Source organism: Armigeres subalbatus, chromosome 3 (genome assembly GCF_024139115.2).
Source record: "Armigeres subalbatus isolate Guangzhou_Male chromosome 3, GZ_Asu_2, whole genome shotgun sequence".
In the NCBI taxonomy this organism is placed as follows: domain Eukaryota; kingdom Metazoa; phylum Arthropoda; class Insecta; order Diptera; family Culicidae; genus Armigeres; species Armigeres subalbatus.
The window spans coordinates 107883463-108325685 of record NC_085141.1 but is presented as its reverse complement, the minus strand read 5'-3'; the positions used below and the strand labels follow the sequence as shown (position 1 = coordinate 108325685).

The window sequence follows — 442223 nt, the reverse complement described above, 5'->3', positions numbered from 1 at the left end:
TGCGTTTTGGAAAAATAAAACCAATTTTTATTTTGTTTACAACTCTGCGTTGCGGGCACCAAGTTGTAGTTTTATTTTGACAGCTATAAATATTGTAACTTCCAGCAGTACCAAACTGAAACTGCAACTTTAGCATTGGGACCGGCCTAAAGCACAGTCTGGGTGAGCGCGGATTTTATTGGAGAAATCACTATTTCTGAAGATCACAATTCTGACCTGAATGATTCTTGTCAAGCGATTGCAACTGCGAGTCACAATTCACAACCAAACCTTTCATGAGTGTATTAATAGTTAGGGTGTTGCTTATCTGTTGAGCCGTTGCTACATGTTATGCACGGGCCTGGGAAAGCACGCTGTTAGTACATGTTGTCGCCCACGCACTATTGGAACCAGCTCCAGTAGACTAGATACTAGTTTCGCCGGACATGTTGATCACGATTTACCGAGGAGTTCACTTCCGCCACCAACGGGCAGATGACTGGCTGCGAGATGTGGTCGTTCATGTTTGTGATGTACAGGTCGTGTATTGCATGGACTTCGAACCGACTCGGCCGACTGAGAGAATCCGGACTCAGTATCGTGTAGTTGCCTTCCTCCATGTCGTTGCTCCAGATGGTGTGGTTTCGTCTGCCGAGACTATGGCCCTAGGCTTGATGATTCCCATTCAGCTCGTCAGCAATGATGAACGGACCTTGCCTCCGCTTTAGATTCATGGTGTCACTCCGAAAGACTTTGAGTTGGGCAGTTCGCCGCGATGAGCTTGATTGGGCCGACAGAAGTGGTAACATCGACACCGATGGTCTCGATGTCACTCAGCTGAAAGCTAGGCAGCAGGCGACAGTTGATGTTGTAGCGAAGAGTGATGGCCACGATGGAATAAGGAGTAAGGTCGGTCGATGCGAAAGTCCGGAATGTAGGCGTTCATTTTCGGTTTTTAGATGCGTTTCGGTCATACACGTTCATTTCTATTTTCTTCTCTTCAAGGAAATCCTCGATTGTTTGGCTCTTGGGAGAGCAAGCGTTCCAGTTGGCCAGGCCCAACCTAGCAGTCTTTTTCAATGATGTGGAGTGGAGGAGATGCATCCGGTGATACAGTTTAGTTCACCCGTTGTTGACGGAATCCAGTAGAAGGGTGCTGGAGTCATTCGCTGGTGGATGGAGCCGGTGGTGCTGGATATTGACCCAACGCAGCTACTGCAGTCGCTGGTGCGGCTGTAACGGTGGGAATTGAAAACGCTCGACAGGCAGCCGGGATGTCCATATAGTTTACCCCGTTGAACTCAGGAACACGGTTGTTTTTCGGCAGTGTCCTGGTGGAAGCCTTCTTCCGGATTTCCACCCGCTTGAGATAGCTCTTGGTGGTGGCACGATGTTTGTCGCCGCAGTTGGCGCACTTCAGATAGGCCTTCTCCATCTTGTCGCACTGAACCGTTGGGTGCCACATTTGTTGCAGCGAGGCTTCTTGTGGCAGTTCCGGGTGCTGTGCCCGAAGTTGAATCAGGTCGATATTGCTCATAATCAATGAAGATATTATTTGAATCATTTGTTTGAGAAACTGCATAAATCCATTTTACACAATTTTGAGAAAACAACAAAAAACTTTTTTTTAACAAATTGGCACCGAATCTTTCGATTTCTTCGATACAGATCAATAGTTTTCGCTAAAACTCAACATCCTGGGGTACTTTCAGTGTGAAAACTGTAAGCAATACTCCATAATTGCTCTTCAAAGTGCGTGTACATATGTAGTTCCTCGAAAAAAAAACAGAAAAAAATTTCATACATTCCAGAAAAAAAATATTTTTTTTGTATTTTTTACCAGAAATAGGTTCAGAATATATATGGGGCTTACCAGAGAGGGTTCAGAATATATTGGGGCTGTCCATATACCACGTGGACAGGTTTTGATCAGTTTAAAATACTCCGCTCCCCCAGGGTGGACAACTGCTCATATAAATACTCAAAAATTTGTATGAACCGTGGACATTCGCCATACACCCCCTCCCCCCTAAACTGTCCACGTGGTATATGGACAGCCCTTAAATATCTCATTCTGGCCAAAAATGTTACATATGCAGTTTCTTAAACAACCGGTTCATATATAACGCCGATTAGCCTAAAGCACTGTCAGGTGGAGGAGCTGTTCTCCAGATGGCTCAGGTGATGTTGGTCTAGGCTGACCAGATCATTTCGGTGATAAACGGAACAAACGCACTTGCAAAACAGGACATGTTAAAATAAAGCCCGTGACAAAATTCAAGAGCTTTGGAAATTTCAAAATTTATGCGCCTAATTTTAATTTTTCGTGTAAGAACTTAGAGATTTTTTTTAGAGTGGATCATTTACCACCATAACCTTCTATATTGTATTAAGCACGCTACTGACATCCTATTGTTTAGCCCATCGCCAGATGTCCTGGGTTATATTTTTTTTCATACTGCGTTTCAATTATGACAGCGGTCTATGTCTATTGATGATGATGACATCGCGCTTGTCACCGGCTTGTTATTAAGTTAGTTGTGGAAAAATATTGAGCCACAAATATTTCATTCTTCAATGGGGTGCAAACAAAAACACAAAAGAATAAAAAAATTTACATTTTTCAAAATATTTTTTTTAAATTGTGGAATTTTGAATTTTATTTTGATTCACTCTTAAACATGTATTAAGGATTTTATTACTGACCATTATCAGAAACTTTTCCTATCCTGAACAATTGAAAATAACAAAAAATAGTATTGAACAATTTAAAATAACAAAAAAGTGTATTTTTTTGTTATTTTGAATTGTTCAGGATAGGAAAAGTTTCTGATAATTTATTATTTTCAATTGTTCAGGATAGGGAAAGCTTCTGATAACGGTCAGTAATAAAATCTTTAATGCATGTTTAAGTGTGAATCATAATTAAATTTCAAAATTCAACATTTAAAAAAATGTATTTTGAAAAATGATTATTTTTTTATACTATTTTTAAAATAGTCAAAGTACCATCTAAAGCCGGTCTGGGCCGGTTATAAGATCAATCCAAAAAGAAATAAAGTCGATACAGTGGCGTAGCCAGAAAATTGGTCTGGGGGGGGTTTTCTGAACATTTTTTTTTTCGAAAAAAAAAAATTCTTCCAAAAATCTTGTCTCTGGGGGGGGTTTTAACCCCAAAACCACCCCCGTGGCTACGCCACTGAGTCGATAACAAAACACTGAAGAAGTTTTTAAGTAAAAAACGAAATACGTATCTATTTGATACAAAAGTGAATATAGCGGAAGTAAATGCAATAGTTAAGTATTTGAACCTTGTTGAAATAAAGTTGGTTTCTTCCCCGAGAAGAAAAAGCACCATTGAGTTCCACACACAAAAGATTCGATTAGTTTCGTCGATGAGTGGTTGCGCAGCAAGAAGCTGCAGCTGGCGCATCATCAAACTGAGAGGATAATCGCCAACAACCGGAAATCGGTGCAGTAGTAGTCTATGAGGCTGTCATCACGTCCATGAGAAACAAATCAAACAATAGGGGATGTGCTCGACAATAAACTGAGCTTCAGCAGTCATGTTGACTAGGACTGCAGCGCGTCGACGGCGATAGCGGCACTATTATCGAGCATAATGCCGAACAATTCTGGGATGTACTGTAGTCTAGCAAGCGCAGGCTACTGGCCAGCGTGTTGGTTTTAAAACTGCGGTATGGAGGTCCAGTCTGGGTGTTGAGTGCAGACTACAACGTCCGAAAACTGGATAAAGCTATGTCCATTTAGAATCCGGAATAATAAAATCATCTGTATCTCGGTAACGGATTGACGTACAAATAAGGTTAATACATTAAAACAAGGGTAATTCACTGTACTTTGAGGATAAATTATTGATACAAATAATTTCTTCTTGTTTCTAGTGAAAATTCGTACCTTCTTCTGTATTCTTCTCATCAAAAGTTGCACACCTCCGGAGTCAACTTCCTTGGCACATTTGTTTCACATTTTGGTCATCTGAGTCGCGTCCCGAGCTGTTTTTCCACTTTTCTTAAGCTTCCACTTCATTACTGCCCAAAATGTCTCGATGGGCCGGAGCTGTGGGCAGTTGGGTGGATTTATGTTTTTATCGATGAAATCTTCGTTATTATCGCGGTACCACTGGATGACTTCCCGGCTGTAGTGGCAACTCGCCAAATCTGGCCAAAACTTCGCGAGACCTTTATGGGCTTTATGGAAGGTCGACCGCGGTTTTTGAGACAGGTTTTTTTTTCTCTCCTTTCGGCTTCCATCTGGAATAATTTTAGACACGATGCACGAAACTCCGTGAAATTTATACCACAGCAAGTGGGCGCCTAGATAGACAAACCGCTGTAAAAGAATTCTTGCAGCGGTCACTTTCCGTGCCGCTGCATAACAATAGATGATTCCGGATTCTAAATGGACATAGCTTTAACACTCATAGCCTAATGTGCCTGAGTGTCATCATCGCATACCTCGACGTATCTCGCGAGGCAGCATGCGTACTCGCGGGCATGATGCCCATCAAACTGGTGTCCAAGGAAGACGGGGAGTTCTACGCTCTGAAGAGCACCGATAATGCCCAAAGAAATATCAAGCCATCAACTGCAGTTAAATGATAGAGGGGATAAGACAACTCGACCAATAGTTGGTGGACAGTGGTCAAAATCTGTGAACCTTGCTCACAAAACGAGAAGTAGGCAATGCAAAATACTCGCGAACACTTGTTTTGCCTTTTTCTTGCCTACCTACTACTCGCAGAGAAAACACAAAAATGAACTCAGAAAAATGTTCGTGGAGCTTCGCGAGTGATTTGGAATAGTTTGCAAAATGTCATAAAACAACCTCGGAACATGTTTATCACAGATGTTCGAGCAAGAACACATTTGTTTATTGTTATTGTGTTTATCTCAAGTGAAGTTTATCCATTGTATTCGAAGTAACCACAAATACTCGCGACCGTGATTTTTACTCGCAAACAAAATACTGCCCTGCTTTTTGTCTTTGCTCTGCCCGTACTCGCGAACAAAGCAAGCGCCAGAAAAATGCAGGCGGTAGGTTCGCGCGAGTATGGCATTTTTGGTAGGCCCAATTACACTCTTTTCTTACTCGTGAATTTTCAGTTATTCGAAATTCGAAGTTATGGTCAATATAGCATTTAGCTTCCCAAATTGGTTTGCTTTGTAACGTTAATTGAATTTATAAAAAAAATGACGTGATTTATGAACGATCTCTAAAGGGAGGGGGTGCTATAAATTATATATTCATGCTTTTTCGACCATACCCAGCTAACACTAATTATAAAATCACTTTAAAAGTCCAATTTTTTTTTTGACCGCTCGCTTGTATGGGGATCCCCCATAGCGCAACATTTAGTCCAAAAAGTTTCGGCCAGGATTAACAGACCTCATGAAGAGATGAACTTTGGTAAAATACTTTTGATAAAAAATAACTTTTTACTTGGGTAAAGCAAGTGCATAAAAACAGGAATTAGTTTGCCTCAAATATTTATAAATATTTAAAATGAGTTACAACTTTTAAGTAAATTCGATTGAATAGTTATCTGTATTTTTTTTTCAGATGAACTCACCAAGATTGGCGCGGAATAGCTGGCTACTTGCCTGCACAAACTGATAGTCAGAATCTGGGAAACAATACAGCTACCGGAGTATGTATTATATTGTACGGTGGGGTTCTTATGTCCCATCTACTACGAAGGCGACAAGCTGGAGTGTGAGAACTTTCGAGCGATCACCATCCTAAATGCCACCTTACAAAGTGATATCACAGATTAATTTCCGTTGTCAGTCACCATAAATGTGTCCTGGATTTTGCAAAACCGTTTTCCGCCAATTCAAACACCATGCGGCTCCACTGACTCGGTGAAAACGAACGCTTTCCTGAATTTATGATGCATCTCGGAGAAGCCAGGTTGTACAACCGGGCAGTTAGTTGGAATTAATTGAAGCGTGACAGTTGAACTTTTTGTGTGACGTACGTGTTCAATTCCCCCAATTATTTAAAATAATTGCTAAATTTCCAAACAACATAATTTAATTGTCATCATTTATGCACTCAGGTGAACAGGCACAACAGTGTCGTTCGAGCACGGTCATGCTGTGATTTATACTTCTAATCCATATTCAAATACTTGATACGACTTTCTCTAAGTTGTGCGCAAGACACCAGTACATTAAATTTGAACTGTTTCGCAAAATGTTGTACGTGGATATCTATTGCGGCAACATGCTTTCGCAAGCAACCGCTCAGACCGTCGACGACTGTCTGTCGAGGAGCACTTCTTTCTTTTGCCGTCGTCGGTGACCAGCGAGGTGCCCAGGAGTCAAGGCTGTTGACGAAATTCGAGCTATGTGCTTTACTCGGAGCTGCCGCTTGAATTAGAGCTAATAGGTAATTACCAAATATCGGGCGAGCTGACCTCGGTCACATTGCTTTTATAAATTTAAATTCATCCGCTGGGCAGAACGTTAGTTGTAAAGCTATCCTGCGTCGAGGAGCAGGTCGGATCCGGCGTGGTCCGCTTCACAATGGCTCTCGTGATCGATCGGATGTTTGACGAGTTCCAGCAGTATATGAAAGACCATAGAGGTCTGTTTGTTGAAGAAGTGTTTGATCCGTAGGAAAATTTATTAATTTTTTGAGTTTGTTTCAGATCCGCGAAGTCTAAATTTTCCACTAGTTAATACGACATGGCCAGTACTGACGATAATTGGCACGTACCTCTATGTAGTTCTCCGATGGGGTCCGAAATATATGGAACAACGGAAGGCATATGATCTGAAAACAGTGATTAGGACGTACAACATAGTTCAAGTCGTAGCGAACGGCGGTTACTTTCTGACTGTTGTAAGTATCCTTTTCCGGCGTCATGTGAATTATCATAAATCATTCAGCTTTTGGCAATGCAATGATTACTTGTAGATATCCCTTATGCTACGATGGAAAAATTTCTCCTTTAAATGCCAACCAGTTAACTACAGTGAAACAAAACAAGGATTTGAGGAGTTATACCTATCATACGGATATTTTCTATTGAAAGTGCTGGATTTGGCAGATACGGTATTTTTTGTCTTTCGTAAGAAGCAATCACATGTTTCGTTTCTACACGTATATCATCATGCCATAATGGTGTCACTAAGTTATTTGGCGGTAGTATTTGTTCCAGGTATGTTATTGCTACCTTATCTATGGTGATGGCTCTGACACAGACAAACAGACGTAACAGACGTAACAGACGTAACAGCTGAACCAATTTCTAGGAAAACTGGTTACTTTATTACCATCTTGCGTGCATGTTGCACGAAATAATATTTAGTTTTTTTTAAATGTTAAACATGAAGCTATACGACGCGTGCACCTCTGAATGTGAAATTCAGTCATTTGAATTTGAACCGACCGTTGAGTCGAAGAAAATTTCATCAGTGTTACGTATGTTTGCCTTTTGCTCTAAACTTAGCATCTCCGGATCAAATGATCGATGAACCAAATTATAGTGGTTCCAATTTAATTGAAACATTCCATACGGATTTGATGGAGATGGAGTATTTAAAGTATGTGCTGAAAAATAGTTAAAACCAGGGAATCAATTTTTCGTCGATGCGCATACGAAACAAACGACAAAAGAGAACCAACGACAAAGCTGTGTTTTTTCGGAGATAATAATGACAAAGATCCGAAAAATTTTGTTCACGACAAAAAAGAAGACAATTTTGTTGCTAACTTTTTATTCCGTTATTTTGCATTTTCTCTAGAGCGAATTTCGGTTTTATGCTAACGTAGGTTTTATGCTACTTTCATGGAAATATTCGAGAATCTAACGCTGATTACGAAAATACCCTCGTATTCTCGGAAATATCAGAGCATGTAAGGCAAATGATTCTTGTCATATTGTGTTCAGGTTCTGACAAAGGCTTGTTGCAAGGTACGTTTGTCAGTAACAAACTTTGGTGATGACAAAGGGTGTAGTGTTAGGCGTTGCTCGAATGTTGATTCAATGGTTAAAACCATGCTAGACTCCAGTATACTTTGTAATGGTAGCTATTCGTTAAACTTCATGTTGTTCATTTCTTCAAAACTTGAATTTAAAAAATAATTGGGTATGCAAATCAGTATAGTTTTCAACATGTAGGGTAAGGATCTCGCATTCAGCCACTTCAGTGTATAACCCTTGAAAGTACACATTTGCCAAAAGTAATTGATCAGTTTCAACAGCGTAGGTTAATGAGTATGCCTCTTACTGGAGCTAATAATTCTGTCAAAAATGACTTTACTCGAGGATTTGTACGTTAAGTTTTCCAATTTAGAAGTAATGAAAAAAAAAACCCTTAGAAGCATATTGAAAAAATGTACAGTTTCCCACATGTAGGGTAAGAATCTTGCATTCAGTCCCTTTAGTGTGTATAATCCTTGAAAATACACATTTTTCAAAAGTATGAACTTTTGAAATTTTCTTTTCTCTACTCTTCTCCACAGGTGGTCATGTCATCATGCTCGGCGTCTGGAACTCGCTGGTCCATGCTGTGATGTACTTCTACTACTACTTGGCCTCGTACGGAAGCCAGAGTTCGTGGAAGAAATACCTTACCCGATTGCAACTGGTGCAGTTTGTCCACATGGGTTTCCATTTCGGACGGCCGGCCTTGCTAGGGCTAGATTGTGGGTTTCCGAAGGTTTGGCACTGGGTCGGCTTCCTGCAGGCAGTTTTCATTCTGGGAATGTTTCTGGACTTTTACGTTAAGGCTTATGTGTCGAAAAGTCGAGAAAGTATCAAGAAGATATCGTAGGATTGAGGCGTTTTAGCATCGCTTGTGATACAATACGGGAATGTTTAAGATATAGCAATAGCTCACTACAATATTAAATCAAGATTTTTACATGACTGAAAATAATCATTATAGTTGCTTTTATATAAACTTATACCACGATAGCATGTATTAAAAATCATTTACTGGACTCTTCTTTCAAAATCAGTTTTTCCATGTTAAATAAAATCAAATCTTCATCGTTAGCCTTATTTTCTTTAGTACCTATTGTAAGAAATGTGTTTACATAATAACGTTGCTTTTTCCTCATTATCAGCGGGTTCTAGCAATCTTACGATTAATAGTGAATCAATAGGATTATTGCACAGTTGCTTACCCGTCTATATTCAAAATTAAGGTAAGTACGATTTCCCGCCACGTTGCATCTCCAAATTTCTTTTTTTAAAGACAGGAACACCGTCTTCGACCAGAGATCGTACACACTAAAAACTTAACACCTAGCATGTGACAACGGACGCCGTTCATGAAAAGTTTCCTCCTTATCGGGGCGGTAATCGAACCCACACTCCATAGCACATGCATCTAGACGGTTGACGTCAACCGCACGGCCACGAAACCAACACTTACTCACAATACCTTCTCTTGAAATACTTCCGATCATGCAGACGCGTAGTCAGTCAGTTCATGCATCAAACTGCTTCATTTTGCTTAATCTTTGCAAAATAACGTACCACATAAATGTCATAGACAATGAAAAGGTGGCTAAGCGAACTTGTCTATTCCGACAGTTGTAACGTGATCCGAGGTTAGGAAAACGTTATCAAACGTTACGAATCACGCAAAAAAAAAACTTCCGTACAAAAAATGCAAGGGGAGTGAAGTGGTCTCAAACCCCTAAATATCAACAGTTCCATTAGCTCTGGTTACATGGCCTTCAAATGGGGAAGGGTCATTTGGTTGAAACCCATTCGGTCGAAAGCCATCTGGCCGAAAGTCTTTTTGCCGAAAGGGTCGTTTGCCGAAAGAGTCATTTGGCCGAAAGGGTCATTTGGCCGAAAATATCCCCCTTCATACGGGAGCTTGGCAGAATAAGGGTCGTGTGATATGTGCCATCACAAATATTGCCCTCCGCTCGCTTTCAAATCGACTTCTATGAAAACATTCTTCATGCCTACCGTATCCTAACGGAACTATTAATTCTATACTTTCGCCTCTAATTCTATCATGAACATGTACGTCTAAGTTTGGAAGATGATATTAGCATTTCCATATCATCGAAAATATCGTTTGACCGAATGTATAATTTAGCCGAAGGGTTCGTTTGGCCTAAAGGGGCGTTTGGCCGAATTGGTCATTTGGCCGAAAGGGTCATTAGTACATGAGAAGTGAGAAATGAGGAGTGAGAAGTAAGACGTCTCACTTCTCATTCCTCATTTCTGATTTGTAAGACATCTCACTTCTCACTTCTCGCTATGAAAAGTGAGAAGCGCGAAGTGAGTAGTAGAACGTCTCACTACTCACTTCGCGCTCCTCATTTCTCACTTTTCAAATGAGCTATTCGGCCAAATGACCCTTTCGGCCAAATGACCCTTTCGACCAAATGACTCTTTCGGCCAAATGACCCTTTCGGCCGAACGACACTTTCGGCCGAATGACACTTTCAGCTGAATGACACTTTCGGCCTAATGACCCTTTTGGCCAAATGACCCTTTCAGCCAAATGACCTTTTCGGCCAAACGACCCTTTCAGCCAAATGACCCATTCAGCCAAATGACTTTCAGCCTAATGGTCTGTTTGGCCAAATGGTATATTCGGCCTAGTGGAATTCGACCAAATGGCTTTCGGCCGAATGGGTTTCGGCAAAACGACCCTTCCCCGAAAACCCGCGACTTGTCCGGAAGTCATTATTGTTATTATTGTCTTTGTTAACGAGGTTTTCGGCCCTAGGCCGGTTCACCTTGTGCAGAATTGGGAAAAAGTTTATTTGTTTATTTGTTTATTTGTTTGTATACACTCAACTGACCTACATTGGTCTTATTGAATATCTTAAGACTATTATTTAAACATAAGTAACATAAACTAATACATCAAAACAAACTCAAATAATATTCGAATACACGCATCATGTTAATTGGCATCTTACAATAATCTCATCGTGGAATCAAATAACAACATTGAACATACAAGCGACGAAATCGTCTCAAAATATAATCTACATAATAATGATTTTAATTGACAAGTCCAATCATATTCTATCACACGGGAGGTTTCCAAGTATCGTTTCTTTTATTCACGAACTCTCGAAATTTTATTTCTTTGGGCCATGTAGATGTTTTCATTGCTATCGATTTCAGATTTGAATTTAACACAGCTTTGAATGACACATAATTTAATTCGTTAATATTTCTGTATTTTGGCACCAGTTTCACTACATTACAACAGTACGGCAACGGAGCATTAAGAGTGTGATATCATTACGCTAATATCATTCTCAGTGGCACTTCTGTCTATATTAGTTAAATACAGCGAAAACGTTCCACAGTCGGCCTCTTGCAACGAGAAATGTGACGACGGCTCCATTGTTTCAGCATGCGGGATTGCTTCACTTGTCCCATCGAGAAGTGTGGACGCCGATACTGGTGTTAAATGAGGATACGATACAGGAGTAATTGGTTTGCAAGTAACCTGGGCTAGCGTATTGATGATGTCGTTCACAGCGCATTTCAATTCTTTGATGTCATCTTCTACCGAAGCGGGTTCTAGAGTGCTTGTAGCCACATCGAAATTCGTGCGTTCTCTAACCCTACAAAACAGCACCATACATCCATCACAGATCCAAATAATATTTTTTCTGGATAGAGCACACATATCAGCTTCAGTCACACCAACACAGGCAGCATGGAATGTTTTGGCACATTTGCCTTCACATACAGTGAATATGTCTGTTCTCATATTAACAGACAAAGAACACTTTTCGCAGTTTTTATCCATGATGATTGAAAGTCAATTGGAGTAAATCGCGTGAATCTTGCAAATTAACACACAGGTCAAACAAACGCGTAACGAATTGGGCTGATGATACAGTTACGTGAACTCAGATCCAAATTTTTACTTTATTCAAGCCTCGAAATAGACAATATCGGACGATTAAAACAGAGCAACAAACAACGCGGTGTGTCAACGAGCCATTAGAGCGAACAAGTTACATTTCATTTTGTTATAATTTGTTATTCTATGGATTATTGTTCGGATAGGAAGGGTACCGAGGAAAATTATTAATTCTATTTGATTTTTAATCCTAGAAGGATCCGTTCTTGTTGACAGTTGCGAGTTCCGAAGAGAATCCCTTAACGTTGCGGGTTTCGTCCTTATTTGCGTGCTTGTTGCTTGTGCTTTGTTGTCCAGTGGTGTCCGTATTTCTTTGCCGGGTCGGTTATATTTTGTTGAAAAGATGACAAACCATGAAGTTGATTGTTTGTTGCTCTCTAACTTTATCGTTTTGCAAGGCTGTATCAGGTATCAGGTATCAGAACGTCGGCTCAGGAGGCTCGTTCCACTCAGTTTGGGAGATTTGTGCCATCGCCTTCACTGGCCTTTCCATCATTTACCTGACGAAAAGGAAGTGAAAAATGGAAAGGAAGAGGAAGTCAAGTTGGAAAGGAGATTGGAACAGGTTTCAGGAGAAGGAGGATACATTCAATAATACATACATACGATACATTTTGTAAAACGCAATGAAACGCGGAGCATAAAATATACTGGATAAATCAAACAATGCGAATGCATATGATATACCATTTATAGGAAAGCCAATTATGTAGGCTCATACGCATTAAATTAGGGACTAAATAGAGGTGTCACAAAAACACTGAGGACGTAACAATGGACGAACGTTAAAGACGAAACACAGAGTACACTGTGAAAAACGCATAATGCGAATCCGTATAGGTGACAATTTGTTGAAAAACTAAGTCAAAAACATATTCATAACCCCACCCTTATTTAACCTCATTGAGATTGAACAAGAGTAGCCGAAGTTGAACGTCAAGTAATGCTTCAACCGGCGATTTTTGGTAGCTGCTGTTGGGTTTTCTATCGGAAGTCCTGATTGGTCTTGTCGAGAAGGTAGCAAGGGCCGTTGAAGGCCTTAGTTTCATCCAAGTAGCCTATGGTTTTGGAGCTGAGGGCTGCGGTCAGTTTGTAGCGGAAGGGAACAACAACGGATTCGGCGCACGCGATGTCGGCAGGTGTAGATGGGAGGTATCCCGAGGCCAGCGAGCATGATGAGTTGACTGGGTTGTCGGTGATTGCTCTCGCAGATGTGGACTCTAATACATTTTTCCGCTCCCATTTGGTAGTCTGCTGATTTGGCCAACTTAGAAACCTTGCGGCCGCCTGAGCCTTTCTTCGAATTAGTTTTGGTCGCTTACTAATCACTACCAGCAGGATATCGTCCGCGTACACCAGGATAAAGATCCTTCATGGTTTTGGATTTATTCGGTTCGAGCTGCACTCGGAAGGGAAATTCTTGATGAACTGAAAAAGGTTGCGGGTATACCCCAGGCTTCAAGGCGCGGCTACAAAGCAAGACCATGCTTAGGATGGCTGGGTTCGATTCCCGGCGCCGGTTTAGACAATTTTAGGTTTGGAAATTGTCTCGACTTCCCTGGGCATAAAAGTATCATCGTGTTAGCCTCATGATATACGAATGCAAAAATAATAACTAGGCTCGCAGTTAATAACTGTAGAAGTGCTTAATGAACACTAAGCTGCGAGGCGGCGCTGTCCCAGTGTGGGTATGTAATGCCAATAAGAAGAAGAAGACGACGAAGCTGGACCTTCACTCAGCTGGAGGTGTGCCACTTTGCCACTTCTTGTTAAGGGCCTCAAGGAGGGCAACTTTTCCGCTGGGGGAGGTTCTTCAGCATCGAATATTCGAGGTTGTCGGGTCCGGCGGATTTCCCCTTTCTCAACGCAAACTCCAGCTCCTCAAGCGAGAAACATTGGTTGAGACTTGCTTCGTCTCCTGGAGGAACTCGGTCGGGGTGTTTCCTTCGGAAGTCTGCTAGGTGTTTTTGGTAGGAAGATAGTTGGCCGAAGTGGTCGGCTACAGCGTCAGCCACGATCGCCGGATTTCGTTGCACGTTACCGTCAACTGATAGGGTGATCACGGCGCTTACCTGAAAGGCTATTCACGCGCCTCCATAGCTCGGTGGTTGACTGTTCGCTGGAAATATCATCAAGAAATTCAGTCTAGGAATTTTCCTCTACCTCACGGATGGTTTGCCGGCAATTGTTCCTTGATTTCTGGTATATCAACCGAATGTTTGCTAAGGCGGGGTCGTCCGGGAGCATTCTGCCTTTGGCCTTCTTGAACGCGCGGAGCGCTTTTCTTCTATGTTTAACCGACTTTTTTGGTATCTTCACTCCACCAGTGAACTGATTTGCGGCCGGGGTTTGGGTTGGGTTTTTGGCGGCTCGGAGAATGGCTTCGGAGAGTTCGAGGGCTGTTGGCGTTTGTTCCTGTAGTTCTCGTTCCATCTCCTGCCGGAAGCTGCTCTAGTCGGCTTGCTCGTAGAGCCAGCGCGGGCATCGAGAAATCTTGGTGGATGAATTGTCAAGCGCCACGAGGATTGGTGCGTGGTCGCGGCCCTTGGGATCACCGTCCGTGGTCCAGAGTAGCCTTCCGACGACCGAGCTCGAGGCTAACGAGATGTTGATGGCAGACTCCACAGACCCTTGGCAGAAGGTGGAAGCCGTAGCCGTGTTGAAGATGCTGTTACTGCGGGTGTTGTTAGAACGGCTACCTCAGGTGGTAGCCACTCGTGTCGCCGAGTACAATAACCGGAAATGGTTTTTTCTCGAAAATACTTACCAGCTTACTTTCTAGGTGCTTGTGTCTTCTGCTGGGTATGTAAATCGAGACGATGGTTAACGGGAACGGCCATTCCTGTCTTACTGCTACTACCGGGAGCTCGGCTTCGACGGTGATTTCGGTTGCTGGATCATCGCTTAGTACTCCATCCGCGGCTGATTGGTAGTCGTTTTGGTCTGCTTCCACGAACTATTTGTATCATCCACTTAGGGTGCGATCCATAGTTACCAACGATGTTCGGTGGATTTCCTGGAGTGCAATGGCTACTGGTTCCGGGGTCGAAACTAGCAGCTCCAGGACGCACATGTTGTTGTAATAGCCGTTGATGTTCCGCTGGGCCGTAGGGCCAGTGTGGTGTGTCGAGGGCTCTGTTCTTGCTATTCGGTGTGGAGGGTCTGGGACCCACAGTCGGCAGAGATGGGGGAGGCGACATGGCAAAAACTGTGTCAGTGCCGGAAATCGTCAATACAATGGCTTAGAAACCTCGCAGGTAATAATTATGGAAGTTCTAAATAAACACTAAGCTATTATTATTAATATTCCGCGAAATGGTGCATTACGCCAAAAGTCATTCGGCGAAAAGGTACAAAGCGCCAAATGTTATTCCGCGAAATGTTCAATCGCGAAAATGAATTCCGCGAAATAGTTTTCGGCGAAATGTTATACAATCTTTTAGGGTTGTATACTATTTCGCCGAAAACCATTTCGCGGAATTTTTTTTCGCGGTACGACATTTCGCGGAATGTATCAACTCACCGAAACACATTTCGCGGAATGCACCTTTTTTCCGAAAGACATTTCGCGGAATGTACCTTTTGACCGAAAGTCATTCCGCGGAATGCCATTTGGCGGAATTCAGTTAGAATAATTATCATTCAAATAATTACCGATTTCTGCTTAATTACATGAAATCCGAACCCGACCCGTTCCCGAAAATGTTTGCATTCGTAAACCCGTACTCGACCCGAATCCGACATAATTTAATTATTTTAGTCCGCTAAAGTTTTCCCCGAAAAATTCAAGCTAGATAATTTCTGGATCTCTTTAAATTAAAAAAAAAAAAGTTAGCCCAAACAACAAACTAGCCTAACAATTAACTAAATTGAATTGATTAATTTGCAATATGTTATTTCGCAAACCCGTACCCGACCCGAACCCGATATTGTACTAATTTTTCAAACCCGAACCCATCGGGTACGGGTTCGACTCGGGTGCGGGTTTCAAAACCTGAAACCCCACCGTATCTACCGCCCGTTATAAGGCGAAAGGAGTTGCTAATGTTTTCTTTCAAAGAACACGTCTTCCCGGTATAAGGCGAAGGGAAGGGGTTACGCCTTCTTTAAATGGATGCATTTGTTCGGTATAAGGCGAAAGGAGCTGATAATGCCTTCTTTAAAAGAAGGCGTCTGCCCTGCATAAGGCGAAGACTAGGGTAACGCCTTCTTTAAATGGATGCATCCGCTCGGTATAAGCCGAAAGGAGCTGGTAATGCCTTCTCTAAAAGAACGCGTCTGTCCGGTTTAAGGCGAAGGGAGGGGTAACGCCTTCTTTAAACGGATGCATCTGCCCGGTATAAGGCGAAAGGAGTTGATAATGCCTTCTTTAAAAGAATGCGTTTGCCTGGTATAAGGCGAAGGGAGGGGTAACGCTTTCTTTAAGGGCACTCCTGACGGAATCCAAGTTTCAAAGTACTCGCGTTTTAATTTTCAAAGTACTCGCGTTTTCAAGGGCACACCATTCGACACGGAAGTAACGCACAACTGTCATTCTTATTTTTTCACGCATGCTGCGACGCAGTAAAGCTGAAACAATAAAAATGACAGTTGTGCGTTGCTTCTGTATCGAATGGTGTGCCCTTGAAAACGCGAGTACTTTGAAAATTAGATTCGACAGGGATAACGCCTTCTTTAAATGGATACATCTGCTCGGTATAAGGCGAAAGGAGTTGATAAGGCCTTCTCTAAAAGAACGCGTCTGTCCGGTATAAGGCGAAGGGATGGGTAACGCCTTCTTTAAATGGATGCATCTGCCCGGTAAAAGGCGAAAGAAGTTGATTTCCCTTTTAAAATGAACGCGTCTGCCCGGTATAAGGCGAAAGGAGTTGATAATGCCTTCTTTAAAAGAATGCCTCTGTCTGGTATAAGGCGAAGACAGGGGTAACGCCTTCTTTAAATGGATGCATCTGCCCGGTATAAGGCGAAAGGAGTTGATAAGGCCTTCTCTAAAAGAACGCGTCTGTTCGGTATAAGGCGAAAGGAGGTGTAACGCCATCTATAAATGAATGAATCTGCCCGGTATAAGGCGAAAGGAGTTGATAATGCCTTCTTTAGATGAACGTGTCTGCCCGGTATAAGGCGAAAGGAGGGGTAACGTCTTCTTCAAATGGATGTATCTGCCCGGTATAAGGGGCAATTGAAATTTTGAAAACCACATCTAAATATTCTGGGAGGCGTTCCTTAGCCGTGCGGGAAGATGCGTGACTGCCAAGCAAGCCTATGCTGAAGGATAGTCTCGTTCATCTCGTGTTAAACGAATGCAAAACAAAATGGTAACTTGGCTTAGAGACCTCGCAGGTAATAATGTGGGAATGCTGAATGAACAAAGGCTATTATTATTAATATTCCGCGATATTTTTCGAATGTACCTACGTATGCAAACATCGCTGCTGGTAGACAAAATTTCTCTTCTCAAAATGAGGTTTATACCCATGTCCCTACGGAAAATAACGGTCATGTTGCCGATTCAGGTAGCATGACAGCTTCCGATTTTGATTTTTTAACTGAACAATTGCATCAAATGATTGATGCAATGTTCAAAGCAAATACCATTCCTGAAGCTGTTCAGGTTGGTATAAAGTACACACAAAAAATTGTTATCGGACTCCGTTTCAATGGATCCAAATAATTGTGTGAAAGTTCTAAATTGGAATGCCCGCTCTCTAAAGGGTAAGGAAGATGAATTATTTAATTTCCTAACAGTTCATAATGTGCATATTGCCATTATAACTGAAACGTATTTAAAACCAGGACTCTCCATTAAAAGAGATCCAAACTATTTTATCTACAGAAATGATCGTCTTGACAGCGCCTGTGGTGGGGTCGCCATCGTCATTAATAGACGTATCAAACATAAATTATTTTCTTCGTTCGAAACCAAAGTTTTTGAAACCTTGGGAGTTTCTGTTGAAACAAATTTTGGACAATTTTCCTTCATTGCAGCCTACTTGCCTTTTCAATGCAATGGGCAGCAAAAGAATTTGTTAAAAGCTGATCTTCAAATTCTGACTCGCAACAAATCAAAATTCTTCGTAATTGGTGACTTCAATGCCAAACACCGTTCATGGAATAATGCTCAAAGCAATTCCAACGGCAAAATTTTATTTGAAGATTGTTCTGCGGGATATTATACTATTCAATATCCCAATGGCCCTACTTGTTTTTCTTCCAGTCGAAATCCTTCTACAATTGATTTAGTTTTAACGGATTCAAGTCAGCTGTGTGGCCAATTGGTAACTCATGCTGACTTTGACTCTGATCACCTTCCTGTGACATTTGAAATCTCACAAGAAGTCATTTATAATCCAATCAGCTCTACTTTTAATTATCATAGAGCTTATTGGGATTTATATAAAACATATATCGATAGGAATTTTGATGTTAATATTCCTTTGGATACCAAAAGTGATATTGACAATGCGCTCGTATCTTTGACAAATTTAATTGTCGAAGCCAGAGGCATTGCAATTCCTAAATGTGAAATTAAATTCAACTCCATTATTATTGACGACGATCTTCAGCTACTGATCCGTCTTAAAAATGTGAGGCGAAGGCAATACCAAAGAACTCGCGATCCCGCGTTGAAAGTTATTTGGCGAGATTTGCAAAATGAAATTAAAAAACGTTTCGCTATTCTGAGAAATACCAACTTTGAGAATAATGTCTCGAAGTTGGATCCCAGTTCGAAACCCTTTTGGAAATTAACGAAAATTCTTAAAAAACCTCAAAAGCCAATCCCAGCGCTTAAAGAGGAAAATAAAATTTTATTAACAAATGGCGAAAAGGCTCAAAAACTTGCTCAGCAGTTTGAGAGTGCCCATAATTTTAGTCTAGGTCTCACTAGTCCAATTGAGGATCAGGTTACACGGAGCTTCGAAGACATTCTCAATCAAGAGAATGTTTTTGACCCTTCGTTGGGAACTAATTTGGATGAAGTGAGATCTATTACTAGAAAATTTAAAAATATGAAAACCCCGGGTGATGATGGTATTTTCTACATACTTATCAAAAAACTTCCTGAGAGCTCTTTATCCTTTTTGGTTAATTTATTTAACAAATGTTTTCAATTGGCATACTTCCCAGATAAATGGAAAAACGCCAAAGTTGTTCCAATTTTGAAGCCGGACAAAAATCCAGCTGAGGCTTCTAGTTACCGCCCAATCAGCTTGCTCTCTTCAATAAGCAAACTGTTTGAAAAGATTATTTTAAATAGAATGATGGTTCATATTAATGACAATTCTATTTTTGCTGATGAGCAATTTGGTTTTCGCCATGGGCATTCAACCACTCATCAGTTATTAAGAGTTTCGAACTTAATTCGGCTCAACAAATCTGAAGAATATTCGACTGGAGTTGCTCTTCTTGATATAGAGAAAGCATTTGACAGTGTTTGGCATGAAGGTTTGATTGTAAAATTGATGAATTTTAATTTTCCTCTGTACATTATTAAACTGATCCAAAATTATTTATCAGATCGCTCACTGCAGGTAAACTATCAGAATTCTAAATCTGATAGATTACCTGTTAGAGCTGGTGTTCCCCAAGGCAGCATACTGGGGCCCATATTGTATAACATTTTTGCTTCTGACTTACCTGATTTACCACCAGGGTGTCAAAAATCTTTGTTTGCAGATGACACGGGTCTCTCAGCCAAAGGGCGTAGCCTTCGTGTCATTTGTAGTAGATTGCAAAAAAGTTTGGATATTTTCTCCACTTCTTGCAAAAATGGAAAATTTCCCCGAATGCTTCCAAAACTCAGCTTATAATTTTCCCACATAAGCCGAGAGCTTCTTATTTGAAACCTTCTAGCAGACATATTGTCACTATGAATGGGGTTCCAATTAATTGGTCTAGCGAAGCTAAATATTTAGGACTTCGCTAGATCAAACAAGCCAAATGTAACAAATATATTAAGTGTCTATATCCACTTATAAACAGAAAATCAAAACTTTGTCTTAAGAACAAACTTTTGATTTACAAACAAATTTTTAGACCAGCCATGTTGTATGCTGTGCCAATATGGACTAGTTGCTGCAATACCAGAAAGAAGGCACTTCAGAGAATTCAAAATAAAATTTTGAAAATGATTCTGAAGTTGCCTCCGTGGTATAGTACCAATGAACTTCATAGAATTTCTAATATTGAGACATTGCAACAAATGTCCAACAAAATAATTTCGAATTTTAGACAAAAATCGTTGCAATCTTCTATTGCAACGATTAACTCCTTGTACCCTTAGTGTAAAGTAGGTTAAGTTTAGTTTAAGTAGAAAACATTTATGAATTCCTACATGGTTTAATTCAACCAAAGGAAATATCCTAACTGCCAGAGGCAATTGAAATGTATTAATAATAACTAAAAGCGTAACATAGCAAATAAGGATGATAGTGTTAAGAAAACACGGAACACCTAGTCTAAGAGATAAATGCATGTATTAGATAATTAGCAAATAAAATTAGTTAAAAAAAAAAAATTAATATTCCGCGAAATGGTGCATTCTGCGAAATAATACATTCCGCCAAAAGTCATTCGGCGAAAAGGTACAATCCGCCAAATGTCATACCGCGAAAAGTTACAAACCGCCAAATGTTATTCCGCGAAATGTTCAACCGCGAAAATGAATTCCGCGAAATAGTTTTCGGTGAAATGTTATACAATCCAGTTTTAGTCACAATCAAGTTGCTGTAACAGTTTTTGCCTAACTTGTGCTGCTCGGGGTATATTTTGTTTATCAGTTTAGTGCGTTTATTAGAAGTGCATGAATCGAGCGTAATGTAACTAAATATGCTTGATACACTTTTTTGTCTTTCTCGTACACCAAGGTGTAACGAAAAGGCTATATATTCAGACCCATAGTATTATATACCAATCGACTCAGCTCGACGAATTGAGATGATGTCTGTCTGTGTGTATGTATGTGCGCAAAATAAAACTCACTCATATTTTAGGCACTTATCTTGATCCGATTTGTTTGCAATAAGTTGCATTCGACGGGGAATCCTGTCCCATTGTTCCTATTAAAAATTGGACAGATCGGATCATGGGATCAAAAGTTATGGCAAAAATACGATAGGAGAGAGTGTTCCAAAACCGACCCCCCCGGTCTATCTCATAGATGGCGCTTTCGGTAAATATGCCTGTATTGTCAGTAGAACACTGCACCAGTACTACTAATTTGGACGTAGGCAGCCATCTTCCAAGGTTGCGTTTTCGGAGTTTTCGAGCCATATTGTGTTTTGACCACGCCACATTGTGTTGGAATTGATTTTTTGGCTGCAGGAGATATTGGTTAAATATTTTTAGAGTGTATTGAGAAATTTTACGATAAGTTAGGGTTCTGTCTTAAATTAAGTAACGCTAAATTTGGTGATTCTGGACCCCAACCCTCCCCCTCGTAACACTTTTTGTATGAAAGGTTTAATTTTTTTGTATGGATCGTAACACTCGTAACACTTGAACCGCTCCCTCCCCCTACAGCGTTACGTAATTTGTGAAAGGCCCCTTATCCTTATTGCTTATGGTTTTAGCTATGTTGCACGTACTTAGATTAGGTCGTATGAGGTGGTATTGTTGTACGGTGTGTCATTTTGAGAAAAAAGTCGGGGTGGTCCGAAACCGACCGGCAAACAGTGGTCCCGAACCGACCCTCCATTTTTTTGCACTCTACTTTTCACTGCATGATTTGAAAGGGAGAAAGAGACTGGACGAAATTCTAAATGGTTTCGTGAAATATTAGGGAACACCCACAAATTACGTAACATTTAAAGGGGGAAGGGGGTTCCCTGATGTGTGATATCCCATATAAAATTTTCAGATATTTCATACAAAAAGTGTGAAAAATGACCGATTTTTGCGTTACGTAGCTTATGGATCTTCTCATATTTGCTGAGGGGAAAGAGAATTTTTATCTAGCTATGGTAAGACGGTATAATATGCACACCCCCCAAAAGGCAATACTTGAATAACTTATTACTTTTCAACACAATTTCATATTGTTTCATAGGGGAACTGTTCCGATTTCCATCTCACTGAACATATATTCATCTCATCGTCAAACAAACAAAGAAATACGGCACCAATTTCATCGCTTCTTTTGATAAACATGCGTACTAACTGTAACTGAGCAACTGAGTGCTCCACTGCAAGTTTTGTAGACAGTATACAAGCGTCGCTCCATAATATTGAGCAAACAATCATTGAAAGTTACATCAAATTTGTAACTTTTTGAATTTTGCAATTATTTTCATTATGTAACACAATTTTTTTTCCACATTCCCGTAGTATGATGGTCTTACAAATATTTAAAGGTACCAACTGATTATAGACCTTAGTAAGTTCTAGTTTTCTAGAAATCTCACAGGTCTTGGCCATGGGGCATCATCAATTATACCGTTTTACTCTACTTCAGCTCCGCGAACGTAATCGTCATACGTGCAATTCACTCTTGAGTAGGGGATAATGTTGGTCCTATACACTACCCCCACAGTTATGGAATGCTTAACGACTTTCTCAACATTCAATTGCTTCTAACAAGCCACAAAACCAACCAGTTGCCCATATTATAACACGAAAACCAACGTTACGATCTAAACTTTCGGTTTCGGACCACAATTTTTGAGAATGCCGAAAACGTATACTTTCACTTTACTGTATTTCCTAACTTTCCTTATCTGCACCCACAATAAAGCCTCAGAAATGCAGAATAATGTCGCCGCTACAATAGAGACTACGAAACATGGTCAAAAAATCACTTTTTGCAATTTCATGGCCTCTGCCATTTAGGGGGTCGGTTTGGTAGTAGTAGTAAAATTCTTCTTTATTGTTTCATTTTCTGTTCTACAATTATTTTTTGCATGTACAGTGCTCGGCCGGCTTGGCCCTCCAACTTCAATTTTAAATTTTTATGTTTACATTGTTATTTAAGTGTTAATATGATATATCATGACGGCCTTTAGGAGGCGCTGGTGTGTTTTTTAAAATTTGATAACCTAACTACTATGTACACTAATATTTACAATAAGAAATTTGATAACCTAGATTGGAACTAGCGCCCTAATTGGAGCCTGATCCGAATGCAAGCAACGGACCCTAAACTTTTCTTTACACTCACCAAAGCGTTCATGTAAGGTTTTTATTCCGGCCAGACGGTGGACCTCGGATGTTCTTGTCCTGGGAGGGTGTTGAGGATCATCCTCAGGAATTTGTTTTGGACCCGTTGAAGTTTGAGGTGGTGGGTTTTAGCGCAGCTCTCCCAGACCGGCATGCCATATTCGATCACAGGAAGGATGATTTGCTTGTAGACAGCAAGCTTATTTTTCAGGGACAATGACGACCGGCGGTTGATCAAAGGGTACAGTAGTTTCAACAGGACGTTACACTTTGTCACCGTTTTGTCAACCTGTTGCCTGAAAATAAGCTTGCTGTCGAGGGTCAAGCCAAGGTAGCCGGCCTCATTGGCCCATTCCACGGTCGTGCCATTGAGGATGATTTTACAGTCCCCAGGCGGAACAAGTTTAGGGATTTGGAGTGGGGAAAATGATGACCTGGGTCTTCGCCGCGTTGATACAGATCTTCCAGCTGGTGAGGTACTCTGTCAGGGCATCCAGGCCTCGTTGGAGTTTTGCCACTAGCGCTCTGATCACTCTACCGTTGTAGACGATGGATGTGTCATCTGCGAACAGAGACAGAATGCCGCCTTCTGGAGGTTCTGGCATGTCGGAGGTGAACAGATTGAAAAGCAGGGGCCCGAGGATACTGCCCTGGGGAACGCCTGCGACGATGTTGTGCGCATTGGAACTCGCTCCGCTGATTGAGACCCGGAATGTCCTTGCCGACAGGTAATTGTTGATGATTTTCACCAGGTAGCTGGGAAGATTGTAGCGTTGTAGTTTGTACACCAGGCCATCATGCCATACATTGTCAAATGCCTTCTCGACATCGAGTAAGGCCATGGCGGATTATTTCGAGACGAACTTGTTCCGTCTGAGGACGTTGGTAACTCGGGTCAGTTGGTGTACAGTTGACCGACCGCGTCGGAAACCAAACTGTTCCTCGAGCAAGATGTTGAGATTTTCGGCAGACTCAAGTAACCGATGATGAATAGCTTTTTCGAATAGCTTGGATAACCCTGAGAGAAGGCTGATGGGTCGATAACTTTTGGGGAGGAAGGATCCTTCCCAGGCTTCCGGATGGGGATGACTTTCGCTGACTTCCAGGACGATGGGAAGTAGCTAAGCCGGAGACACTGATTAAAGATCAGCGAGAGGTGCTCAAAGAACGGAGCACTCATGTGTTTGAGCTCGAGATTCAGGATGCTGTCGAAGCCTGGGGCCTTCATGTTCTTCGACGATTTGATATAGGCCGTCAATTCGTCAGCTGAGATCTCCAACTCCTCCGAGAAGTCGTTGGGAATCAAATGGATGTTGTTAGCATGCTCGTTGACGGCTGCTTCGTGTGGACTGACGATGTTCTGTCCAAGATTGTGTGAGCTGACGAAGTGACGACCTATTTCAGCGACCTTCTCTGCAGGAGTTATCAAGCGATCCTTAGAGCCATTATTGTCTAGTGGGATCAAAGGTGGAATGGGCCGAGGCTTGGATTTTAGAATTTTGGTCATTTTCCAGAACGGCTTAGCATAATCTGGGAGAGTGCGGATCTTATTCGAGAAGTCGTTATTTTTGAGGTCCACCATTCTGGCCTTGATAATTTTGTGATTCGATTGCAGCGTGCCTTAAGCTCAGGCAGTCCAGTACGCTGAAACTGCCTGCGAGTGACATTCCGCAATCGAATCAAATCTTTGGTGAGTGTATCGATGTTTAAGGAGTTGCTTACCTGCCGAGCCGTCGGTACGTGTTGCTCTCGGGCCGCCGTGATCGCCTCCTCGATAGCGCACAGCTGGCGGTCGATACTTTCCGGCGTCTCCGGACGCACCTCGTAGTCGACGGTGTTATCGACGCACTGCTGGAACCGCTGCCAGTTCACTCGGTGGTAGTTCCGCCGTAACTGCTGGTGCCGATTGACCGAGGAGCCCAGTTCCGCCACCACCGGATAGTGATCCGAACTGAGCTCCTGGTATACAACCGGCTGCGAGACGTGGTCACTCAGGTTTGTTACGTAGAGGTCGAGCGTTGCGTGGGCACCGGACCGACTCCAGCCGAGTGGGGAATCCGGGCTCAGGATCGTGTAGTGGCCTTCCTCCATGTCGTTGCTCCAGATGGTGCCGTTTCGATTGCCGCGACTGTTGCCCCAGGCTTGATGTTTGGCATTCAAGTCGCCGGCAATGATATACTGGCCTTGCCTCCGCGTCAGCTTGACGATGTCCCTCCGAAGGGCAGCCGATGATCCATCGCCGGCTTTGGCTTGCGTTGGACAGTACGCCGCGATGAGCGCGATTGTGCCGACCGAAGTGGTGATTTCGACACCGATGGCCTCGATGACACTGAGCTGGAAGCTTGGAAGCAGACGACAGTTGATGTTGTAGCGAAGAGCGATGGCCGCACCACCTCCCCTAGTCGGCCGGTCGAGTCGCACGATGCGGAAGTCCGGGATGTTGATGTTCACCTCCGGTTTTAGGTGCGTTTCGGTGATGAACGCCACGTCTATTTCCTTCTCCTCAAGGAAATCCTTCAGCTCGATTGTTTTGCTCTTTAGCGAGCAAGCGTTCCAGTTGACCAGGCCCACCCTAGCAGCCATTTTCAATGATGAACATGCCAAGTGTGAAGACCTGGTCGAATCGGGTTTTGCAGCCGCGCAGTCGAGTGGCGAGCTGCGCGAAGATCGGCATCAGTTGCTCCGGAGTGTACAGCGGGGCAGATTCCTCCGGTGGGACGGCTTCGTTCTCCGACTGCCGACGGAACCCAGGAGGAGGGAGCGGGGGCCATTCGCTGGTGGATGGTGCCGACGATGTTGGAGCTTGGACCGATGCAGCTGCCGCTGCCAGTCGCTTGTGCGGCTGTAGCGGTGGGAGTATTGGAATCACACGACGGCACAATGGTCGGATTCGTCAAATTTCACGACATAAATCGATAATTCGAAAACCATCAGTGCTAGAGTTTTGACGTCTTCAGAAGAAATGATCTACAAGAAGAGATCTATTTTTGGTGTAAGTTGTCATTAGGGTGGCCCTTCGGTGAAATTTTTTTGGAATTTTATTTTTTTCCCCTTTTGAGTTAGGAGTTCATATAGTTCTACAAAGTTGTAGAAAATTTAATTCTGAGCATTTTCCCTTAATAAACATTTATTTTATCTCATATAGGTGATGTTTTATGACAAAATTACTAAATTTAGATAGGGTGGTCCCGAAAAATATAGTTTTAGCTTCCACTTTCATCAATTCAGAATATTTTCAAAAACTGTCTTAGCATCGCTTCAAGGTCTTTGGATGGCGCATCTTTTGGTTACATAAGATGGTTGATAGCTTCATTTTCAAGCATATTATAAGCGTTTTTTCATGAAAAAGTGATATTTTTCTGAGCATTCTACTGCAGCTAGTAGCAAATATTAGCAAAATTTTCAATCGTTATCTGAAAGTATACATGCAGGCCCATCAAATCCATGGTATTTCATTTGTCCATCTTTGTCCACTTTTGTTTGATGATAGTATTATTTTTGTACGAAAAATTAGGGTGAAACACATATATCATCTTTTGGATTTTCGCAATATTTGGTAGAATAAAAGACAAGAACACCGTCTTCGACCAGGTATCGTACAGACTGAACACTTAACACCTAGACAACTGACAGGACACATAATACCCAGTGGACCGGTGGAGAATTTTTCGATCACGAAAAGTTTCGTTCTTACCGAGGCGGAAATCGAGCCCACGCTCCATAGTCCATGCCTCTAGACTATTGACGGCGCTAACCGCACGGCCACAAAGCCCACAAAGAATCGTTCTTTATCTAAAATATTTAAATCAACTCGTATAAAAAAGAAGTCGAAAAAATCATTTTGACATTTTAACTACTGGAACGATTTTCAAGGTGTTCTCATGAAATAAATGCTTAAGAGCGCTACTTTTGTGGCGAATACAAAATCATAAAATTCAAGTTGGTTTTTCATGGCTAATTCTCGGAATAATTTCATTTTCACAGTTTCTAAGTGAGGGTCGCCAATGACTACATGAGATTCCATGAAGATTGATATTTGGTCCAGTAGTTCAAAAATTATGTTTTAAAAATTTTTTTTTTCAAAAATTTGATTTTTTCGACCACCCTGGATCGAAATCGGACAAAATTAAAAATTGAGTTTATTTATTTTCGAAAAAGAATGATTCTACCAAATATTGCGAAAATCAGAGATATGGTATATGTGTTTCCCATTGAATAGATGATTTTTCATACAAAAACTAATATGACTATCAAAAAAAAGTGGACAAACATGGACAAATGAAATACCATGAATTTGATGGGCCTGCATGTATACTTTCAGATTACGATTGAAATTTTTGCTAATATTTGCTACTAGCTGCAGTAGAATGCTCAGAAAAATATCACTTTTTCATGAAAAAACGCTTATAATATGCTTGAAAATGAAGCTATCAACCATCTTATGTAACCAAAAGATGCGCCATCCAAAGACCTTGAAGCGATGCTAAGACAATTTTTGAAAATATTCTGAATTGATGAAAGTGGAAGCTAAAAACTATTTTTTTCGGGACCACCCTATCTATATTTAGTAATTTTGTCATAAAACATCACCTATATGAGATAAAATAAATGTTTATTAAGCGAAAATGCTCAGAATTAAATTTTCTACAACTTTGTAGAACTATATGAACTCCTAACTCAAAAGGGTAAAAAAATACAATTCCAAAAAATTTTCACCGAAGGGCCACCCTAATGACAATTTACACCAAAAATAGATCTCTTCTTGTAGATCATTTCTTCTGAAGACGTCAAAACTCTAGCACTGATGGTTTTCGAGTTATCGATTTATGTCGTGAAATTTGACGAATCCGACCATTGTGGACGGGGAGCAGGGATGGCTGGAAAGTTCACCTCGTTGATTACAGGAACACGGTTCTTCTTCGGCATGGTCCTGGTGGAAGCCTTCTTCCGGATTTCCAGGAACTCGGCTCGCTTTGGGCAGCCCTTTGTGGTGGCCCGATGTTTGTCGCCACAGTTGGCGCACTTGGGATCTGCCACCTCCATTTTGTCGCACTCGTCAGTCGGATGGGGTTCGCCACACTTGTTGCAGCGCGGCTTCATGCGGCAGTTCCTGGTGCCGTGCCCGAAATTGAAGCAGTTGGTGCATTGCGTTACATCGCGGTGCACTGGCCGATATCGCTCCCAGTCAACGACGGTGTAATTTATAACGCCAACCAGCTTCAGGTCCTTCCAGGTAGTGGAGCCGTGGTCCAGATGGATCAGGTAAAGCTGGTCGCGATATTTCCTCGCCTTGTCGTGACGAGCGATCTTGTGGACGGCTACTGGCTTCAGTCCGCAACTTTCAAGCTCTGCTTGGAGCTCTTCCTCCTTCTTGTCGTGAAGTCCTCGCAGCAAAGCCTTGAGCGGCTTCGTGCCGGGATGGTCATGAGTGTAGTACTCATACTTGTGGACCTCGAGGAACTCCACGACGGATTGATGATGGTCCCGGTTGGCCGGCATCACTTTCACGCCCTCGCTGCAGAGCCGAAAAGTACATTTCAGCCCCTTAGCGATCAGCTGGCGAATTTTTGGGCGTAAATCCGGCGGATCGCCCTTCACAAACACGGGCGGGCACTTCTCCTTCCGCTCCGGTTGCACCTGCGGCAGCTGCGATTGCTGCTTCTTCCTCTTTTTCGGCGGATTGCCGGCGTCATCAAGCAGCAACGGCGAGAACACGTTGCTCTGCAAAAGCTGCTTGGAGGGGTTACCCGCGCCTCCAAGAGCAGTGCGCTTAGGCACTTTTCCAGCGACCGAATCGGCCACCGAGTCTTCCATGAAGGGTCCGGGAGAAAATAACGCCAACGCGACAAGCGAAAACGTAAACAGCGAACGAACGAGAAAAAACACTTCGAAAAAATGCGCGAGCAAAAAACACGTCCGTACGTGTTGCTGTCTCGAACTGGAATGACTCTGCGGCGTGCTGTGCTCCTGTTCGTGCTAGCCGGGTCGGTTTGGGAACATTCTCCCCTATATATACAAAAACACGCTAAGAAATTCTCACTCATTTTTTTATTGTATCTGATGTATGAGAAAGGCACAAACACCGCTAGGTGGATCAATCAGGGTTTTTTTAAGAAGTGATAAATACCCCTCTATAAAACGAATTATGTAGGGGAAACTGGACACACATGATCCCCAATTTTTGTTTAGGATATTTCTTGATGTAACATGCACAGATTTGGACGCTTCTTGATGGACTTGACAAAGAATTTAATAAGCTATTCAAAAACGTCATTGGAAGTAATTATTTGTTCATGAAAGTTACTAAAAAATCGATTTTGCCGAAAGATAGATTTTTTCGATCGATTTTGCCGAAAGAGAATTTGGCATTTTCAAAACTTGCGGGAGACTTGATCCCCATATAGGGGGAAATTGATTCCTTTATGAGCTGAACATGTTTAGGTTCTTCCAAGTCTAATGAACGGTTGAATTGGTCTAGCCTCAAATCCTAATAATTCTTCATAATTCTTCGAAAATTAAATATTGTTGGTATTAAGCAAGGCATGTATTTTTGTTCTCGAATAGAGTAATAGTGACAGATAGAATGTCTGCTATAGCAACAAAATTGGCATGGTGATCATGATTTATCTGCAAACCATTCACTCCACTAAAAGACAGTGGTCATATCACGACAACCATGATGTTCTGAACCCAAGAGGATCTCTCTTTGTGATTGATACAGTTATGATAGCAAAAATGGTTGATCGATACATAAATATATCTATGTAATTTAAGAATCTAATTATTCTATTAAATTGTTCAAAAAGGTCGTTGCATTAAATCTATTCTACAATCATTCTAAGTAGCTGAAACAGTGACCATTCTCACCCTTATCAAGTGTGTACATGTTAAGTATTTATCTTGTTTTGTTTTTTGTATTCAATGGAAAATAAGCAATAGTTAATTGAATGAATTTATTCAATTCTACAATAATAAAACTTTGTCCAGTAAAAATTTGGTACGTTTCGGTTGCACATATTCAAAGTTATTAAACTTTTCTCCTTTGAAGAAAAAAATGATTGAGAATGCTTAATGCTTTTATCCTCTCTAAAACCCATTCACATAAAGTAACTAATATCAAATGTTACTCAGATTCCATAATCTATCTAACGGATTCATTTGCACATATCACTGGTATAAAAATGTGATTAGTTTTCGAGAAAACAGGGGGGGATCATGTGTGTCCAGTTTCCCCTATTGATGGCACTGTTGTTTTTGCAATTGTCATTCTGGCGGTTGGTTTTCTGGCGAATAATTTTCTGGAGAGTATCATACAATCCATATGTTCGGTGTTTTATTTGTTATGAAACAAGTCAGGTTTTAGGAATAGTGTGTTCCATACAACAACATTCAAGAAGATCTCAGCACGGTTTTGCTTTTTTTCACTTGCTCCGTGATGAAAACTGCTGATTCCTATTTTTTTTTCAGAAGTAACGTTTCGTTTGATGGAACATCTTTGATGAGAAACATTTTCAAAAAGTTTTATTTTACGGAGATCAGTTATGTAATTTGCTGATCTACGACGATGTCTGATTTTCCTGAGCTTGAATCGGTGCGGTGAATCGCGTTAGAATTCAAAAACAAAAGTGAATCACGCTTTCAGATGCACACATCTCTTAATAATAGTGACAAACAACAGCGAACAGTATTTTTATCTTTGCTTCGTTGCAGCATGCACGATATCTACAAATGTGCTAATCACCTTTTAATTGACAATTGTCCTAACGAAAAAACGCGAGGAGAGGGTTTAGATAGCTATTGTGGCAGCCATTTTTTGACCATGTTAACTGTATGTCTTAATGTCTTTTGAAGAACACTTAGTATGTGGCCTACTAACAAGCAGACTAATGAATTCTTCTTGAGTGTTATGCCTTTTTTGCTGTATTATTACACTGGGTTCGCTTCTTACGCGGTATGTTTTTACATGTTTTTGGCCTTTGAATTTAATGAAACATTTAGTTGAAAATTCACAAAAATTTGAAGAAAAATCAGGGGCACTCAAGAAGTTGTGAGCCAAGAGATTGATGAAATCCATCTGCGTAAAAATCGACCCAAGTGTACATGCAAATACATCGCTGTTTGTAGTACTAGAACGATATTCCTTCATAAAAAATGCACATTTTGCTGTAATGGTGCAAGAGCTTATATGTACATACGTTTTCAGAATTAGAACGCTACTTCGGATTCAATTAACGATCGGAAAACCACACATTTAGCCACACAACACGTTTGAACGAATAACTGTACTTACCTGGGTTTGACCTTTGCTGCCTCGAAACTGCAATAATGTGAGCATGTATGATGAGCGGTCAATCGATGGTAGCCGATACATTTGGCAACAGCCGTTCTATATTTCGACATTTAGTACCTTCTACGCTTCCACTCGATCACGGTGCAACGGCGGACGAAATGCAAATTATCGGGTTACTTACGAAAACCGTCTGCTGATGTCCCCTGCCGATAAATAGGGCCTGAATGCGGTTCTACAGAACTTATTACCTGAGCGGTGGTTTCGCGGGTCGCGTGTTCCCAGTGTTAAGTGCAGTTTGATGAACTCGTAGTTTAGTTGAAGAAAATGACATTTTTAGGCAAACAGTGAGAAGTGTAACCCGGAAAGTGCTGCACAATAACATATTTTAGTGAATTGACTCTGTGAGCAAAAAAGTGCAAAAAATGGCCCTTGTAATCCGTTCGATTTATAACTTCTTCACGTCCCTGTTCAACGAGCACAACGGTTAGTTAATCGAGCATGAACTTCTTAAATAAATGAATTACAGCGTGGAAGCTAAGCGTGTTCATCTTCTTTCCCCATCTGTAGATCCAAGAGTGGAACAATTCCCTCTCCTCGGTGCACCATGGCCAGTTATAGTGATATTATTCCTATACCTAAAGTTTGTCAACAACTGGGGCCAGAAGATGATGGCGAACCGGGAACCTTTTTCGTTGAAAACGGTTATGAACGTGTACAATGCGGTGCAAGTTGTGCTAAATTTGTACATCGGAATAACGGGCGTTGCCAACTCCTACTTCTCCGATGACTACGATTGGGTCTGTGAGCCGATCAGCCAGAAAGTGACCCCAACGAGACAACGGCTCCTATTTGCTACGTACTTGTATTTCCTGTCGAAGATAATTGACCTGCTGGATACAGTGAGTGTTGTTCGAGTGGTTGGGGTAAAATGCTGAACCGACGGACTAAAATGTGTCGCTAATGTGTTTTGCAGGTATTCTTTGTGCTGAGGAAGAAGAATAATCAAATCACGTTCTTGCATACGTACCACCATGCCGGGATGGTGTTTGCCACTTACGTTTTCACAAAATTCGTGTCGGGTAAGTGTTAAACAGTTTCAATTATCAATAACTGGTTTATTCTGTTCTAATTCGATTAGTAAGTTTTATTTTCAATTCATCATGCAATGAAATCTCAAAATTCGAAAAGATTATTTTAATGATGAGGGTCGCTTCTTACGCAATTTCAACGACTTTTCAAATATCATCTGTTTTTTGTGGGACGTTTTTCGTGAGGTCAACTTAATTTTTCATAAAACCCGAATCATAAATCATAATCAACCACAAACAAATCGCGCAAAAGGCGACCCTCGGAAAATTCTGTGATTTTTTTTTACCGAAATTTATCTGTGAACGGAAATTTTACGGATATTTCTGTGAAATTTGAAGAATCCTAAATAACGGAATAAAATACTCCGAATAGTCGGTGACATAGGCAAGCAACCGAAAAGCTGTGAAATAATCACAGAAGTTCGATAGAAATAACTTTTGACAAGGATTTATGGGATTTTACATAGGGATCCTATATTAAGAGATGGGCGAATACTTTTCCAGGCGATTTAGCAGCGCTGTTAATTTCGTAACCAAACGCTGCTAACACATGCCGTAGCGCTAATTCTTACATCTTAGGCGTCTTATTTAGGCGTTTCACTTCTCATTTCCCACTCCACATTTCGGGACTGCTTTGCGATTTGGGCGTAACTTATTTTGTAAACAAACATTGCTTCATAGATTCCGGAGAATGCAAGCGTTTACATCCCAAACTAATTCCCTTATCTGGTAGAGGAAAGCTTAATCTGTCGTATCCATATCACGGTTTCCCCATGAAATGCTTGTTTAAGCAGAAATTCGCCTTCCAATGTTTGTTTACAATATAAGTTATGCCCAAATCGCAAATCGGTCCCGATTTCTCACTTTTTTCTTCGCACTTCTCGCTTTACACTGTGAAAAGTCTCACATCTTACTTTTCATTTCTCCTTAAACATTTCTCATTATAATTTTTCCCTTCACACTGTTCACATTAACTATTGTTCGGTCAGACGACGTTTTTGGCCATATGATCTGTTTTACTTACTTACTTATGGATCCTGTACACCTCCGGTGGTGCAAAGGGCCGACTTGAAAGATCTCCAACCTGAGCGTTGCCCGGCTATCGCTTTAACCTGTTGCCAGGTTAGATTTCGGTCGACTTCTTTTATTTCTTTATTGAGGCTTTGCCACCATGAGCCTCTGGGTCTGCCTCTGCTGCGATGTCCCGCTGGGTTCCAGTCTAATGCTTGTTTACAGATTTCGTTTCCGCCCCTACGTAGAGTGTGGCCGACCCAGCCACACTTACGATCCCGAATTTCTGTTGCTATCGGCCTCTGGTGACAACGACGATGGAGCTCGTTGTTTGAGATCCAGTTGTGAGGCCACCAGGCCCGAATTATATACCGCAGGCATCTGTTAATGAACACCTGCAGCCGTTGAGTGTTCTCCACTGATACACACCATGTTTCGCTAGCGTATAACAGCACAGATTTCACGTTAGAGTTGAAAATTCGTATTTTGGTGCGTTCACTTATCTGCCTGTTTTTCCAGATATTTCTTAAACTCGCAAAGGCAGCCCTTGCTTTCTTGATCCGTGCGCCTATGTCGATCTTGGTACAGCCGTCTGACGCCATTTGGCTACCAAGATATTGGAAGCTTTCAACATTCTCCACTGGTTGCCCGGCTACTGTGAAACTGGAAGGAGTCACCATGTTTACATCCAACGATTTGGTTTTGTTGACGTTGATGACTAAACCTGCCGAAGAGGAGCGCTCGGCAAGGTCGTTGAGCTTACTCTGCATATCAGAGCGCCGTTGCGCGAGGAGTGCAAAATCATCCGCCAATTCGAAGTCATTTAGGTGCTCCATGGTTATAGGCTGCCATAACAGCCCGCGGTTTGGTTCACGGTCAATCGCATCTACCAGAATCTCGTCGATTACGATGAGGAACAGTAACGGTGATAGAATACATCCTTGCCTCACACCAGCTACGACCCGGATAGGGTCGGACAAGACCCCATTGTGCAGCACTCTACACGAGAAGGCCTCGTACTGTGCCTCGATGAGGCCGATGATTTTCTCAGGAACTCCCTTGCGTCTCAGGGCGCCCCACATATTCTCGTGATTAAGACGGTCGAAAGCTTTTTCGTAGTCAATGAATACCAAGTAAAGGGACTCTTGGAATTCGTTGACCTGCTCCAGAATGATGTGGAGCGTGACAATATAGTCCACACAGGATCTTCCGGCACGGAATCCGGCTTGCTGCCGCCGGAGAGTCGCATCGATCTTCTCCTGAATCCGGGCTAGGATAATTTTGCACAGAACTTTGAGAACGGTACACAGCAACATAATGCCTCGCCAGTTATCGCATACAGTCAGGTCACCCTTTTTGGGCACCTTCACTAAGATACCTTGCATCCAGTCGACCGGGAAAGTTGCGGTGTCCCAGATATTACGAAATAAACGATGCAGTAGTTGTGCGGATGTCATGGGGTCAGCTTTGAGCATCTCAGCTGATATGCGATCGACCCCTGGGGCTTTATTCGATTTCATGCTTTGGATGGCTGTTTGAATCTCATAGCAGTGATGGAGCTTCGGTATTGACGCGTGTTATACGTCGGATCCTCGGCAGATCATGCCGAGGTGGTGATGGCCTGGCTGGCACTTGAAAAAGTTGTTCGAAGTGCTCGAACCAGCGCACTATGGTCCAGGATACAGATTTACGCGGAAAGATGAATTTTACGCCAAAACTATATTTTTTAGAAAAAACTGTTGTTCTACAAAATTGTTCGAAATAGTAAGGCCATCATTATGGTTCTACCAAAAAATAGGGTGGCCCATCATATAAAAAAAATTAGAAAATATGTTTCTTATTTCTCAGAATATTGACATGTTATGTTCTACAAAGTTGTAACGCAGCTGATTCCAATCAATTTTGCTAAAAAAACTCTTTCTGTAGCTCTTAAGTTGGCTGATTTAGAGCAATTTTACCTAATTGGATTAGGGTGTACCTCAAAAAAAACAGTATTTTTGATTTAATTTTTTTGTTTAAGATTTCTCGAAAAAGTCGTTTTCAGGTGACTTTTAGAGCTCAAAAAAATGCAACTTTTGATGGGTAAATATGCACAATATCTTTTTCTGATCAAAAGTTATAATCATTTTTCTGTCAAAATTAATTTTTTTTCATAAGTTGATATCTCCGGTTAGGGCAGACCGAAAAATATGTTTACACGGCATCTAAAAGAGAAATTAATATTTTTCATTATGTCAAAAAATTGGGGATATGTTATTTTTTCATCTCAAGTTTAACCAATTTCACTAAAATCATGTTTTTTCAAGTAAATTGATATAACTCTACAACGGAAGAAGATACAGACGACATTCTTATAGCAAAACACGCGTTTTGAAAAGCCCCAAAAGTCTTCAGAAGGTGACATCCGTGAAAAATAAAAAATGAAATGAGCAGATCATAAATCTTGTTTTTTGAGGGACACCCTAATCCTGGTAAGTAAAATTTCTCTAAACAAGTGAGCTTAAGAGCTACATAAAAAGTTTATATAGCAAAGTTGATTGGAAAAAGCTGCGCTACAACTTTGTAGATTATTTTACGTCAATATTCCACAAAATAAAAAAAATGAAAATTTTACATTTTTATAAAATGGCCCACCCTATTTTTCGGTAACTCTGTAATAAGGGCCCAAGTATCCAGAACAACTTTGTAGAACAAATTTTGTTTCTTAAAAGTATGCTTCAGACCGAAAATGCATCTTTTCTCGTAAATCTTGCAATACGATGATAATGATAAAACTTATAAAAAGTGTTAGAGCTGTAAATTTTTTTTTGTCATTTCTCACGAATGTCATCTTCTGAAGACTTTTGGTGATTTTCAAAACGCGTGTTTTGCTTTAAGAATATCGTCTGTATCTTTCTCCGTTGTCGAGTTATATTAATTTATTTGAAAAAACATGATTTTAGTAAAATTGGTAAAACTTGAGATAAAAAAATAACATATCCCCAATTTTTTGACATAATAAAGAATATTAATTTATCTTTCAAATGCCGTGTAAACAAATTATTTTGGTCTGCCCTAACCGGAGACATCAACTTATGAAAAAAATGTAATTTTGACAGAAAAACGAATATAACTTTTGATCGGAAAAAGATATTGTGCATATTTACCCATCAAAAGTTGCATTTTTTTGAGCTCTAAAAGTCACCTGAAGACCACTTTTTCGAGAAATCTAAAACAAAAAAATTAGATCAAAAATATTGTTTTTTTGAGGTACACCCTAATCCAATTAGGTAAAATTGCTCTAAATCAGCCAACTTAAGAGCTACAGGAAAAGTTTTTTTGGAAAAATTGATTGGAATAAGCTACGCTACAACTTTGTAGAACATAACATGTCAATATTCCAAGAAATAAAAAAAAAAATTTCTAATTTTTTTTATATGATGGGCCACCCAATTTTTTGGTAAAACCATAATGATGGCCTTACTATTTCGAACAATTTTGTAGAACAACAGTTTTTTCTTAAAAATATAGTTTTGGCGTAAAATTCATCTTTCCGCGTAAATCTGTATCCTGGACCATAGTGCAGCGTTTCAGCTGGTCAGTTGGGTCGGTCAATAACTTATCATTCGCGTCTTTCACAGGCATCGTTGCATTCATCTTCGCCCCGCTTAAGCGTCGTGAGATATCGTAGAGGAGGCGAATGTCCCCGGTTGCGGCGGTTCTCTCTCCGTCCCGTCGACATGAGCTTGTCCCCTCGACATGAGCGTTTTACTTCCTTCTCAAGAGCCGCGTATCGTTGACGGGCTAAGACTTTGGCTCCTCTGGTTTTCAATCGATTTATCGCGGCTTTGACTTCTCTTCGCTCCTCTATCTTTCTCCATGTCTCATCGGTGATCCATTGTTTTCTCTGGGTGCGTAGTTCGCCCAGATTGTTCTTGCTGGTGGCGATGAAGGCATTCTTGATGGCGGTCCATTGGTCTTCCACGCTGCCACCTTCCGGAATATCTGCAGCACGCGTCTCCAGTTCTTCAACGAAGGATCGTTTCACCGTGGCATCTTCCAGTCGGCGTGTGTTCAATCGTCGTCCAACTCTTTCCTCCTGCTGACGAATCTGCGCAATGCGCAGGTGTATTTCGCCGATGAGGAGGTGATGATCAGACGCGATATCGGCACTACGTTTATTCCGTACATCAAGAAGGCTCCGTTTCCATTTTCGGCTGATGCAGATGTGGTCGATTTGATTTTCTGTAAAGCCGTCACGGGTGACCCACGTGACCTTGTGAACCGGTCGATGAGGGAAGAGCGATCCCCCGATCACCATGTCGTTATTACCACAAAATTCTGCGAACAGCTCTCCGTTTTCGCTCATTTCTCCGAGACCATGGCGTCTTAGTAGGAAGCCAACTCCGCGATGCCGGGGAGCGTGTTCACCTCGTAAACCAGAGTATAGCAGAACTTGTCCCGACGGCGTTCTGTGTTCTCCAAAGTTTGGCCAACGGACTTCACTCAATCCCAGGATCTCAAGCTTCATGCGGCGTGCCTCATTGGCAAGTTGTACCAATTTACCCTGCTGGGCTAGGGTTAAAACGTTCCATGTTCCTATTTGTGTCCGTTGTTTCGCGCTAAGAGTCGTCGCCGTAAAATCAGTCCGTATTCTTTCATTATCGGATTCTCGAACAAATTGATGTTTCGGGAACAGTAGGTTGCTGGCCCAAGGTTTCCTATCCACCGGGATGGGGCTGCCATCTTAGGTATAGCTTCCGGGAACAGACACTGTTGGAGCCGCACCTCCTTGGTGAACAGACGCTCGGTCAGTCGGGTCAAATTTGTTTAAAGTCCCACCCAACACCAGGACTAGGCTAGTGCGCTTTGAGCGGCACACGGTCGCTTTGATAGGGCCTGCTTGGGGACACATGCAGCTTTTTATAGAAGTTCAACAGAGCCCACTGTCGAACCCCACCACATCCTAGGTAGACCCCACAGGACGCACCCTCTCACTCTAGCTGATGTCAGAAGGACAACAGTGCCCAGGCTGCACTACCAGCTAAGTACGCAACCCTTAGCTGGCGGTCAATTGTCATCGGAAGACCCGTGGAAGCGTGATCTGTTGGTCAAATAAAATTTTCAGCCGTATGAGCCGTTCAGCCAATTGACATTTTCGGCCAAGTGGCTATTTATGCCAAATGACCATTTTAGCCAAATGACCTTTTAGGCTAAACGATTTTTTCGATTAAATGACATTTACGACCAAACGAGCATACTAGCCAAATGGTATTTTCAACCGAATGACCTATACCTCCTTCTCCCAAATCTTGGTAATTACCCAGTGCAGCGCTCTAGCCAGCGCCTCACTACCGTTGTTGTGTTTTAGCCGGCATATCTTCTCCTGGATTTCCTGGAGATTGGGAGCTGGAAAAGGTATGTCCAACGCGCGTGCTTTTAGGTTCGTGCCCACTTTTACCAGCAGCACTTCCCCGTCTTTTATGTGACTCTAGCGAGCGAGAGGTTGCCGTTTTTTCCTTCTTTGCTTTCCTGGGTACCGTTTGCAAAAGATCGGCTTGTATCGCCCGGACTCTCCTTTTGCGTCCTTCGCCCTTGTTTGCCACCTTCGAGGGTCTGATATTCCAAGATCAGGTTTCCCGACGCTGTTTTGGGCATTCTGTGGGTAGCGTTTATAGACAGGCGAGTCTCTGGCACGCTTGTCCGTCCTCCGTACTGTCGCTGTATCTCTGAGTGTGGATCCATACGCCTACTGTGCGGAGAAGACGTAACGCTAGAAGCCAGTGCACGCAGATAGGAATATTCAAACTCTCTGCTGCGAAGGCTAACAAGGTATTGAAAGTTGGGAATCTATGGTGGATGTATGTACACAGGAAGGCTGGTTGGATGGAGCAGGTTTTTTATGTTGACTAAGTCCTGGGACTGCAAGGGACTGGACCAGATAAACTATCCATAAACAACGGCGAGTAGGGTCATATGACGCAGGGGAGTGACAAAATACCAAATTGCCTAATAGGGGGAATGACGGCTTTAGCAGGTTTTGTTCTATTATTGGCAGGGGTTTTTTTATGACTGACTATGCTCAAATTTGGCCTAAGCATTCTTTGCATATCAAAGAATATTGTGGCCAAATTTCATAAAATTTGGTCGAGAAAACCCCCCTGACAATAATAGAACAAAACCTGCCAACGCCGTCTTTCCCCCTATGTACCCGGAAAAAATACAGGCTGGCAATCGCACCATGGAAAGATCAGATTAATTTACAATGTTGGGAAAACTCATATGTGAATATGTACGTTATGTGGAAGATATTGATTTGAAAAATGTATTGGAGGTAACCACTTTCCCTTCGATGGGACTCGAACTCATGACCCTACAGTACGCTAGCCTGGTGCTTTAACCAACTAAGCTACAAAGGACCTTCGTCGGCCTTCGCAACCTAGCGGCTACTGAACGAGCTCGAGATTCCCAAATTGGACGCATAGTCAAATCACTCGCAATCCATTTCTCAAGCCAACGCTTCCACATGTGTATGGTACACGTCCACATTAGAGGAGCGTGAGTATTTAGAATGTCTGGCGGCTGTACACATTCTTCATCAGCAATTGTACTGATCAAGTGAGGTTGTGTAAGCTATTTGCCAGTCGGTCGTCAAGCTCAGACCCGACCGCATTGCGTAGGCAATCCTCTAATGTGAAAGTGTACTACACACATGTGGAAGTGTTGGCTTGAGAAATGAATTGCGAGTGATTTGACCATGCGTCCAATTTGGGAATCTGGAGCTCGTTCAGTAGCCGCTAGGTTGCGAAGGCCGACTGAGGTCCTTCGTAGCTTAGTTGGTTAAAGCACCAGTCTAGCATACTGTAGGGTCATGGGTTCGAGTCCCATCGAAGGGAAAGTGGTTACCTCCAATACATTTTCCAAATCAACATCTTCCACATAACGTACATATTCACATATGAGTTTTCACAACATTGTAAATTAATGTCCAAGTCGGGTGGTTTAATCCCCTGAAATAGGCAATTAACTTTGATTGAACAAGATCAGATTGTCTATGGCAGTCGGTATATGAGTATCAAACGGACGACGCAGGACGATTGCAGGTGAAATGCACGCTATGATTACCGGAGTGTTCTATTGTGCATCATGCTAAACAAGTTGACATCCGAGTTAAAAAACTCAAAGGTGCAGCCCAATTGGGTTGTCCGCAATGGTGACGTAGGACTACGTAGCTATACGAAATGGAGGGTGTTTTTAATCATAATTTGTGTAAAATTTATATGCATTGTGCAAACTGCTTGGAGGTCAACCGAATCAAAAAACTGAAAGTAGCTCCCAGTTGGATGAACCAGCCATGGGAAAGGAACGACTCATCGGCCGCATCGCCACTGAAGCCACTCGCCTATCTTTCAGTGGATATCATCAGAATCCTAGAAGACATTATGCTCAAAAATGTCCGGAATAAAGGAAAAATAAGCAGAATCGGTGGTGGCGCGAAACCAAACACAAATATATTAATTTGCAACGTTCGACTTCCGCACGCGATGTAAGCGTACACGCATCGTTTTCTGTAGCGCTGGTGGCAAAGTGAGCGGGACTTCAAGAATAAATTACAAACAGTCCTTTTCAGGACTTAAACTATTTATCCAAGAAGAGGTTTTGACCGTTGGGAAAATTGTTTGCCCAGACAAACAGACTGTTCGGCTGTTTAAACGACAATGACGATTTTGGAAAGATTTATTGTTTTTGATAATGCGCCATTTGAAAAACTAAGGCAGCTAAACGCCATTTTCCACTAAGGTGGCGTCTTCATCGATTTGGCCGTCGTCGACGGAAAGTGAAATTTTCTGGCAAAATTCTTTGGTTTTGTTTCGTTAGTCATTAGAAATGATATCGATTTTTTCCGGATTACCATCGTTTGGCGACGACAGAAAGTTGCCCTTTGGTAGCACAACCACAAGCGCGCGCCAGAGGAATATGATGCAATGAGTTTGATCAAACGGATGGCGTCAGTAGCAGTCAAATGGAATTTCCTCACAAGATTTTGATTGACCACCAATTCGATGATTTTCCTTTGAAAGTGCTACCAGAGCGCCTTCGTGCTGCTGTGTTCGCTCTAAAAATCTTGTTCAACCGCTCTCTGCGGAATCCCGATCAAAATGGCTCGCGCGCTCTGGAAACAGCTTTCTTGTATTCAATAAATTAAGCCCGTTAGCTCCGCCCCTTTGTGATCTGATATAGGTATAAATATAATGTGCACTCATAACGATTAACGAAGGGGCGGTGCTAATATAATTACTCCATTAGAAAGAAAGAAGAAAGCTGCTTTTCGACGCGCGAGCCATTTTGATCGGGATTCCGCAGACAACGGACCGTTCCGAGAATGACAGATTCTGAAAATCCTATGAATTTTTTTCGCAAGATTCTGAATTTGGTTATGAGATGTTGGTTATCTAAGATGCGTATTGTTGCGAGGAATGACAACAGAAATTTGACTCAAGACGAAGTTTCTTCATATTACAAAACATTATCTTTCGGCATCTGTACGGCCGAATGACGTTCAACGATGGGTGGTTGCTGTAGATAGTTTCCACTGAGGTGGCGTCTTCATTGATTTTATACAAAAGCGACCATTTTATACAAAAGAAGGTTGATCCGACTATCCGAAATAAGCTTTCTTAAAAGTGCAAAACCCAATCGTAAATAGCGAATTTGATAGCGCGTCAGAGGGAGATGATGCAGTAAATTTTAATGGATGGAATCACTAACAGCAACCAACCTACCACGCCAAACCGAATGCCACCGAAACAGTCCATTTTCGCAATTAACTCTTTCTTTTCATAAAATGTTGGTCCTGAGAAGAACCAATTTTTCTTTTTTCTTTTCCCAATGCTACTTTTCAACTAGCTGACACCACAATTTTCAGCATCGGCACTGGCGGTGCGGGATTGCTATTTTTATGGTCAACCCTATCTTCATATGAAATGCTGGTTCGTTGAGGTTGAATGATCTGCAGCAACACATCGAGCACCACCACCAATGCGATGGATTTCCTTTGAAAATTTTATTAGCGCCTCCGTGATGCTGTGTCCGCTCCGCAGCGATCGCTTTGATGCGTCTGCTCTGCGTGAATCCTTGTTCAAACTGAAGATTAGATCCAAACCAGCAAGTGATTGATTTTTGATGTCTGTGCTAGTGATGCATCTACGTGATTGGTTGGTTGACCTATTTCCAGACTTTTTATCAATTATCGATAATAAATAGTTAAAAATTAGTATTTTCAAATAAATACGAAGAAGCGTTGACTCATCCTTGATCTAATGGTCCAAAAAAATTGAAAATCCATCGAGAAACGGCTTAGATATTGAAGTTTAAAGTCTATCATATTTTCGTGACGGTCCCCGATTTTCACAATCGTAAAGTGTACCCCAATATAGAAAACACAGACGTAGTCCTACGTCAAAATCAGTTGCTACTTCAGTAGCAGGGCTTTGTGACTGGGCAACTGCTGCATCACCGCTAGAGAACAAGTCCTGCTGGAGGCTCTTGCGTGGGTAGGTTATGTCCCGGGTAGAGGACTCAGAGAGTAATGAAAAACTGTATACACTTACGATATGAAGCATATCTGGAGAAACGGTCAATGTGTGTTCAGTTCAGCCAACAACAAGTATAATCAACTCTGTAGTCCAGGGCATGGAGATGAGTGCGAAAAGACCGCCCAAACGAGGCAAGGGATAAACGCCGCACTAAATTCAGAGCTGCAAAGTTCCACTAAAACCTAAATCGCCTTTGTTTTTAGATTAATCATGCTGAAAGGAAAAAAGCCTTCTGATGTCAGGATGTGCGAGTATCCACTAGCTTGTAAAACCAGGTTGGAATAAATTCAACAGAAAACGAAAACAAATACCGCATGCTTTTCCGCCAATTTGCACAGTGAGAACAATATAAAGAAATTTAGAACAGTTAAGACAAACTATTTGGTATAGCTTTTGATAATTATGCTTGTTTGTTCTTACAAATATATCTACAACTAAATCATTTAATTAGTCTTTTGCTCCAATAAGTCCTGATAAAATTAGTTTAAAAAAAACTTTTACAATTTTGGTTAATTAATCAATTTGCACAGTTCTCCGAATTTACCTTCTGTTCTGACTTGTGTAATTTGTTTGATTATTCTAATCCAGCTAGTTAGTCTTCTTTAAATTATTTGTTTATTATACCATATTGGTCGATTTACTCACTCCGTTTGATTTGTCATGCAATTTGGCTTTTGAACGTCTTGATTGAGGTTAAACCTACTGTGCGATGCCTTCAACCCGGAAACAACAAATGTAATCTTGGCGATACATTTTAGAGCAGGGCATTAATTTTGTATACATTCGTTACCGGCAAAAAACAACTGGCGTGTGTGGGAAAGGTGGTTCATATGAGATTCGGTCCAGTTTTTCGAACTGTTGAATACTACATTAGATGCGTTTCAAACCCGCTTCGGAAGGAAAACAAAATAATTGCGCTCGCAGTTGTGGAGTAAGCAATCGAAAAACAGCCATAACTTATTATCCTTGCATATTCTTCTTTTGGGCGTGGGTGTATCCTTTTTGGAATATCCATCAGTTGAAGCTGAGAAAACAAATATATATTTTTACTGACTGTTATCAGGGATTTTTTTTGGTAATATATTTTGTAGCGGACATGAACTACATAAATTTAAAGTGATTTCTATCGTATTGCCATAGTTTGTGATATTTTTAAAAATGGTCGATTATGGTGCTTCCGGAGGCTTTTCCAAGGCCTTGGGAACTGGCCCCAGGGTGGCCAATATCCCCAGAATCTTATCTGGATGTCACTCGTCTTGCAAAATGTTGAAGATTGATTCCCATATTACTGGCATGGTGCAAAAATATTGAACTGATAATTTTGGGGCCGGTTCCCAAAGGGTCTGCAAAGTTTATGCATAGTTGGCTGTTGTCGATCGATACGGTATGAAGACCATCAAGTCCGTTGATCGGTCTATACATTTCATCCCTGCCTACCTGAGCGTTCATGTCGCCGATAACGATTTTGACATCCCGCAGTGGGCATCAATCGTATGTCTGCTTCAGGTGTGCATAGAATGTTTCTTTCTCGTCATCGGGTCTTCCTTCGTGTGGACAGAGCACGTTGATGATGCTATAGTTGTAGAAACGGCCCTTTATCTTCAGCTTGCACAATCTTGCATTGATTGGATGCAACCCAATCACGAGTTGGCACATCTTGCCCAAAACTATGAAGCCGGTTCCCAGCTCGAAGGTGGTGCCACAGCTTTGGTAGAAAGTTGCCACTCGATGACCGTTTGACCACACTTTCTGTCCTATACTCCTATCCAGCAGATTTTCTGCAGCGCTATGACATCGAAGTTACGTGGATGTAATTCATCGTAGATTATCCTATCGCAACCTGCGAAACCTAGCGACTTGCAGTTTCATGCTCCAAGTTTCCAATCGTGATCATTTACTCGTCGCCTAGGTCCTTGCCTATCGTATCGAGTTGTATTATCTTCCATGTTGTTCGTAATTATTGCTTTTAAAGACGGCTTATTGGGCCTGCGCAAATCTCCTGTCTCGTCGGAGGGCCGTCGTAGGTCTGTTTAGCGTTCCACCTAACTCCAGAACTTGGGCTTGTGCGCTTTGAGTGGCACACGGTCGCTTTGGCACTTATGGATACATGCAGCTTTTTATAGAAGTTCAACAGAGCTCACTGTTGAACCCCAGCACATCCTAGGCTGGCACCACAACTCGCTCATGTCTTTGGGAGGGATCGTCAAGCCATTGTACATAATCTCTGCTTTCCCCATTACTACAACTAGACAAGAAGCAAATTGTGGCAGACAATTTCATACGCATAAGAAAGTACAAGTACCTAATTGACTTTAATTGAATACCTGAACTGTCGAAATGTAAGCGAATGTAAAGTATGTTTATTCAAAAACCACATCCTACTATGCAAAGCAGAAATAAATTTTCCGCATTTTGATGCAAACTTGATGCAAATATATCTTTCTGGTATGCAGAATTATGTATTTGTCCTTAATTTTTGCAAAACATGTTTAGTCACACTAGTCACACAAGGAGTTGATGGACCAATGCACCATGCGTCTCCTTATGCTTGTATGCACAGTGTGCATTACAATGTTACAGCTATATGATGTAACAAAAAGGCTTAATTCGATTCGACTTATATTTCCATCATTTTTCAAAATGACAGGCTTTTTTTACTATGGAACTTGTATTAAATATTGCTCACAAGAAAATGTAAAAGTAAAAGCCTCTTGAATAGAAAATCGTATGTTCAAATATTTACATGGTGTATAACATTCAAAATTTTTAAGAGTGTGCTTATATGATAATCACGTTTAAAGCTTATTGGTATGAAAGGTTATAAGTCTCCAAAAGTAATGAAGTTACGAATTTGACGTCTTCGACAAAGTTTTTCAGAAAAACTTTTGGTACAACTATGCTACAACTACAGCGTCTGTTGGTACTATGTGGCCAACCATTGAGCGGCTATGTCAACAAAAAACTATTTTTTTAGCGAGATGGGTCAACTAGGTCCGAGCTCATTGACAGACTAAAAAAGCATATTTTTTCGTTAAATTCGGACTATTGTTTGTTGGCTCATAAGAGCTTTGAAATTTAATCGGATATGAGATCCAAAGCACAAAATAGAACCGCACGTTGAGTTTCCTGATGTTATTTAGTCAAACGGCTGGACGAAACCAACGCCATCTTTACAATTGATTAAATTGTTTGATACTCTCCAGTGTAAGATGTTGGTAAGAATGTAAAAATGTGTGTTTCAAATATTACTCGTGCGAAAAAGAACAAAAGACGCCTGCCTTCGTTGGGTCAGCTCAATAGTTGTGATTCTTCGAAAAAAAAAAATTATGTAGATATATTGATCTAATGATTGGGTCCATAGGGTCGGTTTTATCGAGGGGGTCCCTGGGTACAATCCTTTTTATTCACCATTTCGCAATATTGGAAATGAATACTAAACGTTTAGACCTATAAAATCCGGTTACAGATGTTCCGGGGACCTGGCTTCCCCAGAAAAGTGGTCACTTTTTGAGTGGTTCTGAAACCCAGCTTGTGACAAGCCAAACTTCGGGATTTTGCAGCCCAAATACATTAGAAGACCTTTGCAGAGCATCTGGGCACTTTGGCTACTTCCGGAGGTTCCCTGGGAACCTGTTTCCCCCAGGGAAGTGGTAACTTTTTGAATGATTCTGCGACCCGGTTTGCAACACATCAAACTTCATGAATTTTCAATTCAAATATAATAGAAGACCTTTGCAGATCATTTGGGAACAATGGCTACTTCCGCAGGTTCCCTGGGAGGTCGCTGCCCTCAGGGAAGTGATTGTACTCAGTAAATAGTTGTAAGATTGAATGGAGGCAAGGTAGGGAATGCCTAATCTCCTTCTAAGCAAGCAAGAGTGAGCTTCGAGTACTCCTTGCCATAAACTTTTATTTATCTATTGCGTTTATTTGACAGGCTCAGGCGTGTATAATACTTAATGGAGCCGAGACTTCATGATATTTACAATCGATATCATTTTATTATTAACAGTTAGTAAGGGACCGTGGATATTCGTGGCGACTCAAGGTTAGATTGCGTAATTTCAGGACGGGCGAGGTTGGGATTTAGGTTTGAGGTATTACAGCTGCACATCCGGGTATTTGACGTCATTACCAGTATGGCATAGCGCCGTGCTCGAGTTGTGGTTCGTTGGGAAGCATCTTCCGGATGGCCATAGCTTTGTGTTACACGGAACAATAAGACAAAGATAAGAAAAAAAACTGAGAAAGAAGAAAAATATAGGGGTATTAGACTTTTATGTCAGACGAGCAAAGAAAGGCATAGATGGCCTGCATACAAACCCCATCGTGATCCCACAAAACACCTCTTACCTGTAAGGTTATTTACCTCGGACCACAATGGTATCCAATAATTGCTCACTGGAGGCGTCGTTTTCCGAGCAATACCAAACTACGTGATCGATGTCACCTTAACCGGCCCCGCACCGAAATAAGTTGTTATGCGCCAGTCAGCTAATAAGAGCTATTGCATTTTCTGGGTAAATAGGCCAAATTAAGTTACAAAACCGATGGCAGCTGACGCCTAAACATGTTTTTAGATCAACAAATTAAAAATAATAGTCGAGACATCTACAATAAAAATTTTAAAAATAAATTTGTTTTTTCCGCCTTTTGATAAAATTTAAGCTTCCGTTCCCTTAAGGATTTTCCACTAGATAAAAACAATTTTTCAATAACCTTTGCACATGTATGGAAAAACAATTTAGTAAAGATTGTTCCAAGTTACTAAAAAGTTAACTTTACTACATTTTTCATTGAAAAACACACATTTTTATAAAACCTCTGTATGCAGGATAAAACGCGCCAATCTGATGTGCTTCACTGTGGATATCATAGTTTGAGAAAGGCGTGTGCCAATAATAATTTATTTTTAAATAATTATCAAATAAAAAGTAAAAAAGTAAGAATTGAAAAGTGAGAAAATAAAAGTGAAAAGTGATGAGTGAAAAGTTATGAGTGATGAGAAGTGAGAAGTGAGAAACAACAATTGGGAAGTAGGAATTGAGAATTCCACTAAAAAGCCCTTAATAGTTTTATAATCAATCGTGAATTGTAAGCTGAGATTTGGGATATGAAAACTGAGGAGTGAGACAGGAGAAGCGAGAAAAAAGAATGAGTATTGAGAAGTGAGAAGATAGGCGATAGGCAAGCAGTAAGAAGTGCGAAATAAGATGTGATCAGTGAAAAGCGAGAAGCAAGTAGTGAGGTGAGAAGTAATAAGGAAGATACTTTGTGTGAGCAATGAGCAGTAAAAAACATAAAGAGGAATATGACAATTGATAAATGGGATGTGAGTAGTGAGAAACGAGACGTGAGAGGTGCAAAGTACAAGGTGTGAAATTGCTGAATAAAGAAAAAAAAAGCGAGAAGAGAGACGAAGGGAGAGTAGTCAATAGTATGGAGACTACTCAGAATAGAGTTTTTTCAGCATAGATTTTTTGACATCCAAGAAATCCCTGGAATAAGGGCTAAAGATCTACAAGCGTAGTTGAAGATCAATCGGACTGTTTCAATTATGGCACATGTCCTTCTGGATGTGTAAAATATAATGAGCCAACGTAAGAGATTCTGGGTCATTCAAGAAATTCCTGGAGTTAGGCCTTGAGATCGACACGCGACACTAAATATGTATCGGACTGTTTGAAATGTGGTACATGACCTTTTGGATGTGGAGAATAGAATAAGTGAACGGCAGAGGTTTTTGGTCATCCAAGAAATCCCTGGAGTAAGGTCCTCAGATATACACGCGTAATCAAAGATCAATCGAACTGTTTCAGTTATGGCATATGTCCTTTTGGATGTGTAAAATAGAATGAGCCATCGTAAGAGATTCTGGGTCATTCAAGAAATCCCTGGAGTTAGGTCCTCAGATCTACACGCGTAACTAAAGATCAATCGGACTGTTTTAAATGCGGTACATGCCTTTTTGGATGTGTAGAATAGAATAAGTCAACGACAGAGGTTTTGGTCTTCCAAGAAATCCCTGGAGTTAGGTCCTCAGATCCACACGCGTAACTAAAGTTCAGTCGGACTGTTTAAATTATGGCTTTGGACACATTCTATTCTATGAATCACAAAGGGCATGCTCCATACTTGAAACAATCCAAGTAACCTTTGTAGATTCAAGGCCTTATTCCAGGAATTTCTTGGACGACCAAGAAACTATGCTTGGAACTATTCTATACATAACAAAGGGCATGTAGCATATTTGAATTAATCCAATTGATCTTTGAATACACATGTAGATTGAAAGGCCTGATTCGAGGGATTTCTTGGATGCCCAAGAGCCCATACTGTGAGCACATTATATTCATTTGAAACAATCCAAGTAACCTTTGGTTACGCATGTAGATATAAGACTTTATTCCAGGTATTTCTCGATCGATTAAAAACCTATGCTGGAAACGCGTTCTATTCTATGTTTCATAAAGGGCATGTGTCAATTTTGGAACAATCCATTTGATCTATAGTTACGCCTGTAGATCTAAGACCTTATTCCAGGAATTTCTTGGACGACCAAGAATCTATGCTTGGAACGCGGTCTAATCTATGCATCACAAAGGGCATGTAGCATAATTGAATCCATACAATTGATCTATGGTTACACATGTAGATCTAAAGGCCTGATTCCACGGATTCCTTGGATGGCCAAGAACGCATACTGTGAACGCATTATATTCTATGCATCACAAAGGGCAGGTGGCATATTCGAAACAATCCATGTAAGCATTAGCTACGCATGTAGACCTAAGGGCTTATTCCAGGAATTTCTTGGACGACCAACAACCTATGCTTGGAACGCGTTCTATTCTTTGTATCACAAAGGGCATATTCCATATTTGAAACAATCTAAGAAATCTTTGGTTCCGCATGTAGACCCAAAGGCCTGATTCCATGGATTTTTTGGACGACCTAGAACCTATGCTGGGTACGCATTTTATTCTATGTGTCCACAAGGGCATGTACCATGTTTAAAACAGTCCGATCGATTTTTTGATGCTCCTATAGACCTTATGGCCTTGATCCAGCGGTTTCTTGAACTATCAAAAAACTATGATGTGAACACATTCTATTCTACGTATCAAAAAGGGCTTATATAACATTCGAAGCAGTCCGATAGATCGTTGGCTACTCATGTAGACCTTAAGATCTCATTCCAGGAATTTCTTGGAAGCGTGATACATGTACCGTGAACAGAAAATCGTGATTTGGCTCCGTAATGCACAAGCTTACATGCGCCCACTAAATAAGTTAAAGAATAAACATCTCTTGTATTCACACATCAACTAGTCACACGTAAATAAAGCAAAAAAAAAAAAAAAATTAACGTTTCATAAGCTTTCATTGCAGTGGAAACGAGAATAGGACTTTTCATAAATTGATACTTGATTCTTCTGTCAGTTCACTGCTGTTTGTTTACATTTTTAAGCTGGCGCGTTTTAGCTTCGGGGTGGCGCGTTTCAACCCGCATGGTTTGAAATTGCACGAAAATGCAGCGCTTCAAAATAAAATCGTTTTCTCGGTATATAGGGTTTCCTACCCCATTCCCGGTCTAACATGCGTACGACTGCATTATTTAATTGATATTTATGACAGGAAACAACTTTTACTGTAATTTGTGGGCTGTAAAATACTGCATTGGGGTTCACTTCTGCTTAAAAAATAGCTATTCGTGCTAAATATCGGTCAAAGAAGCTTTTATTTGATTTAAATTAACGAGGTGCAGCACTCATTTCAGTCATAGCGATTCCCAATCCGGCATACAAAAAACCAGTTCCCGGCCTAAGCAAAATTTCACTCAATCTCTCAACATTTTACTCTCATTCTCTCTCAGGACGGTAGAAAATGCGATGTAAACAAAAATATGCACGTTCCACGACAACAAGATGCCAGGTGGTATTATTCATAATCATTTTATTTGGTTGAGAAGATATATAAACTCATCCAAATTTCTTCCAAATACTTTAAAACAATATTTATTTCACCTTTTAAAATCGAGAGAACTATAAATAACATGATAACGTCAACATATTAGACAATTTTCCTATTAACGATGAAGGATCATTTTTATAATCCTGGCCTTTTGGCAGCACGGTGCGGCTAGAAGTTCTTGGGCCGAGGTGAATTTTTGTTCGGTTTGAGAATACATTTTAAAATGTATTCTAGTATGTTTAAATTAGTTCTAGTGAAACGAACAAATAAGAATAATTGAAGTGCGGGTGTTTAGAATTATGGTGTGGTGATTAACAGCTTCATGCAATGGTTGTATCGAGCGTTGTGACGATTTTCAGGTAGGTGTTTATTCGATAATACCGTTTTGTAAAAGTGGAAAGAATCACTCCGGCTCAGTGGTGTGGCATCGGAGAGTGAAATTTTGAATTCTACATTTTTATTTTCTACAATTGAATCAATTAGGAGTAAAACAAGTGATAGAAAAATATTGAGTATTGTGAAAAATAAATGGGAGACTTTTTAAAAATTATCAACCATAAACCTACGACTTCCAAACAGTTTAAATCATTAGTTTTCTGTGCAGTGAGCCGGGAACCGGGTCCCTAGGCCCAAGTAGTGATTTACCCTAATTGGTTTTTCGTCCAATTTTTTATTCCGTATTATAGATGGTAAATTAAATTAGTGGTTAACACATTGGAAGTACATAAGTTCGACCATTATCATCGTTAAATTCGAAGATTTGCTTAGGGGGCGCATATTGAACGTCTCTCCTCTATTAATTGGACATAAGCCTCGACATCGTGTGAATGAAGCCTTGGCCTAAGTCCTCACCTCTGAACCACGCTCGCGCAGAAACTATGGAAAATAGCCACCGTCTAAGTTCATTGTGTGACCAAATCATTTGCCAATTTTGAAGAGTACTCTGACGAACTAATGGGAAAAACTCGTTGTTCGAAATTTGTCTATCATAAAATTCACCTTCCTGTGCGCCAACCGTTGCTTGCGAGCCCGCCTTCTCATTGCCATAGATTAGGCAATGGGATGGGACCCAGGCAAAGGTAATCATGACTGATATTTCGACCAAATCACGTACTGCTCTCTTGAAAGTAAGTTGTAGTTGCGTAGTTGCAAGAAAGTAAGAAGTGTACTTAACTGGTTTCATCAACCGGAGTGCCTCGATAGAACTAAGACTATCTGAGAAGATGAAATAATGGTCTACGGGCTGATCGGAAATTATCCCCAAAGCGAAGTTAATTGCTACCAGGTTATTTAGGGAACTTTGCAATGGTCTTTGCAGGACTTTTGCACATGAACCTCAGGAGATCACGGCATCATCTGCAAGTTGTCTGAGCGTGCATTGTCCTTCCAAACAATTGTCACTATCTTTAACATAGAAATTATAAAGCAAGGGACCTAAACATGAAACTTGGGGAAGGCTCATGTAGCTATTTCTGGAAGTTGTCAGAGTGCCGAGATTAAAGTTCATATGTTTCACTGACAACAAATTGTACAAGAAATTATTTAAAATAACGGGTAAACCACTACTGTGCAGATTGTCCTTAATATCCAAGAAAACAAAAGCCAGTTGCTCCTTGTGCGCATAGGCCAGCTGTATATCTGAAGAGATCAACGCTAGACAATCAGTTGTTACTTTGCCTTTTCGAGAATCAGGCTGAATATATTTGAGAGTAATGCATGTTGTTCAATCCATTGGTCGACTCTTGAAAGGATCATTTTTCCAATAATTTCCTCATGCATGATAGCATGGCAATCGGTCGGTATGAATTGTGATTAGACGCTGGTTCACCTGGCTTTTGAATAGCTATTACTTTGACCTGTCACCATTCAGGTGGGACGATGTTGTACTCCATGCAATAGTTGTACAGGTCAAGTAATCGTCTTTTTGCGATATCTGGGAGGTTTTTAAGAAGATTGAATTTGATGTTATCGCATCCCGGAGAAGAATTGTTTGATGAAAGAAGAGACTTAGAAAGCTCCAGCATTGAGAATGGTCCACCCAAAGATCCGGGATCAAGCGTTGATTCTCGAGATAGCGGTTCAGCTGGTACGGAATTTGGACAGACCTTTTTTTGCAAAGTTGAATATCCATCGATTGGAATATTCTTCACTCTCGTTGGTAGAAATGCGGTTCCGCATGTTGCGGGCCGTTCTCCAGAGTGTTGTTATTGAGGTTTCTCTTAATAGTCCCTCGACAAAACGTCGCCAGTAGCTCAGGTTTTATCGCCGATGCAAATTGCCAGTCAATGTTTTTCGTGAGATCGAAATGATCGTTGATTTTGATTGTGATGACTATCGGCATGTGGTCACTACCATGGGGATCTTGGATTACCTTCCACGTATAATCTAAAGCTATGTCCATTTAGAAGAGGAAAGTGACCGCTGCAAGAATTCTTTTACAGCGGTTTGTTTACCCAGGCGCCCACTTGCTGTGTATTAATTTCACGATGTTTCGTGCAGCGAGTCAAAAATTATTCCAGATGGAAGCCGAAAGGAGAGAAAAAATTCTGCACACCTATGTTGATAATCCTGCTCATCGACGATGGAACCTACGTCAAAATGGATTTCGGACAGCTTCCTAGCCACAAATTCTACATGGCGCGAGGAGTAGTTCCTGCGAAGTTTAAGTTTGCTTTTTGGACAACTTGCAAAAAAACAGATGATTTTACCAAGGGATATGCAGCTGTTGGGCAAAGACCTAAGTGTTTGTGACGAATAAGACGATGAACTCGAAGCTGTACAAGGAGGAATGTCTTAAAAACCGCGGTCTACATTCTATAAAGCCCATAAAGGTCCTGTGAAGTTTTGGCGAGTTGCCAGATGACAGCCGGGAAGTCATCCAGTGGTACCGCGATAGATAACAACATAGATTTCATCGATAAAACCATAAATCCACCCAACTATCCGCAGTTCCGGCCCATCGAGACATTTTGGGCAGTAATGAAGCGGAGGCTTAAGAAAAGTAGAAAAACAGCTCGGGACGCGACTCAGATGACCAAAATATGGAACAAATGTGCCAAGGAAGTTGACTCCGGAGTTGTGCAACTTTTTATGAGAGGAATAAAGAAGAAGGTGCGAATTTTCACTAATAAAAAAATGAAATGATTTGTAATACAAACAAATAATACAAATTTTGTATCAATATTTTATCCTTAAAGTACAGTGAATTACCCTTGTTTTGATATATTAACCTTATTTGTACACTCAGGCAAATGAACGTACGAAATACATAAGGCAAACATTATGGATCTACAAGATTGTTGAAAATTGTTGAAACATAAGTCTCTTATGCTTTTCATCTTGAGCTCTTTAAATTTCATTATTGGGACGTATGTTTTTTTAAAGTTGCATGTAGTGAATTTCATAAGACACCTTGTAGTATTTTGTTCAAAACTGATTTGAAGGAAATCATAAGGTATTCTATGAAAGACATGATGCTCATTTTAGTTACCCTAATCGGAAGGAAGGAGCTTAGATCAAGAGAATCGCATGTTCTCACATATTGCAAAGTTTTCAAGTCGTGCGGCTGTATCCAACATCTAGGGGGTCTTGAAAAAAGATTAAGTGTTCTCAAGTGTCAACGGTAAATAATATAAGTGTTACGGTATAATAATAATTGCATCATGTGCAAAGGAACCTTTTCTATTCGAATAAGATAAGTGATGCCACTCATTTATTCATACCCCCTTGATGTCTTCGATACAACCGAAAAGCGAATTCGAAATTACTTGTATATGCATAATTATGAATGAACCAAATTTTTAAATATCTGACATTTACCACGTGCTCATTATTCAAGAAAATTTTCAATGTACTCGATTTAGATATTCATAAAGCAGCATTATGAATTGATTAATATATGCTATAACGAATTCATAAATCTGCATTATGAATTGATTAAGATGTTTCCGTAAAATTACGAAATTCATAAGGCGTGGTTATGGCCTACAAATGCTACTTCCGTAATTCATAAGGCAGGGTTATGGATTTATTAGTGTCTAGCATAAAGGTTCATAATGCTTCATTGTGATTTCATAAATGTGCCTTAAGAAAATATTATGTTTTGTATTGACCATGAAAATTTATTTCATAATGAGTCCTTTTGAATTTTAAATCTAAAACTTGTGGCAAATTTCCAAAAGGCAGAATTATGATATTCGATAGCCAATTTGCCTGAGACGTCAATCCGTTACCGAGATACAGATGATTTTATTATTCCGGATTCTAAATGGACAATGCTTTAATGATAGTGAATTTGAGCATAAAGACAGATCTATTCGACTTTCTTGACCTTGAGGTCCTATTCGAGTTACTTTACCTGTGTAAAAAATTGATATCGTCGCACATATCAAAGAAAATAGGCGCTCTGTTATCGTCTCTAGTTTCGCCCCATCCAATGCCATGTGCCAGTATTAAAACTGGGGATATTGCCATAAACTTCTCATGCAATGAAGCCGAAATCGAAAAAGAAGGAAAAATAAAAATATAAAATCAAAACAATCCTTTCCCCCAATGGGCTTTTCTTATCATTGCATGGTCCCTTCCACGGATAGTTCTAGCGAACTTTCGCTGGGCAAATAAAGCAGAAATCAGGGATCAACCAAAGTTTGTTTTTGTTTGTGCCGGTGCAGTATTGTAGCGCGAAATTTATTAAATATTCAAACACAATCCAAAGGTGTTCAGCACTGTACTTGAACCGATTGAATAAATGATGACCTAGGGCAAATGTTTGCCACTTGCGCTGCTGTGGGATGGAATTGTGTAACTTGTTTTTTTTTTGCAATTTAAAGTAAGATTATGTTCTTTGAAAAGCTCAATTACTAACCATTGGACAATTTAGTTCTAGTTCATTTTATAGCCTATTCAGATTACGCCATTATTGACATAATAATTGGCGTTTCAGGGTAAATACGCTTTATGATGTCATTATTTACGTAATATTCCATACATTTTGCGCTGTCAAAAGATACCCGCTTAAAAGAGTCATGAAGAATTTATTACGAACAATTATTACGAGAGAGCTTTCTTTCTAACTGGGATGCAGGGAGAAATTCAACAAAACAAAACTGACAAGCGTCACGCTCTCTTTGCCAGAGAGAAAATTCTCTCTGTTTACATTTCGTTTCGTAGTTGACAATCATGCTCTTTCTGTCGCAGCAGGGTCGAATGCATGTTAGATGGAAATCTTCTGAGCGCTGAAGAATAACTTACTCGGATTGTGATGGTTTTGTGGAAAGCATTTTATATGCTGAAAAATATTGATGATAATTATTTATTCTCCACTTATTCAACATGAATTGTTTAAAAAACAGATGCTCTCTAGAATTAACATGAAGTATTTAACTTAAACCTAGATTTAATAGAACAAATCGAATAAATTTTCAAATTTCAAGGGCCAATGCGGAAGACAATGTAAAAGGTAGGAATGGTTGTAAAACGAATATATTTGATGAATAAACATGATTTCATAAATTGTTTCAATTCTGCTCCTTGAATGGCTTAATATACTTTGGATTTCAACATTTTTCACGTGGGACAACTGTACGATTTGAATGGGATATATATATAAAGTAGAATAACCTTAAATAAAACATGGATTTGTTATGCATTAATTCATCCAAAATCCAGTTTAAATTATATCACATTCACACGATTCGTTTTTGTTAGAAGCTGTATCATTGATTGTCGAGTAGAACGCAACAGTTCAGTTTCCATTTTTGAAAAAAAAATTAAATTGCTGAGTTGCCCTTCATACATGGAGATACTGGTGGAAATACATTTTAGTACGATAATATTTCTTGAAAATTGGTCCAATTGTCCTTTTTTTATTTATTTGTGAGAATTCCCAAAAGTATCTAAATTTTTCTATCAAATCTCCGTTCGATCATAGTACAGAATCAAAATACTTTTTAAACGTAAAAATAAATTGAGGAATAGTCTGATTCCCCGAAGAATGGCGCACCCAACTAATGAATGTAGCTTCGCTCATTATCCTTAATGAGAGCTTCAAATATTCTTCGAAAATCCCTTTTCATATTTTTTTTATATTTTTTTTCGTAGAAACTTTGTTCAGAAAAAAATGTTCGATTGTCGCCACACAAATGGTTGATTTCGTAAATTAAATTTTTAAACTCTCCTTGAATTCAGCCCTGTATTAGCGTGCAAATGAGGAAACATGGAAACGTCAAGATATATTATCTTGCTGCAGTCTGAACACCTCGTAATAATTGGATACCCTCTCACTTTACAAAGTCATAAATAGCCCAATCTGAATAGGCTATTACTCTACCAGTTTAAAACTTTTACAACGTGATCAGTAAATGTTACGTATTTGTTAATGTTACGAAGTAGTGGAATTTATTGGAATAGTACGTATTAACTCATCTAATGGCAAGTGAACACATTCTACCGTTTCGATTGATATTCTTTATGGCACATGAATTAAAATATTTTAATAGATCATTAGTTTCCATCACCTAGCGAAAAAATTAAACTTTTATATAAGCGCTTGATTTATTGATTGTAACTTTCAATATTGAATGATTTTATTCTGCCTAAATTTATCTATTTTTTTCACACTTTAATTCAAATTCCGAACAAAAGCGATACTTTCCAACAAGGCAACGAGGCATACTAAATTGTTTTCAAGGAGCGAATATTCTGCTTAAAAGTGATTAATCTTCTAAACTGAAAAAAACAGCTTCCAAAATTTACCTTTTTATTTTCACAACTCACGGTCCACGGAGATTATTCGTCGGTTAAATCTAAAGCTCATTAGTATGTCTGCGAAGTATAAACGCATACTTATCTCAACGTGGGCCACATCTTTAGTCGTTTGTGCCACCTAGATGACATCACCCCTCGTCACATATTACAAATCACCTTCCATCGTTCTACCTTTAAATTCGTTTTTTTTTTTCATTTTTAGGGAGCCACGCCACGCTGCTTGGGCTGATCAACAGTTTCGTGCATGTCATCATGTACTTCTACTACTTCCTGACCTCGTTCAGGCCGGAGCTCCGGAACTCCCTCTGGTGGAAAAAGCACATCACGCAAATTCAACTGGTGGGTATCGTTAGTTAGTCTACCGTTTATGGGAGAAGCCTCTCTGCGGCATACATTGGTATTTGGAAACCGGTCTGAGGGATGCGAGATTACCTATGTAATATGTTGCCACGTCATGATTTGTCGCCCTGACATTTTCTCATAAAGTTTTCGGCTAGTCATTGTTGTTAATTTACTTTGAAGAACCGAAAATTGCTAATTGGCTCTTTAGATTTATTTAGCAAGTAAGGAAAAGTCAATGTTTTAAACTTATTTTGAAGATGTTCTTTTATTGAAATTGTTCAGTAGAACAGATGTTTAAAAGTAGGCTTAATCCAAAAACATCGACACTTTCATCCCGAGAATTTCCTAGAATATTTCCAGAATATCCTTTCCACCTTCAACACGGTTTTGTTTTGTAGCCTATAGCAGACGTATTATTGTACCGCTAGGTTAGGAAAGGTCCCGTTGCATGTTACATTTGGCAAAACAATGTTTCGAATAATATTTCTTCCCCCAAATAAACACGCCGCGAGGGGAATCCTTTTCGGATTTTCCAGCTCGGTGTGTTATTTTTTTCATAGATATTATAAATCTACTGTGCTCTATTTTCTTACCTTATCATAATTATGCACTATAATGCATCCTCAACTACGAAACATTGAAAACAATCTCTCATTTGAAGAGTTCAATTTGATTTGATTTCTACTTTGCTTCGAATATTCAATCGATTTCTGAAAATATGTACTTCTAAAAACTTATGAACCCTATTATTATGTTTCTATTTTCAGATCCAGTTTATGATTCTGATGGCTCACTTCGGACTGCCGCTGATATTCGGTTATTGCAATTACCCAGCGGTATTCCTGTTCATTGGATTCACTCAGAATCTGTTCATGTTCACGCTGTTCGCTGATTTCTACGTGAAAGCCTACGTAAAAAACGCTAAGAAGCAACAAGACAAAGTGAAAGACTCCTAATCCAAGAGCCGGGATCATCCGTCGGTCTATAGACGTATATGTCGCATATGATTTGCATTTTCAGTGTCACCTATCGATGGAATTTCATTCACATTTACATATAAGCGCACATCAATCAGCCTGCCAGTCAGCACCACCAGCCAAGTTGCCACCCATTTACATTATGCCAAATAGGACCTTTCGTACGTGCACTGTCAACCCTCATCGCCTAGGTTTAAATAGTTGTGAATTAGGCAGCTAATTTATTGTAGTTTCTAGCGCAAAATAGGTTCCGTTGTCAAGGCGGTAGTTTTAAGTTCAAACACAATATACAATTGCAAATGTGACCCTTGATTTCAACGAATGAGACTAAGCAAATACAAGTATGCCACTGGCGATTGCACTGGTAACAAGAAATATAGAGCGGGCGTTGAACTGACACGTGCGCAGCGTTAATTCAAAGTATCATGAATGAATTCGGCAAATCGAATTTCGGTATCATGGTTCTCACCGAATTGAAAGCGAAATTTTAAGCATTTCTGAGTGTACAACTCTGCTTCCTTTATGATTTATAATTTGAAAATAATACCACAGTTTGTCTGAGGTAATATGGTAAACCGGTTGAGAATACAGGTCTCAAAAACGATAATCACTAACACCGTGAATTTTGATCCACAACAATATTTAGGCTGGCGTTCAGCCAAATCACACCAAGCGCCAACAAAAAATTACTAATTTTTCTGCCTATGTTTTCGTTTAACAGATTTAATTGATCGCAAATCGTGTCGGATATCACTCAACCCCATAACTGAGGATATCCTACAACAAATGTACGCATGAATTGATATGAAACAATTTCCGTTGTCCTTGTACGAACAAAATATCACAAGTCCGTCATAAAACCGCTTGGTGCGGTTTGGCTCCTATTCCAATTTTCCCTAAAGATCAGAATCTCTCCGATTAGGGAGAGTTGGTTAGTTAATGTCACTCTATCGACTATAATTTGTAAGTAATGTTAAAACACAAAAAATAGCAATATTTATGCTTTCTTTTAAGTATGATGTCACAAATACTAGACGAAATTTAAACTACTTCAATAAAATATCTTCGTATAACACCTACACCTATTTAGGACTTCTACTTTATTTATCCGATCTGCGATTCAAGACAATTATTAGTAAGGTTAAAATTAGACCTGTGCGCCGCAGCGCCACGCCGCCGCCGCCGACGATTTTCTCACGCCTCCGCTGCCGTCAAAAATGAATCGGCGCGGCCCTATATGAAAATTGACTACGCCGCCGAATTTTTTTTACCACGTCGATGGCATTTTCTACTGTTAAGTCTAGACTAATCTAGCTCCTGTAGGAAATACATATTTTCATCCAAGTTTATATGACAATATTCTTCTTTACAATTATGATGCAGCATTTATTTTCACATCCAGTAAAGTCTAGACAATTGGCGTAACTACAGGCTTTAGCTCCACCTAGGATTAAATTAGCCCAGCTAGATTTTTTTTGCTATTTTGCAATAGTATTGCACATGTATGATTTCTCTTTGAAACTATTTTATCGAGTTTTATAATTTTGAGCAATTGTTATATCATGCGATAATAAACGCTCGGATAAACGCGCGAAAGGATATAACGCTCATTTGATTATCAGCGCCAGATGTCATTGCTTAAGGAAGTTGGAGTCCAACAAAATAATTTCCAATTTTAGACAAAAATCGTTGCAATCTTCTATTGCAACGATTAACTCCTTGTACCCTTAGTATAAAATAGGTTAAGATTAGTTTAAGTTGAAAACATTGTAATTCCTACATGGTTCAATTCAACCAGAGGGAAAATTCTAACTGCCAGAGGCAATTGAAATGAATTAATAATAACTAAAAATATAACATAGCAAATAAGGATGATAGTGTTAACACGGAACACCTAGTCTAAAAGATGAATGCATGTATTAGATAATTAGCAAATAAAATTAGTTAAAAAAAAAAAGAAAAAAAAAGGAAGTTGGAGTAGGAACAATGAATGCATGCTGATTTAATGCTGATTGAATACAATAATTGAAACACAACGTACAGGCGTACGTACAGTACGTACGTACGTACAGGCGTACGTACAGTACGTACGTACGTACAGGCGTACAATATCTTGCTTTCTAAAAGATTATTAAAATTTTTGAAAGGATTATAAAAAGAATACTTTCTGAAATATGAGGGATTTTGCCATTAGTTTTAGAAAATTTTGAATTGTCGGTAAACACGCTGGGCTTCTTGGTATTCTAAAAAAAATCAAAAACTGAGATTTCTAGCAGAGATTACTACCCGGGCAGAAGCCATGGACAGAATATCATAACATGATATGGACTTGATTGATAAAAAAGATAAAAGAACAGGCAACAATATCAAAATTTTGCATCGAAATCTATCTATCTATCTATCTATATATATAAAACTCAATGTTTGTATGTTTGTATGTATGTTCCAGCATAACTTCTGAACCCATTGACCGATTTCAACCAAATTTGGAACACACATTCTTTATCTTAAGGAGACGACGATAGGGGGGTTAGGCATGCTCTTTGGAAAAGGGGGAGAGTGTGGGGGAGGGGTATTGCTTAGTTTGTCTATCAACTCAGTGTAACTTCTGAACCCCTTGGCCGATTTCAACCAAATTTGTTATCTTAAGGAGACGACTATATGGGGATTATGAATGCTCTTTGGAAAAGAAGGAGGATGTGAGGGGGAGGGGTATTGCTTAGTTATCTATCAACACAGTGTAAGTCTTGAACCCCTTGGCCGATTTCAACCAAATTTGGAACACACATTCTTTATCTTAAGGCGACGACGATAGGGGGTTAGGCATGCTCTTTGGAAAAAAAGGGGAGGGTGTGAGGGGACGCTAGCGAAACATGGTGTGTATCAGTGGAGAACACTCAACGGCTGCAGGTGTTCATTAACAGATGCCTGCGGTTTATAATTCAGGCCTGGTGGCCTCACAACTGGATCTCGAACAACGAGCTCCATCGTCGTTGTTACCAGAGGCCGATAGCAACAGAAATTCGGGATCAGAAGTGGGGCTGGGTCGGCCACACTCTACGTAGGGGCGGAAACGAAATCTGTAAACAAGCATTAGACTGGAACCCAGCGGGACATCGCAGCAGAGGCAGACCCAGAGGCTCATGGCGGCGAAGCCTCAATAAAGAAATAAAAGAAGTCGACCGAAATCTAACCTGGCAACAGGTTAAAGCGATAGCCGGGCAACGCTCAGGATGGAGATCTTTCAAGTCGGCCCTTTGCACCACCGGAGGTGTACAGGATCCGTAAGTAAGTAAGTAAGTGTGGGGGGAGGGGTATTGCTTAGTTATCGATCAACTCAATGTAAGTCTTGAATCCCTTGCCCGATTTCAACCAAATTTGGAGCAAACATTCTTTATCTTAAGGAGACGACGATAGAGGTGTTAGGGATAATCTTTGGAAAAGGAAGAGGGTGTGGAGGGAGGGGTATTGCTTGATTATCTATCAGCTCTGTGTAACTTCTGAACCTCTTGGCCGATTTCAACCAAATTTGGAACACAAATTCGTTATCTTAAGGAGACGACTATATGGGGGTTAGGGATGCTCTTTGGAAAAGGGGGAGGGTGTGGGAGAACGGTATTGCTTAGTTATCGATCAATTCAGTGTAAGTCTCGAACCCTATGACCGATTTGAACCAAATTTGTACCAAATATTTTCTGTCCTAAGGAAGCGATTTTAGTGGATGTGGGTAGATCATTTTAAAAGAGGGAGGGTGTGAGAGAGGGGTATTGTTTAGTTATCGTCTAATTCAGCATAACATCTGAACCCATATTCTCTGTCTAAAGAAGACTACATCAGACCGGGTAGGAGTGTCATAGCTGAATGAGAGAGAGGATATATTTATTGAAGTTTAGCATACCTTTTTATCGCATGGGTCAATTCAAACCAAATTTGTAAGCACGTAATCTCTACCCAAAGGAAGCTATTAAAGAGAGGCTAGGAGGAATGCAGGAGGTTATTGGGGTTTGGTATTGTTTAGAAAACGAATTAATTAAAAATCCCTCTTATTTAGTTCATCCGATGTTCTTTGACATTGTACAATGCTGCGAAAACAAATTGCCCGAACTCCTTAAAATTGGAAAATCCTCGACAATAACAATTCCCCAAAAATGACTTTAAGGAAAATGATATTTCCCGAAAATAATACTTCCCGATATACATATCCCAGAATTTGAGATTTTGCTGAAAATGACATATGAAAATTAACATAACACTATTCGGCCAAAGGTCATTCGACATGAAGGGCATTTGGGATAATTATGAACAGCATCAGAAAAATCATGCATATAAAGCAAGCATTTGCTGGGTATAAAACAATGATTATTGTTACCCTTTATCGGAATAATGGTTTGCCCAGTGAAAAGCAATGATTGATGTGTTTTCTTCTGGATAGTAGATGTGATTGCTTCTTCAAAAGTAGGAATTTGCCCGGGATAAGTCAATGGAATGGATGGTGTGATCCCTTCATTAAAAATATGCGTTCACCCGGAATAAGGCATCGGTGGATGTTTTTCCTTCTTTAGAAATAGATGTTTGCCCGGAATAAGGCTATTCAAACTCACGATCCCTTCTTCAAAATCAGTCAATGGTTCCAAAAGCCTTCTTTTAATCAAATGATGAAGTATCAATAAGTAAACACAATTACCCTGTTGACCAATTGGTTTTATCATTTTCCGATTGTAAAAAAATCTGCGAACCAAACTGGCAATTCCGAGCAAGGCCGGGTACATAAAGCTAGTATCATTTAAATATCAAGATATGCTATGGATAAGAACAAACTAATGGCACATTATATTGATCACTTCTTACAAATAACATAACTTGATCTCTTTATGATATTTCAGTGCAAAATATTGATACTGTCGACTGATCTTTTATCTCTTATATCAATCATGTCCATATCTCGTTTTGTTATCTAATCAACATGTGATATTATTGAGCTATCTACTCGGGTAACCATTAAGTGAGAAAGATTTTGGAGTTCTTTTCGCAGTACGTACTAGAATATTTCGGTCTGAAAATATTTCAGTATTTCATTTAAAAATTGTTTGGAAACTCGACAATCTTTTATTGAAATTTTTTATGAACTTAATTAATAGGTCTACTTCTAGAATTTCCACAGAAACTCTTTTAGGAATTTCTTCGAAAATTTGCCATGTAACTCCATCGGGAAATCCACACGAAATTCATTTAATAATTCATATACAAATTTCTTCCGAGATTCAAACCAGAATTTTCTTTGCGAATTTCTCCAAGAAATGCTTCATGCATTAATCTTCATAATCTTTTATGTACTCCTTCGGATATTCCCACAAGGAGGAGTTTCTAGGGAACTTCCAGGAAAAATCATGAGGTTTTCTGGGCGAGTTTTCGGAAAAATTCGGGAAAAATTTCTGTAACAATTGCCGGGGAGATTCCTGAAGAAATTTGAGAAGGCGTTCCTCAGAATTCTTTAACAAACATCTGGAAAAATAATTTCAAGAATAATTTAGTTGTAAACGACTATCTGGTCTAGCTAAAATATGGTATCCTACGCGGTTAGAAAAAAGAAGAAGAAAGTGGTCGGTTATTTGCACCCTTTTGTTTTTGGCCCATAACTTTAGTCCAATTGCACAATGTGGTGATATTTGCATACCAATGGAAGCATGTAGGCATAAGCTAAGATATTTGTTTTATTTCATTGGATTTTATTAGGTGGAGAGATTTGTTTTATTTCATCTGCTGGCAAGTTTTTATTAACAATTTATTTAAGCGTTGATTTTAAGCCATTTTTAAAAAGGTGGTCGGTTGTCGGCACCTTAAAAAACACTCAAAATGAAAAACTATGAAGTGGGAGCGTTATGGCTGGAAAGATCAAGATTTATTGTGTCAATAGCAATGAAATTTATTACATTTAAGTACATTATACACATTTTATAAAGATTTCAAAAATTGTTAGTTTTGCTAACAACTTAGCTTATAGCCTGAAATAGATTTTGAAATCAGTTAGGCATTAAACTGAAATATAGGCATTAAACTGTTTCATTCGGAAATGCGGGCAGCAGGGACTATGTCCAAGGGCTTGACGATCCCTCCCCAGGCCATCTGCGAGTTGTGGGGCTTGCCTAGGATGTGGTGGGGTTTGACAGTGGGCCCTGTTAAACCTCTATAAAAAGCTGCATGTATCCGCAAGTAGGCCCCACCAAAGCGACCGTGTGCCGCTCAAAGCGCACAAGCCCAAGTCCTGGTGTTAGGTGGGACGCTAAACAGCCCTGAGACGACGGCCCTCCGACGATACAGGAGGTTTGCGCAGGCCCAATAAGCCGCCTAGAAAACCAATCATTACGAACAATATAAGAGATAATGCGACTCGATATAATCGGCAAAGACCTAGGCGACGAATACAGGATCACGATTGGAAGCTTGGAACATGGAATTGCAAGTCGCTAGGTTTCGCAGGTTGCGACAGGATGATCTACGATGAATTACATTCCCGCAACTTCGACGTCGTGGCGCTGCAGGAGATTTGCTGGACAGGACAGAAAGTGTGGAAAAGCGGGCATCGAGCGGCTACCTTCTACCAAAGCTGTGGCACCACCAACGAGCTGGGAACCGGCTTCATAGTGCTGGGTAAGATGCGCCAACGCGTGATTGGGTGGCAGCCAATCAACGCAAGGATGTGCAAGCTGAGGATTAAAGGCCGTTTCTTCAACTATAGCATCATCAACGTGCACTGCCCACACGAAGGGAGACCCGACGACGAGAAAGAAGCGTTCTACGCACAGATGGAGCAGACATACGATGGATGCCCACTGCGGGACGTTAAAATCGTCATCGGTGACATGAACGCGCAGGTAGGAAGAGAGGAAATGTATAGACCGGTCATCGGACCGGATAGTCTGCACACCGTATCGAATGACAACGGCCAACGATGCATAAACTTCGCAGCCTCCCGCGGAATGGTAGTCCGAAGCACCTTCTTTCCCCGTAAAAATATCCACAAGGCCACATGGAGATCACCTAACCAAGAAACGGAAAACCAAATCGACCACGTTCTAATCGACGGTGAATTCTTCTCCGACATCACGAACGTCCGCACTTACCGCAGTGCGAATATTGAATCCGACCACTACCTAACCGAAATAAGTAACCCTTTTGAAAAAAGAAAATATTAGTTGAATTGTAACCGATACAGTGGCATTCAATATTGAATCACAAAATAGAATAAATTTGCTTTGTAAATACGTAATGCGCTCACCATTTCAATCGTTTTACTACGATTTATAGCACTAAGCAAATAACCAAAATAAACTTTGGAGTGAGTTTTCACTTGACAAAAAAGTGTTTTCTCTGTAAAACGAAACAAAAGCTTCTATATGCTTCGGAAATGGACACAACAAGATCGTGGTAAATGTTAAAATGACCACATCTGTTTTCTGTCAAAAGTGATGATGGGGTGCCGACAACCGACCAGTGCCGGCAACCACAATATTCTTTAATATGAAAAGAATGTTTAGGACAAATTTGAGCACAATTAGTTATAGAAAACCCCCTGACAATAATAGAACAAAGTCGTCATTTCCCCTACGTTATACAAAGAGTTGGCCTTAGTCTTTAAATTTAGATTAATGAATAACAGCATATGGTCCGTGGATCGCGCCGTGCGGCGTAGTTTAATCTTGCAGGTATCACATGACCGCCGGACGGCTGCCATTTCCGGATGCTGCTCCTGACCCTATTGATGAGTTGCTTCGAGTCTTTGGCTTTCCAATCACCTTTGTCTTCAGCTTTTCGTGCACGGTAATGGCGGCTCTGTGGGTTTAAAAGTGTGTCCGTCCCTGTACCTCTTTGACATCTGACTTGGGTTTGACATTTCGATTACCCTTCCCCCTCATCCTGGAACAGGAGAAAAACGGAATGTTAAACCCAAGCCAGATGTCAAAGAAGTTCAGGGACGGATACACTCTTAAACCCACAGAGCCGCCATTACCATGCGCGAAAAGCTGGATACAATGGAGCTCAGTAGGCCAAAAATCCTTTAAAACATTTTCGAAACATACATGTGCGCCGTAGTACTTCCTGTTTTGACGGCATGTCAAAAAGCAACTGAACATGTTGGAGTAAAAGTGTGTGGGCGACAATTTTCTGAATATTCTAAGGATTCATTCACATAAGGAAATATTTCTGTGTGAACAGAAATGTTCTCATAGAAACGTATTGCGGTATTGATGTTCCCGTTTTTTAGTGACCACCCATTATATGTGTAACAAAAACTCAAGCAAAAACTTATGTATACAACCTATACAACATGTGTGCTGTTCGGGCATTGGCAGAATGGGGTTCACGACGTTAGGCATAAGGACGTTAGGCATAACGGACGATAGGCATGATGTACGTTAGGCATAATGGACGTTTGGCATAATTCTGCATTCTTTATGTCATGGGCTGTTCTTTGGGTCATTTTATGCCTAACGTATATTATGCCTAACGTACATTATGCCTAACGTCCGTTATGCCTGACGTCCATTATGCCTATCGTCCTTATGCCTTACGTACTTATGCCTAACGGGGTATACCCGGCAGAATGTGACTTTTACTATCAACCATAACAAAATATTCGTAATGCAGCAAACATACACCACATATGAACATAATTAAGATCCAAACACATAATTTAAATTCCAGGCTTCCTATTGAATAAGTTGTTTGTGTAGAAGAAGTAGAAATATTTGCGGAATTATCAATGGAAACAAATGCGCACCTGCGAAATCCTTGCCATTATTGCATTGCCGAATGAAACAGCACACGAATAAACTTTTACTTACCCTTTTGGATCGACTGTTTTTCCTCTTTGTTGTGTAAGACACGACATATTAAAAAAGTAAACCACTAAATGCACTTGATCACCACTTAAATATCACCAGAAAAACCAAATACCTACGTTTAATCATTTACAGAAAATTTCAGAAAGTGATATCGTGAAGTAACAATAACTACAGTGAACGTTCGCTGATTGTTTCTTTGCTAGCGCGCTTTTTAGTTGGGGGTGCGTTAATTGGGGCGAAAACCAATTAGGGTTTCTCACCCCGTTCCCGGCCTAACATGCGCACGACTGCATTATTTAATTGATATTTATTACTAGGGGCAACTTTTCTGAATTTTGTGGGCCGTGTAATATTGCGATGGGGTTCACCTCTGCTTCAAAAATAGTTATTCTTGCTAAACACCGCCTGAAAAAGCTTTTATTTGATTTAAATTAACATGGTGCAGCACTCAATTCAGTCATAGGCAATTGCTTATCCGGCATACCCCAAATCTCCTCGGCATACGCAATATTTTACTCAATCTCTCAACATCTTACTCTCATTCTCTCTCTCGGGACGGTAGAAAATGCGACGTAAACAAAAATATGCACGTTCCACGACAACAAGATGCCAGATGGTATTATTCATAATAATTTTTATTTGATTGAGAAAATATATTCACTCATCAAAATTCCTTCCAAACACTTAAAAACAATATTTTTTACCTTTTGAAATCGAGAGAATTATAATTAACATGATAGTCAACGTATTAGTCAGTTTTCCCCATTAACGATGAAGGATTATTTTCATACTAAAATAAGACTTATGGCCTTTTGGCAGCACTGTACAGCTAGAAGTTCTTGGGCCGAGGTGATTTTTGTTCGGTTTGAGGATACATTTTAAATGTATTCCAATATGTTTATATAAAATCTAGTGATACGAACAATTACAAAAGATTGAAGTGCGTGAGTTTAGCATTATTGTGTGGTGATAAACAGCCTGAAGCAATGGTTGTATCGAGCACTGTGACGATTTTCAGGTAGGTGTTTATTTGATGATACCGTTTTGTAAAAGTGGAAAGAATCACTCCGGCTCAGTGGTGTTGCAACGAAGAGCAAAAGTTTGAAATCTACATTTTTATTTTCTATAATTGGATCGATTAGGAGTGAAATAAATAGTTGAAAAATATTGAGTATTGTGCGAGATAAATAGGAGACTTTTTTAAAATGATCAATCATAAACCTACGGCTACTAAACAGTATAAATCATTAGCTTTCTGTGCAGTGAGCCGGGAATGGGGTCCATAGGCCCAAGTAGTGATTTACCCTATATAGCAGCAATGCACATTCCCAATAAAATTCTCGAATAAATTCCTATTGGAATTTCTGAATAAATGCGCAAACAGGAAGCTTTTAAGGAATTCAATTTGAAATTTCTACAGGAACTCTTTCGGAAGTTTCAGTTTTAATTCCGGTCCGGCAGTAAACATATTGTCGAGTTCTCCAGAAGTACTTCAATGGGTGGGTGTGTTCCCAGAAGATATTTCCAAGAACCTACCGATAATTCGTTGTGGACACTTGTTAAGTTGGATTGGGGCACTTGGCCAACAAATTGAATGTTTTCCCTCAAATTGAATTATAAACGACAAAATTATTATGAAAAAAAAAAAATGTTTTTCCGCCAATTTTTATAACCACTGACCCACCAAATTAGCTAAGCTTGATTGACTATACACATCGTAGTTGCTAGTCCTGATTGGCCGAGAAACAACAAATATGCACAGCTCACCAATTGAACAGTTTTCTCGAGATTCGAAAGCTATTCTCACTGTACATGCTTCGGAGTTTCTTTAATTCAAGATCAATAATGATGCTGGCCACATCCTCACAGTCAATTGGGATAAGGGGAGGATAATTACTTCGACACTCTTTGCTACAAGAGACCGTGGAATCCTCTGCATCTCCATGAGTGCACTGGAGAGGAATAGTATGTTAGATGGGAAGGAAATCGCCTTGCTAGGCGACTAATTATATCTTTTGAACGACGCCATATTCATGATGATACAAAGACGGAAAGCAACGCGTGCCTAACGTATTTTCCCGAAGACTGATTCGATATCTTAACTACTTCGTGACGACTAAAACACTGTACTTACTTGCTTGTTGGGTACTGCAAACTATTGAAGATAGCGTCTGTTTCGACCGGATCAAAGCACAATACATGCGCATGAGCCACTGAACACCAAATAGATATTTTTTTCATTTTCGCGACGACTAAAACACGCACTGTACTTACTTGCTCGATGGCTACTGTAAACTCTATAATCACTGATCCACCAAATTGAACATTTTTCCTCAAGTTTATTAATATTCCCAAAAATCATTCTGAAAAAAAAACTGATTATCCGTATTTTTTTTATAATCACAGTCGCTAAATTGAATATTTTTCTTCAAAATTGAATGACGAAGACGAGCTCTTTCAAATGAAAGCTTTGGTGGAAATTTCGAAACAATTTTCAATGGAAATCCGGCAGGAGTTTGTAAAGAATTTTTTGTAGGATTTCCTAAAATAATTTTCGAAGGAATTTCTGGAAAAAATCAGATTTTGTTGGAAATTCCTCTAAGAGTTCCTTCGGAAAGAGATGAACTTTGGGCTTGAAGTTTCTCCAATAAAGGTTTTGAAAAAATCTTGGGGTACTGTGTAACGAGCATGTCCGTTTTTAAATGTTTTCGTATTTCCTTCAGCATAAATTATCCGTATTATTAGATAAGTTTGAACCAGTCTAGTACTGGAAAGTTCACCCACTGCATGAATCTTGTTTAATATTCACGAGTAGCGTCCCACAGACAGTCATTTAAATGAGTTCCTACCCTAGCCAACTCGCACATGCTTTAACCGCCCAAAAGGGAAAAGCGATAACAGCAAATATGAAATTTGCACGCTCGTCGCTGTCCAATGACCCCCGGAGGAATGCATTCAGGGGATATTGAACTTGGATCCACTCTCTCAAATTTAGCGAGCCGTTTGATGTAAGTCTTTCGGCGAAGACTAATCCCCCTCTCTTTAACCTTGATCGTTTCGCGAGCGTGGGAATTATTCAACCTTCGGATTTCCGCTCCGGATTTGCTGAAGGTTATGATTGCGAAGACAATTAATAATGCGCACCTTGATCTGAGGAAAAATTGACCTCGATCGATCACTTCGTTCTGGCTAGTGGAAGAGGCAGGAGTGATCGATTTATAATTGTCGCGTCGTGATGTGTTTTTGAAGGTCCATATTAACATGTTTGTCTTTAATTAACTTTTAAACAAGTATTGCCCGTTTAGATTCGTTGAGTGTAACTTGTTTAGTCGCCAAGTTGTGCGTAAAGTTATTAGTTTCGTGCGTGTGAATAAATTGTGCAGGTAATTGGTCGATCTATAGTGTGTGTATATTTTGTGTGTGTGTGTGCTAATCATGTCGTCGAACGACACACGTGCTTAATATTAGGTTGTGGCATTCTGCGGAGCCGAACACATCACCCACCAAGTCAACGATCGCTTCTGACCCCACCGTCAGCTACGAGGCATTTTCCCGGAAGTACGTCGACCGGAAGAGGGCCTGCCATCGTCAAATTGCGCCAACTGTCGGTAGTTCATCGACGCCGTCGCGTGAAGCCCACATACCGGAGGGAATCATCAGCGTCACGCTCATCGACGCGAGCCTCGATCAACGGTGCTCATCGAATGAACGACCGTTTGATTTCGAATTCCCTCCACCCAAAAGCATACGCCAAGAAAACCGTGAGTAAATCATGCATGATTAAGTAAGTCCATGCGCATGGCTCAGTTCCCGCCGCTACCGAAGCAATCAAAGTAAGTAGCGTGCCAAGCAATATTTCACGTGGCTGTCCTTAGCCCAAGCGCTTGCGCTGGTAGCCACTCTGAGCACACACACTTAAACCGACCCGTAATGAACACCGCACGTAAAGCACTCAACCCAGGTAACCGTTAAGCACTGTAATAAGCCGCATTTGTACCATATAACAGCTTTTCAGTGCTTATAAGTTCTATATATGTTTTTCAAGTGCTTATTGGCAGTATGAACCTCAAGCAGCAAAAGAAGCCGTATATCGGTATATAACGCTTGGATGTAAAGCTGATCAGCTCTGTGGATACAAGCCGAATAAAGGAACCTTTAATTCTAATTTAGAGCTATCATGTATGACGTTTGGGCGAAATCATAAACAATAACGCCCATAATTTTATAAGCTATCTCTTTCACTCGCATTAGGAACAGAGATATTTTTGAAAACCTGCAGGAATAATATTATTGATATTTAACATTCGTATAGAGAATGTATGATCCATGTTTCGCGAGGTGTGGATTTCTTCTATTTAACGATATCAATTGCCACCTGAAAGGCTCGCTGATGGTACATTTTAAATAGACTTAATTCGAAAAGTTCCGTTGGGCTTATTATGATAAATAATAAATCATTCTTATACGGAATATATGTTTTGAACATTTTCCTCGCCATTGGCATGAAAGCAGATAGAATTCTTCTGTTAATTAACCCCTCCCAGCAATGTATCCACTCAATACGGTGATGGATCAGATGGCAAACTCTGCTATCAACTAAATCCAGATCCATCGTACCAAACACTGTCCAAGACCTTAATTTTAATACAATTAACAAAACAATCATCGAATCCCAACGGGAAGACAAAGATAGAACGCTTCAGAATGTAAATAAATATTTTTCCTTTAATTTTCTTTCTCGTTTTCCAACTCGTCTAAATAGTTTGACATTTACGCATAGACATGGAAAATAGTAGGGGCAGATAGAACGCTTCAGAATGTAAATAAATATTTTTCCTTTCATTTTTTTTCTCGTTTTCCAACTCGTCTAAATAGTTTGACATTTACGCATAGACATGGAAAATAGTAGGGGAATGCACTATATCAGCCGAATATTTCGCCAAAAGCGGCTTTTGAGCAGCACTCAAGTTCAATATAGATCTTATCAGCACTGTTGACATGTCTTTAATGCGACTATAGAACCGAATTAATGTCATTTTTAACGGCTCAGTGGTTACTTGGGAACACACGCCCCGAATGAAGACACAGCTTAGATAGAGGAAGATAGTAAGGGAAAGCAAACAGTAGGCCTAGGCAAGAGTAGAATGGAAACATGAAGAGAAATATATGTATGTAAATGAATTCGTTGCTGTTTGAACATTTGTAGTGATATCTCGCTTAACTTTTCAAAAGGTCCTAAGTAACATTTTTTTCATGAATTAATTTGAATAGCGCAATCAACATAACAACATGAAAGGTATTGATTGCGCTATTCAAATTAATTCATGAAAAAAATGTTACTTAGGTCCTTTTGAAAAGTTAAGCGAGATGTTGTGTTTGCCACTGCAGGTGGCATAAATGTAGGCGAGACGCCTTTCGTAGAATATCTACCCCGAATGCAATGTGAGAATAAAGTTGGTTAAAGTTTAGCATGTTAATCGGTCGTTAATTTATTATTATTATTTATTATATTTTGCTGGGGCGGTTCCCCGAAACAACCACGATTTCTCCCTATTCTTTTATAGCAGGATTCGCAGGTTCTTTCAGGTCATCCAGTGATGATAAAAGGGCGTAAGTATTGTTTCAAAATCGCCTAATTCCTACGCTAGTAAAATCAATTTCCTTTCCCCTTTTCCCCTACATTGTCTTCACCCCCAGTCTTACGTCACCCGATTCGTTCCCTCTCTGAAAACGGGAGTAATTAGACCCATTCCCTGGGGGTCTCAGCGGCCGGGCAGCCCTATATCTGGAAGGTGGTCTCCGAAAGGAGTGGCGCTTAAACCACCTATCTTATTTCCCCGGGAAACGTGCGGGTTGGCGGGTTATAACTGTCGTCAGTGGGTCTGGAGGGTGAAAATGGGTCATCGTACTCACCGACTATCTGGAGGTCGGATAACAAAATCGTTCAAAAAGGTCTCTTATAATTTAGTTTTTTTTTGCCCTTAGATACATTCAACTTATTCTACAAGCATTCTAAATAGTTGAAATAGTGACCCATTCTCACCCCCATTTGACTCATCCCCGACGACGGTATTCCTTTAGCAAACATTCACAACTTCCTGAAGATTTTTGTTTTTCGAAAATCCCTTTTGGTTCGCCTTCGGATTTTTTTTCAATAATTCATTCGTAAATGCATACTGAAATACGTTTTGGGCGTCCTCCAGGTATCCGATCAAAGAAGAATTTAGAAAATTCCACCAGGAATTATTTTGGACATTCCTCCGGATATAACTGATATAAGGAAGTATATTGGAAATTCCTCCGGATATCCAGGGGGGTGGGGTGGGGGGGTTGGTTTGGAGACAAAATAGTTTTTAAATATTTGTATGGGCCTTATTGTTTGTTATGTTACGTCATAGTTTCCGTTTCGTCGACCATTTTTATTCACAAACCAGTTCTACACAAATTTAAAAGTGTTTAAGTTTAGAAATGTTAGTAGTAAGTTTATTTAATGCAAATTTTTCTAATGGAAGGTCCCGCGGTTGGATCTGAGAGAGACCATCCTGCCCCCTCCCCCTGCCGAAATTCACATTAAAATGAAGAAAAAAATAGATAGGATGGTAGAGAAAACCGCAATTTTCCACATTTTGATGAAACGTCTAACATTTCGGCGAGGCAAAACGCCCTAGTAAGACTAACCTATAATCTACTACGCGTCTTCACGCACTGACCTTACCAAAATGCTGATTCGCCGACGCGTTTTTCCTCTTGAGTTTTCCGGCAACAAAATATCACCACTTTTTTAAATGTGAATATTACCAATATGATTGAGACTTTCTTCTATTTTAATATGGCATTGTCTAGCTAGATTGTTTAGCTGTTGCATGAGGTAAAAATCCATGAAAATCGTTACAGCTAAGGCATTGAAGTAGTCTTTGCTTAGCTTGAACATATTTTGTGATGTGATGTGATTTTAGAAAGGTTATTTTTTTTATCTATTTAGCAGAAATCCTAAACATTCAGCTTCGCCAGACAAATTAATTGGAAGTGGCTAGACCTGGTAACAACTGCTTCTGGTGACTATTCCAAACATTTTAATTGTCCCCTCAGGTGCAGCGCACCGGTTTGGAAAAATCGTTCCCCGAACTGAAGTGTGGAGGAGGGAACTGTTGTTCATTCCAGGAGCTAACATTCGATTCGCCAAACCTGTTTACATCGGGGCAATTGGTCGGATCATTAACATTGTTTTGTCTAGACGACAGATTCTATTTCACAGAAACATTGTTGATGATGACTGTCTACTCCTCTTGTTGTTTGTTGGGATGAGTGGGGTCAAGAAAGGTTCCTCCGTTGTGGGTTTGAAATAGGTTAATTCAGATGATTTGTCATCTTCTGCTGCGTTTGTTGGCGCCAGAGGCACATCCATCCACTTTCTAAGTCGTGGGTAGGACAGGGTATGACAAATAGCAGAAATGCTGATTTGGGCAATAGTTCTGGTGTTGAGAAATTGATGCACATTTTACATATAATAAATCTCCATATAGGGGAAATTACGGCTTTGGCAGGTTTTGTTCTATTATTGTCAAGGGGGTTTTCTCTAACTAATTATGCTCAAGTTTGGCCTAAACATTCTTGGCATATCAAAGAATATTGTGGCCAAATTTCATAAAATTTGGTCAACAAAAACCCCCTGGACAATAATAGAACAAAACCTGCCAAAGCAGTAATTTCCCCTACAAAAATGAAATGGTCTGTTATTCTTCATTTTTTCAGCAAATATGTTCTTCATAGTTTCCGACGGGTTTATATGATATTTCCACATGCAAAAATCACGAGAAAAGTTGGGTAAATCGTGAAAAACCAAAGTTAAGGTTCGTATGGTAATTTCGCATGGGCACCACACGCATTTTCGCCAACTATGCAGAACAATGTCTACCGGGTGGACTAGTTCTGAATATAAAAACCCTGATTAATCCACCTTGTGGTGTTCGTACCTTACTCGTGCAAAAAAAATACTAAAAATATGACTTAGTGTTTTTAGCGTGTTTTGCGCATAAAAAATAGTGTTTTAGAAATAACATCTGATCTCATAGTTCGATCTGGACAATTTTCAATAACAAACAATGGGACAGGATTCCCCGTCGAATGGAACTTGTTGCGAGTAATTCGGATAATGCTAAGTTCCAAAAAATGTGTCTACAAAATATTGTACACATATACAGATAGACATATACACATAACAGACATCACCTCAATTCGTCGAGCTGAGTCGATTGATATATAACACTATGGGTCCCGAGCCTTTTATGAAAAATTTGGTTTTGGAGCGGACATATAGCCTTCACGTATACTTTGTATACGAGAAAGGCATAAATTGACTTCTGGATCTTCCAGACAGAATCCTCACATGATTTGAAAAATTCTCATACATTTTCAGAACAATTAGTTTATATTGCTTTTTTAATCAAAACAATAGACAAGGAGAGTAAAATAATTCAACATTCTTTGCTACAAGGTAATGATACGCTTTGGTAATGTAATAGGAAGTCGACTAAATGTTTTATTTTACGATGCTACTTCAAGACGTAGAGACAAAACCGTGTTTTACTCCGACGCGCATTCGATGCGCATAAAAAACGATAACGCGCGCACTCAATGTGTTTCACCTAATAAGCGATAACACATTCCATCACGTACCTTTTTGGGGACGCTTTTTACGCGAATCATTCTATACGCGACTTTTTCAACAAGGATTTTTACGCGGTTTTTCAAAAAGGTCCGGGAACAAACGGAACCTCGAATAATATATTATCGACGTAGTCGTTTTTAACGTGATTTTAGGGATTTAAGTAGATTTTTTGCGGTTTTGGTATTTAAACAGGTTGGTTTACACTGCCCCACCAGCGCGATATAGGTAACGTGACCCCGGTAAGGTAGCTTACTGAAGCCTCTCAAATATCACGAAAAATGGAGATAGAAGAAAAAGAGAACGTTATTTTTAGCAACCAAGCCGGCAATGAAATAAGAACTATGATTGGAAACTCGGTACCTGGAATGTCAGGACCCTAAATGAACCAGGACGAGTGAGCCTTCTGGCTCGTGAACTGCAGAAGGCTGGAATGAACGTAGCTGCTATTCTACAAGTCCGATGGCCTAGATCCGGAGAACGTGAATTCAGAGCCGTGAATCACACGACCAACACTGCATTCAACTATAGCATCTATCCCAGCGGCGGCGAAAAAGCAGAGCATGGAGTTGGTTTCGTAGTGATGGACAAGCAGATGAAGCGAGTGATGAGGTGGAAGCCCATTAGCGAACGAATCTGTGTGTTGAGGATACGTGGCAAATTCTTCAATTACACCCTAGTCAACGTCTACGCACCGACAAACGATAAATCCGACGACGTGAAGGACACATTGTCGTCTTTATAAAGCCTATGGAGAGTGCCCAAAGCGTGATGTGAAAGTTGTTATCGGAGACGCTAACACTCAGGTCAGCAGAGAGGACATTTTCACAATCGGTAGGGAGAGCCTTCACTCCGCTGCCAATGACAACAACCTACGGCTAGTATATTTCGCTGCTGCCAGAGGGATGGCCATCAGTAGCACCAACTTTGCACGAAAGAACATCCGAAAGGACACCTGGAGACACCCGAATGGTGAAACTTGCATCCAGATAGACCATGTTCAGGTGGATGGGTGCCATTTCTCGGATGTTATCGATGTGCGGACATACAGAGATCCGAAGATTGACTCTGAACACTACCTCATTGTCAGTAAAATTCGATCACCATTGTCAACTGTATCGCACGAAAGATCACAGTGAACGATGCGTTCCAGTGGTTGTCGGCGGAAGGAGTATCGGCTGAGTACCGCCAGAAGATCGACGAACGGATAACTGCAATCAACGTTAACGACTACCTCAACGATCTATGGGAGTCGATCCATGGAGCGGTGAGCACTACAACATGAGAAGTGGCACTGCACAGAGGCGATCCAGGACGGGTTTGTTCGATGTGGAGTGTCAGAGAGTGACAGACGAGAAGAACGTTGCCAGAAGCCGGATGTTGGTGTACCCGATAGAATATAGGTAATTGTTATGTACCCGATAGAATATAGATCGGTACAAGGAATCAAGATCAGCCGAAAAACGAACCCACCGTGGGAAGAAAAAAGAGTACGAAGAACAAGTGATCAGTAAAGCGCAGGGAAGAATGGAGCAGAATGATATGTGGAGGTTTTATGAAACTGTCAATGGCGTGCGGAGAAAGATAGCGCCATCACCCATCATGTGCAACGACCAACAAGGGAATTTGCTGAGAGATAAATCCGAAGTGGCTGCCAGGTGGAAGCAACATTTCGAGACTTTGTTGAATAGTGGAAGTGACGGTGCATCGCTGAACAAAATAAATATTAGCGACGATGGACAAGCTGTGGAGTCGCCTACAAAAACAATAAGGCTGCGTGGAAGGACCAGCTCCCGGCTGAATTTTTCAAACATGGCAGTGAGCAGTTTCATAAAGTTCTGCATCATATTATGTCGAAAATATGGGAAGACGAGGAAATGCCTGTTAGCTTGTTGGACGGCCTCATTTGCCCTCTCTTTAAGAAAGGGCACAGACTGGAGGGCGTCAATTACCGAGGAATAACCCTCCTTAATTCTGCGTACAAAATTATGTCCCGTATTCTGTTCAACAGATTGAGACCACTTGAAGAGTACAACGTCGGCGAATACCAGGCAGGTTTTCGTGAAGGCCGATCAACGACGGATCAAATTTTCACCCTGAGACAAATCCTTTATTAATTTCCTGGAGTGTAACTTGCAGACACATCATCTGTTTATTGATTTCAAGGCGGCGTAAGATTCAGTGAAACGGAATGAATTATGGCAAATTATGATAGAACATGGTTTTCCGGCGAAACTGATATGGCTGATTCGTGTAACGTTGGACGAATCAAAATCAAGCTAAGGTTTGCGGATGAAATATCGACATCATTTGTTACCTTAGATGGATTGAAGCAGAGTGATTTCTTTCACTTTCGAATCTACTGTTCAATATAGCGCTCGAGGGAGCGATTAGGAGAGCTGGTGTGCAAAGAAGCGGTACCATTATCACAAGATCGCATATGCTCCTGGGCTTTGCGGACGATATCGATATTATCAGAATTGATCGCCACTCCGTAGAAGAGGCTTTTGTGCCTTTTAAGAGGGAGACAGCGAGGATTGGACTCACGATCAATACCAACAAAACGAAATACATGGTCGCTGGCAATCAGCGTCGGTTCATTAGTGATGGTGGTAGTGAAATGGTGCTGGAGGGTGAAAAATTTGAAGTGGTAGAAGAATTTGTGTATCTTGGAACATTAGTGACGTGCGATAATGATGTTACCCGCGAGGTGAAAATGCGTATTTCAGCAGCAAATAGGGCTTATTACGGACTTCGTAACCAGCTTAAGTCCCGTAGTCTGCAAACGAAAACAAAACTCGCGCTGTATACTACTCTGATTCTTCCGGTGGCTTTATACGGCCATGAGACATGGACTTTAAAGGAGGCTGATCGTAGAGCTCTCGGAGTGTTTGAGCGTAAGGTGCTGCGGACAATACTCGGCGGTAAACAGGAGAACGGTATCTGGCGGCTTCGCATGAATCACGAATTGTATCAGGTGTATAAAGGGCTGGATATTTTTAAGTATATACAACACGGCAGACTACGGTGGGCTGGACACGTTGTTCATCTGCCAGAAGAACGTCAAGCGAAGATAATATTTAGTAGAGAACCCGGAAGAGGTCGCAGGATTCGTGTATTGTATCCCAGCCTTCCCCTTAGACGCAGTTTACGTCAAAATTGGCTTTATCATGTTAGTCTAGGATTGCCTTTAACCTGTTTATGCATTTAGAGGGATTACAATGAAAATTTGACGTATAATTATGTCCATCAGTGTAGGATTTCAAGATTTATTAGCAAGGGCGTTGCTTACACGAACATGTCTAGCACCTAATGGAACGTACACACGGTCAAGCAGTTTGACCAACATTGACTCCACCTTTCGTTTATTCCAACATCCATCAAGTTTTACCAACAACGGCACGAACAATCAATTCATTCGACCAACAATATCACAAACGAACGACCGAAGCGCCAACTTGAGCACCAACCATCAAAAAATATATGGGGGTTTGTGCAACTTCACTACAAATGCTCAAACATGTTCGGCGAACCTTGACTCCACCCCCGACAACTCAAACCAAAATCAAACCGTTTTAATTTTTTCCAACCGAGCCGCCAAGTGTCAAATGGTTGTTCGAACAACTTCACACACGTTCAAACAAAGCAGCAACCGAAGCGTTTTCTTGGGGGCGGAGTCAATGTTCGTCAAACTGCTTGACTGGTGTGTACGTTGCATTACTCTTTTGTTTCGACCGCGGTCATGGCTTCGGTTCTTTTGTTCTAGTTTTTGTGCGAATCACCGCACAAAAGTAGAGCGCAAGAACCAACCGCACCAGATGGCGGCCGTAATGAAACTCTCCAATTTTACTGGGTTTGTGAAGAATTGGAATTTTCAATGATTTTACGTTAATAAACAATAGTTCCAATGGGCATAAAAATTGCTGGAGAGTTTCCGATTCGATTGATAATAAAATCTCGGAAATCCATCAAAAGATAAAGGAGCTATTAGCGTTTGAAATCTTTCCTAATTTCGTGACGGTCTCGAATTTGGAAATTTTCATTTGTCACCCTGTATTCGAGTCTTCCCCTTATGCAACGTACACACCAATCAAGCAGTTTGACGAACATTGACTCCGCTCCCACGAAAACCCTTCGGTTGCTGCTTTGTTTGAACGTTTGAACGTGTGGCGGCTCGGTTGAAAAAAATAAATAAAAATAAAACGGTTTGATTTTGGTTTGAGTTGTCGGGGTCGGAGTCAATGTTCGCCGAACATGTTTGAGTAAATATTTGTAGTGAAGTCGCACAAGCGCTCATATAGTTTTTGATGGTTGGTGTTCAAGTTGGCGCTTCGGTCGTTCGTGTGTGATCCAATTGTTGGTCCAAGAAAATGATTGTTCGTGCCGCTGTTTGTAAAACTTGACGGATGTTTGAATAAACGAGAGGTGGAGTCAATGTTGGCCAAACTGCTTGACCGTGTGTAAATTCCATTAGACGAAGTTTAAGTAAAAAAAATATTTTAGGAATGATGGTGGGTGGGGGAAGGAAGGTGTGTTAGACATAAAATAAAATTAATATTTGTATCGGCCTAAGTCGGCATTGAATAGGAATTTTCAAAAGCGTAATATGTTGGAAAATCAACAAAGATTAATAGATTTAAAAAAATATTTGATTGGAAAAATTGGAAAAACAAAATTTCTAAAAAATCAAAGTGTTAAATTGATAAAATTGCCAATTAAAAAAATTTAATGCCCAAGCTGTGTTTAGGTCGATTTTAGAAAGCAAATAGTGATTTTGAGCGAAAACAAAAATTTGGGTTGTAGAGGGTTAATATAATAGGAAATAGGCTTTGACTCCATTTATTAGGTTTAATGTACAACTTTGTTAATGCTAGGCTGACCATACGTACCGTATTTAACGGGACAGTCCCGTTTTTTAGACCTTATTCTGCTGTCCCGTCATAATCTTAAAAATCCACAATATGTCCCGTTTTTTCATTGATTTTTCCAAAATAAAAAAAAATCAATATTTTAGGCAGGAATTTAAAACCAAATACAAAGAAAGTGAACGAAACCCATAAAAGAAGTATGAGATGTTATATTATTTGTGCTGATTTTCAAAGAAAGCTATTTATGCCGTTATGTATTTTGCATAAATTGATTTTCTTAAGGTTTTTCTCAGCTAATGACAACGGGAGATTTATTCATATGGGAGACTGGGTAGACTTGATCCTCTTTTCTGATATCCGATGTATCACAATCAAAAATAAATAAACATACGCGATTTCCACACAGACTCTCTAAGAAATATAGTATTTAACTTTACTGATGTATGACAGTCCTTAAATTATTGTTGTTATTGATACACAATCGATTTTTTGGAGTGCTGTCAAAAATCGACTTTGAAAATATTTGGGGGAAATTGATCCCTCTCCAAGAACTTGTTTTGATAAAATTAGAAATGTGCCCTCAGATTTTTTAAATATTATCCCTTCAAAATACGCAGAATAATCGAATTACTGTGCGTATACATGAACAATTTTTTTTATTGAATTCGACCGCACATGCAATTTTAAAATTTGGGGAGACTTGATCCCCTTTCTATGAGATCTACGCAATAAATATTTTTTCATGCCAAACCTTCATCAAATCCGTCAAATCTACAAAAAATTAGAAGCCTAAGAACGGTTTTTAATTTTTTTGATTTTTTTCGCCAAATTTTTGTATGGGTGACTAACGGGGGATCAAGTGTCCCCATGTTGAGGCAATAACATCAAATCCAAATATCCTAAAACTTCGATGAAATGTTAACATTTTCATCAGTACAGATCAATAAGCATATTTATGGCTTGTTGCTGTGAAAAAACGAAAGACTTTGGTCATTGTTATGAAAAGTTGTTCAAATTTTGGGTGGCCAATAAAAAAATCTTTAGGAAGGTCAAAACATACAAACCGCGCAGAATAAATAAGGTTGTCAATCCAAAAAATATCTCACCACATAAAGGTCATTTGTCTAGAAGATATAACTAAAAAATACGCTAGAACAAAACTACTTTAGTTCTCGATAAAACAGGGAGGGATCAAGTCTCCCCGGGGATCAAGTCTACCCACCTTCCCCTACAGTTTCATTTCTACGACTTTTTTTCTGCTTATTTCGAAGCCATTAAAAATTTGACCAATTTCATCAATGAATTAAACGGAACCGGTCTTAGTAGGCAAGTGCATCCTGAGAATCAGATCAGGCCTCAACGTCAAGAAAATGAAGCGCAGGGACAGACATTCTGATTTCCAGATTAAGTTCATTTACGATTTTATTTTCTTGCGCTGTAGGTAATTCTGTTTTTTCAAGTCCGCTTTACTACATATTTTTCAATCAATTGATTCTTTTCAAAAATTAGGAATCATTCAAAGTCTTTCTAAATAATTCTGAATATTTCGAAATCATCTACTGTAAAAAATCGACGACAATAAAAAAAAACAATTAAATCAGTTGAACAAATCGAGTTTGAGGCAGTTTCAAACCGAGGAAAGTTTGTTCGGATTTCGGTCCTCTCGTACTTTAAAGCTAGTTTACAGATCAGGAGCTTGTCTGCAAGTTTCGCTTCCATATGTGCGGGTGGGATTTATGGGTTTCCGTTGTAGGAAGTTAGAATTTCGGCCCGATTCAAAATACAATCCGGCGGAAAATTCCGAGAGTCAGAGCTGTAAATTAACCGGGATTAATATATAAATGAACCGGGATTCGTTTGACTTTTCGCGAGGAAATTGCATGAGTTCCGCCCTTTTAGACGCACATGGGAACAAAATCAATGGACAAGATTTCCGATGTGTGCGACTACTTTTAGCGTCATTTTAATTAATTTCGATCAAAAAATACTGTGAATTGGTTAGATATTACATTCAAGCATATGCGCTAACCATATTCATGTAAATAATAAAAATTAAATTTTATTAATGTTCTTTTCTTGTTGTGATTCTTATCCGTAGATCCGTAGAAGGGTTTTAGCACGAAAAATCTATATGTAATCCTGCTTTGATATTTTTTTTTTGTTATTTTAAATTGTTCAGAATTGGAAAAGTTATTGATATTAGTCAGTAATGAAATCCATGTTTAAGAAAAGATTAAAAATTTCAAAATCCCTCAATTTAAAAAAAAATATTGGTGCTTTGTTTTTTCCACGCCCCTTTATTTGTAGTATTTTCCCACAATTAACTTAATACAAGAGAAGGTTATGGTGGTGAATGATTCACTCTAAAAAAATCCTCTAACTTTTTACACGGAAAATGAAAATTAAGCCCATAAATTTTGAAATTTCCACAGCTCTTGAATTTTCTCATAAGGTTTTTTGACATGTCCCGTTTTGCAAGTGCGTTTGTCCCGTTTTTTCACCGAAATGATCTGGTCAGCCTATTAATGCTGGTCTTTCCTTAGAGAAATGACAATCGATAAATAGATTCAGCTCCGTGGCGCGGTGTGTTGAGTTTGATTAGGTATTTCAAATTAATTTGTTGGTAGTCATCGGAAATTAAATAACACCAGTTCCGTTATTTATTATTTATTACTCATAATCTACGATTTGCTCGTTCCACTAATCTTTTCTTTCCAATCTTCTGATGCTTTTTTTTTCTAAAATAATCATTCCTTTTACTAATGTTAAGTGTATTCTAAGTGTTGTTTTATCATCGTTCCATACGTTTGTTAGCGATTATAAACTTAACATGATTTGCTTAGTTGCTAATTTTTGGTTTTTATACAACGCATTCGTTTCTCTTGGTGACATTGTGTCTGTTTTTATGTATGCCTGCTTGTCTTTGTGTACTCTATTACGCTGTTCCTCAACCCTTCATTGACCATACTATGCAAATGCCTTTTGTGGGTGATTTGATCACCCCAATCTAACCACTTGTTTCTCTCACACAACATGTCATTTCTACTTTTTATTGGATTATAAAAATTAACAACGACAACGACGCTGGCATGTTACTACATTTCTCTTCCAACTCTCTGGCAACATTCCAGTTCTAACTCTACAGAATGTGTGTCGACGTACAAAACAACTGTTCCGTCCTAAAGGGGACTAATATCCGCTAAATAAGAATGCCGTACAAAACTCTGTTCCCGTCATTTGCATGCTGTTCTGCACTAAGATACCGAATTGTTTTCTTCCTATTCATAGAAAGGCTTATCATATGTTTGCGCACCAGATGTAGAATAAGCAAAGAATAGCGCTAAAAAACAAAGGTTTTGTTCGATAGAAAACCGCAAGGAAATCGATCTTTGCCTAAGCCAAAAACGTGGTGGACCTCATCAAATCGTGTCATCGAACTGATTTTTTTTATCTACGTTGTGAACTCGATTATTCAACACTCGTACAATACATAGCGTACAACTCGTATTTAAAAAAATCATTTTTTTTTGCAAATTGTTTCACACATTACTATTTCAATGCTGAAAATTGTACGTAATGATTTGTTGTTATATATTAGATTCCATTAGAACAATAAAACTTGATTCCATAATGACTTTTTTGTCAAAAAAAACATGATGAGGGTAATCAAGTAATTACGTAATCATGTGTGTATCTGATTATTGAAATTTTTCATAAACAATTACAAGGGACTTAATCCAGACAAGACAACGTCTTCTTTAAATGAACGCGTTTTACCGATATAAGGCGAGCCGAGAAGATAATGCCTGCTTCAAATGAATGAGTTAATATTTATAATCCGTAACCAGCCCTATGAATGTATGTTGCATGTATGAAATCGACCACCTTATTCCGCTGATCGCCTCTAAAATACCCCGTCGGTAATAAGTTCGGTCCCGCTGTGTGGCGTGGGAAGCCTTCGTGATAACCTCCCTCAAAAACAATACCTTGTAAAACATCGCGTCAATCCCGAAATCTGTGAAAAACGTTCCCATTGTACGGTACAACATGGAAAAGTCTTCGTAAAATAAAAGTTATTAAAAATGACGATACTTTCTCGTGGAACAGCTGAGTTATTTGACATTTCGTGACGGCGATTTCCCTGACGCAGATGTCACTACATTTTCCTCCTACAAGCCCCGTCTAAGCTTACGCGAGAGCTCAGCGTAGTTAGATCCACAAGGATCAGTCCTCTCTGATCTTTTCATTGCACAAAATACTATTGGGGAGTTCCGTTTTGGCTTGCCAATTCATATACTTAAAAGTATATAATGCTAAATATTGAATAGTGGATTAATCATCAACATGAAATTTAAATCTATGTGATCGGCAGATTGAATAGAATCTAACCTATTTGAAAACTCCAAAAATCCGTATGATAATGGATTGTTATTGCTCGCTTTGATCGATTTGTATGCTGCCCATGATTGCAGATTTGAAACATTTGCATTTGTATGACCTTAAGTTCAGTCTGAAAACAGATTCTGTTTACATACTATCATCTGACCTCAATTAAGTAATAAATGGAATTTTATTTGCCTTGTCTGAAGTGAGCTTCGTGTAATTACTTTCATTAGCACGTATCACAGACTATAGTCAAATTTAATAAATATGCTAATGTTCCAAATATGATTATAAACAGTACGGTTTTCTATCGAACATTAAATATGAAGTATATTATGTAGCTTAATGATAGATGGCATCTAGATGTTAGCATATAATGCTGCTCTGCTCAAGTTTCCGAATATACTTCAAACTTTATCTTGTGATAGTTTTATAGTTCTGAAAAGCTCTGCTTGACCGCCAATATTATTTTTGACCGACATCGGATGTCTTATACGAAAGCAAGTTGTAAATCGCGACTAGCTTATTAATAGTTTTCAACTCGATTGTTAACTTTAGGTTTGAGTTTTATTCGGAAATTAAGACAGAGCCTAAGAAGGCAACTTTTCATCATTCGTAAATATCGTTATTTTTTTTCCAAAAGGTTGTCGCGCGAGGGACTTACATCTAGCTTCTACAAATTTCCGTTTCCTATGTTTGAACGATCTGCAATCCGAAAGTTGTGTCATCCTTAAATCAGATCGTCATTACTTTGGTCTGTTTAAAGCAAATAGTCTAATCAAATGAAACTTATTCAAGAAAATAAATCACTATAACCATCTAAGCATTTCAATTCTTAACAATGGATTCTGGGACCTACTCATGAATCTCTACTGTGACGTTTCACTACACCCATGTTATCCAGCTGAATATTTCAAAACACCAACCCATGCCAGCAGTATCTGTTCCCTAACACTACAACATATGTTTAATCAAATGTGATTAGTAAACGAATCCTGCAACGTCCTTAGCCGTTACTATTTCCTAAAGTTAATCTTAATTTATTCATACCAAGTATCTCTGTATTCATTGAGTTCTTCTAACCTTTTAGGGCCCATCACCAGGCTCGCTTCAATCATAAATTTACCTGTATCCGTGGCAAACAAAAAAAAATCTGTTCAGTGTCACATCAGTCAGCACCTTGCGCTGAGCGTTCGTATTTGGCCTTATCGGGTGTCGTCCTCGCCCTCGGACGAGCTGCGAATCGTGTTGTAGGACGAGTTACGGCTCTTCAGCATCCGCAGGAAGCTCCCGACGGCGAAGATCGTCCGCCGGTGCCGGTGAAAGATGCCCTGGTACAGTGCGTCCCGTAGTGCCTTGCGATCGTCTACGACATCTGGTTGGGAAGTAAGCGACGTTTGTCGTGGTACCACCAGTTGTGTGGTACCATTCCGACCTGCGGGTGTACAGAGTGAAAGAAACGGTCATGTTAGACGAGTATGTTTGTCGGAAAGATATTGCTAATAGACGGTACAGGATGAAGGCCAGCAGCGTAATACCCGTTGCATGCTCATTGTTCACGAACTCTACTGAGCAGTACGCAGCTCTTATTCGACACAAAGCCAAAGATTAGAGCATCAACCAAATCATAAAAGATCTGAGGGTTCTCATTTGTCATAACTATTTCCATGGTGAATGGAAATGTCTCCTATGAACTTTACAATTTGGATTGTAATGATTATCTATCGGAGCATCATATGGCGTTTCAAGTACACCAAAATGTGTTAAATGGAACCTGTGGAATTCAGCAAATTTCAGTAAGGCACTCATCTTAAGTTAGGGACCCTCCTTAGCCATGCGGTAAGATGCGCGGCTACAAAGCAAGACCATGCTGAGGGTTGCTGGGTTCGATTCCCGGTGCGGGTCTAGACAATTTTCGGATAGGAAATTGTCTCGACTTCCCTGGGCATAAAAGTATCATTGTGTTAGCCTCATGATATACGAATGATAAAATGATAACTTGGCTTAGAAACCTCGCAGTTAATACTGTGGAAGTGCTTAATGAACACTAAGCTACGAGGCGACAATGCCAATAAGAAGAAGAATTCAGGGATTCATCGTATTTAGTTTTTGAAGTATAACAAAAATAACTTTACCATGCAGTTGGTTGAGAGAATCAAATTCCTCTTGTTTGAGGCTAAACTGTATGCAGCGGAAACTAATTTTCTAGCAATTAGTTTAAAAAAAACTCGAAGTAGTCGCGCGTCTTACTGCGCGGCTAAGGAGGGCCCCCATCCCTGAATAACTACAACTTAGGCCTTAGGTCGATTATGGATTAGGCTAGGGCTCGGTTTGATAGATCTTACACCGTACACACTTAAAACTAATTCTCGAGCTCGGCAAAAAAAAATGCCGAGGCGTAACGGCAATCTTCTATTTTGCTGATATTTCAGCAAAAAATACGTTGGTTGCCGACTCTCGTCATTTTTTTTACTGATATATTTCTCAACTGTCTCAGTATGCCGTACTTCGGTAATAAAAAATACTGAAATTATCCGCAAAAACCAATTTTACCAACATCAGCAAAACTGATTGCCGAAACTCGGCATCTGGTGACTCTTTTGCCGAGAATCAGCAATTCATCTGTCATTCTTTCATCAAGTCTCGTGTGTGCTGGCGGTCGCCATTTTTATTCAATTAGTGAAAATTGAAAAAAGTTGTGCTGGAAAGTGATAGTGCTGGAAAGTGCCTCAAAATGGAACACATCTTGGAGACTATCAAACAAGAGGATGTAAGAATTTACGACCTATTTAGTAAGTATTTTTCTTTATAACAAACAATTATGAATAATTTTAGAAATATACCCCCGGCGTAACCTGTTTTTTCTGCAAGCAAATTATTTTTGGTTATGTCGATGAGCTTCAGCGACACATAAACCAACACATCCGGAACAGTGATTTTATTCCGGACGGTATATTCTACGATTGCATGTTTCCGAAATGCAAGTCGCGTTATGACCACTTTAAATCGTTAAAAAGGCACATACTCCAACAACATCCAATTCACTACGTTAATCCGGATAATCCGGTGGGGCAAAATCTATTTGCTGAGCTAGATCACGAACCCTGCAAGAAAAAACCCAAATTCGATGATGTCCCTGATGATCAGCCAGGTTGTGATGCCGGGAAATCCTCAGTGATGCGAATCAAAGAATGTATATCTCTTAGCATCTGCCGCATTTCTAAAGATGTTTCCCTCCCGCAAACGAAAATTTCGGAAATGATCAAAATGTGTGAAACACTTGTTCAAATGCTATGCGAATACTTTCTGGAAAATGTCGATGCATTCTTGGAAAAGAATGAAATCGACCAAACATCAGAAGAAGCATTGTCATTTTTAAACTGTTTTAATTTGCCTGACTTATTTTCACAAGTTTCAACGCTAGCAAAACAAACTCAGTTCTTAAACAAGCTTGCAGTAGCCGCTCCCAACCCAGTCGAGAAAATGCTTCAAACACGCGAAGACATTCGACACGTTGACGGAATTTCAAAAAAAGTTAGAGTAAACGAAACGTTTTCATACATTCCCATAATTGAAACACTTAAATTGATATTCAGAAACCCTCAAACACGAAAACTTCTAGATGACAGTCATCCAGATGACGAGTTTGTTAAGGAATACGAAACTTATCGAACGGGAGAGTCGTTCAAAAAAAGCGATTTTTTCAAAAACTACCCGAACACTATAGAACACTACCAGCTTTACGGGAGTTTCTAGATTACTCATTAAATTATGAGAAATTTGAGGCGTCGATAGACTGATTTAGTTTGTTGTTATATGTTGGTCTTTTCCTGTAACGTTGGATAGATCACTTTTACATAGTGTATTACGGAGTAAGATCTTTCAAACCGAGCTCTTGCTTAATATATTTTTGAGATAGGACAGATAGGTAGGTAGTTAAGGATTTTAAGCTACCAAATAGCAGTATCTAAAGTATAACTAAATAAACTTTTCCCTGCATATGATTGAAAGACTCGAATTCTCTTCGTTTGAGGCAAAACTGTATGCAGCGGAAGTAAATTTTTAAGCACTTAGTGCAATCGGTATCCATCATCCTAGGCTGAACTGAATAAAAGAAAAAAAATCGAGTTAGAGATTCAAATATGTAGGGGAACTGTTCCATTTTCCATCTCAATGAACATATATTCATCTCATCGCAAAACAGAGAAACACAGCACTAATCTTGTCGCTTCTTTTTGCTAACATGCGTGCTCACTGCTGAAAAAAATCACTTTGTTTCAATGCTTTGTTTTTGATGGGATGGAAATGGGAGCTATGAGATGAAGTGCTGAACCATTCCCCTACATATTAACTCTTTATGAACTTTACAGAACAAAACAAAAACTGTATCGAAACCGATACTGCATTGCTTATCAATAGTATGAAACTAAGGCGTTTTATAAATTACTCATGATATTTTGAGAAGTTTGAGGTGTCGAAAGACTAGTTTGTTTTGTAGTTTTATGTTGGCTTTTGTGCAGGAAATGTCATGTTTCCGGAACCTGTTCAGTGGTCATCCGGAGGTTAATTTATGTCTATATGGCTATTGTTGTCAACCATTCACATTGACCAATAATTACTTACACGAAAAAACCTGTTATGACGTTAAAAATTTCAAAATACTGAACATTTGATCAGAAAAGAATTTATGCCACACTTAAAAACTCCTCTGAAAGAGGGAAGGTCATCCTGAGCATTTTACCATTCTACTTTCTGGAAGTACTATTCTCCTTGGTCACAGTTAAAACCGCTTGCATTGTAGAAAATTTACTGAGAACAAGCTGTTTCAATTTGTCAATTTTGTCCCGGCAGTTTAAGGGTTAATATCCTAACTGTTTTACTGGGAATTAAAATAGTTTTGTTTTGAAGTTTTTGTATAGTTTTTCAAGGCGAATCTGCTGCCAAACGTTAGCGTCCCAGAAGCAGCACGAGGCGTCTGCTAGCTAGTGCAGTGTCTCGTCATCGATACTGCAATATGGTCCAATTCACCGAATGAACACAATGACGTTTGAGACGGGCGCTGTTTACTAAAAATGAACACTTGCATGAACTCGATGAATGAAAAAGTATTCATTCTTAGTAAGCAGCGCACCGCTCAAACGTCAATGATGAACTCGGTGCATTGGACCATAAGGTTCCTGCTTGGGGGAATGCACTGCAAACTAAGCCGAACCGTGAAAAACTAAAAGTGTTTTCCGGTTGATGACCATACGAGTTGCAAGCGCGTATAGAATGATGTCTTCAGAGACAGTATGCGTTATCGCCGGGCAGGGTGGTATATATCGGGTGGCCCAAACGGCCGAGTTTTGCGAGTGTTGGTGAGTGTTTTGCCGTTGCAACGGAAAAAATTCATCGAAAATTTGCCATAAAGAAACCGAATCAGCTGTTGTTTACTTTTTTGAAGTAACCAATTTGAGCAAAATGTTGAAAATTTTCAATGAAGGGATGTGTTGTCAGCATAAATACGACGGAATCTTAGTACTGCATGAGAAAAATCTTGTGCAATACTTCAATTTCGACGGAAAGTTTTTCTTTGTTTTGGTTAGTTGCCATAAGGAAACCGAATCGTGAACATTTTGCCATAAGAAAACCGAAAAGTTCATTGGGTGAGTACAAAATTCACCGAGCTCGGATTACCAACACAACTACACATCTTCCCACCCGTAATGTAGAGCCCTGATCGCCGGGATGGTACCCATTTGCAGCACCCTGTCGGAAGACATCGAGTGTTAACAGAGCGGAGAGACACCGGAATTATAAGGAAAATTGTGAAAATTCGTTCGGCAGGGTGGTATATATCGGGTGGCCCAAACGGCCGAGTTTTGCGAGTGTTGGTGAGTGTTTTGCCGTTGCAACGGAAAAAATTCATCGAAAATTTGCCATAAAGAAACCGAATCAGCTGTTGTTTACTTTTTTGAAGTAACCAATTTGAGCAAAATGTTGAAAATTTTCAATGAAGGGATGTGTTGTCAGCATAAATACGACGGAATCTTAGTACTGCATGAGAAAAATCTTGTGCAATACTTCAATTTCGACGGAAAGTTTTTCTTTGTTTTGGTTAGTTGCCATAAGGAAACCGAATCGTGAACATTTTGCCATAAGAAAACCGAAAAGTTCATTGGGTGAGTACAAAATTCACCGAGCTCGGATTACCAACACAACTACACATCTTCCCACCCGTAATGTAGAGCCCTGTTCGTTCGGTAGCGATGTGGCAGCAGGTGTGTACGGAGAAAAGACTGTCCAAACCTTCCAACGTGGATGAACAGAACCCGAGCAGGAGCGACGACCTTGATAACAGAAATTGGTATGAACTAGCCTTGCATAATTGAATAACAAAGTACCCGAGAAGTGAATTGCATAATAATTATAATCCCTTTTTTGCCTTTCTCGTATACTAAGTATACGGTAAAGGCTATATGATCGCTCCAAAAACAAACTTTTTATAGAAGGCCCGGAGACCAATAGTGTTATATACCAATCGACGAATTGAGGTGATGTCTGTGTGTGTGTGTGACGCAAAAAATGTCATTTTTCAGGCACTTATCCTCAACCGATTTGCTCGCAACAAATGTCACCTATTTTTCGGACACCTAACCTTAATCGTTTTACACGCAACAAGTTGCATTCGACGCATAATCATGTCCCAATGTGTCCTATTGATCATTGGCCAGATCGAAATATGGGATCGGAGGGTATGGCCGAAACACCATTTTTGCCTTTTACCTACAAAGTATACGAAAAGGCTATATGTTCGCTCCAAAACCAAACTTTTACAGAAGGCCTGGAGACCCATAATGTTATATACCCATCGACTCAGCTCGACGAACTGAGATGATGTCTCTGTGTGTGCAGAGCCTAAAATATTCATCTTCATGAAGCAACTTTAGTCCGAATTTTGACAAACATCGCATAAATATTCAAAACATAGAATGACATAGTCAGACGACTACTCCACGGAGTGTGCTTACTATGTGCAGAAAAAACATTATTAACATTGTTTATGTTGATGTTTACCGTTGAAAGTGTCTCGCGGATGAAAATCGGATTCAGTCCTGTGTGATAAATCACTTTACTCATTTGAAACGTGTTTAGATTTTAGATAATTTATCAAATTGTAAAATGTGCATAAATATTCAATGACTAATATTCAACTGAATATTGACTGTCCAGAGCCGACTATGAATGTGTCTGGAAGTGAACTGACAATTGAACAAAGGTGGACTTTACCAAAAATTTTCGATTATTTTACACTCTGTGTGTGTGTATGTGTGTGTGCGTGCACCAAAAGTGCGAAAAGATTAGCTCACTTTTTTGGTACTTATCCTCAACCGATTTACTTGCAACAAGTTTCATTCGACGCGGAGTCCTGTCGTATTGTTTTCTATTGAAAATTTGGAAGATCGGACTATGGGCACAGAAATTATGGCCAAAATAGCGCTTAAAAAGGTCTAGCTCACGTTTAATGCACTTACCCTCAATCGATTTACTCACAACAAATAGCATTGGACGCGGAATCCTGTTCTATTATTTTATATTGAAAATTGGCCAGATTGGACCTTATTACCTTAGATATTATGGCCAAAATACTTTTTGCCTTTCTTGTGCAACAAAGTTGTACCGAAAGGCTATAATTTCTCTCCGAAAACGAACTATCGGATGCTTCCACACTGATACACTTCCTTCCCTCTTCATACGGGAGTTTGGCAGAAGGACGGTCATGAGATTTATATCATAACAAATATTGCCCTCCGCTCGCTTGATGTGAATGACATTTTCGTTTTTTTTTGTGTAGTCGGAGCTTCAGTTTAACAAACATCCAAAAGTGATATCCTTAAAATATATGACTGGGTAAAATAAAACAGGGGTATGTACGTCAAAAAGATTGGAAAAGGAAAAAATTGTCGAAATTCTTATTGGCATATTGTAGATCAGCCGTGCGGTAAGACGCGCGGCTACAAAACAAGACCATGCTGAGGGTGGCTGGGTTCGATTCCCGGTGCCAGTCTAGACAATTTTCGGATTAGAAATTGTCTCGACTTCCCTGGGTATAAAAGTATCATCGTGTTAGCCTCATGATATACGAATGCAAAAATGGTAACTTGGCTTAGAAACCTCGCAGTTAATAACTCTGGAAGTGCTTAATGAACACTAAGCTGCGAGGCGGCTCTGTCCCAGTGTGGGGATGTAATGCCAATAAGAAGAAGAAGAAGAATAAGAAGATCAACTTGAAAACCGAACCGAGGTCTCACGACAATCGCATTTTCTCGCAATTCCGGATGTTGCAACTGCATCGCGAGTAATGCGCATCTGTGCCATAGTAGTGCACCACTCGCGATGCAGTTGCGACATCCGGGAATGGGAAAAAATATGATTTTCGGTTTTCAACTGAATCTACCATATCTTTGCCTTAAATAATCTGATTTTCATAGAACGGACAAAGAAATTTTTCTTTTTAACTCTTAGCTACTAGCTCATCTATTACCAAGCACTAACATTTTACGAAGGTCGAGAAAGGCACCATCATCGGTAGGTGGATTAATCTGGGTTTTTATTTGTTATACTCATGGCATTTATTTTAATCTATATATTCAATATATGTAGACATTCGTTGAGAATTGCTGGCTGCATCCCTTTGTTGTAGATTACAATATCAAGCAGATTTACACGAATAATGATATCCATTATAAACGCGCAATGCCGCATAAATAGATTAACAATATTAAATATTGTCTGGAACCATGTTAAATAAATATTTGTTGTAGGGTTCAAAAGGTTGTACTGTAAATCAATAAGGCTATGGGCACAACACCCAAACAATAATGTTAACATTAAGACTTGATATTCTAAATCGGCTCCCTGATTGAATTGTATATTCAACAACAATCCTCCAACATCAGATTCATTTAATACATGATAAACAAAATAAGTAGGGGGGTCCCGTAGCGTAGTTGGCTACACGTTCGCCTTTAAAGCGAATGGTCATGGGTTCGATTCCCAGCCCCTCCACCAAAACCCTCGTCAGTCGCCGGATGCGCAGCCTATGCGGTGGCGTATTGGGGTGAACGCCTTTCCGTCACGGCTGCCTGATGACGACTGACAACTTGTTCTTCTCGGAGGCATTCCTCCAAACGTTACCCGGATAAATGGCAACCGGACAATGCAACGATCAGGGTGGTAACTGCTGTGCAACGATCATTGGATAAACGACATGGACAAAACGAACACAATGGACTCACGACGAGATGGACCAGCAACGACAACAACAATGAATAATGGAAAAATCTAAAAATAGATTCTGTGTGGATTCTGGCTGCAGAATTCCATAGTAGATCTCGGCACAGTAGCGGTTAAATAACACAGAGTGCCTACCAAATAAATAAAGGAATAAAAAAAACAAAATAAATTAATAACTTTCTAGTCTAATAAACTAATGAAAAATAAGTTTTGGAATACATATTTATTAGGTTCCTATATGTGTTTTACCAAAAGCATACATCAATATAACTATAACTACAGGCTACAAAGCAAGACTATGCTCAGGGCTCAGGGCTATGTAGAGAATCGAGAGTATCGGGATATCCGATACTATTTGTGATCAATTAGATCTGCTAACCGAAAGCTTCCAGCAGCCTTGCGAGCAAATGCGTAGGATTGCCAATCCGGAGATGACGAGTTGGATTCTTGGTCCGTTTTTGGATGGAAAACATTCTCGACACCCTGGGCGTAGTGTATCCATTGTACTTGCCACACAATGCTAATGCTTATAAATGCTAATAGAATACTAAGTTGAAAAGCCGACCAAGCTCCAGTTGGAATGTAGAGCCATAAAATAGTTTTGGAACCCCAATCAATTGTGCAAAATTTGGGTTCGATTTGTTGTGTCCTCGATTTCCGCATCGCGTTTTAAGTTTGAAAGGAGATTAGTATGGGAAAACGTACTTTTTTATATTTTTGCTCTTAGCAGCTTCAATTTATCGTCAATCACGTGACTATAGACTTTGCCGAAGAATGTACGCAGCTGGAAGGTCTACAACAAATGTTATTTAGCTTCGAAAATTGATTGTTTAAACCATATGCAATAAATCAATGTTTCTGCCAGCACTACCGGACAAACTATGGTAAAACCCATCTTCCTTCTTCTCGGAATTTTCACTTTTATAATTTTCACTTTGTAAAATGATTCCGAATTACTCCCGTCAGCTCCAAAGCCCTATAAGATCAATAATTTTGAAACACAACTCAGTTAAATTATTGGCCCTCGTAGTTCGGCAGTGCTGGCAGAATAAACAATTTTTTGCATATGGTTTGAACAACCAATCTTTGAAACTTTTTTCGTGGACGTTCCAGCAACGTACGTTCTTCAGCAAAGTTTTTCGGCATCCTTTGGCTTATACTTGACAGCAATGTGCCACTTGGATTACGATGAATTGAAACCTCTTCCATACTAATTTCCATACAAAATTCAAACGCAATGCGGAAAGAGAGGAAGTAACTAATCGGGCCCAAATGCTGCACAGTTGGTTGGGACCTAGAATGGTTTAAAAAAACATTGATTTAAAAAAATGACCATAACGCCCCACTATGGGGCCTCCCCATACAAACTGGCGGACAAAAATATTTTCTTCCTTTCTTCGAGTTTTAAATGTTGTCATAACAGGAAAACGTTGTTAGGTAACAATTCCAGTCATTTCGCGACTAACTTTTGAAAAGGGCTTAATATTTTGACTCTCTGTTCAAAAATATATATAAATTTCCAGACGGCATCAATTTTTTGACGTAAACTACGTCTAAGGGGAAGACTCTGATACAGGGTGTAAAACCGAAATTTCCAAATTTGAGACCGTCACGAAATTAGGATAGATTTCAAACGCTAATAGCGTCTTTATCTTTCGATGGATTTTCGACATTTGCTTATCAATCGATTCAGAAACTCTCCAGCAATTTGCCAATTCTATTGATACTATTGATTATCAACGTTAAACTATTGAAAATGTTGTTTTTTTTTCCAAACCGGGTGAAAAATTCAATTCCGTTCATAAATCCCCAACACGGACATCAGATTGCAGTAAGGTACGGGCCTTTTGATCCACTGCTTCGTTTTCCCTGTGTATAAAAAGCCCCGTGTTTCGCGTGCGTGCGTCATTTTCTTTGTGGATGTCACGGCGAGCGGACCAGGGCGTCCAGAAGCGGTCCCAGTGACAACGGCTGTCTCAGCGGTGGTGGTGCGGATGAAATTTTTTCGGTCGGTGGTGGTGGCGGTCGTGGAAGCAGGAGCACATCATTTTCATCCGTGTCCCATCTTCGGCGGATCTGGCAATCGACGGCGTTCGTTGAGCCGAATCATCGGATGGCGGTCGCGCAGCCCAGTGGCTACTGATAAGGCACATAAGTGGCAATTAATCGGTTCTTTTCAGGACCATCATTATATTTGGGAGGAAGGTTAAGTTGAAATAATTTTCCTAAAGTGCAACCGTCTTCGGTGAAATTTTCTAGCGTAATTCGAAGTTGTATGATTTTAGTGATTGAGAATGTTTATATTATTTGTGGGCTTCGTGGCCGTGCGGTTAGCGACGTCAAACGTCTAGACGCATGTGCTGTGGAGTGTGGGTTCGATTCCCGCCCGGTAAGGAGAAAACTTTTCGTAAAGCGAAAAGCTCTCCACTGGTCCACTGGTTGTTGTGTAAATGTCCTGTCCGTTGTCTCATACTAGATGTTAAGTGTTCAGTCTGTGCGACCTCTGGTCGAAGACGGTGATTCTGTCTTTTTAGACGAACTTTCTTCATAGAACAAAGCATAATTGTTTGGCATCGGTAGCGGAATCATAGCATTAGTGCCGGTCCGAGCATAGGCTGTCATCGGAAGATTGCTACAGCAATTTATTCACTAATGTGGCGTTTGCAACGATTAGGATATTGTCGGCACAACATGAAATTTTCCCGCCAGACTAATTTTTTATTTTTCCTGTTGATTGAAAAAGAAATCGGTTCCGAGATGAACTTTATTCAAAGCGCAACGCTAACGTCGGTAGTTGAATCCCAAGCAAGTATCAGAAGGGGACCATGCAAACAATTGTTTCGCATTATGACTGAAAAATTTGTATGGCGTCAGTATTGATGTTTGCTACAGATTTTTTGACGTAAACTTCGTCTAAGGGGAAGACTCAGATACAGGGTTTAAAACGGAAATTTCCAAATTCGAGACTGTCACAAAAATTAGGATAGATTTCAAACGCTGATAGCGTCTTTATCTTATTTTCGACATTTGCTTATCAATCGATTCGGAAACCCTTCAGCAATTTGCCAATTCTATTGATACTATTGATTATCATTAATGCTTAATTTTTTTTCCAACACAAATATGATTTTGAAAAAGTATCACCGGCGCGTGCTTACTCGCAATCTACATGCTGATATATTTACAGTTACATCAAACAACTGAAAACCGAAATACGCCACTCCAAAATTACGAGGTGACAATGTTAGAAAGAGACAAAAGATAGGAAAAATAACACGGTGTGTAGTGCCTCCCCGAGTCACCTTGAGAGCCACTTTCATTGATGGTAGCCAATCGTTAGTACTTCATATCAAATATCATATCATATCATAGCATATAAAATAATATTGTGGCCAAATTTCATAAAATTTGGTCAACAAAAACCCCCCCGACAATAATAGAACAAAACCTGCCAAAGCCGTCATTCCTCCTACATCATACAAGAAAATTTAAACTGAGCGCTGCTAATGTTAATGACGACGACCGCGCGACCCACACCATCGCCGGGAATAAAATTTCCGGTAGGAGCTCCGCCGATGCCGAAGGTGGTACCACGGTCTGCTTTCCGCGACATCTCGAACGAAATGGCTCGCGCGCGCGGAAGAGCTGCTTTCTTGTAATCAATAAAGTTGAACCTGTAGCCACGCCCCTTTGGTGAGTGTGTGACGATTACACAATATTTGCATTCATACCGGACAACAAAGAGGCGGGACTAATGAGCCATCTTTATTGATTATAACAAAACTGCTCTCCCGCGCGCGCGTGGCCCATTCCAGTTCGAGACAGCAGCACGTACGGACGTGTTTTTGTTCGCGCCTTTTGACGTTAACTACGTCTAAGGGGAAGCCTCGAATACAGGGTGCAAAATGAAAATTTCCAAATTAGGGACCGTCACGAAATCATGTAAGATTTCAAACGGTAATGGCGACTTTATCTTTCGACGGATTTTCGAGATGTTGTTATTAATAGATTCGGAAACTTTCCACCAATTTGCTAATTGTATTAAAACTAGTCATTACCAACGGCAAACTATTGAAAATGTTATTTCTTTCCAAACCGGGTGAAAAATCAAAAATAATTAATCCCGTTCATAAATCCCCAACACGGACATCAAATTGCAGTAAGGTACGGGCCTTTTGATCCACTGCTTCGTTTTTCCTGTGTATAAAAAGCCCCGTGTTTCGCGTGCGCGCTTCATTTTCATTCTGGAATTCATGGAAAGCGGACCAAGGCGTCCAGAAGCGGTCCTAGCGACAACGGCTGTGGTGGTGCGGATGAAAATTTTTCGTTCGATAGTGGTGGCGGTCGTGGCAACAGCAGTACATCTTTACATCCGTGTTACAAGCAGCATTTTTGGATCTGGCGTTAACGGCGTGCGTAGAGCCGAATCATCAGATGGCTGTCGCGCAGTCCAGTAGTTGTTGTTGCTGAGGCACATAATTGGGAATGAATCGGATCTTTTCAGAACCACCATTATGTTTGGGAGGAAGGTTAAGTTGAAATAATTTGTCTATAGTGCAACCGCTAGGAACTAGAAAATTTTTCAGTGAAATATTCTATCGTGATTCTGAGCTCAATTATATGATGTTTGTCTAGCACTTGACTACTCTTCTTGCTGTGGATTTAATTTTGAACAATGATTCAGTAATTGATAAGTTATTGAGAAAGTTGATATAAGACGAACTTTTTTCATAGAACAAAGCATAATTGTTTGGTATCGGTAGCGGAATCATAGCATTACTGCCGGTCCGAGCGCGTATTAAAAGGAGAAGCTGCAAATATGTATTCACATGGATGGAAATATAACCTTAAACAAGTAGCAGGCTACCTACTAGAATTATAATCTTGATGGGAAATTTCACTTGACTGTTACTGCCATCCACGCGAATAATTATCGGCAGCGTCTTTTTATAACGCGCGCTTGTGATTCTGCTATCGATGGAAAACAATCTGCCATCACCAAGCAATTAAGTTTTACTTTGAACAAAATTCATCTCGCCTCAAGTTGTGACTTAAGAGCTACTTTCTCTGATGGTAGCCAATCGTTAGTACTTCAGACAAGAAAATTTAATCTGAGCGCGAACGACCGCATGAACTACACCATCGATGAGAATGAAATTTCCGGTAGCAGCTCCGCCGAAGCCGATGGTGGGACTACGATCTGCTTTTCGCGACATCTCGAACGAAATGGCTCGCGCGCGCGGAATAGCTGCTTTCTTGTAATCAATAAAGTTAAACCTGTAGTCACGCCCCTTTAGTAAGTGTGTGACGGGTACACAATATTTGCAGTCATACCGGACAACAAAGAGGCGGGACTAATAGGCCATCTTTATTGATTATAAGAAAACTGCTCTCCCGCGCGCGCGTGGCATTTCATTTGAAATATCGCGGAGAGCGGTCCCAGCATCGGTAGAGATGTCGCAAATTAATCGATTACTTCGATTAATCGATTATTTGTTGTGATAATTGATAAATTTTTAAATCGATTACTTTCTAACGATTAATCGATTCAATAATCGACAAGAATCGAGATTTTACGACATCTCTAAGCATCGGCGGAGATGCTGAGCAAGTTTTATTCCAAATACATATGGGATATTGGAAAAATCGGTTCTTCTCAGGGCTTCCATTCTATACAAATGAAGATTGAGGCGAGGCGAACTTTTTTCAAAGTGCTTGGAGACGCCATAAAGTTGCCTGGCGTCCGTAGCAGAATCATGAGCGCGCTTCGGAGGGAGATGCTACAAATATGTATTCGCATGGATGGCTTCAGTGGCAGCCAAGTTTAATTCTTTCAAGATTCTTATTTGGTTTTGTTATTCCAGCCTATGGCGTGGGTCGTGTGGTCGTTAGTGATTCGAAATATGCATTATTGGGAATTAATCGATTCTTCTCATGGACACCATTTTAAACATAGGAAGATTGAGGCGAGACGAATTTGTTCAAAGTACGACGTCGTAGCAGAATTACGTTGCCGTTCGTAGCAGAATAACGAGCGCGTATTGTAGAGAGCTGCTGCAAACATGTATTCTTGCACTGGCACAAGATTCTTCATTTCACCAAACTGTTTTACGTAGTTTACGTCGGGCGGTCGTGTCTTGTACACAACCCTTATGATTTTTTTAAATTTTTTTTCCGTCGTGCTATTACGATTTTCGTTAGTATATGAAATTTCTTTTAATTATCTTTACAATGCTATATACAAACCTCGGTATCAAGATTTTGAAGAGAAAAACCGCGTTTTTTACCTTTTCTCAACTTTGATAACTAATATCTCAAAAACTATAACTCGTTGGGACCTGAAATTTTGGGATTTTCTTATCTTGTGTATCTACTTTTGAAAAAAAAAATAGTTCAAAAATTATTGGTGAAAGTGGATTTTCCGATTGAAGTCCGCCAAAATCCCCATAGTGCGCCCCACTCTAGTGCTTATGAGGGTGCCGCTGAGTCGGGAGCATCTCGTTAAATAAGCACTACTTCTCCTCCCAAGTTATGGTGAAAATGGACGTGGCCAGGAGTAGTAATCCTCGTGCTGCTGTTCTAGATTCAAATCAAGGATCACACCTATCTTGATTTCTAATAGCAATCTGGATAGAGATTTCAAACGCACAACCCACATGAGTATCACTAGTGTTTAATTTTACGAAGTACACCGTAACTATGCTTTGCTATGCTATTATCGTATGCCTAATCTAGAAAAGCTTCAACACATGAACAAGTTTCTCGAAATTATAATAGTAGATCAGCGTAACGAATTCATAACTAAGAACTGCATAACATAGTCTCAAATGATTTGTTTGTGAAAAATATTGAGCTTGAGTAGCAGCAATATCAAAGTAACGTTGTCAAATTATTGCCAATGATGACATTTAGATTATCGTTTGACGTAGAATTCAATTGTTATTAAAATTGGAAAAACATCAAATTATTTTTTAGTAAGGATTGTGAGATGGGATGAGTACCTTACGATGGACAGGGCATGTTGTGATAATGCCGTACACCATTCTGCAAAATGGAGCACGATGTCTCCTGCTGACGGACCAATTAAAAAAAATCAGTTTCTCTAAAATACCCACTGTGTAGCTTGCTGCTGCGCCAGGAAATCACCCATTGCGCATTATTGCACTCGGCGAAGGTATCGCCTTACTCGGATCACTGTTGGACTCTGACTGAGGGAGAACGATGCTTGGCTGCTTGCTCGTCACCAACACCAAGACGGCATAAGCAGCATATAATATAGAGTGGTATACAACAGGGCTGTCTCGCCCCACACATCCCCCTTTCTCTCCGGATTTTTTATTAGTCTCTTGCAATTATAACTTGTCCTTGGTTTTCTTTTTAATTGTAAATGTAATATTGAGCTTATATTTAATTAAACACTCGGTACAAATACCACTATAAAGATTTATTTGCCGAAGGTACCATTCAAAGGGCAAGGAAATCGAAAACCATTTTCTACGGAATATTGTCTTATATTCAGGCAACGAACAGATATTTCCGGTTTGAATAGATGAAGTTTCCTCCAACGGTTGTTCATTCACCTCATTAATATGCTCCAAGATTCAATTTGTACGTTGGTCTTCCTGGTCTTCAACCCATAGAGGGCCATCGCACTTTGTAGGTGGTTGTAAGTACGATTTTCTACTACAATTTTGGCGCGTCAATCTCCAGCTGCTGAGCGAAGCACATCAACTCAACACCACGACCTCCTACCAAATATTTCACTCTCTCATCTGTCACTTTCCCATCTAGGGCTAATGCTAATGGCTAATATATATGCCCTTTATTCGGTTTATGTCATTTACCATACCCGTCTCAGTCCCTACAGATGCGTCTCCGAATTTCGTCGCTGGTTCATTCATTTCATTTATTCAATTTACATCTAAACAGACAACACTGAATCAACAATTTGACGCTACAATACACGGTTTGAGGCCTGCACCTGGTCTGCCCACCTCGCCGCTGTGCTCCACGCCGTCTCATTCTTGCCGGATCGGAAGCGAACACCATCTTTACAGGGTTGCTGTCTGGCATTCTTGCAACATGTCCTGCCATCGTACCCTTGCGGCTTTAGCTACCTTCTGGATACTGGGTTTGCCGTAGAGCTGGGCGAGCTCGTGGTTCATTCTTCGCCGCCACATAACGTCTTCTTGCACACCGTCAAAGATGGTCCTAAGCACCCGTCTCTCGAATAATCCGAGTGCTTGCAAGTCCTTCTCGAGCATTGTCCATGTTTCATGTTCGTAGAGTACTACCGGTCTTATCAGCGTCTTGTACATGTCACATGGTGGTGCGGTGGTGAATATTTTTTTGACCGCAGTTTCTTCTGGAGTCCGTATTAGGCCCAACTTCCACAGATGATACGCCTTCGTATTTCACGACTAACATTGTTATCAGCCGTTAGCAAGGATCCAAGGTAGACGAATACCTAGACCACCTCGAAGGTATCCCCGTCGTAACACTGCTTCCCAGGCGGGCCCTGTCGCACTCGGTTCCGCCCACAAGCATGTACTTTGTCTACGATGCATTCACCACCAGTCCAACTTTTGTTACTTCACGTTTCAGGCGGGTGTACAGTTCTGCCACCTTTGCAAATGTTCGGCCGACAATGTCCATGTCACTCGCGAAACAAATAAATTGACTGGATCCGTAGATCTGCAGTCAAACAAAGTACGCGAACACAATAACCGCCCTAGTTTCAGCTCCGAACTTCTTCTGAAACGAACTTTCTCGGAGTTTGATCTGTCAAATTAAACGATGCGTTTTTTAGTGCAATTTTATGAGAATCTAGCGCACTTCGTCCGAAGTTGGGTTTCTAGCCTATATGTTGCATGCTATGATGGCATAAACACCAGCTATCTCGCATTGACAAAACACGCTAGCAGTGCACCACTATCTTGTGCATCTTCGCATTCGTTCAAAAGCCTTCATTCCTTACACAAGCAATATTATCGGCCACATATAGCAGATAAGCAAATTCTGCATTTATTATCCGCTCTTTTTTCGTTATTCAATCACACGCACATTCTCTAAAAATTCACTCACTATATGTGCCATATTCCGAGTACTGATCAAATTTGACACGATATTTTAGGGAGCATCAGAGCTAGCGAAATATCAAATTCTTTTTTTATATGAAACTGTATCTGAATGATAAATACATCTCAAGACAAGACTGATCACCATCGATGCAAACTTATGGTGCAGCTACATTGTCTTCTTTTATGTCTTTTCCTGTCATGTACATCGTTTTCCAGGTGGTCATGACTGTAGCAGGTTTCCTCTATCTTGTTGTTCCGTGTCAAAGCCCCAATTCCGACATTGCTAAACGGTCCTTATACAAATCATACCAATAGAGTTATTCCATACCAAAGCGTAACTCTCTGAATGTTCCCGAAAAGATCGAAAGCGTTCGTGTCGCCTTAACTAATCTTGTTAGTTTATCCAAAATTTTACATTCGTGCATCAAATGCCATTACCAACGAACATAACAAAACGATACAGAATTATTTTTTGTATTCTATTCTGTAGTGTGCTCATAACATGCAAGGGAAGGTAATCATATGATAATTACTTCTGCCTCATACGCAGCTAGTAGTCGTGGGATCAATCCCAAGTTCAATTCTCCTACTTTTTTCTCTCCATATATTTCTCATGTTTTAGCAATCGATTAGAAATAAGATTAGAAATAGACTGAATACCGGTTCCACTTCTATTCTTTATCTACAACTTGACTAATTCTAGCCGCAACTGTTAGAAATCGAAAAGAGCGAAAGAAAGCTCGTTTTGGCATCCATTGCAACCTGTTAATCAAGATGAGCCTCTTCCATAGAACCTATCCCCTAGATTCCAATAATATTCTCGTGGCGAGTGCAGAAGTGTTCTTGGTTTACAATGTGGCGAGTGACTGCAGCTTTTATCAATTCCTTAACACCTACGGTAGCCCGAAAGGACGTGGCCAGCGCCGTTTGTTAACCCCCCTAGAGCTTTTGAACTGAGCACATTGAGGTGCTCAGTGCAAATCCCATGCGGTAGCCATTGGCTCTCTATGCAATTGCGATTGTTCTGGTAAAACACGGAGTAGCAACTACGACATGTAAGGTTATCATGCTCTGGCTCTACTTTGTTAATGCAGTGTTCTTCTCATAAGACAAGAACCTCGACTAATTCTATTCGCTTTTGGAGCGAAACATCGTGATTTCGCATGAATTAAAACTCAAGCATAATCCATTTCTTCAAATTTGCGAGCAAGTTTTCCAAAACATTATGACTCCAATATTAAAATCTGGGCAGGGATCTGGGTATTATTTAACCACCATGGTTGGAGATACATTCAATATTATTCCTGACATTCGATATTAGCTGCACCAAGTTGGGGTCTCCAGTTAGCCTTGTGAGCAAAAACGTAGCATTGCCACTGCTTATAGAATACGAAGTTGAAATGCAGAGCCATAGATGGGATATCACAATTGCTAAACATTACTTTATTTTGCAATTTGAAATCAAGGCTTTTCAAAAGCGTCATTGCGGCATCCACTACTTCAATATTACTTTCTTACAACGTGCCTTTCCATTTTTTTTAATTCGCATTTTTTATTCGGTGGTTCAGTAGAACCATGCTACAATAAGCTGAATTTGGCAGATTATTATGCATTATGTTGTAGTGTGTGTTTTGTTTTATCACCAACATCGATTTGGCACTTATGGTACTGGTACTTTGGCTGCTAGGCTGAGGTAAACTAGATATTTGATACGTGACCAGGTGAGTCATTGGTAATCTTGAACTAAGCTTAGATTACGCAAGTGAATTGAGCAAGTCGCTTGATTTGAACATCTAAACTCCTCCGTTCAACTAACTTGCACGAAAAGAAAGTTGAACATGTTCAACCTTTAGCAAGTCAAATGAATTTTACTAAAATGATCAAATTACTTGCCTTGTCAAAACCTCGGTTAAAACATAGCATGATACTTTAGGATCAACGCCCCATTGTTGTTTCCTCAGAAACTTGCTTTGTGTTTTCTAGTGCTTTTAACACACCATTGTGTTTTTCGCCATCAAACCATTTCAACTATGAACGGACCTTTCAAATCGCCCACGACATGCTTTGAACTGTATTCCAACTCGCAAACCTTCAGCTATTCAATTTATCTGGCTGTCATCATAACTCGCATATCATTCCAACTTTACTTGGCGGTCTTCCCAATACGCCATTACGGTTCTCAAAACACGTAAAAAATCTCAACTTTTCTTGGCGGTCCACCTAACACGACATTTCAGTTCTTTCACACGCAAATCATTCAAGCTTCACTTAGCAAGCTTACCAATACGCCATTATGGTCCTTAAAACACGCTAATCATCAACCGTCTAGGACGAGTTAAGTAACTCCATTTAATTCCACCAATTATTGCGATATCATTGCAGATACGTATTTCGACCACAACTGTGTGGTCGTCTTCAGTGTCTTGTACTTGACTCGACGACGCTAATCATTTTTACTTTGCTTGGCGGTCTTCAAAACACGCAAGTCATTTAATCTTTACTTGGCTGTTCACTAAACACACCATTGCGGTACTAAAACACGCAAATTCTTTCATCTTTACTTGGCGGTTCTCCAAACATACCACAGCAATTCTTAAAATACGCAAATGATTTCATCTCTACTTGATGGTCTTCTCAACATGTCATAGCGGCCCTCAAAACCCGCAAAAAAATCATCTTTACTAGGCGGTGCTCCAAACACGCCATTGCGGTCCTCAAAACTCGCAAATCATTCCATCTTTATTTGGCGGTCCTCTAAACACGTTATTGCGGTCCTCAAAACTCGCCAGTCATTTCAACTTTGCTTGGCGGTCCTCCAAACACGCCATTGCGGTCCTCAAAACTCGCAAAACATTTAATCTTTACTTGGCGGTCCTCCAAATTCGCCATTGCGGTCCTCAAAACACGCGAAACAATTCATTTTTCTTGGCGGTCCTCCAAACTCGCCATTGCGGTCCTCAAAACTCGTCTATCATTTCATCTTTTCTTGGCGGTCCTCCAAACACGCCATCCATTGCGGTCCTCAAAACTCGCAAAACAATTAATCTTTTCTTGGCGGTCCTCCAAACTCGCCATTGCGGTCCTCAAAACTCGCCAATCATTTCATCTTTTCTTGGCGGTCCTCCAAATACGCCATTGCGGTCCTCAAAACTCGCAAAACAATTAATCTTTTCTTGGCGGTCCTCCAAACTCGCCATTGCGGTCCTCAAAACTCGCCAATCATTTAATCTTTTCTTGGCGGTCTTCCAAACACGCCATTGCGGTCCTCAAAACTCGCAAAACAATTCATCTTTTCTTGGCGGTCCTCCAAACTCGCCATTGCGGTCCTCAAAACTCGCCAATCATTTCATCTTTTCTTGGCGGTCCTCCAAACACGCCATTGCGGTCCTCAAAACTCGCAAAACAATTAATCTTTTCTTGGCGGTCCTCCAAACTCGCCAATCATTTCATCTTTTTTTTTTTTGGCCAAACGCCATTGCGGTACTCAAGACACGCAAACAATTTCGAATCTTCTCCGTTTTACTTACTCTCGCAACCGCGTCTCTCCCAATTTGGAGCACCGGTCCCCACGTAAACACTGCAAAAAGCAAACATCCTTCTTGGTTCAGGAATTTACCTTTTCTTCTGAGATTGCGCAGTGGGTGATTTCCATGACGCAGTATTTTTATCAGGCACATTAGTTTTAACATTATTCCACTTGAAACTAATAAAAAATGAGCAGTAAAACCTGCCACTGTCGCCAAATGTGTAGCTTGCTGCTGCGCCAGGAAATCACCCATTGCGCATTATTGCACTCGGCGAAGGTATCGCCTTACTCGGATCACTGTTGGACTCTGACTGAGGGAGAACGATGCTTGGCTGCTTGCTCGTCACCAACACCAAGACGGCATAAGCAGCATATAATATAGAGTGGTATACAACAGGGCTGTCTCGCCCCACACACCCACTACACGAAAGTATAGATCTCCCGTAAGTCCATTTACAAAATATTTTATCTGGTTATCTCTCAAGATTTGTATAGATAATCGGACATCAATGGATATGTTGATTTTTTGATAAACATTATTATTTGTATTAAGGATTGGTAGAAAGTAAAAGGAAGAATGCATGTGGAGGAAGAAAAAAAAAGAAGAAAATTAAAAGGGAAGTACGAAGAGGAAGAAAAAAAGAAGAAGAAGAAGAAGAAACAAAAACGAAGTATGAATGCGGAAGAAAATAGAAAATGGAGTGGGCAGAACGGAGAAGGTAAAATAAAAAAAGAGAAATAAGAATTAGAAAAGAAGGGAAATAAGCTGGAAGAAAAAAAAGTCTTTAAAATGGAAGAAAGATAAAATAAGTAGGGAAGAAAAAGAAATGAAGAAAGAGCGTACCAGATAACTCTATTTTTGCATTCGGTCAAATCACTTAACACCAAGTAGGACAAAAGGCAAAACCGGTACTGCCGTAATCTGACAGAGTAACGTATACACCATTTTCCAAAAATGGTGTCTACGAGTAGTATTAATCGTACTCTTGAACAGAAAAATGGAAATCATGTATGTACGCCCCTGCTCAAATGCATTGGATGAGTGAATTTGATGAGCCCCTGCTCAGGTCTATGGTGCTAGCCCCCGACTGTTGATGATTGGAATGAAAATCATGAATTTCGTTTGAAACTTGCAATTTTGTATCAATGAAATAGAGTGCTGATGGCTTCCCGAGCAAAGCATGACATCAGTTTCTGAGAGTAAATCGAACACATATTTTGATGTACATATAAAATTGAAATAAGAAAATGTTTTCAAATTTAAAACTTTATGATTGAACACATATTTCATTTTGCAGTTGATTTCTGAATTGTATGACATAACATCAAACTAATTACTTAATTTGCTATCAAAAACTATCACCAAAATGAGTTTCAGATTTGCTATCAACAGGAATATTTTTCGATTTTTGTCACAGTAAAATTTTTTTTGGGTCCCCAGTAGCCTTGCGAGCAAAGGCGTAGGATTGCCAATCCGGAGATGGTGAGTTTGATTCTAGGTCCGGTCTTGGATGTTTTCGGGTTGAAAACTTTCACGACACCCTGGGCATAGTGTACCTATTCATTGTACTTGCCACACAAGATACAGTCTCATGCAATGGCGGGCATAGAAAAGCTTCCACTGAGGAAATATTAATAGAATACCAAGCAGATCAAGTTCCATGTGGAATGTAGCTATGTGATGTAGCCATTACCATTGAAGAAGAAGAAGAAGATTTTACTGATTTTGTTATTTTACCGTTAAAACGACCAGAAAGATATCAACCTTAAGAATCGAATTATCCCAACATCAAAACAAGTTATCGATTTGCTCTCAAGCTTAGCTCGGGTTGTTGCTGGATTAAAGATAGCATAAATATGATACCTATTACTGCGGCCGGTGACTTCGGTGATCCGAGTTCGTCGCTGAACGTGCGTTCCTTCAGCTTCCGGTGCTTCATCATGATGGCGGTCGTGGTGGTACCGGACGAGTTGGCGGTGTTGGAGGAATGTGTGGTGGTGGTCGCGGTGCTCGTTGCACTGGTTCCACTGGCGGCGCTCGTTCCGGAACTGCCCTGCGATTCGATCAGGTCGAGTTTCATGGCGCGCTTGGCCAGTTCGGTGTCCACGGCGGACGTCGTCTGGGGTGACAACGTTCCGGAAGCGGCGCCGGATGTCGGTGGTGAGGCGGGCGAGGTCGTTGATGTGGGCGACTTCAGTGGGACTGGGATTTCCAGATCGATCGATTTCTGACTGACGGCGCTTTGCGACAGTGTTGCACGAGTATCACAGATTTGTCTTTTGGGGTCGATATCCATAATTGAAACCATGGTTCGCCTTGAGAAGAGGCCAGCGAGCGACGAACGCGCGGAAGTTATTTGTCGACGCGTTCGTTCGGCCGTTGATTGTGTCTGCAATTTTATCTATTGGGATGCTGATGGGAGTGATGATTGCGATGGACACCGTAATGATGTAAAAATTGTCTCACTATCATAATACACTACAGAAAAGTCAATAGGGTTGCAATAGTTTTTACGGAGGCCTAGCTTCACTTTGATAGAGTTTATTATTCGGGATATTTAGACAGCCGTTTGCTTTCAGATTGTTACAGTTCGGTTGCAAATAACAACCGTTATTATTACTAATGTTAAGATGATTATCGTTTATATTTCTACCACTGGGTTTCAAAGGATCTTCCGCAGAGGTGGTTCTTGTATTATTATTCTGCACTGAATTTTCTTCATTTTCCACACAGCCTTCACAGTTTCTCCCCGGACTGGAAGAACAATCTGTCAAGGTTATTCTTGGCAATGCTTCGCTCTCCAGTTCTGCGGCTTCCAGTTTCAACTGATACAAATTATCGATGAGATCTTGCAATTTTTCTGCTTTTTCGTGGCACAGTTTTGACGGGAAACTGTCCATAATATCAGACCGGATTGTTGGTTTGCAAAATGCGATTCTATCAAACACGGGCTCGTCAAACACTTCCAATTCCGATTCTTGCACTTTGAACACTGAACCACTTGCACGATGCACTCCCCGTCGGTTGATGTTGTAATACTTCTTTTCCACAAACCTTCGTTTCACTTCTTCCGTGCGTTGTGTGCACGCGTCCAGATAGTCTATATGCCACTGTATGCCTTTGTTGTCGCGGTAATTAGTGTTACAGTCATAACTTAAACTACCCTAACCCATAGTTGGGCTGATAGGAAACGAGTTATACGCCTGATAGTGAATATTGCGTACTGTGATGCATGTTACAAAGGAACTAAGGAAAATATACCTTCAGTAATTGATTTATTCATGAGTTTCTAGTTTGTCCAATTTACTTTATTAACATTCAAGAATCGGTCATCAACGTCGTCGTTACCATGAAAAATTCAAAAGTAATTATTTCGAACAAAATCAAAATACAGATCACAGAAATATGTTCATTGTGTTTCTATTGGCAATTACTTCGCAGAGATAATTTTATTTTGAACAAATGAAATGCCTTTAGAATTATTAAAATGATGATTGCGATGACGATATTGACAAACCCACGATGGAAGCCACACAGTAGAGTGTCTAACAAGCTATTTCTGGTTATGCACCTCAAAAGCATATTGTTAATGAAATTTCTATCGAATCACAATACGAAAGAGAAAATTCCATAAAAAGAAAACAGCTCCTTTCGAAACTTCTTCAATAAATACTCCAACGATGTTTTATTTTGGCAAATTTTAAATTTTCTAAAGCGATTCCCGCAAGAAATAATAAAGAAACTTAGTAGGAAACATTGTACAATTTTCCATCAAACAACTTGCCCAAAAGTGAGCTTAGTTTACCAAACAGGACTTTGATCAACTTAAAATTGAGGATTTTGAATTTGCCCAAATTTGGGCTAATGGGCTGAACAACCGAGGTGAGGGGCATGCATCTTGCTCTAGTTTTGACAATAATCATGGGAAAAAAGGGAAACCTGCCCATATATGGATTTAATTTTGTTGCCTGGGCCACCTCGAAGACGAACAAAGCAGAGTAAAAGCATTCCTGCTGTGCCATCGAATAGCATCTGTACTTAAAGTCAGTACGTGTCCATAGGAATCCTTTCCACACGCGACGGTATATGAGCAAATAGGACCACCTTCATTTTGCCAATGATGATAGATCAGTTTTATACACTGATATTCTTCCCTTTCTCTCCAAATCTAGAAGCTTGGCGAAAGGAATAAAGATTGTTTTTAAAATGTATAAGAGTGAAGTTTGAATTTTAATCTACACCTCTACTTGACGATGTTCAGTTTGCTGTTTTGGATGATTCAATTCCATTGGGGTTACAAAATGGAATAACAAAATTGATAAAATGCAACTTTTTTTTGTCGATTCACAGTAGCGAAAAGCCAAACGTTTCGATAGCCTACAGAAAATAAATCCATTTATCATAATCATCAACATCAAAACAAAATGAGTGCATATCTCGTTTCGATTCCAACCAAACCAGCGTAGTTTGAGTTATGACTGTTTGCTTCCAGAACGAAGCTTTTAATCCTTTGCCATTACTACCGGTAACACTGCTGTCCTGGGTAACACACTGCTGTCGCGCATATCGCAATGCCGTATCATCGCACAGTTCTCGACTTAGCTGGCGTTCGCGCTTCCACACACGTTGCTGGGCCGACGGTGATGTTGCCCTTCCGGTGCCCCCACCGTTACCGTCCGACGGCCAGGACGACGAACATATGGAGGAATTAGCTCCATCATCGCACTCACGTGCCAGGAGTTTTTCCCGTTTTCGAAGCTGCCACTGGTTGCACTGTCCTTGACGTGCGCTGACGTCGATTATGGCACGGCTCAAGTACTTTCCATTACGATCCAGAATGTGGCGCAATTCGGCGTAGGTTTTTGCGTCCCGCAGCGGGTGGTACTTTTCCGGTATTAGCTCATCCTTCAATGGTGCTTGGTTACCAGTAGTGGTCACGGAGGATGCTGTTGACGAAGACGATGCCGATGGAGAAGGAAAAGATTTGTTGCGTTGGGATAGTAGTGAGCTCGATTGTTCAGCAGAGCGCTGTTTTTCCTGCTGGCAGAGCCGGAGATTTTTGCGACGTAAACAGGGCTCTTCGAATCTGAAATAGAAGAAAACAAGAGGATTATTTTAGATTTTTTTTTTCTAGTTATGGAGTTCATTCGAAAGCATTTTTTTTTTATTTACAACGCGCGGCTACGAAGCAAACCATGTAACAGGTGACTGAGTTCGAATTCAACTCCGGTTTTAAATTATCTATGCAACAACGCTGCTGGTATTGTGCACATCAAACGATGGATTTATTATCAGTGTTGAGCAAAATACAGCAGCGGGTGTTGATATGTGCAGGAAAACAACAAGTTGCAAAAAAATGTTGTCTAGTACAAGTTGTGCGTTTATCCAAGACGATAATGCTTCGCCTTATCTTTCATCCTTATCTTGTTTAGACTGTTTGGTTTAGGCATTGACAAAAACTCAACTTCAATTTGATGAATCGAGCGGAAAATATTTCTGCCTGATAATATTTTACACAAACATTCTTGCCAACAAATTAAATTGGTGTAGAGAACATTATAATTTTTAACAGTTTCCAAGATGGATGTCGCAATGGATTTGAAATCCCTATCTTCTGCTCTAACTCAGCCAAATGCGCCCACAGGAGATATTGTCCTGCATCATGGCTATAAGGCGTTTCGTCACCTGTCAAGCATCTCCGGAATTCTTCTACAGCGACAACGGGACGAATTTCGTCGGAGCCAGTAATATTATGGCAAAACAGTTTAAAGAGATCCATGAAGAAAGCGCGGCAACGTTCACCCACTCTGCGACCAATTGGGAATTCAAACCACCTTCGCTGCCTCCCATGGATGGATCATGGGAGCACCGATCTGTGAAAATAGCTAAGGCAGCAGATCATCCTCATCACCGAGCGAGTGTTGCAGACAGTTAAAACTGAAGCGGAAGTAATTGTTAACTCTAGACCGCTAACGAGAATGGGTCATGGGCGTGACTAAGGCAGCAGGCGAACAAGTTTGGCGAGCGACTGTACAGAAAAAAACCCAAAGGAGGCAACCCAATGGGGTTATACAAAGGTAACGTAGGACTACGCAGTTGGATGTAATGGATTAGTTACTAGCAGATAGGATCCTGCGTTGCTCGGGATCGGCCCTTTTTCTTTTAAAATGTCAAATATAGCAGCAGTGCAACACCGAAATCTACATTGGTTCAAGTACAATTGTTTTGAATTTCTATCCAGCTTTCCATTTTCACCATAAAGGCTAGTTTACAGTTCGGAAAACGTGTCTCGGGATTTGGTCTCCCATGTAATTTAAATGGGAGCGGGATTTGCGTTTCCCGTGACAGGAGCAGAAGTCTACACGAAAAAATATTTTCCTGAAGTGCAAACCCAATCGCGGGAAAAGTGTACGGTTAAAAATCCCATGTGTAGAGATGCAAATCCCGCGGGGAAACAATTTCGTTTGAATTGATTCCGCACGGGAAATGTGTAATCTATGACGGAAATTTATTATGGGAATAATTTATAGTGAAGTGGATAGTGAAAAGTGAGAAATGTGAGAAGTGTGAAGAGAAACCTAAGGAATGATAAGCGAGAAATGAAAAAATGAGTAAGTAAGCAATAAGCAATGAGCAGTGAGAATAAGAAGTAAGAAGTGTAAAATTAGAAGTGAGAGTTGAGTAGTGAGAAATGATAAGTGAGAATGAGGCGCGAGAAGTGAAGAGTATGAAGTGAGTTATGAATAGTGAGAAAAGAAAAGTAAAAGTGACTTATGAGAAGTAAGAAGTGAAGAATGAAAAGTGAAAAAATGAGTTGTGAGAAGTGAAATGAACAGTGAGAGGTGGGAATTGAGAATGAGAAGTAAGAAGAGAGTAATTGTGAATGAGTAAAAAAAGAGTAAGAGAAATGAGTACTAAGAAGTGAGAAGTGAAAAGTGAGCAGTGATAATTGAGAAATAGTGCATAGTGAGACTCGCTCTAACTTATTCTCACTCACTCGCTCTAACTCATTCTCACTCACTCGCTCTAACTCATTCTCACTCACACGCTCTAACTCATTCTTACTCACTCGCTCTAACTCATTCTCACTCACTCGCTCTAACTCATTCTCACTCACTCGCTCTAACTCATTCTCACTCACTCGCTCTAACTCATTCTAACTCATTCTCACTCACTCGCACTAACTCATTCTCACTCACTCGCACTAACTCATTCTCACTCACTCGCTCTAACTCATTCTCACTCACTCGCTTTAACTCATTCTCACTCACTTTCTCTTACTCATTCACTCTCTCATTCACTCACTCAATCTCACTCATACACACACATTCTCACTCACTTGCTCAATCTTACTCACTCTCTCACATTCACTATCTCTGGCTCACTCACTTATTCACTCTCACTCAATCACTCACTAACTCTCTCTCACTCACTCACTCCCTCTCATTCACGTACTTTCACACACTCATTCTCACTCTCAACCTCACACGCTCATTCTCACTTACTCATGAATTCTCACTCACTCACTTTCACTCAATCACTCGTTTACTCACTCAGTCACTTTGACTTACTCACCCACTCTCACTTACTCATTTTCACTCACTCGTTCACTCATTTCCTCTTTCTCTCCCACTCAATCGCTCTCTCTCACTCATTCTCTCGCTATATCTCCCTCTTCTCGTTATATCTTTCCAACTCTTGTATAAAGAAATCCGAACCAATACCCCGAAGTGTAAACTCAAGCACGGGCGAGGATACGCAGATTCTCAAATCCCGAAGCAAAATCCTGAAGTGTAAACCCAATCACGGAAAATGTTTTGACAGTGGAGACTTACCGGCGGAAAAATTTTCCTGTCAAAACCCGGAGCAAAATCCCGTAACAAATCCCGCGGACACGTTTTCCGAACTGTAAACCAGCCAGCGGATGCTATAAAATTTTTGACAAGAACTGCTTCCAGACACTGAACTGGAATTCCAATCTAAGCAAACGTTGATATTCTTGTTACCAATGACATTCATTGAGTTGTTTATTTTACTATCAACAAGCAAAATTTGCGCAAGATTGATGAAATTCCATTCAAATAATTTAAAATTTGCTAATTTTCTTTTTCATTTCAGATTATATTTCTGAGTATGCCGAGTATTCTATGAGTCGAACTGAAACTCAACTAAATTTCAACAGTATTTCATATTTTTGCTACCAAAATTATATGTGAAACAGAAAGTTTCCCGAAGTGGAGTAGAAACCCAACAGAAAAATCTATTTTTTCACCTCTTTAAAATCAAGGCTTCTCCAAATCTTTGCGTCTAGAATTTTCACAATATGGCATAAAGATCAGCAGAATCACAAAAAAAATATTTCTGTGGGGTTTGAGTAAAATGCCTTCAGCGTGTGTTAATAGATTCACATATCAGCGTGTCAATCGGCGAGCAGCTAGCCATGATTTTGCCCCTTCCAGTCAGACCTCCGCGGCGTGCACACGCATCCACGAAGAGCCGCTGTTATAATTCCGTTTCAGCCATTTAGGGTTACACATTTTGGCGATCCTGCCAGTCTATTTTTTGGATCCTGTCGCTGATTTCATGAGGTGAGTTGAATTCAAGTGATTAAATTGTAACGAGTGGTATACTGTAGTTTGCAAAATAACAAGGCGCGTCTCGAAGACCGTCGGAAAATGGTTTGTGGTTTGCTGAATCACAAGACGCGTCTCGAAGACCGTCGGAAAATGGTTTGTGGTTTGCTAAATCACAAGTCGCGTCTCGAAGACCGTCGGAAAATGGTTTGTGGATTGCTAAATCACAAGACGCGTCTCGAAGACCGTCGGAAAATGGTTTGTGGTGGTGGAAAATCGGTGGAAATTTTTTGTGAGACTACCAGTTGAGCTTTTAAATAACGAAATCTGAGAGAAATGGAGCAATGTTGAATGCTTTACTGTTCGAAACTGTTCGGAAAGCCAAATATATTACTTTGAAATTTATCTAGGAATGTACTGACTTAGTAGCGGGATTACATGTAGGAGCAGATATCTTGGAATTTGAGAAAATAATAAGCTAGCCGGATTTTACAATGCTATTCGGAAGTTCGAATTAATTATGCGTAAGATTAGTTTGGAGTTATTGGCTAGCAGTACTTGTTGATGGCAAATGGTTGATGGTGTCCTATACACGAAATAAAAGTTGGATTAAATGTACGGATTTGGATTGGATTTGGAATGGATTTGAATTGGTTTTGGATTGGGTTTGTACTGGATTGGATTTTGTTTGGATTTGGATTGGAATTGGATTTAGATTTTGATTTGGATTGGATTTGGTTTGGATTTGGATTGGATTGGATTTAGATATTGATTTGGATTGGATTTGGATTAGGATTAGATTTAGATTGGATTTGGAATGGAATTGAATTGGTTTTGGATTGGGTTTGTACTGGATTGGATATTGTTTGGATTTGGATTGGAATTGGATTGGATTTAGATTTTGATTTAGATTGGATTTGGTTTGTATTTGGATTGGATTGGATTTAGATATTGATTTGGATTGGATTTGGATTAGGATTAGATTTAAATTGGATTTGGATTGGATTTGGATAAGATTTGGATTAGATTTTGATTGGCTTTGGATTCGATTTAGATCGGATTTGGATTGGATTTGATTTGGATTTGGATTGGATTTTCTTATCTTTATCAGGTTGTTCTTAACCTTCGGGGACTCACGCCGTTGTAAAAAGTACAACACCTTCGAAAAAAGCACGCTTCTCGTTCACAACAAAAGCGGGACTGCGTGAGCGGTCCAGGACCAAGCGAGTCCCGGAAGCTTAATTTTTTTGGGAATGAAGTTCAGCACTGCTTAGTTTAAGATTGCATTTGGAATGGATTTGGATTGGATTTGGATTGAATTTGGATTGAATTTGGATTTGGATTGGATTTGGATTGGATTTGGATTGGATTTCGATTGGATTTGGATTGGATTTGGATTGGATTTGGATTGGATTTGGATTGGATTTGGATTGGATTTGGATTGGATTTGGATTGGATTTGGATTGGATTTGGATTGGATTTGGATTGGATTTCGATTGGATTTGGATTGGATTTGGATTGGATTTGGATTTGGATTGGATTTGGATTGGATTTGCATTGGATTTGGATTGGATTTGGATTGGATTTGGATTGGATTTGGATTGAGTTTGGATTGGATTGGATTGGATTTAGATTGGATTTGAATTAGATTTGGATTGAATTTGCATTGGATTTGATTTGGAATGAATTTGATTAGCATGGATTTTCTTATCTTTATTAGGTTGTTCTTAAATTTTTTGGGAATGAAGTTGAACACTGCTTAGTTTTAGATTGCATTTGGGTAAGATTTGGAATGTTTTTTGGAAGAAATTGTCATTGTATTTGACAAACAAAAGAAGGCCACTGGCTTCGTAAATTTGTTGTTCTCTAATCATCCAACGAAAGTATGAATCACGTTTTATCTTTCGCGACCCATAGTTTGGGAACCCACACTCTGAATCATTGTTCTGGTAAAACCATGATGTTAATAGAAAACCATTATAAAAAGAGTATTCTTCACGAAAAAACTCTTCACAAATCTTCTTTAGGTTACAATAAAAAGCAGCTCAACGTGATTTATTTATTATTTTTGTGACTTTTTTTTAGCAGTGAGTACCCATGTTGACATAAAAAAGCGACGAAATTGGTGCCGTATTTCTTTGTTTCGCGATGAGATGAATATATGTCCAGTGAGATGGAGATCGGAACAGTTTCCCTAGGTAACAAATGATGAAACGAAAAAAAAATCATCAAGTATGGTTACCGCTCCTGGACTTCTTTACATAGCTCCAATATCCATCCCATGAAAAACAAAGAAATGAAAAGGCATTTGATTTGTTTCTTATTTTTGTGATTTTTTCAGCAGTGAGCACGCATGTTAGCAAAAAGAAGCGACGAAATTGGTGCTAAATTTGTTTGTTTTGCGATGAGATGAAAATATGTTCAGTGAGATGGAAAACGGACCAGTTCCCCTAGTTTTATCTTCCAGCTACGTTCTAGAGAAAAAAGTGTGAGTTGAAAGGATGTTTTTCACCACAGACTACGAAAAAAGATTCTTCTTCGACCCAAAAATCACTTGATTTCGACATTTCTCGTCTTAGCATTGTCCTGAAATAGAACCTAAGCCCGCTAGGGAGAAACAGTCACGTTTACCACTCAACTATCGGCGCCGAATGCATTTTTTTGTAAGCAAATCGAATAGGGTTAAATTTCCGATTATTGGAACAGCACAGAAAAGTGTGTTTTTCATTCATACCGAAAGAGAAAATAAGGACCATTCTGTTCCAAATCAATTAACTCATTACCCATGATACCCGTTTGAGAAATAACCACTTAAGCTCAAATTTAACACTACATGTACAAAGCCATGATTTGTTACGTAAAGTACCAAGGAACAAGCCACGAGATTGGTGCTGCATTTCTTTGTTTTGCGGTGAGATGAATATACGTTCAGTGTGATGGAAAACAGAACAGTTCTCCTACGTTACTTTACATTACATTACTTTGCAAATAGGAAAGCAATTCTCAAATACTTTTAGTAATGTTTGTAAACTACAATAGTCTGTTATTTATTTTTTATATTGTTTATCTACGAGTGACTGGCTCGTCTCGGGTGGTTTGTAATCAAAATCCAAAGATATTGAATGAAATGGCAATCAAATTCCAGGAGCCATGATAGCCTTCAGGTTAGGATCTTCCTAGAATTTCTTAGGTCCATCCAAACAAACAATTACCTTCTTGTTGAAATGTTTAAATGTTAAAATGATGAAAATAAAACCAAATATTTACTAAAACGCCTTAGATTTAGATTTTTTTTCATGAAGTTTACATCTATGTACTTCACCTACCACAACTGCTACGATGTTCAGTGCCAATAGCAATTCAACATACCCAAACACGTTCATAGAGGCTCAAAAGAGAATTTTAGAAATGAAGGTATATAAAAATTGTATAATAAACTAAATAAACGAAAATTATAAATAGCTTGCGTATTGATTTTGAATTCCCGCAGGAATTCATTTCGAATTCCACTAGGAATTTATTTTGAATTCCACCATGAATTCATTTTGAATTCATCAGGAACTCATTTTGAGTTCCACCAGGAATTCATTTTGAATTCCACTAGGAATTCAGTTTGAATTCCACTAGGAATTCATTTTGAATTCCACTAGGAATTCATTCTGAATTCTTCCAGAAATTCATTCTGAATTCCTCCAGAAATTCATTCTGAATTCCTCCAGAAATTCATTCTGAATTCCTCCAGAAATTCATTCTGAAATCCTCCAGAATTTCATTATGAATTCTCCAAGGAATTTATTCTGAATTCCTTAAGGGATTTATTTTGAATTCTCCAAGGAATTCATTCTGAATTCTCCAAGGAATTCATTCTGAATTCTCCAAGGAATTCATTCTGAATTCTCCAAGGAATTCATTCTGAATTCTCCAAGGAATTCATTCTAATTTCCCCAAGGAATTCATTCTGATTTACCCAAAGAATTCATTCTGAATTCCTCCAGGAATTAATTCTGAATTCCTCCAGGAATTAATTCTGAATTCCTCCAGGAATTAATTCTGAATTCCTCCAGGAATTCATTCTGAATTCCCCCAGGAATTAATTCTGAATTCCCCCAGGAATTAATTCTGAATTCCCCCAGGAATTCATCCCCAAAGAATTCATTCTGAATTCTCCCAAGAATTCATTCTGAATTCCCCCTGAATTCATTCTGAATTCCCCCAGGAATTCTTTTTAAATTCTTCCAGGAATTAATTCTGAATTCCCCCAGGAATTAATTCTGAATTCCTCCAGAAATTAATTCTGAATTCCTTCAGGAATTAATTCTGAATTCCCCCAGGAATTCATTCTGAATTCCCCCAAGAATTCATTCTGAATTCCCCCAAGAATTCATTGTGAATTCCCCCTGAATTCATTCTGAATTCCCTCAGGAATTCTTTCTGAATTCTTCCAGGAATTCATTCTGAATTCTCCCAGGAATTTTCTGGGGGGGGGGGGATATCTATAGGATATCAGGACGTCGTTAGAAACAACAGAACCAGTTTGTCACAAGTTTGTTACAAAGTAGGGAGGCTAAGTCGAGATGATGATGATGGTTTGTTTTTGAGGGATATTAACTCAGGCGGTCATTCATCCCTAAGGGCTAAGTCGAGACAAAACAATCCCAGACATCGTCCTCGGAAATCAGCATTTGATAGCACATCCCACATTTCAATGGGAAATAATACGATAAAACACGCCTCTTCAACGCGTGTACTAGACTTGATTGGGAGAAAAAATATTACCAAGCAATCCTAGGAAGCTCATCAATTAGTGCAAGAGCGAACAAAAAGTGTCCCCAAGCAATTACCTGTTTTTCTATCGTTAATCGTTGCTGATCGCCTTCCTACAACTGAAGGCTCGAGGCTGCAAGTAATTGGCTTCGCGAATAATATACTTATTTGGCTATGAATCTAGTTTAATTTTGTTATGTCTAGTCGAATGTAAATTTCCGTCAGTTGTTTCGCACAAAGGAGCCGGTGTATGAAATTCTAGTTGAAAAGCGAAAACGCTTATGCATTTCTTCTTCTTCTTCTTATTGGCATTACATCCCCACACTGGGACAGAGCCGCCTCACAGCTTAGTGTTCATTAAGCACTTCCACAGTTATTAACTGCGAGGTTTCAAAGCCAGAATGAATTCCCCCGGAATTTCAGAATGAATTCCCCCAGAAATTCATTCTGAATTCCCCAGGAATTCATTCTGAATTCCCCAGGAATTCATTCTGAATTCCCCAGGAATTCATTCTGAATTCTGCCAGGAATTCATTCTGAATTCCCCCAGGAATTCATTCTGAATTCCCCCAGGAATTCATTCTGAATTCCCCCAGGAATTCATTCTGAATTCCCCCAGGAATTCATTCTGAATTCCCCCAGGAATTCATTCTGAATTCCCCCAGGAATTCATTCTGAATTCCCCCAGGAATTCATTCTAAATTCCCCCAGAAATTCATTCTGAATTCCCCCAGGAATTCATTCTGAATTGCCCCAGGAACTAATGCGTGACTGCATTAGTATGCTTCTCGAATTTAGATATCCTAACCGAAATATCTTCTAAATCTAACAATAAATATGCATTTTACATGCTGAAATAGCGTTCAAACTTTAATTATTTTAATTCAAACATGAATGACCTTTTATTGCCTTCCTTGTGCTTGATAACTGTGGACAATGATCCAAATTAAGTTACTGTGCACATTCCATCTTTCAACCATAGACTTTTGAATTTTGGAGATGCAAATTTCGAATTCCAGTTATTTTATGTAGATGTAAATGCATAAGCGTTTTCGCTTTTCAACTAGAATTTCATACACCGGCTCCTTTGTGCGAAACAACTGACAGAAATTTACATTCGACTAGACATAACAAAATTAAACTAGATTCATAGCAAAATAAGTATATTATTCGCGAAGCCAATTACTTGCAGCCTGGAGCCTTCAGTTGTAGGAAGGCGATCAGCAACGATTAACGATAGAAAAACAGGTAATTGCTTGGGGACACTTTTTGTTCGCTCTTGCACTAATTGATGAGCTTCCAAGGATTGCTTGCTAATATTTTTTTCCAATCTAGTCCAGTACACGCGTTGAAGAGGCGCGCTTCATCGTATTATTTTCCATTGAAATGTGGGATGTGCTATCGAATGCTGATTTCCGAGGAACGATGTCTGGGATTGTTTTGTCTCGACTTAGCCTCCCTACTTTGTAACAAACTTGTGAAGCACTGTTACTGACTGTTGCCCTCCTTGTATGCAAAATGGGAAGCTTTTTTTTCAACACTGCGGAAAGCGTGGAACGGCAACTTTGCCCCGATACATCTCAGGTGTTTTTAGCCCAATTGTCATGATTCTTTCCAGTTACAATCTATAGGATATCAGGACGTCGTTAGTGACAACAGATTGTAAATCCAATGCATGGGCCGCTAAGAACCAGCCGAAAATGTTCCGTTCCACGCTTTTTGCAACACTTAGGGAAAGAGGTCCAAAAACGAACCACACCCAGGTAAAACGCCTTTTGGGTATTCCCCCATATTCACCGTGTTTGAAATAGTCGTAATAAAACTGGACCTCAAATTATGTAGGTTAGGCAAAAAAAGTGTCAAAATAATCGATAGGAAGGCAGGAAAAACCGAAAATTTCCACCTTTCGATGAAACATCTAACATTTCGGCCTTCGGCCAGACAAAACGCCTTTGAGGGACTAACCTACAATATGCTATGCGTCCCCACGCACTATCCATACCAGAATGCTGATTCGCCGACGCGTGGTGCGTTGTTTCCTAAGAGCTGCCAACTAAACGGCGTTTTGCCTCATGAGTTTTCCGGCAACGAAATATCACCACTTTTTTATATGTGAATATTATCAATATGATTAAGACTTTTTTAAATTTTAAGATGGCATCTGCTTTCAATATTGTTCAACTGTTGCACAAGGTGAAAAAACCCTTGAAAATCGTGACAACTAAGAAATTAAAGCAGTCTTTGCTTAGCCTTGCCCCTCCTTCACCTACAATTCGCATTTTGTTGAATTGAAACCATCAAACATTGTATGCCGAATAAAAATTAAGATTATGTTTTATCATTATGTGTTGAGCAAAAAAAAAATAATTTTCGTATACCGAGAAACGAGATTGGGAATTGGATGATTGTGCAGTTGATAGGATTATGGTCCCTGGAGGAAACGTAGTTCGATCGCGGCGGAAGTGCGCCGGCCAGGCTGAAAATCGCAATCTGGACTGATAAATAATGACAAGTAATGACGATATATCAAATTTAAGAATTTAGGAATTTGGGATTTATTTAGGGTTGATTTATTTATCGGTTTTATCGGTCAGACCTATACTCAACCCTAGGAGCACAATCCAGAAAAATCAGGTCAACAGCTCGAATACGACTAAATTAGAATGCACAGCAAAGACACTTTTGGGCAATGCGTGTGTCGCTCGGAAAGGTATGAGGGAGTAGATAATCGAAAGTAATTATCAACAATCAACAGATTTAAAGCTGTTCGCTATAGGGTGCGGACAAGTATGAAGCGACAGAATTTGAGAAGGAATCATAGAGACCATGTAGTGAATAGCACACAATCGAATCGTGAATATTTTTGCGTAACGTCTTGGTTGCGGGCGGCTTGGTTAAATGGTATGGAAACCACCGCGCCAAGACAGACCTGCCATAGCCGATAATCAAATCAATCATAATCATGTTTGCATAATATGTTCAAATTAAGAATTTAGGAATGTAGGAATTCAGAAATTTAAGAAATCAGGATTTTCGTAATATGGAAATTTATTCAGGAATCAAGGAATTTAGGAATCTATGAATTTGGGAATTCAGAAATTTAGAAACATATGAACATAGAAATAGCGTACGACACTGAATTTTGGGATTTTGAGAATTTAGGAAGTTTGGAATAAACGATTTTCAAAATTTGGAAATTAAGGGAATTTGTGAGTTGAGGAATTTAGTAATTTTTAATTTGAATTCGTAGTATACTTTCTAGATTTCTTCCAGAAAGTTTTAATGCTTTTTTCAGGAATGTCCTCTAGAGTTCCTCGAGCGATTCTTCAAAAAAAAAAGTCCTGGAGTTAACCAAGGAGTCCCCATTGATTCTTCCTGGAGTTCTTCCATAAATGTTCGATGAAATTCTTCCAAGAATTTCTTCACCCTGATAGCAAAGCAAAGATAAAGCAGTCTTAGTTGTAACGATTTTCATGGGTATTTTTACCTCATGCAACAGTTGAACATTATTGTTAACTAATGCCACTAAAAGAAAAAAAAATCTCAATCATATTGATAATATTCACATTTAAAAAAAAGTGGTGATATTCCGTTTCCGAAAAAAACATGAGGCAAAACGCCGTTTAGTTGGCAGCTCTTAAGGGGACAACCTAGTCAACAGGAACTCGTATATGATGCCACATAAGATGCTAATGTGGAGGCAATATATGTATAAGTTGTATGGTGAAGTACGTATATCGCCTCCACATTATATTCGATCTTGTGTTGACTGGGAACGCACCACGCATCGGCGAATCAGCATTCTGGTATGGGGCTGTCCATATACCACGTGGACAGGTTTTGATCGGTTTAAGATACTCCCCTCCCCCAGCGTGGACAACTGCTAATATAAATTTTAAAAAAATTGTATGAACCGCGGACGTTCGCCATAAACCCCCCTTGCCTCGAGGGGCGGGGTGTGGTTCGTTTTGGGACCTCTTTTCCTAAGTGTTGCAAAAAGCGTGGAACGGAACATTTTCGGCTGGTTCTTAGCGGCCCATGCATTGGATTTACAATCTGTTGTCACTAACGACGTCCTGATATCCTATAGATTGTAACTGGAAAGAATCATGACAACTGGGCTAAACTAAACTAAAAACACCTGAGATGTATCGGGGCAAAGTTGCCGTTCCACGCTTTCCGCAGTGTTGAAAAAAAGCTTCCCATTTTGCATACAAGGAGGGCAACAGTCAGTAACAGTGCTTCACAAGTTTGTTACAAAGTAGGGAGGCTAAGTCGAGACAAAACAATCCCAGACATCGTTCCTCGGAAATCAGCATTCGATAGCACATCCCACATCACAATGGAAAATAATACGATGAAACGCGCCTCTTCAACGCGTGTACTGGACTAGATTGGAAAAAATATTAGCCAGCAATCCTTGGAAGCTCATCAATTAGTGCAAGAGCGAACAAAAAGTGACCCCAAGCAATTACCTGTTTTTCTATCGTTAATCGTTGCTGATCGCCTTCCTACAATTGAAGGCTCGTGGCTGCAAGTAATTGGCTTCGCGAATAATATACTTATTTTGCTATGAATCCAGTTTAATTGTGTTATGTCTTGTCGAATGTAAATTTCCGTCAGTTGTTTCGCACAAAGGAACCGGTGTATGAAATTCTAGTTGAAAATCGAAAATGCTTATGCATTTACATCTACATAAAATAACTGGAATTCGAAATTTTTATCTCCAAAATTCAAAAGTCTATGGTTGAAAGATGGAATGTGCACAGTAACTTAATTTGGATCATTGTCCACAGTTATCAAGCACAAGGAAGGCAATAAAAGGTCATTCATGTTTGAATTAAAATAATTAAAGTTTGAACGCTATTTCAGCATGTAAAATGCATACTGATTATTAGATTTAGAAGATATTTCGGTTAGGATATCTAAATTCGAGAAGCATACTAATGCGTGACTGTTTGTCCAAATCATAACCAACTCTTACCACTTTAATCTAAACTAAAGATTTTCACAAAATCTCGTTGCCCTTCATTAAAGTTCGTTCAACAACAGCGCTCACGATGTCGTCCGGGGTGTTGCGAAAGCTAAGCCGCAAACGACAAAAGTCATCCGGAGATTTAGCCTCGGTTAAGATGGAGAGAAAGATACCTAATTTGCTGCAAATATTTGTACAGCTACCAACCTTCGTCGTCTATACATATAGCGCCCCTCGGTGGTAAGTGCCATCCGTTGGGAAAATTGAATCGAGCAAACAAATCCGAACTAAGGATGACACTTATCCACTTGTGAAGAATGGATCGTACCTAAGCCGGTGGCGAAACTTTCAATTTTGCAACAGAAAATCACGTTCGGAGTACATCCCCGGAAGTAATTATAACACCAGCGTTGCTTTTCATACAAAACGGTTATGTTTAAGGATGAAATCTTGGTTTCTACCGGTTGGAATAATTAACATATTTAGCTTCGCAGCCCAAAATCAACTGAACTTTCAAAGAATCATTATTTTTTGCATGCAGTTTGATTGTCCGTATCAGGTCCGTATCAGTTAGGAATAATTATGAAGCCAATTCACTTGTATGAAGCTTTAGCTGGAAGATGGTTTTAGAATTAGTTCCATCTGAAACAGGCTAGGTACAGACATCCCCATCTAACTCCCTTAGCTTGAAAATATCCACCATGTTCTGGGCACAGTGTGCAGATAGATTACTGTCAGTTGCATGAAATGTCAACAATCGTCAACAACAACAACGATTGTAGCTTAATAATCAAAAATATCCACAAAAATGAATAAGCAGATTTTACATTTGAGCTCTGTTCATGTTAGTCACGGTGAAATAAAAAGCAAATCGTTGAAAATAAGTTTCCAATCAATAAAATTTATTAGTCACATTGGGTACAAGTCCCTTATTAAAACTACATATTGGTCAAGTTTGACATTGGATGTTTTACGATTAGAAAAATCAAGATTAATTCATCTAGTAGTGATACTGCCTTTCTTGCATTTAGTCGGAACACTAACCTTATATGGTTCAAAACACCATTTTCATTGTAACTATTGGACGCAATTGCCGATCGTTATCAAATTCAATAGTGATCTACAAGACTTCACCATATCTGTCGAATGCAACTTGTTGGCGAAAATCGATTGAAGATTACTGCATGAAAAATTATAGTATAGCTTGTAATTACATTTGCTCTTCTTTCTTCACAGTTGACCATGGATTTTTCAACTGATTCCAACTAAGCCCCGCGAAGACTCTTCTTAGCACAATAAAAGTGTTTCTAATTCGTTAGAAGTTTTCATGTTCAATGCAGAATTCAGAATATTTTAGAAAGTTCTCTGTTTATAAGCAAAGCTTTTAGTTTTGTCTGGAAGCTTGCTTCAAAAACAATATAACAGTTTGTCATATAAAGTCATATAAAGAAAATTGTTCCTTTGCCAACAAATATTAATTAGTGATGTAAGATACCATGCTGTAATACAGCTAGAAAGAGTCGATGAAAATAGCTAAAAAATTATTGCTTTTTATATTTCTTAATGGAAAATTTAATATTTTTTTATTGCTCTTTATTGATTTTTTCGGGGAAAGTTTTTGTAATTGTTTATTGCTAATATTAATTTTATTAAAGAAATTGTAAATTTTTTTCGTGGAACATTTTGATTTCTTTATGGAAAATTATTCTTTTATAATTGCTATTTTTGCTTTTAAAAGTGCTATATAATTTATTTTTGTATAGTGGAAATTTCTTAATTGTTTGTGGAAATTTTATATTTTTTTATTGCTCATACCATCATCATTGATCTCTTTATTGGAAATTTCTATTTTTTTGGGAAAGTTTTTATTTTAGTCAATGCCAATCTGATTGGAGGAAGGCTTTTTGACACTTTTTTGAATGAAAAATGAATTTTACAATACTGATGCTGCTTCGCTGCAGTGACGGCACGGACTTTATTGTAATTTATACTTATTTTTTGGTCACCAGTTCTTACACATTGAAGATGATGTTAGTCCCAAACTTCATCTGTTGGTTCTCTGTGTAATTACAGCTGCCCTGGTAATAACGGAGTAGCAACCGTGGGCGATCAATCATGCTCATGCTGCTTATGCTCAACCTTTGATAAAAAAGTCATAAGTTTTACACCCAATTAGTGATTGTTAGATTTTATAACAATTCTGTATAAGAACCTACCAAAACCTATATAAGAACTGGGCACATGCGAAAATGCTAGATTCCCGAGCAAAAATGAATAACTAATTGATAACAAATTCTATTATCTGGTTATCGAACATATTGATAACTGGACTTGTTATCATTTTGGCTGAATTAACAGCCAACATAACAAAAATGATACCAGAATTTTGTTCCTGAAATAACTACCTGAAAACAAATTAGGTTATCACTGATACCAAATTGATAACACATTTTGTTATACATGTTATTCACTCAAATAACTAATTTAGTTATTATTTAGTTATCAGCCATCACTGTTTTATCGACCAAAATAGTAAAATCTTCTTTGCCGACTTCGTTACGCATTGAAAAAAATGTTAGCATTCACTGGGATTCGAACTCGAATCGAATGATTGTACGGCGCCGTCTCTAGGCACTCACCCAATTACGCTTTCTTGAAGAGCAGGAGGGAAGAGCACTACGCTTTCTACAATCTTGCATTCACTGAAGACTATTTATAATCAAATCATGATACCATATAACCATTTATGTAAATAACAGTCGGCTGGACAGAGTGCAAAGCAGAATAACTTATTGATAACAAACTTAATTATCCAGTTATATTGATAACTATCAATTCTTATCATTCTGGTTGAATTACAAGTCAACATACCAAAAATGATAACCTAAATGAATTTAATTCAAAATAGCGAATCGGCAATCAATTAGGATAAATACGGTTCATCGTCCTTTTATTGAATACATTTTGTTTTCAGTTGTAGCCAATTAAATAATAGGCTTAGGTTAGTTTTTCTCTCTTATATTATCAATCGTTAGGTTGGTAGCAGCTGTAAATCGATTTAGTCGTTGAAATTTCTTGATTATCCGACATTTCCAGTTAAATTTTCCGCATCCCCATACACATAAGCACTGTGGATCCCAAGACGAATTATATTGCGGTTAGTCAAGACTATTCACCGTTCCTGAATAAGCACATGCCCTTGGATCATATGTTGCGGGAGCTGCAAGGCCATTTTAAATACTTATTAAACTACAACGCTTGGTTCTCAGATACATATTGCATTATTCAACGACACCTGGAATGAAAGTAAAATAAATAAGCATAGTATACAACAAATAGGAAAATTTCAACTTTTGTGGAAATTCCTTTGTTGACAGAGAAATAAACAAATTAGTAGATATCGTTAGTAACGAGGAAAATCACAGTCTGCTTAGATGAAAATTTTAGTTCAGTGTTTGGAAACAGCTCTTGTCACGCTATTCATAGCATAGGCCGGGTACATTTAGCAGAAGTTAATATTGCGCCTTGCAACATAATGACATCTTTCATGATCATTTTTTCAAGGCTTCTACAGATCTGGCATTCATCGCTACAAACCACCACGTGGCGGTCAAAATTATTCAAAATTATCAAAGTAGCTTTTTTGCTACAGGTATGTTTTTCGTAGGCGACTATCTGGTGCTTATTTTTGGTTGCGTCGAAAAATAAAGTAGATTTTTTTATGCGCTGGACAATATGCTTGAAGGAATAGAATGCTTAGCCCGATATTTGAACGACGCGAAATTGAGAAGAAAGTACCCAATTTGTATTGATAATACATTTTGTTATTATTCAGTTATCAGTTAATCACATGATTGATAACTAAATATCAAGATGATAATAAGGATAACTAATCCTGTTATCAGTTTGATATCATTTCAGTTATCTGCCTTTGCTCGGGTTCTCATACAAATATTGTATGAGACCTTGCTATTTTGCAAGCTTGTCTCACAATATTTGTGAGCCTTAATTTTATAAGATATCTAAGAATCTAACAATTTCGCATGTGTCCAGTTCTTATAGAGGTTTTGGTAGAATTGTTAGAAAATCTAACAGTCGCTGGTTGGGTGTATATGCACCCAACATTGATGTGAAATTGATATACTGACATGAGTAGCAATGCTGTATCAATCATATATGGCAAACGGTGAGAATGTGCCAAAACCAGAGCTCTGCTTTGCGACAACAGTAGGTATCGTTGAATTGCTTTATAAACAGCTCTTCGTGGCTTTAATTAAACTGAGTCAGATGCAGGCTGCAGCAACACAAACCTGACATATATGGGCATTGGGCAACTATGTACCCATCACTAGACAGTCCATTTTGTTTGAACAGAAGATACACATAATATACGATTGTAAGGACAGTGTACGTATATTTGAAATCAACAGAACGACGATGGATATTCTATGTAATATGGGTCAACTTTCAAGATAGCAGAACACGACCTGGTACAAGAAACTTACTGCCTAAATCCGTTAATCCGATTACTGATATTTACAAGTCATGGTGCCTAGTATTGGGTAACAGAACGGTGTACCGACACCATGGATGGAACACCCAACATAGGTCACGGTCCCATAAATCTATACCTCGATATATGATTGCTGAGGAGGCGCGGTTTGAACAATAATTGTTTGACGACACAAACTACAGTTCTTGGATTATGACTTTCTCGTACAACAAAGTTGTAGTGAAAGGCTATTGTTCGGAGGTCCATAGTGTAATATACCTTCAGGCCACACTAGTCATAGGGCTTCTATAAATGTTCTACATATGAACAACGTCCAAGTGCAGCGAGGAACTCTAAGAAAAACTGTGCACCATGGATCACCGGAAATTGAGGGAGAACGGTCCTCTGGAAATTTAAGGTAATTTTAGCTTTTCAGAGTTCTTCCCATAGGAAAATTAGGGGGTTGGTGTCAGGCCCTGCAAGTCTGATCCTGATCGGTCTGGTAAGCTTCCAACAATGAATTGATGAATGGAATTGATAATAAACACAAAATAATCATTTAAATGTAAACCTTACCAATTCAAATTTCTTATCAATCTGATGTTTTGCATTTTGTTTTGGTGTTATTTACAGAAATAAGTTCAAAAAGTGACGGTAAATGCTTCAAACCAGGCCTGTCTTGGTACAGTGATCACCACGTCACTATCCAAGCCGTTTCTGAGTGGACGTTGTTAGGCAGAATCGATCTCAACAATGATTGTTCACATAGGGGAGGTGGGGGTAAAATGGACAGGGGTCCCGTTTGGGCTAAATAAATTTTTTGACGTAGGACGTAGGACGTCTCTCTTTACTATACCGGGTGTCATTCCAAAATATTCAAATCGACCGCGTTACGCTGTGTTGAAAGATTTTAAACGTTAATAGCGTTCGTCTCAATGGACGGATTTCTGAGGTAAGCCCCTCAATCGACAGATTTCAAGTATGCCTTTCATGTCCATGCTTGATAATACCCGAAAAACTTGTTTCAATAGGCATGAAACTGTTTTCAATGAAAAACATTGAGATCAAGGGAACCTATAAATATGGGTACCGCATAATTCTTGCATCATTCCATTACCACGTTCTCATTGGTGCAGACACCAGCGAATGAGCAGCCGCTGGGTCTGCCGAGAAGCCATAAAATAGCGCAACTCGATTTTTTCCTTTCATTCTGACCGGGACAAGCGAAGCAACCGCATCATCGATTGAACAGCACTTTTCAAAGGTGTGACTTAGACTGGCCCAGGAAACAAAAAGTTGTCTAATCTCACGGGGCACCCCCCAGGATTGTGTCTTTGGGTGAGAAAATCAATCTCTGAAAATTTCAGCTCAATCGCTTGTTGCATAAGCTGGCGCATTTGATTTGAAGTTTGTATGGGGATTTCAGCCAAAATGTATAGGAAAATACACTTCCGTCACTCATTCGATCTGAAAATTGGTTCTGATTGCTCGATTGGGCTCAGAATTGCAAAAACGGCAGTTGGTATGCTACAGAACAATTTCACAGAATATTGTATGATGATTAAATGAACTTTTATATAGGTTTCGGCTGATACGATTTGATCAATAAATCCAAAAATACACAATTCAGCTCCTAATAAATCGGACGAAAACTATATAAAAGTTCATTTAATCATCATACAATGTTCTGTGAAATTGTTCTGTAGCATACCAACTGCCGATTTTGCAATTCTGAGCTTAATCGAGCAATCAGAACCAATTTTCAGATCGAATGAGTGACGGAAGTGTATTTTCCTATACATTTTGGCTGAAATCCCCATACAAACTTCAAATCAAATGCGCCAGCTTATGCAACAAGCGATTGAGCTGAAATTTTCAGAGATTGATTTTCTCACCCAAAGACACAACCCTGGGGGGTGCCCCGTGTGATTAGACAACTTTTGTTTCCTGGGCCAGTCTAAGTCACACCTTTGAAAAGTGCTGTTCAATCGATGATGCGGTTGCTTCGCTTGTCCCGGTCAGAATGAAAGGAAAAAATCGAGTTGCGCTATTTTATGGCTTCTCGGCAGACCCAGCGGCTGCTCATTCGCTGGTGTCTGCACCAATGAGAACGTGGTAATGGAATGATGCAAGAATTATGCGGTACCCATATTTATAGGTTCCCTTGATCTCAATGTTTTTCATTGAAAACAGTTTCATGCCTATTGAAACAAGTTTTTCGGGTATTATCAAGCATGGACATGAAAGGCATACTTGAAATCTGTCGATTGAGGGGCTTACCTCAGAAATCCGTCCATTGAGACGAACGCTATTAACGTTTAAAATCTTTCAACACAGCGTAACGCGGTCGATTTGAATATTTTGGAATGACTCCCGGTATAGTAAAGAGAGACGTAAGTCCTACGTCAAAAAATTGATTTAGCCCAAACGGGACCCCTGTCCATTTTACCCCCACCTCCCCTATGTGAACAAGCATTGTTGAGATCGATTCTGCCTAACAACGTCCACTCAGAAACGGCTTGGATAGTGACGTGGTGATCACTGTACCAAGACAGGCCTGGTTTGAAGCATTTACCGTTACTTTTTGAACTTATTTCTGTAAATAACACCAAAACAAAATGCAAAACATCAGATTGACATGAAATTTGTATTGGTAAGGTTTACATTTAAGTGATTATTTTGTGTTTATTATCAATTCCATTCATCAATTCATTGTCATCAATCAATTTTCAGATCGAATGAGTGACGGAAGTGTATTTTCCTATACATTTTGGCTGAAATCCCCATACAAACTTCAAATCAAATGCGCCAGCTTATGCAACAAGCAATTGAGCTGAAATTTTCAGAGATTGATTTTCTCACCCAAAGACACAATTCTGGGGGGTGCCACGTGTAATTCGATAACATTTTTTTCTCCCCATACTAAGCTGGACCAGTCTAGTGTGACTTTTAGCAGGGAATGAAGTCTGCACCGACCGCTTTTTCGGCTCGACACCATCGAAGCCACTATCATCAGCCGAATCCTAGCCAGTACAGCAGCAGTCCACCCTACAGACCCGACAAAGCAGCAATGCTGAGCAGATACCGGCAGCAGCAGCAGAGTCGAGCCGAGACCGGCCGGCATCGGTGATGAGCCGAGACAGGCTGAAGAAAAGCCACATGATGCAGCATGTATGTCCAAAAAACAAACGGTTCTTCAGACTATTTTTTTTTATTATTCATTCTGCCATGCAGTCACAGAAAAACAAAACCACGGCAGCCGCAGCAGCAGCCCTGCCAAGCAGACAACAGTCAGCACTTGCTTTTACTGTTTTCTCTCCCCACAATTATTGTTTTTGTACAATAATTTCACAACGTATAACCGTTTTTTGGTGTCGATTTTTCATTTCATTACTCCTTGCTTATTTTGGAGATTAGAACTAATAAATCAGTACCTGTGGCTAGCACTCTTTCCAGGCTGTGCGCCACAGGTAATTGAACTCGATTCTGTTCTGTTTGCGCTGCGCACGAGCCGAAACAAAAAAACTCATGCATTGCCATGCGAATGCGACGGACGAGACTATCACACAGAAGCAAACAAACAGTTTGTCTCATCGGCAAAAAAATAGTCACAATGTCGCGTACATTTTTTTGGAAAACTGTTTCAGTTTGTTTGGTGCATGAAATTTGATCGGATAAAATGTAAATATTCACATAATCACAGTGTTTTACTGTACATTTCCCATCACTGCTTCAGAGAGCCAATAATAGAGATCAATATCAAAGCTTTCAATATCCTTCGGAATAGAAATTGTACTTGGGTGCCAAACCCAATATTCTAGTGATAAAATTTTATACGTAATTTTCATAAATAGCGTCAAAACTAACAGTGGATAATTTTTCTGATTTAACCGCGAAGTGGACGAAGGACTTCGCTTGACCATGCCTAAAAAAACATAAGATGTCCAAATCTCTCTCATAACTCGCTCAAACATTAATAAACTATCAATCGATTTTTCATCAAATGTTGGATTTTTTGGCATTGATCAAGAAATATCTAGATAAACATTGTTTGATACTGACCGCACACAAAGCGAACGTGACTGAATGATCGTCTCATGTTACCAATTCTAAATCTTATCACCCGAAATCCCATGTCCGGGTGTTTCCTTCCTTCTACTACTAACAATGTTGTCTCAGAAAAGAACACGTACTTCCCACCTGAACTGCAATTCTAAGCTCGCTTGCCCGGCTTATTGGCCTGTATCAAGCGAAAAGTCCCGTTAGAAAATAGACGCCAGCAGCGAGCAACAAGCGTGAAAAAGAAGAAGCCCTTCTCGAACGCGTTGATGATGATGACGCTTTGGCTGACAAAGAAGCGGGATACAAGACACTGGCTGATTGGCCCACCAATTGGGAAGCAGAGAAGATTCAAAATAAGTCTTTTATATACCATCACTAGAAATTCGCGGTTATTTGAAAAGATCGTTTTCTTACTTTTTGGACTTAGCCGAAGCAAACAGCCTGTTTCAAGGCTCTAAGAGTTAAAAATAATGTTCTCCTTCAGTCGCTATCGCACGGATTAGGAGGCCCTACATCCCCTGCTGGGCCAACTTGTGGCTTATTTCAGGCAGTCCTTCAGTGGGAAGGTTGCCACTGTCGAGGCTAATATATTCCGTGACCGGACAGATACTTCCTGAATTGTTTTTGATGATTCTTGTTCGAGGTAGATTTGATTTCTGTGTCGGTTTGACGAGATGATTTTGCCAAGGAATGGTATGCAACGCCGATTATTTATCCAAAATAGTTGATGTGAGAAATTTGGACATATTAAAGGCATGGTCAAGTCAAGTCCTACGTCCACTTAGCGGTTATGTCACAGACATTACCCACTGTTAGTTTTTTTGTAAGGTTGCTGTAGTTGTCGAAGTATACACACTTAGTTTTTATTTCTGCAGCTTGACAAAAATGAGCACAGCCGTGCGTCAGCAAAATAAAAAACTGATTTTCCGGCAAAAATGACTTTTGTTAGCTGATTTTCAGGAAATTATTTGCTGATTTTCAGCAACTTTGACAGAAATCTCGGTAAAAAACATGTTTGCTGGGGCACCGCTGTGCAAATCTCGGTAAAAGATCAACATTTTGCTAAGATCCCGGTGAATTAAATTAAGTGTGTACAGCATTTCACTCCTTCGATGGGGGAGTGTAAAATTAGATTCAATATAGACACTAACACATAACCAGTTCTTATTTTCTCGTAACCGGAAACCTAATGCAAGGGCCTGCCGTTTACTTAATACAATCTGTGCATATGTCTCAAATTATGGCAAACTCTACGCGAAACTAATGCGAGATTGCAAAAAAAATATTACAATCTCTGGTTGGGTGTGGTTAGGTGTATAGAGCAGTTTCGAGGTGAATCTTTCTTTTGGAACGATAATTCACAAAGCAGCGGATAACGCCCAGAAAATATTGTAAAATCTAACATTATCCACCTTGCGGTGGTAGTGCCTTTCTCGTGTATTGTAGAATGTAATGTGAAGAAATCGCTCTCAAAAGACAACGAACAACGATAAAAGAAAGGCAAAAACTGTTCCGAATCATAACAAGCCATGATAACAAATTTATCAAACTTGTATACAAGTACGGAAAAATAGAATCGGATAGGCAGCTCCCACAGAGAAGTGACGATTTTCGTTTTGTTCGGACCAGATCTTTACTGTACGGCAAATCCTTCAAAAATGCCTTGAATACCAGGTCCCAAAGCACCATCTGTTCATTGATATCAATGCGGCATACGACCACGTAGAGCTATGGAAAATTATGGACGAGAACAGCTTCCCTGGAAAGCTTACCAGACTGATCAGAGCAGCGGTGGATGGTGTGCAAAACTGTGTGAAGATTTCGGGCGAACACTCCAGCTCGTTCGAATCGCGCCGGGAACTAAGACAAGGTGATGGACTGCAGTGCCTGTTGTTCAACATTGCGCTAAAAGGTGTCATGCGGAGAGCCGGGTGTAACAGCCGGGGTACGATTTTCAACAGATCCAGTCAATTTATTTTTTTCGCGGATGACATGGACATTGTCGGCCGAACATTTGCAAAGGTGACAGAACTGTACACCCGCCTGAAACGTGAAGCAATAAAAGTTGGACTGGTGGTGAATGCATCGAAGACAGAGTACATGCTAGTGGGCGGAACCGAGCGCGACAGGGCCCGCCTGGGAAGCAGTGTTACGATAAACGGGAATACCTTCGAGGTGGTAGAGGAATTAATCTACCTTGGATCCTTGCTAACGGCTGATAACAATGTTAGTCGTGAAATACGAAGGCGCATCATTTGTGGAATTCGGGCCTACTACGGGCTCCAGAAGAAACTGCGGTCAAAAAAGATTCGCCACCGCACCAAATGTGTCATGTACAAAACGCCCATAAGACTGGTAGTTCTCTACAGACATGAAACATGGACAATGCTAGAGGAGGACTGGCAAGCGCTCAGACTATTCGAGAGACGGGTGTATATGACCATCTGTGTGGCGGCGAAGAATGAATCACGAGCTCGCCCAGTTGTACGGCGAACCCAGTATCCAGAGGGTAGCTAAAGCCGGAAGGGTACGATGGGCGTTGCAAGAATGCTGGACAGCAAAACTGCAAAGATGGTGTTCGCTTCCGATCCAGCAGGTACGAGACGGCGTGGAGCGCAGCGAGCGAGGTGGGTAGACCAGGTGCAAAACAACTTGGGGAGCGTGGGGCGTATTTAAGAATGGAGAGATGCGGCCTCGAACCGTGTATTGTGGCGTCAAATTGTTGTTTCAGTGTTATTCGTTTAGACGTAAACTAAATAAATGAATGATTGATTCAACTACTACTGTAGCTGGTTAAACACACTCCTTGAGAAGCGATCCCTTTGATTCGTATGCCGCTTATTAATCGCAATTCACAATTAAATCACATTTACTTTTGGTGAAATTATGTTCTACAAGCAAGCAAATTGTGCCAGAAACTCCGCGTTTGGTGGGTGGCGATTTGTTAAGAGATTTGTTTTGTTTTAATTTCAAAGCCTACCTTCCATCTCATTTGCCTACAGGCTTTCTAAATATATAAACAGGATAAGATAACTTACTAACAAATTAATAACCTCAAATTTCCTTAAATAACAAAAACTCAACTATTGATATCATGATATACAATTTATATAGGTTAAATTTGATGTCATTCACCAGAATAAAATACTAAATTTTATGGTTTTATTTAATGCTCGACTAGCCTGAATCAAAAGGCCTTGAAGGTTAGTGACAACTTACTGTTTAGTGAGATACTGAAGTAAGACACTTCGAATAATTCCCTATAAACCGGTGCGAGAGCACACAACCAATTACACTTGTAACTACGATGCACTCGACATATGGTGCAATGAACCAATTGTAGAAGTCGTTTGTTGTAAGCATCAAATATCATTAAAAACCAATGCTTTTTTGTTCGAATAACTTGTTCGTGTAAATTTGTGACAAATATTCAGCTTCTGATTTTAAAGAATTTAACGGTAAATCGTACAGTGGCAATTATATTACTCAAACGTTCAAAAAGAGGGATAATAATATAATAAATTAGCAATGATTTGTAATAAATTCAAGAGCACATAAAGAGCACAATAGCTTCCGTTCAGAGCTTGTTGCGATGATTTTTGGCGTTTACAAATATCTCTTTTTAGATTTTTTGACCCTTCCTTCGGAAGTGTCTATAATTTCACTTTGTATGCGTTACGCAGGTGTGTTACGTATTAATCTATCAAGAAATCTCGTGAATTATTAAATAAAATGTATGGTATTTGAAACAAATTCACTTTGATATTGAAAATATAATTATAACGAATGATGTGATATGGAAATATGCCTACTTTTCTGATTTGTTTCGAAGAAACAAATGATTTTAATTGAGGAACATATAGAAGCATGTACAAAAAAATCTTCTCAGAAAAGCAAAAACGTAAAAATTGAAAGGGATTTCAATAATTTCTTCAGTGGAAGCTAGATAGCCAATGTGAGCATGTTTTGAGACACTAATAGATCACTTGTATGCATGTATGTGTGCGTATGTGTGCAAATTCTGAAATTTACTACCATAAAAATCTAGCTAATTTTTAAGGTATTGAACAAGTTTAGTTTTATCAAATTAGACATCCATAAGGCGAAATATATGTTATTATTGAACGCTATTGAGTTTCGTTCAAATCAATGTCTGATTTAGTTAGTTCTGGATTAATTAATATCAAGGTCTCTGGAAATTACGAGTACATTATATGCAACCAGCGTTACGATAGTTACTAACCATGTCGCAATAGTTATTCAATCCGACGAGCGCCTTATTGACTTCTCCAAATAAATAAAAGTGTGCGTGACTTTGCTGTATTCCTGTCAATGTATGCTGTCTTCCTCCAAAAGTATTCGTTATATTTTTGCCGCAACGAGATTACCACCCACTTTTATTTTGTACATCTTATACAGTGACGTTAGTGTGCGAGAAATTGTGCTTGGAGAACTCAATAGATAGGTAGCATGAAGTACAGTACGTTATCATTCGTTGAGTTGTCACTCAACCCATGACATCCGCCTTTGGGTAGGCAATTATTTTGTTACTTTCACGGTAAATCGCCGTGGGAACCTGAGTAGTTTTATCTCGTTTTAAATGCCTTAAATGAGTCTGGAAAAAATTTCCTTATAACCAAGGAAGGGTGAAAATCTCAATGTAGGTGGATTAATCTGGGTTTTTGACGTAAACTACGTCTAAGGGGAAGACTCTGATACAGGGTGACAAATGAAAATTTCCAAATCCGAGACCGTCACGAAATCATGTAAGATTTTGAACGTTAATAGCGCATTCATCTTTCGATGGATTTTTGAGATTTATATATCAATCGACTCGGAAACTCTCCACCAATTTTCCAGTTATATTGAAACATTTGATTATCAACGTTAAAGTAGGGTATTGGACCATTTTGGCAGCACCTCTTTTTCCTGTTCGCAACGTGAGTCTCATTCGGCCGTCGTTCAGTGTAGTTGGTTTTTGGGCTCTTCTTTTTGTGCGGTGCTTCGCACCAGTTTGCCACAAAAAGTAGGGCCAGAGCAGTGACCGCAGTCGGCGATATACATACAAGCGCATATTTGTGCAAAGATAGGATGATCGATTGTTAGCAACGGCAATGCAATGTCATAATGCGATAATCGCAATGAAAATGAACAGACATGTTCGATTCAAAGATAACTTAGGAAAATGGTACGCCATTTTATGATAAACTGCAAATTGTGAATTATATGTTTTTGACCCTTCCTTCGGAAGTGTCTATAATTTCACTTTGTATGCGTTACGCAGGTGTGTTACGTATTAATCTATCAAGAAATCTCGTGAATTATTAAATAAAATGTATGGTATTTGAAACAAATTCACTTTGACATTGAAAATATAATTATAACGAATGATGTGATATGAAATTAGGCATATTTTTCTGATTTGTTTCAAAGAAACAAATGATTTTTATTGAGGAACATATAGAAGCATGTACAAAAAAATCTTCTCGAAAAAGCAAAAACGTAAAAATTGAAAAGTATTTCAAAAATTTCTTCAGTAGAAGCTAGATAGCAAATGTGAGCATGTTTTGAGACACTAATAGATCACTTGTATGCATGTATGTGTGCGTATGTGTGCAAATTCTGAAATTTACTACCATAAAAATCTCGCTCATTTTTAAGGTATTGAACAAGTTTAGTTTTACCAAATTAGGCATCCATAAGGTGAAATATATGTTATTATTGAACGCTATTGAGTTTCGCTCAGATCAATGACTGATTTAGCTAGTTCTGGATTAATTAATATCGAGGTCTCTGGAAATTACGAGTACAATATATGCAACCAGCGTTACGATAGTTGCTAACCATGTCACAATAGTTATTCAATCCGACGAGCGCCTTATAGATAGGCAGCATGAAGTACAGTACGTTATGATTCGTTAAGTTGTCACTCAACCCAAGACCTCGCCTTTGGGTAGGCAATTATTTTGTCACTTTCACGGTAAATCGCTGTGGGATGCTGAGTAGTTTCATGTCGTTTTAAATACTGAAGTCTGAAAAAAAATTCCTCATAACTAAGGAAGGGTCAAAATCTCACTGTAGGTGGATTAATCTGGGTTTTTATTATTAAATATGCGCCAAAATCAAAAGATTTCAATTTTAATTCAGGAAGTTTGAATGCACTTCAGATACTCTGTGGGTACAATCATGCAGGGCTTATTGTATACGGCTATAGCTTCGGAACGCATACTTTATTGAAACGGGCTATAGGTTACAATAGAACTATTACTTTCTTGCTCCCGGATCTAAGATTCATGCAATCATATTAATAATATGGCTGCACGAATGTGTTATCCATAATGCCACTGCCAGATAGTGGGAGTTAGATTGTAATAAAATAGCACAAATACCCTATTCCCGTCCGCAGCGTTTACTACTCTGGCGCATCTCAACCGAATGGCTTGGTTTTTGGTACCGTTCTGACTCAAATCCCGAATATGACTCATATTCCGAACACTGACGTTTTAGCGCCCTAAAACTAAAACTGTCATTGGTTTTCCGCACTGAGGATCAAGATAACAAACGAATTCAAACTCCTGTGGAGAAAATTACACGAATAAAGTTAAAATGGGCATTTAAAAGCTAAAGTTCGGAATATGAGTCATGTTCGGAATTTGAGTCAAAACGGTACATGGCTAGTATTTGTTGATTTCTAGTTGGCGCAACCGGGTTTTATCGACTCGCGCTTCTTTGTCGAACTCAACAATACGACTATCCCTTCTCTGCCAACTATTCCTGGTCACTCCAAATAACAGAAGGCGGAGATTCTGCCAAAGGTCCAAGGCTCGTATTCTTCCACCAGTGATGACTCGATGCTCTGACTACCATTGGACAGAGGTACCTGTTTGTCCGTATCCAGAGCAGAGATTCTTCTGTCTGTCGTAAAATCGCTAAATCGCGGTACACGCACTCACCAGTATACACCCCCAGCAACAAACATATTGCACATCGATCACAGTAACTTATATATGCCCAAATTCTCTCACAATATGGTTACTGCAACAAGATTGGCTCAACGTGTGCTGCTTGGGATATCATAACCATGTAACGCTAGTGAGTTATTTTTATTTCAGAATAGTATTATTTAATCCAGCGAATGGTCATGGGTTCGATTCCCAGCCCCTCCACCAAACCCTTGCCAGTCGCCAGAAGCGCAGTCCGTACGGTGGCGTTTTGGGGAACGCGCCTCACCGCACAGTGATTTCGCGATGGCAAAAACCCAAAAAAAAATTTTTCCTGGTATCACAATTATTTCATATTTTCCGTCTTCTATAATACTTCGAGAATCATCAGAAAAAATTTCAAAAATATTGGATGAAAAATGAGATTACCAGGATCTTTCTAAGTTGAGCTGTTTTGATGTGTTTTTTCTTGTCCCATAGAAAATATATGGAAATTAATAATAAAATTCAATTTGATTTTTAACTAGGAAGGAAAGGGCTAAAATTATCGTTCACTATATCATTTTGTAGCATTTTTTGCCTAGTTTTAGGATATCACATTGACGACTTGCGCAAATCTGCGCCCGGTCATTGGATTCGATGTTTAGCCGTTTTTATAACTAAGTTTTACTGAAAGGTTCTCATTTGACACCAGAACCTATTTTCCGTTAGAAGTGTTGTGGTATACAAACTCAAATACAATTCGACTCAGCTCGAGTAGTTGAATCGGTCTGATCGTGTGTTTTTGGCACATACCCGTGTTTATAAATGTGTATTTGTGTATGTGTGGGTGCACTAAAAGGTATGTAGTGAAAAATAGCCTGTTTTCGAGCAGTTATGTTAAACCGATCTCGATACAATCTCTTTTATTAGAATGTGAACAACAAGTAAGGCTCGGCCATCAATACTTCAATAAGGTGAATGTAAACAGGTTCTGCGCGATGTGCCTGAATAAGTTTTTCATAGGAATATACAAATAAGCATTTATTCTATAAAACGTGTTGAAAATATTAGTTTGTGCAACTAGTTGCAAAAAGATGATTTTTTCGGCACGAGTTGTATGTTTATCCAACGAGGCTTGCCGAGTTGGATAAATACTACGAGTGCTGAAAAAATCGAGTTTTGCAACGTGTTACACACGCTATTTTTTTCAATAACGAAAAATGGGCTTTAATATGATAAACCTGTACCAAATTTATACAGTCTAATTTACTTCATAAGATCATTCTTGCCAATAAATCATATTTCTATAGAACAATTGGGTTCTATTTTATCTTCCCAATTTGCATAGCTCGACAAACAGCGAAGCGATAAATGAGTTGTCCTTGGAAAAAATTTGACGTCATGTTTATCAAACTACAGGGGTTAGACAAAAAGGTTGAGATAGGCAAAATTTTGTTGATATTCTAATCAGCATAACTTTGTCTAGAAAAATCCGATTTTGATAAAACCGAGACCATCGAACGCGGAAACTCTTCTAATATACTGTCCTTATGCAGAATCTCAGATTACCCATTGGCCACCGGAGATGTTCCGGATTTCCCGATGGTATGTTCAAAATGCATTTTTTAACTGCTTGTCATTTTATGTGACGTTTACTTTCATCATGTTTTATGTTTTTTTCCATTAACTAAAACTAATATGCTAACCAATGCTGGCTGTAGATCGAGAGTCCATAAAAACTACGCAGAGATATGGCCATTTCCGTAAAAACGGTTCCGGGAACATGATGAAATGGTAACAGATCGAAATAATGCAAATATGGGTATCTATCTTCATGGCTTTGCGAGACGATGATCACAGAAACATTTCCAAAATAATAGTGTCCACTGCCACCCTTATACCAGGTTCCATGGACCTTCCAGGAGGAGCCGGTTCTGGCACCATCTTGAACCGTGCATATATGGGTGTCAAAATTCATGTTTTCCCAAGACGATGAATATAGGATCTTTATTAAAGATACATTTTGAGGACTGTAAGACTGTTTGGCCAATTTATAACAGGTTCCGGGTGTTCTGGCAAAGTGACATTTATTTGGGATGTATGGCCAATTCCGCACCGTTTTCACGAAAATGGCCATATCTCTGCGTATACCCAACGGATTTTTGATCTGCAGCCAGCATTGGTCAGCATATTAGTTCTAGTTTTTGGGGAAAGCATGAAACATGATGACAGTAAACGTCACATAAAATGACAAGCAGAAGAAAAAATGTATTTTTAACATACCCTCGAAAACCCCGGAACATCTCCGGTGGCCAAGGGACTATCTCAGGTTTTTCATGGGAACAACACACTAGAAGAGTTTCCGCGTCCGATGGTCCCGGTTTCATCAAAATCGGATCACTCTACGCAATGTTCTGCTGATTTGAACTTCTACAAAATTTCGACTATCTCAACCTTTGTGTCTAACCCCTGTATTTAATTTATAACGCGACGCAGAGAATACACTACTTGAACACATACCCAAGCTTATGCAGCAAAATGTAGTCATGTAACTACTGTTCTGATGTTGCATTTTCATTATAGCACCCAAATGAGTTGCATAATGGATTTTTTGCAATTCCTGATCATAATACCTGGTTTACAGTTGGCGTTTGAGTGATAAAACGGCCTACTTTTCCATACCAATGACATGGGTGCTTTAATGAACATTATGCAACTCAAATGGGTTGCATAAAATCCATTAAAGCACTCATTTGGGTGCTATAATGGAAAACCAGCATTAGAACAATAGTTACATGACCATATTTAGCTAAATTGGCTTGGGTGAGTGTTCAAATAGGGAATTCTAGGTGTCACGTAATAAATGAAATAATTTAATCGACATGACATCAGATTCTCCAAAGGCAGGTTTATCTACCGCCTTATTGTCTGTCGAGCACACAATGAGGCACGATAACATGGATTCTGTTTGTTTTCTGCAGTAACATGATTTTTTGGCAAGATTGGTCATGTTAAGTAAATAAAATTGTACTATTTTGGTACAGATTTATCATATTAAAGCCCATTTTTCGTCATTGCAAAAAATAGCGTGTGCAACTCGTTGCAAAACTCGATTTTTTCAGCACTCGTAGTATTTATCCAACTCGGCAAGCCTCGTTGGATAAACGTACAACTCGTGCTGAAAAAATCATCTTTTTGCAACTAGTTGCACAAACTACTATTATACAACTCATTTGAGTTGCATAATGGTCATTAAAGCACCCATTTAATTGGTATGGAAAAGTAGGCCGTTTTATCACTCAAACAGGAACTGTAAACCAGGTATTATATTCAGGAATCAGGTCGCTCTCGAATACAATTGATCTGTGATTCGTGTGGAAAACAATTTGATGCCGATTTTTTTTTGGATTTTCTCATGATATGGGAAATTTGGCTATATGGATACTATCCGCGCAAAGTTGAAAGAATCGATTATGCTCTTGTGATAAGTTTTTACCCAAATCAGATAAAATTTTCGGAGGTCATCCAGAACATGAGTCACAATGGAATGGGCGTTGTGGAGCAAAATCGATTTTTTGAACCACCCTACTATGCATTATTTCAATTTGTGAAAGTGAATAGTGAATAGTGAACATGAGTACTTAGAAGTCATGATGTGAGTACAGAGTTGAAAAAATGAGTAATGAGAAGTGATAAATGATTTGTTTGAAGTAAGTAATGGAGAAAGAGATATGGAAAGTTAGACGCAAGTGGTGAGACGTGAGTTGTGATAGTTTAGAAATGAGAAGTAAGAGAGTGTAGTGAGGAAAACAGCAGAAGGGGTGAGAAGTGAGATGATAATTGAAAAATGAGAAGCGTAATGTCTAGAAGTGAAGGAAGAAGGAGGATAAGAGAAGAAAGAAGAAAGAAGGGAGAATGAAGAAGGAAGAAGGAAGAAGATAGAAGAAAGAGGAAGAAGGAAGTAAGATAATGGCAGAAGGGAGAAGTAAAAAGATTAAGAAATAAAGAAAAAATATGAAAGAAGATGAAAGAAGGAAAAGAAGGAAGAAAAATTGAAGAAGGGTAGAGGAAGAAGAAATAAGCTAAAATAAATAAGAAAGAAAGATGAAGGAAGTATATGATGGAAGTATAATACAAGGAAGCGGTAGGAAAATGAAAAAAGAAGGAAGGAAAAAAGGAGGGAAAAAAAGAAGGAAGAAAGAAAAAAGAAGAAGGATAAAGGAAGAAGGAAGATGAAAAAAGAAGAAGGAAAAAAAAAAGAAGTTGGAAAAAGAAAAAAGAAAGATGGAGAAAGAAAAAAGGAAGGAGGAAAAAGAAGAAGAAGGAAGGAAGAAGGAATAACCCAAGCAGCACACTTGTCATATACGAGTTACTACGACGTATATACGACCAAATAAGGTCATATATGAGTTGCTGCAACTAAATCGGCCAAAATTGTGTTACTCGGGAAGAAACAGAGAAAGAGGTAGAAGGAATAAGGAAAAATAATAATAAGGAAAAATATCACAATTTTAAATTCTTCTTTTTCCCTCCTCACTTTCAGCTTGATCAAAAAATTGTCGAACAACGACATAACAGATCTATGTAACAGTATTTCTATGTAACAGAAGCGACATAGATCATTTTGAAGTTTCCCTATAAGCCTTAAATGATATCGGCTCGGACAATGACCTATAATGAGATCCGTAAAAGTGCTTAGGTCTCTTTTAAATAATTCTAAAATGTTGCGAGTTATGGAAACATTTTGAGTGATAAAGCGTTTCGATTGCCTGGCATTGGTTGTGTTCCTAAAATTGGTTTTTATTTTCATAGATTCCCATACCTTCAGGTCCATACTAAGAGAAGAAGTTGGCAAGCTGCAAAAAGGTTCCGGTCCTGTAAACCGACTTGATGATGGTCGCTAATCGTTGAAGTTTTTTGATCTGAGCATTTGGCTTACAAAACCTAATAACTTTAGAAGTACTCAATTAACATTAAGCTGCGAGGCAACAATGATTCAGTGAGGGATGTAATGCCAATAAGAAGAAGACCTGGAGGAATTCTGAAAGTATTGCTAAAAGACCTTCTGAAAGAAAATTCTTAGGTGGTATTTTCAAAGAAATTTCTGAGGGTATTTGTATAGTTTCTTGCGAAAGATTTTAGAAGAAATTCTTTGAGGAATTTTGTAATGGGTCACTGGACGAATTTCCGATGAATTACTTAGAAAAACTTATGATAGAATTTCTGAAGGAATTTTTGAAGGTATGCTGGATGACTGACCGAATCAATTCCTGGGTATGTTCATTTTTTAGGTAAATTCATAAAATATCACTAGGATCAAAAATTTTGAAGCAAGGTAAATAAAAATTCCCAAGGAATACTTGAGAATATCCGATGACATATGATGTTGGAAGGACTGCAATCCCGATATTTTAGATTTTTTTGGCTTAAAGTTTTAATTTCTTCCGAAATATCTGCAGAAATTACTCCGGAAAATTTAGTTGAAAAAATTCTTCCGGAAAATTAATAAAAAATGAGATAGGAAATCCTAAAGAAATTTTCGGAGAAGTTACTGACAGAAATCCCAAAGCATTTTCCAGCAGGAATTTTGAATGAAAGAAAATATTTCTGAAAGAGTTTTCTAATGATTTTCTGAAGAGATTCCCGAATGAATGATCAAAAATTATCCAGAAGGAATCTCTGAAGGTCTTAAAGATTTTTTTTGGAAAAGTTGCTAAAGAAATCCGGACGAATCGCCGGAAAAGAACTTTCGAAAGACTTCCTTGATGAAGTTGCTTCCGGGAAATTTTGAGGAAATTCAAGGAATTTCTTCTCAGATTTTCCGAAGGGCTTTCTTGAGAAACTTTTGCTAGAGCATTTCCAGCAGTATTTCCAAAGAAAATTTGGTAGGATTTCTTCTAAAAAAATTCCGAAAGTATTTTTAATTAAATTTCCGTAGGTATTCCTGAAGGAATTCCGAAGGATTTTCTAAAAGTATTTCTGAAGAAATTCCTAAAAGAATTTGTGAATTTCTTATAATTCCTTCTTTGAATTTTCAAAAGAATATCTAGAAGAATATCCAAAGGAATTTATGAATATATCTTCTAAGTAATTTCTTGAGGATTTTCTGAAGAAATGCCTGGAAAAAAAATCTTGAAGGCATGTCCAAAGAAATTTTTCTAGAAATTTAAGAATATCGGAAATTCTCACCGAATTTATTTTGGAAATTCCGTTCGGAAATTCCTTCATGAATTCTTGAACACCTTTGGAAATTCCTTCCGAAATACCTAATGAAAATTTCTGAAGGAATTCCTTCAGGAACACCTATAATGGAAAATCCATTTTCTTCAGATATTCCTTTGAAAACTCATCAGAGCATCCCTCGAGAATTTCTCTAAGAATTCTTTTAGAAATTTATTCGGATATTCCATTAGAAATTTCTTAAGGAATTCGTTTGTAAAATCCTTTCGATATTTTTCTGGGAGAAAACCTTGCGAGAATTCATATAAAAATACCTAATAATTTTGGCGAATAAAATTAAATTTCAGGGAAAATTTTCAATCTGGTGGGTCAGTAATTAGAAAAATTTAAGGGAACTCTTTTTTTTTCTCAGTACAACTTTGGCGTATATAAATACATTTCATGGATCATATTGGATTTGGTAGGGCACGCGCCCCAGCTTAACTCCGCCAGTGCTATTTAGTTTTGGATAAACGAATTATTCTAAGTATTTCAAATTTAAAGAATAATTTCCCAAATAATGAGAAAATTGAAACAAATAATAGTATTCAGACTAATTATAAACAATAGTGATTTACGATTATTTTTATCATGAAAAAGGAGGAACAGTGAGATGTGAGAAAAAGTGGAGAGTGAGGAATACTAAGAAATGAAAGAAAGTGAGAAGTGGGTGAAACTGAGAAGTGAAGAAAAGTGATAACTTAGATACCCTAGTAGCACAATTCAGATCGATTTTGTTGCAGAAACTCCAATGTGACTGGATTTGGTTGCATATGAGTCAAAGTGACTGGTATATGATAAGTGTGCTCCTCGGGTAAATGAGAAAAAGGGAAAAAAGAAGTATTTAGAAATGTGGGAAATAAGAGGGAGGATGAATCATATCTTTCATTTCTTTATCCTGGGCATACGTCTACTTCTGAAACAGGAATAACATCCAGCATTGCGGATGTTCCGGACATACGCATTATTTTTTTTATAATACACCTTAATCATTCCCTTTTTCATGAGTAAACTTCTTTTTCTTCAATGGCTCTACATTCCAACAGGAACTTGGCCTGCTTTTCAACTTAGTATTCTATTAGCATTTCCTTAGTTATTAATTGAAAGCTTTTCTATGCTCGCCGAGTCGAGAATGTTTCCAACCCGAAAACATCCTAGACCGGACCGAGAATCGAACCGCCATCTCTGGATTGGCACGCAAGGCTACTGGAGACCCCTTCCTGAGTAAACTATGACCCCAATAAAGGGCTAAAAATTATCTTTACCTCAAACCGGCGAATTCATGCGTTCTATGAAATAAATACGTCTGCATGATTCGGAATTGTGGCTGTTGTTATATCCACCATTCTGTTTTAATTTCGGCACCACTCTAAGTCAAAATCAGTCAAACCTCCAAGAGTCGATGTTCTATGACTCTATATCGACTCATGGAAGCTTATTTTACTGTTACTGTGATGGCCTCTTCAAACAGCTTTACAAAGTTTTTCTATTCCTCATCTCTATATTTTCATGAGTCGATGGTCCCTTCAAGATCGATTCATAGAGGTGAGTACACCCAAATTACACCAAATGAACGTGATGTCAAACAGCCTTCATGGCAAATGAACCGATCTCGGCTTGAAAGCAAATTCTAAGAGTTTAAGTAATACTGGAGAATGCTTGAGTGAATATTTTTGGTTTAGTTCAAATGTCAAATTAATTTCAAATTTATATATTTCCAATCACTTTCATTTTGTATATATTATTTATAAAAAATTGAAGATTGTTTTGGTAGAGAAGAAATTAAAGTGTTTTTAAGCCATATGATATTTAATATATAAAATAATGCTTTTATAAACTTGAAGACAATCAAGCATCCAACACAAGCGAACAAACCACTTTAATGGTTTCTTGTTTGCCTAGTGGTATAATCCCGCCTTAAGGCTAATCTAAGAATAAATGGATAGACTTTCTAATCTGACATGAGACTGATATGAGAAATGGACGAAAAATATAGCCAAACATATATTTTTTTTTATTAATACATAATAAACATCCATTAGTTATCTAATTCTAAAAATCATTATCTTATGCTTTATACCCTTTATCTATATTGCCGTCATATGCATATTTGTCTCATGTTGGCTATATGCGTATAACGACAGTATACCTAATAGCTAAACTAAACATCAAATATTTTGAACCACTAAAAAATCAAATCAATCAAAATAATAGAAGTATTGTTTTGGAAATATCTGGAAAACAATTGATTGAAATGTTATCAACTTGCATGTAGAGACACTAAGTGCAAATAGTAATAATAATTGTGGAATGAGTCATTTGAATTGGTCAGCATATCAAAAATAAAAACTGCTAACTGCCATAAGACGAGTTAGTACGAGACACTGAAAACGGCCTTACTGCTGAGGTCAAAATACGTATCTGAAAAGTTACAAACAAGTGGTGGAATTAAATGGGATAGTAGTAGCTCGTTTCCTGAAAAGTGCAGATATTGCACTAAAAAGCTTTTAATAATTTTCTTATGAAAACTATAGATAGTGGAATATATAGATGAGCGAAGATAAATCCTCTGTCTCCAAACGAACTGTCAAACGTGTCTCCAAACGAGCATGACGTCACGATTTCAATGGAAACGTTAAGGGCTGTGACGTCATATGCGCGTGTGCACGGGCAAAAAAATCGACTCAGCCATGCTTTCGCTCATCTATAGATTCTACTATCTATAATGAAAACTGCTGTTAATTTGAACAATTTAAACTAGAGTGTAATTTTTTGACTAGTGGGTCGAAAATATTCAAACGTAGTATATAACAATTTCAACATGTTTGTAGTTCACTGCCAAAATTTCAGCTTAATCGGTCATCGGGGAACAAAGTTACAGCTTGTCAAAGTTGACCATTTTGTATGAAAATCACCCTCCGCTGCTAGTATTCGAAACACAGGTGTACGTACCCTCCCCTCTTTTTCTCCACTCCTAAAAACATGCCAGGACCTAACAAATGATCCAGCAAAGTTTATTAGACCCAAAGTTATGTAAATAAATCAAAAAAAGATCATTTAGGAACCTGTTAGAGGTTTTTGCCAACTTTTGTATGGAGTGGAATCACTGTGCACCGACACGGCTGCCTAATGACGACTGACAAATCTGTTCTTCTCGGAGGCATTCCTCCAACGTACTTCGATTAATGGCAACCGAACAAAGCAACGATCACTGGATTCCCCACATGGACAAATGAACACAATGGTGAAGGCTCGGACGTCACCCCTGACTACGGTATCCAACGTTTTTTTATATTTTAAGTTATGGTAATTTTGTTCTAAACCAGTGACATAAGTAATCGAATGAATTATCTCAAAATATGACTACATTCCTCAATGCACCAGACTGTTCTACGTAGTTTACGTTGGGCGGTCGTGTCTTGTACATAACCCTTCAGATTTTTTAAATAGAAAATAGCCCTAAAACACCAAATTAATTTGAACCACCTCGAAATTTTATCCGAATTAACTGAAAATTTGTCAGGCAGTAGACTTATTTTAGCATAAGAATTATGATTTTGGTTGAATTACCGGTTGAATTTTTGATACTTTTTGAAAACATGAAGAGGTTTTATCTACATGTTATGTGGCGAGTACCTATAGGTACTAGTATGCAAACATACTGACGTGACGCGGGAGAAAGCATATAAGGTATTAGACAAACATCGACATGGAGAAACTCGAAGACAGAACTATAAGAGGACATGTATAGTACCAGGCCCTGCAAAGCTGGTCCAGGTGCACCCACATACGTGTGCAACCAAATGCATTCATGCGAGACAGTAGAACCATCCCCGAGGAAAGCAACATGCTTTTGTGTGCACCTATTACAAGATTTTCTGCGGTAGTTTCCTGGACTGTTGCATTTTAGGCTGACTCTAAAAATATATGTTTGGTTTTCTGCCGAGTGGCGATTTCGTTTTCCAATTTAAAAAAAAAATACAATTGGCAACGACTCAATGATAAGGCAGATAAATGAATAGCATTATAGCATTAAATAGACCCTTTCTTAAAAATATGTAAAATTATTCAACTTTATTTGGCACATTGAATGTTTATAAATAGCAGAAGATAAAAAAAATGATAAATTGCATTTAACATTTAGAAAACATTGTAAAAGTATTGTTAGCAGGTATGAGAATTAATACATGCTTTTTAAAACGGTCTACGGATTACGGGCAACAGGTACACGCTTGACGTCAGCCTTAATCTTCAACACCGCCGCTTGTTCTCTCAACTGTAAATTGAAATTATGTAACTGCGCTCGAGAAAATGTTTGAAAGAAACTACCGAGTGCTTTTGCTAAGTGCCTTTTAGATGTGTAGGAGGCCCACTGTTTCGGTACATTCTTCCTGTACTTATGTAGGCTGGAATCCGTGAACTTTCTTTTACGAAAAAAAAAACGCAGGAATGTGCCCTGCAGCATTTATTTTGTATTAAAATTTTCCCTCAGATTTTTCAAGCTTCTCTCTAACTAAGATGCAGGAAAAGGTGAAATATAATGCAATCGTAGGTCTTTGCTTTTACTAATTGCTATCCGATGCGTATGATTCGATTGGTTCATTGTTTGCCATTCGCAAGTCCCACTCAGTCAGGATTTCCTTAGCATTCTGCCCACCACAGCTACAGATGACGCACGATCGGATCGGCATACCAACCACACTGACTGGCAAGTAGAACCAGAAGACGCAATCCATCATTCTGTGTCCAGGAGCGGACGACAACGATGAGCTAATTATTTCACTTGTTTGAATCGGTATATCGCTTCGAATAGCGAAGACAGGGTTGAATCGGAATCAGATTTTAAGGTACATCCAAATGATTACAAAAAAATTCTTTGTAAATTCGAAAGAATTTACCTTGGAAAAACGGAAATAAAAATTCAAAAAAATAAATCCATTGGGAATCATTTCCATTGCTGGGCTGAAAAAATCACTAAGACTTATCGCACTGGCTCTGCACGGACATATTAAAATCCATGTTCTTTAGCATTAATATAATTTCCAGCTCGGGCGCCCATAGAAGCAGATCCGGCCCACAACGGCAGTGGTGGTAAAACAGAAACTCAAAAGCTATTCAAACACTGTTTCCCAACGATAGGCGTCCGGTTCGACTCTCAAGCACCTGGCCGGGCTCGGCCATGTTCACCAGGATCCGGGGGAAAATGGAAAAAGAAAAGACAGAGGCAGCACCACATCCTTCCGGACTCTTCGCTGCACCGGAAAAAATAAACGATTGTTAAACACGGTGGCACTTCCTCTCGTCACCTGCGTCTCGGAATGTCCTTCCCATTTCCATCCTGAGCTCTGCTCGGGGTCGACTTTATCGTTGTCCTCGGTCGGCCACCTGGCTTGTGGTAAATATGAGCGAGATCAGCGGAATGGAAAAAAACCTCTCATCATAATGTGCCAGACGTGCTCTCAGCACCTTGACTGTTTAATGTTAAATGCTGCAGGGGTCCCGGTACAAAATATGCTCCACTCTGGAGAAAATATATTAGAAGTCGTGTCGGATTTGGCTTTCCTCAGATGTTATTTGTTGCTGTGTTTGGCGGAATGCTGCGAATTAATGGAGCAATTTCACGTTCCAATGGCATTCCCTTTTTGTACTAACGTTATATAAATACTCTAGGTATGTACTGTAAAATATTAGTAATTGTATTGGGATATAATTTATATCAATGTGGTAAAAACGTCTGATATTCCTTGTGTGAGAAGTAGCTTATGGTTAATAAGAGCTTTTAATGCTGTGGCTGGCTGGCTTAAAAGATGGTTGGTATACGTGTCTCATTGTCACTAAAAAGCAGATTTATTTTCGTTCGTTGTTAACAATGTTCTACTGTAAAGGTAAAAAGTTTTTAATCAGGAGAGAAGCGATTTGTTGACTGAGTCGAGTTGAGTACCTATAAATTTTAATTAGACTGATTAGCTGGAAAAAATATCCCTTGTAATATCCTGTTCGGCAGAAACCGATATCATACAAACTCATTGGAATTACGCCATTCAAACAAACTTCAACTGCAACCTACATATAACTTTTACTTATGTATGTATGGAAAACGAAGTTTTCCTCCAATACACACATTTTTATCTGTCCTGATTACAAGTCATCGTCGGCGTCATTCCTAGCTGAGTCCTTCATTATGGATGGCATTGGTACTAGGATCGACTCGCAATTACACGTTAGTTGTACCTGTCCTGGAACGGGACACCCTGTCTATTAGATTCTGCTGGCATAGTGTGCAGCAGTGCCTTTCTGAAGGTTTCAGATTTTTTTTTCGCCCCGTTACAGGCGTGCCCATTGTTGGCATACAGGCAAAATGTGCTATTGCATCGTACAAAATGTTGGACACAGAAAGCTGTGCACCTGGACGCGTCAATTGCATGCAATTTCATACCGTACTTATATTCTTCCGGGTAGAAAAATAAAATTGCATTACTGAAGCTGAACTCACCGTGTGGGCTTGAAGCATTCGTTTCCCTTTATAAAAGCCCAACTTAATTCACCGAGTAGTGATACTGCCTTTCTCGTATTGAGCCAAGACACCAACCTTATATGGTGCTAATATGGTTCGATGTATCATTTTCTTTTAAACTTTTAAAAGCAACGGTTATCAAATTAAATATAGTAATCAACTAGGCTTTGTCCCCTGTCGAATGAAACTTGTTGCGAGAAAATCGGTTGAGGATTACGATATGAAAAGTTGTTTAATTTGTTTTAGCGTTTGTGCACACATATCCGCACATTGGAATATAACACTATTGGTCTCAGAGGCTTCTATAAAAAGCTCGGTTTCGGAGTGAAATGATAGCCTTTCGGTACAACTTTGTTGTACGAGAAAGGCAAAAAGGCGGTACCACTGGTATGAACCGGCAATGGTATGTAATCTTGGTGACTGCACTTCCTGAGGATGTATATCCGTAATAAGAGCAGCGTGGGTAGAATGTGGAATAGCTGACGAATATTTGAACCCCTCAATGATGGCGATGTGGCAACGTTGAAGTATGAAGGAAAATGCAAAAAAAGTGGGAGAAAAGTCAGAAAAATGAAATGAAATTTGTTTTTGCTTTTGCAAAGCTTTTAGAATGTGATAATTTAAAATGCACAAACCTAACGCATACTTCTGGCATATATAAGCTAAGTTTACAAAACACCTCTAAGTTTTGAATTCATCTGAATATTCTATTGGCAGCTTAAATATAAGTCACATGGACATATAGCGGTAACTCATCAATTGAAAATCATTTCAAAACTAATGAGTTAGCCTTTGTTTTTTCTTCGATTTAAAAGTTATAGCCGATTGTATAACATTTCGCCGAAAACTATTTCACGGAATTCATTTTCGCGGTTGACCATTTCGCGGAATAACATTTGGCAATATGTTACTTTTAGCGGTACGACATTTGGCGGTTTGTACCTTTTTGCCGAATGACTTTTGGCGGAATGTACCATTTCGCGAAATATTTATAACAATAGCTAAGTGTTTATTCAGCTCTTCTACAATTATTACCTGCAAGGTCTCTAAATCAAGCTACCATTTTTGCCTTTCTCGTATACAAAGTAAAGGCTATATGTTCGCTCCAAAAACGAACTTTTTATAGGAGGCCCGGAGACCCATAGTGTTATATAGGAATCGGCTCAGTTCGACGAATTGAGGTGATGTCTGTGTGTGCGTGTGTGTGAATGTGAGTGCGCAAACGAATCTCACTCATTTTTCAGGCACTTATCCTTAACCGATTTGCTCGCATTCGAAGTTGCATTCGACGCGGAATCCCGTTCCATTGTTTCGTATTGAAAATTGGCAGAATCGGACTATGGGTTTCGAAGTTACGGCCAAAGTTCAATTTTTTACAAGAAAAATTCACACTCATTTTTTAGGCATTTATCCCAGCCGATTTGCTCGCAATAAGTTGCATTCGACGCAGAATTTTGCCCCATTGTTTCCTATTGGAAATTATTCGGATCGGACTATGGGCTCAGAGGTTAGGGTCAAAATACTATTTTAAACACACGAGAAAGGCTCCATCACCGCTAGATGGATAAATCTGTGTTTTTTGTTCTTTGCATTTGTACTTTTTGTACAAATGTTACTTGGGATGTTCGATCAAATGACCTATGCCAGCCAAATAACCTATTCAGCCAAATCTTCTATTCGGCTAAATGTCCATTTCGGCCAAATGTCCTATTCGGTCAAATGACCAATTCGACTAAGTGACTTTTTCGGTCAAATGCCCCATTCGGCCAAACGACCCATTCGGATATATGATCTTTCCGGCCAAATGACTTTCGGCCTAGTGGCCTTCGGCCAAATTTCATTCGGCTAGACGGTTGTTCCCTATGGCGGTAAGCATCAATGAAAACAATATTGGGCTTACTCAAAGACTATTGAATCCTTCCCTCCACAACCAGTACAGCGGATGAAGGACTGTGGAACAAAAGATCAAAAAGACAGAACGACAGATGAACAAATTTTAAAATCTTCTATGCAATCTACCTGATTGAAACATAATGTTGAATGATATGTTGAGAATATTCTTCTGTACTAAAATTTAAAGTCTACATGTTCGGAAATCTCCATTTTAGAGACAAGAAAGGATTGGAAGCATCCTTCTACGCTTCTCGAAAACCTTCTTTTAAACAGCTCAGAGGACTCCTGTCAATAGGATCAGAAACCTTCATTCAAAAGGTTTGGAAACCTACTTTCAAGAGAAACCCAGAAGCCCCCTTCCAAGAGGCCCGAAAGCCCCCTTTTAAGGAGCCCAGAAGCCTCCTTTCAAGATGCCCGAAAGCTTTATTTTAAATGGCCCGGAAGACCCTTTTAAGAGGCCTGGAAACCTCCTTTCAAGAGGCCCGGAAACCTCCTTTCAACAGGTCCGGAAGCCTCCTTTCAAGAGGCCCGGAAGCCTCCTTTCAAGAGGCCCGGATGCCTTCTTTCAAGAGGACCGGAAGCCTCCTTTCAAGAGGCCCGGAAGCCTCCTTTCAAGAGGCCCGGAAGCCTCCTTTCAAGAGGCCCGGAAGCCTCCTTTCAAGAAGCTCGGAAGCCTCCTTTCAAGAGGCCCGGAAGCCTCCTTTCAGGAGGCCTTGAAGCCTCCTTTCAAGAGGCCCTGAAGCATCCTTTCAAGAGGTCCTGAAGCCTCCTTTCAAGAGGCTCTGAAGCCTCCTTTCAAGAGGCCCGGAAGCCTCCTTTCAAGAGGCCCGGAAGCCTCCTTTCAAGAGGCCCGGAAGCCTCCTTTCAAGAGGCCCGGAAGCCTCCTTTCAAGAGGCCCGGAAGCCTCCTTTCAAGAGGCCCAAGCCTCCTTTCAAGAGGCCCGGAAGCCTCCTTTCAAGAGGCCCGGAAGCCTCCTTTCAAGAGGCCCGGAAGCCTCCTTTCAAGAGGCCCGGAAGCCTCCTTTCAAGAGGCCCGGAAGCCTCCTTTCAAGAGGCCCGGAAGCCTCCTTTCAAGAGGCCCGGAAGCCTCCTTTCAAGAGGCCCGGAAGCCTCCTTTCAGGAGGCCTTGAAGCCTCCTTTCAAGAGGCCTTGAAGCCTCCTTTCAAGAGGCCCTGAAGCATCCTTTCAAGAGGCCCTGAAGCCTCCTTTCAAGAGGCTCTGAAGCCTCCTTTCAAGAGGCCCGGAAGCCTCCTTTCAAGAGGCCCGGAAGCCTCCTTTCAAGAGGCCCGGAAGCCTCCTTTCAAGAGGCCCGGAAGCCTCCTTTCAAGAGGCCCGGAAGCCTCCTTTCAAGAGGCCCGGAAGCCTCCTTTCAAGAGGCCCGAAGCCTCCTTTCAAGAGGCCCGGAAGCCTCCTTTCAAGAGGCCCGGAAGCCTCCTTTCAAGAGGCCCAAGCCTCCTTTCAAGAGGCCCGGAAGCCTCCTTTCAAGAGGCCCAGAAGCCTCCTTTCAAGAGGCCCGAAGCCTCCTTTCAAGAGGCCCGGAAGCCTCCTTTCAAGAGGCCCGGAAGCCTCCTTTCAAGAGGCCCGGAAGCCTCCTTTCAAGAGGCCCGGAAGCCTCCTTTCAAGAGGCCCGGAAGCCCCCTTTCAAGAGGCCCGAAGCCTCCTTTCAAGAGGCCCGGAAGCCTCCTTTCAAGAGGCCCGGAAGCCTCCTTTCAAGAGGCCCGGAAGCCTCCTTTCAAGAGGCCCGGAAGCCTCCTTTCAAGAGGCCCGGAAGCCTCCTTTCAAGAGGCCGGAAGCCTCCTTTCAAGAGGCCCGGAAGCCTCCTTTCAAGAGGCCCGGAAGCCTCCTTTAAGAGGCCCGAAGCCTCCTTTCAAGAGGCCCGGAAGCCTCCTTTCAAGAGGCCCGAAGCCTCCTTTCAAGAGGCCCGGAAGCCTCCTTTCAAGAGGCCCAAGCCTCCTTTCAAGAGGCCCGAAGCCTCCTTTCAAGAGGCCCAGGAAGCCTCCTTTCAAGAGGCCCGGAAGCCTCCTTTCAAGAGGCCCGGAAGCCTCCTTTCAAGAGGCCCGAAGCCTCCTTTCAAGAGGCCCGGAAGCCTCCTTTCAAGAGGCCCAAGCCTCCTTTCAAGAGGCCCAGAGCCTCCTTTCAAGAGGCCCGGAAGCCTCCTTTCAAGAGGCCCGGAAGCCTCCTTTCAAGAGGCCCGGAAGCCTCCTTTCAAGAGGCCGGAAGCCTCCTTTCAAGAGGCCCGGAAGCCTCCTTTCAAGAGGCCCGGAAGCCTCCTTTCAAGAGGCCCGGAAGCCTCCTTTCAAGAGGCCCGGAAGCCTCCTTTCAAGAGGCCCGGAAGCCTCCTTTCAAGAGGCCCGGAAGCCTCCTTTCAAGAGCCTCCTTTCAAGAGGCCCGGAAGCCTCCTTTCAAGAGGCCCGGAAGCCTCCTTTCAAGAGGCCCGGAAGCCTCCTTTCAAGAGGCCCGGAAGCCTCCTTTCAAGAGGCCCGGAAGCCTCCTTTCAAGAGGCCCGGAAGCCTCCTTTCAAGAGGCCCGGAAGCCTCCTTTCAAGAGGCCCGGAAGCCTCCTTTCAAGAGGCCCGGAAGCCTCCTTTCAAGAGGCCCGGAAGCCTCCTTTCAAGAGGCCCGGAAGCCTCCTTTCAAGAGGCCCGGAAGCCTCCTTTCAAGAGGCCCGGAAGCCTCCTTTCAAGAGGCCCAGATGCCTCCTTTCAAGAGGCCCGGAAGCCTCCTTTCAAGAGGCCCGGAAGCCTCCTTTCAAGAGGCCCGGAAGCCTTCTTTCAAGAGGAAGGAGGAAGCCTCCTTTCAAGAGGCCCGGAAGCCTCCTTTCAAGAGGCCCGGAAGCCTCCTTTCAAGAGGCCCGGAAGCCTCCTTTCAAGAGGCCCGGAAGCCTCCTTTCAAGAGGCCCGGAAGCCTCTTTCAAGAGGCCCGGAAGCCTCCTTTCAAGAGGCCCGGAAGCCTCCTTTCAAGAGGCCCGGAAGCCTCTTTTCAAGAGGCCCGGAAGCCTCCTTTCAAGAGGCCCAGTAGCCTCCTTCAAGAGACCCGGAAGCCTCCTTTCAAGAGGCCCGGAAGCCTCCTTTCAAGAGGCTCGGAAGCCTCCTTTCAAGAGGCCCGGAAGCCTCCTTTCAGGAGGCCCGGATGCCTCCTTTCAGGAGGCCCGGATGCCTCCTTTCAAGAGGCCCGGAAGCCTCCTTTCAAGAGGCCCGGAAGCCTCCTTTCAAGAGGCCCGGAAGCCTCCTTTCAAGAGGCCCGGAAGCCTCCTTTCAAGAGGCCCGGAAGCCTCCTTTCAAGAGGCCCGGAAGCCTCCTTTCAAGAGGCCCGGAAGCCTCCTTTCAAGAGGCCCGGAAGCCTCCTTTCAAGAGGCCCGGAAGCCTCCTTTCAAGAGGCCCGGAAGCCTACTTTCCAAGGGCTCAAAATTCATCTTTCTAGAGGCTTGGAAGCTTACGTTCAAGGGGCTCAGAGGTATCCTTTCAAGGTGCTTATATTATTTATTCAGACTAAGGCCGAAGTGGCCTGTGCGGTATGTAAGAGTCTTCTCCATTCGGCTCGGTCCATGGCAACACGTCGCCAGCCACGCAGTCTGCGGAGGGTCCGCAAGTCATCTTCCACCTGATCGATCCACCTTGCCCGCTGCGCACCTCGCCTTCTTGTGCCCGTCGGATCGTTGTCGAGAACCATTTTCACCGGGTTATTGTCCGACATTCTGGCTACGTGCCCGGCCCACCGCAGTCGTCCGATTTTCGCGGTGTGAACGATGGATGGTTCTCCCAACAGCTGATGCAACTCGTGGTTCATTCGCCTCCTCCATGTACCGTCCGCCATCTGCACCCCACCATATATGGTACGCAGCACTTTCCTTTCGAAAACTCCAAGTGCGCGTTGGTCCTCCACGAGCATCGTCCAGGTCTCGTGTCCGTAGAGGACTACCGGTCTAATGAGCGTTTTGTAGATGGTCAGTTTGGTACGGCGGCGAACTCTATTCGATCGAAGCGTCTTGCGGAGTCCAAAGTATGCACGATTTCCAGCCACTATACGCCTCCGAATTTCTCTGCTGGTATCATTTTCGGCAGTCACCAGTGAGCCCAAGTACACAAATTCTTCTACCACCTCGATTTCATCACCACCGATGCCAACTCGCGGTGGGTGGCTCACATTGTCTTCTCTTGAACCTCTTCCTATCATGTACTTCGTCTTCGACGTGTTGATGACTAGTCCGATCCGCTTGGCACTTAGCTTTCCTCTTCAGTCTGATGTAGGCTTCCTTCATCTTTTCAAAGCTACTCGCCATAATATCTATGTCGTCGGCGAAGCCAAATAGCTGGACGGACTTATTGAAAATTGTGCCACTCGTGTTAATCCCTGCTCTTCGTATTACCCCTTCCAAAGCGATGTTGAATAGCAGACACGAAAGACCATCACCTTGCCATAACCATCTGCTCATTTCAAAAGGACTCGAGAATGCCCTGAAACTCGAACTACGCACATCATCCGATCCGTCGTCGCTTTGATCAACCGTGTCAGTTTATCCGGAAATCCGTTTTCGTGCATTAGCTGCCATAGCTGGTCCCGATCGATTGTATCATATGCGGCTTTGAAGTCGATGAATAGATGATGTGTGGGCACGTTGTATTCGCGGCACTTCTGCAGTACTTGGCGAATGGCGAACACCTGGTCCGTGGTGGAGCGTTCGCCCATAAGGGTGCTTAGAAGGTGCATTAAATGATTCAGGGATTCTAGGGTTTATTCACAAATTACGATACGCCTAATTTGGCAATTTTGAACCCCCATCTCATAGCACTTTTTATATGGATGATTTATTTTTTTGGCATTACTCGTAACGCTTGACCTGAACCCTTCCCCCTACAGTGTTACGTTATTTGTGAAGGGCCCTACACAAATTTTGGAAACTTCTTCAAGACTTCTGAAGAATTATTTTGAAAATTCTGTAAGCATTCCTACGAAAACTGAGGAAATTTTTTTACAGGCATTCTGTGGAATACCGCTAGGATTTTTTTTCGAAAATTCCTCCAGACATTTCTTCAAGAATCTTCCTGGAACTCCTTCATTAATCCCCATAAAGTTATCCATGAATTCCTTCAGGAATACTATGTGAATTTTCACAAACGGATTTCCATGATATTTACGACCCAATTTTTTTTTCAAAGGTTCGTCCAAGTATCCAGCATTACGTCTTCCTTGGCCTGCGTGTCCTACAAGGCAAGACCATACAGAAGGTAAATGGGTTCAATTTAAGAGGTAGAAATTCCCTAAAGGTCTTGGTTGAGGATTTGTTCATAATATCTGGCCTTGGGCGAGCGATGCCCGACCCAATCAACACAAAATCGTATATGATGTAACATAAGATGCTAAAGTGGTGGCGATATACATACTTGTTGTAGCGGGAAGTACATATTTCGCCTCCACTTTAGCATCGTATGTAACATCATACACGATCTTGTGTTGACTGGGCAGTCACTTCAGGGAACGAATTCATTCAAAATTTCTGAAGGTGAAATTCCTCTGAAAAATCAAATCCCCTAAATGCGTGCCGGAAGAATTGCTTTGAACTCTTGGAGGAATAATTCCCAAAATTCTTAGAAGAATTTCCGAACGTTCGTGTAGAAAGAATTCTTGGAAGCGTGATTCTCCAAAGTTTCGGTAAAGTTTTCCAAGAATCCTGAAGGAGGATAAACCAGAATTTATGGAAAACGAGTTCCCATTCTAAAAGAAATTTGTTTTTTTTTAACCTGGGTGAGGATTTCCTGAAAATTGAAGAGAAATAATACCGGAAAGGGAGAGGGGGTCTGAGTTTCTTTAAAATTGATGAAGAAAACTACTGAGGGAGAGATTCTGCACATTTCCTGGAGATGGGAAAATTCAGAATTCTTGGAGTATTGATATAGAATAGAATAGAATACTGCTTTTCTCATTTCTTTCCTCGCAGTCGAAACGTTATCCCTATATGGAAGAACTGGTGGAAACATATTTTGATGGGACAATATTTTTTGAATTGTAATTGAGAGCTACGTAAAATTTGCAATATAAGTTTCCCTTTACTCATGGATCGATAAATTCTCAGAATTTGTTTGTTTAGCAAACGAAAATATTGAGTTATTTAGTCAACGGATGGAGCACAATTTACTAGTCTTCGACATATTTTCAATTTGTTCGAGAATCTATTAATATTTTTCCCCTGCAGATTCAGAATACGAAAATTCCTAAAGTCATTGGAGGAAGTATCTCCTTAATTCTCGAAGCGATAAATCCTCAGAACTTCAGGAAAGGAATTCCCCAGAATTTCTAGAGAAGGCATAATTCATAGCGCGCATAATGTGCGAATAACCAAAATCATATTTCATTTACCTAGGAAACGTAATAAAAGGAATCCTTAATGCCTCTCGTTCAAAATATCCTCCTGGAACCGAATCCCTGCTAACAACAGCATTGGCACGTGTCCACTGTCGTTTGGAACGACCACCAGCGCGATTAACCCTACGTAAGCCTGCCACCGAACGGACGCGAAACCGTTCCACGGTCACATGTTTCGACACACTGCTGGTTCGTCCGCTAAGGGTGCCAATACCACTTCCGCCGGAGGCAGTCGAAACGGCGGTTCGCGGCGCGAAAACACGTCGGATGACCGATTTCGCGCTACCACAAAGAGGATTACGAACCGAAACTATTCGATTGACTGTTGCTTGATCTGTCGCTGCCGGACGCAATTTGATTCCCATTGAGAAACCATTCACCAAGAGAGTAGTTGGTGGTTGAGTCAGGTGGGATTCTGAACCGTCCACACTGTAGGCAGTTGTGGTCATTTAATTGGCTGACTGACTATCCACTGTGTTGAACTGAATACTTTTGCAGTCACTTTGATAAGGATGTGAGAGCGTCGAACAGCAAACCAGGAAACGACAACCACGTGACACCGTTGCTGATTGGGGACTAATAAGTGAGCTGTCGTCCCTATTACTGGATAGGGTTCATCGGTTTTCGTTGCTCATAAAAAACCTAACAGACAGCCACAACGAATTGCGGTTTGGCATGTTTGTCGTTTCTTTCCTGAAGGCAAGGCCAAAAGCCTCCACTGTGGGACAATGTTCGGACAAAAGTCGGAAAAAGCGGAAGTGTTCTATTTTGCATTTCGCACTTACATATCCGCCTTTTCTCGATACAAATAGGCGGACCAATTCTCAATTATTGGTTCATTTTGTTGACTACATGCTTGCTCACTGTTGAAAAAATCGCAAAAGTAAATCAGTTCTCTTCTTATTTCTTTGTTATGGTGTGCGTTGAGTACACGAATTTTGTTCCATCACTTTTTCAAAATTCTGGCATAGATTTGAAAGTTCTGTAATTGAGAAAAGAAACCAGAAATCATAACGAATTTATGGGATCGGTTAAACAGCATAAGCATTTATAGGATATAGGATATAAAATACAAAATTATATATTTCTGAAATTATTCTTTTCCATTTGTATATCATTTAAATTCAGTAACTGTATTTGACCTTGAAATTTGAAACGGCTAATACTCTCCCAATTCCGCATATTTTGTACAACTAACGTTACTACCAGATAGATCGAAATCTATTCTTTCTGTTGGGCACATAAGAAAAAAGTTCCTAGAATTGTTTGTATGAGAATCTAGCAAAAAAAAAAAGCTGGTTGGGTGTTTCACGTGAGCTTATTAGGTACGAGTAAAGGCTGTTTCGGAAGATATTTTAATCATCTTTCAGGAAGTTACCAGAGAGAGAAAGTGAAAGTTTGTTTCTTGTCCGGTCGTGTTTCTCCAGTAAGCGGATCGGCCGGTCGTCGAAGTTTGGTTTTGCTTTGTGCGGAAGGCAAAACGATCGGCCGGTCGCCGTAATTTTGCTCTGTTTTGCGCGGGTGAGTAAATAAATCAGAAAGTAAAAGTTTGTTTCTTGTCCGGTCGTAATTCTCCAGTCAGCGGATCGACCGGTCGTCAAAGTTTAGTTTTGCTTTGTGCGGGTGAGTAAATAAATCAGAAAGTGAAAGTTTGTTTCTTATCCGGTCGTGTTTCTCCAGTAAGCAGATCGGCCGGTCGTCGAAGTTTAGTTTTGCTTTGTGCGGAAGTCAAAACGATCGGCCGGTCGTCGTAATTTTGTTCTACTTTGCGCAAGTGAGTGAATAAATCAGAAAGTGAAAGTTTCAGACAGCGAGAGTGTTATTTCCCATCCCATAGATCGCATCACTTACCGAAGTAAATCCAGATAAAATATCCTTTGTAACTAAAACGATATCCTATCCCAAGACAATCGTGGAGATGCAGAGGTGTTCTCGGTCTCTAGTAGCAACGAGAGTCGGACTAACAATCCTTCCCTTCCTATATGACCGTAAGGACGTGGCCGGCGCCGTTATTGACTTTATATATTTGAGCTCCCGAAACGTGTACATTGAGAATGGATAGCTAGTCCCAAGCCCCATTTATTGTGTTCTCTGTACAATTTCGCAAGTTCTAGTCAATCACGGAGTAGCAACTACGAATTGTGCGGTCATAATGCTCATGCTCATGCTCATGCTCATTTCAGGACGTTACCAGAGATTGACCATAGGTAGGAGAGTACCGCGCGGGGAGGTGCTTTTATAAAAAATGGTACAAAAACAGTGATTTTACTTATATCTGAAAATCCTACCCATTTTGTATTGCATTTATCCACAAAGGTTATGCAGGAAGGCGTTTGCTTTGTTACGACGAGGCATTGTTTAGTTTGGCCGATAGGTGGTGGTAAATATATACGAAAGCATTATTTCTTACATTAGTCTACTTAAAATATTCCGATGTAGGTATGGAATTTTCCACATTGCAAATATTTTTATCGCACAATTTTGAAATTTGTAAAGATGATGTCTTTAGCAACGTTCGTCTGGTGGGAATGGACTGTATTGTGACGGAAAAAATAATTGGGAATTTTCAAACAGACGGTACTCGTGGGCTTGCAATATTCTTGCATGTGTGAAATATTGCTCTAGCTTGAGATCCTTCGTAGCTACACCCAAGTTTTATTCAGCAAAATTGTTCAGCATGCCAAGAACTACATAGCACTGCTCAATATAATAAACACTTCTTCTAAGAGGTGGCGCTAGTTTGTAGTTATATTTGTGTATATTGTCCCATGTGAGAACTGTATTTTAGTGCGTAATATTTTTCGACAACATGAATATTGTGGTAAAGTCTACCAAAAGTTTTCTTTGAATTCAACCTGCTCCAGCGATGCAAATATTAGAATGCGTTCACAGAATATGTTTTAGGTCATCGAAAAAAAAACACGGAGTTAAGGCTTTTGGGTCTACATGCGTATCGAAATATCAACCAATTTATTTCAAATATGGTGCATGCTCTTTGTTATACTAAGATTGAAATGCGTTCACAGTATATGTTCTTAATTATATAAAAAATCGTGGGGTAAAGGCCTTAACGCGTAACCAAAGATCAGCGAGCCTATTTCAAATCTGGTACATGCTCGCATTTTAATCGTTCACTGGCGCCGCCTCTTGAGAGAATTGCACATTACACTGAGCATTGCTTTGTAGTCCTTGACATCCTGAACAATTTTGCCGAATAGAACTTGGGTGTAGGTACGAAGGATCAAAAGTTAGAGCAATATTTCACATATGCAAGAATATTGCAAGCACACGAGCGCCGCCCGTCTGTTTGGAAAATCCATTCCTACCAGACGAACGATTTTATTTATCGTTTTTAGATGATTAAATTATCTTTCGAAACAGCTGAAAAATCCAATTGGCCAAACAATAAAAACCCACAGAGCACAGACAATGTATTTTTTTAAGCAGAGACAGAAGGTTAAAACACTTCTTATAAGTTTGACAGAAATTCGTCTGGACGTTTTCTTTCCTATTGTGCATATCATGCTTCAAAGAATTTCATTATTTCCTGCAGCAAAAAAGAAGATTGCCCAAGCATTCACCTCATAATTTGCCAACTCCCAGGACCAACTTAAAATTCCAACCTAACTATTCATCCACAGCTCGATTCGCCTAGCCCATCCCAAGTTGGCAGCCGCTGTGCGTCGTTCGCCGACATCGTCGCCTCTTGTCATCAACTTTATAAGCCATTTCAAGTTAATAAAGTTAAATGAATAATCATAATGTTCGCATGAGAATGCTGGTTTGGGTCTGTTTTTTTATTGCTCGCTGCTAAAATCAATTTGAGACGCAACAAGCAGCCGAAGGCAAAGTTTTCCGCTTTTCCTGTTGTTCGAAATGCGAGAGGGCTTATGCCGCAGCACATCGGCGCTGGTGACTGTAAAGGAACTTGACTGGCTCCAGGATGGTAGCTTTCTCTTCGCCGTGAGCCTCATTTGAACGGTGGTAGTAAAACTCAAAAGTTGAACGGAACGAACCGTAGGCTTAGACAACTTTTATGATTTATGATTGTATTATGGATTGATTTTTGGACTTTTGCGGGGCTTTTTCGTGAATCGGTTGACAAAGTATTTATTTTATTTTCCAAAACATCACCGACTCACTAAAAGTGGTATTCTTCCTAAGTCATATGTATGAGACGAATAATGCTAAACTAGCAGATAAGTAATAATCTTATAGGCAAAGAAGCGTTCATGAGTTCGTGAATTAACAAGTGACGTTGTATTTTGAGTGTTTAGGGAACAAAAGTTACCTTTTCTGAAACGTCCTGGAAAACGTGACTGGTGTTCCCAAATCCATATTTTAAATCAAGGTTTTTTTTGCTGGTTCACGAAATCGGGAACACTTTTTTCATGGGTGCACAATTTACAGTGTACATACTCAGCTGGTGAAACGAGCATAACAGAAAATCAAAAATAAAATCATCATGAGAGTAAAACCCCTAATTATTCGACCTAGTAATGTACTGTCTTTCTCGCATTTAGCCAACACCAACCATGTATGGTTTGATACACTATTTTCCTCACAACTTTGAAACGCAGTAGCCGATCGTTACAAAATTCATTCAGGCTTTGCCCCCTGTCCAGCGCCGTAGCGTGTGGTTAGCCAAGGGCGCTAGGCCTTAGGGGGCCTCGAAATCGAGAACTATGGGAAATGATAACAAATCTCCTCAAGGTTTTTTAAACAGGTTTAGTTTCTGAGGAAGAAGCCCTAGATACGGACAGAGATGGCTATGAAAAACCGCGTAAAGTGTTTGTTTTTGATTAAGAAATCTATACCGTTTTCAAATAATAGATACACGGAATTAGTGATAGGGAATTCTATTATTTTTTGCAGGCAAACTATTTGAGGCTTAAAAACGGCCCATAACGATTGCATTAGATCCAGTCACATTTGACCCAGGATTCCACTTTGCGATTCTTTTAAACCAGACACTTGTATAAAGGTAAAACAACAAGCAAAGCCGTTGAATATTCGATGATATTTTGAATTTTTTTTTCTTTTGGGCCTTTATAATCTGGTAAAGCTTTAAACGAAGCACTTATCGAAAGACATGCTGAATACTAGAAAAACGAGAGATTTTAGTAATGATAGCAACTGATCTACTTCAAAGTTGAAATTTTTTTCAACTTGGTCCAATCGCTGTTTCTACCTTCTACCAATTCTCTCCAATGATAAATTTTATTTCATGTTCAGTAGTTATTTCAAAACATTCATTAAATCCACCATGCAAAAAATTGGAATAATTTACCCAAACTATCGTTTATTTGGAAGGCTCATTTGCCGTTAAGCATTACGGAGCCAAAATCATGTTTTAATTACAATTTTTCGTGATTGTTATGCACTAATGTTAGTTTTGGGGAATCGAAAGACTCGCGGTTTGGTTGACGTTATGGAATATAATAATATGGTAGGAAAGAACGGGAATTTAGGGGGCTTAAGTAATAACGATGCTGATGTTTACATGGTTGCCATTATTGACGAGTTTCACTCCTGTAATGGGAAGAATAAACATTTGTTTGGAAGACAACAACGAGAGCAAGACATATGAAAGGGAAAAGACAGACATTAAAATGGACAAGAGGAAGACATTCGTGATGGGCTATGGCAGACGAGAGCATGAGCAAACTATTATTACAGTCTTACATCTGCAACTCTCGAAAATTGGTAAACAATGGACAGGTAATCGAATTCAAGACCCGCCTACATTTCCCTAATAGGATTTTGTTGTTTTCCTCGGACCAGGAGATGTTCCTTTAGTGCAAATCTGGGGCCACGATGCTCTTGGCACGCCCACTCTGAAAAGATGTGCAATTTTAACATGGTTCAAATGAAGTCTAGTCCCACATTCATTTTTTTAACCATGGAGGCCAACTCTTATTCCTGCTGCCAGCTGATCAAGGTTTTCCGACGACACTCAACCAACGGATGGCAGATTTTAATACAGTTCTGCATAAGAACTTTACAGAAACTGTATAATAATTTGGCATATACAATTTCGGAAGACTTTAATACAATTTTTGTATTGAAATCTTCCAAATTTGTATTATATTAATACAATATCTGTATAAAAATCCTACAGAATTGTATATGCCAAGATTTTATACAATAATTGTCAGATTTGTTTGTTGGGTGTAGGAAACATTCAAGGTGATGGTGATTTTCCAACCGTAAATATCATCTTCCAATAGCGCCCACCTTATCCAAAGAGTCCGCTTTGGCATTTCCCGGGATCGGGCAATGAGAAGGGACCCAGGCCAATTGGCTTTAAACATATCTCAGCTTTTATCATGCTTTTTGTTTTGAACATGCATGAAAGTAAGAGGCGCCCAATAACGGTTTCGCCAAAGGCGCTGTGAGTCCACGCTACGGCTCTGCCTCTGTCGAGTGCTACTTGTTTTAAGAAAATCGTTAGATTACTACACTGGGATCGCTTTTTGCGTGATTTTTTCGAGGTTTTTGGGATTTACGCGGAACGTAACCCCCGCGTAAAAACCGACTCCAATGTATATGAAACGTTGGCTATTATGCACTTGAAATCCGATCTCCCTCAGATGCAAGACGAAGCTCAGTGCGTAGTTTAAACGAGCAGTACTCTGCAACATCTTGAAAGGACGCTTCTAAGCCTCTTGAAAGAATAATTCCGATTCTTTTGAAGGGAGGTTTTGAAGCATCTTTAAAAGGGGTTTCCGAACCTCTTGAAAGGAGATTCCGAATCTTTTGAAAGTTGGCTTCCGCGTCTCTTGATAAAAGACCTCTGAGCCTCTTGATGGAGGCTTTTGAGTCACTTGAAAGGAAGCTTCCTAAAATATTGATAGGACGCTTCTGAGACACTTGAAAGTACACTTCCAGGCTTCTTGAAAGAAGAATTCCGAGTTTTTTAAAGGGCGGCTTCCCAGCCTTTTGAAAGGAGGCTTCCTTGCAAAAGGAAGGAGGCTCTTGAAAGGAGGCTTTCGGACCTCTTGAAAAGAAACTTCCGGGTCTCTTGAAAGGAAGTATACCGGTCTCTTGAAAGGAGGTTTCCCGGCCGCTTGAAAGGAGGCTTCCAGGCCTCTTGAAAAGATGTTTCTGGACCTTCTGAAAAGAGGCTTCCGGGCCTCTTGAAAGGAGCCTTCCGGGCCTCTTGAATTAGGCTTCCGGGCCTCTTGGAAGGAGCCTTCCGGGCCTCTTGAAATGAAGCCTCCAGGCCTCTTGAAAGGAGGCTTCCGGACCTCTTGAAAGGAGGCTTCCAGGCCTCTTGAAAGGAGGCTTTCAGGTCTCTTGAAAGGAGGCTTTCAGGCCTCTTGAAAAGATGTTTCCCGACCTTCTGAAAGGAGCCTTCCGGGCCTCTTGGAAGGAGCCTTCCGGGCTTCTTGAAATGAGACTTCCGGGCCTCTTAAAAGGAGCCTTACGGGCCTCTTGAAATGAAGCCTCCAGACCTTTTGAAAGGAGGCTTCCAGGCCTCTTGAAATGAGGCTTTCAGGCCTCTTAAAAGGAGGCTTTCAGGCTTTTTGAAAGGAGGCTTTCAGGCCTCTTGAAAGGAGGCTTCCGGGCCTCTTGAAAGGAGACTTCCGGGCCTCTTGAAAGGAGGCTTCCGGGCCTCTTAAAAGGAGGCTTCCGGGCCTCTTGAAAGGAGGCTTCGGGCCTCTTGAAAGGAGGCTTCCGGGCCTCTTGAAAGGAGGCTTCCGGGCCTCTTGAAAGGAGGCTTCCGGGCCTCTTGAAAGGAGGCTTCCGGGCCTCTTGAAAGGAGGCTTCCGGGCCTCTTGAAAGGAGGCTTCCGGGCCTCTTGAAAGGAGGCTTCCGGGCCTCTTGAAAGGAGGCTTTCGGACCTCTTGAAAGGAGGCTTCCGGGCCTCTTGAAAGGAGGCTTCCGGGCCTCTAGAAAAAAGGCTTCCGGGCCTCTTAAAAGGAGTCTCCCGATCGAACCTCTTGAAAAAAAGCCTCCGAACCTCTTAAAATGAGGCTTCCGGGCCTCTTAAAAGGAGGCTTCTGGGCTTCTTGAAAGGAGGCTTCCTGGTCTCTTGGAAAGAGGCTTCCGGGCCTCTTAAAAGGAGTCTCCTGAACCTTTTGAAAGAATGCTTCTGAGCCTCTTGAAAAGAGACTTCTGAACCTTTTGAAAAAAGGCTTTTGAACCTCTTGAAATAAAGTTTCCGAACCTCTTTAAAGGAGTCCTCCGAACCTCTTGAAAGCAGTCCTCCGAACCTCTTGAAAGGGGGCTTCCGAGTCTCTTGAAAGGAGGCTTCCGAGCTGTTTGGAAGAACAAAGCAAATAGTTTTGTAAATTCAACGACGTGTAAAATTGCATTCGGTATTCAACTAAGTTTGACTGAATTTTACAAGCAAGAACAATTTAAATTTATTTTGATTTAAAAGAACAGTAAGATAGATTGATTGTTACGCTTATTTGCATGCTCCAAATATGTGCATACAAATACATTTAAAGCCACAACCTATTTTTATTCCGCCTCCGAGAAACGTAGAAGGAATCCTCTTGCAACGTGGCAACCGAGCTATTCGTTAAAAAAAACATTCGTGTCTTTCAAACGAAGGCTTCCGAACTTTTAAACTCTAGATTTTAGTTCAGAAGCATATTCTTAACATATTATTCAACAATTTTTTTTAAATTTGTTAATTCAAAGTTTTGTCCATTTGATCTTTTGTTCCGCAGCCCTTCATACATTGTGCTGGTTGTTAAAGGCAGGATTCAATTGATTTTGATTTATTGATCGCCATGCATATTATTTACAAGTTTAGGACAAAGTTATAAAATAAAAAAATACAAAAGTTTCAAAACTTTATAAATGAATTTTGATTGGAATTGTAATACGTTCGCCATTACGGATTTTTGTCCTACTGAAGGTAACCCCCGGGGGTCCATGTACCCCAGGTTGAGAACCACTGACATAGGGTACAACGACCTATTATGGAGGGGTTAAGCACCGTGTCTAAACAAAATTGATTTAATTTTTTTTTTCAAAAATACCTGTTGGTCTTTTTCCACATTGTAGTAGTCGAATAGAATAATCGTTAACTAATCGTTAATAAATCGTTAACGAATAAGGATTTTAGCGTATCCACAATTGTTTTTAATGCTATTTATTCTAAATAGACTATTTTAACACTATACCGCAACATTAGGGCATATCACAACGATAGGACGTTTTATCCTAATCATGGTGAGTGCGATTGACCGTTTACCAAACCGTGGACTGATCTAGCGGCCTTTCACTATGGAGCACCTGAAGGCCTTCAATCTGGCTGATGAGGTTGCTTTAATCGCGCAACATCGTTCTGATATGGAGAGTAAGCTGGTCGACCTGGCCGAACGTTCATCTACGGTGGATCTAACCATCAACGTCAACAAGACCAAATCGTCAACACGAACAACCCCTCCAACTTTGCTTGTCGAGAAAGAAAAACAGCTTAAAGAGTCACTTGTCATAAGACGAGTTTGTACAATCCCATTGAATTCCACCACTTAATTGTATCTTAACAGATACGTATTTCGACCTCAACAGTAAGGCCGTCTTCAGTGTCTCGTACTTCACTGATAATTTTCTTAACAAAATAGCCTAAAGAGTGATAATCATTTTTCCAGTAGCCTTTGTGGAACATATAACCTAGTGCCTACAAGCATATAGCGTGGAAGTGTGGTTAGATGCGGTTAGATAAAAAAATATTGTAGAAAAACAATATAATTTATTGTAACACTACTATCAAAAACAATAAATTGACCATAGATTATATTGTAGATGAAATAATAGAAATACATTAGAAAGTATTTGTATGAACCATTAATTAAATTGTAAAAGAAGTTTTCGCATTAGAATGTACGGGTTGTTAAGTATCTATACAAAATCTGAGATAGATACACTTTTTTGTCAAACAATAGAACGAATCACGAATATACCATTTTTAGATACAATTATCGAATGATTCTTATTACCTAGCGAGTTATTACCAATTGATAATTTTGATATGCTATCGCGTGAGGGTGTTGTTCATCCTCGATTATTTGAAAATTTGAAGTATTGATTACTCACCATTTTTAAAACAGTTGTAATGTCAAGTACTGTGACCGTTGATAAAATATCGAATTTTATAACAAAACCACTACAAAATGAATAAGAAGTTATTCGTAAAATAATGAACATTAACTAAAAACTAATATTTGACAAATTTAGATGCCAAAACTATGACCAGACAACATGTAAATTAGGACGAAAACTATTGACCAAGTAAGATTAGATTAAGTTACTAAAATTATGCAACACTGTAACAGAACATTCTCAAAATAAAATATTGCTTTTTCCCTTGAAAAATGCTACGTCCAATGATTGAAATGTTTTAAAATATAATTCTTTCGGCAATGACAGTTTCAATAAAAGTAGCAAATATGGTTTTTGCTTCTTACATCCGACGTTTCGGTTAATAATTAGTTTAACCTTCTTAAAATAAACTATCCGAAACGGCGTCGGATGTAGGACCAAAAAAGGTGCTTCTATTTAAATATTAAGCGAAAGAATTCAAGCAGTAGTAATCTCCAGATTATAAAATTCTAAATTTCTAAAAATGTCAGAGGTAAATACTTTTGTTTACAAGCAGTTTCTCAAAAAAAAAATGGTTTGTTTGATTTTTTCAGTACATATATGAAGGAGATAATATATAATACAGTGTTTCTTACATTATTCTTACTTCGAATCTTCCAGCTAACGCTGGGTCCCTGACTATCTTTGATATGCAAGAAAACCTATCCTATGTAAAGATATAATATTTCATCTACAATATGTGTTCGGTTTTCCCTACTCATCAAAACCTTGCAAATAAATTTATGTCCTCATAAATCGTTTCATTGAACTGTATTTGCCTCATTTGTGTCTCCGCAATCAAGCTCCAGCACGCTGAAAATCAAACTTAAAAATAGAATCAATAATAATTCCCCAAATCAAATGAACGGCACGGGGAAAGTGGGGGATGGTCGGCGATGGAAATGAGTATGACTGAGAAGACAACGAACGTCGACGACGACGACGATGACAATATGGATGACTGCGACACACGACCCGACCCCAAAAATTCCGTGGAACGTTTCCAACAAACAATAATAATCAACCGGAAACCATTCGCTGCCGTCGATGTCATGGTCGTCGGCGGCGGAACGGGAACCAGATGAATCGGATTCCGATCGGATCGAAACGGTTGACCCATCACATTTCTGTTCCATCGTATCGCATTCCACTGACGAACCTGAACCATGGGCCTCAGACATTCCTTGTCGCGTCATCGCGTCAGATTAACGATCTAAATATATACGTTTCATAAGAAAGTAAGCGGTTCCATCCGGATTGGCGGTTATAATTAGAATTGTAATTATTTTTCAAAAATTTCATTTTTGTTTCATTTTAATTTATACGCATATGCATTTTTTATGACCAAAACAGACAACTTTTTTTTCGTATGTTTTGCCAGAATACGTATTTTTGGACGAGGATTCAGAATATATGAAAATCTAAGTTTGGCCAAAAATGTTACGCAGTTTCTCAAACAAACGGTTCATTTGTATTATGTACATGCACATGCATATAGAGCTTGATGTCTCACTGTAGCAATCGTGGAAAAAGATTATAATAAAGAACTATGTTGATTAAACGATGGATAAAAAGTTTTCTGTGTATCATGCATCTAGGCATAAAATTATTTGTTTCAAAAACAATAATTATTTTATAATCATTTAATTGGTGGTATTTATTAGGTTACTCATCGCTATCTGACATTGTGGAACAGGATATTTGGATACGATAGGCATTGAATTTATCGACGTCGTCGGTGACTTCGCTTATTATTCATTTAGTGATTGACTACCTTCCCGAAATGGAGTTCACCTACATACCTATATTCCCAAGCTGAGAATCTCTGGAAGGAAGGTAATGGTAAAATTTGTTGTCTGATAATCGATTTCGAACAGGTGGGTCGCCAATTAAAGTAAGGTAGTTTTCCTTCCTAGCTCTAGCGGTACGATGTGCGACTGGTCATATTAAGGGTATCATCGTGCTATGTACAGATGGTAATTTGGCTTAGAAACCTTGCAGTTAATATTACAGTCAAAATATCGATGATGGAATACTTTGTTCAGATCATTTCGGTGAAAAAACGGGACAAACGCGCTTGCAAAACGGGACATGTGAAAATATCCCAGGTAACCAATAAGCGTTAAAGTAAGCACTATAGTAGGATTATACTGGCATTGCATATGCTTCATGCTGTAAATAAGCATTTCGAAAACCTGGCTGTTCTAAATAAGCATTCTCAAAGCAATCATGAGAGGCATAGTCTTTGCATTTTGAATGCACAATGTTGTTTTTCGTTAAGTGCAATGGATCAGCTACATTAGTGCCACTTTAAGGTCTGTGGTGTTTATACGTCAAACGTTTTCCAATATGAAACCATATAGCGGAGACTATTTGTCCAATGAACTTACATTTGAGAATAGAAATCGGTACGCGCAGAATGTTTTTTCCATTCCGACCATGATGGTAAAGTGTCATAAATACATAATAATAATAATAATTCCGACAATTGACAGGAGTACTTGTCGTTAACCTAACCTTATTACTAATTACATAGTTTAGCTACATTTCAAGACAAAATTTTCAAAACGACTTATCTGGTTTTGTAAACAAAGATTCGAACATCGATTTGACGAATCTGATAGCACTCCCACGCAAACAAACACTGCCAATAGGAGGTGAAGGTTTCGCCTTCCTGATGATGGCGTTAATTTGTGTCGAAGTGCTATGAGATTCGTGCAATCGACGTTTGAATCTTTGTTTACAAAAGCAGATAAGTCGTTTTGAAAATTTTGTCTTGATTTGATTATTGCGAGAAGATAGAAAAACTCGAACGAGGGTCGGACGGTCGACCGTCGGAAAGCTGTTCCGCAAACGTCAAATCACTTGATGCACGGAAAATAATGTTGGTTGATTTTTTCGGTGTGAATGTTGATGATTGAAATCAAAGAAAATATTTAACTTTAAACGAGTGTAAAATGCCGCTATATATTTTAAATAAGTTTTATGGTACTTTCAACGCATTTCGGAACGTCTTTATGCGATTTTGGAACATTTTAGACTTCTCGAATATTCTTGATGTAAAGGAATATCGACACTTTTCGCACAGTGTATGTCATTTGAAGTTTCCGACACTCAGTCTTCTTCTTCTTTGCTCCGCAAAATTAGAAGTTTTCTCTGTTCTCGCAATATTCCATTGCACTATTTTCGATGGATTCATTAAGGTGATTATAGAATGAAGCCCGTGGTGAATTTCAAATTCACCACACGTTTATCTACATACATTTCCAAAAGCCCAAATCTGGCGTTATAGTTTTCGTACAGTGCCGAAACTCAAATTATGATTGTTCAGCATAACTAAGCAAACGATCTACCATTATTTCAGCCCCATACGCGTTATGGTTCCTTCATATCATGCTCTTGAAACAAATTTTGGAAAAGCACGTGGTTTACAAAATGGCCGATTTCTGGTTTTATTGTATAATTACCTTAAAGCAGCACTACTTTGGCTGTTTCATTGCAACTGGGTATGACGTTCGTGACGGTTGCATTCTGAGATGAGTTAGATTAAGTTACAATGTTCCGGAAAGCGGGTTTATGTTGGGCCAAATTATTCCCACTAACATCTCTACCAACTACAGCGTCGGGTGACAAGAGCGCGAGTTCGAATCCCGCTCGAAGAAAGTGAAAAATTATGTTCCATTTCAAATATGAAAATACAATAACGATATAATATGAAAAAAAAACTATGTAAAAAAAGAATTAGAAAAAAAATGCCATAAAAAAACCTTTTTTCTTGTTTTTAAAATTAAGCATTTATTCAGCATTTCGGATGATGAATAATTGCTACTCAGCAAAATGTCTACTTTATCGATAAAGTAGGATTGAGCATTTAAGCAGCCATTTATTGGGCCAAACCCTACATTAAAATAGCATTAAAGGCGACTATAGGGCTTATTGGCATTTAATGTTTTGCAGTAAAGGCGCATATTATTATTTAATCAGACTAAGGCCGAAGTGGCCTGTGCGGTATATAAGAGTCTTCTCCATTCGGCTCGGTCCATGGTTACACGTCGCCAACCACGCAGTCTACGGAGGGTCCGCAAGTCATCTTCCACCTGATCGATCCACCTTGCCCGCTGCGCACCTCGCCTTCTTGTGCCCGTCGGATCGTTGTCGAGAACCATTTTCACCGGGTTACTATCCGACATTCTGGCTACGTGCCCGGCCCATCGCAGTCGTCCGATTTTCGCGGTGTGAACGATGGATGGTTCTCCCAACAGCTGATGCAATTCGTGGTTCATTCGCCTCCTCCACGTACCGTCCGCCATCTGCACCCCACCATAGATGGTACGCAGCACTTTCCTTTCGAAAACTCCAAGTGCGCGTTGGTCCTCCATGAGCATCGTCCAGGTCTCGTGTCCGTAGAGGACTACCGGTCTAATTAGCGTTTTGTAGATTGTCAGTTTGGTACGGCGGCGAACTCTATTCGATCGGAGCGTCTTGCGGAGTCCAAAGTACGTACGATTTCCAGCCACTATGCGTCTCCGAATTTCTCTGCTGGTGTCATTTTCGGCAGTCACCAGTGAGCCCAAGTACACAAATTCTTCTACCACCTCGATTTCGTCACCACCGATGCAAACTCGCGGTGGGTGGCTCACATTGTCTTCTCTTGAACCTCTTCCTATCATGTACTTCGTCTTCGACGTGTTGATGACTAGTCCGATCCGCTTAGCTTCCCTCTTCAGTCTGATGTAGGCTTCCTCCATCTTTTCAAAGTTACGTGCTATAATATCTATGTCGTCGGCGAAACCAAATAGCTGGACGGACTTATTGAAAATTGTACCACTCGTGTTAATCCCTGCTCTTCGTATTACCCCTTCCAAAGCGATGTTGAATAGCAAACACGAAAGACTATCACCTTGCCGTAACCCTCTGCGGGTTTCAAAGGGACTCGAGAATGCCCCTGAAACTCGAACTACGCACATCACCCGATCCATCGTCGCTTTGATCAACCGTGTCAGTTTATCCGGAAAACCGTGTTCGTGCATTAGTTGCCATAGCTGGTCCCGATCGATTGTATCATATGCGGCTTTGAAGTCGATGAATAGATGATGTGTGGGCACGTTGTATTCGCGGCATTTCTGCAGTACTTGGCGAATGGCGAACACCTGGTCCGTGGTGGAGCGTTCGCCCATAAAACCCGCCTGGTACTGCCCCACGAACTCCCTTGCAATTGGTGCTAGTCGATGGCATAAAATTTGGGAGAGTACCTTGTAGGCGGCGTTCAGCAATGTGATTGCGCGGTAGTTGCTACAATCCAGCTTATCGCCCTTTTTGTAGATGGGACACACGACACCTTCCATCCACTCCTGCGGCAGAACTTCCTCCTCCCAAATCTTGGTAATGACCCAGTGCAGCGCTCTAGCCAGTGCCTCACCACCGTGTTTAAAAAGCTCTCCTGGTAGTTGGTCAACCCCAGGGGCTTTGTTGTTCTTCAGCCGGCCAATCTCCTCCTGGATTTCCTGGAGATCCGGAGCCGGTAGAATTATGTCCTGTGCGCGTTCTCCCAGGTCCATCACCATACCGCCATCTTCGTCTGCCACATCGCCATTCAGGTGTTCTTCGTAGTGCTGCCGCCACCTTTGGATCACCTCACGCTCGTTCGTAAGAAGGTTCCCGTTTATGTCCTTACACATATCAGGCTGTGGCATGTGGCCCTTACGTAAACGGTTTAACTTCTCATAGAACTTTCGTGTGTTATTAGTGCGGTACAGTTGCTCCGTTTCTTCACGGTCTCGATCTTCCTGCTGGCGCTTTTTCCTCCGGAAAATCGAGTTTTGTCTGTTCCGCGCCTGTTTATATCGTGCCTCGTTCGCCCTCGTGCGGTGTTGCAGCAATCTCGCCCATGCTGCATTCTTCTCTTCCACTAACTGATCACATTCACCGTCATACCAGTCGTTTCTCTGATCCGGGGGCACCGTGCCAAGTGCAGCGGTTGCGGTGCTACCAATGGCGGATCAAATATCTCCAGCCATCTTCAAGAGACGCTGCGCCTAGCTGCTCTTCCGTTGGAAGTGCCACTTCCAGCTGCTGCGCGTATTCTTGGGCTAGTCTACCATCTTGTAGCCGCCCAATGTTAAGCCGCGGCGTCCGACTTCGACGCGTGTTGTACACCGTCGAGAGTTTTGAGCGCAGGCATACTGCAACGAGGTAGTGGTCGGATTCAATATTCGCACTGCGGTAAGTGCGGACGTTCGTGATGTCGGAGAAGAATTTACCGTCGATAAGAACGTGGTCGATTTGGTTTTCCGTTTCTTGGTTAGGTGATCTCCATGTGGCCTTGTGGATATTTTTGCGGGGAAAGAAGGTGCTTCGGACTACCATTCCGCGGGAGGCTGCGAAGTTTATGCATCGTTGGCCGTTGTAATTCGATACGGTGTGCAGACTATCCGGTCCGATGACCGGTCTATACATTTCCTCACTTCCTACCTGTGCGTTCATGTCACCGATGACGATTTTAACGTCCCGCAGTGGGCATCCATCGTATGTCTGCTCCAGCTGTGCGTAGAACGCTTCTTTCTCGTCGTCGGGTCTCCCTTCGTGTGGGCAGTGCACGTTGATGATGCTATAGTTGAAGAAACGGCCTTTAATCCTCAGCTTGCACACCCTTGCGTTGATTGGCTGCCACCCAATCACGCGTTGGCGCATCTTACCCAGCACTATGAAGCCGGTTCCCAGCTCGTTGGTGGTGCCACAGCTTTGGTAGAAGGTATCCGCTCGATGCCCGCTTTTCCACACTTTCTGTCCTGTCCAGCAGATCTCCTGCAGCGCCACGACGTCGAAGTTGCGGGGATGTAATTCATCGTAGACCATCCTGTCGCAACCTGCGAAACCTAGCGACTTGCAATTCCATGTTCCAAGCTTCCAATCGTGATCCTGTATTCGTCGCCTAGGTCTTTGCCAATTATATCGAGTCGCATTATCTCTTATATTGTTCGTAATGATTGGTTTTCTAGGCGGCTTATTGGGCCAGCGCAAACCTCCTGTCTCGTCGGAGGGCCGTCGTGTCAGGGCTGTTTAGCGTCCCACCTAACACCAGGACTTGGGCTTGTGCGCTTTGAGCGGCACACGGTCGCTTTGGTGGGGCCTACTTGCGGATACATGCAGCTTTTTATAGAGGTTTAACAGGGCCCACTGTCAAACCCCACCACATCCTAGGCAAGCCCCACAACTCGCAGATGGCCTGGGGAGGGATCGTCAAGCCCTTGGACATAGTCCCTGCTGCCCAAAAAGGCGCATATAATGCCACTTAAATGCTCTATATAATGCTTACTGGTTACCTGGGCACCTTGTGATAAAATTCAAGAGCTGTGGAAATTTCAAAACTTATGTCCTTAATTTTTATTTCCCGTGTAATTAATTAGAAATATTTTCGAGTGAATCATTCACCACCATAGCCTTTGATTATATTAAGTAAGTTGTATAAAAATACTAAACTACAAATATTTCACTTTTCAAAGGGACGCGGACACAAAACGAAGGGACAGAAAATTACGCATCTCTCAATATTTAAAAAAATGGGGTTTTTTTATTGACCAATATCAATTTTTTTTCCAATTCTGAGCAATCGAAAATACCAACCAACAGTCAAAGTACCCCAAATCTAATCAATTGACAGTCCTTTTTGATCGAAATTGATTTAAATGACGCTAAAAGTAGCCTCACACCTCGGGAGTGAACTAGCCAGTACGTGGGGACCCTCAATCTAGCCTTTAATCCTACCAAATTTTCTCTTGGTTTGAAACAGCCGTCGTTTTTGTTTTACAGTGGATGATTTCGAAATATTCAGAATTATTCAGAAAGACTTTGAATGATTAGAAAAGAATCACATAATTGAACAATATGTGGTAGGGCAGATTTGAAAAAAATAGCTACCTACTTCGGAAGATTAAAAAGAATAATCGAAAATGAACTTAATCTGAAAATTAAAATGTTTGTCCCTGCGCTTCATTTTATTGACGTTGAGGCGTGACCTGATTTTTAGGAAATACTTGCCTACCAAGTTACTAATTTCGTTCAATCCACTGATGAAATTGGCCAAATTTTAATGCCTCCGGAATAAGCAGGAAAAATCATTGACTGTATGTAAAATAACCCGGAGCAGCATCTGTTGTCATTAACTGTTACAAACCTTAAGAAAAGTGCATAGATAGCATTCTTTTAAAAGTAACACTTATAACATAACCTCTCACGCCTTTTTTATGGGTTTCAAGGGGGTGATCAAGTCTCCCCACCTTCCCCTACGTATGGTCAGCCTAAGCAAACATACTCCAATATTTGAGAAATTAATCAAGCAAATGTACAGAATCTGGGTCCGATTGCTTGTTTCCTCGCTTCCCGCATCGCGTTTATAGTTTGTTTGGAAATTAGTATGAAAAAACGTAATTTTCTACATTTTAACTCCTAGCGATTTCAGTTTATTGTAAACCAAGTACAACGTTGCTAGAACGGTTACAAAAAAACACTTTTGAAGTTGATTGTACAAACAGGGTTAGGGACAAAAGGACAATAGGTCGAAAGGAACAAAAGGTCAAAGGGACAAAACGTCGAACGGGACAAAAGGTCGAAAGGACAAAACGTCGAAATATGCAAGAAACTAACACGGAGAGAATCAATCTCGCACCAGAGTTGTCCTACACAGTTGGCAAAAATGGCTTCCGCGCCTCTTTATTCCGAGTCTCTTGAAAGGAGGCTTCCGAGCCTCTTGGAGGGAGGCTTCCGAGCCTCTTGAAAGGATGCTTCCGAGCCTCTGGAAAGGAGGCTACCGAGCCTCTTGAAAGAAGCCTTCCGAGCCTCTTGAAAGAAGGCTTCCGAGCCTCTTGAAAGAAGGCTTCCGAGCCACTTGCAATGAGGCTTCCGAGCCTCTTGAAAGGAGGCTTCCGAGCCTCTTGATAGGTGGCTTCCGAGCCTCTTGGAAGGAGGCTTTCGAGCCTCTTGAAAGGAGGCTTCCGAGCCTCTTGAAAGGAGGCTTCCGAGCCTCTTGAAAGGAGGCTTCCGAGCCTCTTGAAAGGAGGCTTCTGAGCCTCTTGAAAGGAGGCTTCCGAGCCTCTTGAAAGGAGGCTTCCGAGCCTCTTGAAAGGAGGCTTCCTGAGCCTCTTGAAAGGAGGCTTGAGCCTCTTGAAAGGAGGCTTCCTGAGCCTCTTGAAAGGAGGCTTGAGCCTCTTGAAAGGAGGCTTCTGAGCCTCTTGAAAGGAGGCTTCCTGAGCCTCTTGAAAGGAGGCTTCTGAGCCTCTTGAAAGGAGGCTTCCTGAGCCTCTTGAAAGGAGGCTTCCTGAGCCTCTTGAAAGGAGGCTTGAGCCTCTTGAAAGGAGGCTTCCGAGCCTCTTGAAAGGAGGCTTCTGAGCCTCTTGAAAGGAGGCTTCTGAGCCTCTTGAAAGGAGGCTTCTGAGCCTCTTGAAAGGAGGCTTCTGAGCCTCTTGAAAGGAGGCTTCTGAGCCTCTTGAAAGGAGGCTTCTGAGCCTCTTGAAATGAGGCTTCTGAGCCTCTTGAAAGGAGGCTTCTGAGCCTCTTGAAAGGAGGCTTCTGAGCCTCTTGAAAGGAGGCTTCTGAGCCTCTTGAAAGGAGGCTTCTGAGCCTCTTGAAAGGAGGCTTCTGAGCCTCTTGAAAGGAGGCCTGAGTCTCTTGAAAGGAGGCTTCTGAGCCTCTTGAAAGGAGGCTTCCAAGCCTCTTGAAAGGAGGCTTCTGAGCCTCTTGAAAGGAGGCTTCTGAGCCTCTTGAAAGGAGGCTTCTGAGCCTCTTGAAAGGAGGCTTCCTGAGCCTCTTGAAAGGAGGCTTCTGAGCCTCTTGAAAGGAGGCTTCTGAGCCTCTGAAAGGAGGCTTCTGAGCCTCTTGAAAGGAGGCTTCTGAGCCTCTTGAAAGGAGGCTTGAGCCTCTTGAAAGGAGGCTTCTGAGCCTCTTGAAAGGAGGCCTGAGCCTCTTGAAAGGAGGCTTCCTGAGCCTCTTGAAAGGAGGCTTCTGAGCCTCTTGAAAGGAGGCTTGAGCCTCTTGAAAGGAGGCTTCTGAGCCTCTTGAAAGGAGGCTTGAGCCTCTTGAAAGGAGGCTGAGCCTCTTGAAAGGAGGCTTGAGCCTCTTGAAAGGAGGCTTCTGAGCCTCTTGAAAGGAGGCTTGAGCCTCTTGAAAGGAGGCTTTGAGCCTCTTGAAAGGAGGCTTCTGAGCCTCTTGAAAGGAGGCTTTGAGCTCTTTGAAAGGGAGGCTTGAGCCTCTTGAAAGGAGGCTTGAGCCTCTTGAAAGGAGGCTTCTGAGCCTCTTGAAAGGAGGCTCTGAGCCTCTTGAAAGGAGGCTTCTGAGCCTCTTGAAAGGAGGCTTCTGAGCCTCTTGAAAGGAGGCTTCTGAGCCTCTTGAAAGGAGGCCTGAGCCTCTTGAAAGGAGGCTCTGAGCCTCTGAAAGGAGGCTCTGAGCCTCTTGAAAGGAGGCTTCTGAGGCCTCTTGAAAGGAGGCTTCTGAGCCTCTTGAAAGGAGGCTTCTGAGCCTCTTGAAAGGAGGCTTCTGAGCCTCTTGGAAAGGAGGCTCTGAGCCTCTGAAAGGAGGCTTCCGAGCCTCTTGAAAGGAGGCTTGAGCCTCTTGAAAGGAGGCTTCCTGAGCCTCTTGAAAGGAGGCTTCTGAGCCTCTTGAAAGGAGGCTTCTGAGCCTCTTGAAAGGAGGCTTGAGCCTCTTGAAAGGAGGCTTCCTGAGCCTCTTGAAAGGAGGCTTCTGAGCTCTTGAAAGGAGGCTTCCTGAGCCTCTTGAAAGGAGGCTTCTGAGCCTCTTGAAAGGAGGCTTCTGAGCCTCTTGAAAGGAGGCTTCCAAGCCTCTTGAAAGGAGGCTTCTGAGCCTCTTGAAAGGAGGCTTCTGAGCTCTTGAAAGGAGGCTCTGAGCCTCTTGAAAGGAGGCTCTGAGCTCTTGAAAGGAGGCTTCCAGGCCTCTTGAAAGGAGGCTTCTGAGCCTCTTGAAAGGAGGCTTCCTGAGCCTCTTGAAAGGAGGCTTCGAGCCTCTTGAAAGGAGGCTTCTGAGCCTCTTGAAAGGAGGCTTCGAGCCTCTTGAAAGGAGGCTTGAGCCTCTTGAAAGGAGGCTTCCGAGCCTCTTGAAAGGAGGCCTGAGCTCTTGAAAGGAGGCTTCCGAGCCTCTTGAAAGGAGGCTTGAGCCTCTTGAAAGGAGGCTTGAGCCTCTTGAAAGGAGGCTTCTGAGCCTCTTGAAAGGAGGCTCTGAGCCTCTTGAAAGGAGGCTTCCTGAGCCTCTTGAAAGGAGGCTTCTGAGCCTCTTGAAAGGAGGCTTTCCTGAGCCTCTTGAAAGGAGGCTCTGAGCCTCTTGAAAGGAGGCTTCTGAGCGTCTTGAAAGGAGGCTTCTGAGCCTCTTGAAAGGAGGCTTCTGAGCCTCTTGAAAGGAGGCTCTGAGCCTCTTGAAAGGAGGCTTCTGAGCTCTTGAAAGGAGGCTTCTGAGCCTCTTGAAAGGAGGCTCTGAGCTCTTGAAAGGAGGCTCTGAGCCTCTTGAAAGGAGGCTTCCTGAGCCTCTTGAAAGGAGGCTTGAGCCTCTTGAAAGGAGGCTTCTGAGCCTCTTGAAAGGAGGCTTGAGCCTCTTGAAAGGAGGCTTCGAGCCTCTTGAAAGGAGGCTCTGAGCCTCTTGAAAGGAGGCTTCTGAGCCTCTTGAAAGGAGGCTTCTGAGCCTCTTGAAAGGAGGCTTCCTGAGCCTCTTGAAAGGAGGCTCTGAGCCTCTTGAAAGGAGGCTTCCGAGCCTCTTGAAAGGAGGCTTCCGAGCCTCTTGAAAGGAGAATTCCGAGCCTCTTGAAAGGAGAATTCCGAGCCTCTTGAAAGGAGGCTTCCGAGCCTCTTGAAAGGAGGCTTCCGAGCCTCTTGAAAGGAGGCTTCCGAGCCTCTCGAAAGGAGGCTTCCGAGCCTCTCGAAAGGAGCCTTCCGAGCCTCTTGAAAGGAGGCTTCCGAGCCTCTTGAAAGGAGGCTTCCGAGCCTCTTGAAAGGAAGATTTCGAGCCTCTTGAAAGGAGGCTTCCGAGCCTCTTGAAAGGAGGCATCCAAGCCTCTTGAAAGAAGGCTTCCGAGCCTCTTGAAAGAGGGCTTTCGAGCCTCTTGAAAGGAGGCTTCCGAGCCTCTTGAAAGAGGGCTTTCGAGCCTCTTGAAAGGAGGCTTCCGAGCCTCTTGAAAGAGGGCTTTCGAGCCTCTTGAAAGGAGGCTTCCGAGCCTCTTGAAAGGAGGCTTCCGAGCCTCTTGAAAGGAGGCTTCCGAGCCTTTTGAAAGGAGGCTTCCGAGCCTCTTGAAAGGAGGCTTCCGAGCCTCTTGAAAGGAGGCTTCCTGGCCTCTTGAAAGGAGGCTTCTGAGCTCTCTTGAAAGGAGGCTCTGAGCCTCTTGAAAGGAGGCTTCTGAGCCTCTTGAAAGGAGGCTTCTGAGCTCTTGAAAGGAGGCTTCCTGAGCCTCTTGAAAGGAGGCTTCTGAGCCTCTTGGATGAAGCCTTCTGAGCCCCTTGAAAGGAGGCTTCTAAGCCTCTCGAAAGGAGCCTTCTGAGCCTCTTGAAAGGAGGTTTCTAAGCCTCTTGAAAGAAGGCTTCCGAGCCTCTTGAAAGGAGGCCTCCGAGCCTCTTGAAAGGAGGCTTCCGAGCCTCTTGAAAGGAGCCTTCCGAGCCTCTTGAAAGGAGCCTTCCGAGCCTCTTGAAAGGAGCCTTCCGAGCCTCTTGAAAGGAGGCTTCCGAGCCTCTTGAAAGGAGGCTTCCGAGTCTCTTGAAAGGAGGCAACCTAACCACTTGAAGGGGGTTTCTGAAGTGCCCAGGAGGTTTCCGAGCCTCTTGAAAGGAGGACTTCGAGCTGCTTGGAAGAAGACTTCCGAGAGGTGTAGAAGGGTGGAAAATAAAATCATTTTGTTCATTCGACGTTTTGTTCGTTTGATTGTTCCGCAGCCATTCATACATTGTTCTGGTTGTGGAAGGCAGGATGCAATTGGGATTTAATGATCGCATTGCATATTATGAACAAATAAATTTTTAAATTAGAAAAATGCAATTATCAAAACTTTATCAATGAATTGGAATTGTAATACGTCCGCCATTAAGCATTTTTGTCCGAGTTACCCCCTAGGGCCAGCGAAGGTACCCCCAGGGGTACATGTACCCCAGGTTGAGAATCGCTGTTTCAGACCTTTTGTTCTTTTCGACCTTTTGTCCTTTTCAACCTTTTGTCCTTTTCAACCTTTTGTCCTTTTCGACTTTTTGTCCTTTCGACCTTCTGTCCCTTTCGACGTTTTGTTTTTTCGACCTTTTGTACTTTCGACATTTCGTCTTTTGACCTTTTGTCAGCTAAATATTTTAAAAGCCACGACGGAAATCATCACTGAATGTAAAATTTGTTAACAGAATATGTACCAGATCATAATTTTACATTTCTGTGATGTAAACGATAAAATCGTTGATATTTCGATTCAGTATGACGTAATTTTACATGCGTCTAACGGAAATCTTGTTGTGCGAGCACGTGGCTGTCAAAACAAATCCCATTCAATTCCATGTAAACCAAAGCTGATGATTATTTTATTCATATAAACAATAATCAAATAGATATATTCGAGTGTTCCAACTTCCAACAAAGTGGCCATCAAGACCTGGTATCAGAGCTTAAAATAGTCATCTTCATGAGGCAACTTCGGTCCGAATTTTGACAAACATCGCATGATTATTCAAAACATAGAATGCCATAGTCAGACGACTACTACACAAACTCAATCATTGGACTGTCACCGATTGTGCTTGCTAAGTGCAGAAAAAACATAATTAGCATTGTTCATATTGATATTTACCGTTGAAAGTGTCTCCCGGATGAAAATCGGTTTCAGTTCTATGTGATAAATTACTTTACTCATTTAAAACGTGTTCAGAAATCAGATAATTTATCAATTTGTAGAATGTGCATAAATGACTAATATTCAACCGAATATTGACAGTCCAGAGCCGACTATGAATGTGTCTAGAAGTGAACTGACAAGTGAAGAAAGGAGAACTTCACCAAAGTATTGGGAGAGTACCTTGTAGGCGGCGTTCAGCAATGCGATTGCGCGGTAGTTGCTACAATCCAGCTTATCGCCCTTTTTGTAGTTGGACACACACCTTCCCAAATCTCGGTAATTACCCAGTGCAGTGCTCTAGCCAGTGCGTCACCACCTTGTTTGAACTGCTCTTCTGGTAGTTGGTCAACCCCAGGGGCTTTGTTGTTTTTCAGTCGGCTGATCTCCTCCTGGATTTCCTGGAAATCCGAAGCCGGTAGAGACGTATGTCTTGCGCGCGTGCTCCCAGGTTCATTACCATGTCTGCCACATCGCTATTCAGGTGCTCTTTGTGGTGTTGCTGCCACCTTTGGATCAGCTGAAGCTCGTTCGTAAGAAGGTTCCCGTTTAAGTCCTTACACAATCGGCCTGTGGCACGTTGCCCTTACGAGAACTTTCGTGCGTGCTTAGCGCGGTACAGTTGCTCCGTCTCTTCACGGTCTCGATATTCATGCTGGCGCTTTTTCCTTCGAGTTTTGTCTGTTCCGCGCCCGTTTGTATCGTGCCTAGTTCGCTCACGAAAGTACTGCATGAGGAGTATTTACTTCTTTTATATAGGGAATTTATGCTTTTTCAGCGCATGATGGCACGTCGAATGCAACTTGTTGTGAGCGAATTGGATAATGCTTGGTACCAAAAAATGTGTCTCACATTTTTGTTCACACACGCACACACACACACACATACAGACATCATCTCAATTCGTCGAACTGAGTCGATTGGTATATAATACTATGGGTCGCCGGGCCTTTTATCAAAAGTTCGTGTTTGGATTGATCATATAGCCTTTACGTATATTTAGTATACGAAATTAATTAAGTTCAAATTAAGTTCAACACTACGCCGCCGTTCAGTCATGCCAATCAATTTGGATAATTGGTTATCCAAATTGATTGGCCTGACTTATATTATATTGACAATTGTATAGAGCTTAATCTTGTTTCAGATAAAACAAAAAAAAAACAATGATACCGTTTTGCTTCGAATTGCCGGACGCTTCGAAAGCCGGACACTTCAATTGTTATTTGACTTTATTCACCATCTTAATAAGTATTTCTTGGGTTATCAATGCAGGGAACGATTCTTGGACTTGAAACCATTCTAACAAATGTAAGTAATTCGTGATTTGTGGTAAAACTTGAAAATTTGAGGTAAAAGTTGAAAGCATGTCATAATCAACGGTGAATTTTGTTTTTCTTAGAATGAAGCTTAAGACTCAACATTAGAATAATTAAGCTCATATTTTCTATATTCTATCATTTGCAAGGGGTATTAGTAATTTATTAACATAGTATGGCAGCACTCTTTGTCATGAATTAGAGACATTGCTTGGGAATTCATAGCCTTTAATTTTTATTACATTTTCTTTGTGTCCGGACTTCGAGGCAAGTTTTTACAATTGCTTCGATTTCCGGACATGCTGAAATGATGTTAAATAACTGTTCATCAGTTAAGATAATTGAAATCAAATGATTCGTAATGAGCAATCATAGTTACAATTTCATTAGATTTGAGTTGCTACACCCCAAAAGGAACATTGCTTGCTCTCAGCTTATTGATATATACTTATACACATATTGTAAATGGTATCACTTTATTAATTGTACACAAGTAGCAAAACTTGCCTACAGTTTCTAGTAAAGGTTGTCTTCAAATGTATTTTTTTAAACCATTCACATTTTTGTAAAAAAAAACAAGTTCGTAAAAGTAGCTTTTTTAACAGAATTGTATAATAAGACGCGTTGTGAACGACTCCCGTCAAATAAAAACTCAACATTTCTCGGACACGCCCGGATTTATCAATCCGCATGAATTCATTAGGGGAAGAGGCCCCAAAACGCTATCTTGTTTAACTGATGCATAATGTAAAAATACCCATGAATAGTGTTACAAATAAGACAATAAAGCTTTGTTTGCTTAGCTAGGCATATTGCCCCCTTCCCTATTTCAATCGCTCCTTTCAATCCTTGATTTCTAAAAGCAAACTGAAACGGATTTCAAAAGACACATAAATACCACTAATTGCAGCTTACCCACGTTGAATTTGAGAGATAGTATTGAAGAAAATATTTCATTACTCACAGACACGTCAAATGTCAAAAAAGTGTTCTACCTTGAAAGGAAAGAGGGAGGAAATTGTATGAAATTATTAGATTCCCAATGTTGTATATTGCAGTTAAATGCTCCCGCTTGGTTTCAAATGCTGTTTTTTGATAGTCCGACGACATAGATATTCGGAGCAGAAACTTCGGATGGTACACACAACCGGGGATGCCAGGTTTCCATAAACTTGTATATCGAAATTAATTTATTGGCTTTTTCGGTGATAATTATACTACTCAAAGCGAAAGGGAGTAGATGAAAGTAATGAAGATACAGATTCGATTGACACCGCAAGCGAGCGGCAAGTGTGAAATGAATAGAAACTGAAGATTAGCAGAGGGCCATATGAGAGAACAAACATTGTTGAAATCGCTGTTATTCTGCCTAACGTCCACCCAGGAACGGCTTGGATAGTGACGTGGTGATCACTGTACCAAGACAGGCAGAAATAACAGCGATTTCAACCTGCTAAAGTGCTGTTCGGCAAGCGTAAACAGTTCTATTGATTCGTGGCATATTTTCAGAGATTCATACAAGAGCGCGCTAAATCTCTTCACGCATAACTCTCGCAAGCTCATACTTCGCCCAAATTGTTTGCTGTATCCTAGTTGTCTCTGAACGGATTGAATTGGCTATTTAAAGATCAATATAGCCAAACTCGAAGTGTCCGGAAATTCGAAACAAAAGTGTCCGGAATTTGAAGCATCCCTTATACTGTGTCCGGATTTCGAAGCACGCGATGTTCAATGTTTTCGATTATATTAGCTATTTCGTGCATACAAAATGTCATTTTCAGTACACTACAGCAAATTCGATAAGTTAATCTTGAGAGTGTGTGTTATCATTCAGTGTCAAGTACTTAATTCCGTTTGTAATATTGAACTGAAAATTTAGCAGTGCTTAGGTGTCCGGACTTCGAGTCGAAACGGTAGTCCTCTGAATGATAATCTCATAAATATAAAACGTGGATGTTTATGAATACTAAGAATGGTCGAATGGCGTCAGGTCTGACTAATCTGATTTATTCCGTTCACCACGACGAGTGCACCTTCTTGATTTTGTTCATAAATGAGTCATAGAAACTTCCAAGGAAGCACCAGAAACTTTGTTTTTTTTTGGGTTCGTTCAATAAAGCCGGCTCATTATCCAATCCACTTGAGAAAATACCTTCTTACTTTTTCTCTCTACTTCCATTAGCTTCTGCGTGAATGTTTGCATTGTGATTAGGTATGATTATCTTCATAATGAGTAAAGTTCTTGTTCATTCTGGGCAAGTAGGAGATGATGGTAGGAAAAACAACCTGCTCATTGTGACTACATACTACGCGATTCTGTGGAATCACACCAAAAACCTTGTTGGCTGACATGTGGTGCAGTTTTATTTGATGAAATTCAACATCACAACATCCACCATTGCAGAAGTTAAAAGTAAAGATTGGGGGTACAGCATTTCTTTTAAAAATTGAAGGAGATGAAAATTATGTGATGCCATAAAAGCACTGCGTTTTAAATTTGACACTACTATATGTCGAAATGTTATCAATATTAACCCTCATCCGTATGTTTTCAAGCACCACGGATACATTTTAGACCACCTCTCCTGTAATATTTTCGTAATCGTAGAAGAAGAATATTCTTCAACGTTCTGTTTTTGTTTTGGGTGGAAATATAGCCGGCTGACCAATCAGGGACTATTTCTGTTACTAAGGTGCCGCAACGCAAACGCGGAATCCGGACGAGGCAGTACACGAACAAAGTCAAACTGCGACCATCCTAGAGGGCAGCAGTCGCCTAAGATAAATATTTTATTATTTCACGGGAAAGTTTTCTGAGGTCGAAGCCTGAAGCGGGGTGCAGCGCATTCGTCACAATCAAATATTTAGTCAGGTGGATTTCATATGCAGACAGGAGCCGAACGGCACGGACGGATGAACGGACGGTATCAAAACGATAGGGCTGCTCATCCGTTCAGTCAGCCGACACCACCACCCATCCACGCCGGTTGTGATTAATGACGAGTTTACTCACCTCTAGATGCTCCGAACGCAGTTCAGGTGGACCGAGTTTTCCTGTGGGGGCAGCCACTCACTGCAGTACGCTTGCGGTTATCTGGTGCAGCTGACCAGCTTTGGGGGCGAGAAGAGCCGGTGGAACCACTCCGGAAATCAGTCAGGTGGTTAGTAAAACGAACTGCCACAGTTAGTGATCTCAGGAAGATAATTTTTCATTTGGCGCGGAAGGCCGTCGGGTGCGAAGAGGAAAAATCTGGAAAATTGAAAAAAAGTAATAGCAATAATAAATAAATGCTTGAATTTCGTGGGTGTTGGGTGGAAATTACATTGGATGGGTCAGTAAAAGGTAATTGAGGGTGGATAATGGTTTGATTTATGAGGGAGAAATCATATGGAAACATTATTTTCAATTCAACGTGAAGTCCTACCAATCGAAAGTATAATGGAAAAGTTATTATTGGTAAACATAACGTTACTAAAATGATCAAATTGCTGCACTTAACCAGACTTTAAATTTAGTTGAAATGTGCAACGGTTCAGAACTCAAATTATCGCGTAACCATGCATTTTACGCCTAAACCATATTTTCTAGATTCAAGACAAAATTTTCAAAACGACTTATCTGCTTTTGTAAACAAAGATTCAAACGACGATTTGACGAATCTGATAGCTCTCTCACGCAAACTAACACCATCAGCAGGTAGCGGAAACCTTCAACTACCTATTGGCAGTGTTTGTTTGCGTGGGAGAGCTATCAGATTCGTCAAATCGTCGTTTGAATCTTTGTTTACAAAAGCAGTTAAGTCGTTTTGAAAATTTTGTCTTGAGATAGTTGTTCCATAACCCTTTATAAGGCAGTGGCAACTATATTGCCACCAACAAATTATATCACTTGTCATAAGACGAGTTTGTACAATCCCATTTAATTCCACCACACTCAATTTTGGAACAAACTTTATTGTTTATCAAAACTGGCTTAAAACAAAACATGAATTTTTAACCTTGGCATCAATTTTATGTCATATAGACAGATAGGCAAAAGCATTTAAACACATTGTAAAACAAATTTAACCCTTATGCGGCCAACAAAAACAGACGTGAATGGCAGATAGGGTACCCGTGTACCCAGATATTGACATTTTCATAACTTTTACCATTTTCAACCTATTTGAATAATGTTGGCCATTTTGGAGAAGGGAACTTATTGCTTTTTGTCCGCTGCCAAGATTTACATCTTTGGGGAAGAGGCCCCAAAACGCCGAATATCCTTCAGATTTGTTGAGCCGAATTAAATTCGTAACTCATAATAACTGATGGGTGGTTGAATGCCCATGGCGAAAACCAAATTGCTCATCAGCAAAAATAGAATTTTAATGACAATGATCATTAATGAGCCATCATTCTATTTAAAATAATCTTTTCAAACAGTTTGCTTATTGAAGAAAGCAAACTGATTGGGCGATATCTAAAAGCTTCAGCTGGATTTTTGTCCGGCTTCAAAATTGGAACAACTTTGGTGTTTTTCCATTTATCTGGAAAGTATGCCAATTGAAAACATTTGTTAAATAAATTACTTTTTGGTTAATTTATTAGGAGCTCTCAGGAAGTTTTTTGATAAGTGTGTAGAAAATACCATCATCACCGGTGCTTTCATATTTTTAAATTTTCTAGTAATAGATCTCACTTCATCCAAATTAGTTCCCAACGAAGGATCAAAAACATTCTCTTGATTTAGAATGTCTTCGAACCTGCATGTAACCTGATCCTCTATTGGACTAGTGAGACCTAGACTAAAATTATGGGCACTTTCGAACTGCTGAGCAAGTTTTTGAGCCTTTTCGCCATTTGTTAATAAAATTTTATTTCCCTCTTTAAGCGCTGGAATTGGCTTTTGGGGTTTTTTTTAAAGAATTTTCGTTAATTTCCAAAAGGGTTTCGAACTGGGATCCAACTTCGAGACATTATTCTCAAAGTTGGCATTTCTCAGAATAGCGAAACGTTTTTAATTTCATTTTGCAAATCTCGCCAAATAACTTTCAACGCGGGATCGCGAGTTCTTTGGTATTGCCTTCGCCTCACATTTTTAAGATGGATCAGTAGCTGAAGATAGTCGTCAATAATAATGTAGTTAAATTTAATTTCACATTTCTAGATTGCTTTGAGAATAGGTCGTATGTGCAAAAGAGAGTCTCTCTTTGGATCTATTCTTTTTCGATTATTATGAAACTATACAAAGATTTACTTCGAATTTCTTGGCAGATATCCAAAGACAATAGCAATGTCTATCATGCTGAAGTGGAAATGTAGCAAAATATGCAAAACTAGCCGATATATTGGCGAAAGAGAGCGTGATCAAAGAGAATCTCTCGTTTGCACATACGACCTATTCTCAAAGCAATCTAGATTTAGGAATTGCAATGCCTCTGGCTTCGACAATTAAGTTTGTCAAAGATATGAGAGCATTATCAATATCACTTTTAGTATCGAGAGGAATATCAACATCATAGCTTGCATAGGTGGGCGTGTTTGAAAAATTATAATTAGAAGTAAGAGCAAAATTTGTTCGTGGATTGTGGTGGGTATGAATTGCTCGACCGGCAAATGATTGCGGATTTTGAGCGTTTGAAATATGTTTACTCGGCGAATCTGGGTTTCTATTGGAATTTTCCGTCATCAATTTTGCACGGGAATTCAAAACTTTTTTGCGTGAAGCAGAGATGCATCCTGAACAGAACATGAGCCAAGAGCGTGCCTTGGTGTTCTTAGTTTTGAACTCTGAACACAGTTCAGTGTGCACTGGGTTGGTACGCAAGCAAAACGATCACGGTAACTAAAATTCCTTAGATTTGGAACAATGCAAAAACATACGAGCATGCTTGATTATTTTCTATCCGTTAGATGCCCACGTGCTCTACTTCTAGCCGAAAAATGTGTAGCATGCTGTCGCTTGAATTTGTTTTCCTAGGATACAAGTTGCTAGGTTAGGTCAGTGCTCTTGAACAGTGTGCAGTGTTCAGAACGTTTAGAACACGAACACGCGTTCTCGTGTTCAGATGCATCTCTGGCGTGAAGGACATTCCCAGAAATTGGATTTATGATTACCCCCACAATTGGCACATTTAAATTAATTTGAATCTTCTCTCATAGGGCGTCCTTGGCGTGAGAGGTTCCACCACAAATCATGCATTTAGCATCCATGTGACAATGTTTAGTTCCGTGACCCCACTTTTGGCACTTACGGCCCTGTGTGAGGCTTTGGAAATTTCCCCCAGGCCTGCGGAAATGTTCCCATGTAACTCGAACATAGGACATAATACAGGCCTTTTCCAAACTATTCATATTATTTAGTTAATTTTTGTTAAAGTGAACAAAATAAAATTCTTGAGAAATACCCCTCTGGGAAGTAACAGAGCGAGATTTATTTTTCTTTAGTACTTGGACTGGTGAAAATCCAAGTATCCAAGTAATTCAGAAATTTCAACTTTAATTTCATCCAGTGATTTTTCATCACTGGGAAGACCTTTCAAGACGACTTTGAACAATCGCTCAGTTTTTTCATCGTATGTGAAGAATTTATGGCGCTTCACAATTAAATACTGAAGTGCGATCGTCAAAAGATCCCGGCAAGGCGCGGCAGTCCCTTCCTGGCAATCTGAAATGAAACCTTGATCCCAGGAAGGTTGCTTAAAATCTCATTCCTAAAGCCAGAAAACTCATGTTGCCGAGTACCACAATTGGCGGAATCCTTTGAGGTTTGTTTGTAAATTTCTAAGCTTTCCGCTACGTCAAGTTTCCAAGGATTTTGTATTTGTCTGAGAAGTGATATGTTGTCTTTGGTTAATTGATGATCTTCGTTAAATATATGTTCGGCTACTTTAGATTTGAAATGATAATGTATACCTTTTTCAGTGTCTTTGTTTGCTTTAGTTACTTCTGCCAAATGTTCTTTGAACCTCGTGTCTAGTGTTCGTTTTGTCTGATGTTTTATAAACTCCAGATTTTCCCAAGGCGTCAACGGGGTCTTTTGTGCTTCCAAGTAGTGTCTTTAGTTGGTTGTTCCTATTCAAGTTTAATTGGATTTTAATTCGCGAATCGGACCAAAGCCTTAGAGGGATTCCCAGTTAAAATACTGGAAGAGTGCCTAAAGATATTTCTTGAAAAAATACCAAAGGAATTCAAGGAAGAATTCAACAAGAAAGTGTAACGAGTTTCTACTGAGTCTTTAATAAAAACTCTGGCGGATTTGTTTATGGAATTCCTCTAAATTTTTTTCAAGAGATTTTCCTGTACAAATTAAAAATAATTTACCGTGACTATTCCGAGAAATATCCATTTAAAACCAGAACAATTTCAATTTCTTCTCGACATTCTTAAGAATTTTCTATGGAAAATTCATCGAGTTCTTCAAAATTTATTCTCGTTCTCAACGAGTATTCTGGAAATACCGAAAAGATCAGATGAATTATAAAGAAATTTAAAAAGAATTGTTTCTAGCCCAAAAAGTCATGATAGAATTCTGTCTTCTTTTTGCCGTTTGAAATAAATTAGATCGGTCATTGCGTTCTGATACAAAGATCGAAATACCTTTTAACCAGACACTTCGAAAACGCCACTGTTACCAAGGAAAATTTAAACGACATAACTAAAAAAGTACGTTTGACGTCTAAGATGTATTGCAGTTAACCTTATTAACTGGCAAGTGTAAATGTTTTTTACGTTTGAAATTTTAAGCTCGAAACATTAGTCTAGGTATAACTTTTGTAATATTTATATTATCTGCATTTAGAAGTCGCAAAATTTATAAGTTAGTAATCAAATTATATTTTCTATTCGCTGGCTTATTGCTTGCCTTCAAGTATCTTTAAATAAGAAGGTACACACTTAATTTTTTATGCCGAGATCTCAGCATTTTTTTGTTTATTTTCCCGAGGTGGGCACTGTCGAGTTTCAGCAAACATGATTTTTGCCGAAATCTCAGTAAAAGTGACGTTTCAGTTGCCGAGATACAGCAAATATTTTGCTGAGAATCAGTAATAAACGAAATTTTCTGCCGAAGTTCAGTTTTGAAATTCACTGAGCAGCGGAGCCCAATTTTGCTAAGCTCGAAATAGAAAAAGTTAATGTGTAAGTCTTTAAATATTTTAAAAAGTCTTCAAAATGTCTTCATGAAATAAATGTCTTCACAAATATTCAAATGTCTTCAAATTGAAGACATGTCTTCAAATCTGGCATCCCTGCTTCTAAGAGGTTTTTTTTTCCCAGAACGGTGTCCCTGCAGGATTACCACCGCTTGTCGGAATTTTACTTCCGCAAACGGGTCCAACGTAAAACGAAGGCACTGGTCCTTGCAAAGCTCGTAACGGGATCAGTGGGTACAAATAGCGCTGAGAAGCACTGTTGAAATTAAAATAGCTTTGGGTAGTATTAAAAACTTCCTTCAGCAAAGAGAGAATAGAACCGCACAGCACGAAAGCATGATGCGGTCTGGCATGAACATTTGTATGTAGAGGTTTTTGGGAACGATAAAGACCCCTCCTCTTCTGGAAGGGGGACTCCCATACAAATGAAGTACAAATTTCTGCTTTAATCGAAAATTAATCTAAAAAATGGAATCCTAATTTGCAAATTTCGAATACTTAACCGTCTTTTAAATAATGTAAAAAATATATAATTAATCAATTTAAGGTGAAACGAAGCTCGTCGTATAGTATAGTATATTAACAATATATTCCACCTAGTGAGTCTTCATATGTTGAATAATGGGCAGCACTGTCCTATCCAGCCGCTGGAGCCACTCTATTCTTAAACTACATTTCACAGTTGAAAAATAGATAATACTCTAAAAGTAGGCAACTATTTATGGTTGAAATGCGCTATGTAGGAACGGAAATGGTTTGGATTTTTTTGATGAGCTTGGGAAGTATTGAAGTTGCAAAAGGAAAACGGTCCTGTCAGCCGCATAAGGGTTAAAACACTACAGTCGGGATTCGCTGGTTGGGATCTTAATACTTGGGTCACTTTTTAGTTGGGACTCCGCTGGTTGGGCCATGGCACAACTAAAAAGCAACCGTACGTCAAAATTCAATGTAAACACGGAAAACGGGATTGGGCGTCACTGGACATCATTTGTGATGTTCAAGTCGAAATACATGTGTTCAAATGGCTGTCAGTTGGCCCAACTAAAAAACCGAATTCGTTAGTTGGGCCGAGGTCGTGGCCCAACCAGCGAATCGCGACTGTACGGTGTTGCTATCACTTTTGATATAATTCATGGTCTGCGTAAAAATCTGAATAGAAGCATTTGTATTTTAACTTTTTGCCTTTCTCGTACAACTAAGTTGTACCGAAAGGCTATCATTTCACTCCAAATTCGAACTTTTGATAGAAGTCCCGGAGACCCATAGTGTTATATACTATTCGACTCAGTTTGATGAGCTGAACAAATGTCTGTCTGTCCGTGTGTGCGTGTGTGTGCGTGTGTGTGCGCAAAATGCCATAAAAAACATTAGCCAAATTTTCACATAGAAACTCTTAACCGATTTTCTTGCAACAAGTTGCATCCGACAGAGACTAAAACGCTGTTGATCACTATTGAATTTCATAATAATTGCAAATTGCAAAAAATAGATAATATTAAAATAGTGATGAGACATAGTCACATAGAACAATAATGTGTTATGAAAAATGCCTTGCATCTATGAATATTTTTAAAGTTTATCCGTGGCTTGCTCCCATTAAGAGTTTCATCGTATTATAAAGATGCTCGTGTTGCACGCATTTAGGCGTAAGTATGCTCTTCGTTCAGTTTCATAGTACTATGAAATTGTCCAAAAGTCAAAATTCGAACATAGGAAATTCGAGAAACTTTTGGCAGCGCCATCTGTCGTCTACTAGTGTAAATTTTCTATCATAACATTAGACGGTGTAACTGTTTTGCCTTTCTTGTACATCATCGAGGTGTAAGCGTAATGGAACGTACACACGGTCAAGCAGTTTGACCAACATTGACTCCACCTCTCGTTTGTTCCAACATCCATCAAGTTTTACCAACAGCGGCACGAACAATCAATTTATTCGACCAACAATATCACACACGAACGACCGGAACGCTAACTTGAGCATCAACCATCAAAAAATATATGGGGGTTTGTGCAACTTCACTACAAATGCTCAAACATGTTCGGCGATCCTTGACTCCACCCCCGACAACTCAAACCAAAATCAAACCGTTTTAATTTTTTCCAACCGAGCCGCCAACTGTCAAATGGTTGTTCGAACAACTTCACACACGTTCCAACAAAGCAGCAACTAAAGCGTTTTCTTGGGGGTGGAGTCAATGTTCGTCGAACTGCTTGACTGGTGTGTACGTAGCATAAAGGCTACATTTCTCGCTTAACTTTTCAAAAGGACCTAAGTAACATTTTTTTAATGAATTAATTTGAGTACTGCAATCAAAAGCTTTCATGTTGTTCTGTTGATTGCGCTATTCAAATTAATTCATGAAAAAAATGTTACTTAGGTTCTTTTGAAAAGTTAAGCGAGATATATTACCTTTTTGCGCGAGAAAGGCGCCATCACCGCTAGGTAGATTAATCTGGGTTTTTTTTTAATAAATGCCTTCGCCGGATATTTTGTTCGTATCTTTGCTAAAATCAAATCACATAGAATTGTGCGTGGTATCTTTTTAGCGTGTGTTTGATATGCTCACCAACACAAACATTCTCTCGCTCTATTCCGAAGTGTTCTGCTGTCAAAGAAAACGATAAATCCCGATTCTATTTAGTGAAACATAGAGCAAATATTGCATAGAAAGCCGAGTAGGCCTTGAGTAAGCAAGACGTGTCTTTTCTACGCTTGACAGGTTTTATTCCTTTTTTCAGGGTGAAAATTATAGAAATTGGAGAAGAAATTTCGCTTCCTACACGTAAAAAAATAACCTTATATGTTATGGCAAAATACCATTCGAAAATACTTATACTCTTCATCATGCCACCTAATGAATTATCCAATATCAAAAAGCTAATAACATTCATAAGTTAATGAAAAGTATAAGTTTCGGAATGTATGTGACTAATGCGATGTATAAGTTTTTGACCCTTCCTTCGGAAGTGTCTATAATTTCACTTTGTATGCGTTACGCAGGTGTGTTACGTATTAATCTATCAAGAAATCTCGTGAATTAATTAATAAAATGTATGGTATTTTAAACAAATTCACTTTGACATTGAAAATATAATTATAACAAATGATATAACATGAAATTATGCCTATTTTTCTGATTTGTTACAAAGAAACAAATGATTTTAATTGAGGAACATATAGGAGCATGTACAAAAAAATCTTCTCAGAAAAGCAAAAACGTAAAAATTGAAAGGGATTTCAAAAATTTCTTCAGTGGAAGCTAGATAGCAAATGTGAGCATGTTTTGAGACACTAATAGATCACTTGTATGCATGTATGTGTGCGTATGTGCGCAAATTCTGAAATTTACTACCATACAAATCTCGCTCATTTTTAAGGTATGGGACAAGTTTAGTTTTACCAAATTAGGCATCCATAAGGCGAAATATATGTTATTATTGAACGCTATTGAGTTTCGCTCAGATCAATGACTGATTTAGTTTGTTCTGGATTAATTAATATCGAGATCTCTGGAAATTACGAGTACAATATATGCAACCAGCGTTACGATAGTTGCTAACCATGTCACAATAGTTATTCAATCCGACGAGCGTCTTATTGATAGGCAGCATGAAGTACAGTACGTTATCATTCGTTGAGTTGTCACTCAACCCATGACATCCGCCTTTGGGTAGGCAATTATTTTGTCACTTTCACGGTAAATCGCCGTGGGAAGCTGAATAGTTTTATCTCGTTTTAAATACTGGAGTCTGGATAAAATTTCCTTATAACTAAGGAAGGGTCAAAATCTCACTGTAGGTGGATTAATCTGGGTTTTTCTTATACATATCATTAAGCGCCTGCTTTGGCAAAAAAGTATTAGAAATATTAATAATAAATAACATTATTTTTTTTACGTGTAAAACAGATGATCGACCAGCAGCCGACCAACGGAAGTGCTGAATTAAAACATACAGGTACTGGTGCCATGTTCCGACAGGAGAGAAAACCCCTTGATCTGCCCAACAAGTTATTTCAATGCCGTTTACCATCGGTTCCCCTGGCAGCCTCTGTTAGAAGAAAGGCTCGTTGATGCTGGGATGTTTGCGGTTCAATCGGGTTTGGTACCTTTTAACTCAATAATATTGGTAATAAGTCCTGGCGTATCAAGAATTCTTTCGGTAAGTTTGTCATAATACCTATTTCTTAAATTAATATCGGTCATTGTCTGCGGATTGAACCTGAGTCAACCATCTTGTGTCTGGTATCAAAGAATCTTGAATTCTTCAAATATTTTACACACTTTATATTTTTTAACAATGGGATTTTGTCCATGTTAAATATGGGAGAACACAAAGATACAATGGGATCTAACTGACTATATGTGTGTTTGTAATATATATGCAATAGTCGGCACCATTGAAAAAGTTTACGTCGTAATCTATCCGTATAGATAGTATGAAGACGTAGATTTTGAATTGCTTTCACTTGATGTTTTATATCATCAGATTTGTTTAACTTGTTTGGTACATTTGTATAGAAAGACACAGTTATAATTTTCGTTGTCGTCGTCGGTGAATTTCACTAATTTGCAGTGAGGGCTTGAAAAAACAGTAAATATATTATTACCTATAAAACGTTTATGTAGACGACATCGACGACGCCGATTTTTATGCACTTTTGATTCAATATAATTTTTCTAAGAACGGCTTTATTTCTTAGTTTATTTAGATTCCATAATCACATAGTATATTCACAGACGTCTAGTTTTTAGATCACATTCACCCCTTTTGAATTATACATACTCATTAAACTATCTCTTCAATTTATGTTCTTTCTGATAGGAACATATTTTGCGTTAGTTTGCATTTCCCATAGTTGATCCATTGTCCTTGTTACTCCTCTTAGGACAAGTGAAGACATTCTACTAAAAAGTTCTAACAATTCTTATCAATAATGATTAGCCGTCGATGATAAAAGAAATCAAAGTATATAGGTACATATTGGTTTTCAAAAAAAGCACTCATGCTGTTATGTTTGATGCTGCTTTCCTTTTTTATTTTTTCATTTCATCTTTTCAGGTTTCAGGATAAGTATCTTTTTTTCAATATTTGGACACATCACAACTTCTGAGCTTGTTTTTAGTAAACTCTCCCTTACTCGATATTGAGTAGTCGAGATCGAGTTAGAGGGGCAAAATATTACATAGAAGTAGAGAACAAATTATTAAATGATCATAAGTAAGTGATCAAGTGCTCATAATTTAGCCTAGAGTAGTGAAGAACTAATGGTAGAGGTTTACTTATTTACATTCTTTATTTTCCTCGAACTCAAATGGTTCATCATCTTCATTATATTCCTTAATGACGTTTCAACGCGTTTACTTGAAAAAAATACTCATATTTTTTCATCTTTCGTACTCGTGATGTGATGTAAAGTGTCTTGACGTTATGTATATACTTTATTCCCACTAAAAATATATGTTTAAATTTTACCATAAAATTGATCGGTTTTAGAAAATAATTAGGCAAAGGAAAAATTAAAAAATCATTATATGCATTATGTTAATCTCTTCATTCAAAAATATTCATCGAATTCATTTTTGCTGTTTGTAGCAGATCCGACAAACTTCAGATAAACGAAAATTGGCCTTCTTGATGATTTTTTCTTCCGTTTCTTCATTTTCACTTCTCATTCACTTTTCGCGAAAATTTGTGGTAAGCCATTTCAATAAATTGTGTTTTGACGGGAAAAATAAAAAAATGCTTCCAAGCACAGAAAATATGGAGATGTTGTAAGTAAAAATATGGTATAATTTTATCGTCTTGAGTTTTCGCTTGTTTTTATCGCTTTTGTTTCTTTTCTTTGTCTCGTTCCAGAGAGCGAGTAATGGCGCTTAAACCTAGGCCTATATGTACACTGATGTACATAAGTATTCGTCATGTTTTCATAGTAATCTATCTGAATTTATGCGAATACTTTTGCCCATCAGTGTATAAGCCAGGGCACTAGACTAAAAACTGTGTCCCATCCCAAGACGTCGAGGACCCATGGAGTGTACATTAATCTTCTTAGCAAGTCACTCCCAACGATACGTCAATCATCTTTCCCCCTGCATGTGAAACGGTTGGTACGGCTGTCCCCGTTTCTTCCTTTCTTAGATTTAAAACTCTTCGTTGATCATGTTATTTATTACCAAATAATCTCATTGCCGGGGAGTTATGGATTATCTCCCAAATTCAAGCCTGCACGGTGGGCCTGGCCGTTTTAATACTTGTGTCATATTTATGATATGCTGCAAATATTAATGCAGACAAGAAAATACTCGGGAATACAATACAACCGACATTTCCAGGATGCTTTTCAATACTGGCTGTGCATGTGCTAAGACAAGACAAGACATAGAACAAATATTGCATAAATTTCCTTTTTGTGGTGATAATGAAGTGGTGATAAAGTGTAAAAAGTAGTTTACGTACTTAATTTGTCGTGTCATGTTATATGCAATAAAGAGGAGAAACAGGCGATCCAAAAAAGTAAGTAACAGTTTGCTTTCCGTGCTCTATTTCTCTGGCGATGCAATAATGGCAAGGATTTCGTAGATGCAAATTTGTTTCGGTGATTAACTCATCAAATCTTTCTACTTTTTCACACACAACTTATTCAAATGAAAGCTTAGACTTGAAATTGTGTGATTGAATCAAAATTATGCTCATGTTCATGTTTGCTGGAAAACGCAAATATTGTTGAGGGTGCGACCTGCCGTATTCTACCCTACTTGCTTTTCGAATTTTTTGATGTCATGTCCATCAAACTATTTCATTTATTACGCGACGCAGAGAATACACTATTTGAGCACTTACCCAAGCTAATTTAGCAAAATCTAGTCATGTAGCTACTGTTCTGATGTTGGTTTTTCATTATAGCACCCAAATGAGTGTTATAATGAATATTATGCAACCCATTTGAGTTGCATAATGTTCATTAAAGCACCCATTTCGTTGGTATGGAAAAGTAGGCCGTTTTATGATTCATCGGCGAACTGTAATCCAGATATTATGATCAGGAATTGCAAAAAGATAATTACAGTCCCCTTTCCACATCTCGATATTGAAGGGACCATAGAGATAAGGAGAGATTGAGGAACGGGAGGAAAAATGAAATGGGTAATAGATGGAAAAAAGTATGTTGCTATGAAAAACGGTAAAAAAACAAATGTCATTTCTTGTGTTTGATGTGTTTATTATTGCCCCAAGGTTATATAGTAGCCTAGAAACTTGAATATACATAATATATCGACATAGAGAGAGTGAGTCCTGAACAAAACATGATCAGAACACATCGAGATAGAGATACCGAGATAGGGCGGTTATCGAGATGCAGAAAGCCAAAATGTATGTAGTTCGTAGGGACGGAGAAAAGGGAGAGAGATATATCGAGATATAGAACATCGAGATGTAGAGTGTCGACGGTAATTGGTGCGCGATCGGAGCATACTCGCGAAATACTGAATCGTGGGAAAATCAATTTAACACGTAAAAGAATTACATAAATATCAATAATGAGCAACAATCCAATCGCTTCGGAACAATAACTGTCTCACATATTAGGAAACATTCTATAAAGTCTTCGTTGATGGGCCGCCTCACAAAACGATCTTACACATAAGGGGCGATTCCTATAGTAATTTCCATACAAGTATCAAACTGCTCGTGCTCAGTCAAATTACAACCAATTCAGTTAAAAATTTAGGAGGTTCATTAAAATAGCAAATGTTATCGTTCAAGCATAGGGGAGCGAAAAGTCAAAATTTAAATCACTCTAAGCTCATGCTCAAACCAGTGACATAGGCAATCAAATGAATTATCTTATAATCTGTTTTACGTCGGTTTCGCAGATGACGTAACCTTGGAGGTCTACGGGGAGTCAATTTCCGAGGTAGAACTGACTGCAGCACACGCGATCAGCACGGTGGAGGATTTTGATGAGCGCTGAAGGCCTGGAGCTCGCGCAACATAAGACGGAGGTGGTTTTCGTTAACAATCGCAAGTCGGTTCAACAGGCAGTGATTCACGTGGGTGAAGTTCAAAGCGGAGTTTGAAGCTCCTCGGGGTCGTAATAGACGACAAGCTGACCTTCACCAGCCATGTCGTCTAAGCGTGCAAGAGGGCTTCGACTGCTGTTGCGGCATTATCGAGGATGATGTCCAACAGTTCCAAGGTGTGTGCCAGTAGACGTATGCTACTGGCAGGCTTTGCCGTATCTATTCTTAGGTACGGCGGCCCGTCCTGGGCGAGAGCTCTGTGGTAACCAGTTATCTGCGGAAGCTGGAGAGCACGTACCGCTTAATGTGATATCTGCCTACCGCACGATATCACACGATGCAGCTTGCGTGATTGCGAGCATGATGCCAGTCGGGCTGGTCATCCGGGAAGACGAGGAGTGTTTCGAGCTACGTGGCACCAAAGGAGCCCGCGAGCGCATCAGGGTGACTTTGGTTGCCAGATGGCAGCGCGACACAGTGGGACCAATTCCAAAAAAGACGGTTATAAATGTTAGAAGTGAATAAAATGGTCTAGCAGGCCACATATTGTGATTTTTCATTGAATAGATGGTTTGTCTTCTCGGCATCACCGACCCGGTAGCTAGAGTTCCACTACCGGAGCGAGAGGTGGAGCACCAGTCGTCGCAAGCACGCTATAGTTCTCTAAGACAACGTGCTTGCACCAAGTGGTGCCCCATCAAATATCAATGGCTAGCTGTAGTTTCTATGAGCATTTCCACAGGTATATAATTACCGATTTCAGCCGCCTCACCGCAGAGCTAACGAAACATTTTTATTGTTAGAAATTGTAAACATATGGAATAGGTTTAGTTTCGTCCCTAAACTAAGTAAAGTTGTAGAGGCGCAAGTTGTTACTTGATATTGCGATTCATGTGAAAAACTCATGATATTTTTACAGAGTAAGTTTGGAAAACTAAAAGTAAGGGATAAAATAAAATCCTCTTTCGAAATTATCCATTGCGACTAGACATAACATGACTTGATAGTTTACCCTACTTTCATTATCAATACAGTCCCTTTCCGATTTTGGCAACACGACCGGATTTTAATGTTGCCAAAATGGGGATGTTGCCAAAAACGGGAAAAAAATTTCATACAAAAATTCAATTTTTGTTTGTTTGCATGATTGAAGCTAAATACTTAGAATATGTACTACAAAGTATGTGGAGTGTATTTGAGTGATGCATGTGCATCATTATTGACATTTTTGCGATATTATTCATAGCTCGGAGATTGTAGTTCAAACAAAATGGAAACAAACCCAAGAATGGTAATCAAACGATGTAACTAATTAGCCAATTTCATAATACAAATTTGATAATAAATAATATTTAAAATTAACTATAGCGTCGGCCACGTCCTTACAAAAAATGTGGTGATGAAAATAACGTTTCTATTGTAGTCCATTGAAGTGCTGACTTCAATCCGACATCTCATATAAATTTTAGTCCACCAAAAAAGCTTTTTTTATCATAATTCACTATGTAAATCAAATAGCGATCCAACGGATACAAGATGACTAAATGTGCTACAAATTTCGAATTCTTATATAATGGATTTTGATGGAGGCAAACTTTCTTGTGGTCGGTGTGATTAAGAATAAAGTTCTGTGCACAATTTTCGCTGACATTATGGAAAAAAAATATCGCAAGGCATAAGACATTTCATTGTTTTAGAAAATGGTAACGGAAATCTGCATTCTGCACATTAGTCAAGCGTATCCAATGTAGTGTGAGTATGGGTTAACTACACTCGACTCACTAAAACCAAATCCCTTTGCACTAATTGGTCTCCTAGCACTCAACCCAGGAATATGTCAGGCAGCAATGATTGATCCATGAGCACAATGTACACTTCGAACTATTTACGAGTGATAGTGTGGCCAATTGGAAGCTAGAAGACTATTTGCGGCATACCTCCTCTGACACTCGAAGGCAGGTAACCTACGGACAACTGGTGCTCACTGCAGGACATCGCACTCCAGTTCTCCATGCACTACTTCCATTATTTTAACTTTGAAAAGATGGAAGAATCCTACATCAGACTGAAGAGGGAAGCAAAGCAGATCGGTCTAGTCATTAACACGTTGAAGACGAAGTAGGCTCAAGAGAGACAACGGCCATTCACCACGAGCTTGTATCAATGGCGGCAAAATCAAGGTGGTTGAAGAATTCGTGTACTTGGGCTCACTTGACCTCCGAAAACGATATCAGCAGACAAATTCGGAGACTCAACGTGGCAGGAAAGCGTACGTACCTTGGACTCCAAAAAACACTCCGATCGAATAGAGTTCGGCGCCGTACCGCCCTCATTAAACCGGTGGCGGTAGTCCTCCTTGGACTCGAGATCTGGACAATGCTTGTGGAGGAACAACGCGCACTTGGAGTAAAAATGGTTCTCTACAACGATCCGACGGGCACAAGAAGGCGAGGTGTACAGTGATCAAGGTGGATTGATCAGGTGGAAGACTATTTACGGACCCTCCGTAGACTGCGTGACTGGTGAAGTACAGCAGTGGACGGAGACGACTGTTATGTACAGCAGAGGCCACTCCGGCCTTAGGCTGAATAAATAATACTAAAACCACATGTGACGCATCACTCGCCTATCGAAGCAGCTAGAATTACTCCACTTTTGAAACTTCGCCATCACAAACAGAACACTCGAGAGCAGGCATTGGAAATGTGAGTAACCATTGTGAACATTGATCTATTGCAATCGTAGCATCCACCATAGCCAATGAGTGATCTGCCTCGCACAGATGGATGCCAAACAACGAGTAGGAGCGATCGTTGCTGTGATAAACAATGAGAAACACCGTCTAACAAGCCAAGCCGTGGCGTGGTATCCATAGCAACGATTTTTGCATTAGTACCCCGCTTGCTCTCGTACAATGAAACCAAACAATCGAACCACATCATGCGTTCTGCTTTATTCGCTCTTCTTTCAATGTGATAAGATAGTCGAGAGAAGGTATCAACGCCTCCCATTCAGTGTGCTAGAGTTCCAGACTCATAGAGGTTCCAGACTCATAGAGGAGAATGCTTGAATGGCTTCTTCTATCAGCGCACCGTAACGACGCTCATTGTTGTCTTACCAAGTGATTCGCTTTACTCAATAGGCTTCCATTGGTGAGCGTTGAAGATCATTAAAAGGTGAATCATCGAACGTCCAATTTCAAAGATCTTAGGAACTTCATAACTAGCCCCGCGCAGAGTTCTGATATTAATCGCTAGACAAATTCGCGTCAATTTGAAACAATAAGACTCTTTGAAATAATATTGTTGCTTATTATCTATACGGGAATGCAGCAGAAAGACGGAAAAATGATAAAATCGGTTGCATTGTGATGTAAACAGCGGGCTTCGCTTAATAACTATGTAATAACTTAATAACTATGTACAACGGTGTGAGTCAGCTTGTCGACGACGAAATCAGTGAGAATACCAAAAAATACGACGAAAGAATACCAAAAAATACGACATTCTACGGTGGGCTGGTTAGATTGGGGTAGTGTGAATAGGGACATGGAAAACGTGAATAAAAAGAGCAGATAAGTTACAATAGAAATTTTTGGCAATGAGCGGTAATATGAGTTATTTATTTATCATCAGACTAAGGCCGGTGTGGCCTGTGCTGCACATAAAAGACTTCTCCATTCAGCTCGGTTCAAGGCTGCACTTCGCCAACCACGCAGTCTGCGGAGGGTCCGCAAGTCGTCCTCCACCTGATCGATCCACCTTGCCCGCTGTGCACCTCGCCTTCTTGTTCCCGTCGGATCGTTGTCGAGAACCATTTTCACCGGATTACTGTCCGACATTCTGGCTACGTGCCCGGCCCACCGCAGTCTTCCGATTTTTGCGGTGTGAACGATGGATGGTTCTCCCAACAGCTGATGCAACTCGTGGTTCATTCGCCTCCTCCACGTACCGTCCGCCATCTGCACCCCACCATAGATGGTACGCAACACTTTCCTTTCGAAAACTCCCAGTGCGCGTTGGTCCTCCACGAGCATCGTCCAGGTCTCGTGTCCGTAGAGAACTACCGGTCTTATAAGCGTTTTGTAGATAGTCAGTTTGGTACGGCGGCGAACTCTATTCGATCGGAGCGTCTTGCGGAGTCCAAAGTACGTACGATTTCCAGCCACTATGCGTCTCCGAATTTCTCTGCTGGTATCGTTATCGGCGGTCACCAGTGAGCCCAAGTACACGAATTCTTCAACCACCTCGATTTCGTCACCACCGATAGAAACTCGTGGTGGGTGGCTGACATTGACCTCTCTTGAGCCTCTTCCTATCATGTACTTCGTCTTCGCCGTGTTGATGACTAGTCCAATCCGTTTAGCTTCGCTTTTCAGTCTGATGTAGGCTTCCTCCATCCTCTCAAAGTTACGTGCCATGATATCAATGTCGTCGGCGAAGCCAAATAACTGGACGGACTTCGTGAAAATCGTACCACTCGTGTCAATCCCTGCCCTTCGTATTACTCCTCCAAAGCGATGTTGAATAGCAGACACGAAAGACCATCACCTTGCCGTAACCCTCTACGGGTTTCGAAGGACTCGAGAATGCCCCTGAAACTCGAACTACGCACATCACCCGATCCATCGTCGCCTTGATCAACCGTATCAGTTTATCCGGAAATCCGTTTTCGTGCATTAGCTGCCATAGCTGGTCCCGATCGATTGTATCATATGCGGCTTTGAAGTCGATAAATAGATGATGTGTGGGCACGTTGTATTCGCGGCATTTCTGCAATACCTGACGTATGGCGAACACCTGGTCTGTGGTAGAGCGTTCACCCATAAATCCCGCCTGGTACTGCCCCACGAACTCTCTTGCAATTGGTGTTAGTCGACGGCATAAAATTTGGGAGAGTACCTTGTAGGCGGCGTTCAGCAATGTGATTGCGCGGTAGTTGCTACAATCCAGCTTATCGCCCTTTTTGTAGATGGGACACACGACACCTTCCATCCACTCCTGCGGCAGAACCTCATCCTCCCAAACCTTGGTAATCACCCAGTGCAGCGCTCTAGCCAGTGCTTCACCACCGTGTTTAAACAGCTCTCCTGGTAGTTGGTCAACTCCAGGGGCTTTGTTGTTTTTCGGCCGGCCGATCTCCTCCTGGATTTCCTGGAGATTCGGAGCCGGAAGTCGCATGTCCTGCGCGCGTGCTCCTAGGTTCATTACCATACCGCCACCGTTGTCTGCCATATCGCCATTCAGGTGCTCTTCGTAGTGCTGCCGCCACCTTTGGATCACCTCACGCTCGTTCGTAAGAAGGTTCCCGTTTATGTCATTACACATATCGGGCTGTGGCACGTGGCCCTTACGTGAACGGTTCAACTTCTCATAAAACTTTCGTGCGTTATTAGCGCGGTACAGTTCCTCCGTCTCTTCACGGTCTCGATCTTCCTGCTGGCGCTTTTTCCTCCGGAAAATCGAGTTTTGTCTGTTCCGCGCCCGTTTGTATCGTGCCTCGTTCGCCCTCGTGCGGTGTTGCAGCAATCTCGCCCATGCTGCATTCTTCTCCTCAACTAACTGCTCACATTCGCCGTCATACCAGTCGTTTCTCTGATCCGGAGCCACCGTGCCTAGTGCAGCGGTTGCGGTGCTTCCAATGGCGGATCGAATATCTCTCCAGCCATCTTCAAGAGATGCTGCGCCTAGCTGCTCTTCCGTTGGGAGTGCCACTTCCAGCTGCTGCGCGTAGTCTTGGGCTAGTCTACCGTCTTGTAGCCGCCCAATGTTTAGCCGCGGCGGACGACTCCGACGCGTGTTGATCACCGTCGAGAGTTTTGAGCGCAGACATACTGCGACGAGGTAGTGGTCGGATTCAATATTCGCACTGCGGTAAGTGCGTACGTTCGTGATGTCGGAGAAGAATTTACCGTCGATTAGAACGTGGTCGATTTGGTTTTCCGTTACTTGATTAGGTGATTTCCATGTGGCCTTGTGGATATTCTTACGGGGGAAGAAAGTGCTTCGGACTACCATTCCGCGGGAGGCTGCAAAGTTTATGCATCGTTGGCCGTTGTCGTTCGATACGGTATGCAGACTATCCGGTCCGATGACCGGTCTATACATTTCCTCCCTTCCTACCTGAGCGTTCATGTCACCGATAACGATTTTGACGTCCCGCAGTGGGCATCCATCGTATGTCTGCTCCAGCTGCGCATAGAACGCTTCTTTCTCGTCGTCGGATCTCCCTTCGTGTGGGCAGTGCACGTTGATGATGCTATAGTTGAAGAAACGGCCTTTTATCCTCAGCTTGCACATCCTTGCGTTGATTGGCTGCCACCCAATCACGCGTTGGCGCATCTTTCCCAGCACTATGAAGCCGGTTCCCAGCTCGTTGGTGGTGCCACAGCTTTGGTAGAAGGTAGCCGCTCGATGCCCGCTTTTCCACACTTTCTGTCCTGTCCAGCAGATTTCCTGCAGCGCTACGACATCGAAGTTGCGGGGATGTAATTCATCGTAGATTATCCTGTCGCAACCTGCGAAGCCAAGCGACTTGCAGTTCCATGTTCCAAGCTTCCAATCGTGATCCTTTATTCGTCGCCTAGGTCGTTGCCGATTGTATCGAGTCGTATTATCTTCTATGTTGTTCGTAATGGTTGTTTTAAAGGCGGCTTATTGGGCCTGCGCAAACCTTTTGTCTCGTCGGAGGGCCGTCGTGTCAGGGCTGTTTCGCGTCCCACCTAACACCAGGACTTGGGCTTGTGCGCTTTGAGCGGCACACGGTCGCTTTGGCGGAGCCTACTTGCGGATTCATGCAGCTTTTTATAGAGGTTTAACAGGGCCCACTGTCAAACCCCACCACATCCTAGGCAGGCGCCACAACTCGCAGATGGCCTGGGGAGGGATCGTCAAGCCCTTGGACATAGTCCCTGCTGCCCCCGGTAATATGAGTGGTGGTTCATTATTTCAGTGAAAGTGTCCACTATTCGTACAGAGTCCATAATACGCATATAACCCTTAATGACATTCACCTTTAGTATTGTTTATCCTATTACATATTAATAAAAAGGTTTTAGCTCTAAAAAGTAATGAAAAAAATATTTTCGAGGTTGTTGCCAAAATCGGGAAGAAAATGTTGCCAAAAACGGGTGTTGCCAAAATCGGGGGTAGACAAAAACGGGTGTTGCCAAAATCGGGATGGGACTGTATTTTCAAAATCTCAGAGCGCAGGAGCCTGTAAGAACTAATGATCACGTGGGATTTCCTTAACAAAAGTATGCGTGAGCCAAGAACAAATGGTGCTAGGGGGAGCGTACACATATTACGTAAGCACTTATGGGGGAGGGGGTTGGTTGGCTTCTATCGTTTTTTAACGCACCATGCAAATAAAAAAACATTTGTAAATCTTACATGAGGGAGGGGGAGTCGAAAACCTCTGAAAAAATGCTCACGTAATAACTGTACGACCCCCAGACAATTTTGATGTCACTGATGTCACACCATTGCATTGGGCCAAATGAGAAGTAGAAAGAGAAGGGAATACAAATTGTGTGTTGCTGCACTTATCAAAATTGATTGACAAGACCGAAAGGACCACCGTCAGTAAAACCGAAATAACTGAGCGGGCGGAGGGTGGCGGAACATAATTTCTTCAGGATTGGATTCTTGACAAAAAAATGAAGCTTCAGTGTGATTTTCATTGATGGGTACCGATGGGTACCCTTTTGAATTTTACAATGAATACAGCTGGAAGATAATACAATAATAATTTTATACATAATAAAGACCAAGTACTTTCTGCGCGATCAAAAATAATTTACGAACGTTTAAGCGTGGCTTTATTAGTTTTAGAGCTACACTTTGTAATGGTGCCAAATATAATAGGTTTGGGCGATGTATACGTTGTGGCCAACATAATGAAGCAGTAAGATAAATGTTACAAGATTTAACAGAATTAAAAATCGACCACATGCTCAACTTGTATTGACTGTAAAGGTAAGATCCACCCGAATAAAATGACTCAAAACTATGTTAACATCATCTTCAAGTATTCTACTAACAACCCATGACTCAAGTAATCAATTTGGATCATTTTGAAAAAATGGTTTTTGACCGTCTTTTTGAAGATTGGTCCTTCTGTGCGCGAGTGGGATAACTCTTCTAAAGGTAGGTGGACCCACCGGCTGATACCTAACATATCGAGCTGGGTGGAGAGACCCCATGGGGAAGTTCTCTTCTATCTGACAATTTAATTTATTATCAAATGTTAATTCGTTTGTTGGGATTAAATGCAATTTTACAAGTCGTTAAATTTTCAAAACTATTTGCTATGTATACAAAACAAAATCAGTCATAAAAGGAAATTGTTGAATTTACCAAAACAGTTATTGTAAAAACTAGGCAAACCATTGAACGTTTTAGCAACCCTACTTCATTATAGCACAAACAATATGTTTATTATTAAGGATTAACAAATATTCGCATTTATTAACACACCATACTGGTTATAAGATTTCATGTATGGTGTACACAGCTGATGACAGACCAACGCCCAACCCAAACCTCCTGATGAACAAGCCTCTTTCGCTCCAATTTGCGAATGAATGACGCCACGCCAACCACCACTGCTGGAAGTAGTAAAGTCTGGACACGGATGGCGATTCAATACTAATTGTCACCCTCGCCACAGTGGAAACGTCCTTCGACGTACATATCCCTTGCGACCGCACCGAAACTCTACGATTGCAAAAGATAGGAGCACAACTGCTGCAGGAACATCCACACGTAACCGTTCGCACCATATCCAAGGCCGTTGGGCAGCTGAATGTCATTCCATACACTAGTACTCAAGCGAAATAAATATATGGCTATCTTTGTTGACCTGATTTTTTTTTTGCTCCATCCTCGCCAGTCGGCTGACCGTGGAGCCACATTGTGGTAATTAATTTTTCAGCAACGTCGCCACCGGATGGCATTGTCTCGCAAGGACCAACTGAATAAGCCGGCTTAGCCTTGAGGCTGGGGAAGACTCGGTCGTGGGTACCTACCTGGCCAATTATGGTTCTTGGGATAGATAATAAACTTTTAAGCCGATTGCTGCACTGGGATATGCAATTGAGACCAGACAAAAGACAAATGCGATTTCGAGCGGATTGAGATGGTTTATTTTTTCATCGTTGGTGAGGACCGAACGCTGCTGAAAATCAGTCAAGTACTGATTCATTTATGAGATGCTTTCCGTTTCAAGCGTTTTGAAATAATTTTTCATTCAGAACACAGAAACTGCCATCAATATTTATTGATATCGATGCAGATTTCGGATTTTAAAACATTTAAGGTTGAACATTTACGGCATTCGATAATTTATTTATACATAATTATTGCAAGAATCTACAGATTCATTAAATCCTTAAACGGTGTTTAATAAAAGGGGTATAAATTTTCAATTTAGAAAGCTTGACACATTTTTTTCACAACGTTTTCTCGAGCAATGTGGCATCAGAATCACAGTTGCTGGAGAAAATATTCGGCGATTTCCATGTTAAAGCAATGGGGTATAATTTTCAACCGGGTAGTATCGAATGCCTACGGGTTGTTGCTTGGTGAGTTTTCACCATTTACCGCCATCATAATTTCACTTCCAAGCATGATTCTCGAAATCAGTAAGTTGCCCAGGATACGGATGGAAATGATTGGAAAATTTGTTTTGCGTTGGAGTGTAAAATGAAAATTCATATTCAATTATCGGCCTCGTGGTTTCGGCTCGCGGCAAGGTTACGGTGTGATGGTCTTCTGGTAAATTTTAATTGGACGTTACAAAAACTGCGCTTCTACATGATGGGTTCGTGTCAAGTGCAGATTCGCACTCGGATTTCTGCAGTTCAACTATCAAATGGTAAGCAGATAGAAGCGACGCATTCCTGAATAAATTAAAGCAATTCATTGCCTTTCATCAAACAAAATTTGACGACCGAAACTATCATTGAGTATGTTGGTTGTAAGTAAGTATGTTGGATGCAAAATAAAGGCTATTGATCAGAAAAATATGTGTACAGGCAGATATTTACATAGCGTGCAATTTTCAGATTTCGAATGCAATGACTCGTTCATTTTGTATTCTACAGAAACCTGGGTAGAAGACAATAGCAAAAGAATAACAAGTTCTACCATTAATATATAAATATCAGAATAGCAAAATCTGATGTTAGTTTGTTTGATATAGTTGCTAAAATAATTAAAATAATAGCAGAAATTGTTCGACCGAATATATCAAAAATAACTCATTTTGTCATGGTAGGACCAAACCAATAGCAAAATATTTGCAGAGAAGGAAACATCAAAATCCGTTGTTATTAACCTTTCCGTCTCCGACGTCTGTTCTTAAGAGATTTCAAAAATCTAAACCGCTGTAAAAACCGCATTTCTTTACCGATTCCTTCGCAAGTTGTATTCCATCCGGATGGATCCCAATTTTCCTTTTATACTAGTTTCCGGAACACATATTTGTATTTGTATTGCAACTATTTTACTAAGCAAATCCTCTCTGAAATAATATTTATTATAAAATAGAAAGAAAAAACAATATGCAAGCTTTCTCCAGGCATTCCATTAGGAGTTCTATCAGGGATTCTTTAGGAATGCCTCCAGCAACTTCTTCGGCAATGTCTTTAGGAATTCCACCATAAATTTTGCCGGGAAATGATCCGAAAATTCCACCATTATTTACTCCAAGAAATCCTCCACGAACTCCCTTATAAGTTCTGAATTCTTCAGATAATTATTTCGTGCTGTTTCTCATAAAAATTTCTGAAAAATTGCACAGTGGAATTCCTAAGAATATTCCGTGGAAATTTCGCAGAATGGCCAGTAACATTCCTGAGAATTTCGCGAAAAATCTTCGAATTTCTTGTATAAATTCAATAAAATTTCCCGCGGAAGTTTCGAATAATTTCTTGTGAAAATTTCAAGAATTTCTCCAGGACTTCCACCGAAAATCTATACAGAAATTATACCGAAAATGAAATTAACAATGGAATTTTCGGAGGAATTCCTAGATTAATTCCCAAAGAAATTCTGAAAGAATTCCGGTGGAAACTTCAAGATTTCTACTGGGAGATCCTCCAGGAATTTCTCGGAAAATTCCTCCTGGAGTTCCTCCGGGAAACCCACTGGCAGTTCCTCAAAGAGTTCCTGCAGGATTTCCTCTGAGAATTATTCCGGTAGTTCTATCGGCAGATCTTACAGGGGTTCCTCTGAAAATTCTTCCGGGTGTTTATCCGGGAATTCCTATGGGCGTTCCACCAGTAGCTTTTCCAGGAAATCATTCAGGCTTAGATTAGGCATTCAGAATACCCGGCGTTGAATTTCTAGAAGAACTTCCGAAATACCATTTTCCGTGAAATTCTTGCCAAATATCCTCCAGGAACTCCCTGTGAAGTTCCTGGAGGGATTCCCGGAGGAATTTTGGACAAACTCTTGAAGGAGCTGCCGGAGGAACCACAAGCCGTTCCGGATGAATTCTCACAAGGAAGTCCCGAAGTAATGCTTGGAGAAGCTCATGAAGGAATTTCTGGATAAATATCTGAAGGAATTCCCAGAAAATACCAGGAGAAATTAATGCAGAAATTCCCAGATGAAATCCTGAAAGTATTCCCAGATTAATGACTGAAGAAATTACCGGATGAATTCCCGGAGGTTAGTTCTGAAGAAATTCCTGGTAGAACTCTTGAAAGATATCTTGGAGGAACTCTCAAATTAATATTCGAATGAAATTCTGCAGTAAATTCCTAGTGAAGCCCGGAAAGCATTTTAGGACAATTCCGTGGAAAAATTCCGCGGAAATTTTTTTCCGGGGAAATACTTGGACGAATTCCTGGAGAAATTCTTAAAGAATTTTTTAGAGGAATTCTTTAAGGATATTCTGGAGTTATAGCGGAAAGAATTCCAGCGTGAAATCCTAAAGGTTTTCGCTATTGAATTTATGGAGGTATTCCCGGAAAAAGCTCCTAAAAATTATCCTGGAGGAGTTAAAGACGGCCCCAAACTGCCCCCACTGGCTACGCCCTTGTATCATTCCCATCATTGCTCTGAATTAATTTAGAAAATGGCCATTCCGTGGGTCCCCGGATTGCGACCGCTGTGGTCGGATTAAATCCGAGTGGGCCAGGAACCCTAAAAATATCATTCCCATCATTGCTTTGTGAAATCATGAAGTTTGAGCTGTCGCACGACCTGTTTTGACTTAAATTTGTAAATGGCCACTGACCCCAATGGAGATAACTGATCTTCAGGGCAAACATTGTATTTCCAAATAGCAGGATTGTATATTTCACAGTTGCCAGTTGCTTTTTTAATTAGTCGATCACTCTCAATGTCCATTGAAAAATGGCAAGTTGTATCGATTCGGAAGCTATACTCCATGATAAGTGCTTTAAAACAGCCCAAATTGCAGGGGACACTGGTTCTGATTATTTATATCAATTTGTTTATACCGGAGACGAGCCAGCCTAGGGCTGAAAGTCTCCATAATATTGGTTGAAAAAAAAATGGTCCTCAACGGAAAATGAGCAAGAATGAAGCGTTTTATCATAATTTCTCGGTGGGTCTGCCCATCCATGTCTGTTTTTCATGACTTATAATTATTCATAGAGGTTTCTGCCTCTCTCGTTGTTTACGTACTGCGTACTTCACATACACCAGAATCATGCTTTTTTCAACAAAAACGACGCGTACTACAAGAGTGCGACGATCCGTCAAGCACTAATTATCCAAGACAAAAACAACCCACACATTGCTCGCCAGGTGACTGCTGCACTCTGACTGTGAATTTACTAAAGAACTGCCCATGACATAAAGATGGCAAATTTCTGGAGAATACTAAACTAATTTTTACTTTAGAAGTGTTTCCAAAATTATTGTTGAAAATATTTTCTCAGTCATCATGTACATGAAATTAGGAATTTTTGAATTTTGTTCATTCGAACTTCTGTTCCTTTCATCTTTTGCCTATCCGACCTCTAGTCATTTCACCTTTTTGTCATCCATCTTCGTGTCTCACTACCCATTCTGGAATGCTTCTGATTTTGAAAATCTTTACAAAATTCCAGCAGAGATTACGGATCCCACAGATTTCAGCAAATCTTAAATAATTTCAAGCAATTATTACTAATTTCTTTGAGGATTATAAACATTCAAAATTGTTCATGGACCTTTGCAATTCAATATAAAAAGATCGTACCCCTTGCGGACCATATTCCATATGGGCTATGGGATGATTGTGATTCCATAGATTTTAATAAACCCTTCCAGGTTTCTTTTTAACATGGACTTCTAAAAATCCATTTAAACTAGCTTTGAGTATAATAAAGTGCTGAAAATGTTGTAAAATTTTAAATAATCACATTTTCAGATTCCTTTAACACTTGTTTAACCTCCAAAAACTATGAGACACTTTTGGAATTGAAACGTAATTCCTGGGGTCTTTAAGAACAATCAGTGGACTCTTCCGGAGGTGAGCCAGCCAAGGGCTGAGAGCCTCCTTAATAAAGAAATATATATAAAAAAAATAGTGGACTATTTTTTAGGATCTTAGAATTTTCTATTATTACGGTTTAAAGTCTGGATAACTTTGGAAACACATTTGTCAACACACAGGTCTTTCAAGACGATGTCTTCATACAAAAACTACATACCGTAAACTGTCTACCGTTTGATGAAATTTTTGAGATTTGGAAAATTAGGCCTACCAGACAGTATTGCAATTAAATAGTTACCTAGGTGATATGTTCTTACCATAATCATGGGTAGGACAATGCCTTGACTGTCCCACCCAGGAATATTCATACGTAGGACATGTCCTACTTGTCCTACCCACTCCCGGCGCCACTGCAAATGATAATAACAAATTTTGTAATGATCGCATAATGTGTTCTTCATTTGTTGTTCTGCTCTTCCTTTTAATTGACTTCTCCAAAGCCGGAATCACCAACACTAATGTCACTGTGTAGAATATATAAAATAAAAGTGGGTGGTAATCCAGTTGCAGCAAAACTATCACAAACACTTTGAGAGGAATACAGCGGAATCACGCAAACATTTATTCATTGGCGTAACTACAGGGGGGCTAGGGGGGCTTTAGCCCCACCTAGAACTAAATTAGCCCCCCCTCCCTAGAATTTTGCATGAATATTGTACTTATCTAGCACTCTGATCATATATAGGCATAACTGCCAGGAATGAGTTCTCTTCATTCACATCTCTCTCTACGAAACATTGAATCTATTTTAATAAATTTTCGAACTTCGAACAATTGTTATATCTTACGATAGGAATGCTAAACACGAAAAATAGTACGCTCCCTTGATTCTTCATCGTCAGATATCATTACTTTAGGAAATTGGAGTAGGAACAGTGGTTCCATGCTTGTTGCAATGCTGATTGAATCAATAATAGAAGCAACAGACTAAGAAAACAAATACAATTCCTAAAATTTTGATTGGATAAAGAAAGTTCTAGCGGCATACTGAACTGTCTGTATGGTCTTGACACAGCATAAATTGTTGGACAAATTGTTTAAGGAACACAGGATGCTTAGCTTAATGGCATATTTTAAAAAAATCCTGATTTAAAATTGGTTTTCTCAGCAAGTATTTAATCTTTAAATATTTTAAAGTTTTTACAGAGTTTTGCGATTATGCATCTTAAAGGCATGGTCAAGTCAAGTCCTACGTCCACCACGGTTATGTCACAGACATTTTTCTTCGGTTTCTTTGTGATGTCGAGCGTGAGGGAAGAGCGCCGAAAAAAAAATGATTTGTTTTCTCATCGGTTTCGACAAGTACTATCGAAGACGCTCTGGAAGAGCGTAGGATTGAATGGTTTTCTCATCGGTTTCAACTTATGATGTCGAAGGCGCTCTGGGGGAGCGTCGGATTAAATGATTTGCACATCGGTTTCGACTTGTAATGTCGAAGACGCTCTCGAAGAGCGTCGGATTGAATGATTTGATTTCCATCGGATTCGACTTGTGATATCGAAAACGATCTGGAAGAGCGTCGGATTGAATTATTTGAATTGGTTATCGGTTTCGACTTGCGATGTCGAAGACGCTCTGGAAGAGCGTCGGATTGAATGATTTGATTTGGTCATCGGTTTCGACTTGTAATGTCGAAGACGCTCTCGAAGAGCGTCGGATTGAATGATTTTTCCATCGGTTTCGACTTGTGATGTCGAAGATGCTCTGGAAGAGCGTCGAATTAAATGATTTAGTCAACGGTTTCGACTTGTAATGTCGAAGACGCTCTGGAAGAGCATCGGATTAAATGATTTGGTCATCGATTTCGACTTGTGATGTCGAAGACGTTCTGGAAGAGCGTCGGATGAAATGATTTGGTCATCGGTTTCGACTTGTAATGTCGAAGACGCTCTTGAAGAGCGTCGGATTGAATGAATTGCTCATCGGTTTCGATTTATGATGTAGAAGGCGCTCTGAATGGCGTGGATTGAATGATTTGCTCATCGGTTTCGACTTGGGATGTCAAAGACACTCTACGAGAGCGTCGGATTGAATAATTTGCTCATCAGTGTCGACTGGAGATGTTGAAGACGCTCTGGAAAAGCGTCGGAAAGATGTTTTGACTTAAAAAGTCAAGCGCCAGCATAAATGATTTGATTTCTCATCAGTTTCGACATGTGATGTCAAAGTTGCTGTTGTAGAGCGCCGGATTGAATGACTTGCCCATCAGTTTTGGATTGTGACGTGATGAGTGATTTGTTTTCTCATCGGTTTGACTTAATCGAGCTAAGAGGTCGAAAGAATTCTGGCGTAGTGCCGAAGCAAATGATTCGTATTCTTATCGGTTTTCACTTGTTATGTCGAAGGTACCTGATTGAATGATTTGTTGTTCTAATCGATTTCCAATTAACATGATTTGTTTTCAGAATCAATGATTTATTTTTCTCAGCGGTTTTCTGGTTGTGTTGTCGAAGGTACTCTTGAAGAGTATCGAATTGTTGCAGCTTTCGATGGTAAAGGTTGTGTAGAAGAGGGGCGGATTGGTCGTGTAAAAGAAACGGTAATGCGGTGGACCAGCAGAACGCAACGATTCAAATTTGAATTAGGATGTATTTGAAAATGGGAATTGAGTACGGATATTGGATTGTAAAATTAGACTTGGCCGTAATTTTAAAAAAATGAGATGTAAATAGTTGTTTATGAAAACCTCAAGTCAATGTTTTTTTTTTCCTCTTTTTTGGTGAGAGAAGAAGGGGAATGTGAGGGTGAGATATATTGGAAAATGTATAATTCACTTCCAGCGTGCATTGATGACAGATAGGCAAATATCATTTGTAAAACGGTTCGGTTGCTAACATTGACCAGTGAATAGCAGGCCATGACTTTGCCTTCTTCCTCGTCGGGTAACAATCGGAGTCACACGCTCAATACAACAGCAACCCAGGGATCACACCAACGGATAGCTCGTTCGGCGTAATTGGGCCACACATTCTCATATTTGAATACGCAGATTGACCTCCCTATCTTCGCAAAGGACGTAATCCTACGTCAAAAATTAGCACCCCTAGAATTTTTTGTTAGTTACGCCAATGCTTTTATTCATTTGGAAAAGTCAATAACATATAAATAACAAATTTTGCTATTATGCATAACAAGGTTTGTTGTTATGATGCTATTTTATATTATTTTTGAACAACATAGGAATAACAAAACCTGATGTCACAGTAAAATTTGTTATTTTTATGTTATTTGTTTGTAATTCACCAGAGATGTCCTACACAGTTGGCAAAAAATCTGCTCTTTTATTTTTCACAATTTTAAACAATTAAATAAAATTCATTCAGAGAGTGCTGCTAATAGATGGATATTTGAGGTTTCTAAATGTCACTTCGTTCTGTCAAGATAATAAACGCCGGAGCCACACGGGCGCACGCACAGCAAATACACCGGCGTCAGAGTGTATGTAATTAAGAGTGGCGACATGTGCCGCATTTGAAAGGTTTGCGTTTGGAACACGATTTTGTATGGGAATGACAGATGAATTTTGTTCCAATTCTGACAGTGACGCCACTCTTAATTACATACACTCTGACCGGTGTGTAATGTAATGTAATATTTTGACAGATCGAAGTGACATTTAGAAACCTCAAACATTCATCTATTAGTAGCGCTCACTGAATGAATTTTATTTTATTGTTAAAAATTGTGAAAAATAAAAGAGCAGTTTTTTTGCCAACTGTGTAGGACATCTCTGTTCACCAAAAAGATATTTTAGTTACTAGATAAATATTGTCGCTTCGGTTCCCTTTGTTCTTCTGTCCGAAACATGTGTGGTACATACCTGTCAAATCGTATGGATTTTCCTTCTTTGACATTTAGCTCCCCTATCCTCGCCAGCAAAAGATGTTCCGGACAGCGACGACAGCGACAATCTTTATCTAGTAACTAAAAATATCTTTTGTTCACCACTACCCGGGAATACACATCCAAACATTATTTTTTAAACTGACCAACCAAGGAATTCTTTGGAACTCCAAGCTATGGAACGTTTTCCTAATTGGTCATACTATATACCATCATAGTCACCGGCAATGAAAATGGAAGAAGAAAACATTAGCCAAGGAGCAAATCGTTGTAATATTGACTATATACTCACTTCAGCTTACTTCAGGGCTCCAGCTGTGTACTTACTCAACGATGTGCACGTGAGGTAATGAAACGAATTGATGTGAACATGGAATTCCCATTTTTGCAAATCCAAATACGTACGATGTCAACAGGTAGTCACAGAAAAACAGACTCGGTACCAATATACATCATGATTATGACCCGTGATTTATTTAACGACTTAAATCTCTGAGCCGAAAGTATTTCGCTGCACAGATAAAAGATAAAAAGCGTTTAGTTTACTCTTCGTGTTTCACTTTTAAAATGATGTTTCGCAATTCATTATAATTAATTTTTCAATTTAAAAATGCGACGGAGGTGTATAAGACTTTTGCCTAAGGCATATGCGTTTTCCAATTGGCGAGATTTGGATAGCTATCGTTCCTAAACGTCCCAATTACTGTGAATCAATAAATCTGGCATCACAACGATGTCGTTGACTTTTCCGCTTTTCTATAAATTAGTTTCCATTTGCTTGAACTTCCTCGGTTCGTTGACTAACTGTTAGTACCTCAATAGCATATACACACTACTCATGCGACTGTACATATCTAAATGTTTGAGCGGATGATGATTACGTAATGGCTTCCAGCAACAGCGAGGAGGTCTGCAATTTTCCTCGAACATAAACGAACTCATCCATACCGTTGAAGGAAAGAGCTTTCCTTCCGTTGCCGTTTGTTCTTTTTCTTGTACGGCGGCTATCGATAAAGACGTTGACGATAACGGAATGGATGTAGGGAGAATGTGGAGCGGAATGCGCTTCTTTAGGAGTTTTGGTTGCGTTACATTAACTGCGAGCTCCAATTAGTCTTGTCGAAAAAAAAATTGGATGTACAATGCTGGGATGGTGGATTAAATTCTCATCCGGTCTAACACATTTTTCAATGGAAAAAGTGTCCGCTCCCCGTACTTGTCATCAAAGATACAAATTCATTTTCGACCTTAAATATTTTCTAGTTGATTTTGCACTTAAATCTATGACTAAATAATTTGAACAAAATAGGGGGCGTTTGACAACATTTTCTCTGCTTATATTATTAGTAGGTTCAAATGTGGTTATAGGTCGTTGATCATAAAATGCAGGTCAAGCGGATAGAAAAAAGAAAACAAATCAATTTACCTAGTCGCGGTAATGCCTTTCTCGTGCATTATGAAGGGAAATTGGAAAAGTGTACCTTTTTCAATGCTGGTATAACATCCTCTACGTCCCCCTATAACAGCTTAGTGTTCAGGGCTTAAAAAAACTTCTAACTCAAAAATGGTCTTACTTTGACAGAATACTTTGTAGTTACGGATCAAACCGCTGATACCAACTCATCTTATGATAGAGGTCATTCCAATAAAACTTGAAAAATAATTTTTTATTCGACATGAATTTACAGTCTTTCGGAACACCTTGATGCACGCGGAAAGCAAAAAAGGCGATGAAATATTTTAAGATAAGAGAAGTAACGTTCGGTATGTCGATGTGAGCAAAAAGATAAGAGCCTTAAAGATAATCTCACTGTTTGTTGGCAGAATGGAAGTGATAAGCCGTGCTCCATTAGCAGATACTTCCCAAGTAACTCACAAAAACATCAGAAAAAATATTTAAGCTCTTTTAGTGGAACGTCTTCAACTGTCTAAGGCGAGATCAGCACTTTCCATTTAATTCCACTACGTTTTGTTATCTTTACAGATACGCATTTCAACCTCAACTTCAGTGTCTCGTATAAGTCGAGTTAAGTACGAGACACTGAAAGCGGCCTCACAGTTGAGGTCGAAATATGCATCTGTAAAGATAACAAAACGTAGTGGAAATAAAGTGGAAAGTACGAAACTCGTCTTAGATAGTTGACATAAAAACATGTTGTAAAATCTGAGTGGAGAAGGTGGTCGCATAACAGCAGCACAAGCGTTGCATGAAAACATATCGAGTTTTATTTGTTCCTCGCCCGTTTGTATCGTTATCGCACGTCATTAGAGTTCCAAAGATCACAAATTCTTCCATGATGAGCTCGGTAGTCTAGTGGCTACCGCTTCTGCCAAATGAGCAGGAGGTCGTGGGTTCAATTCCCTTTTCTACTTTGTTTTTCTAACTTAGTTTTTTCTATGTTCCACGTTCTACCATAACGATTCCCAATGTTATGAATCTATGACAAAAGGTCGAATCACAATAGGTTGGAGGGACAAAGGACGAAAGTACAAAAAAATGTCGAACGATACAAAAGTTCGAAGGTACAAAACATCGAAAAGAAAAAAAAGGTAAAGAAAGAAGAAGAAAAATGATAGAAAGAATAAGGAAGAAAAAAGAAAGGAGAAGATAGAAGAAGAAAGAAAAAGGAAGAAGGAAAAAGTAGAATGAAAAAGGAAAAACGGTATAAAAAGTAAAAAGGTGAATGCAGATCAAAGTAGAAAAGAAAAAGAAGGAAAAATGAAGAAGAAAGAAAGAAAAAGGAAGATGAAAGAAGAAAGAAGGGAGAAGTAAAAATGAAGATGGAAGAAGAAGAAAGAAGTAAGAAGAAAGAAAAACAAAGTAGGAAAGAAGGAAGAAGTAAAGAGATAAAAAGAATAAGGAAGAAAGAGAACGGAGAAGATAGAAGAAGAAAGAAAAAGGAAGAAGGAAGAAGTCAAAAGGAAAATGAAGAAGGAAAAACTATGAGAAAAATTGCCTATTGTTTTTGCATGTTTCGCGTGCACACATATACACACACATACACACGGACAGACAGACATTTGTTCAGCTCGGCGAGCTGAGTTGATTGGTATATAACACTATGGGTATCCGAGCCTTCTATAAAAAGTTCGTTTTAGAAGTAAAATGAACTTTGTTGTACGAGAAAGGCAAAAAGAAATAAAAAGTGGAAAGGAGAAAATAGAAGGAAAAAGGAAAAAGAAAGGAAGAAAAAGCAAGAAGAAATGAGAAAGAAGTAAGAAGAAAAAATGAAGAAGGAAGAAGAAAGAATGAAAAATGAGGAAGAAAGAATGGAGAAGGAAAAAGAAAGAAGAAAAAAGAAAGAAAAAAGAAGAAAGAAGCAAGAAGGAAAAAGAAGGAAAACAAAAGAGGAAATATGATGAAAGAAGGAATGTAGAAGATGGTCGAAAACTGGAAATATAGAAAGAAGCAAGAAAAATCGGAAAAATAGAATGTCCTTTTCGACATTTTGTTCCTAAAGATCTTTTGTCGCTTTCGACGTTTTGTCCTTTTCAACCATTTACTCTTGGGCCTTTCGCCTTTCGGCCTTTTGTCATTAAAGTAGCGAATTAATTCCGCATTGGTACAATCAATACTGCAATCAAACATCATAACATGGTGTCCGTATCCATTTGGATTGCAAGATTTGAATTATTCCGTCAAAAATGGAGTGAGATATACTCTTCATGGTAAGCTACGGTCATCTAGATGGTTCCACAGTAAGGTGGCTCAAATTAGTAGTGCGTCAGCGGTAGACATCTGTTTCTGTCCCCGACGCACGGTCAGCAAAAAAACGCCAGTTTCTCTCCCAGCACAACCAGCTTTTGGCAGCCTCTCCCGTCATGGCTGCAGTGGTCTCTCCAGCTCCATCTGTAATCGACCGGTCAGCAAGAAACGCCAGTTTCGCTCCCAGTACAATACCCTAGTAGCACACGTATATCACATAGGTTACTGCAACTCATATGTGACAAGATTTGGTCAAAATCGAGATGCTACAACCATTTTTGTCTGACTTGTGTTACTCGGGTATGCTTTTGGCAACCTCTCCTGTCATGGCTTCTGTGGTCTCCGCAGCTCCGTCTGTAGTCGCTCGGTCAGCAAGAAACGCCAGTTTTTCTCCCAGGTAACAGAAATCGGAAATCGGAAAAATTTGAGACGTTATTAAAAGACCAATACTCAGAAGACAAAATTGGGTTAACACCGCGGCTCTGGACATCGTAGAAGCCTTGGTTGATTCTGTAGACCATTTGATTCAAACTCCAGAACAATTTGCAGATCTTAAATCATCTCAAATACATGGACTTGAGACGCAAGTGAAAGACAAATGCTCGGAGGGTATGAGTGGGTTGATTCCACAACTGAGGACATCGTGCAAGCCTCAGTAGATTCGGTAGACCATTTGATTCAAACTTCAGGACAATTTGGAGATCTTACAACACCTCATGTGTCTTGTTTTGATACGCAAGTGAAAGACAAATCCTAGGAGGACATAATTGAGTTGATACCACGGCTTGGGACATCATGAAGGTTTTGGTTGATTCGGTAGACCATTTGATTCAAACTCCAGAACAATTTGGAGATCTTATAACATCTCCTGGACTTGGAGAGATCTTACAATACCTCATGTAAGACGCAAGTGATCAATAGTCCTAAAATCTGGACGCAGTGATCTTCACCCGACAAACGAGGAAAAAAAAAAAAAAAAGACGCAAGTGAATGTATTTGGAAGTATCCTCACGATCAATAAATTAAGTGAAATACTAGAAATTTAACAAAAAATATTTTTACGTCACATTCGGTTTACGTCCCCCCAATAAGTGACGTTAAAAGAGGGTTGAGTGTATACTACATTATTTCCTTAAATCGATACCTTCCTTACTCGATATTCTGAAAGTTTAAGTAATTTTCCAATGCATTTTCTACTCTCTAACTCGTTGTTGTCAGAAACAGTTTACATGCACGATATATAGAACAATATAGTTTTTGTTATTCGCATTAACCGTGTTAACCTCTCCGCAATCAACCAATCTGTCTACTAGAAGCTGGTACATGACACCGTAGTAGTTGATAAAGAACACATTTTGGTCAGTACGAACGTTTCAGCAAAATTGAGCTTTGTAACAAGCTTTTCCTGTGGCATTTAACCGAATAGCCTGCCAACACTCTGGGCTAAATCCGATGGATAACTTCGTCTGATCCAGTGTTGAACTCAGGGACTGTACTAAGCCACACACATCGTTGGATTATTTAATCTGTTTATTTATTATTTATTATTTAATCCATTTTTTCCAAGGGCTATTACATTCTTTGTTGTATTCCATTTGTTCTCGTCCAAAAGGTACTTGTATGACCCATGATGGAACATCCATACATTACGTAACGCTCAGAGGAGGGTGGGGGGTTGCCCAAAATGTGACAATCCATACAAAAAATTTCAATGATTCATACAAAAAGTGTAAAATAGGGGGGAGGAGGGTTTGAAAATGGGCATTTTTGCGTTACGTTATTAGTAGATCTTCCCTGAGTTCCATCACATGTTGGGAGAACTATCTGTAGTTCACACCACGAAAATCAGAAAGCTGCGGTGTGGACCAGGCAAGTAGCCAGAACATCAGACTGTAACCCGGTGAGAATGGTTCTCAACATCGATTCGGCGGGCACAAGATGGCGAGGTGAGCAGCGAGAAAGGTGGATCAACCAGGTGGAAGACGATTTCCGAACCCTCCGTAGACTGCGTGGTTGACGAGCCATAGACCGAGTTGAATGGAGAAGACTTTTATATTACTGTAAAGATTACTTCGGCCCTACCCTGAATAAATAAAAAATACAATACATGAAAACGCTTCCTAATTTATGCGCATTCATGATGGATTACGTTGTTTTACGGTAAATTAAATATATAAATAACTAATAAAAAATAAAAATGAAGAGACCATCGTCTTCTCTAGACTAGAATGTAAAAAAAATAAATGAAGAATGCTTACATTGGATGACTATGCCAAAGATGAACCTCTACAACGTATCTGACAAATTCATCGAAATAGCCAACAAGGAATGAAAATAATAATGTTGAAGTTCAACAACCGACCCTAAATCGTGGACCCAAACATTCTTTCACTTCTGCATGCAGGGTAAAGTTATGACTATTATCAACAACACACAGCTCCGGTTCGACGTTGGACGCTGCGCTGTTGGATGGAATCCAGAAGCAACACCAAATGCCCCAAACCATCGCCCAAATATTTCGAAGGTCAATTTTCTTTTTTTTTTTTCGTCGGTCGCGGCTTCTTTCATCGCGGCAACTGGTAACGGTCCACATTCCACGCCATGCGAACGAATGATGTGATCGAATTCTGCTCACTTTCCTCTTTTATTTATGAGCTTATCATCACCATCATCATCTTCGCACAACCATGCGAACGGTGGGTAGGTGTGCTGCTCAAGCGTTACCCATCGAAACGGGTGGACGCCAACGAACTACACGCCTGCAGGTCGTCGCCGCCAAGCGGCGTCGCACATAGGAGTGATTGAGATGATTTTATGACAACTATATCAAATTACTATATTTGCATATATGTACATTGATTTGTATTAGCATCGAACACTCTTGAACCGGAAATATCAGCTACTGATTCACTCTAACTAAGCGAAGCAATTCACAATATTGACAAAAAAATCAAAAGAATATTTTAATCGATGGGAGTTTCTACCTTCCGTTGCATCGAGACGCTATGCTTCTATACGCAAGAAGCAGTCAGCATGTTCATGTCGGAATTGTGAATTTAAACGCAGGAATCTAAGCATGCCAATCGAATGATAAGACTTTGCTTAGGCTAAATTGACTAGCGTAAACTGAAAATTCGGCTTAGATTAAAATAAACTGGGGGTGTTAGATTAAAATAAACCTTTGGGGTCCAACATATGTTTCACTATCCAAAACGAAGAATATTTTCAGCTGAAATTCCCAGCGATTTATCGACAAATAATGCCCATTTAAAATTTCTATTTCATTAACAAGACTTCCATCTATGAAATGGTGTGTTGTATCAAACGTGTCATTTGATAGACATGAGCCAATATTGGTAAGCACTTCCTCTGAGGTCTAAAATTGAGCATTGCAAAGTATTTCCAATCACGTCAATTTAAAAAAAACTGAGCTATTGAGGCATAGAAAGATTTTTGTTTATTTGGTGTGAACACTGTTCACAAAACACAAAATTCAAAATGAGACATCTCAGTGCCGATTTGACTTTCGTATTTTCCCCTAACCGGGTTGCGGGTAAAATAAAACTGGAGTTTTCATGCCAAGCGTCAAAAAGTATGGAGAAGTTGGTGGCATAGGGTCACGCACCTACTATTACGATGTATTAATAGTTGAATTTGCGCTAACTTTTGTTGAAGAATAAAATGATAACATTTTTGGGTTTCAAACCCCCAAAATTAAGCATTAGAGGCACTGGCGTAGTTAAGCTGGGACACGATGAGACAATAATAATATACGCCATGATCGACCTGAGAAAAAAAAAAGGTTTTCCGTCAATTTTTATAATCACTGGCGGAGTTAAGCTGGGGTACGATGGCCCCACGTGCAGGGTTTGCAGAAATCGTTCTCAATAGATAACGAACAACGATAAAAGAAAGGCAAAAACTGTTCCAAATCATAACAAGCCATGATTACAAATTTATCAAACTTGTATACAAGTGCGAGAAAACAGAATCGGATAGGCAGCCACCACCCCCGCCCCCAAGAAATGTTGATTTTCGCTTTGTTTTCGCTCTTTTTGTGTTGGAGACCGCACGATGTGTAAAACAAGTTAAAATGCATCATCAGGACCAGTGCCCCGTGTTTGGAGCTTTTTAAAAGAAATTTATCATGAGGTGAATTCACCATAACCATGGTAAATTCCTGTAAGAATTACTTCGGAAATATCTTCAGCAATTCCTTTGCAAAATCAATCCGAAAATCTTTCAGGCTTTAGAAATTTCGTCGATAATAATTCATTCTGATTTTTTTTTTCAGGAATTTCTTCGAGAACTACTTCTGAAAACCCTTTGAAATTCTTTCCACTTCAGGAATTCCCTTCAGAGATAATTTAGAATATTACGCCTTTATTTTTTATCATTTCTCTTGGGATTCCTTCGGAAAATCCTCTGGAAAGGCCTTCGTAAAATCACCCAGACCAGCCCTGTCATCCTGCTTGGTCACGATTAGTCGACAACTAAGAAGCTTTTACCAAATGCAAAAAAATATTTTCATCTTTCTGAGCGATATGTGTGAATGTGAGAATAAAAAATCATTTGCCATACCGGCCGAACACCTCTACAGTGTCTTTAAAATCTCCCGCAGTTACTATCAACTCCCCCAAAACCAGCATTGTTTGCTCCCGCAGGTACGGAGTCGCACTGCTTGCGCCCACATGGGTCTCAGTTCTGCACTGATAGTAACTATCAACTCCCCCAAAATCAGCAATTTGTGCTTTCGCAGGTGCAGATTCGCTATACTAGCACCCAGATTGGCCCTAGTTTCGATTTGGAAGTGTCTACTTGTTTCCCCAAAATCGAATTTTCACATCACTTGAAAAAATAATTTATTTTGGGATACTTGGATTATCCAGACTTTCCTTCGGAACTTCCTTTTCCTTTTAGTAAAACCATATGAAATTCCTGCTGGAATTATCCCGGATATTTTGTTGGAGATTTTTTTTTTCTGATTTCATCAAAGAATTATGGGTTTCTAATGGAAATATCGAATCATCATATCAAATCAATCAAATCATTTGGAAAATTTTCGAAGGTGCTCTTTTAAGTTAAGAGTTTCGGAATGGATTTTCTGAGGAATTACTGGAAGCATTTTATTGAGAGAATTCTTCAATAATTGTTGATGCAATTTATTTAAAAAAAATTAAGGATTTCCTAATTCAATTTCTGCAGAAAATCTTAAGGCAATTTACAAAGAAATTCTTAAAGAAACTCAATAAAAAAAATTGGAAACAATTTCCGTATATATTCTTAAATAAATTTCTGAAGGGTTTTCCGCAGAAATTCCAAATAAATCTAATGGATCTTTTAATAGTATTCCTAAAAGATTCTTTGAAGATTTCTTTGAATTTCTAAATGAATTTCCGAAGAAATTTCTAGAAGAATTTGTAGAGGAATTCTGTAAAGAATGCCTATAAGAAACTCTAAATGATTTTCTGAAGGATTTTTGAAGGAAATTTAGAAAGGTATTTCCAAAAATAAATTGTAATTCCGAAATTGGAAGATTCCTTTGTAAATTTCTCGAAAATTCAAAGAAGGATTCAAAAGAAATATCGAAAGTCATTCGGAAATTTTTTTACGAATTGTTTTAGGAATTTCTTCAGACTTTCTCTAGGAAAATCCTTCAGAAATTCATTCAGGAATATCTACGCAAATTGTTTTAGGAATACCTTCGGAAATTGATTTAGGATTTTTTTGGAATATATTTTAGGAATTCTGCTAGTACTTTCTTAATAAATCCCTAGGAAGAAATTCTTAGAATACCATCGAAATTTCCTTTCAGTAATTTCTCCAGATCTCCATAAATTCTTTCGAAAATTCTTATAGGAATTCCTTCATTCATTAGCACATCTTCTAGCGATTCCTTTAGATCCTCGGAGATTTATTTTGAAATTTCTTCGGAATTTCCTTTGAGCATTCTTTCAGGAATCTCTTATAAAATCCTTCAGAAATTCTTTTAGTAATCCTTAGGAAATTTCATTTGAAAATTCTTTTGGAGAATCCTTTCAACAAACTTTCCAGAATAATTCGTGCAGGAATTTCGACAGGAATATTACTTTGGTTTACTAACGAAATTTCTGGAGAAAATTATAAAGGCCTTTTTGGGAGGTTCTACGGAAGAATCCCTGAAGGAATATTCAAATGAACTACTGTGGGAATTTTATGAATTATTCCTGGAAAAAATCATTCTGACATGACTCATATTCCGAACACTCTCGGTCAAATTACCATTTTAGCTTATTCGTGTAATTTTCTTCATAGGATCTGGAATTCGTTTGTAATCTTATCCCTCTGTGCGGAAAACCGATGATAATTTATGTTTGAGGGCACTAAAACGCCAGTGTTCGGAATATGAGTCATGTTCGAGATTTGAGTCAAAACGGTATTAAAGGCATCCACGAAAAAAGATACCCCCAGGAATTAATTTGATTAGTCAACTAGAAGATCAAGATACTCTTTCGAAAATGCAAAGAAGGAATTCTAGGAATTACTTCAGATTCACCCTAAGGAATTCCTTAAAAAAAATCTAAATTTTTTTTCGAAGTTTTCTTAACGATTCTCCTTTGGAAATTCGGTCGGAATTCCCACGGAAATTCTACGGATATACTTTCGAAAATTGTATCAGGGAAACCTTCCGAAATTTCCTAAGGAGAATTCCAACGGATTTTTCTTAAATTACTTTAGTAATTCCTGCGGAAATTGGTTTAGGAGTTCCTTCGGACGATTTTTCAGAAATCATTTTATCAATTGAATCGTTTGTTTTAGAAACTGCATATGTAACATTTCTGGCCAAAATATTTTTTTTAATATTCTGAATCCTCATCCAAAAATACGTATCCTGGCAAAAAATACGAAAAAAACGTTTTGCTCAGGAATGTATGATTTTTTTTTTCGTTTGTTTGAGAAACTACATATGTGCACGCACTTTGAGGAGCATTTATGGAGTACTGCTTACAGTTTTCGCCCTAGAAGTGCCCCAGGGTGTTGAGTTTTGCCATAAACTATTGATCTGTTTCGAAGAAATCGAAAGATTCGGTGCCAATTATTTTAAATTGCAATTTTTTGCCTTTCTCGTACAACAAAGTTGTACCGAAAGGCTATCATTTTACTCCAAAAACGAACTTTTTATAGAAGCTTCGGAGACCCATAGTGTTATGTTTATACCAGTCGACTCAGCTCGACGAGCTGAAGAAATGTCCGTCTGTCCGTGTGTATGTGTGTGTATGTGTGTGTGTGTGTATGTGTGTGCACAAAAGCTAAGAAAAACATTAGACAACTTTTCATATAGTAATCTTTAACCGATTTCCTCGCAACAAGTTTCATTCGACAGGGGGCAAAGGTTAGTTGATCACCATTGAATTTTAAAACGATCGACCGTTGCGTTTGAAAGTTATAAAGAAAATGGTACATCGAACCATATTCACCATATAAGGTTGGTGTCTTGGCTAAATGCGAGAAAGGCAGTATCACTATTCGGTGAATTAAGTTGGGTTTTTTGTTGTTGTTTTGAAATTGGGTTAAATAGGATATTATTATGCAGTTTCTCAAACAAATGATTCAATTATTTCAGGAATTTCTTAAAGAAGTTCTTCCAGTGATTACTTCAGAGATCCCTCGCGGAAGAAATTTTTGAAATTCTTTCAAAATTCCTTCAAAACTTCTTCCAGGAATCCTTTGGAAATTCCTTCGTAAATTTAATTTGATATTCCTTGAGCCCTCCGAATATTCCTTCAAGATTTTTTTTCGAAACTCACTTCAGATATTCTTTTAGGAATCATTTGAAAATTACTTTAAAAGTTCTTTAAAAATTCTTTTAGTATTTACAATTTCATTCTTCAATAAATTTTCTGAAAAAATCTTCCAACTTAATTTCTGGAATAATTCCTGCGGGAATTTTGGAAGAAATTTCGTATGATTACTTAGATGATTTCCGCAGGATTTGTTGGAGGAAGTTTCCAGAGAATTTCCGGATAAATTTACAATTTTCCAAAGGTATGTCAAAAGGATTTTCTGGCGTAATTCTCAAAAGAATTTCTGAAGGATTTTCTGGAACATATCCCGTAGAAATTCCTAAATCAATTTTTGGAAGAATTCCTAAAGGAATTTTCATTTCTTCTAAAGTAATTTTCGAAAATAATCCTAAAACAATTTCAACAATTCCTAAAGTAATATCCGAAGAATTTTTAATCTGAATTTCAAACGAACTCCTACAGGAAAAGAAATTTCTAAAAGAATTTCTGAAGAAAATCCTTAGAGCAAGATTACTGGTGGTGAGTTTAAGCCGTTTGGCAGCGCAGTATCATTACTTGACACTTTACCGGTCGCTACTAAACGCGCTGCTATAACAGTAGCGTGACTGACAGGTGACCAAATTTGGTAGCGCGATAAGAGCGCTGCTATTTAATGAACTGTCAACTGTCAAACGTCAACGGTACGGAATACAGCAACCAAATTGAGGGCCGAAAATAGTGACCGATACGGAAACGAGTGACGAAACTAAAATGAAAGCGCTGCGCGGGTGATTAAAATGCTCGCGACCGATAATGATGCTCTTAAAGAACTCGTAACGGAATCACCGAAGAAATTTTCGAAATTTTCTCATATTATCTTTTCTTCAAATTTCCAAAGGAATTTCTGGATTTATCTGCGAAGTATATTCCGGGGGATTTTCTGGGGAAATCACAAGAGGGAAATTGTGTCCAAGACTCGTGGAAGAAATCTCGCTTAACTTTTCAAAAGGACCTAAGTAACATTTTTTTCATGAATTAATTTGAATAGCGCAATCAATAGCTTTCATGTTGTTCTGTAGTTTGCGCTATTCAAATTAACTCATGAAAAAAATGTTACTTAGGTCCTTTTGAAAAGTTAAGCGAGAAATTCTTGTCGGAGAAATTTCCGGAGAATGAAATTTCCGATAGTATTCGAAGGAATACCTGAAATAATTTTCGAAAGAGTTTCTATAGAAATTTCTGAAAGTATTCTTGAACTGTTTGGAAAAATTCTGGTGGTGGTGGTTTACAGTCTATACAGAATCACACAGGAATTGAAAGTTTTTGGAAAAATATTCCAAAAACCCGGATTTATCCACCTAGCGGTGTTGATGCCTTTCTCGTGCATTATATATACCGTCGTTCGGGGTGACATTGGGCCTAGGGGGTAAGATTGGGCCAAAAACGAAAAATGTTTCAACTTCTAATATCTCAGAAACTGTTACGAATTTTGATGAAAACTTCAAACGGTTCGAAATTATATTAAAATTCACGTCTAGGAAATCACAAAACAAATTCCAAGGATTAATTGTGTTCGAACAATGATGCTTGGAATTTGAATGTAAAACTATTGATCGAATGAACCCGTATTAAAATAGTGTCAGTAATGCCCCACAAATCTATTACATAACTAAATTTCAGATCGATGGATACCTGGTGATCATGTTACGATAATCTGTTTGTTGTTTTATCGAATTTTATGGATATTTATTTAGCGGTCTTGTTTTTTCGTAGCAACGAGCAATGCATGCTAAAAAAGGGGTGAGATTGGGCCAAGCCTTTGGTTGATTTGCCATACATAGTTGGTAAAAGCCGTAATGTAGGCAATTATTTTTAATGAACGATTGAATCGTTGCATCGTCACCGGTGAACGTTTTGTATGTGGCCCAATGTCACCCCCTGTGAGGGGTGAGAATGGGCCAATTTTAAACAACATATAACTTTGAAGAATTTCCCTCATTTATTATTTTTTCCCTACACAGTGGTAAATTTATTGTTTAAGCTTGTACCTAACTAATTACAACTTGATTCCAATATTAAATACTAGAGCTTTGTAACATTTACTTGGAGCATACCACATTTTGGCCCAATGACACCCCCGTAGACGGTACTCAATTGACTTGAGTGAGATTTTCTTAGCGTGTTTTTTTGTATAGAAATCGTATTTTGGATATAACTTTTGAACCAATTTTCAACAGGAAACAATTGGATTCCCCGTCGAATGGAACTTGTTGCAAACAAATCGGATCAAGATAAATGCCTAAAAGATGAGTGAGGTTTATTCTGCGCACATACATACACACAGGCACACACACATACAGACAGACATCATCTCAATTCGTCGAGCTGAGTCAATTGGTATATAACATTATGGGTTTCCGGGTCTTCTATCACAAAACCGTCTTAGAAGTGAAAATAATATTATATATATTATAGCCTTTTCGTTGCACCTTGGTGTACGAGAAAGGCATAAAATCCTAGTGACATTTTCAATTATAGAAGATAAAATGTAATTAAAATTTCGTTCCATTTAAACTACCTGACATGTTTTTAAATTAATTTAATGCTGGACTGATTAACGCCTCCAATTATTTATATTTTTTTTGGCTTTATTTGAAAGGTTTTCAGCACTAGGCTGGCTCACCTGTACCTCTAATTATAATTTTTACCACTTACTCCAAATTATAAATGAACCAATTACGCCAAAAATGTTGGTGCCCCACCTTTACCAGTGATTAGAGGCACTGGAATGTTCGTTTATAATGATTAGGGTAACGGTACCAATAGTGGAGGTTTTAGTAGATCCTCAAAAGAAAATATTTATTAAAAATTGATAATTATGGGAAATTTACTGCTTTATTATCTTAGTCAATAGATAAAATAATAAATTTGCTAACAAAAATGAGATAGATGTCATTTAACATCAACATTTACCAAATATTGCTTGCACCACTGCACTATGGGTACACTGTTCCTTCAGTGGCGGTAAAAATTAACTTTGATTCCTATAGTGGTGCTATCCATTGGTTCCTTATGAGACTCGTCACTATTGGTACAGTTGCACCACTATAGGTGCAAGGGAGTCAATTTTGTTTAGGAAAATCATTGTTTTCAATAGTTTTTCAAGCGAAATCTTAAGGTAAGTTGCATTTAACAGGATATTTAAAGCACGATGCATCAAATGAAACCATCGTAAAGCCTATAAATATGATAAATCTCATTAAAACCCCACTACCTCCACTATTGGTGCTACCTCCACTAAGGGTACGGTTATTCTATACTATATTATTATATTATAAAACGGTTATGAAAGTAGCACAAAAATATACCCTTTTGTCAGAAATTTCTTTCCATTACTCCAATGTGCACCATTGCAAAGTACGATGTAAAAGAGGTGAGGAAGCAATGGGAATGAAATGCACGAATATGACGGCAGGAAGGTTCCGTCGACTATCGCGGATGGTGTTATGGTTTAGGTAATTTATTTGCCACTGAACTTGGTCTCATAAATATAAATTGTTGGTACGCAATTAATTGGATCGCGACGGAAGCATAAGAGAATGTGGTGCCAGGTGGCTATCCTATCCGATAATGTTTGCTTTCTTCTTCTTCTTATTTTTTCTTCTTTGTCAGCATTTCATCCTGATACTGGGATAGCTTTGTGTTCATTAAGCGCTTTTACAATTATTCACTGCCAATTATCTCTGGCAATTTTCCGAATAAATTTCTCTTTATTATTTGCTATGTTTGATACCAATTTTACTTTCGTATATCTTGAAGCTCACCCGATTTTTCTACCCAGATCGATATTTGAATATAGCATGATCTCACTGTGTACCGCACATCTTACTGCTGGACTAATGAATGCTTCTTGGTAAGGTTGTCTTGGCACTCAAGTGAAACTCTTCAACAGTGGGTCCCCGATCCGACAAAACCAAATCCAACCTGACTTGCTCGTCGTTTAACTAACTATATGGGTACATTCAGGGGTCCCGCAAATCATCGGTTCCGGTGTCCTCGTGGTGGTGAATCTGGTGAATTTTGCTTCGATGTCCGGCAATACAAATCTAGTCGACTCTCTACATCTCGATGTTCTATATCTCGATATCTCTCCATATGTCGATGGTTTACTCGGTTCCTTCCTTCCCTATGCCGATATATTCATATTTCTAGGCTACTAGACCATCTTTGGACAATCATTTCAATTTTCCTTCCATTCTTCGATCTTTCCTTATCTTGATGGTCCCTTCGATATCGAGAGGCGGAGAGGCGACCGTACTTCGTGTTTTAGAATGTGTCTTAAGATAGAGAGATATCCAAAAAATACTTTTCTTATCACATCTAACCAACAATTTTCTAATTATTTACGTCGAACAATTTCTGGTGTAGCTTAATAACTAACAATCGTATAACAAATCATAATCACCCACATGACCCTCCTTAAGGCAATATTCTAATGTTGCTCTTTTGTCACAAAGAATATTGGATATCGCACTTGCGGGACAGGCAGTTCAGGGCTAAAACTAAAACCAGGGCCAGGGTTTCGGACCTCCTCCTCAGCAATCAGTTCCTCCAGGGCACCGTTGTTACTCATCTGAAAGATTTGTCTCGCCATGTAAATGGGAATGGCCTTCTGAATTTCAACGGCTGCATGCTCCGAGTTCCCGTGACTGCGATGATATTGATTTTGCGGCATGGGAACCGGGTAGGGAACGGCTTGATAGATGATTTTCTTGACGTGGTCCATGTGGAGGATGGGGATTTGTTTATCTTGACGGTTGTCATAATGATTGATAGGTTTGTAATCATTATGCACTCCGTTAGATTTCCCGCCTGGGATGTGATTGTGATGCATATCGTTGTTGAAATTCTGTTCAGGTTGTTTCACAAACTGTTGATGAATGTAACGCTGCGGTTCCTGCCTATAGTCGGTGTGATGCATTTCCCGTTGATGGTCATTTCGATTGTGAAATTGATGCGCTTCAGTGTATCGCTGCTCCTGCGGGTTGGAGCTCTCAACCGATTTGCAATAGATGGTAAGCACCCCAACAATGATAATTCTTAGTGCCTTAAACAGATGTTAATTAAAATTTAACTGTCCGTTGTCGATTCTATGCCTTATACTCACCATCATTGTGGCATCCTACTAGATGTGGTTTAAATCTGTGATCACGATCAAATGATAGCATCTCATGTGCCAGTGCAGTGGTTTTATATGGTTGGTTTGTTTTGATTTATGTTTTTCCGCAAAATGTGTAGGTGCGGCTTATACGAATCATCTTGCCGAAAACTATCAAACCATGAAACGTTGGTTTTGGCAAGCTTATACATCGAAGACCAATGACCCTGAATGAACTTTTTTTTTGCTATTGAATTGGCAGATTTCTTAAACTGTGGAAAAATGCAAGTTGAAACAGAATGCAATCGGTGAAACAAATATCGCAACTTTTCATGTCCTCTAAAATAATTTACAGAGACATCGGAAACCATAATCAATGACCCTCAAAATTGAAAAGGGAGACGAAACTGACAATCGTTCAGCGCCTAATATTTTGAACTACGATTGAGAATTTTAGAATGGTATTTAAAAAATTATGTCGAACAGGCTAAAATGTTCCACCACATTATTGATTATCCAACGAAAACCAATCAACATACTTCCGCTTCAAGCATAGCTGTCCCATCTTTGCTTGATTTCGTACCCATATGAGACAGTTATGCTTTATGAGCATCACAGGTAGTTAACAAGCTGCTATGAACTTAGAAATTTACAATCATAATATATTCCGAATTGGAAATCCAACAGCTTTGTTCACGTAACTAACCGTGATAGATTTATCGAAATATGTGAGATTTATAAAATTGCCGTATTTTCTACAAAGCCAATTGACATACCCAATATTTTGTTAAAGGTTACACTAGTTCTGAACTACCTCACTTGAAGTTAATATTGAACTATTATGGGGCATGAAAGGATCAATGTCTATCACAACTTTGTAGTAAACAGCAACGTCAAGCACAGCAAAGTTATTGAAATTGGAAATGCAACGGTATTTTACTGTTATATGAAAGGTCGGCACAAAATATTTTTTAAATTTTACGTCGACTACCTTCCTAACGTGATCGGGTCAATATGACACGAATTGCACTTTCAAATTGTAATAACCATGTGAAGGTCTGAAACTTCTTGCCTTTTCCTATTTCGTGGAAAACTATGTTCCTGAACGTTGAACTACTTTGTATGACGTTCCTGAAGAGCTTTTAAAAAAGCTCACACTTACGGTGTTCGGGTCATATATTGACACGGATTTGACTTAGAAATATCTCAGGTACTTCTCAGCCAAATTCACATGTTTATACATATACTCAAAATAATCGTCATACATTTTCCGAAACTGACCTTAGATTGTTGATCGGCCACATCTGCATCCTGTAATCGTCGGAGGAAGGATCAAGAGTCGGCCCCTTTTTTCTAACTTTCATTTATTTTGTAGGCTTATTTGCCGTTAAGCGTTACGGAGTCGAGATCAAGCTTTAAAATACAAACACTATCTTTATAAATAATGTTAGTTTTGGAGAATCAAAAGACTCGCGGTTTAGTCGAGGTTAGAGAATACAATCTTCTTCTTCTTCTTCTTCTTCTTCTTCTTCTATATACATAAAATGAATTTCTGTCTGTCTGAACCTTATAGACTCCGAAGTACTGAACTGATCGGGGTGAAAATTTGTATGCAAAGGCTGTTGGGGCCGGGGAAGGTTCATGAGATGGTTCGAGACCCCTCCCTCCTTTGGAAGGGGGGGGCTCCCGTACAAATGAAACACAAATTTCTTCACAACTCGAGAATTAATCAGATAATAAATCAATTTTAGGCGAAACAAAGTTCGTCGGGTCTGCTAGTAATATAAAAAGAAAGGAAAGGAATTTAGGGTGCTTAAGTAATAATGATGCTGATTTTCACTCTTGGAAGGAGGCTTCCGAGCCTCTTGGAAGGAGGCTTCCGAGCATCTTGGAAGGAGACTTCCGAACCTTTGGGCAGCTTCCGAGCCTTTTGGAAGAAGGCTTCCGAGCCTCTTGGAAGAAGGCTTCCGAGCATCTTGAAAGGAGGCGTCCGAGACTCTTGAAAGAAGGCTTCCAAGCCTCTTGAAAGGAGGCTTCCCAGCCATTTGAAAGAAGGCTTCCAAGCCTCTTGAAAGGAGGCTTCCAAGGATCTTGAAAGGAGGCTTCCAAGCCTCATGAAAGGAGGCTTCCAAGCCTCATGAAAGGAGGCTTCCAAGCCTCATGAAAGGAGGCTTCCAAGCCTCATGAAAGGAGGCTTCCAAGCCTCTTGAAAGAAGGCTTCCAAGCCTCTTGAAAGGAGGCTTCCAAGCCTCTTGAAAGGAGGCTCCCAAGCCTCTTGAAAGGAGGCTCCCAAGCCTCTTGAAAGGAGGCTCCCAAGCCTCTTGAAAGGAGGCCCCCAAGCCTCTTGAAAGGAGGCTCCCAAGCCTCTTGAAAGGAGGCTCCCAAGCCTCTTGAAATAAGGCTCCCAAGCCTCTTGAAAGGAGGCTCCCAAGCCTCTTGAAAGGAGGCTCCCAAGCCTCTTGAAAGGAGGCTCCCAAGCCTCTTGAAAGGAGGCTCCCAAGCCTCTTGAAAGGAGGCTCCCAAGCCTCTTGAAAGGAGGCTCCCAAGCCTCTTGAAAGGAGGCTCCCAAGCCTCTTGAAAGGAGGCTCCCAAGCCTCTTGAAAGGAGGCTCCCAAACCTCTTGAAAGGAGGCTCCCAAGCCTCTTGAAAGGAGGCTCCGAGCCTCTTGAAAGGAGGCTCCGAGCCTCTTAAAAGGAGGCTCCCAAGCCTCTTGAAAGGAGGCTCCGAGCCTCTTGAAAGGAGGCTTCCGAGCCTCTTAAAAGGAGGCTTCCGAGCTTCCTCAGATTACCAAAACTTTATTAATAAGTTTTCGTTAGAATTTGCATACATCCGCCATTACGCATTCTTGTCTGAGGTACCCCCTGGAGCCAACGTTAGTACACCCAGGGGTACATGTACCCCAGGCTGAGATCCGCTGAAATAGTCCTTTAGCAGCCATGCGATTCACGATTTAAATATTTGCAAAAACGATGATCCTAGTTCACAAAATAATTCCGGAGTTCAAACCATTTTTTTTAACAGGTCAACTACGCTTGGTACAAAATCTATTGCGACTCCTTCTTACCAATCAGGCCCCTCATTATTGTCTACATGGTTTATGGTTTACAAATTATCGAATACGACGTTCTCCAAATCTTTGCAATTGAGAACAATTAGTCCACCATGCCAATAACGCTAGGTACAGAACCGATGGCAAGTTATTGTGTCCATTTAGGTCCCTGAAGACCATGCACATGAACAAAAATTTGAATATGTTATCATTCTATAATCTGGAAGCTCAAAACATCATATTTGGACGAGCATAGATTCTAAATCGTAAGCATGGCCGATAGTAGCCTGAATATGATGGGCTGCTATCGGTTTTATACAGAGTTGACTTTGACTTTGACTGAACTCTTCAATGATTTTAAATATTTAGAACAGTCGATTTTGACATGTCTACACCATGAGTTGCCATTAGTTTCATACCGAGCAAAATTTATATGATAGACCTAATGGTCTGAATTCTGGAATGATTTGAAAAACTAAATCTAAATCGTAAATCATGCGCATGTCTTCAAGGTGGCTATATGAACATCATGGGTTGTTATTGGTTATGTATCGAGCCCAACTGCCTTGGTAAACCAGATGGTCTGAACTCCAGAATGATTTCGATAAATTAGAACATTCGATTTGGACAAATATAAATCGTAAACCATGCATATAGTTACTGAGCGCCAGTAGCAACTAGCCTGACACAATGGATTGCTAAAGGCGTTGTACCAGGTAAAATTAACTTGAAAGATGAATTGGGTAGAACTCCAGAATGATTTGGAGTACTAAGGATATCCAGTTTGAACATATCTAAATCATACATCATGCGCATGGACAGCTCCTTCTTCTTCTTCTTCTGCTTTTTCTGCTTCTTCTGGATCATGGACATATCTAGTATGTAAATCATGAGCATTGCCTCTAAGTGCCTGTATGGGCACCATGGGTCGCTATTGTCTTTGTATCGAGCCTATTTGAAGCATTTAAAGAACTTAGAACATCCAGTTTGGATATATTTAGATCGTTAATCATGCACATAGTCTCTAAGAGTCTGTAAGGGTTGTCATTGCCTTGATATCGAGCCCAGTTGTCGTGATAGACCAATTTGTCTGAACTCCAGAATTATTTGGAGAACTTAGAACATCCTTTTTGGACATATCCAATTCTTAAGGTACAAGGTACAAGGAGCTAGATCGTGAATCTTTAGTGACTGGTCTTATAGATTATCTTTAATTTCAATTCACTACGAGATGACAATTTTCAATCATTCACTGCCGTAACATGTGTACATGTGACAGGTAACAAAAACCATTCCAACAACTCATGTGTAGTGACGCTTGTGTGAAAACAGGCGTGCAACAGGCGGCTGAGTTCTGATAGAAAGGAAAGAATGAAATTAATACCATATCTTTTCCAACGGCTCCTGCTGCTCCGGAAGGCAATTCCATTCACCACAACCTTGTCGGCGCATTTAGATTTACTGTATTTCCATTGTAGCGTCGATCGATGAAGCATCACTATCCAGTGCCGGATTATTGGTGGTTAAAAATGAATCTTGTTAGCATCCAATTTCAAAACTACTACTGCAGTTCAGTATCGCAAATCTCAACGAAAAAGCAAAGCAAGCAAAAGTGACAAAAGGCTTTCAGGGAAAATGAGAATTAGGCATATAAAACATGCTTAAATTGCTTTAGAAAATAACTGCAAAATAAATTAAAAATTTTATTCACCTTTGATAAACGAGGGAATTGTATTCATTGGTTTATTAGGTAATTAAGTAAAATTGGTACTTAAGCAGAATGTGCGTTGCGGGGTCAACATTTTGTTTCCATTTGATGAAAAGCTTATTTGGTAATCCGGCCCTGATTACATCTATAAGGTAATCGATATGCCATCAGCTACGAAATTGAAGCCAACCACCCGCATCGTCAATCAAGCGGTCGGTGATGTTTCGCCTCCGCCACCCGGGTTCCGACAATGATCTGCAAGAACCTGGGGCAACAAGTGCGACGACGACGTCGACGACGCCATAAAACCGGAAGGAATACGTCATTTCGATGGCGCATTTCTATGAACGGGAATATATTCCTCCATCTGTCGTATGTGCTGGTATTCCCGATACAATCTCTCTGACAATGAGCTGGAGAAGATTCTCATCCCATTGAGTACTTCCGCTATTGGTCGTTCATTCACTGAGATTGTACCGCACAATCGATTGTATGGAAATTCCTGTGACAGAATTTGCATGATAGAAGATTAATTCATGGGAACCGCATTGCCTTGGTGAGGCTAAAACTTACATCTGGTGTAACCGCTACAGCTTAAATCAGTAAATTTTATTAATTACTCACTATCTTAAGCTCCAATATTAATTTTCTAGCACAGCAAAACAATTGTGTTTTCTCGCTGGTAATGTAACCCACTTTTTAGAAGACTCACGGAAAAATGATAGGCTTTAGTAGCTAAAAAGTCATTCAGAGAACAGTGTGAATTGAAAAATAGTGAGAGGTTAGAAATTAGATTTTCGAGAAAGTAGTGAGAAGAGTGAAGTGAATAGTGACATTTGTGAAGTGAGCAATCAATCATTCTTCACTTCTCGCATCACATAAAAAATAAGAAGTGGGGAGTTAACACTTTTCAATTCTCATTTCCCACTAATCATTCCTCACTTCTGATTACTGACTTTCACTAGCAATTCCGCACATTTCACTTCTCATTTCTTACTTTTCATTATTCACTTCCTTCCTCACTTCTGAATCTCATGTTACATTTGGATTGTTCTGCTATGAGAATGAGAATTCTAGCTCCGGAGATTCCCTGTAGCTGTCCCACGTAACACAAAACAGTCGGTGGCGATAAACCGGAAACTCTTCATAAAACGTAGACCTGAATCAGTAGCACTATCACATTCAACAGACCCCCTAGTGCGCACCAAGGAAACAAACACATTTGCCTTGGATCTTGAGAATTCCTCAATGTGAATTATATTTTCGAAGGCCTAGTGAAATCCGTTCTTCTTCTTCTTTTTACTATTGGCATTACATCATCACACTGGGACAGAGCGAGGTTTCTAAGCCAGGTTACCATTTTTGCATTCGTATATCATGAGGCTAGCACGATTATACTTTTATGCCCAGGGAATTCGAGACAATTTCCAATCCGAAAATTTCCTAGGCCGGCACCGGGAATCGAACCCAGCCACCCTCAGCATGGTCTTGCTTTGCAGCCGCACGTCTTACCGAAATCCGTTCACACTCCAGGAAACTGACCAACCAAAATAAAACAGTTACCATTTTTTAACTCGGTGGATTCCAGGAATATGATTAATTAACATTTGGAAGTTTTAATTTTAAAACAAAGTATTGTGCCTTGTAACAAAATAACAACTTTCGTGATCATTTTCCAAGGCTCTCATAGATGTGTAAAATTTATACGCAATACAAAAAGCACGTGCTATCAAAGCATTCACCGTCAGAATTCATCACGTGGCGGCCAAATTTTCAAAAATATCAAAGTAACAGGGTGGCCACTGAAATTCGATTTTCAAATTCCCGGTTTTTCCCGCTTTTCCCGGTAATTTTTGTTAAATTTTCCCGGTTTTAATTTAACTTGAAAAAAATCATGTTAAGAGTTTTTATACTTTAACTAGATATTTTATTTTCTGACTAAACCGGAGGTTAGTTTTATATCGAAGCAACTGATAATTTATAACGAACCTTTAAGTTAGATACATGAAATTACCTGCAACGTGTTATGCGAAAATGGTTTTTATAAAAAGGCACACTGAAATTGTGCGCTTCGTTACCATGTAGTTAGTGTTAACCGGCATTTAGTCAATATCGAATTGTAATTCTACATTGGTGCCTAATTACAATGATTTAATTTTTTCTTAGAACTTGCAACTTTGCAAAACATTCGTATTTTTTTCTTGGATGCACAACTTTCGTTAGTTTCTGACAGTGCCAATGGAAATTGCATGCCAGTCTAGTAGGGTTCTTTCTTCTTAAAGCATAAAGTTCACAGAAAGCAATAAAGTTATAGTTATATTACAGCCGACATCTTTTTGATGTTCAGCTCTCGAACGTCCCCATTCAATATTAGTATATTTAAATGTTTTAAGCTTTGGAACCTATTCATTATTCCCCGTGTAACAAATTAGAAAACTGTCTTAAAATATCTTTTTCACCATCATCATATTAGGTTAGCTGTGTAAAAATACTGAACTAAGGATATTTTACTCTTCAGAATATTACAGATATATTCACGAAGTATTAAAAAATTACCATTTTCAATTATTTGTAGAATTTTCAAATATAATTCCAAACAACTCTTGAACATGTGTTAAAATATATATTTTTACCATTTTCATTTTTTTCGAATTGTGGGCAATTGGAAATTACATACAAATAACAGCAGTACAAAGGCAAACTTGGACATAAGATTCGAAAGAATTAATATTTCGATATTCGATTCTATGCTTTTATACCTTCCTTATAAAATATTATTTATTATATATGGCCGGGGTTCTACCAAATTACACCAAGCGCCAAAAAATTACTCATATTTTGGCCAAGTTTTTGTAACAGATTTAATTGATCACAAATAGTATAGGTCCTATACTATAGGATATCCCGCAACCCCTTAACTGAGGATATCCTACAACAAATGTATGCATGAATTGATTTGAAATAATTTCCGTTTTTCTTTTACGTACAAAATATCACACGTCAGTCAAAAAGCTGCTTACTCGAAATTGGAATCAAAATAATTAAGAGGATCTAGAAAAAAACTACTTATTTTTTCTAAGTCACATATATACTAAAACCAAATAACTCAGGTAGAATGCGATTGAATAAGGAATATGTGAAAATCTTTCCCGTTTATATCAACTCCTTTTTAATGATAAATAAAGCTACTTTCAGGGTGGCCACCGAACCGGGAAAAACGTGAAAAGCGGGAAAAAGACGGGAAATTGAAGTCACCGGGAAAAAAAAGCGGGAAAAACCGGGAATTCAGAACATTAACCGGGAAAAAATTAATTCTTGACACCTTACATTCAAAATTCTCCAAAGTTTTTAATGGAGTTGATATAAACGGGAAAGATTTTCACATATTCCTTATTCAATCGCATTCTAACTGAGTTATTTGATTTTAGTACATATGTGACTTAGAAAAAATAAGTAATTTTTTTTCTAGATCCAATTGTCTCTTGATTATTTTGATTCCAATTTCGAGTAAGCAGCTTTTTGACTGACGTGTGATATTTTGTACGTAAAAGAAAAACGGAAATTATTTCAAATTAATTCATGCGTACATTTGTTGTAGGATATCCTCAGTTAAGGGGTTGCGGGATATCCTATAGTATAGGATCTATACTATTTGTGATCAATTAAATCTGTTACAAAAACTTGGGCAAAAATATGAGTAATTTTTTGGCGCTTGGTGTAATTTGGTAGAACCCCGGCCATATATAATAAATAATATTTTATAAGGAAGGTATAAAAGCATAGAATCGAATATCGAAATATTAATTCTTTCGAATCTAATGTCCAAGTTTGCCATTGTACTGCTGTTATTTGCATGTAATTTCCAATTGCCCACAATTCGAAAAAAATGAAAATGGTAAAAATATATATTTTAACACACAAATATATATTTTTATGCACGAAAACGGATTTCCGGATAAACTGACACGGTTGATCAAAGCGACGATGGATCGGGTGATGTGCGTAGTTCGAGTTTCAGGGGCATTCTCGAGTCCCTTCGAAACCCGCAGAGGGTTACGGCAAGGTGATGGTCTTTCGTGTCTGCTATTCAACATCGCTTTGGAAGGGGTAATACGAAGAGCAAGGATTAACACGAGTGGTACAATTTTCAATAAGTCCGTCCAGCTATTTGGCTTCGCTGACGACATAGATATTATGGCACGAAACTTTGAGAAGATGGAGGAAGCCTACATCAGACTGAAGAGGGAAGCCAAGCGGATCGGACTAGTCATCAACACGTCGAAGACGAAGTACATGATAGGAAGAGGTTCAAGAGAAGACAATGTGAGCCACCCACCGCGAGTTGGCATCGGTGGTGACGAAATCGAGGTGGTAGAAGAATTTGTGTACTTGGGCTCACTGGTGACTGTCGAAAATGATACCAGCAGAGAAATTCGAAGACGTATAGTGGCCGGAAATCGTACATACTTTGGACTCCGCAAGACGCTCCGATCGAATAGAGTTCGCCGCCGTACCAAACTGACAATCTACAAAACGCTCATTAGACCGGTAGTCCTCTACGGACACGAGACCTGGACGATGCTCGTGGAGGACCAACGCGCACTCGGAGTTTTCGAAAGGAAAGTGCTGCGTACCATCTATGGTGGGGTGCAGATGGCGGACGGTACGTGGAGGAGGCGAATGAACCACGAGTTGCATCAGCTGTTGGGAGAACCATCCATCGTTCACACCGCGAAAATCGGACGACTGCGGTGGGCCGGGCACGTAGCCAGAATGTCGGACAATAACCCGGTGAAAATGGTTCTCGACAACGATCCGACGGGTACAAGAAGGCGAGGTGCGCAGCGGGCAAGGTGGATCGATCAGGTGGAAGATGACTTGCGGACCCTCCGTAGACTGCGTGGCTGGCGACGGGTAGCCATGGACCGAGCCGAATGGAGAAGACTCTTATATACCGCACAGGCCACTTCGGCCTTAGTCTGAATAAATAATAATATATTTTAACACATGTTCAAGAGTCGTTTGGAATTATATTTGAAAATTCTACAAATAATTGAAAATGGTAATTTTTTAATACTTCGTGAATATATCTGTAATATTCTGAAGAGTAAAATATCCTTAGTTCAGTATTTTTACACAACTAACCTAATATTATAATGGTGGAAAAGATACTTTAAGACAGTTTTCTAATTTGTTACACGGGGAATAATGAATAGGTTCCAAAGCTTAGAACGTTTAAATATACTAATATTGAATGGGGACGTTCGAGAGCTGAACATCAAAAAGATGTCGGCTATACTATAACTATAACTTTATTTCTTTCTGTGAACTTTATGCTTTAAGAAGAAAAAACCCTACTAGACTGGCATGCAATTTCCATTGGCACTGTCAGAAACTAACGAAAGTTGTGCATCCAAGAAAAAAATACGAATGTTTTGCAAAGTTGCAAGTTCTAAGAAAAAATTAAATCATTGTAATTAGGTGCCAATGTAGAATTACAATTCGATATTGATTAAATGCCGGTTAACACTAACTACATGGTAACGAAGCGCACAATTTCAGTGTGCCTTTTTATAAAAACCATTTTTGCATAACACGTTGCTGGTAATTTCATGTATCTAACTTAAAGGTTCGTTACAAATTATCAGTTGCTTCGATATAAAACTAACCTCCGGTTTAGTCAGAAAATAAAATATCTAGTTAAAGTATAAAACTCTCAACATGATTTTTTCAAGTTACATTAAAACCGGGAAAATTTAACAAAATTACCGGGAAAACGGGAAAACCTGGGAATTTGAAAATCGAATTTCAGTGGCCACCCTGAGCTTTTTTTTCGAAGGTATTTTTTCTTAGGTGACTATCCGGCGCTTATTTTGCGACTAAAAATGAGCAGAGGAGTAGATTTTATTATAAGCGGTACAATACAACATCGTTTTATGACTGCATTTCAAGCGAAATTGATCAAAGCACCCATGATATTTTCATATGGTCGCCTGAGTGTGTGTGTGTCATCCTCTATCCCTCACCCAGCTGGGGGTGTTGGTCAAGTAAGACTACGAATAATTTGATCATATCTTATGCTCCGTAATCGTGCCCTTTTCGTTATGAAGACTGGTGCTGTAAAAGGAATCACTGCTGGCTGAAGCAACAGGTACAGCAAAACATCACAAGGACGCCCTTATTCGTACTGACTACTCAGGGAGTAGAAGGTCGAGAAGAGCTACCGCTGCCAACTAAAGCGTGAACCGGATACCTGGGACTTCCACAATATCCGCGGCAATAGTAGCAAACGATGCCCTGTACGTATTTAGTTTGCAATATATGAGGTAATAAAAATATAATACAAATGAAGTATCAAAAATATAAAACAATTAACTCTCTAATTCCCAAGATCGCCTTTTGACTGATGTTTTAGTATTCAAATAATTACCGACCAATTTTCGGTACCGAAATACCGGTACTGGCTTAATGAAAGTACCGGTATTTTCGGTACTAAGGAAAAAGTTTTGGTTAAAACTTCCGATGGTTAAAACCACATTATTTGAATGCAGCAGCTAGTAAGAAAGATATTTTTTTTACTAAAATTTCAAACACCTGACAATACAGGTAATAGACTATAGAGGACGATTGTAGCTGCGGTTCCCTTTGTTATCGTCCCCAAATATGTTGGCTACCTATCTGTCAAAACGTACTCATTCCTTCGTTGACATTTAGAGCCCTATCATTGCCAGCGAAAGATGTTTTGCCAGTGACGACAGCGACAATCAATTAGGTCAAACGTCAGGCGTCCGATAACGTACCTCAAGACAATCAAACCTCAACGACATTGTCACATCCCAAAAAAATCGTCACACTTCATCAGTATTTTTCCAAATCGCCCCGCTTGAGGCAAGAGTGTTCCTGTTAGTTCGATTACTGTACCAGGAATCGTAAAGATTGTAAGACAAGAGTTAACTTACAACGACCCAGAAAAAGCTGAAAATAAAATACTAACAGTTCGTCCTACTTCTGTAGACTCAGAAAGAGCTTTCTCTGTTTCTGGAAGCATCGCTACTAAAATATGATTCCGTATGTCTGACGAAACATTGAATATGCTGTGCGTTTTGAAAGCATATTTCAAGGATAAGGACAAGCCCCAAGACAAGTGTTAAATACATACAAAGCAATGAATAAAGTTTGAATCGTTACCATTAAATCCGGACTTTTAATTGATTTTAATGATTTTCGAAAAAAAAATCTTCCAGTACCGGTATTTTCCCGGTACTGAGGGGTTCAGTACCGTAGTACTGGGACTCGCTAAAAAGGGTCGGTACTAAAAACCCTATTTTTTTATGAGTGGAATATTTGTTGTTAGTTAAAGGAAGTACAAAATGGTTTTGAGCGGATACGGACATTTGAGGGACATTAGAGGGTTAAAGGAAATAATTGGAACTTTCTCACCAAATTCAAGTGTCCGTTTGATTCTTCTCCATCAACCAGCTGCGCAGTTCAGCAGGACATCAACAACGACGCCCACAGAAACGATTTTCCGGCGATTTTCAGTAGATTTTCATATGGTCGCCTGAGATAGAAAAAAGCGATCTGCTCTCTGTCTTATGACGATCACAGCACAGTTGCCTTGAAAGGAAAATTCTCAATAAGAAATTCAGTCGTCTATCCTAGGGCTAAAAGTCTCTTTAATAAAGATAATAAAAAAAGATCAAGGAATGGATGGAAAATTGAAAAGGATACTAGATCTAAAAACAGTTTTTTGACGTGTTTGTTATTGTTCAAAGATGATCTAGTAGCCTACAAGTATGAATATATCAACATATGGAGAGAGAATCCTGAACAAATTATGACCAGAACCAGGACGCAACTCGGTATCTTCACGATTGAGACCCGGAATTTCCTTGCCGACAGGTAATTGTTGATGATTTTCATCAGGTACCGTCGTGCGGGGCTTCTTTTGACTTCAGGGCTACTTTGGATTTTGAATTTTCTGAAACAATTAACCAAAAAAACCAAATTAGAAACAGAAAGTTAGCATTCAACTATCAACAAGACACCCAAATGGTAATAATGGCTGTTTGATAGTAATTTACGTTAAAATTTTGTTTCAAAATGTCCAAAGTAGCCCCTGATTTGTCAAAAGAAGCCCCGCACGACGGTAGCTGGGAAGATTGTAGCGTTGTAGGGTTGTAGTCAGGCCATCATGTGATCTGTTATGGGTGTAAATATGATAGCATAGCATAGCATAGCATAGCATATGTGATTGTACAAATCGTGGGTGGCTATACAATGCTCAATTGAGCAATCTACTGTATATTGTCGCAAATTGGTACTTGGGATTAGTACCTTTTCCTATACAGTAGCAGTTGTATACCTGGCCACGTCCTTACAATCACGGAAGGAAGGGAAGGACCCAAGTAACCAATAAGCACTATATTCCGCCAAATCAGCCATATAGTGCTACCTTAATGCTTATAAGTTTTTAAATAGCCGTATAATGGCCCTATATGGCGGTTTGGCGTAATATAGTGCTAATGGTTATTTGGGAATGTTAGTTCAACATCTACTAGTGAAGATGCAGGGAACCCATACTACCTTCATAGATGTCTCGGGAAAGAAAATTTGTGTTAGTGGGTGAGGTGAATAATAGGGAGCTCTATTCGACAATATAGAGCGTTTGTCAATAACAGTATATGCTGAAAAAAACAATAAAATATATTCATCAATTTACTTACGAACCGTCCAAAGGAGGACAAAGTAACCTGGATTTTACAAATGTTTCGCTGGATTTTACAAAATTTCGATAAATCGCGCGATCGTTCTACCGTCCGAAACAAGAGCCAACTCGCATTGAACTCATCTGTTATGGGTGTAAATATGATGAGCACTTATTACGATTAACGAAGGAACGGGGCTTCCTACATGGTTCAATTCAACCAGAGGAAAATTCTAACTGCCAGAGGCAATTGAAATGTATTAATAATAACTAAAAATATAACATAGCAAATAAGGATGATAGTGTTAAGAAAACACGGAACACCTAGTTTAAGAGATGAATGCATGTATTAGATAATTAGCAAAAAAATTAGTTTAAAAAAAAAAGGGGCTAATGGGATTACTTATTGGATACAAGAAAACGGCTTTCCGGCGCGCGTTAGCCATTATGATCGTGTTTCCGCTGAGAACGATACCAAACCGATACTCAGTTGGGTTGTAGGACAAAAGGTCGAAGGACAAAAGGTCGAAAGTCAAAAGGTCGAAAAGACAAAAGGTCGAAGGGACAAAAGGTCGAAACAAAAAAACTGCGTCAAAAGGTCGAAATGAAGAAAGACCCTTCTTTCTTCTTCCTTCTTTATTATTTTGTCTCCCTTTTAACCTCTTTTTTCTTTCTTCTTTCTTTTTCCTTCTTCCTTCTTCCTTTTTACTTCATATGCTTCATATGCCTTCCATTCTTCTTCCTTCTTTCTTCCTTCCATATTTCATCTTCCTTATTTCTAACTTCTTTCTTCTCTCTTTCTTCCTTCTTTCTCCCTTCTTTCTTTCTTTATTCAGTTTTTCAGGAAACAGTTTTTCTGCTTCTTTCTTTCTTTCTTCACTCTTTTTGGCTTCTTTCTTTCTTCCATCTTTTTTCCTTTTTTATTCCATCTTTCTCCCTTCTTTTTTCCTTCTTTCTTCCTTCTTACTTCCTTTTTACTTATTTCTCCTTTCTTTGTTTTTTATTTCCCCCTCTTTTTGTCGTCCTTCCCTGTTACTTGCTTCTTCTGTCTACCATATTATTTTTGTTTCATTGTGTCTTCCTTCTTTCTTCTTTCCTTCTTCTATCTTCCTTCTAACTTCTTTCTTTATTCTAACTTCTTTCTTCCTTCTTATTTCTTCTTTCTTTCATCCGCCTTTTTTATTTTTGTTTTTTTTTTCTTTCTACCTTCTTTCTTACTTACATTCTTACTTTCGTCTTTCTTCTTTCTTTCTTCCTCCGTTTTTCCTTCTTCCTTTTTTTCCTCTTTCTTCCTTCTTTCTTATTTCTTTCTTCTCTCTTTCTTCATTCTTTCTCTCTTCTTTCTTTCTTTTTTGTTTCTTTTATTTCTGCTTGTTTTTTTTATTTCTTCCTTCTTTTTCCTTTCTTCATTCAATTATTCTCTCTTCCTTGTTTCTTCTTTTATCCTTCTTCATCCCTTCTTCTTTTCTTCTTCCTCACTTCCTTTTTTTCCTTCTTTCTTATTTATTTCTTTCTTCTTTGTTCCTTATTTCTTTTTTATTTTTCCATTCCCTGTTACTTGCTTCTTTTTTTGCATCCTTGTGTCTTCTCTTCTTCTTCTTTCTTCCTTCGTCTTTTTTTTCCTTCTTCCATCTTCCATCTTCTTTCTTTCTTTTTTGTTCTTTTTCTTCCTCTGTTCTTCTTCATTCCTTTATTACCGTATATTTTTCCTCCCTCCTTCTTTCTATCTTTTCACTTCTCATTTTTATCACTCCTTATATCACATTTCTCACTTGTCACTTTCTACTTCTCATTTCTTCCTTTTTACTTTTCACTTCTCACTACGCACTTCTCACTTCTCACTCACTACTCACTGTTCACTTCTCACTTTTCACTACTCACTATTCACTATTCACTTTTCACTTCTAACTACTCACTTCTCACTTCTCATTTCTCACTTTTTTAATTCTCACTTCTCACTTTTCATTTACCTATGCTCATTACTCTTTTCTTACGTCTCTCTTTTCACTACTCATTCCTTGCGACCTTTTTTCCTTCGACCTTTTGACCTTCGACGTTATGATACAAATTCGACCTTTTGACCCTTCGACCTTTTGACCCTTCGGCCTTTTGACCCTTCGACCTTTTGTCCATTCGACCTTTTGACCCTTCGACCTTTTGTCCTTTAGACCTTTGTTCTTCGACCTTTTGACCTTCGACATTTTGACACAGATTCTCAGTTGTTGTCGTCAGCGTCGGAGGTGCCAATGGATTCACATCGACGGTGTCCGTAGCGGCGAATCTTTGGATGTCGGTCGTGCGGTCGAGTGGTAGCTGTCCTACCCTACCAACTTGACCCAAGCCGAAGTTTCTTCATAGTGCAAAACATAATCGCTTGGCGTCTGTTGGTCCAAGCGACAACCGCCGGCGGGTTGCTGCATAAATTGTCCACTAAGGAGTCGTCTTCGTCGATTTGGCTGTCGTCAGCGGAAAGTGAAATTTTCTGGCAAGATTCTTTGATTTTGTTTCTCTTAGTGATTGGAAATTAAATCGATTTTTCCAGGCCACCATTTTATACAAAAGAATGTTGATATTGATACTAGTTGAATTTTCTACAAAATGCAAAACTTGATTGTTTGACGACGACAGTAAGTTGCCCTTCGGTGGCAGAATCACAAGCGCTTGATGCAATAAATTGTTCGAATGGATGGCGCCAGTAGCAGGCGAGCCTGGGACAGCGCCTCTTGGATGGATTGAAGCTGTTCATGGATTTCCTCAGGTGTGGTTGGCTGACGCTGGAAGTCAATGTCATCACGCACTTTTGGAAACAGCCCCAGTCGACTCGATACAGAGACACAAACTATGATGACAAAAACCATATATTTTATATAGCTACGTAGTCCTACGTCACTTTTACGTTAGGGTTGTACGTTTGAGTTTTTTATATGGAACTCTTTTGAATGCAAGATCAAGTATGAGTGTTGTTCTTTTATTTATTACCAGACTAAGGCCGGAGTGGCCTGTGCTGCACATAAAAGTCTTCTCCATTCAGCTCGGTCCATGGCTGCACTTCGCCAACCACGCAGTCTGCGGAGGGTCCGCAAATCGTCCTCCACCGGATCGATCCACCTTGCCCGCTGTGCACCTCGCCTTCTTGTTCCCGTCGGATCGTTGTCGAGAACCATTTTCACCGGATTACTGTCCGACATTCTGGCTACGTGCCCGGCCCACCGCAGTCGTCCGATTTTCGCGGTGTGAACGATGGATGGTTCATTCGCCTCCTCCACGTACCGTCCGCCATCTGCACCCCACCATAGATGGTACGCAACACTTTCCTTTCAAAAACTCCCAGTGCGCGTTGGTCCTCTACGAGCATCGTCCAGCATCTCTGCCCTTCGTATTACTCCCTCCAAAGCGATGTTGAATAGCAGACACGAAAGACCATCACCTTGCCGTAACCCTCTACGCGTTTCGAAGGGACTCGAGAATGCCCCTGAAACTCGAACTACGCACATCACCCGATCCATCGTCGCCTTGATCAACCGTATCAGTTTATCCGGAAATCCGTTTTCGTGCATTAGCTGCCATAGCTGGTCCCGATCGATTGTATCATATGCGGCTTTGAAGTCGATAAATAGATGATGTGTGGGCACGTTGTATTCGCGGCATTTCTGCAATACCTGACGTATGGCGAACACCTGGTCTGTGGTAGAGCGTTCGCCCATAAAACCTGCCTGGTACTGCCCCACGAACTCTCTTGCAATTGGTGTTAGTCGGCGGCATAAAATTTGGGAGAGTACCTTGTAGGCGGCGTTCAGCAATGTGATTGCGCGGTAGTTGCTGCAATCCAGCTTATCGCCCTTTTTGTAGATGGGACACACGACACCTTCCATCCACTCCTGCGGCAGAACCTCATCCTCCCAAACCTTGGTAATCATGCAGTGCAGCGCTCTAGCCAGTGCCTCACCATCGTGTTTAAACAGCTCTCCTGGTAGTTGGTCAACTCCAGGGGCTTTGTTGTTTTCAGCCGGCCGATCTCCTCCTGGATTTCCTGGAGATTTGGAACCGGAAGTCGAATGTCCTACGCGCGTGCTCCTAGGTTCATTACCATACCGCCACCGTTGTCTGCCATGTCGCCATTCAGGTGCTCTTCGTAGTGCTGCCGCCACCTTTGGATCACCTCACACTCGTATGTAAGAAGGTTCCCGTTTATGTCCTTACACATATCGGGCTGTGGCACGTGGCCCTTACGTGAACGGTTCAACTTCTCATAGAACTTTCGTGCGTTATTAGCGCAGTACAGTTCCTCCGTCTCTTCACGGTCTCGATCTTCCTGCTGGCGCTTTTTCCTCCGGAAAATCGAGTTTTGTCTGTTCCGCGCCCGTTTGTATCGTGCCTTGTTCGCCCTCGTGCGGTGTTGCAGCAATCTCGCCCATGCTGCATTCTTCTCCTCAACTAACTGCTCACATTCGCCGTCATACCAGTCGTTCTGATCTCTGATCCGGAGCCACCGTGCCTAGTGCAGCGGTTGCGGTGCTTCCAATGGCGGATCGAATATCTCTCCAGCCATCTTCAAGAGATGCTGCGCCTAGCTGCTCTTCCGTTGGGAGTGCCCCTTTCAGCTGCTGCGCGTAGTCTTGGGCTAGTCTACCGTCTTGTAGCCGCCCAATGTTTAGCCGCGGCGGACAACTCCGACGCGTGTTGATCACCGTCGAGAGTTTTGAGCGCAGGCATACTGCAACGAGGTAGTGGTTGGATTCAATATTCGCACTGCGGTAAGTGCGTACGTTCATGATGTCGGAGAAGAATTTGCCGTCGATTAGAACGTGATCGATTTGGTTTTCCGTTACTTGATTAGGTGATTTCCATGTGGCCTTGTGGATATTCTTGCGGGGAAAGAAGGTGCTTCGGACTACCATTCCGCGGGAGGCTGCAAAGTTTATGCACCGTTGGCCGTTGTCGTTCGATACGGTATGCAGACTATCCGGTCCGATGACCGGTCTATACATTTCCTCCCTTCCTACCTGAGCGTTCATGTCACCGATGACGATTTTGACGTCCCTCAGTGGGCATCCATCGTATGTCTGCTCCAGCTGCGCATAGAACGCTTCTTTCTCGTCGTCGGATCTCCCTTCGTGTGGGCAGTGCACGTTGATGATGCTATAGTTGAAGAAACGCCCTTTTATCCTCAGCTTGCACATCCTTGCGTCGATTGGCTGCCACCCAATCACGCGTTGGCGCATCTTTCCCAGCACTATGAAGCCGGTTCCCAGCTCGTTGGTGGTGCCACAGCTTTGGTAGAAGGTAGCCGCTCGATGCCCGCTTTTCCACACTTTCTGTCCTGTCCAGCAGATTTCCTGCAGCGCTACGACATCGAAGATGCGGCGATGTAATTCATCGTAGATTATCCTGTCGCAACCTGCGAAGCCTAGCGACTTGCAGTTCCATGTTTTAAGCTTCCAATCGTGATCCTTTATTCGTCGCCTAGGTCGTTGCCGATTGTATCGAGTCGTATTATCTTCTATGTCGTTCGTAATAGTTGTTTTTAAAGGCGGCTTATTGGACCTGCGCAAACCTCCTGTCTCGTCGGAGGGCCGTCGTGTCAGGGCTGTTTAGCGTCCCACCTAACACCAGGACTTGGGCTTGTGCGCTTTGAGCAGCACACGGTCGCTTTGGCGGAGCCTACTAGCGGATTAATGCAGCTTTTTATAGAGGTTTAACAGGGCCCACTGTCAAACCCCACCACAGGCAGGGGCAGGCGCCACAACTCGCAGATGGCCTGGGGAGGGATCGTCAAGCCCTTGGACATAGTCCCTGCTGCCCCCGAGGGTTGTTCTACAAGTTTTTTTTTCCACATGTTAATACCATCTCTGATATTTTTTAGTTATTTTTACCCCTATTCTTGTTTACGGACGAACAAAACTTTCGAACCGTTTCTCCCATTTGATGTTGCTGGCTCAAAGAGGTGTTTACCTCTAATTACCAACAACTTTTGTTGTAGAGGTATTTACACTTTTTATTACGGTTTTTTTGACGTAGGACTACGTATGTGTTTTCTATATTGGGGTACACTTTACGATTGCGAAAATCGGGGACCGTCACGAAAATATGATAGACTTTAAACATTAATATCTTAGCCGTTTCTCGATGGATTTTCAATTTTTTTGGACCATTCGATCAAGGATGAGTCAACGCTTCTTTGTATTTATATGAAAATACTGAATTTTAACTATTTATTATCGAAAATTGATAAAAAGTTTAGAAATAGGGCAACCAACCAATCACGTACATGCATCACTAGCACAGACATCAAAAATCAATTACTTGCGGGTTTGGATCTTATCCTCAGTTTGAACAAGATTTTACACAGAGCAGACGCATCAAAGCGATCGCAGCGGAGCGGACACAGCATCACGGAGCCGCTAATGACATTTTTAAAGAAAACCAATCGCATTGGTGGTGGTGCTCGATGTGTTGCTGCAGATCATTCAACCTCAACGAACCAGAATTTCATATGAAGAAAAGGTTGACCATAAAAATAGCACAGTGGCGATCCTGCACCGCCAGTGCCGATGCTGACAATTTATTTCAAATTGTGGTGTCAGTTAGTTGGAAAGGAACATTGGGAAAAGAAAATTGGTTCTTCTCAGGACCAACATTTTAAGAAAAGAAAGAGTTAATTGCGAAAATGGATTGTTTCGGTGGCATCGGGTTGGGCGTGGTAGTTTGGTTGCTGTTAGTGATTCCATCCATTCAAATTCACTACATAATCTCCCTCCGACGCGCTATCAAATTCGCTATTTACGATTGAGTTTTGTACTTGAAAGAAAGTTTATTTCGGATAGTCGGATCAACCTTCTTTTGTATAAAATCAATGAAGACGCCACCTCAGTGGAAACTTTCTACAGCAACCACCCATCGGAGAACGTCGCTAGGACAGACAGGTGGCAAGAGATAATAATTGGTAATATGGAGAAACTTCGTCTTGAGTGAAATTTCTGCTGTTATTCCTCGTAACAATACACATCTAAGATAAACTACATCTCATAACCAAATTCAGAATCGAGAAAACTTCATAGGATTCTTAGAATTTGTCATTCTTCAAACGGTCCGTTGTCTGCGGAATCTCGATCGAAATGGCTCGCGCGCGCTGAAAAGCAGCTCTCTTATATCCAATGAAGTAATTCCATTAGCCCCACCCCATCGTTGAGTGCACATTATATTTACACCCATATCAGATCACAAAGGGGCGGGGCTAACGAGCTTAATTTATTAAATACAAAAAAGCTGCTTTCCGGCGCGCGCGAGCCATTTTGATTGGGATTCCATAGAGAGCGGTTCGACATTCAATGCAGCGGAGCGGACACAGCAGCACTGAGTGGGTGGCATTGCTGAAAAAATATTTCAACTTTTGGAGGCTTAGCGAAACATCATCGAGTGGCGGTCGGACAGTTGCAACGCAAGGTGTCGACAAGCGATTGGATGCAGTTAGTTATTGGACAGAAGGCGCATAGGGAAAAGAAAATTGGTTCTTCTCAGGACCAACATTTTATGGAAAGAAAGAGTTAATTGCGAAAATGGACTGTTTCGGTGACATTGGGTTTGGCGTGGTAGCTTGGTTGCTGTTAGTGATTCCATCCATTTGAATTTACTGCATCATCTCCCTCCGACGCGCTATCAAATTCGCTATTTACGATTGAGTTTTGTACTTGAAAGAAAGTTTATTTCGGATAGTCGGATCAACCTTCTTTTGTATAAAATCAATAAAGACGCCGCCTCTGTGGAAACTATCTACAGCAACCACCCATCGGTGAACGTCGCTCGCAGATGCCGAGCGATAATGTTTGGTAATATGAAGAAACTTCGTCTTGAGTCAAATTTATGTTGTTACTCTTCACAACAATACGCATCTTAGATAACCAACAGCTCATAACCAAATTCAGAATCTTGTGAGAAAATTTCATACGATTCTTAGAATTTATCATTCTCCGAAAGGCCCGTGGTCTGCGGCGGAATCCCGATCAAAATGGCTCGCGCGTCAAAAAGCAGCTTTCTTATATCTAATGAAGTAATTCCATTAGCCCCGCCCCTTCATTAATCGTTATGAGTGCACATTTTATTTACACCCATATTAGATCACAAAGGGGCGGGGCTATCGGGCTTAATTTATTAAATACTGTCAAGCGTTTGGATGCAGTTAGTTATTGGAAAGACGCATTGGGAAAAGAAAATTGGTTCTTCTCAGGACCAGTATTTTATGGAAAGAAAGAGTTAATTGCGAAAATGGATTGTTTCGGCATCGGGTTTTGCGTGGTAGCTTGGTTGCTGTTAGTGATTACACCCGTTCAAATTAATTGCATCATTTCCCTCCACCGCGCTATCAAATTTGCTAGTTACGGTTGAATTTTGCACTTTAAAGAAAGTTCATATCGGATTGTCGGATCAACCTTCTTTTGTATGCATAAAGACCTTTTTGGAGGACACCATCCTCAAAAATGGCCGAAATAAAGGAGAAATAAGCAAAATCAGAAGTGGCGTGAAACCAAACACAAATATATTTATATGCAACGTTTGGTCTTCGCCCGCGATGTAAGCGTTCGTGGCAAAGTAAGGATTGTGATGTCCCCGACTGAAAGCCAGTCGAGTGGCTTCAGCGGCCAATGAGTCATGTTAATTCCACGGTTAGAGACTCAAAGTCTATCCAACTGGGAACAACTATTCGACTTCTTGATTCAGTTGGCCTCCGAGCAGTTTGCTCAATGTTAATAAAACGACACAAATCATTATGGCAAATACTATCAATTTCGAATAGCTACGTAGTCCTACGTCACCTTTGCGTACAACCCGATTGGGCTGCACCTTTGAGTTTTTTCCATTATTGACAACGAGCAGGATTGATTGGGCATATAAAACTCGCATGACATATGGTAACATGCCTAAATAACATAATTCTATCACAACCTTAAAAGTATTCAAGCATACCACAGCAAAACATCATTTTTCTTATAATAAAAGCATTTCCACTGAATTTGCCGCTTGCTCTCACAACTGATCTATCACAAGACACTTTATATCACACATATAATGGACGGCTCCGATATGAATTTCCATCTTCGTGAAATTAGAATTATTTATTGTGGCAGCGCAGTTAGTCTATACACACGAGCACTGTGATGACGGCGGCGAATCGGCGCCACGCTCCACACAAACGACCGGAAATCGCGGAGAAGCGCACGCGGGAAGATCAATCTATCACCAATCAGCGACCGTATACCCACCCGTTGCGCCAAGCCGCTCTGCCGCCCTCCCACTCCAGCTGCAAGTGATGGAATTGAGTCGATTGATATCGAATTTCTCAGCTGCCTGGCCTCCTCACTTGAGCGCGGCTTGGAAACACTCTCGAGGCGAGGGAGAGTTGTCAGTCAAAAAGGCGATATCGGCTTCGACCATGAAGTATGCAACGGCAACTGATTGACTCATAGATGATATATTAACTAATCTATTTGCGAACCGGTCGGTTCAATTTGATTACAGAGCATTATCACCGGATCCAGATTCGGGGTCCAAATTGATATCGCCCTTTTGCAAACATGCTGATTTTGTCCAGCTAGAGTGAATGCCAATTTCTGCTTCAAATTTACGTCTATCACACGTATGGATGAATTGGCAATGAAATTGATGGCATTGAATAAGGAGAAATCTAAATAGAATATATACAGGTGCAAGCTTATTTGGTTGAATGATTCGTTTCGATGAATGCTGAACAAATTCCAACGAAGTGATACGCTTTTGATGTATGCATGTTCAATCAGAAATGTATGTTCCAAATCGAAAGCTCGAGTTGTCATTTTTGTCACTATACTATACGCTGGAGTATATTCGCATCAGTACTTCAATCTAACTCCAACGAATCTTCTTGAATAACAAATCCTACCTCCGGCCAAAAGTTGTATCTTCTACGATTTCTCTCTAGAAACAAGTTTCCTCAAAGGATCATTATACAATATTATGACATTCTCTTTCGTCTCTGGAAGCCATCCACTTCAGTTGAATTACATGTAACAATAACACAAACACGAGCTGTTTCATCCCTCGTGTCCAGTACATCCCAAAAACAAACTTTTTGAAAGCGACCGCCAAACCATTTCCATGTCCAAATGGATAACGCTATGTGAGTGAAAAAAAGAAACTTGCATTGCACACAACTAACTTCGTGCAGAAAAAAAGCAATCACAATAAGTTGTTGAAAGAGCTTTCAAGAGTTTTTCCTCATAAAATAATGGACGACCGAAGACGTACATACGCAAGGTACACCATAGACCGGTACTTACATTTCCATCACCTCATCGCCGTACTTGAAAGGGGATTCATGAGACAAAAAGAAGCGATTGTGAGCGTTCGGTGGATCGAAAGTACACCAAGGTACATATTTACACAGCTTCAGCTTCCAGCACCATCTTTGCCATTATAGCGAATGGCGATAGATGGATAACGACGACGCACGACGGCGGCGGTGGCAAACAAATAGCTCTGTATTCATATAGCGTATAACAAAATTGTGTACCTCATAAATTCATATTCGTAGAGAAACCTGTAAGCACAATCTATCGAGAGCAGAATCCGAAGAAAAAGTTCGTGTGCTTGAGCTTGATTTGCATCGATTTTGGGTACATCCTCGAGCTATTTTGAGACTAAACTTGATTTTGATCAACTATGTTGGAATTGTAGGGAGGATATGACAATAAGAAGATAGAAGAATCTTGATGACGTTGTGATCATTAGCTATGTTTTCTAGGAATATGCTTCAATAAGCCAAACCTTGCTGCGGCAAGTTTTGTTGTAATAAATCACCTTTGATCGCCAACATCGAATTGAAACTTCAATCGCCGGTACGTAGACTGAATGTGAGTTACACGAAAAATGGTAAAAACAGCTTTTGCGTTTTAGAGAAACTAACGGGCTAAAAGCAAATCTCAAATATCTCATGCGTGAATCATCGAACACAGCTAAATATCGAACCTAGACAAACCTTTTTTTGGCACTTTTGGCGTAAAATTGGGTTTTTTCATAGCAATTTGTTCTAACTGGATAATATATACTCATATATGCTGATTTGTATGCGCATTTAAACCTTAAACGATAAGGTCGTTAGAACTTCTGCAGTATTTTGACTAATATATGGCGTCGCAAATTTTCAGTTATAAAAAAATTTTGGACTTGAAGACATTTTATTGAAGACATTTCAAATGAGCAAGTTCCATAAAAAAAATCTTCGCATCAAATGTAGGAACTGAGCAAATGCCCTATCTTTTACATATCGAGGTAAGAACGAGATTGACGAAGGTGATTCCTACTGAAGGGAATTCTCGACGTTTGATAAGGGATATATTTGAATTGGGAATGGTGGAAGTTGCATCAGAGATGATGATTCAACTTATTTGAGTAGTCTTAGAGGAAAGATTGACACATCCAGTCCAACCGTCGAGCACAGTCCTGACCACGACTTTGGTTCAGGTGGCGAATAGGGATGGATTATTAGTTGGGCGTTTGCATAAAACATTGGCTGGGTCGAATTTCACACGCATGTCCATTGTACAGTAGCGCTAGAAAAAAAATCGGAGTTGGTAGAAGGGAAAGTCAATAGTAAGCATTTCGTACATCTTGAACGACTGAGCTGAGCATAGATTCAAAGATGTGTACAAAAATATGAACTAGTATTACGATGGACTTATAATCATCTGCTTATAACCAAAATCATGACGAAAACTATATAACGAAGTCTATTTACTTATAATGATTTTCTATCTTCTTCTTCTTCTTGGCATTACATCCCCACACTGGGACAGAGCCGCCGCGCAGCTTAGTGTTCATTAAGCACTTTCACAGTTATTAACTGCGAGGTTTCTAAGCCAGGTTACCATTTGTGCATTTGTATATCATGAGGCTAACATGATGATACTTTTATGCCCAGGGAAGTCGAGACAATTTCCAATCCGAAAATTGCCTAGACCGGCACTGGGAATCGAACCCAGCCACCCTCAGCATGGTCTTGCTTTGTAGCCGCGCGCCTTACCGCACGGCTAAGGAGGGCCCCTAATGATTTTCTGTATGGAGGATTAAGATCAAAAACGTATTCGTCATTGAAGTAGAAATCGCCATAAAAAGGAAACGGTCTGAATATGAATCAAACAGTATATAAACAATACGCAGTATGTAACATAGAGGAAAAAGAACTTACAGTTTATGAGCCAAGTGTGATGATATCTCTTAGGTTTACCTGAAAATCAAAACAAGAAAAAGATAATAAATTCTATAATTATAGTTAAGTATACGATAATATAGTCTATCGTCATTCGTCATCAGTGTTGTAAAATGTCATTATTATGTCCTATGATATGACATCCACGCCCTAGCAGCGGATAGCAGATTTTAGTAGTTCTGTTCTGTTCCGTTTTAAAAAGTTCATAAAAGCTTGCAGAATCTGTACCCTCCACCCACTATTATGGATCAGTTAGTGTTGAAACCAATTTTCATAATTCACTAAAAAAAAAATGAAGGAGGTTAGAACTCGGTTCTGGAATCGTTTATCAATCAAGTTTTGATTGGCACAGTGTTTCATGCATAAAATTTCATTAAAATATAGCTAAAAGCTAAATATTTGAACCTTGGTCAAAAATCATATTATGGATCACTTTTGGAAGCGGTCACAATTATGGATCATTTTGGTACATATTATGGATCAGTATACTGATATTCTCATTTTTTCTCCATATGGTCTCCATATATTTATGGACAATCCCTAAATTAGAGTCAGAAATGTCTTCGATCATAAAAACAACTTGTTTTATAAGCAAAAAATACACAAAGTAAAAGATGAATGATGGTGGATCATTCATACATTAATTCACATTTGAATGGGTGTGGAAGGAGGGAGTAGTTCCACAGCAGCTTGAATAGGTTAGATGAAAAGATATTTTAGTTACTAGATAAAGATTGTCGCTTCGGTTCCCTTTGTTCTGCTTTCCGGAACATGTTGGGTACCAAGCAGTGGTGGAAATCTGTGAACATTGCTCACAAAACGAGAACTAGGCAATGCAGAATACTCGCGAACACTTGTTTTGCCTTTTTCTTGCCTACCTACTACTCGCAGAGAAAACAGAAAAACGAACCCCGAAAAATGTTCGTGAAGCTTCGCGAGTCATTCGGGTTAATTTGCAAAATGTCATAAAATAACTTCGGAACCACAAATATTCGCAACCGTGATTTTTACTCCCGAACAAAATACTGTCCTGCTTTTCTACTTTGCTCTGCCCGTACTCGCGAACAAAGCAAGCACCAGAAAATTGCAGGCAGTAGGTTCGCGCGAGTGTGGCATTTTTTGTAGGCCCAATTACACTCTTTTCTTACTCGTGAAGCGAGTATTTCCACCACTGGTACCAAGCTGTCAAATCGTATGGATTTTCCTTCTTTGACATTTAGCTCCCCTATCCTCGCTAGCAAAAGATGTTCCGGACAGCGACGACAGCGACAATCTTTATCTAGTAACTAAAATATCTTTTGTTAGATGGCTTGATTTATTTCACCTACCGTCAAAAAATCATCCTCACTGTGTGGTTGAATTTGGATTGCAGCTTCGAATCAATCATAGTTTTTTTTAACGGGCATCTTCAACTCATAGAACCGTACGAATATGGATAACATTCTATTCAAGCGTGTCTTGATATCAGCCACCGATAAATGTTATTTTCCGAACTCAGAACGGACATAGTTTTGTAGCAAATATTTTTTTCATAGGTGATCGCCGAAAGAAAACCCCATTTCACCAAGGAACTTCTTCATTTGCTCGCCAGATTGTTGATGGCCCAGGGTTGATATTCTTAAGCGGTGACTTAAGATGACGTTGCAGCATTGTGAAAGGAACCTGGTGAAGGTTTGCCGCCTTACGGATTTTTCCGTTTTTTCGAGCATCGAATGTTGCTTTTTATAAAGCTTCGGAATAGACTTATGCAGGGGTTCATCAAATTCACTCACCCGATGGATTTTGACATTTGAGCGGGTCGTCTTCTCGAACAAAAGCTCATTTTGCGTTCATTATGCGACCCGCTCAAACGTCATAATTTCTTGGGGGAGTTCATTTTGCGTTATTGCGTCTATTGTATTGCATCCGTTTTTGATGTTTCCTGCAAGTTAAAGAAGATACGCTATGATGAGATGCTAAAGCCAGAGAAACAATGATAGCTGGTTTTAACTGAATCTTATTGAAATTCAATTTCGACGGATTTCCACAGATTCGTCTATATCAGATCTCGATGGTTTTAGCGGACCTACAAATTCCCCAGACCGACACGGCAGTGTATGAGAATCACTAGATTCATGAAAATACTTCGATGGAAAGTGATCCATAATTGTGGGAATCTACTCGTTTCCGGTCACAATTATGGATCACTTTAATATTCTTCAATTTTCAACAGAATAAAGCAAAAATGAAGTAAGCTCCGTGTGATTTGTGAAAAACATGCCTTAACTTTGCTGCCGGTGGAAGCATAATTGTCCCATGTTTGCTGGGATTCCCTATACACATTATGCGTCACAATTATGGACAATTATGCGTCCACCGGCAGTTTGGTGTACGAACCATTTTTTCACTTTGATATGACAAATTTAACGATTTAAAAGCTTATGAATAAAGGAACCACTTCTTGTGAAACCACCAAAAAAATGTTGATATTTTGACAGATGTTCAACAGCAAGTTTTCAAATGCGCAAAACTACCATTGTTTTTGGGTTGAAAAGCATGATAAACGCAATAAATGTTAGAAAATAAGTGTTTTGACGTAGGACTTACGTCTCTCTTTACTATACCGGGTGTCATTTCAAAATTTCTAAATCGGCCGCGTTACGCTGTGTTGAAAGATTTCAAACGTTAATAGCTTTTACCCTAGTGAACAGATTTCTGCAGTTAACCCCTCAATCGACAGCTTTCAAGTATGCCTTTCATATTAATGCTTGATAATATCCGAAACCTTGTTTCAATAGGCCTAAAACTGTTTTCAAAGCAAAACATTGAATTCACGAAAACCTATAAATATGAGTACCGCATCATTCTTGCATCATTCCATTGCCACGTTCTGATTGGTGCAGACGTCAACGAATGAGCTCACGCTAGGTCTGCTAAGAAGGCATAAAATAGCGCAGCGCGAATTTTTCCTCTCAATCTGACCGAAACAGGCAAAGCAATAACAGCATCGCATCGTCGGAATTTTAGAACGGTTGCATCATCGTCTCTGCCACGCATTCGCAAACCTAAGCCTTTTTAAGAGCAAGGCAGAATCGTCAGCATTCTCAGGTCAGCATCATCGGCATTTTCAGCCCGGCATTGTCGAGAAGCCAACAGTAAGCGCGGCACGGCGGTGTGTGACGATAGAGTGTCGACGACAACACTACTGATCAAGTTTTCTCGGCCGATGGCAGCAGCGGTTAAGCGTTTGGTATTCCTGCAGACATCGATTCATAATGTTTTAAACAATCATAAACTCCCAGTTGAACCGCTCAAGAGGAAATTTACATCTAACATTGTAAATGGATCTTTTCAGAACCACTAATATACTTACTAAAGAGTTTTTCGTAATAGAATCATTTTGAAAATGTAGTACAATCAACTAATTAGAGAGCGTTTGCGGGACAATTTTATTAATTCGCGTTCATGGCGATGAATTGTTACAAAATTCTGTCTTCCTCGCTCACGACAAAAGAAAAATTCTAAGATTTCAACGAAAATTTTTGAAATTTCTCCATTAGAATTCCAAAAATTGTCACTGTTTTAAGTCTAAATATTTCAATTTAAAATTTGATTTATTTGTTGATGTGAATAGGTAAATAGCTACTGAATTTTGTGTAACTTTCAAACGTTGGTATATAAAGCTTTTGAATATTCTTGGTTAAAGCTTGGGAAATTCTAACAGAAATTGGTTGGTGACTTCCTGCTGGAAAGCTTCCGAAAAATCTGTTGTTAAGTTTTCAGGATTTTTCACAGAAATTCTTGTGATCATAGCTAAGTTAACTTCGAAGTAAATCGCAACGTGAATTCTTGCGGGAGTTTCTCGGGAATCTCTGCAAAAACTCTTCCGGGAAAACATTTTCAAAAATTTTCAACAATTTTTTTCAAAATCAACATCAAAACAATTTCTGCGGAAGCACTTAAAGACGGGTGTTCATGTCCTTCAACAGACATGTTTTGAATACGCCATGCTTTAGAATGGTTTAAAATGACAACAATTGGCGCCCTCTCCTCATAACATTTGTTTAATCAATGCTCAAGAGTGTAACCATAGAATTCAAACAGGGTTTGTTAATATCCGAAAATTGATGTTAGTAAATAACTACAAACGTTAATTTTGTTCTCGTAAACATTTGCTAACGAGAATAAAGCCCATCTAGATAGACATAAAACTAATTTTCAAATAAACGTCCTTAGATATAGAATTTCATTTGTTTAAATACTCCTAAAACTAAATCCGCACAAAGTCCTAAAACCATTATGTAAATCAGCGCCGAGTCCGCAAAAACCGCAAAATCCGCGAACATCGCGAAATCCGCTTAGTCGTAACAACCCTGAAATTGTACTTGGGTGCCAATTCAGTATTCTAGAGATAAAATTTTATGCGTGATTTTCATAAATAGCGTTAAAACTAACAGTGGATAATTTTTCTGACTTAACCGCGAAGTGAACGAAGGACTTCCCTTGACCACGCCTTTAAAGATTCATAAGATGTTCAAATCTTTCACATAATCTTATTTGGATAAAAAACCACCGATAACAGCTCAAACATTAATAAACTCAATCGATTTTTCATCAAATGTTGGATTTTTTGGCATTGATAAAAAAATATGTAGAAAACACAAAGCGAACGTGACTGAATGATCGTCCCATGTTATGAATTCTAAATCTTATCACCCGAAATCCCATGTCCGGGTGTTTCCTTCCTTCTACTACTAACAATGTTGTCTCAGAAAAGAACACGTAGGGTAACGGCTGTATTTTGGACCGGGCTTATATTTTGGACCACCTTGCTAAATTTTGCATTTATATCACACAAAACTAAATAAAACATGCAACATATACATTTTATTGCAAAAAGAAACTATCCATAAGGTATCTCCTACATTTGTTTTATATAAAATATAGCAATTATGAAAAATATTGTCAAGAATTTAATCATTCCTGCTGGATTAGACCAAAATCAAGACGACATTGTAAAATTGAAGTCACCTTTCGAAAGCTGTAAATTTATTTGTACATAGATTTAAAACATGGCAATGATGTTGTTGACTTATTAAAACCTTATTGAAGCAGTTTCATATCTCGAACAAAACATTATAAGTTTAAAACAGTATTCTGAGGCATGTCCAAAATAGGTTCATTTTTAATTGAACCGAACATATTTTCGACATATCTTCTTTTTAAGATCTAGATCTCTTAAACTTTTGTTTTTACCAACCATTTGTTTCTCTAGTATCAAAACATTCATAAATTACTGTTCATACCGCATTTATAAATTACCGATAATTGATGTAAGCCCTAGAAAATGTCTATCAAACCAACATGTAACTGTTTTCATTATTTCCATACGATCGTTTGGAAAAGAATGTGCAATGAGCAAGGAAGAACCGGGTAACAAACTATCAATGACGCAAATGGAACAAATCTGGGAAACTATATAAAAAGATATGGCAGGGTTAGAGTGATCAGGTGCATACATCACGGCCATGGGCCACACGTTTGTTTTGCTTCGATGATGCTGCACCGAGTGGTACTGAATTTGATATTAGCTTCAATACCCTTAGCTGGCAGATATTGTTCTAATCCTTAAAGTGCTTAAAAATGCATTTCTTACAAGAACTTTAAGGATGAAATCGCCGAAAATGCTGGAGATCACTTATTTAATCTAATAGTTACATAACTTTGCAAGCAATACAACATTATTCGAGTGGTCCAAAATATGTTCAATAGGTGGTCGAAAATAAAAACAGGTGGTCCAAAATAAAATCTTACATATCTTCAGAATTTATGATAGTTTGGTTCTTTCGGTGGGATTTACAACATTTTTACCTACAAATCTTACTTAGCATTCACCACTTTTTAGTTGCATAGGGAAATGATCAAGCATTATTACAAAATCCAACTTTTATTCGAAAAATTGTTTAGCTATCTCCTAAAGTGGTCCAAAATACCTCCCTTACCCTACTTCCCACCTGAACTGCAATTCTAAGCTCGCTTGCCCGGCTTATTGGCCTGTATCAAGCGAAAAGTCCCGTTAAGAAATAGACGCCAGCAGCGAGCAACAAGCGTAAAAAAGAAGAAGCCCTTCTCGAACGCATTGATGATGATGACGCTTTGGCTGACAAAGAAGCGGGATACAAGACACTAGCTGATTGGCCCACCAATTGGGAAGCAGAGAAGATTCAAAATAAGGTATTTAGTATAAAAGAAAAGTGCATTCGCTCGCAGAGCATTCAGTCTTTTTTATACCATCACTAGAAATTCGCGGTTATTCGAAAAGATCGTTTTCTTACTTTTTTGCACTTAGCCGAAGCAAACAGCCTTTTTCAAGGCTCTAAGAGTTAAAAATAATGTTCTCCTTCAGTCGCTATCGCACGGATTAGAAGGCTCTTCAGTGGAAGGGCTGAGATACAGTTTACATCCCCTGCTGAGCCAACTTGTGGTTTATTTCAGGCAGTCCTTCAGTGGGAAGGTTGCCACTGTCGAGGCTAATATTTCGTGACCGGACAGATACTTCCTGAATTTTTTTGATGATTCTTGTTTGAGGTAGATTTGATTTCTGTGTCGGTTTGATGAGAAAATTTTGCCAAGGAATGGTATGCAACGCCGATTATTTATCCAAAATAGTTGATGTTAGAAATTTGGACATATTATGTATCTTAAAGGCATGGTCAAGTCAAGTCCTACGTCCACTTAGCGGTTATGTCACAGACATTACCCACTGTTCGTTTTTATATAACAAAAATATGTCCGCTGTTATATAATTGATATCAAGCTAGAAATTTTTCGGTGATTGGTAGCCCGGCTGCTATCCAACTGTAACTAAAAGCTCGTATGGTGTCTGAATAGAAGTCCAACAATGTTACTAAAACAGCAATCAACTACCTGTGGTAGACTCTCCAATACCTTGTAATAACCATTGCATTATTTTCCTTTCAAAACACCCCGTTTAACTAAAAGACTTCGGCAGTAACGCCCAGTGAAACCAAGTTGAGCGTGATGAGTTGCGTTGACCTCTGATGTCCAGACTTCAGATTTGTCTGGATGTTTTTTTTTGCTACAGGGCCGAAGATTTGGTAGACCAATCCCACAAGCTAATGTAGCACTGTAGAAGAGGTTTTGTCTAAAATTGTGTCATAGTCTCCTCCTTCCAAGAGATGATTATGTACACAATTGAAATATAATTCCTTGACCTGTCCAGCGTTAAATTCTGTTTCTATAGTAACAAGTGGTGCAGGGTTGCTGTTTTTTTAATAAACACGTACCGTGCGGGACCGAAATCCGTACAGCACCGAAATCCGTCCAACTCATGGGATATCAATAAATAAAAGGGGGTTAAAGGTAATTAATGTAGAAATAATTAATCTTATCCTGTTCAGATTCTTGGCAGTAAGCTTTTAGGGCATAGAATAGGAAAGAAGGCTTTGAAATTGAACCAACAAAAATCAAAAACAAATCTCCACCCACCAAACGCGGAGTTTGTGCCGCCATTTTGTTTTCGGGTAGAGCATAATTGCACCAAAAGTAACTGTGTTTTTATTGCTTATTGCGAATCATTACATAAGATCAGCGGAATACAAATCAAAGGGATCCCTTCTCAAGGTGTGTATCGAACTATTTACAGTGATAGTTCGGTCAATCAGACTGTTTCAATTTAAATATTTAGTTAACAAATAGCTGTACGGATTTTGATCCTTTGATTCGAAATCCGTCCACGGTGGACGGATTTCGAGTCAGGAGTAGTTGATTTAATTCATTATTTTATGATGTTTTTCGAAGTTTTTAATGAGTAAATGTGAAACAGTTCAAAAGTAGAAGCCTTCATGCTCCTGTGTCGATGACAAATGTTTTATTTACATTCGATTCCTATTTTTTAATGACTTTTTCATATACTAAGGTGCTTAAGTGTACGGATTTCGATGCCCCACGGTATGAGATATGCAGTCACACAAGAATTCGCTATCGAAAAATGAAATATATGTTCGGTGTCAACAGTATTTTTAGTATAACTTCTGCTACTTTCATCATATGAAAATTGTTTTTATATGAAAATTTTGCTTGAAGTGTCAGGAAAAAAATGTGGTGCCTGGATTTTATATAACTTGCTTTAATTTTTTTTTAAATCAGAAAAGATTTTTAGGTAAAAAATATTCTCTTAAATTGTAAAAAAGTCAAATTTTCACCGATGAAATATTTCAATCGACACGGATCCTTGAACTAGAGGTCAAAAACTATGACCTAACGGCTTAACATCCGAGGTGCATTCACTATGCATAATAGTTGCCTTTAAACATAGCGTGCAGCGAGAAATGTAGATTAATTTTAGAAGAAACTTCGACATGCTAGACATCTGACCCTTCTAGCCTAGTCCGCAACTGCGATGATGCAACGCATCTGATAGATATATTCCACCGTTTGTTGGATCACCATTCATGACATTGCATGATTCGAATTATTCGCTAACTAACTCAGGTTTATTACAATAAATTTAAAAAAAAAATAATCCACTCAGCGTTGATGATGACTTTCTCTTGCATTATGAAATGTATCTAAAAAATCACAATAGAAGGGTCGGAAAAACACTTTAGAGGACAACATTCAACATGCAATTACAACAAGCATCACAAAATCATTCAATTGTAGATATTAATACATGAATACTATCGTTAAGATTTAAGCTTTCGATCCGCTATGTGATATTAAAATGGTTATTAATTAGAAAAAAAATAAACTTCCAATCGATGAAAAAACAACAATAAAAAACCACACTTTGTGTCCAAGATGGCGGCGAATGTAAACAACACCGTTTTAATGGAAATCCGGTCCGGTCATATTTATTTTATACCAGAAACTAACCCGAACATGTAGAAAAATAGTTATTTTTCAATAGCAAATATCTGACGAGGATACAACGAGATGCAAACAAAACCACGTGTAATAGAAAGCTTTGAGGTTTATCTTTTGAATGTGCATTGATTTGGCTGCCACCTTTTGCAACCTTGCGAGATATTTTGGTGTGAAAATGTGTACTTTTGTTCGAAAATCTCGAATTTCCTTCTATCAATTGAAATTATTGTTAGGATTTTGTAGCTGAATGCTGTATTTTTATGTGCTGAATAAATCTCTAGAGCATTGTTGACCTCAAAAATTCGACCATGCAAAGTTATTCATTGTATACCAGGTTTTATAGGGTTAAATAACCTATTATTTAAAATTTTCAACAGATATACCGCTAGTGTCTTTGAGATTGTTTTGCTGTACAATATTTCTGACAACTTTCCCAAAGACGCCATTTAGTTTCAACAAATTTTGAAAAAAATAAAGTTTCTATCTCACTTTTAGGTAATTCAATTTTCTCAAATGATACCCCTTGATGTATGCAACATACTTGCTGAACATACTATGTCATTTAAAACACGATTTCATACCGAAAAAGCCGACGATTACATTTTTCGGGATTTTAATCAATTCATATATATTCGAATAAATCAAATTTAAAGGAATTTAAGCATTCAAAGCAGTCCAAACTATGATGATTTGCTAGCTAGATATCTAACATTGCTTAAAGAAATGTATTTGCCGTTAGAAAAAGTGAATTTGATTGCGAAATTATTACTTTTTGGAAAAAGTGTTCCATAATTGTAGGGAAGTGTACATTCAACCTCTTCATGTTTTCAAAAGTATAAAAAGTTCAACCAGTCGCCCCAGAATCAAAATTCTTAGGCTAAAATAAGCCTTCTGTCAAATTTTCAGCTAATTCGGATAAAATTTCGAGGTGGCTCAAGTCGATTTACTGTTTCAAGAATATTTTCAATTTTGACAAAAATCTAACAAGAGATATAAACGGGAAATCATCGCAACAACCTCGGAGCCTTTTGGTGTGCTCTACATGTCTTGTGAACATGTCGATTTGTTCCGTTCACGTTTTGACCATGTTCAAGAGATTTTCAAGCACTTATGTGTATAAAAAGACTGGTACCCCAAAAAGTCGTTGTTCTGCAAAATTCCTAAACATATTACAAATCTTTGCTAATTTATTATTATTTTTTTCCTGGACATTCGAGTAATATAATTGCTAATCTGCGATTTACCGTAAAATTCTTAAAAATCAAATGCTGAACATTTGTCATAAATTTATACGTTTACAAACAAGTTGTTCGAACAAAAAAGCTTTGATTTCACTTGTTACTAGGTACGATCCACTCGATGGTAAAAGCATACAGACATATGGTGCAATAAACCAAATTTGAAAGTTTGTTGTAAGCATCACATATCATCGGGAAGGAATGCTTCTTTGTTCGAATAACTTGTTCGAATTATATTACTCAAATGTCCAGGGATAAAAGAGGAATAATAATCATTATATGTATCATATGATTTGTAATGATTTGTAATTGGTCCAAGAATTTTGTAGAGTAACGTTTTTTTTAAGGAAATAGTGTTTTATGCACTTAAGAGCTTGAAAATCACTTTAACATTGTCAAAACGTGAACGGAACGAATCGCAATGTACACAACACTTGTAAAGCACACCAAAAGCTTCCGTTAAGAGGGTGTTGCGATGATTTTTGGCGTATCTCTTGCTAGATTTTTTTTTTTCAAAATTGAAAATAGTCCAAAATGGGTAAATTGGCTTGAGCCACCTCGAAATATCATCCGAATAAGTTGAAATAAGAAACATTGACAGGAGGCTTATTTTAGCATAAGAATTGTGAGTCTGGGCTGACCGGTTGAATTTTTGACACTTTTTGAAAGCATGAATTGGTTTAGTACATGCAACATGTTGCGAGTAAATCGGTCTATACGAAAGCCATTTGTCCGAATGCCACTAGGCCGAACAAACCATAAGGTCGAAGCCCATTTTGCCGAAAGTCACTTGGCCAAACAGGTTATTTGGCCGAATAGGTCATGTGAGAGATGAGGTGTGAAAAGTGATTTGTCTCACTGCGAAAAGTGAGTAGTGTGAAGTGATAAATGAGACGTCTCACTACTCACTTCTCACTCCTCATTTCCCACTTTTTACAGTGAGAAGTGAGACGTCACATTACTGAGTGAGACGTGAGAAGTCTCACTTCTATCCCGTCATTCCTTTTTTATCACTTCTCACTACGTAAAGTGAGAAAAGCAAAATGAGAAGGGAGACGCCTCTCTTCTCATTCATCACTTCTAACTTCTTATTTCTCACTTTTCACAATGAGAAGTGAGACGTCAAATGACACATTCGGTCGAACAACCTATTGGGCCAAATGACCTATTCGGCCAAATAACCTATTCGGCCAAAAAACCTTTTTGGTTAAATGGCTATCCGGCCAAATGGCTTTTGCGATCAAACGGACCTCCCCTCCCCCCACCACACACATAAACACACATACACATTTCGGTCATTTGGCCGAAAAGTTCATATGGCCCAAAAGGTCATTTGACCGAATAGGATATTTGGGCGAATGGGTCATTTGGCCGAATAGGTCATTTAGTCGAATAGAAAATTTGGCCGAATAGGATATTAAACCCAATAAGACATTTAGCCGAATATGTCATTTGGCTGAACAGCTCATTTGTCCGAACAGGTTATTTAACCGAATAGGTCATTTGGACGAATAGGTCATTGGTCCGAACACGTCATTTTTCCGAACAGGTTATTTGGCCGAATAGGCCATGTGAGAGATGAGGTGTGAAAAGTGATTCGTCTCACTTCTCACTATTTATTTCCCACTTCTCACTGCGAAAAGTGAGAAATGAGACGTCTCACTACTCATTTCTTATTCCTCACTTTTTACAATGAGTAGTGAGATGTCTCATTACTCACTTCTCACTATGAAAAGTATGTAGTGCGAAGTGAGAAGTGAGAGGTCTCACTGCTCTCCCGTCATTTCTTACTTATCACTTCTCACTGCGTAAAGTGAGAAGGAAAACGCCGCTCTTCTCAGTCATCACATCTAACTTCTTATTTCTCACTTTTCACAGTGAGAAGTAAGACGTCAAATGACAGATTCGGTCGAACAACCTATTCGGCCAAATAACCTTTTCGGCCAAAAGACCTTTTTGGTTAAATGGCTATTCGGCCAATTGACTTTTTCGGTCAAATGGCAAACGGACCTCCCCTTCCCGACACACACATAAGCACACATAAACACACATACACATACACCCACGCAAACACACACACAGACATCACCTCAATTCGTCGAACTGAGTCGATTGGTATATAACACTATGGGTCTTCTATGGCCTTCTTTAAAAAAATTGTGTATGGAACGAACATATACTTAGTATGCGATAAAGGCAAACAAGAAATTTAAAAAGTCTACGTTGATTTTATTGGAACCACATTGTATTGTTTATTTGTCTTTCCAAACTTGTTTTTAATAGCAGCTATCTTGACCTGATCTAAAGTCCTTACTAACAGGTTTACGTTAAAAGATAAATAAACAAACTACAAAAAAATAGAATTAATTCCCAGTTGTTTATTTACACGTTGTTGAATTTCGAATACTTTTTGTTGTGACAAGTAGATTCGATCTCAAAATAAGTCCCATCATAACACTTTTCAATACTGAAATTTAGAGTCCATTATAATGCCTATAATAGTCTCCCGATATGTCAAACTAATACAATATAATACATATAGCTAAAACTCAATAAATCTAATACGGTTTCTCACAGGTTTATTTATTAATTGTCCCCAAATGGTATGCTATGCTATATCGAACACGATCTGATAACAGTTCGATCTAACTAATGGATGAGCTGTGCTTGAGGTAATTATTCCTACTTGTAATAATTGTAATCCATACACCTGTCATCGGACGTCAATCGTAGGTCAGTCCCGGAGGTAGGCACCAGGCACATAAATAACCCCATAAATAGCACAGACACTGAATAGACACAAAATGCAGTTCATACGACGTACTGATTTATACAGATAATCCGTCAATGGAATGGGAAGCTTTTTAGAATGGAACCGAAAACCATTTTTATCCTGCGGCAATGACACCAGAAAAACAACATAAAACATCCAATAATAGTTGGTTGGTTGCATCAGTAGTGGGGGAGCCGCCCGGTGCATTGCATTGTCGTCATTCAAACAGTCGGTACATCGACTAATTAAATTTAAATGGATTAGCGAGCGATTGTACGGTGTGAGCCCTGAATGAAGTTTTTTGTTGTCATATAACCTTCAGCATTCCTAGTAGTCAATGCCGTCATGCACAGGACGCCATGTACTTATTGTGGTTTTCCTACAGCATAGGTATGAAACGCACCATAGGGACGTAGCTAGGATTCATATCAATCATAGAGCTAAATAATGTACCAACATTATTTCAGTGTTGAAAAATGTGCTTGCTCATTGCACGAAAAATTAGGGTGGAAATTACATAATAGAAGATGGTATTGAAAATACAGAAACAATAATGTCATAAAATTATAATTGAATTAAACATGGCATCGTTTTCCACTACTGATATATTGCCGCTTCGCAGCTTAGTATTCATTGAACTCTTCAACGATATTAACTGTGAGGTTTCTAACTTCACTCTTTCGCGGGTATTATTGAAATAGGTGCATATTATGAACAATGGAACAAACACCCTATGCATTTGAATATAATTGTACTAGCACGACAGTCGTGACAATTTTTCACCTTATATGCATCACCAAAACCTTAATTCTTATTGAATTTAATAACTTCCATTATCAAACAGCAGTTCCAACTCTTACTACGTTCATGGAGCGCACTCGGCAATCCCGGCCCTGAACAAGCGCAGTAGTAGGTCACAGGGGAACGCACACGAGTTGGTTGAAATGGGTTTAAAAATCCATTTCTTCCAAATGCAATCACAGCGCAAGTGGATGGACAATTTAATCAAATCCCACTGAAAACCTTCTCTATTGTGGCTGGGCCTGAAGTTGAAATGTGATTAAAATGTATGTACCCTTGGCTGTGGATAGATAAACAGATATGGCTGTTGGGAAAAAAAACTAACAACGTTGCACTTTATGTATATTTTGTTTCATTTAGTTTGAGCCGAATTAAATTTGCCAAATGCCAATTGATTATTTATGTGATACAATAGAAATATTAGGAAAAATATTAAAATATTAATTCTTCTTCTATCTATCTTCTATATAATAAATTATATATCATTTCCGACGGGTTTATATGGTATTTCCTTATGTGAAAATCACGAATAAAGTTGAGTAAATCGTGAAAAACTAAAATTAAGAATCGTATGGACATTTTGCATTGGCAGTTCAAAACGCGCATTTTCGCCTACTATGCAGGACAACGTCTGCCGGGTCGACTAGTATATTAAACAAATCAGGTTTCAGGCTCTACGTGTTGAAACATAATCTGAAATCGAGACCGTGAAATCACAGTTTTTACACCAATATATGGCCGGGGTTCTGCCAAATCGCACCAAGCGCTAACAAAAAATTACCAATTTTTCTGCCCAAGCTTTCGCTTAGCAGAATTAATTGGTAAAGGGAGGGGATGTTAATGTGTGGTTTTTGTTGCTACTAGAGACCGAGAATACCTCTGCATCTCTACAATACCCATGGGAAGGAAGTTATGTTATTTGGGAGGGGTTATCAGTAATATAGATCGGGAGTCACCATGGAAAGTGATGTGACTTATGCATGACCTATGTTTAATCAGGGTCTCAACAACAATATTGTTATCAGATTTGAATCGAAAAACTTGATGCCATTGCTCGATCCCTGATGTAAGTTCAAAAATGTAAAAATTGTTAGATTAATAAATATTGTTATTTTCGAGACATTCAGACCAAGGCTGGAGCCTTCCACTTCCAAAGCACATTCTAAAATTCTTATTAAAATTTCAGATTTGCAAATAAGATTCGATTCTATATACCATATCTGTGCCGTGGCCTCGAATGAGGGTTTGTTGATATTGGCTACTGCCACGGACGCTGCTTTGTGTTCGTCCTAGAAACATATACGATTTTCCACATCTGAACAAAAAATGACGCACGACCCCCGGACAGGTGTGGAAAATCTATATTCTTCATTCGTTTAAGTTCCCTTCGATGCAGTGCAATGGTTGCACCGAGGATTATGTTAATCAACAGCTGTGGGGCCGTACACTGATTACGTATTGGATTACTGGATTTTCAAATCACCCTTCTCCCCATGTAAGATTTGTTCAAACAATTTTATTTTTATTAATTTGCAGCATTAGGAAATTTACAGTCTGCCCCCTAAACTCTGTACGTAATTTGTGTACGGTCCCTATAGATGTGTATGCTCTCCATTTCAAGCCAGTTGACAACCCGTTGACAGCGGGCAATTCATTGCACACAGATGCCCATATCTAGGGGCCCTCCTTAGCCGTGCGGTAAGATGCGCGGCTACAAAGCAAGACCATGCTGAGGGTGGCTGGGTTCGATTCCCGGTGCCGGTCTAGACAATTTTCGGATTGGAAATTGTCTCGACTTCCCTGGGCATAAAAGTATCATCGTGTTAGCCTCATGATATACGAATGCAGAAATGGTAATCTTGGCTTAGAAACCTCGCAGTTAATAACTGTGGAAGTGCTTAATGAACACTAAACTGCGAGGTGGCTCTGTCCCAGTGGGGGATGTAATGCCAACGAAGAAGAAGAAGAAGATGCCCATATCTCCACAGCTCCAGAACGTGCACTGCAAGTTGTTGTGCCTCTATGGTTCCCAGGCATGTACTTATTTCATGTCAGGTAAAATAAACCCAGTAGTGACAATGGCTATCATATCTCGTTCACTCGTTGACATCACACAATAGTGGGACAATTACACATTCAACGGACTGGACTGTTTGACGGTATGAGGTTGGCAAATGAACGCAGGGTAGCGCACGTGGCACTACTTTGTGTGCCTTACTTTTTTGTGGAAAGCATTACCGTGATGATTACAATTTCCATCAACTATGATCATAGCCAATAGCAAAACACATTATGGACTCAGTTAATCTTTTTCGAAAAATCTGGCATCAGTTGGGCCAAGGTTGCTTCTAAGCTAATCTTTGCAATAGATTGCAACGATTTTAGTCCAAAATTAAAAATTATTTTATTGGGCATTTGTTGCAATGTCGCAATATAAGAAATTCTATGAAGTTAATCGAAACTATACCAAGAATTATTTTCAAAATTTTATTTTGAATCCTCTGAAGTGCCTTCTTTTCTGGTATTGTAGCAACTAGTCCATATTGGCACAGCATGCGACATGGCTGGTCTAAAAATGTGTTTGTAAATCAAAAGCTTGTTCTTAAGACAAAGTTTTGATTTTTTGCTTTAAAGTGGCCCACTTGATATATTTGTTATACATTTGGCTTGAATGCCTCTAACGTGATTTTTAAAAGTTAATTTTTGGTCTAGCAGAAGTCCTAAATAAATGTCTGCTAGAAGGTTTCAAATAAGAAGCTCTTGGCTTATGTGGGAAAATTATAAGCTGAGTTTTGGAAGCATTCGGGAAAGTTTTCCATTTTTGCAAGTAAGTGGAGAAAGTTCGGATATTAACTTTTTTTCAATCTATAACAAATGACACGAAGGCTTCGCCCTTTGGTGGAAATCCCCGGAAAGTCACCCTTTCTGGCAATCTAAAATTAAACCTTGATCCCCTGAAGGTTACTCATAATCTCATTCCGAAAGCCAGAGAACTCAGTAACAGATACCACAATTGGCGGAATTCTTTGCTTCACCGCATGAATCGAGTAACCTGGTAGGTAGATTCGATTAGCTCAATTTCGTCATTAATCACAATTTTGTCCGGCACTTCCTTGTATCTGGGGGCGCTTCTGGTTCAGGCAATCGAAAGCATTTTCGTAGTCACTGAATGCCAAATAGAGGGATTATTAGTATTTGGTAACCTGTTCAAGATAACATGAAGCGTATTGCACCGTTCGCACATGATCTTTCTGAACGGAATGCTGCTTTGTACCACCGTATAATCGTGTCTAAATATCTTCTTTTGAATCCGGTTCAGGACAACTTTGCACAGCATAGTAACAGGATGCCCCGTCATTTGTCACACACATTCAGATCCCATTTTTTGAGCCTTCTGCTAAGACACCTTGCATCCAGTCGGCCGAAAATAGCGTGGTGTTGAGAGTATTGTAGAATAGTTGAAGCAACATTTGTGCAGCTCTCTGCTGATATGCGATCAATCTTGTTGGATCTTTGTTGGATTTCATACTTCGTATGGCTGATTCAATCTTCTGCCGCGATGGGGAGTTGACAAGAGCAATGCGTCGCACGTGGTCGCACCCTTGATGGCCCATACCCAGTGTTGATGGTTGGTCGAGCGTCTAAACTTGAAGAAGTTGTTCGAAGTTGTCAAACCAACATTATAGTTGATCTGTTGACTGGGTGAACAACTGACCTGTTGTGTCTTTCACTGGTATCCTCGGATTCATTATTGCACCACTCAGATGTCATGATCAGGGTTCCAACTTTTAATTTCAATGAGACGAAATCAAGCGATTTTTGGGTCGAAGGACGATCTTTTTTCGTAGTTTGTAATGAAGAACATCTACCACTCTTCTTCTTCTTCTTTTCCCCCTTCTTCTTCTTTTCCCCCTTCTTCTTCTTTTTCTCCTTCTTCTTCTTCTTCTTGGCATTACATCCCTTACTGGGACATTGCCGCCTCGCTGCTTAGTGTCCATTCAGCACTTCCACAGTTATTAACACGATGCTACTTTTAGGCCCGACTAAAATAAATACTCCCCTTAAACAATTAGAAAATTCCCATAAGAAAATGGAAAATTGCCAATAAAGAAATCAGGGTATGAGCAATAAATAAATATAAAATTTCCACAAATAAAACAAAATTTCCATAAACAATTAAAAATTTTCCACAAAACAAAAATAAATAAGCACTTTAAAAAGCAAAAATTGCAATTATAAAAGAAGTATTTTCCATAAAACAAAATTAAATGTTCCACGAAAAAAAATACAAAATTTCCATAAAATCAATATTAGCAATAAAAAAACAAAATTTTCCACAAAATAAATATATTTTTTCCATAACAAAATAAAAATTTTCCACGAAATGATCAATAAAAAGCAATAAAAAAATAAGAAAATTTCCATAAAGAAATATAAAAAAGCAATCAAACTGTGCTTTTTTTCCATAGATGACCCCTTCTTTAAAAGCGTTTAAAGTTCATGTAAAATTTCATCAGCTTTATTGCTTTCTTGTATTTTTTAATGGAAATTTTCTTATTTTTTTATTGCTCTTTATTGATTATTTTGTGGAATTTTTTATTTTTTTATGGAAAAAAAATTATTTTGTGGAAAATTTTGTAATTGTTTATTGCTAATATTGATTTATTTATGGAAATTTTGTATTTTTTTCGTGGAACATTTTCATTTCTTTATGGAAAATTCTTCTTTTATAATTGCTATTTTTGCTTTTGAAAGTGCTTATTTATTTTTGTTTTGTGGAAAGTTCTTAATAGTTTATGGAAATTTTGTTTTATTTGTGGAAATCTTATAATTATTTATTGCTCATACCCTGATTTTTTTATTGGCAATTTCCTAATTGTTTATGGAAAATTTTTAATTTTAAATAGACATTTTATTTAGCTGCTTTTAGGCCCAGGGAAGTCGAGACAATTTCCAAACCGAAAATTGCCTAGACCGGCACCAAGAATCGAAACCAGCCACCCTCAGCACGGTCTTGCTTTATAGCCGCGCATCTTACCGCTAGGGTAAGGAGGCCCCCGACACCTACCACTCACTCCTCTTTTCTCTAGAGCGAACCTGGAAGATAAACGAAAATCGGGCCGACTTAATGAATTTCTTTTTTTGCTTCATCATTTTTACGCCTCACTCACTTTTCGCGAAAATTTTCGGTAAGCAATAGCAAAGATTTTATGACTGCTCGTGAGATTGAGTGAGAATTACGATCCCTGGTCGTGATACATCGTAGATGAGGAGAATATTGTCGATTGTTGCTGTTTTCTCTCCCTTTCTCCTCTATCGCGGCATTTGCTTCTTCACGCTCCCAAAGTTTCCGTCAAGCCGCATCAATAATCCACTCTTTTCGCTGAGTGCGCGGCAATTGACAATAACCTGGGGTATAGGCATAAGGACGTTAGGCATGTGGGCTTCGTGGCCGAGGGGTTAGCAACGTCAATCGTCGAAACGCATGTGCTATGGAGTGTGTGCGTGTTTGATTCCCGCCCGCACGGTGGGTGGCTAAAATCGTGTTTATGGCGCGTTTATTTAATAGCAACTTTATTATGTGATTTAGCGTAATGGCGTATTCGAGACATTTTGTCAGTGAGTCGATGCGCTTCTTTGGAGGTATTCAGCCTTATGATCAATCTCCCTAAAAGTGAGACCCTCCTTAGCCGTGCGGGAAGACGCGCGGCTACAAAGCAAGACCATGCTGAGGGTGGCTGGGTTCGATTCCCGGTGCCGGTCTAGGCAATTTTCGGTTTGGAAATTGTCTCGACCTCCCTGGGCATAAAAGTGTATTATCGTGTTAGCCCCATGATATACGAATGCAAAAATGGTAACTTGGCTTAGAAACCTCGTAGTTAATAACTGTGGAAGTGCTTATTGAACACTAAGCTGCGAGGCGGCTCTGTCCCAGTGTGGGGATGTAATGCCAATAAGAAGAAGAAGAAGAAGAAAAAGAAGAAGAAAAGTGAGATGCAAACAATATTTTTTCAATTTACAACATGCAAGGTATATGTCTTCGCGAAAGTTGTAGCAGAAGTTTTCGTGAAAAAACTTTGTCGAAGACACCAAGTTCGTAATTTCATTACTTTTGGAGATTTATTGCTTTTTAAGGCTCCCCCAGACCTAAGCGATTTCAACGCCGCGACGGCGACAACTAGTCGTCGCGAGCCAAGCGATAGAATCGCGTCGCGACTGTCGCATCGCGTGAGTTTGGGGGAACCTTTATGTTAACAAGCTTTGAACCTGTTCGACGTACATACAATCATATGGAGACGCATGGTGCGCTGATTTATTACTCCTTGTGATGGGTGATTGATTTTGCTCTGCATAGTTGGAAATGTTTTTTTATGAAATATAACTTACATTCATTCACAATTCTAGAGTTCAGGAATTAATTCAAAGTTCATTATTGTACTTTGTTATGCGTATGAGATTGACTGCCACAATTTGCCCGTTGTAAAGTTGCAGTTAAATCAAATATGACTAAAACATTCAATATAAAACTATTATAACTTTTTCAATTTTCAAGTTTTTAAATCGTAATAGCCACCAAACGGCGTATTTTAATATTTCCTGAAACTTTCTAAAACATGCAAAAAATATAGAAATAAAAATGAAACAGATATGATGAAAACCCCTTTTTTAAGGGGTTGTCAGCATAAAACGTAAAAAATCTCCAAAACTGTCAGAATTACGAACTTGGTGTCTTCGACAAAGTGTTTCAGGAGAAATTTTGCTACAACTTTCATGAAGAATCAAACCTTACATGTTGTGAAGTGCAAAACACATTTTTTTATCTCAATTTTAGGGGGATTGATTAGTAAGCTGAATTCCTCTAAAGAAACGCATTAACTTACTGATAAAATGTCTGGAAGGCACCATTACCAGAGGAGCGACATCCAATTTTTTTACTATGGATTTTGACAGGTTTGCCTGTTCGTTCTTTTTTGGGGGATAAATTTATCCCCCAGTGTCAAATTACCCCAATACTGATTTAATTTGCAATAGTATGTGCGTGAATTTTGAATGTTTACGTTTTTACAGGAGAATATGATGCAAAACGCCCATACCACTTAATAATGCAACATGATACAATTATGAGAAAATAGAGAAAAATTGAACAAATTATCAATTAGAACAATTTTACACTAGATTCCATGCTTCAAACTTAAGAATGTTCAACTTATTTGCTCAATTATTTAGAATGCTATAGTTGCAGAAGGTACTGTCTATGCCTTTGTTCGTTTTATATCATTTTCACCCTCGCAATTGTTTATGTTGTATTCGCAGTGCACTCGTATTGGTGATTCAGAAAAGATGTGACAAAGATGGCGTAGCTTGTCATCCCCGTGACCATTACGCTCAATTGCATAGTAAAGGCACAGACAAACAGACATAACACATTGAACATTTACTCATCAAATGCATCGTCGTTCAAATACTAACGACATCTGTTGAATTTAGTTAGTTGGGCAAACCATGAACCAGATGGCGGTAGTGTGCAAACGTCAAACTCGAGCAAATCCGATGCGCGCGCCACGAGTGATCGCTTGGCCAACTAATGATTATTTGAATTGACCAGTAAATCAGTGGACGATGGAAATTTGTCGAGTGTTATGTCTGTCTGTCTGTGGTAAATTTATTTATTTATCATCAGACTAAGGCCGGAGTGGCCTGTGCTGCACATAAAAGACTTCTCCATTCAGCTCGGTTCATGGCTGAACTTCGCCAACCACGCAGTCTGCGGAGGGTCCGCAAGTCGTCCTCCACCTGATCGATCCACCTTGCTCGCTGTGCACCTCGCCTTCTTGTTCCCGTCGGATCATTGTCGAGAACCATTTTCACCGGATTACTGTCCGACATTCTGGCTACGTGCCCGGCCCACCGCAGTCTTCCGATTTTCGCGGTGTGAACGATGGATGGTTCTCCCAACAGCTGATGCAACTCGTGGTTCATTCGCCTCCTCCACGTACCGTTCGCCATCTGCAACCCACCATAGATGGTACGCAACACTTTCCTTTCGAAAACTCCCAGTGCGCGTTGGTCCTCCACGAGCATCGTCCAGGTCTCGTGTCCGTAGAGAACTACCGGTCTTATAAGCGTTTTGTAGATAGTCAGTTTGGTACGGCGGCGAACTCTATTCGATCGAAGCGTCTTGCGGAGTCCAAAGTACGTACGATTTCCAGCCACTATGCGTCTCCGAATTTCTCTGCTGGTATCGTTATCGGCGGTCACCAGTGAGCCCAAGTACACGAATTCTTCAACCACCTCGATTTCGTCACCACCGATAGAAACTCGTGGTGGGTGGCTCACATTGACCTCTCTTGAGCCTCTTCCTATCATGTACTTCGTCTTCGACGTGTTGATGACTAGTCCAATCCGTTTAGCTTCGCTTTTCAGTCTGATGTAGGCTTCCTCCATCCTCTCAAAGTTACGTGCCATGATATCAATGTCGTCGGCGAAACCAAATAACTGGACGGACTTCGTGAAAATCGTACCACTCGTGTCAATCCCTGCCTTTCGTATTACTCCCTCCAAAGCGATGTTGAATAGCAGACACGAAGGACCATCACCTTGCCGTAACCCTCTACGGGTTTCGAAGGGACTCGAGAATGCCCCTGAAACTCGAACTACGCACATCACCCGATCCATCGTCGCCTTGATCAACCGTATCAGTTTATCCGGAAATCCGTTTTCGTGCATTAGCTGCCATAGCTGGTCCCGATCGATTGTATCATATGCGGCTTTGAAGTCGATAAATAGATGATGTGTGGGCACGTTGTATTCGCGGCATTTCTGCAATACCTGACGTATGGCGAACACCTGGTCTGTGGTAGAGCGTTCACCCATAAATCCCGCCTGGTACTGCCCCACGAACTCTCTTGCAATTGGTGTTAGTCGACGGCATAAAATTTGGGAGAGTACCTTGTAGGCGGCGTTCAGCAATGTGATTGTGCGGTAGTTGCTACAATCCAGCTTATCGCCCTTTTTGTAGATGGGACACACGACACCTTCCATCCACTCCTGCGGCAGAACCTCATCCTCCCAAACCTTGGTAATCACCCAATGCAGCGCTCTAGCCAGTGCTTCACCACCGTGTTTAAACAGCTCTCCTGGTAGTTGGTCAACTCCAGGGGCTTTGTTGTTTTTCAGCCGGCCGATCTCCTCCTGGATTTCCTGGAGATTCGGAGCCGGAAGTCGCATGTCCTGCGCACGTGCTCCTAGGTTCATTACCATACCGCCACCGTTGTCTGCCATATCGCCATTCAGGTGCTCTTCGTAGTGCTGCCGCCACCTTTGGATCACCTCACGCTCGTTCGTAAGAAGGTTCCCGTTTATGTCCTTACACATATCGGGCTGTGGCACGTGGTCCTTACGTGAACGGTTCAACTTCTCATAGAACTTTCGTGCGTTATTAGCGCGGTACAGTTCCTCCGTCTCTTCACGGTCTCGATCTTCCTGCTGGCGCTTTTTCCTCCGAAAAATCGAGTTTTGTCTGTTCCGCGCCCGTTTGTATCGTGCCTCGTTCGCCCTCGTGCGGTGTTGCAGCAATCTCGCCCATGCTTGTCTGTGGTAAAGGTACTATTAAATAAACGCGCTAAAAACACGATTTTAACCACTGTGCCCCGTGAAATCAGTAGTGATTCAGTTTCATTCGAATTTTCGACCACTGAATCTGGAGCAAAATAGAACAAATAGAAAGACGCCCTAATTGCAAAGTGATAATAATGACGCATTCATACACCAAAACAATTGAAAAATATTTGATTCTTGTGATTCATTCGTGGTTCAAATTTGCAGAAAATAGAACTGAGCGTTATACCAGTTCTATTTTTTTGGCAGTTGACTGATATAAAAAATAAATCTTGAACAGCTGCTGGGGAAATTAATGCTTCAGATTCATATTCAAACTGACAGCCCTGAACGATTTGAATCACTGTTGATTTTACTCTAAGAAGGAAACTTTTCGTGATAGTAAAATGTTCTACTGGGTGTTATGTGTCCAGTCCTTTGTGGTGTTAAGTGTGCAGTCTGTACGACCTCTATTCGAAGACGGTGATCCTTTCTTAAAAAGTACGTAAGGGGCCGAACACTAATTACGTAAGCAATTTTTCTAGGTTTTTCAACCCCCCTCCCCCATGTAAGATTCTTTTTCCATACAAATATTTTTTTTATTCATATGGAGCGCAATGAAATGGCAGACCCCCCCCCCCCCACGCAAGTGCTTACGTAATTAGTGTACGATCCCTAAGGCATAATGTACGTTAAGCATAATAGTCGTTAGGCATAAAATACCGCAGAGAAGAGCCCAAAACATTTGACATCACTGCTCAAAATACGGGTGGTATCTATTCCGACCTTAAACCATGACTGAAAATGGCTGTTTTGCCCCATTTACCCCCGGAATCGTATTTTTCTATGACAGCTTCGATTTAAAATCAATTGCGGCTGTGTATTTCTATGTTTTATGATGCTTAGTTAGTATAAAATAAGAAGGATATCTATTCCGACCTTATACCATGACTGGAAGTGGCCGTTTTGCCCCAGTTACCCCTGAATTCATATTTTTCTATGAAAGCTACAATTTAAAATCAAATGCGATCGATTTTGGCTAATTATTTCTATGATTCTTAATGCAAATTCAGTAGGAACTACAAACCTGGAATCGTGAATAAAAATGGCCAATATGCCTCATCTTCAAATTTGTATGACCGCCACGATTTAAAATCAATTGCGGCTAGGTATTTCTATGTTTTCTAATGCTAATTTGTAAGAAAATACGGTTGTTACATATTCCAGCCTTAGATCATGACTGCAAGTTGCAAGTGCAACGGCCGTTTTGCCCCAATTGCCTCTAAAAATCAATCAGCACAGCTACTATTTGAAATCGATTGCGCCTTACTATTTCCATTTTAATTATTGAGAAGAGCGGAAAAGTTTCCTGAGGTGTGAGGCTACTTTAAGCATCAGAAAACATAGAATTAGATTATAGATAGATTTTAAGAAGTAAATGGGGCAAAACGGCACTTCCAGTCATGATTTAAGGCCGAGATATATGACAATTGTATTTTCTTTCAAATTGGCATCAGAAAACATAGAAATAATTAGCCACAATCGATTTAAAATTGTAACATTCATAAAAAAAAATATCGAGGTTTAATGGGGCATTTTGTCACTTCCAGTCATGATCCAAGGCCATTTGTATTTTCTACTAAATTAGCATCAGAAAACAAAGAAATCGTTAACTTAAATGACTTAAATCAATTTAAAATTGTAGTTGTCATAGAAAGATACGATTCCAGGGGGTAAATGGGACAAAACGACCACTTCCAGTCGTGGTATAAGGTCGGAATAGATTATACTCGGCCACTTCCAGCCATGATTCAAGGCCGAAATTAGCGTCAGAAAACATATAAATAATTAGCCACAATCAATTTTAAATTGTAGCTTCCAGAAAAAAAAATCGAAGGTAAATGGGGCAAAATGTCCACTTCCAGTCATTTTTCAAGGCCGAAATTTAGACCATTCGTATTTTCCACTAAACTAGCATAAAAACATAGAAATAATCAGCCGCATTTGATTTTAAATGGTAGCTGTCATAGAAAAACACAATTCCAGGGGTAAATGAGGCAAAACGGCCACTTTCAGTCATGGTATAAGGTCGGAATAGTTTTCACTATTTTTCTACTCAATTAGCATCAGAAAACATAGAAACAGTTAGTCGAAATCGATCTTAAGTTGTAGCTGTTATAGAAAAAAATCGATTTTCGAGGGTAAATGGGGCAAAATAGCCACTTGCAGTCATTTTTCATGGCCGGAATTTATACCATTTGTATTTTCCACTAAACTAGCATGAAAAACAAGGAAATAGTCAGCCGAATATGATTTTAAATTGTAGCTGTCATAGAAAAATACGATTCCAGTGGTAAATGGGGCAAAACGGCCACTTCCAGTCATGGTATAAGGTCGGAATAGATACCATAAGTATTTTCTACTTAATTAGCATCAGAAAACATAGAAATAGTTAGCCGCAATCGATTTTAAATTGTAGCTGTCATAGGAAAAATATGATTTTTAGGGGTAAATGGGGCAAAACGGCCAGTTCCCATAATTTCCAGCGAATGAAAATAGCACCATTCGATTTGTCGTGGATTTTCCCTTTAGGAATGATATGTTTTCGGCTCAGCAAGCAGCCGCAATAAATAGGTACCTTTTTGGGTCGCATTTTCCCCACTGTCCGGTGGGTGCAGTTGACCTCCACAAACGTCAAATCAGAGAGTAACCCGAAGACAAGCTGGCGGCCATTACCGCTCGCAGAAACCTGGATTATGCCTAACGTTGCGGATCCATAAATTACGTTAGTTTAGCAGCGTTAAACTTTTACACTTTGCATGACAAGTACTAGGGCTTACATTCCCGGAAACGATTTCCCGGGAAATCATATTTCCCGGGATTCCCGATTCCCGGGATTTGTGTATCAGTTTCCCGAATTTCCCGGGAAATGAACATACTGAAATATTTTGTAATAATTGTCTTATTTTTTTTTAATTTGATGATAACGGATTTTGGGGTATCAATTACATTTTTTTACTAGCATCATCTTACTATTTGTTTTCCTTTTGAAGTTTAAGAATTTAAGTCATACTGAAAATGCTACAGAATCATACGGTGCATTCCAACACGTGTTGAAGAGAGGCGAGACAATGAACCAGTTTATATCTATTGTTCGTTAATTCAGTCCAGGTCCAAACGTCGGTAAGCGTTGTGAAGTCCAATTAAAAATTTAATGTCTGTGGTGAAACAGCAGAGCTACTAATGTTCGCAGATATTCAGGCAATAGCAGTGACCGCTTTGGCAGGTTTGTCCTATTATTGTCAATGGTATTTTAAGACCTTCAATCCTTTTTGATTCAATTCCCGGACAGACTCATATTCCGAAGACTCGTTTGTATTTTGAGATATTTCTGAAATATTTCATTTGAACATTTTATAATATTGATGGGCTAACAGATCTTGATGGAAAAACAGATTTTAGGTCTTTAGAATGTGATCATTACAACTGTCTTACAACAAATACTCGCAAAACTTTTGCAATTTGATGCGTTTCATGTGCTGTTCGGCCTTTCAAGCAAAGGAAGAATTCGCATTCCAAATATTTCATTCATCTGGTTTAAATACATTCAAAGTCGAAAACGTGTTCAAGTGGACGACATGAATAAAAATAGCTTACCCTTCAAAGTTGACCAGAAGATTCTATGCACTAAAAAAGTCGTCGAGTATAAGAATAGTTCATGTTAGGAATATTTTGGCGATAATAGAAGAGAATCTCTCGAAGACGTCGATGTCCAAAAACTAAAAAAAAATGCGGATACAACCCGAAAAAGTTTCAAAAAAAATATGGAAAAGTAGCACATAGCGGAGCTCATCAGGACACTGCAGATATTACTTTTGAGCCAGAGCCGATGCTGATACCTATGACATGGCGAACGTTTTGTAGAAGGAGTTAACGCTTTTCAAACTGAACAAAAACTTTCTCAGGCTTTCAACAACTTTTTCATCATTTGAGGACAAAATAGCAGGAATCACTGATGTAGAATGTATATTTTCGAAATCATATTTTATGACAAAATTTAAACTACGATTTTGAATTTAGTTTTGAGAGTTTTTTTTATTTCCCGGGATCCCGGGAAATCCCGGGAAATAATTATTTCATTTCCCGTTTCCCGGGAAGTTGATTCCCGGGATAAATGGAAGCTCTAACAAGTACCCGTCTTGCACTAGTGGCTACCTGGGACGGGACTTGCAAAGAGGAAAAAATGTAACTTCAGCTGCTGCCAGTCTCACTTTAAAGAGTATTCCAAATTATCCGTTTAGCTTATTAATAATCAGTTATAAACGTGTGTTTTGTTTCCGGTATAAAAATCCTTATGAAAACGAATCTACTAATTCGTGAATTGGATACACTTGTATTGTGCTCAGAAGAGTCCACCCGGGGCTTAGGTTTCCTTTATAGTTGAGTGGGACAATCAAGTCTATTGAATTTCGGTGATCGTGATAAGTGTAAAGATAAAAGATAAAAAGTTAATACCAGCTAAAATATAAAGCACAGAGAAACAGACGTCCTACTTAGAACAACATGCAGGCATCAAAAGTGCTTTGTGGCTGGTCGAAAACCAAACCACGTGAAGACAAGGCCGCCAGCTAGCGACTTATTGACGTCATCAAGACTGAACTCGTCAACTCGTCAGTGTCTCGCACGGACCAGGTTCCCGGCCCTGTCGACAACTCACGGGAAACAGAAGTGCAGTGTGCTGAAATCAAACTCGTAGATCCGAAAATCCATGTGCGTGGCTTGTGGGTTGTCCATCCCAGGCGGTCTGCTTGGCAGAGATTTTTTTTTCGTTTAGGCCAACATCGTTGCGTCGTCAAACTTCATCACGCTGCCGTATCGCATCACATCTCTGCCACGTCAAGCTTTATCTCGTCGTCAAGCCACAATCGTCGCTTCCGGCGAATTCTCTTTACCGCAAGCACTACAGTGCCGCATCGCAATTGTTTCGACAGGTGAATCCACCTGCATCGTCAAGCTTCAATACGGTGCCGTATCATATCGTTTCTTCAAATGGATCCACAAACCAACCAACCCACCCCAAACCAATTCGTCGCTTAGGGCAAATTCTGGGTAAAATCGTTTTTATAGCACGTTTATTTAATTTAATACTTCCGTTATGCGATTTAACGTAAAGATGTCTTCCAGACTTTTTATCTGTCAGTTTATGCGCTTCTTTAGGGGTATTCAGCCTAATGATCAATCCCCCTAAGATATGAGAAATTTACAACAAACAGTTTACAACAATTTTTTTGTATTTATAAAAGTTGTAGCAAAAGATTTCCTGAAAAGCTTTGCAGATTTATTACTTTTTATGCCAACAAGCTTTGAAGCATGTTCACCATGAAACACATGTTTACCATGAAGCAATAATTATAATCAAAAATCATACAAGCATATGGAGACGCATGGTACATTGCTCCATCAACTCCTCGTGACTAAAGTTTATAATATTCGATATAGGGGAACTGTCCTGATCTCCATCCCACTGAACATATATTCATCTCATCGCGAAACAAAGAAATACAGCACCAAACAGGGTTGTAAATTTTCGGCAGCACTGGATGAAGGTGATGTTTTTTTATATCATGTTTTTATTTTCTTCCTGCTTTGAAATCAACCTCACATTACCTGAGAGGCAGAAAAGTAAACAACAGAACTCACATCACCCACTGCGCCGCGAAGATGAAATTTACCACAGCAAAATGTACACATTCACCCACCAAATTGAAAAAATTCACCACGCGTTTAAATGGGCCACTCACAATCATACGGTACGGCGCGAACTGAGCAGCCTGTCAGAGCGACTTGTGAGTGGCTGAATGCGAAATTGAACTGTCGGTGTTGGAAGTGATTTTTCGGCTGCACCCAGTCGCACTCACCACGGCGGCGATGAAGGCGACTGCAGAATATACTGAGATCCATGTTTTTCACTGCATTGACTGTGAAATATTTCTACCCTGGCACCAAATACACCAATTTTGTCACTTCTTTTTGTCAACATTCGTTGCTGAAAATTCCTCAAAAATAAGAAACAAATTAAAATTGCTTCCCATTGCTTTGTTTTTGATGGGATGAATATCGGAGCCATGAAATGAATTCCAGGAGCAGTTCCTCTACCAGTCATAGCCATTTACATCAAGTTACAATCAAAACCAATCTGGTCTGAAGCTAAGGCCTATTATAAGTTGCACAGGGGTAATGACAAAATACGGAAGATTTATTTCTGCTTTGCATAGCAGAAAATGACTATTGAATAACCATACCTTAAATTCGCTTAGGTATTAGGTTTAGGTATCGCATTGAAGTCAATAACTTGTACTTTGTTATGCGCTACAAACTTTGTAGAACATGCTAAAAATATAGAAAAAAAAAGAAATGATATGATAGAAAAACATTTCTGAGGGCATAAAACGTTAAAAATCTCCAAAATGAATGAAATTAAAACTTGGCGTCTTCGACAAAGTTTTTCAGGAGAACCTCACTGAAAGAAAAAAAAACGGTTCTTTGCAATCGTAGCGATGCCGTCGGTAGCGGAATCACAAGCGCGTCGATAAGAGACGATGCAATAATCGTGTGGCTGCCAACGTCAGTAGCAGCCGAATGCAATTCTCTCAAAAGATTCTGTTTGTTTGCTTTTTTTCTGTTTGTAGCTTCAAGAGTTTGGTAATGCGCATTATTGAAGATAATTAATTCTTTTCATAAGCACCATTCTATACAATCTATACAATGAAATGTTGAATCGAAAATCGAAATTTTATTCAAAGTCTTTAACACAATCGCTTGGCAATGGCAGTTCAATCGTAAAGAATCCGCCGATCAGAAACAAATTTTCAAAGTGCAAAACATAATCGCTTGGCGACGATAGTAGCAGTTATTCACAAGCGCGCATCGGTAAGTTTACTGCAGAAAAAATATTCAGCAATTCTAGCGATTCGACGGTAATTATCCTCAATTTCTGACATTTCAATAATTAAAATTTAATATAGTAAAGAATGTAATTTCACCTGACAAAATGATATTTGCAATAGTAATTCAAAAGTTAAGCTCATTTTGACGATTTTTCGATAAATTCAATAAACAACCAAGAGTTAATTTTTGTTGTTATATATTTAAAAAATTACGAAAATATATAAGTTACTTTTAAAAGTGTAAATATCGTAAATAGTTGTATCGAAAAAAATTCTTATTTTGAATTTCGTTCGAAACCAGTGACATAAGAAATCAAAAGAGTTACCCTGTAATATTCATTCATAATGGTACTACATTCATCAGAGCACCAAACTATTTTACATAGTTTACGTCGGGCCGTCGTGTCATGTTATTTTGATTTCTTAAACAAAAATACACCCCATTGAAAAATTACAAGGCCTATAAAATTCAGGAAAAATTGCTTCCTGTAGTAAATAGCAATAAAGCAATTATGTTGTGCAAATGTTATGCCGAGAATGGGGTAAGATACCCTACATAGTACAATGGGTCGTACCGTTTTGATTTAAATACCAAACACAACATGAATCATACACCAAAATTTTCAATTGTTTTTAGTATGGAGGATCAAGATTGTCAACGCGACACCAATAAAGTGCACATCGGAATATGAGTCATATTCGGTATATGAATCGAAACAGTACACTTAGTGTACGAGAAAGACAAAAAATAAAAAAAAAACAGTATTAGAGTGGCTTGTTAATCCTAGGAAGACTAGGATTAAATTGGTGGTCTTTGCATATCTTTTGCTTCTCGGTCAAACATGAGTAAAGGCTTCTCCAGACCCAAGCGCCGCTATTCTATCATTGAGTCCCAGCATGTCTTATTTACGCTTCCCTACTAACGGCGACAGAATCACAATCGCCATGCGATAGAATCGTGTAGCGTTTTTTGCTTCACGTGTGTTTTTTTGGGACCCTAACATCGGCGAAACGCACAGTCTAACAAGCTAAGCTTACAGGAAATATCATCACAAGTAATATCTAATCGTTCAGCATCAACACAACCGTTTGGTAAAGTTCACAACAGTTTTAATTTTAAACTGTTTGGAATCTGAGACATAACGGTATCAAGCACGAGCATGGGCAGGAACGGCGATGAAGTAAAACCGAGTGCAAATGCTGATAAGACTGACGACACATCGGATGCACTCTGCGGTGTTTGACTGTGGAGTGGCAGTTTGTGCAAAAAGTTTTCCATTCTCACATCTGCTTATGAATGTTGCTTTGCTACACAAAGTTAAACGTGTCTGGATGTGTCTTGATTTTGGAGTCTGTATTTCAGAACGTCATCAAACATAACTCGACGAGGAAAGTTCTTGTAAAATATCTTGGCGAATAGTGACGGATGTGCTGGAATATTGTACCTACGTATAACCTAAAAATGTTTTTTTTCTCTTGTCTCTCTTAACATTCCTTGAAATAATAGTATCATAATATGTTATGAGCAATAACACGTGCATATAGTATACATATGGCTTCCACAGTTATCGATATGCCGCCTTCATTATTATAGTTCCCTCGAAAGTAACTGACGAACGATTGTAGGCGCTCAATTATGGTGTCCCGCCGCTTATTCATATGTTTATTGATTATGTATTAGACTATGATTTCCAATATTCCATTTTACCATCGCATCGTCGCGCCAACCCACAATGAGTTCACCTATTTATCTTATTGCATATACATATCCAATTTGTTTAGTTATCAATGGCTTCGAGGGGGGAGGAGGGGTCGTGATGGCCTTTGGTAGGCCCATTAGCGCACCACACAGCTATTCGTTACCTATGTCTATGTCTATGCACCACATTTATACATTAGCATCACGAAGTGTCCGTTAGTGATGGTATCATTTGAACTCGAACTCTTGGAACAGACCGCCAGGCTGGTGATGAACGACGAAATCAGCCGAGGTATGAGGAGGTGTCTGCCACTCTTGATGGGAAGGAGCACATTAGGCAAATTACTGATAATTGCATTCAGTTTTAGCACTCACCAAGTTTACATAACTATATCTATCTAAAGTACTTCGAGCAACTACTGGACAGAAAACGTTGATGTATTTGTTTTTAATTCACTCGCTTGCTGTCACACTGGTTCCGAATGTAGGTCAAGTAGATGATTGATTCGATTACGATCTTTTTACGTGGTTCGAATAAAATCGTCCTGAAGAGTCAGAGGTTACAAAAGTAATAAAAAGCTACATTATCGTACCTAGTGATGTCATAGAAAATGCAATGACAAGTCTTTGGCCTTTCTCTGGATAAACTGTTAAATCACATCTACATGACCTTCTGAGAATGGACCTTTCCCGTCAAAACTTGTATCTCAATCTATTGTCTTAGTCGACTTTTTGGCTTATTTACGGCCATATTTAAATATAGATTGGCTATGAAAAAGCACTGAAGAGGACAGGTCCCTACCCTAGCAACACACATGTTCCACTTGGAAGTCGTATGTGACCAGATTTAGTAATAAAAAAGTTGCTGCAACCGATTCTACCTGACATGTGCTGCTCGGGTACTTTCTTCAAGAAAATTGTTCATCAGGATGTAGGCTTCACAAAAAAACTTAGGTCAGTTTTATTATACCATGAAGACCTAAATATCCGAAACCTTTGGAAGATTTTGCTTCTGAGAGCATACAAATGAATCTGAAACATTTGAATCCTGCTGCAAATTGTTTGATAACTTTAAACAATCAGTCAAGTTTAGCCTTGCTAGACGTTAAGCCAGTGATCAATTTTCTTCAATACGCAAGATGCTTCAAAACGTTCTCATGTTCAGTTCAAAGTATCTACCAGGTCGAACCGGACTTTTGCAATTTACTCTTCATCGTTATGCAAACAATCCAGTTCAAAAAGCATACTATTCTAATTTCCAAGAACATAAGAACGCCAAGGTAATTTAAAATGATATTGAGTTAAGATCAAGATATCTACCAGATGCTTAATTACTAAGGATGTGTTTGTGACGAGCAATGTCCATTCGAATGTAGCTGCTGACTTTTTTTGTTGGGGCGTGAAACCACTGCGTTCACGGATTTTGATGATTGTATTAAACATCCTTGAAATCGTAATGTTTGATACAATCATCAAAGTCCGTAGTAATGATTGAAGGCATATAAACTTAATAAACTAGGATATATTCATAAGTTAGATCAAAGATAAGTCAAATGATCTGAGCTCTAGAACGTCTTGAAGAACCAAAAAAGGGGGCTGTTATACAGTCGATCCTTAATAGTCGCTAAAGGAAGGACCATTTACTCAAGCACATATCGAGATGTAGAACAAAAGTTCCTTTGAAAATTGTTCGACAGGACCACAAGATTAAATGAGAAAATATTTTAGTATGGCGTCATTTGCTTCGTGGGTGCATTGTAGCTTGTGAAAGAAATGAGTGAAATCCTACCAGTTCGATGAACCTGCTGGAATGTTTAGTGATGCATGGATATTGTTGAATACGCCCCTGGCGTATAAACGCACCTTCTCATCCAACACTACCAGCTTACACACCATCACCGCTTGTAAAATTCACGCATTGCCGGCTATCAGAGAAGATAATGGAAACACTGGTCGAATTCGCAGTGAATGTGGAGAATTTCTGTGCGACTGTGGACGCCTGCGGCTTGAACGAGTATCCCTACAATACGACTCTCGTTCACCAGCTTGTAAGCAAGTTACCTCCAACAATTAAGCTAAACTGGGCGCAGTACAGAGTGTCTTTGCCAGGAGTAAACTTAGCAGCTTTCAGCAACTGGATCTATTCCCTTGCCGAAGCTGCTAGCACAGTGACTATTCCGAATATCTCCACTACACGACCAGTGCGGAATGAGAGTCGAGGAACAAAGAAGGGAAATGCCTTCGTGAACACGCATTCAGAAAATACTCCATCTGAAACTCGCGTATTACAGCTCCCTTGTCGAAAAAGCTACATCGTCAGCAGCCAGTGCCCTGTGTGCAAAGAAGCCTGCAAAACCGTCGAACATTGCAAGCGCTTTAACGATCTTTCCCGAGATTCACGCTGGTTAGAGAGTTCGCTCTTTGCCGTCTTAGCCAAACTCTGCGGGAAGAATGGGTGCCAGTTCAAGCACCACGCGTTGCTGCACAACGATCATAAACAAACATCAGCTACACCAGTGACGAATCTATGACAAAAGGTCGAAAGACAAAAGGTCGAAAGGACAAAAGGTCGAAAGAGAAAAGGTCGAAAAGACAAAAGGTCGAAAGGACAAAAGGTCGAAAAGACAAAACGTCGAAAGGGACAGAAGGTCGAAAGGACAAAAGGTCGAAAGGCACAGAAGGTCGAACGGGACAAAAGGTCGAAAAGGACAAAAGGTCGAAAAGGACAAAAGGTCGAAAAGGACAAAAGGTCGAAAAGGACAAAAGGTCGAAAAGGACAAAAGGTCGAAAAGGACAAAAGGTCGAAAGGGACAAAAGGTCTATCCAGAACAAGTTGATAACAAAATGGGTGTATTCCAAAAGAATTTATGAAATCTATTTACCTTCAGGCAGAAATAATTCACTCATCTAATCAATCAAAGTTGAAGAATGAGCAATTTTAAAAGAAGGAGTAATAACTGTAAAACAATATTATGAATATCTGAATAGCTCTGATAGAGATAAAAAAGATTGTTGATAAGAAATGAATAAACTTGCATTTCACGAGACAGACGTGCCCTATACAAGTGGTAAAAAATGCTCTTTTATTTTTACTATTTTTATCATTCAAATAAAATTCATCCAATGAGTGCAAATAATACATGAATATCTAGGTTTTCTGAATGTCACTTCGATCTGTCAAAATAGTGGACGCCGTAGCCACGCAGACGCACGCTTTGAGAATACACCGCGTATTACGCAAGATTGATTCTCTCCGTTTCAGTTTCTTGTCTACTTCAAGCTTTTGTCCCGTTCGACGTTTTGTCCTTTCGACCTTTGGTCCTGTTCGACGTTTTGTCCTTTCGACATTTTGTCCCATTCGACGTTTTGTCCTTTCGACCTTTGGTCCTGTTCGACGTTTTGTCCTTTCGACCTTTTGTCCCGTTCGACGTTTTGTCCTTTCGACCTTTTGTCCCTTTCGACCTTTTGTCCTTTTCGACCATTTGTTCCTTCGACCTTTTGTCTTTCGACGTTTTGTCTTTCGACCTTTTGTCCTTTCGACCTTTTGTCTTTCGACCTTTTGTCCCTAACCCACCAGTAACGCCCTCAACCACAATAACAATACCTACTGCAGTCGGAAGTACGGAACCTCCCAAAACAGAATCTGGTACATCCTCTCATGGTTGTCATGCGCATCAGGCTAAGTCAAGCAACACATTATTCCGCTACCTCCCGGTGGTTCTACACGGTAAAAGTAATTCGATCCGTACGTATGCCTTTCTCGACGATGGTTCAGATCTAACGTTGCTCGACGAAGAGCTAGCTGACAATCTGAGGATCTGAAGGGAGACATTAGTTCGCTTTGTTTGCACTGGACTGGCGGAACCCAACGCCAAGAAGTAAAGTCAAGGGTCGTCGAACTAGATATAGCCGGTGTACACAACGGGGCCAAGAGCTTCATTATCACCGGAGCGCGTACGGTAAACGAGCTTCTGCTTCCATTCCAAACGATGGATATCGAGGAACTGTCATCGCTACATCCCCATTTGAAAGGGTTGCCGGTTGATTCGTATTACGGCGTTCGACCACGGATTCTCATCGGACTCAAGAATCAGCATCTAAGCCTTGCCCTCAAGTATCGGGAAGGCAAACTAAATGCTCCTGTCGCCATAAAGACACGTCTAGGGTGGACTATTTGTGGAGGTGGAACTGCGGAATCTACAACAAGTCCTGTCCACTCGGTTTGCCACATCGATTCTTGCGAAGATCATGGCGAAGATGAAGATCTGCCACAGGAAGAACTTCTCTCCGTCGATGACCAGAAAGCACAATCCCTCCTACGATCGCTTACAAGGTTCACAGGGGATCGTTACGAGACAGGTCTACTCTGGCGTTTTGATTCGATTCGCCTACCGGACAATCAATCGATGGCACAACGACGCTTCCAAAATCTCGAGAAGCGTATGCAGAAAGACGAAAGGCTTGCTGAAACACTAAACAAGATGATGGCTGACTATCTGAGCAAAGGCTACATTCGAAAGCTGTCCGATGAAGAGTTACAGCAAGCATTCCAGCGCGTTTGGTATCTTCCAGTGTTCCCGGTGTACAACCCCAACAAGCCGGGGAAAGTAAGAATGGTATGGGACGCCGCAGCTAAAATATTTGGGGTATCGCTGAACTCTGCCTTACTGAAGGGTCCCGATCTGCTTTCCTCGCTATTCTCTGTGCTGATTCGCTTTCGAGAGCGCCCTGTAGCTCTGACGGGTGACATACGTGAGATGTTTCACCAAGTTCTGATGCGACATGAAGACCAACAGTGCCAACGGTTCTATTGGAGAGAAGAGAGTGGGAATATCGGTGTATACGTGATGCGCGTTATGACGTTCGGTGCCTGTTGTTCTCCCAGCAGCGCCCAGTACATTATGAATTTGAACGCAAAGCGCTTCATTAACGAATACCCAAGCGCCGTGGAAGCTATTGAAAGGTGGCATTACGTAGACGACATGCTAGTAAGCACAAATACTGCAGAAGAGGCTATCAAACTTGCTGAGGATGTAAGGTGCATCCACGCAAAGGGCGGGTTCGAAATCCGCAACTGGATCAGCAACTCTAAGCGCGTCTTGCAAGCCCTACGAGTGACTACTGCCGAAGAAAAGAATCTGGATCTTTCACCACAAATGATGGCTGAAAAGGTGCTCGGGATGTGGTGGTACACTGATACAGATGTCTTCACCTACAAAGTCGGTTGGCACCGCTACGACCACGACATGTGGGAAGGTCGCCATCATCCAACCAAACGAGAGGTTTTGAGAGTCCTCATGACGATGTTTGACCCCCTTGGACTCATAGCACCGTTTCTAATGTACCTAAAAATTCTGCTGCAGGAAATCTGGCGCAGCCGTACCCAGTGGGATGAAAAAATCGACGATGACGCTGTAGGTAAATGGCGTAAGTGGCTACAAGTCCTTCCCGCACTTGAACAGGTCCAAGTACCTCGATGTTTCCAAACTGCTCCTGGGTATGATGAGGTACAACTGCACACCTTTGTAGATGCGAGCGAGAACGGTATGGCGGCCGCATGCTATCTACGATTCCAACAGAAAGAAGCAGTCCACTGCTGTTTAGTTGCTGCTAAAACAAAAGTCGCACCTTTAACCTATCATTCGATTCCGCGTCTCGAACTCATGGCAGCGGTCATCGGGACAAGGCTCTCCCGGACAATTAGCGACTCTCTCTCATTCAGCATTGACAAATGTTTCTACCACTCCGATTCTCGAGATGTAATATGCTGGCTGAACTCCGATCATCGTCGTTACACTCCTTTCGTAGCGTGTCGGGTCAGTGAAATTTCTTTATGCTAGTCACATGTCTGACGACTCGAGCAATCCACCTCGAAGTGGTGCACACTTTGAACACCGACTCGTGCATTATGGGTCTGCGCAATTTCGCAGCACGCAGAGGAACACCCAAGACAATTATCAGCGACCGCGGCACCTGTTTCATTGGCGCGAGCCGTGAACTGAAGGATGCGGCGAAAGCAATTAACCACGACGATCTGATGAGAGAATTCGGTGGCACCGAGACAACATGGAAGTTCATCCCTCCAGCGTCGCCACACATGGGCGGTAGCTGGGAACGTCTGGTTGGGATCGTGAAGCAGAACTTGATGGCAATCCATCCTTTGCACAAGCCCAATGATGAAGTTCTACGAAACCTGTTGGTCGAGGTCGAGAACACCGTAAACTCCCGACCACTGACGCATGTACCAGTAGACAATGAATCTGCTCCTGCCCTTACACCTAATCACTTTCTTCTGGGATCGTCCGATGGTTCCAAGCCCCTTTGTGGCCTCGACGATAGTGGAACTGCTCTTCGGCGAACCTGGCGAATGTCTCAAAAGCTGGCTAACCAATTCTGGCAACGCTGGTTAACCGACTACTTACCGGAGATCACTCGTCGAACCAAATGGTACACCGACACGAAGCCAATAGCGATCGGCGACGTGGTGGTCATAGTCGACCCTAAACTACCCCGGAACTGCTGGCCCAAGGGTAAGGTTATCGAGACGTCTATCAACCAGAAGGACAAACAAATCAGGGCCGCAACCGTGCAAACTGCGACCGGAGTGTATGAACGTCCGGTAGCCAAGCTAGCCGTACTGGATGTAAGGCGCGAAGAGCTGTAAGTCGACCAGAGGATCGGCGTACGGGGGGGAGTGTTGAATACGCTCCTGGCGTATAAACGCACCTTCTCATCCAACACTACCAGCTTACACACCATCATATTAAGGTAAGGTACAGAACCTGCTATTTGCGCTCGTTGGTGAATCGTCACGACCAGATCTATTGTACACAAAAGCACAACAAAAAGTAAAAAGTATTATTGATCGCTACACGTTCCCATCCTATCTAATACGCTGAATTTGCGCCTTAATTATAAAGATTAATTGAAGTTAGTGACCAGTGAAATCAATTTGAGTGTTCCCTTAAAATAGTGAATTTGTTCTAACCTACATTCTACTTAAATTCTAAACCTACATGCGCAGTACGGTTAGAAGAATAGAACAGTGAGATAGAACACTAGATAGCACGAAAGTTGAGACAGACCTCCTACGACCTTTGTGAATCGGATGACCCGCAATATTCTTGCACAACGGGACTAAACGAATATAATAAAATGTTGGAATTTGCCGACTTATCACGGCACTGGTCGTTTTGTGTGGTATTATTATTTTGGAAAACCCCCAGTGCCGTGATAAGTTGGCAAATTCCAACAGATATATCATTCAGATTCAGGACTTGGTTGATCGGGTACATCACGGTTGTGAAAGTAATCAATATAATGGCCGATGGGAATGTACTCGCTGGGATGTTCGACGATGCTCGGATACATCGTTTTTGACTTGGTTGATCGGGTAGATCACATGTTTTGAACTCCAGGACGTTTTGGAGAATCAAATAGGCCTGTAGTAGTTTGTAAAAGTAATGAGTGAAATCATATCGGTTCGATGAACCTGCGATATATCGTTTCGGTTTTCTACTGAATTGATAATAAAGTCTGGCGGAGTGAAAACGGTTAGCTTTTGCTGAGGGTGGCTGGGTTCGATTCTCGGTGCCGGTCTAGGCAATTTTCGGATTAAAAATTGTCTCGACTTCCCTGGGCATAAAAGTATCATCGTGTTAGCCTCATGATATACGAATGCAAAAAATGGTAGCCTGGCTTAGAAACCTCGCAGTTAATAACTGTGGAAGAGCTTAATGAACACTAAGCTGCAAGGTGGCTTTGTCCCAGTGTGGGGATGTAATGCCAATAAGAAGTAGAAGATATTTATCTCAGATATGTTCGATTGGATCCCACAAATGACAGTTCGATTGGTGACCTGTCAGTGTCTTCGCCAGACTTTATATCTAGTGATTTTAGTCAGTATCGGTCCCAGCTGCGATAATCGGCTAGAAATCGCTCCAGAAAATTATGTCTTCAATGATTTGAAGGTAAATTATTAAGTGGCTGTCGTTGGCGAAAGATTTTCTTCGGAATTTACGCACGATTTTTTTTAATATCTATGGAAGGTTCTTCGAAATTTCCAAGGGGAATCATCCGGAATTTCTACTACGGAGTTTTTAAAATTTTTATTGAAACGGTATTCGACCGAATTTTTATTTTCGGAATTTCTTTGGATTTCTACGGGAAGTTCTTTGAATTGTCCGTAAAAGATTCATCGGCAATTCCACGGGAAATCATTAAAAAGGGTGAGGGTCGTTTGGCTAAAAACATTTTGGTGGAAAGCCATTTGGCCGAATAAAACATTAGGGCGAAAACGGGTTGGCTGAAAATTTTATTTGGTCAAAGTGTTTGACCTAACCAGTACTGGTAATTTTCGTGATCATCATGTGAAATCAAAAAACGGTTGCATTTTCATTTTCAAGAGACTAAATGAAAATGTAGCGCGCTCCCGGCCATCTGGCACATTACAAGCAGTCATGATGGGAATGTTGCTTTGTTTTGAAATCGAAATTTCTAAATAGTTTTAATAGATTTGTGGAAATAACGATGGCTAGTCAATAAAATGATTATCTTGTGCCTGACATCATTAAAAGTAGAAACAGCTTGTTGACAATTTGGTGGAATTCCTTTCATTATTTATTGTTTCTATGAAATCGGGAGAGAATAAAATGTAAATATCGCCTGACCTTTCTCAATGAAAATCAAAATCTCAGTACTGGTCCTAACAGGTCATTTGGTTGAATGAAAATACCGAAAATGTCGTTTGGTTGAATTAGTCGTTTAATAGAAAGGGTCAGAGTGTCATTCGGAGTAAAACGGCCGGAAGTGTCATTTGTTGATCGGGTAACAATAGCCAATGCCGACCGGTTTGGCCAAATGACATTTTTTGGTCAAATGGGCTTTCTGCCTAACGACCATTTCGGTAAAATGGCGTTTTCGGCCAAAGGACCATTTCGGCAAACGGCATTTATGGTCAAATGACCTGTTTAACGAAACAGCTCTTCGACCAAATAACCAGTTCGCCGGAACGATATTTTCGATCGTATTCCCATTTCGACTAAACAACATTTTTGCCCAAATATATTCAGCCAAACACCTTTCAGCCACGTCAAGCTAGAAGTTGTTTAGTCGAATTCCGTTTGGGGGAAATGGACATTTGTCCCTAGCCGTTCTTAGGTTAAAAATTATTCGGCTGAACTGAACATTTGGCCGAAAAATTGCTTGCCCTGCCAGGGTATTTGGCTGAAAATGCCGTTTGGCTGAAATGGTCATTTGGCCAAAATTGTCGGTAAATCAAAGAGATCAATTTTCCGAAAATGCCGTTTGGTAGAAATGGTCTTTTGGTACAAAGAGCCATTTGGCCTGAAAATGTCCTTTCAGCAACCAATTCGGACAAACGGCATTTTCGGCCAAATGACCTATTCAGCCGATCCACACTTTGGGCGGCCGCAAAAAACACTTAGGGCGAAGTTTCCATTTCGGCCAAATTGCCCAGTCTGCCAAACGACCATTTCGGCCAAATGAGCTATTCGACCAACCGACTTTTTCAGAAAAAAAAAAGTTAAGCTCTTTTAGTTAAGTTTAGTACTTTCCATTCAATTCCACTACGTTTTGTTATCTTTGCAGATACGTATTTTGACCTCAACACTGAAGTCGGCCTCACAGTTGAGGTCGAAATATGTATCTGCAAAGATGACAAAACGTAGTGGAATTAAATGGAAAGTACTAAACTCGTCATAGACAACCTTTTCAGCCAAAATAACTGTTTGGCCGAACGACATTTTCCGGTCGTATATCTTTTTCCAACAAATGACATTTTCAGATCTGTTTTGATATATGCAATTGCGTTGCGATTACAAATAATGAGTTCGATCAGACCACATTGTACTTTCGTGCTGTTCGGTTCTATTTTCTTTTTGTTAAAGGAAGTTTCTTAAACTCCCCAAAGCTAATTTAATTTCAACAAAACTTTTCAGTGATGTTTGTACCTACTGATCCCGCTACGGTTTTTGCTTCGTGTCTTCATTTTACTTTGGACCCTTTTGCGGAAGTAAAATTCCGACAAGCGGTGGTAATCCTGCAGGGACACCGTTCTGGAAAAAAAATCTCTTAGAAGGTCACGTCTCCACGCTTAGCAATGAGCATTAATAAAAAAAGAGGAAGGGTGAGTCTCTGAATTCTCCACTTCCTTAAAAAAACAAGGTTTCAAGACCGTCCTGCCAAAAAGCGGAAACAATAGAAGGAAGCTGGAGACTTCAGCTATTCCTTCCCACTCTAATATTGCAAACAACTCTTCTCCTATCGAACTGACAAATCAGTTTGTATTGATCTATGATGAAAATAAGCTAATCAAATCTACTTCCAGCCCAGGTGACTCGATTCTTGCAAAAAGCAAAGGATTCCGCCAATTGTGTTGTCTGTTGCCTTGTTTTCTAGCTTTCAACATGAATTTTTGAGTAACCTTTAGGCGATCAAGATTTTATTCTAGATTGTCAGGAAGAGTGACATCCGGATTTTGCCGGGATCCTTTGAAGATCGCAAACGTCTTCTTCGGTATTTGACTGAGAAGCGGCATAAATAAATGTTGTTGTTGTACGTGAACTATTGTTCAAAGTCGCCTTGAAAAGTCTCCCCAGTGATGATAAACTATTGGATGAGATCGAATTGAGATCGAACAATTACTTGGATTTGTATCAGGCCAACTAATTAAGATGAAAAATAAATCTCTTGCAGCTATTTCTAAGCGCGGGATTTCTCAAGAATTTTATTTAGTTCACTTTAACAGAAGTAAACTAAATAATACGAAAAGTTTAGAAAAAGGCTTGCATTATGTATCATATTCGAGGTCCATGGGAACATTTCCGCAGGCCTGGGGAAAATTTCCAAAACGCCCCCAGTGCTGTAAGTGCCAAAAGTGGGATCATAGAATCACACATTGCCACATGAATGCAAAATGCATTATATGTGATGACGATTTTCACACCAAGGACGAGAGAAGATTTAAATAAGTTAAATGTGTAATCAGAAAACCATTTTTTTTGGAAAGTCCTTCACGCAGAAAAGTCAAACGAAATTGATGACGGGAAACGTCAATCGGATCCCTAATTCGACAAATAAAGATTTGCGTTTATTTTGATGCACATGTAAAAAAAAAACAAAAATAATCGAACGCGCTGCAATTTTGAACATAAATTATTTTAAAATTACACGATAATGTAAAAATAAAGCTGATTTCATTGAAATTTAAATAAAAATAAATACAAATTTACATGATGTGAAGGTTGTGTTTACATCAAATATAGTTTATTTTTTACATTGAACACTGCTTTACATGTCGTTTAGTCTGAGTGTTCATTTGAGGCTTTATAACTGTAATAATTGAGTAAGTATGGCCTGAGCTATGCTGAGACTCCCTGAATCAATGGCCTCAGGGTCGGCACGCTCACCTCAAGCTACTCGCGGGCAGGGAACTCTTGCAATCAAAATGTAGGGAAAACCACAGAGCTTCACAATGCGACACTTTATTTTCTCCACTCTTTTTCACTTTCTTAAGTCTAGCTAACCTGTCTTCTTCGGGGCCCCTCTTCCTGGCAGCACTCCACCACTTCACTTCTTCCTTTTTCAACTCCTATCCTTCCTCGTCCTCTGCCTAGCTCTCCTTCCGTCCTTCCTTGTCTTCAACCTTCGATGTAAGGGCATTCACGCCGGCGACAGCGGCTTTCTTCCTCCTCGGTACGGAATCTTTACTTCCTTCGCCCTTCAATGGCCTACGTAGCGTCGGTGGCTGACACTTTCCTCCTTCTGTTGCCGACGAGTCGGCTCGCTGCGGCTTACCGATGGTAACGCCGGGGTGGCTTGGGGATCTCCCTCGCTCCTTGCCGCGGTCCAAAACGACCAATAAGATGGCCGAACGGTTATCTGCGGAACAATGCAGAATCAGGCCGACAATAGAACCTGGGTACGATGGCGGTTCTCGATGGGGTTTAACCAAGGGTTTAACTATAAAAACGGCGGGATTCAGGGAAGGAGAAAATGCTGGGATCAGCTTCTGTCTCCGGAAGCAGCCACTTTTAGTTACCTGACGTCCTCTACGCCTGGTCTTCTTCCACAAACTCTCTCACTTCAACTTCTTCTAATTCGGTAGCTTTCGCTAGCTTTAAAACTTTATTCCGGTCACTTCGAATTGCGTTGGATAAGTGACCGGTTTTAGGCTTGACTCCCGCATTCTAGGGTCATAACCTCCTTTTTTAGGTCAGTCACCTCGCATCATTCCATCAACCCAATTACGCCACCCCTTCATGGCTGCTCGACGATGGTGCTTCTGGCCCTCTGGTGTTGGGTTGGAGGACTATGCTGAGTGGTTGGCTGCGGCCTTCTAGGGTGGTGGAGGCTAATCACGCCCTGCTCTACTGCAGTCGCTACTGTACATGGAAAACCTACACATAAAGACGAGTTTTACCTGCCATTCACAAACAATTCACGCATAACACTAAAATTCCACGAATTTCTCGGCAACACTCATCACATAACACAACCAACACTTACATAACTCACGAACGGGTTGACCGATTTGCAAGATTTCTTCACTAAACGATGCGTCTTGGAATCAGCTGTGTTTATACATATGGAAAGATAGAACATATTTGCTGGGGAAGTTGAACAAATATTAAAATACTACGTGTTGATGATTTCCAAAGAAAACCATCGAACTCGAACTGAAATCGATCTAGAGTGCGACGCTGCACTCAACTAAACTATTGACTGTTAGATAAAAAAAACAACCCGAGCAAGATCGGGCAGGATTGTCTAGTTTTCTATATTTTGTTCTGTGTAGTAATATATGGATGGAATGTTCCCATAAACGTGATATTTACAATGCTTATAGATCTTTGACAAATTTAATTGTCGTAACCAGAGGCATTGCAATTCCTAAATATGAAATTAAATTCGACTCCATTATGACAACCAAAGAACTCGCGATTCCGATTCCGATGCCTCAAAGTTGGATCCCAGTTCGAAACCATACAAGACGAGAGCTTCTTATTTGAAACCATCTAGCATTCTCACTCTGAATGAGGTTCTCTCTCATTCTCACTATGAATGAGGTTCCAATTAATTGGTCTAGTGAAAAGCAAATTTCGAAAAAGATTCTGAAGTTGCCTCCCTGGTATAGTACCAATGAGCTTCATAGAATTTCTACTATTGAGACACCGCCACAAATATCCAATAAAATAATTTCCAACTTAGGATAAAAATCTTCTATTGCAACGATTAGCTCCTTGTACCTTTAGTAACCTTAATTAAGGTTAAGTTTAGTTTAAGCTAAAAACATTGTAATTCCTACACGGTTCATTTAAACCAGAGGGAAAATCTTAGCTGCCACAGACAATTGAAATTTATTCATTATTACTAACTAAATATGTATTATAGCAAATAAGGATATTAGTGTTAATCAAACACGAAAAAAAGAGGAATGCATGTAATAGATCATCAGCAAATAAAATTAGTCCATTTCGAAACACGTGGTTTGCAAATATGTACGCAACGCATCCAAATACCTAATGAGTTAATATTATTTTATGCAAATCGACTAAAGTCGAATCAAGTACGAGACACTGAAGACGACCACACAGTTGTGGTCGAAATACGTATCTGCAAAGATAACGAAAATTAACTGGTGGAATTAAATGGACAGTACTTAATTCGTCTTAGACGGTTGAATACATTCCACTAAAAGAGCTTAATATAAATTTTTCTGTTCTTTTTTTCCTGAAGACTGTGATAGGATAAGCATAATAATGTACATTGATTTCAGCTCGGAAGTTCAAATGTTGCTGAATCGAGTTGGTGCCTTTGTGCCAACTAAAAAATGTACAAAATTAGGCAGCCCATTAAGATACAATGTTTGATTCTCAATTATTCACTCCGCGAATCAAATATTCAAAGATTCGCCCCCAATCCCTTCCGTAAAAATCCAACATGCATTAATTGTCACGAAACGAACGGTGATGGTATTTTTAGCACTATTGACAGTCAACATACCTGTTAGCTAGTACAGCTGAGACGTCGTCGTCGTCGTTGCTGTTGTTGCCTCAATGGCCATGCGAACGTTCTGTTTTCTCTTCGCACTAACAGCAGAGCTTGGCACGATAGCTTCCCCAACACACAAACACGCAATTATTCGCGAAACCACGTCACCAAGGACGAGAAAAACTGAACATTGTTGTTCTGTGGACAGGCGCTCCGGAGAAGAGTTTACTCAGCTGTCGATACGCGAGCCACTCATGCAAATAGGTGTCTGGTGGCGACAGTTCGGGATGGAGACGATTCGATGTTGCGTTTCTAGTGAAATTGTTTCTACGACTCGTATTTCCACCGCGACGCAATGTTATGCATGAAGGAAAAGGTGTATTTTCATTGAATTACAATTTTCCACCAATACCGAGGCATGCCTCAGTAACATTTACGAGAGCTCTGGAAGGACCAGTGACAAAGGCCAAACGTGGAAAATTCAGTTTTACTCACTAACACTAGAGCACACGCGGTGTTGTGGGGACGTCTACAACGTTCACGTAGCGGCTACTTGGGGATCATTTTCCCCACAGCACATACCAACAGGATACACACTAACACATAGGTGCTGCTCGTTAACGAGTACTCTCCTCCTTATTCTGGGTGGTTGGTTAACCGTTGTTGTTTGGAGGCAATGAGGAAAAGGAAAACCCAAGTGTGTATTACATTAAGTTTTCACTTTTCTTTTGTTCTGAATTGTTTCCACCTTTTCCGATTAAACTTTTCTCATTCATTGTGATAACTTTCCACTTGGTCTCAAATGGCCGAAGTCTTTGAAGCTGCATACACCGCCAAAGGGACACGTCAGACTGTCACTTGTTCATAACGATCAATCTTCGTCTATGACCACATCACTATAAAAATGGGCATTCGCAGTTCATCAGCCGAAAGTACGAAGTTGTTTATCTTCTGCGAGTCCAACTTTTCCACTATTAAAACCGAATAACAAAATCCAACTTATTCGATGAAATACGGCGATACGCAGAAAGCTGAAAGTATAACAAACATGATGTTTTCTTCACGACGAACCAACCGGGAGTCTTCGTTTATTTCGACTCAACCTCTCCATAATTGCAGTATTCAACTGCTTCAGGCTGCCGGAGTAACTACAATAAGTATGGTTTATGTACATATATTAGGGTGCGGCTTAATGTTTTCAATGTACATATGGAGGCGAGTACAATATTTAACGTATTTTTTGTTTCAAGACCAATACTGTCAATACTGCAAAGACGGGTTACGTTTGCAGCGGCAGAATGGTGTAAAATATCAATCAACGAAACGAGGTGATGTCTGTATGACTGTAATAGCTGAATATGGGCTGTGCTTTCTCTTTAGCTCTATCATCTGTCACCAACCTTTTTTCTTTTCTTTTTTCTTTTTTTATTCTCCTTCTATAGTTTCTTTCGTCTTTCATCTTCATCTTCCTTCTTTCTTCTTGCTTATGAATTCTTCATCTTCCTTCTTTCTTCATTTATTCCTTCTTCTTCATTCTTCCTTCTTTCTCCTCTCCTCCACATCTATTCTTCTTTCGTTTTTCTACATATTCTTCTACTGTCCTACTTTTTGTGCTGTGCCGTTCTCAAGAAACACGCAAGTTCTATCAGAAGCTCGACGCATCCCGCAAAGGTTTCGTGCCTCGATCCGAAATGTGCAGGGACAATGATGGGAGCATCTTGATGGTATCAGGTATCAGAACGTCGGCTCCAGGAGCACGTTCACCTCAATTTGGGATATTTGTGCCATCGCCTTCACAGCCTTTTTTCATCACGCACCTGACGGAAAAGGGAGTGAACAAAAAGGAAAGGAATGTGGATGGAAGAACAAAGGGAATGTTGGGAAAAGGGCCCTTGAAGAGGGTATACAACGCATAAGCGTACAAAATCCTATAGCTCCTTACCACAACGGGTTATGAACAACAAATTACTCCGAAGGTTCAGGTTTTTGAAGTCAAATTCACTAAGTAAGTCTTTTCCAAATATTTGGAAACGCAATTGATTCAACGCGTTGAATATTTGCCAGGTGATAGTTCAGTTGGCAGCAGAGTGTAAAATAATCGAAATTTTTTGGTGAAATCCAATTTTCTTCATTTGTCAGTTCACTTCCGACACATTCATAATCGTCTCTGGACAGTCAATATTCAGTTGAATATTTGTTATTGATAAATTATCTGAAATCTGAACACGTTTCAAATGAGTAAAGTGATTTATCCGAGCCGGTGACAAGCGCGGTGTCATCATCATCAATAGACATAGACCGCTGTCATCATTGAAACGCAGTATGAAAAAAAATTATAGCCCGGGACATCCTGGCTACGATCTGGCGATGGGCTTAACAATAGGATGTCAATAGCCTGGATTTATCACACAGGACTGATTCCGATTTTCATCCGCGAGGCACTTTCAACGGTAAACATCAACATAAACAATGCTAATTATGTTTTTTTTGCACATAGTAAATACACTCAGTGACAGTCGAATGAATGAGTTCGTGGAGTAGTCGTCTGACTATGTCATTCTATGTTTTGAATATTCATGCGATGTTTGTCAAAATTCGGACCGAAGTTGCTTCATGAAGATCAATATTTTAAGCTCTGGTTGGCAGTGACCTGTCAAGGCCTTGACTAAGACACTGCAATTCTGTTTAAACAGATTAGCTGAGCTCATCAAGATGGGCCCGGAAAAGCTAGCCACTTGCCTGCACAAATTGATAGTCAGAATCTGGGAAACTGAACAGCTACCGGACGAGTGGAAGGAAGGGGTTATATGCCCCATCTACAAGAAAGGCGACAAGTTGGAGTGTGAGAACTTTCAAGCAATCACCATCCTTAATGCCACCTACAAAGCGATATCCCAGAGCATCTTCTGACGTCTATCACCATTAGTGAATGAGTTCGTGGGAAGTTACCAAGCCGGCTTCGTTGATGGCCGCTCGACACCGGACCAGAACTTTAATGTACGGAAAATCCTTCAAAAATGCCGTGGATACCAGGTTCCAGCGCACCATTTGTTCGTTGATTTCAAAGCGGCATTCGACAGTATAGACCGCGTAGAGCTATGAAAAATTATGGACGAGAACAGCTTTCCTGGGAAGCAAAACTTTGTGAACATTTCGGGCGAACACTCCAGTTCGTTCGAATCCCGCCGGTGACTAAGACAAGGTATTGGACTTTCGTGCCTGTTGTTCAACATTGCGCTAGAAGATGTCTTGCGGAGAGCCGGGTGTAACAGCTGGGTACGATTTTCAACAGATCCAGTCAATTTATTTGTTTCGCGGATGACATGGACATTGTCGGCCTAACATTTGCAAAGGTGGCTAATCGTTGTCAAGTGTTGAGAGTTCAGTCTGTACGACCTCTGGTCAAAGACGGTGTTCCTGTTTTTATCATATAAGAATTCTTAGTTTTAGAAAATAGCATTATTTAATACTTGTCATAAGACGAGTTTGTACAATCCCATTTAATTCCATCACTTAATTATACCTTGACAGAAACGTAATTCGACCTCAACAGTAAGGTAGTCTTCAGTGGTGGTGGCTTCCGAAGGAATTCCTGGAGGAACATCCAAAGGAATTCCTGGAGAAACTTCCGAAGGAATACCTGGAGGAACTTCCGAAGGAATTCCTGGAGGAACTTCCGAAGTAATTCCTGGAGGAACTTCCGAAGTAATTCCTGGAGGAACTTCCGAAGGAATACCTGGAGGAACTTCCGAAGGATTTTCTGGAGGAACTTCCGAAGGAATCTCTGGAGGAACTTCTGGAGGAACTTCCGAAGGAATTCCTGGAGGAACTTCCGAAGAAATTCCTGGAGAAACTTCCGAAGGAATTCCTGGAGGAACTTCCGAAGGAATTCCTGGAGGAACTCCCGAAGGAATTCCTGGAGGAACTTCCGAAGGAATTCCTGGAGGAACTTTCGAAGGAATTCCTGGAGGAACTTTCGAAGGAATTCCTGGAGGAACTTTCGAAGGAATTCCTGGAGGAACTTTCGAAGGAATTCCTGGAGGAACTTCCGAAGTAATTCCTGGAGGAACTTACGAAGGAATTCCTGGAGAAACTTCCGAAGAAATTCCTGGAAAAACTTTTGAAGAAATTCCTGGAGGAACTTCCGAAGGAATTCCTGGAGGAACTTCCGAAGGAATTCCTGGAGGAACTTCCGAAGGAATTCCTGGAGGAACTTCCGAAGGAATTCCTGGAGGAACTCCCGAAGGAATTCCTGGAGGAACTTCCGAAGGAATTCCTGGAGGAACTTCCGAAGGAATTCCTGGAGGAACTCCCGAAGGAATTCCTGGAGGAACTTCCGAAGGAATTCCTGGAGGAACTTCCGAAGGAATTCCTGGAGGAACTTCCGAAGGAATTCCTGGAGGAACTTCCGAAGGAATTCCTGGAGGAACTTCCGAAGGAATTCCTGGAGGAACTTCCGAAGGAATTCCTGGAGGAACTTCCGAAGGAATTCCTGGAGGAACTTCCGAAGGAATTCCTGGAGGAACTTCCGAAGGAATTCCTGGAGGAACTTCCGAAGGAATTCCTGGAGGAACTTCCGAAGGAATTCCTGGAGGAACTTCCGAAGGAATTCCTGGAGGAACTTCCGAAGGAATTCCTGGAGGAACTTCCGAAGGAATTCCTGGAGGAACTTCCGAAGGAATTCCTGGAGGAACTTCCGAAGGAATTCCTGGAGGAACTTCCGAAGGAATTCCTGGAGGAACTTCCGAAGGAATTCCTGGAGGAACTTCCGAAGGAATTCCTGGAGGAACTTCCGAAGGAATTCCTGGAGGAACTTCCGAAGGAATTCCTGGAAGAACTTCCGAAGGAATACCTGGAGGAACTTCCGAAGGAATTCCTGGAGGAACTTCCGAAGGAATCCCTGGAGGAACTTCTGGAGGAAATTCCGAAGGAATTCCTGGAGGAACTTCCGAAGGAATTCCTGGAGGAACTTCCGAAGGAATTCCTGGAGGAACTTCCGAAGAAATTCCTGGAGGAACTTCCGAAGAAATTCCTGGAGGAACTTCCGAAGGAATTCCTGGAGGAACTTCCGAAGGAATTCCTGGAGGAACTTCCGAAGGAATTCCTGGAGGAACTTCCGAAGGAATTCCTGGAGGAACTTCCGAAGGAATTCCTGGAGGAACTTCCGAAGGAATTCCTGGAGGAACTTCCGAAGGAATTCCTGGAGGAACTCCCGAAGGAATTCCTGGAGGAACTTCTGAAGGAATTCCTGGAGGAACTTTCGAAGGAATTCCTGGAGGAACTTTCGAAGGAATTCCTAGAGGAACTTCCGAAGCAATTCCTGGAGGAACTTCCGAAGGAATTCCTGGAGGAACTTCCGAAGGAATTCCTGGAGGAACTTCCGGAGGAACTCCTGGAGAAACTTCCGAAGGAATTCCTGGAAGAACTTCCGAAGGAATTCCTGGAGGAACTTCCGAAGGAATTCCTGGAGGAACTTCCGAAGGAATTCCTGGAGGAACTTCCGAAGGAATTCCTAGAGGAACTTCCGAAGGAATTCCTAGAGGAACTTCCGAAGGAATTCCTAGAGGAACTTCCGAAGGAATTCCTGAAGGAACTTCCGAAGGAATTACTGGAGGAACTTCCGAAGGAATTCCTGGAGGAAGGAATTCTTAGAGGAACTTCCGAAGGAATTCCTGGAGGAACTTCCGAAAGAATTCCTGGAGGAACTTCCGAAGGAATTCTTGGAGGAACTTACTTTATTTGTCTTCTTTGTCTCATCTATCTTATTTGTCTTATTTACACCAGCACCACTCTTATTACCCAAATCCTTTTCAAAGCTTGTGTGGAAACCAGGGGACTGAAGAGAAGGCTGATACGCCTACCCACCATTCATTCAATATGGCGCACAATGTTTCTGTTTTAATTTCGTTTAATTCATGATAACATAACTTCGGAAGTATCGACGAGCTATTTTTCGACATAAAGAAGCCATACAAACACAAAAGGCTCGATGTATCTCAACTAATTGCAAGTTTTCGCCAGGAGAAGTTAATTGCCGATAATTAGCACCAGCTGCGTACGAACCAGTCACCCAAAATGAGCGATGAATTCGGGTATACTACCCAGAAACTGGGTACCAAAAACAGCCATTGTACCGCGGATGACAGGCGTTTCACCCTCCTGGTGGAAACCTTGTACAGAAATCCTCTCACGATATTTTCAAATGCTGTTCATGTTTTCATTTTCCAAAACCAGCTGGAGTTTGTTTATTTTGATCTCCTCATTGTGTGGTTGGTCGGCGCTGCTGTTGTTTTCTCGCCGAACCACTTCATGGGTGATAAATTTCTCCCCCATTGTTGCCATTGTTGCCCTTTGTTCTCCGTTTACGGCAAATTCTAAAGCAATTGTAAACTGCATAATGATGAAATAATTTTGGCGACACTGACAGTGTCATTCTGGCGGGCTGAATTGGGCAATTTTCTCTCTCAGAGAGTGCTACCACGCACTTTTTTAACGGAAAACCCTTCCCTCCGACCTTAATGAACACTGCGAGGCGGCAATGTCCCAGTGGGAGATGTAATGCCAATGAAGAAGAAGACATCGTAGTTGCTAGTCGTGATTGGCCGAAAAACAACAAATAATGCACAACTCACCAATTGAATAGTTTTCTCGGGACTAGAAAGCTATTCTCACTGTACAAGCATCGGAGTTTCTTCAATTCAAGACCAATAGCGATGCCAGGCCCCGGAGCCCTCCTTAGCCGTGCGGTAAGACGCGCGGCTACAAAGCAAGACCATGCTGTAGGTGGCTGGGTTCGATTCCCGGTGCCGGTCTAGGCAATTTTCGGATTGGAAATTGTCTCGACTTCCCTGGGCATAAAAGTATCATCGTGCTAGCCTCATGATATACGAATGCAAAAATGGTAACGTGGCTTAGAAACCTCGCAGTTAATAACTGTGGAAGTGCTTAATGAACACTAAGCTGCGAGGCGGTTCTGTCCCAGTGTGGGGATGTAATGCCAATAAGAAGAAGAAGCGATGCCGGCCACGTCCTCACAGTCAATTAGGATAAGGGGAGGAAAATTAGTTCGACACTCATTGTTACAAGAGACCGAGGAATCTTCTGCATCTCCTTGAGCGCACTGGAAAGGAATAGTATGTTAGTTGGGAAGGAAATCTATTGAAAATCGCCATGGTAAGCAACTAATTATTTCTTTTGAACGACGCTATATTCATGATGATATATAAACGGAAAAGCAACGCGTGTCTAATGTATTTTCCCCAAGACTGATTTGATATCTTGACTACTTCGTGATGACTAAAACACGCACTGTACTTACTTGCTCGAAGGCTACTGCGATCTATTGAAGATTGCACTCGTTTCGACCGGAGCAAAGCGTAAGGTGCCTGCCAGAGTAGACGCGTCTACGCGACACCGCGCGAAAATTGCACGCAAAGGAATAACAATCAATAATAGGCGAATTTGAGTAAAGCTCATCGATCATTTCGACATCTGGTGGTCGTCACAAGAACCACGAAAAAAGTGTCGTTGGCCAAAAAAGTGTATTGGCAGCATATGGAGGGAGTACGATTTTCGCATTTTCTGGTTAATTCAACCATTCATGAAAGCTGAAATAGTCGCAAATTGGAAGAAAATTTTGCTTTCTTTGGGATGAGCTTCCATCCCGTGGGTGCTTACATATGATTTTTCCGATTAAATAGCACATCTCTTGCAATGCCTCCACCGCACTATCTTGGTTATGATTTCCCGGATTTTTAAATCGCGGCTTATTTGGGTGGGATTCGTCTTCAACAGCTGCTTAAAGACTGTAAGAAGACATTACCAGTGGAAAACATGTGTCTATATACCAAAAAGTGAAGTAAATTTTATTAAGAATATTTAATTTTGAATGTAAATAATCGCTTCTGACGACTTTTCTCCCAAACACTCGCAGCGCACTCTGTCACTGGATCCTTCTCGAATTCGCCAATAAGGAGCTGTCAAATCGTATGGACGTTTCGCTTCGCACTTCGCGTCTACTCTGGCCGCACCCTAATACATGCGCATGAGCCACCGAACACCAGATAGATAATTAATCATTTTCGCGACGACTAAAACACGCACTGTGCTTGCTTGCTCGATGGCCACTGCAAACTATTCCTTTTAAATTATTTTCGATGTCACACAATTATTTAATTGCTCAAAATATTAACTTTCCACATCAATGATAAATTTAGAAACGACTATTTGTTGGAAATCCATTGAACTTTTACTTTTAAAACTTTTTTTTTTACTTTTACAACTTTTAAAATGAATTTTCGTTCGCGTTATGCGCTGCATTTGGCAGTACCCACCTTCTCCCCCACTAGTAGTCGCCAAAAAAAACTCATCAAGATAGCTGAATAGCATGTTACAAGGCCCTAGTGCGAACATAGTATAACAAAGTATAACGCAAAATGAACCTCCCCCACACGCGTTACGTAATTTATGAATAGACAGGTTATAGATAGCAAAAATTATGAATTAAAATCTCTTTTTAAAAACTTCGACAAATAATAGTTATTTGACAAGAGAAAGCATTGTTCACACTGACTTTGAAAACTCAAGCTTCTTGATCAAAACACCAACAAAACTTGGCTTTAACTGAATGATAGAAATACTAATCACTAACATTCAAAGGAAAATTTTAGCTCATAATTCAAAACGATACTTGTGTTGAAACAAAAATACGGTGATATAGTACTAATGCGCTAATTTTTTTCAAGTAATTTACAATCCGAGATTTAATGATCTGGAAACGCTTGAATAATCCTATATAACTCCAACAGTCCAACAGTACAAGTTTAAGTTAAATAATTTTTTTGTCTTTATTTATGTGAATTTTGATATTTGGATCAGTTCTGAACTTACAAATGACATTAATGTCATGATCTTTCGTGACACCTTTGCAATGTCGCCCTCATGTTTCACATTTTGTATTCAGAACAATGATTTGCTAGACAAAGTTATGGGATCCTTCAAGCGTATTAGTTTCAATAAAAATTCCGAACTATAAATAACTTTTGAACAACATTATTAACAAATTAGTCCCATGACACCGAAATGACATTTCCCAACACTGCTTATGTTATATATTAAGGTTCACTGAGTGGATACCTACAACTTGTTGCACGTTCGATACACACCTATTTTACGTAGATTATCATGATTATGATAATTATACTCAGCCTTATTTCTTCAACCAGCCGTTCAAAACAAATTGCAGTCTGACATTGATTTCACCTTTAACCTTGATGACTATCATCTTCTGTTTTTCAACATATGTATGCAATGATTTAAACTAAAACATCATCCTTTTTAATAGATAACCGCATGAACCAATTAAGCCGCACCCTATTGTGCATGTATAATGATGTGTCAAACACTGCCACTTTTCACCACTCCTACACGGAGCCGTATAGTCTCATTGTCGTCGTCGTCGTCGTGACCGTCCTCCTCGGAAACATGAGCAGCGAGCACCACCCGTCTGAGCTGCCCTCGTATATAGTTTCTCGATTATCCTTTTCTGTTCCTCCGAAACACACTGTTTACCAAATTCACCTTTTCCGAACAATACGGTTTCCGCTGCCCTCCTGGATCTCCCAATCACAACTGGATGGCCAACCGAAAAATCAATCCGCAACTAATATTCGCGCGCGCTATATTTTCACCAAAAGTCCTTGGGATCACACAATGTCCTATTTGGCTAGCCAAAGTGCCACCATGCCCGCCGTCATATACTTAACGCGAGATGTAGATAATGGAAACTATTCATCCACGGGGTTATCGCCAGAGTACACTTTTGTAAGATGCTCTTAGCACGGGATTCTAACGCAAACTGAGTGCGTCTGGCTGGAGATTTTTCCCTACAATAATCGAACTGATGTCGTCGTATTTTCCATAGCGACAAAAATGCTCTTCAAGCTCCCACTTGTTAGTATGCTTTGCGCCGTTTGCTACACGTCTCCACTAACGATTCATGCTGGGGAATCGGAAGCGCGCTCTCGGCGTCGAGCTCGAGTCGCAAGAGAGGAAACAGAATGTGAGCAACAGTACGAGCGGAGCAGCTGTGATAACCGGAAAAATCGATGGTGGAAATGTATCGATGTTTTGTGGAAATTGTCAGTAGGAAAGTTCATGAACTCTCAAAGGGGCGGAGGGCGCGACAGGGTATGATCACCAGCGATAATGTGTCAGATAATGATGAGGATCTGGTGCGACTGCTGGTAGCCAATAACAGATTCTAGAGGATAGCGGTTCCAGATGGGGTGTGGACCGGATGTTTGGAGGGCGACGTAATTACTTATTTGCGCTGTGGGAACGTTATTTTTAGTATCGAAGAAAAACGATATGCGTTCTACGGTCTTGTTTGTTTCGTCACATCAAAAATGACTGTCGCTGATTGCAGTTATTTTTTAGCCGTTTATCGCAGCTTTCCATACCTTAGCAATAAGTTGCGGAATTTCAAATGCCGATGCACAGTGGTTTGCTTCAGCATAAAGGTTGGCCAAAACCTCAAAATGGTCCCAAAAATAGGTTTTAAGTGTATATTATGGCATTTTGGTAATTTTTATCACATACAGACTTGAACGTGGGTGTTTGAATTACTACTTTGGAAATATACAACCGTTTTTCGGCATCTCTGGGAATAATAAATATTTTCATTTTACTGCTCAATTCGGTTTTTGAAAACAAATCGTTTCGCAACACGTAGAAACATAGAAACTGGGAACAAATCGTTTTCTTATTATTGTTTTTCTTTTACCTAATTTTATTTGCTAATTATCTAATACAAATGCATTCATCTCTTAGACTAGGTGTTCCGTGTTTTCTCAACACTATCATCCTTTCTATGTTACATTTCAGTTATTATTAATACATTTCAATTGCCTCTGGCAGTTAGAATTTTTCCTCTGGTTGAATTGAACCATGTAGGAATTTCAATGTTTTAAACTTAAACTAAACTTAACCTAATTTATACTAAGGGTAAAAGGAGCTAATCGTTGCAATAGAACAGCGGTTCTCAACATGGGGTACATGTACCCCTGGGGGTACCTTCACTGGCCCTAGGGGGTACCTCGAACATAAATTCGTAATGGCGGACGAATTACAATTCCAATGAAAATTTATTGATAAAGTTTTGATAATTGTGTATTTTTTTTATTTCAAAACTTTGTTTTGTACATAATATGAATGGCGATTAGTAAATCCAATAGAATCCTGCCCTCCACAACCAGAACAGATTTCTTCCAAGCAGCTCGAAGGCTTCCTTACAAGAGGCTCGGACGGAGGATTCCTTTCAAGTTGTTCAGAAGCCTTTTTTCAAAAAGTTCGGAAGCTTGGAAACCTCCTTTCAAGACGCCCGGAAGCCTCCTTTCAAGAGTAATTGAAGCCTTTTTTCAAGAGGCCTAGAAGCCTCATTTCGAGAGGCCTGGAACCCTCCATTCAAGAGGCCTGGAAGCCTCCTTTCAAGAGGCCTGGAACCCAAGTAGCACACGCAACATCTTCCTAAAAGCACCTTGTTCCTATTCAGTTTCATTAAAGGCATTGGAAGAACATCAAAGCACAAAAAAGTTGCATCAAATGACATCTTGACGTTCGAATTGTGATCATTGTTTCATTAACATTTGTAATGCAGTACGTGTTTGACATTTGGAAACAAACAACCAAAGAATACTGCACTTCATGTTGCAAATACGCAACAAAATCATTAAGTTACATATTTTTTACCATGTAACTTCAATGCGTCTTTCAAAATTTAGTTGTCAATCAAAGTTAATTGTTAAAATTAAGTTGCAAATATGTTGAGTGTGTCTTCATGTTTAATTTAGCATCGTTCAACGTTTTGACAACTCACATTTATTTCCTTTGATGGTGCACTCGAGTACAAAACTTCATAATCGTATGGTTTTTATGGTGAGTCAACATGCAGTCCCTTCGAAGTATTGAGTGGTGCTGTGGTAGAGTGAAGGACTATCAATCATAAGATCCATAAATCGAATCCAGTTTTATATTTTTGTTTTATTTTTTTTCCGCTGTAGTATTTTGTAACATTATTGCAATTTCACTGCAATCGAAGGATGTTTCCATAGGCTCCACCATTTGCGCTTTTTAGATTGCAAGAGAGCTATCTTTGATGGCACATATGCAAAGATTGTTTCTTTCCGAATAGTTGCAACACAGTGAAATGTTCAGTAGTGAAACAAGTTGTGCTGCTTGGGAATCCTCCTTTCAAGAGGCCTGGAAGCCTCTTTTCAATAGGCCTGGAAGCCTCTTTTCAATAGGCCTGGAAGCCTCTTTTTAATAGGCCTGGAAGCCTCTTTTCAAGAGGCCTGGAAGCCTCCTTTCAAGAGGCCTGGAGTCTCCTTTCAAGAGGTCTGGAGTCTCCTTTCAAGAGGCCTGGAGTCTCCTTTCAAGAGGCCTGGAAGCCTCCTTTCAAGAGGTCTGGAAGCCTCCTTTCAAGAGGCCTGGAAGCCTCCTTTCAAGAGGCCTGGAAGCCTCCTTTCAAGAGGCCTGGAAGCCTCCTTTCAAGAGGCCTGGAAGCCTCCTTTCAAGAGGCCTGGAAGCCTCCTTTCAAGAGGCCTGGAAGCCTCCTTTCAAGAGGCCTGGAAGCCTCCTTTCAAGAGGCCTGGAAGCCTCCTTTCAAGAGGCCTGGAAGCCTCCTTTCAAGAGGTCTGGAAGCCTCCTTTCAAAAGGCCTGGAAGCCTCCTTTCAAGAGGCCTGGAAGCCTCCTTTCAAGAGGCCTGGAAGCCTCCTTTCAAGAGGCCTGGAAGCCTCCTTTCAAGAGGCCTGGAAGCCTCCTTTCAAGAGGCCTGGAAGCCTTCTTTCAAGAGGCCTGGAAGCCTCCTTTCAAGAGGCCTGGAAGCCTCCTTTCAAGAGGCCTGGAAGCCTCCTTTCAAGAGGCCTGGAAGCCTTCTTTCAAGAGGCCTGGAAGCCTCCTTTCAAGAGGCCTGGAAGCCTCCTTTCAAGAGGCCTGGAAGCCTCCTTTCAAGAGGCCTGGAAGCCTCCTTTCAAGAGGCCTGGAAGCCTCCTTTCAAGAGGCCTGGAAGCCTCCTTTCAAGAGGCCTGGAAGCCTCCTTTCAAGAGGCCTGGAAGCCTCCTTTCAAGAGGCCTGGAAGCCTCCTTTCAAGAGGCCTGGAAGCCTCCTTTCAAGAGGCCTGGAAGCCTCCTTTCAAGAGGCCTGGAAGCCTCCTTTCAAGAGGCCTGGAAGCCTCCTTTCAAGAGGCCTGGAAGCCTCCTTTCAAGAGGCCTGGAAGCCTCCTTTCAAGAGGCCTGGAAGCCTCCTTTCAAGAGGCCTGGAAGCCTCCTTTCAAGAGGCCTGGAAGCCTCCTTTCAAGAGGCCTGGAAGCCTCCTTTCAAGAGGCCTGGAAGCCTCCTTTCAAGAGGCCTGGAAGCCTCCTTTCAAGAGGCCTGGAAGCCTCCTTTCAAGAGGCCTGGAAGCCTCCTTTCAAGAGGCCTTGAAGCCTCCTTTCAAGAGGCCTGGAAGCCTCCTTTCAAGAGGCCTGGAAGCCTCCTTTCAAGAGGCCTGGAAGCCTCCTTTCAAGAGGCCTGGAAGCCTCCTTTCAAGAGGCCTGGAAGCCTCCTTTCAAGAGGCCTGGAAGCCTCCTTTCAAGAGGCCTGGAAGCCTCCTTTCAAGAGGCCTGGAAGCCTCCTTTCAAGAGGCCTGGAAGCCTCCTTTCAAGAGGCCTGGAAGCCTCCTTTCAAGAGGCCTGGAAGCCTCCTTTCAAGAGGCCTGGAAGCCTCCTTTCAAGAGGCCTGGAAGCCTCCTTTCAAGAGGCCTGGAAGCCTCCTTTCAAGAGGCCTGGAAGCCTCCTTTCAAGAGGCCTGGAAGCCTCCTTTCAAGAGGCCTGGAAGCCTCCTTTCAAGAGGCCTGGAAGCCTCCTTTCAAGAGGCCTGGAAGCCTCCTTTCAAGAGGCCTGGAAGCCTCCTTTCAAGAGGCCTGGAAGCCTCCTTTCAAGAGGCCTGGAAGCCTCCTTTCAAGAGGCCTGGAAGCCTCCTTTCAAGAGGCCTGGAAGCCTCCTTTCAAGAGGCCTGGAAGCCTCCTTTCAAGAGGCCTGGAAGCCTCCTTTCAAGAGGCCTGGAAGCCTCCTTTCAAGAGGTCTGGAAGCCTCCTTTCAAGAGGCCTGGAAGCCTCCTTTCAAGAGGCCTGGAAGCCTCCTTTCAAGAGGCCCTGGAAGCCTTCTTTCAAGAGGCCTGGAAGCCTCCTTTCAAGAGGCCTGGAAGCCTCCTTTCAAGAGGCCTGGAAGCCTCCTTTCAAGAGGCCTGGAAGCCTCCTTTCAAGAGGCCTGGAAGCCTCCTTTCAAGAGGCCTGGAAGCCTCCTTTCAAGAGGCCTGGAAGCCTCCTTTCAAGAGGCCTGGAAGCCTCCTTTCAAGAGGCCTGGAAGCCTCCTTTCAAGAGGCCTGGAAGCCTCCTTTCAAGAGGCCTGGAAGCCTCCTTTCAAGAGGCCTGGAAGCCTCCTTTCAAGAGGCCTGGAAGCCTCCTTTCAAGAGGCCTGGAAGCCTCCTTTCAAGAGGCCTGGAAGCCTCCTTTCAAGAGGCCTGGAAGCCTCCTTTCAAGAGGCCTGGAAGCCTCCTTTCAAGAGGCCTGGAAGCCTCCTTTCAAGAGGCCTGGAAGCCTCCTTTCAAGAGGCCTGGAAGCCTCCTTTCAAGAGGCCTGGAAGCCTCCTTTCAAGAGGCCTGGAAGCCTCCTTTCAAGAGGCCTGGAAGCCTCCTTTCGAAAGGCCTGGAAGCCTCCTTTCAAGAGGCCTGGAAGCCTCCTTTCAAGAGGCCTGGAAGCCTCCTTTCAAGAGGCCTGGAAGCCTCCTTTCAAGAGGCCTGGAAGCCTCCTTTCAAGAGGCATGGAAGCCTTCTTTCAAGAGGCCTGGAAGCCTCCTTTCAAGAGGCCTGGAAGCCTCCTTTCAAGAGGCCTGGAAGCCTCCTTTCAAGAGGCCTGGAAGCCTCCTTTCAAGAGGCCTGGAAGCCTCCTTTCAAGAGGCCTGGAAGCCTCCTTTCAAGAGGCCTGGAAGCCTCCTTTCAAGAGGCCTGGAAGCCTCCTTTCAAGAGGCCTGGAAGCCTCCTTTCAAGAGGCCTGGAAGCCTCCTTTCAAGAGGCCTGGAAGCCTCCTTTCAAGAGGCCTGGAAGCCTCCTTTCAAGAGGCCTGGAAGCCTCCTTTCAAGAGGCCTGGAAGCCTCCTTTCAAGAGGCCTGGAAGCCTCCTTTCAAGAGGCCTGGAAGCCTCCTTTCAAGAGGCCTGGAAGCCTCCTTTCAAGAGGCCTGGAAGCCTCCTTTCAAGAGGCCTGGAAGCCTCCTTTCAAGAGGCCTGGAAGCCTCCTTTCAAGAGGCCTGGAAGCCTCCTTTCAAGAGGCCTGGAAGCCTCCTTTCAAGAGGCCTGGAAGCCTCCTTTCAAGAGGCCTGGAAGCCTCCTTTCAAGAGGCCTGGAAGCCTCCTTTCAAGAGGCCTGGAAGCCTCCTTTCAAGAGGCCTGGAAGCCTCCTTTCAAGAGGCCTGGAAGCCTCCTTTCAAGAGGCCTGGAAGCCTCCTTTCAAGAGGCCTGGAAGCCTCCTTTCAAGAGGTCTGGAAGCCTCCTTTCAAGAGGCCTGGAAGCCTCCTTTCAAGAGGCCTTGAAGCCTCCTTTCAAGAGGCCTGGAAGCCTCCTTTCAAGAGGCCTTGAAGCCTCCTTTCAAGAGGCCTGGAAGCCTCCTTTCAAGAGGCCTGGAAGCCTCCTTTCAAGAGGCCTGGAAGCCTCCTTTCAAGAGGCCTGGAAGCCTCCTTTCAAGAGGCCTGGAAGCCTCCTTTCAAGAGGCCTGGAAGCCTCCTTTCAAGAGGCCTGGAAGCCTCCTTTCAAGAGGCCTGGAAGCCTCCTTTCAAGAGGCCTGGAAGCCTCCTTTCAAGAGGCCTGGAAGCCTCCTTTCAAGAGGCCTGGAAGCCTCCTTTCAAGAGGCCTGGAAGCCTCCTTTCAAGAGGGCCTGGAAGCCTCCTTTCAAGAGGCCTGGAAGCCTCCTTTCAAGAGGCCTGGAAGCCTCCTTTCAAGAGGCCTGGAAGCCTCCTTTCAAGAGGCCTGGAAGCCTCCTTTCAAGAGGCCTGGAAGCCTCCTTTCAAGAGGCCTGGAAGCCTCCTTTCAAGAGGCCTGGAAGCCTCCTTTCAAGAGGCCTGGAAGCCTCCTTTCAAGAGGCCTGGAAGCCTCCTTTCAAGAGGCCTGGAAGCCTCCTTTCAAGAGGCCTGGAAGCCTCCTTTCAAGAGGCCTGGAAGCCTCCTTTCAAGAGGCCTGGAAGCCTCCTTTCAAGAGGCCTGGAAGCCTCCTTTCAAGAGGCCTGGAAGCCTCCTTTCAAGAGGCCTGGAAGCCTCCTTTCAAGAGGCCTGGAAGCCTCCTTTCAAGAGGCCTGGAAGCCTCCTTTCAAGAGGCCTGGAAGCCTCCTTTCAAGAGGCCTGGAAGCCTCCTTTCAAGAGGCCTGGAAGCCTCCTTTCAAGAGGCCTGGAAGCCTCCTTTCAAGAGGCCTGGAAGCCTCCTTTCAAGAGGCCTGGAAGCCTCCTTTCAAGAGGCCTGGAAGCCTCCTTTCAAGAGGCCTGGAAGCCTCCTTTCAAGAGGCCTGGAAGCCTCCTTTTAAGAGGCCTGGAAGCCTCCTTTCAAGAGGCCTGGAAGCCTCCTTTCAAGAGGCCTGGAAGCCTCTTTTCAAGAGGCCTGGAAGCCTCCTTTCAAGAGGCCTGGAAGCCTCCTTTCAAGAGCCTGGAAGCCCCCTTTCAAGAGGCCTGGAAGCCTCTTTTCAAGAGGCCTGGAAGCCTCTTTCAAGAGGCCTGAAAGCCTCCTTTCAAGAGGCCTGAAAGCCTCCTTTCAAGAGGCCTGGAAGCCTCCTTTCAAGAGGCCTGGAAGCCTCATTTCAAGAGGCCTGGAAGCCTCCTTTCCAAAGGCTCGGAACGCTCCATTCAAGAGTCTAGGAAGCTTCTCTACAAGAGGTTCAGAAGCCTTTTATCAAGACGCTCGAAAGCCTGCTTTCAAGAAACCCGAAAGCCTCGTGTTAAGAAGCCTGAAAGCTTCTTTTCAAGAGGCTCGGAAGCCTTCTTTCAAAAAGCTCAAAAGGCTCCTTTCAAGAGATTCGGAAGGTTCTTTACAAAAGGCTCGAAAGCCTGCTTCTTAGTGGTTCGTAAGCCTCCTTTTAAGAGGCCCGAAAGCCTACTTTCAAGAGGCCCAGAAGCCTACTTTTAAGAGGCTCGGAAGCTTTTTTTTTAAAGGCGTTTTTTCAAACGACTTGAAATGTTCCTTTCAAAAGCTTCGGTAAGCTCTTTTCAAGAGGATCGGAATTCTACCTTCAAGAGGCTCGGAAGCGTACTTTCAAGAGGCTTTGAAGTGTCCTTTCAATATGCAAAGCCTCTCAACAAGATGCGTGGAAGCCTACTTTCAAGAGATTCAGAAGATCCATACAAGAGGCTCGGAAGTCTCCCTTCAAATGGTTCGAAATTAATCTTTTAAGAGGCTTGGAAGCCTCTTGGAAGAGGGGGTACCTCAATTAATGCAAAAGTTCGAAGGGGTACATCTCAAGAAAAAGGTTGAGAACCGCTGCAATAGAAGATTGCAACGATTTTTGTCTAAAATTGAAAATTATTTTGTTGGACATTTGTTGTAATGTCTCAATATTAGAAATTCTATGAAGTTCATTGGTACTATACCAGGCAACTTTAGAATCTATTTTAAAATTTTATTTTGAATCCTCTGCAGTGCCTTCTTTCTGGTATTGCTGTTCATATTGGTACAGCATACAACATGGCTGGCCTAAAAATTTGTTTGTAAATCAGAAGTTTGTTCCTAAGACAAAGTTCTGATTTATAAGTGGATATAGACACTTATAGGTCTCCACTAGCCTTGCGAGCAAAGGCGTAGGATTGCCAATACGGAGATGGCGAATTCGAATCTCGCTCCGGTCTAGAATGTTTTCGGGTTGGAAACTTTGTACTTGCCACACAAGATACATACTCATGCAATGACGGGCATAGAAAAGCTTTCAAATAATAACTGAAGAAATGCTAATAGAATAGAGTTGAAAGCAGGCCAATTTCCAGTTGGAATGTAGAGCCATAGAAGAAGAAGAAGACACTTAATATATTTGTTACATTTGGCTTGAATGCCTTCAATGTGACTTTTAAAAGTTAATTTTTGATCTAGCAGAAGTCCTAAATATTTAGCTTCGCTAGACCATTTATTGGAACCCAATTCATAGTGACAATATGTCTGCTAGAAGGTTTCAAATAAGAAGCTCTCGGCTTAGGTGGGAAAATTATAAGCTGAGTTTTCGAAGCATTCGGGGAGATTTTCCATTTTTGCAAGTGGAAAAACTATCCAAACTTTTTTGCAATCTACTACAAATTACACGAAGGCTTCGCCCTTTGGCTGAAAGGACGGTGTCATCTGCAAACAAAGATTTTTGACACCCTGGTGGTAAATCAGGTAAGTCAGAAGTAAAAAATTTACACAATATGGGCCCCAGTATGCTGCCTTGGGGAGCACCAGCTCTTACAGGTAATCTGTCAGATTTAGAATTCTGGTAGTTTATCTGTAGTGAGCAATCTGATAGATAATTCTGAATCAATTTAATAATGTACAGAGAAAAATTAAAATTCATCAATTTTACATTCAAACCTTCATGCCAAACACTGTCAAATGCTTTCTCTATATCAAGAAGAGCAACTCCAGTCGAATATCCTTCAAATTTGTTGAGTCGAATTAAGTTCGTAACTCTTAATATCTGATGCGTGGTTGAATGCCCATGGCGAAAACCAAATTGCACATCAGCAAAAATAGAATTGTTATTAATATGAACCATGAACCTAGAAGCCTCAGCTGGATTTTTGTCCGGCTTCAAAATTGGAACAACTTTGGTGTTTTTCCATTTATCTGGGAAGTATGCCAATTAAACACATTTGTTAAATAAATTAACCAAAAAAGATAAAGACTGAGAGCTGAGAGTTTTTTGATAAGTATGTAGAAAATATCATCATCACCCGGGGCTTTCATATTTTTAAATTTTCTAGTAATAGATCTCACTTCATTAAGGTGGCCAGACGTCCCGCGTTTCGCGGGACAGTCCCGCATTTTCGCCATTTGTCCCGCGCTGAAAAGAGTCCCTCGAAATGTCCCGCGTTTCACTTATTTCAAAATAATGTCCCGCGAAATAAAGAAATATGTTAAAAATAGCAGTAATTTAGTAAACGTTCTCCAAGAACTTATAAGATTTTGAAATTTATTATATTTATTAATGGTTTTCGATTTTCGATTTTCGTCACATACAAAGCATCGCTCCAGAGGCTTGATGAGTAGTCTTTCACCCAACGCCACGGCCACACTCGCATGTGGTTTAAACAAATTTGTTTAGCTCTCCTTACTCTGTTTGTTACTGATGATAATTTTATTTAAGATGTAAGAAATATAATTTGGACGCAGAAAAGAGGTTTCTCCAAGGGTTTCTCATATTGTCATCAACGTCATTTGTATCTTTCCGTCTCCCACAAAATTATAACTGTGGTAGTGCACCGCCGAGCGGCAGCACAAGCACTCACTTAAAACACGTGTTTGTTGATTTCCAATTTCATTTCATCCTAAACTCTAGCGAGTTTGAGGAATTTTGACTAGCCTGCTTTGGTGTATTTTAGGGATCCTAGGCAAATCCTCATGGACACGAGAACGAGGAAAGAGGTTTATTTGGATACCTACTAAAAAAGCTGTAGTAAGTAAAATGGAAGGTTTGAACGTGCTATTGAGGAATATTTTACTCAATCTGCAACAATAACAATACTTTTGAAGTGAAGAACTAGAATCATTTCAAAAATTCACAGAAATAATAAATTTTCGAGATTTTTCGGCTATACAGTCTGATTTATTGGAAAAATTTTAAATTTTGTCCAACGTTTCGGTATCAGGTTCGATGTCTTCTTCAGGGAAAAAATGTTTTTGCTCTTTGTAACGGAACGCCTATCATACTTAACAAAAAGCGATCATTTTTTTCTTCTGGAAGAAAACATCGAACCCGATGACGAAACGCTAGACAAAAATTTAAAAATATGTTCTAATAAATCAGGCTGCATAGCCGAAAAATCTCGAAAATCAACACTACAGTAGAAGTAAACAACTAGAAATAATAAAAAAAAACTCAACTTAATTCACCGAGTAATGATATTGCCTTTCAAGCATTTAGCCAAGACACCAACCTTATATGGTGCTATTATGGTTAAATGTACCATTTTCTTCATAACTTTTAAACACAACGTTCGATCGTTATAAAATTCGATAGTGATCAACAAGGCTTTGTCCCCTATCGGAACTTGTTGCGAGAAAATCGGTTAAGAATTACTATATGAAAAGTTGTCTAATGTTTTTCGTAGCTTTTGTGCACACATACACACACACATACACACATACATACACACGGACAGACAGACATTTGCTCAGCTCGTCAAGCTGATTCGATTGGTATATAACACTTTGGGTCTTTGAGGCTTCTATAAAAAGTTCGTTTTCGGAGTGAAATGATAGCCTTTCGGTACAACTTTGTTGTACGAGAAAGGCAAAAACCATTTTAATTCATCGAATAGTGATGCTGCCTTTCTAGCATTTAGTCAAGACACCAACCTTATATGGGGCGTATGTGGTACGATGTACTATTTTCTTCATAACTTTTAAACACAACGTCGATCGTTATCAAATTCAATAGTGTCTGTCTGTCCGTGTGTATGTGTCTGCACAAAAGCTAAGAAAAACATTAGACAACTTTCCATATAGTAATTCTTAGCCGGTTTTCTCGCAACAATTTTCATTCGACAGGGGGCGAAGCCTTGTTGATCACTATTGAATTTTAAAGCGATCGACCTTTGCGTTTGAAAGTTATAAAGAAAATGGTACATCGAACCATATCAACGCCATATAAGGTTGATGTCTTGGCTAAATGCGAGAAAGGCAGCATCACCACTCGGTGAATTAAGTTGGGTTTTTTGTGTAGGCATTATGAGCAAATTTGAGCGCTCTGCCTAATTGCATAATTGCAAAACGAATAATACGATCACTTCGAATGTTAGTTAAACGAATCATGTAATCAATACAAATAAGTTTAGCCATCAGCATCTCGCACCGTTGTAAAAAGTTGAACAGAATCATTCACAACAGAGGTGGGATTGTGTGATTGATCCAGGGCCAAGTGAGTCCCAGAGGGGTTTATCAAATTTGAAAGTTTTGACTTTTTGAATAAGAACAAGGATTTTAAAAAAAATTGTCCCGCACTGGCACAAAATATATCTGGTCACATTACACTTCATCAAAATTGGTTCCCAACGAAGAGTCAAAAACATTATCTTTATTGAGAATGTATTCGAACCTCCGCGTGACCTGATCTTCAATTGGACTAGTGAGACCTAGACTAAAATTATGGGCACTCTCGAACAGCTGAGCAAGTTTTTGAGCCTTTTCGCCATTTGTTAATAAAATTTTATTTCCCTCTCTAAGCGCTGGAACTGGCTTTTGAGGTTTTTTAAGAATTTTCGTTAATTTCCAAAAGGGTTTTGAACTGGGATTCAACTTCGAGACATTATTCTCAGAATAGCGGAACGTTTTTTAATTTCTTTTTGCAAATCTCGCCAAAGAACTTTCAACGCAGGATCGCGAGGATCGGAGATCACAAGTTCAATACTCACGCTTCCACGGGTCTTCCGATGACAATTGACCGTTAGCTAAGGGTTGCGTACTTAGCTGGTAATGTAGCCTGGGCACTGTTGTCCTTCTGACATCAGCTAGAGTGAGAGGGTGCGTCCTGTGGGGTCTGCCTGGGATGTGGTGGAGTTCGACAGTGGGCTCTGTTGAACTTCTATAAAAAGCTGCATGTGTCCTCAAGCAGGCCCTATCAAAGCAACCGTGTACCGCTCAAAGCGCATTAGCCTAGTCCTAGTGTTGGGTGGGACTTTGAAATGGGTGGAAATTTGACCCGACTGATCAAGCGTCTGTTCACCAAGGAGGTGCGGCTCCAACAGCGTCTGTTCTGGCATCCAGCGACTGAGTATGAAATGCTATTCCCCGGAAGCTATACCTAAGATGGCAGCCCCATCCCGGTGGATAGAGAACCTTGGGCCAACAACCTACTGTTCCCGAAACATCAATTTGTTCGAGAATCCGATAATGAAAGAAAACGGACTAATTTTACGGCGACGACTCTTAGCGCGAAACAACGGACACGAATACGTTTTAACCCAAGCCCAGCAGGGTAAATTGGCATAACTTGCCAATGAGGCACACCGCATGAAGCTTGAGATCCTGGGACTGAGTGAAGTCCGTTGGCCAAACTTTGGAGAACACAGAACGTCGTCGGGACAAGTTCTGCTATACTCTGGTTTACGAGGTGAACACGCTCCCCGGTATCGCGGAGTTGGCTTCCTACTAAGCGCTCAGGCACACTCTGCGCTTATGAAGTGCGAACCTATAAGTGAAAGGATAATCGTTGCCAAATTTAGAACACGGGTCCGAAACCTTACTATAATCCAATGTTATGCGCCAACCGATGCTGCCGATCTGCAAGACAAAGAGTCAGTCAACTCAATACCGCCGTAGATAGAATCCCGAAGGGTGATATCAAGATCTGTTTGGGCGACTTCAATGCGAAGATCGGATGCGACAACTCGAACCATGAGCGCATTATGGAACGCCATGGTCTCGGAGAAATGAGCGAAAACGGAGAGCTGTTCGCAGAATTTTGTGGTAATAACGACATGGTGATCGGGGGATCGCTCTTCCCTCATCGACTGGTACACAAGGTCACGTGGGTCTCCCGTGACGGCTTTACAGAAAATCAAATCGACCACATCTGAAAACGGAGCCTACGGAGAGTACGGAATAAACGTAGTGCCGATATCGCGTCTGATCATCACCTCCTCATCGGCGAAATACGCCTGCGCATTGCGCGGATTCGTCGGCAGGAGGAAAGAGTTGGACGACGATTCAACACACACCGACTGGAAGATGCCACGGTGAAACGGTCCTTTGTTGAAGCACTGGAACTGCGCACCCAGAGAAAACAATGGATCACCGATGAGACCTGTAGGAAGATAGAGGAGCGAAGAGAAGCCAAAGCCGCGATAGAACGATCAAAAACCAGAGGAGCCAAAGTCTTAGCCCGTCAACGATACGCAGCTCTTGAGAAGGAAGTAACCGACCGACCCAACTGACCAGCTGAAACGCTGGTTCGAGCACTTCGAACATTTTTTTCAAGTGCCATCCAGGTCATCACCACTTCGGCATGATCTGCCTAGGATTCGACGTATAACACGCATCAATACCAAAGCCCCATCACTGCTAGAGATTCAAACAGCCATACAAAGCATGAAATCGAAAAAAGCCCCAGGGGTCGATCGCATATCAGCCGAGATGCTCAAAGCTGACCCCATGACATCCGCTCAACTACTGCATCGTTTATTTCGTAATATATGGGACACCGCAACTTTCCCGGTCGACTGGATGCAAGGTAGCTTAGTGAAGGTGCCCAAAAAGGGTGACCTAACTGTATGACTGTAACTGGCGAGGCATTATGTTGCTGTGTACCGTTCTCAAAGTTCTGTGCAAAATTATCCTAGCCCGGATTCAGGAGAAGATCGATGCGACTCTCCGGCGGCAGCAGGCCGGAAGATCCTGTGTGGACCATATTGTCACGCTCCGTATCATTCTGGAGCAGGTCAACGAATTCCAAGAGTCCCTTTACTTGGTATTCATTGACTACGAAAAAGCTTTCGAGTGTCTCAATCACGAGAATATGTGGGGCACCCTGAGACTCGCCCTGAGACGCAACGGGGTTCCTAAAAAAAATATCGGCCTCATCGAGGCACAGTACGAGGCCTTCTCGTGTAGAGTGCACAATGGGGTCTTGTCCGACCCTATCCGGGTCGTAGCTGGTGTGAGGCAAGGATGTATTCTATCACCGTTACTGTTCCTCATCGTAATCGACGAGATTCTGGTACAGTAGAAGTTCGATAACTGCAAGTCATTTAACTGCAATGCTTTTTAACTGAAATTCGATAGTTGCAACAGTTTTGCAGTTATCGGACCGCTAAACTCCAAACTGATGTCAAACTCAATGACAGCTGCATTGCGCTGCACATTAAGATGCACTTTTATTGCATCTGACGTCGATTGACAACCGTTTAACGTCTAGAATGCGTTGCAGTTATCGAACGGCATTCGTTAACTGAAAAGTAAACATGTTGCAGTTATCGAATGGCTACTGTAGATGCGATTGACCATGGAGCACCTAAACGAATTCGAATTGGCTGATGACGTTACACTTCTCGCTCAACGGCGCTCTGATATGCAGAGTAAGCTCAACGACCTTGCCGAGCGCTCCTCTTCGGCAGGTTTAGTCATCAACGTCAACAAAACCAAATCGTTGGATGTAAACACGGTGACCCCTTTCAGTTTCACAGTAGCCGGGCAACCAGTGGAGAATGTTGAAAGCTTCCAATAGGTAGCCAAATGGCGTCCGACGGCGGTACCAAGATCGACATAGGCGCACTGATCAAGAAAGCAAGGGCTGCCTTTGCGAGTTTAAGAAATATCTTGAAAAAACAGGCAGATAAGTGAACGCACCAAATTACGAATTTTCGACTCTAACGTGAAATCTGTGCTGTTATACGCTAGCGAAACATGGTGTGTATCAGTGGAGAACACTCAACGGCTGCAGGTGTTCATTCACAGATGCCTGCGGTATATAATTCGGGCCTGGTGGCCTAATAACTGGATCTCAAACAACGAGATCCATCGTCGTTGTCACCAGAGGCCGATAGCAACAGAAATTCAGAATCGGAAGTGGGGCAGGGTCGGACACACTCTACGTACACACTTAAAATAAATCGCCGAATTCGGTAAAATTTTACCGAAATCTCAACAGCAGAACTGTTCGGTAAATAATTTAACTGATTTTCGGTGATTTTGACAGTTGAGCAATGGAAAAAATTACAAACAAATCTGTAAAATAAATTACCGAACAGTTCTGCTGTTGAGATTTCGGTAAAATTTACCGAATACGGTGAAATGAGGTAAGTGTGTAGGGGCGGAAACGAAGTCTGTAAACAAGCATTAGACTGGAACCCAGGGGGACATCGCAGCAGAGGCAGACCCAGAGGTTCATGGCGGCGAAGCCTCAATAAAGAAATAAAAGAAGAAGACCAAAATCTAACCTGGCAACAGGTTAAAGCGATAGCCAGGCAACGCTCTGGATGGAGATCTTTTAAGTCGGCCTTTTGCCCCACCGGAGGTGTACAGGATCCATAAGTAAAAACGCAGAATAATCCACCTAGCGGTGATGGTGCCTTTGTCGTGTATTATAAAATGTAACAAGAAAAGCACATAATAAGAGAGGTCAAAATTGCACATTAGGGAGATAGGGTTTCTTACCCCATTCCCGGCCTAACATGCGGACGACTACATACATTGTTTAATTGATATTTCCCAAGTAACCAAAAGCTCCTTTAAGAGTACGTTTTTCGCTTAATCAGCTTCACAGAGCTGCTTAAGCGACAAACGTACTCTTAAAGGAACTTTTGGTTACTTGGGTTATGACAAGGAGCAACATTTCCCGAATTTTATGGGCCGTATAATACTGCAATGGGGTTCACCTTTGTTGAAAAAACCGATTGAAAAAGCTTTTATTTGATTTAAGGTCACTCCTGACGGAATCCAATTTTCAAAGTACTCACGTTTTCAAGGGCACACCATTCGATACGGAAGCAACGCACAACTGTCATTTTTATTTTTTCAGCTTTGCTGCGTCGCAGCATGCGTGAAACTTTGAAATTTTAATTTACAATTTCTAATTACAATATAACTATGCTTTTCCAGAACCATAGTCTGAAAGACTGGTGGTCTGGGCACACTGCTTTGTGCAAACTTTTGTATTTAAATTTGCTATCCGTTTTGATAGCCGCCTTTTGTTCGTTGCTTCGATGAAATCCGATTCAGTCGTTGAGCTAGATGCTGATGCTTTGTCGTCGTTGTCATCATCCTCGTTATAGACTAACGCAAATTAACTCCCCCAAGAAATTATGACGTTTGAGCGGGTCGCATAATGAACGCAAAATGAATTTTTGTTTGAAAAGACGACCCGCTCAAATGTCAAAATCCATCGGGTGAGTGAATTTCATGAACTCCTGCACAGGTCTATTGTCTTCTGCTGCAGCAGACCGCACGGGGCAGAAGTAGATGGATTGGGATGATTGTTGTTCATCGACGTCAGAGAATACTTTTTCGTTTGGTGGTGGTGGATCTGTTTGTGATGTTTCGATTTTGTATTGTACGGCAAAGTCCGAACATTTTTGTTGGGGATGAACGAGTTTAGAACATCGTTTACATGTTTTTGGCTGATTTGGATGAGTCACCAAGCAAACATCTTTTCCGAATGTGATGTACGACGGTATAGGCTGTTTAAGCCTCATCTGCAGCACTCGTACTCCGTTTGGAACGCCGGGGAAGTAGTGTTTCCAGCGCTCGCTTTGAATGGACATCACATCGCCAAACTTCCTCATGAATTCACCTACAGAGGCGTGAGGTGTGGAAGGGGGAAGATCGTGCACTCGCACAGTCACTGCCTCGCTATCCACATACACAGGAATCTTGAACCGTTTCTCGTTGCTGATGAAAAGACGTTTTATATTATTGTGGATTTACTCGATATCAAGATTTTCCCGATTACTTGTACGGCTACTCAGAGTAAGCGCAAAAAATCGAGGGGAACGGCAATGTTAATGGGTCGTATGAATAAAAAGTAGTAAAACTCAGCGCTTGTAGTATCTACTCAAAAATAAAGTCCACAGAGAAAACTACATGTTTGATATGAATAAAAACATTTTCGAACTTATGGCATATGCTACATTCGAACTTAGCCTTTACTACAGTTTACTACCATTTACTACACGGAGAAACGTCAAAACAAAATAGACCCCATGATGACGATGATGATTTCATTTTTTTTTTGCGGCTAATCAACAAAAGACATGTCTGTTTTGTTTGTTTTCCCTAAATTGGACTTCTATTTTCAAGAACAAAGCCGATTCTGATGAATAATCTGCATTTGGAACATGAGTAGCAACGTCTTGAGCAGACTACAAGAAATCAGTAGTAAACTCTTGTTTTATTCATACCGAATCAGTTGTTTGTAGTATGCTCGAAATATGTAGTGTAGTAAAGTCTCTTTTATTCATACGAACATGTTCCACAAGTGACGTTTACTACTGAAAATGTAGTAAAGTTGAACTTACTACTTTTTATTCATACGACCCAACGTCTTATAAAACTTAATTTTAATGATTACAAATATTTAGTCAAATGAAATCAATTCTTCAATATCACAGTCGCTGAACTTTATGAAATAATGTAGGTATTTTTTTCGCGGTATTTTGGGGCAAGTATTGAACATTTTATATCTCAAGATAAGGTAATAAAATAATGAATATCATTTACATTCAACTACCCCTCACCTGCTGGAGCACGCGTGCTCATTCTTTTGTCCGCCAAAAATGCAAATGCCAAAAAGCACGTGGTCACCGGTAAATAAATATTCGCTCTTTCACTAAAATTGCTGCACGGTTAGAAAAAACTACCTAATATTAGGTACTTTTAATTCAAATCGGGGGTTCAGTGTGGGAACCCAAAATTAAGTAATTTTTTCTCGAAATTAAGTAAAATTAACTTAATATTAAGTAAAATGTATTGAATTTTAAATATAAACTAACCAAAAGTTAGGTGAATTTCACTCAACTTTTGTAAACATGAGATTACTCAACGTTGGGTTCCCACACTTTAATGCCCTTGTTGAATGGTTTTGCTCTTCATTTTATGACAACAAAGGGAAGAGGGAGGGAGATGCAAGAGAAAAAAAGTACCTAAAATTAGGTACTTTTTTCTAACCGTGTGGTTGGAATTTTTTTTGACGTTTACTTTGTCTCGCTCAAACCAACAGCGAATACTCTATAGCGACTACATTAGGTTCTGCAGCGTCTGTATCTAACCTCAAACTGATGACTGATTAGTAGTACTTCGCGTTGGACTTGGGGGCAGCCAACCAATCACAAACTCGATCCTTGTCGGAGTCAGTGGAAAGTACTACTGAACTGTCAAAAAAGTTCATTCGACGAGGACCGAATTCATTCGTGACGTCATGCTGCAGAACCTAATACTTTAAGGGTCTGTTCAAATATTACGTAACGCAATAGGGGGTGGGGGGGTTGTTTGATTTTTGTTACGCTTTGTTACGCAAAATATAGGGGGTGAGGGTCCTTCGTAATATTGTTACGCGTAACAAGTTATTTCCAAAGGGAAAAATATTTTTTTTAAATCAAAAAATATTCATTATCTTTGAAAATGCATGAAATATACAAATGATAATGATTTATTGCACCGTCCTTCAAATTCTACTAAAATTAAGATCTATTTAAAAAAAAATCGCATTTGTTACGCGTTACGCATAGGGGTGGGGATGGTTCTGAAAATTGTTACGGATTGTTACGAGGGGGTGGGGGGTTCTTAAAAACAACATTTTTCGCGTTACGTAATATTTGAACAGGCCCTAACGAACACTTGGTGGAACGGCAATGGTCCAATGCACCGAATGAACACAATGACGTTTGAGACGGGCGCTGTTTACTAAAAATGAACACTTGCATGAACTCGATGAATGAAAAAGTATTCATTCTAAGTAAACAGCGCACCGCTCAAACGTCAATGATGAACTCGGTGCATTGGACCATGAAAATAAATACTAAGGTATGGAAATCCATATATTGTTTGCGTGCCTCTCGTGTATGGCGAAAAAGCTTTCACTACTACATTCGAACGAGCTCCCGTAAGAAGCCGTGCAAATATGTACGTCACCATTTGCTGTTTACATTTTCCATCATCCACTATAGTGGATAATGCACTTCCATTTGGTCTTCTTCCTCACCTTCTATCTATTCTCATTGGTGGAACGGCTACTCTAACCGACCGTGTCCACCTAGCAAGTAAACGTACAATAGACTTATGCAGGAGTTCATCGAATTCACTCACCCGACGGATTTTGACATTTGAGCGGGTCGTTTTCTCGAACAAAAGTTCATTGTGCGTTCATTATGCGACCCGCTCAAACGTCATAATTTCTTGGGGGAGTTCATTTTGCGTTAGTCTATGGTCCAATGCACCGAATGAACACAATGACGTTTGAGACGGGCGCTGTTTACTAAAAATGAACACTTGCATGAACTCGATGAATGAAAAAGTATTCATTCTTAGTAAACAGCGCACCGCTCAAACGTCAAGGATGAACTCGGTGCATTGGACCATATGCAAGGAATGTAATTGTCGCTGAAAAATGCAAAAAAAAACAAGCAACAAAAGAGAATAGCGATAACTCTTTGTCCTCACCTGCAGAGGATAAAGACAATGTTGCGTTCCATTTTATTTGCAACAAACATGGAGAGGTAACTGTTGTGAACTTTTCAAACTGCGATAACTTGTATATTTCTGAAGTAAAACACAAACCATGACAACAGATGTTTAAGTTTATATCAAAACATTGATAACTGATACTTATTTAACCAAAAATATCATCGAAAACCGACTAACTCGCTAAATGCGCGGCAGGCGATCATTGTCCTATTCTGATGCAGTTTGGGACAAACGTTTATTGCGAGTTGAGTTTGTCCCAACATTTACGAGAGAGGACAATGCTGTTGTCATTGGCGTTGATGTTATTTTACATTCCTTGATTATGCGCCTTTTCATGGTCCAATAGACTAACGCAAAATGAACTCCCTCAAGAAATTATGACGTTTGAGCGGGTCGCATAATGAACGCAAAATGAACTTTTGTTCGAGAAGACGACCCGCTCAAATGTCAAAATCCATCGGGTGAGTGAATTTGATGAACTCCTGCACAGGTCTATGCACCGAGTTCATCATTGACGTTTGAGCGGTGCGCTGTTTACTTAGAATGAATACTTTTTCATTCATCGAGTTCATGCAAGTGTTCATTTTTAGTAAACAGCACCCGTCTCAAACGTCATTGTGTTCATTCGGTGCATTGGACCATAGCGCAGTGCCGTATCATATCCAGCTTTCCACGCTCGATAATGGCGGCTTATCGGTGTGTAAAAATCAATTGGTCACTGTACTGTTTGACACTAGCTGGAGGAAAGCCCACTGGCGTTCCTGGGTGAGGGGAAGGGAAAAAAGGCCTTTTCGACAGTGAGTTTTCCTCCAGCTAGTGTCAAACAGTACAGCGACCGATTGATTTTTGCACACCGACAAGCCGCCATTACCGAGCGTGGAAAGCTGGATATGTACACGGTTAGAAAAAACTACCTAATATTAGGTACTTTTAATTCAAATCGGGGGTTCAGTGTGGGAACCCAAAATTAAGTAATTTTTTCTCGAAATTAAGTAAAATTCACTTAATATTAAGTAAAATATATTGAATTTTAAATATAAACTAACCAAAAGTTAGGTGAATTTCACTCAACTTTTGTAAACATGAGATTACTCAACGTTGGGTTCCCACACTTTAATGCCCTTGTTGAATGGTTTTGCTCTTCATTTTATGACAACAAAGGGAAGAGGGAGGGAGATGCAAGAGAAAAAAAGTACCTAAAATTAGATACTTTTTTCTAACCGTGTACGCCTACCACCATTTGTTCAATATGTTGTACACGGTTAGAAAAAACTACCTAATATTAGGTACTTTTAATTCAAATCGGGGGTTCAGTGTGGGAACCCAAAATTAAGTAATTTTTTCTCGAAATTAAGTAAAATAATTCACTTAATATTAAGTAAAATATATTGAATTTTAAATATAAACTAACCAAAAGTTAGGTGAATTTCACTCAACTTTTGTAAACATGAGATTACTCAACGTTGGGTTCCCACACTTTAATGCCCTTGTTGAATGGTTTTGCTCTTCATTTTATGACAACAAAGGGAAGAGGGAGGGAGATGCAAGAGAAAAAAAGTACCTAAAATTAGGTACTTTTTTCTAACCGTGTACAATATTTTATATGGGTTGAAGAATGCATCACTTCGTTCCATCGGTGGTGTTGGCATTTTACACCGTTTCTCTTATGGCTATTTAGGATCTGTCTCATTTGGAGAATTAAACTTAAAAGTGACAGTTCGAAAATTAAAAAATCACCCGGTTATAAGAATGGCTGGTGCTACCCAGCAATTCCAATAGGACATCGATGGAAAATGATTCGATATCTGTCAAAAGTAATCTTGCTCTGCGAGCAGGGTTATTCGATAATTATTGAAATGTCACTTTTAAGTTTAATTTCAGTTTAATTATCCAATTGAGACAGACCCTTAGGCTGTGAACCATTCCACCGATTCGTTTAACTTTTAGTTAAAATTTGACACTTCGATGGTTATTTTCTCATCGTGGTTAAAATTTTACTCCGAAGCCGACCCATTTGAGTTTTGACAGATTGATAGTTATTCGGAACGAAATGGATTTGGCGCCAATTTTCCCGCGAACAAAGTTTAACTATTGAACTGTCAAATCTAACCATGCTTCGGAGCAGGGTTATTTTTAACCACGGCGGAATAACCATCGAACTGTCAAATTTTAACTAAAAGTTAACGAATCGGTGGAATGGTTCACAGCCTAAATAGCCATAAGAGAAACGGTGTAAAATGCCAACACCACCGATGGAACGAAGTGATGCATTCTTCAACCCATCGTATCTGTTCTGACGGTTCTGTTCTGACAGTGACTTGCCGCAGTTTTTTTTGCTTTTTTGTCAAACGAAAACATTGTATAACCGGGAACAGCATATTTTATTTCCTCATGATTTAGAAATAAAACCCAATAAATTTATAGTTTAGTGATATTTCAAAGTAATTTCACCATGTTGGCTCGGCGTCCTATAAAGGGTAGGTACCTATTCATTATAAAAAGTGAATAATTGGTATGCATAATTTCGAATATTTTAGCCTTCTCGTGTCTAGTGCGAGCAATTTCCAACATTTCCCTCCGCGAATCAACAAGGATATCATCTGTTGTTCCGCTGAAGGCCCTTTCAAGCCAACCGGTACCAATTGATCCCCTTCGGATCACATTTCTACCACGCGAAATTATCCTTGACATTGGAAACACGCACATCAACAATCCGCTATTACCACGGAAGGAAATCATCGATATTCCTCTGATCAGCCGAATCATTGAGAATCCAAATCAGTCACGCATTTCCGAAATAGGCGAACGGCCTCCGGTAATTCCGACTGTGGTTGACCTCCCTACCAACAGTGGCGGCAAGGTGGACGATAATGGAATACAGGCCGCCCGATTGATTGTGATCCGACGACGAAAGATGCGGAAACACAAACTAAAGAAGCTACGCAAGAAGATGAAATTCGAATGGGCGAAGGTATGGTCGATTCAGTATTCCTACGCTTATCGACAGCTCATTTCACAGGATAGATTTTTTAATACAAAAGATAAAAAGATATCGTCCGTAATCCTACGTAGTTTCTAATATTAAACAAAATTTGACGAAGCATTCATATTTTCCTGTAGTTCACTCGCTATTATTATATTTTTATAGGTTCGTCAGCGGCGGGAACTGCGTAAGGAAAAAGCCTTCCAAGCTGGGCTGATCAGTCAAATCAAAGAGGCAGAACGGTTCTCGGCGGAGATGTACGTTGCTGAGAAACTTCGCCAGGCAAACGAAATACCGATTCCTCGGTTCTGGAAGGGCAAACGATTACCTCAATTTATCATCAAGCAAAAGTTGGGAATTGAGTAATGTTTTGTCGATTAGCAAAGCATGTTCAATAAAGTAATAAATTTCAAAATATATTATTTGAAACTCAAGCATGACACGTATTTTTGTTTTTGATTATGTCAGCAGGCATTTTTGATAAAATTCTTGAACAAAAGTTATTTGGTATACCTAGTCTAATTACTTTATAGATTTTCCCTAGCTAAAGCTTGCACTTCAAGTCATTTCCATTAGCTCAAAATCGCTGAGTCGGTACTAATATCATAGTTTTTAAATCAGTCGAATGAAAATGGTTTCCCACAGCCTACAATATTTGAATAGTTAGGGGGAACGACGGCTTTGGCAGGTTTTGTTTTATTATTGTCAGGGGGGTTTTTGTCGACCAAATTTTATGAAATTTGGCCACAATATTCTTTGATATGCAACGAATGTTTAACCCAAATTTGAGCATAGTCAGTCATAAAAAACCCCCCTGCCAATAATAGAACAAAACCTGCCAAAGCCGTCATTCTCCCTACTTCGAGCAAGAAAAAATGCATGCGAAATTTATAGTTCTGGAATCGACAGCGTACTTGGAAATGATGCGAGGAATTAGCACAGAAAACTGTCTCCATAGCGAAAGACACAAAGCACAGCACTTGGAACAAACAATCTATCTCCAATAGTATGCTTTCGTAATTTACGGGGTTATGGTTCAACCCTTTCTAAAGAACTGTGCTCATTTTTTTCTGATAGGTACGTACCGTGACCTGCCCTAATTCCGCGCATCGCCTAATACCGTGGTTTTCATGAAAACTGAGAACCTGGCTATCATGGGCATCGTATTATTTGGTGAAATGTTCAAACATATTATGTTTGAACATTTCACCAAATAATGTGATGTCCATGATAGCCAGGTTTTGATTTTTCATAAAAACCACGGTATTAGGCGATGCGCGGAATTAGGGCAGGTCACGGTACCTAATATTAACTTGCTATGGAATTATTTGAAGATATGGTCATGGTCTTATCTGTCGTTTAAAGTACTTTGTATTAATAGCCATCGATAACGATGAGACAAAAAACACTTCAACAGATCCGATCTTTCTCCAAAGCAGATAATAACTTTGCATTGTTAATTACCCAATCAGTCTCTTTACGTAACTCACTCGCTCAAGTTCTGGTGTTGTTATCAAATATTGAACACTGCATGTGCCAATTATGGAGCCGAAACTGAAGTTTATCGTCCTGGGCGCCGGCATAAATGGACTATCGTGTGCGTTTCGCCTTACGCAGGAATTTCCGGATGCCCGGGTCGAAATCATTAGTGAATGCTTTAGTCCCAACACAACGAGCGACGTCGCTGCAGGGCTTTGGGAGCCTTATCTAAGCGGCGATTCGCCGAGACACCTACTAAGGTTTGATAAGCTTTTGAGTACCTACCAATCTGATTATTTGAAATGGAAATGTAAAATTATGATTTTTTTTTCTCAGGAAATGGTCCCTTGAGTCGTACGAATATTTCCTCAGACTCTGGAGGAGTGGACGCGCAGACGAGTGTGGGATTTCTTTGGTGCCATTTATCTCATGCTCTAAGAATGAAGAGCCGGATGATATCTTCTGGAAAGATTTCGTGTTTCATTATGGAAATTTGACACAGAAAAGATTGGAGCAGTTAAGCCGCGAGCATGGCCAAGAATACAAGTAGGTACATGAACAGGGGATTGTACGACATTTCGCGGTAAAACATTCCGCGGTTAACCATTTCGCGTTCAGTATCATATCGCGGTATAACATTTCGCGGTTTATATTATTTGGCGGTATACCATTCCGCGGTTAGTACTATTCCGCGGTTAGTACTATTCCGCGGTGAAACTTTTCGCGGTCAATACCAATTTGCAGGTTTAATTTTACTAATGTTACAAGTAGTTCAATAATGTGTTCTTTAGCTTTGTGAAGCCACAAAATTCACCTAACTATTATGTTGAATCATTGAGTTTACACCAGACTCATATAAATTCAAATCCCAACAAAAAATATGTTTTTAAGCAAAACATATTTGCAAATACGACTACCGCCACCGGGGGTGACAATGGGTCTGGGGGTGAGAATGGGTCATCGCTTTCACCGGCAGTCAGGAGGTCGAAGAGCAAAATCGTTTGAAAAGGTCTCTTATATTTTAATTTTCTTGCCCTCAGATGCATTCAATCCAATCTACAGGCATTCTAAGAGGTTGAAACAGTGACCCATTCTCACCCCCATTTGACCCATTGTCACCCCCGATGACGGTATGTAAAGAATGCGAAACAACACACTTTGCCTTATACCGGGCAAATGCAAACATTTAAAGAAAACGAAACCACATTTTTTTTTGTTATACCGGGCAAATGCAAACATTTGAAAGAAAGCAAAACAACACACTTTGTCTTATACCGGGCAAATGCAAATATTTAAAGAAGGCAAAACATCACAATTTGCCTTATACCGGGCAAATGCGAACATTTAAAGAAGACGAAACAACACATATTGTCTTATACCAGGCAAATGCGAACATTTGAAGAAGACAGCACATGATATTTAGCCTAATACCGGCTAACATTTGAATCGATCACTGCCACAAAATGGCTTTTATTGGGCACAATCGTGCTAACACATTGCTTTTCAACCTTCTCTTACCTGTACCGCTACTCCGGACAGTCCCCGTCGGGGAAAATTCCGATTTCTTTTCACAGGCCTTTCGCTGCCACTACAGCAGAATCCGCACCTCCGCCCGAGGCAATTTTATTCTTTGCTGCTCCTGCAGGTATCGCGCCACCGCCGGGGGCAAAACTGCTCACTCCAAACGAAGGCAAAGTTGTTCAACACGGGCAAAAGGCACTCGATTTTATGCACGCGCACTTTATCTAAGTTTTCACTTACTTTTTCCTCGTCGCCAAATATTATATACTGATAAGTATTAATCACCCGCGGAGGACAGTAGAATAAGGGTTTTCGGAGTTGTGTAGAAATGCGTGTTAACGCTTGGAGGGTTGCGATCAAAAGAGGCCGACAAACGCCGGACCGTTTATTAGGTAGGGTATCGGTAGCATCCTTCTGCTATAAACATTAGTTTATAGCAGCTGCACTGAAAGTGCAGTTTAGTTAAATTTAGATACACTTCAAAAATAATGTTTATTAAAATATTCTTCCGGAAATTATTTTTTTCAGACTTATTCAAAACATTTACATGTAATACTAAATCTAAAATGGATATCAGCACCATTGCTGACTGTGCATCATTTAATTGCCAATGCCTTCTGCAAATGAATGAAAGTAATTATTTTTATTCATTTTTTTTTATTTTCATCAATGTAGTTTATTTTTTTGCTGAATAATCAGAACTGTTATATTTAGTATAACTCTGTTTTAATGTACGTGTTGTTCAGTACCAACCACAACTTAACACACGGTCCATCATATGCCATGACTCGTTCCCATTCTGGAAGGATGTGGATTATGAAGTTAATAACATTCCCTGGATGAGCAGACCAAATCTCTCTGGGCTAATTTTATTCTTCTTCATCCACTACCGCTGCTATCGCAGCTTCACCTCTAGCCGTGAACTCCGAGCGATGCGATGGGCGATCGCATCAATCGCAACCGACACCACTACATACGACCCTCATCAAGCATAGAATGAAAAAATGCGTCCTTTTCTTTCATGCATATTCTCCTACTGGCGACTGCATGCTGGGTAAACATACCGAACGAACGAGAAAAAATGCGCGAGCAAAAAGCACGTCAGTACGCACGCGCTGATGCCACAAACTGGAATGACTCACAAACGGTAGGCACAACTTCTGTTATACATAAAGAAAATCTAGCAGTGGACCCAAAGACCCGTTACTTACAGCATTCTGATGTCCGTGTTAGGAATGCACGGAATTGGTTATAAATGGAATTTTATTAATTGACAAGAATTGAAAATTTCAATAGCTTATCGTTAATAATCGTGAGTTTCAATGAAACTGAGTGTCCGTGTCGATTGATATACAAATCTTCAAAATCCATCGAAAGATAAAAGCGCTAGTAACGTTCGAAATCTTCCCTTTAGCGTAACGCTCTCGATTTCCGAAAATCTAAATGACACCCAGTATAGTAAAGAAAGACGTAGGTGCTACGTCAAAAAAATCCAAAAAATGCGCGCATTTTTTTAATATCAGTTTTTGGCTTCAACTTCTTCATGCAACCTTCATTCGCCAATAGTGTCCAACAGGCTTTAATATGTAGTTTAAGCCGGTGAGGCATGAGAAGCAAAATGTCATTCAAATGGTATTATGTCGAATGACACGTGACATTTTTGGAAAAAATCCTCTCTCAAGTCTCAGATGGTATATCGCCAGTCAAGTTGAAAACTGGAATGGGAGACTATCAAAGCAAGCGAATCATTCACTCCGTGCAATTCAAACCAATCTATCGAAAAGCTAAGGTTTTAAGCTTTGAAATGGTATATAAAACCTTATATTTGGAGAAAAATTGACTTCATGACATACAAATCAAAGTATGGAACGATTTTTATTTTTATCAGCTTTTTTTACTTTGCCAGCTGTTCCGTTCGTCACAGCAGCGGCGCCCAATATTGACGCAGCGTCGACTTTGAGAAGACAGCGACCCGCAATGCTATTAAGCCGGCCGGCGAACGAGAGCGTGCGAGCGGAAAATTTGGAACTAAGTACAGTCGCGTATAAGATCTCGAACAGTGTAGAGCGTTTTCAAAAATAAAGTAGAATTAAGTGTTAATGTGTTAATTAATTCGAACCGGTCTTTATTAATACAGTCCACTTCCGAAGATCCATCCATCCAAGGGAATCGTAATCCAAGGACACTTCCGTGTCATTCCAAAGTTAACGACGATTACCCTCCACCAAGTCTTATGGTCCATTGTTACGGAACATAAATTGGTCCAGTCGAACCGGATCGGAATCCAGCCATCGAGTGGCTACCAACGGAAGGACCGGTATCCATCCACGAGAGGTCTCCAGTAACACGGAGGGCCAAACCCATCCCGAAAGAACACGTTACACATCTTGAATCCGGAAATCATCTTTTTCTACTGTTTTCTACACTACCCATTCGGTGGTTCGACAAGTGACGCCATTTTGAAAAATTCAAACAAGACGAACGTGGTTCGAAAAGTGACGCCATTTTGAAAAATTCAAACAAGACGAATCAAGAGCGTGCTTGCTCAAAGTGGTACAGTTGCGTCGGTGTTAGTGTTGCGAATCAGAACAGTGTTTTCCGTCGCGATTATAGTGTGGTGAAAATAGCTTTGAACATTTCCGGAGCGAGTAACCTAAGAGTCTGGATACTAAATCCACCGCGAGTGCCTGACAAAGAGTTTGAACATTTCCGTAAAAAGTGATTGAGAGTACCGAATAATACATTCATCGCGGGCTACGTTGCCGTTTAGAAGAGTAGCTGAAGACTATATCGAAAATGCCGTTGGAACATTCTCCGGTGAAGCAAGTGCAAGGAGAGCAGGTACAAGAAAAGCAAGTGCAAGAGGAGCAATCGCAAAACGTACCGATATTGAATCAATCGCAATTGCCTCCTCCTCCAAGCGGGCAAGGCTCAAGATCTGTTTCGTCCGGTTCATTTCATGGATTCACTTGGGAAGAGGGAGTGACACCGGAAACGATGCAGAAATTGAGAGGATTGTTCCGCCAAAGAAGCCACGCCGAGCAAAAGCTTGTGCGGATTCAACTCACCTTGCGAGACCAGAGAAATTTGAAGTTGGCCCAGCTGCAATGCACGAAGGAAAAACTAGTGGCGATCTATACCGAGTTCAGCCACTTCCATAGCGAAATCATGGCATTAATTCCTGACGAAGCTTCCGATGAGCAGGACGAAATATACTGTAGCTTCGAGGATCGTCACAGTGAATTGTCCAACCGTGTCCAGGAAATGATAAATTATTCTACTCCTCGAGAACCTACGAACTATTCCATTCCTCAACCACAAGTCATCATCCAGCAGCAACCGCTAAAAGCGCCAATACCTACGTTCGACGGCAATTACTCCAATTGGCCGAAATTCAAGGCGATTTTCCAGGACTTGATGGCGCAGTCGGGTGATTCGGAGGCGCTAAAACTATACCACCTGGATAAAGCGCTGATTGGATCCGCTTCAGGCATACTGGATGAGAAGATAATCAACGAAGGTAATTATCAGCAAGCTTGGAGAGTTCTAACGGATCGGTACGAAAACAAGCGTGTGATTGTCGAATCGCATATACGAGGATTGCTAAATCTAAAGAGAATGTCGAAGGGGACATTTAAAGAACTGGACAACCTGCTGAGCGAAGCAACCGGTCACGTTGAAAGTCTACGGTTCCAGAAACAAGAGCTGATTGGGATTTCTGAACACATCGTAGTATACCTCATCGTAACTGCTTTGGACGACTCAACGCGAATGGCTTGGGAGCGCACCCAGCAGAGAGGAGAGCTTCCGAAATACGATCAAACTATTTTCTTCCTCAAGACGAACTGCCAAATCTTGGAACAGTGTGAATCATCACGAGCTCTATCTCAGCCAACAATTCCCAAGACAAAAGCCATGTCAAGCATTAGCAAGATGCCACCGCTAAAAACAAATGCAGCCACCACAAGCTCCAGTACCTATCAAGCGTCGTGTCAAATCTGTGGTGGTGGACATTTCAACTTCCAGTGTGAAACGTTCAAGCAACTAACTGCCACACAACGGGCAGAAAAGGTACGAGCAACTGGTTTGTGCTACAACTGTCTCCGCAAGGGTCATCAGTCGAGAGAATGTACGTCGAGCAAAACGTGTCAACGATGCAGCAAAAGACACCATACCCTCCTCCACGAAGAAACCGGACGGAACAACAGCCAAGAGGGCAAAACAAATGTCGCTTGCCCACAGTCACCTCGAATCGTCAATCAAGAAGCTGCTATTCAACCTCCTGTTCCGGTGGTGGATCAATCCGTATCCACTACTTGCTCAAGTAACTATGTTCCAGCATCGAAGACCGTTCTACTGCTCACTGCAGTCGTCCAAGCCATAGACAAACATAACCGACCACATCCGTGCCGAGTTTTACTTGACAGTGGGTCTCAAGTAAATTTCGTCACTGAGGAAATGGCAAACCGCCTTGGTGCTCCTAAGATGCAAGCTAACGTCCCAATCACAGGAATCAACGCTTTGAGAAGCCTAGCTCAGGATAAAGTCTTCATTAAATTTCGATCAAGCTACGGAGGTTTTCAAGCAAATATTGAGTGCCTGGTTACTCCCAAAGTGACTGGTATTATTCCGAACGTAAGGATCGATTTTGATTCATGGAAACTTCCAGAAGGCATCCAGCTCGCCGATCCACGTTTCTTCCATCCAGAAAAAGTCGACATGCTTATCGGAGGAGAGCTTTTCTTCGATATTTTGAAGCCTGACCACTTTAGCCTTGGTACGAATCTTCCTCAACTACGTGACACTCATCTAGGATGGGTGGTAGCAGGCGTGATAAACGAGCCGTACATTTCCAATGCGGCAATTCAACATGCCAACGTTGCGTCAATCAACACCATTGAGAAAATGATGCAACAATTCTGGAATATGGAGGAAGTACCGGATGTGTCTCCCTTTTCACCCGAACAACTGTCTTGTGAAGCACATTTTATGTCAACTTACGAGCGTAATGAAACCGGCAGGTTCGTGGTGAGATTACCCTTCAAGGACAACGTAGAGCTGCTAGATAATTGTCGTTCTCTGGCATTAAAACGATTTCTTATGCTGGAGAAACGCTTAGAACGCAATCCGGAGCTAAAGCAATCATACTGCGAATTCATCAAACAATATGAAGAACTTGGCCACTGCCGGGAAATCAAGGAGGCTGACGATCCACCGAATTTGAGCACCTACTACCTTCCACACCATGCTGTTCTACGACCGTCGAGCTCAACCACCAAGTGTCGTGTGGTATTCGACGCTAGTGCCAAATCGGAGGCGTCTAAATTATCGCTCAACGAAGTGCTACAGGTCGGTCCGGTGGTGCAAAACGGGATATTTTCCATTACGCTGCGATTCCGTAAGTACTTTTATGGTTTTTCAGCGGACGTAGAAAAAATGTACCGACAAGTGCTTATGGCGCCAGAGGACAGACGCTTTCTTCGTTGCTTCTGGAGATCTGATCCTTTCCATTCTCTACGGGTACTTGAGTTGAATACGGTTACATACGGTACCGCGTGCGCGCCGCATCAAGCAACGAGGTGTTTGGTGCAGCTAGCTAAGGATGATGGCACTGATTTTCCTATCGGTGCTCGCATTCTGAGTGAAGACTTTACGTTGATGATGCCCTGTCTGGTGCCAACACTATAGAAGAAGCCATCGAGTGTCAACGTCAACTAAAATTACTTCTTGCTCGAGGTGGATTTCACATCCACAAATGGTGTTCAAACTCGAACGAATTCCTCGAACACATACCACCAGCCGATCGTGAAAGGAGGGTTCCATTAACCGAATATGGACCGAACGAGGTGATAAAGGTGCTTGGTATATTGTGGGATCCTAACGTCGACGTCTTTTTGATTGCTAATCCACCTAGCAGTTGTATTCCGAAAGATAAGCCAGCCACAAAACGAGAAATTTATTCTGAGGTGGCAAAGTTATTCGACCCACTTGGGCTTTTCGCGCCGGTTATCGTCATTGCCAAGCTATTGGTACAACAGCTGTGGAGAACGTCAGCAGGATGGGATGATCCAATCGACAAAACATGTCAAGAAAAATGGTCTGTTCTTCAAGTGTCGCTGCCAGAACTTCAACTTATCAAGGTTCCACGATGTGTTGCATTGCGTGCGTGCATCTATTTGCGAAGCATTTTCGTTGATGGTTCTGCACGATTGCGTCTTTTATGCAGCAAATCAAAGGTCGCTCCATTGCACGATCTTTCCATTCCACGGAAGGAACTTTGTGCTGCCCTTCTATTGACGCAATTAATCGCCCAAGTGATTCCTGCGCTCCAGATGCCTTTTCGAAGAGTTGTCCTTTGGTCGGACAGTACAATCGTTTTGGCTTGGCTCAAGAAGCCATTGGATCAGCTTCAAACGTTCGTGAGGAATCGGATTGCGATTATACAAACAGAGACCAAGGAGCATGAATGGAATTATATTCGTTCGGCAAACAATCCCGCCGACATCGTTTCACGAGGGCAGCTGCCGGAGGACTTGAAACAAAACATCCTTTGGTGGAATGGTCCACATTTTCTGGAGGAGTGCACATACGAGGTCGACGAAGTTGAAGAAATTCCCGAGAACAATCTTCCTGAGCTTAAAGCTCATGTTGCAACGCCTGAAAGTAGCTGCGACCCTTTTCCATTCTTCCTGCATCATAGTTCGTTTAGGAAAATCCAACGTATCATGGGATATGTTTTGAGGTTTATCAGCAACTGCCGGGGTATCCGGACATCGAATCCGGTGAAACAAATTCCTCTCACTATCGTAGAACTTCGTCAAGCATCAGAAGCAATCGTGAAAGTGATCCAGCGTTTGCATTTCGGCGATGAAATTCAACGAGTGGTTTCCAAACAAACATGTAAGCGTCTTAGAGTAAAATCAGCAGTGATTCAAATCGTTCGGGGCTGTCAGTTTGAATATGAATCTGAAACATTAATTTTCCCAGCAGCTGTTCTAGATTCAGTTTTTATACCAGTCAACTGTCAAAAAAATAAAACTGGTATAACGCTCCGTTCTATTTTCTGCAGATTTGAACCACGATTGAATCACGAGATTCAAATATTTTTCAATTGTTTTGGTGTATGGATGCGTCATTTTATCTACGGATCAATCCACTTTGCAATTCCAGCACCTTTCTTGGCAGTAACATAATGATTTCAATTAATTGAAAATTTGAAAAACATGAATAGAACACTGCTGGGGAAACCAGCGAGTTTGTTCTATTTTGCTCCAGATTCAAACTAGAATAGTGGTCGAAAATTTAGAATGAAACTGAATCACTCCTGATTTCACCCTTAGCAACCTGAGTCCAGTGTATGATAACGGCTTACTACGAGTCGGAGGGCGATTGGATCGCTCTAAATTGCCGTTTGCATCGAAGCATCAACTCATTATTCCCGACAAAGATCCTGTAATAAAGAAAATGATTAGTGCGTTGCATGTAGAACATCTCCACGTTGGTCAAACTGGTTTAATCAGTGTTATTCGCCAAAGATACTGGCTCCTGAACGCGAAATCTACTGTGCGACAAGTCGCTCGTTCCTGTGTCAAATGTTTTCGTGTTAATCCCGTTGAAATCAAGCAGCTGATGGGGAATCTACCGTCGTCAAGAGTCGTGCCATCACCACCTTTCGCTGTGACTGGGGTGGATTATGCAGGTCCGTTCCAAGTGAGACAAGGTTCACATCGTCCGATGCTGATGAAATCGTATGTTGCGGTTTATGTATGTATGGCGACGAAGGCTGTGCATTTGGAAATTGTATCGGATTTATCAACTGATGCCTTCCTGGCGTCATTAAGAAGATTTGTTAGCAGAAGAGGAATGGTACAGCAAATACATTCGGACAATGCTACTAATTTCCACGGAGCGGAGAATGAACTACATGCGTTATACCAGCAATTCCAAGACCAACAAGTGGTGAAGAAAATCCAACAGTTTTGCCAAGTTCGGGAAATCCAGTGGCAATTCATTCCACCGGACGCACCAGAGTTCGGTGGTCTCTGGGAAGCAGCAGTTAAGGCGACGAAATTCCACCTGAAGCGCATAGTGGGCAATGTAAAACTCACGTTTGAAGAAATGGCGACTATTCTGACGGAGATAGAAGCTATTTTGAACTCTCGTCCATTGTTCAGTTTGTCCAGTGATTCATCAGACCCACAGGTAATTACACCAGCTCATTATTTGATAGGTCGACTCTTGAATGCTCCAGCCGAGCCATCCTTGGAAGATATCAAGGTCAACCGACTTGATAGATGGCAGCATCTGCAACTAATGCGTGAGCATTTCTGGCGAGCGTGGTCTAGGGACTACCTCAATACTCTTCAGCCACGTAAGAAAAACCTACATGTAACAACAAATCTGCGGCCTGGAATGGTAATCCTTCTCCACGATAAGAACCAACCACCGCTCAGTTGGAAACTGGGCAGAATCACAGCTGTGTATCCAGGTGATGACGGCTTAGTCCGAGCCGTTGACGTATTCAGCAATGGAGCAACCTACCGCCGGCCCATCAACAAGGTTTCAGTTCTTCCTATCGAGGACAACATCGTCTCTTCTTCTGTGCCTAGTTCTGTTGATACGATGTCTCAACCGGGGGGAGAATGTTCCGTTCGTCACAGCAGCGACGCCCAATATTGACGCAGCGTCGACTTTGAGAAGACAGCGACCCGCAATGCTATTAAGCCGGCCGGCGAACGAGAGCGTGCGAGCGGAAAATTTGGAACTAAGTACAGTCGCGTATAAGATCTCGAACAGTGTAGAGCGTTTTCAAAAATAAAGTAGAATTAAGTGTTAATGTGTTAATTAATTCGAACCGGTCTTTATTAATACAGTCCACTTCCGAAGATCCATCCATCCAAGGGAATCGTAATCCAAGGACACTTCCGTGTCATTCCAAAGTTAACGACGATTACCCTCCACCAAGTCTTATGGTCCATTGTTACGGAACACCAGCCTATATCTTTTGACTGAATAAACATAGCGCTTCAATATTTGCCGATTCTCTTATCTAGGGTATATACTTTCAAATGATATATAAATCAGACAAATTGGAGATATTACATTTCTCGATTAATGGCCACCCTTTTCCCCATAGTGCAGCCGTACAAGGATTATGTCGTCCGTAGACACTTTTGGACTGGCTTAAAAGACATTATAATTAAAATTCTGTTAGATATTCTCTTCCATTATCTTATTCGTAATCATATAGATGGATCTGTACGATGTCATTCTTGTCTTTATGGTCAGAAGATATGAGGTTTGCGTTCGTAGAATTACTTAGTTATCGGTTCTTCATGGTTTTTGTTCTATGTCAATACTATCAAACTCAATGTAAGTTATGCCTTGTAAGAAGTGGAAACTGTCCATGCATTTAGTATATTTTATTGTCATTTCCTTGTTGAGGTTGTCTTAAAATATTATCATGTTCTAACAAGTAGCTTAATCGTTTCCAAACTAACTGTTATTATCTATAATGTACTAATGATTAGTTATGAGTCAGCTATAGGATTCACTTTTCGGTGGCAAAATAAAGCTTCATTACGCCTATTCCCTATCTATTAGTAAACATTATCGAGAATGAAGCCGTCATTATATTGTTCATCTACCATCATTATAATATATGGTAGCAAAATAAGCCCGCGCCACGTTCCTATATTTATTATGAAACCTACTCAGTGAATCCAATCCATTCCCTACGAATGTCGACTCAATAAATTTGAACACATTTTTGATCATTCTATCTAGTAAGTTTTAATTTTAAGCGTAACTACGACTCATATTGCCTTCTAATTCCTATAACTAAAAACCAAATAAATGTAGAAATTAACTTTTATGTGCAATTTACAGGTCCGGAATTGAGTTTGTTACTTTCACATGTGAACCAACGAAGTTAATGGCAGTCTATACAACTGCTCTGAAAGCGCGTGGAACAGTTTTCCGACAGCAAAAGATTGAGTCCATCCAAGAGCTTCTCCGAGAACCACCAAACATCAACGCGGTGGTGATCAATTGTTTGGGAATTGGAACGCGTGAGCTGCTCAACGACCTAGATATCAGTCCCTGTCGAGGACAGGTCCGTCGCGTTGAAGCCCCGTGGATATTCCACGTGTTCTGCAACGACTCAGGGTATGTTATCCCGAACACGGGTAGCGTTACGATGGGCGGCATAAAGCAGATGGACGACTACGAGCTCAAAGCGAGACAGGAAGACACGGATAAGATTAAGCGAGGCTGCCATGGGATTGTGCCTGCCTTGGAACGGGCACCGATCAAAGGCGAATTCGTTGGACTGAGACCGTTGCGTAAGGGGATTCGACTGGAGGTAGAATGGATCATGTCGGGTGGGTGCCAGAGGAGCAATGGAAAACAAAAGATTAATATGTTTTTCTTTTTCAGATAATGGCGATCGCTTCCCGGTGATACACAATTACGGTCACGGGGGCAGTGGCATAACTCTTTCCTGGGGATGCGCTGGTGAGGTTCTCGGATTGGTTCGCAGCGTTATCGTCGAGAACAGCTCTCGCATAAACAGATGCAAACTGTGAATGAGAAGTCTAACATTTTATCAGCACCGTGGCGTTGTTGATTGGAATTGATTAAAAACTCTTGCCATTGCATTGTAGCCCCCTAGCGATAGAGGAAATATAAACAAAATATTTGCGAGATTTGCGAGTCGTTTGCACAGAGCTTTCTTTCAGAGTAGAGAAAAATGATAGCTCCCAGAGACCGGTACCCGACACCCATCCACCGGTTGAGGTGAGATGCTTATGTTTGTCTGGAGGGATTAATGAGAGATAGATAGGAACCCGGTTGTATGTAGTGAGCTCTTCAGAAGAAGGACGCGTGTTGATAAGGATGGGACGCTGATTATTTAAATTAGCACTACGAAGGCGATGGCACGCTTAGTTCGCGTTCGGTTATCAATGAAATAAGTGCTATTACAAAAGAAAGGTATTAATCGTGAAAGGTAGAAAGGAAGACAAAGATCACGCATAAGATGAAACAGATTGTAGTTCTCGGAGCCGGAGTTAACGGTCTAAGTGCTGCCGTCCAGTTGGCTGAGTATTACTATAATGTGGCAAAAGTTACGCTGATCTCGGAGGATGTAACTCCCAACACAACTGGTGATGTGTCGGCGGGGCTCTGGGGTCCATACTATTGTGGAAAAACTCCAGATCATAAGATCGTGTAGGTATTTTTTATTATTTTAAAGCGTCTTCGCTGCCGATAGATCTCTGGGCACTTTGCAACTCGTTTCTAAGACGAATTCAATTGAATAAATTGATACATTTTCTGAGTCCAGCTATTGTGTTCATTTGGCATTGAGTAATTATTTTGAGCATGTATTTAGAAGAATCTAAAATTTAAAAAATGGACAACTACACATGTACGTTGGTTATTAATGTAATGAATACTGTACACCAAAAAAATCGACTGGCTGATAAAATGACACAGCACCGATTTGAGCTCAGCTGAAATGAGTATAGTCGTAAACATAATCTGATGTGAATGTAATGCTTCCAAGTAGTAATTAGGGTTTAATGAGGTTTCATAGACCATATTTTTTTCAAATACAACAGTTAAAATTGGTTGATAGGGAACTATGTACTACTAAGCGCTCAACAAAAAACACTCTTCATGCATTTATGAAATAAGAGCCTCTTGGGTTCGAAATCTAACCATATTCCAATGTTTTGTTACAACCGATGTGCCGATTTACAAGACAAAGAACTCATACAGCAAATGCAAAAAGCTGTCGTAGAAAAATTCTATTCAAAGGGTGATGCCAAGATGAATACACAGCTAGGTGTTTCAATCTGCCCAATTTATGGGCGAGAAGAAGGCGGGGGTGAAAAATTCATTTTCGGTGCAAAACATAAACAAACCGGCTGGCTCTTCCATACTAAAATCCAAGATGGCTGAATCGTGAATTTGGCAGATTGGAACACCTAGTGGTGTATTCATCTTGGGTGATGCCATGTTATGTATAGACAACTTCATTGCGAAGATCGGGACTAAAATTTCGAGCTATCGAACTATGATCGAATAATGGGACAATACGGTTGCAAAGAAATGAGAGAAAATTGATAGCTGCTCGCAGAGTTCTGCGATAATTACAACATGGTTAGCAAAAATTGAAACGGTGCTTTCCTAGTGTTTTGGGTCGCATCTAATCCAAATAGATCTGCACGTTGCGTTGAAAGAAGTCACGGTGAAACAGTTCTTTGTTGAAAAACTGTAGTCAAGTGCGGCGAATATTTCGAAAGGAGGCAGCGAGGAAGAATTTCCACCAAGAACACCTTCTACGACCGAAAATAATGTACGTGGGAATGATAAATTTTTCGATTTACTTAAACAAAACAATATTAATCCTGCCTCGTGTGATTTACTATTCTCGACCTCCTTTCCAAGTACTGCGTCTCAGCACATGTGACTAAGAAGGTTTTTGGTAAAATTGATCAAAAACCCATAAGGCCATCACATTGGCCCCGGATCAACGAATGGACTACTCGGAATTTATTCTATATCAATAGAAAACAAATGTTTACCATTAATTTCGGCAATGCTCAATGCATAACTTTACTTTACAGAAAATGGTCCGCGGATACTCACGTCTTCTTCCACCAGCTGTGGAAGAACGGGCTTGCCGCTCGATTAGGAATCAGTCTGCAGCCCTGCTATCGGCTCACAACGGACCCTAAAGGTTACCCGGAACCCTCCTGGAAGGATATCGTGTTCGGCTGCGTCAAACTGTCGCAGAAGGAGTTGGATCGTTTGAGCTACGAGCACGGCCGAAGCTACACTGGCGGTTACCACTTTGCGACCTTTACGTGCCAGCCGATGGGGCTGCTACCGTATTTGTTCAACCGATTCATCAACGTGGGCGGAAAATTCATCCAGACCAAGGTGGATAGCATCGAAAGTGTTCTGCGCAATCGAACTGTGGATTTGATCGTCAATTGCACCGGATTGGGTTCGTTGACAATGCTTGGCGATGGGGACATGCTACCGATACGGGGACAGATCGCGCGAGTTAGCGCGCCTTGGGTTTTCGAGATCATCCTGGACGATAGTGACGATGGGAACTATGTGATACCAAAGTATGATAATTGGTGATGTGGCTGGAAGGATTGACGAAACCTTTGTATGTATTCACTTGCAGCACTGAAACGGTGATATTGGGTGGAACCCATCAGATGAATGATTTCAACCGAAATGTCAGCAAGGAAGACAGCAAATTCATTTTCGACGGTTGCGAACGAATGCTGCCAAGTTTGAAGAATGCTTCGCTGGTTAAGGAACAGGTGGGATTGCGGCCGGGTCGTAGTACTGTACGACTAGAATTGGAACACTACAAAGCAGGTAAGGGAATATTCCACTGTTTGTTTTTTGCGCGATTACTGATAATGATATGCAGTTACAAAAGAAATTGCACGAGACTTTACATGCCATGGTAACGACGTGCAACTAGTTGCGATGAGATAAGCGCGGTGTTTTTCTGAGTGATGCAACGCAATTGAAGGTCACAGTAGTAGCTTCGATATTTATAATTCCGGTCTATCAGCTGTGTTGGGAATTGAAAGCTCGGCAAGGAGTTATAAATAGTTATTTCTATTTTCGATCTATTTATTGAAATGTTACCTGAATATATGGGTAAATTATGTTTCTCGCAAATATCCAGGGTTATTTGCAATCTTTGCTTTGTAGAAAAAACTGATTTGTTGTATATATCCAATTCAATACGGATGGGTCATTATATGACCCAAGACGAAAATCAAATGTCAAAAATCAGTTTGAGCCTTGCTTTCTAGCATAGCATATCTGACCGCACACTATCCTGGGTTGGCTATCGATAGGGACGTTAGATGTGCCAGAAAAACAGCCTGGAGCTTCGCATTTTTTTCATTCAACGATCCCTTTGTTCAACACCTGGCCAGGTCCTTACGATCAGTGGGGATTTGGGTGGGAAGTGATGATTAGATACCTTAGATATCTGGAGTTAAAGTTTGGATGGGTTATTAAGGGGTGCTTTTCTTGGCGAACAAGCGTAAATATTGTATTTTTATTAGAATTGATATTGTAAAAGGTGATGTTTTGTTTTTTTATTCTTATGTTTATTTGAGAGGCTCATTTGCCGTAAAGCGCTATGGAGCGGAAATCATGTTTCTAGTACAATTTTTTTTCTTGATTCTTATAAATAATGTTAGTTTTGGGGAACCGAAAAACTCGCGGTTTGGTCGATGTTAGGGCATACAATAACACAAAGTGAAAGGAAAGGGATTTAAGGTATTGACTAATTACGATTCTAATGGTTACATGGTTTATGTCGTTTTCGTTTTTGAGGTGTAGCGACACCGTTTAGTGCAGCATTTTGCACGGCAAAAACGAACGTTTTGAGTGCAGTTGGGTTTGTTTGTTATGGATACCTGTTGGATACCATAAAAAGAAAACAATAACAACGTGAGAAACTTGACAACAAACTACACTACACGGCACACTCTGATTTTTTCTGGTGCTACACTGCTTGTTTCAGTGCAAGAAAAATGCTACACTGATGAAGCATGAAAATCAAAAACGAACATTTTCGGTGCAAAAGTGTAGCACGAGTGTAGCTACACCGCAAAAACGAAAACGACATTAGATGCTTAAGAGCAAGATTACCGGTGGTGAGTTTAAACCGTTTGGCAGCGCAGTATCATTACTTGACACTTGTCAACTGTCAAACGTCACCGGTACGGAATACAGCAACCAAATTGAGAGCCGAAAATAGTGACCGATACGGAAACGAGTGACGAAACTAAAATGAAAGCGCTGCGCGGGTGATTAAAATGCTCGCGACCGATAATGATGCTCTAACGATGTTTTATCTGTAACGGAATAAACAAATCTCGCTTAACTTTTCAAAAGGTCCTAAGTAACATTTTTTTTCCTGAATTAATTTGAATAGCGCAATCAACAGACTAATATGAAAGCTTTTGATTGCAGTACTCAAATTAAATCATGAAAAAAATGTTACTTAGGTCCTTTTGAAAAGTTAAGCGAGAAATATTTTCTCGGTGGACAACTAAAGGAAGAAATACGAGAGGAAATAACGACAGACATTGATGAGCAACAAGAAGAAGACATTCGTGATGGGGTACGACATCTGCTACTTTCAAGAATTGGTGGACAAGGGACATGTATTCGAGGTCAAGACCCGCCAACACTTCCCTAATAGGTTTTCATTGTTTTCCTCGGACCCGGAGATGTTCATTTAGCGTAGATCTGGGGCCACGATGCTAATCACACGCCCACACGACATGGTCAATGTCCTGATAATCTGCGCCGCAAACACAAAGATTGCCTTCTGAGAGCCCCACTCTGAAAAGATGTGCGTTTGAAATGTTGTGATTGGACATTAGACGACACATGGTTCGAATGAGGGCTCGCCCCATTTTCAATTTTTTGAACCATGGGCGCTTCGACACCTGAGGGCGAATTGAATACAGCCATCTACCCAACTCCCCATTTGTCCATTTCTGTTGCCAGCTGTTCAAGGTTTCTTGACGAACTAATGTGAAAAATTCATCGAAGGTGATTTGGCGATCGTAAATATCATTTTCCATAGCGCCCACCTTAGCTTTCTCATTTCCCGGAATCGAGCAATGTGAAGGGACCCAAGCCATGGTTATTGTGTACGACCGTTTTGATAAAGCACTCAAAGCTTTCCGTATCTCGTTCAGAAGATACGTTGAGCGCTTAACCAGCTTCATTGATCGAACAGCCCCCAGTGAACTTAGACTGTCGGTAAAAATGAAAAAGTGGTCATGAGGTAGGGACGCGATTTGTGAATAGTGTATAGCTGACTTAAGTGAATAGTGTATAGCTGCTAGCTCAGCAGTATACACGGAACAAGGCTCTTTGAGCTAAAAATAGGCGCTGTGAAAAACGTGGTGACAGACGACGGAAGATGATCTGGGATATCACTTTGTAGGCGGCATTAAGGATGGTGATCGCTCGAAAGTTCTCACACTCCAGTTTGTCGCCTTTCTTGTAGATGGGACATATAACCCCTTCCTTCCACTCCTCCGTTAGCTATTCGGTTTCCCAGATTCTGACTATCAGTTTGTGCAGGCAAGTGGCCAGCTTTTCCGGGCCCATCTTGATGAGCTCAGCTCCGATACCATCCTTACAAGCGGCTTTGTTGGTCTTTAACTGTTGAATGGCATCCTTAACTTCCCTCAAGGTGGGGGCTGGTTGGCTTCCATCGTCCGCTGAACTGACGTAGTCATCTCCTCCGCTGCCTTGACTTTCACTGCCTGTACTCTCAGCGCCATTCAGATGTTCCTCGTAGTGCTGCTTCCACCTTTCGATCACCACACGTTCGTCCGTCAAGATGCTCCCATCCTTATCCCGGCACATTTCGGCTCGCGGCACGAAGCCTTTGCGGGATGCGTTGAGGTTCTGATAGAATTTGCGTGTATCTTTAGAACGGCACAGCTGTTCCATCTCCTCGCACTCCGCTTCTTCCAGGCGGCGTTTCTTCTCCTGAAAAAGGCGGGTCTGCTGTCTCCGCTTCCGTCTATAACGTTCCACGTTCTGCCGGGTACCTTGCTGCAGCGCGACCGCCCGCGCTGCGTCCTTCTCCTCCAGAATCTGTCTGCACTCTTCGTCGAACCAATCGTTCCGTCGACTTCGACCCATATACCCGACGTTGTTCTCCGCTGCGTCGTTAATGGCTGCTTTGACTGTATTCCAGCAGTCCTCAAGAGGGGCCCCATCGAGCTCACCCTCTTCCGGCAACGCTGCCTCGAGATGCTGCGCGTATGCAGTGACGACATCAGGTTGCTTCAGTCGCTCTAGGTCGTACCGCGGCGGTCGTCGGTACCGAACATTGTTGATGACGGATAGTTTTGGGCGCAGTTTAACCATCACCAGATAGTGGTCAGAGTCGATGTTAGCGCCACGATATGTCCTGACGTCGATAATGTCGGAGAAGTGCCGTCCATCAATCAGAACGTGGTCGATTTGTGATTCTGTCTGCAGTGGTGATCTCCAGGTGTACCGATACGGGAGGCTGTGTTGGAAGTAGGTGCTGCGAATGGCCATATTCTTGGAGGCGGCGAAATCAATTAGTCGTAGGCCGTTTTCGTTCGTCAGCCGGTGAGCGCTGAACTTTCCAATAGTCGGTCTAAACTCCTCCTCTTGGCCAACCTGAGCATTCAAATCTCCTATGATGATAAGAAAATTATTTTGAGCTTTTTAGTGGAATGTTTTCACCTGTCATAAGACGAGTTTGAACAGTCCCATTGAATTCCACCACTTAATTGTATCCTGACAGATACGTATTTCGACCTCAACAGTAAGGCCGTCTTCAGTGTCTTGTACTTGACTCGACTTGAAGAAAATGATCGCAGCTTACACTATTTATACTATGCGTAGGTATAATAATTTATCTAGGTACTTATCTTACTACGGTGCTTATTTCTACTCGCTTGATGCGCTATATACCTAAGCATTAAGCGCATCATTTTCTTCAAGTCGAGTCAAGTACAAGACACTGAAGACGGCCTTACTGTTGAGGTCGAAATACGTATCTGTCAGGATACAATTAAGTGGTGGAATTCAATGGGACTGTTCAAACTCGTCTTATGACAGGCTCCTATGATGATTTTGACGTCGTGGCTTGGGCAGCTGTCGTACTCACGTTCCAGCTGCGCGTAGAATGCGTCCTTATCATCATCAGTGCTTCCGGAGTGTGGGCTATGGACGTTGATTTTGCTGAAGTTGAAGAACCGGCCTTTGATCCTCAACCTGCACATTCTTTCATTGATCGGCCACCACCCGATCACGCGCCTTTGCATATCGCCCATCACTATGAAAGCTGTTCCCAGCTCGTGTGTGTTGCCGCAGCTCTGGTAGATGGTATGATTACCTCTAAACGTTCGCACCATTGATCCCTTCCAACAAACCTCCTGCAGCGCTACGATGCCGAATCCACGGTCCTTGAGCACATCGGCGAGTATGCGTGTGCTCCCGATGAAGTTGAGAGATTTGCAGTTCCACGAACCGAGTTTCCAATCGCTAGTCCCTTTTCGTCGCAGTGGTCTTCGCCGATGGTTCTGGTCCGTACTCTCTTGTTGATTGTTCGTTGCTTATGATTTTTAAAGGCTGGCTTGCAGGGCCTGACACCAAACCCCCTAAATTTCCGGAGGACCATTCCTCCTTATTTCCGGTGGACCATGGTGCACAGTTTCACTTAGAGTCCCTCGCTGGCACTCGGACGATGATCAGCCGCCCCTAACATGGAGAACAGACGCTCAATAAGATTTGCAAGAGGAGAGGAGCAAACCCCCCCTTCCCTGTCAGCATACGACCATAGTTACCACCGGGGTTGGTTACCCGATCTTCCCTAAGGTTGCTCGATCTTTGCTAAGGTGCAATTGATCCAATGGGGGTGAAAATGGGCCACTGTTTTAACTAGCGTGAACGTCCCTTATGCTGCGCGGCTCCTAATTCTAACAGTCGAAAAAACAATAGAAGATGTACCTACCTCATATGACCATTGCATTGTGTTATTTTATTCCAACAACAGGTTTGTGTTGATTGGCCCGCTTATTATCAACATAGAGAGACTAGAATAGAAAAGAGACTTTCACATAAGGCTAAAAACGAAAGGCAAAAAAAGTTAAAAATTTACATAAAGCTGAAACACGAAAAGCTGAAAGTACGCGAGAAAGTGATTTCTCGCTTAAATTTTCAAAAGGACCTAAGTAACATTTTTTTTTGTGAATTAATTTGAATAGCGCAATCAACAGAACAACATGAAAGCTATTGATTGCGCTATTCAAAATAATTCATGAAAAAAATGTTACTTAGGTCCTTTTGAAAAGTTAAGCGAGATTTTAATGGAAAAATTTACATTTGACGATAGAGCACAAACTTAAATAAATCAAAATTATGGTTCTTGCATTTGATTTTTGATTCCTTCCAAGATTGCTTCTATTTTTTTTCTTAGTCCTTCTTTATTCTTCCTTTATTCGTCTCCATTTCTCGTCTAACAATTAAAAAGGGCCTACACACAAAACGTAAACATTGAGAAAATGCCGTTCGAAAAAAGAGCATCACAAATTTCTCCCATTTCACAGGTTTATGATATTTTAAGCAGTCTATTCACCCATAATCTAATTTACAATGAAAGTATCCCTAAAAGTGTCGAAATCGGAAAATTTTGTAATTTATTTATTGTCATAACGGAAGCCTGCAGGTTACCCCATATTTTAGGTCAAGGAAGAGATTTTTAAGTTTTTTCTTAAAGATAAATTTAAGTTCTTTTTTTTATTTTTTCTCCGGAATAAGCCATCTTGCTAAGTCATTCTCTGTTTGCTTGACATTCATAGACCCTTTGTTTATGGCATTTTCTAAACGTAAACATGGAATAAAGCTTTTTGTGAGAGAGCATTTTTCTCTCTCCGAGCTCGGGCCGATGGCGGTTTCCGTTATCCCGTTATCGGCCCAGAAGTTGAAGAAGGCCTCCTTTGTCCCTTCTTCCTTTTTTTTCTCCTTCAGTTCATTTTTGTTGGCTTCTTCCTCCGTCTTTTCTCTATCTTCCTTCTGTCTTCGTTCTATCTTTTTTTTCTTCTCTCTCTGTTTTTTTGCTTTTATTATTTTTTCTTCTCCCTTCCTTGTTTCTTTTTTTTCTTTCTTTCATTTTTTTTCTTCTTCCTTTTTCATTCTCCTTGTTGTTTTCTTTCTTTTTCCTTTCTTATTTTCTTTATCTTTCTCCCTTCTTCCTTCTACCCTATTTTTTTTCTTTTTCCTTATTTGTTGTTCCTTCTTCATTCTTTAATCTTTCTTCTTCCTTGTTCCTTCTTTCTTCCTCCATCATTCTTCATTCTTCCTTCTTCTATCTGCCATCTACCTTTTTTCTTCATTCTTACTTCTTCCGTCTTATTTCTTCCTTTCATCTTTCCATTTTTCTTTTTCCCCGTTCTTAATTCTTTCTTCTTTATTCTACCATCTTACTTATTCCTTTTTCCTTTTTGCCTTTCTCGTACAACTAAGTTGTACCGAAAGGCTATCATTTCACTCCGAAAACGAACTTTTTATAGAAGCCTCTGAGACCCATAGTATTATATACCAATCGACTCAGTTCGACGAACTGAGCACATGTCTGTCTGTCCGTGTGTATGTATGTGTGTGTATATGTGTGTGCACAAAAGCTATCAAAAACATGAGACAACTTTTCGTATAATAATCCTTAACCGATGTTTTCGCAACAAGTTTCATTCGACAGGGAACAAAGCCTTGTTGATCACTATTGAATTTTATAACGATCGGTCATTGCGTTTAAAAGTTATGAAGAAAATGGTACATACATCGGACCATATAAACCCCATATAAGGTTGGTGTCTTAACTAAATGCGAGAAAGGCACCACCAACGCTAGGTGGATTATTCTGGGGTTTTCTTCTTCCTTCTGCCTTGTTCTTTCTTCCTTCTGCCTTCTTCTTTCTTCCTTCTATCTTTTTCTTGATTCCTTCTTTCATCTTTTTTCTTCCTCCTTTATTCCGCCATCTTTCTTCCTTCTGAATTCTTCTTTATTCCTTCTTTTCCATTTTCCTTTATTTTTCATTCTTGGTTCTATTTTCTTTACTTTTTGTTCTTTATTATACATTTTTTATTTTTTTATTCTATGCTCTTTATTTTTATTCTTAAACTTTTATTATTATTTCTTTATTTTTTATTCTTTACTCTTTATTCTTCATTCTCTATTCTTTATTCCTTATTATATATTTTTTATTTATTCTTCATTCTTTATTTTTTACTCTTTATACTTTATTCTATGTACCGTCGTCGGGGGTGACAATGGGCCAAATGGGGGTGAGAATGGGTCACTGTTTCAACTACTTAGAATGCTTGTAGAATAGATTGAATGTATCTGAGGACAAGTAAACTAAAATAAAAGACACCTTTTTGAACGATTTGTGTATCCGACCAGCAGACTGTCGGTGAGAGCGATGACCCATTCTCACCCCCAATGGCGGTATATGGTTTCATTATTCACTATTCCACCGCTCAACTTTTATTCCATCGTACAATTGCGATTATTTTCATTCTACCAATTTCAGCCTTTCAATACATTTCAGCCTCTTAACACTTAGCAGCTTTCTGTTACTTTTAGCCTTGTGAGATTTTCAGCCTTTCAAGATTTCAGCCATATGAGTATTTAGCCTTATGTGCTTCAGCATTTCGTAGGACACCCATCCAAACAGGATCACAACAAACAATGCATAGCTTTACTATTTCTATACTTATTAATCGGAATATCATTATTTCAGGTAATCTAAAAGTGCCGATCATCCATAACTACGGCCACGGTGGATGTGGGGTAACGTTAGCTTGGGGTTGCGGAGCGGAAGTTTTGGAGCTTAGCCAAACGCTTGGTATAGATGACAATAACAAATCCAAACTATAAGATACCGGGCGTGTTCGGATTCAATCAACTAACGCTCAATTCCCGTTAGAGGTGCGTCGCTTATAACACACAAACAGATATATTCCTCATAATAGCTGATAATGATAAGTTTCGAATAAAGAAAATCTTAACACAATAGCAGTTTGCGTATCGTCAACTTGTAAAGATATGCGCAACTGGACTACCAACTACCTAAACTGCAGTATCATCATTTTGTAATCTTTCGTGGAAAGAAATTCCAATCAACTTACGCGTTTGAAGAGATTCAGAAGCGATCAAACTGGATGACGTCTTTCATCAGGAATCCACGCAACTGCCAGATTGCATCGACGACAGCTTCCGGTTTTTCGCGACCCTTCTTGCCAAGCCAATGCACCGGCAGTCGGCTGACATCTTGGTTCGGAATTGACTCACGGGTTGCAGTCAGAGTTTTCTGCCACGGTGTTATGTACTCCGAATTGTTCTGCAGGCCTTCTATGTACCGAATGTACGCTTCCGAATGGAGCACCCTTTGGGGCCGGGGTGGCACGGTGACGAATAGTGGTTCGGCAGGTGGTGTTGGGACGACTGTTAGGAGAAATATTAAGCACGGAGTGAAATATTGGTTAGAATCAGTAGCGACAGTATCTCGCATGCCTGTTGGGAATGTAGTATCAATTGAGCATTGAAAATTCATTTTAAATGTAGTTGAAACTGTAGAACAATTGGTCTGCACTGCAATGGATAGCTTTTGATAGATGTTATTATCACTTCTTATTATTTTTTCATTAGCGGACCAAAAGAAATTGTACATTAGTTTGGCGAATTCGAATATCTGCAATTGCATATTTTTTCCATATGTATAGAAAACCTAGCAGATATCTCGATACAAGAGATGAGCCTGCCTCGGGATGAAAATCTCTTAAATAAAGACAAAGAAAAAACAGCGAATATGAGACAAATATGCGGTTACAGGCAGTCAAGTGCAGACTTTGAACGATAAGATAATAAGAGCTTCACTCATTTGCTCATTTCAGAAGCTTAATTGAAAAATGTTATAACCACAGAGAAACAGACGTCTCACTCAACACATGTTCCATCGTTCACCTTTTTAACGGCAGATTTAATTTTTTGTAGGTGGTCAATCGGCCACCGATGGCGCTTCGATCGATTTTGCTTGTGTTTGACGTTTGCGCACTACCGCCATCTGGTTGCCGCTTGACCACATACAGTGAATTTAGCATTGGGCGTCAATGTTTCCGTGACGATTATTTTAATTGCTATTTGTTCTAAGTGAGACGTCTGTTTATCTGTGTTATAACTGTTGCGAGAGCACTAGTAAAGCTTAACATAATAAATGATTACTACCTATATTAAGCCATTCTTCCACTGTAGTTACTTGACTTTAATTAATGTACTTTTAGACGAAATTGTAGAAAATAACTAAAGTAGGGGCAGTAGGGGCAATATGAACATACGGGGCAATATGAGCCACCCTCAATTTGAGCTTATTGACAAGTTTTATCATGTAAAAGTCATATGATCTTTAAGAGAATGCTCCACGTATGCATCAACGTGAAAACCGCATTAAAATTCAATTCAAAAATGAAAATACACTTGAAAATGTAAATTTTCGCTGCATAGGCAGAATTATTATAAGATTTGAAGTTTATAAATAAGGTTTTGACACAAAATTGATTAAAATACAGGTCAAAAATGCATCTCAATCAAAAGATCTATTATAATTGAATATTGTGCACACATGTTTGTACTGATACAAATCTGAATTTACCATAAAACTTGTTTTTTTCAAAAACCATTCTATATGGGGCAGTATGGGCATACCTGCACAGAGCAAGATATTAGGCCCTAATATGCTAACAAGTTCAAATTTTAGTTGCCGAATACAAGAATATTCAAGAATATTATCATCTATTTTAGATTCATTACGGATGAATTACAACACCGCATTACTGCAATTGAAACAGAAAAAAATGACTATTAACCAATTGTCTGTGCAATCGGTGAAGAGTGGCAAATCAATTCGGTCCGTTGTTGTGCGGTTTATTTATCTCATTTTATATAGAATACTCCAAACTGTTGTAGGAATATCATATTCATCCATATTACAACACTTTTCTATCCCAGAAAAACATTTTGGATGGGTGGCCCATACTGCCCCTAATGGTGGCTCATTTTGCCCCGTATAGTCGGGAGCACACATTAAAACCAATACATTTTCAAAAGTGCATTCCAACAATTTCCAAACGTATTTTTCACCATTCATCGACGTAATATGAAAGGTAACACTCCCTAGTATAAGTCAACTACATTTGAATGACGATTTTTTGAGCTATTCAGCGCTTTTCAGAAGGATTTCCTTAGGTGGCCCATATTGCCCCGATCACCCCTAAAATCATTTGCGTATCAGTATCTTGTACACTTTACAGCAAATAGTAAAAACAAATACTTTGGTAGTAATACAAATACAAAAAATTACTGAATTAAAACATTAAATAGAATTTAACATGAAACACTTTCATATAGGGCTGTGCAAATATCGATAATATCGATATTATCGGATGAAATTTATCGATACGATATCCGATATCATTGAACTCAGATATCGCCGATATCGATATTTTTTTGTAATCGATGTAATGATGATGCCCAATTAAATCAACTACATACACTGGCTCGCTGACTACATCCTTTAAAACATATGTAGCAAGCCAATCACATTTTTTAAATGTCCATTGTGTCTGGTGTTGAGAAATTGGGCGCATCAGTACCCACTAAGACGAAAGGCAAAACACATGAACGATAAAGCTTACAAAACCCTCGACAGGAAATCTAAAATCATTCATAATAAACCACAGGCGGTGAAAGTTATTTCATGAAAATTATTGTTGTTGCGGTGTTTTACCAAGATGAATAAGAGCGACTAAAATTTTCAAATTGTTTTGGAGTGACAAATTAGAGTTAGAAACGTGATAAAATCGATAGTAGACAAACTCGGGTAAAAACTGTATTTTTTTTTATTTTATCGGATATCGATCCGATATCCGATATTTTCAAACCCAATATATCGCCGATACCGATATATCACCAAATGAATATCGTCGATATCGATAAACCTCCATTGTGCACAGCCCTACTTTCATATGAATACTACTCATTCAACAAGATTGGAAGATAACAAACAACTATAGGCTAGACCTAGGAGAAGGCATGACAAGTTTAGGCTCCATCTATAATATTACAAATGGATGTTACAATTTTTAACTCGATTAGAATATCGTTCTCCATTAATATTTGTCAATACCTATCCTAGATCCAAAACAACGTCTATTCGCATGCAAAACTTACGCCATTCCCTAGTTGGCAGATACTAAAACTAATAAGTAACAAAAGAAAAACCGAAACTCACAATTATAATACGATGCTGGAATGTAATTACTTGACTGATTGTTCGCACCGGGGGCCTGACTGGATCCCCCTGCGGGTGCTTGACCAGCTGCAGTCGAGGCAGCAGTCGCCGTTCCAGCCGCTCCGCTCGCAGTACTGGTAGCGGAAGCTGCCGTTGTACTCGGACTGCTGGCAGCGGCCGACACCGGTGGTTGCTTGACAATAGTCGATGGATGCGGTTGCGAAACGGATTGCCGTTTGCCCGGTGTGAAATTTTTACTGCGATCCTGAGGCAGTACCAACTTGGCCGCCGTTTTCGTCAAGTGGACCTCGCGTACGTGCTTCACCAGACGCTGCATGTGAGGGAACGGCGGCATGTTACGACGCAAACGAACGCAGCCCCGCCAGATGCAGACAAACTCCTGTTCGGCGTTCTTCATAAACGTCTTATAAACACACCCGGTGACGTCCGTGATGCAGTGCTCAGTGCAGTCGAATGGGTCCTCAAACTGGTGATCACACTTATCCCAGCAGCATTCGTAAACCTACAGTGGATACATGGGAAGACAATTAGAACACCATCATGTTATCTCATCCCAGCGACATAAAACACGAATCTACGTCTAAGAGAAACAATCTGAATCAAAAAAATAAAACTATCAGGGCTAGAATAGATTCGACGCTCTCGGTCAACTAACATGATTGGGCAAAATTTCTTGGACGAGCGGACCATCCGGTTTGGCCGGGGCCGGACTCGGACAGCTAACCTCCCCATTTTCTGCTACAAATTTGGCGTTGTTTTCCTCGTTCATTTTGACGGCCTTCTGCTCCCACGAAGCCTTCTCCGCATCCGTCAGGTTGCGCCATTCGTTGCCAACAATGCGACTTATCTCGCCGAACGTCGCCTCCGGATGGGTAGCGACCACGGTTTTGCGACGCTCGCTGGAGTACAGGATGTATCCGGTAACTAACTTTTTGCCTTCCTTCTTGGCCTTCTTGCTCGACGTTTGCGGCGTTCCTGTGGACACTGGGGGCACGGGGGAGGCCGTAGCCACCACATCCGAACCGATCGATGGGGGCCCATCGATCGAGTCATCGATGATGCTGAACTCGTCCTTGATTTCCTGCAAGTAGCAACTTTGTAATTATTTGTTTGATCGGACTATAATGGTTGTGATTTGATGGCTTTTATTATTATTTTTATGAATTTCTTATACCTACTTTTAATGGGATGCACTAAAGAAAAAGATGTATGAAAAGTAACCAAATTGTTAGCTTGGTAAAGTTTAATCATTATGTTACGCCTTTTTGTTATTATATTACGATTCTATGTCGAAACTAAGCTAACGTATTTTTTTTTCCATTTTTCCATTTTTACGTATTATACTGCCGTGAATCGCATATCTGTCCCATCTTTGCTGGGTTTCCTATTCATATGGGACAAACATGCGATTCACGGCAGTATAGAAATTATCTAACTTTTTAGATTTGTCTTCTATAGTCTACATCAAGCTTTTAAAGATTTTGACTGAATTGACAGAAGGCTGGGAATGCCACAACTTTTCAGGATAGTGACTTCTAATCGGGAAGGGATTCATTTACAAATTTGGTACATATGGCTACAAAAGCAAAACCCTCCTATCATCGATTAAGATGGATCGTATCGCGATTCGCGTTACAAATCATATACCCAATTTCAATCAATCAAAAGAAGCTCAAAAAGGTCGATTAAAAATTTATTAGCTCATCAATAACAAATTTCCAAAACGATCTGCTCCTGCAAGCAAAGATTCAAACTTCGATCAGACGAATCCGACGGCAGTCCCACGCAAACCATCACCATCAACAGGTAGCAGAAGCATTCTACTCAGGGCCGGATTTAGCAGAAAAGGTTGCCCCGGGGCCGACGGTTTGTATAAATAAAAAAGGTTGGTTTTGGTACATAAGATTTGTGGGGGCCTGGGGCCACAGCCCACCGACCCTTATTATACTACGTATTGACGCCCTGGTCCGCGTGGAAGTGCTATCAGGCTCGTTGAATCGACGTATTTTGAGCTATAATATTCCATATTAGATTTTGATGAATATCAATCACATACAATTTTGAAGATTATTTAGTGAAAGCTTCTTAAACTGAATCCCAAGGCCAAAGTAGGCTACAGTTCAAAATACGTCACTAAGTAATTATCAAAAATTCTCAACTCAAAGTTTTAACCACTACATGTTCTGAAGCTCATTTCAAGAAAACGCCGAATAGGGGAAACTGGAGTAAGTTCGCCAACAATGGCTGTAGCATCAGTAAGAATAATTTTAACATTATTAATAGGAGGAAAGATGCTCTATAATGTAAAAGGGTATTGACACTAGAAAACACATTTTTACCACACAAAATACTCTTGAAATATTCGTTGGAAGTTGGTTAAATGGATAATCGATAATCGATAGAATAAAACTTAGAAAATTTGGGATAATACTGCCAACTGTGCTAGAGATAAGATTTTGGTGGCAATAAGTAAAAATCAATTCTTAAATGCACCTCGAAGTACTCACAAAAGAACCAGGATAGTTTCGGTTTGCATAACAGTTGATGGAAGTTTGCCCATAAACATTATTTTTAGGCAAACTTATGGATCACAAAATCGACATAAGAACCAGAGTTAAGGATAGCGATCTTGCCCCTCTTTCTCCTAACTTGACGAAAATTAATTTTCCCCAGCTCATTTCCTTAATTCCCGATTTTTCCACTTTTTCCCCGTGATTTCAATTTTCCGTCTTTTTTCTCGGTTTTCCCGTATATTCCCGGTTCGGAGGCCACCTTGCAAGACAAATGGGTTAGTCCGTTCAAGAGTTGTATTGCCTCAAAGGAAATGCGAATTCATTTTAATACATCAAGTATCAAAAACACATTTATATTTGGCAGAATAGTTAAAATTTGTTTGCTTATTAAGTGAAGTGAGAAATGAAATGTTCGAAGTGAACAGCGAGAACTGAGAAGTGAGAAATTAGATGTTCGAAATAAGTACAGAGCAGTGAGAACACACTTAACTCAGTTCACCGTATTCGGTAATTTTTACCGAAATCTCAACAGCAGAACTGTTCGGTAATTTATTTTACAGATTTTTTGTAATTTTTTCCATTGTTCAACTGTCAATCAGTTGAATTATTTACCGAACAGTTCTGCTGTTGAGATTTCGGTAAAATTTTACCGAATTCGGCGATTTATTTTAAGTGTGAAGCGAGTACTGAAAAACGAAAATGAGTATTGAGTAGTGAGATGTGTACAGTAACATGTGAGTAGTGGAAAATGAGAAATGAGAAAACAATGGCGAGAAGTGAGTGATGAAAAGTGAGAAGTAGGATGTGAGTAGTGACATAAACAGAAGCAAGGAATGAGAAATGAGAGATGATAATTGAGAAGTGAGAAGCGAGATGTTGAGTAGTGAGAAGTGAGTGAAGAGAAGACAGAAAGAAGAAAGATAGAAGGTTTTTTACTTTTCGTTCACCGGTCCTCGCTTCTCACTTCTTCCTACTCCCTTCTCAAAACTCACTTCTAACTTCTCATTTCTCACTACTTCTTACTTCTCCCTTCGAATATCTCGCTTCTCAACCCCCCCCCCCCTCTACTGCCGTAATCTGGAAAAGTGACGTAACAACCATTTTACAACATGCATGTTTTCCATTTTTCTGTTAAAGAGCTCGATGAGTAGTACTCGTTAACACCATTTTTGGAAAATGGCATATACGTCACTTTTTCAGATTACGGCAGTCTACCACTATTCTCTCTCACTCCACACTTCTCATTTCTCATTTCGCACAACTCACTTCTCGCTTCTCACTTTTCACTTTGCATTTCTGCCTTCTCTCTTATAACCTCACATATCTCACTTTTGTCTTCACATTTCTCACGTATCACTTCTTACTTCACTACTTCTCTTTTCGAATTTCTCACTTCTAACTTCTCGCTTCTCGCCTCTAATTTCTAACTTCCCACTACTCACTTCTCACTTTTCACTTCACACTTCAAATTTTTCACTTCTCACTTCTAACTTTTCGCTTCTTACCTCTCTCTATTTATTTCCCACTTTACATTTCTCACTTCTCACTTATAACTTCTTATATATCACTTTTGATTTTTTATTTATCACTTATCACATTGCACTTCGAATTTCTCACTTTAAACTTCTCGTTTCTCTCTTCTCACACTCATTTCTCACTTCCCACTACTCAATTCTCACTTTTTACTTCGCACTTCTCACTTTTCACTTCACACTTCGAATTTCTCAATTCCCTCTATTTATTTATAACTTCTCATTTTCACTTTCCACTTCTCACTTATAACTTCTTATAACTCACTTCTGATTACTCATTTCTCACTTATCACTTTTCACTTCTAACTTTTCATTTTTCACTTATTACTTTTCACTTCTCACTATCACTTCGCACTTCAAATTTTTCACCTATTTCTCACCTTATTCACCCACTGCGCACTTCTCACTTCACACTTCTCACTGCTCACTGATTATCACTTTTTACTTCTAATGTCTAACTATATCGTGCAGGTAACTGCGAGGGTAACTATTTCTGACAACATCGAGTTAGCGAGGTGAAAATAGAGATGCACCGAATAGTGGTGTTAAGAATAAACAGGGAACGTTATAGGGAACGTTTATAATTCTTCTAACCACGAATTGCTGAATCAACGAAACTTGACTATTTCATACGAGCACAGGCGTGTGCGCTTACTGCTGTTGGCATTTCCTGTGCCTTTTGCGCGGCTCCATATTATGACCAGTTATCGTGACCAGTTCTTTCATCCGAACCATGTTCGACAAAAATCCAATGAAGAAATAGTGATTAACACTCAGCAGCAACAAGCTGCTGCCTCGACAGTGTACCACTACACTGGTGGATGGGCAATTGACTTAATCGCGGGGTTCTTTATAGTGATGGCGCTCATCGCCGTGATTTATTTTGTGTGGCGTTGCATCCAACGCGAGATTGACTTCAGAGTCAATCAGACAACGACCACGTGAATTAAGTATAATCCTAAACATAAAATGGTGCCGAAACCCGGGAACGGGTCACGAAAGGTGGAGTAAAAAGTGTGAAATTACCAACAACATGGCTCCGTCGAAAAAGACACCGATCTCTAAAGGTGTCAAACTTAAAAGTTTAACGAAAAAACGTGCAAATATACTAGGAGCAGCAGAGCAAATAGAAAAATTCAACAACAGTTATCAACCGTCAATAAGAGAAGATCAAATAGTGGTTCGTCTTCAACATTTGGAACAATTATGGGACGATTTCAACATAGTGCAAGAAGAAATCGAGTTATTGGAAGATGAAGAAGAATACTCTGACACGCGTAGTGATTTTCAAGATAGATTTTATGAGCTAAAGGGTAGTTTGAAAAGCAAAGTGGCCTCAAAAAACCCTCAGCCATCACCTGCTTCGACATCGACAGCTTCAACAGTAACGGCTGTTCCAAAGATAAATCTACCAGAATTGAAGCTACCAGAATATTCTGGAAATGCTGATGACTGGAATAGTTTCCATGATCTATTCCTCGCTCTCATTCATAACAACAATCAAATCAGCAGTATACAAAAGTTGCATTATCTAAAAACCTGTTTGAAGGGCGAAGCGGCCAGAATTGTTAGTGCCATCGAAATAACGTCTGATAATTATGTGACCGCCTGGAAACAGGTGTGTGATAGATATGCAAACAAACATTTACAAATAAAAAGACACATCGCAGCATTATTCGCGATCAACACAGTGAAAAGGGAGTGCTATAATGGTCTTTCTGGACTCGCAGATGAGTTCGAGAGACATGTGAACTGTTTGAATAAACTTGGCACCGCAGAGTCACATTGGAACTCTGTTCTAGTCGAGACTCTCAGTCGCAAAATGGACAATGTCACCCAAAGGGAATGGGAATCTCAGTGCAAGGAAAATGCCCAATTTAGTGATGTGCTTAAGTTCGTACGGAAAAGGGCGCGAATATTGCAAACATTAACATTGTCAAACTCCGCTCAATCAGCAGGGGAAAAACCATCGCGCCCAAAACCTCCTGCATCGTTTACAGCTGCTGAATCAACGTTTTCGCGGTGCGCCTACTGTAAACAAGCGCATCCGATATACAAATGTGAATCTTTTCTCGCCCTTACGCCTAAACAAAGATTTGACTGGTCGAAGAAGAGTACAATTTGCATCAATTGCTTAAAGGGATCGCACCAAGCAAAAGACTGCCTTGGTGGATCATGCCGTCGGTGTACGAAAAAACACCACACGCTTCTACACATGGAGCAATCTAACACAAAATCATCATCGGATAATCAATCCGAACAATCTCCCCATGGGGGGAACACGTTGCGGAACCAGCCGCAACAAATTGAACAAAACTCATCGTCCGTATCGTCGGCAGGGTTGCCACTACTTTTTAAGAAAAGTCTGGCATGCTGCATCTTAAAAATCTGGCAAAATCTGGCGAAGAAATTTGTCTTAATCATTTTATTTTAAATTGCATGATTCTAACTAAAAATATGATCTAAATATTTTTACACAAATCAAAAATTTCTTTTTGACCATATGTTTGCTTTTGCTCTATATTTATTAAAATTTATTCTTCTAAAAGAAAGTCTGCTTCCACCTAATATATTCCTCGAAACAATTCTATATCCGTATAACGATATTATTAGAGTTCATAACATTTCAAGTATTTCAGAAAATTCAGATTGAATTGAATGCAATCTAAGCTCTGAATGTTTTAAAAAATTATAAATAAAATATAAATATTTATAAGAATAAGTTACTTTAGTTAAGTTAATTCAAAACAGTGTTCGTTTTAAAATTGAATTTCTAAGTAACTATAAAAAGCATTTTAAAATTATTCGATTAATAAACGTAGATCGAATTAAAAAGTATTCAGATTAAAAATGGTAAGCCCACAGATATTCCGAAAATAGTTTTGATAAACATATTTAAAAATTAAATTTTTGTGACAAAAAAAAATGCCGTCATAATTTTTATGAATCGTCCATAACAGAGGATTTTGATCGTTACAGATTGTTACAGATCTATGCGAAGATCGTTACAGAGCGTTACAAATCTATGCGAAGGGTTTAATACAATCATTTGTTGCTTGTAATGAAAAGATTTCAACAAAATTGTGCTCCTCTAAGATGAGTATCAAGAATTTACTACTTTTACGAAGGTTCCGAATCTTCGTCATCATCTCCACTCAGATTCTTGAGAATGGGGCACATCAATCATTTGTTATTCAGAGACGGATAGGTTTTACAATCTCTCTACTTTTACGGATGCTTTGAATATCTCGAAGGACCTCCGGTGGCCCCTCAGGTCCATCAAAATGAGTTTAATGATGTTTCGGATCTTCCAGAAGGACACCGGATTGTTGAATCACCAAGAAATGTGATAAGCCATGGAAATAGACAACGATTACATATTATTGGGATTATTATTACAGAACGATGTAAGCATTTCCAGAACCCCGAATATAAGATAATACGTCGGATATTGGCCCTTTAATTTTTGTTTCTTTAAAACCGATCTCTGGGAATAAGTATGGCTAAACTGCAGTCCTAAACAACATCCGCGGAACCTTCACACCTTCACTTTAATTATAAAATACTAATTTAAAAGTGTGTGTTTTGGAAGCGAGTTGAAGTTGCGGTCATTTTTGCCTTGTCAATGCACTGTGTAGGACTGTTTTTGCTGTAGTAGCATCCCGAACAGCACACTTGCACTTGTATTAGACGATTTTCTGTGGCTCATATACTACCGATTCTGGTCACAAAAAATCTGTCTGAAATTGGAAAAGTCTGGCATTGTGGATGGTTTCTCTTTTTCTCTTTTTGGTACCGTCAACGGGGGGGAAGATGATCATTGAGGTGAAGATGTTCATTTGATGTGTCAGTCAAAAGTGCCAAATTTTGTTATGAAACGGTAGTCAACAATATTCTCCGTTCAAGTAATGTTACCGCTAGGTAGAAATCCGAGTTTTTCGATTATAATCATGAAAATGTATTTTGTGGAAGAAAGAGAGAGATAGTCATAAATGACGCTATTTTCGTTTCAAATATTGACTTCGTAGACTTCTTTACGTAGTAAAATCAACATTCATACAAATAACCTAGTGTATTTTGACTACCAGGTCATAATTATTTTAGTAGAGCTGTCTTGATCAACTTCACCCCAAACCAGATTACTGTGTGATAATTTAATTTATTTTAATAAATGCGAACGCATTTCAGAAAACTAAAGTAGTTGATTATTGCAACGCATAGCAGTACATGTTTTGAAAATATTTGTTTCGATTTAAAATGTAAACACACATTGTTATTGCATGTTTTGTCCTAAAAATGATCATCTTCCCCCCAGTTGACGGTACCAAAAAGTCTGGCAGTGCCAGATATATCTGGCATAATGGTAACCCTGATCGTCGGTCGGTAATTCGTGTCCGTCGTCGTCATCGTCGAAATCGTCGTCGTCGTCGTCGTCGGTAGTTGATTCCGCTACGAAGGCGGTCAATCAGCAAGCTACGCCTGTGGGCTACATCGCTCCTTCATCGGAAGGAAAAATCTCAACATGTGGGTCGTTGCAGACGGCGCAAGGAATTTGCGCGGAGCAAGCGATCTCAAACAAAACACTTATCGTGCTCTCAACAGCAATAATAAAAGTAAAGGATGCAAATAATAAATTTCAGACCGCTCGAGTCCTTTTGGATTCTGGGTCACAGCCCAGCTTCATCTCAGAAGCACTGTGCCAGAAATTAAACCTTCATCGAGTAAAGGCAATTTCTCCAATCAGCGGAATCGGCCAAACTACAGTGAACCCACAGTATTCAGTGACGGTTTCGCTATCCTCTCGTTTGGGAGAGTTTAAATACAATTTGAATTGTTTAGTGCTGCCCAAGTTAACGATTTCTTTGCCGAGCCAGCACATCGACATATCTCGCTGGAAAATCCCAAAACACCTGCCCTTGGCAGATCCTCAATTCAACGTTTGTCATGGGATAGATATGATCATCGGAGCGGAATTATTCCTCTCTATATTGGAACAACAACAAGTTATAATTGGAAGAGGATTACCTTTATTGCAGAAAACGGTCTTTGGTTTCATAGTAAGCGGCAAAGTTTCAGAACCTGAATGGTCTACAACACCGTTAATCAGCCTCGTATGCACAAATGAGGAATTGAATATTCAACTAAGCAAGTCGACTCCTCTCTATGGAAAAGAAGTTTACAACTACTGAAAATCTACGTATGAACTATCATGCATTTCTTGATGAATATGAAAAGCTAGGCCATATGAAGGATGTTACTCAAAGTATGTCGCAAAGTAACCAGGTTTTTCTACCTCATCATGCGGTCTCTCGCCCTGAGAGTTCCACAACGAAAATTCGGGTGGTGTTCGACGGGTCCTGCCGAAGTTCAACAAATCTATCGCTTAATGAGATCCTCTTCGTAGGACCTACAGTACAACCAGCCTTGTACTCAACCGTAATAAACATCCGATTTCCTCGGTATGCCGTAACTGCTGACGCCGAAAAAATGTTTCGTCAAATTTGGGTGCATCCCGATGATCGGAAATATCAACAGATTTTATTCCGGAAGGATTCAACAGAACCAGTCCGAACTTACCAATTGAACACTGTAACATATGGGCTCGCTAGCTCACCGTTCCATGCAGCTCGTGTGATCAATCAGTTAGCCATCGATGAAGGAGAGCGTTTTCCATTGGCAGTGCCCGTCATAAGGAAAGGGATGTATGTAGACGATGTTCTCACCGGTGACGATGACCTGATTGTTCTAGCCGAAACCTGTCGGCAACTGATGGCGATGCTACAACAAGCCGGTTTCGTTCTCAGGAAATGGGCCTCAAATAACAAAACCGTTTAAGAAGATATTCCTCGTCATTTGTGGGAAACCAAACAAGAATTAGAAATTGACCGATCACCTAACGTAAATACTTTGGGACTACATTGGTTCCCAGAATCAGACACATTCCAATTCAAGGTACCTGTTCTGTCACTACTGGCGATAGCAACCAAACGTCGTGTCGTATCGGAAATGTCTCAGCTGTTCGATCCACTCGGTCTGTTAGGTCCTGTCGTAGTGAAGGCAAAAATGTTCGTGCAAGTTCTTTGGTCAGAACGCTCTGCATGGGACGATGAGTTGTGTGAAACCCATTCGGCCTGGTGGGCAAGTTATCGTGACGAATTGAAACAATTGCGGACCCTCTCCGTTTCACGCAGGGTCGTTCGAAATTCCCAATATACTCTACACTGTTTTTGTGATGCATCAAAGAACGGCTATGGATGTGCCATCTATGCAGTGTCATACGACGACATGGGCCAATCTCATAGTCAATTGCTAACATCGAAATCTAGGGTAGCCCCACTACAAGGGTTATCTATTCCTCGCCTTGAGCTATGTGCAGCTTTACTAGGCAGTCAGCTGGTCGATAATCTCCGAAAGACAACAGTGTTCACACAATCAGCTATCATGTGGACAGATTCATCTATCGTGTTGCACTGGATAAAATCGCAGTCCAACAAATGGAAGGTATTCGTTTCCAATCGTGTGGCGGAAATTCAACGTTTGACTAAAGGACAAACCTGGAGACATATAAGTAGTGAATTAAATCCTGCTGACCTAATATCTCGTGGTCTATTTGCAAGTGAGATCATCAACAATCGTCTGTGGTGGAACGGTCCAGAATTCCTTTTGCAATCGATGGATCAATGGCCAGACAGTCTGATTTTATGTCCAAACAACCTAGACCTGGAAGTCGAATCACGTCTCTTAGTGGCTCTTGTAGTAAATGACTTGGACACATCTCTGTTTGACCGTTTCTCCGACCTGGCTAAACTAGTTCGTGTAGTAGCAAGATGCTACCGATTCTACAACAACGCAAAAATCCCGCGGAGTGAGCGCACTGTCGTTGCACTAGCACCGAAAGAATGTGATCATGCATTGAAAGTACTCGTACGACAAGTACAATGTATGTCATTTCCTACTGAAGTTCGCCTATACAGCCGTACACAAAGTGCATCAGCTACTAAAGCAACTACAAAATCACCACTGACAAACATGAAGCTATTCATGGATCAATTTGGTTTGCTCAGACTTAGTGGACGAATAGTAAATATGAAAGTACCATTCGATACTCGATTCCCGATTCTCCTTCCAACTGATCATCGACTTAGTTGGCTCATTGCTCGTTCTTGCCATATCCGGACACTTCATGGTGGCCCAACTTTGACACTCTCGGCTATTCGTCAACGATATTGGCCTGTTAGAGGTCGACAACTAACACGCAAGGTCATACGTCAATGCGTAACATGTTTCCGGTGTCAACCAAAACTACAACAGCAAGTTATGGCACCGCTCCCATCAGTACGTGTATCTCCTGCGCGACCATTCCTTCGCTCAGGGATGGACTATTGTGGACCATTCCTCGTGCGGCCGTTAACTGGCCGTGGCGCATCGGTAAAGGTGTATGTCGGACTTTTCGTGTGTCTCGTTATAAAGGCTGTACATCTCGAAGTTGTTGCAGATTTGTCGTCCGTCTCATGTATAAATACCGTAAAGCGCTTCGTGTCTCGCCGAGGTCGAGTGCTCGAACTACACTGTGACAACGCGACTGCATTTGTTGGTGCAGATCGTGAACTCCGCACGATGCGAGAGGAGTTTCGCCGTCAGTTCCAAACACAAAACTGGGAAAACTTTTGTCTGGAGAGTGGAATCCAATTTCACTTCATCCCAGCCCGTTCTCCGCATTTTGGCGGAATATGGGAAGCAGGAATAAAATCGTTCAAACATCATTTCCGGCGCATCATGGGCAACCGCTCATTTACCATGGATCAGCTCCAAACCGTGGTCCAAATCGAAGCTGTTCTCAATTCTCGCCCTCTCTCTCCACTTAAAGATTCTCCAGATGACTGTGCGGCCTTAACTCCCGCTCACTTCCTTATTAGAGAACCGATAGTAGCCATCCCGGAACCTGATCTAGTGAGCGTCAACCCGAATCGTCTAACGCACCTACAAGAGATGAAGCGATCGGTGCAAGACCTCTGGCGTTGCTGGCATCAAGATTACGTCAGTCAACTTCAACAACGAACAAAATGGAGGTTTGCCAACCCAGATGTCCTCACTGGCCAACTTGTGCTTGTCAAGCAAGCAACGGCGCCACCACTGCAATGGCCGCTGGGGCGTATCATTGAAACCATTTCAGGAAAGGATGGCAGAGTACGGGTGGTCGTAGTCAAGACCACCAACGGACAATACAAGCGAGCGATCACCGAGATCGCTGTTTTACCTATAACACCCGAAAGATACAACGAGGAGAATCCAGTAATTTAAGATAAAATGTTGAACACCGCTGTCTTCAACGGCGGCCGGAATGTTAAGAATAAACAGGGAACGTTATAGGGAACGTTTATAATTCTTCTAACCACGAATTGCTGAGTCAACGAAACTTGACTATTTCATACGAGCACAGGCGTGTGCGCTTACTGCTGCGTTGGCATTTCCTGTGCCTTTTGCGCGGCTCCATATTTCAAATTCATATCGGAAAAATATAGTCTTAGTTTAACTCTCATCGTGACCAGTTCTTTCATCCGAACCATGTTCGACAAAAAATCCAATGAAGAAATAGTGATTAACACTCAGCAGCAACAAGCTGCTGCCTCGACAGTGTACCACTACACTGGTGGATGGGCAATTGACTTAATCGCGGGGTTCCTTATAGTGATGGCGCTCATCGCCGTGATTTATTTTGTGTGGCGTTGCATCCAACGCGAGATTGACTTCAGAGTCAATCAGACAACGACCACGTGAATTAAGTATAATCCTAAACAAGTGGTATTCGGTTTTCGGCTGAATACCGAATAACGGGTGGCCACTAAATAGCGGGAATGAAAAGAATGGCTCGGAAAAAAAACTACAAAGAAGTGCAGTTCAATCTGATATATGTTATATAAAGAGTTGGCCTTAGTCTTTAAACTTCGATTAATGAATAATAGCATATGGTCCTTGGTCCGCCGTGCGTCGTAGTTAATCTTGCAGGTATCAGATGACCGTTGGACGCGGCTATCTCCGGATGATGCTTCTGATCCTATTGATGAGTTGCTTCGTGTCTTTAGCCTTCCAATCTACTTGGAATACAATGGAGCTCGGTCTACTTAAAATCCTCTAACAGTGTTCGAAACATTTTCACGTTCAAAATTGTCCACCGTGTATTTTTCCCAGAATCTTTGTACCGTGGAGGCACCATATTTGACGCAGTTAAGAAAATTTTGAAAAGAATAATTATTGAAAAAGTAATTGCAAAATGGATTCGCCTAATATTCAACATAACAAGCTTTCTACTATTATAGAATGTGTACAAATAATGAAACTTCGAAATATAAGTTTATTTCATAGTTTTTTAGTCTGTTTTTATGTGGTACTTGAGGTGCCCAACTTGACGCACTAATTTTACCATGTTCCTAATTTGACGCAAAGTTGTTCCTAATTTGACGCACTTTGAAATTGTGTTAAACTCAATCAAATAAACGCCTTATTTTTTGTTTATATAATGACAGTGCAAAATAACTTTGCACGTTATAAAACAACAAGTTAATTCATTTTACAAAGCAGCATTTCATTTATTTTTGTTCAGTTGTTCTGCAAGTTATATGCTACGTGGCACATAAGAGTTTTGTTAGTTTCATGTACCCAATGCATCAATCAAAATGCTTCTCAATTAGGTGTAAGAGTAATGTTAAAACATATATTCACGGGAGAACTAACTTTGACATTTCATTGCATAACCAGCCTATCATGGTCTGTTGCATTTGTAATAAAAACCACTTTCTTTGGTAAACTGCAATTTTGAATCTATAAACTGAGACGGATACAAGGAACGCAACCATTTTTAGAACAACGTTGAAGCTACCAATATGCAAATGCTACTTGACCAGCAAATATATCTCAAAAATATGAGCTGTCCGTCTATATACATTTTTTCAATAAACTATTAACGTAAACTGAAGCTTATATAAGAAAGGCAGGCATATTTTTGTTTGATTTCCTATTCAGGGTTGCCTGACTAGTGGCTTGCATAGCAATAGAGTAATTATTTAAAAATGCGTTAATTTTTTTGGCATGTTAGAATTTTGTACAGAGAAAGTAAATTGAATTGTATGATACTAATTTATTATATAATATTATTTTCTCGCGAGAATCTCAAAACCAGCAAAGAAAAACTGCATAATTACCAAATACCGTGTAAAAAACGCGTGAAAAAAAAACGCATCAAAATCGAAGACAGTATAAGGCATACTACCATGGGTTGGACACTTAGTGGAATAATACAATGTTGATTAATATTCTAAGTAGTAGAGATTTAGTTTAAATAAAATGAACGGTTACAAGCACTGCATTTTATATTCGTCTGATAAGGTTAATTAGGAACATCAAAATGAATTGTGAGCCTAATTTGACGCAGAACATTTTGGGTTGAAAAATGCGTTCGAATGTTGCAATGTTCAGCATAAAAGGAAAAGCTTATTCATAATGCTCGGCTGTTTGTAGGTAGGGGTCAAAAATTCTCACAAAAGTAATTTTGCGAGCAAAAAATGATTATTCGATCCTTAGTATTGTGGCTAAGAAAGCGAAAAATTGACGCATTATGAGTATGACCTCTATATATTTGATTCGGATAAGTTAATTCTTCATCGATAATATGCTTTTTATGCAATATACGCAAAGAAGAAGAGCAAATAAAGCCATCTAGCTTGATTCTTTGATATATTTTTGGCGAAAACAAGTTTTATGAATCATTTGATATGAAAGTGCACCAAGTTTGGACCTGCGTCAAATATGGTACTTCCACGGTACGCTTGGAAAAAATGTACAATGCGGCGCTCAACCTTCTTGTTTTGATGGCGTGTTTGAAACAACTGAGAAAAACTGTGTGTGGAAATGACGGCTTTGTTCTATTATTGTCAGGGAGGTTTTTGTTGACCAAATTTCGTGTAACTCGGCCACAATATTCTTTGATATGCAAAGAATGTTTATGACAATTAATTGGTCATAGAAAACCCCCTGACAATCATAGAACAAAACCTGCCAAAGCTGTCATTTCCCCTACATAAGAAAATATTTCTCTGAAAGCATTAATGTTCTCATAGAAAAGCATTGAAGTATTGAAATTCCCGTTTTTTAGTGATCACCCGTTGTTTCAAATTTTAAAAAACACTCATGCTAAATTAATACCAATTTCACTAGGTTTATTCTACAAGAAAATAAATATGTTTACCTACTAATCAATTATGCACCGGATTTCTTTTGATAGACCACGAATTGTTTTCGAAGCGAAGAACGTCTTATTTCTAAAACATAACGATTCATATTATATGTAAATAGGATGTGTGAACTTTGACATCAAGACATTTTTATGAAGTGTCAAAGTTTGTAATCTAAGTAGGTTTTGAGACGACTGTGCAAATCAAATAAAGTCGGTAATTACTTTATTTGGAACGCTTCACGTAATACCAGAATATGTTTGCGACCAAGCCAAAAAGCCGACCATGATTATAACATTCGGCTGGGCGAATATTCGGTGCATTTCTATGCATTGGAAAATTACTTCGACTTAGAGAATACCGAATAAGGGAGATGAATTCCATCGAGTAAGGGAAAATATCGAGTTAGGGAGAGTTCATATAAAGATTTTTCACCCTCTACCAGTGATTTTTTCTCGTATTTTCTAGAAGTAGGGTATGATGGGGCAAGATGGGTCGCCTAAGGCAAAACCTGAATATATCAAAACAGAAACATGTTAATTTAACTTTTCAACATGGATCTATAAAAATAGCTCATAATCTGTAAGCCAGGGGTATGAAATACCAAAAACTCCACTTTTTATTCCATTTCGAGTCATTAAAGTAGAAGTCTATTTTTCTGTCAATCAAAAAATGGCGGGGTAAGATGGGTCAAACAGCGGGGCAAGATGGGTCACCTTTAAATACTGCAATTAATATTGTTTTTATTCCCAATATTGAATTACACACAGATAGATAGCTTTATTGCCAATGATTATATTGAATAAAAAATAATGTTTAAGCCTTGGATGATGAAATGGCTCTACATTTAAAAATGTCTGCAAATTCTTATGAAAACAAGCCGTCTAAGTATAGCTTTCTTAAAAACAAAAAAATATACATTTTAATAAATAAATTAGCATCATTATGCTCAAAAGTACACCTTCAAATGATTAAACCAGCAATGGAAAATATGTTCTGAATACGAACTATGCCCTTCAGTATGCGCTGACCATCTTGCCCCATTTGCAAGCTCATGTTACAATGTATAATTTTCGATCAAATCTATTTATTTCCAAACGCAGTTAGTACAACATCACCTACATTACTTATGATACTTTTACTATGTTACTAAAAATGTTTAAATTTTACATTGCTCGACGAGATTACACATTTTGTAGAAAGTGTGTTTCGCATAAGAAACAATGATGAAAAATATTTTACCTTGCCATACTCTACCAAAATAAAATTTTATCATCAAATCGAGTGATAATAAAGCAGAACCAAATTATTCCTCCTACAAAGTCATAATCACCACATTAAAATGTACATGATGCCCAAAAACGGCCCTGACCCATCTTACCCCGTGACCCATCTTGCCCCGCCTAACCCTACGCATAACGATCGCGCGATTATCGAAAATAATTCGTTCTACTTTGTGCGGCCGGTAAATACATTAGTCGTATTTGAGATTAGCACCGCATCAACAGAGAGGAAGGTGAGTAGAATATTTTCAATGCGCATGATGAAATCTGTGCTGTTATACGCTAGCGAAACATGCTGTGTATCAGTGGAGAACACTCAACGGCTGCACTGCCCCTATTCGCATAAGCGTCCCATGTCAGTTTTCTTCAACTTGAGAAATATGCCGTTGAATTTTTCAAACTCGTTTTACATGGAGAAATTAAAAAATATATAATAAATCGATAAAACCAGCAATCTTTCTGAAAATTTGGCATAATATTCTTTATCCGTATACATTGCTATGGAACTATTAAATGGATAATAATTACATTGATGTTTTGTGCGAGAGTTTATCAAAATCTGGAATGTGACTGTTATGCGAATAAATAGCAAGATGGGACAACACAAGTGGGTTTTGATTTTCAAATTTCTAGAACAAAGCCTATTATTTTATCAATTTTTCTTAAAGATGAGTTTATTTTAAGCTTATTTCTGAAAGAAAATCAAAATCGTCAAAAATCGACATGGGACTCTTATGCGAATCGCGGCAGTGCTGCAGGTGTTCATTAACAGATGCCTGCGGTATATAATTCGGGCCTATCCCGTCACACAGCAGATCACTTTGACGTAGTGTGTTGCGGTGTAAGATCTACCAGAGCCCTAGCTTAATCCATTGTTCTAGCTAGGGCAATAAGTTGTGGTAATTAAGGATTCATCGTATTCAGTCCTCGCTACCAACAGCAGTCTCAGAAATAAAACATAATTAATGTTACCTTGCAGACAGTTGAAAGACTCGAATTCCTCTTGTTTGAGGCTAAACTAAACAACTTTTCAAGCAATTAGTTAAAAAACCTCGGTACCCGGTCCTAGGCTGAACTTACTGCTGGAAAAATCGAGTTAGGGGTTTAAATACGTACTAACTCTTCTTGAACTGGTGAACAATGGTAGTGAGAGGAACACACGGAAGTTCTTATTACTGAACAAATTCTCTTGCTTGAAATGGTCTTGTAGACAGAGCTAAATCCCGGGTTTTAAGAGTTTCACTGGTGATATTCTAGAAGCAAGACAAGGATGTGGCTAGGGCTCCGATGCATGGTCAAAAACAGTATTACTGTTCTGTTTCCTCAAGAAAGGATTGATTTCCTATTGATAAGAGGCGCGCCTTCAATGGGATTGCTCTCTATGAAGGGTCTAAATAGCGGGACCTTGTCATGGTGGTCTTGAGAAAACAAAACAACAACTGTATCGAAACCGATACTGCATTGCTTCTCAATAGCACTGGAGTAATTCGACATGCACTTAAACACTAAGGATACGGGTAACGCTATAATAGATCTAATAATTGGTCGCAGTGGCACACCCGAACAGGAAAAAAAAATAATTCGGGCCTGGTGGTCTCACAACTCGATCTCAAACAACGAGCTCCATCGTCGTTGTCACCAGAGGCCGATAGCAACAGAAATTCTGGATTGGAAGTGGGACTGGGTTGGCCACACTCTACGTATGGGCGGAAACGAAATCTTAAACAAGCATTAGACTGGAACCCAGCGGGACAGAGGCAGAGGCAGACCCAGAGGATCATGGCGGCAAAGCCTCAATAAAGAAATAAAAGAAGTCGACCGAAATCTAACCTGGCAACAGGTTAAAGCTAGGGCTGTGCACAATGGAGGTTTATCGATATCGACGATATTCATTTGGTGATATATCGGTATCGGCGATATATCGGGTTTGAAAATATCGGATATCGGATCGATATGCGATAAAATAAAAAAAATACAGTTTTTACCCGAGTTTGTCTACTATCGATTTTATCACGTTTCTAACTCTAATTTGTCACTCCAAAACCATTTGAAAATTTTAGTCGCTCTTATTCATCTTGGTAAAACACCGCAAACGACAATAATTTTCATGAAATAACTTTCACCGCCTGTGGTTTATTATTAATGATTTTAGATTTCCTGTCGAGGGTTTTGTAAGCTTTATCGTTCATGCGTTTTGCCTTTCGTCTTAGTGGGTACTGATGCGCCCAATTTCTCAACACCAGACACAATGGACATTTAAAAAACGTGAATGGCTTCCTACATATGTTTTAAAGGATGTAGTCAGTGAGCCAGTGTATGTAGTTGATTTAATTGGGCATCATCATTACATCGATTACAAAAATTTATCGATATCGGCGATATCTCAGTTCAATGATATCGGATATCGTATCGATAAATTTCATCCGATAATATCGATATTATCGATTTTATCGATATTTGCACAGCCCTAGTTAAAGCGATAGCCGGGCAACGCTCAGGATGGTGATCTTTCAAGTCGGCCCTTTGCACCACCGGAGGTGTACAGGATCCATAAGTAAGTAAGTAGCATAATTATATACCATCCCATATAGCGCTTCGCTTACCGAATCGAATCTACATTTATAAATTAACCTTTGTTTTGATTTGAAAAAATGACCATGACGCCCCACTCTAATGTACACACTTAATTTTATTTACCGGGATCTTAGCAAAATGTTGATCTTTTACCGAGATTGGCACAGCGGTGCCCCAGCTAACATGTTTTTTGCCGAGATTTCTGTCAAAGTTGCTGAAAATCAGCAAATAATTTCCAGAAAATCAGCTAACAAAAGTCATTTTTGCCGGAAAACCAGTTTTTTATTTTGCTGATGCACGGCTGTGCTGATTTTTTCAAGCTGCAGAAATAAAAACTAAGTGTGTAGGGATCCAAATGGAGTTGGGCCAAGCCATTCAACTTCATATTTGTTCTTTTCATACTTCAAAAAATCGTTCTATAATCCTCTTTTGAAACATCAGTTTAGTTGCCGACACCAGTAGTGCAATATTTTGTGTGACACAAAGGTCAGTAAATTATGGTATACTTATTTATCGTGCCGTCAAAAATATTATTTTGATATTTTAATGATACATATTTATAGCACAGAGAAACAGACGTCTCACTCAACACATGTTCCATCGTTCACCTTTTTAACGGTGAATTAAAATTTTTGTAGGTGGTCGATGGGCCACCGATGGCGCTCCCATCGATTTTGGTTGTGTATGACATCTGCACACTACCGCGATATGTTACCGTTTGTCCGCACACAGTGCATTTAGCATTGGGCGATCACGTTACCATGACGATGGTTTTGATTGCATTTGGTCGGGGTTCTGCCAAAGCACACCAAGCGCCAATGAAAAATTTCGAATTTTTGTGCCAAAGTTTTCGTGTAAAAGATTCAATTAATCACAAATCGTATCGGACATCGCTCAATGCCATTGCTGAGGATATCCTACAACAAATTTACGCGTGAATTCACACACAATATTTTCTGTTTTCCTTCAGCGAGCAAAATACCACAATTCAGTCAAAAAGCCGCTTGGTGCGGTTTGGCTGAACCCAGACCATTTTATTCTAAGTAAGACGTCTGTTTCTCTGTTTTTCTAGATTAACTGATTATTAATTTCTGTTAAACTTTCTTATTCTATGTTGTTATAAAAGTTATTAGAATGAAACATGCGGTAAAATAAACCAAACTGTGAGTGAATTCAACTAATCAATGATGAACAACGCAAGCAATACTACAATTGTGTAGGTATTTACCAGATCAGCCGATGGAATCGGTTTATTTTCCTGCATGGCTGCGATCTCCCCGCAAGTTACCTATTTTTCGGAAAACGCACACATAGAACAAATAAAAAAGTGAGGAAATAGAGCGCAATATTGCCCACTATGAAACGCTGTGATTCACACCCACACAGATACGCGACAAGCACACACAAACAAATACACCCCCCGTTGAACGAAGCAACGGCGCGAAAGGGAGCTACTTACCTTGGGTGGATTGATGGCACGTCGGAAACGGTAGATTTCGTCCTGCGTCACCATCTGGGTGTGGGTGAACTTCTTCAGTGCACCCGCCTTGCGGATTTGCTTCTTCAACTCATCGTATATGGATTCACAAAGATACACGTCCGCTTCAGGAATCTCAGTAGGGCGCCCTGCAATTGAAATAAAATTTGTTTACGGTGTAATTCAACGATGAAGTAGCAATGATGCATACTTGTAACATATTCATGTTGCTCCAGTACAGCGCAGCGTCCGACGATCGCAACCGTTGGCGTACTTTCTTGCACTGTTGATAGCATGACTTCCTGTCGGTAGAACAGACGACTGATTGTTCCGGGAACTTCCGGCGGTGTTAATAACCACGGTCCGCGGAAAAAGGATTTGCCACTGAAATTCAAATAGATGAATAAAGAATTGCAATTCACTACTCAAAAAGATAGATCCTACTCTTTCGTTTCCCAAATCGATTGTATCTGTGCGATGGATTGTTTCCCTGCTTCGGTGGCCACGTACACGTAATCACCCGTCTTAACGACACCTCCGCAAACTGAGTTGTACTGCTCGTAGAATATGGTGCCCTCGTCCCCACCGTTGACATACACGACCACGTTCGGTTTCTCCTTCTCCACCAGCGCTTCCTGCATTTGCAGCTCGGAAAGCTCTTCCTTGTGCTTTTCGATCCTTTCCTTGAACACAGACATGACGCGCTTCATTTCCAGAGGTGTCTCCCTGGGAATCAACGTCACAGGGTCGGTCATGTTCCAGGTTTTCAGTTTCTTGAAGCAGCGCCGCTTAACGGAATAGTACGACTCACAGACGTACACATCCCTATCGGTGAAACCCTCCGGGCGCATTTTGAAGTAGTCTTTCACGTGCATAACGAAGCATTTGTTCTGGGCCTGCGACAGAGGTACCGCCAGTTGTTGATCACTTCGAAACACTTCTTTCTCGAGGAACCGACGAGTTTGCACGTGGTACGTTTCAAATGGTCGCAGGAACTTACAACCGTACATCATTTTGACGTTATCGCTGTTGGTCCACAGGCGCTCGATGTACATGATCCCAGGGACTGAAACCAAACACCGTTTGAGTCAGGGTTATAAGGAAACCTAATGATGGAAACTTACTTTTATTTTCCGGAATATCGATGTGAACGAAATCACCCGGTGAAAATACTTTCTGGTCGATTGTCATGCTTTCACCTTGAGAAGCTTGCTGTAAAAATTAAGAAAAAATATTTTAAATACAATTCGTTAAGAAAACAAAATTCATAATAAATAAATAAATAAAATAAATAGAAATTAATAGTAATTTTAAATGCGCATAAGTTATATATCGGTGAAACTTGCTGCTATCTGAAATGAAAACATTCGTCATTTTGGACGACCCTCTCAAACAGCTAAAAACCGCTGCTGAACGAGCGCGGGAATATCGGGCGAAGAAGAAGGCAGCCAAAGATGAAGCGTTCTATTTTTTCTAGCTACAGGAAGAATAAACTTCTAACAAAAGCCTTTGAATTATTACCCTGGCCAATAATGAATTTCCGTTAATATGTCAAATAATACTTCATAATACAGAAAAATATATTAGCTCTTTTAGTGGAATGTATTCAACCGTCTAAGACGAATTTAGTACTGTCCATTTAATTCCACCAGTTAATTTTCGTTATCTTTGCAGATACGTATTTCGACCACAACTGTGTGGTCGTCTTCACCAACTTCGACTTGACCAAGTCGAGTCAAGTACGAGACACTGAAGACGACCACACAGTTGTGGTCGAAATACGTATCTGCAAAGATAACGAAAATTAACTGGTGGAATTAAATGGACAGTACTTAATTCGTCTTAGACGATTGACTTCATAATACTTAATACTTCAAAATTGTGGTGTTAAATGCTTGGCATATTCAGATACAATTTATTATATTTCCAAAAACATTTAAACCAATTTTTAATTTTAGTATAAATTATCATAAACATAGCACAAAACCTTAATAAATCTCTAAAATTTACATTAACTTTCATTATTATCATTATCGAAAAACTTTATTTTTAATACATTGGACGGCATTTTGTAACATTTTCATCAGTATTGAAGTTTGAAAATTAGAAAGTGCCGAAAATATCACATGAAACTTGTTTTTTAGTACATAGTTATTTTTTGTCGATATCTAGTGATGCACCAAAAATCAAGCCATTTGGTTGGAACGCGATCGAGTTATTAACGTTGTGGACGGGAATAGAGGGTGCTGCCCAGATGGTCCGGCTCCCTATGTATTAGGTAATGAAAATTTCGAAAAATTGGAAATAGTTTTCAATTTTTATAATCAAACTGCCCAACTAAATTTGTCACATTTTCAACAAAGTTTAATTCCTGAGGAATCAAATAATATTATATTTTGAACAGAGTTGAAAAAAAGAAAATGGTTATGTTGAAATAATAGCAAACTGTGTGGCAGTTAGTTTTTGTAAATCGTAGTAAGCCATCAGTAACATTTAAAATTGTTATCGAAGCAATCTAGTCCAGATTTAAATTTATACACAACGTCACCATAGCAACACCGGTTGCTATGCACTTGGTACATACAACTGCACACAACTGCATGGCAACCAGCAACTATAAAACCGGCCTCTGTGGCTAGATACTTTTAGTCGTAATTAAATAACACTCCAGTGTTAAAGTTATAGACGAATCCAAGTAAAAATAAGAAGAAGACACACGACGGTGTTAACTTTGACAGATCCTACAGCGCAGCATAGGAAGATCATTTTAAAATGCTTATAATAAATTCTAGACAAAATGTAATTAAAATCTGATTGATGTACGGTACGGAAAAAGTTCTGAATTACATATCTGAAAGCTTATCTCAATTTTTTGAATATTTTCCAAAAATGTATCTATCATACAGTTCGGAACTTTTTCCGTATCATACATCAATCAGATTTTAATTAAATTTTGTCTAGAATTTATTATAAGCATTTTAAAATGATCTCCCTATGCTGAGCTGTAGGATCTGTCAAAGTTAACACCGTCGTGTGTCTTCTTCTTATTTTTACTTGGATTCGTCTATTATCAGGGCTGACAATCGTCATCGTCAAAGCACGAAATGCCACAGTAGCGACGAGTTGCATTGTCTTCATTGCTACTCTACACATCGTCAATGACGCGCACGACGTTAGCTTTCGTCGTGTAACCAAATCGTCCTGACGACATCGAAGAACGAAGACTTCATACCGTTATTCTTCAAGCGGCAGCTGCCATGCGAAGATTTTTACTAATTCTTTGTAATAATGAATTTGAAGCAACGTATGAAAGCGTTATGAATGTTATCGATACATTTACGTTACCAAATTTCCTAATATTTGTTAATTTGAGACGCTATTATGTTTTTAACCAGTCCATCTATAATGACGTGCAATAAATTGTGTGAAGAAGTGACGACGAAAATCGTCATAGCTTTTGGCTGCGCAGCTATCTTCGTGGTTAGCATGCGGCGCGAAGAAACCGAATAGGTGTTGCGTCGTGGAATGTTATGACGAAGACTAAATTTTTTTCGCTTTCTTCATACGACGAGAATGACTATTGTCAGCCCTGGATTATAACGTTCAGGTTATGAGCCCAGTTAAGCCATACCTAAAAGTAAAAGTGTAAGAAAGTTCTCGAAGCAGGAATCGTGCAGTTCACAGGTGAAGGATATGACACGTGGAAGCAGCGTTGTCCTTTACTCAGGGCAAAAAATTCTGCTCTTTGATTTTACTCCATCTAAACGGTTTTATAGTCTTAACTAAGTATATTCGACTAATAGAGGGATATTTAAATTTTCTAAATGTCATGTCAAACTGTCAAAAAAATGCACGCCTGTCGCTCTGGCGAACGAGAAGTGAGAACTGTGTAGTGAGAAGCGGAAAGGGAGAAGTGAAAAGTGAATAATGAGAAATGAGAAGTGAGAAGCGAAAGTTAGAAGTGACAAATTCGAATTGAGAAGTGAGGAATGAAAAGTGAGAAAATAAAAGTAAAAAGAGGAAAGTAAATTTTGAAAAGTGAGAAATGAGAAGTAAGAAGTATGAAGTGAGAATTGAGAAGTGATAAGTAAAAAGTGAGAAGTAAGAAGTGAGAAATGAAAAGTTAGAAGTTAGAAGTGAGAAATTCGAGAAGTGAAAACTGTGGAGTGAGAAGTAAGTAGTGAAAAGTGGGAAGTGAAAGTGAAAAATGTGAAGTGAAAAATAAGAGCTCTTAAGTGACAAGTAAGAAGTTAAAGATAAGAAGTGACTAATTCGAAGTGAGAATTGTGAAGTAAGATGCAAGAAATGAAAAGTGAGAAAAGAAAAGCAAAAAGTGGAAAGTAATTTGAGAAAAGTGAGAAATGAGCAGAAAGAAGTGTAAAGTGAGAAGTGAAAAGTGAGAGATCAGAAGTTAGAAGTGAAAACTCAAGTAAACGTGGAGCTATATATGTTTGCAAATAATACAGCCATTAGAGTTTACTTAAAGTGGAAAAAGGTTCTTTTGCGACCGAAATAATGCTTCATTACTTTGATATGTTGAAATAAAACAAAAGTAATGCATCGCTGCATTTGTGATACTGAACTAGTGTATCGTTGCTTGACAGTTGATGAAAAAATGCATTTGTACATCTTTGAAACTGATCTAATGCAATTAGCATTTAATATGCTGATCTGTGATTGATTACATGCAATAATGAATGCTTGGTGGTTACTTGAGAAGTTTAAGAGGTGAGAGGTGAAAAGTGAGAAGTGAAAAGTAAAAAATGAGAATAGAAAAGTGAGAAGTAAGAATCGAAAAGTGAAAATTGAGAAGTGAGAAATTAGAAGTGAGAAATACGAAGTGAGAAAGTGAGAAGGGAGAAATGAGGAGCGAGAAGTGCGAAGTGAATGGTGAGAAATGAGAAGTATAAAGTAAGTAGTAAGAAGTGAGAAGTGAGAAAAGTGAAGTGAGAACTGTGAAGTAAGAGGAACAAGCAGTAAGAAGTGAAAAATGAAGTGGAAATTGGAATTTTCAAACTTAATTTTTATTCCTTCTCCTGCTTTCCTTGAGAAAATTCGTGAAGTAAGAGCTGCGAAGTGAGAAGTGCTAATTCCGAACATTTCATTTCTCAAATCTCACTTTTCACTATTTATTTTTAACATCTCACACCTCACTTCACTTAATAAGAACATTAATTTTTAATCGGCCAAATGACATTCTGTCAAATGACCCTAAATCATATTTCTACATATGAAAAGTGTTTGATATTTTGGAAGAAAAATATAAATGTGTTCTCTATCTCGATACCTCCCTAATTCGATGGTCCCTTCACTATCGAGTAAGGGAGAGTTCACTGAAAGTCTATGTCTGGGAATTTTCCCGAGCAGCACACATGCTGCACAAAAGTTTCTGTGACTCATATGTAACCGAAATTAGTCACATTTGAGTTGCTGCAACCAAATCGGTCTGGATTGTGCTGCTAGGATTGTCCATTTATAATTTTTATTGCCTATCTTCAGGCTCAAACATAGAACATTAAGAAATTGTCGACAAAGAGGTAGCGCTGGTTTCAGGAGCAAACAAGTGTCACTAGCAGAACGTAATCGAGTGGGTCCTGGACTCGGGACCAAGTAGTCACATGGTTAGTGAGGTAAGCCATTTTGAGGAACTGCAAGCTACAAGATCCGTTTCACATCGAGAGTGCGAAGGACGGCGAGGTGCTGGTAGCAACCAAGCAAGGTACTAATGCTGTCCAATGAGCAGCTCGAAGTTATTCCCATCCCTCATCACTTGTTGACAAAAAAGAACGAGCAGGACGGGAACAACTTCGAGCTACTTCGAGCTGTTCATTGGACAGCACTACTGTGAAGGGCAGGGTTTGCAGAAATCGCTCTCAATAGATAACGAACAACGATAAAAGAGAGGCAAACACTGTTCCGAATCATAACAAGCCATGATAACAAATTTATCACACTTGTATCCAAGTGCAAAAAAACAGAATCGGATAGGCAGCCCCCACAGAAAAATGGTGATTTTCGCTTTGTTTTCGCTCCTTTCGTGTTGGTTTTTTTTTCCTGTTCGGGTGTGCCACTGCGACCAATTATTAGATCTATTGTAGCGTTACCCGTATCCTTAGTGTTTAAGTGCATGTCGAATTACTCCAGTGCTATTGAAAAGCAATGCAGTATCGGTTTCGATACAGTTGTTTTGTTTTCTCAAGACCACCATGACAAGGTCCCGCTATTTAGACCCTTCATAGAGAGCAATCCCATTGAAGGCGCGCCCCTTATCAATGGGAAATCAATCCTTTCTTGAGAAAACAGAACAGTAATACTGTTTTTGGCCATGCATCGGAGCCCTAGCCACATCCTTGTCTTGCTTCTAGAATATCACCAGTGAAACTCTTAAAACCCGGGATTTAGCTCTGTCTACAAGACCATTTCAAGCAAGAGAATTTGTTCAGTAATAAGAACTTCCGTGTGTTCCTCTCACTACCATTGTTCACCAGTTCAAGAAGAGTTAGTACGTATTTAAACCCCTAACTCGATTTTTCCAGCAGTCAGTTCAGCCTAGGACCGGGTACCGAGGTTTTTTAACTAATTGCCTGAAAAGTTGTTTCCGCTGCATACAGTTTAGCCTCAAACAAGAGGAATTCGAGTCTTTCGACTGTCTGCAAGGTAACATTGATTATGTTTTATTTCTGAGACTGCTGTTGGTAGCGAGGACTAAATACGATGAATCCTTAATTACCACAACTTATTGCCCTAGCTAGAAAAATGGATTAGGCTAGGGCTCTGTTTGGTAGATCTTACACCGCAACACACTACGTCAAAGTGATCTACCGTGTTACGGGAATTCGTGTTGGTTACTGCACAGCTGTGTAGAACAAGTTGAAGTGCATCATCAGAGCCAGTGCTCCCCACATTTGGAGCTTTCTAAAAGAAATTTATCGTGGGGTATAACATCCCGAATCAGTTCGCTATCATGACAGCTTGCGAAAAAAGTTTCTCGCGGTATGCTACATATCGTATATGTATACAGAGATGATAAGTGAGATACTTGCTCTTTCTCTTTAGGATTCAATCCCTGGTGAAGGGCAAGTCACACTTTGGGAAAAATAGATACACTTTGTCATTTGAGCATGTGCTGTTCGTTGACAAGCTGAAGTAACATTTTTTTTTTTTTTTTTTTTTCGAGAGTTGACCAGTTGTAGTCTTAATAGACTGGTATCTCGGCTGGGCTCTCCATGTGATACACAATACTAGCAGACGACTCAAGCTATGTTGCTCACTAGGTCACTGCGGCCTGGGTTTGTATTGTGATCAAACCGATACATTATTCTTTCTATCTACAGTCTGTCAATTATAAACCGAACAAATAATGGAAGCTCAACATGTACATAGATGTTTTCTGAATAAGTAGTTAATTATTAGTTACTTGGAGCCGACATTCAATACCTAATAGTAGTCTATGTTGACAACGGGTGGTACTGTTGCCATTTCCAAGTAACAATTTCGAATAAAGATGTAATGATATCATTCTGGTAGGGTAGTTTCAAAATAGATTAATTTAAGTACTATTGTAATAAATGGACACATTGAAGAGCTTCCCTTATTTTAACACGGTTGAGTATCGGATGTTTGTCAATACGTCGTCGAGTTAATTGTATCCTATCAGTCACAGTAATGTCATATGTTAAAGTTTCAGTAGTCTAATAGTGATCATTATACAAAATTTCTCTCCAGTTGTTCCGTAATTGCTTTTTGTTGGTCAAGTTCTATTCCCTTTTCTAATATTCAAACCTTTATTATTTATTAAAATAATGAGGTCTAAAATTCAGTTATTCAGATTCAGGGTATACAAAATTCAATATAATAGCGGATGAACGCATCATATGGTCTATCCTCATTTCCGTAAGTGGTCAAGTTATTAGTCTGCAATGCAATGGTCTCAATTAACTATTCTAAACAGAACTCTGTCTCTTGTCTTTCTGTCCACCGATGGTCATGTATTTATTTTCGTTTTTTATTATTTATTTGATATCATTAAATTTCAGTCATTTATTTTACTATCGGTCATTTATTTTATTATAAGGTAAAGGTCAGCGAATTTGTCTTAATACGAGAAACACTAAGTCATGTCCCCTATATATCCGCTAATTTTTCTAACTAACCTAATAGAAGGAAGAGAGAAACAGTTTTTTGCGTTGAGCCATGCAGCTAGAGAGACTAAAATAAAAGATTATCGAGAAGATATAATAGATACATTCACTATCTCCAATGCCAAATTAGTAAATCTACAAATTCTACTTTTCACTACTAAAATTCTACTTCAGCTATACGGGTACAAAATGAATTATTGTTAGCTACTACTACAAGTATAAATAGATGTATGCTATTTGGATAAGCGTTTGTTTCAGGGTCTTGTTAGTATTAGAGTTATGTTAGTTAGACCCCTACTGAGCCCTGCCGGCACCTCCAAATTTACCAATAGGCAGTTGTTGTTAGATCAAAGTGGACACTAACTATTAGTTAACTTGGAGGCATGGTACCTCAAGTGTTTGGTATAACTGTTGACCTTATTTAAGTAAGATGTGATAAAAGTTTCTCTACGGAGCTTATTTTCAAACCATTACCATTAAAATAACGATATTCTTGTGAAAGAGATATAAAAAATGGAAAAATATCCTAATTTTTTAATTTAGTGTTGAACTTAACCTTTGTTTGAAAAAAGCACTCTATTAAACAACAAAAATAAAAATAAAATAAAAATCTTTTTAAGACACTTGAAGTATCAACGTCAAGCCCCTTATCCATGGACAGGGACAAGCTGAAGTAACATTTGCTGGCAAAATTACTGAAGGCTGGAGTGCACGTTGAATTCAAGCCAAATCGTGTAATCCTAACGAAGGATGGCGATATCATGTGTGTAGCAGGATTGAAAGGTAACCTTTACTATTTGCGGATGCATTCTATTCGATCTGTATTAGTAGCAGAAAACAACGCGGAGCTGCAGCTCTGGCATAAGCGATATGGGCATCTCAGCTTCAAGAATGTGCTCAAGTTGAAGACGCCTGGAATGGTGAATGGACTGAGTAAGTGTCACATTTGTTTAAACAAATTATTTCTATATCAGACATCATGGCTAGGCTTGCCAGCAATCCTTTATAGTTATTAACCCTTTCTTTCCCATGGTAGCTGTAGAACTCCATCAAATTTTGCACCTTTCAACATTCCTCGAATTAGGTTAAAAAGTCGATAACAAAACACTGAAGAAGTTTCCAAGTAGGAAACGAAATACGTATTTGTTTGTTGATACATAAAAAGTGAATAGTGGAAGTAAATGGAAGAATAATAGTCTTTTAACCTTGTAGCATTTCCCCTAAGACGCTTTAAAATAATTAATCATTCTTCGAATTATTTAAATAATAAAAAGCAGTATTTGGCACAACTTTACGGTTTCATTAGACTGCAAATTTTGTGTAAAAATAGTCAAACTATTGAAAACAATTAAAAAAAACTATTGATTTACAATCAAACACTTTTTTTATTCGTTTTCCACTAATTTTTGATATGTCAAATAACTTTTGTTCTAGCATTTTTTTCATAGGTGATTCCTTTCTATTGAAATCTTTGAAAAAATTGTTATCGATATTTCCTATCGTTCGTGAATGACTACACGCACTTTGTAGTCGTTTACCTGCTGAAGAAAAAGGATCAGGTGTTTGATTATTTCAAGATCTATGGGCGCAAATTTGGAACGAAAATAGCACATTTGCGATGCCCAAGATCGCATGTATTTTTCAAAAGAGTATTTTTCAAAAGGTCAACTAGCCTACTACGCAGAAAAGGGTATTCAAGTGGAGTCAACGTTGGTCTACACCCCGCAACAAAACGCGTTGTGGCGGAACGTTTTAACCGCACCATAGTGGAGAAAATGAAAGCGATGCTGACGGAGTCTAGTACACCAAAATACCTTTGGGAAGAAGCAGTCCTGAACGCGGTAGGTGTCACGAACCGAGATCCGACTGAAGCAATAAAAGGCAAGCAAACACCTGCGGAATGTTGGCATGGCGAAAAACCTGATCTGACTAAGCTAAGTGTATTCGGGTGCCAAGCTTTCTCCTGGGTACCAAAGCAGAAACGAGGTAAGCTGGATCCAAACGGGCGAAAGTGTGTCATGCTGGGGTATGCACCAACTAGAATTTCCATCCAAGTCTCACCGACTGAAATCATTGATCATCGCCTAATTATTCCGTAGAATGTATCACCGTGATTCTAGCAAGAGGGGGGTAGTGAAGTATTTGAAGATGCTCGCTATTTCGTTGATGATTGCGCAGCTGGAGAGGAAGACAACATCGAAGAAGGCAACGCACTCCCACCACAATCAGAAAGGAACAAACCATGTGATGATGTTCCGAGGTCTAGTGGTCGGGAGTGCAAGAGACCAGGTTGGTTTTCTGAATTTCATTTCATACAAAGCTTTTGCTGCTGGTGCACATTCTATACAGGTTCCCGAATGCTGCAATGAGGTCAATGGTCACCCGAACGAGTCTGAGTGGAGACAAGCGATCAAAGACGAGCTGACGGCGCTGCAGAAGAATAATACATGGGCCATAGTGAAACATCCTCCAGAGGTACATCCCGTACCGTATAAATGGGTGTTCAACGTGAAGACGGATGCTGAAAGGTGTCCAATGCGCCATAAGGCAAGGCTGGTAGCTAAGGGCTACGCACAAAAGGGACACGTGGACTACGAAGAAACGTTTGCACCTGTGGCGCGGTTGACTACAATCCTAACTCTTTTAGAACTAGCGATCGATGCGACTCTCCGGCGGCAGCAGGCCGGATTCCGTGCCAGAATATCTTGTATTATTCTGGAGCAGATCAACGAATTCCAAGGGTCCCTTTACTTGGTATTCATTGACTACGAAACAGCTTTCGACCGTCTCAATACGTACGAGGCCTTCTCGTGTGGAGTGTTGCACAATGGGGTCTTGTCCGACCCTATCTGCACATGGTGTGTATCAGTGGTGAACACTCAACGGCTGCAGATGTGATGAACCTTACGTAGGGGCGGAAACGAAATCTGTAAACAAGCATTAGACTGGAACCCAGCGGGACATCGCAGCAGAGGCAGACCCAAAGGCTCATGGCGGCGAAGCCTCAATAAAGAAATAAAAGAAGTCGACCGAAATCTAACCTGGCAAAGGGATAAAGCGATAGCTGGACAACGATTAGGACGGAGATCTTTCAAGTTGGCCCTTTGCACCATCGGAGGTGTAGAACATCGATACAAGAGGGGGTCGCGCTTTGCGAACTGGCTCTTAATAGTTTCCAACTTTAATAAATTTAATTAAAAAAAAAAAGATGCCGAAACCCGGGATTGAACCGGGGACATTTAGATCTTCAGTCTAACGCTCTCCCAACTGAGCTATTTCGGCTGATGGAAATGTACTGCTCAATGTTATATTTAATACCTGATACCCGAATGCCAGCAACAAGCTTTGAAAGCTGTTCGGAGACGAGCCAGCCTAGGGCTGAAAGTCTCCTTAATAAAGACAAAAAAAAAAAGCTTTGAAAGCTTCTGCAGATCTACTTTATCGACAAAAATGTGATCAGAAGTCGCATTGCATATCTAGACTAGAAACGTGAAAACCACCGTATTGTTTTCTCACTAACATCGGTTTGACATTTATAGTATCGGTACTACATCTGCCAGATCGAGATCGAAGCAAACTTTACGATGTGGATCATGCAAAAAGGCGCATTTTTGTATGAGGTTTTGATCTACTCATTCTTTCAACCACTACATCCCATCACTTACCGTGATATCCGTTTCGGTGTCGGTTTCCTCCTCGAGCAACTTAGTCTGCCTCAGCGCCTCAACGGCAGCCATCAAATGCATCGAGCTGTAACTAAGTGCAGGCGATTCTAACACGTTTCCATTCCGACACAGCTCGTCCCGCTTCTTGATGAAGTACGATTGCAGTTCAATCGAGTCCTCAAACACCTGGGAATCGGTACGGCTGAGCTTCCGTGCCCGCTCAAGACAAGAGAAGATGTCCTCTTGGAACAAATCCAGCCGCCTATAAAGACCCTTGTCCAAGCGACGTTTGATCAAATCCAATGAGATTCCGCGTACCCTACAATTATAAAAGTGAGTCACAATAAAACCCGCAGGATTAACCTGGAAGTCATACTTATTTCCCTCCGGACTCTCATCATGCTCGGGTAGTTCCGCCAACGAGTCCGAGTAGCATCGTCCCTCTTCGTCCTGGTAGTTATAGAAAGTGGTGAACAACGAGAGCAACAGCTCTTGGACGGCCTGCGGCACATCCGGCACGGTTTCATCACTTCGCAGCGCCTGCTTGGTTTGGATGATCAGCTGCTGCAGACAGAGGGCGTCCTTGTAGATCTGGGAATCAGGCTCGTTGTACTTGCAGGCGTTCTCGAACATGAGCATAAAATCGCCGGCCATGTCGTCAACACTTTCATAAATTTGCTTGCGCAGTTTTTGCTCGATCCGTTCCAAATCGATTGGATTTTTGATGATGTCGTAGTAGTCGGGATATTCCTGGAAGGTGCAAAGTAAACAAATTTATTGGACTGGACGTTGGAACAAAACGTACACCCATATTCTTGTTTGCGTTAGAATGCACTTTCGAACAAAATTAGATTAGAGGTGTTCTTCGTTTACCTCAGTAAGTATTCGTTCGAAAATTACCATCATTCATAGGCGAACAAGAAAAATAGGTATGACGAAAGAAAAAAAATTTCCCATACCGGGAATCGAACCCGGGCCTTCTGGGTGAAAGCCAGATATCCTAGCCACTAGACCATATGGGAATGTGAAGAATCAGTTGACAAATGGCGCACTTGAAATAAGCTTTATTATAGAGATGATTGCTATACGCAAGTCAGATTCGATCAGTGTTGCCAGGTGTTTCATAATCCGTACTTTTAACTTGGGTTATTCATTGGAAACCACCATCGGTTTTCAAAATATGCATATTCTTAAAAATGTCGGTAAACAATAGTGTTTACTAGGGTACAATTAATCATAACATTGAATACCTAAATTCTTAGTTTTTCAAGCGATGCGACAGTGCTCAAAAATACGTCAGAGTCCACAAACAACTGAAACTATGACCGTAGATGCTGCAACGGAGCAAAGAAAACCCGTTTTTTTTGTGGCTTGTCACTTGCTCTTGGAGATGAGTTTATCTGAAAACGTGATGAAGTTTTGAAATTGGATTCAGACGGTATTCATCCTAAACCAAGAAGCAACTACCTTTAATAGGTAAAGTGAGAAATCCTTTTTTCAAAAAAGTTAATTTACAATAACAATTTGCATTATTATAACTTAACCGAATCTGGCAACACCGACAGGCCATCTGCCTTTCAGTTTTATCCCCAAACATTGCAAAAGCTCTTCCTCAGCCAAGACACCAACCATGCATGCCCCTGCAGTACCGATATTAGGGTGAGTCGGAAATAATCGAGCATTATTAGATCGAGAAGCAGATTTCTATCCTAAAAAATTTACCTTGTTCTTTTCCAATGTCCAATCCAACATTCACACACATAAACCGGCAAAACACAGGCGGTGTGCAACGGAACCGGACATGGAAAGAATGAAAAGAAAAACAGCAAAGTAAGAAAAACGAGAAAAACCAAATATGTTTTTTCGTTGTTTCAAACTCATTAAAACGGTTATTTGCCAGCTGCGTTGGATGTAAAAATACTCACATTCTTTGAAGGTAGTTTCATGAAGATGAATGCCAGTTGTCGGTTGGCCTTAGGTTCCCGATACTCGCGTACGGTTTCGTACAAGTGTTTCAGCTTAGCCTCCAACGTGTTGAGCTTGTTCTTAGGTTTGGAGCTGAAAGTGAGGGGGGAATTTTGACTACATTCAGGTAGATAATTAACCGTTACTTACGCGGATTTTGGCATGCTAAACCGTTTGCTTATGCCGGAGAATTCCTTCAGCTTTTCATTAAGTGCCTTCTCCAGGATGTTGGCGTCATCGTAGATCATCGATCCCTCTTCGTTGTATTTGCGACAGTTGGAGAACATCAGCCGATAGTCGCCAACGCAGTCATCCAGAACGCCATACCGATCGGTTTTGATGTTGTTCTCGATGGTGGTCATGTCGATCGGGTGTTGTATAATTTGATAATAGTCCGGATAAAGCTTCTTTGATGGCTTCTCGATGAACAATCCCATCGGTTGGCGCCCATTGTATGTGTATTGCAGCAGATACTCATGCAAAGACAGGAGTTTCTTTTTCAACATGTTGAGGAACGATTGCTGGCTTTTGGCGGATTTGGAAACCGGGGTGCTGGTCGACGATTGCGGTGGGGACTGCACCATGGATAAAGATGACCGAGGACGTGGCGTCTTCTTCTGTTGAATCGGTTTCTTGGCTGGCGGAGTAGCGGCAGCGATTGAAGATGAATCTGTGTCATCCTCTTCTTCACTTTCTTCTAAATCCCCAGAGTCGATCAGCTTCTGGTTAAGCAGTCTTTGCATTTTGACAGCGTCCTAAAACAATTAAAACAAGTCTTACTCAATCAACCAAAAAAAAAACGATCATGATTTCTCACCCTATAGATCTTGCTCCCCGGTGGATTGGCTTTCTTTGCGTTGTCCAACATGACGTACAGGTCGGCGCTCATATCGGTCACATTGGAGTACAGTCCCTTCTTCAGTTTGTTCCGGATTTGTCCCATCGAAATAGGCTTCTTGATCATGGTGTAGTATTCCGGATGAAAGCGACGATTAGGAAGCTTCCACAGCGATTCCCCTAGCGGTGCGCCTACAGCATTGGGATCTATAAGTTGTTTGTCGTTTCCAGAAACAGGGTGAAACCAAACAAACAAACCGGGGATTTGAGGGAAAGGAAAGTAGCATGACATTTGCAAATGATTAAAATCATTAAGGACATGATACAAAGGGAGAAAAACAATTTAGGAATGGTGGAGAAAATGAAAGATAAATATAACCAAAATTAACGAAGGTTAACAACGCAATTTTTCGAATAAGCACAACATTCAAAAGTTAATCAAAGAGGTTGCTACATTACCATTTGTATTGGCAGTATTGTAAAGTTGATCAAACAATTGCCATAACGGCCCTTCGCCTTCAGTATCCATCGAATCATCTAACTCGTCATCGGAACTTTCATTGTCTTCTTTCAGAGCGGCAACCATGGCACTCAAACTAGTTCCGGTGCGAGCCTTTCTGTTGGCACTTTTCCTAAGCCGTCCCGCCTCGATCTCAACTTTACGATTAGTAAAAATTCGCTTCAAATTTTTAGCATCCTTATAGATTTGCGACCCTGGCTCATTAAATATACAGGCATTCTTCGTCATCTGCAGCAAATCCTTTTCCATATCGTTTAAAGACGAATAAGCGCTGGTTTGAATCTTCACCGCAATGCATTTCAAATCGATCGGATGGTCGATTACGTCGTAATAATCGGGATACAGTTTCTTCGAAGGAAGCAACTGGAACATCCTATGAAGTTCTCTGTTCTCATCCGTTGCCGTCATTACGGCATTGAACAACTCTTCATATGGATCAAGATCGTCGCCATCCGGGTCATCTTCCCTATGCGTAGATTTTCGGGGCCTGGTTATTTTTTTAGCCTTCGGTTCCCCTACCTCCTGGTCCAATGCTTCCATATGCTTTTGCTTATATGTATTAAACACTTCCATCAGCTGACAAGCATCTTGAAATTCTGAAGTATCCGGCTTATAGAACGCTTTTGCATTCTTGACTATCAGTTCAATGTCCGTCGTCATGTCGTCCACATCGTCGTATGCTTCGGTTTTCAATTTCTGCTGAACCTTCAACAGATCAATAGGATTGGCAACCACTTCGTAGTACGATGGTTCCTGACGTCGCTTGGGAGCCCGTATGAATGTGTCACACAATGTAGTCCCATCCTCTTTCTTGAACGCTCGGAGCGAGTCGTATACTTGAAGACAGATCTCCGCCTAAAAGTCAATTCCAATCAATAAAATTGTTTTAAAGAATCTAAACAATCACATAATAGTCTTACCGGGTCCAACTTCTTTTTCTTCCTTGATCCGGAAGGAACAGGGGACTGCTCCGGCAAGCTGTCGTCGTCACTGTCGTCTTCATCAAGAATGGAACTGCTTCGCCTTCTTTTACTCATCCTTCTCGAACCACCCTACCGCTTTGTTTTGCCACTCTAGTACCTACTTCTCAACACGGCACTGCGCCCCAGCTTGCGGTAGCCCAACCACAAAGAAAAATTCAATTTTCACGAAAAATTCGATGTCCACAAAGGTGACTTGATTTATTTCCAATGCAATAAACCTTGATGAACACTTTCACAATATTTTTTCAAAAAACTGAATACTTTTTACAGGAAAGATTTACACTTTTCCGGTATCCAACGCGAGCTCGACTAGTCGAAACGAAAACAAGATGTCAGACAAAGCGTCCTCCGTTTTGCTCCGCTGCTGATGGAAAAGAAGCGGCGAAAAACGAAATAAACAAAAATGCCGATGACATTTCCCATGCGTTTGACATATCGGTACCAACATTTCAAAAGGGGCGAAACTGCTTTTGTAAATAAACAAAAGGTTCTGTTCAAATATTACGTAACGCAGTAGGGGGTGGGGGGTTGTTTAATTTTTGTTACGATTTGTTACGCAAAATGTAGGGGGTGGGGGTTCTTTGAGATTTTGTTACGCGTAACAAATTAATTGCATACACACCCGTTTCAAATCACTCAGAGACTGAGTGAAATTGTATTGGCGTCTCTTTTTTTCCCACGGAAAAGTTACTCAATTTTCGTAAAAAGTGGAACTACTAAAAATTTGAGTAGTTCCACTTTTTACGAAAATTGAGTAATATTTTCGTGAGAAAAAAAGAGATGGCAATACAATTTCACTCAGTCTCTGAGTGATTTGAAACGGGCGTGTAGAGAAATAATATTTAAAATTTTGAAAAAATATTTATTATCTTTAAAACAGCAGACAATATACAATACATAATAATTTATTGTATCGTGTTTCAAATGTTACCAAAAACAATACTTTTTTCATAAAACTGTTTTTGTTACGCGTTACGCAGGGGTGGGGGAAGTTCTGAAATTTGTTACAGATTGTTACGAGGGGGTAAGGGTTTCTTAAAAACAACGTTTTTCGCGTTACGTAATATTTGAACAGACCCAAAGCTTCTCGATATCGCGACGCTGGAGACCCGAAAAAAATGTACACGTAAAAAAATAAGCTTATTAGGGTCTCGCCGACATTTCCCACCAACACGAACGCAGGTTCGTGGTTGCAAACAATCCCATTTGATTTTGCCGTGACAGCTGCTCGTGGTTGCAAACAAACCGAGTAAAAGTGTGAGTGAAACGTGCGTGTACGTACACGATCGCTGAAAGCCTAATTGCGAGCTGGGTGGTGCGGATAGAATCGATTTGGTTGTCAAACTGAAGCCAAAATTTTCTATTGTGCCGGAGCCAAACATTGGAGATTGTGGTTATGTTCGTTTCATATCTTATATTGAGAAGTATTGTTATTATTTGGGGATAAAATAAAAATAAACTTATTTCGAGTTTTGTATTCTTTGAAAACGCATATTTTCACAATATATTTCGAGTGGAAAACTAGTAGGAATGCAACTAAAAAGCATTCGTTACGAAATTTCACGAGATTCAGCAGCTGATTGGAGCAAGAATGTATGTAAACAATCGTAAAGTCATGTAGAGTCTAGCGCATTTGTGCGCCCTTATGCAGCATGGAAAGATAAATTCGAAGAGCGGGAAATGTTTGACAGCCAAGTAACTGCAAAATAATTTTGTTTATGGGAGTGATTTCAAAATATCCCTCTACTCGATTGAGCGCAGAAAAGTGGTTCTATCCGCATCACCCAGATTGCGAGAAGATGGAAAAATTCGAACGAGGGTCCGACGGTCGACCGTCGGAAAGTGGTTCCGCAAACGTCAAATGACTTGATGCACGGAAAATAATGTTGGTTGATTTTTTCGGTGTGAATAGGTGGGAATGTAGATTATTGGAATCAAAGAAAATATTGTCAGATTTTCTGGATATGATACACTGTGCGGCGTTTGCAATGTTCCCAAATGGGCCCTTGCACAAAACTTCACGCGGCGAATGACTGTCGAAAGGTACGGCCGCGCCAAACGATACACCGCAATGCTATTGTCTATGCGGGTCATCGCTGGAACGTCGCTGAACCGTCGCGTCGCTCAACCAGCGAGCGCTTTCCAGTTTGGTGCTGTAGCGACGCATTGAATTTGCCTGCGTCGCTGGAGCACTTACTGGAAAGGGTCGCCAGCGACGTTTCAGTCGAGCGACGTAGTTGAGACAAGTTCATACATGTTCTTGATTTTATCTGCATCGACAATATTTACCCATAAGAATCAAGTAAACGGGGTGCAGAAAGCGCGGCGGTCTTTCAGGAAGGGTTCGCCACGTGCAATTTTGGGAAAATCAGGCGATATGTAACTTTAAATGACTGTTACATGCCGCTATATATTTTGAAAAAGTTTTGAGAGATTCTTTCGACTGAGAAAACTTGTAGTAAAGTGTCTTTCGGCGTTGCAGTCTCGAAGAAATTAAAAACTATTAAGTTTCAATGTCCGACGTTTCGATGTATTTAACATCTTAAAGGTAGCCTCACACCTCGGGAATTTGGATCGCGGATTTTTTCCCCATGCATTTTTGTATATGCGATGTTTTCGGGATTTGGGCACGGACAATCAAAATCCCGGCCCCATTTAAAATGCACGGGGATCAAAATCCGGCGGAAATTTTTCCCGAGGTGTAAGGCAGCCTTTATCAAGGATTCTAAAATTTAAAATTTATAGAAAAAACATACATAAAAAAAACAAAACTTTAAATTATCAAGAATTTTACAAATCTTACAGAAACAATAGCTTTTTTTGTCTGGTGGCTCTGTTGAGCAAAAGTCGTCCTAATGATTTTCAACATCCACACACTTCTTCCTATAAACATCACAAAATATACATTATTCATAAACAAATCTACATCACATATTAATAACATTTACTTGAATACACAATTGTTAGTCAAATTATAATAGCTTTTTTGAGTCGGAACTAATAGTTAACTGTCGTTTCTTCACAGTATGCACACAGACAAACAGACATAACACATTGAACATTTACTCATCAAATGCATCGTCGTTCAAACACTAACGACATCTGTTGAATTTAGTTAGTTGGGCAAACCATGAACCAGATGACGGTAGTGTGCAAACGTCAAACGCAAATCCGATGCGCGCGCCACGAGTGATCGCTTGGCCAACTAATGATCATTTGAATTGACCAGTAAATCAGTGAACGATGGAAATTTGTCGAGTGTTATGTCTGTTTGTCTGTGGTATGCAGGAATACTGCACACACTCAAAGAAACCAATGAAGTACACAGAAGGAATACAAATAGGTGAACGTGCACCGTTTTTACCTTTTTTAAAATAGATATACAAAACGACAAGCTGTCAAGCCATTTTTCGTTAAACAAACTTTTGGGTTTGTTCATATCCCTATTTAAGTACATCGGCCTTATGTATTCCATTTGATCGAGTTAGCTCGTAATTTGCACTTTGAACCGGAATTTTATGCACCAAGCGAATGAGTTCTTTCATTTGACATACAATCCAATGACATTGAACAAAAAAAGATATTCAAAATGTGAGTCCAATCAAATAATGGGCCCTCCTTAGCCGTGCGGTAAGACGCGCGGCTACAAAGCAAGACCATGCTTCCCTGGGCATAAAAGTATCATCGTGCTAGCCTCATGATATACGAATGCAAAAATGGTAACCTGGCTTAGAAACCTCGCAGTTAATAACTGTGGAAGTGCTTAATGAACACTAAGCTGTGAGGCGGCTCTGTCCCAGTGTGGGGATGTAATGCCAATAAGAAGAAGAAGAATGAATGATTTCTACTTAGGGTCCTATACATTATTATCTATTGCATATTTCATGCTTTTTCAATCATAATGAAAGTTTTTAAATTTTTAAAATATTTTTTCTCTATGCAAATAATTTATTACGCGTAACAATATTTCGAAGGACCCCCACTCCCTATATTTCGCGTAACAAAAATCGAACAACCCCCCACCCCCTATTGCGTTACGTAATATTTTAACAGACCCTAAGGTAGCCTTTAAGATTTTCGGGATTTGGGCACGGAATATGAAAATCTCGGCCCCATTTAAAATGTACGGGGACCAAAATCCGGCGGATTTTTTTCCCGGGATGTGAGGCTACCTTTAATGTCGGACATACGTTTAATTCGGCCTAATGGAAATTGGCTAAATAACTTTCGACCTAACGTGTTATGCAACCAAGTGGGATTCGAATAAATGACTATTCTTTCTTCAAATTATTTTTGGCCAGACGATAATATAAGATCATTTGGTCGAAAGGTGTTTGGCCAAATATGTCATTTGGCCGAACAATCATTTAGGCGAAAACTCATCTGTAGGATCTCGACCCCCGGGATTTCAATGTAACGCAATAAAACGACCGTTCACGTCCGCTTCGTACAATGCTATATTTCAAACTGACTCTTTGTTTCAATTTACAGTTTCATTACCCGTATTCCGCTAAACTCATAACTCTCACACTAACACTCTCTCTCTCTATCTTTATTCACCACACTACATCCCTCTCCTACTCTTCAAAAAAAATTCACACCTTTTTTTTAAATATATGTAAATAAAAAATCAAGTGAATCGTTTGGGAATTTTTCTTATTCTCATCGGCCGTTTCTGCTTCGGTGTCGAGTCGACATCTGCTGGTTTTGCTCGCTTCCTTGGATGGCCGGATGGATCGGATATGGCACCACCCAACAAACAACGACAAGCTACAAATAAGCATCTAGGTTGAATTATTGTTTATTTGTGATCTTTGTAGCTGAATAAAATGGATACTGAATAATTTGCTAGACAGATTTCATTTCAGCATTTAATCTAAATAATATTCGACATGGCCTATTTATTTGTTTACTACCTTTATTTGAAGTCGAACTTACGTTTTCGTTTTATCACATTTCAGCACATTGGGGAAGTTTAACAATGTACTGAACTAATGATTTTTAAAGTTCTCTGTTCGACTATGATGTGATGCTCTGAAAGGGTGGTCGAATTGAGTTTGAATAGTAAGTTAATAAGCAGGCATTAGACATCCTTCTTAACCTTTGTCCTTCTTAACCATTGGATTTCAAATTTATCTAGTCTATCGCACAGTGGGAAAAAACATGCTTTTTCAGTTTGAGAGAAAATCTGGGTTCTAGATCTGGGAAATTTGATTTATAGAAAAATAATGATTTATTTTCAAGACATGCTTTTTATTTTCGTGATTTATTAAACTGTCGGAGGTTATAACGAACAAAACTGCTGGAGCAATAAAAATAATCATGCATTCATGCGGAACTAAATTTACTAAAAGCCGGACATAACGCCGTTGAATAACATCGGAAAATTATTGAATCTTTGATGTGTGGAATCCCAATATTATCGCATGGATGTTGATCTTTATTGAGGTGAAATAATTGAAATTATCTTAGCATTTGACAATCGTATCGCAACCGATTATCAAGAGATTCTGAGGAAGGCCGTATATACATTGATTTTATTTTCATAAATTCATAAATAGCATTGGGGACGGATTTTATTTTATCGTTTATCGACATTATTTTTACGTATTTTTCCTAGTGTGCGATGGTTATGACTGGTTGAACAATGGTTGAAATAAAAAATTGTACAGTTATTAACAAACTGTAGTTTGACAGATCGACCTATTGAATAAGAGTCCAATTATGATTCATATTCAGCAATAAGATTATTTATGTTATGCATTCAGTGAGCCATATCTAACAAATCAAGGATGGCGCGGATGACAACGATACCGGCGGATGATCAAATGACAGCAGTTCGAGACCCGATTTAGGAAAATTTTAAAATGATTATATGAAAATAGCAATTGCTTCAAAATACGTTCATTGAAGATCTTACTGATGTTACCTTCTATGCGTTATTATTTTCGAAGAATTCACATGTAGCTGAATTGAGGCTTAGTAAAATGCTTATTAAAGGTTTAACGAATCAGTTAATAAAGTTGTTTTTCAAAATGAGATGATGTAGTTGTATAACTTCGCCAAAATTGTGTGAACAATGCTTGAACAGAAGTTCTGATAAGAAATAGTACAGACATAATTCAACACAGCGCTGAATTAAATCATCATACTGATGTTAGTTCAACTAGTGAATGTTTATTGGGCATCCTGTAAACCAGGCTGTGAATATTGTTCCTGTAGGGGTTCTTGGAGATCTGTGAAAGAATCAGAGGGATTTGAAGTTATTGCTGAAGAGGGCCACTTTTTCAAGTGGGCCACGGGACGCCGATATTTCACTCCATCTTTGTTGACTATCGTGGTATCACTTCCAGATCGATCGAGAACGGTAAACTTTTCCATTTTAAAATTTGGTTCCAGCTTGCCTGATTCGTAGCTTCTCATCATTACAATATCGCCAATTGCTATCTCCGATTCTTTTGCATTCTTTTGCCTACAGTTTCCCTTGCATCTTCTTTATTGCATCGTTTTCCTTGGTGTGTTCATCACGACTGAAATAGGGATCTGTCCGTAGTGATGGTAGCAAATCTTTAACAGGGCGTCCAGTTAGTAGCTCCAAAGGTGCTTTCTCGGTCACGGAATGCGGGGTGGTATTATATATGTAAACATACTCTTCGAGATTCTTTCTCCAATCTGACTTTAAAGCCTTAGAAATTCTTAGCGACTTCAGAATCCCCCGATTTTGTCGCTCTACCAAGCCGTTCATTTGAGGCCAATATGGTATGGATTTCACCAGATTTATGTTTTTGCTAGCACAAAAATAAGAAAACTCTTCACTTGTGAAAGGTGGCCCGTTATCTGAACGAATAGATTCAGGATACGTATCTTCTCTAGGGCTTCAACGGTTTTGGAAGCAGTGGTACTCTTCATCTCCACTACATGAAGATATCGACTGTAGTAGTCTACTACGACCAGGAAAGTAGCAAACTCTTTGGCTGATAAAAAATCAATAGCAATCTCCTGCCACGGCCTTTCTGGCATTGCCTTACGGCACATAGGTTCAGGTGGATCTTGATTACTCACAGCTGTACATCCAACACATTGCTTCACGGCACTGCAGACTTCTGTATCCATACATGGCCACCATACATATTGCCGAAGATTTCGACGCATTGCCACTATCCCAGGATGGCCACGGTGAGCGATTTCCAGCGCTCGTTGCCGCAATTTCAGTGGTAATACGATTCTGTCTTCTCTAACAAGGATACCGCGAATCAACCCTAATTCTTTATCGAATGCTTGGTATCGGAAGAGCTCCGTCGGCCATCTCTGTGTCCTCAGGGCTTCAATAACCCCGCTCAGCGTCGAATCATGCAATGTCTCGTTACGTATCTCTTCCAGAGTAATGGCTGCTGGCGATTCACCGATTGCACAGAGGAAGTGCTGTGTATTTTCATCAAATGGCGCATCTTCCTTAGTGCACAAGCGTGACAATACATCTGATATGTTCTTAGTTCCTTCAATATGCTTTATTTGGAAGTCGTAAGGCTGAAGGCGTAAGGCCCAACCTTGCGCTCGGGAACAAGCTCGCTTACCGTCTCTGTACTTTCCTTCGAAGATGTATTCGAGCGTTTTATGGTCGGTGAAGATCGTGAAATGAAGGCCGTATAAATACAAATAATATTTCTCCACTGCCCAGACTACGGCCAGTGCCTCCCGTTGTGTCTGAGGATACATTCGTTCAGCATCTGTCAGGCCTTTTGATGCGAAGCTAATGATCCTAGGCCAACCCGCGTCATCGCGTTGGATGAGCACCGCTCTCAAGCCTACAGGAGAGGCATCTACGAAAAGTTCTGTTGAATCCTTAGGATCGAAGAATCCTAGCTTCCTTACTTTGGTTGTCAGCTCTTGTCGAAGGTCGTTGAAGGCAGCTTGCTGTGTTTTTCCGAAAGTTTCAACTTCCCCACGGATAAACTCCCGAAGCGGCTCGGTGCGAGTAGATAGGTCTGGAATAAAGTGACCTACGAAGTTTACGAGCCCCAAAAAGCTCCGAACTTCCTCTTTTGTTTCCGGCATCCGGAAGTCACGTATAGCTGCAATCTTTTCCTCCGATGGGCATATTCCAAGAGCGCTAACTTTGAATCCCAGTATATTCAGCTCGGTCACTCCAAACACACATTTCTCTAGATTCAATTTCGCATTGTTGCTTTTCAAGACGGCAAGTACTTGCTGTAATCTGAGGTCATGTTCCTCCCGCGTACTTCCTGCTACTACAACGTCATCTATGTAGACTACGACTCCATTGATCCCCGAAAACATTTCCGTCATCACACGTTGAAATATTTCCGGGGCGCAGTTGATCCCGAACATGAGTCGTTTGAACCGCATCAACCCCCGATTTGTCATGAATGTTGTAACGTTACGTGAATCTGGATGAAGTTCCAGATGGTAGTAAGCCGAGGTCATGTCCAGTTTCGAAAAATAGGTTGCTCCTCGAAGCTCATTCAGAAAACTATCAATCACCGGAATCGGGAAATGTTCTCGTTGAATTGCCTCATTCGGGAGCTTCATATTTACGCAGAGCCGAATGTCTCCTCTACCCTTTGGAACGACCACCAATGGTGAAATCCAATCAGGCGCTCCCCTAACCGGCTCTATGATATCCTGTCGAAGCATATCCTGAATCTTTTCGTCAACTTTATGTTTCAAGGGCTCCGGAATCCTGAGATATGCTATTTTCTTGGGTGGAACAGACAGATCAACCGAGAGTTTCACCTGCACATTTGGGAATTTCGGAAAAGGGGCTACTGATTCCTCTACCTGGTGAACATCTAAGCCAACTTTCAAGACATTCAGCTCTTCAGCAGTTGTTTTGCTCAACAGAGATTTGTTGGCACCGTCTATTACGAAAAACTCTGCGAAAGTTGTGGGTTTTGATGAGTTAACAGAAATGTTGGACTCGAAGCTGGCAAGAACGCGAAGAGGTTTCTGACTAGCATACGAAGAGAATTGGCGATTACATCGGACGTTACGTTTAAACACTTCGACTTTGTTCCTCTGAAGATCCAGCCAAACCTCCTTGCAGATTGTGTTGATTGCTGCTCCAGAGTCGATGAGGAATTCGATGGGAAATGTGTTGATGAAACATGTTATGATTCCATTGTTGTAGGAGCATGAAGTAACCTAATAAACACAATATTTTATTTTCAATTCTTTTATTCTCTTTCAAACTTAGTAAACTCCATTACTGAGATCCTACAAACCCTCAGAGGAACTTTGGGAAACACATATTTTATTTTACCTGCTGAATATCCTCTGGAACTGGGCGGCGAGGTAAATCCTCATTCCAGTTTTCGTTCGGAGTGATTATATTTGCTTCTTCCTTCGTAGACTTCCAGTTTTCTCCCCGACCAAACCGCTTAATGGTACCAGTACGACACTTCCTGCCAAAGTGACCGATTTTCCCGCAGCTGTTGCATCGTGCCCGTCGTGCAGGACAACTTGGATCTTCGCTTGAATGACGGTATGATCCGCAACGATTGCACTCGTTTCTTGTTCGTCTAAGACCAAATTGGGACGGTCTTGCACTGAATCTACCACGAGTAGCCGCTGATCTCCACTCTTGCTTCACCGAAGCAACTACTGCAGATTCTCCAGCCAACGCTTTCGCCTTTTCTTTCTGTTTGAGGAGCATTTCTCTGTTCATAGCATAATTTGTTATTCCGTCAAGGTCCAACGTTCCCTCCAATCCTTTGTCACGCACTCGTTCATCAAACGCCCCCATAGTCACTTGCTGCAGAATCTCGATTTCTTCACGCTCTTGAAAATCGCATCGGATAGCCTGTGTACGCAGTCGTAGCAAAAACTGGCTGAAGGGTTCAGATGATGCTTGTTTGAGCGTACGGAATAATTCAAGTTCGATTCGGACATTACGCTTGCCAATAAAAAATTTGTTCAACCTTAGCACCGCGTTGTCGTATTCAGGGATTTCTTTTGGTTTGAATGGGACCCGAACCGGTTCCGGATATACCTCCTCTGAAACGGGGCGCAAATTATAAAAAATCCGTTGTAATCCACGCCCTCCGCGAGCAAGCAGTAAGATGAGCTTTTCGTGCTGCGATTCGATACGTTTCATCTCAAGAATGAGCTCGAATGAGCGATGCCATTCCTCCCATTCTCTACGAAGGTCTGAAGAATCGACTGCCTCGTTGAAAGGTTGTAGTGGCCAATCTTTTTCATCCATGGTTCTACACAAAAATGAAAAATACATTGAAATGATTTATATTATCATTTCAACTAGATACCTTCAATTGACAATTGCGTATATTGAGTTGCTTGGTATTCTCCATATTTAAGGATAGCAATGATTATTGATATATTTATTTTGTAATCCCAATCATCGAAACAATAACATTTTGATCAGTCAAATCCTTTGTAGGTAATGATTTATCCAATATAAATAGTACTTCCTATTTATTTCTCTGCTAAAACAGAGAATAAAATAGCTGTATGGAGTCGAACCACAACATTGAATACTCTTTCATTCGTAATACGGAATCATATTTCTTCTCAACTTCTCGTGCTGTGATGCTTATCAATGCAGACTCATACTTCTACTAAATCACTATATGTTTTGTCTGCTTCTACAAAATGCTGAGCTCGAAATACTCTGTGCTGGGGAAATAAAGCGTATTCTAGAGTTGTGCACAGTACGTGCCTACACAAGCGGACTTAGAATTCCTCCTACCAAGCTGGCAGTCAGGCTGGATTACATAACCATAAACTACTTTGAACATTCGGGCTCCCTCGCTCAGCATTGCTGCTGGACTCGATTTGCTACGCTATATAACGAACTCACACTTATGTCACCCTCGATGTCACCCCAATCATCAAATATTTTACACGGTTCTCTTTGCTTTGGTAAATGCCGGGCTCGTGAAACCTTCACGCTACGACATACCAGTCTCACCTATTTTTTACGTTACTTTATAGTACTCACACAAATTTGCTTACATTTCTCTCCACCAAAGCTGCGACACCAATTGGGCCGGACTCACATTGTCATAAACTACGTTAATCATTCGGTCTGCTTCGCTCAGCATTGCTGCTGGACTCGATTTGCTACGATATTACACCATCACACACTTCTATAAACCCACTACAACAAAGATTTGGGTCTCTTTGCTATGGTAAATGCCGGACTCGTGAAAGTTTCACGCTGCGACATACCAGTCTCACCTCTTTGAACACGTTACTGCACAGTATGCACTTACACAAGTGAACTTTCATTTTCTCTCTACCAAGCTGCGGCACGAATAGAGCCGGACTCACATTATCATAAACTACGTTGAACATTCGGTCTCCCTCGCTCAGCATTGCTGCTGGACTCGATTTGCTACGATATTCAACAATCACACACTTCTGTAAACCCACTACAACAAAGATTTGGCACGGGTCTCTTTGTAATGGTAAATGCTGGACCCGTGAAAATTCCACGCTGCGACATACCAGTCTCACCTCTTTGAATACGTTACTGCACAGTATGCACGTACACAAGTGAACTTAAATTTTCTCTACCAAGCTGCGGCACGAATAGAGCCAAACTCACATTATCATAAACTACGTTGAACATTCGGTCTCCCTCGCTCAGCATTGCTGCTGGACTCGATTTGCTACGTCGTTCAACGGACTTTTTTTTTCTCTTTTTGCATTTCTCGTAAATTTTAATTTTTTTTGTAGATATACAAACTCGTATGTGCTACACACAACGATTGATGCTTGTAAAAAAAGTAACCCATACTTTCAAATTGTTTAACTACTTTTGTACTTTACGTTGCACATTATTGAATATACTAAAACATTACACGGAGTGGGGTTCAAAGTTCCAAATCATTTAAACGTGCATGCTTCGTTTTGAACAAAATGTGTATAAAGCTTACCTTGATTCCACAGGTCGCTCTAGTTGGCATGAATAAAACTCTCGTTGGAGCTCCACGTTACGGTTTTGATTATTTGTTCCCCGCTCAATTCACTTAATCTGGGCTTATATTCGTTTGTAGATTCACTCACTTCCCCAGTATGTTTGCTAAAGCGGACGTTAAGCTTTCACTATTTAACAAATACACAATAAAACAAAGCCGCGCCTGCAAGCACGTATGTGTGCAACACCATCTCTCTCAAAACTGTTTTCACATATAGGTAGTTCACTCCCCTCAAATAGCCAAACGAATCAATTTCATGTGGCGGCCATTTTACCAGAAAACATGTGGCTCACGCATCACCCAAGCACAAAAGAAAAGAAAATGACTCAATCAACACAATATTACGCAACTTATCAATTTGTTATCACTTGACCAGAATTCAACAATTTATCACAAATTTCACTTTATTTTTTACTTACTGCTTTTAATCCTACCGGTTGCGCCAATTGTAGGATCTCGACCCCCGGGATTTCAATGTAACGCAATAAAACGACCGTTCACGTCCGCTTCGTACAATGCTATACAGTCCCTTCCCGATTTTGGCAATACGACCGGATTTTAATGTTGCCAAAATGGGGATGTTGCCAAAAACGGGAAAAAAATTTCATACAAAATTTCAATTTTTTTTTGTTTGCATGATTGATGCTAAATACTTAGAAAATGTACAACAAAGTATGTGGAGTGTGTTTAAGTGATGCACGTGCATCATAATTGACATTTTTGCGATATTATTCATAACTCGGAGATTGTAATTCAAACAAAATTGAAACAAACTCAAGAATGGTAATCAAACGATCAAACTAATTAGCCAATTTCATAATACAAATTAAATAATAAATAATATTTGAAATTAACAATAGCGTCGGCCACGTCCTTACAAAAAACTGTGGTGATAAAAAACGTTTCTATTGTATGCAAATTTTCTTGTGGTCGGTGTGATTAAAAGTAAAAGTCTGTGCCAAATTTTTGCTGACATTATGGAAAAAATGAACGCAAGGCATAAGACATGCCATTGTTTTAAAAAATGGTAAGGGGTCGTACACTAATTACGTAAGCAATTTTTATGGGATTTTCGACCCCCCTCCCCCCATGTAAGATTTTTTTCATACAAATGATTTTTATTTACATAGTGCGTAAGAAAACGATAGACCCCCCTCCTCCCATAAGTGCTTACGTAATATGTGTACGACCCCTAACGGAAATCTGCATTCTGCACATTGGTCGGCGAATTCAATGTAGTGTGAGTATGGATTAACTACACTGGACTACAGTTCTCCATGCACTACTTTCATTATTATAACTTTGAAAAGATGGAAGAATCCTACATCAGACTGAAGAGGGAAGTAAAGCAGATCGGATTAGTCATAAACACGTTGAAGACGAAGTAGGCTCAAGAGAAGACAACGGCAATTCATCACGAGCTTGTATCAATGGCGACAAAATCAAGGTTGTTGAAGAATTCGTGTACTTGGGCTCACTTGACCTCCGATAACGATACCAGCAGACAAATTCGGAGACGCAACGTGGCAGGAAAGCGTACGTACTTTGGACTCCAAAAAACACTCCGAACGAAAAAAAAATCGCCGCTGTACCAAACAGACCCCCTCATTAAACCGTTGGTGGTGGTAGTCCTCCTTGGACACGAGATCTGGACAATGCTTGTGGATGACCAACGCGCACTTGGAATAAAAATGGTTCTCTACAACGATCCGACAGGCACAAGAAGGCGAGGTGTGCAGCGATCAAGGTGGATCGATCAGGTGGAAGACGATTTACGGACCCTCCGTAGACTGCGTGACTGCATGGTAACGTACAGCTATGGACGGAGATGACTGCTATGTACCGCAGAGGCCACTCCGGCGTTAGGCTGAATAAATAATAATAAAACCACATGTGACGCATCACTCGCCTATCAAAGCAGCTAGAATTACACCAGCGATCTCACGGAAACTTCACAGGAGGTACTCCACTTCTGATACTTCGCCATCACAAAAAGGAACACTCGAAAGCAGGCATTGGAAGTGTGAGTGAGCATTGATCTATGATCGTAGCCAATGAGTGAACTATCTCGCTCAAATGGATGCCAAACAACGAGTAGGAGCAATTGTTGCTGTGATAAACAATGAGCAACACCGTCTAACAAGCCAAGCCATAGTGAGGTATCCATGTAAGGGGCCATCCATAAAGTACGTCACGCTCCTAGGGGGGAGGGGGGGTTCAGAACAGCGTGACGACTCATACAAAAATTTTGGAGGTTTAATACAAAAAGTGTGACAAAGGGGGGAGGGGGGGTCGAAAATTGCCAATTTTTTGCGTGACGTACTTTATGGATGGCCCCTAAGCAACGATTTTTGCATTAGTACCCCGCTTTCTTGGATGGCTTCTTCTAATAGCGCACCGTAACGACGCTCATTGTTGTGTTACCAAGCTTCACTTAATAGACTTCCATTGGTGAAAAAAATTGTATGAATAATCGAACGTCCAATTTCAAAGATTTTAGGAAGCTCATAACTTGCCCCGCGGCAGTGCATCAAGCTGACTTAGATTAACCCGATTTTTTCTCTTGATCTGATTTTTTTCCAATGCCTGCTCGAGAGCCTTACGGTTACATGTTACCAAACTCTTACCATTACTGTTAAACTGTTGGCAAACATGCTGGAATCAAAAGGCTCGTTATGCAAAGCGGAAAAGCTAACTGTTTTCTAATATTAATCGCTAGACAAATTTGCGTGAATTTTTAACAATAAAATTCTTTGAAATAAATTGTTGCTTATAATCTGTACGGAAATGCAGCAGAATGACGGATAAAATGATAAATTGACAGTTTCTCGGCTGATATCAGAAAAGAGGCGCATAATGAGCAAAACGGCTTGATGGCTAAATAGCGCATTAAGAAAATCGAAGTTGCTATCACTAGCAATTAAAACTATTGGGGTTTGCTTGCTCCTGGATCACTCATGCAGTATCGGTTGCATCGTGATGTAAACAGTGGGCTTCGCCTAATAGATGTTGTACTATGTACAACGGTGTGAGTCAGCTTGTCGACGACAAAATCAGTGGAAATGCAAAAAATACGTCATTCTACGGTGGGCTGGTTATATTAGGGTAGTGTGAATAGGGACATGGAAAACGTGGATAAAAAGAGAAGAATAGTTTCAATAGAAATTGTTTGCAATGAGTGGTGATACGAGTGGTGATTCATTATTTCAGTGAAAGTGCCCACTATTCGTACAGAGCCCATAATACGCATATTAACCTTAATGATATTCACTTTTGGTTTTGTTTATCCTACTACATATTTATTAAAAGGTTTTAGCTCTAAAAAGTAATAAAAAAAAATTTCGAGAGTGTTGCCAAAATCGGGAAGAAAATGTTGCCAAAAACGGGTGTTGCCAAAATCGGGGGTAGACAAAAACGGGTGTTGCCAAAATCGGGATGGGACTGTATTTCAAAACTGACTCTTTGTTTCAATTTACAGTTTTATTACCCGTGTTCGGAATAATTTTAGGAAATTGTCTTCGGAATCGCCGTCTACGTTTACAACTGATCAAAGCTAAAATGAGTATTTATTACCAATAGTTCAAATGTCAATTGAAGGTTTGCTACTCACAATTTAGTTTCCTATCCGTTATCCTCTTGCGGACGGGTCTCGCTAGGTCGATACTGGCAATATGCAAATACCTATTTTATATAATTCGAAATTAATTGTTCATAGGTAATAAGTTATTGAAATTATAAATAGTTTCCACTTATTGTATATAGGCGTAGGAATAAGGATATTTTGAGAGTAACTTACTATGAATTCACTATAGCAATCCTCAGACCAATGCTGTGTACTTTGCATATAGCCTAACCTGAATTTCGAGTCGTACCTATTTTTCACAATTTAGTTAGTTTTAAGTAGAAATCTTTATCAAATTCAGTGCAACTTACTTGTATAGTAACGAATATAATAAATTCTTAATAAAGTAGTATTAAATATCGGATATAATTTAACTTTTCGACGTATTTTAATTTTGCGACACACTTCCACGTTCCTTGAATGCCTATCTATGCTTTGTTTTGCTTTGGGTCTGCAAATATATGTTGCCTCTTCATTGTTTGGAGTTATCAATTTCGCAGTCTCTCGAACCAACGTCACACACTTCTGCAGGGATGTTGTGGTCAGCCCAGTGGTGTTGAGCGGAACATACCCCGGCCCGTGAACTTGGTCCGGAGGAGCTAACCGGAACAACGTCACCATCACTAATCTCCAACGGAGCGAGCTTCGCAACGGCCCGCTTGAGTACTCCACTGTTGGTTCGAACGAATGCTTGTCGTACTCTCCCATCTTCAGAAACGATAGGTTCCTCTACAACACCGCGTACCCAGCACTTCCGCTTCTCTCCATCGACGATGTAAACCAGATCACCAGCCTTTAAATTGTGTATCTCTTTGAACCACTTCTTCCGTTGACTGATCGACCCTAGTAGCACAGTTCGGATCGATTTTGTTGTAGCAACTCCAATGTGACTGGATTTGGTCGCATATGAGTCACAGTGACTGGTATGTGACAAGTGTGCTACTCGGGGATGGAATGTATTCCTTGATCCACCTGTTCCACATATTTTCGGCCAACTCCTGTGAGCGTTTGAACGAATTTCTCAGAGCTTCTGCAGAAGGTACCGGCGGTTCTACAACCAGTGGTTCATTTGGCGAGCTGCCACGGAGAAAATGGTTTGGGCTGAGTGCTTCAGCGTTGTCCGTTTCCTGGCTGACATACACGAGTGGGCGAGAATTTATAATGTCTTCAGCTTCGGCAATCGATGTTAGGAGGATTTCGTCGGTCAATCGTTTTCCATCGTCAATTGCTGCCAGTACCTCCTTCACTGACCTCACAAGTCTCTCCCAAACTCCCCCCATGTGGGGAGAGGCCGGAGGATTGAAAGTCCATTTTGTTCGAGCTGACGTGAATTCATCGGCGCATTCCATCCCAATACAGCGAACCTTGTCAATCATTTCTTTACTCGCACCCCGCAGATTGGTCCCGTTGTCCGAGAAGATTTCTGTTGGTGTACCACGTCGGCATATAAAACGGCGGATTGTCATTAAACAGGATTGGGTAGTAAGTGAATGCGCTACTTCGAGATGAACTGATCTGACGACTAAACACGTGAATAGAACTATCCATCTCTTCTCACTGCGACGGCCTACCGTGACTACGAATGGGCCCAGATAATCCACGCCTACAAAATTGAAGGGCCTCAGAAATGGAGTCAATCTCTGTACCGGCAATGCTGCCATTCTAGGAATCCGTGGACGAGTTTTGTTAATCCTGCACCACTTACAATCTTTCATGACCCTGGTGATAACTGCGCCCACCGCTTGTACGAAGAATCGTTGCCGTAATTCATTCTTCACCGTCTCCCTATATCCATGACCAAATCGTTCGTGGTAGTGTTGAACGATCTTCATTGTAACCTCGTGCTCTTTTGGCAAAACTATGGGAAAACGAAGGTCAAACGATAGGAACTCTGCACGTTCCACGCGACTTTCCATCTGTAGAATTCCGTCGCCATCAATAAGGGGCGTCAGTTTGTAAAGGAAGCTTGACTTCTCGATCTGCTGCCTATCCGCTACGGACACATTTGCATTCCTCATCAATACCTTCACCTCGTTACCAAACGATTCAGCTTGTGCTACTTTTATCAGAATCCGTTCCGCCTTCTCGTATTCCAATTGCTTTAAAGGGTATTGTTCTATCGAATAGTTTTTCTTGATTGCTTTCGCTTGCCTATCTGTAGCTTTTAGCACTTCGATCGACAATCCGTTTATCTTTCTACGACAGTTGGATACAAATCTAAAGACAGTAGCCATAGTTCGTACCAAAACGGTCCATTTCGAAAATCGATGAACATCGATGATCGGTGCGAGTAGCTGAATATCATGAGCAAGTAGATGTACTTTTGCTTCTTCCTGCGTGGATTCATACCTTTTCTGTTTTGGCCAGTCTTCCTCCTCTCGATAGAGAAATTTAGGCCCTATGAACCACTCGCTGTCTGAATTTAAATTTGGATCGCGGGTCCACTTTGTTAGTTGGTCCGCCACGTTCAGCCTGGTAGGAACCCAACGCCATTCGCAAAGCTTGGAAAGCGTCAGGATCTCGCCGATCCGTAATCCAACGAACTCCTTGTATCTTCGTACGTCGGAGGTAATCCAGGACAATACGGTTGTAGAGTCGGTCCAGAAAACCTGTTGCGCTATGTTGAACGTGTGATTACTTCGTACTGCTACCGCTAACCTTGCTCCTAATACTGCTGCCTGCAGTTCCAACCGTGGCACAGACATTGGTTTCAACGGTGCTACTTTGACACGGCTCGATACCAACACACACTGTATCCTTCCGTTAACAACTGCCCGAAAATATGCCGAGCATCCGTATGCACCTTTACTGGCATCAGTAATGATGTGGAGTTGAAGGTCTTGAATGTCCGCCGAACTTGCTTGCCCGAAGTAGCTCCGGGGTATGCGAATGGCCTCGATACTCGGAAGTGCTTTCGTCCATCGAGTCCATTTTTCGAACGACTGACCATCGATGGGCTCGTCCCAGCTGCAGCCAGTTCTCCACAAGTCTTGTATCAATATTCGTCCATACACCGTGAATGGTGATAATAGCCCAAGGGGGTCAAACATTGACATTACTGAGCTCAAAACGATCCTTTTGGAAGGAACAGAATCCCCATGAAGCATTAAATGATATTCAGGACGTGTAGCCGTGGAGAAAGAAAGAACATCATCCACTGGGTTCCAGACTATTCCAAGGACGCGTTCAGTCAACGTTTCCTTGTCTTGATGAAAGCGCACAGTAGAGGTTATCGGCTGTTCTCCCATCGAAATTTGGAGTATTCGACACCCAATTTCTGATGTGAAACCCTCTGCGAGAATGGATCAACTTCACATCGATAGCTATCTTGATGGCTTCTTCTACGGTATCTACACTATCAAAATAATCATCTACATAGTGTTTGTTGATTATTGCTGTTGATGCTTCCGGAAATTGTTGCTCGAATTGCGCCGCATTCAAATTTTTAATTAATTGGGCAGAGTACGGAGAACATGTCGTCCCAAATGTTCCGACGTCCATCACGTAGGTTTCAGGAGAGCTGGCCGGATCTCGTCGGAAAAGGAAGCTTTGGAACTATCTGTCTGCCGTTCTTATACGGAACTGGTGGTACATCTCCTGGATGTCCCCGCCAAACGCCACGTGTTTTTCCCGAAACTTGCTGATTACGGTCTGCAAAGGCACTAGCTGATCAGGGCCGGTTAAGAGCTCCGAGTTTAGTGATATCCCATTGACAGATGCTCTCGCGTCCCACACGAGACGAACCTTCCCTGGTTTTCGAGGGTTGATAACAACGTTCAGAGGAATATACCAGACATTTCCCTTCGCCATATCTGCCAGTTCGTCGACGGTAGCTTTATGCGCATAGCCTTTTATCAGGTACTCAGCTATTAACTGATGAACCTTCGAACCAAGCTCCGGATCTCGCTCCAGCTTTCTCTCTAACGCTTTCAATCGTGAGATAGCCATTGGGTAGCTATCTGAGAATCTCTGCTCATCTCGTGACCAAAGTAATCCGGTTTCGTACCGGTCTCCAACTCGCTTTGTTGTTGTCTGCATGATGTTCCGAGCCCGAGCATCTTCGTTTGATTCTGCCACAGAGGCTACCGAGGGATCGTCCAACAAAAATTGAGAACGCATGGCGTCGTGTAGCTCCTGGTTGCTCATTGGTTCCAACGAGTGAAAGTTGACTCTTACTTCTGATACTACGGTTCCGCTCGGTTGCGGGCCGTAAATCGTCCACCCTAGCTTGGATTCCCCACCGATCGGCTCCCTAGGTGATCCAACTCGTGATACGAGTGAAGCAAACACATTTAGGTTATCCAGTCCAAGGATGATTCTAGGCTCTTCGATCCCGTAGCTCGCTACGGGAATATTGTTGAGATGTGGGTATCGGTCAGCTAATTTTTCATACTGGAGACTCTGTTTTGGGAGTTTTAGTTCGGCAACAGTGCGAACGTCTTTCAACGGCAACATTTTATCCGATTCACGCGCTGAAATCATAAGGTTGACTCTTTTGGACGTAGTTTCGAATCTCTTCACATTGCCTGTCCATGTTACTACCAGCGGTTCCGCGCGCCCTCGGGCATCCAACTCTCTAGCTACGGCATCTTCAACCAGAGTAGATGACGAACCTTCATCCAAGAATGCCAGTATATCCAGTGCATGGTCCCCGAAATATAGAGTTACGGGCACCATCCGGAAGATCACTCCGCGGCTCAGTGCGCCGTGCGCGTTGCACGCAATGTCCATAAGCTGCACGGATCCCTCAGCATGATGCAATAGAGGGTGATGACCACCTTGACATCCATTGATATTGCAGCGAATCCTGAAGGTACAACGACTCTTCCCGTGGTTGTTCAAACACAGGGCACAGAGCTTGTGTTGATCCACGACCTTTAATCTGTTCGCAAAACTGAACCTTTTAAAATCGTCGCAGAAGCGCAGTTTGTGATCCGACCTTCTACAGACAAGACAGGGCTTGGTTTCCTTCGAGGGGGGTGGAACTGCCGGTAGGCCAGAAGAAGAATGGTGAATGTTTATATACTCCTTTCGTTTTGGTTTCCCTTTCCCGCAGTGCGATGCTTCTCGGTGTCACTCAAAAAGAGTGTCGAGAACTCTGATACTTAGGATGCATCTGCTAGGTACGATGTCGTTCATAAAATCGGTGAATATTCTCAAAGGAGTTCCTATCTTGCCCCGTTTGAAACGGACCCAGTCCATTTTGTAATTCGACGGTAGCTTTTCCACCAATTCCTGGACAAGAGTTGGGTTATTAAGGTGATCCGCCAGTTTAGCCGCCTCCAAATGATCGCACAACTGCTTCACTGTTATTCCGAACTGCATGAAGGTTTCCAGCAGTTTCTCTGGTCTGCCAAATATACGACGAAGGTCGTTGATGACATCCGGTACCGACTCCGGAAGGACTAACCGGCTCCGGACAGCTTCGAGAGCATCTCCTTGAAGACAATCTTGGAGTCGTTTCAGATTATCTAAGTTAGAGAAACCGCAGGCCTTAGTGGTATATTCAAAGCAACTTATGAACATTGGCCACTTCTCTGCCTCACCCTTGAAGACAGGTAGGTTTTTCGATACGGCTTGGCGAGCTGACAAATGTTCCTGGGATAATTTCACTGTATGCCGTTGTGGCCGATCTTGCGGTGGTGGTATAATTTCCCCCGGCCCATTCATCCTCCCATTCCGCACGATTCTTCCGAGTAGTTCGCGGTCTTCGGAAGTACATCCGAAATCTTCTCCTGCGGGGTATTCTGAATTACCTTTTTCCTCAGGTGCATCATCCTCTTCGATTTCACCGTAGTCTTCACTATCCGCTATTGAGCAGGATAGTTTGGATTTCGCTCCATTTCTACCTTGATCCTGCTGCTTCAGCCAGAACTGGACCTTCTTATCGAACGATAATTCGTTGTCGTTCTTCAGCTTCTCCTCCAACAGCACCTTCTGTTTCTTCGGAAATGCTCTTCGCAATTGCTTTCTTCGCATCTTGAAAATGCTCGTGCAGCTTCTTACGTTCGCTAGCAAATCTAGCTTCTTCTTTCAACTGCCTTTCCAACATCTCCCGTTCCTCCCTCAATTGGCGCTCCTTTAGATCTCTATCTTGCTGCATCTGCTTTTCATGAAATTCTTTCTCCTTTCGACAACGTTTTTCTTGAAGGACACGCTCCATATCGAGACGCTTTTCTCGAATGATCATCTCCTCCTCTAAGGCTTTTTCCATAGCACGTTGTTCGGCTTCTAACTTACGCAGTTTTTCGTAACTCGTAACTTCGTAACTCCGACACACGAGAAATGCGCCCATGACTGGCAAGTGTCACACTGCACCATGTCGCATATTTTGTTTGACTTACGGCACTTCATGCAGTCACCCACAGTCGAGTCCATCCTTTGAGGTTAAATTCTTTGATTTAATGTTCGGAATAATTTTAGGAAATTGTCTTCGGAATCACCGTCTACGTTTACAGCTGATCAAAGCTAAAATGAGTATTTATTACCAATAGTTCAAATGTCAATTGAAGGTTTGCTACTCACAATTTAGTTTCCTATCCGTTATCCTCTTGCGGACGGGTCTCGCTAGGTCGATACTGGCAATATGCAAATACCTATTTTACATAATTCGAAATTAATTGTTCATAGGTAATAAGTTATTGAAATTATAAATAGTTTCCACTTATTGTATATAGGCGTAGGAATAAGGATATTTTGAGAGTAACTTACTATGAATTCACTATAGCAATCCTCAGACCAATGCTGTGTACTTTGCATATAGCCTAACCTGAATTTCGAGTCGTACCTATTTTCACAATTTAGTTAGTTTTAAGTAGAAATCTTTATCAAATTCAATGCAACTTACTTGTATAGTAACGAATATAATAAATTCTTAATAAAGTAGTATTAAATATCGGATATAATTTAACTTTTCGACGTATTTTAATTTTGCGACACACTTCCACGTTCCTTGAATGCCTATCTATGCTTTGTTTTGCTTTGGGTCTGCAAATATATCTTGCCTCTTCATTGTTTGGAGTTATCAATTTCGCAGTCTCTCGAACCAACGTCACACACTTCTGCAGGGATGTTGTGGTCAGCCCAGTGGTGTTGATCGGAACAACCCGTATTCCGCTAAACTCATAACTCTCACACTAACACACTCTCTCTCTCTATCTTTATTCACCACACTACATCATCCAGCTGAAAATTTTATTTAGCCCCAATGGATATACGGTCGGAAATGTCTTTCATCCGATTGGTCGTTTGGCAGAAAGTCCATTTGGACAAAAATGTTATTTGGCCAAACAGGTGGATGTCCTGATGTTAGTTGTGGTGTGATACACAGACCTAACAGAACGGCCCTTCGACGAGACAGGTGGTTTGCGCAGGCCCAATAAGCCGCCTTTAACAACAATCATTACTAACGACATAGAATATAATACGACTCGATACATTTGGCAACCTAGGCGAAGCTTGGAACATGGAACTGCAAGTCGCTTGGGCTCGCAGGTTCCGACAGGATAATCTACGATGAATTACATCCCCGCAACTTCGACGACGTAGCGCTGCAGGAAATCTGCTGGACAGGACAGAAAGTGTGAAAAAGCGAGAGGGCGAACGAGATACGATACAAACGGGCGCGGAACAGACAAAAACGCCAGCAGGAAGATCGAGACCGTGAAGAGGTGGAGCTACTGTATTGCGTTAATAACGCATGGAAGTTCTTTGAGAAGTTAAACTGTTCACGTAAACGCCATGTGCCACAGCCCGATATGTGTAAGGACATAAACGGAAACCTTCTTACAAACGAACGTGAGGTGATCCGAAGGTGGCGGCAGAGCACCTGAATGGCGATGGCAGACAATGGCAGACAATGGCAGACAACGGTGGCGGTATGGTAATGAACCTAGGAGCAAGCGAGCAGGACAGGCGACTTCCGGCTCCGAATCTCCAGGAAATCCAGGAGGAGATCGGCCGGCTGAAAAACAATAAAGCCCCTGCAGTTGACCAACTACCAGGAGAGTTGTTTAAACACGGTGGTGAGGCATTGGGTAATTACCAAGGTTTGGGAGGATGAGGTTCTGCCGCAGGAGTGGATGGAAGGTGTCGTGTGTCCCATCTACAAAAAGGCGGTAAGCTGGATTGTAGCAACTACCGCGTAATCACATTGCTGAACGTCGCCTACAAGGTACTCTCCCAAATTTTATGCCGCCGACTAACACCAATCGCAAGAGAGTTCGTGGGGCAGTACCAGGCGGGATACGTCAGTCAGGTAATGCAGAAATGCTGCGGATACAACGTACCCACACATAATCTATTCATCGACTTCAAAGCCGCATAAGATACTACAGCGACTGATTAACGAAATGCTGTATCGCGTCAGCTATACCTAAGGTGGCACCAGCGCGATGTAGGTAACGCGACCCCGGTAAGGTAGCTTACTGAAGCCTCTCAAATACCACGAAAAATGGAGATAGAAGAAAAAGAGAACGTTATTTTTGGCAACCGACCCGGCAACGAAATAAGGACTATGATTGGAAAATCGGTACCTGGAATGTCAGGACCCTAAATGAACCTGGACGAGCTTGAAGAGTCCTTCGTCGGCGAATACCAAGCAGGTTTTCGTGAGGGACGATCAACGACGGATCAAATGTTTACCATGAGGCAAATCCTTGATAAATTCCGGGAGTACCACTTGCAGACACATCATCTGTTTATTGATTTCAAGGCGGCGTACGATTCAGTGAAACGGAATAAATTATGGCAAATTATGCTTGAACATGGTTTTCCGGCGAAACTGATACGACTGATTAGTATAACGTTGGACGGATCCAAATCAAGTGTAAGGGTTGCGGATGAAATATCGACGTCATTTGTTACCTTAGATGGATTAAAGCAGGGTGATGCACTCTCGAATCTACTGTTCAATATAGCGCTCGAAGGAGCGATTAGGAGAGCTGGTGTGCAAAGAAGCGGTACCATTATCACAAGATCGCATATGCTCCTGGGATTTGCGGACGATATCGATATTATCGGGATTGATCGCCGTGCCGTGGAAGAGGCTTTTGTGCCTTTTAAGAGGGAGACAGCGAGGATTGGACTCACGATCAATACCAGCAAAACGAAGTACATGGTCGCTGGCAATCAACGTGGGCTCATTAATGGTGGTGGTAGCGAAATGATGCTGGATGGTGAAAAATTTGAAGGGGTAGAAGAATTTGTGTATCTTGGTACATTAGTGACGTGCGATAATAATGTTAGCCGCGAAGCGAAAAGGCGTATTGCAGCAGCAAATAGGGCTTATTACGGACTTCGTAACCAGCTTAAGTCTTGTAGTCTGCAAACGAAAACAAAACTCGCGCTGTATACTACTCTGATTCTTCTGGAGGCTTTATACGGCCATGAAACATGGAAGTTAAAGGAGGCTGATTGGAGAGCTTTCGGAGTGTTTGAGCGTAAGGTGCTGCGGACAATACTCGGCGCTAAAGAGAAGAATCACGAGTTGTACAAGATGTATAAAGGGCTGGATATTATTAAGTCTATACAACACGGTAGATTACGGTGGGCTGGTCACGTTATTCGTATGCCGGAAGAACGTCAAGCGAAGATAATATTTAGTAGAGAACCCGGAAGAGGCCGCAGGCTTCGTGGAAGGCCGTTCAAGGCGACTGGAAGCGATTGGCCCATCGAGTCCAGTGGAGAAGGATACTGCATTCGGCGTAGGTTCATCGAAGAGCTGTAGCCCATCAAGTATCAAGTAATTTTTCAACATCGCTTTGGTGGGAGTAATACGAAAGGCAGGGATTGACACGAGTGGTGCGGTTTTCACTAAGTCCATCCAGTTATTTGGTTTCGCCGACGAAATAGATATTATGGCACGTAACTTTGAGAAGATGGAGGAAGCCTACATCAGTCTGAAAAGCGAAGTCAAATAGGAAGAGGCTCAAGAGAGGACAACGTAAGCCACCCACTACGAGTTTGTATTGGTGATGACAAAATCGAGGTGGGTAAAGAATTCGTGCACTTGGGCTCATTGGTGACCGCCGATAACGATACCAGCAGAGAAATTCGGAGACGCATAGTGGCTGGAAATCGTACGTACTTTGGACTCCGCAAGACGCTCCGATCGAATAGAGTTCGCCGCCGTACCAAACTGACAATCTGCAAAACGCTAATTGGACCGGTAGTCCTCTACGGACACAAGACCTGAATGATGCTCGTGGAGGACCAACGCGCACTGGGAGTTTTCAAAAGGAAAGTGCTCCGTATCATCTATGCTGGGGTGCAGATGGCGGACTGTACGTGTGGAGGAGCTGTTGGGAGAACCACCCATCGTTCACACCGCGAAAATCGACTGCTGTGGGCCGGGCACGTAGCTAGAATGTTGGACAGTAATCCAGTAAAAATGGTTCTCGAGACGATCCGACGGAAACAAGAAGGCGAGGTGCACAGCGAGCAAGGTGGATCGATCAAGTAGAGGACGATTTACGAACCCTCCGCATACTGCGTGGTTGGCGACGTGCAGCCATGGAGCGAGCTGAATGGAGAAGACTTTTATGCTGTCCAGGCCACTCCGGCCTTAGACTGATAATACATAAACAAATGCTATATAACTTCTATATATGTTTTTCAAGTGCTGTAATTGCTAGGAAGGGCAGCACGTGGACTGCCAGGACAAAGGCCTCGGCAAGGTTGGCTGAACAACGGCCTGCCGTGGGGGGTCCCGTAGCGTAGTTGGCTACACGTTCGCCCTATAAGCGAGTGGGTTCGATTCCCAGCCCTCCACCAAACCCTCGTCAGTCGCCGGATCCGCAGCCCATACGGTGTCGTTTGGGGTACGCTCCTTGCCGTCACGGCTGCCTGATGACGACTGACACTTTGTTCTTCTCGGAAGCATTCCTTCAACGTTACCCGGATTAAGGCAATCAATGATCAAAAATGGTAACCGGGGTTAAGAAACCTCGCAGTTAATAACTGTGGAAGTGCTAAACACTAAGCTGCGAGGCGGCTCTGTCCCATCCATCTCCATCTATCATCCATCTATTTATGAGAGCCTTGGCAAATAATCACGTTGTAATTTTATTGCAAGGAACAATATGTAATATTGTTTAACTTTTGGCTCGGGAAAATTGATAAATGAAAAATTTTGTTTTTGTTTCAACTCTAGCGAGATTTTAGGAGTTTTGCCAAGCTTGACAAAAAGAAACCGAGTAGTGTGAGTGGCGAATGAAAATTGCATTGTAAGCAATCGAATTGAAAATAAATGTTTCACAAAACTTTATACCAAATCTGCAAAATATAATCGAGCCAAGTTGAATGGCGATAAAATGATTACCACCCATTAGGCTCAAGGCTCCATAACTCTGTTTTGAAAATTAATGATGTTATTGCTTGTTAGTATTGGTGAGGCAACTAGTACGAAAAAGTGACGAAAATTTGAGGTGGGTGGAAATGGGGTGGTAAAAGCTTGTCAGCTGCTACATAATGTTGCCAGCTGCAACAAAATGTTTACTTTTGAGCATTTATGAAATATTTATTATATGGAAACTTATTTTAAAATTCTTTTTTATTCTTCATCCGCAGATTACGTAAGCAATTTTTCTGGGTTTTTCTACCCCACCTCCCCCCATGTAAGATTTTTTTCATACAAATGATTTTTTATTTATATGGAGCGTAAGATATTGACCGACCCCCCTCCCCCCATAAGTACACTTATTACGTAAGCAATTTTTCTGGGTTTTTCTACCCCACCTCCCCCCATGTAAGATTTTTTTCATACAAATGATTTTTTATTTATATGGAGCGTAAGATATTGACCGACCCCCCTCCCCCCATAAGTGCTTACGTAATATGTGTACGGCCCCTTGCTGCTGCGTGAGTCTCGTGCCATCCATCCACACTTTCTTGTGCGCAGTCCAAATAGAACAGAATCGAGTTGAATTAGGCTGTGGCACACAGCTTTGAAACTCTTTCACTGGCCACAGATACTGATTTATTAGTTCTAATCTGTAAAATGAGTAAGGAATAATGAAATGTATATTTGCCACCAAAACCGATTATATGTTGAGAAATTATTATACGAAAACATTGATTGTGTGGGGAGAACACAGTAAAAGTATGCGCTGTCGTCTGCTTGGTCGTGGCTGGTGCTGCGGCTGCCGTGGTTTTGTTTTTTTGACTGCATGGTAGGATGAATGGTACGGTTAAATTAAATGTCATCCATTCTCCACCCTGCCAACAGAAGCTTGCATAATCTTTTCTTTTTTCTGGCTGATTTGATTAATTCGACAAACCGCAATAATTATTTGATTAAACAAATCTGGCAACGATGAAATGATGATTCTTTTCTTGTATATGCATAAAGTTGTTTGCGTGTCGACTAGCATATTCGATGTATTGTTTCGATATTTCTAAGTTGCTTTGACGAGATTTTGAGCGCACTATTTCACTTAATGCGGCAGTGAATTTGGGTGTTCCGAATTTTGCAACATTCACAATACGGCCGTCAAATTTGTCTCTCGTTGGTTTTTCGACATGAAGTGAAGAAATTGGTGTTCAACATCAAAGACAAAAGTGAAAGTTTGGTAGTGAATTATGTTTAGTTGTGATAAAATAAAGAAAACGGCGAGAAAAGAACTAGTGAAAAACTGAGTGCATGTTCAAAATAAGTGTATGGGTGTGTTTCGATCGTTCGGAGTTAGTGTGTGTACATTTAGTATACGAAAATTTGTCTAGGAAAAAAGCAGTTTTAAGCGGTTTTCAGTCAAATAATTAATAATTAATTAGCTAGGTGAGTGAAAAATTCATATAAAAATACCATGAATATACGTTGACAGAGGTAAGTTGGTGAATAGCAGTGAAATATTGAATTTTGTCTAAAATTGCATTAGTATTGGTGCGAATGAGAACAAAATCATCTTCATCATCAAATTGATTACGGTTTATAGAGCCTTAAGAAAAACCTTTCTTATTTTTTGTGTCTCACGACGTGCACAAGATTCAAATTCAGAGTCAAGCTGAGAAAGGCGGTAAGGCGCCGTGCGATGTAGTTAGATCGTTGTCACATCTTGCCGCGACTTGATGAGCTGCTCGATGGTAAAACGACGAACCGGAACGACCAAAATAACACCACTTTGATGGTAATACCGACAGAAACTTAGCCTTGTAGGTATGCTGGCTGAGCCATTAATAATAAGCGGTCTGAAAATTGTTTTAAATGGTTTATCGATCGATCGATCGCTAGATCGTTCGACATTGATGCCTTGGCCTTACACTCTATCAATCGGCACGGTTACCCTGACTTTATGGACTGAGTCCGTTTCAATAAATTACGAATCCGAGCGACACTTTATCGTGACCTTTCGAACGCATATTTTGTTGCATTGCTTCGATGCATATTTTGGCGAAAGTAAGCCATTTGTTAGGTTTACCTGGAAATAAATCTTAATTTCTTCATTAAACCAATTTCAAAGCCGGGCAATTCTGACAGAATCGTGCCATGCCCACTCCAATTACCGTTTATTGCTGCCGGGTTCCGCCGTGTTGAATTATGTGATATGAATTTTAATTAAAATGAAGATAAATTGATGGCCATAATGTAAAGTGCGGCCGAGAGCGGGAGCTCCTTGTCGGTCCCTGTCGATCCAATAATCCAATGTTAGGGGAATACGAAGTAAACTAGAAATATTGGGCAGTTTTAATCTTCCAATATTTGGGACTGTCGATTGTCAGAAACAGTTTTATTTATTTTTTTTTTCTTTTTTTTTTTGAAATTTTCGTTGGCTTTTTTCGGTGAGTACATACGCACTAAGCTCAAAGTAGAAGGGAGCAATCGAAAGTAATGAAGAATAGAAATGAAAGATATCGCAAGTGAGCGACAAGTATGAATTTTTTTCTTTATAGAAGGTTAAAGTGTGCAAGGGCCATCAGTGAACAATATTGATTGAAATCGCTGTTATTTTGCCTAACGTCCACCCAGGAACGGCTTGGCTGATAGTTCCCACGCTAAAGGATTATTCTACTGTGCTACATTAATTCTGCTCAGGGATGTTTTCGAGTATCAAATAAGACATGAATGGAAATAATATTAATGACTATATTTATTAACAAGTAAAAAAAAATGACAGACAAAGTGTCCAGTTTGCTCCAACTTACCCTATTTGATCCTAATGTTGAGGGGTACCAACCGCAATAGCTCTCCTATTCTTGTCATCGGAGCTGCTGGCTGCAACTGGTGCGCCCCAATGGTAAGTGCTTATGTTCGACTCGGTTCAGTTAATTTTTACTGCTCTATTGTTGCAACGAGAACAACTTTTCGTTCGATACTGGAGGCGACCCGTGTGGAATACCGAAACAATATTGGAACTTCCGAATTCATTTAGTCGAGTTTCCATTAGAGTACCGTTTGGTTTTCCTATCTCGATTCGAGGCAACAGAATTGCCAGAAGACATATCACAAAGCAATTTGAAATTGACAAGCCTGTTCGAACCAATCGATTTTACTCGATCATAGAGGTATACTGTGTCAAAAAATTGTCCATACTGTGATGGTTCAGATATAAAACCGTTTATAAAACATATTTATTAAATTAAAAAAAAACGTCACATTCGTTTCATTTAAAAGTACGATGTATGCTTATGTCTTTCCAACGCTGGATCCAACAATTAAACAGTTTAATCTTTATTACATTGAGTTTATTTACATAAAAAGATACAATATTAACACCAAACAGTTGTCCGTTCAACGCTCAAAATATTATTAAATAACCCTGATTAATCCACCTAGCGGTGTTGGTGCCTTTCTCGTGCAAAAATATGAAGAATATTTTTTAGCGTATTTTGGGCATAAAAAATAGTATTTTGGCCATAACTTCTGATCCCATTGTCCAATCTGGCCAATTTTCAATAGCAAACAATGGGACAATCCCAGTCGAATGGAACCTGTTGCGAGTAATTCAGACAATGCTAAGTTCTAAACAGTGTGTCTACAACGTTTGTACACATACACACATACAGGCATCACCTCAGTTCGTCGAGCTGAATCGATCGATATATAACACTATGGGTCTCCAGAACTTCTATCAAATATTCTGTTTTGGAGTAATCGTATAGTCTTTCGGTACAAATTTGTTGTACGAAAAAGGCAAAAAGTCCAAAACTTTGTATTAACCCTTCATTTACCCATTGTTTGCTACAATTACGGTGGACGGATTTCGATTCAGGAGTAGTTGATTTAATTCATTATTTTATCATGTTTTTCGTAGTTTTTAATGTGTAAATGTGAAACACTTCACTAGTAGAAGCCTTCATGCTCCTGTGTCAATGGCAAACGCTTCATTTGCATTCGATTTTTATTTTCTAGTGACTCTTTCATATACTAAGGTCACAGACAAACAGACGTAACAGCTAGAACAATTTGTTTCAAAATCCATCGCCCAGTTATTTTACCACCACTAGGCTGACCAGATAATTTCGGTGAAAAAACGGGACAAACACGCTTGCAAAACGGGACATGTCAAAAAACCTCAAGAGCTGTGGAAATTGCAATATTTAGGGGCTTAATTTTCATTTTTCTTGTAAGAAATTAGAAATATTTTAGAGGGAATTATTCACCACCATAATTTTGTATTCTAAGTTATTTGTGGAAAAATACTAAACTACAAATATTTCACTCTTCAATGGGAAGCAGCCAAAAACACGAAGGAATATAAAAAAATGGGAATTTTGACATTTTATTTTAATCTACTCTTATACATGCATTAAGGTTTTGTTATTGACCAATATCAAAAACTTTTCAATTCTGAACATTTGAAAATAACAAACAATAGTGAAAGTACCAATCTAATCAATTCACAGTCCTTTTTGATCGAAATTGATGTTCGATTACGCTTAAAGTAACCTCACACTTCGGGAATCTTGTTAATTTGTTTTGTTCCCATGTGCTCCTAAAACAGCGGGACTCATGCAATTTCGTCGCGGAAAGGTAAAAAATCCTGGCCTATTTATAGCCTGATTTGAAGCTCAGACTCTCGCAGATTTCTGCCGGATTGTATTTTAAATCGAGCCGAATTTCTAATTTTCATAACGGAATCCCATAAATCTCGTTCACACACATGGGAGCGAAATTAGCAGACAAGATCCTGATGTGTGAACAAGCCTTAAAGTACGTGCGGACCATAGATCTAGCCTATAATACGACCAAATTTTCCCTCGGTTTGAAACTGCCTTAAACTCGATTTTGTCAGTTGATTTATTATAAATTATTCGTTTCATGCTGTCGGTTTTTTTACAGTGGATGATTTCGAAATAATCAGAATTATTAAGAAAGACTTTGAATGATTCGAAAAGAATCAAACTATTGAACAACAGTACCTACTTAGGAAGATTTAAAACAGAATAATGTAAAATAAACTTAATCTGAAAATTAGAATATCTGTCTCTTAGCTTCATTTTATTGACGTTGAGACGTGACCTGATTTTAAGGAAATATTTGTCTACCAAGTTACTAATTCCGTTCAATCCACTGATGAAATTGGCCAAATTCTAATGCCTCCGGAATAAGCAGAAAAATCATTGGATGTGTTAAAATCTCCCGGAGAAGCAACTGTTGTCATTAACCGTTTAAAAGCTTAAGAAAAGTGGAAAATACAAAACGGCATAGAAAGCATTATTTTTAAGCAACACTAATAACATAAAATCTCAAACTTTTTTTATGGGTTTTGTCCACTTTTTTTGTTGAGAGATGAGCCAGCCGAGAGCTGTAAATCTCTCTAATAGGGACGAAAAAATTATCAATGCAGAATCAATGAAAAACGGGACAAATTGAGAATTTTTCAGATTACGACGGGACAGCACAAACAGGTCTAAAAAACGGGACTGTCCCGTTAAATACGGTACGTATGATCAGCCTAACCACCACCTAACGTGCATGTTGTACGAAACAAAGTTTAGTACGACAATGTCAACAGAAGGCTAGTGTGAGATGTCAAATACAAAGATATACGATGCGCGCCCCTGGATGTGAAACTAGCAAGCAGTTGAATTTAAAACGACCGTTGAGCTCATGGTTGATGGGAATTTCCTCAGTGCTATGTCTGTTTGTCTGTGCTAAGGTGCTTAAGTGTACGGATTTCGATGCCCTACGCTGCCGTTATACGCATAAATGTCCCATGTAGATAAGAATCCCAGCAAACATGGGACAAATATGCGTAAAACGGCAGTACGGTAGTTAGAGTTTTTTTTTCTTAAATGGCTTATGTGTCCGGCACTGGAAGATCTCCCCCTAAATATAATCAACCCGAAAACTTCGAAGAATATTTCCTAATCTGTAAGACGGTTGTTGCGAACCGATCGGATAATCAAAGTAATAAAGAATACAAAAATGCTCATTATTGATATGTTATTCTTTTGCGTGCTTAATTGAATTTCCCACGATTTAGTATTTCCTTTATATTTTTTCTTGCAAGCAGCAAATTGTTTCGCAACAAACACTTGCAACCAACACCGCTAAAGTGATGAACCTTACGTTGTGACGAAATAATCTCAGAATTTTCCCAATCAATCAACAAACGCCAGTAATCAGTCGATTTGAGAGGTCGAGAACAACAAATGCAACACATAACCATCCCAAATTCAATTTTTTTCTATGATTTTGTCGCCCAGTGTATCAATACCGGGTATTTCGAACGGGCATTTGCCACCATTCTAGACTGATGTTCGTGTTGATTTTGGGATATTTTCTATTTGAAACAGCCATTTTCCTACAAAACTAACACTTCGGTGCTAAAAATTAATCAAACTTGCTAGAAAGCTTTATTAACCACTTTACAGTACTTGTGATCACTAGATAAAGTTTCCTTATGCATGTGCCAGATTTTGATAATCTGGTACATCATTGTTAACTTAAAAATCTTTCTAAAACCCCTTCAGTGTATAGATAATGCACGATGGGCCTCGCTGGGAAATTAGGAGGAAAAAAATATAGCCTTTCCTCTGTCTAACCCAAGGAGAAATGGATCACCCTTTTTCCCCATTCAAAAAAAAAACAGGCATTTGAAAATGGCGATTTTTTCTAGAAAAACAATGATATCTCTTACTTACTTATGGATCCTGTACACCTCCGGTGGTGCAAAGGTCCGACTTGAAAGATCTCCATCCTGAGCGTTGCCCGGCTATCGCTTTAACCTGTTGCCAGGTTAGATTTCGGTCGACTTCTTTTATTTCTTTATTGAGGCTTCTCCGCCATGAGCCTCTGGGTCTGCCTCTGCTGCGATGTCCCGCTGGGTCATTTAGGTGCTCCATGGTTATAGGCTGCCATAACAGCCCGCGGTTTGGTTCACGGTCAATCGCATCTACCAGAATCTCGTCGATTACGATGAGGAACAGTAACGGTGATAGAATACATCCTTGCCTCACACCAGCTACGACCCGGATAGGGTCGGACAAGACCCCATTGTGCAGCACTCTACACGAGAAGGCCTCGTACTGTGCCTCGATGAGGCCGATGATTTTCTCAGGAACTCCCTTGCGTCTCAGGGCGCCCCACATATTCTCGTGATTGAGACGGTCGAAAGCTTTTTCGTAGTCAATGAATACCAAGTAAAGGGACTCTTGGAATTTGTTGACCTGCTCCAGAATGATGCGGAGCGTGACAATATGGTCCACACAGGATCTTCCGGCACGGAATCCGGCTTGCTGCCGCCGGAGAGTCGCATCGATCTTCTCCTGAATCCGGGCTAGGATAATTTTGCACAGAACTTTGAGAATGGTACACAGCAACATACTGCCTCGCCAGTTATCGCATACAGTCAGGTCACCCTTTTTGGGCACCTTCACTAAGATACCTTGCATCCAATCGACCGGGAAAGTTGCGGTGTCCCAGATATTACGAAATAAACGATGCAGTAGTTGAGCGGATGTCATGGGGTCAGCTTTGAGCATCTCGGCTGATATGCGATGCTTTAGATGGCTGTTTGAATCTCTAGCAGTGATGGAGCTTCGGTATTGACGTGTGTTATACGTCGAATCCTAGGCAGATCATGCCGAAGTGGTGATGGCCTGGCTGGCACTTGAAAAAGTTGTTCGAAGTGCTCGAACCAGCGTTTCAGCTGGTCAGTTGGGTCGGTCAATAACTGATCATTCGCGTCTTTCACAGGCATCGTTGCATTCATATTCGCCCCGCTTAAGCGTCGTGAGATATCGTAGAGGAGGCGAATGTCCCCGGTTGCGGCGGCTCTCTCTCCTTCGTCGGCCAGAGAGTCCAGCTACCAGCTAAGTACGCAACCCTTAGCTGGCGGTCAATTGTCATCGGAAGACCCGTGGAAGCGTGGCGTGAGTATTGGAACTTGTGAGGACCAGAGTTATGTTAGGCGCCCCTTCCCGGATGTCAACTCACCATTTCGCAGCCTAATGATATCTCTGCAATGTACAATCAATGTTTATGCTCTAAAACATTGTAGAAGATGTCTCATTGATAAAAATTAAAATTGCTAATTTGCAATTAAAATATGGATTTTTTAGGGTTACCCCAGATTATTATTTAAATTTATTATATCAAATGATACAAACGACGCACAACAATGGTTTCTTCCGAAAAGTGCCTCGAAATAAAATAAGGAACAACTTTCTTAAACATTTTATCTCAAAATGTAGTGGGACCACCCTATTGCAACAAACTTCAAAACAAAGCTGGAATAATAAGCTTTGACTTTGCTGAAGACATATTGTTCCTAAAACATCATCTCCAGCCAGTGTTTTTTTTAATGTTTTGGAGTCGTTTTTTTGCTTTTTTAGGTAAATAATATTAATTCATTGATGAGACTTACTTTTTGATATTTCATCTACTGACTTAACCTTCTGCTCAAAAAAGCTTACGTTGTCTGTGCTCTGGGGTTATATTGACCCCAAATTGTAATTGCTATAACTTTTTTTTATTGTTTGGCCAATTACGAATTTTTTGCGCTTTTTCGAAAGATAATTTATTCGTGTTTCAGGACGTTACCTAAGATTGGCCATAGATTGGCGGGTACATCGCGGGGAGAGGTTTTGTGAAAAAGGATACAATACAGTGATTTTTATGCTT

General features: G+C 40.4%; 7 protein-coding genes and 2 non-coding genes across 18 annotated transcripts; 5 read left to right on the top strand and 4 right to left on the bottom strand.

Moving 5' to 3' along the window:
• Positions 1 to 6237: 6237 nt before the first annotated feature.
• Positions 6238 to 9010, top strand: LOC134219347 (elongation of very long chain fatty acids protein AAEL008004-like). The gene is made up of 5 exons (XM_062698067.1): positions 6238 to 6393; positions 6467 to 6591; positions 6656 to 6849; positions 6925 to 7168; positions 8476 to 9010. Exons 2-5 carry the CDS (start codon positions 6531 to 6533, stop codon positions 8784 to 8786), a joined length of 810 nt encoding a protein of 269 aa, XP_062554051.1. The 5' UTR covers positions 6238 to 6393; positions 6467 to 6530; the 3' UTR covers positions 8787 to 9010.
• Positions 9011 to 31376: 22366 nt separating this feature from the next.
• LOC134219346 (elongation of very long chain fatty acids protein 7-like) lies at positions 31377 to 60131 on the top strand. The gene is made up of 5 exons (XM_062698065.1): positions 31377 to 31797; positions 31882 to 32213; positions 32288 to 32393; positions 57930 to 58066; positions 58837 to 60131. The coding sequence occupies exons 1-5, from the start codon at positions 31737 to 31739 to the stop codon at positions 59023 to 59025; spliced, it is 825 nt and encodes a 274-aa protein (XP_062554049.1). The 5' UTR covers positions 31377 to 31736; the 3' UTR covers positions 59026 to 60131.
• Positions 60132 to 84059: 23928 nt separating this feature from the next.
• LOC134224819 (mucin-2) lies at positions 84060 to 345277 on the bottom strand. 7 transcript variants are annotated; one of them, XM_062704411.1, is made up of 6 exons: positions 331186 to 331281; positions 263565 to 263603; positions 190750 to 190986; positions 112212 to 112774; positions 109552 to 110806; positions 84060 to 87240 (listed from the first exon to the last, which is right to left on the bottom strand). In XM_062704411.1, the coding sequence occupies exons 5-6, from the start codon at positions 109994 to 109996 to the stop codon at positions 87011 to 87013; spliced, it is 675 nt and encodes a 224-aa protein (XP_062560395.1). In that variant the 5' UTR covers positions 109997 to 110806; positions 112212 to 112774; positions 190750 to 190986; positions 263565 to 263603; positions 331186 to 331281; the 3' UTR covers positions 84060 to 87010. The 7 variants fall into 7 exon arrangements, with proteins under 7 accessions (XP_062560395.1, XP_062560392.1, XP_062560398.1 ...); XM_062704408.1 differs by lacking the exons at positions 263565 to 263603; positions 331186 to 331281 and adding exons at positions 309534 to 310552; positions 319101 to 319422; XM_062704414.1 differs by lacking the exons at positions 263565 to 263603; positions 331186 to 331281 and adding exons at positions 309534 to 310552; positions 319101 to 319422 and having other exon boundaries at positions 109552 to 110798.
• On the top strand, positions 341265 to 342364 carry LOC134227650 (uncharacterized). Its single transcript, XM_062709302.1, has 3 exons — positions 341265 to 341424; positions 341485 to 341918; positions 342096 to 342364. Exons 1-3 carry the CDS (start codon positions 341400 to 341402, stop codon positions 342294 to 342296), a joined length of 660 nt encoding a protein of 219 aa, XP_062565286.1. The 5' UTR covers positions 341265 to 341399; the 3' UTR covers positions 342297 to 342364.
• LOC134224817 (D-aspartate oxidase-like) lies at positions 343340 to 355636 on the top strand. Its single transcript, XM_062704406.1, has 4 exons — positions 343340 to 343669; positions 343746 to 343955; positions 354819 to 355312; positions 355368 to 355636. The coding sequence occupies exons 1-4, from the start codon at positions 343473 to 343475 to the stop codon at positions 355514 to 355516; spliced, it is 1050 nt and encodes a 349-aa protein (XP_062560390.1). The 5' UTR covers positions 343340 to 343472; the 3' UTR covers positions 355517 to 355636.
• A 233-nt stretch (positions 355637 to 355869) lies between these two features.
• LOC134224818 (D-amino-acid oxidase-like) lies at positions 355870 to 366625 on the top strand. Its single transcript, XM_062704407.1, has 4 exons — positions 355870 to 356159; positions 357563 to 358072; positions 358135 to 358334; positions 366292 to 366625. Exons 1-4 carry the CDS (start codon positions 355969 to 355971, stop codon positions 366426 to 366428), a joined length of 1038 nt encoding a protein of 345 aa, XP_062560391.1. The 5' UTR covers positions 355870 to 355968; the 3' UTR covers positions 366429 to 366625.
• On the bottom strand, positions 366468 to 406921 carry LOC134224816 (protein polybromo-1). Of its 4 annotated transcripts, none has more exons than XM_062704402.1 (15): positions 406514 to 406921; positions 405533 to 406448; positions 405054 to 405280; positions 404387 to 404991; positions 404197 to 404329; positions 402648 to 403021; positions 402272 to 402590; positions 391590 to 391677; positions 390910 to 391531; positions 390677 to 390849; positions 390448 to 390614; positions 390217 to 390276; positions 370514 to 370939; positions 369868 to 370360; positions 366468 to 366995 (listed from the first exon to the last, which is right to left on the bottom strand). In XM_062704402.1, exons 1-15 carry the CDS (start codon positions 406628 to 406630, stop codon positions 366694 to 366696), a joined length of 5022 nt encoding a protein of 1673 aa, XP_062560386.1. In that variant the 5' UTR covers positions 406631 to 406921; the 3' UTR covers positions 366468 to 366693. The 4 variants fall into 4 exon arrangements, with proteins under 4 accessions (XP_062560386.1, XP_062560385.1, XP_062560389.1 ...); XM_062704401.1 differs by having other exon boundaries at positions 369838 to 370360; positions 406514 to 406920; XM_062704405.1 differs by having other exon boundaries at positions 369838 to 370360; positions 370583 to 370939; positions 406514 to 406920.
• Positions 401816 to 401888, bottom strand: Trnaf-gaa (transfer RNA phenylalanine (anticodon GAA)). Its single transcript has one exon. It is a non-coding gene; the product is annotated as a tRNA-Phe (tRNA).
• Positions 403222 to 403293, bottom strand: Trnae-uuc (transfer RNA glutamic acid (anticodon UUC)). The gene has a single exon. It is a non-coding gene; the product is annotated as a tRNA-Glu (tRNA).
• Positions 406922 to 442223: the final 35302 nt, after the last annotated feature.

Coding starts and splice junctions, on each gene's coding strand:
- LOC134219347 (XM_062698067.1), top strand. CDS start 6,531: ATGGCTCTCGTGATCGATCGGATGTTTGACGAGTTCCAGCAGTATATG. Junction 6,592..6,655: donor GTATATGAAAGACCATAGAG/GTCTGTTTGTTG, acceptor AGTTTGTTTCAG/ATCCGCGAAGTCTAAATTTT. Junction 7,169..8,475: donor GGCGGTAGTATTTGTTCCAG/GTATGTTATTGC, acceptor TCTTCTCCACAG/GTGGTCATGTCATCATGCTC.
- LOC134219346 (XM_062698065.1), top strand. CDS start 31,737: ATGGCCCTTGTAATCCGTTCGATTTATAACTTCTTCACGTCCCTGTTC. Junction 32,214..32,287: donor TAATTGACCTGCTGGATACA/GTGAGTGTTGTT, acceptor TGTGTTTTGCAG/GTATTCTTTGTGCTGAGGAA. Junction 58,067..58,836: donor ACATCACGCAAATTCAACTG/GTGGGTATCGTT, acceptor TTCTATTTTCAG/ATCCAGTTTATGATTCTGAT.
- LOC134224819 (XM_062704410.1), bottom strand. CDS start 109,996: ATGGTTTCAATTATGGATATCGACCCCAAAAGACAAATCTGTGATACT. Junction 87,241..109,551: donor GTCACCGGCCGCAGTAATAG/GTATCATATTTA, acceptor GTACACCCGCAG/GTCGGAATGGTACCACACAA.
- LOC134227650 (XM_062709302.1), top strand. CDS start 341,400: ATGTTGGCTCGGCGTCCTATAAAGG. Junction 341,425..341,484: donor GGCTCGGCGTCCTATAAAGG/GTAGGTACCTAT, acceptor CGAATATTTTAG/CCTTCTCGTGTCTAGTGCGA. Junction 341,919..342,095: donor TGAAATTCGAATGGGCGAAG/GTATGGTCGATT, acceptor ATATTTTTATAG/GTTCGTCAGCGGCGGGAACT.
- LOC134224817 (XM_062704406.1), top strand. CDS start 343,473: ATGGAGCCGAAACTGAAGTTTATCGTCCTGGGCGCCGGCATAAATGGA. Junction 343,670..343,745: donor TCGCCGAGACACCTACTAAG/GTTTGATAAGCT, acceptor TTTTTTTCTCAG/GAAATGGTCCCTTGAGTCGT. Junction 343,956..354,818: donor GAGCATGGCCAAGAATACAA/GTAGGTACATGA, acceptor TGCAATTTACAG/GTCCGGAATTGAGTTTGTTA.
- LOC134224818 (XM_062704407.1), top strand. CDS start 355,969: ATGAAACAGATTGTAGTTCTCGGAGCCGGAGTTAACGGTCTAAGTGCT. Junction 356,160..357,562: donor ACTCCAGATCATAAGATCGT/GTAGGTATTTTT, acceptor TTTACTTTACAG/AAAATGGTCCGCGGATACTC. Junction 358,335..366,291: donor ATTGGAACACTACAAAGCAG/GTAAGGGAATAT, acceptor TCATTATTTCAG/GTAATCTAAAAGTGCCGATC.
- LOC134224816 (XM_062704401.1), bottom strand. CDS start 406,630: ATGAGTAAAAGAAGGCGAAGCAGTTCCATTCTTGATGAAGACGACAGT. Junction 404,992..405,053: donor CGGGGAGCAAGATCTATAGG/GTGAGAAATCAT, acceptor TAATTGTTTTAG/GACGCTGTCAAAATGCAAAG. Junction 390,850..390,909: donor TCGATTTGGGAAACGAAAGA/GTAGGATCTATC, acceptor TTTGAATTTCAG/TGGCAAATCCTTTTTCCGCG.